This window comes from Stegostoma tigrinum, chromosome 11 (genome assembly GCF_030684315.1).
Source record: "Stegostoma tigrinum isolate sSteTig4 chromosome 11, sSteTig4.hap1, whole genome shotgun sequence".
Taxonomy (NCBI): Eukaryota; Metazoa; Chordata; class Chondrichthyes; order Orectolobiformes; family Stegostomatidae; genus Stegostoma; species Stegostoma tigrinum.
In genome coordinates, this window is record NC_081364.1 from 52,003,645 (window position 1) to 52,467,596 (window position 463,952).

Genomic DNA, 463,952 nt, shown 5'->3' on the forward strand with positions numbered 1-463,952 from the left:
GGGCAGGATTTAAGTCTGGATTTGAGGTCCAATCGCAATAGCTAGACCCAAATCAACTTCATGCAATGTGGCCAATTAGTGGCCAGGCAATGAAGGATGATAGGCATGCCCACATCAGCAGCCCCACCATCAGAGGGGGAGCTGCCGAGAGAGACCACCTCAAGATGTGTGCACCCTTTGAAGACTTTTGGAAAAGATAAGGTTAAACTGTCCAATCGTGACCACGAAAGGGCCGTCTTGTGGCAAAGCTGTGGGCATCTCAGGATGTTGGCTGCAGGGAAGGAGGTGAAGGCTAGAATATTGATAGGCTGGGCTGCTGCGTGCTGAAATGATGGTGGTGTACTGACTCAGATGGCCTCACATCATTGACTCAATTGAATATTTAATTGCCATCATAGGCTACCTGCTGAAATGGATGATAGATGTCAAACCCCCCCACCCATTCCCATTCCCATCTACTATTTGGGACCAGAGGCAGGGACCACTGTTTAGGCTGTCCTACCTCCAGTCCTGTATCAAAAATTCTGCTTTTCGTCTCTTTTGGTTACCAAATCATTACACAGTAATTATAAAATTTAGCATCTTCGAGATGATAATCCATTAGCATATGTGAAATTGTTGAATGAAGTGCACAGGTCAAAATAAAACTTGATATACTATCATGAAAAATCAATCAAATAAACTGTTTTATCGAATGTTTGCTGTGGTAATGTGAGGAAGGGTCACAAATATGAGATTCTATATGTATTGTTGTGTATTACAAAGCATTCAGTTGTGATTTAGTATATAATTGTTACTTTGAGATGACAGTTTTCATTCTTAATTATAGTAGGAGAAGTATTGAATGCCTATGATGTCTAGCTGTTAGTGTAAGAATGTATCTTAATGTAAACAGGCTCACCTTCCCTACCTTTCAGCATTAAGATATCCTACTAACATTGGGAAGGTATGAAAGTGTATGCCTCACTTTTACAAGGAACTGTCTAAAAGGATTACTGGCAGACCTTTAGGTTAGAAGCTATGCCCTTTGTTGGAGTTCATGCAATTTCCAGGAAATCTTCTACTTAAAAACATGCAAAATATTAAAAGAGTCATGAAATGGAGCACAATATGAAGTACAAATTTATTCCAGTAGCATAGAAAGTGCAAATAATTAAATATGGCAAAATTTACAAATGGTTAAACCTTCACTAAAAATGGATTAAACTCTGAATTCTACACCTCCATTCTGTATTCTGTTTGCAAAATGCATGATTAAAATTTTATTTCATAGTGATTGGATGGTAATTTGAAAATTCCCTTGACTAGGGACTTCAATTCATATTATCAACTTGGCAAAAATAAATGAAATCTATCTTCCTGTCTCATTTTAGTAATTGAACACAGTTAGAAGAGAAAAACTCATCTGTCAGTGAGGTTTTGGTATTCTGCAGCTGGCAAGTGTCTGGCAGTGTTGGCAGGTTGATACATCTCCCAGTTTTGACTTTACCTGTTGTCTGCATATGATGGATAAGTCAAGATTGATGCTTATGTTTAGAGCTTTAGGGGGAAATTCCCTCGTGTCCACGTGTGTAGCGTGTTGATTTTGACCCTTCAGCTGTTATTATCGTAAGCTGCTTTGTTTGATTATTTGTTATTGTATTTATTATACACCCAACCTATCTCTTGGACATATCATGATTATATCTTAGCTATGCACCAGCTTAATCTGACAATAACATTCTTTCTTTGGAATCGGAAATCTGTGGATTCAAACTCCACTCCAACCAGTAACCTTGGCTATTGCTTTAACAAGATGCTGGGAGACAACTAGACTGTTGGAGATGTTTTGATTTTAAGGCAGTGTCTTAAACTAAGGCTGTGTCAGGTGACTGTAATAGATACCATGGCAGTATGTGAAGATGATCAGGAGAGTTTTTCCCATGTCATAGTTAAGATCGTCCCTTAACCTACATCACAAAATGGATTACCATTTAATCCTCTCATTGCTGCTTGTGGCACCTTGCTCTGTCTAAATTGGCTGTGATATAACATCTTTAAAACAACAGTGATTACACATTGAAAAATAAGCTGTTCGCTGTGCAACATTTCAGGGTATCCTGACATTGTGCAAGATACCATATAAATGCAAGTTTTGGAGAACTGGAATGAGTTTTTGTCAGTCATACTGAAGTATAAATTGCTGCTCCCTTCAAAATTTGGCATTCTTTTATTTGGCCTGACGTGTGCAGGACAAAGTTTTAGCACAGATGGAGGTGCTGGTGTAGTTATAATGTCACTGAATGAGTAATCCAGAGCCTCTAGCTAATGTTCTGTAGATATGGATGCAAATCTTGTCATTGCAAGTGGTAAAGTTTGAATTTGAATTAAAAAGTCTAAGTTTTAAAAGCTAACCTAATGGTGATCTTGAAACCACTGTTGATTAATGCAAAACCCCATCTGGTTCACTGATGTCCTTTAAGGAAGGAATTCTGTCATCCTTACCTGGTCTGACCTGCCGTATAACTCCAGACTCACAGCAGTGTGGTTGACTCTTAACTACCCTAACAGTGGCCAACAAGCCACTGCATCCAAGGACAATTATGGATGGGCAATAAACATTGTCCTCACCATTGATGTCCAGATCCCAAAAACACATAAAGATATGGTGCATCAACTGGTCCTGACCTTTTAGACTATATTATGTAATTGATTCCATGAAAAATGCATTTGTATGACCATAGTTTGCTAATATAATTGTGATCTCAATTATTAGTGTTCATCTATATCATCGGTAAAGCGGAGCTTAAAATTCCCCTTAGCAATGAGAAAAATGGTTTCCACCCAATGTGGGACTGAAAAGCAAAGAATCTTCCAACAACCAACATCACAGTATCTCGTGTAAAATCTCTAATCCTTGCCAACATCTTAACCTTTGTAACCTGTTGCAGCTTATCCTCATGGCACTGACTAGTTCGTGAACTATAATGACATGCTGCTTCATTTTTTAATAGAAAGTGTGTTCTCGACTTAAGACATCATAAGCGAGTTAAAAATAAACTTTGCTTCGATCAAATGAATAATTTAAGTTATTGTCCCAGTTATGATAAGGTTTTTGTTGATCCAATGTGCTATGTTGCTTCATTTCTTCATTGGAAATTGAATTGTTTGGATGCAGTTCGGTATGAAAATGTGTGAGCTGTCATCTACAACAAATATACCAGTAATTTTTTTACGATACTTAAAAAGGAAAATAAATCAGGTGCCTCACAATGCTGTGAAGCATTGGCACTTGCTACAATTATCTATTGATCTCTGTGGCGTAAGTGTCAGGCTTCCTGGTGTTATTTTGATTCGGACATCAGCTCTCAGGACTGTACTGGCACCCAGCAACAAACATTGTCAAACAGGCTAAGCAGCCAATCACATTGAAGAATTCCCACAGATCACAAACCAAGAGGTAAAACAATAGATTATTCTTCACTTCTTAATTATTTTATGGACAGCAAAATAAAGTTTGTGGTACATAAACATGAGATTAAGATAGAAGATGTCAGCCATAAAGAAAACAACTTTTGAAAACATTTATATTTCAGAGATCCAAGGAATTTGCCAATTGAAGATTTCACAATTTTTAAAGTTACTTTGTCAGGATCAAAGGTGCTATCCAGCAGTGATTATATATTTAATGTTCCATATATTACAATGGCCAGAGATTTGTTGAAGCAGTGTAGACTGGAGTTGTGTGTCCCAACCATGCAGAATTGCCTGGGAAGTTGAAACTTCCAATGAGAAATTCCCCTGCACCCGAACCTGCGAAAAAGCTCTTTTCAGTCGATGACATGAATTGATTTAAATTGAACTGAATGATTTATTGTCAGTTGCATTTTACAGTGAATAATACAGTAAAAGACGAAGAGCTTCAACTATCGCCACAATCTGGTGCCATTTTGTGTAGTTTAAGAATAAAAAGATATAACTGAGAGAGAATCTATCATTGTTCGACTGTCTCCATCATGAGCCCTTAGCCCTGAGCTGGCTCACTGATGATACCTGTGCCACTGCCCCTCCTCCACCATCTTGTCGAACCCACCACCGTAGGAGTTGCCACTCTTTAGGCAGATCTCTTCAACAGTAGGCCCGCCTCGCTGATGCCAATGCCGATACCAGATCCTGTGCTGAACTCGCCCCAGAACCAGGAAACCCGGCTCCAGGACTACTGCAACCAGGAGCTGTCACTGCCACCTCATCAAATAACTAGGAATTTCTAATCTGGGCCTACCACAGGCAGGAGCCTGTGGCTGCATGCAGCCTCAATAACACCGGGAACCCCCACTGCAGGCATACTGCGCTGCTGCCAGCTCGCCAACACCAGGAGTCCTCGCTCTGGAGCAACTACGATTCGGAATCCCTGGGTCCACTGCCAGGCCAGGCTTCCACCACTGCCAGCTCACCAAGAGTCCCGCTCTGGCTGCCCACCCCTGCAGGTTGTCACCTTGCCAGCATTGCCATCTTGAAAATCGCGCTGCAGCTACCCCCTCCGATCGATGGAGGAGCTTTGATACTGCTGCTGCCTCCAATCGCCAGGAAGTGCTGACACACCTCCGGCTGCCAGGAGGCTGCCAGAATTCCACCCTCGGCCCGCTGTCGCTTCCACACCAATGCCACCAATTAACCCACCACAAAAAAGCTTTGAAGGAAAGAAAAAGAGCAGAAGTAAAAAGAAATCAGATTGGGGCAGACGAGCCATGGCCTTGAGAGCACACACATAGCCCTGCTACTTCGCCAGAGGATGTACGCTGAGCTAAGGGTAACAGCTAGCCAGGAAACATTAGGGGACTAAAAGTCTACTCTTACTCCTGGGCAACTGTTAAATTGACCCCCTGAGCTGCATGGCCCTTTGACCATTTATACCCCGCTGAGTTCTAACAACTGTCCTCAAACCTGACTCCCAGGATCCCTCACCCAGACCAGACCCCAGCCTGACCAACATTCCCATCACTCCCAACCTGTCATGCTGCTGGATCTGACCCAAACTGACACTCCCCTGCCACTGTCTGGCTAGTCTGGGCCCCTCAACCTTACCCCGTCTCACCAGGCCAACCAGCCACCCAGACAGCCCTGACGCCACGCCCTTTCACAGGTGTTGTCAAAGTGGCTGTGCTGCTTTACATCGCAGGACACAGCACACTGCTGCAAAAACAGGGGTAGTTAATACAGATTTTCTTTGCTGCTGAATTCATGGATTTCTGGGTAGGCTCATATCCGGATCTCCCTGGCCTAGCAATCCCCAGCGCGGAAAACAACTAAAGGTGAGTGGGACATGTTTAATCAGATCAGGGTAGGAAATAAGTTGATAAATGAGTTGTAACATTTTTTCATGCATTTTCTTACAGCAAGATCAATGGCACAGAATCACACATTTGTTTTATTTCAGGTGGATTCAGGAGATGTCCATTTGTGGTACAGCTACTCCCAGCAACCTGCACAATCTTTCTCTCCACAATCCACGACCAGCTTCCACAATCTGCAACATGCACTCCTCTCCCCATACCCCTTTCAAGGGTCTTCTCCAACTCCACTCACTCCCCCACCCCAGCCTTTCCTTCTTCTCCTGTCCTTGTCCAAGGCCTGCTCTAATGAGATTGACCCTCAGAAGGATATGTGCAGACATGTAAACAAATTCTGTCACTAATTTCTGGAAATTCTTACTTCTGGATTTCCCATTAGTAAATGTTCTCTCCACCCCTGCTGCCTGCACAAACCTACAGTCCATTTAGTTCAGAAGGATTTTTCAAAACTCAAGTTTATTTGTTGTATGTACGGTAACAAAACAAAGTATGAGGAGGGGTAAAAAGGGGGTTCGGAATTAACGTTCATGTTTTTAATAATAATACAAGGATTCAGTTCGTGATTTATTCTTCCATTTAAGTGCAAAATTACAGTCTGAAGGAATTAAGTTCAGGATCATAGTGACGCTCTCTGTTAGACATTGAATTCACATCTGATCTGAAGATATATCTGTTACTTTGTTTTAATTATTAATATGGGTATTAACTAAACTATTGTAAAACATCATAGGATATTGAATTGTGATCATAGGCTAATTTGTTGAATTTCAGTTATTAGTTATTCATCACATGAAGAATAACAAAAATTCTACTTCTTAATAGTATTTGCACATATAAACTAGGCTAATTGCTGCAGCTTCTTTTTAGGTTAGATTACCTACAGTGTCGAAACAGGCCCTTCAGCCCAACAAGTCCACATTGCCCCTTTGAAGCATCCCACCCAGACCCAACCCCCCTAACCCACACACCCCTGAACACTACAGGCAATTTAGCATGGCCGATCCACCTAGCCTGCACATCTTTGGATTGTGGGAGGAAACCAGAGCACCCGGAGGAAACCCACGCAGACACGGGGAGAATGTGCTTGTTTGGGATCTGTCTTGCTTCTGAATCACAGGGGTCTAGGTTCAAAACCCATTCCAGGACATCAATGTAAAAATCAAGCTTGATATTTCAGTGTAGCTCTGAGGATGTGCTGCAGTGCGCTGTCACAAGCGCTACCTTTCAGGTGATACTTTAAAACTGAGATCCTGACCGCCTTCTCAGGTCAGCATGAAAGATAATAGCAATATTTCAAAGAAAGACTGGTCAGTTATCCTTGATGTCCTGACCAAAACATTATAAAGAACATATTATCTTGTCATTGCCACAAACTGTTTCCATGAGCTTGCTGTGCTCAAATTGGATGCTGCATTTCCAACATTGCAAAAGTGAGTATATTTCAAAAGTATATTATTGGCTGCAAAGCACTTTGAGATGTCCAGTGATCATGGAAAGCACAATACGAATGCAAGTCATTTTTTTTCTTCACAATGCTGCATGTAAGAGGGTTAAAATAAAGAGTTCAACTGGGAAATCTAAATTGTTCTGTCTGTCCAAGTTTAATGAGCACAATCCAGTTGTTTTCTAAAACCCAAAAGAACTGTGGATGCTGGAAATCAGGAACAAAAACAAAGTTGCTGGCAAAGCTCAGCAGGTCTGGCAGCATCTACGAAGAGAAATCAGAATTAACGTTTCGGGTCTCGTGAGCCTTTGTCGGGACAGCTTTCCAGTTGTTTTCTGTTTACCTGACCTGTTGTGTTCTTCTGCCTCTCACTTCATAATAAGTGTTGAAAAGCCCAACTGTTCAAAATGATACAGTTCCAGTTTTGTAAAAGTGAGCCAAATTTAGTGGGATGTTTGCAGCTTTTATCAGTGTTTCAAATGTTATACATACTTTCAGAATCTGCGTAGATTACACAAAATTCTTTTGCTTCACGCTATGCACGTGAAGTCTCCTTGGAAGGCATAACATTGTAACCTGCAATATTTTTCAAAATGTGGACGGTGACCATCAGAACTAGGGGAAGCAGTACTTTTATTTGGCTAAAAGCAGTGAATGCGGCTTCTAGATGTGGTCAACAGTGCAGACCGAAAGACCTGGACCCCCATGTACCTGAGCAGCAATTCCTGTAAGTTGTGACTTTGCTATTTCCTCAAACTGAGGAGAATATCCTGCATGATACACTTGTCGTCTCGGATATAACAGAGTCTCCCCCAGACATTAATCAGTTCTCATTCTAAAATAAATCATATTTTTATATGAGACTATGACAGTATTAATGCATGTACTCAAAACTTTAGTTTCAGAAACACAATTGGGTAGATTTAAGGAACCTCATTGCAGATCTGATAGAAGGTCAAGAGGATATAATGCAGGCAATACAGCATCACTCCTGGAAAGAGGATGCAATTGAAATGAGCAACATTTGTCATAAATGTGATCTTAGAGTCATAGAGATGTACAGCATGGAAACAGACTCTTTGGCCCAACTTGTCTGTGCCGACCAGATATCCTAAATTAATCTGGTCCCATTTACCGGCATTTGGCCCATATCTATCTCAACTTTTCCTATTCATATACCAATCCAGATGCCTTTTTAAAAGTTATAAAGCCTCCACCACTTCCTCCTGCAGCTCATTCCATACACATACCATCCTCTGGATTAAAGCGTTGCCCCTTAGGTCCCTTATAAATCTTTCCCCTCTCACCTTAAACCTATGCCCTCCAGTTTTGGATTCCCCTACCCTAGGGAAAAGACCTTGACTATTCACCTTATCCATGTCCCTCATGATTTTATAAACGTCTATTTGGTCATCCCTCAGTCTCTGACGTTCCAGGGAAAATTGCCCCAGCCTATTTAGCCACTCCTCTACAGCCTATATAGCTCAAACTCTCCAATCTTGGCAACATACTCATGAATATTTTCTGAATGCTTTCAAGTTTAACAACATATTTCCAATAGCAAGGAGATCAGGATTGAACGCAGGATTCCAAAAATGGCCAAACCAATATCCTGTACAGCCACAACATTACCTCACAACTCTTACATTCAATGCAGTGACCAATGAAGGCAAGCAATATTCACCATCCTGTCAACCTCGGACTCCACTTTCAAGAAACTATGAACCTCCATTCCAAAATCTCTTTGTTCAGCAACACGGTCCAGGACCTTACTGTTAAGTCTGTAAGTCCTGCCTTGATTTGCTCTACCGAAATGTAGCACCTCATATTTATCTAGATTAAACTCCATCTGCCATTCCTTGGCCCATCAGCCCATCTGATCAAGGGTCCCATTGTACTCTGAGGTAACCTTCTCCACTGTCCACTATACCACCAATTTTGGTGTCATCTGCAAATTTACTCTCCATACTTGCTATATTCACATCCATTGTCATTTATATAAATGATGAGAAATGGTTGTTACGTGCAATTTGAGAAAGTTCATAACAGGAAGTTTTTTTTGAACACTTCTAATACCAAACTTTTGGCCCAATTTTGTACCGCCCAACCAGCTTTCTTTTGACTGTTTTTCAAATTATATCTCAGTGATGCATTTCAGGATGCTATCCATGTTAAAACTGCCATATGAGTCAAAATTGTTTCTGAAGTTTTCTTTCTTATTGATCAGTGTAGTAACTTAATTCAGTACAGAATGTGTTCCAGTTTCAGCTTAATAATTATATCATGTGCTGCAATATTGTTATTGTGCAGCCAGTTAAAACCAAACTACATGGTTTAAGGGACAGTTTGAATTGTCCAAGGTAAACAATCAAACCAAGGCTTTTCTATTCATTCTTAGGTCCGCATGCAAGAAGCACTTGTGCCACGTCCCTGTTAATAAGTGTAATTTCCAACTTTGAATGATGGTTTGCCATCAATGAACTGTTTGTGAGGGAATATCATAAGCAAATACACAGTAGACCGTTCAGCCCCTCGGGCCTGCTCCACCATGCAATTGCATCATGGCTGATGCGACAATTCTCCCGTCCAACTTTTTGCCCTTTCCCTGTAACACTTGATTACCCTGCTGATCAAGAATTGATCAATCTGAGCCTTACTTATACACAAGGACTCGTGGATTTCCAAAGACACTCTAAGAGAAGAAATTTTTTCTCATCTCAGTCTTAAATTGGGGGTGCTCCCTTGTTCTGCAGTTACGCCCTCTGCTCCTAGACTCTCCCTTGAGAGAAAACATTTACAATGTCAAGCCCTTAAGAATCCTACATATTTCAATGAGATCACCTCTCGTTCTTTTTAATTCCACTTTGTAGAGGCCCAGCCTGTTTAATCTTTGCTCACAAGACATTTTCTCCATGCTGGGGATCATCCAAGTGTACCTTCTCTGAACTATTTGCAGTGAAATAATAACTTTCCTTCAGTAAGGGGACGAAAAATGCTTACAGCATTCCAGATGTGGTCTCATCAGCACCTTGTCCAGTTGCAATAAGACTTCCCAACTCTTATACTCCAACCCAATTGAAATAAGGGCCAACATTCCATTAGCCTTAGTGACTTTAAAGAAAGACCTCAGGGAAATCTTTTTAGGTGCACCAATGTCTGAATAATGGAACATCTAATGATCTTAGTAATCTATCCAGCACTTCTAGGTCAGGTATGAGGTAGATATTGAAGCCTCAACCAACTTATCTGGGCCTAACACCTTCCTAGACCTGTGTAATTTTTTTTCTTATTTCATGGAATATGCTTGCTTAGTATTTATTGCCCATTCCTAATTTCCCTGGGCAAGGTGGCGGTGATCCATCCTCTCAAATATCAGCAGTCCATGTGGTGTAGGTATACCCACAAAGCTATTAAGGAAGGGAATTCATGGATTCAAACGTAGCAACAGTGAAGGAACAGCCATGTATTTCCAAGCCCAGGTGGTGAGGTTTGGAGGGGTATTTCCAGCAGCTGGTGTGCCATGCATCAGTTGACTTTGTCCTTCTGGATGGTAGAGGTCATGGATTTGAAAGATACTGCTACCAAGGAGCCTAGTTGGGTTGCTGCAGTGCATTGGTGGTGGAAGGAGGAAATGTTGAAGGTGCTGAATGGGTTGCCAATCAAAAAGATTGCTGTGCATTGGATAGTATTAAGTTTCTTGAGTATTGTTGGAGGTGCACCCATCCAGGCAAGTGGAGAGTATTCCCTCACATTGCTGAATTTCGCCTTGCACATTGTGACCAGGTTCTGGGGAGGTGAGGCTGGATGAACACAGCAGGCCCAGCAGCATCTCAGGAGCACATAAGCTGACGTTTCGGGCCTAGACCCTTCATCAGAGAGGGGGATGGGGTGAGGGTTCTGGAATAAATAGTGAGAGAGGGAGAGGCGGACCGAAGATGGAGAGAAAAGAAGATAGGTGGAGAGGAGAGTATAGGTGGGGAGGTAGGGAGGGGATAGGTCAGTCCAGGGGAGACGGACAGGTCAAGGAGGTGGGATGAGGTTAGTAGGTAGGAGATGGAGGTGCGGCTTGGGGTGGGAGGAAGGGATGGGTGAGAGGAAGAACAGGTTAGGGAGGCAGAGACAGGTTGGACTGGTTTTGGGATGCAGTGGGTGGAGGGGAAGAGCTGGGCTGGTTGTGTGGTGCAGTGGGGGAAGGGGACGAGCTGGGCTGGTTTTGGGATGCGGTGGGGGAAGGGTAGATTTTGAAGCTGGTGAAGTCCACATTGATACCATTGGGCTGCAGGGTTCCCAAGCGGAATATGAGTTGCTGTTCCTGCAACCTTCGGGTGGCCTCATTGTGGCACTGCCCATGATGGACATGTCATCTAAAGAATGGGAGGGGGAGTGGAAATGGTTTGCGACTGGGAGGTCCAGTTGTTTATTGCGAACTGAGCGGAAGTGTCCTGCAAAGCGGTCCCCAAGCCTCCGCTTGGTTTCCCCAATGTAGTGGAAGCCACACCGGGTACAGTGGATGCAGTATACCACATTGGCAGATGTGCAGGTGAACCTCTGCTTAATGTGGAAAGTCATCTTGGGGCCTGGGATAGGGGTGAGGGAGGAGGTGTGGGGGCAAGTGTAGCGTTTCCTGCGGTTGCAGGGGAAGGTGCCGGGTGTGGTGGGGTTGGAGGGCAGTGTGGAGCGAACAAGGGAGTCACGGAGAGAGTGGTCTCTCCGGGATGCAGACAGGGGTGGGGATGGAAAAATGTCTTGGGTGGTGGGGTCGGATTGTAGATGGAAGTGTCGGAGGATGATGCGTTGTATCCGGAGGTTGGTGGGTGGTGTGTGAGAACGAGGGGGATCCTCTTTGGGCGGCTGTGGCGGGGGCGGGGTGTGAGGGATGTGTTGCGGGAAATGCGGGAGACCTGGTCAAGGGTGTTCTCGACCACTGTGGGAGGAAAGTTGCGGTCCTTGAAGAACTTGGACATCTGGGATGTGCTGGAGTGGAATGTTTTATCGTGGGAGCAGATGCGGCGGAGGCGGAGGAATTGGGAATAGGGGATGGAAGTTTTGCCACCCATGCCCTCCACCTCCTCCAGGACTTCCAATTCCCTGGTCCCCAACACCTCATTTTCGCCATGGACATCCAGTCCCTATACACCTGCATTCCGCATGCAGATGGCCTCAAGGCCCTCCACTTCTTCCTGTCCCGCAGGCCCGACCAGTCCCCCTCCACTGACACCCTCATCCGCCTAGCCGAACTCGGCCTCACCCTCAACAACTTCTCTTTTGATTCCTCCCACTTCCTACAGACTAAGGGGGTGGCCATGGGCACCCGCATGGGCCCCAGCTATGCCTGCCTCTTTGTAGGTTACATGGAACAGTCCCTCTTCCGCACCTACACAGGGCCCAACCCCCACCTTTTCCTCCGTCACATTGATGACTGTATCGGCGCCACCTCTTGCTCCCCAGAGGAGCTCGAACAGTTCATCCACTTCACCAACACCTTCCACCCCAAACTTCAGCTCACCTTGGCCATCTTCAGCACATCCCTCACCTTCCTGGATCTCTCAGTCTCCATCTCAGGCAACCAGCTTGTAACTGATGTCCATTTCAAGCCCACCGACTCCCACAGCTACCTAGAACACACCTCCTCCCACCCACCCTCCTGCAAAAATTCCATCCCCTATTCCCAATTCCTCCGCCTCCGCCGCATCTGCTCCCACAATGAGGCATTCCATTCCAGCACATACCAGATGTCCAAGTTCTTCAAGGACCACAACTTTCCTCCCACAGTGGTCGAGAACGCCCTTGACCACGTCTCCCGCATTTCCCGCAACACATCCCTCACACCCCGCCCCCGCCACAACCGCCCAAAGAAGATCCCCCTCCTTCTCACACCCCAACCACCAACCTCCGGATACAATGCACCATCCTCCGACACTTCCGCCATCTACAATCCGACCCCACCACCCAAGACATTTTTCCATCCCCACCCCTGTCTGCATCCCGGAGAGACCACTCTCTCCGTGACTCCCTTGTTCGCTCCACACTGCGCTCCAACCCCACCACACCCGGCACCTTCCCCTGCAACCACAGGAAATGCTACACTTGCCCCCACACCTCCTCCCTCACCCCTATCCCAGGCCCCAAGATGACTTTCCACATTAAGCAGAGGTTCACCTGCACATCTGCCAATGTGGTATACTGCATCCACTGTACCCGGTGTGGCTTCCTCTACATTGGGGAAACCAAGCGGAGGCTTGGGGACCGCTTAGCAGAACACCTCCGCTCGGTTCGCAATAAACAACTGGACCTCCCAGTCGCAAACCATTTCAACTCCCCCTCCCATTCTCTAGATGACATGTCCATCATGGGCCTCCTGCAGTGCCACAATGAGGCCACCCAAAGGTTGCAGGAACAGCAACTCATATTCCGCTTGGGAACCCTGCAGCCCAATGGTATCAATGTGGACTTCACCAGCTTCAAAATCTCCCCTTCCCCCAGCGCATCCCAAAACCAGCCCAGCTCGTCCCCTCCCCCCACTGCATCCCAAAACCAGTCCAACCTGTCTCTGCCTCCCTAACCTGTTCTTCCTCTCACCCATCCCTTCCTCCCACCCCAAGCCGCACTTCCATCTCCTACCTACTAACCTCATCCCACCTCCTTGACCTGTCCGTCTTCCCTGGACTGACCTATCCCCTCCCTACCTCCCCACCTATACTCTCCTCTCCACCTATCTTCTTTTCTCTCCATCTTCAGTCCGCCTCCCCCTCTCTCCTTATTTATTCCAGAACCCTCTCCCTATCCCCCTCTCTGATGAAGGGTCTAGGCCCGAAACGTCAGCTTTTGTGCTCCTGAGATGCTGCTGGGCTTGCAGTGTTCATCCAGCCTCACATTTTATTATCTTGGATTCTCCAGCATCTGCAGTTCCCATTATCACTGGGGAGGTAGGAGGTGGGTTACTCACCACAGAATTATAAACTTCTGACTTGCTGTTCTAGCCACGATATATATATTTCTGAGCTAGTACAGTTTCAGGTCACCGGTAACCCCAAGATATTAATAGTCCTAACAGCATGGAATGTCAAGGGGAAATGGTTAAATTTGCTCCTGTTTGAGGTGGTCATTTTCTGGTACTCCTATAGCATGAATGCTCCTTAATAACATGATAGTTTTCTATTGCCTTTTAGATGAAGTCAATTGCCAATTCTTAAGCATGGGTCGGTGCAACTTCCCCTCACATAGAACCCTTAAGAAAAGTAGACTTTCAATCTGTCTGGCATGAATGTTAACCAGTTGCTTGAAATGGAAGGCTCATGACCAACATTTTGTGGTGCTCACTGATGACTGTTCACATCAATTTAAAGCCACAGGTTATGTTTAAATTCGTATGCAATGAAGCAGAACCACCAAGGTGTTGAAATGATCTTTATTTATTCTGGTTAAATTGACATGCCAAATCTTTAAGTGTGCAAGTTATTTTAAACCATGTCAAAAAATTGACATGCCTAAAATTTCTGTAATGAATGCAAAAAACAGATCTAAATCTTTAAGTTTGAGATGTGTTTTTCTGAGCCCATTTATTTGTTACTAAGTTAAGATTATAAAAAAAGGTTTAATTATTTTTATGAGAAGCAAAGGAAATCTCCATTTAAACCTAAATGTTTGATAGAACACCATACTTGGATAGCTTTATAACTGCTGAAGATTAAATTCCATACACTGTATTTGCCGATTTGTTCAAATTGTACCTGCTCTCATTAAACTTTGTAAGCACATAACAATAAATTTGCTAGCAGTTTACAACTTGTGGGAGGGTGATATTTGAAAGTCATTTATTTACACAAGTTTATTACTTGTTGCATTTTTTTGTCATAGAATTTACAGGGTTGCTGAAGTTTTAACCTTGAATTACTTTCATTTAAACATTCAAATGTAAGAACTGGGTGTGACGCTTTGATTAGATGCCACGTTGTCACAAGTTCCTCCTCCTTTTGTTACCAACAGAAAACAAAGTTTAATTGGCTAGGTTCAGGCACAGCCAGTAGCACAGAGATTAAAAAAAGACAAGATAATCATTGCGGAATAAACCGGTGCTTTAATGACCGAATGACAGGTAAGTTCACTTAGTTTATATTTTGACTTACGTTAGCCATTAACAAAAAGGAAAAACTGGTTTCATTTTACTTTAGCTTAGTATGGTTGAATTTTTACAACTTCCTGGTTTTTCAAACTACTGTTGGATCTACAAAAATTCAGTTGAGGCCATAATTTGTGTCTTTTTGTATCCACGATGACGATCTGTCCATTTTAACAAATAGAAGGATTATTTTACACGCTTGGTTACATTTTACAATTTAGCTACAGTTTGTTACTTGATAATTAGCCTGTAATTGGATTACAATCAGTAACTCTTCATTCTGGATAGCATACTTAAGTATATGGAATATCATGTTTAGCAAGAAGCTGAAGAGAAGGCAAGATAATGAAATAAAACTTACCAGAAAATTCCATCATATAAAGTTGATGTTAATAAAATTCTGACTGTGTGAAAGATGGAGGATGGAGATCAGCACCTTAACATGAAAGAGGGGATGTAGTTGAACATCTGCGAAGACAGGGGGTCTTCAGGTCAAAGGGAATCTTTTTAGAGTTGTCTGGAAAATTGTGAAGAAGGATGCTGCGCTTCTCAAGGCAGGTTGTTCCTGATCTTTGTCGCCTGCCATGTAAAGATTTACTCCCAGTCGCACTTGGGATCCCTGTCGTGTCAGCGTGTGTTAAGGTGCCAACTGACCTGAACCTTCTTGCTTCAGCATCACTTCAAACGCTGCTGAGGACATCTCACATCTATTGCTCAATATGTGCATCGATGAGATGACAGGTGTCAAGGTGAATGAAAGCATTTCATTTCCTATTGATGACAGCAGTCAAACATAGCTAGTACTGGAGTCTACCTCAATGTCAGACCACTTCTAATCGCACCAAAGCTGAATGAGGACAGGCAAGAAACTATGTCAACCACAAGGGGTGTCATGTAATCGATGTGGGGCTCATGTCTGATACAAAAATGGACTATTTCACATTATGCTTACTCAACAATAATGGTGATAGACTGTAAGTGCATCATACAGGTGTCCTAGAAATGCTGGTTGGTGACATCTTAAATGTCATAACTGCAGACTGAAAGTCCTTGACCGCTGCTGTACATTCCAGATTGCAGAAATGAAGTGCCATCGGAAAGGTTTACAGGTAATGGAAGTGGACTTCTGTGTTCATTCAGAAAGTTGCTCCAAGTCATTCCGCAGGTCATTCAGTCATTGGTATATTGCAGTCATTCTCTTATTTTCATGACAACATCCTTGAGTCAGCACCTCTGGCTCCCTTAGCAAAGCTAGCAGGAAACAATGAGTTTTCTCTAAGAAGTTCAGCAAGTCTGGCAGCATTTATGGAGAGAGAAACACAGTTAATGTTTTGTGCCCTATGGCTCGAGTTTAGAATGTCTGAAGCTGCCCTTCATGAAGCTACTTACATGTGCACCAAGTGCCAATCTTTTCAACTCACCAGTAATCCCATCCATGGTATAAAGCTGGTGTACGTGCTGGTATTTGGAAGAGACAAACTATTTAATAGTGTGTCCTTGATCAGGACTAATAAAATTTCTGCGAGGTATCTTCTCAAAGCCTCCTCAGAAGGCCATTGCTGCTGAGAAAAAGACTGAGAGGAAAGGGACAAGAGTTAGGATAGCAGTGAGACTGGCTGTGCATGGTCACACCATTAGAGACTCTCCTGTTTTATCAGAGAGGTGAGAGACCCCTACTTACTTCTATAGATATCTAATTATAACCACAGCATCACCATCAATGGTTTTCCTTCCCATTCTCACACAGTTATCTTTGGTGTCTCCCAAGGATCTATCCATAGCCCCTTATTATTTCCAATTTATACACAGTGGTTTCCACATGTACGCTGGCAACACTCAGTTTTACGTCACAAACCTTCCGCTTATCTTATTAAATATTGATAAGACTGAAAGCAATGATGTTTTTCTCCCCATCACAAAATCTACCCTCTCTGACCTCTCTCTCTCTATCTCTCTCTCTCTCCCCTTCCCCTCCCTCCACTGAATTCACCCCTTTCAGTCGTAATGTTCAGAGCCTCTGAACCTGTGATCCTGCAGTTTGTTTGGGATCCATGGAAGAAATTTGAGTAAGAAACAGTCTCCCTGCCCTGTCAAGCTGCTAGCCCTCTCCTTCTCCAATGTTCCTCTCTCAGTTATACTCTAATTTCATTGTCTCCAACCCTATCTGTAGACAAGTCGAGTTGTGATAGTTGGTGATTTCAATTACCTGAGGGTTGACTGGGATAAAAGTAGAATGTGGGACATGGAGAATAAAAATTCCTGCATGCTGTGCAGGAGAACTTTCTGGAACCATATGTTTCCAGTCCGACCAGGGAGGGAGCTGTGCTAGATCTGAGCCTAGAAAGCGAGGCAGGCCATATGGAGAAAATCAGAGTTTTTTTAGGGAAATAATGGTCACAGTTTAAGGTACAATATTAAGTTGGAAAAGGATAAAAATCAGTCAAGGTTTCAGATCCTAGACTGGAAAGGTGGCCTAAAAGTTGAACTTTAGTAGCTTGATTGGAAAGGGATTTTGTTGGACAAAACAGAAGGTGAGAAATGGGAAACTTTCAAAGAGAGATGCATAGGGTGTGTGCTCAGTACTACCAGTGAGAAATGAATACGGGGTAACCAAAGCTAGAGTACACTGGAGGACAAAGGATATTGATGAGAAAATTAGGAAGGAAAACAAGGCATTTGCTGCATTACTGAATAATAATAGCAATAGTGATCAGGAAGAGTATCTCAAATGCAGCAGCGAGGCTAAGAGGAAGCATGAAGCAAGGATGGCAGGTTGTGCTAACCCAAACAGTAAACAGTTCATCAAACATTATTCATAGTTAAAGATCAGTGAAGGATAGAGTGGGGCCCTTAAGGAACAAACTGGATACGCGGCTTTCTGAAGCAAAGGATATGGCAGAGGTACAGATTAGAAAATGGTGACAATGGCCCAGTTGAAAATGTGGGTGTTGAGCTACTGAGCAGTATAGTGATAGATAAAGAAGAGGTGCAGCACTCCAGGCAGACAAATCACCAGACCCTGATGGGAGGCATCCTACGTTGATGTGAGAGGTAAAGGAGCAAATTGCAGAGCTATTAGCAGATTGTTTCCAGGTCTGCCTGAACACAAGATTAGTCCTGGGGGAGTGGAGGATTGCAAATGTGATGCCATTGTTTCAGAAATGGACAAAACATAACCCAGGAACTATAGACCTGTCAGCCTGACTTCACTTGTAGGAAAATTGATCAGGCTGTAATATGGGATAAGGTAAGCATACACTTAGAGAAAAATAAGTTAATACTAGATAGCCCACAGAAATATGGAGGTAGTACATTTTGGTAGAAAAAATATGGAAAGACAATACAGGCTCAATAGTACAACTTTGAGGGGAGTACAGGAGCAGGAGGACCTTAGGTTTCACAGGCATAATTCTGTGAAAGTGGCCAGGTAAGTTGAAACAGTTATTAAGAAAGCTTATAGATTCCTTTGGATTATAAATAGAGGCAGAGAGTATAAAGGTGAGGAATTAACACTGCACCTTGCAAATAATTGGTCAGAAACCATATTTGGAGTATTGTGTGAAGTTCTGGGCATCTTATTTGAGGAAGGATGTTAAAACCCTGGAGAGAGTTCAAAGGAGATTTACTAGAAGGGTTCCAGGAATGAGGGATTTTTGATACAAGAGAAGATTGGAGAAATTGTGTCTATTCTCCTTGGAGCAGAGAGGATTAAGAGGGGACCTCATTGAGGTGTTCCAGATTATGAACACTTCTGACAAGCTAAAGAAGGGCATTCTGTTTCCACTCGCTGTGTCAGTAGCTAGAAGTCACAATTACAAGATTGTCACCAAGTCAGCTAGGAATGAGATGAGGAGAAGCTTATTCACTCAGAGTATGTGCTCATGTGGACATTGTGTGGAGCAGTACACAGAGCCCGAGGGCTGTCAAGATTTGTTGTCCTCTTAAAGGAACATAAACTCTGGAAAGCAGGATCTTAACGAGATACTTATTTTTCAGGAGGCAATCTGAAAATTGTGACCCTTGTACATCTCAATGATGGATGACTGCTCCTTGCAAATTGAAGCTTGAGTCATCTAACTGCAGCCTGTATGTAATCTTACATAATTCCATTTGAATGCTCAGGCAAACAAAGTCAGAAGGACGACATTTGTGCAAAGGGAACAAATTATTATGCAGTTCGTGACAAATTAACGTAATCTTTTTCAGTTATGAAACCAGCAGTCCCTAGAGGGCAAGAATACCTCTGCATCAAAACTGACTCAGTTCTGATTATAAAATGTGAGGCTAGATGAACACAGCAGGCCAAGCAGCATTTCAGGAGCACAAAAGCTGACGTTTCGGGCCTAGACCCTTCATCAGAGAGGGGGATGGGGTGAGGGTTCTGGAATAAATAGGGAGAGAGGGGGAGGCGGACCGAAGATGGAGAGAAAAGAAGATAGGTGGAGAGAGTATAGGTGGGGAGGTAGAGAGGGGATAGGTCAGTCCAGGGAAGACGGACAGGTCAAGGAGGTGGGATGAGGTTAGTAGGTAGGAGATGGGGGTGCGGCTTGGGGTGGGAGGAAGGGATGGGTGAGAGGAAGAACAGGTTAGGGAGGCAGAGACAGGTTGGACTGGTTTTGGGATGCAGTGGGTGGAGGGGAAGAGCTGGGCTGGTTGTGTGGTGCAGTGGGGGGAGGGGACGAACTGGGCTGGTTTTGGGATGCGGTGGGGGAAGGGGAGATTTTGAAGCTGGTGAAGCCCACATTGATACCATTGGGCTGCAGGGTTCCCAAGCGGAATATGAGTTGCTGTTCCTGCAACCTTCGGGTGGCATCATTGTGGTATTGCAGGAGGCCCATGATGGACATGTCATCTAAAGAATGGGAGGGGGAGTGGAAATGGTTTCTGCAATGCCACAATGATGCCACCCGAAGGTTGCAGGAACAGCAACTCATATTCCGCTTGGGAACCCTGCAGCCTAATGGTATCAATGTGGACTTCACCAGCTTCAAAATCTACCCTTCCCCCAGCGCATCCCAAAACCAGCCCAGTTCGTCCCCTCCCCCCACTGCACCACACAACCAGCCCAACTCTTCCCCTCCACCCACTGCATCCCAAAACCAGTCCAACCTGTCTCTGCCTCCCTAACCTGTTCTTCCTCTCACCCATCCCTTCCTCCCACCCCAAGCCGCACCCCCATCTCCTACCTACTAACCTCATCCCACCTCCTTGACCTGTCCGTCTTCCCTGGACTGACCTATCTCCTCCCTACCTCCCCACCTATACTCTCTCCACCTATCTTCTTTTCTCTCCATCTTCGGTCCGCCTCCCCCTCTCTCCCTATTTATTCCAGAACCCTCACCCCATCCCCCTCTCTGATGAAGGGTCGAGGCCCGAAACGTCAGCTTTTGTGCTCCTGAGATGCTGCTTGGCCTGCTGTGTTCATCCAGCCTCACATTTTATTATCTTGGATTCTCCAGCATCTGCAGTTCCCATTACCTCAGTTCTGATTATCTATTTTTGTAAATACAAAACCATTCTGCCTCAGATTAAGTCACTATCAGATTCTCTTTCAGACTTGTCTGCCTTATTTTAATACTGCCCTGGCTTCTTCATTATTCTTCACCTTCAGCATTAGCTCCCTCAGTACCTCTATCTGACTCCCCTTCTTCCTCATCTGAGGAGACAAGTTGGCTGGGCCATCTCCCAATCTTCTAAGCTGTCACCAAGACATCTTATCCAACATTCCCTATTCAGGAACCTGTATCTGGAATGCTCATTGCCCCAGCTGCCACCTTCATTGGAGGATTAATTCACTATTTTTTCTAAGAACATAAGCTTCTTATTTTCCCAAACAATACATCGATAATAGTGTATACATGGCATCAGATGAATTGTTGAATGGGGCATCATGACCTCAGTGAGTCTTATTGTTCTCATTACCTTTCAATTTGTTTTCATGCTCCAGAGATCTGTTTATATTTTGTAGAAGGCAGGTTTCTGGTGTAACATTCACATGCCACAGGAAGTATTAAATACAAAATACTACATGAATTTAGTTTTAAAAAGAGGACCCCCGAACTTTCCACCACAGCATGGTTGCAGCATTGCCTTCCAAGCTGCCCAGCTGTGGTTCTGCCTGCAGGAGATGCCAGATACAGGTGATGGCTCCCTCGGTATTGCAAAGGTGCCTCCGGCACTGTCCTCCACACATTTGCAGGCAGTTGCAATGCCTTTACTACACTCTGCGCTGGTACATGCCTCGCTGGTACTGAAAAACCCTGGTTCCTCTCTTCAAATGTTGCTTGCTCATCCACAGCCGCCACTCCTGTGTCTCTGGTTTGGTTGATGTTGTTCATCCATTCCCCTCGTCCTCTTCCTCCTTCATGTTCATAACCGGAGTGAAGGTAACAGTGTTGCTGAGAGTCAAGTATCTGACATGAAAGTACCATGTGTTTCACCTCCCTGATTCTGCCATGTGCAAAATATTTGTGGCCTTAATCTTTCAGTTTCTGTTTTGATTGTCTCAGTTGGCCGTGATGGCACAGTACAGGAATATGTGCAAATAGATCTCAAGTCCCTGTCTTTGGACTCCACATTCTCTGAGACACCTTGTTTTGAAAACACATATATAGAAAGGCAATGCGTGTAAACTTTCTTTTTGAGTAGTTCACCTTCTACTTTCGCTTTCCTGTGTACAGCTTTGCCCACATTCACCAATACTGTAGATGGCCTTCCCCTATCCTCTGGTGTCATGTCCTTCCTCCCTTTGTGACTACCAGCCCTTTCACAATCTCCCTTTAAATTCCTGCTCTTCCCTTGATTCCCCTCCCATCTAGACGTGCAGGGCCAACCTGAGTTGTACACTGCCACCTAATCAATTCACCTTCCCTTTCTACCTCCCAATGCTCCAAATGGTGAACAATGTAGCTCCCATTCTCCCTTTCCAACCTGCTCCTCATGCTACAATTTCTCCACTGTATCCCAGTTTGCTCCGTCCATTAGCCCAGAATCCTTTTATTGTCCCCAACAATTGCACCCTTTAAGTTCCACTTCTTTCTGCTTGCTTATACCTTGCCCAACTTCCAGTGAACCTTTTCTGATGAGTCCCCTTCCCATTTCAGACATCTTTTTTAATTGAGTCCCCTGCCTTTAGGCTGAGATCTGAAGAAAAAGATGAATGAATACAGTAACAGTGTCAAATTCTGTAATTCATTTGATACAATTTATCCCCATGTTGTTAAAGTAAATCTTGTAGCTATTACCCCATCTTGCTTGAGATGCTGATGACCCTTTAAAAATTGCATTTACTTCATACAGTGCATCGACTGTGTGCCAGATATGTTCAACTTTTATGTAAATTGGAAAGGTGATTAAAACAACTGAAATTAAATTGAAAACAATTGAAAAATCTCGGAAATTTTATGAACTAAATAAATGCAGAGAACTGAAAGTTGCACAGTATGTTTCTTTCTCGCAGAAGTGTGAGTACTCATTTCAAGTAACATGAAGCACAATACATTATGAAATTTTGTCCATCGAGAAAAACAAATTGTTCAACATCTAGTTCTGGATTGAGACCAAAACACAGGCAAGATGCTCACTGGTCATTTTAATTTAGGTACAAATGATTCACTTTCAAATTTGCCCTGATGTTTGTTGGTTCAAATGATTTTTTTTTCATTTTAATTGCATATTTTCTATATGATTGAGAAAGAGGAAAACAGTTGCTCGAATGATCCAGCTGTTCTCACAAGGACAAGATGGTGCTCCTCCTTTTTGGGCATCGATAAAAATGAAGCTACCTGCTGATTATCCTTTGGGCCTCAGCAGAATCTGAGGCACACTCTCCCCTACATCAAAGACATCTTGGAAATGACTGCCAGACTACTCAGATCTCTTGGCATCATGGTAGCCCACAAACCCACCAACACACTAAAACAGCAGTTAATGAACTTAAAAGACCCTATACAGACAACAAGCAAAACGAACGTCATTTACAAAATACCTTGCAAGAACTGTGACAAGCAGGCAGAAGGCTAGCCACCAGGATACATGAACATCAGCTAGCCACAAAAAGACATGACCCACTATCACTAGTATCCTTACATACAGATGAGGAAGGACACCACTTTGATTGGGACAACACATCCATCCTAGGACAAGCCAAACAGAGACACGCATGAGAATTCCTAGAAGCATGGCATTCGAACCGGAACTCCATCAACAAACACATTGATTTGGAGCCCATCTACCACTCTCTGAGAAAAAGTTCAGGAAATGACATTAACACAGGAAATGACATCACCAACCCAAGGAAACCTAAACACATAAATAGAAAGCGGAACATAACACCAGCGCTTCACTGGAGGTTCTCTGATGATGTTACCTAGAATGGTGATGAAATGTCTGAAAACGAACCTTCCAGCACACCGAGCAAACTCACATCCAGAACCTCAACCTGAGCTACAAATCTTCTCAAAACTCACTAGCACATATCCTCCTGTTAAAGCTAAACACTGCAGACGCTTGTGATCCTACCGGACTTGAAACATTAACTCTGTTTTTCTCCCAACAGATGCTGCCAGACCTGCTGAGTTTCTCCAGCATTTTCTATGTTATTTTGCACATAGTCTCCTACCTGGGTGTTGTACCCATATGTCCCAAATCTGCAGGATTACATTGTTTTGTCACACCAGAATGAGAGCGAAAAGCAAAATATTACAATGAGATTAATGTTTTCTAAGCGTTCAATGTATCTCTGAAAGCCCTCTACTACAGTTGAAACTTTAGGTTCTAAGGTGAAGGATGAAACGTAGCCACTTGTTACTCTTGAGGTACACTCTGACTGAGTTGGAGAGACAAACTGCCAAGATCCTTGTAAACCTGTTAAAGTGATTAATCTTCTGGACTGAAACCCAACACTCCCAACCTTCGCAATCTTACATTAGCAGAGCTATAGAAACCAGAACCTGTAAATCAGAGGTCAAAAGAAATCTGAGCTGGCACAATTTTCTATATTCTGATCATTATACTAATGGAAGTTCTATTGTGTTGCTTATGGCCAGTCTGAGGTTCAGAGCACAATTATCAATTTAAAAGAGCCTGGTTCCTTTAAATGTAATTGGGAGTTGTCTAAATTGGTTAATACCACCCAGTGGTATTATCAGTGGACTGTTAATCCAAATACCCAAGTAATATTCTGGGGACCTGGATTCAAATCCCATGGAACCAAGTGGTGGAAATTGAATTCAACAAAAATCTGGAATTGAGTTTTAGGGTGACCAGGATTTCCAATTGTCAGAAAAACCCAATTATTTACTAGTGACCTTTAGGGAAGGAAATTGCTATCCTTACCTAGTCCAGCCTCTATGAGACTCCAGGCCCATAGAAATGTGGTTGAAGTGTTGAGGCTATTAGGGATTGGCAGTAAATGCTAGTCTATCAAGTGTCACCAAAACCCTATGAATGAATTTTTAAAAATCTGTATATTCTCTTGTGGAAATCTTGATAACAACAGCTATTTGTAAGTATATTCATTGAATAACAATTAAAATTGATTCTATACTTCAAAATCTGTTCTAGCATTCACAAAAAATCACTTTACCCTCCTTCAACACCATTCCATGCCAGTTTATAAGCTGTACACACTTTTGAGAGTCATCGATCATGAAATTCGTAGAGTAGTTGCAACATGAAAGCCTGTCATGTTTGTACTGGCTCTGTGCAATATCAGTTGAACTCTTTCGAAATGACCCTGCATATCTATTTTTGGTGTTCCACTTTCTTTTAAAAGAATTAATTGAGTCTACCCTCATGATTCTCTCAAGAAATAACCCATTCACTGAGTTAGAAAGTTAGTGTAAATGGGAATATTGGGTCAGTGTCAATGTGGAGTTACCCTGATAGATCTTGACATGGGAAATTTGGCACTCTGCTTTGTGTGCAGAAACCTGGAGGCTGTGCTGGATGTGATGGTGCAGAGGCAGGTAGTCCACTTGTCTCTGGACCTGCAGAGGACACCACGAAACCAGACCATGTCAGCCTGGTTGAAAGTTGTCATCGAGATCAGTGCAGTCTGGGCCATCTGTAGGGAAAAAAGTCAATCAACTTCTCCACTCCGTCAGTGCAAGTGCTCCCAGCTTCTCCCTAATACCTCACACTCACCCTATCTCTGCTACTACACCAACATCCCACCAAGGCTCGTGCGTTGCCACCCTCACTGTTCCCTGCATCATCCTCCCTCACTCATTCTCACTCCTGACACCTCTTATCCTGCATGACCACTGTGCTGCCTATTCACTCACTCAGGACACCTCCCAGCTGCATTAAAAATAACAGCTGTGTCACCCTCATTTTTATCTCCCATAATAACTGTCATTCCTGGAGCAAAACAGCCTGAAATAAGGCAGAGAGAGCCTAGATATGTGGTGGCTTGCCTGTACTTGGCTCCTTATACGTTAGGAAGAGAAGATTCTGACTCTGCTCAACTAGCTGACTGACCACGTACAAGCCTCTGGGCTGATATCGTAAGCTGGCCTTGATTTACTGTGCCAGGACCCCATAAATAAGGGCAATCTCCCTTGAGTTGACTGAAGATTGCTGGCGACCAGGACAAGTCTCCTGCCTCTCTACTTGCACTAAATGCCATGGAAATACAGTAGGTCAGTGAGCCTGATAATTGGCTGAGGGACAGCTGCAAAAATACAAAGCTAAGCAACGCAAGGTAGAGATGCTGTGAGCATCTAGGTAGGGTCAGAATGAGTGAATGCTGAAAGATCAGGCTAAATGATGAAAAGATGTTTCCCTTCATGGGAGAGTCTAGAACCGTAGGGCATAGTCTCAGATAAAGGGTTGCCCTATTCAAAACTGAGATGAGGAGGAATGTCTTCTCACAGAGGGTTGTCAGTCTTTGGAATTCCTTGCCACCCAGAGATGTGTATATTTAAAGCTCATATAGAGAGATTCTTGATCAGTAGAGCAGTCAGGGGAAAGCCCAAGAAAGTGGGTGTGAGGAATATTGGATCAGCCATGATCCTATTGAATGGCAAGGCAGGCTCAAGGAACCAAGCAGCCTTTCTTGTTCCTCTTTGTAACAGTCTTACGATATTATTTGTGTAGTGCAAATGTTACCTGCCACTTGTCAACCTCATGCAGTTAAATTTCAGTGTTAGAGACTGCAGATGGCTTTGAAACACAACCTTGCCCACTGAGATGGTGCGGCTGAGTTCTGCATACAGCAGCAGCAGTCCAGGGTGGCTGCCTGGTCAGGAACAGTAAGGCCACTAGCTGAGTGGGTAGGGGATTGCTGTCACCCTGAGAGAAAACAGCAAGTTGGTGCATAATGGAACCACTCCCACTCTCACACAGTGACACTTCAGCATTGTCTCAGCAGTTCTGGCAATCTGTTGCTAAACATATTGCTGAATTGCTGTGATACCCTGCAGACCACATTAGCACAATAATTCAAAAGCGTATGATAGCAGTCTGACCTTCCACTGAAGTACTCCTATTTGCTGCTGCTTGTGCTGCATTCAAAGCTAAAACATAGACAGGAAAGGTTTAGACAGATACAAGCCAAACGCAGGCAGATGGGGCTAGTTTAGTTTCGGAAACTAGGACAGAATAGATGAGTTGGAGTGAAGGGTATGTTTCCATGCTGTATGACTCTATGACAACACCAAGGGACATTGCACAGTGATTTGGTCTACAAACGTGAGAATGAGGTGAAATGAATGATCACTGCTGCCACATGAGAAAGATTGGTTCCAAGGTCAATGTAAAGTCCTGTGCCAAGTTGGTTCTGTACTCTTCCGCGCTGCTTGACATTAGCCACAGTTATATATTTGAAAGTGATAAATTTGGAGAGCTCTGGGGAGAAGACTGGGGAGTGGGACTTGCTGGTTAGCCCCAACAGGAGCTGGTACAGACAAGATGGATTGAATGGCCTCCTTTTTTCTGTAAAGTTCTTTGATTCTGCGGTTGTCGTGGTTAGTTTTCCCATGCACGAAGCATTTTGCCTTGCATTGTTTACCAGCATTCTTCTGTGATGCCTTCCCCTGATCTATCCTCAAAGATGCAGACAATGTTAGTAAATGACCTGGTGGCTGAGAATGTCGATTCAAGTGATGGTGCAATGCCATGAGTGCCCCTGTTTTTGATATTCCTGCCCTGCCTGACAGCTTCAAAATATTGGCAACTGAAAGCAAAAAGCCACAAATGTGAAGTTGTGGAGAAAGGGAGGAAAAGGAAAGGGTGTCAGCCGACAGCATTTGTAACTTATATGTCTGAGTGCGGTGTGAGGTTGAGGTGGGAGGTGAGGGTGGGGATTAAATTTGAGGATATTGTTCTCTTTGATGATGTCAGACCAACCCCAAACACAACATTATTACACAAACATATTACATCATTACATCCCAATAAAGTCAGGACTGTCTCCTGTGTGGGCTATTGGTCATGCAAGCATGTGTGTTCCCCACTTGTCAGTTTCTATTGCCTCTGGTTATATATCACTTTTGTGACAATACTATAACTTTTAGAGGTGTATTCTGTCCCTTTTTTTAAATGAAGAAAGATTAAGAAGAGCACTTTCTCAAGCCAATAAAGTGAACAGCTTGTGAGGCCTTTTGTGAGGCCAGTTTTAGATGTCAGCAGTAGTATTTGCTCGCGTCTTGAAACTAGATGTGAAAGCTTTTATTCCTCTCTGTTGGAGCTAAACGTTGGGGTTCCCTTCTTGCAGGAATTGTATATGAAACAATCTGTTTTACAGAATTGCCTTTGCCATGTGTGTGTTTATGGGATATTACTGTATTGGAGCAATTAATTACAAGCAGTTAATATATTTATTATTTTGTTAAGCATTTTGAAAGAGTTACAGTTAAGCCAATTTTTTCTTGTCTTAATTGTAGTGTAAAAAAAAGTGTTTTGCTTGATATCGAGTAGTTTGACCAAAGAATTGCATCTGGAAGGCAATGCCATACACTTACTTTTACCATAAGAAAACATTAGAGTCTAGACTATCTTCTTAATATATTTTGAGGGATTTTGGCCTGGTCCATAACACTTAGTCCCACAAGACAGCAAAGTATGTCAAGGACTATGAAAAACTCTTCTTGATTGATGAATAGTTGCCAATGTGCGTAAGTTGTGAGAAGAGGTTGTGAAGCTTCGCTGTGCTCAGTGTGTATTTTTAGGGCCTATCCAATTGACCTCATAGAGCCTTACCCTTAGTTTTAACAATTTGGGACCTCTGTGATTGCATACAAGCAAGTTGGTTCCTGTCCTAAACATAGTGTGACTTTTGAGAATTTAAGCCTCAATTAGAGCGAAACACTGACATGACATCAAACAGTTCTGAGTATAGAAAAGGGCCCATATGAATGTTATTCCCCATGCACATTAGTATTTTAAATTGCTGATAATATGTTTAAAAGTATACATCCATTTCACAATCCATACTGATATTATGATTGAATAAATTCAATTAAACACCACTTTCATTCTATAGTCAAATATACTCAAAATGGATGATTAAGAATCTGCTATTTTCCACACAAGGCTGGGTTTTCTCTCATTTAGTACTTCTCACAGATTCTCTTAGACGTGTGTCCTCATTAGCTTGTATTATTTTACACATCCCCTATTTCAGCTGCCTTAGTCTACTACCACCTAAAATCTTCTTGTACTTGCTCAAATTTCTAAGAATGAGCAGTAATATGAACCCAGAATGAAATAAGGTGTGGCTTGAAACATATCTCTACGTTTGCTAAGCCTAACAACCCATTTCTGGAATCCACGTTGTTCTTTACACAATACCAACTTTAAAGTTTCAATGCCTATGATCAGTGCATTCAGTGAACACAAAGGACACTGCACATAAAATATGCTTGAGACTTGTTTCATTGATGTTGACCGATAGTAAAGAAAACAAAATTACTTGGGTGTTAGCTCTTCCAGTCATTCAAGATTAAATTATGAATTGCAATTCTCATATTTAAAATTAACCTTCAATATCCAATTAAAAACTGCATAGATTTTGGTCATGAGCACAGTACAAGAGGAAATCTCTTCAGCCTCATCATCGCTGACCTAAATTGCTTCAAGATCCCTTCAGTCCACAATTTCAAAGTTCTCATTTGTAATGGGTTTTTCCCTCTCTGCCTGTGTAACCACCTCCATTTTTTAAACTCATTCACGGGATGTGGACATCATTAGCGAGGCCAGCATTTATTCTCCATTGGACAATTAAGAGTCAACCTCATTGCTTTCAGATTGGAGTCACATGTAAACCAGCTGAGGTAAGAATGACTGTTACCTTCTCTCAAGGACATCAGGGTTTTTCTCCAGCAATTGGCAGTGGCTTCATGGACATCATTAGACTCTTGATGCCAGATTTTTAATGATTTCCATAACACTGCTTGCCAGAACATTACCTGGGTCCCTGAATTAATAGTTGAGCAATAATACTACTTGACCAGCCTGTTCTCAAAGCTCCCTCCATTGTATAACCACATTCCAAACTCTGCATTACTATGACTTTAACATGTTTTACATTCTCATCTCCTACACACCGTCAACAGCTTCCTTTGCTGCAAATACTCCAGATCCCTCCCTAAACTTAGATAGCAAAGTGTGGAGCTGGATGAACACGGCAGGCCAAGCAGCATCTCAGGAGCACAAAAGCTGATGTTTCGGGCCTAGACCCTCCATCAGATGAAGGGTCTAGGCCCGAAACGTCAGCTTTTGTGTTCCTGAGATGCTGCTTGGCCTGCGATGTTCAAGCAGCTCCACACTTTGTTATCTTGGATTCTCCAGCATCTGCAGTTCCCATTATCACCCTCCCTAAACTTACTTGTCTTTTCGTGCACTCTACCACCTTCCTTAAAAATCACTTTAATGTAGCTTTGGTCATCCCTCCAAATGTCCCTTTTGGTTTTGTGTCCATTTTTATCTTGACACTTGTTAAGTATTTTAAGATCTTTTCCAATATTAAGACAATATATGCATGCATCTTGTTGTTGCTGAAATGAGTCATAAATTTCAGGTAAGAACCAAAATTGGGTGTTCCAGACTCTCAGGTGTGGTTTTTCCCAGTTGACTGCCTTGCATACCTGTGGTATCAGCTGCACTTACCAGTACATGATATGTGATTCTGGATAATGATTGTTTGGGATTGTTTGCCTTTGTCTTGGGCTTATCTGGTGATTAGTGGTAGAAGATGTACTATTATAGCATATCTGCAGAAAGGCACTGTTTCCAGATAACAAGTATTATTGCAAGACAACAATAAGTATAGTCACATTTGGTGAGGAGTTATTGGAACTGATCCAGAGATATTTTCTCTGAAAGCTAGAGTAGAACTCCTTGTCTCCACACTTATCTAACCTTAGTGGCTGAAAAACAAAGAGCCTGTTGATCTTCTTTATGCTGATGGAGCACCAGCAAAGGTGTTAGGTTAGAAATTCCTGGCAATAGATCTGGCGGTAATGACTATAATGTATGACTTGGGGGTGATGCTTGTGACATTATTGGTCTTACTCTTAGTGGTAGCCAGTACAGAGGAAGAAGGTGGTACATTATGTAAAGGGTTCATCATTGATCTGAAGTGTTGGGTGGAATCTTCTAGGCCTGGGAGTGTGTAAGGAGCTTAATTAGGAGGGATGTTGGGAACCAGGACCTCACACCCTTCTTGCCTCCACCAGAATGAAGTCCTGAGTGGGAACATTTAAACTCCACCTTCCATTCCTGCTACCAATTGAAACAAGAAGTGGACAATTAATGATGGCTAAGGATTTATTCCTGCTGTAGCTACAATTCTTATAGCTCCAGGTGAAGGGATCTTGTGGTACAGTGGTCATGCCCTTACCTCTGAACCAGGAAGCCTGGGTTCAAGTCTCGCCTGATGAGAAAATGTCCAGCAGCAGGTGAGATAGGCAAGAGTTGGCCTGACTGACATACTAACCAGGGCTGGCAGGTTGTCAATGGTTTTGGGAGCTATCTGTGGTTCCATCCTAAATCTGCAATAAATTCGTGCACATTCAAGGGAATGGAGAGCAGGTGTGACCTCTGACACCAGCTACTTGGCCCTTCCTTCCAACCTCCCTGGCTGCCTCTCCCCATGATCCCCACCCTGCAAGATTCCCTCTTTCTCAAGCAACGTTTAGTTTTCCTGTGATGATCCCTGAAGTGGAACTGACAGTGGTTATAATCTCTGTCACAATAGGCCAGCAGCTCTTGGGATGGGACTACTTTATTCTGGATTCTACTTATTTCCTAAGCATTTCTAGCCTTTTCTGTTTCTAGTTCAGGTTTCCAGCACCACTGAAATATTTTGGCTTTGCATTTGTTATGTTGCTATATTGAATCCTTTAGAAAATACAGACAACAAATAGAACAAGGGACATCTCTGGCTGTCACATTTAAGACTATAGAGTAATTGTGCAGAAGGAACATCTAATATTGAATGAGATCAAAGTGTTGCTAAAATTAATTTCTTGCTTGCATGTTTTCAGGTGCTGACCTCTAAGTATGTCAATTGCATTACGTTTCTTTTGCTATTTGAATTGTTTGGTCACTTAGTTTACTAAGATTACTGTCACATTGCGAAGGAATGTCTGGTGTTACGTCAAACATATCACAGCGAGCAAGAATAAGATATAATGGGATATCCCCTGCTAATGTTTTATTTAATTTGAGGTCAGGTGATAAACTCAAAGTAACTGAGAAAGCAGGCATCAATAGATGAAGTAGTTCTAAGTTAAGATAATGTATCTGTCTGTGAAACAACTATAGATCCAAAGCCACGTTTAAAGTGAATCTGATTACTATAGAATGGACCAAGCAGGACAAACAGGGCAAATTAAAAATACCTTACCACAGATGCTGGAATACCTAGTGAAGTTTCTTTGGACTACTTCCCATGCCTGTAAATCTTTCCTTAGATAAGGAGACCAAAATTATTCACAGTGTTCTAGATGTGCTCTGACTGATACCATGTGTAGTTTTGGCACGACCTCCCCATTTTTATACTAAATAAAAACCGAAAGAACTGCAGACGCTGTAAATAAGACACAAAAACAAAGTTGCCGGAAAAGCCCAGCAGGTCTGGCAGCATCCGTGAAGGAAAAAACAGAGTTAATTTTGGGTCCGGTGACCCTTTCATGAGGAAGAGTTCTGAGGAAGGGTCATTGGACCTGAAAAGTTAACTCTGCTTTTTCCTTCACAGATGCTGCCAGACCTGCTGAGCTTTTCCAGCAACTTTGATTTTGTTCCCCATTTTTATACTCTGTTCCTTTTGAAATAAAGGTTGGTAGATGATTTGCCTTCCTAATTACCAGCTGAACATGGATGCTAGCTTTTTTATGATTCGTGCATGAGGACCTCCAAAACCCGTGGAGCTGCAGCTTTCTGTCATCCTTCTCCATTTAGATAGTACCTGGCTCTTCCATTCTTCGGGTCAAAATGCATAACCTCACAGGGCCTCGGGTCGTGTTGTAAAGCAAAGGGACCTAGCGGTTCAGGTACATAATTCATTGAAGTTTGTGTCACATTTCGTCAGGTTGGTTTAAAAGGTGTTTGGCACCCTTGCCTTCGTTGCTCAGTCATTTGAGTCAAGGGGATGGGAAATCATGTTGAGGTTGTACAGGACTTTGTCGAAGCCTCTTCTGAAATACTGTGACCAGTTCTGGTTGCCCAGTTACAGGAAGGATATTATTAAGCTGAAGAGGATTCAGAAGAGATTTACCAGGATGTCGCTGGGCATGGAAGGTTTGAATTATAAAGAAAAGCAGGGTAGGCTGAAGCTTTTTTTTTACTGGAGCATGGGTGGTTGAGAGATGACCTGACAGAAGTCCACAAAATCATTAAAGGTATAGATAAGATCAATGGTAGGTGTCTTTTCCCGAGGATGGGGGTTTCAAGATGAGGGAGCACATTTATCAAGTGAGAGTAGAGAGATTGAAAAAAAAGCATGAGGGGCAAATTTTTCGCACAGAAGTTGGTTCCCATGTGGAATGAACTTTCTGAGGAAGTGATGGATGTGGGCACAATAATAATGTTTAAAAGACATTAGATAAATACAGGAATATGGCCCAGGAGCAGGCAGGTGAGACCAGTTTAGTTTGAGATTACGTTCGGCTTGGACTGGTTGAACCTAAGAGTGTTTCCGTTCTGTACAGCTCTGTTTCTATGACTATGATTGTATTCCATCCAATACATTTTTGCCCACTCACTTAATCTATTTTCCACTGCAGATTTCTTGTGTTATCTTCACTACTTGCCTTCCAACCTATTTTTACAATAGTCACAAAATGGTTGATGAATGTTCATCAGAATAAAAGTAACAATTAGGAATTTCTTTTCACAAGAAGTGAGAGATGTTTCAACAATATAACAGACAAAGTGATAAAAGAAAAATATTGATGTCATTCAAAATATAGTGAGAGATCCTTGTAAAAAGGATAAAGCAATCATTTTAGCTCAAAGCAAGTTCTTTTACTCAGTCATTATTAATCAAAGATGGGAATTTCTGAAATACTTGATTATCACTCATCTTGCATGCAGCATGAGGTAAATTTCATTTGATGTTCTACCTATTCTTGTTAACAGATTTGACAACATGCAAGGCTTCCTGATTAGCAAGAGCTTTAGAAATTCCACTGAAGAAGATTCAAAAAAATTAAGCACCATCACATTTAACTAAATAGAATTTTAAAAAGTGGGAATGTGGGATGAGACAAAAGGCATCAGCATTCATCCTCTGAGAGCCATGTTGAGTTACTAATGCATTGATAATGTGCTGAGCTGCTATTTTTTTCCCTAACTTTTATGTTCTGACTGCTGTTTTTCTCCATTTCTTTATCAATTACGCTAATTAGTGTTACACATTTTTCAAATGTGCATACAGGTCCCTTAGTGATACAATCAGTTTGTTTGAGATAGAGCTCACAGTGATGTTAATTAGAACAAATTCAGGCAATCTAGGAAAACGTTGTTATTTTTACAGAATGAAAACTGTAGCATCATTCCAGCATTAGATATTGATTTTAGATTGTATACTTGTCTTTACAATTAAATATGGACAATATATTTATCAAGATTCATGTTTACTGAATTAAAGTTATGATACACAAATTGAGTTTTTCTGAGTTAAAAAAGGTTGTATTTGATTTAATTGGTGACATGCCATTTCAGGGAGTGCTGAGGTGGTGGTTACATACGAGGAAGGAACAGGAACTGTTATGAAAGCACAAGTATACCACTTTTGAACTCAGACATACTAACTAACTTCGCCAAAAATGAGGATCGCAGGTAGGAATTTTACTTTCAAAGTCTTCAAGTGACTTGATTATTGTAGCTTTAGTATTTAGAATTTTCTTGGTACGTTCCAGTAATTTAGTAATTAATGCTGTTTTTAGAAATGTTAATTGGAGCTCCACATCTCTCAATTCAAACTGAGTTTGTGAGTAATAGTTGACTGTGAGGTGACATCGTGAGGTAAGATATGTAAATAATTATTACAGGTTAACAAAGCATGGGTAATATTTGTCAGCAAAGAGGCTGGGCCAAAGGATCGTTCAATGACAAAGTATATATTCATACTGATATAAAGATTAAGAAATGGAGTCTGATGCATGTAATATGCAGGTGAATTTATTCAACTTACTGGAGAAATGATTAAAATCAGAAAGTGGAATGAGTTTCATTAAACATGGATTAGAAGGGACAGGAAGTTAACTTCAGGCAAGTTAAATTAAAAGAGATGTGGTAACTTGTTACATGACAGAGAATATAGCTTTTATCAAGGAATTAACTTCAGAGTAAACATCTGGGTTTATTAATACAGAAATTAACCTTTAACAAATCTTATAACTGAGAAAGTAACACACACTTGATTAAGTAAATAAGGCCATGGACAGGAGGACGCTAATTATGGGTCACATTAATCTGATCTAAATAAACTGCAAAGAGGCTTTAGGCGCTCCACGTAAGGCAAATGTTTCTTATACAGAATGCTGACTGAAAAAAAAGTGAAGAGGTCATTCTTGATCTTGAATACTGCAATATATAAAGTTTGGGGAATATTTTAACATCATTAGATTCTCGTAAGGAAATTCAAGATCTCAAGCAAGATAATATTAAAAAAATACATAGTTGGGAGAGTTAATTGGAAATAATACTAATGGTTTAATTTTAATGTGTATTTATTCTTAAACCTGGATGATAACCAGGTCTTTCTGTACTTGGAGCACTTAAGTACCGAAGGGTTGCAAAACGGTGCTGAATGTTGTGCAGCCATCTGTGAATATCCCCACATTTGTCCTTATGGCAGAGGGAAGGTGATTGATGAAGCAGCTGAGAAATGGTTGAGTCTTGAACACTTCCCTGAGGATCTCCTGCAGTGAGGTCCTGAGACTGAGATGATCAACCTCCAACAACCACAGCCATCTTTCTTTACACTAGGTATGATTCCAACCAACTTCATTCCCAATGAAGGTAGTCTTGCTAGAGCTTCTTGATGCCACACTTGGCCAAATGCAACCTTGTTGTCAAGGGCAGTAACTCTCACCTCAGCTCTAGAATTCAACAATGTTGTCTATTTCTGGCACACCCTTAAAATATATTTTATCCCTTCTTCTTTCAACTTCCATGATCTCCCTTGCTGCTTGCTGTGACATTTTATAACCAGTCAAATTGTTGGAGCAATAGACTCGATCACAAGTGGTGGGATGGCTGATATTCAGAATACCTTAATACAAAAGCAACAATGTTACAAATGCAGTACATCTTAAATAAAATCAGAAAATGCCACCATCACTCAACAAATCATACTAATACTTCAGGTTGCTGACTTTTGATCAGAACTGGACAAAGTTCAAAAAGGTAAGAGTTTTAAGAATAGAGTTAAAAGAAGGAGTAAAAGGAAATCAAAAGATCTGTGGTCAGGAGGAAGGCAGGAGTGGTGAAATGACGAAATGGATGGTGGTACAGGAGAGCTTGGTCACAGGCCCATACAAAGACAAGCTGTAAGTGTAGAAGAGGTGCTGGAAGGGCAGAATGATTAACAGTGACTCGCAAGCAAGAAGAAATGAGTGCTCAGATTGGCTGTTTGGGAAATGTCAAATATGTAAGACACACAAAGGGCGAGTGAAATCTGTGAATGGTGCATGTGAATATGGAGCTTAAAGGGGTTGGCTGAGGATTTTAAAGAATGTTGCCTGGTGTGTACGGTTTGGGTTATAAAGACAGGCTGGATGGACTGGGACTTTTTCTCACTGGAGTATAGGAGGTTGAGAGGTCAATGTTATCAAAGGTTATAGAAGGTTACAAAATCATTACGGGTATAGATAAGGTTAATGGTACGCGTCTTTTCCCTAGGATGGGGGAATTGAAGACCAGAGGGCGCATTTTTAAGGTGAGAGGAGAGAGGTTTAAAAAAGACATGAGGGGCAAATTTATTCACACAGAGGGTGGTTTGAGTGTGGAATGAACTTCCTGAGGAAGTGGTGGATGTGGGCTCAGTTACAATATTTAAAAGACATTTGGATAAGCACATGAATAGGAAAAGTTTGGAGGGATTTGGGCCAGCTGCAAGCAGGAGGGACTCGTTTAGATTGGGATTATGTTCAGCATCAACTGGTTGGACCAAAGGGTCTGCTCCCATGCTGTATAACTCGATGGCAACATTTTTCAGAAGCAAAGGCCGTAATGTGGACACATAATTACTTGCGTGCCAAACAGTGAAAGCAGCAAGCAATAGACAGAGCTAAGCAATTGCGTAACCAATGGATCAGACCTAAGCTTTGCAGCCCTGCCACATCCAGTTGTGAATAGTGTGGACAATTAAACAGTTCACTGGATAAAATTAAACCTAAAATATCCCATGCTCAATTTTTGGATGTCCAGCAAATCAGTGCAAAAGATGAGGCTGAAGCATTTGCATCAATCTTCAGCCAGAGGTGTTGAGGATATAATCCATTTTGCCCCCCTCCAGCGGTCCCCAGCATCACCAATACTTGTCTTCAATCAATATGATTCATTCCACATCAATATTCAGAAATGACTGAAGGCTCCAGATCTGCAAAGGCTATGGGCCCTGAGAACATTCCAGCTATAGTCCCAAAGAATTGTGCTCCAGAAATTGCCGAGCCAAACAGTTCCAGTTCAGCCACAAGATTAGCCGACAATGTGCAAAGTTGTCCTGTAATCAAAAAACAGGACAATCCAACCCAGCCAATTACCACCTCATCAGTCTAAACTCGATCTTCAGAAAAGTGATGGATTATATCATCAAGCAGCACGTGATTAGCTACAAACTGGTGACTGGAGCGCAGTCTGGAATCCACTAGAGCTGCTCAAACATGGACAAAAGACGTGAATAACCAAGATGAGGTAAGAGTGACTGCCCTTGACATTGAGGCCACATTTGATTGAGTATGGCATCAAGGAACCTTTACAAAATTGCAGTCAGTGGGAATCAGGGGTAAGTCCTGTTGGTTGGAGTCCAACCTGGCACAAGGAAGATATGTATGGTAGATGGAAGTCAATCATTTTAGTACCAGGATATCTCTGTAGAAATTCCTCAGGGAACTATCCGCCTTTCCAACCATCTTCATCTGCTTTCCTCCATCATAAAATCAAAGTGGGGATGTTCACCAATGATGGCACAACGTTCACCATCATTCACGACTGCTCAGAGGGACACCATGTCCAAATACAACAAGACCTGGACAATATGCAGCTTTGAGCTAATAAGGGTTAATTAACATTCATGCCAAACAAATGTCAGGTAATGACCATCTCCAACAAGAAAGAATCTAACCATCACCCCTTGACGTTCAATGGAAGTCCCATCATCACTGTTAACATCCTGGGGTCACCATTTACCAGAAACTCAACTGGAATCACAACATAAACACTGTGGCTGGTCAAAGGCAAGGAATTCTGCAGTGAGTAACTTACCTCCTGACTCCCCAGATCCTGTCCACCAACTATAAGGCACAAGCCAGGAATGTCATGGAACACTCCCCACTTGCCTGGATGAGTGTAACTCCAATAACATTCAAGAGGTTTAACATCATCAGGACATCTGCTTATCTACAAATATTCACCCTCCACCACCACTCAGTGGCAGCAAGTTGTATCATCTACGAGATGCACTTCAGAAAGTCACCAAAGAACCCCAGCCAACATTTTCCAAACCCACAACCACTTCCATTTAGTAAGACAAGTGCAGCAGATGCATAGAAACACCGCTACCAGAAGTTCCCCTCCAAGCCACTCACCACCCTGACTTGGAAATACATCATCATTCCTTTGTTGTTGCTGGGTCAAAATCCTGGAATGCCCTCCCTCTTGGGACCCCTAGAAGGGGCTACAGTGATTCAGGAAGACAGTTCCACACTAACCCCTCCAAAAGGGAAATTAGAATGGGCATAGCCAGCAACACTCACATCAGATGAGTGATTTTTTATTTTACATTTTGGGAGATAGGATTTAAGAAAGGTAAAGAAAAGTTTACCAGGCCAGTCAATTGAAATGGAAGCTGTGGGCTCAGGTCTGGAGCGGGTGTAACCAGCCCTCCCAGCTCCCATTCCCTGAATGGATTCAAGTCGGCCTGGTTCTGGAGTGATTACTAGAACATACATTTCCTTCAGTAAAAGGGATAAACAGATGGGACAACATGAGGGAATCCAGAATTAAAGTTTGAAGTCTTGTAGTGAACTGAAGTTTGATGTTGGCGTGGTAGAGTTGGTATTGAGCATCAAGGAAATTCATTCAATTCCATAGACTTGTTTGCAGGGTGGATAATGTCCAGGAGCTATTTGAAAGGATCGAGTAGCCAGAGGATGCACTGAACGACACGTTTCCACATGAATGAACATCCACACGTGAGTGTAGAATCAGTTGCAGAACAGAGAAAAACACACAGTGAGTTGTAAGTGGCTATAAGATCCCAGTGAAGCAGAGGAGTGTGATTCAGCCTAGGAGAGTGAACCTTGTAATGAGAAAAGAAATTGCAGCTGAATGTAAAAACCAGTTGATCCAGTAGGCTAGCCGCAGGCAGGGTGGAGACCAGCAATGAGAGGGAAGAACTGCAAACTGATTTCCTGCTTCAGAAATGGGCTATGTTTGCTGCTACTGCCTACGATTCATTTGCACAGGCTGACTTGGCATTGAGTTAACTTTACCTCCACTGCTGACATCCGCCGGTGTGCCCATTGTCCTCCTCTGCCAGCCAACCCACTTCTGCCCATCCTAGCTCCTCAATGCCCATTCCTGACATCTTTCCTGACTCCTCACTGACTCCCACTTCTGATCCCTGATTGTCCCACTCATCACCCGTTCCTGTCACCCTTGATAAGTCCCTCCACTGCCCCTCTCCTGATAGTTGACCATTATGCAGCCACATCACTGTCTAAACTTACTGCCCCTCTTCCAATCAACCACTCACCACTGACCCTTCACTGCCCCACTCACCACGCCTCACTGAATTGCCTCATTGCCCATCTCCCAGACACTCGCCACCACACTTTTAACTACTTACTGATCCCCCCTTGAAAAGAATCAGCCCTTTCACCAACCCCCTGCCAACCGTGCCCCCGAACATTCTTATTAATATGAATTTTAAAGAATCAAAACCTCTGATCCTTGTAGCACTCCATTCATCACCACATCCTGCCACTCTGAAGGTGACCACATATGCTCACCTTACTTAGCTGTTAAGAATCAAACACATTGCTGTGGATCCAAAGTTGCTTGTTGGCCAGACTGGGTGAGATTTCATTCCCTGAAAGACATTAGTGACCAAAGGGGAACAGAAACAGAAATTGCTGGAAAAGCTCAGCAGGCCTAGCAGTAACTGTAGAGAGAAAACAGAATTAATGTTTTGAGTTGAGTGACCCTTCCCTTGTTCTGAGTTCTGAAATGTTAACTCTGATTTGTTTCCACCGATGCTGTTTTTCTTTCTGATATACAGAATTCTCAGTTCTTTTGGTTTTTCTTTAGTGACCAAAAGGGGTTTTAGAGCAGTTTAATGATTATTTCATGGTCACATTGCTGTGAAAAATTTTCAACTCTAGATTTATTCATTGTATTTAAATTCCATCCATAATTATCCTGGGCCTGCAGTTTACCAGTGATATTATCACTACATACCATCTCCCCTGATTATAATAAGACTTACTATGTACCCTGCAGTGATTTTGCGCAGTGTGTTCTGGGAACTCATTAATAATAAATTCCAACATGTTCCCAAACACCTTTTGTTTCTTGCTTTCTGTCTCTCTCTTTTCTTGGAATAGACTAATCACATTTGCTCTTTTCCAATCTGATGGGGCTTTTCCAGACTCTAGGGAATTTTCAAAAGAGAAAACCTTTACATTTACTGTCCCAGCAGCTACTCCTTTTCACACCCTGGGATGAAGCCCATCAGGATGTGGCAACTTACATTCTGAGGGAGGGCCATCAGACCCAAAACATTAATTCTGATTTTTTTCTTCACAGATGTTGCCAGATCTGCTGAGCTTTTCCAGCAACTTCTGTTTTTCTTCCTGATTCACAGCATCCACAGTTCTTTTGGTTTTCATTTAGTGGCAACTTGCCAGTTTTTTTCGACAATAATTGTTTCAGTACCCTTTTCCTGATTGTTTTAACTAATACATTCTACTTCACAGTTATGGATGTGAGTTTGCTCGCTGAGCTGGAAGGTTAGTTTTCAGACGTTTCGTCACCATTCTAGGTAACATCATCAGTGAGCCTCCGACGAAGCGCTGGTGTTATGTCCCGCTTCCTATTTATCTGGTTAGGTTTCCTTGGGTTGGTGATGTCATTTCCTGTTCTTTTTCTCAGGGGATGGTAGATTGGCTCCAAATCAATGTGTTTGTTGATGGAGCTCCGGTTGGAATGCCATGCTTCTTGATTTGGAGCCAATCTACCATCCCCTGAGAAAAAGAACAGGAAATGACATCACCAACCCAAGGAAACCTAACCAGATAAATAGAAAGCGGGACATAACACCAGCGCTTCGTCGGAGGCTCACTGATGATGTTACCTAGAATGGTGACGAAACGTCAGAAAACTAACCTTTCAGCTCAGCGAGCAAACTCACATCCAGAACCTCAACCTGAGCTACAAATCTTCTCAAAATTCACAGTTATATTTGGCATGTTATTTGATTCCTCTGCAGTGAAGACAGACGCAAATTTCATCTGCTATGTTCTTAGCTTCCAGTACTTGCCCCAGACCCACTCTCACGAGAGTCAACACATCTTTACTTAACTCATTTTCTTTTTAAGTAATTGTAGAAACTGGCTAGCTTTCAGTCATGGTCTAATTTCTCCATCTTTATTAATCTTATTGTGGTTCTGTCCGATCTTTTGACCTGCAACTGAACTTTCTATGTGGAATTATAAGAATGGAAATTTGAAATTTCAACTTGACTTCTTTTTACAGTTCAAAGGAAAAGTAGAACTGTACTGTGTTCTTTTGCTGAAACTGAATTTGACAGTTTTGTGGGACATTGAACACAGGTTTCTTTGGGGAATAAATAAGTAACTGCACAGCAACATCGTGTGGATTGGTTATAAGTAGCAGTTTGTCACTGAATTGAAAAGAGAGAGGGTTGGAAACTGCCATTCCTTACCTAGTCTGGCCTACATGTGACTTCAGACCCACAGCAACATGGTTGACTTGAACTGCCCTCTGGGCAATTAGAGATGGGCAGTATATCCTGCCCAGCCAGTGATACCCTCATCCCATGAATGAATAAAGAAAAAACACTCACGTGCAAAAACTTGCCAGCCACTGAGATCATTTTCTGTCTCTCTGAGTGATTAGATTAGATTAGATTACCTACAGTGTGGAAACAGGCCCTTTGGCCCAACAAGTCCACACCGCCCTTTGAAGCATCCCACCCAGACCTATCCCCCTATAACCCACACACCCCTGAACACTACGGGCAATTTAGCATGGCCGATCCACCTAGCCTGCACATTTCTGGACTGTGGGAGGAAACCGGAGCACCCAGAGAAAACCCACGCAGACACGGGGAGAATGTGCAAACTCCGCACAGACAGTCGCCCGAGGTGGGAATCGAACCCAGGTCCCTGGTGCTGTGAGGCTGCAGTACTAACCACTGAGCCACCGTGCCGCCCCAAGGGAAAGTAAATAACAAAAGACTCTGCCAAAAAAACAAAACAACTGCTCAATCAAGTCAAGACTTAATGTCCAATTAATCGGCTAGCAACTGAGATTGCTGCTGTAAATAACAATGTAATATAATCACCTTAAACCAAAAAAGAATTGAGAGAAGTCTGCATCATTTCCTCTGATCCACAAACTTTACATTTTTTTGTCCATATTTTCCATGAAAAAATAAATTCTTGCCTGTTCTATCAGTAATGTTTGTGAATGAATGTGTAAATATGGATTTAAAGTGGGTATAGTTTGAGTTTGCATATTTGTAATTAAGAACCTTTTTTGCACATTTTAGAGCATTAGTATGTAATAATAGGTAGGTTTTTGTTTTCTTGTTTGTTAACGTATCCTGCTCTGAGCTTCATTAGCCTGGAGACTTTATTATCCTAGAGATTAAATTTGACAAATTTTGTATTCGTGACATTTCATGGAATTGGGATGCTTGACATCTTGCACAATTTTCCCACAAGGGTCATGGTATTAGTTTTTCTCAAACTAGACACGAAATTCAATTGTGTTACGATCTCCATTACATGGAGGCACCGTGATAGAGGCTAACAGCATAAAAAGATTTAAGCAACACTATAACAGAACAAAGGCCAGCAGCTATGCTTACCTGTATGTTTCAGGGTAGAAAATAACATCTTAACGCCTAAAGAAGTTGGAAGCCAAATTTAAGGAAAGGCAATTGGCAACTTGGTCAGGTGATGGACCGTAAAGGTTCATGCCAGTGGTCAAATTGTTGCTGCAGCAGAGGTGACTAAAGCAGTGAAGGAGAAAAGGACATAGATCACCAAGGAAAGAATTACAGTCAGGGACTGTACAGGGAGCTAACCACCCAGACATTACAAACTGAAAAATTCAATTGTAATACCACAAGGAATAACTCATTGCAAATGTTATCTTCCAGTTGTGATACGCGGTATAGTGGTCCTGCTGGTCAGTGGCCTGACATTGTTCATTGCAAATAAATGGATGAATTCTTCAGAAAAACAGAATAATACTGAACGCTTAGCAGGTACGGACATCAAATTCCATATTTCTAAAAAAGCAGAAGTCAACTTTGATGTATTGTTATGTTTTCGAATGGAAATATTTCTTGTGTTTTGTCAGTGACAGTAACTGTTAGATTTATACAAACTTGAATGACAGTTATGACTTTTGACAAAGAAAATTGATTCAGATGAATTTTAAAATTAGATTTTTAAAGTATTACACAGTGGTTCAGTCAGTATCTCAAAGACAGTCATGTTAAAATTTTCATTTCTGTTTGTGAAAGAACTATGATGTGTTCCTTTGGAATATGGGAATGGGAGTAGGCCTTTGTGACAATACTATGGCTGGAAGATGTTATTTTGTCCTGGATTTTTCTTAAAAGAAAGATTGAATGAGAGGTAGTGAGCAGTCTGTAAGAGAGTAAGCAGCTTGAGAGTTTGGAACTTTTTAGAAGTTTGGACAATAGAAGCAGCATGAACACATATAGTTGAGCTCCCACAGATTCAGGGATTTTTATTTAAGCTTCCAATAGTTGGGCTCTCTGCTGAGTTCGAAAGCAGTGAATCTCCTGGATGCTACACTCTGAGTTTTCTCTGGATGTTTTTCCTCCTGGGTTGTTGATGTTGCATGCAAGTTTTCCAATAGAGTTAAGTTATTCCAATTTCCTCTTTCTTTTGTTGTGTTTCAACTATAGTGTTTGAATAAATTGTGTTTTGCTTAATTTTGAGTAGTTTGATCCTTTCAATTGCATTCAGAACATAGCACCTCACATTTACCTTTGAAATAGGAAAAAGTTAAGGCCTAAGGGGTTCTGGTCAGGTCCATAACATCATTCAACTCATTGAGCCTCCTCCATCATTCTAGGTCATGGCTAACCATTTCCTCAGTGCACTCTCTCGCATTATCTCTATATTTCTTAATGTCATTAGCCTTCAGAAACTGTGTTGACTTCTGTTCTGAACTTGCTCAATGATTGATCTTTGACACTCACCAGGGAAAGATTTGCAAGGATTCATCACCCTCTGAGTGAATAAATTCCTCCACATCTCAGCCTTCTCATTCTTCGAAACTCCAGATAATACAGACCCAGTTTACTCAATCTTTCCTCATATGACAATCTCACCATGCTAGGGATTAATCTAGTGAACCCTCATTGAACCCACTGTCGGACAAGTATTTACTTCCTTACATTAGGAGAAAAAAATGGACCCAGTACTCCAGTTGAAGACTCACCAAGGCTCGATACAACCACAGCAAGACACCTTTGTTCTTGGACTCAAATGATTAGTTTTAATTTACCTCAGTTGCCAAAGTAAAGAGTTTGGGGTTCAAGTTGAGTTTGCCAATATTTCATCATGGTTGGCCAACAGAACTGAGTATGTCTACTCTGAGGGCAAGCTGCTCCAATACTTAGTTACACATTTGACAAGTCAACAGCTGAATGCTATACTGGGAGTAAATAATTTCTGACATTGTTGCTTATGCTTGGGCATTTAGGAAATGACCATAGCTACAAAGCATAATGATTGCTTGTGCCATCTAAATACAACACAATGAGATGTGCAGATTCTATTTACCTGAAGACATCTGGATTATTTTATTTACAGCTCAACTAGTATGTACAGTACAGAGTGATCTGTAGACAGATCTTTTGTCTAGGGTGCTGTAATGTAGAGTGGTAGTGGCCTCAGGTTATGATATTACATCCAGGTACTTGATGCTTCTGTATGTTGAGCTTCTTAAAAGTCCATCACTCTTAAAGTGATTACCGTTTACAAAGTGCTTGATGAAGAAATAGCTAACTTCTAAAGAATTTCAGTCCAGTTTTGCTGAAATTTCCAGACACTGCCAATAAGATCATAGAAGTAAATTCAATTACACCCACATTTTCTAATTCACTTATGAAGCTGTTCTATATATTCTATGAAGCCATTAATCAATAGGAAGTATATAATCTGTTGTTAAGAGAACTGAGTGGAGACATTTGACTAAGTGGTCACCCAATTCTCAAACAGGTGTTGGGTCTCGATTCACACATGCAGTGTCTATTGCTTGTTTCAGCACTGTCCTTGGGTGCTTCATTTCCTGCCTTTTTTATCGATGTGGCAGGCAGCAAATTCCCAGTGTAGTGCATGTACATGCTCACAGCCTTCTTCATTGGATCCTTTGAAACCCATTTTATCACTGGAAAAAAAAAAGGAACAACATTGCTAGTTTCTAGGTAATTATGTTTTTGAATAATGAGAAGTACATAATGTGTTCTTTTTTAACATTTACAGAGCCAAAAGTTAAGAAGTCCTTGTGTGGAGCGGATACACATTGTACTGCAAACCATTTCCCATTTAAAATCATTAGCGGGGCAGCTAATATTGTTGGACCCAGCATTTGTTTCAATGATAAACCGTAAGTAACAAAGATCTAACTCTGAACAATGCTGCAGCTGGATTGTAAATATCCTTTGAATTATAAACCTCCCATGATATTTGTTTAACTGAAGATCATTCTAAGTCTAATGTTTGCTTCTTAATTATTTAGTTTTGACTTACAATGGCGCAAGACAGTCAGTATTTAATAAAACATTAACCAGAGTCAAGAAACAAAATAAAGAATTCAGCCAGCAAATAATTTTAGAATAACTTTGTTCCCATTCCTGATATTGACCATAGAAGGGAAACGCACAATAGGGGATCAGCAGAAATGAAGAAAGGAATGTCTGATGTTGATTGAGTGAAATGGATTAAAGCCAAATGGAAATAAAGAAAATCTGCAGATAAACAACCAGTGGGCTTAAATCTTCAGTTACACAAACCAATTCAGACCTCATGTTCTGGTCATCAGAGTAGATTTTTTAAAAAATAACTTTTTCCAGATATTTGCAACACCATTCAGATATTGAACAAGGTCTCAAGTCAAAGTGAGTTAACATTTCCAAACTGCAATCCTCGACAAAGTAGCCCCTGCTTTTTTGTTAATCTTGAATGATGTCAAGGATTGTATTGAATATAATGCACTCCTCACTCCAAGGTAAATTAGTCTGACAATGCTTAATGTTCAACTTAGCAGTAATATAGACAATGCACAAATCACAGGTTCAGGACCATGGTAAAAATGACTGCTTGCTATTTGAGATGTCTCCTTTTTTTCTCTTCCTTATAGACTCATGACCAGTGTAAAGAATAACATTGGAAAGGGGTTAAACATTGCTTTAGTTAATGGTGAGTAGACAGCGAACATGTAACGAATAAATGTCCTTATTGCTTCGTATTTGTTATTATTTCTATTACATTATGATTCTGTCTCTTTATTTCACAGCTTCATCTGGTAATCTAATAACAACTGACTTTTTCGACATGTGGACTGGAAGTAAGATGTTTCTAAACTTGAGCTGAATTTGTTCTGATTTAGCCTGCACAAAATAATTGACCCAGTCTATCCGAGACAATGGAAACTGCAGATGCTGGAGAATCCAAGATAATAAAGTGTGAAGCTGGATGAACACAGCAGGCCAAGCTCTCTGATGAAGGGTCTAGGCCCGAAGCATCGGCTTTTGTGCTCCTGGGATGCTGCTTGGCCTGCTGTGTTCATCCAGCTCCACACTTTATTATCTTGACCAAGTCTATCCCTTTCCTTTGTTGTTAGATATTTGTGGATGCTGGAAGGTGTGGATGTAGAGATAATTCACTACAAATGCAAACAGAACATAACGGTTTCAATTTTAATTACTGTCTCTAAACACAAACCAAGGAACCAATGTTCACATCACAATAAAATCAAAATTATCGAATTAAGAGATTACTAATTTCCTTTCTTCCAGATATCAAGTTGCTGGTGGATTTCTTACATCAGGTTAAACCTGGAACTATCGTTTTGCTTGCTTCTTTTGATGAACCAGCAACAAAGTGAGTCAAAGTAACTTTTGGATGGAACGGGTCCATGGGCTATGGTGGCCTGGTCTCAGGACCACATCATATGATCCTTTTCTAATTTGTTTTATTGTGATCTCATCACATGTGAATATTTGGGATAACAAATACAAACTCATCCATGGTACATGTAGCTTTTAATTAATAATTACAATAGAAATCATTTATAACAAAATCATTTATAGCAGTAAATCCATTGCAACAAATCTATCCCAGTATACAAACTTGTATTGCCTGATTTTCTATTACCTACAGGAAAACATTTTGTGAGAAAATATAGTGGATCTGCTGCCTAATACTGCTTCCACTCCACTGAGACTTGCCTATGCTGCTATTTCTAGTATATCCATCCAACCCTGTTGCATCTCTCCATCTGTCTGTGCCTGTTCTAATGCTCTGAAGGAGGTTACCAGCTGGGACAGTAAGCTGCTAATTTGGGTTAAACACATGCTGCATCATATTTAATGTGCTGTTGAACAGCATGCTTGCTCAATGTTCATCACTGGCTATCATACTGACTGGTAACTTGCTCCAGAACATTGGCACACTGGCTAGTAGGTTAGGAGAGGTAGTAGCTCTAGATGCTGAGGTTAGAGGTATCAGTTGAGTATCAAAATAATAAAATCTGAATTGTTGACTTATTAATGCCTTTGTCTGCAGGTGCATTATTATCAGCAGTTTATACTATGTTTCATCAATTTAACATCCACCTCAGAATAGGAAGTGAAGCGGTCTTTCTTAAGCAATAAATAAAGGATGGATTGGAAATTTTAAAACGTGGATGAAATTTTCCCATTGAAGGCATTGTCTTTACCTATTCTAGAGCTTTTTAGGTAATCAATTCTCATATAAAACCTGATTCCCAAACACCGTGCGTTAAGCCAAGTACCAACAGTTTAGGGGAATTGGGAGAGAAGATTAAACCAGAAGGTGAAATTTTAGTTGCTTTTACATTGGCACCATTTTAGATATAAGTAAGTCATCAGCTTTCCAAGTTTATATTAGCTTTCCTTATCCTGAAATGTGGCCTACAGACAGTTTTTTTAAATTGATTTATGCATCTGCTACCAAGGTTTGAAAGCCAGATTCAAGAAAGTAGTGACTTCTAAATGCCAGCATCCTGGAAACAAGTTATATAATGCCAAAATAAAAGTCTGCAAAGATGCCACTCTAAAGATGTGGGTAAGTTACATGCCACAAACTCTCATTTGAGATGAAAGTCCTCCAGCTAATCTCTGAAAAGATCAAATACACTCAGACTCTACCAAAAAAACTTTATAATCTATTCATTCACTCCATTTCCAACTTCAGCTCTGTCAAGTTTAACAAAGCTGTTAACAAGGGGTGTGCTAACTGAACTTTAGCCAATGTCTGTATCAGTTGTCCCACCTCTCTTATGACCCCTATCTTCAATCTTATTTCAACCAAACTGCTGCTGAAACATTAATTCATGTCTTTGGCATCTTCAGACTCAACTATTCTGACATGATTTTGCCTGAACTCCTCTCCCTGTCTTCCATAAATCAGCTCATCTAAAACTCTGCAATGCACCTTCACTCTTACATCGCATCCTGTCCCCTCTGATCAGCAGTGGTTTTCAGCGACCCAGCCCTTCAATGTGAACATTTTTGCTTTGATGTTTAAATTCCTTTGCAGCCTCAGTTCTCCCACCTGTGACCTCTTTCCACCCTTTCCACCAAACCTTCTGTTTCATTGATTTAAACCTCTTATGATTATTCTCGTTATACTCCACCATTGATTAAACATGATTATACATTCAGCAGCTGTCCAGATCCCATTGACCGAAATTCCCTCAATGACCATCTTCTTATTCTTATTCATTCATTCCTGGGATAAGGGTGTCACTGACTGGGCCAGCATTTATTGTGCAACCCTAAATGCCGTTGAGAACATGGTGGTAAGCTCTCATCCTGTGTAACTGCAGTCTATGGTGGATAGGTACACCCATAGTACTGATAGGAAGGAGTGCTTCAGGATTTTGACGCAGTGACATTGAAGGAACAACAATGCATTTCCAGTCAGGATGATGATTGTCTTGGAGGAGACCGTAGAAATGGTAGTGTTCCCATCTTCACCTTTTAGCTGGCAAAGGTCACAGGCGTGGAAAGTGTTGTTGAGCAATCCTGAGTTGCTAGAGTACATCTTATAGATGGTACGCAACTACTCCCACTTGGTGGTGGATGGAATTAATGTTTAAAATTTCAAGCAGGGTGCCAATTGGCAGATTGCTTTGTCCAGGTAATATTGAGTTTCTTCAGCGTTGTTCGAGCTATACTCATGCAAGCCAGGGTTAGTGGTGTTCCCATATAACTGCTGCCCTTGTCCTTCTGGATAGAAGTAGTCATGCATTTGGAAGGTACTGTCTAAGGATCTTTGCTGAATTTCTGCAGTGTATCTTGTATATAGATATGCTGCTGCGACTGAGAGTCAGTGATGGAGGGAGTGGATGCTTATGGATGTGATGACAATCAGGCGGGTTGCTTTGCCCTAGATGGTGTCAAACGTCTGACATGCTCTCCCTGCACACTTCATTGAACCAGGATTAATCCCCTAGCCTGATGGTAATGGTTGGGTTGGAGTATAATTCTGTTGCTGTTGATGGCCCACAACATTTCATGGATGCCCAGTTTTGAGTTGCTAAATCCATGCTAAATCTGCCCATTTAGCATGGTGACATTACAATGGAAGATATTCTCAATGTGAAGGTGGGACTTCTCTACAAGGACAACACAGTAGCCACTCATCAATACTGTATTGGAGACAAATACATCTGCAGCTGATGGTTTGCTAAAGATGAGATCAAGTATGTTCTTCCCTCTTGTTGGCTCCCATCCTGTGCCTCATACCACACCAAACATATCAGTGGGCCGAACTCGTTTTAAAACTTCCCTCCCAGGCATGCAGAGAGCTTCAATACCTCAGTCTTAAATGTATTAAAACATGGATCCAGAAATCAAAGATCAGTGTGCTAATTCGCTGTTGCATACAGGCTTTCCTGATTGGTCACACCTCTTCTCTAGAGCTTTTGTAGTTGAGTCCACATTTTTTTAAAAATTATGCGGTTGTTTGAAGTAAATATAAATTAACCTTTCTTCCCCCCCTTTTTTTAGGCTTACTGATGAAGTAAGGACACTTTTTAGTGAGCTCGGGAGCTCCTTAGTTCATGATGTTAAGTTTCGGGACAACTGGATTTTTGTTGGAGCGAAACCAATTAAGGAGAAAAGTCCATTTGAACAGGTGTGAACAAAGAATACGATTGCAATCCAAAACGATTAATTTGATCAAATATTCAAGTACTGATGGGTTTGATGTAATTTATTTATATCCTTGTGACTGAATGTTTTTGGTTTATGTACAGATGGATTGCATGGTTATCATTTGAGGCTGTTTAACAGATTTGTTCTTTTTTATTCTTGTATTATTTACAACCATTTTTGTGAAGTTTCGTGAAACAAAGCCAAGTTAAAGTGTGTGGACGACATTTTTAACACCCTCAAAATTCACACCAACTGAACTTTTGTAACCAAGGGCATAAGGAACAAACTTAGTGTCTGTACTATGAGGCCTAAGCAGCCCAGATTTTGGGCCTTGAGCCTCAATTCCATCAAGCCAGGAAGCTGAAAAGAGCTGACAAGTCATCAGCTAAGCATGTTTGAAGGTTGGGCCACAGCTGGTGTTATATTAGCTACCAGGTAAATACGATATTGGGGACTGGAAATGAAGTGGTGACGAGGTTTAACGTATGATGAACGGCTAAGGATCCTGGGATTGTACTCATTAGAGTTTAGAAGGTTGAGGGGAGATCTAATGGAAACTTTCAAGATAATGCATAGTTTAGAAGGCGTGGACGCTAGGAAGTTGTTTCCGTTAGGCGGGGAGACTAGGACCCGTGGGCACAGCCTTAAAATTAGAGGGGGTAAATTTAAAACTGAAATGAGACGACATTTCTTCAGCCAGAGAGTGGTGGGCTTGTGGAATTCATTGCCACAGAGTACAGTGGAGGCTGGGACTTTGGATGCCTTCAAGGCAGAGATCGACAAATTCTTGACCTCAAAAGGAATCAAGGGCTATGGGGAGAGTGCAGGGAAGTGGTGTTGAAATGCCCATCAACCATGATTTAAATGGCGGAGTGGACTTGATGGGCCAAATGGCCTTACTTCCACTCCTATGTCTTATGGTCTTAATGTCAGGGTAGTGGTGGGGTAGGGTGGGAGGGGGGTTTGGAGGGGAGAGACAGTAATTAGAAGGATAGGGTTCAGTGACTGCTATTTTTTTGGATGTGGGGGTCATCCTTCCCACTCCACAGTCAGCAAAGTTAATTTTAAGATGGTATTTTGTTGATTGTGCCCTACAATGCGTGCCTTAACACCTTGCCATTAGTCCACATAAAAAGTTGGGCAAATCAATCTTGCTTGGGCATAAATCCAGCTTGCAGTTCCTCATTTGCAAATGCAAGTTATGTCAATTTTACACAGATTTCTTATCTCAACACAGAAAAATGTGTACTAACATCAATATAAATATTCCCTTCCATGCCTGTACTAGTGTCTCTTATTGTGAATATCATCTATCCTCTTTTTTTTATATATTAGATTAGATTACCTACAGTGTGAAAACAGGCCCAAAATGTTAAAAGCTTGGAATATTTAATTCCTCGCCTGGCATTGACCAAAGCCACATCTACAGCACTGGAGCTTTTCCTGTCCCTCCAAAACGATCAGTCAGTTTCCTAACTTTTCCTCATAGGTTGCAGTACTATATCATTAATCTTCTTCATACCCTTACTAATTTTTTTCCATCATTATTCTTTGGATTTTCTTTTCTTTTGTCCGTGAGTCTGAGCTTGCTAGCTTAAACTAATTTGCTCTTTTATTAAACTCTTTCTTAAGCGCCATCCTCATGTGGTGTCTGATTATCTCCCACAGATACTTTGTCCACTTTGCAGCTAAGTTGTTGTGTCAAAGTGTCTTACAGGTCTTCACTTCAGCTATGGCTCAGGATGAGTTTTCTCACACTTCCAGTTTTTTTCAACTTAACTGTTTGTACAAGTGAGTTGTTTCAGCAAAGTATATGGGACAAGTGCTCAGGAAGATTTGGCCCTCGTTTTTTAGGTTCTTTGTGGACTTTGCCTGGATTAGGAGAGATTCCAGAACCTGAATATACAGTCAAAAATATTGACCTGATTTATATTCATCTGCACTTCTTATTGCTGAACATGAGCTTTTCATGGTGAGCTACCACCATCAATGAGTGAAGGACTTGGCCATGTTTTTCTTTGATGTTGCTCATTATGTAATATCACCAACAATGAATCCACACCCAGGCACAGTTTCTATAATTCTGACCATACACAGCTTGTCTTGACTGACAGACAAACTGAAAGGTAGTATGTGGAAGCAATATTTTCCAAACAGTGAAAGGCAATGACTTTGTGAGACCCCTTGGCTAAGTGCACCAACTGATATCCATGTATGGTGTCCAGCTCAGAGAGGGACTTGGATCCCAGGAACCTGGAATTCAATTCCCCTCGTGTTGGAATCTTGTATGGGTATCCCTCAAGGATTTTCACATCCAGATATACTCTGGTTGCACTATCCTCTGTTAGTTCATAGGTAATTGAACTATAGCAGTCTGCGAACAATGAACAATGCCATTAATTCTACGTGATCAAGCTTGCGCTTAAACTTTTCCTCTATGTAAATACTGCACTTTGTGGAAGGATTAATTGACAAAATTAATCTTCTCTCAGATGCAATACAGCATTAAACCTGACTGGGTACAATTGTTGTAAATTGAGAATTGCCTTAATGTGCGTATTCTCAATCTCTGCTACTGCTGGTCACCTTAATTGTTACCCTCCAGGTCTTGTCTCAGATCTGTCTTTTTGTGATCTGTGTGTCAGCTCATGTTGAGATCTGTATACACTGGTGGACCTGCCGTGGTGCTCTGCTCATGTTTACCAAGTAAAGTACTTGTGGTTAAATTCACACAGCTGCATTGCGTCATTAATATGCCAATGTATGGGATGGTGATCTATTGTGAATAGTTCATTCGGCTGAGGTTGGGTTTATCATTGAGTTCCCACAATGCAGGTATATGTCCTTCAGAATTTGAACTGTTAAGATACTTGTACAAACTCTCATGTCAATGTTGATTTTTCTTGTGTATTTGCTAGTTTTTTGGGGTTGGGGGTCTAATGATTTTGATTGTGCCAAAAGCTTCTCATTGCCTGGCTTTATCCACATGATATCAAATATTTGTTTATCCTGTGGTTAAAGGTTGTTCCTCTTCAGGTCATGTCTCAGGTCTGTCTTTCTGAGATCCCTCGGCGTCAGCTTATGTTTAGTCAGGTCTCTGGTACATTGCTTGCTGATACTATCATGCTACTGTGTCAGACTTCTGTTTTGCTGTTCCCTGTTGTACTCTCTGGCTGCGATTTTGGAGCCAGATTTGTGTGTTAGGTTGGCTCAGTGTCATTTTTTACCACTGCTTTGCATAGATCTTGGAATGCAGGACGGCTTTCTGGGGTGCGATAGACCCTCCATACCACACAGCTAACTCGTTTTTTTGTGTTCTGGCTACAATGCAGTGCTATTGGCTGTATATAGTACTTTCTGATGTCTGACTGTCCTGGCTTCGTATTTTATGCCATCTGCTAGCAGTGAATCAATGCTGTAACCTTTCATATTTTCCAGGCGGTCCTTTTGGAATGCTTTGATAAGTGTTGAGGCAATTACCAACAAAGTTATCCACTCCAACATTTCAGTTTCTGAAACATCATATTGTCACCCCTGTTACAGCATTGACTGACAAATTGATCAATTGATTCCTGTTGCTGTCACTGGTAGGAGTACATTTCTAAGTGGTGCATTTGACAATTACCCCTTACACATAGCTAATCTTCTCCAAATTTGCATATCTTTGAGGCATTGTTCTGCTCCTCTTCAGACAAAATCATAATATAGGCTTTGTGTAATCCACCTTTACAAATTATTGTCAGTGTTTTCACGACTTGTGTAACTGCTTTCCAACTGCAGGATCTATGAAACATAGCTGCCTTAGTTTAGAAAGTTTGAACATAAATAGGAATGTCGTAGTCTTCTAATTCATGCTGGAGGATGTGGAACCAGCCTTACGCTCTTCTATCTTTTTAAGACATTATTGATATGCAGAAATCTGAGTTACAGTCAGCTTATTACCAGGGAGTCCCTCTGTATATGTTTTCAGCATGGTTTCTGCTTTGTGCTCTTCTTTTGCTTTTTTCTTTTCACTTTATATTTTTGGTGTACTTCTTGTGTGCCTTCAACACGTCTTCCTTTTTCTTTTTCCGAATTTTGATTTCAAACTTATTTTCTGTTGACTCTTGTGCTTCCAAAATCAGGCTACTTTTCTTTCTTTCTTTAAACTTGGGCACATTTTTTCCTTTGTTCACTGTGAAACTGAAACCTCCTTTGACTTTTTTTTCCCGTTTAAAGCAACCATCATAGCTATACCCCATGGAGTAATAATCACACTCTGACACCAAATGGTTGATGTTGTGCTCTTTAAATGTAATAAAAATGAGGTATATGGATTCTATTCACTTGAAGATCTATGCAAGGTTTGTACAGCTAAACTTGTACAGACAGTAGATTGTAACGTCTAGACACATCTTATGTGGAGCATACCACAGTAGAGTGTAACACTGGTTCCTGGTCATTTAGTGACATCAAGCTATTTAGCTCTTCATTATGTTGAGCTTCTTATAGAGGTATCATTGTTATATTAAAGTCAAATTCCTCGTGTTCATTAAGTCTATATTTAATTTGCAAATATCTCAATACTGAAAAATAAGCCAATGTGATGTTTTAGAAATGTTTCCATGTGAATGGTTCAGGTCTGGATTGCATTACCTTGAGGTGTGGTGAAGACAGCTTCAACTGAAGCATTCAAGAGGACATCAGATGAGAGTTTAAATGAAATAATATGCAGGGATATAAAGAAAAGCCAGGGGAGTGGCACTCTGTCATGAAACTCATTTGGAGAGCCAGTGTGGCCACAGTGGACCAAATGGCCTTCTTCTGGACTATAGTATAGAGTCATAGAGATATACAGCATGGAAATAGACCCTTTGGTCCAACTTATCCATGCTGACCAGATATCCTAAATAAATCTAGTCACATTTTCCAGCATTTGGCCCATATCCCTCTAAACCCTTCCTAATCATATACCCATCCAGTTGCCTTTTAAATGTTGTAATTGTACCAGCCTCCACCACTTCCTCTGGCAGTTCATTCCACACATGCACCATCCTTGTAAACCTTTCCCCTCTCACCTTAAACTTATGCCCTCTAATTTTGGACACACCTACCAGGAGAAAAGACCTTGTCTATTTGCCCTTCCCATGCCCCTCATGATTTTATAAACCTCTATAAGGTCGCCCCTCAGCGTCCGAAGCTCCAGGAAAAATAGCCACAGTCTATTCAGCCTCTACCTATAGCTCAAACCCTGTAACCCTGGCAAGATTCTTGTAAATCTGTTTTGAACCCTTTCGATTTTCGCAACATGCTCCCTATTGCATGGAAACCAGAACCGTATGCAGTATTCCAATAGTGCCTTAACCAATGTTCTGTACAGCCGCAACATGACCTCCCAACTCCTATACTCAATGCATTGACCAATAAACACGAGCATACCAAACGCCTTCTTCACTATCCTGTCTACCTAGGACTCCACTTTCAAGGAACTATGAACCTGTGTCCAAGGTTTCTTTGTTCAGCAACACTCCCCAGGACCTTAGCATTATGTATATCAGTCTTGCCCTGATTTGCCTTTCCAAAATGCAGTATCCCACGTAAATTAAATTAAACTCGATCTGCCATTCCTCGGCGCATTGGCCCATCTGATCAAGATCCCATTGTACTCTGAGATAATCTTCTTCGCTGTCCATTACGTCTCCAATTTTGGTGTCATGTACAAACTTACTGACCATACCTCCTATGTTCACATCCAAATCATTTGTATAAATGACAAAAAGCGGTAGATCCAGCAGTCATCCTTGTGACACATTGCTGGTCACAGGCCTCCAGTACGAAAAGCAACTCCACCCTCTGTCTTCTACCTTCAAGCCAGTTCTGTGTCCAAATGGCTAGTTCTTCCAGTATTCCGTGTGATCTAACCTTGCTAACCAGGCCACCATGAGGAACCTTGTTGAATGTCTTGCTGAAGTCCACATAGGTCACGTCGACCACTCTGCCCTCATCAATCCTCTTTGTTAGTTCTTCAAAAAATTCAATCAAGTTGGTGAGACATGATTTCCCATGCACAAAGCCATATTGACTCTCCCTACTCAGTCTTGTCTTTCTGAGTACATGTAAATCTTTTTCGCTCAGGATTCCCTCCAACAATGTGCCCACCACTGATGTCAGGCTCGCCAATTTACAGTTCCCTGGCTTTTCCTTGCCACTTTCTGTTAACTTCTGTGATTAACATATTCCTGTTTTGCCAAACAATATGGTTCCTATTTTATATTTTTATCTAACAATTAACAAACTATTATTTTTCATCCATGTGATTCTGTACTGACAGCTGTAACTGTGGGGCATGGGGTAAAAGCCTATCTAAGGATGTAAATGTTCATTCAACTCATTATTGATCTCAAGTGTGAATCCAATGCAATCTTTACATGCTGGGGAGGTGATGGCCTCGTGGTATTATCGCTGGACTGTTAATCCAGGGACCAGAGAACATTCTGGTGAGCCTGTTTGAATCCCACCACAGCAGATGGTGGAATTTGAAATCAATAAATATCTGGAATTAAGAACCTAATGATGACTGTGAATCTATTGTCAATTATCAGGGAAAACCCACTAATGTCCTTTAAGGAGGGAAACTGCCATCCTTACCTGGTCTGGCCTACATGTGACTCCACACCCCCAGCAATGTGATAGACTCCTAGCTGCCGTCTGGGTAATTAGGAATGGGCAGTAAATGCTGCCTAGCCAGTGACACCCTCATCCCGTGAATGAATAAAGGAAAATATAAATGTCAGGATGTTGAGACTTTGCTGCCTGTCTGTTCAACTGAGAAGAACAGATCTGCAGAACCTCATTGATAACAATGGAAAAGGATGTGCTGCTGTGAATATGGGCTGAGATTGGAAACACAGCCGCAGCTTTGCCAAAGGTTAAGACATGTTTTAAGCTTGAAGCTGGAAAAGATTGGGACACCTGAAAACCTGTTGTTGCTTAGTAAACTTTCAGGTGGTCAATAAATGAAAGAAAACTCCTTCAGTCCCGAATAAAGAATAGTAAATCGCAAATGTCACCGAGGATTGCTGCATTTTAATCTAGAAATGAAAATTACTTTAAGTATGTAGGCAGTATTTTCACTAAAGATACATTTTTGTTAACAGATCCTGAAGAACGATAGAGCGAAGAACAAATACGGAAATTGGCCTGAAGCAGTCGAAATGGAAGGTTGCATACCAAGAAAGATAGATTAGCTACTAATTGTAGAAGTCTAAGTTTTAAATTTCTTTAGAAACACTACATTGGTTGTTCATTTCCAGCAACATTTTAAAGTTTTTATGCTCTTCAAATTTTATTATTGTTGCCAAATAAACTTTCATTATCTATTTGCATTACTGGGTTATTGAAATGCAATTTAAACTGTTTAATTTAGAACAAGAAGCTACATGGTTTGGGTAACAGAACTTAGGGCTTGTATATTTGAGGGCTGTTGCAGCATAGTGGTAGCGTCCCTACGCCTGTGCAGTTGATTACAAAGTCAGAAATGAAACTGCTGGTAATTAGCTTACAATTTCATCACTGAAATTGAATGAACCTCACCATTGTCATTATTTCAGCCTAGGCTAAATTATGCTTAAACCAATGCTAAAGAGGCCAGAAACTCAATGTATTGATTTAACTTGCATTTAACATTCTGTGATATTTTACATTGGTTAAGCTAATTTCTCCCTAACTGCACTGGTCCTATGAATACAAATTCTAACAGTATTTTTTTTTATCTTTTGTATTTCTTGCACAGGCTATCATTTTATATTCTTGATTCAATTATGCGATTATATTTCATTAAAACTTTGTCCACCACCCAAAGTTCTGTTGTTCTTTTGCCCAATCTCGTCAATCGTTGTTACAGGAAGTACAATTTTTACAGTTGTGCTGTAAATGCATCTTAGTATGATGTCTAATACTTGGTAGGAACAGAAGCAGTTTCCCATGAACATGAGGTCAGATGTAGGGGCGACCACTGATAATTGCACAATCATTAGAATTGGGGCAAACTAATATTTTGAAAAAGTTAAAGTACACCTTTTCGTTTTTCGCAACTCCTTTTTCACTTATTCATTTACTAGGTGATGCAGCCACACAATATCAACACCTTTTGTGACAATAGAGCATAGGAACTCTGACAGAAGCAGAATTAGACAGATTTTTCATTATTTTCGATGATTATCAATCCTCTATGAAACTTAAAGCTTCGACAAACAAAAGCATTCATTTTCCAGACATCAGATTATTTAAGTTGCTAGAAATTGCCAGAAGTTTGTGTTATCAGCAAAAGTTGCTTTCAAAATAACTGATGCATACATCTACACACAAAAAGCTATCACCAAAAGCACACCTTATGCAGAATGTCTTAGCTAACAGTGTGTTTCCATTGCATATGCACAAAACTAAAGCATTAACCTGACTATAAGAACAATGTTCACTACATTTCAGATCTCAATCTGAGACTGAATTTAAAAATTGACAAAACATTCATTACAATATATTTTATAGTACTTATTTTCTCCTCATGGCAGTTCTTGAACTAATGCAACCTGAAGATAGTTGTCACAATCATTTTCAAGGCAAACATTACCTCCATGATTTCACCATTTCTTGACTCCAGCTTGACTGAGTATTCCTTTGTTGATGGGTTTCAAACTATTCTGTTTCCTCTGCAGATTTCCTATGGTCTCACACGTCTTGCAATCTCACATTACCCCAGATGCCTTGTAGCCTCCTTCTGCCTCCCCTTATTCTTTGCACAGTCTCCTTCTTATCCCAACTGTATCAAAGCTTCTACCTCCTCTCTCCTATCTTCTTTCCTTTCACACCCTAGTAGCTGCTTGTAACCCTTTCTGCTCCCACAACTTAGTTTGAGCCTCCCCATTATAATCTCCTTCTCCCCCATGACCTGTTTTTGCAACCACAATATTTATGTAAAAGGGTAATACTCAAAACGTTGACTTCTCCTTTCCTCCAGATGCTGCCTGGCTTGCTGTGTTTTTCCAGCCTCCTGTTTGGCTACCTTGGATTCCAGCATCTGCAGTTTTTTTGTCTCTAACCAATGCTTGCCTTGGGCCCATGTCCCTCATAGGCTAGCTTCATAAAAATTTGTCTCCCTCAGATTTAAATATAACAGTTGAATTAGCATTGACTGTTGTTTGAGGAAGAGACCCAATACCCTGCATATAGAACTGTTTTCTACCATCTTTCCTAAATGACCTTGCCCTAATCCTTAGAGTATGCCCTTTGGTCTTACAATCTGAAACCAGTGGAAACTGTTTATCTACTCTGTCTCTCCCTGATACTATCCTGAAAACCTCCATTACATCTTCCAGTAACCTTCTAAATTCTGTAAAGGCTCAATTTGTCCAATCTCAGCTCATAATTTAACCCTTTAAGTCCAGGATTCATCCTTGCAAACCTGTGTTGAACTTCCTCCAGGGCTATAATATCCTTCCTAAGGTATGGTGTCCAGATCTGCTCAGCAATCTAAGTGGGGTCTAACTGGGTTTTGAATGACTGCAGTATAATATTTGCATCCCTATATTCTAGTTGTTTGGATATGAAAGCTTACATTTTATTAGCCTTCTTGACTATTTTCTGCAGCTGTTCCTGGCACTTTAAAGAGCTTTGCACCTGAATCCCCAAATCTCATTGGACATTCACTGATTTTAACTTTGTGCCATATAAAAAATTTCCTGGTCTACCTTTCTTCAGTCCAAAATAGAGCACCCCATGCTAGTTTATATTAAAATCTATTTGCCACACCTTTTACCTAATCTATTAATATCCTGTTGTAATTTTATGTTGTTGACAAAACTGTCGCTGCCTGGTTTTGTGTCATGATCAAATCTGGATATTTGACTTTTTATACCATTATTCAAATCATGAGTGAATATTGGGAATAATTGTGGCCCCCACAGAGATCCCTGTGGGGCACCATAAGTTACACCCTGCCAGTTTATGTACTTACCCATTATTTCCTGTCCATGCCAGCCATTTACCCTCAATCCAGTATGTTTCCAGATTAGCTATGGTCTCTTGTAAGAACCTTTATCAGAAAGTCTTCTGGAAGTCCATATACACAACATCCATTGGTTTACCTCTGTCCACCACCTTTGAATCCCCTTCAAAAACCTCTGAGGTTTATCAGGCATGATCCATCCTACATGAATCCATGCTGACTCTCCCTGATTAGCTGAAATTTTTTGAGATGATCAGTTATTCTATCCTTAATTATAGACTCCAACAATGTTCCCACCACAGATCTGTGGCTAACTGAGATAATAAGGGCTGCAGATGCAGAAAGCTAGAGTCAATGAATGTGAGCTGGAAAAGCATGGCAGGTCAGGCAGCATCTGAGGAGCAGGGAAGTAATGACAAGAGGTGGGGAAGGAACCCAGAAATAAATAGAGGGAGGGGGTGGGGCTGGGAGGACAGTAGGTAAGATGCAGGTAGGGGTTTATTGTTGTTGGTCAGCGGGAAGGATGGAGTGGATAGATGAGTAGGAAGGTGGACAGGTTGGGGGGGAGAGATTTTGAAGCCGGTGAAGTCAATATTCAGGCCATTGGGGTGTAAGCGCTGAAGGTGAACGATGACTTGTTGTTCCTTTAGTTTATGTTTGGTCTCACTCTGACACTGAAGGAGGCCAAGGATGGACATGTCACCAGGGGAGTGGGATGAGGAGTAAAAGTGGATGGCAACTGGAAGGTCGGGTTAGTTGGTGCGTGCAGAGCGCAGATGCTCTGTGAACCAGTCCCCAAGTCTGCTTTTGGTCTCCCTGTTATCAAGGAGACCACTTTAGGAGCAATGGATACAGTAGATGAGGTGAGATGAAGTGCAGGTGAATCTCTGCCGGATTTAGAAGGATTGCTTTGGGCCTTGGTTGGAGGTGGGAGGGGAGGTGTAGGGGCGGGTTTTGCAGGGAAAGGTACTGGGTGATCTCCCAAAGAACTGAGGTTGTTGATGATCCGGGAGATCCACCATTTCCTGTGCTTCTGCCCTCAAAAACCTCTCCCCAAAACAACAATAAGGATAAAGTCCCCTTAGTCATCACATACCACCCTACCAACCTCGAATACAATGCATCATCCTCCAACATTTCTGCCATCTACAGTCAGACCCCGCCTCCAAAAAGATATTTCCTTCCCCATCCCTGTCTGCTTTCTCCAAGGACCATTCACTCTGCGATTCCCTCATCGGCTCCAATTCCCCAACATCCCCTGCCCCACCAAGCTCATCTCCTCCTACCTCAACTCCATTCTTTACACTTTGGTCCAGGAACTCCCTACCTACATTCAGGACAACCCAAACCCTCCACCTTCTCCAAAACTTTCAATTCCCCAGTCCCCAACACCGCATCTTCACTATGAATGTACAGTCCCTGTATACCTGCAATCCCCACGAGAATGGCCCAAAAGCCCTCCACTTCTTCCTCTCCTGTAGGCCCACCCAGTCCCCCTCCACCGACAGTTCCATTCACTTGGCGGAACTGGTTCTCACCCTCAACAATTTTTCCTTTGATTCCTCCCACTTCCTACAAACCAAAAGGGGTGGCAGTGAGCATCCACATGGGCCCGAGCAACGCCTATCTTGTTGTGGGATTCAACAACTACACCAACGCCATCCCCACTTCTTTCTTCACTACAATGATGAGTACATCCATGCTGCCTCATGCTCTTGCGAGGATCTCGCACAGGTCATGAACTTTGCCAACACCTTCTACCTCACCCTCAAACTTTCCTGAACCATTTCTGAACACCACCCTCCATTCCTGGAACTCTCCATCTCTAGCTCTGGTAACCAACTCACCACTGACATCCACTTCAAACCCAATGATTCCGGCAGCTACCTTGACTACACCTCCTCTCAACCACCCTCATGCAAAACCTTTATCCCATACTCTCAATTCCTCCCCCTCCACTGCATCTGTCACCAGGAGGAGGTATTCTAGTCTCAGACTTCTGAGATATCCTCCTACTTTATAGACCATAGCTTCCCCTCCTCTATTTTTAAGAACATCTTCCCCATTTCCCATACTTCTGCCCTCGAACCCTCTCCCCCTCCAACAACAATAAGGATAAAGTTCCCTTAGTCCTGACATAGCACCCCACCAACCTTCAAATACAATGCATCATCTTCCAATTATACACCACCACCAAAAAGATGCTTCCCTCCCCAAACCTGTCTGCTTTCCGTAGGGACCATTCACTCCGCAACACCCTTGTCAGCTCCACATTCCCCACCAACTTTTCCATCTCACCCAGTACCTTTGCCTACAACCACAGGAGGTGCTACACCTGTCCCTACACCTCCCCTCTCAACTCCGCCCAAGGCCCTAAACAATCCTTCCAAATCCGGCAGAGATTCACCTACACTTCATCTCGCCTCATCTACTGTATCCATTGCTCCCTATGTCTCCTCTGTATTGGAGAGACCAAACGCAGACTCGGGGACTGGTTCACAGACCATCTGCACTCTGCATGCACCAACCTACCCAACCTTCCAGTTGCCAACCATTTTAACTCCCCCTCACGCTCCCCTAGCAACATGTCCATCCACGGCCTCCTCTTCTGTCAGAGTGAGGCCAAACATAAACTGGAGGAACAACACCTCATCATTCACCTTCAGAGCTTACAGCCCAATGGCCTGAATATTCACTGGCTTCAAAATCTCTCCTCCCCCAACCTGTCCATCTTCCTACTCACCTATCCGCTCCACCCTTCCCACAGATCAATCACAATACCCCCCTATCTGCGTCCACTATCTCCCTCTCACCTACCAGCCCCACTCCTCTCCCTCGGTTTATTTCTGGCCACCCATTGCAAAGGGTTTTAGTCTGAATCGTTGACTTTCCCGCCCCTCAGCTGCTGTGATTTTTTAGCTCTGTGTTTATTGGATGAGGTTGGCTGGTCTGTTTTACCATGGTTTCCCTCTGTCACCCTTTGTAAGGAGCAGAGTAATCTGAGCAAATTTCCAAAAGCCAGGCACAACTCCTGAATCCAGGGACCTCTGAAAGATTATGATTAGGGCCTTGACAATGTACTTCCCTACCTCCTTTGACACCCATTAATAGAAACCATTGAGTCCTGGGGATTTGTCAGTCTTCAGTTCTATTAATTTCCCATTATTGAAAATTCAGTTAGTTTTATTTAAACCCTGTTCCTGATTTTCAATTAATTTCTTCGGTGCTTCCAGCCAGCTATCCTTTTTTGGTGTGAAAATTGAAGCAAAATAATTTTTCAACATGTTTCCCATGGTCATTGAAATATTCCACAAACTTCAGTGGGCTAATAGTAGACTTAACCAGTCTGTGTATAATGATAAAACCTCTTCTTACTCTCTTTTATGACTCTTGCAAGTTTCTTTCATGATCCTTTTTTTAGACACTCTTGTGAGCGCTTTGTGGCACGTTGGTCTTCATATTTGTCTCATTCTGTGAGATCTTGACTACTCATTACATAGATATGCTTTAGTCACTTGGCAGCTTTTATGATTCTGCACCTGGTATCTGCAAGTTAAGTTGATTGCCTATTAGGCCAGATTGATGGGACAGATTTCTTCTCTCTCTTGTGATTGTATATTCTGTATGTGCAATAATTTGGGGAAATTTGGTTTCAGTCTGCAGAGGACATGAACACACTGCATTAAGCTGTCCAAATTTTGATATTGATTATCAAATTCATTCAGAAAAGTAGGAAGAACAGCTGCTTCTGGGAAGTTAAAATTTGTGTTGAAGCACTGAAGACTGCTCTGCTAATTTCAGAGCTGAGTCAAATCATTGATACGGCTAGAGACAGCTTCACTTTGCAGCTGCTTGGGTAATTGGGAATGCTTGGTATTGAAACATACATAGTATCTTTGGGATTTGGCAGCAGGAGGAGACCATATGCCCTTTCAGCCTGCTCCGCTATTCATATAATCATGGTTCATCTGGTTCTAGTCCGCCTTCCACTTCTCTGTCTGCCTCTCCCCAACCCACAACCAACACTACCACCAAATTACTGTGGACTCCCTTGCATATCTGAAATATACCTCATTCTGTCTTGAATAAATGACAGAAGTTTCATTGCTTTCTGAAGAAAACATACATTAATCAGAGAAAAAAAAATTCTGGTCCAACACCTCTTATCCGTAAAGTCTGTCTCCTGCTTGTGGTCTCTAAAAGAAGAGGAAATAGCCTCAAGCATCCACAATATCATGTTTTCTCAGGGTCGTATATTTTTCAATATGTTCACCTCATATTTCTAAACTCCAATGAATACAGCCTCAAAGTGTTCAACCTTTCCTCATATGAGGAATGAGTGAAGTAAATCTTGACTGAACTGCTTACAACAGGCTGATATATTGTTTTCAAACAATGAGACTGGAACCGTGCATAGCACTCTAGATGTGGTCTCACCTGTATAGCTGCGATAATATGTCCCTATTTTTATATTCCATTGCCTTTACACTAAACACCAACATTCTATTTGCCGTTGTAATCAATTAATCTCCCTACATTCCAGCTTTTTGTGAATCAGATAGCAATCACACTCCATTTAAATACTTTTTTCTTCTTCCTGTCAAAATGAACAACTCTTATTTTCCCACATTATACCTCCATCTGTCAATATGTTTTGCCTTCTCAATCTATCTGCACTCTGAAACTTCATTTACTCACCTTTGACGTGCTTACCTAAATATCTTGCTATCATTGGCAAATGTAACTATTACATTGTCTATCCCTCCATCCAAGTCATTGATATAGATTGTACATAGTTGAAGCCCCAGCACTGATCATTTTGGCATCCAGTCATAGCATGCCTACCCAAGAAGGCCCAATTATCCTTATTCTCTGCTTCATGTTAGCTAACTAATCCTTTATCCATGCTGACTTGTTACCCCTACACCACGTGCTTTCATTGCTAAATGGTTTCCAAAAATGACAATATTCAGTTCCATGCACTAACAACCCTCAGGTGAAGACAATTTGTTTTCACCAAGTCTTAGTTTCATAGTTCAACTTGATGAACTCGTTTTACCTCCATCAAAATGGCTTTTTAAAAGTTTGTTGTGAAGTGCCTTAATTTTGTTGTTTGAGGAATATCACTTTAAATATGGTTTAAAGAGTTAAGTATAAAAGAAGTTCAAAAACTTGTTTTTAAGAAATTTTAAACATTCCAAAGATAATTACTATTCAAAGGATGGTCCATATTGACTTAAAGAGCTCAGAAGTGGAATGGGTCATACCTTGCTGACTTCCTTGATAGAGTTAAGATATCTCCTGTTAACTTTAAAAATAGTTTAAAAGTATTCTTGTAGATCCCAAATCAAATACAGGTTCAGAAGCAATGGGTAAGCAAGGAAAGATCTTCCAATATCCAGAAACTATTCATATCAATGGACTGGTTCAAAAATGAAATTAATCGAAATGCCTACCTGAGACATCCTAAGTACATCATGCTCTTACAAGGATAATTTATAGGTTTTGGGGTGATCACCAAACAGCAGTCAGCTCAGAAGACTGGTTTATCTGCTGGAAACCAGGAGCTCAAAACCAAGGCTGTTCCTAAGTTGGTGAAATTGTGATCCATGCTCAGAATGACAACTCCAAAGCCATGAGCAATTAACATGTTAGACCTGCCTGATAAAAGCTCGTAGAACAAATCAGGAGCTGGATTCTCACAGAGAAAGCTTTACAACGCTAAGTGTCGTACTGAGAAACTAAGGAGAATCAGAGAGAATTCCTGAGGGCTGTAGACAAAATTGTTTAGTTCTGTTAGAAGTCAAGTAACCCTCAGGGCTCGATGAAGTACAGGGGAAATATTGGGTGGAATTAAAAAACAGATTGGGAGATGGTCTGTTAAGATTTCTGGGTTTAAATCATTTTTCACAGGGTCCCTACAGTGTGGAAACAGGCCCTTTAGCCCAACAAGTCCACACCGACCCTTGGAGCATCCCACCCAGACCCATCCTCTTTTAAAGCACCCAAGCCACACAACCCTGAACACTACGGGCAATTTAGCATGGCCGATCCACCTAGCCTGCACATCTTTGGACTGTGGGAGGAAACCGGAGCACCCGGAGGAAACCCACGCAGACACGGGGAGAATGTGCAAACTCCACACAGATAGCTGCCTGAGGGTGGAGTCAAACCAGGGTCCCTGGCGCTGTGAGGCAGCAGTGCCAACTACTGAGCCACTGTGTTATACAAAACATAATTTTAAATTAATGTTACTTGCTTTGTTTGCCTTGTACAGAAAATGTTTTTGTTTATAGTGTGAAACCTGACTGAATAGTTCTTACAGGTAATAAGTGAGAATTCAAATTTCTTCTATTTGTATCCTCCTTTGAGATCATAACAAACTACAGCAATATGTGAAGTATTTCTGATAACATTAATGATGATTCATTTCTTAAAGGCTGAAGTCTTTATTTGCTGTATTACGTTAGTAGCAATTACTAGAAAAGGCTGTGCTGTAAACATTATCATAATACCGTGACCAGAAAATCCCAATTGTCTCATTGTGGACTAACACATTAAACCATTGTTTTTCAAATAAGAATGATGTTTCATTTTATGTAGTTTCAATTTTTAACCAAGCTGTTGTTCGTTTCTTCCCTTTTCCCTATTTGTAGGGGAGTTGGTTTGCAATGCAAACTGTCACCAACAGGGTGGGTTCAATTCCCATACCAGCTGATGTTACCATGGAGATCCCACCTTCTTGACCTTACCCATCACCTGAAGTAAAGTGACACTCAGGTTATACTCACCACCAGTCATCCCGAATGATACAGCAGCCCTAGGGCTACGGCAAGTTTGCATATAGACATCATGCATTTGTTTTCACTTTGCATCAATATCTGCTTCCTCTTTCATTTTTGTATTAATTAACAACTTAACTTTTGTAACAGTAATCCGAATTTTCTTAACCCGACTGCAGATATCGGGTTATAAGCCTTTGACTCTAAACTGTACATTACAGCAACTCCTTGAAAGGCCTCAGATATGAACAATTCAGTCACTTTAAGAAACAACTCATCTATATTTAGTTTGAATAGCTGGAGGTGGCCAGATTAAATGAATGGGAAAAAAAAAACATGTGGTGTGGCTTTCTCCTCCCTGGACATGGCTGGAAAAGCAAATAATTGGGTGGGTTGTTGTGGAAAAAAAACGCTTGCCCTCTTCCCACCACCTCAAAAGTTACATTCTGGTTGAGAATGTTTCTCGGCAAACTTCTTGATCTGCTCTAGATAAGGCCTTTAACTGGTTGATTAATGACTATTTAAGGGCTTCAGCTGCTAGAGGCCCAACCTGCCTTTCCAGCAGGTGAGAAAAGTGTCTGCTTTTCTGCCAACGAGGGAAACCAGAGTGCCCTGCCTGTCTGGTCGGTGACACTTTCATTTGCCCCAACCTTGGCAAAGGGGTGAGCGTGGCTAATGAAAACCACTAGGCCTTGACCCCCTTCTCCCAAAGATGCTCAGCTGCAACCCTCCCTAAGAAAAGATCTGCCTGTGCACTGTGGCTGTGCAGCCTAATGCTCCATGACCCTCTTCAATTCCCTGAGGCTGCCAACCTCCAATTCCCTTCAGGAAGGGCAAACACTTCATGGGCAAGACTTCTATGAGGCTGAGATCCCCACTGGACAACACCTAGGTATCAGATTGATGCTTGATCAGGCATTGTTGGCTCCAGATCAGGTTGAAGGAGCTATGCTTCCTGAAGTCATCTGCTCCAGCACTTTGTGCCCAGATTACTAAGCCACCGCCCTGGGCTTCAAGTTTAGATGGATGTTAATGAGGTTATTCCATCGTTATAAATGTGCATCATATCTTCTGTTAATCCAATCCCACTGTAATTTTTTGAGCACCACTTCATTTGGCTAAGCTGTTCCCTTTTCTCTTCTTCCTTCTCTACTCGTTCCTTTGGTTGCCATTTGATTCAGGAGAATTAAAGCCAGAATTGAAGAGAATGTGTCTTTAGCTATTTGGAGTGTTTTTAAAGATATTTCTGGATTGATTTTGTTCTTGGCTTTTATTGTTCCTGACTGTGTCACACTGGCTAAAAATGAAATATAACCTTTTCACACTTTTTTATTCTTTGAATACAAATTGGGACTTGATTTTCTGAAGGGAAAAGTCTCAAAGGGCCTCTTCCATTGTTCCATAATGTACTTTAAACATTAAAGTTGGTTAGTAATCGTGTAAGATCGAATCATGGATTTTGTCAAAGTGTCATTTTCTTTGATTTTCATGGAAGGGTTTTCTCCCTACAGGGCCTAGCAAGTTTTTGCACACTATCATCCCAAATTGTCCTTCTTAGCCCTCACAACAGGAGCCAACATACTAATGAGGCAAGATTTGGTGTTAATGAGGATGATAATGAACAATAATCCTCACTGACAGACCTCTGGCCACTCTCAAATGAGAATCTCGTCTATTGGAATATACAGCTTGTGTTCCCAATGTCTAGAAGGCCATGCCTGACTCAATTTTGCCAGATTTCTTACCATAGCCCATGTCATTAGGATCTTCCAAACTTCCATTAGTCGTTTCTGCTTCAGTGTCGAAATGGTTGGAAAACAGTCAGTTTCCACATTACTTTATAAGTATGCCAATATTATTTTTGGAATAGAAACAGCCCATAAGAAATTACACATTATTCAACCAGGCTTGACACCAGGATTTTACACAGAATTGTACAATATGGTTTGCACAGATGTTGACCTTAAATGTAGTTCTCACAGTGATCCTATTATGGGAGCTAAAGCTTCTATTAAGAAGAGCAAAAGCCTCTAAAGCCTGTTGTCTCTTTAATGGAGGGCAAACAATGTAAACCCATTAGTTGGGTGTCTCATCACATTGGTGAAAACCACAAAATTGTTGAGCAGGGCCCACATCCACTGGGCCTGTCACATATGCAGATTGAGAATCTTTCAATTCTAGATGTATTAACCAAAGCTCAATTTCACCAGCCACTGTGCTGCATTTGAAGCTACGTGCTCAGAGCATTAGCCTGGCCTTAACAGGATTACTTGTCCAGTGACATTACCATTGTACCACCATCTCTACTAATCCCACAAATGGATCATATTGATACATTCTTAGTTCAGTAGTGTATCCAGAGTGTCTGAAACCAGCAAAGCACTGAGAAACTAATGCTTATGAATTAACAAATGATTTTGTGCAAGTGTGGAACTTTTACGTTACATTGGTTTCACTTATTGAAGAACTTTGTGTGATTCACAGGACTGGAAACTGACAAGAATTTCCATTTTGGGTACATTCAGATATCTGGTACAAATTGCACTCAAAATTGTGTAAGTTTTGAGAAGTAAACTTTTTGCTCAAGTTATTATTTCAATTTATCTGCACATCACGGACTACAAATATTCCTACTAACCAGCATAATCAGGCAAAATTTGCATTAAAAATGATTCCTTATGTCCTTTAGAACAAGGCACAAAGAAAGTTCAGTACAGAAACAGGTTCTTTGGCCCTCCAAGCCTGCACCAACATGCTGCCCATCACAACTAAAATCCCCTACCCTTCCAGGGACCGTATCGCTCTATTCCCATCCTATTCATATATTTGTCAAGACGCCCTTTAAAAGTCATTATAGTATTTGCTCCCATCTACCTTCCCCTGGCAGCGAGTTCCAGGCACCCACCGCCCTCTGTGTAAAACACTTGCCTCATGTATCACCTTTAAACCTTGCCCCTCGCACCTTAAACCCATGGACCCTGGTAACTGATTCTCCCACCCTGGGGAAAAGTAAAAGAGTAGTAACTTCACACGATTTTATCAACACTGATGAAAATGAATTTTAATCAGTGGTAGACGCTTCCAGATTATCCTGATTTTTAATATCTAAATCGATTTTCAAATAACTACAGTATACAGAATAACACTGCATTAGGGAGCAGTGACCCTACTAAATTAGGAGAAAGACTGAATTATGTAAAGGTACCTATCCATGCCCTGGTGCCTAAACAAAAACATTTGTTTTCAACAGCCTGGTAGCACGCACCCAACCATGTGCTATTAGAAGAAACTCATCATGATGATTCTTCCCTGTCTGGGACAATGGCCAGTTTCGTGGACTGGGCTCAGTTTCCAGCAAATTCTGTTTTTAAACTTAAATTGTGTTTAAAGCTCCTTGATCCTTTCACTTCTTTAGCCGACTTTAGGAAAATTTGTGGAATTTGATACCTTAGCCACTGTGTTTAAAACGTATTAACATATTGTTAAAATTGGTACAAACAAAATACATGTTCCTCGGAGTGTTATTAATGTTTGAAAAAAATTAGAGTCTAGAAAAATTAGAACTTTTAAAAACATAGCCCTAGCAAAACTGGAATCAATGGGAATCAGGAGGTTAAACTCTCCTGTGGTTGGAGTTATAACTAGCACATAGGAAGATGGTTGCAGCTGTGGGACGTCAATCATCTCATCTCCTGGACATCTCTGAAGGAGTTCCTCAGGGTAGTGTCCTCAGCCCAACATCTTCAGTTGCTTCATCAATGACCTTCCTTCCTTAATATGGTCAGAAGTGGGGATGTTCGCTGATGATTGCGCAATGTGGACCACTATTTGTGACTCCTCAGAAACTGAGATAAGTTGTGGAACTGAATGAACACAGCAGGCCAGGCAGCATCAGAGGAGCAGGAAAGCTGATGTTTCGGGTCTGGACCTTTCTTCAGAAATAATTTCCGAAGAAGGGGCCAGACCCGAAACGTCAGCTTTCCTTCTCCTCTGATGCTGCCTGGCCTGCTGTGTTCATTCAGTTCCACGCCTTGTTATCTCAGACTCTAGCATCGGCAGTTCCTACTACCTCAGATACTGAAGCAGTCCATGTTCAAGTGCAGCAAGATCTAGACAATATCCAGGCTTGAATCAGCAAGTGACCAGTAACATTCATACAACAAAAGTGTCAGGTATTAACCGTCACCAATAAGAGAAAATCTAATCATCTCCTCTTCATATTCAGTGGCAGTACCATTGCTGAATGCCCCACTAGAAACATCCTGGCAGTTACCATTGACCAGAAACTGGACTAGCCATATAAATGCTATGGCTATAAGAGCAAGTCAGGGTCGAGGAATGTTGCACTGAGTAACTCACCTCCAGAATTGTCAAAGCCTGTCCCCCTGCTACACGGCACAAGTCAGGAGTGTGATGGAATACCCCCCACTTGCCTGGATGAATACAGCTCCAACAACGTTTATCTACCATTGAAAACAAAGCAGCCCACTTGATTGGCACTGCAACCACAAACACTCACTCCCTCCACCACAACACATAGCAGCAACAGAGGTGCATACCACCCATCAGATGCATGACAAAAACGCATCAAGCCTCCATAGACAGCACTTTCCCAACACAGTGCTCATTCCATCTAGGAGAACAAGGGTAGCAGCTGCACAGGATTACCACTTCTACACGTTCCTCTACACATCACTCACTGTTCTGACTTGGAAATATATAATTGTTCTCCTAGTATCACAGTTAAAATCCTAATTCCCAAGTAGAACTGTGAGCGTACCTACACCAAATGGACCACAGAACTTCAAGCAGGCAGTTCGACTTCACTTTCTCATGGACATCCAGGGTTGAGCAAATAATTCTAGCCCAGCCAGCAAATGCCCACATCCTATTCATGAACTAAAAATAAACTCCATCACTGATCTTCCAATAATGTTGATCAATCATAACACACATATAACATTCATGTCATAAAAATAATAACAGAAATTGCTGGCAGCATCTGTGGAGAGGAAGCAAAACTAATGTTTCGGGTCCAGTGACACTTTTTCAGAATTCATTCTGTTTTTGTTTTTGTTTCTTATTTCCAGCATCCCCAGTTCTTTCACATTCTTTTATATAACATTCATGTGTTGTACTCTTTACCCATGCTCTTAATACTCTTGCAAGACATACAACCATATCTCACAGCTTATACACAGGACAGGTATTCGACCAAAACCACCACCTCATCCACACAGCTTGTAAAGTATTCACTGATACATTTCACTCTCTCACATTGAATAAAGTTGTTGCACACCCAAACACAGCAGCAGATTACCAGCGGTGACAGGCACATTTGCATATCCGAACCCTAATGCAGGAGACATAACTCATTGTGATTGAGATGCGTGTTTTTGAGGACATGACCAGCAGCAATGTTGAAACCATCAAAGCTGACTGTATCTTTATTCCATAGCATATAAATCTTATTTGCCCCACCTTCCACATCACAAGCTCACTCCTGTGTGTTTCTTCCTTCAGGTATCCAAGAGGTGCAGTCCGACCAAGCCTTGGTGGAATGGCAGCATGAAGACAGCGATGATGATGGCACAGAATTGTTTGAGTTCACACGGCCATCAGTTCAGATATGTACTTACACTGCTGCATACTAGGGGACAGCAGAGAGGTGCGATCCATGTGGTAAGGCACAGCATGTACAAGTGGGCTGCAGAAGGAACAAATTTCAGTGAAGAGCTCCTTACTCAAGCACAGAGGGTTAATACACTGCACTACCTGAGATTCCTGAAAGAGAATAGCTCTGTGATCACCTGGAGCAGGGAGACCTCATGAAGAGAGCTGTTCTCCCTCTCCTTTGACTCCTCTCCCAGTAGTTTGTGGGTGACCTCTGTTCTGATGTGCTAAAGGGACATTTGTATCAGTGGTAACTGCATCAATTGCTTCTCATAGAAGACCAGAATCAAAGTCGTACCCTTAATCTGTAACAGCTCCACTGTCTACATTCTCAGTTTGGCCGAGGTGTTACATAAACTTAAGGGTTGGACTCCAGAGTGAATCTTGTTAAAAGCCCAGTTCTGTAACCACTGAAACTGTTGTACCGGTATTGATCGCCATGAGACTGGATGATCATTTAACCAACCATTTATTTTGATTGAACACAGCAGACTAAGCAGCATCAGAGGAGCAGGAAAGCTGGCGTTCTGGGTCGAGACCCTTTTTTATTTTTTCTGAAGAAGGATCTAGACCCGAAACGTGAGCTTTCCTGCTCCCCTGATGCTGCCTGACCTGTTGTGTTGATCAGGCTCCACACCTTGTTATCTCAGACTCTCCAGCATTGGCAGTACCTACTATCTCTGTAACAATTTATTATGATTGGTTCTGATTTGGTTGTTGCTAATAAATCTAACTGGTCCAAACCACATGCAGGCAAACTTTGCAGGGTGTGTGCACTAACCTGGATATGAGCCTATGAGTTCTCTCACTGAAGTCACAGGCCTTGGAGGACTCCCTTGCTGTCTCACGTCCACATAACAGCAGCAACTCCAATGGCTTACCAGCCCAATGGTGAAAAACATTTTAGCCATTTGGCTGAAGCTTGGCATTGTTGTGAGGTTCTGCTAAGGGCTGACCTAGGGTCCCTCTGCTCAGGATATGCCCTGTGTAAGGCTCTGTGATTGCCTACACCCACATGGTGTTCCCCAAGCTCAGTCAGACAGGTGAGGGAGTCCGTTCCCATTGGAATGCCCTGCAGCTCCCCAGCTCTATTTGCCACATTTTCTAATGACAAAGCCATTTGTAGTGCCTGTTTGGAGTCTAGTTGGGCTTCAGCTAGGAAGTGCTTCTGTATGGTTACATCATTAATCCCACATACCAAATAGTGTCTCAGCATCTCATGGCACGGTAGCACAGCGGTTAGCACTGCAGCCTCACAGAACCAGGGACCCCGGGTTCGATTCCCACCTCAGGCGACTGTCTGTGTGGAGTTTGCACATTCTCCCCGTGTCTGCGTGGGTTTTCTCTGGGTGCTCCGGTTTCCTCCCACAGTCCAAAAATGTGCAGGCTAGGTGGATTGGCTGTGCTAAATTGCCCGTAGTGTTCAGGGGCGTGTGGGTTATAGGGGGGATGGGTCTGGGTGGGATGCTCCAAGGGGCGGTGTGGACTTGTTGGGCCAAAGGGCCTGTTTCCACACTGTAGGGAATCTAATCTAATCTAATCTAATCTAATTCTTCCTGTGTCGGCGTGGGTTTTCTCCCACAGTCCAAAGATGTACAGGGTAGATGGATTGGCCATGCTAAATTGCCCATAGTGTTCAGGGAGGTGTAGATTAGGTGGGTTATAGAGGGATGGGTGTGCGTGGCATGCTCTGAGGTCCAGTGTAAACATGTTGAGCCAAAGGGCCTGTTTCCACAGTGTAAGGATTCTATTCAGGGTTGACCCAAAATCACATGCCTCTATCAATCACCATAACCATGTCAAAAATCCCAATACGGATTCCCCAGTTCTTGATCTGCTGAATAAAACCAAGACCTCTCAGAATTAGAGGAAGCTTGGGGGTCATAATATTCCTTAACTAAATGTGTCAACTTTGAAATGATTTAGCATCTGTTGCATTAGGGAAATTTAGGATGCTAATAACCGAAAATACTGCAGTTCCACAAGCAATCAGAATAATTACTTGTTGCTATTCCTCTGCCCAGAAAAAAAGTGACACATTTTTCCACATACTGGCCCAGGCTTCGATGGTAGGATTGAAAAAAAAATCAAACTTCCCAAATAAAGGCATGACATTAGAAATGCAGACCCCAACTCAAAGATGACTGTTACAAGCAAATTTTCTTCGGGCATATACTGCTTTCCCTTGTTGCCAGTAAAATAACCAAGTCACCCTTCATTTACATGTACATAGTGCATGGTCTCTGACCAGCCAGCTCAGAGCCAGTCCCAAGATTGAGGGGACTCTTTGAGACTCCTGTTTATATCTGTCAGCCAGGGCTCCCTGATTGGCCCAGGTTAATTGGAGATCCCATAATCAATGAGATCTATGTGGCCAACCTCATTTTAATCACTATATATTGGAGTAAGTTTCTTTTTGGCAATGAATTAATTCTTTATTTGTCAACAAAAGGAACTTGTTTGGCTGTTTCTGATAAAAAAAAGCAAATGAAGTGCTGATGCTGTAAATCAGGAACAAAAACAGAAATTGCTGGACAAGAACAGCAGGACTGGTGGCATCCGTGAGGTAAAACAATCACTCTGAACTGACTGCACGCTGTGCGTTTAGACCTAGCCCTGACTTTGTTATTAAGCTTGCCAATAAGTGTGGTGCTGTTTTAGTCTGGCACACTGACCTCTACATTCCAGAGGCTGAGTGCCAGCTCTCAGATATCTCCTCCTATCTTCCCCGGACCATAATCCACCATGATGATCAGGCCATTGCATCAACTACAGTTACTGATCTTATTTCATCTGGTGATCTACTCCCCACTGCCTCTAAGCATTCTCCCAACCCCGCACAGCTCACTTCTACCTCCTTCCAAAAATTCACAAACGGGGCAGCACTGTGGCTCAGTGGTTAGCACTGTAGCCTCACAGCGCCAGGGACCTGGGCTCAATTCCAGCCTTGGGCAACTGTGTGGAGTTTGCACATTCTCCCCGTGTCTGCGTGGGTTTCCTCCGGGTGCTCTGGTTTCCTCCCACGGTCCAAAGATGTGCAGGCTATTTGGATTGGCCATGCTAAATTGCCCATAGTATTCAGGGGTGTGTAGGTTATAGGGGGATGTTTCTGGGTGGGATATATCAAGGGGCGGTGTGGACTTGTTGGGCCGAAGGGCCTGTTTCCACACTGTAGGGAATCTAACCTAATCAAGGGCTGTCTGGGCAATCCCATTGTTTCAGCCTGCTCCTGCCCAACAGAACTCATCTCTTCCTACCTTGACTCAGTCTTCTCTCCCCTGCTCCAATCCTTCCCCAATTGGTCCCATGATTCCTCTGACACTTTGCACCAGTTTCAGAATTCCCAGTTTGCAGGCTCCAGTTGCCTCCTCTTTACCATAGACGTGCAGTCTCTTTATAGCAGAGCCACCAGGAATGTCCGAGGGCTCCATTGCATATGTTCAGACAAGGTCAACTTCAACATGGGGGCGTCCAAAAAGACCCTTTTCTGAAGAAGGTTCCAGACCCGAAACATCAGCTTTCCTGCTCCTCTGATGCTGCTTGGCCTGCTGTGTTCATCTAGCTTCACACCTTGTTATCACAGCCTCCAAAATGTCCACCATCTTCCTCAACTGAGGATTCCCCAGCACAGGGCTCTCAATCAGGTCTGACCCATTTCCCACACTTCTGCCACCACCCCTCTCTTCCCTCCCGCAACAGCAATAGGATTCCCTTTGTCCTTACCTCCCATCCCACCAGCATCCACATCCAGAAGATCATCAGACTCCATTTCCGCCACCTCCAGAGAGATGCCACCACCAGGCACATATTCCCCTCCCCTCCCTTGTCTGTCTTCTGCAGGGACTATTCTCTCTGGGACATCCTGGCCTATTCTTCCTTCACCCCCAACACTGCATCCCATCCCCCCAACAGCCCCTCACCACCTTTCCCTGCAACTGGCAATAATGCAACACGTGCCCATTTTTCTCCTCAGCATTCAAGGGCCCGAAAACACCTTCCAGGTGAAGCAACACTTCACCTGCACTTCCCAGTATCTAATCTACTGCATTCACTGCTTACAATGAGCTGTCCTCTACACTGGGGAAACAGAGTTAGACTAGGTGACCACTTCACAGAACATCTACGTTGTGCTCACAAAAAAGGCCCTGAGCTTCCAGTTGCCTGCCACATTCACACACCCCCCTGTTCCCTGGCCAACATCTCAGACTCAGGCTTGCTGCAGTGTTCCAGCAAAGCTCACTGCAAACTGGAAGAACAACACCTCATTTTCCACTCGGGGACTCTGCAGCACTCTGGATTCCATATTGAGTTCAGTAATTTTAGGGCCTACTCTCCTGTGTCCTTACCCCTTACCCCATGCACCAGGCCTTTTGTGAGGGAGCTTATGCGTGGAGTTGGAGGAGGTAGGGGAGGTCTTTAAAGAATGGTAGCTGAAAGAACCTTTGAGGACTCGTCTACTGAGGTCGTATGGGCTGAGGTTACCAAGGAAGATTTGTCGACTGAGTCAGTATGGGTGTAAGTTAGGAACAGCAAGGGAGCAGTCACCTCATTGGGGGTTTTCTACAGACCCCCAAATAGCAGTAGGGAGATCGAAGAACTCATTGGCCGGCAGATTGTTGAAAAGTGTAAACATAACAGGGTTGTTGTAATGGGTGACTTCAACTTTCCCAATATAGATTGGAACCTCCTTAGTGCAGATGGTTTGGATGGAGCCGCTTTTGTCACGTGTGTTCAGGAGGGTTTCCTTACTCAGTATGTGGACGGGCCGACGAAGGGGGAGGCCATTTTGGATTTGGTGCTTGGCAATGAGCCAGGACAGGTGTCAGATTCTCGTGGTGAGAGAACACTTTGGCGACAGTGACCACAACAGCCTCACATTTACCATAGCCATGGAAAGAGAAAGGAGCAGTTACCAGGGGAAGATATTTAACTGGGGTAAAGGAAACTATGATGCTATCAGGCAGGAGTTGGGAAGTACAGATTGGGAGCAATTGTTCCACCGAAAGGGCACAGCAGACATGTGAAGGCTGTTCAAGGAGCAGTTGTTGCGAGTGATGTATAAATTTGTTCCTCTGAGACAGGTAAGAAGGGCTAAGATTAAAGAGCCTTGGAAGACTGGTACAGAGGTGCTTCTTGTCAAAAAGAAAAAGGCAGCGTACGTAAGGTGGAGGATGCAAGGGTCTAGCACAGCATTAGAGGATTACAGGCTTGCTCAGAAGGAGCTCAAAAGTGGACTGAGGCGGGCCAGGAGGGGGCACAAAAAAGGCTTGGCAGGAAGGATTAGGGAGAACCCGAAGGCATTTTACTCATACATGAGGAATAAGAAAATGATCGGGGTGAAGGTAGGGCCAATCAGAGATAGTGTAGGGAGTATGTGTGTGGAGTCTGAGCAGGTAGGGGAAGCCCTGAATGAGTTTTTTGCTTCGGTTTTCACTAAGGAAAGGGACCTTGTTGTGAATGAGAACTTTGAGGAGCAGGAAAACAGACTTGAACAGATCAAGATTACGGAAGTTGATGTGCTGGAAATTTTGGCAAACATTAAGATTGATAATTCCCCAGGGCCAGACCAGATTTATCATAGGTTGCTCCGGGAAGCGAGAAAGGAGGTTGCTAAGCCGCTGGCGAAAATCTTTGCTTCCTCACTCTCCACGGGAGTCGTACCAGAAGATTGGAGGGAGGCAAATATTGTTTCTCTTTTCAAGAAAGGGAATAGGGAAATCCCTGGAAATTACAGACCAGTCAGTCTTACGTCTGTGGTCAGCAAGGTTTTGGAAAGAATTCTGAGAGATAGGATTTATGACTATTTGGAAAAGCATAGCATGATTAAAGGGAGTCAGCATGGCTTTGTGAGGGGCAGGTCATGCCTTACAAATCTTATTTAGTTCTTTGAGGAAGTCACGAGACAGGTTGACGAGGGTCGAGCAGTGGATGTGGTGTACATGGACTTCAGCAAGGCATTTGATAAGTTCCCCATGGCAAGCTCATTCATAAAGTCAGGAGGTATGGGATGCAGGGTGATTTGGCTGTCTGGATTCAGAATTGGTTGGCTGACAGGAGGCAGAGAGTGGTTGTAGATGGTAAATATTCTGCCTGGAGGTCGGTGCTGAGTGGTGTCCCACAGGGCTCTGTTCTTGGGCCTCTGCTCTTTGTAGATTTTATAAATGACTTGGATGAGGAGGTTGAGGGGTGGGTTAGTATGTTTGCTGATGACACAAAGGTTGGAGGTGCTGTTGATAGTATCGAGGGCTATTGCAGGCTTCAGCGAGACATTGACAGAATGCAGAGCTGGGCTGAGAAATGGCAGATGGAGTTCAACCTGGATAAATGCGAAGTGATGCATTTTGGAAGGTCGAACTTAAATGCTGAATATAGGATTAAAGGCAGGATTCTCGGCAGTGTGGAGGAACAACGGGATCTTGGTGTTCAAGTGCATAGCTCCCTCAAAGTTGCCACCCAGGTGGATAAGGTTGTTAAGAAAGCATATGGTGTTTTGGCTTTCATTAACAGGGAGATCGAGTTTAAGAGCCGCGAGGTTATGCTGCAGCTCTACAAAACCCTGGTGAGACCACACTTGGAATATTGTGTCCAGTTCTGGTCGGCCTATTATAGGAAAGATGTGGAGGCTTTGGAGAGGGTGCAAAAGAGGTTTACTGGGATGCTGCCTGGACTGGAGGGCTTGTCCTACAAGGAGAGATTGACTGTGCTCGGACTTTTCTCTCTGGAGAGAAGGAGGAAGAGAGGTGACCTGATCGAGGTGTACAAGGTAATGAGAGGCATTGATAGATTCGATAGCCAGAGACTTTTCCCCAGGGCAGGATTGACTGCCACAAGGGGTCATAGTTTTAAGGTGTTAGGAGGAAGGTATAGAGGAGACGTCAGAGGGAGGTTCTTCACCCAGAGAGTTACGAGCGCATGGAATAGTTTACCAGTGGTAGTCATGGAAGCGGATTCATTAGTGACATTTAAGCGACTGCTGGACATGCACATGGACAGCAGTGAATTGAGGGGAATGTAAGTTAGGTTATTTTTGCATAAGGATTATTCCACGGCACAACATCGTGGGCCGAAGGGCCTGTACTGTGCTGTACTTTTCTATGTCTACGTTCAATGTAAGAATGCTTTGTTTCAGTATTCACCAGTGAGAGGGACACTGACTCTTTGTGAGGACGGCATGAAACAGGCTGATATGCTCAAACGGATTGATGTTAGGAAGGAGGATGTGCTGGAATTTTTGAAAAACATGAGGATGGATATGTCCCCTGGGACAGACGGGATATACCCAAGGTTTTTTACAGGAACTGAGGGAATAGATTGCTGCCCCTTTGGCAATGATCTTTGCGTCCTCACTGTCCACTGGAGTATTACCAGATGACTGGAGGGTGGCAAATGTTATTCCCTTGTTCAAGAAAAGGAATAGGGATAATCCTGGGAATTACAGACCAGTCAGTCTTACTTCTGTGGTGGGCAAATTACTGGAGAGGATGCTGAGAGATAGTATTTATGATTATTTGGAAAAGCACAGTTTGATTAGAAATAGTCAGCATGGCTTTGTGAGGGGCAAGTCATGCCTCACAAGCCTTAGTGAATTCTTTGAGGATATGACCAAACATATTGATGATGGTCAAACAGTGTATGTCGTGTATATAGATTTTAACAAGGCATTTGATAAGGTTCCCCATGGTAGGCTCATTCAGAAAGTAAAGAGGCATGGGATCCAGGGGAATTTGGCTGTCTGGATACAGAATTGTCTGTGCAATAGAAGACAGAGGGTGGTAGTAGATGGAAAGTATTCAGCTTGGAGTTCGCTGACCAGAGATGTTCCACAGCGATCTGTTCTAGGACCTCTGCTCTTTGTTATCTTTATAAATGACTTGGCTGAGGAAGTGGAAGAGTGGGCTAGTAAGTTTGCTGATGACACAAAGGTTGGTGGATTTGTGGAGTGCTGTTGTAGGTTGCAACGGGACATTGACAGGATGCAGAGCTGAGCAACGAATTGGCAGACGGAATTCAACCTGGAAAAGTGTGAAGTGATTCAATTTGGAGGGTCGAATTTGAATGCAGAATACAGGGTTAATGGTAGGATTCTTGGCAGCATGGAGGAATGGAGGGATTTTGGAGTTCACATCCATAGATCCCTCAAAGTTGCCACCCAAGTTGATAGGGTTGTTAAGAAGGCGAACGGTAGCTTTCATTGGCAGGGGAATTGAGCTTAAGAGCTGTGAAGTTATGCTGCAGCTCTTTAAAACCCTGGTTAGACCACACTTGGAATATTGTGTTCGGTTCTGGTCGCCTCATTTTAGGAAGGATGTGGGAGCTTTAGAGAGGGGGCAGAGGAGAGTTACCAAGATGCTGCCTGGACTGGAGAGCAGGTCTTACGAGGAAAGGTTGAGAGAGCTAGGGCTTTTCTCATTGGAGCAAAGAAGGATGAGGGGTGACTTGATAGAGGTGTACAAGATGATGAGAGGCATAGACAGAGTGGATAGCCAGAGGCTTTTTCCCAGGGCAGAAATGACTATTACGAGGGGGCATAATTTTAAGGTGATTGGAGGAAGGTATAGGGGAGATGTCAGAGGTAGGTTCTTTACACAGAGTGTGGTGGGTGTGTGGAATACACTGCCAGTGGTGGTCGTGGAGTCAGATACAGCAGGGACATTTAAGCAACTCTTGGATGGGCACCTGGATGGTGGTGAAATATAGGGTATACAGGGTAGTCTGATCTTAGAGTAGGATAATAGTTGGGCACAACATCATGAGCCAAAGGGCCTGTACTGTGCTGTACCGTTTTATGTTCTTTGTTCTGGCCAGTAGAGAAGTGGGACAAGGAAAGGATCAGTTTACCTTATCAGACTCGGTCACAATATTCCTCTTTAATCATGACTTTGGCAGCACCTTCTTCTCTGATTTGGATAAAAACAGTTAGTACACCAGCAAGTCCCCAATATCTAATGTATAGTTTCAGTTTTGGTTCCTAATTGGACCTGTGTTTCCTTTTATTACTCAAAGAACAAAGAAAGAACTGAGAGCAACACAGGAACAGACCCATCAAGACTGCACTGAAACATGATGCCCTTCTGACTAAAACCCTTCTACCTTGGTGCACTACATATCCATCTATTCCCTGCCTATTCATATATCTGTCAAGATACCTCTCAAACATTGCTATTAATCATAGAGTCACAGAGTTATACAACACAGAAACAGACCCTTTCGTCTAACTCATCTATGCTGACCAGATATCCCAAATTAATCCAGCCCTATTTGCCAGCATTTGGCCAAGATCCCTTTTAAACCCTTCCTATTCATATACCCTTTTAAATATAGCATTTTAAATGGTGTAATTCTACCAGCCTCCAATACTTCGTCTGGCAACTCATTCCATACATGCACCACCCGTGCATTAAAATTTGCCCCTTTGGCCCCTTTTAAGAATTTCTCCTCTCACCTTGAACCTACGGCCTTGAGTTTTGGATTCCTTCTTGCAAAGGGAAAAGATCTTGGTTATTCACACTGTCCATGTCCTTCCTGATTTTATAAACCTCTATAAGGTCAGCCCTCAGCCTCCAATACACCAGGGAAAATAGCCCAAGCCTATTCAGCCTCTCGCTATGGCTCAAACCCTTAAGTATAAGTCCCACGCTGATTTGCCTTACCAAATTGCAGATCGAGACTTAACTGCCCGAGAGAACTGAGCGAATGTTGTGTGCTCTGCTTCACAGAGACATGGCTCACCCCTGCTATTCCCAGCTGTGACCTACAAGCTGATGGGTTCTCCAAATACTGAATGGGACACACGGCGTCCTCAGGCAAGGTGAAGGGCGGTGGGGTGTGCTTCCTGATCAATACCATCCGCTGCTCAGATGTAGCAACCCTGACAGGCCATTTCTCCCTTGTCCTGAAAGGTGTTTTAGGACCATGTCATCCCTACTACCTACCATGAGAATTCACCTCCGTCATCCCATCAGCAGTCTGCATAATATCCCACGCGGACGTGAAGAATGCCCTTGATGTGATTTACACCGTCACAAACACTTTGGAGACAAACCCCCCCCCAAGGTCCTATTCATTTCGGACAGTGACTTCAACCAAGCCAACCTCAAGCAGGTGATGCCAAAGTACCACTACCACATCTCCTGCCCCACCAGGGGACCAAGCACAATCTGGATCTCTGCTACAAAGTCTTCAAAGACACTTACCGCTCAATCTCCCGCGCACACTTGAGAAAATCCAACCGCAGCACTGTGTCCCTCCTCCTAACTTACAAGGAGAGAGTGAAGCAGGAGAACCCTTTACGAAACAAAGTACAGTGCTGGTCCGAAGCGGTGGAAGACCTCCTCTGGGATTGCTTGGACTGGATGGACTGGACTGTGTTCAGCAGAAAACCTATTCGAGTGTGCACCACCGTCATGGGTTTCATTAGCAAATGTGTGGAGGACTGTGTACCAAATAAATTAATCCGAGTGATCCCTAACCGTAAACCTTGGATGAACCAGGAAATCCACTCTGTGCTGAAGACCAGATGTGCAGCATTCAAGTCGGGTGACCCGGACCAATGCAGGAAATCCAGATATGACCTCCACAAGCTATCAGGGAGGACAAGAAACAGTACCTGACCAGGCTAGATGCCCAAACTTACCAAACAAACTCCCAGAGCAAGACAGCAGACAAAGATACATCCTTCCCTGACGCACTCAATGCTTAGTTTGATGAGAATGCCAGTGGCTGGGTCATACCTGCCCTGATGGCCCTGGACACACACCCCTGTTCCCTTGGTCACCACTTCAGACATCAGATCAGTTTTCCTGGGAGTCCAGGAAAGTGATGGGCCTGGTCAGTGTCCCTGGCTGAGCTCTCAGATCTTGTAAGGACCAACTATCGGACGGATTCACTGACATCCTCAATCTCTCCCTCCTACAAGCCAAAGTTCCCACCTGCTTCAAGAAGACCACTATCATCTCCGTACCCAAGAAATTATGTAATGTGCCATAATGACTACTGCCCAGTGGCTCTGACTTCAACAATCATGAAGTGCTTCGAGAGGCTAACCATGGCTCACATCAGTTCCGGTCTCCCAGCCTATCTCGATCCCCTATAGTTTGCAGATCCACAGAGGATGCCCTATCCCTAGCCCTGCACTCATCCCTGGAACATCTGGACAACAAAGACACCGACATCAGATTCCTGCTCATTGACTACAGCTTCGCCTTCAACACCATTGTCCCTTCCAGATTGATCTCAAAACTTCATGACCTTGGTCTCAGCTCCACCCTCTGCAGTGACTATCATATCTACATGGGAAGTCCAGGACAGGTTGTCAGTTATCATCAATCTGAGGAACTAGATGCCCTTCACCCTCTCAGCCTCAGTTCTGTTGATGTATTTGGGGGCGTGTTCTCCTCCTTTTCTTTCTGATGTCAATGATCAGTTCTTTAGTTTTGCCGACATTGAGAAGCAGATTATTTTCATTGCACCACATCATCAAGCTCTCTATCTCCCTTCTGTAGTTTGACTTATCGTTATTAGATATCCATTCCACTATGGTGGTGTCATCAGCGAACTTGTAGATGGTGTTCGTTTGGAATTTTGCAACACAGTCGTAGGTGTACAGAGAGTATAAGGATGCAGCCTTAAGGGTTGGGGCGGGGTGCATGGTGGTGGGGGCTCCAGTGTTGAGTGTAATTGAGGAGGTGCAGTTGCCTATTTTCACAGATTAACTGACAGAAGGTGGGGTGCACAGCCCAGATCATCCTGGAAGCCAACCCTCCATCCGTGGATTCCATAAACACGGCTCACAGCCATGGAAAGTCTGCCAACATTGCACCCCGGTAATGACCTCCAACAACATTTTCTGTCAGGCAGAAGTTACAGAAGCCTGAACACATGAATGAGTGTGTTTGGGAACAGCTTGTTCCTAGCTGTTATCAGACCGACGAAAGGCCTCTCCAGCCTCAAACTGATCTGGCTAATGTTGATCTCGCCTAGAGCATGCCCTGTGCAATGTAACCTGTATGCCTCTGTCTCAGTCTTTTTGGTCTATTCATCCTTTGCTTACTTTGATCTGTCTGTATCTCTCATAAACAAAGCTTTTCACTGTAATTCGGTACACGTGACAATAAATAAATAAACAAATCTAATCACCTCACATTTATCTCCGTTAAACTCCATCTGCCACTCCTTAGCCCATCCGATCAAGATCCCGTTGTACTCTGCGGTAACATTCTTCGCTGTCTACTACATCTCCAATTTTGGTGTCACCTGCAAACTTATTAACCATACCTCTTATGTTCACATCAAAATCAATTATATGGATGCCAAAAAGCAATGGAACCAACACTGATCCTTGTGACACACTGCTGGTAACAGGCCTCCAGTCTGAAAAGAACCCTCTACCCATCTACTGTCTTCTACCTTCAAGCCAGTTCTGTATCCAAATATTTAATTTCTGATGAAGGGTCTAGGCCTGAAATGTCAGCCTTCCTGCTCCTGTGATGTTGCTTGGCCTGCTGTGTTCATCCAGCTCTACACCTTCTTATCTCAGATTCTCTAGCATCTGCAGTTCCTGTTATCTCTGGTTCCAAATAGTTAGTTCTCGCGGTATTCCATGTGATCTAATCTTGCCAAACATTCTACAATGAGGAGCCTTGTCAAACACTTCATTTGAGAGTCTGAAATTTGGATACAGGCACAAGATGGCTTCTCAATACAAGTTAGCACAACAAAATGGCTTCTAGGCTGCGAACTGTTAGTTATTTATGTAGCTCTCACAGAATTAATTAACAGTTTGCAGCTTAGAAGCCATTTTGTTGTGCTAACTTGCATCGAGAAGCCATCTTGTGCCTGTATCCAAGTTTCGGACTCTCACTCTGAAGTCCATATAGATCACGTCCATCACTCTGCCTTCATCAATCCTCTTCATTACTTCTCCAAAAGACTCAGCCAAGTAAGAGAGACTCGATTTCCCATGTAGAAATCCAAGTTAACTATCGGTCTATCAGACTATCAGTGCTTGCCCTTCCAAATGTATGTAAGTCCTATCGCTCAACATTCCCTCCAGCAACGTGTTATTCACCTCCATCACTTCATCTGGCAGGTATACAGGTATTTACCACACTTTGCGTAAAATACATGCCTCTCACATCTCCTCTAAATTTACCCCCTCTTACCTTAAACCTACATCTGCCAGTAATTGACATTTCTACCCAGGACCTAAGATTCCAACTTTCCAATCTACCTATGTCTCTCACTGTTTTGTAAGCTTCAATCAGTTCACCCTTCATCCTTCAATCCTTCACAAATAAAAACAAATCAAGTTTGTCCAATCTCTCCTTATCACTAATATCGTCCAAACCAGGCAACATGTTGGTAAACCAATTCTGCACCCATATCACTATTTCTCATTCAGAAGAGGCCCAACTTCAAAATCGAGATAAATCCATCGAGTTGTCCACTTTGCTCCCAATTGTCTTTTTATCTAAATAAACAGCACCGCAGCGTCCATAAACATGTCAGTATTGGTCACATGGTCATGTAAAACTGGGGCGCAACAATGCACAAAATATTACGGAAAGTAAAATTCTTTGAATGCTGACAATCTGAAAAATAAACAAAAGTACGTTCAAAATATTTGGCAGATCCAAAAACATTTGTAGGGACAGAAATTATTTTTGGCTTGGCTGTTCTATGAGGGCAGAAATTAAATATATCTAAATGCTGCAGGGCCATTAAGTCTTGGATTAACACCAGAGTAGTATTCACTGAGACTTCTTGGCAATATAAGACCATAAGGCATAGGAGTATAAATTAGGCCATTCAGCCCATGCAGCCTGTTTCACCATTCAATCATGGCTAATAAATTTTTCAAGCAATCGCAGGTCAGGCAGCATTTGAGGAGCAGGACAGTTGATGTTTCGGACCTAGGCCCTTAATTGGGGTCCGGGGATGGGAGAGGGAGCTGGGAAATAAGTGGAGGGAAGAGGCATGGGGCTGGGGGAAAGTGATAGGTGGATGCAGGTAGGGTTAGTGGGGATTGGTCAGTGGGAAGGATGAGGTAGATAAATGGTGAAAAAGACGGACAGGTTGTGTCAGGTCAAGGAGGCAGGGATGAGAGGGAGGATAGGGCATGGGATGAGCCGGGGTGAAGACATTTTAAAGCTGGTGAATCCCATGTTTAGGCCATTGGGCTGTAGGGTCCCGAGGTGGAATATGAGGTGTTGCTCCTCCATTTCGTGCATGGCGTCATTTTGTCACTGGAGGAGGCCCAGGATGGACATGTTGCCCAGGGAGTGGGAGGGGGGTGTTAAAATGGCTGGCGACCAGAATGTGTTGCTTATCGCTTACTGAGTGCAGGTGCTCCACAAATCTGTCCCTGAGTCTGCGCTTGGTCTCATTGATGGAGAGGAAGCCGCATCAAGAGCACTGGATACAGTAGACCAGGTTAGAGGATGTACAGGTCTGTCAGATACTGAAGTTTTGTCTTGGGCCTCGGGTGGAAGTGAGTGGGGCAGTAGTGGACATAGGGGCATATGTAGCACTTCCTGCAGTTGCGGGGAAAGGTGCCGGGTGTGGTGGGTTTGGTGGAGAGTGTGAAGTGAACAAGGGAGTCATGGAGTGAGCGGTCCCTCCTAAATGCAGATTGGAGTGGGGAGGTAAATATCTCTTTGTTGGTAGTGTCAGATCATAGATGGCAGAAGTAGTGGAGAATGATACTCTGGATGTAGAGGGTGATGGGGAGATATGTGAGGACAAGGTCTGTCTTTATTTTTGTTCCGGGAATTTTTTTGAGGGCAGAAGTGCGGAAAACGCAAGGGATGAGGTGGAGAGCATTTTCAATCAATGGAGGGGCGAAGTTGTGGCCCTTGAAGTTGGAGGACATCAGGGATGTTCGGGAGTGGAACGCCCCATCTCGGAAGCAGATGCAGCAGAGGCAGAGGAATTTGGAGTTAGGGATCATATTCTTTCAGGAAGTTGGGTAAGAGAAGGTGTAATCAAGGCAGCTATGGGATTCGGTGGGTTTGAAATAAATGTCAATATTATCAAATGTCAATATTATCAATATTATGACAGTTACCAGACATGGAAACTGAGAGGTCCAGGAAGAGGAGGGAGGTATTCGAAATGGTCCAGGTGAATTTGAGGTTGGAATGAAAAGTGTTAGTAAAGTTGATGAACTGTTCAAGTTCCTCATGGATTGCAGTGTAACAGCGGACGAGAGACTGTACCACATATTCTACAAAGAGGCAGGCATAGCTTGGGCCCATGCGGGCACCCATGTCTACCCCCTCTATTTTGTAGGAAGTGGGAGGCGCTACAGAAAAAGTTGTTGAGGGTAAGGACATGTTTCGTTGGGCGGTTGAGGGTGTTGATGGAGGGGGACTGGTTGGGCCTGCGGGAGAGGAAGAAGTGGAGGGCTTTTAGGCCATCTGTGTGGGGGATACAAGTGGAGAGGGATTGGATGTCCATATTGAATATGCGGCTTTGGGAGCCAGGCAAATGTAAGTCTTGGAGGAGGTGGAGGGTGTGGGTAGTGGCCTGAACATAGGTGGGGAGTTCCTGGACTGGAGGGAGAAAATAGAGTCAAGATAAGCGGAGATGAGTTCTGTGGGGCAGGAGCAGGTCGAGAAATTTTGGGAAGGAGATAGAACCAGCCGGCGCAGGGTTGAAGAACAATGAAGTTGGATTTTGTGGGTGGGAGGTCAGCTGAGATATTAAAGGGTGGGGTTATAATCGAGGGTGTGGTAGAATGTGGAGTCAGAGAATTGGCGCCTGGCCTCAGCGATGTAGAGGTCTGTGCGCCATACCACTACTGGGTCCCCGTTAACCGCGGATTTTATAATGAGGTTGGGGTTGGAGTGGAGGGAGGGGAGGGCTGCATGTTCTGTCGGGGAGAGATTAGAGTGAGTGAGAGAGGTGAAGAGGTTGAGGCGATTGATGTCAAGACAGCAATTGGAGATGAAGGGGTCAAGGGAGGGTAGGAGGCCATGGGGTGGTGGGTAGGAGGCCTTGGGGTGGTGCCTAGGATGATGGGGTGTGTTGGAAACGGGAGAATAGGTCTGTCAAGGGTGGTTTAGACTCACAGTTAAAGAAATAGACACAGAAGCAGAGGAAAATGTTTTTGATATCCAAATGTGTACGGAATTCATTGATACGTGGGCACAGGGGAATGAAGATGAGTCCTTTACCGAGGACTGACTGTTCATCCTCAGTGAGGGGGAGGTCTGGGGGTGTGGATGTTGAATACCTGGCAGGGCTTGGGGCTGGGATTGGGTGTAGAGCTGGAGTTGGCAGTGGGGGTGGAGACTGTCTCAGGAGTGGGTGCGTGCACGGGGATGTTCACGCAGGTGGAAGCAAAAGTGACATTATCAGCGTCGACAGAGGCAGTGGCATTGTCGGTAGGGGAAGTGACATCACCAGCATCAGAGGAGCAAGTGATGTGGCCCATCCTGGCGGAAGTGATGTAGTCGACAGCATCAGCGGAAGAGGCCATGGCGACTGTATGGTTAATGGCGGTGGGCAAACTGAGGGTGAGATGTTGAGCAGGCTCAGCGTCTGTGGTGGAGTAGGTCTGTGTTTGAAGTTTCTCAAACCCCATTCTCCCGTTTTCTCTCAGTAACCTTTGATCCCTTGACAATCGAGAGCCTATCTATCTCCATCTTAAATATATTCAATGACCTGACCTCCACAGCCTTCTGTGGCAATGAATTCCATAGATTTACCACTCTCTGGCTGAAGAAGTTTCTCCTCATCTCTGTTCTAGGGAGTTATTCCCTTTACTCTATGGCTGTGCCCTTGGGTCCTAGTTTCCCCTGCCAAAGGAAACATCTTCCCCACGCCCACTCCATTGAGGCATTCAGTATTTTGTAAGTTTCAGTAAGATTCCTCCATCCTTCTAAACTCCATCGAGTATAGACACAAAGTCCTCAAACGTTCCTCATTTGTTAAGCTTTTCATTCGTGGGATCATTCTCATGAACCTCCAATGGACTCCCTCCAGGGCCACTACATCCTTCTTGAGATATGGGATACAAAATTACTCACAATATGCTAAATGGTGTCTTGCCAGAGCCTTATAAAGCCTCAGAAGTAGATCCCTGCTTTTATATTCTAGTCTTCTTGAGATAAATGTGAACATTGTATTTGCCTTCCTAACTATTGATTCATCCTGCAAGTTAACCTGAAGAGAATCCTGGACTAGAGCTCCCAAGTCCCTTTGATCTTTAGATTTCTGAATTTTCTCCTCACTTAGAAAATAATCTATGCCTCTATACATCCAACTAAAGTGCATGACCTCACACTATCCCACGTTGTATTCCATCTGCCACTCTTTCACCCACTCTCCTAGCCTGTCCAAATCCTTCTGCAACTCCTCACCTCCTCAATACTACCTGCTCCTCCACCTATCTTAGTATCATCTGCAAACTTAGCCAGAATGCCCTCAGTTCCTTCATCCGGATCATTAATGTAAAAAGTGAGAAGTTGTGGTCCCAGCACTGACCTTTGTGGAATGCCATTAGTCACCAGCCGCCACCCTGAGAAAGACCCTTTTATTCCCACTCTCTGCTTTCTGCCCGAGAGCCAGTCTTCTCTCCATGCCAGCACCTTGCCTCTAACACCATGGGACCTTACTTCACTCAGCAGTGTCCTGTGTGGCACTGTTATCAAAGCCCTTCTGGAAGTCCAAGTAGATAATACCCATTGACTCTCCTTGGTCTAACCTGCTCATTACCTCCTCAAAGAATTCTAACAGATTTGTCAGGCGTGACCTCCCCTTGATGAAGCCATGCTGACTTTGCCCCATTTTACCATGCACTTCCAAGTATTCAGAAATCTCATCCTTCACAATGGACTCCATAATCTTACTGACAACCAAGGTCAGGCTTATCAGCCTATAATTTCCTGTCTTTTGTCTTAATCCCTGTTTAAACAGGGGAGTTACATTCGCAATTTTCCAGTCCTCTGGGACACTTCCTGATGCCAGTGATTCCTGAAAAATTATTAGTAACACCCCCATTATCTCTTCAGCTGTCTCCTTCAGGACTCTGGGTTGTAGCCCATCTGATCCAGGTGACTTCTCCATCTTCCGATCTTTCAGTTTTTCTAGCACCTTCTCCTTGGTGATGGCCACCATACTCACCTCTGCGCACAGCACCCCCACCAACTTTCTTGAATTTTTAGGATATTACTCATTCCTCCACTGTGAATACTGACACTAAGTATTTGTTCAGTTCCTCTGCCATTTCTTTGTTCCCTATAACTCCTTCACCAGAGTCATTTTCCAGTGGCCCAATGTCCTCTTTTGCCTCTCTTTTGACATTTATATATCTAAAAAATACTCTTGCAATCTTCTTTTATATTAGTGGCTAGCTTATCCTCATATTTAATCTTCTCGCTCCTTATTTCCTTTTTTATTATCCTCCATTCATCTTTGTGAACTTCCCAATCCTCTGGCTTCCCACTGCCCTATGCTGCATTATATGCTTTCTGTTTTGCTTTTATGCTATCCCTGACTTCCCTTGTTAGCCATGGTACTCATCCTCCCTTTAGTTTGCTTCTTTTTCTTTGGGATGCATTTTTGCTGTGTCTCCCTAATTATTTCCAGAAATTCTTGCCATTGCCGTTCCACTGTCTTTCCTACTTGGCTCTTCTCCCTGTCAATTCTGATCACCTCCTCTCTTATGCCCCTGTAATTGTTTTTATTCAGCTATAATACCGTTATGCCTGATTCTGTGTTCTCCCTCTCAAATTGCAGAGTAAATTCCATCATGTTATGGTCACTGCTTCCTAAAGGTTCCTTCACGTTAAGCTCCCTTATCAGGTCTGCCTCATTGCACAACACTACATCCAGAATTGACTGTTTCCTTATGGGCTCCACCACAAGCTGTTCCAAAAAGCCATCACATAGACCTTCCACAAATTCCCTTTCTTGTGATGCACTACCGACTTGGTTTTGCCAGTTCACCTGCATATTGGAATCCCCCATAATCGCTGTTATCTTACCTTTCTTGCATGTCAATGTCTTGTTTTAGCTGGTGCCCCACATCATGACCATAATTTGGAGGCCTGTACATAACTCCCAATCTGGGATTTTTTACGTTTGCAGTTCTTCAACGCTACCCACACAGATTCTACATCATCTGACCCTATATTGTTTCTTACTATTGATTTAATTTCATTTCTTACTAAAAAGGCAATCCCAAACTCTCTGCCCACCCACCTGTCTTTTCAATAGAATGTATACCCTTGGATATTTAGCTCCCAATCCTGATCACCTTGTAGCCTCGTCTCCCTGGCGCCCACCATATCGTGCCAGTCAATTTTGATCTGCGCCAGAAGCACATTTACCTCATTTCATGTACTGCATGCATTCAGATACAACAACTTCAGCCCTGCATTGACCATCCCGCTTCTCATTATCATCTGTTTTTTTATCCAGCATGCTTGAAGTTTGACTCCTAAACCTTTCCAAACAGTCTGTCCTACTTTGTTTGCTGGAGACTTTAATAACTTCTGAGTTCTCTTTTTTTTTTCCACACAGCTGAATCCACCCCCAGAGACTTTAACCTGCTGTTTTGTTTCCCATTGGCCATCATACTTCTTGGCATTATACCCCACCCTGCCCTCCCACTTTCTAGTTTAAAGTCAGGAATTCGGTTCATAGTATTGGCATGCTTGGAAAATAAGTTAGATTTTGCTTGCGTACATCTCACAAGGCAAATTCTATTCAGAACGGATATTTATACATCCAGGAGAAGCTGCATATAACCTGCTGACAATCTCATTGGTCCATTGCAGTAGATCGAGCATGTTAACAATTTTTGAGTTTCAGTAAGAGAATTTTGAACAGGCTACTCATCATTATTGTAGATACCAGACAGCAGACAGACTGACTCTCTTTGTAAAGGTTTTCATTCACATTACTCACCTTGATGCTATTGAACTGGGTTTATGGAGAAGGTAGGGTTTTGTTTTTTTTCCTGTATTCATTCAAAGGATGAGGACGTCACTGACCAGGCAGCATTTATTTCCCATCCCTAATTGCCCAGAGGGCAGTTGATAGTCAACTACATTGCTGTGGGTCTGGAGTCGCTTGTAGGCCAGACCAGGTGAGGATGACAGTTTCCTCCACTAAACGACATTAGTGAACTGAATGGGTTTTTCCTAACAATCAACAGTTTATTCGTGGTTATCATTAGATTCTTAATCCCAGGTATTTATTGAATTCAAATTCCACCATCTTCCATGGCAGGATTTGAACCCAGGTCCCCGGAACATTATCCGAGTCTCTAGATTAACAGCCCAGCGATAATATCACTAGGCCATTGTGTCCTTTGTGGTGTACAAAGGCTTAGGTAAAGTCACTAAAGTCCCAAAGGAACTTCTGGTTGTCATTATGAGAAAGATGACTGGTAGTGATTTAACCTCAGGTGAAGGTTGAGGATGAGAAAGAGAATTCTTCACCAAAATCTCAGCTGTGGCAAAATTTGAATCTAAGCCGATGTCATCACTCTGCATTGTAAACCAGCCATCCAGCCAACTGAGCTAATTGGCCCCAGTAAATGTTTATTGATTTAGAGATGGATGTCAATGTTTATTTGTTGATATTGCAAAAGGATTTGTGGAAGTTTTCAGGTATCCAGGTCATCATTATCCTTGTCAATCACCAACCCTCCTTCCACCCTATGATCTAGTTGCCACAAACACAGTTAAATTGGATTGATCAGCCACACAACTGACCTCAAGCCCCCAGTGGATTGCGGCTTTCAGTGGGAGATATGGAGCTGCAATATGATGGAGAATGAGAAAAGCAGATAGAGCTGAAAAAGCTTTTCAGAGTGGGAGGAGGCATTGGGGAAGATGGGCTCTCCGCAGAAGACAGTATTAGCTCAGGATCTTCAGGAAGCAATCGTCCAACCTCAACTCTAATGAGAAACATTGTGTCAGATGTCTCCACTTCATCAAGAAGGTCCTCACTCAAATTGATTACCTGTTTCAGCCCAAACTGTAACCTCCAGAGAAGGAGAGGATTATGTCAGTAACTACGAAGGTGACCGTAGTCAGGATCTTTTATCTGTCTGGCTCCTTTCAGCCTGAGTAGGTGAAACTTGGGACATCTGCTGATTTTCCATCCACTATTGTGTCAGAGAGATCACTGAATATCTGTATGTCAAATGAATGAACCACTTTTCATTCTTTCTTCCCAGAGAGAAACAGGTTCAGCAAACATGCTGCTTTGCTCAGATTATAGCTTTTATCCAGGATGCAGGAGTCCATTACCTAGATACACGTTGCTTTGTGGGGATCAGATGTAAATTCTGTCATGGACTTCAACTGAAAGACTTCCTACACCCTCAAGGCCCAGCTGGTACGCAGCACACTCAGCATTACTTAGGTCAATGCTCAGTATCCTGGTAGCTGTCCTGCTACTCTGCTTTCTGTACCAGTCTACTCTATGAAGAGTCTTGACGAAAGCTACCAGATAACTAGGCTCATGGTTTGTGATTTTGTGCACACTCCATAGCACAAGTGGGCAATATGCACATGACAACAGCTTAGTTAGCACACAAATTACGATCAAGATGACTACTAGGAGAGCTCGTACAATGCTTTGGCAAATAGAGATGTTCTGGATGAGGTTTTCAGTACCTACCAGAGAGGGCACTGTGGTCCACTGCATGATGCCCAACCTTGACCTTAATGATGCTGAGGTCCTTGTCCCCAGGCGTAGGGAGGATGTGGTGGTGACAGTGAGGAAACAGGAGGATTAAGAGACACCATTCACTTTCTGGGTGGACTGTCCAAGATTACCTGTGAATTTCCACTCATCAGTAATCTTCCATCTTCTCTTCCCTCTATTTTATACATCACTGTGTCCTCTTGGCCATGATATATAAGTAAAATCACCACAAAACAAACATTTAAACCAATTTGATCAGGAACCTATCTAAATAATAACAACTAATCACCCTTGTGTACTCTCACAGTGCCTGTCCTAAATGTGTCTATTGTGTAATGCAGTGCTGTCTTTCAGTCTGATTAGCTCTAGTTTGAAATGTTATAACTTCCGACCACAACTTCCCTGTTGATGGACTGCGCAGCATCGGGATATGGGCTTCTCAGCACCACGTGATTACAGTGGATGGAATTCTGCGCCTGGAGGATCCCAGCAATGTTTCCAAATCCTACTGCCCGGGCTGTAGCACTGACCCTGGCACAGATGGCATTGGTCACTGTCCTTTGGTATTTATACGATTGAGAGATCCCACACAAATCACTTGCCACTCCCCAGAAGGAGCCAGTTATGAAGAAGCTCGGTGCAGCAGTGATCTTCACAGCCACTGGGAGAAGGGGGTCTCTCGCTCCTGTAGCCCTCAGCTCCTGCTTCAGCATCCGGCACCGTTCTGTCAGTGGCCTGAACACAAGGAGCTTGTGTCAGCGTTGCACCTCATCCTGAGGAAATGGGATCAGGGCTGGAAAACTCTGTGTCTCCTGAGAAGCCCACACAACCTGAGGGGCCCTGAACAGTGTCCTCTCCCTGAGCTGGGGGCTCCTTATTCTCTACAGGGGCTCCTGGGCCTGCCTTCAGCTGTGCTCCCCTTGTATCCTTCTTTACCTTCTTACGCAGGCAGCAAGAGTAACCAACGTCCCACTAGGGGCAGGGCCCATTACTCACAGTGGGAAGGTCCAAAATTTGGAAAAGAAGGAGAGAGAAAGAGTTTCTTAGGCCTCAGGGCAGTCAATGGTGGCAAGCGCTGTAGGTGAGGGCTAAGAACAATTCACCAATCAGGGAGAGATGTACTGCACACGGATTGCAAGGGACATGTCTCTACCTCACCCTGAACTCCGCACAGACAACAGATCCACTTCCAGAATGGATGAGGCCTCAAGCTGCTGGAGATCAGCACCATGCCGTTGAAGGTGAGTCGAGCAGTGATTTCCCTTCAGCCGGCACTGGCCTTTTGCAATGTCCCTGCTGCTAACTTCCGCATCATTGAGATGCCCAAGATCCAACAGCATGTAACAGGTCAGCGTTGACCAGCACCTGGCACTGTAAGCAGCCTCAATCTGAAATGGGTGGTGCAATGACTGTAAATTAAATGTAGCTTTGCTTGGCGAATCTTCTTTCACACATGTTTGTCAGTGCGACATTGTGGCAGCCAGCAAACATTGTCCTTTCGCTTTCACCCATCGATCCTACGTGCTGTTCCGATTATTTTCCAGTAGCACTTTAGATCCAGAGAAAGGAAAGCGACAACTGGGAAAACAGCTTGTCATGGACACAATCAGAACTGGGCCCTGCTGGATCCCCTCGACACCCCGTGCCCCCTGAAACGCCATGCCCCCCATTTACTTCATACTCCCCCAACAACGCATTCTGACTCATCCTCTCAAAGTGGACACCTATTACATTGAATTTTGTCTCCAACTGCCCTCCCTGTGCCCTGAACCCTGGCATTACACTTCACTAATGCCCATCCTCCTCCTTTAAACTCCCCCTGGGGAGGCACCGCAGCACCCCCTCCCTTGAGGAGCACCCTGCACCAGTTTCTGACATGGTCATTTGTCTGAAGGAACATGCAGTGTGTTTGCCACTCAGGCAGCTGGCATATACTCTTGGTGTCACATTGTCGTGCCAGTGTGCCGCTCACTTGTTCCCTCCCGTGGACTGTTCAATACTGACAAATATGATTAACTGCCTGTCTAAGTGTCTCCGCTAAATGGGCTCTTAGAATAACAGGGGTGAAAGCCTTTATTTCTGACTGAAGCACCAATGCACCAGTGGGCATGGCAAAGCTTGGCAAGGGCAGTGTGAGCACAAAGACAGCAAGTGAGCATCCCTGATCCAGTCCTGCAGCCTTCTCAATGCTAGTTACTAATGCAAATCTCTGCCTCATGAGTATAAGTGGATCAGAAAGGAGCCATGAAGATTATGTTTTCTTGGTAGGTGCCATGTGCCAGAATCCATAGATGAAGTGTGCGTGTGGCTGCTGCCTGGGCATCGTGCCGTAATATGCTGTTGCCCAGTGACCAACATAAAAGTCATTCAGAGCAAGTTGACAGCTAAATTTGTCAGGTTTTCCTGCCATCTAGCTTACTTGGTGAGTTTGGTAGGATGGGAGTTTGAGTATAATAAGGGAGGATGTGGAGTTGAAAAGGTGTTTAACAAGCAGTTGGCATTTCATCACTGACCAGTGAAAATCACACCGTGACACTTGTGAAAAGTTTAAAAGATGGAGCGAAGAGGTCTCAATGTTGAGATGGGCCTGAACACATGTGACACCTACCTCATCACTCAGACCCTTACAGGGCACCATCCTCGGTTTTCAAATTGTGCTAAACTATAATGTGATAATTTTGCTTCAAATTATATGATGGGTACTTCCAACGTGTTTGTTAAGTATTTAGATAACTAAATCAGACCTTAACTCGTTATTAGTGTGTGCAGTTAAATACGAAACAGGCAAGTGATTATGGTTTCATCATAAGTAACCACTAGATGGCACCATGATTCAATTAAAAAGGCCGTCAAATTCCAAGTAAAATTGAAAGGTAATGGAACCTGGATCACACCAGGTTGTTGCGAATGAATATCTCGGATTGACTTTATGCATGTTTAGAAGCTGAATCTAATTCCTGCATGTGTCCTACAATTGACACTAACACATTTATAGTCAAAATTCTGTAGACTACATACATAATCCATAGATCACTTACATTTAGGGGCTGAGTTTAACTGTAGCCTGATGGTTTTTAAAGGGCATTATCCAATTGCCCATCCGTTATATATATCACCCATATTCCCCCTCATCAACATGAGTGGCAGGAAAATTTTGGGATTGCAATGAAGGGCAGCCAGCTGATGTTGGCTGTTTTACACAGTTAAAATCATCATCAGTAAGTCTGAGAAGCTTTTAATATTAACTTTGTGATATTTTAATCATTATTGTAATGAGAATGTATTTTAGTTCAAGGATGATTCAAATATTATCAAAGTTCAAACAGATATTAAAAGAAAAACGTTTTAGAAATGGTGTGAAAACATGTCAGTGAGACTTCTGAATTTCATTGGCATGTGTATATATATATGTTCTATATATATGCAGAGAAATCATATGGACCCACTTTCACACTCAGATTTGGTACTTCATCAGCTAAAGAGAACAAGACTAGGTAGAAAGCATTGATCATTAAATAGACAAAATGCCACTTCAGCTAATCCAATAAATTTGACAGTTTGACTAATAGAGAGTGAATGCCTCAGCATCCTCATGCTTATTAATGGTGGCATACATTTCTTAAAAGGGAGGTGCACTTTGCTCATAGGCAATTGGCTCCAAGGTGAAACGGGAGCTGTCAGCTCCCAGATGTTGTGCTGCAGATCTGTTGTCAGAGGCCAAGAGATGAATATCCCCTTTCATGTGACAAGAAGGTCTCAGATAAAACATACAGCAAAAGTACATAGAGTTGATAGAGCAGGTCAACATCTCATATTGGATTTGCAATGGATGGCTACGAACATAGTGACTTTCCAGTGCCACTGCATTTCTTTACTGCAGCTGAAGAATCATTTAAATGATTGTCTGCATTGAGTTATTCGAGTCCATGCTTTGCTGGCAGGTCTTGAGAATCATCAAATTAAATGTTCTCAGGCACCATTTTCCCAGAAAGGATCCTAATGCACACTGAGGAGCCCGGCTAAAATAGTTCAATAAGCAGCATCCATTTTAGGTCGCTGCCAGAAACATCTAGGAATGCCTCAAATGATTCTCCAGCCACTGACCTTAACAATCACTGCCAGGAAGCTTCCACCAAATTGTTAATTCAAAAGACCATTCAGCACCCAGTAGTGGGTAAAATGGCCATCAATTCCAGATTAAGTGGTTAATTTTGAATTTAACCACCTTAATATCTTTAATTTATTAATTTCTATAATAAAAGAAATGTATTTTGATTCTCAAGTTCCACAGTAAGAAGTATTTGCAGTTGACTATTCATCTTAAGAGTTTTTGGAAAATCTTTCTTTCAGCGACCTCCACAATTACAAACATACATAAAGTATTTGTTTGCAAACAAGAAAGGCTTCTGAAAGTTCCATTGAATCATTCATGCTTAAATTATAATTGTTATTATGGAAGCTTAACAGAATTTTGCCCTTCAATCTAGTATTTATTGTTCCTCACACAATTTATAAAACCTTCCAGAAAAGCTGATGCTAGCTAACACTATACATTTTCAGTCATTCTTATCAGAGCTGCTTTGGTGTTTAAATATTCTTGCTATGAGTGAATATTTGAACAATGTTACTTCACTCTTGCTGGTTAGGTTCTGCTGCCTGCTCATATTTGAGCCCGTACTTTAACAATCAGTGGGTTTCCATGGGGCTACCTCTTTCCCTCCACCCAACACTGGACTGTAACGAGGGTTAATTTAATGGATGAGCCTTGAACACCACCAGATGGCGCTGCTTACTGCATTCCTGATTTCTGTTTCAGAATACCCCCATTCAAGTGTTTGTCAGGATCTCTGAGCCACTGAATTACTGGAAATGGTCATTGGGAGCGATTCATCTAACAGGTTTGTACCTTATCCAAGTTATTTTTCTTCATTTTCTCCTTTTAAAAAAAAACATGCTTTTGAAGTTGCATTTCTTGAGCTGCAATTGTGTAGACATGTTAATTGGTCTCGTGGATTCACATGTCATATTCCATCACCACTTTTCTTGCAATTTAATTAAAATATTTATTGTTGTAGTGCTCAAATCACTTCTCTGATTTTGTTGATATGCTACGAACAGGAGTAGACAATTCAGTTCCTTGAGCCTGCTCTTCCATTTAATGCAATCATAGCTCATCTCATCTCAGCCTCAGCTCCATTGTTCAGCCCACTCCCCGTGACCCTTCAACCCATTACTAATTAAAGATTTATCTGTGTCCTCCTTAAATTTATTCGGTGTCTTGGCCGTACTTTGGGGTAGCAAATTCCACAGATTCATAACCCCTTGAGAAAAGTACTTCCTCCTTATGTCTGTTGTAAATCTGCCACTAGTTGGCCTAAACCATGACCCCTCGCTCTAGGTTTGGCCGGAAGGAAAACATCCTTTCTACCTCTATTTTGTCAATTCCTCTAGCAATTTGTTTCCCTCAATTAAATTTCCTCTCATGCTTCTAAATTCAAGTGAGTACAGTCCTAAACTGCACAATCTCTCCTCATGAGAAAACACTTTCATCTCTGGAATAATCAAGTGAACATTCCCTGAACTGCCACCAATGCAATTCTATCCTTCCTGAAGTAATGGGACAAAAACTGAATGCAGTATTCCAAATGTGGTCTCACCAATGCATTTCACTCTTGATGCAATCCTACCAATGTCTCGTACAGCTGCAGCAACACTTCTCTACTTTTATATTCCATTTCTTTGGCAATAGATACTAAAATTTAAATTGTTCTCCTTATTGCCTGTGGTACCTTCAAATGCGTTTTCTGCAATTCTGGCACAAGGACATTGAGATCCCTTTGCACTGAAGCTTCTATGATCAGACTCCAGAATGTAATCTATCCTGCATATTAGACTGTCCAGCCTTCGTTTGGACTGTCCAGGCATATCTATGAACTTTTGTACAATACAGACAAATGGCAGGTAACTGGCTTTTGACAGTTCTGAAGTTATCACTGGGACAGATACAATTTTCCTGTAACTTCCACTTTGCCTCAATCTCTCAACTTTGATTGTCAGCATCAATGAAAAAATCATCAGGGACAGCATTGCATGAGTTTTTGTGTAACTTGGCTGAATTTGGCATATCACCGGAAATTTTTAATGCAGATTGCACTCAAGTTTCACTGGTTTTTAATCTACTGCAAAAAAACATGCCCTGGATACTGACCGTACCCCATGTGAATTGATCACTTTTGAACGTTTCAGCTAATTGCATTCATTAACAGGCCTTCAAGAAGGCTGTAAAAGTTAAGCTGCATCTTTTCAGGCCAAGAACACTAATAGGCATATGCAAAAAGGTTTAGATTCTCACTATTTTAGGTTATTAAGAAAGGGGACTGTACCAAAGCATGACTCATAAAGTTAGTTTTGCTCCTTTAAAATTAGGTTATAGACATTTGGGGGATTGAGGCAGAGATTAAAAATGCTTTTTCTTTCAGCTTTTCCCAATTTAGTTGGCATCACCACAGTGCTGGTTGATCCTGCTTTTCCATCTGTTCCAATCAGTCCCCATTCTTCTTCCAAACGCGTTGTGTTTAAAACTCTTGCCCCCAATCCTTTCCATCTAGTCCTAAACTTTGTCTCATCCATCCTGCAAGCAGTCCCATCATCTCACCACATTTCCATCTACGGAGGCGCTTTTTACATACTAAATCTATCTTAAAATGCATTTATCAAAATGCACCAAGTTGCCACTCTTAAATATATCAAACGATATACCTTAAAGCAATTAGTTTTGAGGGAAAGAAAAGGGTAGAATCTTATAGGAGTCTGAATGACAAGGCCCATGGTGCAACGTGCGGCAGAATCGAACAAGAAGTCTGGTGAGGCCCATCTCGACATCAGGAACATCCCACTCCATCTTATATACTTTTCACAAGCTATGTGGCAAGATTCTTGCTTGGCAATGACGAATTCCTAATTAAGGGGGAATATGGTTTGTTAAACATTTTGTTGATGATCCAACTTGGCTCATTAATATTCAGTTTACTGTCTCACCATGCTCACAAAGCATGATAGACATTGAGAAAACTCAACATGGAAACCAGAACAGGTACCTGGCAAATTCAGCTCACCATTTGCTCTGAAAGAACTCCATGTTGGACACTGGGCACTGACATCTCAGGTCCTCCTCCATGGGCCCTGGCCTAACACAGCCCACAGCCACAGACATTGACATCTGATCTGTGTCAACCTCGAGGAGAATGGCATATCACTGATCCGGCTTCCTGGATGCTCCTGCACTTCAATGCTGCACCTTTGTGGGGGTGGCGCAGCAGCTGTAACTATTAAAATGAAGTTGCCGTGAGGACACTGTGTGGTGAGGGGCATGCACCCAGCTAAGGGACTAGACCAGGCTATCATAACACTCTCTCACTTTGTTTGTAGTTGAATACTTACATCATCCCTTTTCCCGTCAGCCGGAGATACCAGGCTCATGTTACAGCTCTCTTGCCTTGCCATCCAGTGCAAACGCAAAGGAAGAAACCTCGTCACAGTTGTCAATAGGCCTTAGTCAAATCAAAGGAGATAGTCTTCAGTCGGGGTCCCAGTGCAATAAAGTAAAAGCCACCTCTGATATCAGTCAGGAAGCTTGGCCACAGTCACTTAGCCTTTTGGGGCAGTCAGCATCAATCTCGACTCAAGGAGCTCAAAGTTGGGAAGCCCACTATGCTTCTTGAGTCTTTCTGCCTATTATTCACTGCGTTCTTTATGCAACAAGAAAGAGACTGGTGTTAAAGGAGATGAAAGTGGGGTTGGTACAGCTGGGGAGGTGCTCCAAATGAGTAAGTAAGGAGCGTAGAGGGCATGCAGGGTTAGAGGTGTTTGGAGCTCAGTGAGGTGAGAACAAGTGAAGATGTTGCAAGCAACAGTGAGAGTGGCAGAGAATGAGCCTTGGTGGGAATTGGATACAGGAGCAGAGATTGAGCGTGTATGAGGTATCAGGGAAGCAGTTGGCACATGCACACATAGGGTGGAGCAGACGATTGACCTTCTTCTTACAGTGCTATGTATTCTTTCTGACGGCTGGGACTACGCTGTCCGGGGGTGTGGGGATACCTTGGTCCAGGCTGGCATAGTCTGGTGTGGTGGCTTCCACTGCTGGTCTTGGGGGAAGAATAAGTCCCACCACCCCATCCAGCAGGACCCCCAGATCCCTGTTTGCACATCAGGCCACAGTTTACCTCCTGTTCTACCATGTTCAGGGACAATGTCAGGAACTGTGCAGGGCAGCTCCGGTCTGTCAGTGCTTGTCTGGGTGGACCATGAGTTTTTTTAAATGGTGAGGGCATAGGGGATGCCAATGGATCCTGGGATATCCGCTGAGTGCATGTCGTTCTGAGAATGGTGTGTGGTAAGATAGGGCAGAAATCAAGACTGGAAAATGCCATTGGGCAGTGGTGGGTAGGTAATGGAGCAAGTGACCCAATACCCGGAACCAAAAGCACTCTTTCAGTTGATCTTTCAATCAACCAGTAACACAGTGACTGATGCTCTGCTTTTTTCAGAGATGAGTTTAGAGAAAGATCTACACGTGGTGGGACAACCGACAGGAGAGTTCTGAAGGCAGGGTGTGAGAAAGCTTGTGCAGATGACAGGTCACTGGAGGGCAAGGATGCACATTAGATTCAAAGGGCCGCACAGCACAGAAACCAAACCTTTGATCCAACACATCCAGACCGACCAGGTTCTCCAAACTAAACTAGTGTCATTTGCCTGCCTTTGGCCCAGTCTCCTATGTTGGAGTCAGATGTGGAGTTCAGCAGATTGAGGGCAGTTGCTGTCTGTACATAAATCACCAAATCGACAAAGAACTGTGGGATCTTGGACATTTGAAACAAACAAAAACAGAAATTGCTGCAGGAACTCGGCATGTCAGGCAGCATCTGTGGAGGGAAAACAGAGTCAACATTTCAAGTCCAGTGACCTTTATTCAGGATTAGAAGTTTGATGCCAGGAAATATCCTGCCAAAGCATCTTCCCTTAATGTCGAGGAACGTGGGAGTCTATCACAGGACTTCACTTGGTCGTCTCCATCAGGATGCCTATGGAATCCACCATCATGCAGCATCTGACAGCCTATATTAGTTTCCGGTGCAGTATAATTTCCATTATAGGGCATTGCAGCTAAATATTAATCTGTTCACTGAGGGACTGCCTTTCAAGAATAGCAATGACTTCTTGCAGCTGGAACATATTGTGATTGTAGTGCAACAGAATTTCTGCTTCCACTTCACTTGCTGTTGCCTGCCGACTGACCAGATTGCAACAGCCTGAGCTAAAGTGGTACAGGTCACACATGCCCAGAGCTGCTCAAGGTCATCCAACAAATGCAGCCTCCTCAAATAAAGACCAGTGCCCTACCCTATTCTGCAATCACTTGGGGAAGCACCTCATAGGGGCAAGAGTATAAACAAATGTACACACAAGACAGATACTCAGGGAATGGACATTAAGTAATGAGGCATTTTCAAAATGCAATTTTGAAGTGTGCTTTGATCCTTCTTATTTTCTGTGATTGGTAAGATGGCTATGTTACAGTTGTTCAGAAAGGAAAGGGAAGGTATGTAAGATCATGGAGTCAGAATAGTTGAGCATCATTCTTCCCATTAAATGCATGCTGACTTCCTGCAGAGCTATCCAGTTACACCTATGCACCTGCTCTATCTCCATATCCTTCCAAATTTGCTTCCTTCAAGTGTCCAGCCAATTTCCTATTGAAATCATACAGAATTTCTTCTTTTACAACCTTTCTAACAGTAAATTCCAGGTCATTACCCTTTGCTATATAGAAAGGTTCTTCCTGATATTGCATTCCCTAAACCTTCCATCTGTGTTCCCTAACCTCCATATTGGCTAACGTGCACTTTTTTTTTGTCTAACCCACCTAAACCTGTTAGAATCTTCTACAGCTCCATCAGAACTCCCTTTAATCTCCTATACTCCAGAGGGAACGTTACCAGCTTCTTCAATCTAACCTTGCAATTGAATTCTCTCATGCCTGGGAATTTTGTGGTTACTCCTGTCTTGTCCCTGTCAAAGATAACAGAGTGTGGAGCTGGAGGAACACAGCAGGCCAGGCAGCATCAGAGGAGCATGAAGTGTCCCAAACCGAAACGTCGACTCCAGTATCGACAGTTCTTATTATCTCCTTGTCTCTGTCAAAGTCTTTTCCTTCCTTTCTACTGTGCAGTAAACCAAACTGGATGTAATACACCATTTGTGACCAAACCAGAAACTTTAACATAACTTCCCTGCTTTTGCACTCAACACCTCTGCTTGTAAAGCCCATTATCCCCTGTGCTTTGTGAACTATCTCAGTCTGTCCTGACACCTTCACAGCTAACACATACAGGAGCCTCTGCCCTGAGCATTCATTACACCTGTGTCATTAATTCTAATCACTTTTATCTATCCCTTCTACCAAAATACTCAGCCTCACTCTTACAATAAGTTCCACCTGATTTTTGTCTGTCCGTTTTCGCTAGTTTACCCACGTTCTGTTGCAATCAGTTAATTGCATCCTCAATGTTTGCCATGTCATCAAATTTGGCATCATTAGTAAACTTTGGAATTTTACTTGCTTATAAACAAAAAAGCTTGCTTTTATATACTGTTTTGTGACCAGTAGATTTATCAAAGCGTTTCTGAACTTATGAAGGTCTTTATTGACTCTAAGAACTTTTACAGGGCAGGAAATATGGCAGCCAATATGTGCTCAGCCATCATTCATAAACAGAAATTTTGATATCGAACCGATTAATTTCTTTTACAAAATGGGCATTTAGGGATAGTTTTGGCCAGGATGCCAGCTATAGCTTTCCTCCTTTTCTCGGCTTGAAGGAAGCAAATTTGGAAGGATATGGAGATAGAGCAGGCGCATAGGTCTAACTGGATAGCTCTGCAGGAAGCAAACGTATTTAATGGGAAGAATAATGCCTTTCTATTCTGACTCCATGATCTTTTCCCACTGGGATCTTCTATATCCACCTACAAAGAGCCAGAGGAGCCTTGTACAGCATCTTCTCTGAAGGACAGTACCTCCAACAGTATCTTCCATCGTTAACAAGAACAGGCAATTACTGAAGGTAGGAATCCAGAGGTACGTGAGTATGACAGCAGGAAGGATTGAATGTGGTACAACATGGTTTTTAAAAAATGCACGGACTTGGACTAGTATGTTTAGCAAAAGTAGAAGGATGGTGGGTTCAGTTGCATGGAAAATTGGAAAATTGGAGACGGTAATTTTACAGGTTAGTGAAGGGGCTAATTGTTGCCAGAAAATAAAAGGAAGAGGCAGAATGTGTGAATGTCATGGTGTACCAAGGAACCATGAAACGTGCAGGGAAATTTGATAATAGAATAAACTGAAAGACTTTGCATCTTTACACACGAAGCATTCAGAATAAGGTAGATAAAATGACAAGCAAATCAAGGCAAATGAATATCATTCTGTAGCCATTACAGAAACATGGTTACAAAGAGCTCAAACTGGGAATTTAACATACAGGGATTTTGACCTTTCAGAGAGGCGGAAGGGAAGGAAAAGATGGTGAGACAACACTGTTAATAAGAGATGACATGAGGACAGTTGTGAGAGATGACCTAGACGCAGATGATGTAGAGACCATTTGGGTGGTAGTAATAAAAACATTGCAGGAACGAAGATCTTGGTAGGAAGACCCCCAAATAGGAGCCAATCTGTGGGAAATGCTATAAATCAATGAATAATAGGAGCATGTAAAAAGAATAGAGCAATAATTATGGGTGACCATAATTATCTTGTTGGTTTGAGTTAATTTATTATTGACACATGAACTGAGACACAGTGAAAAGTATTGTCTTGCGTGCTATCCAAACAAATCATACTTTACATAAGTGTGTCAGGATAACAGAACAGAATGTAGAATATAGTGTTACAACTACAGAGAAGGTGCAGAGAAAGATCAACTCTAATATATGAGAGGTCCGCTCATAAGTCTGATAACAGGGGGAAGAAAGTGTCTTTGGATCTGTTGGCATGTGTTTTCAAACTTTTCTTTCTTCTGCCCAATGGCAAAGAGTAGAAGAGAGTATTGCCAGAGTAGAAAGTGTCTTTGATTATGTTGGTAGCTTTACCAAGACAGCAGGAAGTGTAGACGGAGTCAATGGAAGGAGGGCTGGTTTGTGTGATGTACTGGGCTGTGTTTGCAACTCCCTGTAATTCCATGCAATTTCTTGAGATGCATCCAGGTAGGATGCTTTCTGTCGTGCATATTAAAAATTGATAAGAGTCATGTGGACACGCTGAATTTCCTTAGCCTTCAGAGGACGTTGAGGCATCGATGTGTTTTCTTGACCATAACATTGGTGTGGATGGACCTGGGCGACTGTTGGAGATATTCACTCCTAGGAATGCAAAGCTCACACCACCTCCACCTCAGCACCGTTGATACAGACAGGGGCGTGTCCTCCACTCGCCTTCATTTTGCTGATATTGAGGGAGAGATTGTTGATTGTGTTAATCAAATTGGAAAGTGCAGCTATAACAACAAATTCATCGATTGCATTAGAGACAGTTTCCTAGAAAAATATTTCATGGAGCCAACCACACAGCAGGGCTATCTTGGATCTGGTAATGTGTAATGAGGCAGGGGTTTAATAAATGACACTTGAATAAAAGACCCACAAGGAAGTAGTGATCATAATATGGTAGAATGTAATATTCAGCTCAAGAGTAAGAAACTTGGGCCAGTAAAATCTGTGTTTAACTGAATTGAGAGGATTTCCCAGAAATGGACGTAGCTTAGGCTGAAGTGTACTGGACAGATAGATTCACAGAAATGCCAGTAAGTAAGTAATAGCAGACATATAAGGTGTTGATCATTAACTCTCAGCAAAAATGCATCTCAGTAAGGAGGAAAGATTCTAAGATAGGATGAACTAACCGTGGTTAACTAAGGAAGTTAAGGAGACAAAAGGCAATGCTAGGCAGGCAATGATGTGAGCATCTAGGTGGGTCAGCGTGAGTGAGAAATCTGGCAGCAAACAAAGAGCTTGATGATACAGCCTGGTCCAGTCTGTGAGCTGGGTGTGCCTCCCTGACTGCAACAATGTCCTTGCTGCAGTATTACAATGATAGTTCCAGGTACAGCACTGAAATACAGAGACATCTTGTAAAGGGATTGGGTGATGCACCATAAGGGGAGTCATAGGTCTGGCAGATGCCAGGTGCAAATGTCGATGGACATTGGGTGTGTGTGGCCAGTATCATGGAATGTACCCTCATGTTGATGCTCATTATGTAATACAAAGGTCATTTAAGGCTTGCAGCAAGTTGGCCACATGATGAACTCACTCCAGTTTCCATGTTGAGTTATCATGAAGGCCAGTTTATGTGGCAAGTTTGGTAAAATCGCAAGCTACATATTGATGTGGGTTGTGTTGTTCACAAGGCAACAAAACCTGGGTGTCTTGAATTCCACCCATTTGCTCCCTCCTGCACCCCTCCACCTCTCATGGTATGTGGATTTGCGAAAAGGGTAATGCTACAAGACCTAGGTGCCCTTACACACAGTCACTGAAAGTAAGCGTGCAGATGCAGCAGGCAGTGAAGAAGGCAAATAATATATTGGTCTTTGCAGTAAAAGGATTTAAGTCCAGGAGCAGGGCCTTGGTGAGACCACACCTGTAATATTATGTGCAGATTTGGTCCCCTTACCTGGAAACAGATATTCTAGCTATGGAAGGAATGCAATGAAGGTTTACCTGACTGATTCCTAGGAAAATAAGTTTGATGTATGAAGAGAGATTAGGACTATTTTCACTGGAGTTTAGTTTAGAAGAATGCAGAATGATCTGTCAAAAACCTTTAAAATCAAGGGGACTGGTCAGGGGGTAAATGCAGAAAGGATGTTCTCAATGATCAGGGAGTCTGGACCCAGGGGTTACAATCTAAAGAACATGGGCTAAGCCATTTCAGAATGGGACGAGGAGAAATTTCTTCACTCAGAGAGTGGTCAACTATGGAATTCTCTGCCACAGAAAGCAGTTGATGCAAAAATTTGAATGTTTTCAAGAAGGAGATAGATATAGTCCTTATGGATAAAGGGATAAAAGGGTATGGGGAGCAAGCAGGGACAGCAAACTGAACTGGATGCCCAGCCATGACCGTATTGAATGGCCGAGCAGGCTCAAAGGGCCAAATGGCCTACTCTTCCTCTTTTCCATGTTTCATTACGTCATTCCCTCCATCACAAGGTCAGAATTTAGGGGTGTGCAATGAATACTGCACAATATTCAACAACCCAGGTGCTGAAGCAGTATGTGCCCATATGGAGCAAGACCTGGACAACATCCAGGTATTCAGTGGTAAGTAATATTTCTATCACGCAACTGTCAAAAGCAATGACCATCTCCATTAAGAGAGAATCAAATAATCATCCATGATATTTGATGGTATTATTATCGTTGAGTCTCCCACTTGCCTGGATAAGTGCTTCTTCAACAACACCGAATGAACTTGACACCATCCGGGACAAAGCAGCCCACCTGATTAGTACACCATCCACCTTCTTAATCACTGGCACATAGCAACAGCAGTGCATACCACCTACAAGAGACACTGCATGTGGAATGAACTGCCAGATGCAGGTGTAGTTACTACTTTTAGGGACATTTGGACAGGTACATGAATAAGGAAGATTTAGAGGAGCATGGGCCGAATGCAGGCAAGTTGATTTAGTTTGCTTTGGGAAACTTGGTCAGCATGGACAAGTTAGACATAAGGATCTGTATCTGTGCTGTATGACTCTCTGGGACTACGAAGTTGCAAGAGAAAGCATATAAGGATGCCAAAGTCAGTGATAGGCCCAAAGACTGGGATAAATTCAGAATTCAGCAAAGGAGGAAAAAAGAAAAAAGTAAAAAAACAATAAATTACAAGGGAAAACTAGTGAGAAATATAAAAGCTGTCAATAAGATCCTCCTGAAATCTACAGAGAGGTAAAGTAAATACAGGCCCCTCTGAAAATTAATCTGGGGAGATGATTTTGGGGAAGAAGTGAAAGCCAGAGGCGTTAAATAGATCACTCTTTACGGTGGGAGACACTTCACACATAGAACATAGAACATTACAGCACAGTCCAGGCCCTTCGGCCCTCGATGTTGTGCCGACCTGTCATACCAATCTGAAGCCCATCTAACCTACACTATTCCATGTACGTCCATATGCTTGTCCAATGACGACTTAAATGTACTTAAAGTCGGTGTACAAGGTAATGAGAGGCATTGATAGAGTCGATAGCCAGAGACTTTTCCCCAGGGCAGGATTGACTGCCACGAGGGGTCATAGTTTTATGGTGTTAGGAGGAAGGTATAGAGGAGACGTCAGAGGGAGGTTCTTCACCCAGAGAGTTGTGAGCGCATGGAATAGTTTACCAGTGGTAGTCGTGGAAGCAGAGTCATTAGTGACATTTAAGCAACTGCTGGACATGCACATGGACAGCAGTGAATTGAGGGGAATGTAGGTTAGGTTATTTTATTTTTGAATTAGGATTATTCCATGGCACAACATTGTGGGCCGAAGGGCCTATACGGTGCTGTACTTTTCTATGTTCTATGTCCTATGAATCTACTACCGTTGCAGGCAAAGCGTTCCATTCCCTTACTGCTCTCTGAGTAAAGAAACTACCTCTGACATCTGTCCTATATCTTTCACCCCTCAATTTAAAGCTATGACCCCTCGTGCTCGCCATCACCATCCTAGGAAAAAGGCTCTCCCTATCCACCCTATCTAACCCTCTCATTATTTTATATGTTTCAATTAAGTCACCTCTCAAACTTCTTCTCTCTAACGAAAACAGCCTCAAGTCCCTCAGCCTTTCCTCGTAAGACCTTCCCTCCATACCAGGCAACATCCTAGTAAATCTGCTCTGCACCCTTTCCAAAGCTTCCACATCCTTCTCATAATGCAGTGACCAGAACTGTACACAATACTCCAAGTGCGGCCGCACCAGAGTTTTGTACAGCTGCAGCATAACTTCATGGTTCCGAAACTCGATCCCTCTATTAATAAAAGCTAAAACACTGTATGCCTTCTTAACAACCCTGTCAACCTGGGTGGCAACTTTCAAGGATCTGTGTACATGGACACCGAGATCTCTCTGCTCATCTACACTACCAAGAATCTTACCATTAGCCCAGTACTTTGCATTCCGGTTACGCCTACCAAAGTGCATCACCTCACATTTGTCCACATTAAACTCCATTTGCCACCTCTCAGCCCAGCTCTGCAGCTTACCTATGTCTCTCTGTAACCTACAACATCCTTCGTCACTATCCACAATTCCACCGACTTTGGTGTCATCTGCAAATTTACTAACCCATCCTTCTACGCCCTCATCCAGGTCATTTATAAAAATGACGAACAGCAGTGCACCCAACACCGACCCTTGCAGTACACCACTAGTAACTGGTCTCCAGGATGAACATTTCCCATCAACCACCACTCTCTGTCTTCTTTCAGCAAGCCAATTTCTGATCCAAACTGCTATATCTCCCACAATCCCATTCCTCCGCATTTTGTACAATAGCCTACTGTGGGGAACCTTATCAAACGCCTTGCTGAAATCCATATACACCACATCAACCGGTTTACTCTCATCTACCTGTTTGGTCACCTTCTCAAAGAACTCAATAAGGTTTGTGAGGCACGACCTGCTCTTTACAAAACCGTGCTGACTATCCCTAATCAATTTATTCTTTTCCAGATGATTATAAATCCTATCCCTTATAACCTTTTCCAACACTTTACCAACAACTGAGGTAAGGCTCACTGGTCTATAATTACCAGGGTTGTCTCTACTCCCCTTCTTGAACAGGGGAACCACATTTGCTATCCTCCAGTCGTCTTACACTATTCCTGTAGACAATGACGAGTTAAAGATCAATGCCAAAGGCTCGTCAATCTCCTCCCTGGCTTCCCAGAGGATCCTAGGATAAATCCAATCCGGCCCATATCTATCTTCACAGCAATCTTCGAACAGCAGTGCACCCAACACCAACCCTTGCGGTACACCACTAGTAACTGGTCTCCAGGATGAACATTTCCCATCAACCACCACTCTCTGTCTTCTTTCAGCAAGCCAATTTCTGATCCAAACTGCTATATCTCTCACAATCCCAGCCCAGGATTTCTAATATCTCTTCCTTGTGAACCTCAATCCCACCTAGTGTAGTCGCCTGTATCTCAGTATTCTCCTCGTCAACATTGTCATTTTCTAGAGTGAATACTGTCGAAAAATATTCATTTAGTGCTTCCCCTATCTCCTCTGACTCCACACACAACTTCCCACTACTATCCTTGATTGGCCCTAATCTTATTCTCATCATTCTTTTATTCCTTAAATACCTATAGAAAGCCTTAGGGCTTACCCTGATCCTATCCGCCAGCAACTTCTCATGTCTCCTCCTGGCTCTTCTGAGCTCTCTCTTTAGGTCTTTCCTGGCTACCTTGTAACCCTCAAGCGCCCTAACTGAGCCTTCACTTCTCATCCTAACATAAGCCGCCTTCTTCCTCTTGACCAGAGATTCCACTTCCTTCGTAAACCACGGCTCCCGCGCTCTACAGCTTCCTCCCTGCCTGACAGGTACATACTTATCTAGGACACACAGGAGCTTTTCCTTGAATAAGCGCCACATTTCTAATGTGCCCATCCCCTGCAGTTTCCTTCCCCATCGTATGCTCCCTAAATCTTGCCTAATCTCATCGTAATTGCCTTTCCCCCAGCTATAACTCTTGCCCAGTGGTATGGACCTATCCCTTTCCATCACTAAAGTAAACATAACAGCATTGTGATCGCTATCACCAAAGTGCTCACCTACTTCCAAATCTAACACCTGGCCGGGCTCATTACCCAATACCAAATCTAATGTGGCTTCGCCCCTTGTTGGCCTATCTACATACTGTGTCAGGAAGCCCTCCTGCACACACTGGACAAAAACTGACCCATCTATAGTACTCGAACTATAGTGTTCCCAGTCAATATTTGGAAAGTTGAAGTCCCCCATGAAAACTACCCTGTCTCTCTCAATCCTATCGAGAATCATCTTTACTGTCCTTTCCTCTACATATCTAGGACTATTCGGAGGCCTATAGAAAACTCCCAACAGGGTGACCTCTCCTTTCCTGTTTCTAACCTCAGCCCATACTACCTCAGTTGACGAGTCCCCAAACATCCTTTCTGCAACTGTAATACTGTCCTTGACCAACAATGCCACACCTCCCCCTCTTTTACCGTCTTCTCTGTTCTTACTGAAACATCTAAATCCCGGAACCTGCAACAACCATTCCTGTCCCTGCTCTATCTATGTCTCCGAAATGCCCACAACATCGAAGTCCCAGGTACCAACCCATGCTGCAAGTTCACCCACCTCATTCCGGATGCTCCTGGCGTTGAAGTAGACACACTTCAAACCAACTTCTTGCTTGCCGGTGCCATCTTGCGTCCCTGAAACTTTATTTCGGACCTCCCTACTCTCAACCTTTTCTATACTCGAACTACAATTTTGGTTCCCATCCCCCTGCTGAATTAGTTTAAACCCACCCGAATAGCCTGGGTTTAATATGAAAGAACACAAGAAGGGAGTTGAGTGTCATCAGCATCACTTGAGAAGTAGTATTAAACAAAATAGTAGGGCTTAAGGCAGATATGTCCCTGGCCCTGACAGTTTGCATTGTAGGATTCTAAATGAGGTACCTATAGAGGTAGTAGGTACATTAATTGTAATTTTTTAAAAATCCTTTTGGATTGTGGAGAAATACCAGGGGATTAGAAAACTACTAATATGACACCTCTATTCTAAAAAGGAGAGAGTAAAAGCAAGTAACTATAAGCCGAATAGCCTGATATCTATTGTTGGAAAAATATTTGAATCAAATATGAAGGAAGTCGTGGTCGAATATTTGGAAAATTATAGTCTAACCAAACAGAGTCAATATGGCTTCATGAAAAGGAGATTGTGTTTGGCTAATTTATTAGACTATTTTGAGGAAGCCTCAACCAGGCTGTATAGAGGGGAACAAGTAGATGTGATATATTTGGACTTCCAGAAGGCATTCAACAGTGCACCCCTCAAAAGATCTAAGTCATATAATAAGAGCACACCATGTTGGAGGTAGTGTACTGACATTGATGGAGAATTGGCTTATGGGCAGGAAACAGTGGTGGTGGGCATGGAAATGGGGGATAGGGGGTTCAATCTGTGACCAGTGTGTTCCACAGGGATCAGATTTGGGACTGGAGCTGTTTACAATATAGATTCACGACTTGAGGAAGAAAGTGAATATACTTTAGTCAAATTTGCAGATGACACTAAAATAGTTGGAAAGGTGGGATGTGAAGGGGATACAAACAGTTCGCAGAGAGTATTGATAGGTTAAGTAAGTGGGCAACAAGTTGTCAAATGGAGTATAATGTGAAATTGTTTGTTTTGGAAGTGAGAACACAAGCACAGAATATTATTTACATTGGGGAGAAACTGCAGAAGCTGTAGCACAAAGGGACTTATGGGTAACTGTGCACAAAACACAGAAAGCTTGCACACAGTTACAGAACATAATCAGGTAGGCTAGAGGAATGTTAACCCTTATTTCAGTGGGATTGGTGGAGAAGAGGTGGGAAATCTTATTTACAAGATGCTGGTGAGACCACATCTCAGGTATTGTGTGCAGTTTTGATCCCTTATTTAAGGAAGGATAAGCGAACACCCCAAGTTTGAACTTATGACAGTGGGAAGGTCATTGATGAAACAACTCAAGTGGTTGGGTGTAGAACTGGGGGTGGTTGGAGGTTGTTCACAGAAGTTCACGAGGATGGTTCCTGGTATGGAGGGATTGTCTTATGAGCAAAAGTTAAACAGGTTGAGACTCTGGCCTCTGGAGTTTAAAAGGATGAGAGGTGATCTTAAGGGCTGAACAGGGTGAATGCTGAGATGTTTCCACTCATGGGAGAGTCCAGAACTCGAGGGAATATCTTAGAATAAAGGAGAGCCAATTTAAGACTTCCAAAAGAATTTCTTCCCTCACAGGGTTGTGAGCCTTTGGAACTCATTGCTACAAAGAGCTTTGTGTGCAGTCTCCATGTGTATATTTAAAGCTCCCAGGGATAGATAGATTCTTGATCAGTCGGGGAATCAAAGGTTGTTGGGAAAGTGCAGGAGAGTGGGCGTGGGAAATGTTTGATCAGCCATGGTCCCATTGAATGGTGGAGCAGGCTGGAGCGGCTGAATGGCCTAGTCCTGTTCTTTTTTTTTAAAATTGCCTAGTGGAAGGGGATGCACCATGAATAGATGCACAGTAAGAAATGGGAGAAAGTGTATTTGCTTTCCCTGACTGAGGAAAATCATTGAATCTTTTATAGCAACCAAGTTCTGTGCTCACTTTTGTGAAGCCCCCCCTCAGTTATGATTTGTTCAAAAGAGTTGGATTTCTTTCCATTTGGGAAATAGAACTTCATTCCTGACGTTCCTGGCTGGAAACAGCATCTCTAAGGAGGGATCTAATATGCTGGAAGCTACTTTCCTGTCAAGACATCATGAAATATTTGCATCTTCTTTGACAACATCCACCAGTATTTTACTTCAGTCAGCGAGACCTCCCTTGAAAAGGTGCATTTAGGTATTAAATACAATCCAGACTGCCACTGGAATTCCTAGTCTGTGGGTGTAAGGCTCACGTATGATATGATGGGCTGGTCATCAGTCTGTCAATCTCATGGTCATGAGGCCTTGTTGCTAAAGGCAGCTGTGACATCATTCACCAGACAAAAACAAATCAAAGCGCCCTTTCATTGGCTTTTCAGAGAGGGAGCTTACAGTGGATGGAATATTGCTTGACTTCTGTTATTTAGGGTTTTAACAATATACAAAACCGTAGGAGGACCTCACTGGCTAAACTCTTCCCAAGCTAGACAAAAACAATCAAGCCCCGATACAAAGTTGTCCACGGAGATTAGACCTAACATGTGGATCGGAGAAAATAACTGAAAAGACCCAGATTTATCTGCAGCGCATGATTTCTACCTTTACATGGACGGGTGCCTTTCTGAGGCAATATCTTTAAACTGAACTATCCCTGGTGCAGGGTGGCACGATGGTTCAGTTGTTGGCACTGCTGCCTTACAACACCAGAGACATGGGTTCAATTCCAGCCTCAGATGACTGTCTGTGCAGTGTTTGCACGTTCTTCCTGTGTCTGTGTGGGTTTCCTCTGGCTTCTTTCCACAGCCCAAAGATGTGCAAGTTAGGTGGATTGGCCATTCTAAATTGCCCATAGTGTGTAGGCTAGGTGGGTTAGCCGTGTGGAATGCTGGGCTCTGGGAGTAGGTCTGGGTGGGCTGTTCTTCAGAGGGTGAATGCGAACTCAGTGGGTTGAATGGCCTGCTTCAAACTGTAGGGATCCTATGATTCTGCGCACTAACAGAACCTCTACCATCGTTTGCTTTAATTGATTTGGGGATGTGGGCTTCACTGCCAAGATGACTTTTTTTTGTTCATCCCTAATTACCCGAGAAAAGATGGAGGTAAGCTGCATTCTTCAGTCACTGCCATTCACAGGGAGCTCCAACATGTCGCTGAATATTGATGAAGTCTTGACCATATAGTTCTAGGTCAGGATAGCCTGGGAGTGGAAGGGAAGCTGGCAAGTGGTAGTTTTCCCAAGTGACTTGCTCTCCTTGTAGGGGTCACAGGTTTGGAAAATGCTGAGAACGCATTTGGGAAATGATATACATTGCAGCCACAGTGTGTGAACACAGAAAGAGGGACTTTGTGCTACAGTTTCTTCTGTGTTGTTGAAGCTGCGTTCATCCAGGAAAGTGGAGAGAACTCCACAACACTCCTGTCTTGGGAATTATAGCAAGATTTGAGGAGTCATTAGGTGAGTTACTCACAACATTAATCTAGCCACTTACATGCAGTTGTAGACATAGTACTCTCACTTTATCCAGTTTCATTTTCCAGTAGAGAACCCTAATTCAGCAATGGTTGTGCAGCATTAAATGTTAAGGGGAGGTGGTTACACTCCCTTGTTGAAGAAGACCATTGTCCAGCATTTGACTGGCGTATATGTTGCATACTGTTATCAGCCCAACCCTAGATATTACCTGGAGCTGCTGCATGTTAACACAGACTGATTCATCTGCTGAAGAATTGCAAACAGAGCACCGTTCCATTTTTGCTGAGCATGTCCATTTCTAACATTGTGCAGGCGATTCCTTCACTGCAAGAGCTGAAGATGGCCGAGCCTAGTACATTGCCTTGAATAACTCCTGCAGTGATGTCCCAGACTGGGACGACCGGACTTTAAACAAGTAAAAGCTACTCTGTATGACTTCAGCCAGTGGAGACTTTCCTCCTGGATTCCCATAGATTGAAACATTATTAGGGCTCCTCTCAGACAAATGTGCTTTAAGTCAAAGGAAGTTTTCTTTTACCCTGTTCGGGTTTTTTGTCCATGAATGAACCAGGATTGTAATGAGGTCTGCAGTTAAGTATTCTTGGCAGAACCCAACGTGAGAACCAGTGAATTTGTTATTGGTGAGCAAGTGTCAGATAGTAGCATCATTGATAACACCTTTGATCACTTTGCTGATGATTGAGAGTAGCCAAATGGGACAATAATTGTTACATTGGATTTGTCTTGCTTAAAGACCCAAGCAATTATTCTTCCACTTTGTAGGAAAACTAGCATTATTATAGATGTACCTGAACAGTTTGGCTAGAAATACAACCACTTCGGAGCGCAACTCTTCAGAACCTCAACCAGGACATGAGCATGAAGACAAATGACAGTCTCTGTGTACACTGCAGAAGGTTAACTCCTAATTCTAAGTGTTCTGATTCTGTTGATACACCTTCAATCCTCCCCAACAGATAGATGTCATTCTTAATACTTTTATTTTTCTCCCAGTTTCTCACAGCATGCTCGCTCCTATCTTCTGATATTTCGATGGGATTCAGCAGACTATTGAACGACAGACGACACAACGGCTGCACCTTCTCTCACCCAACAATCAGACGTGTGCGTACCAAATAGTTAGTAAACCCAGAAGATTTCATTCTGCCTGCCTAGCCGCTCCCTGCTGAGCCCAATATTGGATCCCTGGCCCAACAGCAGCTAAGATCGGCTGACTTCATAAAGCGTTATAGGAAAGGAAGCTGCAAATTTTTATAGTTTCTGGCTACCATTGTAGCTCGATCCAGAAAGCTCTATTCTGAGTGTTATTTGATCTCTGCACTTGAAGTGCTGGTAGCTTTGAACAGTCGTCTCATCAATGTCACGCTGGCATATTGTGACGCTCTAAATAAGCAACGCAATGCAGCAGATCAGACTAAAGTTTACCAGATTCAGATAACCTGGCCAGCAGAAAGTTAATGTTAGTCAGGAAGATTGCATTCACAGGCATACATCCTGAGATGGCAGCATGGCAAGACTCAAACCAGTCCAAACCTAAATTTGCAATTGAGATGTGCTGACTCTGATTCGTGTTGTGAATTCAGCCAATCACCTGAAACAACGGATGCTTGGAATTGCATTAGCGACAGCTTTCTTTGTAATCTACCTCGTTAGATGTGGAATATCCCACCACTGGAGCAAGTGGGTCTTGAACTTCAACCTTCTGGCTCACAAGTAGGAACATTACCACTACACCACAAGAGCCCTGGCATCAGCTGAATTTATTGGAGTATTTGGTCTACCAATCTCATTATTCAATGCCATTATTCAAAAGTGACCCTGTTCAGTTGTAAAGGAAGGAAGGGTATGTTACCTCATTGTAAAATAGCATCTGATATCTACTATTCTATTGCAGGGGAGTTAGTTGGTTAGTTTGTGGGTGATGTCAGTATCCAGGATGTAATGAAATGATTGTCATAATGATTTATACTGTATGTTAAAACAGACAAAATTGTTCTAATGAGTGGCAATAGGAGTTTAATATGGATAAATGTGAGGTGCTGCATTTTGGAAAGACAAATCAGGGCAAGACTTATACACCTTAATGATAAGGTCCTGGGAAGTGTTGTTGAACAAAGACAACTTGGAGTGCAGGTTCATAATCCCTTGAAAGTAGACTCGCAGGTTGATAGGAGAGTGAAAAATAACCACTCCGAAGTCTATGTGGTTCAAACAAGCCCCAAGTATATTATTTGATCATAAATAAGGGATAAGCTCTTATTGATTACCCAAAGCATTTGTCAAAAATACTGAGTTTGCAGCACACAGTTATAATTCTCGACTTCATGCAGACCATTGTTATTCTCACCCTTCAGCCTTGGATCTGCTAGTTTCCTTGGTAATTCAAACACCTTGTCTGTTGTTTATCTCCTTGCTCTTTGTAGCAATGAGTGATATGCTTATACAGGCTGTGAATGCTAAAACTTGGGAAAAAAAGATCGAGTATAATCATATCATTTATTTCAAGATAATCACATACTTTAATTTTAATCATAGTAATAGTAGGGTCTTCATTCCCACCTCAACACAAATGGCTAGGTTTATCATTACGTTTACACTCTCAGTGAAAAATGGTGACTTAATTGTTGATATCCAGCTGTCATTGGAAATAAGAGTTTTCAATCTGAGGGCTTCAAGCTATAAATGTTTTATTTGTAAACCTCCTTGGACCTCGCTGGTCGGTTAATTATAGTGATTTCAAAATTAATAGTTTATGACATAGACATGATTTCCTGTCATTGAATTTGTAACGTACCTGGCTTGACAAGAAAATGACACCATTTGTGAGTATAAATTATGATAAATTAACGTAAACAATGGATAGAAAGTGCCACTATTGAAATAGCTGTGGCATTACACTGATTGACACTATTAGCACCTCATGGTATCTGTCACCTCTGTGAGAATAAGGTTCCAAGCAAGGATTGGCTGAGGGGTAGTTTGTTGTTAGCAATCCTTTTTTTGATCTGTACTTTGTCCAGAACCAGCCTAATGATTAGTGGAAGAGGATGGGCCACCATAGAGTCCTTCCAGAAGACTAATTACTAGGATTCTTGAGAGCTATACCCTCCATAGGCTACTGTAGCACTTACCGTTTAACACACCAGCCTGTGTGTGACAGTCTCAGAAGGGATGGAGTTCAATGTCACGGAAACATTAACTCCTTCAAAATCAATACCTTGCACAACAATACAACCAGATCTTCCTGTTGAAATGCTGCAAAAAGTTGACTTTCATCCCACTTCTGACATTATGATGGAGGGGAAGTTCTTTTGACCTGGTCAAATGGGTAGGTCCCAAGATGCCATCATCACCTTCCCAAAAGCCTTGCAAAGTGCTGGGAGAATTGGAATCAAAATCATCAACTAGATTAGGTTGTAGCATAAAAGAGAATCACAACATAATGAATGTCCAGCAGCAAGAACTAAAAACTGCTATAAGTGTGGCCAATCAGGGCTCTTCAGAAAATATTGCAAGTTAACAACACCTTAATTACCTCACAAATAAAGAAATATCCCGCAAAATGGAAAATTTCCAGAGAGGTGGAAATCATGCAACAAGGAAAAATGTTCCTAAAGTTAAAGCTCCGGAACAAAAAGTGAAGACAGTGGTTCTACTGACACTCAGACGGAATAAAATAGATTCTGGACCATCGGTGTGAAAGTACAAGGCTTTGAAACAGAATTTAAACTCAACATAAAAGTAGCTGTCGCAATACTGACATCAGCTACCTGTGGTTGAAGTCTGTAAGAGTCAGGTCAATAAACATGTAGGCCCAGGGTCCAGAAATCACAGCACTTCAAATGTCTTGGCAAATTACCTTGAGACTTGGCCACAGCTCATGGAATGCCAGTAAAGTATTATACATACTGAGAAATCAGACTCTCATTTTTAACCAGAACTGAATGTATTCAACTAAGTCTCCTACAAATAGTGAATACTATATTTTAGAATGAATGAAAAAGGGAATTTCAAAAAGAATTTCCAAAGCTATTTAAAATCTTGTAGAAGAACCATTACAATACTCTGCAAGAAAATACTAAACTCAGCTTGCTTATATCACAGCGACAGAAACAACACAATGATAATCAAGGGTGGTCACTGTCCCCAAGGCACGAGGAGAACAGAATTGATAAAAGATTCTTCCAAACAGTTTGTTTCAATACATTGTTTCAGCTTTTTGACAAAGTTGAACCTCAACTCATCAAAGTCAATAATTTTGGAATCACTGACTTTTAAAATGAACCTTGGAAGTTGGGAATATATTTTGCAGTTGCTTCTCAATGAATGCTTACTTTTTGACTCTGCTTTCACCAGTTTCGCATTTGCCCTTGTGCAGTATATTACAATATTTTATCAGGAAATATACTATGCCATTACTTTCATTTGGTCACATCAGAAATGAATCACCAGCACTTAACTCCCACACTTTCATTACCAAGGACTACATGATGAAAAAACTGGAAACCTCCTCTGCAGGTTAAAAAACAGGAATGCTATGTTTTGATGAGATTGATAGCACTAAACCAGTTTTTTAAAGGTTGCAAATTTAATGAGCATGTCAATTTTGTTTCAAGCCATTTTTACCTGACAACCATGCGTATGTAAATTAATGTGCTGATATCCTGACGAGAACAGGGAATCCATTCAATAATATAGCCACTTGCATTATACAAACATTGTTTAATATTCGTCATTTTATTTTCCACATAAAGAGTTACCAGCAGGGTTTCCGTCAGCCAGATCTTGCCTGCTGTTTGGAGGGCCAGCAACAACCTTTCCCAGGGAGACCTACCAAACCATAAACCAAACAGGCAGCAGTGAGGCCACCAGCAAGCCTTCACCTGAAATCAGGACCCCAGGGCAGAAATCTGACCTACCAAGAGATGCCAGTCACTCAGGAGACAGTGACTCTTGTGCCCAGCAACGCTGCAGGGAAGACCGTGGCTGTTTCAGGAGAAACCTTCACCTGAGCCCCAGGATTGTGAAGTAACCTTGCGATGGGGTAACCCTAAACCTAAACCTAACCCTAACCCTACCACAGAGATTGGTAATGTCAGGAGGGGTTTCGTGGAGTGGAGGTCATTGGTAGAGGAATCGGCAGCAAAGGCAAGGGGTAGCTTTCTGTCAGGGCCTCAGTTCCTTTGATTGAGGGACCTCCTCTTATTGGCTGGCAAGCCAGCCACACAGTTTTAGCTGTCATGCACAATGCTTAGCAAAAGGCTTGCCTCCAGCCTGGATTAGTCCTGGCACAGGCTGATTAAGCCCGCAGGTGATCATAAATTAGCTACTTATTGGTCTCAGTTGGGCCATTCCTCTTTGCTGCTCCAAGTGTGTAATAACATCTCTGAATAGCTTGTTTAGAAAAATAGTTTGAGCTATGATCAGTCTGGGAAGTAGTCTCCCCACCTCGTTCCACTTACTGTCACAAAATCACGGAATTGTTCAAGCACAGAAGGAGGATTTTCAGCCCATCGTGTCTGCATGAACATTTTAACTTGGAGCCAGTCTCCTGCCTCTTCCTAGACTGCCCGAAACACAGATACAAATGGATGGATGACCTGCTCTGAGAGATTTACCAATGCCACACACAGCATGGTCAATAGGAATTACAAACTAAACATTTTAGGAATTATTATTACTCCAAGTTTCTCCCTGACCTATGGTTTTGCAAATTAATTATACAGAGTTCAAACGAGCCGTTTTAATTAGTGTCTTACAAAAGTAATTGATTATAGCTATACAAAGCAAACTACTGAGATGTGGTGTGATGTGCCTCCAGAACAGGTGGGACATTTGCCTTTTGACCCAGATGCAGGGACACTACAAGACCCTCAGGCAATCGATTGTATGATTGGCTTTGTTTAGAACATTACATTCACTGTACACTACAGGTTTCTGGTCAAACATCACAATCAAAGGCTTTTCTGTTACCACTTATGCTCAGAGAGTTCTAACATATTAGCTCTGGACAAGTGGAAGGAAACAGTGCTGGATTTTCATTCTCTGATGTTAACACCCAAAGGGAATATTTTGGTTGTCAGACTAAATCAAAGCAAAATGCAACGTTATAGTTTACAGTTTGGGGTCTCCACATGAAAAAATGTTCAGGAAAATATTCTCAAGTATCTTGCTCTTTCTGCAGCAAAGATTGCTAAATGATCTTTTTCTTTAGAAGTAATTATGGTCTTCAGATGTTTTCATTTCGTCTAAGATCACTTGACAAGTTACACTCTCCTATATGCAGAGCCACGATTTACGAGAATGGTTTCACAAAGAAAAAAAATTCAGTTTTGAGGATAGACTGAACACGTTGGGACTAGTCTCCTTTGAAAGACCAGTGCAGACATGATGGCTCAAATAGCACCCTTCTGTGAATCTAAGATCCTGGCAAGTGCAACACCTGAAGTGAACGTGGATTGGATCTTTGGCTGGAATATGGGTGAGCCAACACCTTCCTCTAGTTCCGATTATCTCAGACTCTCAGCTCAGATTCCTTTAGAATCCTAGAATTACCACAGTGTGGAAACAGCCATTTGGCCCATCAAGTCCACGCCAACCCTCCAATGAGCATCCCACCCAGATCCACCCCATCTCTGTAACCCTGCATTTGACATGGCAAATACACCTAGCCTACACATCCCTGGCCACAATGGCAATTTAGTATGGTCAGTACACATTACATGCATATCTTTGGACTGTGGGAGGAAACTGGAACATTTGGGGGAAACCCAAGGGACATGGGGAGAATGTGAAAAATCCACACAGACAGTCACGAGGGATGGAATTGAACCTGGGTCCCCAGCGCTGTAAGGCAGCAGTGCTAATCACTGAGCCACTGTGCCACCTTGCAATATAAATCACAACACCCGTAACTCTAAGAGGTTAAGTTTAATCTCTACCTCTTGGGGAAGGTTGCCCATCCATTGTAGAAACTGTGTGAGTGCCATCTCATTGATGGGCTCTACAATGGGCAGACAATCCATTTTCCCAGATCAATGCTTGAACATCAGAGTTGAAAATGACACTGACTTATAGACCACACACATTGTTACGCTCTAACTGGATCAGTGCAATTCCAAAAGACACGCTGAATTTTCATACAAAATCCAAATAATTGTCAGGTTGTAACAAATAAATAAAATGAAACTTTGATTTGCCCAATGATGATGAGTCTCAGGGTCAGGATATTTGGGGTGGAGGGGAGCATGATGTTTGAGAAAAGCTTACATCATTCATCCCTTCTGGCTTACCTTTGTTCAGAATATCAGATAGAGAGAAAACTTAGCGGAAGTCATACATCTACTTTATAAAAATTGGTTTTAGAACATAGAAAAGTACAGCACAGTACAGGCCCTTCAGCCCACAATGTTGTGCTGTGAAATAATCCTAATCCAAAACTAAAATAACCTAACCTACAACCTAACCCTCAATTCACTGCTGTCCGTGTGCATGCCCAGCAGTTGCTTAAATGTCACTAATGACTCCACTTCCACGACTACCACTGGCAAAGTATTCCATGCGCTCACAACTGTCTGGGTGAAGAACCTCCCTCTGACATCTCCTCTATACCTTCCTCCTAACACCTTAAAACTATGACACCTCTTGGCAGTCAATACTGTCCCTGGGGAAAAGTCTCTGGCTATCGACTCTATCCATGCCTCTCATTATCTTGTACACCGTTTGCAAGAACGCAATCACCAAAAACTACATTACTTTGCTCATGAAAAGATGTCTAATTAATATTGGAAGTTGCTGGTAATAAATTCTAATTGTAGCTAGTTTTGAACAGTTTATGTCCAAAGGAAGCAATGATATGAACATTAATGCAAAAGAGAGTTGACTTAATCCCATTGGACATACAGAAAAATAAATTGCTGGTTAACAAGATCTGAAGTAAAATATTAAGCTGTTGGTTTTGAGAAAAGAAAACTAACGTTTTTTTGCAAGGTTTTCTACTTCATTTGAGTCTCCATACCGATAGTTAAGATGTGTAACAATGTCTATATTAATGTAATTCTTACATCCATCAATTAGCATACCTTCAATTTTGTAGCTCACAAACTCAAACCCATTTAACAAAAAGCCTGTTTTAAGCAATGAAATGGCAACATTGCAATTCATTCATGTGACTGTATTGTAACTCAACTGATGGTCAACTGGAGATTAAAACGATTTTGAGCTAGAGTTCATAAACTGTCTGGCTATTACACAGCACTAGCGGATGTTCAACAGAATTTAGCAGGGTACGTGAATCAGTGCAAAATACTAAAATGGATGGCATTGCTGCTTGGAAGAGCTCCAGATGTAAATGTCAGAAGACCCAGGCCCATCCAGCAGGAACATCTTCTTTGTGTAATAACGAGGCATTGTAGGCCTGTCACATTCTATGTAAAGCCATCCATGTGCTCTGTGCATCATCACATGGTGTCATGAGCAATTAATGTAATCTTTATTCAGTACTAAAGCTTCACAGGGCACATACCACAGCTTGCTGTGGACTGAAGAGAGAAATACTTGTGTCAATCAGTGTTGTAATTGCAGTGTTTTGCTTTGTTAATTTATTTTATAAATTAGTGAGACTCTTAAATACTTGTTTTTTGGCTTCTCCGTCCCAGGTCTTTGCCATTTTGCTGAATTAGTAAAGCCTTGGTTCTGTGGAAGAGTTGTCAAGGTGCCAGAGCTGCGTGTTTTCACATCTCCTGCCTGCCTGCTGCAGTCTGTGCCTCCTCGCACATTGTGCAAGCAGCTCCTCTTGCAGAAAGAGAACAGCACGGGGAGCCCAGACAGAAAAGGATATTGTTCAGGGGAAACTGCAGCAGAACCTAAAGAGGAGTGAGCAAAACCATCAACATGGGAGCAGCTCATGGTAAAAAGGTAAACAGTCCTTTGTTCGTCATCTTGATTTAACATTTTACATAATGAAAGAGGGGTCAGAACGCTTAGCAGCACATAAAATATACTAAACTACTAATATTTTGTGTGCTGGCTGTGGATAATTGCCTATATTGAGTTAAGTACCAACTGCTAAGAAGAACTGAAACAAACTGATTGTTGTCTGAAAATAGAGAAATGGGCTGTGGGATTGAATTGCTTTAAGTATGTTAAATTTAAATGATTAACAGATATGAAGCATAGGTTTATTTATGTTATTCAATAAAAGCGTTAATTCTTTTCTGATCTATTTGTTTCCTCACACTTTCCCTTATTGCCTGGTTTTGTCCAATGAAACAGATTGGGAAAATCTTACCCGCAGGAAAGATTGTGGCTATAGAAAAGCCTGAGTTAGAATATTAATAATCTAACATTGGACCTGTACTAGCAATTCTAATCTTACTGGCATAGATCTTGCTACAGTAGATCCTCCCACAATAATGTGATTGTAAGACAGTGAGTTGTTGACAAAAAGGGCAAGAGATTCTGTTAAGTTGGTTGCTGCCCTTTAGGCCAGTGTTAGGATGGTATAGCTGCCCATAGGTTGAGCAGAATTAACTATCAATCCTTTCTGAAGTTCAGATGTTGACTGAACACGGGATCAATACCCTAGAACATACACTGTCAAAGGGTAGATGACTGGGCAAAGTACTAGAGTGGTTCATGCATGTGAATCTGTACCCCGTGAGTAAGTAATGTCTTCAGGGGAAGTGAAAGGGAAAACTGGCAGCAAGTATTTCTCCTATTTACTTGGCTATATTCTATGTAATTCAAAAGCTGAGTGGCTGTTCTTTATGTTCAAAATGTATCCATCTTCAGCCAGATGTGTCGAGTGAATGATCCATCTCAGGCTCCTCCTGACCTCCCCAACATCACAGGTGTTAGCCATCAACCAAATTGGTTTAGTCGATCAATATCACTTCAAACGATATTGCGAAACAGAGGAAAACAATGAAGTGCAAAGGCAATGAGCCCTAACAATGTTTATGCAAAAGTACTGAGGTCTTGTGCTCCAAAACTTGCTAAGCCAAGCTATACCAGTACAGCAACAACACTGGTACCTGTCTGGCAATATGGAAAATTGCCCAGGTATGTCTTGTACACACAAAGGACAAATGCAATCCGCTCACTAATTTGGAGAAAATAAGGACTGCAGATGCTGGAAGCTCGCTGATACTCAGTTTACAACTCATTTGCAACACAGCCTACAACACATTAACTACAGCAGTTGAAGAAAGCAGCTCACTACCACCTTCACAAGGGTAATTGGGAATGGTCAATAAGCCAACAGCTTAGCTAGCAGCACGAACAGCCTCTGAATGAGAGATAACAAGATGCAGAGCTGGAAGAACACAGCAGGCCCAAGCAGCATCAGAGGAGCAGGAAGGCTGATGCTTCAGGCCTAGATCCTTCTTTGGAATTGATATCTGAAGAAGGGTCGAGGCCTGAAACGTCAACTTTCCTGCTCCTCTGATGCTGCTTGGCATGCTGTGTTCATCCAGCTCTACACCTTGTTCTCTCAGATTCTCCAGCATCTGCAGTTCCTACTATCTCTGAATGATTTTATTTTTAAAAGTTAATTGTAAACGGTTATCTATGCAAAGTCAATGAGTCATAATAATTATTATGAGTGAGTATTACTCTCATAATAGTTATGAGAGCACTTGCTGTTTTCATTTCTTAGAGCCAGTTGTAATGGCCCTATCACCCCTATTGAGGTCAATTAATTCGACACCCCTCGGACTGAATATTAAGAGTCTTGTGGTGCAGTGATAGTTCCCCTACCTCTGAGCTAGGAGGTCTGAGTTTAGGTCCCACCTGCTTCAGAGGTGTGTCATAACATCTGTGAACAGATTGACTACAAAGTGTCTCAGACTGACTATTTGATAGTCTTGGTCCATCAGGAAAGATTAAAGAGGCAGGGCTCTTTTCTCTGGAGGACAAAACTGAGGCATGACCTAATGGAGGTCATTAAAATTATGAAAGGATTTAATAAGGTGTAGAGATAATGGCTATACCTGACAGGGTGAACTGAACTAAACACCATAAACATAAAACAGTCATAAATAAATCTATTAGGAATTCAAGGCAAACTCATTTTTATAGTTATGAATTCAGCATATCCCCAGACTTGTCTTGAACAATTCTATGGCAAGACATTTTGTGAAAATAAAACTACCTTGCCGAATTGTTTGAATCTGTACAAACTTCTTTAAGACCATGATGCATGATGTTTTAAAAGACAGAGCACTGTAATTTTATTGCTGATTCATTGGGTTAGCATGTTGTCTTTTCACCTCTGATATTTTGGCTTAACTCAAACTCCAAGCTATGTAAAACTTTGCTTTCTTAGCCAGCTACAGAGTGTTCTAACTGAAATTACTTTGGACGGTTTTGTTCCCGTTCCTAATGGATATAGCCCCACAATGTGAGAACAACTGTAACTTGCCAAATTGGTGTTTCTTATTCAGGGCAATTCCAGTCAAGACTTTGAGAAACTAAGGCATCACATTTAAAGGTAAAGTCACCATCAAACTACCAAACCATAGGGCTGCTCTCCCATTAGAGGGGGACAACTGCTGGTGGTTTAATCTTAGGGTTACCACACCTTCAGGCAAGGGGAGAGGTTGAGGAGGAGAATCCTTCATGATAACGTCAGATGATGCAGGAATGAAACCCACACCATTGATGTTATTCTGCATTGCAAGCCAGCCGTCCAGCTGAGTTACTACTGCAGTCAGAGTCTAGGATTACAGAACTTGTTCTGGCTCGCAAAAGTAGCTTTGCTTTGCACCTATGCCTGATTTGTGAATGTTTGTCTGACACTGATGCTTGGAGCCAGCAGGGAAGTTTGTGTTTTGGTTAGCAACATTGATCATGCTAATTTTGTCAATCACAAGTATTTATCAAAATATTCCCCTTTTTTGTTATAAACTAAAATTGCACACTTATCAGTGCTTCTCCTAGAACTGCTCATTTTAGTACTGTCCCTGTAGATATTTTCGTCCTCTTTCTAATTGTATTTCCATGAAGTATCTTGAGATATTTCTGAGTTAAAGGTGCGATATAAATGTAACTTTCCCTGTAGATACTTTTTGTTGGGAGTTTGCTCTTTTCTGGAGAAGATGCCTGCCTGAATTGCTGCAGCCCTTGGGATATAGGGACACCTAAGATGCTGTTTAGGAAAGGAGCTGGTGACCATGAAGGAATGGCAATATAGTTTCAAATCATGGTGATGTGCGGCTTCCATGAGGACCTGTATGTGGCAATGTTTCCATGCATTTGCTGTCCTTGTTCTCCAAGTTGGTGCAGATCAAGAGTTTGAAGATGCTAATGGAGGAGCTTTGGTGAGTTACTGCCATGTATCTTGTAGATGTGAAAGCCTTGGGGCTGCACTCATCCAGGATTTTGGAGAGTATTTCATCCTACTCCAGACTTCTACTTTGCACAGGGTTTGTTAATCACCCCAGAATACCTGACCTCTAACCTGCTCTTGTAATCATTTATATGGATGACTTCTGGTCAATGGTTCCTTGCAGGGTGTTGAAAATCAGGGTGGTTGGATTCTCTCTTGTAGGGAATGCTGTTACCTGACACTTGTGTGGTGTGAATATTACTTGTCACACTTTCCAGCCCATTCTGATATTGTCCCGTACTTACTCATATGCACAGGGACTGTTTAAGAATCTGTGTCATGAATGATGCTGAACATTGTGCAATCATCAGTGAATGTTCCCACTTCTGACTTTATGATGGAGGGAAGGTCATTGATGAAGCAGCTGAAGATGATTGGCCCTAGGACACTATCCTGAGGAACTCCTGCAGAGATATCCTGGGGCTGAGATGGCTGACCTCTAACAATTACAGCCATCTTCCTCCATGCCAGGTCTGACCCATGAAGAGTTTTCTCCCTGATACCCAGTGACCCCAAGCTTGCAAGGGCTCCTTGATTCCACACTCAGTCAATTGCTATCTTGATGTAAAGTCCCTCTGACTTCATCTCTGGAATTGAGCTCTTTGTTTGGACCATGGCTGGACTGAAAACCAAAAGAACTGCAGTTGCTGTAAATCACACACAAAAGCAGAAATTGCTGGAAAAGTAACGTGAGGAACTGTGAAGAACTGAGACCTCTGAATTGAGGAAGGGTCACCAGACCCAAAATGTTAACTCTGATTTCTCTTCACAGATGCTGCCGGAACTGCTGGGTTTTTCTAGCAATTTTTCTTTTCATTTTTTTTAAGGCTGTAATGAGATCAGGAGCTGACCGGCTCTGATGGAACCCAAGCTTAGTGTCTGTGTGCAGGTTATTACTTCGCGAATGCTTCTTGATTACATGCCAACAATGCCTTCCGTTAGTTTGCTGATGATCGAGAGGATGACAAGTGGCTGTGTTGGATTTGCTCTGCATTCTGTACTGGACATACCTGGATAATTTTCCACATTGTAGGGTAGATGCCAGTGTCGTAGCGGTACTGGAACAGCTCGGCTTGGGGTACAGTTAGTTCTGGAGCATGGGTCTTCAATGTTATAACTGGAATGTTATGACTCATAGCTATTGCAACGTTTTGATATCATGTGGAGTGACTCAAATTGTTTAAAGACTAGCATCAGTGATCCTCAGGACCTCAAGCAGAGGCTGTCGTGGATCATCCACTCAACATGTCTGGCTATAGATGGATGCGAATTTTTCAGTTTTCTCTTTTGTACTGATGTGCTGGGCTCCCCCCTTATTCAGAATGGAGTCTCTTTCTCTTCGTTGGTTGTGAATCTTTTTTTAATTTTCAAGGTGCTCTCAATTCCAAAAGTTATTTACATTTAGGCCGGATCTAGTTTGTGAATTAAACCTAAGAGTTGATTTAACCCCCTCCTGCCATCATGCCCACTAAGGATGTTAAAACTGAGTCACTGCTCTGTCCTACAGTTCAATGATGCACTCACCTTGATGGTATTTGAACAGTTTTGGGAGGGTGCTGGCCCTCACTTGTTCAGTTTGAGACAATAGTGATCTTCCAGGCCCAATAAGGAAACCTAGGGGAGAAACAGAAATTGCTGGAGAAATTTATCAGGAAACCTGGGCTTCCCTACCCTAAGCTTTCTGCCACCTTACCGTTGTCTCTAGAACACTACTCATTAAATTTTCTTTACTGGGAACTATTCATTTTAACCCTTTGGCGAAGACTTGTTAGTTCTGGTCCACTGTTGCCACATCACAGATGATGGAGCAAACGCAAGTCGGACCTAACTTAATTAAGTGAGACCTAGGACTTACCTCAGCAAGCTGGGTTGAGATTGATTCTCATTTACTGGATCCACGTATGCCTTTCACCTCCAGTGAGGTTGGGGAGCATAATTTTTAAAATTTTGCATACTAACCCAAAATAATGCAATTAATTATCCTTTGCAATGTTTATATTGTGTTGAATAAATTCAAAAAGGAAAAATGTTCAATAGAGAAGAGGCAGTGAAGGGGTGAATTGGATAGCCCTTTCAATGAACGAGAACGGATGCAAGGATCCAAATGGTCACTTTATGGACTAAACCTTTATTGCAGAATAAAATGGATATTCTTCTGGTTGGAGGATGAGACTAGCAATTACGCCATTCACAACTACTATTACCATGTATTCATTGAGCCAATTTAGATAGGTTTTCAAAATGGTTTTCATGCAATTGATGAAGACAAGTGAATCTTTGAATATTTTCTGATTTTATTTTTGTTCACGGTTGAGATATGGGTGTTACAGGATGGGCCAGCATTTATTGCCCATTTCTCGTTGCCCTTGAGAAGAGATGCTAAACTGCCTCCTTGAATCGCTGTTTGATGTAGATATCCCCACAATGCTGTTACCAGTCACGGTCACAAGACAACGAATATTTCCAAGGCCCATTGTGATGCTGGCTTGTGCAGAAAGACATGCAATTTGATTTCCCTGTTTACTTTGGCAAGCCAAAGTTTCTGTTTGCCTCCTGCTTTATATTGAAAAGACAGAAATATTTGACAAAATCTTCTGCTTTTATTGGTAGTGAGCTTGGAGGCAGAAAAGAAATTTCATTGAATGGATAGGTGATGTACTTGAATCCATTGCTTTCCCACAGCCACCATTCGTACATTTTGGGTGGGAAGGCCCATGTTCAACCTCATCAACAATTGAATCTCTTAAGTAGTTCATTAACGATCACTAAGGGCCTCACCCTGACCTACAGCTTGGTTTACTTTGTGATCCTAGCACTCTAGTGGGTAAACCCCCTGTAGGAGCAATGGCCTCCCTGTAGTGCTGCTGAGCATGAGCTAATGATCTCCCACTTGGCCAGCAGCTCTCATTAGGCTAGAGATTCACATTTCCCCATGTCCTGATTTGAGGGAAAGACCCAGTGGCCACCTTGCCATTGCCTGATTAGTTTGTGGTTCGGTTGGCCATCTGGAAAAGAGGCAGCACTGGTCTCTCACCAGCTCTCCACAGCCTAGACCTCTGACACTTCAACAAGTTTCCAAAGCATAGTGTTTCCTGACTCCAGCTGAGGAATAGGTAGTGAAAACCTGGTATTTGAATCTACATTGGGATTTCTGTCTGCAGTGCAACTCAAGTCAATTGAAGGAGTTAAAGGAAGTAATGGATTCAGAGGTCAGATGATGTGTGTGTACTGCTCCAGATTTGTTCCTGTGCTTTGAGGTAATCCAAACCCCATGACTGCATTGCTGCTTTTAGCTTCCTCCTACTTATCCGGTTTTTTTTGCTGAAAGGTACAAATCTAACGTAAGCATGAACTGCACACTAGAAAAGCAAGTAACATTTAAAAAGAAATTGGAAGCTATTATGAGACTCAAAGTAAGAATTCAACAATTGAGGATCAGCTGGAACATGTTTTCTCTCTACGTTACCTTTTTAGCCTATTGTCCCTCTGCAGTAATTTAAAAATATTTCACATTTCACTACTGCAGAATGAATCATCTGTAGAATTATTATATTAGTTCAATGCTCCCATACTACTATGTCTGATTCATGAATTAATCACTCAGGTTATCAAGTTAGTGCATTAAATTGATCTTGTAGATTTTTACTTGGCTGCTTTTTCTAGTTCTCAATCGAAGTCACAACAGTGAGGATTTTTTTTTATTCCAGTGCTTTCCAAGAACTCTGTAGCAGATCTTCTCCCCTCAAAAAATCTCCTCCATTTCCCTTCCCCAACCCCAGCAACTCTAACCTACCCCTCCTCAAGAAACTCCATCCTGCCTGCTCCCAAAATCTCTACCCTGCTCCCTCCCCAAAAACTCTACCGTGCCCCCTCCCTGGAGACTCTACCCTGTCCCCTCCCCGGAAACTCTACCCTGTCCCCTCCCCGGAAACTCCAACTTGCCCCCACCCCCTCTGAAGAAACTCCAGCCTGCACCTCTCCAGAAACTCCAGCCTGACCCCTTCTCCCCTTCCTGGAGAATTCACCCTGCCCCCTCCCCAGAAACTCTACCCCGCCCCCTCCCCCTTTGCCAGAAACTCTTCTTTGCCCGCCCTATGGCTATCCTGAAGTAAGTCAAATATTACCCAATATCAACGCGAGTGTAAGGTTGCATAAACGGCCTTGCCTGGGCTCTTTGCTCCCACACATGCAGACCATCTCTGGGACTCACCATGACTTCCAGTCTAGAGATAATGGGAACTGCAGATGCTGGAGAATCCAAGATAATAAAATGTGAAGCTGGATGGACACAGCAGGCCAAGCAGCATCTCAGGGGAGGGTAACTTCTTCAGGTTAGGCATCCCTGGAAGAGGCTTCGCAGTGAGGTTAAAATAGTATCAGAGATAATGGGAACTGCAGATGCTGGAGAATCCATATCAGAGATAATGGGAACTGCAGATCCCCTCTGATGAAGGGTCTAGGCCCGAAACGTCAGCTTTTGTGCTCCTGAGATGCTGCTGGGCCTGCTGTGTTCATCCAGCCTCACATTTTGTTGTCCATGACTTCCAGTCTACTCCGTTTGTTTCCCATAAGTTGAAGTTAGAAGTCGGGAAAAGAAAGAGGGCAAGAAAGAAAAAAGAATGGGTGGAGCAGAGAAGCTCCAACTGAAGCAACTTACTCTGCCAGCACCTAGCCCTGTGTCTGCCATTTCCCATTGGCCGGTTTGCCTAGGTATCGCTGGTTGTGCGGGTTTTGCCTGTACCACCCTTGAAGGCAATGAGTTCTGGATTCCCACCACCCTCGGGGTGAAAACATTTTTCCACACATCTCCTCTAAATTGCATGCCCTTTATCTTAAAGCTATGCCCCCGATCATTGATCCCTCCACCAAGGGGAAAAGTACCTTCCTGTCGACCTTATCTATGCCTGTCGTAATTTTATACAACTCAACCATGTCACCACTCAGTCCCTCGGGTTCAAGGAAAACCGGCCCAGTCTATCAAATCCTTCATTTCTCTCCAGTTCAGGCAATCCTGGTAAATCTCTGCACCCTCTCCAGTGCTATCACATTATTCTTATAATGTAGATTCCAGAACTTCACAAACTACTCTAGCTGTGGCCAACCAATGTTTTATACAATATCAGTATAACCTTCTTGATCTTAAACTCAGTGCCCAGGCTAATGAAGCTAATAATCCCATTTGAGTTCTTAACCACTTTATCTACCTGTCCTGCCCCATTGAGGGAAGGGTGAACATACCCACCAGTGTCCTTCTGATCTTTAATGTTTCCCATGGCCCTTCCATTCATCATGTATTCTCATGCCTTGTTTGTCCTGCTCAATTGAATTCCATTTGCTGCTGATCAGCTCATCGGAGCAACTGGTCTGTATCCTCCTGTAAACTAAGGATATCCTCGTTACTATTTAGCAACCCACCAATTTTAATATCACCTGCAAACTTACTGACCAACCTTCAAATCTAAATCATTTATATATGGCACAAACGGCAATGGACCTAACGCTGATCCCTGCAGACCCCCACGAGACACAAGCTTCCAGTCACAAAAACACCCCTCGACTATCACCCTCTGCTTCCTGCCAATTCTGCATCTAATTGGAAAAAAATCCTTGCATCTCATAGGTTTTTACCATTGCTAAGAGTCTCCCATGTGAGGTCTTATTTGAAAGCCTTGCTGAAGTCCAAGTAGACTGCTTCAAATGCATTATCCTCCTCTACGTACCTGGTCACCTCTCTGAAAAATTAAATCAAGTTGGTCAGACATGATGTCCCCTTTCTCAAAACAATGCTGACTGTTTTTGATTAATCCCCACCTCTCCAGATGCAGATTAACTGTGTCCCTAAGAATTACTTCCAATAGTTTGCCCACCTTTGAGGTTAGACTGACCAGCCTGTAGTTTCCTGGATCATCTTTTGCTCCCTTCTGGAGTAACAGTATCATATTGGCTATCCTCCAGTCCTCTAGCACCTCTCCTGGAGCCAGAGAACAATTGTAGTGATTTGTTTTTTCAAGTGTAAGATGTCAGCATCGTTTCAACAAAGTGAATGTTGGGGTTAAAAGTTGTTCAAAGGAACAAACAGCTGAACCTTCACTAAAGTAGTACTGTAGAATTTGATTTAATTGCCTTAAAAGTTGTCAGATTTAAATGCTGAACAAAAAGCAATCCAACAAATGGAGCTTATCTTGACAGCATAGGCAATTGGTATTGTTCCAACATTTTAATTGGGAACTTGTAACTAATTTCACTCAATATCGCAATTCTATTCTCATTTTAAAGCAAGATTCATTGACAATGGGATAGTTATATTTATAGACTAACAAAATGGAATAATAATAGTTAAGAAAAACTGCATTGGAATGTAATTTACTTAAGAACACAAGAATTAGGTTCGGGACGAGACCAGTCTGCCCCTTGAGCCAAACCATTTCATCAGAACTTAACTCCACTCTCCTGCCTGACTCCATAACCTCTACTCACTTGTTAATTAAGAATATGTATAGCTCATCTGTGAATTTATTCAATGACCCAGCATCTGTGGCTCCCTGGGGAAGAGAATTCCACAGACTAATGACCCTCTGTCTCTTTAAACTGCTAGTCAGACTGTAAGTTCAGAATTTCAGCTGAGATATTTGTATCTTCTAAAACTCAGCCAAGTATTCATATTGATATTGGGAACAAAAACAGAAGTTGCTGGAAAAGCTTAGCAGGTCTGGCAGCTTCTGTGAAGGGTCACCGAACTCGAAACGTTAACACTGATATTTTCTTCACAGATGCTGCCAGACCTGCTGAGCTTTTCCAGCAACTTCTGTTTCTGTTCCTGATTTACAACATCCACAGTTCTTTTGGTTTTTATTCTTAATGATATGGTAGCCATTGTGGAAATGTCTATGAAGAAATTGAGACCGTAGATCGAAATGATAATTTATTTTCTAACCTGAGCTAGATGACATTTCAATTAAAGCAGGCCAGTGTCGTTGAGAACTTGTCCATTTTGTCATGTTTAAAGGGTAGTTATAACAATTTAGATCATGATACTGAACCAGATCTTAATCAACTTTCAAGAGTATTTATATCTACTCCATCAGTTTGTAATTTCCATTCTGCTGTTTACCATCCATACAACAGGCAAAAAGGGTCCTTTTAAACTCAATGCTAAGCTCTAAAAGCCCTCCTGAATTTGAGATTCCCTTTTTTGTCAATCAACTCAACTCCTTTTCCCATCAGCAAAAATTGGACATGTCAGAAATCGAAGCAGGAGTTCTGCCCATTTATAAACGCCCTAAGTGAGAAAGTAAGTTGTAAACAAGATACAAAAAGAATATAGATAGTTCATGTTTTTTTAGATAAAAACGTGGCAGATATGCTATAATGTGAGGTAGCATGAAACCATCCACATTGGCAGGAAATGGCAAAGCAGAATATTTAAGATGATGTGAGATGAGTAAATGTTGGTTTTCAGTGGTAATTGGGGGTTATGGCAGCCCATCAATCACAAAAAAGTTAAGACTGATGTATAACAAGCAATTAGCAAAGCAAAACCTCAAATGCAAGGGATAGGAGTACAAAAGTAAGATGGTTAATCAATTATTTGGAGATTTGGTAGGGAAGCATTGAGAATATTGTATTCAGCTTTGATCTCCTTATCTAAGGAAAAACATGGTTGCACTGGAGGGGGTGGAACAAAAGATTGACTAGATGCAAAGCCTGTTTTACGAGGGACTAATGAGAATGGGCCTATACACTCCACAACAAAATGAGGAGAGCTCGTAAGAATTGCCGATGCTGGGGTCAGAGATAAGACAGTGTGAAGCTGGAGGAGCACCGCAGGCCAGGCAGCATTGGAGGAGCTGGAAAGCTGACGTTTCAGGTCGGGACCCTTCTTTAGAAATGGCAAGTGATCTCTTTGGCATAGAAAAGGTTCTGAAAGCACTTGACAGGGTGGTTGTTGAGTGGCTGTAACCCCTGACTGAAGCATCTAAAACAAGGGGAAGGAGGCAGAATGGTGCGTGAGTGATCTGCTGGCTCTCACCCTGCGGTCTCATCTGAATCAATCAAGTGTCGGATATCCAATCAGTAGCTATCTGCTGGGAAGATAGTTATCAGTGTGAAGGTGGTCCCAACACCAATCTGTCAAGTAGCCAAGGTTATTATCTTCAGAATGGTGAACAGAATTCAGTAACCGCTACAAATTTAAAGGTCCCCTACTCTTAAAGTTTGCCCAAATAAAGAGATTCAAAAACTGCAGTAAATGTGGTCAAAAATCACAAAGACATTGTTGTTATGTTCACCATAGAACTTGCTGCTTCATGCATAATTTTAGTGACAAGCATTTACTTCGGCCCTTTTGACACCCTTCCAAAACTACCATGAAGCATTTCTAAACATTTTCCCATCTGATGCATGAGAAATGCAGTGGGCCACAAAAGATTGTGTACAAATGGCTCTTTAACAAACTTAATAATTTGTTAAATGGCCATTCAAAATGGCAGTCAAGCTGCTGATTTTGACATTTGTTCATCTTCCATTATATCTGAGACTGGCATGATGACATTGCGTTGCCACCCAATATTATCATACTGTATTTTATATTTGTGCAGGAGGGTGGCACACTCATGCAGTCTCAGAATAAGGAGTTGATCATTTACCACAGAAATGACAAGAAACCTCTTCAGTCAGAGCATGGCAATTTTTGGGTGGGCTTGATTATTCAATTGATTGAGTGTTTTCAGGACCAAGGTCAATGTTGTTTTGGACACCAAAGAAATTGAAGCATTTGGGAACAGGAGAGCAGAGTTGATTTCAAAGTTCAGCGTTATCTTATTGAACTGCAGAAGAGAGTTGTTGGACAATGAGGCATGATTCTGTTCTTTCTTATTTTTTAACACCCATAGCCTCTGAAAGATTGTACACTGCATGTTGTGTTGCCATTGAAGAACATAGTCATGGATATATTAGAGATGGTTTCACAGCGATTAATTCACATCTGTGCCATTGGACTCCAATGCAATTTACAGCCATCAGAACAGCAGCAATGTTCGGGAATATTGACTGAAAAGGGGAAAAAAAAGCCTCTGATGTTGAAGAGGAAACTGCAGTTCCGAGTTATGAAAATAGCAATGAGATTATCAGTTCTCACCATTAATGATTCAATTGGACAACAGCTTCCAGTGACTGCATGTACATAAATTAAGAGTTCATTAAATTGTTTTGGGAGAAGCAATGGTCCTCCACAGGCTTCACTAAATCAATACCTTACCAGGAGGTTAGATTGAAAGTCATAGAAATGCATCAAGTCGCTGTACTTTGAGACCAGATATCCAATAAACAGACCAGGAAATGTATCAGCTTGGCCTGCCGTGTTCATCCAGCTTCACACTTTGTTATCCAGGAAATGTTAGGGTTTGTCTGTGTTAGTGTAGGTAAACTATTAACAGCAAGATACAATTCTTAATTCCTGCCAACAATCTCTCACACTGAAAGTTAACATGCACAAATAGAGACTTCTATTCTTTCAGATTTTAATCTTTGGAAAAACAACTAATTTTTGTTTTACACTTTTTCTTTGTCCTTTATTTCTCTCTTAAGCACGCATTCCCATTTTTATTTTGCTTACTCCACATAATTTGGTATTTAGTTTCCTTTCCAAACCAACATTTCTTGGTTGAGCTCTATGGGAACAAAATTCAATATTCTCAAAGATGGGTGCGGGGATGGTAATGTGAATTTAATCCACTTCACCTCATTGAAATGCAGCCGGTTGGCTAATTTTCCAGACAGCATTAACCACACTGTTTAATAAGTTGGTGTGTCATCAAAGGGAGCTAATATTGTGAGTGGCCAATACCACTTAAAACTAATGTGCACTGCTCCAAGCTAACAGAAACACCTTAAAAAAAGGGAAAGTCACTGTGCGTGGAATAGGTGCTGTATATCGTGGTTGAAAAGGGGCTGACTTAAGAAAGAATGAAGAATGGCAAAGTAAAGCTTCAAGGTTTTTGGGCACTGATTTGGAAGTCTGGCTGAAGCATGTCAAATGAAGGAGACATGTCTTGTGTATTCACAAGGGGGAAGCAGACATTTCATACCTATTCAAAAGATAGAGGGAACAGATAGCTCTTGCAGTCAATGTCAGGAATCAAGTCTTCAAGATTTGGATGCAGAGCCATAATAATGTCAGTGACATTATGTGAATGGTCAAGGTAAGTGACTGCATCTTCAGGGTGGATCAGTGGTTAGCACAGCTACCTCACAGTGCCAGGGACCCAGGTTCAATTCTGGCCCTTATCTGTGTGGAGTTTGCACATTCGCCCAGTATCTGCTTGGGTTTTCTCTAGGTGTTCTGGTTTCCTCCCACAGTCCAAAGACATGCAGGCTAGGTGGATTGGCCATGGGAAATGGAGGGTTACAGGGAGAGGGTAGTGGTGAGTCTGGGAGAAATGCTGTTTGGAGGGTCAATATGATGAAGGGTCTAGGCCCGAAATGTCAGCTTTCCTGCTCCTAAGATGCTGCTTGGCCTGCTGTGTTCATCCAGCTCCACACCTTGGTGTCTCAGTCTGGACTTGATCGGCCAAATGGCCTGCTTCCACACTGTAGGGATTCTATGAAATACTATATTCAACTAGCAACACCACTATCATCAGCCACTGCTGAAATCATGATACCTCCATCACTCAGCAACCAACAATCTTTATCATTCAGGTGTCATCATCACGGTAGAGACAAGTAATATGGTAATTTTTATTTTAAATTGTAGAATTGTGTGTTTTGAATTTAAATTTTAAATTAAACTTTAAATTGGGTGTTTACTGAAAGAATGAAGCCACAAGGTAAACAGCTTAAATCAAATGTATTTTATTTCGTAGAAGTCAAAGAATAAGAAAATTAGTAATTATACTCCATTATAAATAGTCAGTTACATTAAAGATATTACATGTACAATGATCACAGATGCTTTTATTGTAAAACAATTTCTTAAGCCAAGATGAGCATAGAAGGAAAGTTGAATTATGTCCCCAATACACATGCAAGATATTTATCAGAAATTGGTAGTTTGAGCACTTGATCTGAGTACTTTTTCAAATATCTGCTTTCTTGGACTTTCTGCTTACTTCTGGCAGAGTTGTCCCTTCGTACTTCTTCTACCTGTCCAATAATTAAAGACTCCCAGATCCACACCAAGCAACACTAGCATCTTATTCATAGAGACCTTGAGTCAAAACTCTCCTGGTTTGAACATTTTGTAACGTTGGAGTTCTATGTCTCTCTCTTGCTCTTTCTCGCTCTCTCTCTCGCTCTCTCTTCTTCACTTCCCAAGTTGGCTATCCCTGACATCGAGCTCACTGTTGTAGGGGTGGCATGGTGGCATCCTGCCGCAAAGTGCCAGTGACATGGGTTTGATTCCAGCCTTGGGTGACTGCGAGGAGTTTTGATGTTCACCCCAGGTTTCTGCTGGGTGTTCCAGTTTTCTCTCTCCACCCTAAATATGCAGGTTAGGTGGGTTGAGCACTCTAAAATGGTAAATTGTAAAGTGCTGTGGTAAATTGTCCTGAAGGGTCTAGTGATATGTGGGCTGATTGATTTTGAGGTGATCTTCAATAAGTTAACTAGCACTTGTTCAACGGCTGTTCAGAAGATATGGTGGAAGCATTGCTGATGAAATTGCTCTTGTGTCTCTGAAGCACGATCCATGCCTGTTTGCATTACATGACAATAGCTCTATATCCTAAGACTAGCATTGACACAGTAGGTCCCGCACAGTGTGGCTGGTTTCAAAGATATATGCCCAAGAACTCCAAGGTCTAAGTATTCCTCCACATTCTTTAGACTAATGCCATAATGTCTAAAATAAAATTTTTTTAAAACTGCAGATGCTGGAAATCTGAAACAAAAAGCAGAAATTGCTCAGACAAACTCAACACATCTAGCAGCATTTGTGGAGAGAAACCAGAGTGAAATGTTTGAAACCGGTCATTCTTCATCAGAACCATAATGTCTATATTAGACTTACACCCCATCCCCATGGCTGTTAAATCATCTGACTTGTAGTTTCTAGGAATGATTTTAAACCATTTCTTAGGCAAGGTGTTATATTTGACACTTCCCAATCTTCTGACACCTGCCCTCTACATAGGGAAAACTGAAAGCTTACGTTGTTTGATAGCACAGTGGACAATACCTTGTTTTATTTAACTGATGCTGAGAGAGGGTTGATTGGGTGGTCTGTTATCCCGCCTCTTCTCAACACAGCATAACTAGACAAATTTCCACATTGTCAAGTGGATGTCAGTGTTGCTGCTGTACTGGGGTAGCTCACCTGGGAGCACAGCTAGATCCAAAGTACAGGAATTTAGCACTACTAAACAGAGTATTGCAAAGTAAGACAGCAGAAACTGAAGTGAAATGCTGAAATTCAGAGTTCTGTAATCCAAACAGAACTGGCCAGTGTCTTAATGGAACAAGTGCCTGCATTCTTTTCATTCTTCACATGAAGAAACTGAAATTAATTGAAAGTGAAATTGATTAATTGAGATGGAACATTCATGATCTGATCACTTCAATAACAACTGATCTTACCAAATAAATAGCATTACAGAGAACAAATTGAGTATATGTTGAGCCTAAGTCCGCACTAAAAATACAAGTTGAGTTGTGATTAATGTTAATGTACAGCAATAAATTTTTCCAAGTTTTGTTATTATTGCATTCAACTTTTTAGAACAAGAATCATGGAAAGAGAACAACATAAATTGCCTAGCATAAAAGCCACTGAAAACTAACCTGTATTCGCTGGATCAAAGGATATCAGAGAGAAACCAGGAAATATATTCAATGTTTTGAAGATGTTTCAGAGAGGACATAGTTTTTTTATGAGTAATTAATCAGTAACAGGATGGCTTAAACTCGGGATTAATATCAGAAAGAAAACAGGGAAAATTAGAAATGTGACTTTCATACATCTTTTTAGGATAGGCAGTACATTATCACCAATAATTATTTGAAGTTAAAATGTGATATTTAAGGGATTAGAAAAGCAAAGAGAAATATTAAAGGTACAGAGAAATTAGATTACAGTAGTTAGCTTTGATGTAGAGCAAGCTCTGGCAAAGGCACAATGAGCAATAAAGCTTCCTTTTGTGTTGACATTTTTATGTGGGTGAGCCGCAATGAAATAACTGACTGATAGAATGTCAAAGGAATTTTGCCACAGTGCATTATTTCAGAGGAACCTACGTCCGCGGTAACAGCTCAGTAAATTAGAAGTGTAACACTATGACCGATAATAGCACAAGGAATATCATTTTGTTCAGACATTCTGGTGATTTACACTACAGTCTTGTTATCATGAATGCTGCAATAAATTATCACCTCAGGACTGATAATGACCACAATGGGCAGCAAATAATGTAGTTTCTGAGCTATAATTTTGAGTAGGAATGTTCTTATAAACTGGCAATGAGTTTACAGTGATTTCAAGTATCAAGGTGAGGAACTGAAAGAATATTGAACAAACATTTTAAGGTGATTGGTGGAGAGATGTCAGAGGTAGGTTCTTTACACAGAGAGTGGTGGGTGTGTGGTAGTAGAGACAGATACATTAGGGACATTTAAGTGACTCTTGAATAGGTACATGGATGGTTGAAAAATGAAGGGTATGCAGGTTAGTTTGATCTTTGAGTAGGATAATTGGTCAGCACAACATCATGGGCTGAAGGGTCTGTACTGTGTTGTACTGTTCTATGTTCTGTGTTAAATGAATTAGCCCATTTTTTTAGGAGGAAAGTTCTATGTTTTGTAATTGCAATTATTATTAAATTCTGCTTGGTATTGATTAAAACTGTGTTTTGCACTATATTGTCCAAATACACTGTACCTTAGTAAATCTAATGTCATTTAGAGAAGGAAATGTGCCATCCTTACCTGGTCTAGCCTACAAATGACTCCAGACTCCAAGCAATGTGGTTGACTCTGAACTACCCTCTGAAAAGGTTCAGTGACCCCACTGAATGTACCAAGCTGCTACAAATTGTAAAGAAAGGAATGAAATTGGATGGACCATGTAGGAACTTGGACATAAGCACTGGAAACACAGCTGTGTCCACCCCACAAAGTCTTCCGTACCAACATCAGTGGGCTTGTGCCAAAATAGTCCCACAGACTAGTGAAGCAGCCTCCTGACATTGTCTGTAAAGCATCCTTCCATGAATCTAAGTTCCAGACATTACCATCCCCAATCAACGAGCAGGACACTGAATGTGAGGGAAGGGGTGGAGTGCATGGTGGTATACAGGCAGAAGAGAATTGCCCTAGGAGTCCCAATATTAACTTCAGACCTGATGAAAGTTCATGACATTTGGTCAAACATGGACAAGGACACCTCCCGCTGATTACTACCTACCAGCACCATCAGCTGATAAATCAGCTCTCCTCTTTGTTGAGCACTATTCAGAAAAAGCACTGAGGGTGGCAAAGTGCACAGAATGTGCTCTGGGTGGGAACCTCAATGCCTATCACTTTTGGAGCTACAATGCTAATGATGCTGGTCAAGTCATAAACTTATAGCATTCCTACAGTGAGGAAGCAGGACATCCGGTCCATCAAATCCACACTGACCCTCCGAAGATCATGTCACCTGCCCTGTAACTGTACATTTCCCATTACTAATCCCTCTAACCTGTACAGCTCTGGACAATTCAGGATAGCCAATCTCCCTAGCCTGCACATCTTTGGACTATGGGAGAAACTGGAGAAAACACACACATACGCAGGGAGAACGTGCAAACTCCACACAGATAGTCATGCACCGGTGGAATGGAACTCTGGCCCCTGGTATTGTGAGGCAGCAGTGCTAACCACTGAGCCACCATGACACTCCAAAGGCTGTGACTGCTAGGATAGGTCTGAGGAAAGTGGTGAGGAAACCAACAAGAGGGAAAGTTCTGTGTGACCTTGTCCTTACTCATCTAGAGGCAGCAGATGCATTGGTCCATTATAGTACTGGTAGGAGTGACCATGGCACAGTCCTTGTGGAGACATAAGACCGCACAAAATAGGAGAAAAAGTAAACATTTGACCTCTTCAGCCTGCACCACCATATGATAAATTTGTAGCTAAACAGCACAATGTTTCAAATTCCACATTCTCATCCATCCCCAATAACCGTTGATTCCCTGATCAAACAAAAATCTATCCAACCCATTCTTAAAACTATTCTAAATCACATTCCTCCTTTATATTCAATTCCTTTTGTAGGAGGGGGATAGCATCCATTTAGCCTTTTTGGTTACATGCTGCACTTGCAAAATAACCTTTTTTGACTAATGCACCAGAACACCTAAATCTTTCAGAGAATTCAGTCATTTTCTGTTTAAGTAATACTCTGCTTTTTGATTCTTCCTGCCAAAGTGAACAAATTCATATTTTCCCAAATTGTACTCCATCAGCTAAATGTTTGTCAACTCATTCAATCTATCCATATTAATGTGCAGATTAATATGTCATTTTCACAACATAGATTTTAGTTATCTTGGTGTCATCTGTGGATCCAGCCACCATGCCTTCCCTCCCCTTATCTAAAGCCACTGATGTAAATTGTAAAATGTTCAGGCCACATACCCCTGTAGAACTCTACTAGTCAAGACCTGGCAATCAAACAAAGATCCATTAATGCAAGTTCCCTGTTTTCTGCCAGCCAGCCAATCTTCTATCCATGTTAATATGTTACCCATTACATCATGGCACCTTATAAAATAGCTTCTGAAAATCTAAGTATAGTACATCAACAGGCTGCCCTTTATCAAGTGGATATGTCACTTCTTCAAAGAGTTTCAATTAACTGGTTAAAAATGATTTTCCTTTGATGAAATTATGCCAACCCATCTTGATTACTTTGAGGTATTCTACATGCACAGCTATAATCTCCTCACTAATTGATTCTTAACACCTTCCCCACAACAGACATCAAGCTCACTGGCCTGTAGTTTCCTGCTTTCAGCCTCCTGAATTTGTTGAATGTGAAGACAGAAGCAAAATAATTGTTCATTTCATTTCATTATCTACACTTAATGCCCCACTGTCATTCTTCAGATCAGAACAGTTACTTTAATAAAAGCAGATGCTGGAGATCTGAAATAAAAACAGCAATTGCTAGAGAAACACCAGACCCCTGGCACTTCTGTGAAGTGAGAAAAGGAGATAAACACGGTTAATATTTGAGACTACCAGCTCTTCTTTCTATATTCCTGTAGAAACTCTTCTTTTACATTCCCACCTAGCTTCCAGTCATACTCTAATTTCTTCATCCAGATTCACCTTTCCGACATTCTCTTGTTGTCTTTATATTCTGACATAACATGTCACTCATCTTTGAACAGTTTCTTTTCTTTAAACTTGATTTTTTTCCCCTAACTTTAGTTAACCATAGATAGTGGCTCCTCCCTTTAGAATTTTCCTTTGTTGTAGGAATGCTGGTATTATGCCGGTTCTAAAATGTGCCTTTCAATGTCTGGCACTGTGATTCTGTTGATCTATCCTCTGGCCTAGTATGTCCATCCATTTCAGCTAGCTCAGCTCAGCTCAACACAATGGCTTTTAGTTAGGTTTAATTCACTCCCCTTAGACCCAATCTTCTTCCTTTCAAACTGGATGTAAAAATTAATCAGACTGTGGTGGCTACTTACTAGGGCTGTATTTAACCAGAGATCATTTATTAATCCTGTTACATTACACAATTCCAAGTGTAATAAAACTTTCTCTCCGGTCAGTTTCAAAATGTATTGCCCTAAGAAGCTATCTTAAATACATCAGTGAACACATCCAAGCTACTGCAACCAATCTGATTTTTTTCAGTTCGTACATAGATTAAGTCACATGATTATTTCCATCTCTTTATCACAAACACCCCCTATTTCTTATTATATACTTTGTCCCATATTGTGGTTACTGTTAGGAGCATAGGAGAAGCAGAAGGCCATTCAGACAGTCAAACCTGTTCTGTTATTCAACATAATCACAGCTGATAGAACACTTAAATGTCTTTTAACAAACCCATCATCCTGAATGTCATTAGTGATCACAAATCTATTAATCTCCACCTGAAACAAACTCCAAGATTGAGCTTCCTCCTCCCTCTGTGGTAGAGAATTCCAAAGCTTCACAGTCCTCTGTGTTATTAAAAAAACTCATCACCTCAGAGCTCAGGGGCTTATTTTTAAAGTGCGCCCACTGATTTTAGACACTCCACAGGGGAAGCATCACACCTGCACCTATTCTGTCTATCCCTGTAGGTATTTTGTAGTTTGCAGTGAGATCACCTCTTGTTCTTTGAGAAGCTGTAGACAATACAGGCTCAGTTTGTCCAATCTCCTTTCATTGGGCAGAGCCATCATCCCACGAGCAAATTTGATGACCTTAGTTCATCTGGTTTCACTCCTTCAATTGTAGCAATATTTCACCTGAGATAGAGACCAAAACTGCGCACAATGCTCCAGGCTCAGTCTAACCAAGCTCCTATACAATTCGGTCCGCCTCCCCCTCTCTCCCTATTTATTCCAGTTCCCTCCCCCCATCCCCCTCTCTGATGAAGGGTCTAGGCCCGAAACGTCAGCTTTTGTGCTCCTGAGATGCTGCTTGGCCTGCTGTGTTCATCCAGCCTCACATTTTATTATCCTATACAATTGAAGCAAGACTTAACAACTCCTGTACTCAAACCTACTTGCAATGAAAGCTAACATCCCATTATGCTGCCCAATATTTTTCTGCACCTATATGATAGCCATCAGTGACTTATTTACAAGGACACCCAATTCCCTTTGCACATCTCTACATTTCATCCTTCTCCCATTTAAGAAATACCTGCTCTTCGGACATTTTTCCATCTGCCTTGTTCTTGCCCATTCGCCTCCACCTTCACAATTTCACTCAGCTCCTGACCTAATTGCAGCCTTGATTCGAACATAAGCAGAAGAACTAAATTCCAGAGCTGAGGCTAGAGTGGTTGGCCTTGACTTCAAAGCCATATTTGACCGCGGGTGGCCTCAAGGAACCCCAGCAAAACTGGAATTAATGGGAATCAGGGGGAAAACTCATAGCTACTTAGAGTCCTGCATAGCACAAAGGAAGATGGTTGATTTTTGGAGGTCAATCATCTTAGCCCCAGAAGTAGGAATGTTCGACACCCAACCTCTTGAGTTGTTTCTTCAATTACCATCCCACTGTCATAAGGTCAAACTTGGGGTGTTCACTGATAATTGTACAACGTTCAGCACCATTCGTGGCTCCTCAGTTACTGAAGCAGCCTCTCCATAGGCAACTACACTTGGACAATATCCCGACTTGGGTGATAAGTGGCAATATCATTTGCACCTGACAGATTCCAGGTAATGACCGTCTCCAACAAGGCAGAACGTACCCATAATCCTTATCAGTGCCATTACCAACACTGAATTCCCCCACTATCAACATCCTCGAGAAATTACTACCATCAGCAAGCTCTCATCAAAGCCCGCATATTGTCTTTACTTGGAGCTATATTGTCGTTTCTTTACTGTTGCAGAGTCAAATTCCTGGAATTTCCTTCCCAATGCCACACCCAAGTTATCCCCACACCCAAGGCATGCAGCAGTACATAAGAACATAATAAATAGGAGCAGGAGTAGACCATCTGGGTCCTTAAGCCAGTTCCAGTAAGGTCATGGCTGATCTTTCTGTGGACTCCACCCCGCTCACCCACACGCGCACCATAACCCTTAATTCCTTTACTGTTCGAAAATCTATCTGTCTAAAAATAGTCAACGAGATAGCCTCAACTGCTTCACTGGGCAGGGAATTCCACAGATAGAAGACAAATCACTAACGTCTTCTCCAGGGCAATTAGGGAGGGGCAATAAATGTTGACGTAGCAAGTGACAACCCACATCCCAAAAATGAGCATAGAAATAAATTGCCTAATGTCGAAAAGCTGTTTAATATCCTTAAAACTGAGAAGAAATATACAAATGTTCAGAATCAATAATGAGGACTCAAAAAGCCGTACAAGTTACAGCATGTCCATCTGTGTTAGCAGACTGGTTTATTTTTCAGGTGTAAACCATCATACTTCACTTTCGATGAACTTTTACATCCAAATCATTAACTTGTCATTTCTCTCTGCAGATGCCAACATATTTTTTATGTTTCTCCACAACCCCCTCACTAATAATGCTCACTTGTCAATGCTTTTGTGAACATTCTGCATCATTGTATACTGACAGCCACCACTGTCACAAAAAGTAGCAAGAAGGAAATAAACCCATTTGAAATGCCATCACGTAGCCGCAGTATGTGATGACAGGCAAGCTGCAGAACACAATACAGAAGGTGGTGGAAAACAGGGAGAACTCCAAATATGAAATGCTAAGCATGTACACATGCAAGTACATTGCTAATCTAAACACACAGTTAACTAAAGTTATTAAACTTGACGTTTGGAGCTCTACTTTATAACTTACTATTAACTATCTCAATTCAGGCAAGAAATATAGAGTATCACAATTTTTCTTGAGCTATGAAAATCTTGCAATGTGCATAAAGGGAATAAAGCAACACTTATACAGAAAGACAGTCTTTTCCGTGAACAATTTATGATTGCAGTTCAGACAGTGGAATTTCTCCTCTGTGTGCATTGAACTGCCTACGTTGACTTCAAAGGTTTGAATGTTGCCATGAATGATTGAGTTACAAATCAGCTTATATAGTATTAAGGAAGCATATTTTTATCCATAAACCACTGCTGGCCCCAGTAAGGGACATTATGGAATATTTGTGTGAATTAATTTCCTGCAGTTGTCATTTTTCACCCCGTCATGACTTCAGTAGATTTTATTATTTTTATTTGAAGCAGAGAGTTGTGCTGAATTGGTGAAACTGGTGGTATTTGAAAAAGACCCAATTATCATGACAACTCCAAAGATTCCCAGAACCTTATTGCACCAATTGTAGTGCCTCACAGTGCTATGATCAGAATGGCCCATCTGGAAAGATCAGGCTTTTAATGAATCCTTGCTGTTCTGGATTTTGAGGGATAGGTGACAGACCGCAGCCTTTCAGCATTAACTGGGTCAGTCTGGCCAAGCTGGATATGTGGCTCTGACAAGGGCTCAGCTTGGGTAGTTGTGGGGGACAGGTGCTGCTGTCTTGAGAAAAAAACTGCAAGAGCATTCACCTGTGGAGCCAAGTCACTCCCTTCTGGGCCTGTGCCTCTACATCTCTATGGCACTGCATGGGGACAAAGACAAGAGTGATAGAAGACAGCGAAAATACAATATGCTGACAGCCAATTTTAATTCTTTCACACAAATGCCTCTTTCCTTGAAAAGTGTAAAATTGTTTGCTGCAGTACTTTTGTGGGTTGACTTGTTTTTAGCATGGGTCCATTTTCCAGACTTTGGAGTATGCTGACATTTGAAAGATGCTATACAAATGCTCTTTTGACCATGAAACGTAAAAGCAGAAGTTGGGCATTTGGCCCATTGAGTCTGTTCAGCCATTCGATGGGATCGTGGCTGATCTGATATTTCTCAACTGCACCTTCCTGTCTTTTACCCACCGTTATTGATTGCCACACTGATTAAAACTGTCTGTCTCAGCCTTAACAACCCAGCCACAACAGCTCCATGCGGTTAAAAAAATTCCACAGATGAACTATCCTCATTTCTGTCTTACATGTGTAACCCTTTATTCTGAGATAATGCCCTTTAGTCCTGAACTATCCCACAAGTTGAAATAACCCCTCTGCATCTGCCCATAAGAATCTTGTATGGCTCAATGAAGTCACCTGTTGTTCTTCTAAACTCCAATGAGTACAAGTTCAACCTACTCAACCTCCTCCTTCCATACCCAGGATCAACCTAGTGACCTTTCTCTGAACTGCCCCCCATGACAGTATATTTGCAAGGGTCTTATGATGCAGTGGCAGTGTCCCTCCTTCTGGGCCAGAAGACCATAAGAGCACAAGGTACAGGAGCAGAATTTGGCCATTTAGCCCATCGAGTGCTCCACCACTCGACCATGGCTGATATATTTCTCAGCCCCATTCTCCTGCCTTCACCGTGCAACCTTTGATCCCTTTACTAATCAAGAACCCATCGATCTCTACTTTAAATGTCTTGGCCTACCCAGCTTTCCGCGCACAGAATCACCAACATCTGGCTGAAGCATTTCCTCCTCACCTTAGTTTTAAAGAGTCATCCGCTTATTCCCAGGCCGTAACCTCAGGTCCTTATCTCTCCTCTAATGGAAACATCTTCTCCACATTTACACTGCCCAGGCCTCTCTGTATTCTGTATTCAGACCCCCCCCCCCACCTCATTCTTCTAAAATCCATCAAGTACAGACCAGGAATCCTCAACCATTCCTCGTATGACAAGTCCTTTATTCCTGGGATCATTGTAGTAAACTACCTCTGGTCCCCCTCCGAGGCCAGCACATCCTTCCTCAGACATGGGGCCCAAAATGGCTCATGATATTCCAAATGCAGTCAGACCAGAGCCTTATAAAATCCAAGATGGCAGTGGAGTGGGATGCTCAGCCAGGGCTCGTCTGCTCTATCTGTTTCTTTTTCATTTTTATTCTCTTTCTTTTGTGTCATTTTTCCTTCTTTTCGCTTTGTTCTTCTCACTTCTTCGACTTGGACTCCCGGCCTCAGCTCAGTCTCGGACTCTTGGCCTCATCACGGACCTATTGAGGCATCCTCTCGGCCTGGTGTGGCAGCCACCAGCCCCCAGCGTGGTGGTCTCCGAGCAGCCCCTGGTGGTCTTTTGGCCCAATGTAGCCTCAGCATGGACTACCAGCCTCGAGGCAATTCCAAAACAGCCTTGCAGCCTCAAGAGCCTGGAGGTGGAGCTTGGTCAAGGCTCAGCGCAGATTGGAGTCTATGTGCCAGTATTGACTGGGTTGGAAGGTCCATTGTACTGAAGTTCTTATTTCTCTACTTTCTAACTTGTTCCTAAAATCTGCAATGCTGGACTTTTTATTTCTTTATTTTTCCAATTTTCTGAGGACTTGTACTGAAGCATCTGTACCTAGGCATCTTGTACCTAAGACAACACCATACATGGCAACTTGTAAACTTTTCACTGCACTCAAGCTAATTCAATTCAATGATACAGCCTCAGCTATATATCTCCACTTTTGTATTCTAGCCATTTTTAAATGAATGCTGACATTGCATCTGCCTTCTGAACTGCCAACTGAACCTGCATGTTAACCTTAAGAGAACCCTGAACCACTACTCCTAAGTCTCCTCGTTCTTCAGATTTCCAAAGCCTTTTCCCAATTTTGAAAATAGCCTGTGCCTCTGTTCTTCCTACCAAAGTGCATAACCTCGCACTTTCTCACATTGCATTCCATCTGCCACTTCTTTGCCCACGCCCCTTGCCTGTCCATGTCCTCCTTCAACCTCCTCAACTCTGCCTGCCCCTTTGTGTCATCTGCAAACATAGCAATAACGCCCTCAGTTCCTTCATCCAGATTGTTAATGTATAACGTGAATAGTTATCGTCCCAACACCAACTCCTGCAGAACTCTACTAGTCACTGGCTCCCATCCCAAAAAGACCCCTTTATCCCTTCTCTCAGCCTTTTGCCAGTCAACCAATCCAGGCTAGTACCTTGCCCCTAACACGGTCTTGTCTTAATCCGCTGCCTCCTGTGCAACACCTTGTCAAAATCCTTCTGGAAATCCAAATAGATCATGTTCACTGTCCTTCATCTGACTTCCTCATTACCTCCTCAAAGAATCCCATCAGAGTTGTCAGGCATGACCTCCCCTTGATTACGTCATGCTGACTCAGCCCTATTTTACCATGCACTTCCAAGTACTCTGAAACCTCATTATTAATAGTGGACTCTAAAATCTGACCAGAGACAAGATCAGGTTTACTGGTCAATAATGCCCTGTCTTCTGCCTCCCTCCCTTCTTAAACAGTGGTGTTAGATGAGATTAGATTAGTGTGGAAACAGGCCCTTAGGCCCAACAAGTCCACGCCGCCTCTTGGAGCATCCCACCCAGACCTATTCCCCTACAACCCACACACCCCTGAACACTACGGGCAATTTAGCATGGCTGATTCACCTAATCTGCACATCTTTGGACTGTGGGAGGAAACCGGAGCACCCGGAGAAAACCCACGCTGACACGGGGAGAGTATGCAAGCTCCGCACAGACGGTTACCCGAAGCTGGAATCGAACCTGGGTCCCTGGTGCTGTGAGGCTACAGTGCTAACCACTGAGCCACCGTGCCACCTTTTCCAGTCCTCTGGCGCCCTCCCTGACTACAGGGATTCTTGAATGATCACAACCAATGCCTCAACAATCTCGTTCATAACTCTAAGGCACAGTCTATCTGGATTGTTTGTCCACCTTCAGACCTTTCAGCTTCCTTAGCACCTGCCCTTTGGTGATGGCTCCTGCTTGCATCTCTCCTCCATGTCTCTCTTAATGCTCCAGTGCCTTCCACTGTGAAACTTGATGCAAAATACCCATTCAGTCTCACTACGATTTCTTTGTTCTTCATTATTACTTCTCCAGCCTCATTTACCAGCAGTCCAATGTCCACTCTTGCATCTCTCTTACCTTTTATGTATCTTAAAAAATCTCTTGCAATCTTCTTTTATGTTACTAGCTAGCTTAACCTCACATTTCATCTTCTTGCCCCTTAGCGCTTCCTTCTGGTTGTTCTCTCTGCTGGTTTTTAAAGGCTTCCCAATCTTCTGGCTTCCCATTTCACTACATTGTATGGTTTGACTGAAGATGTTGACGCCCACCTGCGCCAGAAAAGTGGCATAACATGTCCAAGCAGATTGATTAAAATAATTATCTTCTCTTGGATAAGGGGACCAAAACTAGTCACAGTATTCTCGATGCAGTCTAACTAGTGCCTTGTATAATTTAACAAGTTTTCTGCAATTTTATACGAGAGACCTTTCAAAATAAGGGCATTCCTTGTCACCCACCTCAACTTGGAGGTTTGTTTTTTCGATTCATGCATGGGTATCCCCAAATCTCTCTGAGCTGCAGCTTTCTGCAGTCTTTCCCCATTTAAGTAGTGTTTAGCTCAGGTATTCTTCCTGCCAAAGTGCATATTCTCACATTTCCCCACATTATATTCTATCTGCAAAGTTGTCGCCCACTTGTTTAACCTATTTGTATGCCTCTACAGACTCTTCACCTCATGCTCACCTCCTGCCTTCCCACCTATTTTTGTGCTCCCTTCCAACCCATTTTTGTCACTTTTCGGGACATTTCTAACAGCAAACACTCACATCCTTCATTTTAGATTCCAGCTTGGAACCCCAGCATATAACTTGAAGTTCTTTGTTTCAAATTTGTCTATGTATCTATATTAACAGGAGCTATATCTCCCTCCTTATTGTGGGATTTGTCAATAAATGTATTGAACAAACCATCAATCCTCCTCTTAAAAAGTATTTGCCGTCACATGACACTTCATGTGACTAGAATTACCCTCACCAATATAAGAATGATTTCTCCCTTCTAATTCTGTTTTGATTTATCAGTCACCCTCGTTCAAAAAACAAAGAACAACACAGTACAGGAACAGGCCCTTCGACCCTCCAAGCCTGGGCTGACACATTTTAGCCTAACATATTAAAACTGTTTTCAGTTATAGGATTCATAACCCTCTATTCCTTTACAATTCATGTATTCATCCAGGTGCTTCTTGAATGCTGTCAATGCCTGTTCTGGCAGTAGGTTCCAGGCACTCACCATCCTTTGTGTGAAAAACTGTGCCTTGCACATCTCTTCTAATCTTCCCTCAGCTGCCCTGCACCTTGATAACAAAGTGTGGGGCTAGATGAACACAGCAGGCCAAGCAGCATCCTAGGAGCACAAAAGCTGACGTTTCAGGCCTAGACCCTTCATCAGAAAAGGCTTTTCTGATGAAGGGTCTAGGCCCGAAACGTCAGCTTTTGTGCTCCTAGGATGTTCTTGGCCTGCTGTGTTCATCCAGCCCCTCACTTTGTTATCTTGGATTCTCCAGCATCTGCAGTTCCCATTATCTCTTACCCTGCACCTTGAACCTATGTTCCCTATTAATTGATCCCTCCACTCTAGAAAAACAACCATATACTTTCCACTCTATCCATGCCATTTATAATTTTATAAACTTCTAATAGTTGCCCCTCAACCTCCTGCATTCCAATGAAAACAGAATCAGTCTATCCAACCTTTCTTTATAGCCAAAATCCCTCATACCAGGGCACATCTTGGTAAACTTTTTCTGTACCCTCTCCAAAGCACCCATATGCTTCTAGTATTGTGGTAACCAGAACTGCGCATGATATTCCAAGTGTGGCCTAACTAAAGTTCTAACTGAAGTTCTATCCTTATATTCAATGCCCCTTCCAATGAAAGCAAGCATGCCATACACCTTTTTTACTACCTTATTGCCACCTTCAAAATTCTGTGGACCTGCACACCCAGATCCCTCTGCATATCAATACTCCTAACGGTTCTGCCATCCACTGTACAATTTCCACCTGCACTTAACCTTCCAAAATGCATCACCTCACATTTGTCTGGATTAATCTCTACCTGCCGTCTTTTCTACCCATACCTCCATTTGACCTATATCCTGCTGTATCCTCACTCTGCAAGACTCCACTAATCTTTGCATGGTCTACAAACTTACTAATTAGACCAGCCATGTTTTCCTCCAAATCATTTATGTCGACCATGAATGGCAAAGGTCCTGGCGCTGATCCCTGTGGAATACCGTTAGTCACAACCTTCCATTCCGAAAAGCATCCTCCCACCCCTACTCTCTGTCTCTTATGACTAAGCCAGTTCTGTAACCATCTTGCCAGCTCACCCCTGATACCATGTGACTTCACCTTTTGTACCAGTCTGCCATGAGAGACCCTGTCAAAGGCTTTACTGAAGTCCATGTAGACAACAATAACCACTTTTCCCTCAAAAAACATCTTCGTCACATTCTCAAAATACTTGATCAAGTTAGTGAGGCACAACCTCATTCACACAAAACCATGCTGTCTCTCGCTAATAAGTCCATTTGCTTCTAAATGCATATAAATCTTGTCCCCGAGAATCTTTTCCAATAATTGTCCCACCACTGACATGCCACTTCTTCACTGTTGGTGATGTTGCATTCAAACATTTGGAAACTCAGGTGACTTACTGGTGATGAAAAATGCCAGGGATGAATTGGTGATGGGGAAAGAAAGTGTCCTATTGTGTGAAGGAGCACTTCTGGATAAGAGAAAAAAAAAGTGTGACTGCTTTGTTGGGCTAATGAAATAGGCTGCCAATTTGTTTCATATCCTCAGTTACAGTAGACAATGCTCAAGCCCTCCAACAGCTTGAAGTTGGAACCCTGATCTGCTTTTTAAAGCCTTGTGAATTTACATTTTTTTTAAAACAAATCCCATAATATATCTCATCCCTAAATCTTCACACTATGAAAGGAAGAAAAAGGGTCAAAAATCAAAAATACATAATTAGCTGTTTAAAATAAATGCATTTACAACTTAAACAAGAGAGAAACCTATATAAGATTAGTAAACATTTCTGCATTGTAATGAAAACTGAAAGAACTGCAGATGTTTGTAAAACAGGACAAAAACAGAAGTTGCTGGAAAAGCTCAGAGTTAATGTTTCAGGTCCAGTGACCCTCAAGAATGTTCTGAGGAAAGGTCACCAAACCCGAAACATTAACTCTGATTCTTTTCTTCACAAATGCTGCCAGACCTGCTGAGCTTTTCCAGCAACTCTGTTTTTGTTCCTGCATTATAATGCTTCAGTAGGGCTCCTGTGGCACAGCAGTAGTGTCCCTGCCCCTGAGCCAGGATGCCTGGGTTCAAATCCTAGACATCTGTAATAATGTCTGTTTGATCAGATAGTTTAGAGAATATCTAAGCACATCAGATTTATCACATTAGATTTGCTGCCTATTCTGTTTGCAATATTACAATTAAGCAGTAATTCAGCATTCTAATTATTCACAATCAGTATAATCAGAATTCATTAAAGTTTTGGATATAATAGTCTCAATTCTAGCATCAAATGGAATGCATCCAGTGATGCTAGGTGAAGTGAGAGTCTAAGTTGCAGGGACACTGACCACGTTTTCTGGTCTTCCTTGGAATCAGGTGAAGGCATCAGAGAGCTAAAGAGGTGCAGATGTTTCACATTTATTCAGGTGAGGGAACGGGGATGGGCCCAGCTTCTATGGGCCAACTGGTTTGGCTTTAGTGGGGGGTAGGCTTTTAGACATAGTGGCTCAGGTTAGGGTTATTGGTGAGTTCTAGAATATGATGAAAGCAAGCCATGTTTAATTCACTTGAGTATTTTGAGGGTTTGGTAGAAAAAATTGATAGGTGTGCTGTTGTTCGTGTGATGTACATTAATTTCCAGGGGTATTTGGTGAGGAACTACACAGCAGGTTTGTGGGCAAGGCTGGACCTCATGATGTATGTTGACAATGTGGATGAAGGGACTGGGGGCATTCTGGCGAAGTTTGCCGATGATACGAAGATAGGTGGACAGGCAGGTAGTACTGAGGAGGTGGGGAAGCTGCAGAAAGATTTAGACAGTTTAGGAGAGTGGTCCAGGAAATGGCTGATGAAATTCAATGTAGGCATGGGCTATTTTCTAAATGGTGAGAAAATTCATAAAGCCAAAGTACAAAGAGATCTGGGAGTGGTAGTCCAGGATTCTCTAAAGGTTAACTTGCAGGTTGAGTTAATGATTAAGAAAGCGAATGTAATGTTGTCATTTATCTCAAGTGGTTTGGAATATAAAAGTAGCAATGTGCTTCTGAGACTTTATAAAGCTCTAGTTAGGCCCCATTTAGAATACTGTGTCCAATTTTGGGCCCCACACCTCAGGAAGGACATACTGGCGCTGGAGCATGTCCAGCAGAGATTCACACGGATGATCCCTGGAATGGTACGCCTAACATGCGATGAACAGCTGAGGATCCTGGGATTGTATTCATTAGAGTTTAGAAGGTTGAGGGGAGATCTAATAGAAACTTAGAAGATAAAGCATGTCTTAGAAAGGGTGGATACTGATAAGTTGTTTCCGTTAGGCGGGGAGACTAGGACATGTGGGCACAGCCTTAGAATTAGGGGGGGTCAATTTAGAACAGAAATGAGGACACATTTCTTCAGCCAGAGAGTGGTGGGCCTGTGGAATTCATTGCCACGGAGCGCACTGGAGGCCGGGACGTTAAATGTCTTCAAGGCAGAGACTAATAATTCTTGATCTTGCAAGGAATTAAGGGCTACAGGGAGGGTGCGGGTAAGTGGAGTTGAAATGCCCATCAGCCATGATTAAATGGTGGAGTGGACTCAATGGGCCAAATGGCCTTACTTCCACTCCTTTGTCTTATGGATGTGGGACTGACTGACAGGAAACAGTTAGTGGTCAATGGTTCTCTGTTGAACTGGAGGAAGGTTTACAGTAGGGATAGCATTAGGACTCCAGCTCTTTCTGTTAGATATTAATGACATCAACCTTGGTGCATTGTGTACAATTTCAGCATTTGGATAGCAAAATTAAAGATGTTGTGAACCGTGAGGAGGATAGTGGAGAACCTCAAAGGGATATAGACACATTGATCAAATGAGCAGACAAGTAGTAGATGAAAGATACTGCAGAGGTTTATGAAATGATGTATTTTGGTATAAAGATCACAGCTTCAGCTAGAGTATTGTATCTAATTCTGGGTGCTACACTTTAGGAAATATATAAAGAAATTAGAAACAGTACAGCAAAATTCATTGAGATTGGTTTCAGAAATGAGAAATTTCAGTTAAGTAGTTTGGAAAAGTTGGGTACCTTGGAAAAGAAGGTTGAGAGAAAACGTAATAGAATTTTTCAAAATTATGTTCAGTTTGAATAGATTAGATAGAGAGAAACTGTATGGTAGAGGCAGATTCAATTGAGGTTTACAAAAGAGATTTGGATCATTATCTGAAAAGGAAAAATTTGCAGAATATGCAAGGAAACGTCAGGGGAAGCAGGACCAGTTAAATTATTCCTCTGAAGTGTCATATAGACACAGCAGGCTGAAGGATTTCTTTTTATTCTGTGATTCCATGTGTTACATTCTCAAGTATTGCAATTGGAATTGGATATCAAGATTTGAGTCATTAAATCTAGATTTTCAAATTTCAACTTGGATTCTGAATTTGTCCATGTTGACTTGGTACAGATTGGAATGTGCAGACAATTCCTTAATAATTACAGTGTCTACATTTTCATGAATTTATTTGCATTTTGTAATGATGTGACTATAAGTCCCTTCCTTTTAAGAATACAAAACCGGTCTATAATTCTGTTTTAAATAAACATTGAGAATTGAGAATAAACAACTTAAAAAAGAAAACTTAATTTGTTTATTACTTCACGACAATGCAGTTACGAATAACCCATTTAGTTGTTGCCAAAACATTCAACATGGATATCTTGCCAGTATTTTTAATAGAGCAGTTGAATTTTCTATTACTGAATGCTTTAATTGATTAATTAACCACACAAATAGTTGTTTTTCTTTTGTCCCTCCAGCAATCCAATTCTACCCTGTCATACAGCATTGTTCAAATTAATCTTAAAAAGACTCTAGCTGCACCATGAAAACAATTTATTATCTGTGCTTACAAACTGGCAGCTGGCTTTAACTATTTTAAGTGAGTGTTTTCATTAGACATAAAAGATTACTCAACTAACTTTGATTTTCTCCAAATTGTAAACGTGACAGATCTTACTTCTTCCTTCTTGCCAGTTTCTTTCCTTTCTCTTTTGAACTCTGCATTCAGACATAAGAAATCATAAGAGTAATCATAAGAATATCAGGAATATGAGCAGCTGTAGGCCGTTTGACCTCTCAGACCTACCCTGCCATTGTGTAAAATCAAGGCTAATCTGCCCCAGGCCACAATGACTCTTTTCTTCTGTTCTCAGTATCCAGTTCCAGTCATCTTTGCCCATGTGCATACCTTGCCAGCAGCTAATGGGAGGCTGTTCAGCCATAGGGGAACAATAGGCTCACTCCAGGTGCTGTTTCCAACTGACTTCCAGATGCTTATAGTTCAAGAAGGTGTCATACAACAAAGATTGGAAACTGTAATCCTGGCCTGTTTCCACACTAACTGTAACTGAAAATAGGCTAGACGGGTTTTTGCAGTGCATCTTGTAGATTGCTGCCTTTGCTACAATTGAGGACCGACAGTGAAAAAAGTCAATGTTTAACATGTGGATAGTGTGCTGATCAATCGAGTTGTTAAGCCCTAAATGGCTTTGAATAGCTTGAGAGTAGTTGTAGCTGTACTCGACCAGACCAGGCTGTCATGTTCCTGACTTGTGCCTTGTCGATGATAGCTATGCTTTGGGGAACCTGGAGAAGAGTTTGCTTACTGCAGAGTACTCAGCCTCTGGCTTTTTCTCGCACTCAGTATTTAAATGACTGATCCAGTTCAGTCCCTAATTGATGGTAACCCCTGAATGTCAATGGTGAGAATTCAGCAATCGTGACAGATGTTGGATGTCAAAAGGAGCTGTCTAGATTCTTTCTCTTGTTGGCGATAGTTGATGGGAATGTTATTTACCACTTATCAATCCAAACCCAAATATTGTCCAAATGTGGCTGCAAGTGGGCACAGAATGCTCCAGTATGTGAGGAGTTGTGATGGTACTGAAGATTGTGTAATCACCAGTGAAATTTACTTCTTGTCTTACGCTGAAGAGCAAACCATTGTTGAAGTAGCTGAAAATGGTTTTGTCTCGGACACCAGCCTGCCATCTGCTGTGACATCCACTGCTGAGATGATTGACCTCCAAAAGTCACAACATCATCCTTTATGTTAAGTATAATTCCAACCATTGAAGGAGTCTTCCCACAATTCCCATTGACTTGACTATTACTAGATTGTCTCTTGATGCCATAGTTGTCCAAATGTTGCCTTAATGTCACACACCCAACACTTACTGACTTCAGATCTTCGTCTATATTTTACCCAAAACTTTATTAAGGTCAGGAGATGAATGGTTAACATTCATTTTGAGGGACGAGAATATTAGAGCAGGGATGTCCTGCTGAGGCTACGTGAGGCTCGATCAGGCCACATTTGGAATATTGTGAATGGTTTTAGATCCCATTTCTAAAGAAGGATGAGATGGCCTTGGAGCAAGTGCAAAGGACATCCGCAAGAATGATTCCAGGGATGAAGGACTTGCCGTTTGAGGACCAGTTGAGGACTCTGGGCTTGTACTTGGAGTTTAGAAGGATGATGGGGGATCTGATGGAAATGTGCAGGATTCTGAAAGACCTGGATAGTGTGGATGTGGAGGAGATGTTTCAATTTCAAGGATGTGAAGGAGAGACCAAGACCGACAGCCTCAGAGTGAAAGGATAACTCTTTAGAACTGAGATGAGGAGGAGTTCCTTTGGCCAGAGGGTGGTCAATCTGTGGAGCTCATTGCTGCAGAGGGCTGTGAAGGCCAAGTCATTGAGTGTAATTTAGACAGAATTCTATGACAGAACTCACATTCAGAATTTCTTGTTTAGAAGGTGGGCTGATGAAGCCCTGAGCGAGACTCTGGTGGTAGCGTGGTGCTGGCTAGGAAAGCTGGAGCAGAAGTATAACAGCAGAGAAGGAAAGTTGGATTTGCTTTAAGTTTTGTTTTGGTTATTTCGTTCTGATAATGTGAATGGGGCCTATGTATGGTGACGGTGCACACTTTTCACTGGATTTTATTTGAATACAAGCGACAATAAATGATTCCAATAAAAAAAACAATCGAATGTTATGGAGAGATGGCGGGGGAATAGGGTTGAGAAACTATCAGCTATGATCAAATAGCGGAGCAGAATTGGGCTGAATGACATAATACTGTTCCTATATCTCATGGTCTTGTGGTCCCACTGGAACTCACATTCTGCATTGTTGAGCAAATTATCACCATACAAGTTCCACTCATATTACTGCCGATGATGCCTTGCACTGTTTTGTTGGTAAGAGTAGGCGGCATGATAATTGGCCGAAGTGGATTTGACCTGCTTCTTGTATATAGGACATACCTGCTCAATATTCTGCATTGCTGGTTAGTTGCTAGTTTTGTAGATGTACTGAAACAACTTGGCTAGAGGGGCAGCTAATTCTATAACACAAGTCTTCAGTACTACACATGAATGTTGCCAGACCTACAGCCTTTTGTAAGTGAGTGCCTTCAACTATTTGTTGATAACACATGGAATGTTTCATTTGAAGACTGGTATCTGCAATGTTGGAGACCTCAGAAAAAGGCCAAGATGGATTATCCATTTGGCACTCTGACTAAAGCTGGTAGATTGTTAATGCTTCAGTTTTATCATTTACACTGGTATGTTGGAGTCCCCATTGTTGAGGATAGGATTTGTGGAGCTCTCTTCTTTGGTGTTTTTTTTATTGCCCACCACCATTCCCATCTAGACATGGCAGGACCACAGATCTATGAACTGGCTGTTGTGGGAGTGCTTAGTGCTATCTACCTTATACTCCTTCCGATATGCATGTATTCCAGCCAGGTCAACATCTCATTTTTTAGGTGTGCCTGATGCTGAGTCAAGCTTGTCCTCCTACACTCCTCAAGATTGATCCTCTGGTTTGGCATTAGTGGTTGAGTGAAAGATATGTTTTGTGAGGTACAGATCATGCCTCACAAGCCTTACTGAATTCTTTGAGGATGTGACAAAACAGATCGATGAAGGTAGAGCAGTGGATGTGGTGTATATGGATTTTAGCAAGGCATTTTATAATGTTTCCCATGGTAGGCCCATTCAGAAAGTACGGAGGCATGGGATTCAGGGAAATTCGGCTGTCTGGATACGAAGCTGACTGTACAATAGAAGACAGAGGGTGGTAGTAGATAGAAAGAATTCAACCTGGAGCTCGGTGACCAGTGATGTTCCACAGGGATCTGTTCTGGGACCTCTGCTCTTTGTGATCTTTATAAATGACTTGGATGAGGAACTGGAAGTTAGTAAGTTTGCCGATAACAAGAACGTTGGTGGAGTTGTGGACAGTGTGGAGGGCTGTTGTAGGTTGCAGTGGAATATTGACAGGACGCAGAGCTGGGCAAAGAAGTGGCAGATGGAATTCAACCCAGAAAAGTGTGAAGGAATTCATTTTGGAAGGTCAAAATTGAACGCAGAATACAGGGTTTATGGCGGGATTCTCGGCAGTGTGGAGGAACAGAGGGATCTTGGGGTCCATGTCTATAGATCCCTCAAAGTTGCTACCCAAGTTGATAGGGTTTTTAAGAAGGCATATGGTGTGTTGGCTTTCATTGACACGGGGATTGAGGTTAAGAGCCGCGAAGTTATGCTGTAACTCTCTAAAACCCTGGTTAGACCACACTTGGAATATCGTGTTCAGTTCTGGTCACCTCATTATAGAAAAGATGTAGAAGCTTTAGAGAGGGTGCAGAGGAGATTTACCAGGATGCCTGGACTGGAGGGCAGGTTTTATGAGGAAAGGTTGAGGGAGCTAGGGTTTTCTCATTGGAGCGAAGATGGACGAGAGGTGACTTGATAGAGGTGTACAAGATGATGAGAGGCATTGGTAGAGAGGATAGTCAGAGACTTTTTCCAAGGGTGAAAATGACTAATACAAGGGGAATAATTTTAAGGTGATTAACGGAAGGTATAGGGGAGATGTCAGAGGTAGGTTCTTTACACAGAGCGTGGTGGGTGTGTGGAATGCACTGCTGGCAGTGGTAGTGAAGTCAGATACTTTAGAGACTTTTAAGTGACTCTTGGATAGGCACATGGAGGATAGTAACATATAGGGTATGCAGGGTAGTTTGATCTTAGTAGGATAAAAGGTCGGCACAACATCATGTGCCAAAGGGTCTGTACTGTGCTGTACTGTTCTATGCTCTATGTTCTTTCTATGCCAGGCCGTGACTGTAGTTAAATTGAATTCTGCTGTTGCTGATTTCCCAAGTGCTTCAGAGATGCGGAGTGAGCATCTGCTAAACATATTCGGAATATATTGTAGTTTGCATAGTACTCGTACCACACAATATAATGTAGGATATCCTCAGTTTAGAAGTGAAGCAACTTCTCAATGAGAACTGTCCAATGATCACTAGCACCAATACTATCATTGGATATATGTATCTGGGTCAAGTTAATTAGTAAGGAAGCAGTCAATATCAGGGTTTTTTTTCCTCTTGTAAGATCTCTCACCTCCTGCAGGCCCAGTCTTGCAGCTAGATCCATCGGGACTTGGCGAGGTAGTAGCACACCCAAGTCATTCTTGGTAACAGAGCGTCTGTGCTATCTGATTACCAGCTCAGATTTGCCCTGAAGATATGGGAACATTTAATATTCATCCACTAAGGGCCAGCTGAGATCAGCCACAGCATTCCTTTCAAAATTATGCTCAGATAAAGAACAGAAGTTTCAACTGAAGTTGTTGCGTTCCAGTTGATGGATCATGAATTTTAAATTACTGGCGACCTTCTTTCACCATTTGTTGACATCAGCTGATACAAATAGAAAAAAATCATTTTATAGAACTGACAGGTATCACATTGCTTCAAAAAAAAGTTTACTGCAATCCAACTCTTCTCTCCATTTCATTTGCAAAAATTGTTTAAGCAGAAAGTTTTGGCAGCTGAATGATCACCTGATACTTATTCATTTTGATTGTCTTGTTCTTGCTTTGGACCACTGAAAGAAATAACAAGAAATTGTCGTTTTGATAGTTCAAACTGAATGGATAGAAGCTAATGATGCCTAAACACAGAGCCTGGATCATTCTTAAGTTTTCAAGAAGATTCATAGCTCGGGTTATGCATGAGATTGTAGACTTGCTTACTGTGCCGATGGGTTTGGTTGCAAACGTTTTGTCACCCTGCTAGGTAACAACGTCAGTGTCCCTCTGGTGAAGCGTTGGTGTTCTGTCCCACTTGTTATTTATATGCCTCAGTTCGTTGGGGTGTTTGGTACCACTTCCAGTTCTGTTTCTCAGTGGTTTGTACATAGGGTCTAATTGAATGTGTTTGCTAATGAAGTTCTGGTCAGAATACCTGGCCTCTAGGAATTCGCAGGTGTGTCTCTGTTTGGCTTGTGTGATTATGGACGTGTTGTCCCAGTCAAATTCATGTCCCTTGTTGTCCGTGTGTAGTGAGACAAGTGGGAATTGTTCGTATCTCTTGATGGCTAATTGGTGTTTGTGCATCCCTACTGTCAGTTTTCTGGGGTCTGAATCGTCTTGTGGTCATCTCTGAAATGTCCCTGATGTATTGTAGGGTGGTTTAGTGAGTCTGGCCATGTCACATCTTCCTGTTGTGGTCTGTCTCGGAGGTAACGGCAGATTGTGCTTCTTGGGTATTCGTTCCTTTTGAAGACTCCATTTAGGTGCTCCTGTTCTGCTTCCTGTAGTTCCAGGTTGCTGCAATGTGTTGTGGCTCATTTAAGTCACATCCTGATGCAGCTCTGTTTGTGGGCGTTGGGATGGTTGCTGGTGTAATTGAGCATCTGGTCCGTATGCGAGATCTTTCTATACATGTTAGTCTGGAGTTCCCCATTGTTTTTGCCTCCTACCATGATGTCCAGGAAGGGTAGTCGGTTGTTGTTCTCTTCTTCTTTCGGGAATTTTATCCCAGTGAGGAGGATGTTAATGTGTCAGTGGGTTTCTTCTAGTTTTGTGTGTTTAATAATCATGAAGGCTGCATCTATATATTGGACCCAGAGTTTGGTTTGTGTAGTGTGGAGCACTGTCCAATCTAACCCTTGTATTGCTGCTTCTGCAATCAGTCCTGATATTGGCAATCCCATTCGTTCCATTGATTTGTTTGTATATGCTGTCATTGAAGGTGGTGGGTTGAGAGACAGAGTTCTAGTCATTTCATGGTATTGTCCTTATTGACGTTGTTGATGTCCTGGGTAGCCTGCCTAGTTGATTCATCCAGCAGTGTGGCAATTGTCTCTCTGGCTAGATCAATGTTTATGGATGTAAATAGTGTTGTTATGTCTAATAATATCATCATCTCATCTTCTTCTATGCTGGCATCCTTGATGACGTTGACAAATTCTCGGGATGAGCGGACGGAGTCGGTATTGTTGTCCCTAAGTATTTCAATTTCTGTTGTAGTTCTTTGGCAAATCTATATGTTCGTGTGCCTGGTAAAGAGGCAACAGGTCTGAGGGGGATCCCCAGATTGTGTATCTCGGGGAGTCTGTAGAATCGGGGTGTGTTGGATCCCTGTGGCTTCAGTTTATGGTAGTCTGTCTTGCTGATGTCTTCTGAGATGTAATTTCTTCAGGGTCGTTGCAACTCATTTTCCCTAACTGTGATGTTGGGCCTATCACCATCTGTTGATAGGTGTCAGTATCTGCTAGTAGTGTGTTATCTTTCTCAATGTATTGGGTTCTGTGAAGGATTACTGTCATGCGTCATTTGTCTGCTGGTAAGGTTACGATGTTTCTGTCTTTCTTCAGTCTTCCCAAGCTTTCTTCTCTTCTGTGTTGAATGTGTTCCACTTTCCTTTTCTGTACCATGTTGGGACAGTCACCTTTCTGATCGTCTGTTGTATTTCCTCCGTGAGTCCATCGTTCTTTATTGTCGATTCCAGCGCAGCCAGGAAGTCAGTCTTTTTGGCGCTTCTGTTGTTACAATTCAGTTCGTGTACTGGGACGGTCTTCTCGGTGTCTGTAAGTGGTCGGTCTGAGATGTTTTTAATCCATGATGTTGTCCATGTCATTGTTGTGGGTGAGTCTGGACAGTTTTTCTTGTAGGGCTATCCTTTTCTTTGTTCTGGTCTTTTGTTGTTGCATGGTGATGGATTGTTCCCATGTGGATGTCCCTCCCTGGTTGGTTGTGTTGGAATGTGGAGTTTTTGGTGTGCAATTTCCCACTCATATTTGTGGAGGCACTTGTGGGCATACTTGATCATAACCGTTATCATTCTGTGGCTGTTTTGTTCAGCTTTCCTCTGTGCCTGTGGATTGTTGACAGATGGTTTGTAGTTTAAGTTCTGTGGTAGTCCCTGTAGTAGTAATGCAATGGTTAGAATGGGGAGTGCTCCCCACGAAACAAACCAAACTTTGGGTCAGACATGTAGATGACACTCGTGATTAAATGCACAAAACTGGAAGAAACCTACTGACACATAAACAACATCATCACTGGGATAAAATTCATGAAAGCAGAAGAGAACAACTGACTACCCTTCCTGGGCATAATGGTAGAACACAAAAGCAATGGAGAACTCCAGACTAACATATATAGAAAGACCATACATACGGACCAGATACTCAATTATATCAGCAACCACCCCAACGCCCACAAACAAAGCTGCATCAGGACGCTATTTAAAACGAACCACAACACATTGCAGCAACCCAGAATTATGCAAAGCAGAACACGAGCACCTATACAGAGCCTTCAAAAGAAATGGATACCCAAAAATCACGATCTGCGGTTATCTCCGAGACAGACTACACAGGAAGACATAACGCAGCCAGATAAACTAGCCACCCTACCGTACATCAAGGACAAATCAGAAATGACCGCAAGACTATTCAGACCCCTAGGTATCAAGTTAGCCCACAAACTGACAACCACGCTATGACAGCTACTGACGAATGTAAAGGATCCCATACCCAAAACCAGTGTAATATACAAAATACCTTGCAAGGACTGTGAGAAAAACTAACTAGGCTAGACCAGAAGAAAACTGACAATACGGATACATGAACACCAACAAGCCACCAAATGATATGAACAATTCTCACTTGTCTCAATACACACGGCACATGAGGGACATGAATTTGACTGGGACATGTCCATAATAGCTCAAGCCAAACAAAGACACGCCAGGGAATTCCTGGGGGCCTGGTATTCCGACCAGAACTCCATCAACAAACACATTGAATTAGACTCTGTGTATCAACCACAGGGAAACAGAACTGGAAGTGATACCAACCACCCCAGCAAACCGAAGCATATAAATAGTGAGCAAGATTGAACACCAATGCTTCACTGAAGGTGCACTGATGATGTTACCTAGCATGTTGACAAAATGTTTGCAACCAAACCCACCGACTTGGTGAGTGCATCTACAACCTCATCCATAACCCAAGCTACAAATCACGCCGGCTCGGCAAGCATGTCTACACCCATTGGATCATTCTCCACAGGGACTATTAAAGAATTAAGCAATATTGCTGCTCCATAACATGTTTCATTATATACTTAATACATATACATTGAGCTACAGATCCAAAAAAGCTTCAACATAAAAAGTTCAACAAAACATTTTTAATTTAATTTTCATATATGAATAATATTTTTGGAATTATGTATCAGATACATTGAGCAGTGGTAAATTGGATAACTTTGAAATGATTTGAGACATTTTCACATGAAAAAAACACAATATTACAGTTTTTCTACAACATAGCACAGACCAGTGCAAATAGAATCAGTAAACTCACAATTATAATCTGAATGCTAAATGATCCTTTGAATTTTAGCAAAGGCCTGATGTTCCTCTTTCCAAAATTGAATTTGTAGAATTTATTACAAGATCGTGCCAAGCACAGTCAATTCCTATATAAAGAGTTCATCTGTGCAGTTGCCTAGATTTTTTCTCAGATTACACCTCCTTATAGAAGGTATTTGGAGCCACACTGCATTGATTCAAAACCACCAGGATGCTCTGTATATTGCAAGGTAATTCAATGTTTTCTGGTAACATAAATGCAAAAGAAGCTGTTGCATTTCAATTTTTAAAAATTCCTTCATGGATTGTGAGCATTGCTGGCTAGGTCTGCATTTACTGCCCAGAGGGTAATTACTGTACAAACAATGAACAAGATACCAGTCTACCCTTCAAGCCTGCTCTGCCATTCAATAAGATCATAGCTGATCTGATTTCAACCTCAACTCTACATTTCTGCATATCTCCAATTATCTTTCATCCCCATGGTAATCAAGAATCTACATACTTCTGCCTTAAATATACTTAAAGATTCTGCATTCATTGTCAACCTCTGAGAGAAAAAATGCTTCCTCATGAGTTTTAAATGGACACCATTTTTAAACTATGACCTCCAGTTCTAGATTGTCCCATGAGAGGAAACATCCTTTCAACACCCACACTGTCAAGCCCCTCAGCATCTTATATGTTTCAGTGAAGTCACTCTGACTCTCCTAAACTCCAGAGGAGAGAAGCCTAACTTGTCTACCATTTCCTCACAAGGCAATCTGCTCATTTCAGGTATTAGTGTAGTAAACCTTCTCTGAACTGCTTCCAATGCATTAACATTCTTCCAGATACAGTATTATCAATCCACTATATGAATGAAACATAACCTCCCTAATCTTGCATTCAATTTCTCTCATTATAAACCACAACATTCTGATTAATCATTACTGCCTCATTCTAACCTTTTGTGACTCATGCACTAGAACACCCAGTTGTCTCTGCATCTCAGAGCTCTGCAGCAGCTGACCACTTAGATATTAAGCTTCATTTTTATTCTTTCTGCCAAAGTGGACAACTTCAAAATTTATCACATTGTACTCCATTTGCCATATTTTTGTCCACTCAACCATTTCTATCCCTTTGGATACAGTTTGTGACCTCTTCACACCTCACTTTTCTGCCTATCTTGGTATCATCAGCAAATTTAGCCATCGTACCTTTAATGCCTTCATCCAAATCTTTTGTATAAATTGCAAAACATTGAGGTCTCAGCAACGACCATTGTGGCACACCATTCATATCACCCTGCCAGCCTGAAAAAGATCCATTTATTCCCACTCTCTGCTTCTTGTTAGCAAACACAGATCGACTTTCCATGCCAATATGTTACTCCCTACACTGTGAGATTATATTTGTCATAATAACCGTTGATGTGGCATTTTATCAAATGCCCTCCAGAAACCTCAAAACAATACACCCACTGGTTCCCTTTTATCTACAGCACAAATTACTTAGAGTCATAGAGACCCACAGTTGAGAAAAAGGTCCTACAGCCTCTCATGTCTGTGATGGTCAAAAACAATGACTGAAGTATTCTAATCCCATCTTCGAGCACTTGACCTATGGCATTGTATAAAAACCAAAAGAACTGCGGATGCTGTAAATCAGGAACGAAAACAAAGTTACTGGAAAAGCCCAGCAGTTCTGGCAGCATCTGTGAAGGAAAAATCAGAGTTAATATTTCAGGTCCGGTGACCCTTCCTCAGAACTGTTCCCCTGAAATATCCCCTTTGATCTTTTTGATTTGTCCCTCGACTTAAATTGCCAGGTCGCTTTCGCTCACTCTGATTTAATGGTAATGGTTCAGTCAGGGGTATGCCAGTCCATGACCTTGCAGATTTTGTTGGATTATGATTTTGCTGCTAATGATGGCCCAATGTGGCTCATGGGTGCCCAGTCTTGAGTTGCTTGATCTATTTGAAGTCTACCCCATTCAGCATTGTGATAGTACTGCGAAACACAATGCAGGTACTCTCAATGTGAAGGTGATAATGGGAACTGCAGATGCTGGAGAATCCAATTGAACTGGAAATGACATGTGGACTTTGGAGGAGCTAGGAGGCATACTTATAAGATGTGCAGAAAGAGATTTTAAAGGGACATGTGGGGCTGTTTCTTTACGTAGAGACTGGTTAGTGTGTGGAATGAACTGCCAGAGGAAGTGGTGGTGGGACCATTTTTTGGGAACATGGTTGGTGTGTATCAAAACGTCTTTTTCCATGCTGTAAGGGTGGCATGGCTGCTCAGTGGTTAGCACTGCTGCCTCACAGCACCAGGGATCCAGGCTTGATTCCATCCTCAAGCGACTGTCTGTGTGGAGTTTGCACATTCTCCCCATGCCTGCATGCCCACAGTATCCAAGGATGTGCAGGCTGGGTAGATACATCATGGTAAATGCAGGGTGACAGGGATAGGAAAGGGGGATGGGTCTGGATAGCCAATGTGGTATACCGTATCCATTGTACTCGTTGTGGCTTCCTCTACAAACTACGCGGAGATTTGGGGACCACTGTGCAGAAGACCTCCGCTTGGTTCGCAATAAACAATTGCACCTCCCAGTCGCGAACCATTTTAACTCCCCCTCCCATTCCCTAGACAACATGTCCATCATGGGCCTCCTGCAGTGCCACAATGATGCCACCTGAAGGTTGCAGGAACAGCAACTCATATTCCGCTTGGGAACCCTGCAGCCCAATGGTATCAATGTGGACGTCACAAGCTTCAAAATCTCCCCTTCCCTCACTGCATCCCAAAACCAACCCAGCTCATCCCCTCGCCCCACTGCATTCCAAAACCAGCCCAGCTCATCCCCGCCTCCCTAACCTGTTCTTCCTCTCACCTATCCCCTCCTCCCACCTCAAGCCACACCTCCATTTCCCACCTACTAACCTTATCCCGCCTCCTTGACCAGTCCGTCCTCCCCGGACTGACCTGTCCCCTCCCTACCTCCCCACATATACTCTCCTCTCCACCTATCTTCTCCTCTATCCATCTTCAGCCTGCCTCCCCCTCACTCCCTAATTATTTCAGAACCCTCTCCCAACCCCCCTCTCTGATGAAGGGTCTCGGCCCAAAACATCAGCTTTTGTGCTCCTAAGATGCTGCTTGGCCTGCTGTGTTCATCCAGCTTCACACTTTGTTATCTTGGGTCTGGATGGGATGTTTTTCTGAGGGTCTACATGGACTTGATAAGCTGAATGGCCTGCACCCATACTGTAGGGATACTATGATGATGTGATAGCTGTATGACTCTATAATAGACAAAACTGAAATAATTTCTTCAAGGCTGGTATCATGTCACCAAGTCACCCTTTATTTACACATGAACATTCCTTGACTAGAGTCCTGCTAATTCAGAGTCAGATACTAGAGTATCAGTATCTCTGACACTTCCCTTTTTACATATAAGCCAGGGGTCACTGATTGGACCCTATGAACAGCCCTAATCAGGGAACTCATATTCTATGTGGTCCATCTGGCAGACCTCATTACAAACATTGTATAAACCAGCTTTGTTAGTTGTGAAGCCAGGCCTGGAGGTTAATTGCAGGCTGATTCTTGGTTAAAAGGAGTTCCAACCAACACAGCAACCCCAGGTACAGCACTATGTTTAAACAGATAGCAGAAGCTGACTATTAACAAGATCAATACAAGGGAATTGTTCCAGAAAGACAGTTGGAGAAGGATGACACTTATTGAATGTTAATTAAAGCCTCAGGAAGGGACGAACGGTCTATCAGGGCAGAGCCAGGGTGGATTTTTTTTTGACTGTTTTCTGGGAAATGGTTTTTGGCTACTGCATGAAGATTTGAGAGCTCCCCGCCTAATCTGCTACAGCAGCTTCTGGAAACACAGAAGAGTAGAAAGCTGAGTTGGGCGTATTGCTGTCTTTACCTGAGTGAACTGAAAAAGTGACCATAAGATAACACAGTGTGGAGCTAGAGGAACACAGCAGGTCAGGCAGCATCAGAGGAGCAGGAAACTTGACATTTCAGGTGGGGACCCTTCCCGAAACGTCAACTTTCCTGCTCCTCTGATGCTGCCGGACCTGCTGTGTTCCTCTAGCTCCACACTATGTTGTCTCTGACTCCAGCATCAGCAGTTCTTACTGCCTCTGAGAGAGTGACCATGATTGGTGATTCCAGAAAAGCCACCAAAGACCCCACACCAGTGCCTGGGTAAAAACATTAAGTACGAGGAAAACCATTTAAGTAATCAGGCCAGTTTTCTTACTTTCATTTATCTATTCCTTAACCGTATTTGCTTGTCTGTCTATCTTTTTTGTGAATGGTATCCGAAAACACATATTTTAGGTTTAAAGCATGGGCATTAATGAGCTTACCTTGTTGTTTAAGATTTCCTCTGCTGAAGTTATTGCATATTTAATAAATAGTTAAGCCTTTTGTTTGAGATACAAAACCAGTGCCTGGAATTAATTATTCACAAAGTCTAGGATTGATTATTCGTAAGTCTAGTTAGGAGCCATAGAGTTAATGTTAGGGTCTTCAATTTAATTTTTAATCTCTACAAAGGTAGAAAGGCTGATTGGGTTCTGTCTGCCTCCAGGATGTAACACTCTTTCCCATACTGTCACGAACAGATGAATCTACGACAGGCAGATTGGTAACCACAAGGTCTGGTATGTTTTCCTTGTCAGTTCCCTCACCACCAGCAGCAGAGCTGGGCCTCCTGAGGCATCAGCGTCATCGTTGCTGTGTCCAGAGTGAGGACCCCTTGACACTTTTCAGATCTTGCAGAAACCCCGGAGCTGTTCTTGAGACCCACTTTGAACAGAAGATGAGCTCTTATTTAAGTGATTTATTTTTATTCTTTTTGTAACTCAAAATGATGCTTTACACTGTATCTTCATAGGTATATATGACAATGGAATAAGAACAAAATATACAGACCTGCCACAGATCCAGTCTAGCTGCAATGTCCTTTAGGACTTGGCCAGCTCAGTCAGTAACAGTGCTGCTGAGCCAATCTTGGTTATGAAACATTCAAGTCCCCAGTCCAAAGTGCATTCCCCACCCTTGCCACCCATGTGCTTCCTCCTAGTAGTGTTCAAAATGGTGGAGGACTGATTCACCAGCCAAGGATGGATGGCACATGATAATCAGAAGGCGGTTACCTTGCCCATGTTTGACCTTTTGCCACAATACTTCATGGGGTCTGGAGTCAACTTTGAGATTACCCGGGCTAACTCCCTCCCAACTGTGTACCACTGTGCCACCAACCCCGCTGAGTCTGTCAGTCTGACAGGACGTCCCCGATGTTGGTGATGGCGGGTTCTGGGACGTTGGCTGTAGGGTACAATTCTGTAGATGTGACTGTTAGGCTGTTGCTGAGAGCTGCAGATTTGTGGAGAGAGGTGCAGAGTTAATGCTTTCAGTCCAAAATTACTCCTCATCTTCATACAAAAGACTTGAGCTGGTCATGTGATAGCTCAATAACTGCCAGTAATTCAAACATAATTATATATGCCAATTATAAATCAAGGCTTCACCGTCCAAGAAATGAATGGTTCATTCCCCTGGGTGACCATTGTCTTTGGTGAGTTTCACAGGCTCACTGTTTCCGTTCCATAGAGTTGGAATGTGAAATATACAGTACAGTAACATAAGTTAGTGTCATCTATTGTATAGTGAGATTCATACAAATTGTGATGATGTAACTGATCCCATGATTCAATATCAACAAGAATGAAGACACGAGTCTAAAATGAGAATGTGAAGAGAAGGGCCTTAAGAGCTACACCAGAGAGCTGTATTTGAGAACCTACTATTACAGGAGTTGAAAAACTTCCATTAGTTATAAGGGGCAAGCAGTCTCAGAGGCATTGTGCGTGCAAACTCCAATAGCCTGAGTTACATCAAACCAGAGTGTTGTGGTATTGTAGCGGTATTGCCTTAAAGCATCAGCCAAGGCACCAGCCAGCTTGATGAAATCGCTTCAGTCTGTTTCAAGACGTCTTTTGTGTGAAGAAGTCATTTCAGACTCAAAACAATCCCTTTGCCACCTTCTCCCCACAATCTGTTCTTTTAGATGTCCAATTCCTGTTTCCAGCCAATGAATTAAAAATTAATATTCCACATAAACACATCTCTGTGACAGCCTGGATACACCTCCTTCCACACCCTCCATCTGTAGTTCCACGTTTTACCCATTCTCCTAGTAAAGACATTTCTGCTGAATCCTTTACTGAATTTATTAGCAACTATCCCCTATTCATGGCCTTCAGTTTTTGTCTTGCTTGGAAGTGGAAAGGTCTCCACTACATTACCCTGTCACACCCATCCTTAGTCTGAAAGGCCTCTATCAAGTCTGTTGTCCTTTCCAGAGCAAAACAATACTTAGAAATAAAAACCAGATGACTTTTCTATGAAACAATCATTTGCCTATTTAAGGCCTGCTACCTGGCTGTTGTTAATTTCAACTGTAAACATATGTGATAATCTTAACAATACCAGATTACATCTAAGGGAAGCTAAATTGCTTAAGAATGATTTTGCTAAAGGGCTTTTCCATTTTGATCTGACTAGTTAGCTTGCATCTTAATTCCTTTCTCTGTAAAATCAGCATTTCAACTCAATTTCAACAGATTTGGCCCTTCCCTCTAGTTATGTCCACCTGTTTCCGTCTGTATTTCTTAACATTCTAGACTTTCTCTCCTCCCTTCTCCTCTCATAAAGGCAGCAACTGATACCAGGATAGAATTTCATTTGTGTAGGTTGTCTTTCAGCATCTTGTCAAAATGGACGCTGCTTGTATGTGGGACTCGATTAAGTAACTTTTGATTATGGATAAGAGCCAACAGCCTAAATCTGTGGTTTAACCAAACAAAGTGACTCTAATTTTGTACATTATTATATTTTCACTTCCATCAAAAGTTTCTGAATAATGATTCAAATTAGGAGTTCTGGCTTCTTTTTCAAACTTGCAGCATCCCTATTGCTATTCATAGATCAGATTTGAACCAATGTTTTTTAAAATTCATCTGCTTCATTTGTCATAATTTCTATGAAGACTTGTTGATGAACAACATTGGATGCATTGATTCCTTTTCAGTTAGAGTGTGTGTGGGATGTGGGTATTGATAATTTACCTGTCAGCTTAATGACAGATATATCTCCCTTCCTACTATTGATCCTGCAGAGAATATCCATGTTAGATTCTGGTTGAACTCAAATGTGAGCTGATAATTCAGCATAGCTAAATCCCGTTTTATAGCTTCTGAAATCAAAAGCTGAGAAGATATAATGCTTTCATTTTCATTTTCTAGATATTGTCTGTACATTGGGAGAGCTGGTTGTGTTTGTAGATGCTACTTTTTGCCATCTCTTTTACGGGTTTGTACTTCCTGACATATTCGCACACCCCTCAAAGTTACCTTTTTGCATTTGAGGACTGGGCTTTAAAGTTTTGTAATACTGCTTTGAGAACGTGGCTTTCTTCCTTTTGTAATTTAAGTAATAATATATTTAGAGCCATGGAGTTGTACAGCATAGCAACAGACTCTTTGCTCTAACGCATGCATGCCAACCAGATATCCCAAACTAATCTAGTCCCATTTGCCAGCATTTGGCTCATATCCCTCTATATCCTTCCTATTCATGCAGCCATCCAGGTGCCTGTTAAAATTCTCCACCACTTCCTCTAGCAGCTCATTCCATACATACACCACCCTCTGTGTGGAAAAAATTGCCCCTGAGGTCCCTTTGAAATTTTTTCCCCCTCACCTAAAACCTAAGCTGTCTAGTTTTGGACTCACCTACCCCAGGGAAAAGACCTTGACTATTCACCCGGTCCATGCCCCTCATGATTTCTTAAAGCTCTGCAAGGTCAGCCCTCAGTCTCCAGCGCTCCAAGGGAAAATAGACCAGTCTATTCAGCCTCTGACAATAGCTCAAACCCTCCAACCCTGGCAGCATCCTCGTTAATCTTTTCTGAACCCTTTCAAGTTTAACCACATCTTTACTATAGCAGGGAGGCCAAATTGAACACAATATTCCAAAAGTTGCCTAACCGCTGCCCTGTACAGCCCTCACATGACCTACCAACTCCCACGCTCAATGCACCGACCAGCAAACGCAAGTATAAACGCAAGATGCTTTCTTCATTACCCTGTCTGCCCCTGACTTCATCTTCAAGGAACTATGAACCTGCAGCCAAAGGACTCTTTGTTTGGCAAAACGCTCCAGGGCCTTACCATTAAAAGTGTATAAGCCCCAATCTGATTTGCTTTATCAAAATGCAACTCCTCACATTCATCTAAATTCAACATCACCTGCCACTCCTTGGCTCATCCCGTTAAAATCATCCCAGATCTCTGAGCACTGCAATTTTTTCTGAGAAGTGGTTATCCAATTCCCTTTAGCAGTTATGCAAGAATAGTTTCTTGAAGCTAAGTTAACAAAGGAGTTGGATTCTGTGCTCCAGACTACCGTGGATATTCCCTTTCGGTATTTTATCTTTATTATTTGTCATTCAACACCTTGCTCTATGTAAACTGCTCATCTGTCATGTTGTTGCCTATTTCAAACAGATATCATTCACAGCAAACCATAATGTTTAAATTTGATGACACCGTAATTAAACTTATTGGTAGGACCATTTCCAATTTTAGACAGACATTCACATTTTTGAATTCAGTTAATGGGTGGTATTATTAAGTGTATTTATATTTTCTCAGTAATATGCTGGCTTTTTAAGGTCTGACCCCTTCCACTGAATTTTGTTCAAATCAGATGAGTGAGACTCAATTTACAAAAATATATAATAGATACGATATAAAGTGAGAAGCCAGTAATTATTTGGTGTGCTATTTAAAGTAGAGACTGTTCACAATGAGCTGGATTTGGAAACTTGTCTCACATTTGCAAATAGCAATAACAAGTCAATGCTTATCTCATTGAAGAGTGAAATAACTAAATAAATTCCACAAGCTCCTAAACTGCTAGAAGATTGTAACAGAAGTACAGCAACATTTCTAAATGTCTTTTCCTCCTCCCCACTTCCCTTTCTGCATGTGTGCATTCATACTACATATCGCAGACCATAGCAATTTAGAAGTATGTTGATTTGCTCAGCTGCATTTATGAAAATGTACTTCAGTTTGAGTTTGTGAAAGTGAACATTTGATTACCTGACAAGCTCTCAAACTTCTTGAATCTGTTGTCTTTATTGTATTGTAAAGATTATTTAAGTATTATAGTCGACAGGCAGTTGCTTCTTTTGCATAGCATATTTGATTTGTCATTTTAAATCCAGTGGCATAAGCTTGTTTCTGTCCTACATTTTTAATACTTCATCAATCGATCCATTGTAACAAACAGTACTTTGGAACAATTGTGGTGGTGAGATAACCACCATTGCAATCTCACGTCAGTAGAACAATAATAATTAGTGACTATTAAAATCAACTTTGACCAAAGTGGAGCGAGGAGGATTTAAAGAGCAATGGAGTTAGTAGGGTAGTTGTAGAAAGGTAGGACAACAGGAGAAGTCACATTTGGCCAAACAGTTCATTTGTGTATTGGCAAAATACCGTGGAGGCTGGAGATCTGAAATAAACACAGAAAGTGCTGGTGAACATCAGCAAGCCTGGCAACATCTGTGCAGAGAGAAAAAGAGCTAATATTTTGAATCCAGTCTGTCTCTTCCTGTGTTCATATTCTGTGTTTGTCACTTATTTTTTGGCAATATCTATCACTTGAAATCCTGTGTGCAATGATAGTAGAACACAAATTTGTGTTTATGAATTATATCCTTGGGACATTCCAAAGCAGGCTGCAACTAATGAGTTAACAAAGTGTGAAGCTGGATGAACACAGCAGGCCAAGCGGCATCTCAGGAGCACAAAAGCTGATGTTTCGGGCCTAGACCCTTCATCAGACCTCTGATGAAGGGTCGAGGCCCGAAACAACAGCTTTTGTGTTCCTGAGATGCCGCTTGGCCTGCTGTGTTCATCCAGCTTCATGCTTTGTTTTCTTGGATTCTCCAGCATCTGCAGTTCCCATTATCTCTGCAACTAATGAGTTACTCTTTAGTACAGAGGTAGCAGGAACTGCTGATGCTGGAGAATCTGAGATAACACGGTGTGAAGCTGGATGAACACAGCAGGTCAGGCAGCAGCAGAGGAGCAAGAAAGCTGGACATTTCGGGAAGGGTCCTGACCCAAAACATCAAGCTTTCCTGCTCCTCTGATACTGCTTTTTAGTACAGTTGGTTTAATTTTGGAAAAGACAAATCAAAACTCAATGTCATCTGAACTCTTTTATGAAGGCCTTTGAAATAGGTTCAAAATATTGCTCATTGCCAATATACAGGAAATCTCTTGGATTTAGAATACGTTTGCTTCTAGAAAGCCTCAAAATTCAAATTATAGGATGAATTACTGTGTGCTGAATCTCACTAATAACACCTCCCTATCTTTATAACTCATTTCCTTTCCTTTAAGACATTTATCAGAACTGACTGGGATACTTTACAATGTTAAAGCCAGTATATAGATGTAAATTGTTGTTTGTTGGTTTTTTTGAAAGATGGAAATTCGTGACTTGAGTTACATACGATATAATGGCGCTTTGGATCTCAGTCCCACTTATATCAATAACAAGGGTTGATGTCAGACAGACCGAGGCTGAAAATATGAAATGGAGCTAAGAACCAAACTTAGTGGTTGCTGGGGGCACACTGACAATTCATAAAAAAAAAATAAAGGGAGAGCACTGATGGTGTTAAGACAGCCATTCAAGATTGTTGGCTCTCTTGGCAGTCTGAGGGGGGTGTAAGTAAGATTGGAGTTTGAGCTGGTGGCAGGGTATGTTTTTAAAATGCAAGTGGGGATCAGAAATAATCATATGTGTTAACATCACCCGTTCAAGCCGAGCTAAGTAGAAATTGCTTTTGTATCTTTAAGAAGAATTATTGGTTACAATTGAAATCTTTTGTAGAAAATACAGGAGGATCTATTAGAAGAGGAATGTTTTAGTTCAATGTGACCTATGTGGTTTGGTGTTAGGAGAAATGACCAACAGTTTCCCAAAAAATGAGCTTTGAGCATCATAAATGAGAGAGTTATAGAGAGGCAAAGAGTTTTAGTGACGAGCTTGGACCAATGCCTTCCAAACTTATTCCCATTCAACTCTATTTTGATGCTTGAAAATTGTCATGCCCCCTTAGTGGGAACTGCGAGAGTGAAGGCATGTTAAAGCAGGAACATGGCTGTCATACCTTAGTCCAAACTTCATATGGACGTTACTGCCTCATATATTATGACCCCAAGTATTTTAGCTAGCAATCCCTCTTGAAGTCCCAACTTCCACTTTTGGGAAACCCTGGCTTAGGATGTAGACACATAAAGTTTGGTGGACCAGATAATATTAAGGATGCATAAGCAATTAGAATTCCAGGAGTGCAGAGATCTCAGTGAATCGGAGGGCTAGAGATCCAGTGGAGTTATTAAAGAAGTATTGTATTTCTTTAATAAGGGTAATCTTCCCAGGGTTTCCCATGTCATTTGCTGAGCTCTCCTTTGGAATAGTGGAAGCTGTAAATGAGATAAACTTGGCGTGTGAGCTTATATCCAGCAGTCCTGTCACAAAGAACTGTCAACTCTTGGCATGGGACTCTCTTTGTGCATTGTAAGAATTAGATCGAAGGAAAACTGAATTGCATCTGCTAAGTAATTGGCATCAGGTGCAAAATGAACAAAAATGTTGCCGATTTCTAGCTGTAGCTTTCCTTGTTCTAAGCTTCAAACCTAAAATTATTCACCTGAATAGCAATTCAGATGGACACGCCCGCTGTAGCGAGCTGTTTTGTTCACTGAGTCTACTTCCTGACCACTGACCTACATACTTCTCAGTTCACTGCTTTTCAGGAATTGGTGGGGAAAAGCTGTAAGTTATCTGCTTCCATGTTAATTAATTTGGGTTTTGTTTCTAGTAAACAGTGTGAGCAACATTCTTACGGATAAATGCAAACGTGGATGTACGCAAACATTGGCTGGTTTAATTTGGCCAAACTTTGGGCTTGTGTTTCATTCAGATTTTATTTCCTTTGGAAATGAAAGATCTGAATTTGGAACAGCAATTCTCTTTATACTGTATGTGATGAGGACCTCCTGCAGGACTAGACTGCCAGTTCTGCATCGCCTAAATATCATTCACACTTCAATATCTTTATTATCGGTTTCATGGTCTGTTTTTGAACTGTAATTTTCAGTTACTATTCAGATGGCACAAGGTAGACAACTACTTCATAATGCAGTTTTCGAGTAATTTTATTTCAGATTCTAAAATGAAATGTTTGTTATCAGTGAGTAGCATTTGTCCCTTTCCAGAAATTTGCTGATCAGAGTTGAAAGGCAGCAACCATGTTCCAAACCTTTAAACTTTCTGGGGCAAACAACGTGCAACAAGATTTGCAAGACACAACACCCAAAAACCCTAGAAACCACAAATAAAGTCACTAAACTATACAACTGTACATGTGACTAGAATTGTCTGAGCCCACTGAAGGAAGCTTTGGAGGTGGGAGAGGGAGGGAAATTCAGAAATGAAAAAAATCAGGCTGATTCCCTGACATCTTCCATGATTTCCCTGTAAAATGTGATGATGAGCTGCATTTTCAAACTGCTGCAGACCTTAGGCGTGGCCATCCACAGTGCTGTTAGGAAAGGAGTTCCAGGATTTTGATGCAGTGACAGTTAAAGAACAGCAATATATGTCCAAGTCAGAATGGCATCTGACTTAGAAGGCAACTTGCAGGTTGAGGTGTTCCCATTCATCTGCTGCCCTTATCTTTCAAGGAGACAGAGGACAGGGATTTAGAACGTGCTGTCAAAGAAGTCTCGGTAAGTTACAACAGAGCATCTTGTGTGTGGCACAAATTGCTGTCACTGTGTCAGTGGCGGAGTAAGTGAATATGGAAGGTGGTAGATGAAGTTCCAGTCAGGTGGGCTGCTTTATTTCGGAAGCCTGAGGATAAGGAGAAGCACAGGAGCTGTTAATTGGCCACATCCGATAAAATTAAGTTCTCAGAGACAATGTGATAAAGGGCCCATTCTGCAGCTGCAAATAGTCCTAATGCTCCAATATTTAAAGGGGAGACAATTCTAGTTTTTGTCTTCTAAAATCTAGAAATCAGCTTTAATGTTTCTGAGAAATGAGTAACACCAAGGCCACACAGAATTTTCAAAACTAAACCTACCTACAGTAACAACAACATGAACCAGGGGAAAGTCAAATTTAGATAGAAAATGTGACAGGATTGATTTGTAATAATCATGGAAATAAGAGTGAAAAATTTTCAGGTAATTTAAAATGCCTAGAATTCTCTCTGCAGAGTCCTTCCTGTTACTAAGTTATGGTGTTTCAAAATAAATTAAAACACATGAAAATTTTTCATGTGAATGACAATAAGCTGCAAATGCAAAGCTATTTTATGGTATATCCTCTCACATAATAGATGAGAAGTAGCTACAGCATTAAAATAGCAAGTCAGAAATTCTTTTAAGAACTTGAATATTGCCGAAAAGAGAGACAAGTTGCCACAACATTTTGTCTTGCACTCCCCAGGATAAATGTAAGGATGCCAAATGTGAGGGTCTGCATATTTTTGTTTTGGATTATAAACATATGGCCCTCAATAGACTAATGAATTGCAGAGATGAGGTGAGTTGCTCACCACAGACTTCTTAGCCTCTGACCTGATCACCTAGCCATTGTATTTACATAGCTAGTCCAGTTCAGTTTTTAGCCCATACTAACCACCAGGTTGTGGATCCTGGGTGAATTCAGCAATGGTAATGCTATTGAAAGCCGAGGGGCAATGATTTGAATCTCTTGTTGTAGCTTCCCATTGTTTAGCCCCTTTGTGATGTGAATGTTCCTTGCCACGTATCGGCCAAAGCTGGATGTTGCCCGGCTCTGTGGACAGGATCTGCCTCAGTAGCTGAGGAATGCAAATGGTGCTTGAGCATTGTGCAATCGTCAGCAAACATCCCTACTTCTGACCTGTAGAAACTCTTGTTGTTTTCATAATTTCAGCTAGCTTTCTCTTGTACTCTAATCTCTCCAACCTTATCATTCTTATAGTCATTCTTTGCAGTTCTCTATATTCATTGCAATCTTCTGACCTGGGCCTCATCTTTACAAAATCATATGCTTGTTCTTTCAATATGATATTATCTTTAACTTCCTTATTTAGTCAAAGATAATGCATTCTTCCCTGAGAGATTTTCTTTCTGGCCCAGATGTAATTCTTGGCTAGATTTAGAGATGGAAATGTTATTGTACATCACAATTTTCTAATTACGCATTTTGAAGAGGCAGAAAAACCACAGATGAATCTTTTAAAAGTCTGTCTTACGTTCTTGGCGCCTCTCCTATTACACTTCCTGAGAATGTGGGCGGCATACTTTATACCAAACTGCTCCTCAAGAGCTGTCAGTACTACTCCACATTCAAACTACAGAGGTGTGTTTCTGTATGACAGCCAAGCAATAATAACTTCACTGACTCATAGCATTGTACAGAATGTATGGCCCAGCAACAGGACTAACAGCCCAACCAGTCCTTGACAGTGTTTATCCTCCACTTCAACCTCCTCCTATTTGGCCTAATCTGAATCTTTTAGTCATTGCTCTTGATTCCTTTCTCTTTCAAATATTTGTCAAACCTCCCCTTAACTGCCTTCATACTACTTGCTTCAACCACTTCCCACATTATTACCACACTTCAGGTTCTGGTTCTTCTGAAGTCCTTATTAGGTTTCCTAACGTTGATCTTAATTTGATGACCTCTAATTAAATTCCTCCCGACAAATGGAAACATTCCATCTGCATCCATTCTCAAACTCTTTCATAATTTTAAGGCTGTCTGACAATTCAATCTTCAGACTGTGTGTTTTTTTCAAGAGCGAAGTAACACAACTTGTCAATCCTTTCCTGATATGTATGCCCACCTGTTTCTGATATCATCCGTATGAAATATTCCCTGCACCCTCTGCATACTTTTCATAAGATAGCAAACAGAATTTCATTCGTTACTTTGAATGTGGTCTAACCAAGATTTGATGCAGGTGTACCATAACTTGCCCAGTTCTCAATTTTATCATTCGAAAAATAATGCCCAGTGCTCGGTTTGGTTGTTTTACAGCTTTGCTTGTCTACGGAAGGTAGCAATCTACTTTGCCACTTGAGGGTTGTTCGAGTTGCATTCCATAGTGTCAGGGTTCTCGTGTGTTGTTGGAGCTGCACTCATCCAGGGTGTTGTCTGTAAGTATAACTCTAAGTAGGACTTTAAAGCTCTTACTTTACAAGTCTGTAAGACAGCTCTCCCAATATTCACACAAGCCCCAGATGTTATTAATGAGAACTTTGCCCAGTCAACAGGGCTGAGCTCGGTGTCATCATTGACGGTGCCTAGACTGAAGCCAGGTGGTCCATCCTGTTTCATTCTTTTGAGACATTTTCTGGTTTGATATAATTTAATGGCTTACTAGGCCTTTACAGGGGACAGTTAGGAATTAACAACATTGTTGTGGGTCTGGAGTTGCATATAGGTAAGTAAGAACAGCCAAGTTCTTCCTCTAAATGGCGTTAATGAAACAGATGTTGTTTCCTAATTGCAATGGACAATGATTTTGTAATTAATTTTAATTCCAAAGTTTTAAATTCTAATTCTACCATCTGCTCTGGTGAGATTCGAACACCAGTCCCTACGGCATTACCTTAGTCTCTGGGTTAGTGGTCCAGTGACAACACCACATTGCCATCGCCTCACCATGTTCCCAGCTTATAACCTGTTCTTGCAAGCACATACTTAGCATGCTGCACTAGTTCAGTTTCTGGTCAGTGGTTATCCCGAGGCAGTTAATAGTAGGTATTCCGTGATGGGAATGCCATTAACAGATTATTGGTTGTTGGGAGATTGTCACTGCCTCATACTTTTGTGGCATGAATGTTAATCGACACTTATCAGTCCAAGCCTGAATATTGCCCCTGTCTTGCTGTATATTGATACAAGCCGTTTCAGTATCTGAAGAGTGGCAAGTGGTACTGAAAGGTATGCAAGTGTCAATGAACACCTCCACTTCTGTCCATATGATGGAAGGATTATCATGAATGATGCAGTTGAAGATGGTTGGCCCAAAGACATTCTCATGAGGATCTCCTGAGGACATGTCCTGGGACTGAGATGATTGATCTCTAAAACGCACAACTATCTTCCCTTTTGCTCCGAATGGCTTCAACTAGTGGAAAGATTCCTCGCTCCCCTATTGCTTAGCCAGGTCTATCACCTGCTGCTTCCACTGTTTGGCATGTAGCTGTGTGTCATGTTGTGCTGCTCCTGGCTGACCTCCTGCACTTTTGTTTGAACTAGGATTGGTTCCCCAGCTTGATGGTAATTGTAGAGTGAAGGCTACTCTGGGCCACAATGTTACGGATTTTGGTCAAATACAATTAAATCGGGGACAGAGGGAATAAGGAACTTTAAACAATCACAATCACAGTGGAAATGGTACTGAGAAAATTATTAGAACTAAAAGCTGACAAGTCTTCACATCCAAAAGGACCTTATTCCAGGATTCAAACGAGTGGCTACTGTGATTATAGGTGCATTGGTTTTACTTTTCCAAACAATGCCCTAGATTTTGGAAAAGTTCCATCAGACTGAAAAATAGTGAGTGTGACTCCTCTATTTAAGAAAGAAGGAACACATACAGCAAGAAATTGGGATTTGGTAAGTCTAACATCCATTGTAGAGATCAGTTACTAAGGAGGATATAAAGGGGAACTTAGAAGTTCTTAATGCAATCGGACAGATTCAATATAGATTTGTGAAAGGGAAATCATGTTTGACTAATTTATTGGAGTCCTTTGACAAAGTAACAAGCAACACAGATAAAGGAGAACCTGTGGATGTAGTGTCCTTAAATTTTCAGAAGGCATTTGACAAAGCACCAGATGAAAATTCTGGAGGCTGGCACAAGTACAACATCTAAAAGGCAGCTGGATGGGTACATGAATAGCAAGGATTTAGAGGGATATGAGCTTAATGCTGGCAATTAAAACTAGGTTAATGTAGGATATCTGGTCAGCATGGACAAGTGGACCAAAGTGTCTGCTTCCGTGCTGTACAACTCTGTTCAGTGGTTATCCCGAGGCAGTTAATAGTAGGTATTCCGTGATGGGAATGCCATTAAGAGATTATTGGTTGTTGGGAGATTGTCACTGCCTCATACTTTTGTGGCATGAATGTTAAGAGCTAATGGCTCATAGTGTCAGTGTTAGCCTTTTAGGATAACTGGAAACTTGATTAGCTAACAGGAAACAGAATAGGCACAAATGGGTCATTTTCACGTTGAAAAGATATGATGAGTAGAATGCGACTGGTGTCAATTATTTACAGTTCTTCTCCATGATTTGGATGAAAGGATTGAAGGTATGGTAGCTAAATTTGCTAACAGCACAAAGTTGGAAGGCAGGTTATGAAGAGGGCTTAAGGAGTCTACAAAGGGATATAAGTAGGTTCAGTGAATGGGCAAAAATTTGACAGATGGAGTAAAATGTGGCTAGACGTGAACATGTCTATTTTAACAACAAGAATTGAAAAGCAGCGCATTTTTTAAGTGAAGAAAGGTTGCGGAACTCTGGGGTGCAGAAGGATCTGGTTTGCCCTGTTACATGAATCAAAAATGTTAGTATGCAGGTTTGACAAGTGTTTAAGAGAGAAAAGATAGGAAATTCTGTTTTATTGCAAAACAAATGGAATATACACATAGCGATTTTGAGAGAACTGTAACTTTGCTACAGTTGGGCAGGGCTTTGATAAGATCACATCTGGAGTATTATGTACCATTTTGCTTTCTTTATTTAGGAAAGATTACAAATACACTAGAAACTGTTCAGAGAATATTTCATTGACTGATTCTTGGGATGCAGTTTTGTTATCCTATGGGGAAAGTTTGGATAGGTTGGCGCTGTATCCGTTTGATTTTAGAAGAATGAGTTGTTATTTTTGAAACGTGTAAAATCCTGAGGTCCTGACAGAGTAGATGCTAAAAAGATGCTTCCCTTGTGGGAGAAATTCAAACTACCGTTCGAAAATAAAGGCTCTCCCGCCTAAGACAGAGATGAAGAGGGTTGTGAGTCTTTAAAACTGTTTTCTCCAAAACACAGTGGAAACAAAATCATTGAACATTTTTAAGTCAGTGCTAGATAATTCTTGACTTAGAAGTGGGTTGAAGATTATCAGGGCAGACCAGAATGTGGAATTCAGGTTGCAATCGGAACGCCCATAATCTTATTGAATGATGACTTAGGCCTGAGGGGCCAAATGGCCTACTCCTGGTCATAATTCAGCTGTTTGTTTGTGTGTTTGTAGGTGTAATGAACTCATAAAACTCTCTCACAGCTAGGATGGGTTTTGAGTATTGTCAACTCAATTCACACACATACAACTTCTAACAATATTCTGATATATTTAAATTATGTGAGAAATAAAATTGTGACTTGTTAATCAGTAATGGATTATTGATCAACAAATCAGATAACATGTAAGATATGTCCATTCTAACCGGCCTTCAATGGAAACCTGATAACCTGCTGTTGTGAAACATACGAAGACTAAATTGTCCAGCTACCAGCAGGGGGTAGCGTTTGCAAAGCTGAAATCTGAAATCTCTCCTGGATTTGATTCAGAGGAAGTTTTCGGTAAATTCACAAAAACACAACAAAAAAGTTTCCAAATTAGCTGAGTCATTCACATTGAAAGCAACATCGTAGACTGAGCCCCTTGTGAGAAACTTGTGTGTACGTAAATCCTTGATGGACACAGTTGTTCTGAATTTCTAAAGGTTTTGTGTTCACTTGTCATAACTCAATAGAACTGATTGTAAGCAGAATTGGAGCGGGAAGTTATTGGACAGTTGAGTGAAACAACCCATCTCCATGCCATAGGTTATACATTTAAATACTGCCTCTGTTTCAATGTCAGTGGGCACTGGAGCTATTTGTGTACAGTGAGGTCCTGAAAATCCCAATGAGATAAATGGCAAAAAAGCCAGAAAATGCTGCAAACTTCTCAACAGGCTTGGCAGCATCTGTGAATAAAGGACAACAGAGTTAACATTTCATGTTATCAGCGCTGGAAACCGATCAGAAGTCATCAACAGTGCACAGCAGCAGCAGTAATTGTATCATCTACACTATTCACATGCAGCAATTCACCACAGCTCCTTTGATAACACCTTCCAAACCCACAACCTCAAATACATAGAAGTTCTCATTCAAGTCCCACACTGTCCTGACTTGAATCTGTTCCTTCACTGTCGCTGGGTCAACATACTGGAAGCAACAGCATCGCAGATGTTCCTACATCACATTGGCTAAATTAGTTCAAGGAGGCAGCTCAGCACCACCTTCTCCAGACCAATTAAGGATGGCCAATAAATACTGATCTCGCCAGTAATGCCCACGTTGCATGAAGAGAATATATATTTTTTCAAATTGTTGGGCTAAATTTTCAAAGGAGGATCAGAGGTAAATGGGCCCATAATTTTCTGCAACCACCTAGTGTTTCTGTCTCCTACCATGGTCCATTTTTGTTCTGGGGTGATCAGAGGATTGTAGGGTGTGGGCCAAGTGACAGTCACCCAGCGCTGGATGGCACTTTAGGCCAATTAGCAGCTGTAAGAAGGCCAGTCCCATATGCCAACAGTTGGCATACTGTCCTACACGGAGGCTGAAACACAGCGAAGGGGTTTAGGTGGCAGACCAGGGTAGGACTGACATTGAATTCAGTAATGGGGCACCCGCTCCTGACCTACCAATAACTGCAGCCCAAAGTTGCAGCCAATTTCTGCCCAGTGGAGGAGTTCCAGTTTTGCATCTGTTGCATCACTTAAATTTTATTTTTCAAAATCACCTTTGAGTACACCTGCATCCTGAATAGTTTTCTTTCTCTCCCACCGACATTGGCAGCATTCACCTCTGATGAGGGGGCTACAGACTGTAGTTGCTGGAGACCCTGTCTTGACCCTCCTGATTTGCAAGGCTGCCGCTATAACGAGATTGATGTCAAGTATGCACTGTGGCCATTCATTAGCGTATACATCAAAACTCACTGACCAAACATGGGGCCCAAATGGAATAAAAACTTAACCATGAGCTGTTTTTCTCACCACTGACATGACTGAGCATCATTTCATATTTCATTTCGGATTTTCAGCAGCTGAGGTAGTTTAGTTTTGTGTGAGATAAATTATTTATTTTTGATGTTGTGTAAAGAACAATATTAGTCAAGACACTAAGATAACCACAAAAATAGGCTGAATGAGTGGACACTAATGAGGCTTTTGGAGTATAATGTGGAAAAATGTGACTTAGTTAAGCTCACTTTGTTATGAACAATAGGCAGTCAGATTTTTTTTAAATTATTAAACTTTTTAAACTGTTGGTGTTCAGAGGGACTTGGCTGACCTCATACAAGTCAAGCTGGAAGTTTACAGGCAGATGCAGCAAAGGAAAATAGCATATTCGTCTTTTTTACAAGGTGCTCGGTGTTAATTAGAGTTTAAGAAGTCTATCTGCAATAATAGAGGGATATGGGGAGACCATACCTGGAGTACTAAGCACAGTTTTGGTCTAATTGTCAAAGGATGAATGTATTTATCTTGGAGGTAATGCAGCTAAATTGGACTAGGTTAATATGAGGATTCTCCTAAACTGAGTGCTTGACTGGAGTTTGAAAAAAAAATCTCATTGTAAAAATGTAAGATTCTGAGAAAGCTTGACATTGAGTGACTTCCTTCCCTGTTTAGAGAGTCTAGAATAAAGATGTATGGCTGAGGGGGCTAATCATTTCAAACTGAAATGAAATTTCTTCCCTTGGAGGTTTCCAAATCTTTTGACTCGCTCTGTCACAGAGGACTGTGGATCCTGAAGTCTTTGAATATATTCAACGCTGAGATCTATGGGAATTAAGGGACGTGGAGATCAGATGGGAAAGTGGAATTGAGATCCAAGATCAGTGACGAGCTTACTGAAAGATGGAGAAAGCTCAAGGGACAGAATGACCTATTCTGTTTTTATTTCTTATATTCTTATGTTCTTAGGATTTTTAAAGACTTAGTAGAAAGGGTCTCACTTAAACATCACAGTCAAAAACGGCACCCCTCACAATGCAATTTTCTTTAAGTACCGCAGTAAAAGCCAATTAGGGTCAAAGTGTTCGGAAAACAATTAGATTCAACTTCCCATTGCTATGTAGCCTGTTATAGAGGAGGGATTTTATAACCAATCAAAACTCTAAGTGAATGAATTTGAGCAATTTAAGCTGTGACAAATACAAACTTTGAATCTTGAGCTTTTTTAAATAACAAGTGAACTCCTAATGTTTCAGTATTTTCGAGACCTGACACTATCGTTCCCAGCGGTCTTTCATTTCCTGCTCCACTGAACAGTATACTTCTTTACCAGTCATGTGGAATTAATTTCTTGTGTAAAACGGTAATTTGAGAATAACCTAGTAATAGGATATTTCAGAATGCTCGAACTTACAGGCGTGAGTATTCAAAATATATTGAGCCTTTTATGTCTTTGTCAATGTGCTGAATAAAAATGATTGATCAAATGGTTAATGAAATGATACAACATGATGCTAGCTTGAAAGCCTTCATCTGTGAAGTTGCAAGATTCACCAGGTCCTGGGACTATTTAAAAAATTCTAAACTAAACATTGGTGATTCAGGTAGCCTTCAATGTAATATTAAGCACCAAAATACAAAATAAAAATCATTTTGTTTACAGTAAACTAAAAAAGTTCATTCAATTAACTTGTGCGTTTTGCAACTGTACAAAGTTGAAATGAACGCAACTTTAAACACAGTAAGATTACTGGGCAACCAATGTTTTCTAAATTGAAATGCTACCTCCTTGATATGTCAAAGATAAATTGGTTGTGGATACAGCAAAGTTAAACAAATTTGAGAAATAAACAATTGATATATTTTTCCATTGATCTTCACTGTTTGGTTGAAATGCTAAAGTAGAGTTCTAATCCGGGGTAGCATGAGAAAGGAACAGAAGAGACCAGCTAAGCCAGAGTGCAAGAGCAAAAACATCAGTCTCTGTAACATTCATTCAATAATTCGCATTCAACATGTGAACATTTCTTTTTCGTAATTTTAATCTGTTCCATGAAGTTAACTGAAGTAACTCCATGCAAGCCAGTATCCTGCTACCAAGTTAACCTTTATATACATTTGCACAGTACATGGCCTCTGAGCACCTAGCTCAGAGCCTGTGTCAGTCAGCCAGAGCTCCCTGATTGGCCCAGGTTAACAACCCCAAGCAGGGATCTCATACTCGATGCGATCCACCTGATCCTCATTTCCAATCAGTACATTAACCTAATATATCTTCCATGAGAGCATGGAGCTTGCAGGACAGGAACAGACTCTTTAGCCCACCATGACTACGTTAACCATGATGTCAGTCTAAACTAACTCCATTTGCCTGCATGTGGTCCATATCCTTTTATTCACTGCCTATTCATCTGTCTGTCTAAATGCTTCTTAAGCATTACCATTATTTCTGCCTCTATGACCTCCCCTGGCAGCACAGTCCAGGTATCTACTACCCTCTGTGTAAATAAAAAACTTGCCCCGCACATCTCCTTTAAACTTTCTTTTTAAACTTTAAACTCACCATAAATCTATGCCCCCTTAATATCAACACTTCCACACCAGGAAAAAGAGTTCAAATATGCGTCCTATCCATGCCTCTCATGATTTTGTATACTTCTTTCAAGTCGTCCTAGGCCTCCAACATATCACGAAAACAATCCAAGCTTGTCCAACTTCTCCTTATAGCTAATACATTTCCAATCCAGGCAGCATCCTGGTTAACCTCTTTTATACCCTCTCTAAAACCTACACATCCTTCCTACAACGTGGTGACCAGAACTGCTCACAGTGTTCCAAATGTGACCTAACCAAAGTTTTATAGAGCTGCAACTTGACATGCCAACTTTTACACTCAGTGCCCTCACCGATGAAGGCAAGCATGCTTTAAGTACTGCCTTCTTTACCACCTATCCACTTGTGTTGGCACTTTCAAGAAGCTATGGATTAACACCTCAAGATCCCACTGTATATCAACACTCCAAGGGCCCTGCCATTTATTGCATACTTTCTTCCTGCATTTGACCTCTCAATGCATCACCTCAACATTTGTCCAGATTAAACTTCATCTGCCAACTCTACCCAGTTTTCCAACTGATCTATATCCTACAGTATCCTTTGACAACTTTCTGCACTATCCACAGTTCCACTGATTTTTGCACCGTTTGCAAGCTAGCTAATCAGACCACTTACATTTTCATCCAGATCATTTATATGCATTACCAATAACAAAGGTCCCGGGAATGATCCGTGTAGAACACCACACTGGTCTCAGACCTCCAGTCAAAAAACACCCCTGCACAATTTCTATGTCCAAAGCAATTCTTTATGCAATTTAACCACTCACTCGGGCTCCCATGTAACTTAATTTTCTGGACCAGCCTACCACAAGGGACATGGTCAGATGCTTTAGTAGAGACCATGTGGACAACATCCATTGGCCTTCATCAATCATCTTTGTCACTTCCTCAAAAAACTTAATAATTTTCCTACACTGATGAAAAGCTCTCCAGCCTAAAGTTGCCTAGATTATCTCTGTTGCCCTTGTTAAACAAAGGAATAATATTGGCTATTCCCCAATCTTCTAGGACCTCACCTATGGCTAAAACACACACAAAAGTCTCTGTCAAGGCCCCAGCGATCTTCCCCTTTCCTCCCTTTGAATCCTTGGGTAAATCCCATCAGGCCCTGGGAACTTACCTATCAGTACCTATTAGTCAGTGTCTCCCAAGACACTTACTAATATCAACACACCCTATAATATCGACAAACCCCCTCCCTAATCTTACAATAATCTATGAGGCAAATACTAATGTGAACTTCTCATTAAGGACCTTCCCCACTTCCTCTCACCCCGAAGTGGTCAGACGGCATCAGCAGCGACAAGTTATCCCAGCACAGACTCATGGAGGAGGGCAAGCCTGGTGCCAAGGAGAGAGAGGCTAGTGTGGGGGAAAAGCAAATTCTTACTTACATTTCCAGGGTGAGCACAGGACCCTGGAATCAGTGGCTAATACAGTGGTGGAGACGAGTAGACCCAGCAGCGAAAGATGGCACCTGAGAATCGACAACTTTGACAATAGTTGGGTCCAGTTCTTTTCATTGTCTTCATTTCCCTCTTATTCTTAAAACTGTCAACACAGTGCCATACCATCATGATGAATGAAAGGTTTTCACTGTATCTTATTGTATTTCACACTGTAAAATACACGTGACAATAAAATCATTCATTCATTCATACATTCATCTATTCATTCATGCATAAATTCCCTCCTTTGTTCTTGAGTGGACCTACCCTTTGCCTGGCTATCCTTTTCTTCCTAATGTACTAATAAAATGTCTTAAAATTCTCTTTTATCCCACTTGCCAAGGATATTTCATAGTCCCATTTAAATCTCCTATAGACTTAAGTTCTTTCCTGCTTCCCTTATATTCCACAAGGACTTGTCTGATTTCAGTTTCCTAATCCTCACATATGCTTCCTTTTCTTTTTGACTACTCTTTCAATATAATCCCGGGTTCCTGAGTCTTGCCATCCTTATCTTTCATCCTCACAGGAACATGCTAACTCTGATCAATTGGCCTTTAAAAGACTCTGATATGTCAGATATAAATTTACCCTCAAACAGCATTCCTAATCTAATTTTTCCAGTTCTTGCTTAATACTGGTATGATTAGCCTTCCCCTAACTCAGCATTTTCACTCAATGACCAGATTTATCCTTATCCATAACTGATTAAATTTACAGAACTATGATCACTGTTCCTAAAATGTACCCTCACTGAAACTTTGATCACATGGCCAGGCTCATTCCCAATATATGGTCTAATACAGCCCCTTCCCTAGTTGGACTATTTAATTATTGTTTCAAGAAACCCTCTCAGTTGCACATAACAAATTCTGCCCCATTTAATTCCTGGCACTAAGGGAGTCCCAATCAAATCTGGGAAGTTAAAATCACCTACTACAATAACCCAAGATAACAAAATGTGAGGCTGGATGAACACAGCAGGGCAAGCAGCAGCTCAGGAGCACAAAAGCTGACGTTTCGGGCCTAGACCCTTCATCAGAGGGGTTGGGGAAAGGTTTCTGGAATATCTTCCTCTCACCCATCCCTTCCTCCCACCTCAAGCCACATCTCCATTTCCTACCTACTAACCTCATCCCACCTCCTTGACCTGTCCATCTTCCCTGGACTGACCTATCCCCTCCCTACCTCCCCACATATACTCTCCTCTCCACCTATCTTCTCCTCTATCGATCTTCGGTCCGCCTCCCCCTCTCTCCCTATTTATTCCAGAACCCTCTCCCTATCCCCCTCTCTGATGAAGGGTCTAGGCCCAAAACATCAGCTTTTGTGCTCCTGAGATGCTGCTTGGCCTGCTGCGTTCATCCAGCTTCACATTTTGTTATCTTGGATTCTCCAGCATCTGCAGTTCCCGTTATCACTACTACAATAACCCTGTCATTTTTACATCTTGTCATGTTCTATTTACATATCCGTTCCTCTATCCCCTCCTGGCTATTGGGAGGTCTATAGTAAAACCTTATCGTAGTGATTGCACCTTTCTTATTCCTGAGTTCTACTGTTATGGCCTTGCTAGATAAGCCTTCCAATGCCCTCTCCTAATGCAGCTGCGACATTCTTTAATCCGTAGCGCAACACCCCCATCCCTTTTACAGCCCTCTCAATCACCTTGAAACATCCTGGAATGTTGAGCTGCCAGCCCTGCTTTCTGCCATGGCTACAACATTGTAGCTCCATATACTAACTCAGACTCAAGGTTCATCTACCTCACCTCTTTTCCTCTTTGCATTATCATAAGTACACTTCAAACTATCAATCCCACCATATTCATTAACCTGTACCTACCAGTTCTTCTTATTAAACTTACTTGGCTTAACCTCTACCTTCTCCTCATTCACCCCACATGCTGACCTACTGCTCTGGTTCCTGACCCATGTTAGTTTAAACCCTCACAAGTGGCACTTGCAAACCTCCCTGCCTGCCAGGACTTTAGTGCCCCTCCAGTTTAGATGACACCTGCCCTCCTTGTGCAGGTCACACCTGCCCTGGAAGAAGCCCCAGTGATCCAAATATCTGAAGCCATACCTCTCCACCAGCTCTTTAGCCACGCATTCAACTGTTTCATCTTCCTATTTCTGGCCTCACATACAACTACTTAAGACATTCACTAATTTGAGAAGGTATCATAGGAAATCTGAGCGCATGATGTCTTTTGCACTATATCCAAAAACTATTTTCTGCAATATACGGGCTGTATTGTTCTTTCCAAATACATTATCTCCCAATTTATTTTGGACCGAAGGTCATGTTTCAGCTAATGGAACACACAGGCTTGACTATAGAGGTGTCAATTGCACTGGATCTGAGAAGTAGTGTTGGGAGACGTGAATTGTAATAGATACCGATAGTGAGCACTATAGTCAATTGAAACCTCATTGACACAATGATAGGGAAAAGAAAATCAAGGATACACAAGCTATTTAGGGAGAGGCAAGATCACGGAGAAATTTGAACTCAAGGATGAGAATTTTAAATTTAAGATGTTGTTGTACTGGGAATCACTGTAGGTTAAAGAACTTGGAGTGATGGGTGAGTGGGATCTGGTACAAGGTAAGAAGCAGGCAACAAGAGTTATAAAAACAGTATCACTGCTGCTCCTGGTACCTCAAACTATCGACCGCTTCCTGCCTCCTGTTACTCGCAGCTACCTGAATAGTGTGCTGCAGAATTCAAAACATTCAGACTCGCACAAAGCGTTACTAATTCCAAATGTACACAGAGCTGCAGCCACTGATAGCAAAGATCTTATCACTAACATATCCTGATCCTGTAACTTGGAAAATAGTTTTCAAATCTAATACATTTGCTTGCAAGGCCATCAACGGATGAAGTAAAGGATCACCTCACAAGAATACAGTTAAATAAAGCAGGTCAAACACACAAATAGTCTGTGTGAGAGACACATATCCCAAAAGCACGTATGCATATTTTTCCATTGTAACTGGAATTTTAGCATTAACCAGGACGAGGCCAGTGGTTGAAATTAGTGATAGGCAGGATTCCAAAAATAGCCTGTCTGAAGTGATGGGAAAGCCATGTTGAAGAATAGGAATGGAGCCAGGTCGTCTGGTATTCAATAGGGAGTGAAAGGCATGAATAGAGCTTTTTGTAGAATTTATCAGAAAGAGTTAAGAAACTTGAGGCTATGTCTGATGGACTGGGACATTCTTGGAAAAGGAGCCATGAAGAGAGATTGATGGTGTTGTGCAGATTTGCAAAGGGAACACCACTCAGTGTGGCTACATAACAGGCACAAAATGGTTATGTATTTGTCAGAAGTAGCCAGCTATTGGCACAATAATAAAACACAGTAAAACCAGTAAAAACACAGAATATCTAGACTCTTGAAGACTTTTATTTATCTTGTTCAAATTAGCTTAAGCAGTCAAAGCACCACGCCAACAAATAATGCCAATTGACCCAATTACACAAGTTACTTTGGTTCTAGCATCATGGGCAGTCTGTATATTGATTTCATCAATAATTTGATCAGTTGTGTTAAACTGACATGTCAAAGACTCTGAGTACAGATGATCTCTGACGAAGGGTCTAGGCCCGAAACGTCAGCTTTTGTGCTCCTGAGATGCTGCTTGGCCTGCTGTGTTCATCCAGCCTCACATTTTATTATCTTGACAGGTATAACTGCTCATGTAGTCCCTGAGCCATTCTTCAAACCAGTCAAGAATAATATCCCACGCATCACTACCGGTACAGCCCAAGGATTTGCCTGACCTCAGGAATTCACTGTAAGGCTACGTGGCACCACTAGAAGCAGCATGAAGTGAGCAAATTTCTCCCTCAAAGTATCCTATCTCCCTGACAACTCCAATGACTCCATTATACACACGAACTAACACTGACACACATCCGAGATAATGGGAACTGCAGATGCTGGAGAATCCAAGATAACAAAGTGTGGAGCTGGATGAACACAGCAGGCCAAGCAGTGTCTTAGGAGCACAAAAGCTGACGTTTCGGGCCTAGACCCTTCATCAGAGAGGGGGATGGGGAGAGGGAACTGGAATAAATAGCGAGAGAGGGGGAGGCGTATCGAAGGTGGATAGAAGAGAAGATAGGTGGAGAGGAGACAGACAAGTTAGGGGGTGGGGATGGAGCCCATAGAGATGAGAATAGGTGGGGAGGTAGGGAAGGGATAGGTCAGTCCGGGGAGGATGGACGGGTCAAGGGGGCGGGATGAGGTTAGTAGTAGAAAATGGAGGTGCGGCTTGAGATGGGACGAGGGAATGGTTGAGAGGAAGAACAGGTTAGGGAGGTGGGGACGAGCTGGACTGGTTTTGGGATGCAGTAGGGGGAGGGGAGACTTTAAAGCTTGTGAAATCCACATTGATACCATTGGGCTGCAGGATGTCACCTGAAATTTGCAGGAAACAGCAACTCATATTCCACTTAGGAATGCCACCCGAAGGTTGCAGGAACAGCAACTCATATTCCGCTTAGGAACCCTGCAGCCCAATGGTATCAATGTGGACTTCACAAGCTTCAAAATCTCCCCTTCCCTCACTGCATCCCAAAACCAGCCCAGCTTGTCCCCGCCTCCCTAACCTGCTGTTCCTCTCACCTATCCCCTACTCCGACCTCAAGCCGCACCTCCACTCCTAACATCATCCCACCCCCTTGACATGTCCATCCTCCCCGGACTGACCTACCCTCCCTACCTCCCCACCTACACTCACCTCTACAGGCTCCATCCCTGCCCCTTTAACTTGTCTGTCTCCTCTCCACCTATGTTCTCCTCTATCCACCTTCGATCCGCCTCCCCCTCTCTCCCTATTTATTTCAGAGCCCTCTCCCCGTCCCCCTTTTCTGATGAAGTGTCTAGGCCCAAAATGTCAGCTTTTGTTCTCCTAAGATGCTGCTTGGCCTGCTGTGTTCATCCAGCTCCACACTTTGTTATCACTGATATACATCCAACTCTCAGAAGCTGTAGTGCATCACAATAGATCACGAAAACACTCACAAAAATAATTTGTGAGTAAGTACCTAACAACAATACAACAGACAAAAACTTGCTCTTGAACTCTTCCAAATTAAGTGGGGGGAGAAAAAACCAGAAAATGGTAATTTTCAATTTAAGTTGAACTTGATTTTCCTGTTATAAAGGAATTTTAAGCTGAGTTGCTCCCATACTTCATTTCTATCCCATTCAATTGCAGACACAATCAATCACCTTTAAAGCACACTTCTTCACTTCCAGCATCATGACGACAATTTGAACACTGTGTTCTGAAAGGATCAAAGTCGCCAAGTCTCCACAGTCAGCCTTATTCACACTGATGCACATTCTTTCTATTTCTTGCCTGCTGGTGTATTCACACCTGTTCTCCATGATTGACACCTTACTCACATGCACTTCATAAACTGGCTCAACCCTCTAACTCATCTTTCTCTCCACCACATTTACCAAAATCTCAAACAAAACGGAGTCACCAGCCACAACGCCCTTTCCAAATAATTTCAATTTGGAGCCAGTGAGGACTGCACATGCTGGAAGCTAGAGTCAATAAATGTGGAGCTGGAAAAGTACTGCGGATCAGACAGCATCCACAGGGCAGGGAGGTCAACATTTCGGGCTGAAACCCTTCATCAAGAATGATCAGTCCTCAGCAAAGCACTCACCTTCAATCCCCTGTGCCTCATGTGAACAAATTCCATGTACACCTTGTTGTCAGACTCTTCTTCCATCACTTACGTGCCTATTTCTTTGAACAAGAATTCAACTCAGCTTCTGATGAACCCTTCTCCCACCTCCAGCAAACTTCATGCACTTGGAAACCAACCCCTCCCCCCCCCAGCCTCCTACCCTCCCTCGACCTCTTCATCTCCAACTGCAGTCGCGACATCAATCACCTCGGGTCTCTGCACCCCTCTTACTCATTCCAAACTCACCCCATCAGAACACACAGCCCTTCACTCCCAACCCCAACCTCACTATTAAACTCACCCACAAGGGAGTAGGGGCACAATGATAGTATGGCCAAATGACCTTTCGATTTCTTAATTTCAATTTGTGTAGGCTGGTCGGATTGCATCTAAATAGAGCAGGAACTGAGTTCTTTCTGTTTAATTTTATGAGAGAGTGTTTAAACTAGCTCAGTAGAAGTGTGGCCAGGGTCTGGATGGTGGATAGATCAGGACCCAATAACTGGAGCCTGGACCTCTTGTAGGAGCAGCAGCACAGCCTGTTGCTGCTCCTAGGTGTGCAAACCAGCAGGAAATGTCAGAGAGGAATAGAAAGATGCAGAATATCAAAAGAGATAGAATACACAAGAGTTGGAATAGAATCCCTACACTGCGGAAGCAGGTCCTTTGGCCCAGCAATTCCACACTGACCCTCGCAGCATCCCACACCCCTATAACCCACACATCCTGAACACTTTGGGCAATTTAGCATGGCCAGTCCACCTAGCCTGCACATCTTTGGACTGTGGGCGGAAACCCATGCAGACAGGGAGGAAGTGCAAACTCCGCACAGACAGTTGCCTGAGGCTGGAATTGAACCCGGTCCCTGGCACTGTGAGGCAGCAGTGCTAACCACTGAGCCACCGTGCCGCCCCGCAAAATTGGTATGTCATTAGTTGAAGTCAGCATAAGGAAGAAAATAATAAAGTTGCAATGAAGTAATAAATAACGGTTAATGTGAATATGTGAACACATTGTGTGTTGTTAATAGGATGGATAATTATGGGCACAGATTGACAAGTAGGGTAGGGAGAGGTGTTAACTATTCCTGGATGTAAGGTGCTCACGTAAGAAAAAAACAGTAGAAAAGGGCAGGGAGAGATGGAGATTAGAAGGAATTTTTTCAGGAGATTATTGCAGTGCTGCCAAAAGACAATATACCAGACCCATCATGGGCAAAATGGATTTGGTTAGAGCTAAACAACTTTTAAAAAGTGCAATTGGATTGCACAATGTGGTCATTAATTAATGGGAAAGATGCAGAGGAACAAATTTTCAAAATAACAACAGGGGTGCAAGATTTATAATGTAGTCATAATGAGAGTCTTCAATGAACCAAATATAAACCAAGATAGAAATAGTGCAAAGAGCAGAAAGTGGTAATGTTTTGGAAAATGTGGAAAATGTTTTGTAGCAGCACATTTCCAGTCCGATGATACGGTAGACACTCCTGGACTTGGGGTTTCTGGGAATGAAATGGCCAATTGAATTGAATATCAGGAAGAAAACATTTAAGAGACAATGAACCTTGTTTCATGAATTTAGGCAGGCTATGGCAAAGATCCCAGAATAATTTACAGCAACAATAATAAACTGAGGAAAGCCTAATTCAAAGGGGTGAGAATGGACTTGGGCTGAACGATTGGCAGGAGAAACATTAGCTGAACAATTGACCACCATCAAAGTTGAATCACATTCACATTGTTGGGAAACTAATCTAAAGCTCCCTGATGATAAAAATGAATAGATATTGAAATGAAGAAGAAAAACTGTGTTTACAACTGACATCAGGTGGATTATGCAATGGAAGATCTGGCTGACTGCAAAAGGCTCAGAGGAAAGATGAAAAATCAAATAAGAAAAGTAAAGAATGATTGCGAAAAGAGACTGATGCCATGAGACATCGGCCATCAGAGTAGAAGTAGGCAGTTCAGCTCATTGAGTCTGCTCAATAATATCATGGTTGTTCTGATAATTTGCTACTCCACTTTCCTGTCTTTTCACCATAACCTTTGATTCATTTATTGAGTAAAAATCTATCTTTTAGCCTCGACATATTTGATGACCCAGCCTGGATAGTTGTTTGTAGTAAAGGATTCCACAAATTCGCTCCCCTTTAAGAGAAATTCCTCCTTATCTTTGTCTTAAAAGGGGGATCCTTCCATTCTGACACTATACTTTGTGGTCCTGGACACTCCCACAAAAGGAAACAACCTTTCTGCATCTACCCTACCAAGTCCCCAAGAACCTTCCATATTTCTGTAAGGATGTATTTCATTCTTCTAAACTCAAATCAGTACAGGCCTATCCATTCAACCTCTCCTCATAAGATGGTATGTTCGTACCCAGGATCAACCAAGTGAAACTTCTCTGGATGCCCTCCAACGTCAGCATACCTCTCCTAAGATAAGGGGCCAAAAACTGTTCACAATATCACAGCTGTGGTCTGATTCATACCTTGTGTAGTTTTAACAAACCTCCCTATTTTGTATACTCCATTCCCTTTGAAATAAAGGCCATCATTCTGTTAGCCATAAATAAAAACTGAAAGAACTGCAGATACTGGAAATCAGAAACAAAAACAGAAATTGCTGGTAAAATTCAGCAGGCCTGACAACATCTATGGGAGAGAAATCGGAGTTAACGTTTTGGGTGACCTCTTGCGAACTCTACAGCCTTGTGGACTCAATGTTGATTTCAACACTTCTGGGTCTTGAGGCACCTTCTCCCATGTTCTTACCCCACTCACCACACATCATGCCTTGTTATCACTCAGTGTGCTAATACATAAAACCCATTGTTAGTAACTAATAATGCCCAGTAGCAGCTGTCCATTCTTCCGGGCTTATTGTTATCCGCTTCTTTGTCTGTCCACTATTCTTTTCTTGTTTTGAACTCTATCTCCACCTATCATTTACTCCTTCCGCCTCTTCCCGCCCTGTCTTTGGTGCAAAAATCAACATTCTGAGGATGGGTCACTGGACTCCAAATGTTAACTCTGATTTCTCTCCACAGGTGCTGCCAGACCTACTGAGCTTTTACAGCAAATTCTGTTTTTGACTCCACTTGCCTTCCGTATTCCCCGCTGAACTTAAATGCTAATTTTCTGTGATTCGTGCTTAAAGATTCCTAAGTCCCTTGATCCTATAGCTCTCTGCAGTAATGGAGCTTTTCTCCTTTTTAATAACACTCATCCCTGGAACATCTGGAAAACAAGGACACCCACATCAAGCTCCTCCTCATTGCCTATAGCTCCACCTTCAACGCCAGACTAATCTCAAAACACTGAGACCTGGGTCTCGGCTCTGCCGTCTGCAACTGGGTCCTCAGCTTCCTGACCCATAGACCGCAATCAGTGAGGATGGGTAACGGCACCCCCTCCATAATGACAGTCAACACTGGAACACCCCCCCTACCACGGAAGGATGCGTTCTCAGCCCCCCTACTCAATCTGCAATGAGTCAGGATTCAGGGAGGAGACAGTGCTTAGTGCCATGGTGCAATGATAACAATCTCTCTATTAATGTTGGGGAAACAAAAGAACTGATCATTGAGTTCAGGAAGAAAGGAGGGAGACACAACCCTATATACATCAACGGGGCTGAGGTGGAGGGCGTTGAGTGTGTCAATTTCCTAGGAGTGACGATAACCAACAACCTCTCCTGGACCTCTCACATAGATGCAACAGTCAAGAAGGCACAACAATGCCTCTTCATCCTCAGGCAGCTTAGGAAATTCGGCATGTCCATCAGGACCTTCACCAACTTTTACGGATGCACCATAGAAAACATTCTGTCTGGGTGCATAGTGGCCCGGTATGACACAGCTCTATCCAAGACCGTAAGTAACTACGAAAGCTGTGTGCACAGCCCACACCATTACAGAAAGGATTCCAACATCATCAAAGATCCCTCCCACCACAGTAATACCCTCTCCCAACCCCTTCTGCCAGGCAGAAGACGCAGAAGCTTGAACACAAGCACCAAAAGTTTCAAGAACAGCTTCTTTCCTGCTTTTATGAGACTGCTGAATGGACCTCTCTAACTTCAAATAATTGTTGGCCTTAGTGACGTTGATCTTGCTTTGTGCATCTCCTCTGTAACCTGTATGCCTCGCACTGTCTCAGCATTCTGTGATCTACATTTACTCGCTTGCTATCATCTGCCTGCACTGCTCATAAAACAAAGCTCTTCACTGTACTTAGGTACATGCGACTACAACAAATCAAATCAAATCATCCAGCCCCAGTATTCTTCCTGGCAAAGTGCATAACCTCATATTTTCCCGCAGGTTCCATCTGCTGAGTTTCTGCCCACTTAGCGACCAACATAGAAAGAAATGTACATATCCTCTATTGGCACATAACTGTAAAAGTGGGAGTTGAAAAGAGCTTTAGGGCCGATTTATGATTAGAAAGGGGAGTTATACTTGGAGGCTGTGGGCATAGCTGGAGTTTTAAGTGAATATTTTGTACTTGTGTTTACCAAAGAATAAGATGCTACCAAGGTCATGGAGAAATAGGAGACGATTCAGAAACTAGAAGCAGTTCAAATGAATAAGGAGAGTGAAATGAGATATGCTGTCTGTATTTAAAGTGGGAAAAGGACCAGGTGGGAATGAGATACAACCATGGAGGTAAGTGTGGAAACCTAGGAGGCAATTCCCACAATCTTTCAGTTTTCTTTAGACATATGGATGGTGGAAGTGACTGGGGAATTGTAAATGTAACGCTGATGTTTAAAAAATTGTGTTATTATAAGCAGAGTAACTACTGGCCAGTCTGTTTAATTTCAATGGTGTTGAAATTTCTAGAAATAACAAATATGAATAGTCACATATGTTTGGTTAATTAAGCAAAGCCAGAAAGGATTTGTTCAGGGAAAATCACGTGCGACTAATTTGCTAGAGTTTTTGAAAAGATAATTGAGAGGGTTTATGAAGACAGTGCTCTTGATATTTTGCATGTCAGCTTGCAAAAAGCATTTAACACAGTGCTGTAAAGCAAACTTGTGAGCAAAGTCATCGTTCAGAGAAGGAAATGGACAGCAACAACATGGATACAAAACTGGCTGTGTGACAGGAAACAGATTGGTGGTTACTGCATGTTTTTCAAGGTAGGGGACGATTTGTAGAACTGTTACCCATGGGTCAGTGTTTTCATTGATACGTTCATAGAATCCCTGCAGTGTGGAAGCAGGCCCTTCAGCCCAACAAGTCCACACTGACCTTCAGAACTCCTGAATGCTATGGGCAATTTAGCATGGTCAATTCACTTAGCCCGCACATCTTTGGACTGTCGGAGAAAACCAGAGCACCCAGAGGAAATCCACGCAGACACGAGAGAACATACAAACTCCACGCAGACAGGCGCCCAAAGATGGAATCAAACCCAGGTCCCTAGCACTGTGAGGTAGCAGTGCTAACTGCTGTGCCACTGGGCTGCCCTAAACTGTTGAGAAACTTGCTATTTGTGAAAAATATTAATGACGCAGATCTTGGGGTTCAGGACTCAATTTCAAAATTTGTAGGTAATATGAAAGCTGGAAACATTGGGGAAGCGTAGTATACAGCATCAAAGAACAAAGATAATTTGTGGACTGGGCAAGCAAGTGGCAGATAAAGTTCAAATGCAATGAAATGTAAAGTAATTCATTTTGGTCGGGAGAACACAGACAGACAGGTAAAATGAAGGACACGATTCTAAATGGAGTTCAGAAGCAGAGATATGTGTGTGTCTGTGTACATATACATCATTAAACGTAGCACAACAGGGATACAACTTAACTGAGAAGAATGGATATAATTGACCCCACTGTTTCACAAGCCTTCAGGAATGTGTAAATACCCGATTAGAGCATTAGGACTAACTAACTTGCCTGACTGACTGCTATTCAGGGCAAAGACAGTTCAACCAGCTTTCATCATCCAGAGAAGATATTTGTATTTATTGTAAACACATTTGGCTTTAACAAATGGATATAGGTACATGGAAGGAGGAATATGGAGGAATATGGACCAGTGGCAGGCCAGTGGGACTACTTTAATTTGAAAATTGGGTGGCATGGAGAAGTTGGGCCAAAGTGCCTGTTTCTATGCTGTAAACCTCTGTGGATCTAAATACTAGAGAACAGAAATGATTACTAATCTACCACTAGGTGAACTAAACTGTATCCCTTTAGAGCAACAAAAACAAATACACCCATCCAGGATTAAGACAGAAAAAAGACAGACTATCTGACACAAATATTACAAGTGGAAAAATATAGATAAGGAAAATAAATTCTGAAGATCAAAACTCCAGATCATGACAGTGGGTTAAATTGTCTTAAATCCTTTTGCTTTTCAGGACTGATGATACATTGTTGTCTGTAAAGCAAAGCCATTCGTCACTTCGATAGTTGATCCAATTGTCTTTTCTTGAGCTAAATTTCTTGTTTTAAATTTCTTGTCTTTTTTATCCTTTCACTCACACTAAGGGAAGAGGGAGATGTTTTCTGTTTTCCAGCTCCGAAGGTCTGTTACTACACTGCACTTACAGATCTATTACAAACTACAGTTGGATCAATTCCAGGGCTGTCGTCAAGCAGTTCTTCTCTCAATTCAAAGACTCTTGTACCATTCTGTCTCAAATTATCTACCTCACTGCATCAAAAAGCAACATCGTCCTGCCACAGCTGAAAATGTGCACCACTTAATTTTTCCAAGTTGCAAAACTCTTGGTACTTCAGTCGTATGGAAGGGTCTGATTTCTGTTCCAGCTTCTAGTACAAGAAAATGTGGTCCCTTAAAGCAGGTTGAGTACCCTGGGCTTTATTAAGAGCAGCTTAGAACACAAGGGCAATAAGGCTACATTGAATTTGTATAGGACATGAGTTCGCCCTCAACTGGGGTATTGCATCCATTCCTGGGAATTCCACTTTAGGAGAGATGTGGAGACATTGGAGAAGGTGTAGAAAGGATTCAAGAGAATGGTTCCGGTACTGAGGAACTTTAGCCACGAGGATATATTGGAGAAGTAGAAAGTCAGTTGTTTGGAGAAGTGAAGACTGAGATGAGATTTGATAGAGGTATTCACTATCAGGAGGGCTCTGGACAGTTGGAGGGAAACTGCTCCTCTCTGTGAAAGGATTGTGAATGAAAGGACGTAGGTTTAATGTATTGGCAAAGAGGCACAAACAATATAAAGAAAAATCTATTTATGCAATGAGATTTAAGGTCTGGAATACACTGCCTGAGATTATAGTGGAAGCAAGTTTAACCAAGGAATTCCAAAGGGAATTGATTGGTTATTTGAAAAGGAAGAGTATGCACGGTTATCAGGAGAAAGGAAAGGATTGGCATTGGGTGAGCAAATTGCTGCAGATGCTGGAATCTTTACTGAAAACAAGCAAGCTCTGCCTCCATGGATGCTCTCTGGTCTGCTGTCATCTCCAGCTTCAGTCATTTTCAGTGTGGCACTGGGTGAGATGTTTATTCAAAAAGATGGGCCAAATGGTTTCCTTCTGCACTGTGATATTCTCCCTTTGAAAGTTGCTGAACAAGTTCAGGAAGCTGTTTAAAACAGCATATGGGATCTTTGGATTTGTAAATAAGTAGCAATGTACAAAACAGGACAAAATCATGCTTTAGATGAGCTCTAATGAGTGAGTATTGTGCTCAATTCTGGCACCAGCCTTGACAAAGGATGTTAAATCTTGATGAGGATTCAAAGGAGAATTTACCAGATTAGTGCCAAGCATGAGAGTCTGTAGTTACGTAAATAGACAAGAGAAGCTGAGAGATTTTTCTTCAGAGCAGAGAATGTTCAGTAAAGTTTTAACTGAGATATTTAAATTTAAGAAGGATTTTTATGAAGTCGATAAAAAGAACCTGTTTCCACTGGCGGGGGGAGGGGTCAGTAACCAGACAGCACAGATTTAATATAATTGGCAAAAGAACCAAAGTGAAATGAGTAGATTCAAGTGAATTTGTTGGAATTAGCAATTACAAATGGAAAAATATTGCCAAGATGAATTATTTCCAATCACCAAGAAATAGCGGTCTGGGAAAAAACCACAATTTGCTTGGTGGAAGAAATCACACAAACAGAAATGAAATGAACTTTTTCTCAGGCATCCAATGAAAAATAATTACTTTTAAATTATTTTTAAGATGTGGAATTGGTTTACACATAGACTGAAATGTTGCTGTTTCGCCCAAAGATGAAAGCGAAAGTCAAAAACCCTCGAGAGGACCAGCAATGGTCCATGTCCCAGTTTCAAGATGTTGGCAATGGCCACAAAGAAGCATAGGACAGGAATCCTGCTCACAACCCTATTAAGGTCATTTAACACAGTTTAATAGCTCATTAAAAGCCCACAGAAAAGATTTGGTTGGGATATTTAAAGGGCTAGGCAGATCATAGAAACTGGCATGTTCAGAACGGTCTGAGTTATGGCTGCCCTAAGTACAATACCATGTCTCATAAGAAAAATCAGTGGGGGAAAGGGGGTTTGGGCACTTGGTGCAGGGTACCAAGGTGCCACACAGACAGCAGGGAGAGTGGGTATTCAGCCACCCTTGGCATCACAGAGGCAGATATCAGGTGGCAAAACTGCCAAGGGAAATTGGGCAGCTAATTGTCCAGATCAAATGTTCTAATTGGCAATGAAGCATGACAATCAGATTCTGAGCCCCAAAGTGATGCGGGCCAATACCCTTCACAGGAAGCTCAGAGCCCTGAGCATTGGGAGAGGAAAGAAGAACAGGAAAGCTAACAAAGTTCAAACCCCCAGCACAGGATTAACCAATGGAGATGAAGCTAACTAGAGATACCTGAGAGCCAATGCCCTGGTCACTCTCCTGTTGGCTGGTCACATACACAAGTGCCCTCATTGGAAACGCTCATACCACTGGCTACCAGGACTTGCTAGTGGTCATCAGTCATTGTGGGATTGAACCTCTTCGCCTCACTCTGAGGCTCAACTGTGGATCTTAGTGGCATATGCAGATTGGTGGTTCACTACTACCTTTTTCTGATCCTGATGACCTCTTTGCTAGAGCTAGTCACAGAATCACAGAATTGTTGTGGTGCAGGATGAGACCATTTGGCCCACTGTGTCTGCACTGGCTCTTTAAATGGGTTTCATTACCTTGTGTCAATCACCTTGTTATTTCCCCGTACCTTGGCACACAATTTATATTCAAATAATCATCTAATTCCATCTTGAATAAATCAAATGAATCTGGCTCCACCACACTTTCAGGCAGTGCATTTCACACCCTAACTACTCGCTTTCTGAAAAGGCTTTTCATCATTTCTTGTAATGATACTCTGTCCCACAAAATGAAATATTTTCCCAATATCCATGCTTTTGAAAGCTTTCATTGTTTTAAAGATGTCCATTATGTCACCCCTCAGTCTTCTCAAGAGAAAGGAGAGTCAGTCTGACAATCCTGACCTGGTGTGACATATAAGCACACATTTCTGATGCTTTCCTTGTCAATTTTCATTGCATTCTCTCCGGTGCTTGTATATCCTTTTCAGAATGTAGTGACAGTACTGCACATGGTAATCTTAAGTGTGATCCAACTAACGTTTAGTGCAGATTTAGCATACAGTCATTCCTCCGTAGCCATGAGGATTCAGATCCTGAAAAGCCCAGGGAATGATGAATTTGTGAGTGCAGAGCTTAATAGCTTGTGGTTAAGATAGGGTTAGGTTTCTGGACCTCAATACTATTTTATGACTTCTAGCCTATTATTTTTGGGTTAAAATAATAAGCACTAAAACATCTGAAACAAAAATTAATATTAACAGAATAAAATGTTAAAAACAGTTGTAGTGTATTATATCTTTCTGATAAAGGCAAGAATTTCTGTGTACCAGGGCCAGGTGTTGCTGGGGAAGTTATGGGTGGTTATTGGGTGTAGGAGGGGGAGGACAGTACCAATGTGCTTCCCTCCCAGCTGTCCTCCCCAATGAGGCACCCTCCTCCTGTACCTCCACCAGGTGGATGCTCTTGACCTGTTCGTCCTCCCGAACACTATCGTGGAGGAAGTTTTTAGAGGAAAAGCTACAGACTGGAACAGGTTGGAGAGCGAGAGTGAGATTCCTGCATACATGAAAGTGGTTGTAGACAACTGAGTTTTCTTCATGGATTTTGAATGATTGGTTATTTATTTTCGGTACAAGAAGGCCAACTCACGAATTGTGAGTCTGCAGATACAGAGGAGTGACTATATTTTGTCCATTTTTCAATTCTATCTCTCTGGAAATAAAGCATTTGTACTTGATTTGATGTTTTTTTAATGGCCTTGCTGAGCCACAGTGCATTTTTTAATGATTGCTGTAATTATACTCTGAAAACCTTTTCTTGCTGTATAAAAACCAAAAAAACTGTGGATACTGTAAATCAGGAACAACAACAGAAGTTACTGGAAAAAGTCAATAGGCCTGGTAGCATATGTTAAGAAAAATATCAGAGTTAATGCTTCGGATCCAGTGACCCTTCAGTTCTAAGTTCTGATTTTTTCTTCATAGATGCTGCCGACCTGGTGAGCTTTTCCAGCAATTTCTGTTTTTGTTCCTTTTTTTTGCTCTACCCCACCTAGACCTTTATCTTTCAAGCAATATGACCTCTCTATTATTCCTATCTATATATCCTGAGCACCTCATCTGTCCAATCTTCATTACTGCCCCCACTGGCTCAGGTAGAACCAGCTCAATTAAGAACTCAACCCCATGACAATCTAAACTTTAATTAGATTCCCATGAGAGGTCAGTTACCAATCCACAAACAGGCAACTCGGCTTCACTGTGCTCCTCTTCGGTGAAAATTCAGCCCCACAAGTTTGCAAAACAGGGTGAATTGATTTTATTGAGGGTTGCTTTGACTGTAGACTGCATTCAACAATGTGGTGTAATTCATGCCCTGTTCATACTATGAATGTGTTTAATTTTGTCCTTTCATGTGTGCACAATAGGTTACCATAGACAGGTATTTCTGTGCACTATTTCATTTCATGTGTGTTAATAATTGATCGCTTTTCCTATAATAAGCCAAAGTAATTTTTAGCCAGGACACTAACAATATAATATTAAATGTCCTTTTGTATTTTCTTTATTATCCAAGATCAATCCAGAGAGATGATAGTGTTCAAAACTCTTCCAAAACTTTATTTGCATGAACTTGTAACCTTTACAAACCAATGTAGTGGTTTTTGCAATCAGATTGTGAAAGTTGTATTCTGGCCACTTACCATCAGAAGTGGAATTTGTATTTTGATCCAGTTATGCTGGTGTATTTAGTATAATTAAAAAATGTCAATCATCACAGAATCTATTGAGGAGCGTTGAAGCCTGGTATTTCGAATATCGTCGAAGATTGGCCCTATGTTGTACATATTTGCTGATGTGTTCCCGGGCAGGACATTAAATTTATGCTGGGCTTTATTAAGATAACTCAAGCATAGAGCTAACTGTCCCATATTCCTTGTCTACATGCCTGTTTGGAGATGGGAGCCTGATAGCAGGCAACTGTGACACCACTTGAAGGCAGCAAGCACCTCTTAAAGGGAGGTACCCTCTGAACGAAGAGAGAAACAGTTGCAAATAGCAACATACAGACTGTGTGCTCCAGATTCTTTAATGCTGCTTTGAAAGGCCTGACTGTGATGAGGCAAGGAGAAGGGAGCTTCTGTTCCCCACCCCTACCCCATGGGATGGAAAGCCCTCCAAGCGACACCTCTAGTGCAAGTGAGAACTTGTGGGGGAGGTTAATGCTCAGCACTTAGCTCTCTGGAATCAGCTGGATGCCCATCGAACAATCTGGTTTGATATACTAGGAGACATATTTCCAAATCATGACGGTTACATTCTTAACCCTGTCTATTGGATGCCTAAGTTTCCTTTTAATGTCTTAAAATTGAGTAGAGCTTCCAAGCATCACTCCTATGCAAAATTATTTGAGAAAAACTCTTTTTTATTGACTTGTGGAATATGGACATTGCTGGCTGAGCTAATATTTATTGCCTGTCCCTAGTTGCCCTTGAGAAACTGGTAATAAGCTGTGTTCTTGAACACAGTGGTCGATGTGCTGGAGGTAGACTCACAAAGCTGTTAAGAAAGGAATTCCAGGATTTTGACTGAGTCATTTGTGAAAGAATGGCTCTATTTTGAATTCAGGGCGTAAGTGGCTTGATGGAAAATTTGCTGCTGATGTGGTTCCCATGTATCTGGACCTTGTCCTTCTAAATGGAAATGCTTGTGTGTTTGTAAGGTGATGCTTATCGATCTTTGGCTAGTTTATACAGTGTATCTTGTGGTAGATATTGCAAATTGCTTCTACTGAGTGATTGAATGTTAATGAATATGATGATAATCAAGCAGGCTGCTTTGTCTTGGATGATGTCAGGCTTCTTGAGGGTCGTTGGAGTTGGCCATCCAAACATGTGGGAGTGTACTGAATAAAAGGTGCCTGTGAAATTTGTGAGTTAGAACATAGAACATAGAACATAGAACAGTACAGCACAGAACAGGCCCTTCAGCCTACGATGTTGTGCCGACCATTGATCCTCATGTATGCATCCTCAAATTTCTGTGACCATATGCATGTCCAGTAATCTCTTAAATGACCCCAATGACCTTGCTTCCACAACTGCTGCTGGCAATGCATTCCATGCTCTCACAACTCTCTGTGTAAAGAACCCGCCTCTGACATCCCCTCTATACTTTCCTCCAACCAGCTTAAACCAGTCACGGTTGGACATAGAACAGTTTTTCCACCGCCTTCGCCTCCACGCCTACTTCTTCCACCAGGAGCCTAACCCTCCCTCCACTGACCCCTTCACCCGCTTCCAACACAAGTCCTCCTCCTGGACACCACCCCCAGGCCTCCTACCTTCCCTCGACCTCTTCATCTCCAACTGCCATCGAGACATTAACCACCTCAACCTCACCACCCCTCTCACCCACTCCAACCTCTCCCCCGCAGAACGGGCAGCCCTCCACTCCCTCCGCTCCAACCCCAACCTCACCATCAAACCCGCAGACAAGGGTGGCGCAGTGGTAGTATGGCGCACTGACCGCTACATCGCCGAGGCCAAACGCCGACTCTCCGACACCACCTCCTACCGCCCCCTCGATCATGACCCCACACCCGAGCACCAAACCATCATCTTCAACACCATTCATGACCTCATCACCTCAGGGGACCTCCCACCCACAGCCTCCAACCTCATTGTTCCCCAACCCCGCACAGCCCGTTTCTATCTCCTTCCCAAAATCCACAAACCTGCCTGCCCTGGTCGACCAATCGTCTCAGCCTGCTCCTGCCCCACCAAACTCATCTCCACCTATCTGGACTCCATTTGCTCCCCTTTGGTCCAGGAACTCCCTACCTACGTCCGTGACACCACCCACACCCTCCACCTCCTCCAGGGCTTCCAATTCCCTGGCCCCCAACACCTCATTTTCACCATGGACATCCAGTCCCTGTACACCTGTATTCCGCATGCAGATGGCCTCAAGGCCCTCCACTTCTTCCTGTCCTGCAGGCCCGACCAGTGTCCCCCCACCAACGCCCTCATCCGCCTAGCCGAACTCGTCCTCACCCTCAACAACTTCTCTTTCGATTCCTCCCACTTCCTACAGACTAAGGGGGTGGCCATGGGCACCCCCATGGGCCCCAGCTATGCCTGCCTCTTTGTAGGTTACGTGGAACAGTCCCTCTTCCGCACCATCACAGGCCCCAAACCGCACCTCTTCCTCCGTAACATTGATGACTGTATCAGCGCTGCCTCTTGCTCCCCTGAGGAGCTCGAACAGTTCATTCACTTCACCAACACCTTCCACCCCAACCTTCAGTTCACCTGGGCCATCTCCAGCACATCCCTCACCTTCCCGGACCTCTCAGTCTCCATCTCAGGCAACCAGCTTGTAACTGATGTCCATTTCAAGCCCACCGACTCCCACAGCTCCCTAGAATACACCTCCTCCCACCCACCCTCCTGCAAAAATTCCATCCCCTATTCCCAATTCCTCTGCCTCCGCCGCATCAGCTCCCACAATGAGGCATTCCACTCCCGCACATCCCAGATGTCCAAGTTCTTCAAGGACTGCAACTTTCCCCCCACAGTGGTCGAGAACGCCCTTGACCGTGTCTCCCGCATTTCCCGCAACACATCCCTCACCCCCCGCCCCCGCCACAACCACCCAAAGAGGATCCTCCTCGTTCTCACACACCATCCTACCAACCTCCGGATACAACGCATCATCCTCCGACACTTGCGCCATCTACAATCCGCCCCCACCACCCAAGACATTTTTCCATCCCCACCCTGTCTGCTTTCCGGAGAGACCACTCTCTCCATGACTCCCTTGTTCGCTCCACACTGCCCTCCAACCCCACCACACCCAGCACCTTCCCCTGCAACCGCAGGAAATGCTACACTTGCCCCCACACCTCCTCCCTCACCCCTATCCCAGGCCCCAAGATGACTTTCCACATTAAGCAGAGGTTCACCTGCACATCTGCCAATGTGGTATACTGCATCCACTGTACCCGGTGTGGCTTCCTCTACATTGGGGAAACCAAGCGGAGGCTTGGAGACCGCTTTGCAGAGCACCTCCGCTCGGTTCACAATAAACAGCAGCACCTCCCAGTTGCAAACCATTTCCACTCCCCCTCCCATTCTTTAGATGGCAAGTCCATCATGGGCCTCCTGCAGTGCCACAATGATGCCACCCGAAGGTTGCAGGAACAGCAACTCATATTCCGCTTGGGAACCCTGCAGCCCAATGGTATCAATGTGGACTTCACCAGCTTCAAAATCTCCCCTTCCCCCACCGCATCCCAAAACCAGCCCAGTTTGTCCCCTCCCCCCACTGCATCCCATAACCGGTCCAACCTGTCTCTGCCTCCCTAACCTGTTCTTCCTCTCACCCATCCCTTCCTCCCACCCCAAGCCGCACCTCCATTTCCTACCTACTAACCTCATCCCACCTCCTTGACCCAACTGTCTTCCCTGGACTGACCTATCCCCTCCCTACCTCCCCACCTATACTCTCCTCTCCACCTATCTTCTTTTCTCTCCATCTTCAGTCCGCTTCCCCCTCTCTCCCTATTTATTCCAGAACCCTCACCCCATCCCCCTCTCTGATGAAGGGTCTAGGCCCGAAACGTCAGCTTTTGTGCTCCTGAGATGCTGCCGGGCCTGCTGTGTTCATCCAGCCTCACATTTCATTATCATGGATTCTCCAGCATCTGCAGTTCCTATTATCAAAAAAACTATGACCCCTCGTGTTAGCCATTTCTGCCCTGGGAAATAGTCTCTGGCTATCAACTCTATCTATGCCTCTCATTATCTTGTATACCTCAATTAGGTCCCCTCTGCTCCTCCTTTTCTCTAAGTTCTCTGAGTTGATCAAGTCTCATTATTAATACACTTTCATTTATGAGACAGACCCTCAAACCTCATTGGTGCCTGGAAATAATAGGTCCTATACCATACAAACAAAGGAATTAGAAGCAGAAATACACTATTTTCCCCCTCAAGCCTGCACTGATCTGATTGTGGTCTCAACTCTGCACTCCTGCCTCTCTCCAAAAATCTTTAACTCCCTTGTTAGTCTCGAATCTATGTACTTCTGCTTTAAAAATATTCAATATTCTCTCAGGTGCAAGGCAGTGCCAAAGACTCTCAATCCTCTGAGAGAAAAGAAAACTTCTCATCTCTGCCTTAAATAGAAGACCCATTATTCTTCAGCCCTGTCTCCTAGTCCTTGCCTGTCTCACAGAGGAAAACATACTTTCCACGTCCAGCTGATCAAGTTCTTTCAGGATCATGTATGTCACCATAAGATTACTTCTTACTCTTCTAGACCATCATATGTAGAAAAAGGCTGGCAATTTGTAAACTTGTAGATGTTCTAATTTGGGAAAATATTAACATGCATTTTCTTAATATATTTATTGATTGATACAAATGCAAAAGATGACAGAGTTACTATTGCAATAATATCACTCAGTTTTAATGAAGGTGACAATCTTTTCATGTTACAGAAGCTGGTGGAATGTCTCACACCTTCTGTTTTGCTTCAGATTTTGAGTCCTTTCAAGCAGTTCTAGAATAAAGTAGCATCAGTGACATGAACTTGATTTACATGCCTCATTCATTGGCTTGTTGTTTATTATATTTGGTTTCCACTGGATGTAGCACAAGGCAATCTAATTCAATTGTGAAATGAGTTGGAACAGTAACAAAAATAGTCTTATCATGCTATCTGTTCGATGAAAAACAAGCAAGGGTGCTAATAATTTTAAGAGAGTTAGAGACTGGGAAATGCCTTGTGAAAGGGAGCAGTGTCTGACTAAGTATTGCCTAGCAACCACTGAAGTTGACACAATAACCTCACATAGAAAAATGGAACGATACAAAAGGTCTTTTGTTTATGTAATTCAAATTTTGCAGTGTTGCTATGAATTACTTAGTGGTTCCTTAAAACTAAAGGGAACATTTTTACAACTCTGCACTTGTATTGGCTATCTTACTATTTTCTAGATCCCAGAAATAGTTTAGTGTGCCTTAGGCTACTTCCAATAGCAACAGTGCCAATGTGACATCGACTCTACTACAAGAGTGACAGGCGTGTAATGATGGATAGACTGGTACAACAACATGACCAGACATTTCAATTCATTGAATTTGGGATTTTGACATTGCAGATGCTACACAAACTGAATAATTTCACTAGATGCAAATTGTGAAGATCATGATAATTTACTCTCATCAAACAGCATTTCTTCAAGGAAAAACACAGGTAATTTTACCAATGGAACACGGAATTCTCAGTCCGAGACAATGAGGTAGAATTTCTGACAGATTCTGTTGAGCTTTCCAATACAATTCACCTGAAATCAGCAAAACCAGCAAAAAAAGTTGGCACACTTCAAACCTAAATGATATCCAAATAAAGAGAGTATTTCTGAGATCTTTTGCATTGACTTAAGGAAGATTGCACTGAAAGTCAGCCTTGCCCATAAAACTGACCAGACCCCCAGACCAAATTAATCATCAGGGCAAATTTCTGCCATTTATTTCCATTTTTGGACCTTCAAGAATGCTGTTCGAATTAAGCAACTTTTTAAGTACAAATACAGTATTACCAATTTTTAGCAAATTTTAAAATTAAGTATTCAGTGAACCAAGATTATATATTAACAAAACTCGTAAATGTTTCCATATTTTCTTAAGTCAATTCAATATTATTGGAATTTGAATTTTTCACAAGTGGTAGCTCGGGCACTCTGACTGAAATGCTTCTTGTTTTGGTTAAACCCAGGTTCAACAAGGCTGCATTTGTGGCCACCGTCTCCATAAGGTGGAGCAACGTGCACTCGTGTAAAATTGGAGTGCTGCTTTTAAACTCACATCCAGCACAAAGCATCATTTATCAAATGAATCACGTAATACTAGGCTTGATTTACAAGTAATTACAGTACACTCCCACTATTATAGGGAATCCAGTCAAAAGGGATAGCTGTTTTAATTCATGAAAAGGTCTGTAAATAAACAGTGTTCTGTATAAGTGATAATGGGAACTGCGGATGCTGAAGAATCCAAGCTAATAAAATGTGAGGCTGGATGAACACAGCAGGCCTGGCAGCATCTCAGGAGCACAAAAGCTGACGTTTCGGGCCTAGACCCTTCATCAGAGAGGGGGATGGGGTGAGGGTTCTGGAATAAATAGGGACAGAGGGGGAGGCGGACCGAAGATGGGGAGAAAAGAAGATAGGTGGAGAGGAGAGTATAGGTGGGGAGGTAGGGAGGGGATAGGTCAGTCCAGGGAAGACGGACAGGTCAAGGAGGTGGGATGAGGTTAGTAGGTAGGAGATGGAAGTGCGGCTTGGGGTGGGAGGAAGGGATGGGTGAGAGGAAGAACAGGTTAGGGAGGCAGGGACAGGTTGGACTGGTTTTCAGATGCAGTGGGTGGAGGGGAAGAGCTGGACTGTTTGTTTGGTGCAGTGGGGGGGAAGGGGACGAACTGGGCTGGTTTTGGGATGCGGTGGGGGAAAGGGGAGATTTTGAAGCTGGTGAACTCCACATTGATACCATTGGGCTGTATAAGCTGCTGTGGCTATTTGCGACGAACAAGGGCTTCTACCAGGTACTAAAATCATTGGCATCTAAAATGCAGCCCCATCAAATTTCAGAAAGAGAAATGTATGATTAACCATGTATTCATCTCTTTGTAGAGTGTATCGTCAGATATAACCACAGCTTTACATCCAAAGTACCTGTAAAAACTCTCTTCTTCCCATCAATTGTTATTGTAACTGTGTTTCTGATGGATTACAGTGGCCAATTTTATTGTTAGTGCACTTTCTCTTACATTGAAAGTACATACTCTGCATCAGCAATTCTAAATGAAATTAGACCAGGTGATCACTCTCAAATATGTCAGGTGATGTTTTACTGCAAGAAAAAAAAATCCATTCTGAAATACTGCTTGACAGTAATGGCCCATGAAGAATTTTATATTCAGCAATATGCAGGTAAGTTTGAGCTGTAATTTGAGCAAAAGAACCAATTCAGAGAATGAGTGCAATTTTAAGTGTAATTTGAACATCGATTGCTGATAGCACACAAACATAAAAATACTCATTTGTGGTGAAATCCAGTTTTTATTCCACAATGAATACCAATAGGTTTAAATTTTTGAATCATTTATGGATGAGAGACTTTTACTATTAGGAGTACAGACTTGTGTATCATTGAAAAGACAGGCACACACATTTTTTGAGATACTTTACCTTCCTGGGATTCGTTGAGTAGACCAAGCAGTTCAAGTGTCTTTGACCCTAGTGAGTCTGTGCGATACACCAAAAACAATGATCTAATCAAGACAGTTATTGTTTCACAGGATAACTTTAACACACTCTATTACTATGGTAAGCTTGAAAGGTGAGAAAATTAGTCACTTTGAACACTTGATTTTTGAACTATGGATTAAGCAACCATTTCACACTTCTACTGTGCCGCAGCTATGAAAGTGGTATTTTCCACTGATAGAATACTGCCATTGGCCCAAGACGACATTCTGATTACCGCACAACTGACCGATGTCATGCAGGAGTATTAGCACTGGTGTGCTGCTGACCATAAGTCCCAGAGATTTATCGAATCAAGCGTCATTTTTCTTTTTTTTTATTATAGGAAGAGTAAAGATCATACATAACCAACACTTTCAAAATCCAAAGCAAAATGCCTACTATTACAAATGATTCCACAATTGGACCACACATGCTGAACAGCTGAATGCACTAATAACCACAGTAACAACCAGTTTGAAAAATAAGTCTACCTCATAAGGGATTCATTTTGCTAGAAGAGGCATACGTGTGGACTGTATTCAAATACTTAGCAGAAAACCTGGACGAGTACATCACCACCATCACGGACTTCATTAGCAACTGCGTGAGTATCAAAGAAGTCAATCTGGGTGTTCTCCAGCTGTAAACTTTGGATGAACCAGGAAATCCACTCCCTATTGAAGACCAGACATGCAGCATTCAAGGTGGGTGACCCAGACCAATACAGGAAGACCAGGTATGATCTCCACAAAGCTGTCAGAGATGTCAAGAGGTAGTAATCGGACCAAGCTAGAGGTCATAGACTCCCACAGTTTGTGCCAGGGCCTAAACAATACTATGGGATACAAAATGAAGCAGAGCAAGATATCAGACAAGGACACATCCCTCCCTGACATGCTCAATGCTTCCTACGCTCAGTTTGAGCAGATTGCCAGAGGCACAGTGTCACCTGCCCTGACAGCCCCAGATGCACTTGTGCCCACTGTCACCACAGCAGACATCAGATCGGTTTTCCTGGAAGTCAACCCTGGATGGAATCCCCAGCCAAGCACTTAGATGATGTACAAACCAACTGGTAGTTGTATTCACCGACATCTTCAACCTGTCCCTGCTACAATTCAAAGTCCCCACTAAGAAAGCACATGTAATGTGCCTTAATGACTACTGCCCAGTGGCTCTGACTTCCATAATCATGAAGTACTTCAAAGGTCATAACCAACATCAACTCCAGTCTCTCAGCCTGCCTTGAACCTCTATAACTTGCCTACTGATGTAACAGGTCCACAGCAGATGCCATTTCCCTAGTCCTGCACTCATCCCTGGCACATTTGGACAGTAGGGAGACCTACATCCTTCTCAACTACAACTCCACCTTCAACACCATAATCACCCCCAGGCTGACCTCAAAACTCTGAGACCTGGGTCTCAGCTCTTCCCTCTGCAACTGGATCCTCAGCTTCTTGACCCACAGACCACAATCAGTGAAGATTGACAACAGCACCTCCTCCACAATAACACTCAACACTGGAAGCACCCATGATTGCATACTCACCACCCTACTTTACTCCCTCTACACCCACAACTGAATTCTGAATGAATGCCATCCACAAGATTGTTGACAACACCACCATGGTAGAGTGGATATCAAATAGCAATGAGTCAGAATACAGAAAAGAGATAGAAGGTTTGGGTGACACCATGCAATGAGAACAATCTCTCAACATTGGTAAAAGTAAAGAACTGAACATAGAGTTCAGAAAGGAGGGAGATGAACACACCCCCATCTAAATCAGAGCGTCAGGTTCCAGGAGTGACGATAACCAACAATCTGATGTGGATTTACCATGTAGATGCAATGGTCAAGAAGGCAGCTCAGGAAATTTGGCATGTCCATAAGGTCCCTCACAAACATTTACAGATGCACCATTGAAAGCGTACTGTCCAGCTGCATAACGGCCTGTTATGGCAACTGCTGTGCCCAGGACCATATGAAACTACAGAAGGTGGTGTGCACAGCCCAGACCATCACAGAAGCCAAGCTTCCATCTATGGACTCCATTTACACAGCCTGTTGCCATGTCAAAGACCCATCACACCCTGGTAATGATCTCCTCCAACCTCTTGCATCAGGCAGAAGATATTGAAGCCTGAACATAGCACCACCAGGTTCAAGAACCGCTTCTTCCCTGCCATTATTTGGCCGATGGATTAACACCGGCCAGCCAGCACAAAGCCTGTGCCCAGACCGGGGAGACCTTCTGAGTCTCCTGTTTATATCTGTCAGCCAGAGCTCCCTGATTGGTTCAGATTAACAACCCCAGTCAAAGATCTCAATCAATGAGATCCACCTGGGCCTGGTTCCAATCACTACATAGACGATCACAATCTGTATCAGAGGAGAAAAATGTGCACATTGGTTGGCAAATAGAGTCTGATTGGCCACAGCACTTCAAATAGTGCTGATCTACCTAATGTTGATCTTGCCAAGTGCATACCCTGTGTGATATAACCTGTATGCCTCTGTCCAAGTTTTTTTCACCCTATGATTGGTATGTCCTTGCTTACTATGATCTGCCTGCACTGTTAATAAGCAAAACCTATCACTGTACCCCAGTAAATATGACAGTAAATTAATCATCAATCCATCAACCAATCAATATATACATGAACCTGATCCCTATAAACAAAAGGAATTTGTACAAGCCTTGTGCCTTTTTTCATTTACTCAGAGTTTGAGGAGCCTAGAACTCTCTGTTATAGATATGGCAGGAACAGTCGATGCTGGAGAATCTGAGATAACAAACTGTAGAGCTGGATGGAAACAGCAGGCCAAGCAGTATCAGAGGAGCAGGAAAGTTGACGTTTCAGGTCTGGACCCTTCTTCAGAAGGGTCCAGACCCAAAAGAACTCTCCTAGAACACTCTGTTGCCTTTTCCTTGGCAAAGCTGTGGCCAATCAGACTCTATTTGCCAACCAATGTGCACATTTTTCTCCTCTGATATAGATTGTGATCGTCTATGTAGTGATTGGAACCAGGCCCAGGTGGATCTCATTGATTGAGATCTTTGACTGGGGTTGTTAATCTGAACCAATCAGGGAGCTCTGGCTGACAGATATAAACAGGAGACTCAGAAGGTCTCCTCAGTCTGGGCACAGGCTTTGTGCTGGCTGGCTGGTTACAGCCTATGAACAGTGCGCATGTAAATAAAGGGTGATTTGATGATGAGATACCAGCCTCTGTGCAATTATTTCAGTCTGAAATTTTGCATTTGTGTATTGATTCTGATGAGTGCAAGATGTAAAATTTCAGCAGCATCCCTCTCTTTCTCGCAATATTCAAATCAGGTATTTGTTGTTGGTTTGCACCCTTTCCTATTTGCTAAATCCTGTTCAATGCTATTAACCAGGGCTGATTTTTATTAAAAAAAGGACTTTGATCTTCATTTTCAACCTTAAGCCTACAGACTGATCACTTGTATCTTATTTTTTCAAAACAAAATCTGTGTAAAATGAGCTAAACTCTTCCGCCTTATGGCAAATCATATAGAGTTACTAATGTAAAAGTTACCCATACACAACGCTAGTGGAAAAGTAGTTCCAATAATTTAGAGGAAAGAACTAGTGGGAAATTAATTGTGAATTTTTTTGAAGTGTATAGGTTTTGAGTTACTCTTTAGAGACACACAATACAGCAAACTGAACCAACCATACCCATGTCTACCTTGGGGCACAATATTATTTCAACTGTACAACAATGTCTTTTTTTAAAGCAGCATAGCAGGGAGCTCAGATCAGGTGCCAGTTACTGTTGGTACTTGTACAGTCCTGATAGTGATTTTGCCAGCAACAACAATGGTAATGAATGAGTTCTCTGCAGCAGTACAACTACACTGACTACTTAAATCTGATTCAATTTACTCTCTGCATGGCACCAAAAGCATTTCTAATATTTATACCTGCGAGGAATGAATAACATTACTTGAGGAGAACCACAGTTGTTCACTGCTACTGTTCCCATATTTTGATGGGTGTGATCACAATCACAAACAAAGGGAATAATTGTCACCTCTTCTATGTTGTTGATGATGATGAAGAGAATCTTATTGATGTTTCTTGTCATATGATGTGATACGTGGGCTCGATTCTAAGCTTGCCTATCTGGCTGGTATGCATCACACAAAATCACAAATGTATTTCTTCATTAATTCTTCAGGGGAGTTATTGTGTATTTCGACATAGGTTGAATTCTCTAAACAAAAGCAGCAAGTGCTGGAAATATGATACTTTAAGCAGAACATGAGGCAGAAGTAGACAATTTTACATTTTTGCTTTTTGGGAAAAAAAATGAACTAATTTAACTCCCAAAAGTCAATTTGGCCAAGGAAGAATAATATAAATACTTATGTGCACATCCATGAACATTTTTCACTTTTTTTCTTGCAGAAAGAATATTCTTTGCAATCCAAGTCACAAAGTGAAAATAGAGAACATATACTGAATGGCTCGGGTAAGCTCTCATTCTAAGTTGTATGAAGTCCAGCCAAAACAAAAATCTATGAATGCAAATTTTAAAACAGACTTTGGATCCAGATTAGAAATGTAGCCAATTGAGATTAAGTTAAATGAATAATATTCCAATTACTCTTGTCAATGACTAAACTGATTGACTAAAGAGTATATTTATGCCAGGATCCATTGAAGATGCCTTTGAGACAATAATGTGCTCATATCATATTGAACCACAAATCACTGGGAAGGTTTTTAAATTACAACAATTGATTTTACAGAAAATTTCAATCCATACTCATTTTCCTCAGTATGGGAGTCTCAATATCATCCTGTTTTTAGCCATGCAGAAAACACATTTGTTAACGCTTTAGCAAGCAATTACGGAAATTCCATCATTGCATCTTTACATTTTACATTTGGCAGTGATGTCCTACCATTTTCACAGGCATGGTTACTGCATGTCCAAATTTTTGAATGTATTGTCAGGAGCAAAATTGCCTCTTCAATTACAGCATACAAACTGCAGCCATTGTTAAATGTACTACTATTCAATGCCCATCATATCTTCATATTAATGCATCTGTGGTCATGTTAAAATATTCTTTGGTGTATTCTGCATATGTGGAACTCCAAGGAACACAACATTTATCCACAACATTTATCCTCCCACAGTGCTTAGGTTCTTGTACCATCCTAGAGGCTGACCATGTCAAAACTTTTGCATCTTCCACAAAACCCCTACAAACCTGTGACCTCTACCATGTAGTCTCACACCATTCTGACCAACAACTCATGCCTAACTTGGATATTTGTTTGACCAATCTCTTGGACTTCCTTGAGGAGGTCACATGTATGTGAATAAATGGGAGCCAGTGGATATATTGTGTTTTGATTTCAGAAAGGCATTTGATAAAGTGCCACATTGAATGCTACTGTGAAAAACAAAAGCTCATGGTGTAGGGTTTGCATATTGGCATGGATAGAAGATCGGTTGGTTCGCAGGAGGTAGAGAATAGGCACACGTGTATCTTTCAGGTTGGCAAAATTTACTGAATAGTGTGCCACAGGGATCAGTGCTATGACTTCAACTGTTTACAACTTACGTAAATAACTTGGATCAACGAACAGAAGATTTCATTGTCAAATTTTCCAATAACACAATGATAGGTGTGAAAGTCAGTTGTGAAGAAGATGTGAGGTCACAAAAAGATATAGAAGATGAAGTGGGTAAGCAAAGATTTGGCAAATAAAGTATAATTTGGGAACGAGAAATTGTCTAATTTGACTGAAAGGATATCATCTAAATGGTTAGAAATTGCAAGAGTTTTAGATGCAGAGGGATCTGAATGTCTGAATTCATGAATCATGAAAAGGTTATTGTGCAGGTACAGCAAGTAATTAGGAGAGCTTATAGTATGCTATCATTTACCACAAGAGGAATTGAATATATGAATAAAGTAAGGAGGTGATGGTATAGTGGTATTATCACACAACTATTAATTCAGAGACCCAGGTAATGTCCTGAGTGCCAGATTCAAATCCTGCCATGGTAGAATTTGAATTCAGTAGAAATCTGGAATTAAGGGTCTAATGGAACCACTTTTCAATTGTTGGAAAAAAAATCTGATTCACTAAAGTTCTTTAGGGAAGGTAACTGTCATCTGGCCCACTCCAGACCCACAGCAATGTAGTTGAAGCTTAATTGTCCTCTGGGCTATTAGAGATGGACAACAAATGCTGCCTAGCCAGCAACGCCCTCAGCCCATGAATGAATTTAAAACATAGGGATCTGGTGGAGCACATCTGCAGTACTGTGCATAATATTAGTCAACTTATTTCCTTATAGAAGGATGTAAATGCATTGGAGACAGTTCAGAAAATGTTTACCAGATGAATACCTGAATGAGAAGAAAACAAACAGAAATTTCTGGAGAAACTCAGCAAGCCTGGCAGCATCTGTGGAGAGAAAACAGATTGAATATGTCAGGCCACATGACTTCTTCAGAACTGAGCAGCAACAAAAGTAATGACAGTGCACTATGAGAAAGATTTTAATGGAATTCCTATTTTAGCTGAATTACAGGGTTGTCTTATGAGGCTAGCTTGTATTCACTGGCATTTTGATGACTACAATGAAGTACAGAAGACTGTGCTTCATAGAATACATGTTTGAAAGGATGGGAGAACCAAAACATAGGGGTCACTATTTTAAAACTCAGTGGTTGCTTGTTCAAAGCAGAGAGTAGCTGAGTTTTCTTTCTCTTGGAATGTCAGGGTCTTTGAAATTCTTTTCCTGAAAAGGCGATGGAGGTAGAGTTTTTGAATATTTTTAAGGCAGAGGTGGATAGCTCCTTGTTAAGCAACAAGATGAAAGGTGATTGGAGTAGGCAGGAATGTGGATTTGATGTTACAGTCAGATCAGCCATGATCTTATTGAATAGCACACTGAATGCGTTATCCCTGCTGCTAAATTGTATGCTTGTATGTTTGCACATAACTATATTGCCATTTCTTCACTGTTGCTGTGTCATTGTCCTGCAAATTCATCCTTAATAGCACTGTGGGTATACCTTTCCCACATGGTGCGCTGGGCTCAAGTAAATGGTTCACCACCACTACTTCAGAGTATTAGAGCTGGGCAATAAATGTTGGCAATTCCAGTAATGCCCATATCACTAAAGAAAAATATGTTGGGAATACTAATGGATCTCAAGAGCAATAATTCTCCTGAATTTGGTGGGTTGCATCCTACAATATTTAAGGAGTAGCTATAGAGGTAGAGAATGTACTAGTAATAACCTTCCAGCAATTCATAGATTCTAGTGGATGTAGTGTATTTGAATTTTCACAAGGCACGTGAAAATATACCACACATCAGGCTACTTAATAAAAGCCTACAATGGTCGTGGTACATTAGCATGGAGAGAGTATTGATTTGCTATTAGAAGACTGACAGTTAAGATAAGGAAGGCATTTTAAGAAAAGCAATGTGTAACTAGTTTACTGCAACAGAGACCACAATTATTTTGAATACATATCAAATGACCTGGATAAGGAACATGAATGTACTATAATCAATTTTGCGGATGACACAATAATAGGTGGGAAGGAAGTTGTGAGGATGACACCAAGAGTCTCCAGAAGGATATGGACACATTAAGCGAGTGGACAAAAACTTGGCAGATGGAATACAACGTGAGAAAATGTAAGGCTATGCCCTTTGGCAGGAAGGATAGAGGAGTTGACTATTATTTAAATAGAGAATGACTGGAGAAAGCTACAGTGAAATTTGGAAGTCCTTGTGCATAAATCACAAATAGAATGTTTTCCTATATTTCAACAGGAATTGAGTATAAAAGTAGGGATGTTTTGCTAAAACTATACATAACACAAGTTATTCCACATCCAGAATAATGCGAGCAGTTTTGGGCCTTTTATCTAAGGAAAGATATTCCGGTGTTGGAGGCAGTTCAGAGAAGGTTCAATATGTATTATTATGTATTAAAGGAATGCAGACTTACAAGGAAAGGTGGAGTAGATCAGGCATGCACTATTGGAGTTTAGAAGAATAAGAAGTGGATTTATTGAAACACACAAGAGCTTAGGGGCCTTGACAGGGTAAATGTAGAAAGGCTATTCCTCTTGTGGGATAGTCTGTGACTGGAGATCATTATTTAAGAATAAAGGGTCACGTATTTAAGAAAGAAATAAGGAGGAATTTCTTCTCTCAGAGGATAATGAATCTATATAACTCTGTACTGCAGAAGGCTGTTGAGGGTGGACCATTAAGTATATTCAAGGCTGAGATAGACAGATTTTTAACCAGTAAGGGAATCAAGAGTTCTAGGGAAAGACAGGAAAATCAAGCTGACAATTATCAGGTCAGCCATAATCTCATTGAACAGCAGAGCAAGTTTGATGGAGTGAATGGCCTACTTCCGCTCCTACATCTTATGTTCTTATGGTCTAAAGAGTGAAGAATACTTTATACCTTTTAACTTATTTGTTCTTTCAAAGAACAGGAATATGAACAGCCAGAAAATTGACAAAATTCTGAAGTCGCTGGCATTAATATACAATAACATTTCTCCTCTCAGTTTGTGGATAGGAAGATCAGAACACTTTTATTCATTGTTTTACATGATGACTTATGGCATTCACACCAAGTAACATACAGCATTGTAATTCTATCACAAGAATAAAAGCAAAATATTGCAAATGCTGAAAATATGAAATAAGGACAATAAATGTTGAAATAAGCTCAGCATGTCTGTCATCTACAGAGAGAAAGTGCTAATATTTTGATTCAAATATGACTTCTTAAGAACCTTATGTTTCAAAGACTTGAAACATTAACTCTCCGCAGGCCCTGCTAGAACTGTTGAGTTTTTCTTGTATTTTCTGTTTTAATTCTGAAGCAGTTTTGAGGTGCTGGAAAATCTGAAAATAGTTCACAGCAGTGTTGTTTCCAACACAGATCTCCTGTAAAATCACGAACAAAAGCATAATGTTTGCATTGAACTATGAATGCTGAATGTGGAAGAGATGATTCTTCCCAGCAGACATACCTAAAACTAAGGGCATTTTTCAGTTTTCTCTCCAGTTCTCTGCCTCAGCTCGCAAGACGTATGACGTCTCTCCATTATCATATTTATTATCAATGCCATACAATATGGTACCATCTCACTTTTATTTATTTACCCAAATCCCCAAAGGCGAGTGATCACCTCCATATTTGCTGGGTTAAAGGTGATGAATCCACAACTTAGTCTGTGGACGAGGCAGTCTTCAGTAATGTGCAACATTGTGTGTGTCTGTCTGTCTTTCTCCACAAGTGAATAAGGGGTTTACACTGAGGTGTTGGCAGTACACATTGACTGTTCAGGAGTCCTGGCTTGCCCTCAATCTGTTCAACAAAGACCACTCTCATTGGGGTAATTCAAAACCTGCCTTCTGACAAATGGCCAATTATCTGCTAGTCATTGCACTTGGATAGAACATGATTTGAAAGCTTTTGTTGTGAATAGTATCATAAATATATCACGTTCTGCCATATTCCACAAGCTCAGCAACAGCCTTAAATTCAAGGTGCTTTGTTGCTTTAAAATTGTTGTCATTTATGTCTCATTGTAATGCTAGTGTAAGCTGTATGTGACAATTCAGCAATCCATGTAATAAGTCAGGGATTTTCACCAAGTAGCAGTTAAGGAATGGCAACACACATCCAAACTTTGAATACACTATTACTTGGTGGAAAATTGAGAGATAATGGTATTTCAACACACATACTGTCTTCTTACTTGAGGTGGTAACATGACTGTTGCACAATCCATACGATAGCATACTACAGCAACAGTGAAAGGAATGGGTCTTTACAGGCTCATCAATGAGGTTCCGGTGCACTGACTGCTTTTTCTTAGATGGTGTCAGAGATAATGGGAACTGCAGATGCTGGAGAATCCAAGATAATAAAGTGTGAAGCTGGATGAACACAGCAGGCCAAGCAGCATCTCAGGAGCACAAAAACTGACGTTTCGGGCCTAGACCCTTCATCAGAGAGGCCTAAACGTCAGCTTTTGTGCTCCTGAGATGCTGCTTAGCCTGCTGTGTTCATCCAGATTCACACTTTATTATTTTCTTAGATGGTGTTGAGCTTCTCCAGTAATGTTGCAATCGGATCTATCCAAGCAGGTGAAGAGTAATCCATCAATTCCTGGTTTGTGCCTTTATTATGGTTAAGAGGTTTTGAGGAATCATTGCACAATATCTAGCAGCTGAGCAGTTCTAATAATCACAGTATTTATTTGTGTAGCTCTATTCAGTTTCCATGAGAATCCAATAAACTCAATGACCCTATAATTAAAACGTCAGAATTTTCATGAATAGCTTTCATGATTGACTTTCATGAGATCAGGAAAGTCGTTTTGTGTATTCTCACCATCTTTATGATGCACGTCTGTAGAAACCTCACTCAACTCCTTGCATCTAGACAATTCAAATTGTCCTTACGATCGGAAGGTATTTCAAGTGTGAACAGAAAGACTTTAAAGAAGTACTGTACTAACTTCTGGAGGTCCCTGTGAGTTTCAGTCTGTTTGCTATTAAAATGACTGTAACATTCCAAAGGAGTTGTACCAGGATGCACAATGTTTCCACTAATCCTATGACAAAACTCCATAATCAGCCCTATCTTTTCCTGTCTTGCTGTCTTTTCCTGATTTGAAAAAATCTGAAAAACTCTTAAGTGTCAGTATTGTTGATATAATTTCATATAATCTTGAAAATTAAAGTAACCAAGACTTTGTGCCAAATTTCAGGTTTCATAAGTACTAATGTTGGTAGGTGTAGGTTAGCACGTATATTTCTTTTATCGGGCACCTAATACTCTTAAGTGAACTTATCTTCTGAATCAGTAATGGTATTATTATTTCTCAGAAGTTAAAAATTTATGAATATGTATGGCTGATGCAAATCAAAGTTATTAATGCTATTATGCACCAAGTCAAATGTGGGTGTAATAGGCTTATAAAATCATTTTACTTGAATTATCTTGTGTTTACTTCTGTAGTGTGTAGGTGTGTACTGACCCAGGGTTTACACATGTTGCAATGTTTGAGTTGATTTGGTAGAACAATGATGAAAGGAATAATACCAAAAGCTATGTACATGAGGATGCAAAAATCGATTACACACATTGCTCTCATTAGAACCGTTTTAACTATTTAACAAACAAAAGTTTTTTAAAATCTGCATTGTCTAATTCCTCTGCCCTATGTAAGTTTTCCCGTACAGTAGAGGGAGGCAGGAATCCTGCTCTCAATTAACTACTAGGTGACACACCACCGAGGCCCTGAGGGACTTTGTCTTCAGCTTTTTTCTGTTGCCACTTCGATAACGCCTGTTCCATGCACTTCCATCACCTAATGACATGGCTCAGTTTGGCAATTCAAATTTAGGGATTGTTAAATATCCTTTTATTGATTGCTGTCAATAAATTATTGCATTTCTTCAGGTTGTTCAATTGGTTTAAAAAATTCCTGTCAAAACTAACCTGAAATTATCTAAATTTCACCTGGTCTTGAAGAGTCCTATCATTTGCACACCTCATTTTGTAATCTGCATACCATTTGGCTCATGCATTTGCCATTTGCAGCATTCAGAACACTGTTGCTAATGTGGGTTTTGTCCATGTTGGGGAGTTCATCGAGTAAATTCTGCACTTTAGAGCATATCCAAGAGCCACACTTTAATAATTCTTTCAGATATATTACCAGCTGTGTTTATTTAGAAATGGTAGCAAAATACAGATAGATCCAAAGCATTAGAGATAGTAGGGACTGCAGATGCTGGAGAATCTGAGATAACAAGGTATAGAGCTGGATGAACACAGCAGGCCAAGCAGCATCAGAGGGGCAGGAAGGCTGACATTTCAGGCCTAGTTCCTGCATTTCTGAAGAAGGGTCTAGGCCCAAAGTGTCAGCCTTTCTGCTCCTCTGATGCTGCTTGGCTTGCTGTGTTCATCAAGCTCTACACCTTATTATCTCAGATCCAAAGCATTTACAAATTCATCAATGTTTTTGTATGGATAGCCATCTGTGAAAATAGCATGGAAACTGTGTCAGGCAGAGCAAGGGAATTTTGAGTAGATGACATCCATACTTCCTCGGAAGCAAACTGCACCTAAAATAGATTAATGCACTTCCACTAAAAACCCCTAAGGTCGGTGAACTATTTCAAGGTGGGCTGTCATTTAGTTTGTCTTGATCCTTTCATTAATCACTTTGGAAATACAGAAACATGGAATGAGGAGGCCATTTGGCCCTTCAAGCCTGCTTTGCCATTCATCACGATCATGGCTGATCGTCCAACTCAATAGCCTGTAACTGCTTTCTCCCCATAACCTTTGACCCCACGAGAGAAAAGAAGAGCACAGTGGCTCAGTGGTTAGCACTGCTACCTCCTCCACCTTCAGGTGACTGTCTGTGTGGAGTTTGCACATTCTACCCGTGTCTGCATGGGTTTCCCCCCGGTGCTCCGGTTTCCTCCCACAGTCCAAAGATGTGCCAGTGAGGTGGATTAGCCATGCTAAACTGCCCGTAGTGTCCAGGGATGTGTAAATTAGGTGGATTAGACATGGGAATTGCAGGGTTGCAGAGAAAAGGTAAGAGAATGGGTCTGGGCGGGATGCTCTTTGAAAGGGCAGTGTGGGCTTGTTGGGCCAAATGGCCTGTTTCCACTCTGTAGGGATTCTATGAATAGCTCCAAATGCTAAATCTAGCTGCCTCTTGAATATATTCAATGTTTTGGCATCAACTACTTCCTGTGGTAATGAATTCCATAGGCTCACTACTCTTTGGGTGAAGGAATGTCTCCTCATCTCTCTCCCCATATCTTGTTATCTTGAATTTTGATGACATTCCAAGTGAAAATTGCTATTCTTTGAAGGTGCCCAAGGAATTTTTTTTGTTTTCAGTGCTTCCCTCTTAATTTTCTCAAGTTTTCTTGTCAAATGTGGAAACTGAAAAATGTAAAACCATCTAAATTTGTAAATGTCAAGATTCTTAACTCGGTCTGATGGGGCAGTTCTTGACGCTGATCATGGGTGGCCGATGACTGCAGAAAATGGCAGACCTCATGGTTTAATTCTCTTGAATTTATCATAACAGTGGCTGTGTCATTTATGCAAAAAGTAGATGAGAATTTACCTCCACAGTCAAGACAAAGCAAGAAAGCAAACCTATCTCAATCAAATCTTAACACGAGAAGCTTTCTTAATTCCTTTTTACTTCTCTGAGATCATCCTGTATTGCCACAGTCTTGCTTTACAGACAGATTTGATTCTTGAATCTGCACTTTCGATGACCCTGTTTCTTATTATAAGTACACATAGCCTCCACCCATGCCTTAGCAACCTCCCATGGGAGGATGACTGATAGCATTACAGCGCAGTTAAATTTGGGAAAAACATCCCGAATCATCTCCAGATCCAAATAAGGAGAATGTTAAAGTTACTACCCAGCATATCTCCATAACACTATCCCTAAATTCTGCACCATCAATACCACATGTTAATAAAATGCCTCCAATAGAGGAGACCTCTCCAGTACACAAGCATGGGAGAAATAAGAGAAATATATATGTCCCAGAAAGTGAGGGCACAAAGCTGTAGTGATAAATTCAAACAAGTGGCCAAAAGCTTATTTAAAGCAAAATTAATTCGGAGAAGTTTTAAAGTTGGAGGAAGAAGTGGCAAAGTGCAGAGTTCCAAGTTAAAGGGAAGGCAACTCCAAACTCAGAGGGGCACAAAATGAAAGCTTGGACAGAGAGGTGCACAAAATCAAGCTGCGGGGAAAGTTCATTCGCAGAAATAATAAACAATATGCCAAAAATCACAAAACTCTTTACATCTGGATAAGGAGTGACAGTGACATTGTGGGTTTCAATAGGTGACCTGTCAAATTCAAATTCAAATTCCATTTCATTCTTTTAGTTACACCACCGCCATACACTTTAGCAAATACACACTGGCTTCAGCAATATATTTTCACTTCCCGAAACTATCGGGAGGGGGAAGGAAGCGACCAACTTGGTAAATCTGAATGAAATCAGCCTCTGCTCCAGCTCTCTTCACTTGTTGTCATTGATCAACATTGCACATGGCTCAGGTCAGTCTGAGAGGTGCCCCGCCCACCGAGCCCCCTGAATGGACAGCTAACTGATTGGACTTTGCCGGGGAAAGGTTGTTAGACGCTAAATTAGCATTCATCGCTAATCGCGTATGCACAGATGTGTCCGACCTGTTCCCGCGTTTTTCACTGTTTCTGAGAGTTATTTTGTTCTGTTTCACTTGTTTCAAATGAAGCATCTAAACAATGCGAAGTTATTCTGAGGTGAATTCCGGGCCCTGAATTTAAATGACCGACACTTATTTCATCAGGTAATTGGTTTTTATTGGATCTTGAGTGGAGTATCTATCTGCGAGCTGCTAGCCACGTACAGACAAGCGGCTGGTGCAGTAAACATTTACAGTCAGCGTCTGTTCATTCAACTGCTAAACAAAATGTTAAAAATTTTACTTCAGTTTTGTTTAGATGAACTCTACCTTTCATTCCATGTGCTAGCGTTTCCTGTCAAATTTAGCCTCCGCGTTATTCTTCGAAACAACCCGATACATTAGATTTTATCAATTACAAATTTGGTACGGAACCTGATTTCAACATGTTTAAAGTGATGAGTTTAGATTTCTTTTAACAGCCCTCTGAAGAACAAACCTTACCTCGTACTAGGGTTTTGTTAATTATTTTAAATCTAAGGGTTTTGTTTTACTGATTTTTTTTTGTTTTACTGTCTCACTTTCCTCAAGATAGGATAAATGGTGCAAAGCTATAGAAATCCTTAGTTATTTTGAATACCTCGTTGAGGACTCCCCTTGACTTTCTTTATTGCTATAAGGAAAACTCTCCAAATCTCTCATGTCTTCTCATATGAGAATGTCCTCACCCTGGTAACATACTTTGTCTTTTAAAGCCTTGGTACTGTTCCTAAAATGTGGTCTTCAGAATTAGATGCATGCAGCACATCAGCTGAGGCCTAACCAGAGACCTGTAAAAGGCTAGAATATCTTCCTTGTTTTTGTAGTCAGTGTCTCTATCAATAAAGTCACATGCCTCATATGATTTCTGAACAGCCTTATCAATCTGCCTTTGCTCCTTCTAAAGTTTTGAGTATGTGGGTCTCCTCTCTTGCTTCCATTCAAATCTAAAAATAACACCAGGAGTAGGCCATTTGGCCTTTTCACCTCTGTCATTCAACAATGTCGTGATCTCAGCTGAAAGTTCTGACCTAGTCAGACTCCAAAATGAAATCTGGTTTGGAAGGTCACGTGTTTGGTTTTTTTTTGCAGTCATTCAACACCCTCAATCACTAAGACGTTCATGTCAGGCTGCAAATGTTCTTTAACAATGGAACATAGGTCTTTTACACAAGAGGGGAAAAATACAAATAACACTTGTATATAAGATAGCTAAATGATCTTAACACAAACATCAGAACAAAGATTCCACTGGTTTCCCAACACCATCCATGAGGAACTCAATCCCAGAGAAACGTCAGTCCGTTCTCAACTTTTAAAATCTTCTCTTGTCTGACTTTCTTGAGTCTCTCTTTGTTGAACTTTAGAGGCAATTTTAAGATTCACTGCCAATTCTGAAGACCTAAACTTGCCTGGTTCTTAAAAATTGAAGATTTCTATCCAAGTCCTCCTGGATTGGAAGCACCACTGATCGGAAATCAGTTCTACTGAGCTGACTTGTTCACCTGAGCTAAACCAAAAAAACTGATTTGCCTCCTTGGTAAAAATCTGTTCTCTTCACTAAACTCAGTTCTTCTGAACTAACACCTTGAATATTCTAAAGTGAAAACTAAGCTAATCGCCTTAATGTGTTTACTTTATCTATCACAAGCCCAACCGTATAAATGTTTTTATCCATTGACACTACATGGAATCTTCCGTGCATGCTAGCTACTACAGTCGTATGCTTTCATGGAATTGATATATTTGGATCACTGTTCCACATTGACACTGACCTTTCAAAACAAAACTGTAGAACAGACCTACATCCCTCTGCTTTAATTTTGAAATTCAAGTTTTTTTAAAAAATTGGTGTACCTTTAATCACAACAGAATAATGGCAGATCTTCTAGCATGTTTCTGCTTGGACTTCGTCAAATTCTTTCATTTCTTTAGTATCCACCAATCTATTGACCTCTGTCTTGAGTGGTTCTGCGACTGAGCATTTGTAGCTCCATGGGGTAGAAAATTCCAAAGATTTATAATGAATTGAATGAAGAAGTTTTGTTTTGTTCACAGTTTTGAGTGGCTGATCTCTCTTATTTTGAAATACTGTTCTTGATTCACAAGCCAGAGGAAACATTTCGTTAGCATTTACTATGTCCAAACAATTTATTATAACTTGGGTTGTACTGCCTCACTTGATGAGTATCATTCCACAATTAACCATGTGAAACTCCATTTGCTACATTTTGGTCCATTTTACGAGTCTATGGCTTCCTGAATATTACTGGTGTTCTTTCAAACCTTTAGCAGACATTGTATTATTTGCAAACCTTAAAACTGTTGTAATAATATGTCCCTGTCATTTACGTATAGACTATGTATTTGTGACACTGACTTTCTGTATTTACATGTCCAGAATATTGGTCTTAACACTGACTTTATGACCCCACGACGTGTGTCACTCTATCCAAAAAACTCTATTCACTATTACTGCTGCATACTATCACTCAATTAGTTTGTACCTGAGTTACCAATCTTAATACCCATGTGCTTCTATTTTTGAATAATTCTGTTGTACAGCTGTTTTTCAAATGCTTTTTTGAAATCAATGTATATATCTCCTGAATGTCCATAATGATCCCTGTCATACTTTATCAAAAAACTCCAATCAGATTAGTCAAATGTGACTTGCTGTTAATAAATCCATTGTTGGCTGCTCATAAGTAACTTAATCATTTCCAAATGAAATTCAATTAGCTATGCACTAGCTTTCATCAGCAATCTAGAATGCTTTTTATCTGGACCATGTACTTACTTACTTTTGAGTGCCAACCAGTTTTCATCTTTCCATTGTACATATTTTTACCTCACCTAATACCTCATTTTCTTTTGTGAAGAGAGAAGCAAGGTACTTAGTAAGCACCTCTACTATGCCCCTAATCTCTCAAAGACCTTTTTTGACGAGTCAGTCTTGGTTCAGTTGATAGCATGTTTCCCTTCCGAACCACAGGTTTATTGGTTCAAGGCTTGAGTGCAAAAATCAAGGCAGTCACTTCAATGTAGTATTGATCTCAGAATACTTCACTGGAGGTGTTATCTTTGAGATAAGATAATTAAACAGAGTCGCCATCTGCCTGGATGTAAAAGCGTATTACTCAAAGAACAGCAGTGAACTTACCCCTAGTTCCCTCATCAATGTTTGTCTCTCAAACACCATCTGGTCATGATCATATTGCTGTTTGTGGAGGTTCATTGAGTACAAATTGGCTGCCAAGTTTTCTATGTTACAACAGAGACTACACTTCAAACCCACTGCATTGGCTGAAAAACACTCAATATTCAATAGGCATGACCAATGCCATTATAAATGCAAGTATTTATTTTCATTCCAAATCAGCCCCACCATTCCTTAAAGTGTGCTACTTATATGAACGTAAGGATGGATAGGTTCCTTTTTTCTAATCTTTCACTTTATTCACTTTATCTCTTCTCACTGTGTATTCTGTCTGGTTTTCGATTGCATCTCATGAGTAATTTTTTGAGAGGGAAAATTTGCTGCTTTTTCCTATTGCTTCAGTGATATCTGTTGGCTGTACCACTTCAGAGTCACATTATGCTTACTGCAGAGTAACAGTGGGTATGGGATGATTGAGAAGTCCAACAAGCAAACATGTGGTGTGAGTGATAATGGGAACTGCAGATGCTGGAGAATCCAAGATAATAAAGTGTGGAATTGGATGAACGCAGCAGGCCAAGCAGCATCTCAGGAGCACAAAAGCTGATGTTTCGGGCCTAGACCCTTCATCAGAGAGGGGGATGGGGAGAGGGAACTGGAATAAATAGGCAGAGAGGGGGAGGCGGACCGAAGATGGAGAAAAAAGAAAATAGGTAGAGAGGAGAGTATAGGTGGGGAGGGGATAGGTCGGTCAAGGAGGTAGGATGAGGTGGGAGGTAGGAAATGGAGGTGTGGCTTGAGGTGGGAGGAAGGGATGGGTGAGAGGAAGAACAGGTTAGGGAAGCGGAGACAGGCTGGGCTGGTTTTGTGATGCAATGGGGTAGGGGATGAGCTGGGCTGGTTTTGGGATGTGGTGGGGGAAGGGGAGATTTTGAAGCTTGTAAAGTCCACATTGATACCATTGGGCTGCAGGGTTCCCAAGCAGAATGAGTTGCTGTTCCTGCCAACCTTTGGGTGGCATCAATGTGGCACTGCAGGAGGCCCATGATGTTTGTCAGTAATATCCCCATTAATGCAAGCAAAAACATTTTCTTTTTTTTGTTTTGATCAGAACAGACCAGCCAATATTTTGGCTCAAAGTATATTAACTTTTTGTCCATTCGTGGGATGTGAGCATTGGTGGCTGGGCTAGCATTTGTTGTTCATCCATAATTAAGAAGGTGGGAGTGAGCCTTGAACTGATGCAGTCCATTTGGTGCATCCACAATGATATTAGAGATGCTATTCCAACATTTTGACCCATTGATAGTGAAGGATTGGCAATATATTTCCAAGTCAGAATGGTATGCGGCTTGCACTTGGCAGTTTTTCTGTGTATCTACTGCCCTTTATCCTTGTAGATCATAGTGGTCATGGGTTTGGAAGATGCTATTAAGAAGCCTTAGTAAATTTCTGCCATACATCTTTTAGATAGTACATGTTGCTGCAATTGAACATCAATGATGGAAAAAGTGAATGGTTATGAATGTGATGCCAGTAAAGCTGGCTGCTTTGTTCTGGATGGGTCAAGCTTTTTGTGTTGGTGGAGCTGCATTCATTCACACTCATGACTGGTGCCTTGTAGGTGGTGGACAGGCTTTGGGGATTCAGGAAGTCAGTTCCTCACTACAGCATTCCTAGTCTCTCTGACCTGGTTTTGGAGTCACAGTATGGCTAGTCCTGTTCGGTTTATGGTCAATTGTAACTTCCAAGATTTTGATAGTGAGTGATATAGTGATATTGATGCCATTGAATGTCAAGGGGTAATGTTAGATTATCTCTTGTTTGAGATGGTCATTGCCTGACACTTGTATGGTCTGATTATTACTTGCTACTTGTCAGTCCAAATCTGGATATTGTTCAGGTCTTGCTGCATTTGGATCTGGACTGCCTCAATATCTGAAGACTTGCGAATAATACTTAACATTGTACAGTCTTTAGTGAACATCTCCACTTATGGAAGATGGGTCATTGAAGCAGCTGAAGACAGTTAGACTAAGGTACTATCCTGAGGACTTCCTACAGAGATGTCATGGAGCTGAGATGACTGACTTCCAACAAGCACAATCACTTCCTTTGTGCCAGGTAAGACTTCAACCAGGGAAGAGTTTTTCCTTGATTCCTATTAACTTAATTTTACTAGGGATCCCGATGTCATACTTGGCCAAATGTGGTTTCTTGCCTCACCTCTGGAATTCAGCTGTTTTGAACCAAACTGTAATGAAGTCAGTTGCTAAATGGTCTTGCCAGAACCCAGATGAAGGGACTGTTAGCAGGTTGTCAGTAAGCAAGTGTTGCTTGATAACACTGATGACTCCTTTGATAAATTTACCAATGATCGAGCATCGACTGGGGCATTAATGGCCAAGTTTGATTTGTCCTTTTTTTTGTGTGTACACTATGTACCTGGGCAGTTTTCCACATTTTCAATGCAGATGCCTGTGTTGTGTCTCGACTGGAATGGTTTAACTAGGGTGCAGCAAGTTCTGGAGCACAAGGCGACAGTAATATTGCTAGAATGTTATCGGAGCCTGTAACTTCTGTAATTTCCTGTGTGTTTAGCCATTTCTTGATACCATGTGAATCATAATGCTAGTGATCTCCAGAGAAGGCCAAGATGGAGAATGGAGATGAGGAGGCATCTCTCCACCCAAAGAATGCTGAGCCTGTGGAATTCATTAGCACAGGAAGTAATTGTTGCCAAAGTAGTGAATGTATTCAAGAGACAGCTAGATTTCCCACTTGGGCCAAATGGGATCAAAGGTTATGGGGAGAAAGCAAGATTAGGCTACTGAGTTGGACATTCAGCCATGATTGTGATGAACGGTGGTACAGGCTCGAAGGGCTGAATGGCTGCTTCCTACTCCTATTTTCTATGTAAATTCTCAAAATTGTATTGATGAAGCCCAGTTCTAATGCATTGCATCTAGATAGGTTAAGATAATCTGGGGAAGAAACAGCATAGGCATTACTGTTCATTTAAAAATTTGTTAGGAAAAATGTGTATAGTACAAGAGGACTGACAGATAGCTAATGCAATTCTGTAAAAACTCCTTTTTTACTTTCCTGTGTAGTTGATTGTGGAGTGAAGTGGGAAAAGGACTGTTTTTAAAAACCAAAGATTGTTGAAAGGCTTATTGCATTTCTTAAAAACTGAGTTATCGGCACTTACTATAAAGTGCAGTTTAATACTGCTCCTTGCTCTACCAAGAGAGGAAGCTTTGTTGCAGGTGAACTAGCACCAAGGTGGGGTGTGGATAAAGTGAAATTTAGCTAGCAACAAGTAGCTGATTGACCAATGGACTAATGAGTATTTGATCACACAAGCCTTCTGCTTGCCAACAACTATGTGATTGACGTTCAGGTAGCCAAACAACTTTTGGGTGCGAACAATAAAGTCAGAAGCCATTGGGTCTCTGGAAGGGAAAGCTTTGTGCTTTTTCCTGCATTAGGAAAGAAACCTAAAGCAGGAAGACAACTAATTCATTTTCCTTCACCAGTTTCTGTAAGCTGCCATTACAGAAACTTGGTTGAGAGAAGGACAGGACTGACAGCTCAACATTCCAGGGTTTAGATGTTACAGGATGATAAAACTGACGTAAAAGAGGTGGGTGCATTACTGATTTAAGGAGAAAGTGCAGCTGCACTAAAAGAGGTCATAGTGGATATCAGTAGAACTCAGGAATAAGAAAGGTGCAATCACTGTGATGGGGTTATAATTACAGTCCTCCCAATACCCAGTGGGTGATAGAAGAAATGATATGTAGAACTTAACATGGAAAGATACAAAAACAACAGGGTTTTTTCAGTGGATGATACTCATTTCTCCAATATTGACCGGGACTCCTTTTAATGGGGCAGAATTTGTTTGGCACCTCCAGGAGGGTTCCTTGAAACAATATGTAGATAGCTCACCTAGGGAAGATGTTGTATTAGATATAGTCATAGAGTTATACGGCACAGAAACAGACCCTTCGGTCCAACTCCTCCTCACCGACCAGACATTCTTAACTGACCTAATCATTTTTGCCAGCATTTGGCTCATCACTCTCAGCCCTTCCACTTCTTATACCCATCCAAATCCCTTCTAAATTTTGTAATTGCATCCACCTCCCACCACTTCCAGTAGCAGGAAGTTCCACATACGTACCACCCTTTGCATGAAAAAGTTACCCCTCAGGTTCATTTTAAATCTTTCCCTTCTCATTGTAAAGCTACGGCCTTTAGTTTTGGACTGCCCTACCCTAGTAAATGGGTCTTGGCTAACTCCCCTATCCGTGCCCCTCATGATTTCATAATTCCCTATAATGTCAGGGTTCATGCACAAAGGAAAAAAGCCCCATCCTCCTTGTAGTGGCGAATAAGCCTGGCCAGGTAATCGCAAGTTTGAGTGGGGGGGGGGGGTGCATTTTGGGAACATCGATCATAATTCCATAAGTTTTAACATGGTTATTGATGAGAATAACTATCATGGAGTCATGCAGCACAGAAACAGATCCTTTGGTCCATCTAGTCCATGTCAAACATAATCCCAAACAAAACTAGTTCCACCTGCCTACCACCTGGCCCATATCCCTCCAAACCTTTCCTATTCATGTACTTATCCAAATGTCTTTTAAACGTTGCAATTGTACCCACATCCACCACTTCATCAAAAAATTGCCTCATTTTGTTTTTAAATCTCTCTCCTCTCACCTTAAAAAGGTGTCCCCTCGTCTTTAAGTTTCCCCCATCCTAAGGAAAAGAGAGTAGCTGTTAACTCTATCTATATAACTCTCATTTCTTTATTAACTTCTGTCAGGTTGCCTCGCCATCAGGCGACAATGCGAAATTGGAGAAGGGTTATCACTACAGTGATTAAAAAGGCTGGTTGATCAGGTGTGGGTGCCTGGTTCCACTTAGAGAAATGTTTGCGGTGGAAAGTTGTTCTAGGGACACCATAGGGGCAGGATGCACACTTCATCAGGTGAGTTTGGTAAGATGCCGAAAGGAAATTCTTACCAGGCCTTGCAGAGAGAAACCCTGTATGGAACCTGACGGAGCTTGCACTGAGTCAACTAACCTTACAATTCAGTCCAATCTCTTCCAAAATGCTTCATTGTTCTAACAGAAACCAAATCATGAGGCTACGTTTTAAATTAAAGTAAGGGTGCATATTGAGCGATACTAACTCCTGCCATGGCTTTGAACGTTTTCACGTTTTGTTCCAAATCGGTGCCATGAGCTCCAGAAGATCTAACGGAAACAAATCTTAGGTACAGAAATGGTCAGAGTGACCCACGAGTTAAGTGGGTCTGCAGCGATAAGTGCCATCTTTTACAAAATGTATCCCTTCCGAAGTGAAATGCTGCAAGCTTCCACTCCGGGTGCTATCAGTATGTTGAAGGGTGGAAGAAACATTCTCGCATTAGAGCTGACAGCAGGAGAGGCTGGAGTTCTGCAGCAGGGCGAGCCCACGTGACTCATCTTTCTGCTGTTCAGGCTGAGCTGCTCTCGACTTCAACATTGCAGACAGGGCTGGGAAGGGGAGACCAAGCGAGCAGAAACCCGCAAAACAGTTCACTTCTCCGAGCCATTAGTTTGAGAGAGGGCCGCAGAAGCAAGAAAACACTGCCCGAAGTCTCAGAAAATGTGGGAGCAGACAAGGGCTCCGGCTGGACCTTCCCGCGGACTGTTGGTTAAATCAGGTAATTACATACGTGTATAGGTGAGAATGTGATAGTTTAAGCCTGTCTAAAACACATTGAATATTACTTTTCCATCTGATTGGTCCTTTGAAAAAGGAACTATTTAAATAAAAATGTATTCTTTAAATTTAAAGGCATTGTTTGAACATTAAGGATCTTGAATAGAGCTCAAAAATGCAAGACAGTAACTAGTTTAACCTGTACTACAGGATGCGATTTTATGATGTAATTTACTTTGCAAAAACTTTCTCCTATTTGACAAAAACTGTTTTGGATGTTGAGAATGTGAAGATACACAGACTATCAAGTGTTTTATTTCTAAACGTGAAAGGGAAACTTGTCTTCTGTAAAAAGAAACTTGTCTTTTTCTTGCCTTGTTCAATGAACACACACATTCCTACTCCCCAGTGAACACTAAGTGCAGAAGTTCCTGCTGGCAGGGTAGTATGTCAAGGCAACACCTTACAGTTGCTGTTTGTTTGTTCTGAGGCTGAATGACAAGGGAAACAAGTTCTAACATTGATTGGTGCCTGTGCAAGGGGCAGCCTCCGCTGCACTTGGAGAGATTTCGTACATGAAAGGATAAAGTTGCTGTTAAGTGACCATGGCAACCCTCTTACATGAATGAGAACATAAACAATTTTGGGGAAAATTGCACTAATAAGGGATGAAAAGTAGCTTTTTTAATAACAACTGCATTTTCTTTTTAGAATAAAATAATTGAACTTGTGTATATTGGTGCATTTTTAAAATCAATGCAAATGTGACCGTGATGAAAAACGACAACTTAACAAAGTTTTTAATTTTTCTGAAAATAGCAATTGAGTAATATTGAATTAAGCAATGCATATTCATGAGCTGTAATCTGCTTTTAATTTCATTCAAGTGGAAAAGTTCACACAGTGACCTAAATTGTCCCCAATAAGTTTTCAGGGATGAATGTTTGGTCGAGTTTGATAGGAAGCGTCAATGAAAGAAATAGTAAGCTTAAGCTCTGCGTCAGTTTAATATTTCCAGTTTTTGATGGACATGAACATTAGTTATCAATCGTCTCCAATTTGTTTTTTTTAATATCTGGAAATTCTGAGATAAGAGTCAATCTGATTTTCTTATTTACTCACCCCTTTGCTTAACGGATCCTTGGCGATGATGGGAATCCATGGCAAAAGCCTGCTTGTTACTATGGTAATCTGTGATTTTTGTTCTGTCTGCTCTCCTCGACTAAAATCCTTTACAACTGTTACGTATATGCAGTATGTTTTCAACCACACAACTGAATATTGATTTTAAATTTGGAACGAGCCTTGGAATTTCCGACAGAGGTGTGACTTGGAAGTTTCAACTCAAATTATGCTGTTTTGTGCTTTCTATCTTCTAATGTCAAGTTAGGTCAAAATTTCCTGCCTATATTTTCAGTAGAGTTGGAACTGCAAAAGTGGATGTGCATCATGAAAAGTGCTAAACTCGCGTGTATGTTCCCTTTCTGAATTTTGCTAGAAGTTTTGCACGATTTTCTTGGTGCTATTCACATGATATCTGTGCAACAGGCACAAAGATTGAGGAATTTTATGCATAAATTGCAGTCAGCACAACTTGTGTTTTCAGTCTCTTGCACTGATTTTAAAACCATCATACTTGATGCAGACCCAATATCAAGGTCAATTTAATTATCATTGGAATTTTTAATAATTGTACTCCTTTTGAAGGCTTCAGCAATTTAAGCTAGATCATTCTGGTGAAAGAATAGTTAAACCAACTACTGTACACCAACTAATGAGAAAATAGTTTTTTCTTTAAAAAGATAGATAACAAGGTGTAGAGGTGGATGAATGCAGCAGGCCAAGCAGCATCAGAGGAGTTTTCTGAAGGAGGGTCTAGGACCGAAACGTCAGCCTTCCTGCTCCTCTGCTGCTTGACCTGCCGTGTTCATCCACCTCTACACCTTGTTATCTCAGATTCTCCAGCATCGGCAGTTCCTACTATCTCTGAAACAACTTTTTTAAAAGATACTTTAGTTATTTAGAATTGAGTTTCTTCCAGTTGGGAGATTGAATCTAAGTTTAAAATGCATGCTTTCTAATAATAGACGCATTTTCTATTAAGCAAACTTTACTAACTTGTTCATTAAGAAATGCCAAGGAATACTTCCTCAAGGAAAACATTCCAAATGTCTCAGAGACAGTAAGAACTGCCGATGCTGTTCCTGCGGCTCCCCACATTTTAAATGTATTGTTTTTGTAACACTGTCAGATTTTGGTCATTTGTGACAGAGTTTGCGTTTGGTGTTATACAAATAAATTAGGGAGAAACCTGGGCCTGAGTGAAATAATTAAAAATGAGTGCCACATTGGGACTGTTTTTAGGAACCCTGATCAGGGAAGTTTTTCTCCCTTTTTTTAAAATTATGGCTTGCACAAGAGCATAAATGAAAATTTGCAAAACAATCACAGTGCAGTGCTAGAAATACAACTTTGTTCCCTGATACACCTTAAAATCAAGTTCAAAATTTGGGAACGTCTAAACAAATGGAATTGTAGGAGCCTGGTATGTGAAGCTGTAACTTAAGGTGGGGCCATTACTATGGGTGGAGAGAGACAAGCATAAGTGCTTGCGAAGATTTGGAGGTATTGTTCTTGTGTGCATAAATTGTGCCCAAAATGCCACGATTGTTTAGTAAGCATAATTGCTTTGTTCTAATTGTACACGTATGGGGGCAAAGATATCAGACCAAATCTTAGTATCCATGAAAAATAGCATAACTACAGAATGAAGCATCATTGCTGTCAGAAATTAAAAAGAGTGACAGCAGTCAAAAGGTAAATGTTTCCTGAAATGCCATAGATATCCATGTATAAGTCATCGGTCTAAACTTCAAAATTCCTGAAAACTGTCATTGACTTACATTCCAAGTATAGAAGTTCCAAAAACAAGATCATGGCTGATTTAACAGGTCAATGCTATTTCCTGCTTGTATCTGTATCCCATGATATCTTTAATATCTAGAAATCTATCATAGAAACATAGAACATAGAAAATAAGTGCAGGAGTAGGCCATTCAGCCCTTTGACCCTGCACCACCATTCAATATGATCAGGCCTGATCGTGCAATTGCGGTATTCCACTCCTGCCTTCTCTCCATACCCCTTGATCCTTTAGCCACAAAGGTCAAACCCGGCTCCCTCTTGAATATACCTAATGAACTGGGCCCAATAGTTTTCTGTGGTAGAGAATCCTGCAGGTTCACAACTGAGTGAAGAAATTCTTCCTTGCTTCAGTCCTGAGTGGCTTACCCTTTATTCTTAGACTGTGACCCCTAGTTTGGACTTGCCGAACATTTGGGAAGATTCTTCCCACATCTAATCTGCACTGATCAAGATTTTGTATGCGTCTGAGATTTCCTCACCAACACCGCCCACCAACCCCGCCCCTGACCCTATTCTTCTAAATTCCAGCAAGTACAAGTACATTCGATTCAGTCTTTCTTCATTTGTCAGTTCTGTCAACCCAGGAATCAACCTGGTGAACCTTTGCTGGATTTGCTCAATAGCAAAAATGTCCTTCGTCAGACTAGAAGACCGAAACCACACACGATACTCAAAGTGCAGCCTCACCTAAACCCTGTATAATTGCAGCAAGGCATCTTGTTCCGTTACTCAAATCATCTCGCTATGAAGGTCAGTATGTCATTAACTTTCTTCACTGCTTGCTGCATCTGCATGCCAGCCTTCAGCGATTTTTGTTCCGACATGACACCCAGGTCTCATTGCACCTCACCTTTTCCAAAACTGCCACCATTCGGGTAATAACCTGCCTTCCTGTTTTTGTGGATAAACTGGATAGCCTCATATTTATTCACATTATATTGCATTTAACAAGTATTTGCTCACTCAGCCAGCCTGTCCAATTCACCCTGCAGCCTTTTAGCACACGCTGCCACCCAGCTTAGCGTCATGTCAATCACTTATCGTGAACATATTTAGTAGCTGACCCTTTACAACCCCCAAGAAGAAAATGCTAAAAAAATCACCACCATCTGAATGAAGAAATTCTTCCTTGCCTCAGTCCTAAATGGAGACAGTATTCCCTGGTCCTAGACTTCACAGCCAGGAAATCATCCTTTCTTTCTTCTTTCATTTCTCTTGTTGGACCCTGTAAAGACTGTGTATGCTGCAGTGAGATCATCACTTCTCATTCTCATTAAACCCTGAGGAAAATGGGCCAATTTGAAGGACAGTCCTCCATCCCAGGGGTCAGTCCAGTGAAATTTCACCAATGCCCTGCATTGGCAAAGATATCCTTCCTTGGATAAAGGAATCAAAACTCTCCACAATACTCAAAAGGATCTGTTCAATTGCAGCAAGACTCATTTTACTCTTGTACTCAAAACCTCAGCAATAAAAGCCCACATATTATTTGCTTTCCTAAATATTTTGTGCACTTGCTGGTTAACTTTCAGGCGCTTGTAATCAAGGACACCCAAGTTTCTTTGAAAGTCAATACTTTCAATCCCTCGGTTTAAGAAATATTCTGCACTTCCATTTGCCCTGCTATTAGACAGCTTTAGAATTTCCATGTTATGTTCCATCTGGCAGCCTTTCACTTACCCTGCTTGAATCCACTTGAAGGTCCTTTTCCACCCTTCTTGCTGTTCTCATTCTAAAGTAGCCTTTGATCATTAGCAGACTTGGGAATTACATGATTATGTTTGGCCCACACATTTAAATCAAATTATTTTTACGTGGATTGTGTATTAGTGAGTATTGATCCTTATGATACCCCACTAGATGCAACCTACCAATCTAAGAGGAACCTGTTTATTCCTACTGATTTCTCTCTGATAATGAATTCTCCGTCTATGACAGTATATTACTCCCAACCCCATGCGTTCTAATTGTTACAAGCCATCTATTTTGGGTTTAAGCCAAAATCCAAAAATGCACCGCATCCACTTTTTATGATCTCATTCCTTTGTCTATTCTGCTGACTGCAACCTCAAAAATTCCAATCAGTTAATGAACCAATACTTTTTCTTCATAAATCCATGCTGACTCTACCAAGCCAACCAAAATTTTCTATGCCAGCTAATGTTGTTATGGAACAAGTCAGGCCCCAGACTGAAATGTAGCTTGATAGATGATATTGTGTTTTGTTTTATTTTTAATTGGCTGGTCTCTCGCTGAAACATAAGCGCGCCATGTTTGGTTTATTAAGCAATAAACACAGAATGGCCTAACTATTTACACGCAAAATCCCTCAAGATTATGAAACATAAGGGAGAAATATAATTCTTTTTCAGCTTCTCACTTTTGCTAGCCTCTTTGTTCACTTTCTGGAAGGTTTTCCATATCTTTGTCAGTGAAGACAGTCACACACAGTGTTTGTTTGTTGAAATATATTTGCTAATCTTCGTTCTGGATTTTTTTGTTTACAATCTTCCCTTGTGTATTTCTCACTATTTGGACTCCAAATCAAGTCCTTGGTCCTCACTTTAAATTTAAAATTTTTCCCAATCCTCAGACTTACTAAGTTTTTTTTTTAACAACTGTGTAGGCATTTTCATATCATTTTCCAATCGACCGCAGCTGACTTTTGTCCCCCATATTTTTTGAAGTTTTTTTTATATTTAAGACATTTGGAGCCAAAGACAGTTCATTTTCAAATTACTGTACATTTCCATTGTTATGGTCAGTTTCCCTAAAGTGTCTTTTCCTATGAGATTTATATTTGGCCTTTTCCCATTGCACAATGCTAGATCTTAGATAGCTATTCACCAATTTAGTTGCTTAACATTTTTCTAGAAAACCATCTTCTATACTATCCAGGAATTTGTTCTCCATATCATTAATGCTATTTAGATTTAGCTAGCTGATCTGTAGATTGACGTTAACCTTATTCTATCCATCTCTGATTCCCTGATTTATATATTACACTACATTACTTCTGTGGTGACCTATAAACGATCCCCACCAATATTTGCTGTGTCTTACTATTTGTTAGTTCCACCCAAGCTGATCTTACATCTTGTGTGTTTTGGTCTAAGATTTTCTCTCATTAAGGGACTTCTCTCTCACCCTTTTGTTAAGTGTTTTCCTGCCCCCTTTTATGTTTTCTTCCTAAATATTCAATATCCTGAACATTCAGTTGCCAGCCTTGGTCACCTTGCAGCCAAGTCCCTATACTGGCAATGAAATCAGAGACCCTGGAAATCTGAAACAAAGAGAATGCTGGAGAAACTCAGCAGAGGTTCTGAAGAAATGTCATACCATGCTTAAATGGTTAACTCTGTTTCTCTCTCAGATGCCATATTTCTGTCAAATTTCTCCAGCATTCACTAATTGTTCCTGTTTACTTCACTTTGTCTGAACACGCACAGCATTTGCAACAAGGCAGACAAACTGACAGCACAGAGTGCTTTCCTAAAAAAAAAATCACAGCTTCTAGCCTTGCCTTCTGGTACACTCAAGTTTGAACACCATGTCCCCTCTCTGTCATGCTGTCATCATCAATTCCCTTATCGCAACTTTTCTCCAATCTTTACACTTCAGACTGTCACTCTTCTATCACTTGATTCCTTGTCCCTGAATGTTTACATCAATGCCCTATGTACCACCCTAATTACATGATACAGTAGAGCACCTCTCAGCGTGGTTTAGGTGAAGACCACCCCTAACAATCTTTGACCCATGCATTTAATGCTGTAATCATATTTTGCCTTACTCCAGTTTGCTTTTAGCTCGGATAATAATCCCAAGGACCTGCTTTTTTTTAAATCTGATCATGCTCTCTCAGCAGAACCTGTTTCCTGGATCTGGCAATGTCTTTGGTATCCACATGAATGATGGCAATTCAGTGTTCTTCCTGTCGCTGCAAATTCCTTTCATGGCCAGGGTAGAAGTCTGAAGCCCTTGCACTGTATATGCAACATTGCCATTTGACCACCAAAACTCTCAGCTACAGAGAAGTGTATATACCCACAGAGTTTACTGTCCTCTACTACAATGACAATCTTTTCAATTTCCCCCTACAATCCCCCTGAAATGTCTTCTTGTACCATCAATGCCATGGCCAGTTCCTCCACCCTACACCCCCACAAGCTGCGAGAACCTCAACAATCGACACACAAAGAGCTGAGGCTCCTCCTCTCTTCTACTTTCTCACACTCACTTGCAGTCACACCCTCCAGTCCCTGGCCACTGACTAAACTAGATGAACCTACCCAGATTGGTGTGTCCACTTCTTGGAAAGGGTGGCCAGGTAAAAGCCTTGCTAATGTTTGTAAGTCTTACTTCTACTACCAATCACCTGGGTTTTGACAGACGGATGAGCAAAAAATTCACTGATCAATGAACTGCCTGGATAGCTGCTGTTGTCTGATGGGGTCATCCTCTACCTGGGTCAGGGAGGCTTTGTGAATTCCTGAATTTTGATAACATGCTGATGTATGAACAGCAAGTACTGGGGGAGCAGAGCAGGCCTGGCAAGTATTGGTGATATGTTTGAGTGAAATTTGTTTCTTTCTCCCCATATGCTGCCAGACCTGCTTTGTTTCTATAGCACTTTTTATTTCATTATTGCCAATCTCCAACAACTGCAGTATTTTGTTTCTATTCATAAAATGCTGATGATGTAGATGTGTACTAATGGAGGCTAGCTCTAAATGACATTTACAAAGGCTACATTGCCAAATAGATGTAAATAAGTTAGATTTTGCTTTGTTACCGATTCTTTAGCCTTTTCCTCCTCAAGGAGTTAAGATATGTCCATGGCTCCAGCATGCAAGACAAAGCCTGGATTCCCTTCTAGTGAAAAGAAAGCAGAGACAGTGAGAAGTGGCTGATGAAATCATTCATAGCTGGTCGTGCAGTGTGCAGGGCGTGTGCAAGTCACAGCGGTGACCCTGAATTAGCATCACCCTGTGATGGCCACCCTGCTCTCTCTGGAGCAGTGTGTGTGCGCAGTCAGGCTTGGCCTCCTCTGCTCAGCGTACCTATTGAAGCGAGGGCAGCCATCCCTGTGAGAGAGTTTCCATATGTTGTTTAGCAAAGGCCTCTGTTAAAAGGGAAGCCTTATAGCGGTAATGTCAAAAGACAAGTAACCTAGAGAGATGTGCTGCTGCTCTGGAGACGTTAGTACAGATTTCGTCATGGCATTTAGTGGAATTTGAATGCAGTTAATAAATTTGGCACTGAATGCTTCTGTCAAGTGGTTGCCATCAAACAAGAATGTATATCAATGTCTATTTAAAATCTATTTTCACTAAATTATTTTAAGGAAGGAAATCCACTGCCTTTACATGGTCAGACCACCTATGACTCCAGATCAACAGTAATGTGCACTCTGAAGTTTCCGAGCAAGTCATTCAGCACAAGGGCAATTCGAATGGACAATAAATGCTGGCCTTGTTAGCGATGCCCACATCGCACGAAAGAATAAACAGAAATGGTCAAATAACCGGTGTACAGTGTACCACAATGACGTGGAGAAGACCGGGATGGAATTAAAGCCGGAGTATAGGGTGATGGGGATGTAATGAAGTGCCTTGCAGTGATTCTGGCAGAGTGAAAGAAAATGGGGGAGTCTTGGTCTTGTGTTTAGTGAGCCAGCAATGTTGGCGGTGTAAACAGAGTAAATGTGGTATTGTTGCCATGACAACCCTGGTGATGTCAGTCAACACGCAGTATTGCAACCTTGTTCTGACAACTAAGAACCTTGTCCTTGATTTCGTCTGTCTTTCACGAGCAATGCCAATATTGTCCAGAGAGCTTTTTGCCTCCTGGGGAAGAGCATGACCCGCTTCCTATCCTGTAAGAGTCTACAAGATGCCATCAGAATCTACGCTGTGTCAGTACTTGCTGCTGCAATTTCGTGCAGAATTGTCCCTGGTGTCTACAACTAGAATACAACTCCAGTGCTGGCTTACACAACTATTGTGATGGTAATGAGGAGGCAGGATGAATATAACATGGTTCTTGGGACATCACCAACGTATGCAGTCTCTATTTTAAGACTAAGCCAAATTTCTTGATCCCTTTACACAGCTGTCCATGAAAATCTTTGTCAAACTATTTTTTTCTCATTTTAGAATTAAAAACAAGTTCTTCTCCTGAACTGCAGCCAGTGTGACAACCTCAGGAAAATTATTATTTTCAATTCCGAGCATACTGATGTTACTGTAATTGGAAGATGCCATTGCCAGTCATGGATTGTTGTGTAAATTCCTATTCTTAAGGCTTAGTTACTTGTAACTATTTCATTGGCAAAATGCTTAGACTTTAATGCATGGAAGTTAAGTTAATTAAAGATATACTATCTCTTTTAAAATATTTGTTAGATCTTTTGCTTGTTTTACAAGCATAAATTGCTTTTTTTAAATTGTGCATAAATCACCTTGAGGACAATGATACATGATTCCTTTGTGCTTCTTGCTCTTTTCCTTTCAAAAACATTTCGCTAATATTCTCAATCTTACCTTTTTAAAAATATTTTTAGTCTCTCAGCCTAATTAAGGTTAAATACCAAATAGCTAAGGCAACTGGGGTTGGTTCGTTGACTGACTGGGTAAATATAGAGAAACATGATGAGCGAAAGAAGCTGTAAGACTGAGTAGTTAATAAACTCTATTAACAAAGATTGGTTTCAGTCTCATCCATTGCCTTGGATCCACGCTGACGTTGGTGGGAGAAGATAGTTGCTGAAAGATGAAGATTGGAGACAATAAACCATAGAGTTTTTTATGACTAAGTATCAATTGTGTTAAATGCCAAAGAGGATATTTCTGAACAAGATGTAGTGAGTTTTCTTGCATTATTATCCCAAGGTCCACCTCATTAACTACCTTTCCCCACCCCTGTGGTGCACCTCCTCTCCAATGCTAGCCTGATTCTCCCACTCGCTTTAATTGACAGAGCTCGCCACTGTCTTGATATCCCGGAATGAATTGGCATCACTGGCACCTTTCAAAAAGTGCTTGTCCAGGTGCATGATAAGCTGCTCTGCACTGTTCATAACAAACACCTGGATATGGCAGATAAGGAGAACTTGGCACCCTGCTTTGCAGGCAGGCGCACCTGAAAATTCGTAGTGGATGGATGGTCCAGGGGAACACCGTCCTTCCCCAGGATCTACAGAGAAGGCCCCAACACCAGGCACTGCCAGCTTGATATGAGATTCCCAGTCTGGCCATTGTGCTGTCTAGAGAAGTGCACAGCAGTCACTGCCCACTTCTGCTCCACCAGTGTGGTGATACTGCCTTCGTTCTACCCCCTCAGCCTGCTGCTCCATCATTGGTACACCCAACTCCCAACAAAACTCACGCTGTACAATTCTCTTTTGCATGCAACAATTTCCCTCACTTGCTGTCATCACCTGCCCCGATTTCCACATTGCTAACGCTTTGCGGACTTTGGGTTGCTTACTTGCCCACCTGCACCAACGCTAACAGCTGTGCGATTCACTTTCACCTCATTTAATACCTCCCTTTCTCTCATTCCAGGTAATATCTGTCCACATGAGGCCAGAAAGAGCCATGAAAAAGTGGTGAGCTGTCCAACATTTTGGCTTCTCGCTCCATATGAGGAGAAGACCTTAACCACCTTGACCAACTGCCTGATTGAATTCCCAAGTCCGTCACTGCCCTTGGCTCACTCTTCCAGGGCCCCTGACTGAACAGTCCCTCCTTTTTACTTGGCTGAGGACTGCTGACACCCATGACCAGCTTCATGGCTTTCTGTCAGCACTAAACTGCAAAGCAAGATAGAAGTAATATGAGAGATAATGGGAACTGCAGATGCTGGAGATTCCAAGATAATAAAATGTGAGGCTGGATGAACACAGCAGGCCAAGCAGCATCTCAGGAGCACAAAAGCTGACGTTTCGGGCCTAGACCCTTCATCGGAGAGGGAACTGGAATAAATAGGGAGAGAGGGGGAGGCGGACCGAAGATGGAGAGTAAAGAAGATAGGTGGAGAAAGTATAGGTGGGGAGGTAGGGAGGGGATAGGTCAGTCCAGGGAAGACGGACAGGTCAAGGAGGTGGGATGAGGTTAGTAGGTAGATGGGGGTGCGGCTTGGGGTGGGAGGAAGGGATGGGTGAGAGGAAGAACCAGTTAGGGAGGCAGAGACAAGTTGGACTGGTTTTGGGATGCAGTGGGTGGGGGGGGAAGAGCTGGGCTGGTTGTGTGGTGCAGTGGGGGGAGGGGACGAACTGGGCTGGTTGAGGGATGCAGTAGGGGAAGGGGAGATTTTGAAACTGGTGAAGTCCACATTGATACCATTAGGCTGCAGGGTTCCCAGGCAGAATATGAGTTGCTGTTCCTGCAACCTTCGGGTGGCATCATTGTGGCACTGCAGGAGGCCCATGATGGACATGTCATCTAGAGAATGGGAGGGGAAGTGGAAATGGTTTGCGACTGGGAGGTGCAGTTGTTTGTTGCGAACTGAGCGGAGGTGTTCTGCAAAGCGGTCTCCAAGCCTCCGCTTGGTTTCTCCAATGTAGAGGAAGCCGCACCGGGTACAGTGGATACAGTATACCACATTGGCAAATGTGCAGGTGAACCTCTGCTTAATGTGGAATGTCATCTTGGGGTCTGGGATAGGGGTGAGGGAGGAGGTGTGGGGGCAAGTGTAGCATTTCCTGCGGTTGCAGGGGAAGGTGCCGGGTGTGGTGGGGTTGGAGGGCAGTGTGGAGCGAACAAGGGAGTCACGGAGAGAGTGGTCTCTCTGGAAAGCAGACAGGGGTGGGGATGGAAAAATGTCTTGGGTGGTGGGGTCGGATTGTAAATGGCGGAAGTGTCGGAGGATGATGCGTTGTATCCGGAGGTTGGTAGGGTGGTGTGTGAGAACGAGGGGGATCCTCTTAGGGCGGTTGTGGCGGAGGCGGGGTGTGAGGGATGTGTTGCGGGAAATACGGGAGACGCGGTCAAGGGCATTCTCGATCACTGTGGGGGGAAAGTTGCGGTCCTTAAAGAACTTGGACATCTGGGATGTGCGGGAGTGGAATGTCTTATTGTGGGAGCAGATGCGGCGGAGGCAGAGGAATTGGGAATAGGGGATGGTATTTTTGCAGGAGGGTGGGTGGGAGGAGGTGTATTCTAGGTAGCTGTGGGACTTTGACTACCATTTGACCTGGATTTCTTTGGTGGGAAGAGGGATGCAAGATGATGGGATTCCCTGGAGAGAAGAGGGATGAGAAGCTGGAGAGTTAGTGGGGGGGTGGGGGAATGACAAGACGACCCCAGAATGCAGGAGGAGGAGGTGGTGAAATGAGGGCCTAGGAGTTGGGAGTCCCTCTCTCCCTCTGTCTCCCTTCCACATTCACCCTTGGCTCTTTTCTCAGGTCCTCCTGAACTGCCCTACCACTCCCAAAATCTGCACATAAAGCACCCCATAGCATGCATGTGTCAGTGTCAATGTCAGCAAATGCACCTTTTCTGTTAATAGACAATGCGCTACTCCGTCGTGACAATCTCATCTCAACATCCAGAATCCTGTTGGAAAATGCAACTAATTGCTCCTGACATCAAGAAAGTCCTCTCTGAACTTCCCATGTAGCTGGTCCAGATGTCTTGCCATAGCACATCTTGTTCAGGCTGTTATAGGTTTCCTTGGAATTATTTTCAGACAGAAATTTTGTTTTTTTTTGAGAATAATGGCTGAATTAAGTATAACTTGTTAGAATAATATTTCCAACCAATGTTCTAGCCTTTCAAATCAATTTTTTAAAAAGTGTGTGTTTGGATGGGTGTTACATCCTCACTAAAGAGAAAAATGAATTATGGTCTCGACTTAGTGAGACTTCCATGAAGCCGGGACGAGGTAAAGTATCATCCAAGTCTCCAGAATTGGAAACCAAGCGAGGTTTGAATAGCCCATTAACATTCACAGACAAAAGTCATACGGAAGATGGTTTGTTAAATGCATTGAAGGCATAGTCAGACTCGGTCAGTTTAGAAAGCTGGGTGTTTAGAATGTGGAAATTAACAGACTACATTCAAGATTGGAAAAAAATTCCCTTTGGAGATTTCCAATTCAATTTTTGCCTTTTAAAAGTTTGTTGGACTGTGCTAAGATGCCAAACGTGGGTAGGCTCCTCCTATTAACTGAAGTTAGATTTTCAGGAAGAAATCCCTAAAAAACATAGAAGATAGGATTTAATGGTAGTAGCAATGCTGAATGCCGACATACGGCCTGGAAGTGTCAGGAAATAAGAACTGTAATTAACGGGAGTGAGAATAATGTTACTCCTGGAAATTGTAACAAATGACAGGAGTTAGGGAACCAGACGGAAAGTAATCTCTGGAACGCCCAGGTTATGAATGCCAGATGTTTTAGATGCAGCTCAGAATTGCAATTTGTGAAGTGAAATGTTGCAAATGAAATAACAAGGTTTTTGAAATCGGGCACAATACAGAAGATTTGGAAGAAGAAGATTGTAGTGGTCAGGCAGAGTGTATTACAAACAAGTTTCAGGCCGGCAGTAAACGTTTTATTTGCAAATTCATTCTCGTGCACTGCATTGGATGCATGTCCAATGTGTGGGAAGTGGATTGGATTGAAATATTTTGTTTAATCATTGCTCAAATTTTACTCCAGTTCTTATTGTTTAATGTAAATCCCACTGCTACAGATTGGTGGGTGACAACATGGTGAAATCACTGAAAGCAGTGACCAATCCCTGTAATGCATCATCCTGGGGCAAAGCCGTTTAACAGTGTACTGTTAAGCAGGCTGCCTGTGGAAAAGACTGAAATGAAAGTGGACAGCAACTGCAACTAGGATAATGAAATGTGAGGCTGGATGAACACAGCAGGCCCAGCAGCATCTCAGGAGCACAAAAGCTGACGTTTCGGGCCTAGACCCTTCATCAGAACAAATGCAACTAGGTCTTTTTTTAGTGTGTGTGTGTGTGTGTGTGTACTTTCAGTGGATTTACAGTTTGCACAATACAAGTATCAGTAGGTAGATCTTATTAAAGGACGATGATAACCAAAGTATGAAACAGGTGTTATTGGTATCTGGAGGTAGGAGTTCAGAGGAAATAAGATTACATCTTTAAAACTGTATTGACAGTTTTCTCATCCATCTTCTCACAGGTGAAAAACCTGATTAATGGATGCTGGAATAAGGGTGAATAACACACTAAATTTGTAACACGTTTTATTGCTGATGTCTGTATGTAAAAATGATATGGGAAGATATCATCCCCGCCCAGACTGCGCCTCCCTTGATCAAGACTTGAGCAAATTTGTAGGTATAAAGGTATGGAATAAGAGGTTGAAAAGTATTTTGTTTTTCATTTCATAGACATAATGACTGTGTGTATTTAATTCATCTACATTATTACACATTCCTCTTTAATAATATATTAATGAATAAGCTAACGGAGAAATGAACAGGGGCCAGTTTGTGTGCACCACCTAAATTCCTAACTGATAAGAGGGGGATTTACCAATGATGAATTGAGGGATATGTATGAAAATAAGAACATTGTCATGATCACAGTAACAAAAAGCCACTCTAGTTATGGGGTGTGTGAAAGAAACCATGTAGTAATGGATGCTTCACAAAATCTTATACCAACCAAGTTGTGAATTAACATTTGCCCGTGAGGAATACATGCAAAAAACTTCCTGCCAATGATTGTAGGCTATTATCAATTTGGTTTTTGAGAAAGATCCAAAAATTCCTTCAGTAATGATACCTTTTCCTCCAGCTTGGAAAAGGATTACAGTAGGCTCCACATTTCTTTCCGAACAGCACTTGAATGCCTTGCATTTAAGTTGAGGGGCTAGAGAAAGTTCCAGCCTTGCGGTATCATATAAATCATCAGAAATTAATTAAGCCAGGAATATGTCACATTATAAAAGAGAAGGACAGAGAGAATGGAAAGGTTTGGGTAAGATTACAGATAGCGATGAGAAAATGGTAATTTTACAGTATGTTGACCAAACTGTTAACGATGCACTGTCTAATGTTAATCAAACCAGATTGCCAATGTTTCCTGGTTTGCTTCTTTCCCCCCACGGTGATCGAGAACGCCCTTGACCGCGTCTCCCGCATTTCCCGCAACACATCCCTCACGCCCCGCCCCCGCCACAACCGCCCAAAGAGGATCCCCCTCGTTCTCACACACCAACGCATCATCCTCCGACACTTCCGCCATCTACAATCCGACCCCACCACCCAAGACATTTTTCCATCCCCACCCGTCTGCTTTCCGGAGAGACCACTCTCTCCGTGACTCCCTTTGTTCGCTCCACACTGCCCTCCAACCCCACCACACCCGGCACCTTCCCCTGCAACCGCAGGAAATGCTACACTTGCCCCCACACCACCTCCCTCACCCCTATCCCAGGCCCCAAGATGACTTTCCACATTAAGCAGAGGTTCACCTGCACATCTGCCAATGTGGTATACTGCATCCACTGTACCCGGTGTGGCTTCCTCTACATTGGGGAAACCAAACGGAGGCTTGGGGACCGCTTTGCAGAACACCTCCGCTTGGTTCACAACAAACAACTACACCTCCCAGTCGCAAACCATTTCCACTCCCCCTCCCATTCTTTAGATGACATGTCCATCATGGGCACCCTGCAGTGCCACAATGATGCTACCCACAGGTTGCAGTAACATCAACTCATATTCCGCTTGGGAACCCTGCAGCCTAATGGTATCAATGTGGACTTCACCAGTTTCAAAATCTCCCCTTCCCCCACCGCATCCCAAAACCAGCCCAGTTTGTCCCCTCCCCCCACTGCACCACACAACCAGCCCAGCTCTTCCCCTCCACCCACTGCATCCCAAAACCAGTCCAACCTGTCTCTGCCTCCCTAACCGGTTCTTCCTCTCACCCATCCCTTCCTCCCACCCCAAGCCGCACCCCCATCTCCTACCTACTAATCTCATCCCACCTCCTTGACCTGTCCGTCTTCCCTGGACTGACCTATCCCCTCCCCACCCCCCCACCTATACTCTCCTCTCCACCTATCTTCTTTTCTCTCCATCTTCGGCCCGCCTCCCCCTCTCTCCCTATTTATTCCAGAACCCTCACCCCATCCCCCTCTCTGAAGGGTCTAGGCCCGAAACGTCAGCTTTTGTGCTCCTGAGATGCTGCTTGGCCTGCTTTGTTCATCCAGCCTCACATTTTATTATATTGCCAATGTTTCCTGTAAGTTTACAACTCTACATGCAGCCCCTCAAGTCCCAATCGCAGCAAGAAAATAGAATTTGTTGCTGAGTTTCATTTTGTGAGTGAGAAAGGTGTTACTAGTAAAAATGGATATTCAGTGTTCAACTTGCATCACTTTTATCTTTTAATACCAAGAATTTAATGAACTAACATAGGTTTAAAAGCGATGCTGCTGACCTAAAATGGCTACTGTGATCGCCTGACCATCCCAGGCAAACCAGCTGAATCATCACGTCAGTCAAGAGGCAGTGAAACTCTGTGAGGCTTCCAGAAATCTGCATTTCTTGTTTTATTCAGGCGTGCATTATGAATTTGTGTTGGAACATGAAAGTTGGAGCTTTGCGTTAGCTAGACTAGAAAAGCAATGAGCTGACTCTCGAATATACAAGTGGATCTACATCAACAATTGCTCCTGAGCAACAGGGAAGAAATGAGGAAACATGGATGAAACTTCCTGTCTCAACCTCAAAAGACAGTGCCTGGTGATTATAACAACATTGAACAACAACTGTTCAATAGTGGCTAAAAGGTCAAGACTTGGGTCATTCTGGCATTGGCTCTAACAGCTTTAAACTGTGATTGCTACAGTCAGGTGATAAAAGGCAGATACCTGTCTTCCCCTACCATCCTTTTTGTAGCTGTGTGTGTGTGTGTGTGTGTGTGTGTGTGGTGCTTTTTCTTTATTTACTTTTGGGGTATGAGTTAACAAAATTCCTCTCTTTGCTCAAAGTATTGTAATTACTTGGCCCCTTTGTTTTGACCTAGTTATGAGTTTTGATTGAACTGTGATGGATTGCTGTTTGCTTAAAAAAAAATTGTTGCAGTTCGCTGAGTGGAGTTTGATATGAAAGGAGCCAATCACCCCTCCTCCCACGATTGTAAAAAAGATGAAGATAAGATGTAGAATGCTGAGGTGGCTGTCTGGTGTTCTGGCATGTGGACAGGTCACAAAATGTACATAGCTGTGTCTACAACCTTTGCCAAAACAGTTGTTGAAGCAGCTTCCTACATGAACAGCTCATTCAGTGTTCCAGGTACCAGTCTGGATGCACAACCGGATTTCCTTTTCCAGAAGCAGCTTCCCAGCTCAGCTCTCCTTTCTTCTTTCTGCAGGATGGACACCAATTCCAGCTGTGTCCAAAGTACTTTGCAGCAGAAACTAGCTCTTTTGCCGTATAAAAGCCAGGCAAATGACCTTCAGATCAGTCCAGTTGTTAAGTGAAACAAGGTAGCTTCCTCAATGCCTTTGCTATTGCCCAAAAAAATTGACCCAGAGTGACTCCTTTCTTAAAAAATCCAGTTATCTGCTGAGTGGATTTTTTTTTAAGACTCAAGTGGTCAGGAAAATATAATAGTAGCCTTCATGCAACACCCAACAAGACAGCCTGAGTGTCATGGTACTGAATTTATATGGCTGTAGATTTTAGACAGCTGTATTGCTCCAGGCAAATAATCCCTCTAAATTTTCATGATTTACTTCGTAGTATTTACTTTGATTTTAAGAGACGATATATCAAGTGTATGGGGTCTCCCTGACTTAGATAACTGCACGTACTGAACTAAATTATTTTTTTAAAGTGTAATGCCAATACTACATAAAACTAGAACTAGCTGTAGAATTGGACTTGCAATCATTCTCACTTCGAATCTGAATCATTGTTATCTGGTTTCACAGATGACAGCATTGTTCCTCAGTGAACTTGACTCTGGCCTTTTGTCACGGCAGATTGTACCACCCATCCTTCTTCAAATAAATAATATTGTTAAAAAGGTTCAGTATGACTAATAACAAAATCATGAAAGTGCCAAACCTTCAAATCAAATAGTTTTGAAAGATACGTGTAAGGCTAACTTGTTTCAACATAAATTAATTATATTAGTAATTCTCCACTACCATCTCCAATATGTGCTAATTCAAGTATAAAGTAAATTTGGCAGTTGGGATTATTTTCTGTTGTGTAAGGGTCTGAGATGTGAGAATTTCCAGGAAAGAGGATGGTGACGACAGCAAACCTACCAGCAGAATCTTATACCTTACTATGCTGTAGATTCCCCTCTTTTCGCCTTTATGTCTTATGATAATACTGAATCGATCTGCGGGATTGGAAACATTTTTTTAAAGAGGAGGTTATAACCTATTTCTGAAGAAGGGTCCCGACCCGAAACGTCAAGCTTTCCTGCTCCTCTGCTGCTTGGCCTGCTGTGTTCATCCAGCCTCACACCATGTTATCTCGGATTCTCCAGCATTGGCAGTTCCTACTATCTCGATAACCTGTTTTAACTGTTTCTGTAACTACCTTTCTAATAGTTTCTAAAATTCAACCCTCTGTTTGCTCCTTACTCTTCAGCTTGCACCCTTCCTGCGATTAATACCTTCTTCGTTAATAACTGTTTTTGCTCGATCGTTATCTCCTTATGTAAGACTTGTCTTTATTCCATGTTTTTCTATATGTTTATCTTCCACATTCCTGTTTTCTTCAGCTGTCTTCCCTCAGCTTTGTACCTTTTAACAGGATCTCTGCTCAGAGACCAGTTTCGTCTTCTGTGAGGCGGGGTGCGTTAAATATCGTCTAAGTATCGTAACTCAGATTGCTTCTTTTCTATGTCAAAGCCTGGAGAGCAAAGATATTTGGAAGCAGATGGCTTTTTTTTTGCTTTTTGGTTCCTAATTTGGAACCAGGGGTCCTTTTATGGTTCAGATCACCTTTTGAGAGGCAAGGGACTCTAGACTTATTCAAGGTGCAAGGCTCCACTGAAAGTGTACTTTTTGTAGCACTCATTGATGCAAAGATGCAGTATTATTCACGACAAAAATCTGTAAAATATGCTGTCTACGTTAATAGACCTGGAAGTAGACTAACACTAATCTGATTGACTCAATAATGTGAGACAACTATCTTCTTTAACAAAGTGTAACAATGAGACTGAGTAAATACCAAAATTAAGCCAAAAAAATAAGTACTGGTGTAAAAAGCTCTGAGAAGACGCCTGTTTTAAGTTTTGCTCATAGTATTTAGGTCAAAGCTTTACGGTTGATAGAGTTCACTGTTAAAGTACAGATGATTTTTATTAGGTTAGGAAACTCCCTCATTTAAGCCCAAAGCCCAGTTATCTTCAGGCAGGGAGAAGCATTTCTGGCACAGCCAGCGCAAAATTAATCGCATGTTGAAACATCGCTTTGGAAGGCAGGTTAGTCGAAGTGCAAATGAATATTATAACTTAAATAAATAAACACCATCATAGTTCTTGTGAAATCCATTGTGAATTTGTACTTTAACCTGTTGACATTTTAAGGAATAGACAGCAGGTTTGATCTCGTGAGGCTATGCTGATGACCCTGATTAGGCACTGAAGCAAAGGGAATGTTAACAGCTGCAGATGTGAAATGTTTGTTTTGGAATGTGAAGATAAGTGCATGCAATAACCGCTTAGCTGCTACTTTTTTTTCCCATTTCGATGAAGTTCTCGAGTTTGCATCATGGGATGACATAGTTACTTAAGCAAAGGGCTGCATTTTATAACCAGATGAGTCGGAAGTCATGTGCTTGCTCTTGCATGTTCTGTCATGTTCTCTCACTCAACAGAAGGAGCTACCACCAATTCTTTTTCATTTCAGTTGGTCTCAGGACCTAATTCGCTTAGTGGTGGAATATCAACCACGATCGAATATTGACGATTTAACAAGATTTGACTCCACCTTTTATAGCAATCACGTACCAGGTTATGTTACTTTGTTAGACTGTGACCTGAAGATTCTGTTTTGTTTTTGGCTAAGTGCAAGTTACTTTTGAGTTTGTTGGAGAGATTCTCACCGTGATGTCAAGCAAATGTTCCTGTCAAGTCTTTTTAAACTTGTTGTAATAATTGTCATTCCTGCTCCTGTGGTGCATTTTATACATGATATCCATCCTCTTTGCATCCTGGAACTTACCATTCACTGAATATCCTAGAATTGACCATTTGTTCCCTGGTGCCACCTTTCAAAGCCTGTTGTACGCCTGGGTCAGTCCTGTCAGTCCAGAGCTGCCCTGCACGGTTGCTGATATTTACCCCAAACACAGACACAATCCTGGAGGCCATGCTCGACAAGGTGGATTTTATTTTTCTCCAAGAGCAGCTGAGGAGCCCAGGACACTAGACCATGCCAGCTTGGTCCAAGAATGCACTGTAGGAAGAAGTCGATAAACCTGTCCCCTTACCCTGCATCAATACCGTCATCTCTTCCGAAAACCTCACCCTCACTGCATATGCTACTCCATCCATCTCCTACCCAGCCTCATGCTTTACTACACTCGCAGTTGTCTACAACATCTTGCCCACGTTCCCTCACCATCCCCAAACCCTGCAGACCCACTACTCTGCTTACTCTCACACTGAAGCCCCTCCACCTGCACTAACAATAATAGATTTGATTCCCTACAGTGTGGAAACAGGCCCTTTTGGCCCAACAAGTCCACACCGCCCATTGGACCATCCCGCCTAGACTCATCCCCCTATAACCCACACACCCCGAGCACTACGGGCAATTTAGCATGGCCGATCCACCTAGCCTGGACATCTTTGGACTGTGGGAGGAAACCGGAGCACATGGAGGAAACCCATGCAGACACAGGGAGAATGTGCAAACTCCGCACAGACAGTCGCCCGAGGCTGGGATCAAACCCGGGTCCCTGGCGCTGTGAGGCTGCAGTGCTAACCACTGACCAGCTGTGCCACCCATTTCCATCTCCCATTATAGCTGCTGCCATGGGCTACCTGTCATTTTGGCTTCTCACTCCTCATGGGGAGAGGATCCTGACTGATTTACTGTGCTAGGATATGCTATCACCCTTGATTTGGACTAAGGCTTGTTGGCAACTGTGACAAGCTTCCTGGCTTTGAACTTGCACTAAATGGCAAGGTACAACCGTAGTAACATGAGGCTGGGCATCTTTACCTGAGACGGCAAATTGCAAAAAGATGAAACAAGGCAGTACAAGGATGTTGCAACCATCCCAGGTAACTTCAGAGGTGAGGGTGAGTGCTATGATCTGTGCAAAGGACCCAGAGATGCAGCCTGCCTGGTACGTGAGCTGGGCATGTCTCTGAACTGTGTTCTTACAGTAGCATTACAACAATAGTTGCCAGTGCAGCACTGAAGTGCAGAAGTCCCCTGTCAGTGAATGAAGACAGGCCATGAGGGTTCTTAAAAGCTCGGGAGCATCAGATGCCAATGTCTGTGGAAATAGGGTGAATGTAGCCAGTGTCTATAGAGCATGCCCGAGATATTGGTGCCAGGTTTTCAACATGGAGATCATTTGGGGTAAGCAGTGAGTTGAAGCTGTGACAATCCCATTCTGGTTTCCCTGTCAGGATTTGCTCATAGTTCGTTAGAATGGTGAGTTTTGTAAGATCACAACCTGGAATATTAATGTGATATGTTGGGCTGTTAATTAAAGTGTTTAACAAACAATAATGAACATCATGTGGGGGTTTACTGCTGCCTAACATGATGGGCCTGGCTCAGCATGTTGTCTGATTCTGCCACGCATTTTGCCATTGTCCACATTCATCAGAACCTGAAAGGAGGAGAGGCCTCAGAGGGATTTTTGTGGAACGATGGCAGTGTCCTAACTATTCTAGAGATGACCAAGTGTGGAGCTGGATGAACACAGCAGGCCAAGCAGCATCTTAGGACCTCAAAAGCTGATGTTTCAGGTCTAGACCCTTCATCAGAAAGGCCATCATAACATGTCTGAACAGGTTGATTTGAAATTTTCTGAGGGATACTGTAAGTGTGGATCTTCATTCCATTATGTTCAGAACACCCTCTATAATGTTCTGCCTTAATTCCAGCCAAGTCAGTGACTTTGATGGTGGAACATGCAACATAGTTAGATCATTCCAGATCCCCTGTTCCCCATGGAGAGGTTTATGCAGAAAAACACCTCTTGAACCCCAAGCCAATAATGCAGTGCTCAGCATTTAATGCCCTCTGGGTCCTGGAGGAAAAAGAAAGGGCAGATTCTGTCAGTTGGCTCTCTGAGCAGACAGTAAAAGTAATTTGGCAGAATTTACAAATAAGCACCATGATATAAATTGGCTGACACGGAGAGAGAGCCTTCATATCAGTCCTCCCTAGCTGCCCAAAGTATCACCCCTCCAGTTGCCTTTTGAGGTGACTGGTGGGGAAGAAAGTATTACCCACTTCCTTGTGGGATATGCCTTTATAAAGAAGGGCTAGACAGAGGTGCCGTGCAGGACTGCGTGATCTACATGTTGTTCCCAGGGCTAAACACTAGGACAAGGATCATCTGTGCCTGGAGGACTCTGTGCAAGGCACTCATTGTTCATCTGCCCAAAATTTGCTAGTCTGCCAATGCAAGCAGTTGTTGTCAACCAAGTGTTCTAGACCAGCACATTCTAAATCTCAGGACAATGTGCCAAGGGTCGATTTAGAACTGAAGGCAGCTGTCACAGAGGTGCAATGGGGAAAAGCTGCAGTCGAAGCCTTTCAGCTATAGTATACCAAGGCAACTTTCAAATCTTGTATGCAGCCTGTAAGGTTGCTTACCTTACAAAGAATGTAATTGTGAACGCAGAGGGTTTTGAAGTTGTATCGAAACACCTGAAGGTTGGAACAAGGTTCATAGAGAAGTTTATTTCTCTTGCACTTTCTAAAAAAGAAATAACAATTCATTTTGAAATGTTTTGCCTTCAGGCTGCATTCCTAATGTGGAAGGTACATTGTGAGTAACAAAACTGTTACAATTCAGGCACCCAAAAGTGGAACACGTCTGAAGACAAATTGAATTTTGTTATAAATTCTATAACTTTCAAATGGAAATAGTTTGTGATGAAATTTTTTTTAAAGTTTCATGAATAAAGAATATTATTGGGGGGGGGAAAGATTAGAGACTACATTAAACTCCACCCATTGTTATATAAGGTAATGGTTCTGAGGTTAATGTTCATGTTACATTTGTCTCCTTCCACAGACTGAAACAGACAGGGAGTTCTGTGCTAGCTTTCAGACAGAGCAGATCTAGCTGTACCAGTTTCCTAAGGTCCTAGTAATCATGTCCAACCAAATGTAGTTGTACTTATTGCTGTCAAAAGATAAAGCTTCTAAGAACCGAGTCTCCTGTGTGGATATGGTGATGTGCTGTCTACCACTATTCGCTGGATACTGCAAAGGCAAATGAGCATTGGTGGTAGTGAATTGCCAAACAGCCCTTACTCAGTAATACAAACTGTGCTAGGGTGGTATATACCACAGGTTCCAGGAATGATCATCTACGAAAATATCCCATTCAACGCAAATAAAACCATCGTATTTACAATGTTTCTGTCTCTCTGTCCCTCTTTTGACTGTCATAAATTTGAGCATCATACATTCATATTCAAGTTGTATGAGGAAAGCATATTTCTGAACGAAGAGCTAAAGGTTTTGAAATGTGACTGGTACCCGTTCATTAAAAGAACTTTGCAAATAAGCAATTTTATACTGGGACTTTTGGCTTGATATCTATTTGTGTTACCATGGACTATTCTCCAATGTTATAAACTTTTCTCCAGACCAATGTCCAACTGGTCTGTTACAAATTTGTGCAAAATACAGCTGACAGCCTCAAACCCCAGAAACAAAAGGAGACATTGTGTACTGTAGAAATGTCCAACCAGTCTAGGCGACGTAAATTTCTTGTGTTGTGTCATAAAAATGACAGAATGTTGACTATCCTGCAGCTGGAATTAAGATAAGCATGTGACCAGCTGCACCTTTTGCTCTAATTCTTTGCCTTTATATGTCAGAGATCAATTTTCAGACTGTTGAGTTGTTAGCTTTTTCTAAGATGTTTCTGTTGACCAGACTATTTCATCATTTTTCTTGGTTAATATGTTTACATCATTTGCCTTTACCCGAGGCCTGAAGTGAAGGAGCTGCATCATGCTGTGTTCAACCAGCCTTATTTAAAATGCAGAGATATTCGGAACTGCTGATGCTGGAGAATCTGAGATCACAAGGTGTAGAGCTGGATGAACACAGCAGGCCAGGCAGCATCTGAGGAGCAGGCAAGTTGACATTTTGGATTGGGACCCTTCTTCAAAAATGGGGAAGGGGGTTCTGCAAGAAATGGAGAGGAAGGGGGTGGTGATAGAAGGTGGATAGTAGTACTCCCACCTATCCACTCCACACCTTCTGTCACTGCCCCCCTCTATCTATTTCAGAGCCCACTTCCCCTCTCCCATTTCTGAAGAAGAAATGTCAGTTTTCCTGCTCCTCTGATGCTGCCTGGTCTGCTGTGTTCCTCCAGCTCTGCACCTTGTTACCCTTCCTGCCTTTTAAATAAGATGAGCCCTCTAGCCTGAGGGATGTTAAGAGGCTCGAGCAGCGTGCTGACTACTCTCAGCTCAGCACTGACAGCTGGCTCCTGCATCCACTTTACTGTTTCCTTTTCATGATCATGCTGGGAAATAGAACTGCCTCCTGCACCTCTCTCCACAAATTCTAAGATATCAGAAGAGGGGTATTAATGCTTAGTGCAAGTATAAATGGTGATGCTGGGTGCTGTGCTGTTAACTGCATCATTTGTTAGGCGGCACTTTGCTTCTCTGTCCTGTAAACTGAGTTATAAGCACAAGTGCTTTAAAACACTTTTTCTAATTCATCATTGCCCTTTTAAGTAATGGAATAGAAAACGCAAGCTCTTTGTTTCACAACATTAAGTAATTCATTTATTCTGCAGGGTGAGGAGTGTTGGCATGAATTTGGCACGTGCAAACTGGCTGACAACTTGCCCCCTTCGTGTACAGGATTGTGGTGTCTGTCTCCATGTCAATGTAGGCCAGCATAATGTGTTTACTGGTTGCCAGGGGCTGCTTCTGTATGCCCCTGCCATTCCCTGTCTCTGTCAAAATGACATACAAACATTGCAAACTAGTAATGAACTGTTACATTATAGACATTACAAATGTAATGAGACCCCTTGAATTGAAAACAAAGTTCTTTGCTGTGATGTCTTCACCCAGTTGGATGTTAGTATAGGCTAAGTACACCTTTTAAAATCAAGTATTGGCAAACATAGTTACATCAGTTGGAAAGTGTGAATGTTGTGTGCAAAAGAACTTGCAGTATTTAGTTTCTAAAGCAGCAATAACACACAAACAATTTGCTTCCACATACCCTGAAAGCAGCACGTTGTCCTTTCGTTCTAAACAGTTTATTCGTTGCGTTTTTCCAACATTATCCATATGAATTGTAATATTATAGAATTTTTATCTATTTAGCCTGATTAAAAATTTTCTTCATAATCACTAACACAACATAGATTCAACTAGCTTCAACCTGAAACATATTTTAAAAAACGCCATTCTCTGAAGACCAGTCCTGTGCTCACACAGGATCTGCTCAGATGAAGAGGAATACAACGGATGCCTGAAGATGTTGAAGGATGCCTTCTGAGAACGGGACACAGTGCTCAACTCATTAGTTGCCAGTTCTGATGGGCCACAGCAAAAAACCATAATAACTTCCTCCGAAGACAGACACAGGATACATCCAAAATAAAAACCGAAAGAACTGCAGATGCTGTAAATCAGGAACAAAAACAAAGTTGCTGGAAAAGCTCAGCGGGTCTGGCAGCACCTGTTCTGAGGGGTCACTGAACCTGAAACGTTACCTCTGTTTTCTCCTCCACAGATGCTGCCAGACCTGCTGAGCTTTTCCAGCAATCTCTGTTTTTGTGCAGGTATCCTTCGTCATCCAGAATTTCCCTTGAGCAGAGAAACTACGCCATGTTCTTTGCAGCCCTCAACATGTCATCAATGACGACAAGCACCTCTCCAAGTTCATCCCCACTCCTCCACTTCTCGCCTTCAAATGACCGCCAGAACGTAAAAAGACCTTTGTTCGCAGGGAACTACCCAGCCTTTAGGACAACATTGACCACAGCAACCTCTGCAAAACATGTCAGATCATCAATATGGACACTACCATCACACATGGGAACACCATGCCCCACGTGCACGGCTGATACTCGTGACTCGGCCAACGTTACCTAACTCCTAGCTGCAGGCAAGGATACCCCAAGGATGGTATATTGGCGAAACCATGCAGACACTACAACAACGGGCGAATGGACACCGCACTACTGATGGTTGGGGGTGGGGGGTGGGAAGCGCTTTAGTGGTCAGGGACATTCAGCCTCGCATTTTCGGGTAAACTCCCTACAGGGCAGACTTTGGGTTACACAACAACGCAGAGCCGCCGAGCAGAGGCTGACAGCCAAGTTGAGTACCCGTCAGGATGGTCTCAAATGTGGTGTTGGGTTCGTGTCGCACTACAGCAGACCCCAGCCCACAAATGCACGCACGCATATACACACACATGCTCTCACAGACCTCCACTCTCTGTCACTCACTCACTCACTCTGTCTGTCTCGCAGATGCACATGTATGTACGTGCACATGCTTTCTCTGTCTGATGCGTGTGCACAGTCACACATATATCTAGGGGGTCAATTTGTATGTATTTGCAGATGCATTCTACTTCTTTTGTTCAAAGAGCACATATCTCCGTAGACACGGTCAGCCAATGGGGTAGTTTATAAATTACCCGCAACACATCCCTCACACCCTGCCCCCGCCACAACCGCCCAAAGAGGATCCCCCACATCCTCACACACCACCCCACCAACCTCCGGATACAACGCATCATCCTCCGACACTTCCGCCATCTACAATCTGACCCCACCACCCAAGACATTTTTCCATCCTCACCCTTGTCTGCTTTCCGGAGAGACCACTCTCTCCGTGACTCCCTTGTTCGCTCCACACTGCCCTCCAACCCCACCACACCTGGCACCTTCCGCTGCAACCGCAGGAAATGCTACACTTGCCCCCATACCTCCTCTCTCACCCCCATCCCAGGCCCCAAGATGACTTTCCATATTAAGCAGAGGTTCACCTGCACATCTGCCATTGTACCCAGTGTGGCTTCCTCTACATTGGGGAAACCAAGCAGAGGCTTGGGAACCGCTTTGCAGAACATCTCCGCTCAGTTTGCAATAAACAACTGCACCTCCCAGTCGAGAACCATTTCAACTCCCCCTCCCATTCTTTAGATGACATGTCCATCCTGGGCCTCCTGCAGTGCCACAATGATGCCACCCAAAGGTTTCAGGAACAGCAACTCATATTCCGCTTGGGAACCCTGATACCATTGGGCTGCAATGTGGACTTCACCAGCTTCAAAATCTCCCCACCACCCCCATCCCCGCTGCATCCCAAAACCAGTCCAGCCTGTCTCTGCCTCCCTAACCTGTTCTTCCTCTCACCCATCCCTTCCTCCCACCCCAAGCCGCACCTCCATTTCCTACCTACTCACCTCATCCCACCTCCTTGACCTGTCCGTCTTCCCTGGACTGACCTATCCCCTCCCTACCTCCCCACCTATACTCTCCTCTCCACCTATCTTCTTTTCTCTCCACCTTCGGTCCGCCTCCCCCTCTCTCCCCATTTATTCCAGTTCCCTCTCCCCATCCCCCTCTCTGATGGGTCTAGGCCCGAAACGTCACCTTTTGTGCTCCTGAGATGCTGCTTGGCCTGCTGTGTTCATCCAGCTTCACACTTTATTATCTCGGGTAGTTTATAAATTCCTGGTTTGGAAGTAAAATCAGCCTGACTCCCAAATTAAAACACAGACAGGTTCTAAACGAGGCCTCCCACCTAAAATGCATTGTCTGACCTGAGATGTCACCTCTTGTGTACACTGATGAAACCTTTAGTTATCTCAAGGCAGTGACTTGAAAAAAATTTTGGGATTTAATCTTTTGAAACCTGCATCTCCTTTTCTAACTGAGTAAAGATTTAGCAGGAGGGAGCCAGCCAGCCATTTTAGGTTTATCCAATACATTCCCGTCAGTTATAACAAAAACAGAAGTTGCTGGAAAAGGTCAACAGGTCTGGCAGCATCTTGTCCAGTGACTCTTCCTCAGAACTTGCCAAACCCAAAACGTTTTTTTGTTTTCTTCACAGATGCTGCCAGACCTGCTGGGCTTTTCCAGTAACTTCTGTTTTAGCTCCTCATTTACAGCATCCGCAGTTCTTTCAGTTCCTATCAGTTGTAAGACTTTTTTGATCTTTTACTTTATAAATTCTGAGTCTTGATACCTCCTCTCTCATTACACGCCGAGGGAAGGAGCAACACTCTGGTCTTTTCAAATAAACCTGTTGGGCTAAAACCTGGTGACTGATTTTTGAACTTGTCCAACTTGTCGGAGGTGGGGGGAGTCTTAACTCTGAAAAAGAGACCAGTCGTTTCCAGCATTCAATAGGATTGTACTTGGTGTGAAACACCAGAAGGCCAGATTGCAAACAAGTTCTAATTGCATTTCATTTGAACTGAGGCTGACAAGAATTTATTCTTGTATGTTCACACAACAGACGTATTCAAGCTGACACTCTCTTTATTCCACGACCTTCAACTTTGCTGATACCAGTTGGTTGAGTAACAGGAAAATAATGGTGAATTGTTGCTTATCAGACAGCAGGAGGGTTTATAGGAGGATACCTCAAGATTCAGAACTGAGACCCATTGCTTTTCTGCCTTTTGTATTGACAACTTGAATGTACAGTGAGGATTTTCAAGTTTTGCAGCTATCACAAAACTTGGAAAGAGAGTGGACTGCAAGAAGGTAGTAACAAATTTCAAGAGGCTATAAACGGACTATTTGAGTGGAAGGGCAGGTTGCTGATGTGTAATCTGACTTGTTTAGTGGGAAGAACCAGGAAAGCAATTTAAATAAAGGACACACTTTTTTTTAAATTGTAAGAGCAAAAGAACTTTCAGCTCCATGTACACAAATTGTTGGAAGTGGCAGTGGAGATTTTAAGTAGCAATCATTTAAAAAGGAGGTGGGATCCTTGCCTTTGCAATTAGAGAAAGTACAGAAACTAGGCGGCTTGAGCAATCTCCACACAAGGGCAGTCACTTCGAGCCAAGCTATGTCTCGAAGCTTGTTTGAAAGCTCTAACCACGAGGTGTTCTTCAGAATGTCTTTAGCTATCTGCCCAGAGAACCATCTGACAGGATCCAACATCTCTTTTTGTTGCCTTTGAATATTCTACTTGCTGACCATTGTCTGTTGGGCTCGTCAATGAAAGTGTTAATTTTTCCCCCTCAATCTGCCTTATCAAATTTACATGACTCTGAAAGATACAAATGTTGTCAGTTTTACTTTTGTTCATGGTTTTTCTGTCGCACTTACTGTATAAGATCACCAGAATTGGCACGGTTGAGAATAAGGCCATTTGGCCCATCTTTTCTGTACTGGTGCTTTGAGCAATTTGGCTTCATGGCAATCTTCTACCTTTTCCCAATAACAGTATGTATTTTAAAATAATCATTTGCTGCCCTCTTGAATGTCTCAAATGAATCCGCCTTCCTCACCCTAATTACTTGGTGTGCAAAAGTTTTTTTTGTTTCTCCTCTTTTTTTGCTTCTTTTACAAAACACTTTCAATCTATGCCTTCTGGTTCCTGCTTATTTTACGGCTGGGGATGGTTTCTCTCTACGTCCTTCATCCATGATTTTGAAAGCGCCCAGCAGATCCCCTGTCATTTTTCTCTTCCCAGCTTCTCTGATATATTCTTGTAACTGAATGAATGAAATTTCTCATTCCTGGAACCATTCTTGTAAACCTCTCTGACTTTCTCCAATGAATTCACATCCTTCCTGAGGTGCAGTGCCCAGATTTGTACAAAATACTCCGACTGAGATCTGACCAATAATGCGCAAATCCAGTACAACTTCCCTGCTCCTGAAATCTATCCTCTTGTAACAAAGCCTAGAATACTATATGCCTTAATTTTCTCACTGCCGGCCCTTTTAATGACTTGTGCACACATTCCCATGTCTCTCTGCTCCTGCACATCATTTAAGATATTACCCTTTATGCTGTCTTTTATGTTTTGTACCAAAATGTATAATCTTGTACTTTTCCACATCTGGCACCTAGCAGCCTATCTCAACAACTTTTCATTTTTCTTTTTAAGTTCTGCACTGCCCTCCTCACCATTTACAATGTTCCCAAGATTTGTACTGCCCACAATTTGTTTTTGAAATTTTCCCCTCCTATACACAAATCTAGGTCATTTTTATATCAGAAAAAGCAGAAGCATCAAAACTGACATCTAGAAACACCACTAAAATCTTCCTCTAGCCTGAAAAATACCCAATAGCCATTACCATATCACATCACTCAGCTAGTTTGTAGCTGCATTGCTACTGTCCCATTTATTCCATGGGCTATAAGTTTCTTCACAAGTCCATTTGTGGTATGGTATTGAATTCTTTTGGAGAGCTACATACAACAGATCAGAAGCATTATCGTCATCAGCCTTACTTCACCAAATGATGCAACTTTTGATGCTGGTTTCACTGAAATGCTTATATTTAGGGGGGATGGAGGGGGGGATGGAGGGGTGGTGGTGGAAATGCAGCAAATTAGACATAATTTTCCTTTAACAAATCCATGTCGGCTTTTCCAAATTAACCCATATTTTCCTGTGACTACTAATCCTATCAAAAAAATAATTATTTGTAGAAGTTTCCCCACCACCAAAATTAAGATAATTGGCCTTATCTTTACAGCCGCCTTTGAGCAATTGTGTAATGTTTGCAAATCTCCAGTCCTCTTACACTTCCTCTCAGAGCAGAAAAGGCTGAAAGAATATTTTCAGCGGCTCTGCAATTTCCATTCTCACGGCCTTCAATATTCTTGGATATACCCCATCTGGTCCTGGTGACTTATCACTTTAAATACCAGTCATTTTACTGCTGACTTTAAAATGTGAGAGTGAAAATTAGGCATTTATTAAATTAACATTTTAAAGCTAAATGACTTAGAAATCACTGTTATTTCCTATATATCACTTTTAAATGTTCTATCTCAAATTCGTTTCCTTTCCCAGGGCAGAAAAGGCTAACACGAGGGGTCATAGTTTTAAGCTGGTTGGAGGAAAGTATAGAGGGGATGTCAGAGTTGGGTTCTTTACACAGAGAGTTGTGAGAGCATGGAATGCGTTGCCAGCAGCAGTTGTGGAAGCAAGGTCATTGGGGTCATTTAAGAGACTGCTGGACATGCATATGGTCACAGAAATTTGAGGGTGCATACATGAGGATCAATGGTCGGCACAACATCGTGGGCTGAAGGGCCTGTTCTGTGCCGTACTGTTCTATGTTCTATGTTCACGCTATGGCAGAATAAATTCTTCAGGGTGACTAATTCTTGCATGTATTTATTGCTCACGTGTGCAGACAATTGATCAAAAATCATCTTTCTTTGTCTTGCATGTTTTCTCAATTTGCAACAAAATAGCACCTTCAAGAATTCTGCTTTTCACAACATAATTTGAATTTACTGTTGATCTGTAGTTTAGCTTAGTGTAACTTTATTCAAAGTCCCTAATCATTTTTTCATTGCAGTTGACATATGTGTCTGTCCACAAGACCCTTTTACCCAGAATCCCCCAGATGTAGCAATCTGACTCCGTGGGGAGTGAAGAATTTCTCACAATGCAACCAGACATATCTTCAATTTATAAGCAGTCCCCCTCCACTCCCGCCAACAGAAACCCAAATTCATTTTCTGAGTTATGAGAGAGCCTGTTGGTTAATAAATATAAGATCTTTATTCAGTAAAAAGTTCACATTCGAGTTATTGTTCACTATTTCAATTTAATTTTGGAGAATCAGCCTTTATACTAATATCTTGTGCTTGCACATTTGTATCGTAGAGTGGAAAAGCACAAACTAATTTATTTTTCTACAACACTTTGACAACACAAGGCATTGAGGAATTTTATCTGAGCATAATTCTGGATAACTGATTCATTTGCCATTCTGAAAATGCCAGTGAAGAGCTGCAGAACTTTTTTTTTGAAAGACATCTGGTCATTATGGTGCCAATGGTAATTTAATAGTTTATAGTTAGAAATTGTGAATAATTGTTGTTTACAAGAAATGCACATTTTGGATTTCTTGATGCAATTTGTAATCCTGATTTATATGGTCTTTTTTTACCCACCCTGCTCCTTGGGAAATTCCAACAAATTTCCACTTTGATCTGATTTCAGGTACATGATGCAGCCCCATGGACAGGGCTTTTAATTTAAATGGTAGTGGTGTGATTTCAAGGCATCGTTGTTTTGTGCACAGCATCTTAACCATGGACATGACTAATAACTGCACAGCCCCATGCCTGCTGATTAAAAGCAGACAGGAAATTTGGGATAAATGTCTAGTAGTTTTATTTTAAACTCGCATGTGCACCTCCCTGTTGTATTATGTCTCACAGTCAGTATGATACATACTCATGATGTCATCACCACACTATAGCATAATCCGAGGGTATACTCCATGTTATTCTGGAATCGCTTGAACCATGGTGTGCCACCGGAAGCATGCTACTGTTTGTAACTTTTTAAAAATATTAACCCAGAGACTTAAGATCTGGGAATGTGTTTGTTTGTTTGTTACAAAAATACAGTGGAGAAACTGAGTCGCTGTACCATGGTGCCTAAATTAACGACAGATGTCAGAAATCAGAAGAAAAAGTAAAGTAAAGTTGACAGAGATAGTAAGAGCTGCAGATGTTGGAGTCAGAAATAACATTATGTGGAGCTGGATGAACACAGCAGGCCAGGCAGCATCAGAGGAGCAGGAAAGTTGATGTTTCACGTCGGGACCCCCCTTCAGAATTAGGGGAGGGGGAAGAAGCTCAGAGAGGAGGCGTGGGGCAAGAAGCTCAGAGGAGGGGTGGGGCTGGGGAAGGTAGGTGGGATAGTGATGTGCGTGCAGGTAGGCAGTGGTGGGGATGGTCAGTGGGATGGGAGCAGTGGATAGGTGGGAAAGAAGATGGGCAGGTTGTGTCAGATCAAGAAGGTGGACATGAGAGGGAGTGTTGGTCATGGGGTGAGGCCAGGAGTGGGGAGATTTTGAAACTCGTAAAGTCCACATTGAGACCATTGGGCTGTAGTTTCCCAAGATGGAATATGAGTTGCTGTTCCTCCAGTTTGCAGGCGGTGTCAATATGACACTGGAGGAAGCCTAGGATGGGCATGTTACCTAAGGAGTGGGAGCAGGATTTTAAATTGTTCGCAACCGGAAGGTGTTGTCGTTTGTTGCGAACGGAGCGCAGATGCTCTACAAAATGGTCTCCGAGCCTCTGCTTGGTCTCACCGATGTAGAGGAGGCCACATCAGGAGCAGTGGATGTGCAGGTGAGCCCCTGTCTAATGTGGAAGGTTTGATTTGTGCCTTGAATAGAGGTGAGGGGACAGGTTTAGGGGCAGTTGTAGCACTTCCCGCGGTTGTAAGGAAAGGTGCTGGGCTTGGTAGGGACTGTGATCTCCACAACTCCCTTGTCCACTCCACACTCCCCACTAACCCAATGAAAGGTGGATAGGGGTGGGGAGGGAAATATCTCTTTGGTTGTGGGTTCAGATTGGAGAGGGGTGAAGTGGGGGAGAATGATAGGCTGGATGTGGCGGGTGGTGGGCTGGTATGAGGACAAGGAGGATTCTGTCTCTTTGTTTTTGTTGGGGGGGGTGGAATGTGAGGGCAGAGGTGTGGGAAATGCAAGATATGCAGTTGAGTGAGGCATTTTCAATCACCAGAGGAGGGATGTTACAGTCCTCGAAATAAGAGAACTTCTGGGATGTTTGGGAGAGGAACGCCCCACCTTGGGAACAGGCATGGTGTAGACAAAGGAATTGGGAGTGGAGGATCACATTCTTACAGGAAGGTGAGGTGAGAGGAGGTGTCGTCAAGGCAGCTGTGGGAGTTGGTAGGTTTGAAATAGATAACGTTTCGAGGCATTTACTAGCGATGGCAACAGAGAGGGCCAGGAAGGAGAAGGAGGTATCGGAGATGGTCTGGGTGAACTTGAGGTTGGGGTGGAAGGTGTTAGTAAAGTTGATGACCTGTTCAAACTCCTTGTGGGAGCACAAGGCAGCACCGATACAGTTGGCGGAGGAAGAGGCGGGGGATAGGGTCAGTGTAGCTCCCTCATTGTCTATGAGATCTCACACTGCCTAATTTCACACATGAAGAATGTATTTGGAATGTAGCGGTAAATACGCCAGAAAATACAAAGGATCCTCCACCAGCCCAGATATTCCATTATTGCACATCTAGTCTACACCTTCAGTGTGACAGGGCTTTTTCCCCACCTGAAAGGTATCATCTTGTTGATTTGATTTTGATTTTTTTTATTGTCGTGTGTACCAAAATACAAAGAAAAGCTTTGTTTACGAAAGGTATAGGCAGATCACAACAACCTAAGAATTTGCAGATCAGCAAGACTTGCAGGCAGAGATAGTAGGAACTGCAGATGCTGGAGAATCTGAGATAACAAGGTGTAAAGCTGGATGAACACAGCAGGCCAAGCAGTATCAGAGGAGCTGATGTTTCGGGCCTCCGACCCTTCTTCAGAAGGTTGTAGGAGGTCATTACCAGGGTGCGATGGGTCTTTGATGTTGGCTGCCTTTCTGTGACAGTGAGCCATGTAAGTAGAGTCCGGGGATGGAAGGTTGGCTCCTCTGATGGTCTGGGCTATGCACATCACCTTCTGTAGTTTCTCCCAAGCCTGGGCACAGCAGTTGCCGTACCAGGCCATTATGCACCCAAACAGTATGCTTTCTGTAGATGTTGGTGAGGGACCTTTATGGACTTGCCAGTTTCCTGAGCTGTCTGAAGAAGAGGTGTTGTTGTTCCTTCTTGACTGTTGTATTTACATGGGAGGTCCAGGACAGGTCGATGTTTATCGTCCCTCCGAGAAACTTGATGCTCTTTGCTCTCTTGACCTCTGTTCTATTGAGGTAGATAGGAGCCCTGTTCTCCTCTTTTCTGAAGTCAATGATCAGCTCATTAGTTTTGCTGACATTGAGAGAGAGGTTGTTTTCATTGCACCCCATCACCAAGCTTTCTCTCTCACGTCTGTAGCTTGACTCGTCATTGTTAGATATTCATTCCATTACAGTGGTGTAGTCAGCGAACTTGTAGAATGTGTTGGTTTGGAATTTGGCAACATAGTCATAGCTGTATAAGGAGTACAGTAGGGGGCTGATGACCTATCCTTTTGGGGTGGGGACGCGGGGTGCGCAGTGTTAATGTTAGTGTGGAGGAGGTCAGTTACCTATCCTCACTAAGTAAGAACCAAAAGAACTGCAGAAGCTGTAAATCAGGAACAAAAACAAAGTTGCTGGAAAAGCTCAGCAGGTCTGGCAGCATCTGTGGAGGAGAAAACAGAGTTAACCTGTTTTGTCCTCCACAGATGCTGCCAGACCTGCTGAGCTTTTCCAGCAACTTTGTTTTTGTACCAATTCTCACTGCAGGCTGTGGGTCAGAAAGCCGAGGGTCCAGTTAGAGGGTGGAACTGAGAGTAAGGTGTCACAGTTTTGAGGTGAGTCGAGAGGGAATGATGGTGTTGAAGGTGGAGCTGTAGTCAACAAGCAGGAGTCTCACATTCAGTTTTCTGGCCTTGTGACAAATTATTTGATTTTGTTGGGTTGATGCCATTTTTTATTGAGATCTCTATCTGGAGAGAGTGTGGATCATTATTGAAGTATGTCTTAAATAGCAGTTGCACCATTCCGTTCCTTGTGGTCCATCTGCAGCTGCTATTCAGAAGAGAAATAACAAAGTGTAGAGCTGGAAGAACACAGCAGGCCAGGCAGCATCAGGGGAGCAGGAAAGCTGATGTTTCGAGCCTGGACTCTTCTTCAGGCGTCCAGACCCGAAACGTCAGCTTTTCTGCTCCTCTGATGCTCCCTGGCCTGCTGCGTTCATCCAGCTCTACACCTTGTTATCTCAGATTCTTCAGCATCGGCAGTTCCTACTGTCTCTGCTATTCAGAAGTGGCGTTATTGAACAGGCACAAAAAGTACTCGAGTGTCCCTGGCTTCCAGCTTCACTCTGAGACAAATGACAGAGCGTTCATTACCTGATGAGTTACGGTAGTTTGCATTTTGTATCATTATTGTAAGCACATACATGAAAGAATGCACCAATGGTAGAAAATCTGAAGAACACAATGAAAGTAGTAACATAAAAATGTACTAGCACTTATGGATGAAAACTTCCATTGCATATTGCTTCAATTATTTGTTGACTTGCACCAGCTATTGAATGAGGCATTAACCCCTGAAAACAATTGTGCAGGAGGATCATTGCTGTGCTAACAATGATTTACAAGAGTCCATTCCTTGTCTAAATGTATGTACATACATTGGGTTAACAGTTGTTTTCTTGTTGACAATGTTAACATAACTGTCTTCTCTTCTTTAGCCTCCATGTATTCTGAAAGGCACAATAATCCCTCGGAGATCAGAAGCCTCATGGCCGAACCTGATTATTTTGATGATAATCCTGAGCTCATCAGGCCTAAGAAGCTTCTCAATCCAGTCAAAGCCTCCAGGAGTCACCAAGAACTGCATAGAGAGCTCCTCATGAACCAGAAACGGTGAGGAAACTGCCAAGTGTATCACCTTAATTTCACTCTGCACTGCTTTCAATTATATTGAGATGATGAATCATACAGTACTCTTGGGGATCTAGAGTAGAGGTGACCGCTATTTGGAACCAATATTACTTGGTTATTAAGACAAATGATGCAAGTTGAAGATCTGCCCAGCAACTTGTGTATTTCTATAGCAAATCATTCAGCGTAAATCTTACCAGATATGTGGAGTTTGTGATCTTCAATTTGCAAAATTAAGATTTAAATTGAAGAATTGCTCTTAGCCAATTGCACAACTTTTGAGTGTTGTTGGACCTGTACTTTATCCATCTGGTGGATAGTATTCCATTAGACTTTGGAATTGTGTCTTGCAGATTGTGCAGGGTTTGGAAAGCTTGTGGTAATCGCCTTAGAATTCCAGCCTCAGTCTATAGTCTACATTTACTTGTGTAACCATAGTATTTATATCGCTGATCTAGTTCACTTTCTGAGCAATGGTAACCCCCAGGATGATGTTGGCAGGGGAAGTTCAATGATAGCTGTGCAATTGAGTGTCAAAAGGAGAGTGTTAGATTCTTCTGTGTTGCCTAGCACTTATGGAGTAAATAGGCCTAAGTCTAAATATTGTCTAGGTTTTGCTGTGATTGGAATGGACTGCTCCATTATCTGAGGAATGGTGAATAGTACTGGACATTGTACAAAAGAAGCAAAATTTCCCCCCTTTGGCCTTCTATTGGGAAGGACATCAAAGCACCTACTGATGGCTGGGCGTAAGATACACACCCCAAAGGAATTCCTGCAGCAATGTCCTGGTTTTGTAGTGATTGTTCTCCAACAATCATCTTTCATTGCACTAGATATGAATTCAACTCTAGTGTTTTGCTTCTGATTTACATTGACTTCAGTTTTTCTGGGCTCCTCGGCATCATACTTGATCAAATGCTGCTTATTAAAGCCACCGTCTGAGCCAGGATATTAGTATAGAGAATTGTACGATGCAGCATGCTCTAGATTGGGTTCTCGGTTTGTGCCTAGATCAGGAAGTCAGTAGGAATCATCTGGGTCCACTGGTGAACCAGCTGTTAGAAAGCAGGTTGCCCATTGGCCCATAATAAGGGTCATCACTCACATCTCCCCCTCAAGTGCAATTGTTTTGTCCATTTTACAACCAAAACTGTAATGAGGTTGGAAGTCTTATGACCCCAGCAGAATCCTAATTGTGCTTTGGTGAGCAAATTAATGCTGAGTAAGTTGCACTTGATGGACCTATCAACAACCCTTTCCTTCAGTGTGCTGATAATCAAGAGGTTGGATTTGCTGTGTTTTTTTTTGTGGACAGGACAAGCTTAGGAAATTTTCCATATTGCCAGGTGGATGCTAGTATTGGAGCTGTATTAAAGCAGTTTGGCTTGGGCCGTGACAGGTTCTGGAGCACATGTCCTCAGTACTGCTGTATCAGCTGTAATACAGCTGGGCTGTTGTCAGGGCCCCTAATCTTTGCAGTGTCCAGTGTCCTTGGCTGTTTTCTGGTGTCATGTGGAGTGAATCAAATTGACTGAAAACTGGGATTTGTGATGCTGCAGATCTCAGAAAGAGGCCAAGATTAAACATCCACTCAATATTTGTCTGAACCTCACTATAAATGCCCCCGTTTTGTCTTCTGCACTGATACACTGGGCTCCTCCATTGTTGGGGGGATAAGGATACTTGTAGAGCTTTCTCCTCCAGCTCCACCATTCACAGCTGGATGTGTCAGGTCTACAGAAGTTAAATCTGACCCACTGGCTGTGGAATTGCTGGGCTGTATTTGCCACTTGCTGCTTGTGCTGTTTGGTGTACACATAATCCCGATTTTGTAGTTTTACCAAATCAATACCTCAATTTTAGGTATGCATGGTACTGCTCCTGGCATGCCCTTTTAATACGGTCTCCATTGAGCCAAAGTTAATCTCGTACCTCGATGATAATGGTAAACTGGGGTATGCGCCAGACCATGCGGTTTACATTATGGTTGAATACCATCTGTTGTTGGCTCTGTGTCTTGTAGAGGTGCAGTCTTGAGCTGCTAGATTTGTCATTCATCTCATTTGACATAATGACCGTACACTCCATTGCCTTGTGTGGTATTGTCAATGAAAAGATGAATTTCTACAAGCACTACATGGTCATCACTCTGATCTACAAATTGGTAAGGACAATGCTTAGTAAGTTTATTCCCTTGTTGCTTCCAATTTGTATTCAATACAAAGGAGTATTGCTCCATCTGCTGAGCTCAGAGCGGCAGGGGGAAGCAGGGTGAGGAGGAAGATTGTAATCAGCAGGAGGTTCCTTTGGCCACGTTTAACCTGGTGCCATGAGACTTTGTGGAATGCAGAGTCTGTTTTGAGAGCTGCCCAGAAAACACTGCCAGTGGGCTAGTCCTCATAGTTAGACAGAACATCCTCCAAGATGGCCATGACAGTAAACGTGACCGATTGCATCATTTGTGTGCACCCAATCATGGGCAAGTCCAGCAACGATCTGACAAACTGTAATCCAGCTGTTCCACTTTGGCAGACATCGCCAGGCAGAAGTACAACAATCTTTGTGAGGCCAATACAATAGGTGTGCCCTTGAAGTTTCTGGCGCGTCTGTGGATGTTGGATATATTCAGTCCAGTTTTATTGGTTTCTTACTTCCTGGAGCAGTTTAGTACAACTAAGTGATTTGCTCGGGCATTTGGGAGTCAACGGCTATGCCTGTGGGTCTGAACTCACATGTCGAACAAGCCAGAAAAACACAGCGGATATCCTGTCTGAAAGGATCTCTGTGAGAGAGTTGTATTCTTTATGACAACCAATTAATAATTTTGCGGTATCATTACTGAGAATAGCTTTCAAATACAGACATTTCTTTTAGATTGAGTGGACCAATTAATTAATTACTTCCAGTATGAATAAGACCTGTGACTATTAGCAAGTTTTTGAATAAAATGTTATTTGAGCTGAGATACCTCCTGGTAAATTAGTCAATCAAGTTCATTCCAGCTGGCAGCATGGGGTCAAATGCTGTAATTGAAATCCTTTTAGAACTGAAAGTGGCTGCAATTTTTAATGCAAGAGAATTTCCTCTACATATAGCAAGTGAGGTTTTCAAGAGAAATGAATGTTCTTCGTTTTCTGTTCTCCAGATTAGGCTCCAATAGATGATGACTGAGTTAGGAAATTGAACCAGATTGAAATGAATGGCCAAGGTGGTTGTGGATTTCGCTGAGATTTTGCCAACAGATAAGAGTTCAGGAAGGAGGTCAAGCAAGTTGGGATTTCCGCCTTCTGTAGAGCACCATTTTACTGCCTGCATTTGGTGTATTGTTATTAGAAAGATTGTGATAACTTTCACTTTCTACTAATTCATCTCGTGAGATAACTTAGTGAGAAATGCAGTATGTGATAGAAATGCCAATGAATTATTGGCTTTTATAAGTAAAGATTTAGAACCTAAAATGAAAGATGCTTTCCTACACTTTGTACAAGCTAGATTAAACCACATCTGGCATAAAGATCAAAATAATGTACCTGAGAAAATATTATATTGGCCTTATACAGTGCAGATTCACCAGAATGTTACCATCTCTGTAAAGGTTACATTTTATGAGGAGAGATTACACAAACAAGCCTGCATTCACTAAAGAGTATAGAAGCTAACTTGTTGTTTGTTTGAGGATTTTTTAAGGAATTGATAGGGTGGACCAAGATACTTGTTCCACTGGTGTAGAGTATGTGGGACAAGGGAATATAACCTTAAAATCAGAGCCACAGCATTCCAGAGAGACTTGGGAAAACGGTTGTTCATTCATTTAGTAGGAGAAGTGCGGAAGCCTCTGCCACAAAAATCAGTACTTGTCAACTTTATCACTTTAAATCTGAAATCATTTTTTTTTTCTACAGGCAACATATGAGAGGGTAAGGGTCCAAGGTGGATTCATTTGAGATGGGAGACACATTTGTCATGATGGCTTAGAATGATGGAATAGCCTCTCGGGGCTGAATGCCCCAACTGCTAATCCTCTCCAAATGTCCCACTGTCTTTATGAGAGACAATGGGAACTGCAGATGCTGGAGAATTCCAAGATAATAAAATGTGAGGCTGGATGAACACAGCAGGCCAAGCAGCATCTCAGGAGCACAAAAGCTAAACGTTTCGGGCCTAGACCCTTCATCAGAGATGGGGATGGGGAGACGGAACTGGAATAAATAGGGAGAGGGGGGGAGGCGGACCGAAAATGGAGAGTAAAGAAGATAGGTGGGGAGGTAGGGAGGGGATAGGTCAGTCCAGGGAAGACGGACAGGTCAAGGAGGTGGGATGAGGTTAGTAGGTAGATGGGGATGCGGCTTGGGGTGGGAGGAAGGGATGTGTGAGAGGAAGAACCGGTTAGGGAGGCAGAGACAGGTTGGACTGGTTTTGGGATGCAGTGGGTGGGGGGGAAGAGCTGGGCTGGTTGTGTGGTGCAGTGGGGGGAGGGGACGAACTGGGCTGGTTTAGGGATGCAGTAGGGGAAGGGGAGATGTTGAAACTGGTGAAGTCCACATTGATACCATATGGCTGCAGGGTTCCCAGGCGGAATATGAGTTGCTGTTCCTGCAACCTTCGGGTGGCATCATTGTGGCAGTGCAGGAGGCCCATGATGGACATGTCATCAAGAGAATGGGAGGGGGAGTGGGAATGGTTTGCGACTGGGAGGTGCATTTGTTTGTTGCGAACTGAGCGGAGGTGTTCTGCAAAGCGGTCTCCAAGCCTTCATTGTCTTTATGGTTCAGTTTTAATTCTCACTTTTCTGTTCTTTCTGCCTTTTAATTCCAAACATCAACTTGGATATCACTTTATCTGTGCTGCAAGTTCTGGTGCTTTGCCTGTGGCTATTCTTTGTGTTCAAACAGATTGTAAATAGAGTGGCCGCACAGCCCAGCCCTATATTGTCTGATGAGGCCAGTGTTTTGGGAAAGGAAGAATGATATGCTCTCCTGTTTTCACCTACTAGATTTCAGGATTCTGGGATTGATGTTTTCATGTAGCTCCGCCAATGACAATTTATGGATCTGTCAATGCCAGAAGACTACTTGCACACATGAGGAACTTAGCCCGAACAAAATGAAAAATTCAAAAGAGAAACCTCTCCAACTCTCTCCATGTATCCAATCTTGTCTTCAGCTTTGAAGTTCTTTGGAGAGATGAGGCCTGGCGGCAGTGGGGTGGGGGTGTGGGGGTTGGGGTGGTGGAGGGAGACTGAAGGATTTTCCCATCAATAAAAACGAGTAAATATTACAGTTTCAATGAGCAAGAGTAATGTACGATCAGTTCCTGATTGTTTTCTAGTGAATTCGAATCATTGAATCACAAGTCACTACTAGGTGAATTTACTGGTTCTCCAGTTATTAAGTGACCCATGATTGGAGTTGCTCACATTGAAGCATTTGTAAATGTTGAGACCATGGGCTGGATGTTGCATATCCCTTCCAAATGTGTTTTGGTCAGTAGGCTCGTGCAAGAAAATTAAGGAAGCCTATGTCAGATGTAGACAACATGGATCGAGTGAACCCTGTAAGAGTATAAAGGCAATAGGAGTATCCTTCAGAGGGAGAAAAGAGGACATGCAATAACTTTGGCAAATAGGGTGAAGGAGAATGCAAAGGTGTTTTTTTTAACAAACGCATGAAGGACAAAAAAGTAACTAGAGAGAGAATAGGGCCCCTTAAAGGTCAGTCAGGCTGCCTTTGTGTGGAACTGCAGGAGATGGGTGAGATAATAAACGAATATTTTGCATCAGTGTTTACTGTGGAGAAGGAAGCCAGAGAACTTGGGGAAATAAATAGCAATATCTTGAAAAGTGTTCATATTACAGAGGAGGTGGTGCTGGATGTCTTAAAATGCATTAAGGTGGATAAATCCCCAGGACCGCAACAGGTGTGCTCCAAACTTTGTGGGAAGCTGGGGAAATGATTGTTGGGCCCTTTTGCTGAGATGTTTGTATCATGGATAGCCTCAGTTAAGATGGTGGAAGACTGAAGGTTGTTCAATGTGATGCCATTGATTAAAAAAGCGTGGTAAGTAAAAGCCAGAAAACTGTGTAGACCAGTTGTGGGCAAGTTGTTGGAGGGATTCTGAGGGACAGGATTTACATGTCTTTGGAAAGAAAAGGACTGATTACAGATTGTCAACATGAGAAATTTTATCTCACTAATTTGATTAAGTTTTTTGAAGAAGTGATAAAGAGGATTGATGAAGGCAGAGCAGTGAATATGATCTATATGGACTTTAGTAAGGCATTTGACAAAGTTCCTCATGGTAGACTAGTTAACAGGATTAAGCACATGGAATACAGGGAGAACTAGCCATTTGGATACAAAATTGGCTAGAAGGTAAGAGACAGAGGGTGGTAGAGCAAGCTTGCTTTTTCAACTGGAGGCCTGTGACCAGTGTGCTGCAGGGATCAGTGCTGGGTTCACTGCTTTGTTATTTATATAAATGGTTTGGAGGTGAATATAGGAGATGTGGTTAGTAAATTTGCTGATGACACCAAAGTTGGTGGTATGGTGGACAGTGAAGAAGATTACCTCAGCTTACGATGGGACCTTGATCAGATTGGCTGATGGGCCACGGAGTGGCAGCTGGAGTTTACCCTAGAAAAATGTGAATCGCTATATTTCGGTAGGATAAATCAGGGCAGACTTTTTTTTCTGATGAAGGGTCTAGGCCCAAAATGTCAGCCTTCCTGCTCCTGTGATGCTGCTTGGCCTGCTGTGTTCATCCAGCTCTACACCTTGTTATCTCAAACTTATACACATAATGGTAAGGTCCTGGGGAGTGTTGCCAAACAAAGAGACTGCAGGTTCATAGTTCCTTGAAAGTAGTGGCGTGGGTAGATAAGATAGTTTAGAAGGCATTTAGTATTCTTGCCTTTTATTGGTCAGTGTATTGGAGGTCATGGTGCAGCTGTACAGGACATTGGTTAGGACACTTTTGAAATACTGCAATCATTTCTCGTCTCCCTGCTATCGGAAAGATATTGTGAAACCCGAAAGGGTTCAGAGGAAATTTACAAGAGTGTCACGAGGGTTGGAGGGTTTGAACTATTGGCAAGAGACTGAAAAGACTGGGGCTATTTTCTCTGAACTGTTGGAGGCTGAGGGATGACCTTTCAGAGATTTATAAAATGACGAGGGGCGTGAATACGGTGAACAGCCAAAGCCTTTTCCCCAAAGTAGGGAGTCCGCTAGAGGTCATGGTTATCGGGTGAGAGGGGAGAGATTTAAAAGGGACCTAAGGGGCAACTTTTTCATGCAAAGAGTGGTGTGTGTGTGTGTGTGTGTGTGTGTGTGTGTGTGTGTGTGTGGAATGAGCTGCCAGAGGAAGTGGATAAACATATTAAAGGCATCTAGATAGGTAGATGAATAGAGGGAGTGGACCAAATACTGGCAGATGGGATTGGATGAATTTAGGATATTTGGCCATCATGGATGAGTTGGACTGAGTTTCTGCCTCCATGCTGTACATCTTTATGACTCTGACTGTCAGCCTGCTCAATTGGTTGGCAGCTCTCTCTCATGGCACTTGCTGCCAATGAAGGGTTAATGTCCGTGCAGAAGCTTGTTTAACCCGCCGACGGCCTATAACTGGCCAGTCAGCTGACAGTGGACTTCTTCTGGTGTGGGGAGAGGGGCCACAAGCCATCCATCCATCCCTCTAAATGTCCATGAGAGCAATAAGATTGTGCCACCTTTGACCAAAAATGCACCCTTTGTGAAGCAGTGAATCAGTGGAATGTTTAGGACCATGAGTTACTGAGTAGAACCTTTTTATATTACATTATGTGCCAGAACCAGAATAAATAACCAGTCTTATTAATTACTGAGCAGCAATTATCTGAGTTAGTCGCTTAGAAATCAGTCCATGTACTTAAACAAAACACAAGGGCAGGTGTGGACTTCAGAGGCAGCTGGAGATAAGATTGGCAGACCCTTAAATAATCATCAGATCCTGAAATAGCAATTAATGAGCAAATACAACACTGAAGTGACAAATTGCTTGAGCAGTCAAAATTTATCTTGGGTCAAGCTGCCACAAAGTTATTTGTTTCCCATTGTTTTAAAGGGTGAAAGAAATTTCAAGTTTATTCTTGTTGTTAAAATCCTGGTGGTGGCCATTATTGGATGTGGTCCTGTTTATGCTGTGACATGTACTTTGTATCTTCACCTTGTCAGCATTGCCCTTTTACCTTGAAGTTTTGGTTTGATAATTAACAGGAACCCAGGGAAAAGAGTAGAACTGCGCAGGTTCTCATGTTTGTCTTCAGAAGGAACGTCTGTACTGAGCAGATGGTGAACATGAAATCTTGGGCTGGATTTTCAAGAAGTGATAATCACACTCCGATTGCTCCTCTGCTGCTGCTGCTGCTGCTGCTTTTTCACATTAAGAAAGACCCTCTGCACTCCTAAGAGGAAACTCGAGCCCAGGTTCCTTCAGAAATGTGCAGTTGTGCTTTAAATCTGACAGGGCCCTTCAGTGCAGGGTAACCGAGGCAATACAAACTACATCCCTGTTTTCACAGCTCTTTGTAATTTTTCCTGAGTGACAAAATATTTAACTGCAGCAATTCCCGCTGAATTCTGTGATTTAGGTGGATACTTTCACAGGTTCCAGGGATAGGGGAATTGCAAGGTGAAATCTTTAGTTTCCTCAGAGAATTCCACATTGGGAATTTGACAGTGTTCCCATGTGCAATTCCAGTCTTCGCTGCAGAAATGATTTTTCGCCCATTGGAAAATCCGAACACTCATTTTTGATAATCTGATTCTTCAGCTGCTGACAAGACTAACTTCTTAAATCACACCAGTCACTGCATTTTAAATAGATTGTTGGAGTGACTTTTACAGTGGCAATGCAGCAGTGGTACCTGGCCTTTCAAATAAATACTGCTGTGTGTGTTTTACGTAAGGTAAATGTTTGTGACACAGTGCATTAGCAAATGCTGCCATATGAAGAACATTCAGATAGGTGTCTGTAAGTAAATGAACTAATGAAGGAGAGGGGGAAACCATCTCCATGTTGAGTTCAGTCACTGCCTTCTTTTTCTGGACGTTATAATTCCCTGAAATTTTCAGCATACCAATCAATTCCCTGAGGTGGTTATGGTATTTGTTGCCAATCCTCACTCAAGAATGTCCCTGATGTTTTCAAGACATCCATCAATTCTGTCAGAACTCGGTACAGCCATTCACCCCCACCAGGTAGATTCCTAGTTTGGCACAGTCAACACTGCATGAGTTCAACAGGGAGCAAGTACAACAACATGGTTCAAAATCAATCTGTTCAGAGTTGGCCTGTGTGTTTTAATGCACCTCCCCTCCCCTGCTGCTTTGTTTGTCGTCCGATTAATCGATGCATCAGAAATCACACTGAGAAGAATCAACACGGGCTGCATTACGTGGATCCAGCTGGTGCAACAACCTACCAAACAGAGTCAAATTTAAGAACAAACATTGGGATCATGAGTTTCTCACCCTACTGCGGTGATACAGCAGAGACCAGAAAGGTTCCACATTTGACGTTTGCTCATCTAATAGAGGGGGAAACTGAACCATATTCCAAACCAAACATTCTTCCCTTTCCACCAACACTGCCCCCCCCGGACCAAAAGCTCCATAATCCCAATTAATCCTTTTGAATCAGGCCAGAATTATGCATAAATGGTTCTGTAATTGCAGCTTTTATAGCAATTGAAACATTGCATTTGAAATGTTGTCTTGTGTGTTTATTTTGTCATTACATTCAACATGAGTTGGTTGATTTTTGTTTTTAAGTGATCTACTCTTAGAAGCTGAGGATTTTATGGCACAGAAGGTGGCCATTCTTCGACCAGAGGGTGGTGAATCTATGGAACTCATTGTCACAGGAAGCTGTGGTGGCCAGGTTGTTGGGTATTTAAGACAGAGAGGTTTATGATTAGTAAGGGGACCAAGGGTTATGGGGAGAAGGCAGGAGAATAGTGTTGAGAAATGGATCAGCCATGATTGAATGGTGGAGGCGACTTAATGGGCTGAATGGCCAAATTCTGCTCCGATATCTTACAGTCTTATGGAAGCATTGTGTCTGTACTGGCTCCCAGCTTGTCCTGTTCTCCAGCCCTCGCTCTGTAGCCCTCTAAATTCATCTCTTTCAAATATACATCCAGCTGTCCTTGAAGTCTCCAATGGAATCTGCCTCCACCACTGTCTTGGGCGGTGCATTCCAAATCCTAACAACTCTGAGTAACGAAGTTTCTCCTCCTCTTGTTCCTCGCTGTCTTGCTTACAATATTGAAATTGTGAGCCCTAGTTACTGAAATAGCAATGAGTACAAACGGAATATCCTCCTTTATGCTGTCAAAATTGTTCATAATTTGAACACTTCAACATGTACACCTCTTATTATTCTTCGAGCAGAGAAAATGTAAACTCAATTTCTCTAATCTTTTCTTCTAACTATAATCCTTCATTCCTGTACATCTCCGTTGTACACACTCTGGAGCTTTTAAGATTCTTCCTTCAATAAGGTGTTCAGAGCTGTATACAATACACCAAATGTATCTGACCAATGATTTGTAGAGGAGTAGCATCACTCCTTGCTTTTATACTGTATGCCTCTTTTTATACACCCAAGGATCCTATAAGCTTTATTTATAACTGCTTCCAATTTCCTGGCCACCTTCACCCATTCGTGCATGTGAAGCCAGAGATCCTTCTTCTCTTGTACTCCCCTCAAAGTTGTACCATTTGAACCTGTATTGTCTCTCCCTGTTTCTTCTACCAAAATGCGTTACCTCACATTTCTCAGCATTGAATTTCATCTGCCATTGTCTGCCCATTGGCCAACTTGTCATTGTCCCTCTGATCTCACTCAGCATCATCCTCAATTCACTATTCTCCTGAGGTTGATTTCATCTGCAAATTTGTGTTTTGCCCTTAACACCCATCTTTGAATCATTTATTTAAATCCAAAAAAGATAAGGGTCCAAACACTACTCCCCTGGGGAACATCACTTTCAACTCATCTCTAATCTGAGAAGTGCTCATCTATGACTATCATCTGTCTCCTATCTTTTAGCCGACTTCTATTCCAAACTGCTAAGGACCCATCAATCCCAAACACTTCTAATTTGCAAACCAACTTGTGGCACCATTGCTTTGTGAAAATGCAAGCACACAACATCCACAGCACTACCCTCACCCACTGCCTGTGTCACCTCATCAAACGACTCAATTGAATTTGTCAAGTATTCATTTATTTTACTCTATATCGGATTCCCTATTATTGATGTCACATTCAAAAACCAAGTTGCTGGAAAAGCTCAGCAGGTCTGGCAGCATCTGTGCAGGAGAAAACTCCTGAGTTCTGAGGAATGGTCACCAGACCCGAAACATTAACGCTGTTTTCTCCTGCACAGATGTTGCCAGACCTGCTGAACTTTTCCAGCAACTTTGTTTTTGTTCCTGATTTTACATATCCACAGTTCTTTTCTTTTTTATTGATGTCAAGCTGACAGGCCTGTGGCTTCCTGGGTTATCCGATGCCCTTTCTTAAACAACAGTGTCACACACATGCAATCCTTCAGTGCCCTAGCTCTGTACCTGTGATCAGAGAAGCCTGTAAAATTTATGTCAACAACTCTGCAATTTGTTCCCTTACCCCACTCTCAGTAATCTGAGGTGCATCCCATCTGTACCTGGAGAGCTGCAAACTTTTTCTTTATTTATCACTATACTGCTGTAGCTGAATACCCACATTTTTAACTGGATTATTGTTACCATCTTCTAATTTGATAAAGGCAAGGAAAATATCAACTTAATTCCTTTTGCCATATTCTGTGCTTCAGTGAGCAGCTTATCCTGCATGTTCCTTTAGTGCTGTACTCTATCCTTTGCTAATGTTTTACTATTAATAATGTTTGAAGAACATTTTACTATTTGGCAGCCTGCCATCCTTTCCTCATGCTTCCGCTTAGCCTTTCTTATTCTAGCCTTAGCTTCGCTGCTGCATTTGAGGTATAATTCTTGATCTCTATTGCACTTATGAATGAGTTATGCATCATATACATACTTTTTCTTATTTTCTCATCAATATCCTTTGCCACCCAGGCTACTCTGTTTTTCGTTACTCTGCATTTATTTCTCATGAGTACATATCTAACTTGAACCCCATTCATCTGTCTTTTGAATTTCTCCAATTTTTCATTTATTGCTTTATGTAGCAAAAATGTGTTTCCAATCTGTGTCCTCCAGGTCAACATTTAGACCTGTAACATCTGCCACTTTCCATTCTGGGATTTCAGACCTTGACTGATTTTTATCCGTTTCCAACTTAAAACTGAACATTATGATGTTGTGATCGCTATTGCCCAAATGCCCTCCATTCTGACTTTCTCCACTGAGCCGGCCTCATTTCCAAGGACTAGATCCAGTGTGTCCGCCTTCCTGACAGGAGTAAAAATGTATTGTTCCAGAAAGTTCTCCTGCATGCATAGCGGTAATTTCTCCCCTTTCATGCCCCACACTCTACCTTTCTCTTAGTCTACCCTAGAGTAATTGAAATCGCTAACCATCACAAACCTGCTTGTCCTCCAGATTTCAGTAGTCTGCCTACAAATGCTCTCTTCTACTTCCTCCCTACTATTGGGAAGTCTATAATAAAGGCCCAGCAAGGTCCTCACCCTCTTCTTGTTTCTCACCTCAATCACACAGATTCTAATTAAGGAACTGCATCTTGCTCAACGGCAATGATACTGTCCTTTGATCAAGACTGCTATGCTGCCTCCCTTTTACCTACCCTGTTTCAGCTAAAAGCCTTATAATCTGGGATGTTATGTGCTCAGTCCTGTTCTGATTTGAGCCAATTTTCAGTCAGTGCTATAAGATCATATCCCCCGATTTTTCTGCTTTTAGTTGCCCAGTTTGTTCACTGTGTATTTACCCTGCCCTTATCCTTTTCTTGCCCATTAGAAGGCAACAATTGCTTTGTTCACTGTCAACATTCAAGCCTTCCATCACTTCCTTTTCCCCGTTCCTCACCTTTTTTTTTTGCCTCGTCTAGTATTTCCAATGCCAAGCACGTTGGTCACCCCAACCCCTAGCGCTTTCTTCAGCTCTCTCTCATATGGATTGGTAAGTAGCATAGGTTCAATTTGTTTGAAAGTCTCCAACCAGTTTACTTAACAGATAAACTGATCATTTTCAGTTATGGAGCAAATTCTGTATACATCATTCGTCTAGCATGCTGCTGGTCACATGGCATCATCTTTGTTCTTGACTCATTATTTGTACTCTGTTAAAGGAGTAAGATCACAAATGTTACTTGCAAGAAAGGTTAACTTGGAGGAAAGAAACAGGGATGAACTGTATCTTCACAGTAGAAATATACAATATGAAATTTAATACAGGCAAGTTCTGAAGTACACCTTATTGGCAGATAAAACTGACTGTATGAACTGAACTGAAATTGTTCTGATTGGAGTTTAGAGAGACTCCAGAACCTTAAAATTTCATGCTACAATCCAGAACCACAATGGAAAAAGGGCAGTAGAATGGAGGAACTATATAACTAAAAGAATGGAACACAAGTGCAAGCTTGATCAAACTGTGTGGTCCCCTTATCAAGCCACATTTAAAGTACCAGGCCCAGCTCTGTTTATCAAAAAACAAGATAGACAATCAGTCTCTGAACATTGTAGATGATTCCTTGTCTAAACACTGAGTTGTTAATAAGGATTTTTTAAAAAGTAATGCTTTTCAGGTTTAACAAGATCTGAGATCTGAATTTTTTGCAGACCTACAAAGTTGCAGTAAATGAACATATTCTGTTTGCAAAGAATAAAGGTCCTTTGTATTGATATCTAGCTTTCAGTACAGGCAAGTATGCCATACTCTGAGATTGACAGACAATTAAATGTTTTCAAGCAATGTAAAATAATATGGAAATCCACAATATTAATTAAGTTGAGAGTAGAACAAGGTGACATGGATTCAAACTAGTATAAGGTAACCTATGAGCTGATATTTCGAAGGCTTCCCAGACAGTATGATAGCACTCTTTCTATCAGCATAAACTTTGAATTCATTAAAGAAACAATTAGCTAATAGGAAACAGAACTGGCTTGACGGTTGAAGGTGGTTGGCTGTTTTTCAGACTGGAGGCCTGTGACCAACAGTGTCCCACAAGGATCGGTGCTGGGTCCACTGCTTTTTGTCATTTTATTATAAATGATTTGGATGCAAACATGGGAGGTAAGGTTAGTAAGTTTTCAGGTGACACCAAAATTGGAAGTGCTGTAAACAGTGAAGAAGGTTACCTCAGATCTTGATCAGATGGGCCAGTGGGCCAAGAAGTGGCAGATGGAGTTCAATTTAGATAAATGTGAGGTGCTACATTTTGGAAAGGCAAATCAAGGCAGTATTTATACACTTACTATTAAGGTCCTGGGGAGTGTTGCTGCTGAGCGAGGAGAACTTGGAGTGCAGGTTCAGAGTTCCTTGAAAGTGGAAGCAAAAACTATAGGGCATAGGTTTGAGGTGAGAGGGGAAAGATTTAAAAGGAACCTTAAGGGGCAACTTTTCCACACAGAGGGTGGTGCTTGTATGGAATGAACTGCCAGAGGAAGTGCTGGAGGTTGGCACAATTACAGCATTTAAAAGGCATCTTGATGGTTATATGAATAGGAAGAATTTTGAGGGATTTGGGCCAAATGCTGGCAAATGGGACTAGACTTATTTAGGATATCCAGTTGGCATAGACGAGTTGGGTTGGAAAGGATCGGTTTCCATGCTGTATATCTCTGTGACTCTAATTGGATATTGCGGTGAAAAGTTTTTAGTTCTTTTTAACAGAATCACCTTCCTCATCCACTATTAGGTAATGATTAAGAAGTCGTAAAACAGAATTTAAATAGCAAATTGTTAATTTCAACACAGTATATTATACAAGGAGAACTTTAACCTCAGTGAGTCCAGTCTGAGATACTTGGCACAATATGAAGGGTACAATTTAATTTAATTTTAGTATAGATGTAAGTGTTTTTGGTATTTGTGATTAAAAATCCAGATTCCAGTTCTGTGGAAAAATCTGCTTATATAAAAGCTTGCTGCATGCATTTTATTTTTCTCCATCATAATTACATTAATTTTGCTCATTACAGTGCTGATTATCTCTAAACATGCAGGAAAGATTTGTATGTCAGATTTTTAACATTTTATAGTCTTTGGTTTGCGAGGTAAATCCCAACCTTTAAGACTACTAATTCAACAGTTATAATGGAGTTCAGTTCTGAAAAAGGGTCTTTGGACCCAAAATGTTAACTCTGCTTTCTCTCCACAGATTCTGCCAGATCTGCTGAGTTTTTTTGAACAATCTCTGGTTTTGTTTCTGATTTCCACCATCCACAACTTTTTTTTTGTTACAATGTAACTTACTCTGCTTGATAACTTGACAAATCAACAACAGTTTGTTTATCGCCCTGTTGATCAGATTCTGCTGATGAAACCGAGAGAGCTATGTTGTCCGAAAGCTGCGAATCCCATGTAACCTCTAGGAAATAGCGAGAACTGCAGATGCTAAAGTCAGAGTTAACACGGTGAATCTGTGTGGAGCTGGAGAATCACAGCAGGCCAGGCAGCATCAGAGGAATAGGGTCCTGATCCAAAACATCAACTTTCCTGCTCGTCTGCTGCCTGACCTGTTGTCCTCCAGCTCCACAATGCATTGACCGTGTAACCTCTAACCTTGTCAATGCAGCCCTCAAATCCTTTCTAACTCAGAAGGTTTCAATGTTCCCAGCTCAGGGTTTGAAAAGGGCTGTTTCTGAAACAATTGGTGAAATCAAATCAGTTGGAACAGTGATGTTTCTTTTAGACGTGATCCCAATGGCTTTACTTTGTGTATCATGAGCTAAAAATGCTTGAGCATACAGGAAAAATTGATAACAAATGCAGTAGCATAAAGTAGACAATCCAAACGAACGACAGCTATTTTGGCAAGTTACTGAAAAGTGCTGTGTGTCCTTAGAACAGAGCCCCTGTAAAAACCAATGTCCACAAGATGGGAAGGGAGGGAAGAGAAACTGATGAGAAATAAAATTTACCTTTGGCATCTACCTGCTCATGCTTTTGTAATTGTCAGCTGTTTTTGCTGGTTAAATTCACATTGATGGTAGAAGGACCTCGAACAGTAGAATGGAGCTATCAAAAGAATCTAATAGTTTCAAATTTCTCAGGGATCTGTGTTGGGACCACTGTTGTTTGTGATATGCGTAAATGATCAGGAAGAAGGTATAGATGGTATGAGTAGCAAGTTTGCAGATGACAGTAAGATTGGTGGTGTAGCAGATAATGAAGGGGACTGTCGGAGAATGCAACAGAATACGGATAGATTGGAGAGTTGGGCGGAGAAATGGCAGATGGATTTCAATCCAGGCAAATGCGGGATGATGCATTTTGGAAAATCCAATTCAAGAGCAAACTATATGGTAAATGGCAAAGCCCTGGGGAAAACTGATGCACAGACACATCTGGGTGTTCAGGTCCATTGTACCCTGAAGGTGGCAATGCAGGTGGATAGAGTGGTCAAGAAGGCACACGGCGTGCTTTCATTCATCGGAGGGGGTATTGAGTACAAGAGTTGGCAGGTCATGTTACACTTGTATAGGACTTCAGTTCGACCTCATTTGAAACACTGTGCACAGTTCTAGCCGCCACATTACCAAAAGGGTGTGGATGCTTTGGAGAGGGTACAGAGAAGGTTCACCAGGATGTTGCCTGGTATGGAGGGTGCTAACTATGAAGAGAGGTTGTGTAGATTAGGATTATTTACATTAGCAAGATGGAAGTTGAGGGGGGACCTGATTGAGGTCTACAAAATCATGAGGGGTATAGACAGTGTGAACAGCAAGAAGCTTTCCTCCCCCCACCCCCCCGAGTGGGGGACTCAATTACTAGGAATCACAATTTCAGGGTAAAAGGGGAAAAGTTTAGGGGAGATATGCGTGGAAAGTTCTTTATGCAGAGGGTGGTGGGTGCCTGGAACATGTTGCCAGTGGAGGTGGTAGAGGTGGGCACAATAGCATAATTTATGATGTGTCTAGACACATACATGAATGGACAAGGAGCAGAGGGATATAGATCCTTGGAAAGTAGGCGACAGGTTTAGACGGAGGATCTGCATCGGCGCAGGCTGGGAGGGCCGAGGGGCCTGTTCCTGTGCTGTAATTTTCTTTGTTCCTTTTGTTCTTTAACATTTCAGGTTTAGAGACCCTTCTTCAGGACTGACCTAGAGAATACATGACATGGAAATCGGGACAGGTGTCTGCCGACTTCAGCTTGCTGCTTGTTCCGAGGGACCTCCATGTTGCTTGGGACCAATTAGCATCTCTGGGCACAATCCATGAGCACCAGCCACACACACACCCTTTGTCCACAGACATTGGCATCTGACATTTGCCACCCGGACAACCATCATGGCACTTCTCTGATAGAATGCAGCATACTCAGGAAGCAAAGACCTGCGTTGCAGGATACACTGGCAACTAGCGTTGTAAGGCTGCAGCAAGGACACTGTTCACAGGAGCAGGCACCCATCTCCGGGATACTCACCTGCTGTCCTGGAACCCCCTCACTTAGTGCCTACATCACCCTAGTCTAGCCATACAAATTAGTGCAGGCACACAACCAGGCAAGACAACCAGATGGTGGAGCTGGAGGAACACAGCAGGCCAGGCAGCGTCGGTGGAACAGGAAAGTTAATGCTTCGGGTTGGGACCCTTCTTCAGAAATCTGCAGAAAGCAACGTCTGCAGTTCTTACTATCTCCAGGTCAACCAGATTGCCTTACTAACAGTGGTCTTAAGTCTAGGAGACATGCATCTTGCTGCAGTGCAGAACGCTGAATCGTGCTTTCAGTTGATCCACGTGCCAGCAGCACATACTGCAAAAACATCGTCTGTGCAGCAAGCAGGCAGCCATGTCTCAAAGTCTTAGGAGAACAATTCTCACTAAAATCTGTGGAGGCAACAGTGAGAGGGTCCTGGCACGGTGAGGCAAGGGCAGCTTCCAGGGATTGTCTATGGTCAGGCATCTGCTCCAGGAGTTCCTGATCAACGCTCCATGCCCCTGCAATCTGGCAGTGGGGTGTCACAGTCAGTCCTAGGTTTGTGTATTGGTCAGTCCAGGTGGAAGGCCGACCACAGTTGGTGAGATGTACAGCCGTGTGTCAAAGGTCCAGGTACTTCTCTTCTGGAGCTGTTGGTTTGGTAACTCAAGGTGGAGCTAGACCCAGCCAGCCTGAGAGCTGTCTGCAGAAAGAAACTGGGTAGGGTATCGAGGGGGCTGTCGCGTTATTCTTCTGGATTGTAGGCTGCAAGAGGAAGGGGGGTAGGGGGAGGAGGACAAATGTGAAGAGAGCAAAGACTCTGCAAAGAGAGAACATTGGAAAGGATGACTGGGAAGGGGGAAACTTGTGGGAGGGGCTTTTCTCCATGGTCGGGAACCCTCTGGCTTCAAGGGGTTAGGGTGTGTGGTGGTGTTGGCAGTGGATGACCACATCTGGCATAGTCCCCCTGGATGCCAGGAGATTTGGGGATGGGTGTGTGCAGAAAGAATGGTGGCCAGGCTTTTGGAGAGAGATTAGGTGGAGAGCTGGGGAGGTGCAAAAGCTCCCAAATTTGGACTCCTCACCTGACCAGGACCACCAAGTTCCTGTCAGAATAACGATGCCATCTTCTCCTTCTCCAACATTTTTAATGACCATCCTTGACCAAGGGGATTGACATAGCTCTGTTGGCTAGAAGGCTGGTTTGTGAAGTAGAGTGGCATCACCAACGTGGATTCAATTCTTGCTCCAGCTGAGGTTATCACAAAGGATTCTCATTCTTGACCTCATCCTTCACCTGAGGCTTGGTGACCCTCTACTAATCGCCTCTGTTGCACACGCTGTCATGAGAGAACAGTCGTATGGTATGATGATGGCAACTTTACCTCTACAGCGCCATAAGTTCAAGGCAGCTCACTGCCACGTTCGAGGGCAATTAGAAATCGATAATAAATGCTGGCCTGGCCAGTAATACAGGTATTCTGAGTAAAAGTAACTTGTTTCTTTATACATGATATTTATAGACTCTCACTGTGTCTTGGATTAATTACCTGATTTTATTTTCCCTTGTTGCTAATTGTCCCTCCGAGATGAAATGAGCTGAAATGGAGTCATTTGGCACACAATTACGTCAATAACAACCTTGTGTGGGTCAAGATACCACACTGATTCTCATGGATACTTGAAAACAGCTAGTTGGGTGAAGATTTAGTACATCTGTCAACTTGATAGCCACTAGGATAAGATGAGCAGCCACCCCCTCAGCTCACAGGTCCTGTTGGCCCAGTTCTGGCACATCCTCACTCTGTGGCCGCAATGTGCCTCACTCGTCTGAAGGGAATGGCATTGATGAAAATGCCTTGTGTCTTTAGAGCGCGTCTTCTTCCTGCGGAGGCTGTTGGGCAGCTGCTAGTGCATCTGTTCCTCTTCCATTTCCCTCTCCTTTTGTTGCATTATAGCTGCAGTGACAATGATCGCTACTGTGGCAGGATCCACTGGTCACAGTTCCAAAGCAATGTCAGAAATAGGGGAATATCAGAAACAATACGACTAATTTGTGTAGTAATGCTAGTCACCTGAGCAATCGGCATTGACCTCACACACAACTGACACAGCCTACTCCTCAATATAGTGAGACATGGAAGACTCGTGACAAGGGAGATCAGGGAATGCTTGGACGTTGGACGTCATGGATCTTATTCCAACACATGCAGTACAAGCAACATCATGCAAATACGGGAGAGATTGTAAATTCAGTAGGATTACTGAAACCTGCCTTTCCCTCCCAAGAAAGGCAGCATTGTATGTGAGAGCATGTTGGTGAATACTTACAGTTCACGGTGAATGAAATGAAACTCCTTGTTCTGTTGAGCCAGAATTGTCTTTGTGAATTGTGGCCCGCAGGTGATAGTTTTAAAGTTGCCTGTGATAATGAGAGATAATTGTGATCAACCTGTAATGATGATAGAGATGGTCAAGATTAATGGTGGTCAGGATTTGTATCCTGCAACTTAGGACACTGTATTGGACAAAGATGGAAGGTAACACAGCTCACACTTCATTGAGTGAGTTACAGGCTTATCTGAGTAATCTGGCCTCAAACCTTCATGTTACTTTTCTCCCCTGCTAACTACATCAGTATTAAGCATGTGTACACTCTTGTAGCATGTTATTGATAAACTCTCATTGGAAGATGAGGATGTAAATATATTATCCCTGTGCCCCAGCTGTACAACTTGGATGTGCCAGTCACTGTGCTGCACTGTTTCCCCCCCACTCCATCAGAAACAAGGTAGTGGTGACCATCAATGGGTGGCACAGTGGCTCAGTGGTTAGCACTGCAGCCTCACAGCTCCAGGGTTCAATTCCTGCCTCTGGCGACTGTCTGTGTGCAGTTTGCACATTCTCCCCGTGTCTGCGTGGGTTTCCTCCGGGTGCTCCGGTTTCCTCCCACAGTCCAAAGATGTGCAGGCTAGGTGGATTGGCCATGCTAAATTGCCCGTAGTGTTCAGGGGTGTGTGGGTTATAGGGGGATGGGTCTGGGTGGGATGCTTCAAGGGGCGGTGTGGACTTTGTTGGCCAAATGGCCTGTTTCCACACTGTAGGGAATCTAATCTAATCTAAAACGTCCCTTTCCCACCCACAGTAACCCATGTCACTATTGTCTCCCACCCTTAAGGTCCATTTCATGGACTGAAGCAAAGTGTATCTGAGGACTCCTCGCTTGGCCTCCTAGCACGCGCTCACTCACTTTATACCTATTTGAATGCTCAGTGTTTCAGCCTTGGCTTCTTTGTAATTTGTTGTCTCGTTGACAGTGGACAGGCTCATCATATTTCTGTGTTGCCTTGACTTTTGGTTCAGGCACAAAACAAAGCAGCTTGTCATGGTCCGCAAAGATCAGGCAAAGCTGCAGACAGCTGCTGTGTGTTACTCTGTTACGTCAATCTTACCCTTGCAGCATGTGCCGGGGCTTATGAGACAACCACGTTGAGTGCTTCATGCAAATGGCCATGTCTCAAAGGCTAAAGCAAGTCACCCTCTCTCAAATAGAGGAGGAAGAGCAGTCATCACTTGAGGGGTGTCACCACAGTCTGCCGGGGGCAGCGTCTGATCTCAATCCAGGGGCTTGGACATGGTCAGTCTGCGGCTTTGGACAGTTAGGGTCAGTGGCCCCATATCAATGTAGGGGAGTGGGCCACAGTCATTCCTGCAGGTCCATTACATCCAGAGATTTGACGTAAGTCGGTCAGGGAGTTGCACAGATATTAGTCAGGGGTACAGTTACCCATATGTATGTCAGTCAGCATACCAATGAATAGCTTCCAGAGGTCCACGCAGCAGTGATTAACTTTACTGGGAAGTTGGTGCCATGATGCTGATGTATGCTCGATGCTGAACTCTGTGGACAGGAAGCACAGGAGGTTGTATGTCCTAGGATGTAGCGGATCACTGGAAGATGGAAGCCTGGAGGAACCCATTGTGACTTTTATGTGTTGTCCCTGTCCCGTTTCTCTGCACCATGTGGGAGAACGGGAGATTGCATAGAAATTGAGAGTTTGGGTACGAAGGAGATGCGATTTTCATTGGCCTGCATGTTATGATTCTGCTTCATTCGTGGGAAGAATCAGAGAATCCCTACAGTGTGGAAACAGGCCCTTCAGCCCAATAAGCCCACACTGCCCCTCAGAGCATCCTACCCAGTCCTGTCCCCTATAACCCATCTAATCTAAACATTCCTGAACATTATGGGCAATTTAGCATGGCCAATTCACCTAGCCTGCACATCTTTGGTTTGTGGGAGGAAACCGGAGCACCCAGAGGAAACTCACGCAGACACAGGGAGAACGTGCAAACTCCACACAGACAGTCACCCGAGGCTGGAATTGAACCCAGGTCCCTGGTGCTGTGAGGCTGCAGTGCTAACCACTGAGCCACCACGCTGCCCTGGTTCTCTTGACTAATGTTTAATATTTTTAGGGGCCTTGTAATCGATTCAGAATGGAGTAATAGTTAAGGCTTTCTTTGTCTCTGCTATTCAATTTTCTGTTTAAGGATTTATAAACATCAGGGGGCCTGATGCCCAAGTTGAGAATGAACGACTTGACTATCATGCAGTTGGTAAAGTGAGTGAAGTAGTAACTCTGGCAGACATATGATCTCCTGCACTCTGTTAATCTTGGATTATGAAGTAAGAATCAAGTTTATTAAAAAATAAAAGTACTGAAATTCAATTACGTCAATGGTAATATTGGTCGAATTCAACTTGAGTCTGTTTTGTAAATATTGGTTTAAAACTTCTCACAATCTGAAATAGTGTTTTGAGAAAGTGTTTGTAAATAAAATTGGATAATGTTGCCTTTCGCCTCAAGCTTAGCAGCTGTATAACAATGCAAGTGTTTACACAACAAACATTGTGGGAACATGGTCAGATAGTGACAAAGGTAGATCTAATACAATGTCTTTACAATCAAGACAAACTATATTGCAACAGAGAAGGTGATTCACTTTAAACAAAGTTAAAATGGTACGAAATCTGAAGTAAAAACAGAAAATATTGTTAATGCAAGACATGTAGAAAGAAAAGTTGGGTAAATATTTTGGGTCAATTACTTTTTCAACAGAACTGAAAGGATCAAAGAGCGTGATTGACTTTGGGAAAGTACAAAGGCGGGGAAAAAGGGTCCCAACCCGAAACATCAGCTTTCCTGCTCCTTTGCTGCTGCCTGGCCTGCTGTGCTCCTCCTGCTCCTCCAGCTCCACCCTGTGTTGTTTCTGACTCCAGCATGGGCAGTCCTTACGGCCTCGACAAAGGCAGGGAAAACGGTTGTGAAGGGGAAGTGGGAATTAGAGAGAGGTTACTGATTGATTGGGTGGAAAGCAGGTGAGATTAAATAAGCAAAGCAATATTGGTGAAAGGCAGTAAACAGTGGTAAGTTAACAAAGTGTGGAGCTGGATGAACACAGCAGGCCAAAGCATCTCAGGAGCACAAAAGCTGACGTTTCGGGCCTAGACCCTTCATCAGAGAGGGGGATGGGGAGAGGGAACTGGAATAATTCGGGAGAGAGGGGGAGGCGGACCGAAGGTGGAGAGAAAAGAAGATAGGTAGAGAGGAGAGTATAGGTGAGGAGGTAGGGAGGGGATAGGTCAGTCCAGGAAAGACGGACAGGTCAAGGAGGCGGGATGAGGTGGGAGGTAGGAAATGGAGTTGCGGCTTGAGGTGAGAGGAAGAACAGGTTTGGGAAGCGGAGACAGGCTGGGCTGGTTTTGGGATGCAGTGGGGGGAGTGGAAGAGCTGGGCTGGTTTTGGGATGTGGTGGGGGAAGGGGAAATTTTGAAGCTTGTGAAGTCCACATTGATACCTTTTTGGGCTTCAGGGTTCCCAAGCGGAATATGAGTTGCTGTTCTTGCAACCTTCGGGTGGCATCATTGTGGCACTGCAGGAGGCCTATGATGGACATGTCGTCTGAGGAATGGGAGGGGGAGTTAAAATGGTTCGCGACTGGGAAGTGCCGTTGTTTGTTGCGAACCGAGCGTAGGTGTTCTGCAGTGGTACGTTAGTCAAGTTTAATACAAAGATAAGTCTAGAGGAGACAAACAGCTGTAGAAAATAACACAAGAGGGTGAGGGAATGAGAAATCGGAGAGGGAAAGGCCACTCTGGTCTTGAATTGTGAAAAATGAAAGAAGATGGACCCCAGGGGGTGACCAAGAGTAAGTTCACAACACAGGAGCTAGGGCCCCGCTGTTAAACATGGCTGCCATGGCAGATGCACCCTCAGCATGAGTAACGGGGGAGGGGAGAATTTTAACAGGGGTTCAAGCTGATTTGGATTGCATTTCCAAATCTCTCTCAGTGCAGCAGGTTAAACAAAAGCTGATGGGCTATTTAAATTACTGTGCTCATTTTAAAAGTAGCAGCCCAAAAAGGACAGCTCCTGAAGGGAAATCTGAGCAGATAGTTTAGAGCAGGAAAGTACACGGTCTATTAAAACAAAGCAGAAATGATCCACCAAAATTCCAAACATGGTCAGCACTTTGAAGACTACCCCAAGGGATTTTTCCACATGTTCTTGGGTTTCATTGGTCCTAACAACCTTACGTACGTTTATTTAAAATACACAGCACTTTGCTGCAGGATACGAGTTCCGGAACCAAGAGGTTATAGGGATCGAGTTCCGGAACCATGAGGTTATGCTGCAGCTGTACAAAACTCTGGTGCGGCCGCACTTGGAGTATTGCGTACAGTTCTGGTCACCGCATTATAAGAAGGATGTGGAAGCTTTGGAAAGGGTGCAGAGGAGATTTACTAGGATGTTGCCTGGTATGGAGGGAAGGTCTTATGAAGAAAGGCTGAGGGACTTGAGGCTGTTTTCATTGGAGAGAAGAAGGTTGAGAGGCGACTTAATTGAGACATATAAAATAATCAGAGGGTTAAATAGGGTGGATAGGGAGAGCCTTTTTCCTAGGATGGTGACAGCGAGCATGAAGGGGCATAGCTTTAAATTGAGGGGTGAAAGATATAGGACAGATGTCAGAGGTAGTTTCGTTACTCAGTAGTAATGGAATGGAACGCTTTGGCTGCAACGGTAGTAGATTCGCCAACTTTAGGTACATTTAAGTCGTCATTGGATAAACATATGGATGTATATGGAATAGTGTAGGTTAGATGGGCATCAGATCGGTATGACAGGTCGGCACAACATCGAGGGCCGAAGGACCTGTACTGTGCTGTAATGTTCTATGTTAATTCTATACAGGTTTATAAGCAACATCTGATATTGTGTATGTGCAGTGGCAATCAACTGATTGGAGCAGCCTTTGCCTCCCATTAACCCAGAAGGAATCCCACACTGTTTATTGCCACTAATTATGGTGCAGCCATCCTCCATTGCTAACATGTTCAATAGCAAATGGGTGGGTTGAAGAAGTTGTAAAACTGTTATATTTAGGAGATACTGGATTTTTTCTTTGGTTTTAGTAGCTTTCTTCTCCTTCCTAACTACCACCGCTCTACCCACCCAAACAAAACTCCAAATGTTTTATTTTGAAGATGTTAAAAGTTATTATTCCACAGATATGAGCTGCTGTTCATTATCTTTTCCAATAGTCTGTCTTCCATTGTGATTGCACTAGTTTGCTATTAGAACAACAGGTCTGGTAAATTAAACGGACATTTTCCAAATCTTTGATTCAATTATAACTAGGGTGGCATGAAGGAAATGTGTTGAGAAAGTCAGACTTAGTTTTTGCTTTATAGAACATAGAGCATAGAACAGTACAGCACAGAACAGGCCCTTCAGCCCACAATGTTATGTCAAGCTTCCTTAGATAAAGGGGTCATAGAGTTAGACAGCACAGAAGCAGAACCTTCAGTTCATGCTAGCCAGATATTCCCATGTGACTGAGTCGCATTCAGCCCATATCCCTCCTAAACGCTTTCTATTCATATACCCAAGTCTCCAGTTTATTTTGAGGCATTATAAAAGGAGGGTCAAGATATTAATCAGGGTACAGCACTTCCCCGTTTTAGCAGGGATTGCAACATACTGATCACGGATGAGGATGGTTTCGGTACTTAAGTGATAGCCAATCCAGCTCAAATTGTCTCCTGACACAATGTGCAGCATCATGTAAAGAAAACTAATAAGTTGGGCAAAGGCAGTGAGCAAGGAAAGGAAGTGCTTTCTTCCTGTTGAGGATCAATCATGTATCACATTTATAGAAATGAATGCACCATTCAAATTTTAAACATCTTTTGTTTCAGGTGCATGCATCAAAAACAATTATGGGACAAATCTCATAAGTATCATGAAATTATTATAAAATACAAAGTTAAATCAAGGAGGGTCCAAGACAATTGGTAATCAGCAATCTACATGATATCAAAATATGATGTACTGTGATTCCACGTTTAAATCCTTCCTGCTTTACATTCCAGTTATACATGCTGAGTTGTTAGTCAACTGCTACTTAAAGGTGTTACCTGTTTATCCCTGAATGTCCTAATGAGTCAGTTTGGATTTTTCCAGTGATTTTCTTGAGTGCTGCAGTTTTTTGATTCTTCTGTATTTTATCCCTCCATGGTAGAAGGAAGGATCAGTGGGTGATCAGTTTATGCACTTTGTTTGACTTTTTTTTGTAATCCAGATATGCATTATTTCCAATTTGAGTTTAATTTTGAAAACTTGGGAGGTACTTCCTTACTTGTGCATCATTATTCTGACTTGCATTTTTCCAAACTAGTGAAGTGTCAGGATCTCCAGATCCCCCTCAGCGTAACGCCAGCAAAACTAACGGAAAGATTTGATCAGAGATAATAGGTACTGCAGATGCTGGATAATCCAAGATAACAAAGTGTGTAGCTGGATGAACACAGCAGGCCAAGCAGCATCTCAGGAGCACAAATGCTCCTGACATGCTGCTTGGCCTGCTGTGTTCATCCAGCTACACACTTTGTTGTCTTAGAAAGATTTGACTTTGATTTTCCATGGGCGAAGGCACCAGAGATTTCAGCTAACTTTTTTTTTCACAGCGGTTTGGGCTCTGAAAACAAGCCAGAACTACAGCGAGTGCTGGAATACAGACGGAGGGATCAGTTGATTCGACAGAGAAAGGAGGAAGAGGAGGCACGGAAAATAAAATCTCCATTTGAACTTCAGCTTCAGAAAAGACAGCAAAGATTAGCACAGGTTTGTGTTGAATGTGCATCGTGCCTTTGAGAGAATTCTTCATCTTGAGGACTCTGTGAGCTTTGCGTTTACAATATTACAACCTTGCCTAACATTGACCTGCAGTGAGTTTGCAAGCTTTTGGTTTGGTGAATAACTTTTTTTAACTGTTTTAGCTAAACTAATCTACAGAATTAATCAAAGTTTAAAAGCAATTCATTATTGTTATTATCATTATTGTTATTATCATTATTGTTATTATTGTCATGACAGCTTGAACAAACAGATCTTCTGTAGAATTTTCAATGTGTTGTGATATCTGTTTTTGCTCTAGTTCCTATGGATTTATGTGGATTTTTAGGCACAATCTCAAAAGATATTTGATGTAACCCCAAAACAATCCCCAGCCTCCACACCCAAGGTGTTCTGGGACTATGTCTGAAGGGATAGGCCTGCCATCTAAATGAAACACACTGAAAGACCTGCTCTTAGCTGGCCTAATCTCTACCTTCTGAGTTTCAGACTGCCAGGGAATCTAATTTTCGGAGTGCAGGCAGTTAGACAGCTGCCTTGAGGAAATGGACAACTACGAGCTACGCCTCACTGCAGTCCCGGCAGCACTTGGGATTCCTTGCACTATCCGGCATTTTTGCCATAGCAGAGGCGTCAACCCTCTTGACAAAAGCCTAGGCCATTATTTTTCTCAAGCACCGTTCATCAGTTATTCCTACTATCAACAGTTGTAACTAATAGCAGTTTGAGGATGAAATCAAGCAGATTATTCCCTTAATCCTAGTTTTTTCTGCTTCTGATGCTAACGGTTTAGCAACTGTTCAGTTTGTGTCCAACCAGCTGCATTTATTGTGGCATTAACCAAACCAATCTTGGTGATGACAATTATATTCTTCAGTTCAAGTATATTTTGTGTCTATGGTTACCTTAATGATTTCTGAAAGTGATGATCAGTACTGGGGAATTATGCTTTATCAGCATGACTGAAACAATGATTGAAATGGTTGGGACAGGAGAATATCTACACAAAGCTCCTTGACTTTGTTTACTCTGATATGGCAAACAGTTGCATGTTCCAGCCTCAAGTTGCAAAATTCGCAGAGCCATTCCTACTTGTCTGTTTAATATAATGAGCTCATCTCTAATACAGGTATCCCCCTGGTGGGAACAGGACATACCCATGATAGTGATAGAACGGTTTGGAAAGCTGGCCCTGTGTACACCCATGTAGCAATGTTGATTAGAGTGTGTGACTGCCCCCCCATTTTGCTGCTGGTCCCTCTGAAGTGTTGCTGAAACTGCCTAATAGCACTGCACCTTCTCAACATTTTTTAAAATTTTATTGTAGAGGAAGGAATAAACTTTGCAGTTCTAAAGGAATCTGAGATGGAATGAATGGGTTTGGTTTGGATTGACCTGAGAAACTTTCCAATCTTCCCAGTAACAGTAGTCTAATAAGTCAGTAAATCCTTGATGATCTGTTAGTACTAAATCAAGAAAAGATAGCCATTAATCTAATATATAACTTAGGCACCTGATCAATTGCACATAACACTTCACAATATCTGTGGATCACTCATAGCAAGTTCTCGTCAAAACCTATGCAAAAATCCATTGTAAACAAACATATGTTGTAAATGTTGTCTTGCAGTTGGAACGAGAACAAGAGAGAAGTGGAGAAGAACAAGAGAATGCTCCTGAATTTATCAAAGTCAAAGAAAATTTGCGGAAAACCTCCATTTTCAGTACAGAAAAGAAAGCTGGTTAATGCTGTGCCTTGCTGCCCCACCTCAATTTAACTGATTGGTTAAACTCAGCACCGGTTCTACTTGACTGATTTACTATGCGATCACTATAAAGTTCTTTTGATGTTCTTGTCTGTCTTCAGAGAATAATGAAATATGAAATGTTTATTCTGCTGCGAATGGATGGCCAGCCTTTTTGGACATAAAGAATGTTGTTTCCAGTGACACTCACCAAATCTGGATATTTGGTGAACGCATTAAAGTGCTGCTCTATGGTGGCGATAGTTTGGAGAAAGATACAGCAGGTTAGGATCCATTGACACTGGATGAAGCTGGAAGGTGATTTGCTAAAGCAGAGTTTGAGTGGTCCATCAACACCGTAAATCCATTACATCCTGCTAAAGCTGATGATGTGATCTGCATTAATTTAATTATGTTCTCACAAACATTGTATGAGATGATGCAATGTACATAAGTAATTTCATAATTTTTATGCAAAGGTTCTTTGATCTAAATAACATCAATTGAATTTTTGCAGTAGTGATTCTTAACTGTTTAATGAGGACATAACAGAATGTTCCCTTTGACAGGATGGGATGGTGAGACATATACATTGTTGGGTTTTGTGTCATCAAAACACACTTTGTGCCTGCATCACAGTTTGACCAGATTTTAATGACTTGCGTTTCTTGATTCAACTGTATTTGAATTAAAAGGTTGCTACTAGAAGATTACATTATTGTAAATGCTGCATATGTATTTTACTATTAATCTTGAGCTCCTGATCAACAGTAAGATAAATGGAATGTAGAAGTATTTTATGGATATATCCTTGTATAGACGCACACATACAGCCTTCAGCTAAATTCACAAGAATCTGCCGGGAAGATTCAGAGCTGTAAGCTGCTGATTTTTAGTAATTGAATTTCAATAAAACCACAACTTGTATTTTGGAAGAATATACCCCATTTCTCAGTGGGGTAATTGTCTATACACATGGGTTGAAGTAATGATTGGGTCTGCACAGTTGTAACTTTTACAGTAAACGGAGTAACAATTGACCAAAACACTTTAGAAATATGTAAGCATCTTCCAGACAATATTTTAAATTCTGCACTAATTTTATCAAGACATTACGACAATAAGTTACTAGCTTGGTACATTTCTTCAATGCTTCATTCCCATTTTCAGTCTTCAGAAATCATTGAAAGTAACCCTACAGAATGTGTAAAATTTCATGGACGTGGCACAAGAAATAAAGTGACTACTGGTTTAAGGTCAAACTTTTTTTTAAAGTGCTCAAGTGGTTAATTAGTGCAGTATTTTTATATTCATGTTATTTGTTATATATTTCACACTACTAATGTATAGATTTTAGTAACAAGTAGTGTCAGGTCATGGATACAATGCTTACTGTAAATAAAACTTAATTGATTATGAATGTAACTCTGAAATCACTTAAAGTAAATTTGAGTTTGGGCTGCTGTTAGCTTTGCTGTCTGTGTATTAGATTCACTGGATATAAAATTGAAACATTTTCTTGCATTTTACTTGAATACAGTTGTGAAAAAGTACAACTTGGATAACACTGTTTAAATGACAGTTAGCATTGTTTATAATGGTAACAGCTATCTGTGTATGTTGCGCGAATGTTGCTTCTGAGATGTTACTGAATAGGTATTGACTTGTTGAGTACGTTTTCTCCCTGTCATATCACTATAGTAAACAATGGTTACATATGTCTAATAGAAAATGTCAAGCAGCACTAATTATGGAATGGAGTTTATTTTCTCACTGCTCATTTTTGGGGATTTTTTTTTCTGTGTATAAAATGTCTCTCAGTTCAAGTCACCATGAATATTATTATCGTAACTCAGTTCAATTATTAATAACAGGAAGAAAACATTTATATGTTCAGCTGTACCGACACCATCTATTAAGTTTGTGTCATTGTACCTTTAAAACTTTGAAATAAAATAGATGCTTATTTTACTTTGTGGAAACTTCTGGTTTAATTGGTTGGTATTTTTGTTTCAAAAATTATGACTACCATAATAATACAAAGTTTCAAACATTCCAAACAAGTTCAGAAATTACTGGAAAAGCTCAGCAGAACTGAGGAAGGGTCACCAGACCTGAAACGTTTAACTCTGACTTTTTTTTTCCTTTCACAGATGCTGCCAGACCTGCTGAGCTTTTCCAGCAAATTCTGTTTTTGTTCCTGATTTATAGCATCCACAGTTCTTTTGGTTTTCCAAACAAACTGCTGCTTCTACGTACAGACAACTATTGGGATCTTACAAAACTTACAGCTGAGGAGGATAAATTTTTTTGTCCTAGGTACCCAATCATGACCTCAAATAGTTTTAGATTGACCTATCAACCAATGAATTACACTTTGAAGTGTAATCATTATTCATGCAAAAACCAGGATGCACATAGTAAATTACCAAAAAACAGCAAATGACCAATGAAAAGAGATAATAGGAACTGCAGATACTGGAGAATCCGAGATAACAAGGTGTAGAGTTGGATGAACACAGCAGGCCGAGCAGGAAAGCTGACATTTCGGGCCTAGACCCTTCATGGGTCTAGGCTGGAAACATGTCCACACCGCCCCTTGAAGCATCCCACCCAGATCCATCCCCCTATAACCCACACACCCCTGAACACTATGGGCAATTTAGCATGGCCAACCACCTAGCCTGCACATCTTTGGACTGTGGGAGGAAACGAGAGTACTTGGAGGAAACCCACGCAGACACGGGGAGAATGTGCAAACTCCACACAGACAGTCGCCCGAGGCTGGAATTGAACCCGTGTCCCTGGCACTGAGGCTGCAGTGCTAACCACTCAGCCACCATGCTCAGTGTGAGGTAGCTTAGCTTATCTTTGTCACTGTCACGTAAGAGGTGTTTACTTTTTGGATACTGTGACAGATGTGGAAATCTGATGGGAGTAATTCCGATTATTGGTTTCTGGGATAGATATGACCCTTCAGGGTCTAGGCCCGAAATGTCAGCTTTTGTGCTCCTGAGATGCTGCTGGGCTGTCAGACAAGATCACTGGCTTGGCATTGGTGGATCTGACCGAGAATGTGCGTATCACAAATGGGAAATCTATCCTTGAGCTGATTAAACCTGTGCGGCTCCGACTAGGTGTATCTGTACTGCGCTCCATCTGCAGGTGTGCTAAAGATGCTTGGCAACTTTAACTCTTCCATCAAGAATCTGGACAAGGAGTCAGTTTGCTGTCAGCCCCTCCAGATCATCCATCCACGTCAATGATACAATGAAAGTAACTGGCCAGAATGATTGGCCTGGATGACAATGGGAGCTGCCGTAGTATGGCCAGCAACTCTCTGCTTGCCAGTAGGGTGTACACATTCATTAATCTCAGCGGACTGTTTTTGTTTGCTGTCAGCAGAGCTGGAGCTTGACTACCTAGGAATAGCAGAGTCGGTTTGCAATGCAGGTGACTGGGTGAGGCTACCATGAAGACTCCCCTTCTCAATCTCTCCCTCTTTGCCATTATCAGGTGTCTCATGAGAGGGCAGCCCCTACAGTCTGGTGAGACTAGGGCAACTTTTAAATTTTGTCGGCTCTTAGGTGAAAGTTATAAACTGATTCAAACTAAGCTTTTCCGTCCTTAACAGTAAAAATCCCACATGAGAGAGCAGTGTTATAGGCTAATTAACAAGATAATGATTGCAGGGCACTGACAGTCGAAGTCATGAGGTGGATGTGCTGATGTTGGAGTGGGAAGGAAAAAGTCAGAAGTCACATGACACCGGTCCAACAGGTTTATTTAAAGCTTGTGGTTTCAACCTGATGGACTATAACCTGGTAGGAGCAAATTACTGCAAGTGTTGGAAGCTGTACTGAAAACAGCTGCTGGAGGTCCCATCAGGTTAAACAGCGTCCATGGAGAGAGAGCAAGTTAAGGTTTCGAGTTATAAATGACTCTTCACCAGAGCTGGTGAGGTGTGGGGAGTGGAGGTGGGCAGTATTTGTGCTGAAATTTTTTAGGGGGTGGGGTGCACCACCTCACCCCTTCCCACTCCAACTACAGGAAAAGCACTGTTTCTCCTCCACTTCTGCTCTCAGAACCACAACATGGTCCTCACGTGTGTAACTTCTTAAGGTCTCAGCGTCCCGGCAACTTGTGAGCTCTCCCATTGGACAAGGGGAGGTGGATTGGCACAGGGTACAACGAATCCGCACAGGAATGTGGCGGGATGCGCCAATAGGAGGGGGCTGTGGGCGGGGCCAGTTTGCGGAGAGGCATGGCGGCGGGAGACCGGCGTATGTCCGAAGTCCGGCCAGCGGTTATCAACCCGGACATTGCAGTCGAGAGAACGGCTCCGTCCTTCCAGGTGGAGAAGTTAGTGAGTCTGTTAGATGGCGGCGCCGAACGCACTCGCATCCGGAGAACGGTCGGTGAGTCCACGGAATCGGGAACAGTGCCAGTTGGAACTGGGGTGGGTGACAGTGCCCGCTGGAACGGGGGGCGGGGGAGGGGTGACAGTGCCCGCTGGAACTGGGGGCGGGGGAGGGGTGACAGTGCCCGCTGGAACGGGGGGCGGGGGAGGGGTGACAGTGCCCGCTGGAACGGGGGGCGGGGGAGGGGTGACAGTGCCCGCTGGAATGGGCGACAGGAGTGGAGAGGGCCAGTGCCAGCTGGAACAGTCAGGGGAAAGAGTGCCGGCTGGAAGGTGTTGGGGCGTGGTCTTGGGGTAGCTGACAGTGTCCACTGCAAACAGCGGCGGGGGGTGGGTGGAGAATGGGGGAGCTGGCAGGGCTGCTGGAAGGGGCATCATGACAGTGCCCACTGGAACCCAGGAAATGTGGTGGCCCAGTGCCTCCTGCAAAATCAGGGCGGGAAGGGAGCAATGTCTGCTGTAACTGGCGGTGGGGTGTGGAGGAGTCATGAGGTACCCACGCCGGTATTCTAACCTGAAGGAGTTTTAGAGTGGCGACCTTAGTGTGGTTTCTGCTCTTCAGAATATTAATCCTTCCCCACCTCCATTTCTGATCCTGATTAGATTTCCCGATCACATAAACGTCTGGAGTTTGGGACTTTTCTTCATGTGAAAGTTTCAGATTTTCAACGTCCTCTGTATTTTACCTCTTCTTTAAAGAAGAGTTGATTAAATTTTACTTGAGGTACTGTTTACAATGTGTGATGAAAGGATACCAGTAGAGGACACTTTACAGGATTGATGCCCGAACTCGGAGGATGTACACACGAGAGAGTGAACATTGGAATAGACTGATAAGCTGAAACTCTTGCCTGGAAAAGCGGGTAATCTGACATAAATTAATTTATTAAGAGTTTTATGGCAGATGAAGGAGATTATGTTGTGAGGGGTCTCCAAGACTTAGGGTCATAAAAATAAGTAGACACAATTAAATGCAGTAAGGATTTTTTTCCGCACAGAGGTTTAAATGTAAAGTGTGGTAGCACACAAAATGGCTCTGATTAATGGAGTGTGTCCAATTATGATGAAACTGGTACATGCGGGAAAAACCATCAGAAGGCCATGATGACTGCATGGGGTAAGATAAGATGTAGGAAGGCCCCTACTGTAGATCATCTTTAGTCCTCTATCACGGGAACCTACTGCACTGTGTCTCGTCAGGATTTTTGAATGCATCTCGCATCCCAACACTTGAGCTAATAATCCAATCTCTTTTGTCTGTTGTATTGTCGGACAGCCCTGTAATGTCAAGCTTTTCTAGTGATTTTGATAATTCTGGCATTGCAAAGGTAACCTGATAGGACACTTGGTTTTTAGATTTTAGTAACTGTCAAACTCTTTTCTGTTTATTCTGATTCCCAAAGCGCACTCTTCCCTCTGGTGAAAGTATACTTTGCAGTCAAAGCATAATCTTACAGTAAATTTTGGGGGTATCTTTTGATTCAATTTTTCCTGTATTCTGTACCGAATGCATCCCTGCAATTGGCAAAATGACCTTAATACTCAGGCTGAACTATATTTTTTCATTTGATTACTTTGAGAGATGAAAGCTGCAAGATATAAGTTTAACTAGCATCTTTCATCTGTTGGTTGGAGACATTATTATGCGACAGTGGTCGTTTTGAATATTTTAAGTATGAAATGTTATTACGGATAAGTAAAAGTCTTTCTTTTTTTTAATGTAACGTCATTCAAAAAAATGTGGCCCATTTCTTGAGACACATACTAGGCACCTCCAGGGGAAGGCAGAGGCGAGAAGCAAGTCAGGAGCAGTGGAGAGAGGTCAATATGCAGAACGAAACATGTTTCACATTTTATGTCCTCTTTCATATCAATTCAAAACTGGTGATGAATTAATCAATTTAATCCCAGGTAGACAGGATAGTGGAAAGACATTTGGTATGCTTGCCTCATGTTGCAGCTGTACAAGACATTGGTTAGGCCATTTTTGGAAGATTGCATTCAATTCTACTCTCCTGCTTTCGGAAGGCAGTTATGAAAATTGAAAGAGTTCAGAAAAGATTTGCATGGATGTTGCCAGGGTTGAATTGTTTGAGCTATAGGGAGAGGCTGAATAGACAGGGGCTGTTTTCCCTGGAGTGTCAGAGGCTGAGGGGTGACTTTATAGAGGTTTATAAAATCATGAGGGGCATGGATAGGATAAATTGCCAAGGTCTTTTCCCCAGGGTGATGGAGTCCGAAACTAGTGGGCATAGATTTTAAGGTGAGGGGGGAAAGATTTAAAAGGGATCTAAGGGGCAACTTCTTCACATAGGGGTGGTGCCTGTATGGAATGAGCTGCCAGAGGAGGTGGTGGAGGTTGTTAAAAATGAAACATTTAAAAGGCACCCGGATGGGTTTGTGAATAGGAAGGATTTAGAGGGATATGAGCCAAATGCTGCAAATACAACTGGATTAATTTAGGATATCTATCAGCACTGAAGGGTCTGTTCCCATGCTGCACAACTGTATAATTCTAAGTAATATTGAATTATTTTGTTTCATATTTCTTTTCTTTCTTTTATTAGAGCATGTCATTATCGCTGATGCTGTATTTAGTCAAGAAAATCAGTATTTCTTGACACAGCCTGAGCAGTATGAGTTAGCTGTGAAAAAAGCTGTGCACCTGAGGCAGAAAATGGAGGATCTGGGATGGACTGATGATGGACCTGAGATGTGGTTTGCTTTTAGGTATATTTTGTAACAAAAAGTACTATATTTGTACATAAGAGCTCCCACTCCCTGCCCTTGCCTCAAACACAATTCTAGCAGTCTTGTTTCAGTGCTGCACCTAGGAAGTACATGAGTGGTCTGAACTCAAGTCTTTGTGGAAATGTTCTAGTCAAACACTTCTCCACTGAATTTTAACTAAGGTCAAAAACAGACCTGGTGGTGATGACCATGAATCCATTGCCAATTGTTGGTAACACCCATATGGATTCACTACTATCCTTTAGGGAAGGAATTGCCATCCTTATCTATTCTGTGACTCCAGGCCCACAACAATGTGGTTGACTCTTAACTGCACTCTGGGCAATAAATATGGGCCTAGCCAGCAATGCCCATATCCTGTAAATGAATTTTTAAAAAAATTCAGCACCCCTCCCACCCTTAAACCTGTGTTAACTCAGTATTCCTGATTTGGTAAAATAGAAACAAAAAATAACTGCAGATGCTGGAAATCTGAAATAAAAACAAAGTGCTAGAGAAACTCAGCCAGTCTGCAGAGAGAAAAAGAGAATTAGCATTTGAACCCCAATGCCCTTTGGTATTTCCTGTGTAGTGGGAGACCTCCTCTAATTGTATTACAGTAGTAACTAGACTTCTACTAGTCTAAACAAGAGAGTGGTCAGGTGCTGTATTATCCTATTTGTGCGTGTAATGTTTTCCAAAACAAAACTGTTGTCTTGAAAAGAATGAAATCTAACCTTCAAATGGAAGTGGGCGAGGGGGAATCTGCCTTCATTGGCAGTTGTCCCATGGCCATTGGCCACAATGTTTCAATTAAGTGAGCCTGAAGTGTTCAGGAAGGCTAGTCTGGTTCAAGACTAAAGCAGCCTAGCAGCCTGGTGTCTTGCATGCACATGGTCTGTTCATTGGTTGCATGTAGTCTGCACGGCGACAGAGTGGAAACTCTTGCAGCTTAAGAAGATTCCATAGTGATCTGGAAGTGCCTTGGTTGTCACGTTGCTTTGAATCTATCCCTGGGCCTCTGAAAAGTCAGCCAGAGACATAAAGTTGAACGTCGGCTCACTTTGACTGTTCTCATTTGAGACAAAGTATATATTATATATGCATTTCCAGGCAACATGCTAAAAGTCTGCTGCAGACCCTGAGATGAAGAAGTTGAGGTTGATAGTTACTTTAGTTGTCTTAAGTAAAGTGTGGTTACCTGGGTTTCAGCAGGCTGCACATGTCTGAAGTGATGTGCCAGTTCTCTGTTATCCTGGAAGCTGGTCCCCTGACTCCATTTGCTGTACTAGGGATATCATGTTGAGCAAATTGCACAGCTGTGTTCATTCCCTCGTTCCTATGGAGTGGTGAGTCAGTGAGGAAAGAGTACTTCAACCACTGCTGCTCATATGTCCTCCTCATCTGACATCTAGATAAACATTAGCAGCACCTATCCTAGACCCGTAAAAGTGTTGTTCAGATGTTGTTCAGCTCCTAAGTAATAGAAGTGACTTCCAAAGTAGCAGACATTCTCTCCAAAATAGCAAAATCACATTCTCCATTCAGATCCTGGGAGTAAAAGCCTTCACCTGGACTTTCGGGCGGCTCAGTGGTTAGCACTGCAGCCTCACAGCGCCAGGGACCCAGGTTCGATTCCAGTCTTGGGTAACCGTCTGTGCGGAGTTTGTACGTTCTCCCCGTGTCTGTGTGGGTTTCCTCCAGGTGCTCCAGTTTCCTCCCACAGTCCAAAGATGTGCAGGTTAGGTGGATTGGCCATGCTAAATTGCCCATAGTGTTCAGGGGTGTGAGGGTTATAGGGGGATGGTTCTGGATGGGATGCTCCACAGGGTATTGTGGACTTGTTGGGCCAAAGGGCCTGTTTCCACACTGTAGGGAATCTAATCTAAAGACAGCAGGTGTGGAATTGTGATTCTTAGATTTTTTTTTGCCAGTTATTTGGTCAGCTCCCATAATAGCAATTATAATCCCACTTTGGTTTCACTGACTAATTCTGGGAACCTGTGCATGCACAGTTTCTTTTTAAGGTTGAAAATCCTGGTTAAAATAGCTGTTAATTAAATAGCCTTGCATGTAAGATGAAATCCTGACTGTTCTCAGGTTTTTTCCACAGGTCAAGTACAGTGTCATTAAAAGCATGTGACAATTAGTTTGAGCCTTTGTGTGCTTTGAGTTTCAATGTGAACTCTAGCCCTCTCACTCAGATAATTAATATTTCCTATAAATATTTAGTTACTTATTGTTCTGTGAGTTGAAGATGGTAAAACATGATATTCACAAGCAAAATATAATTATGCAAGGTGTTATCTCAAATAAAGTAGCTACAAGCTTGGCAGCAAAATTATTTCTTTTGTTCATTTAGCTCAATCTTATGAAGTGCATCCAAATTCCTATTAGAGAGTGCTTGATTTATATGTCCTGTTTTCTTGATTTCAGAAAATCTTTTGTGTAGTATATCCAACATGGTAGCATTACCTAATTACTCCTTGTTCACATTGTTTTACATTCTGACCTGCTATAAAGATGTCTTTTTGGATATAGCTGAAACTGATTCAACTTTTTCTCCTCATTTTACCAACCTTTCTACAAACCAGAGGTAGCAAATCCTTGTCATGATATTTTCAAATCACCCTGTTCAGAGATGTTATGACCCACCTGAGAGCAGGTGGTCCAGCGTTAGGGATGCTACCATTGCACTGCAAGCAAACAAATTCTTCTCACTTCTACATTCTCAAGTGCACAAATCTCCTTTTAATTACCAGCACCATTCACAAAGAGCTTTGAAAGAGTCCTCTTGTGATGCAGTGGTAGTATTCCTACCCCTGAACCAAGAGGCCCAGGTTCAAGTCCCACCTGCTCCAGAGCTGTGTAATAATATCTCTAAACAGGTTGACTGGGAGGGTGGGGAGAGAAAGAAAAGACAAACAGCTTTGAGGCCTGTTGTATCAGAGATAATGGGAACTGCAAATGCTGTAGAATCCAAGATAATAAAATGTGAGGCTGGATGAACACAGCAGGCCAAGCAGCATCTCAGGAGCACAAAAGCTGACGTTTCGGGCCTAGACCCTTCATCAGAGAGGGGGATGGGGAGAGGGAACTGGAATAAATAGGGAGAGGCGGACCGAAGATGGATAGAAAAGAAGATGGGTAGAGAGGAGAGTATAGGTGAGGAGATAGGGAGGGGATAGGTCATTCCAGGGAAGATGGACAAGCTTGGGGACCGCTTTGCAGAACACCACCGCGCAGTTCGCAACAAACAACTGCACCACACAGTCGCGAACCATTTTAACTCCCCCCTCCCATTCCTCAGATGACATGTCCATCATGGGCCTCCTGCAGTGCCACAATGATGCCACCCGAAGGTTGCAGGAACAGCAACTCATATTCTGCTTGGGAACCCTGCAGCCCAATGGTATCAATGTGGACTTCACAAGCTTCAAAATCTCTCCCTCCTCCACTGCATCCCAAAACCAGCCCAGTTCTTCCCCTCCCCCTACTGCATCACAAAACCAGCCCAGCTTGACCCATCCCCCACTGCATCCCCAAGACCAGCCCAGCCTGTCTCCACTTCCCTAACATGTTCTTCCTCTCACCGATCCCTTCCTCCCACCTCAAGCCGCACCTCCATTTCCGACCGACCACCTCATCCCACCTCCTTGACCTGTCCGCCTTCCCTGGAATGACCTATCCCCTCCCTACTTCCTCACCTATACTCTCCTCTCCAACTATCTTCTTTTCTCTCCATCTTCGGTCCACCTCCCCCTCTCTCCCTATTTATTCCAGTTCCCTCTCCCCATCCCCCTCTCTGATGAAGGGTCTAGGCCTGAAACGTCAGCTTTTGTGCTCCTGAGATGCTGCTTGGCCTGCTGTGTTCATCGAGCTCCACACTTTGTCAGCTTTGAGGCCTGTTGTAACTCCGCGGTAGTATCCTTGTCTCTGAGCCAAGTGCCCAAGTTCAAGTTCCACCTGTTCCAGGGTTATGCAATAGCGTCTGTGAACGTGTTGAGTAGAAAATTATCTGTAAAAGCTTTTGAGGTTCACAGAATACAGCTGGATGAGAAGATAACAACCTGCGATATTGTGCCATTTACTTGAAATACTGGAGTTCACAATTTGCATTTTAAGTCTTTGTCAACTAGGTTTCATTTTTTAAAAAAATTAATTTAGAATACTTGCCATTCCTTCATATCACAAAATGTCACACTTTGAATCCTTCAGGAGGTATGAGATTTCCCTGGTAATTTTTAATCAAATATAATATATAATAGCCTTTCGCACTTCTCGTATTTTATATTTCCAGGAATCCTTACATTGGGCCCTAGTTGGCTGAATTTTCAAATTGAAATCGCATGTATTAGATTAACGCCAACAGCACGGGGTTTGATCCTTATTCAGATTGCGGCAGAGTTGCGGTCTGTTTCCTTGCCCTAACTACATTTGTTTTAAAGACCACAGCACATAGTCATGATTTCTCAGTCTTCAATGATCTGCCTTCAGGGCAAGGATTCAAGAGGTAGAACAAGGAGATTCCTCGAAATAAAGCAAAAAAGCTGTGAATGCTAGAGATCTGAAACAAATAAAAATAGCAATTTCTGGAGAAAATCAGCAGGTCTGGCAACTTATGTAGAGAGTAAATAGTTAATATTTTGAGTTTAGTGACTTCTATTTTGCTAATTCTGAAGAAGGGTCACTAGACTCACAATGTCAGCCTCTGCATAGATGCTGCCAGACCTGAGTTTCTCTTTCTTTTTAAAAATAATCCTTTGTTACCTATTTTGCAGATCTGTTTGTTAGTTTCTGTGAATTATTCTTATGCTCATCCCTGTTATGTGATTTGTGCTTGGCATTTTACTTGAGGAAAGCATTTTTGTCCTTCACTGTTTCCTTTGCCATCCACACTGGTCTCCCATTTTTCTCTCACTTGTGTTAGTTTGTGGTCCACTCTTTTCCTTCTAGCACAAACATGATGCTAAACTCAGTTGCATTGTGGTCAGTACTTGCAAATGCTCAAATTTCAGCTCTGATTTCAAAATGGCCAGGTTCTTTAATCACTTAGGTAAGCCATCCTCACCTGATCTGGTTTAAATGTGACTCCAGACCCACTAGTTGATTTTTAACTGTCTTTTCATAGGGACTGGTAACTGTTCCACTTAAAGGCATTTGGGGATGGGCCGACCCCATACATTCTATGAAATAATAAAGGGGGAGGGAAAAAAACCCTTTTAATCAAAATAAAGCATGTCTGGAAATCAAAAGGGAAGTAAATTATGTTCAATAAAAAGTCAAGGAATTGATTACACAGTATACCTCAAGCCAATGATAATTAGTAACATCAGAATGTACAATGTTCTAATAAATAGTGATATGAGATTGCTCAATGTGATGTATTTCTGTTGAGAAAAATGATCAAAACCAGAGATTTCCTGTTTCAAGATTAGTGGATGTCAACGGCTAGGCCACTATTTCTTGCCAATCCTTAATTGCCTTTGGTGAGCTGCCACCTTGAACTACTGTAGTTGATATGATATAGATACACTCAGTGCCGAAATGAAGGGATTTCCAGAATTTTGTTAGTGACAGTAAGGGAGCAGTGGTATGGTTCCAACTCAGGATGTTGTTGACCAGATTAAACTGTCAATATGGATTTTTGAAAAGGAAATCTTGCTTGACAAATCTACTAGAAAGCAACTAGTATGTTGGCCTTCATAGCAAAAGGATTCAAGTGCATGAACAGGGATGTCTTGCGCACTCCTTCAGGCCCTTGGTGAGCCCACACTTGGGGTATTGTGAGCAGTATTGTTCTCCTTCTCCGAGGCAGTCAGAAGTCACATGACATCAGATTATAAGTTCAACAGGTTTATTTGAAACCACAATCTTTTGGCGTGCTGCTTCTTTGTCAGGTGAAGTGACTTCACCTGCGCTTCAAAAGCTTGTGATTTCAAATTTGTTGGACTCTAACCTGATGTTGTGTGACTTATGACTTTATCCACCCGAGTCCACCACCAGGACCTCCACGTCATGTCCAAGGAGGGATGTTCTGGCTGTGGAGGCAGTGCAACAAAGGTTTACCACACTAATTCCAGAGCTGACGTATGAAGAGTGACTGGTTCAATTAGGATTATATTTACTGGAGTTTAGAAGAATAAGGGAGTATCTCATAGAAACCTACAAAATACTGACAAAACTAGATGACAGGGTAATTCCAGGAACAATATTCCTGATGACAGGGAGGCTAACCAGGAGTCACAGTATAAGGATTCAAGTAGGCTATTTAGGACTGAGATAAGGAGAAATTTCTTTTTTCAAATTGGTGAGCTTGTGGAATTCTCTGTCACTAGGTGATTTAGGTCAAATTTTGGATGCCTTCAAGAACAAATTGGGTTTAATTCTTGTCAAAGGGTATGGAGGAAATGTGGGAACAGAGTTCTGAATTGAACAATCAGCCATGATTGCATTGAATAGTTGAGCTGGTTCACAGTCTAAACATTCTACTCCAGCTTTGTTTTCAAAGTTTATGTTGTTTAGATGGAAACTTGAAAATGGTGGTGTTCCTATATATCTGCTGTCCTGATCCACCTGGGTGGTAGAGTTTGCGTTTGGAAAGTACTGAAGCTAACTTGAATGCATCTTCTAGTACACACTGCTGTCACTTTGTTTTTATAGTGGAGGGAATGTGTTCAAGGTACTCAATGGGATACTAATAAAGTGGGCAGCTTTGTCCTGAATGGTAGTTTCAGTTGGCAGCTGACATTTTCTGAAATTCTAGAAGTCCAATTAACTCAAACTGTTTTTGTAAAATTATGAAGCATGAAGCATAAATCAACTGGTTTAATATAATCAGTGCTGATGAAATGCTAACCCTGTTTTCTTCCCACAAATGCTGCCAGACTTGCTGAGATTCACCAGCAATTTCTGTTTTTGTTTCAGATCTTTAACATTTCTGGTTTTTGTTTTGTTATTGTCCTGGATGGTGCCCAGCTTCAAGAGTGTTGCTGGAGCTGCACTCGTCCAGGCAAGTGGACTGTATTCTATGCTGAGATGGACCTTGTAGTTTGTGGACAAGCATTGGGAATATTGCAGATGAATTCTTATCTCAGAATTCCAAGGCTCTGACCTGTGCATTTTTTCTGGCTTTAGAATCTTGGGAGGAAATTTGGCTTTTGCAGTCCACAGTGGAGTGTTTATACCAACCATCACGGAACTGGGAACAGATGCACAGATTGCCAAGTGGGTTCCCTTGGCTAGGGATTATCAAATTATCGGAACCTATGCTCAAACCGAACTTGGCCATGGTAAGTGGATAATTTGACAAGCTAACATTTGAGCGCAGTTTTCCAGCACGATTATATTGTACCAGTTTGTTTTATGCTTTATCATTTTACATAATCAAATTCTGAGTTAATTAGGCTACTAGAATTTACAAAAGTCAGCTGTTAAGTGGATATTGGTGCTTAACTTACTATGGCCTAAATCAGAGGGAAGTGTTTCTATCGTGAATCCAGCAAATACATTCTGATCTTGATTGAATGGTTGCACAGTTAAATTCACAATGGCCCCTTTCTGAAAATAATTTAATGACAATTTGATCTCCAATCAACTATTAGATCAGTTTAATGCTAGTCTGTTCCAATGACTGATATCTGGCTGTTTAGCAGACGTTTTTTTCATCATTTGAGATAGTTGGATAGATATGCAATTTCAGTTAGGTAAACATAGCATTTAGTTCCAAATATTTGTATGATTGGAACCTCTGAGCAACATAATATGTTTTACTGAAGTCAACAATGCAACAAACCTGGGTCAAACGCATTAGTTGAACCAAAGAGAAGTGATAACCAGAAAGAACTATAGTTATTTGATGATAAATAAATCAACTTTTGTTTCCATCTGTAATCTCTAACTTGCAACCTGTTCCGGTCTTAATCAGTTTACTTGCTATTCATTTTAAGGTAGCTATCTTCAAGGACTAGAGACAACTGCATCCTTTGATCCTTCCAATCAGGATTTCATCCTCAACTCACCAAAACCATCATCAATAAAGTGGTGGCCTGGTGACTGTAAGCCTCATAAAATTTTTCACTAACTAGACTTTAGAAGTTATTCATTTCTGCCTTTTGTTGAATTTGAACTTATAGTTACTTTGAATAGAAATAGATTTCTAACTCAAGAAAACCTGCGTACATTGTACTGCACTAAGTCATGACGATAACGTTATGGGTGCTGTCTACATGCGTATTGTTGAAATAAAATGGTCTAGGCCTTGCTGGAATAGAGTATATTATTGTACATGTCCTTAGTTAGATCTTTTCTGGAAACTTCATTTCATTTCATTGAATTGTTCCACCATTTCTTGCTGGAAGTGAAAGCTTACATTGATGAGATGATGCAATGAATCCTCTTGGATTTCAGTGAATGACAGAATCAACAGTACATTTAACAAATAAAATTTGAGGATTGAGAAAGAAACCAGAACAATGGAGCAAGATGAGTCAAATCAGGTGCTAAAGAAAGAAGACAGAAACGATTGAGAGAAAGAAATGGGAAATTGAGGAAAAATAAATTTAAAATCGGTCAGCAACAATTCAGTACACGTAGGAGTGAGACTGTGTGAATTAAATTGTTCTTTTTCTGTGCCAGAGAGATGATTTGACATTCGCATTGTCAAATATCACCTTGTTTAAGAGGTATTTTACACTTCTAACGACTAGGCATAATTTTCGATGGCACAATTCATGGGCAATTAGTGTTTAAATCCAGCATTCTTAAAAATAACAGGATGGCTGTTAACACAAGATGCCTTTTGTGTGAAACAAACAGGATATTGTAAATTGGCCAGCAAGTTGGGGGGCGCATATTCAAATAATCTATTACATTCTGTAGAGAAGTCTTAATAAATTTTATTTCCTGTTGTCAGTGGGTAGTTCGGCAAATCATGCTGTAGTTCTCGCACAGCTGTACACCCAGGGGAAGTGCCATGGGATGCACGCTTTCATTGTTCAGATTCGCAGTCTGCTGGACCATTCGGCTTTGCCAGGTAACATTCTGCTTTTTTTTATTTTCCTGACTCTCTGGCAAACTTTTTAATAAAAAGTTTGCCTTGTCTTGTTCTGACAGGTGGGTGAATTATGATGAAGTACTATTTTCCTAGTTTTGCGATGAAATTACACAACCATATTGCCTCTGACTGATTTACTTTGAACTTACCCAAGTATCGTGCTGTAACTTTTTTAACGAGAGCTTCTAACAGTTTCCCTATAATAGATATTAAGCCAACCAGCCTGTAGTCTCTTGCTTTCTGTCGTCTTTTTTGAATAAATGTACCATCTTCCCTCCTCCTAATCAAGGGATTTGGAGAATAATCAATACATCAACTATTTTACTAGTCACTTCTTTTAAGACACTAAAATGAAGTTGATCTGAACCCACAGTTGTACCATTTCTCTGGTGATTTTGATTCTGAGTTCCCCCGTGCATTCAATTTCCTAATTTTATTGCTGCTTTGAGATGTTGCTTGTCCCTTTTATATTGAAGATTGATGCCAAATTCTTGTTCAATTCTTCTGAATATGCTTGGTTTCCATTATTAATTGTCCAGTTTCACTTGCTGTAGGACCAATGCTCACTATGCTAGCTCTTCCTCTTGAAATATTTATAGAATCTCTTGCTATCTGTTTTTATATTTCTGGTTAGCATTCTCTTGTACTGTAATTTTTCCTCCTTTTTTATTAATTTTTTTGGTCATTCTTTTCAGACCTCTGTCTCCTGAACTTGGATCATCCTTCTCTATTGTGCGAAGGCTGTCATGAACAAGGGAAACCTTTTCCCAGTTCCCTGTCAGTACTAAGTGTCCTGTGTCCTGTGTCCCTCAAGGTTCAGGTTCCAATCCATGTTGTCCTAACAGTAATGTCTCTGTAATGATTACCGAGTCATACTTATTCTATTTTCACACCATTCTTTTGTTTTGAATACTCTCTACATTGAACTTTAGTTTTATGCTTGGGCTCTCATTATAAATTTTAGTTTTATGTTGACTCTTAGATTTATACTCTGTCCCTTTCTGTTGTGGTCACATTATCCTTTCCCATATTAGTACCTTCCTTTAAAGTTTTAGCAAAAATTTGTAGCTTGGGTTACGGATGAGATTGTTGACTTGCTCACCGAACCGCATGTTTTCGTTCAGACGTTTCATCACCATGACATCAGAGAGGCCTCCAATGAGGCAACGTTGTTCTACTCCACTTGGAATTTATACTAGAGATAACAAGGTGTAGAGGTGGATGAACACAACAGGCCAAGCAGCATCAGAGGAGCAGGTAGGCTGATGTTTCCAGCCTAGACCCTACTTCAGAAATGGGGGAGAGGGAAGGGTTTCTGAAATAAACAGGGAGAGAGGAGACAGATAGGTCAAAGAGGTGAGGAATGGACCCAGTAAAGGTGAGTGTAGGTGAGGAATTAGGGAGGGGTTAGGTCAGTCCAGGGAGGACAGACAGGTCAACTAGGTAGGATGAAGCTAGTAGCTAGGAGATGGGGGTGGGGCGTTAGGTGGGAGTTTTGGGACTAGTTGCACTAGTTTTGGGATGCGGTAGGGGGAGGGGAGATTTTGAAACTTGTGAAGTCCGTATTGATACCATTGGGCTGCAGGTCTCCCAAATGAAATGAGGTGCTGTTCCTGCAAACGTCAGGTGGTGTCATTGTGGCACTGTAGGAGGCCCAGGATGGACATGTCCTCTGAGGAATGGGAGGGCAAGTTGAAATGGTTCGTGACTGGGAGGTGCAGTTGTTTGTTGCAAACCAAGCATAGGTGTTCTGCAAAGCGGTCCCCAAGTCTCTGCATGGTTCACCCGATACAGAGGAGGCCACAATGGGAACAGTGGATACAGTATACCACGTTAGCAGATGTGCAGGTGAACCTTTGCTTGATGTGGAAAGTCTTCTTGGGGCATAGGGCGGTGTGAAGGGTGAGGTGTAGGGGCAGGTGTAGCACTTCCTGCAGTTGCAGGGAAAAGTGCCGTGTGTGGTGGGACTGGAGGGGAGTATGGAGTGGACAAGGGAGTCACGGAGAGAGAGGACCCTCCAGAAAGCAGATAAGGGTGGGCAGGGGAAAAATATCTTTGGTGGTGGGGTCGGATTGCAGATCGCTGAAGTGTCAGAGGATGATGCGTTGGATCCAGACGTTGGTGGAGTGGTACGTGAAGACGAGGGGGATTCTGTTTTTTGATTGTTATTGCGGGGAGGGGGTGTGAGGGATGAGTTGCGGGAAGTGCTGGAGACGCGGTCTCAACAACTGAGCGTGGAAAGTTGCGGTCCTTGAAAATCGAGGACATCTGAGATGTCCGGGAGTAGAATGCCTCCTCCACTGAGCAGATGCAGTGGAGGCGAAGGAATTGTAAATGGCGATGGCATTTTTGCAGGAAGGTGGGTGGGTGGAGGTGTATTCTAGGTAGCTGTGGGAGTCGGTGGGCTTGAAGTGGATATCAGTTTCCGGGTAGTTGCCAGAGATGGAAACACAGAGGTCCAGGAAGAGGAGAGAGGTATCAGAGATGGTCCGGGTGGAAAGTGTTGGTGAAGTGGACGAACTGTTCAAGAACCTTGTGCGAGCACGTGGCAGTGCCGATACAGTCTTCGATGTAACAGAGCAAGAGGTGTGGGTACAGAAGAGGATCATTCCACGTAACCTACAAAGAGGCAGGCGTAGCTTAGGCCCATGCGGGTACCCATGGCCATTCCCTTTGTCTGTAGGAAGTGGGACAGGAAGAAGCGGAGGGCCTTTAGGCCATCTGCATGGGGAATGCAGGAGTATAGGGACTGGACGTCCATGGTAAAGATGAGGTGTTGGGGACCAAGGAATTGGAAGTGTTGGAGGAGGTGGAGGGTGTGGGTGGTGTCACGGACATAGGTAGGGAGTCCTTGGACCGGGGGGAGAAAATGGCATTGAGATAAGTGAAAATAAATTCAGTAGAGCAGGAGCAGACAGAGACGGTTATGTGGAACGATCCCTCTTCCGTAGCTACACTGCCCTAAACCCCACCTCTTCCTCTGTTACAATGATGACTGTATTGGCACCGCCTCATGCTCCCATGAGGGGCTCAACAGTTCGTCCACTTCACCAATGCTTTGCACCCCAACCTTAAGTTCACCTGGACCGTCTCTGATACCCCTCTCTCCTTCCTGGACCTCTCGGTTTCCATCTCTGGAAATCACCTGGAAACTGATATCCATTTCAAGCCCACCGACTCCCACAGCTACCTAGAATACACATCCACCCACCCACCTTCCTGCAAAAATGCCATCCCCTATTCCTGATTCCTTTGCCTCTGCCGCATCCGCTCGGAGGATGAGGCATTCCACTCCCGAGCATCTCATGTCCTTGTTTCTCAAGGACCTCAACTGCCACCACCGCCACCAAACAACCCCCCCCCCCCCCACCCCCTCCCCATAATAACGACCAAAACTGAATCCCCCTCATCCTCATGTACCACCCCACCAACCTCTGGATCCAATGCATCATCCTCCATGCCCCAAGAAGACTTTCCACGTCAAGCAGCTGTTCACCTCCACATCTGCTCATGTGGTATACTGTATCTGCTGTACCTGTTGTGGCCTCCTGTACATCAGGCAAACCAAGCGGAGGCTTGGGGACCGCTTTGCAGAACACCTACGCTCAGTTCGACCTAAACAACTGCACCTCCCAGTTACGAACCATTTCAACTTGCCCTCCCGTTCCTCAGATGACATGTTGATCCTGGGGTTCCTGCAGTGCCACAATGATGCCACCCAAAGGTTGCAGGAACAGTACCTCATATTTCACTTGGGAACCCTGCAGCCCATTGGTATCAATGCGGACTTCACAAGTTTCAAAATCTTCCCTGCCCCTACCACATCTCAAAACCCAGCCCAGCTGGTCTCCGCCTCCCAAACCTATCCTTCCTCCCACCTCAATTTCCTACCAACAAGCCTTATCCTGCCCCCTTGACCTGTCCATCCTTCCTGGACTGATCTATCCCCTCCGTGACTCACCATCTACACTCCCCTTTACTGACTCCATCGCTGCCTGTTTGTCCTGTCTGTCTCCTCTCCACCTATTTTCTCCTCTATCTATCTTCTATCCACCTCCCCCTCTCTCCCTATTTATTTCAGAACCCCCTTCCCCTTCCCCATTTCTGAAGAAGGGTATAGGTCCAAAACGTCAGCTTTCCTGCTCCTCTGATGCGCCTTGGCCTGCTCCACACCTTGTTATCTCAGATTCTCCAGCATCTGCAGTTCCTACAATCTCTGGAATTTATATTGTCTGGTCCACTATGGGGCCATTTCCGGTTTTGATCTGTGTAGGTTTGTATATGGGAAACAATTCTGTACGTTTGTTGATTGCATTATGGGTGGAGAACCATGCCTCTAGGAACACCTTTGTACATCCGTGTTTTGCTTGGGCTACTTTGGTTACCTTGTCCTAGTTAAACTGATGGCCTTCATTGTCCGAGTATACTAATAATAAGGATTGTGCATCATGCTGTTTTGCTGCTAGCTGACGTTTGTGTATTCTGATGTCTAGTTTCCTTCCTGTCTGTCCAATGTAATGTTTGTGGCAGTTGTTGCGTGGTATTTTGTAAACCACGTTGGTTCTGCAGGTTGTGGGAATGGGGTCTTTAATCCTTGTGAGTGTTTGTCTTTCATTGGCAGTGGGCTTATGTGCTACTATGATTCCTAGTGGTCTTGGGAGTCTTGTTGTCAGTTCTGATATATTCTTGATATAGGGCAGTATGGCCAGTGTGGTAGGACGTACTGTGTCCTCCTGTTGTTGTCTGTTTGGTAGGCATGTGCAGCTGAAGTTGTGGGGATATCCGTTCATAGGGAAGACCTTGTATAGGTGCTCTTCCTCTTTTTTTTTTTTCTGTATAGTTCCGGAGTGTTACAGTGTATCTTGGCCCATCTAAATAGTGTCACTAACACATCGGCCACACTCCCCTATGTCAAGAACGTATCAGAACTGACAAGACTCCTAAGACCACTAGGAATCATGGTAGCACACAAGCCCATAGCCACTCCAGGACAAACACTCACAAGGATTAAAGACCCCATTCCCACAACATGCAAAACCAACTTGGTTTACAAAGTACCTTGCAACGATTGCCACATACATTACATTGGACAGACAGGAAGGAAACTAGCCATCAGACTACGTGAACGTCAGCTAGCAGCAAAACTGCACAATGAACTTTCCTTAACATCGGTACACTCTGACAATGAAGGCCATCAGTTTAACTGGGACAAGGTAACCATAGTAGTCCAAGCCAAACATAGACATGCACGGGAGTTCCTAGAAGCATGGTTCTCCACCTGTAATGCAATCAACAAACATAGAATTGGACCCCATGTACAAACCCCATACTGATCAAAATCGGAAATGACACTGCTCACCATAACGGATTAGAGAGTATAAATTCCAAGCAGAGTACAACAACACGACTTCATCAGAAGTCTCACTGATGATGTCACCTAGCATGGTGACGAGACGTCTGAATGAAAACAAGCCAGCTTGGCGAGCAAGTCAACAATACTTTTCTTTTTGGCCTTGAATCCACTCTTTGACTTACCACATCTTCCCACATGATTCCTTGCTGCCACTATTTAATCTAAAATCCTCTCAACTTCTATGGATATGCAGTGCTAAGGATTGAGTAATTTCCACTGTGAATTACATCTCGCTGTAAAGTGGTTTCACTTGTTCGAACTTGATACACTGGAAGCTGGGTCTGTGACAAATCTCACCATGTCCCTGATTGAATTAATCACCATTGTGGGTTTCTGCGACTTGCATCTTTTTGTAGCCCTTAGAGAAGAGTCTTGACTCAAGTTTATCTCTAGAAAACAGGCAATAACAACATCCTTTACAATTTAAAAAGATATTCTACTAAAACTGACTGCATCAATGAAACTCAAATCCTATAAATTTTTGAGATAATTTTCAACATTTTAAAATTGGATTCGTCGTAGAAGGTGGATTAGAAACTTTGATTAACAATGCTTATTTTGTTTTGCGATAGACCAGTTTTCACTTGTGTTACTAAGTCTGAATCAGGTTACCACAGTTAAATATATCAAGAGTAGCTGTATTAATGCAAAAAGAAACACATTCTATAATCTTGCAGATTCAAGAAAGATTCTGTGCATGGGTTTCCACTCCCTGGAGATGACAAAAATGGCAAATACTTGGGCAAGTTAGCCTTGGAAAGAAACTCCTTATTTTCCAATTCTAGTTCAGGGCTAGATGAAAAGGTCTACCAGCAATCTCTTGACTTGCTTGCAGTTACTCTCCTTAAGTGAACATGGTGCCCACCCCACAAAAAGAAGAAAAATATCACCTTCTCTTTGCTGGATGCCCTGAACTGTAGGTTCTGACCAATGGACTTCAGAACTAGAAGTTCCCAGCACCGAATTAGCCAGAAGCTTCTGGTAACCCAGTTAACCAGTACTGAGGTTTCCCTGTCAAATGTTAATGAACTGATTGGATGATCAGGTGAGTTAGCTGGCCAGTGGGCATGTACTGTCTGACATATTTCTTTTCACATTTAGAAATAGTTCTTGAAATGTTCACTCTTAAATATATTCAGACTGTTAAGTTCCATAGTCTTATGCTATAGAGAAATCAACAGATTCTCACCTTCTGAGCTAAGATATTTCTCCTACTCTATCATAAATGACCTACTGCATACCCTGAGACTGCGACCCTTTGTTCTAGAGCCCAGCTCAGAGAAATATCATCCCTATATCCAGTCTGTCTGGAATTGTCAGAATGTTATACATTTCATTGAGATCTCCTCCTGTTCTTCTAAACTTAAAGAATACAGATCTTTGTTGATTGAGTATCTCCGCATACAACAATGCTGCCATCTTTGGTACTAAACTAGTGAGCCTTCACTATTCTTGCTCTATAGAAAGTATCGCTTATGTAGAAAATCTTTCTGAACTCCCAAAGGCATTACATCCTCTGGTACTTCCTTCTCAATTCCACTTGTTTCATCTTCATCTTCAAAATAGTCAAGTAAGTTTGCTAAACTGATGTCCCGTCCATTGTGACTGTCTATCCCATTGACATTTTCTAAGCACCCTGTTACACTTCTTTTGTTATACATTGTAATATTTTTCCTAATAATAATGTGAAACTAACATGTCTATAATCCCGATTTTCCCCCCCCCAACCCTCCGTCTTTTTTAAAGTGCTAGGGTTATTTTTGTCATCTGTCACCTGCTGGGACTGTTCCAGAATTAACAGAATTTTGAAATATGATCAACACATTCACTAATTCGCATCTTTTTTGGCACTCTGGAATGTAGATCATCAGGCCCTGGGGATTTATCAGCTTTCAGCCCCATTAATTTTTCCAGCACTTTTTTCAAAATCTATCACTAACTTCCTTCGATTTATCCTCGCTAGAACCTTTGTTCCCTAACATTTCTAGAAAGTTTTTTTGCATGAGGAGAGAAGTAGAGTTATTTAATTGCCTGCCACTTCCTAATTATTTATTATCTATTATTAACCACCTTGTTTCAGATTGTATCTTCATTTCTCTGCTTTAATTTTTTTCATTTTATGCTAACAACAGTTTTTACAATCTGCTCAGTTTGATGATAGACACGTACATTTCAATGAAATCTTGAGCAAACAAAAAAGTCTTACCTGGAAAGCAGCACAAGGTTTGGTGATCGTGACCAGAGTGGAATCTTGGTGTCATCTTCCGATAGAGGAGATATTTGAATTAGTATCTCAGTATGTGGTGGAGGACGGAGTAAAAACGTGATTCTGTCTTCACTTTAGGCCTTGATCTTGCCTTTGCTGATGTTGAATTTATGGAGGAGTTGACTTAAATCTTTACTTCTAGAATAGTTTAGGAGCTCATCCTGTCTTTTGCAAATAGGTCCTCTTTTTAATTGTTGAGAGAGGGAGCATTGTAATAAAATTAAATTTCTTGCGCACCTAAAAAGCAATGTTACCCAAGAAAGGGGACTGGGGGGAGAAGTTTCTCAATTTTTCCAGTCACCTGCAGAGATTCAAATGTATAATAATGGCTGTTATTAGAATACCAAAACCTGACTCAGCCGACTTTAGCATAAATTATTCCCTGCATATACTCTCCTGTCATGCACTCAGCCTTTTAGCCCTCCTGAGAACTCAGCTGTTAGTTCAAGCTTTTTGCTCTTCCCCTTTACTGTATCCTTCAGCTCCATGTTCATTGCTCCTCACTCATTTGTGAAGCACTGCAGAACTATTTTTAACTACCTTTAAATGTGATGTGTTCACCCAGTTGGTATATTGCACTTCACAAGGTAATTACTGATGAGCAAAGCTGTTTGACACCATTCTGATCTGTGCAGAGATCACAATGCTGACCCTGGGTTTTAGCATCCAATAGTTTCTTAAATGATACCCAGGTTTTTTGCTCCACTACTTATAGATGAAGGTTCTTTCATCCGTTGGTCTTCGTTTTATCAAGGTTTGTTTTATACACACTGTGTAAAATTATCATTTGCTAGTTTAAACCTGTCACCTGATTCTAATTTAATATAAAGCAGCACTGGGAGTAAGATTAGGAAAATCGATCAGCCAGTTTGGACACGATAAAGTTCAACAATTAGCAAGCAGAGACAAGTAAATAACCAGGTTTTTGTTTTGAGTGGTGACTCGGCAGTAAATGTGGCTAGGACACTGAGAAACCAGTGCACTTCTATCTTTTACACCCACTTGAGAAGATTGCTCTTTTAAAAATGCCTGTATTACATTTCATATCCCTGTGTTTTGCCCATGTCTGCACTTTTGAGTTGTGCACCCTAATTCCCCTGATATATATCCTGATTGAATTTTTCACACCTTTGCTGTTTTAGAATTCAAGGTATTAATCAAATTAGAAAAATGCCCTCCTGTCAATCTCTGTCACCCAATAGATATTTCTGCCTACTCTACTCTGACGTAACACCACTGAAGTGGACCCTTTCACCTTGTGTAGTTTCCTAGCCAGTACCATCTTTTACCTTAGACCTCTGCAATTTTGTACATAATTATATCCTCTTGTGTGAAATATTATCCAAATCCATTTGGAAATCAAGGCATACCTCACCTTGGAGTTCACCAAAGACCATTTCTGGATGCTTTTACTGAATGCAGTTCTAAGTTAAACACTATTAGTAGATGATTATTGTATACATGATCCTCAAAGTTTCTCCTGATGGTAGATTCCGTTTTCTTAAATGACATGGACTTATGGAACATGAATGGTTTTATAACTTTTGTTGTCAACTTGCTGAATGAAGGAATTCCAATCCTGGGGATCTTAAATTTAGTATGGGAGTCCCTGAATTATGAATGTCCAAGTTACAAACATGATTCCATACATGGTTTTAAAATTTAAATACCTGCCGTGTGAATATTTCCTATACGAATAGCTACTTTCCATTGTCCTGAATTGTGTTCCAAATCCAACAAACCGGCTTACCAATGGACTCCAGAATGGGACCCATTTGCAATCTGGGGACTGCCTGTAAATTTAATAAAATCTGGAATAAAAACTTAATTTCACTGGTGACCATGAAACCTCCAGATTGTCAGTAAAATCCTCTGGTTGGACTGTGGCCTTCAGGTAAAAGAGTCATCTGTGCCAAGGCAGCCTGCTTCCATGTAATGACCTTCTGAAAATGGCCAAGTGTGCTACTCGGTCATCTTGTATTCAGGCAAGTGGCTGACCACCACCACTACAAGCTAATTGGGAATATACAACAAATTCTGGTCTTGCCAATGATGTCATCATCCCAGGAATGCTTCGCAAGAAATGGATACTAATGCTAATGTATTTTATAATGTAATTCCAGGTGTCAAGATTGGAGATATTGGCCCAAAGATGGGCCTTGAACATGTTGACAATGGATATTTAATGTTGCAAAACATTCGCATTCCCAAGGATAATATGCTGAACAGATATAGTGAGGTATGTATTTTTCTCACAATTCTTAAACTAGAGTTTTCAATTTTTAAAAAATTATGCATGGGATATTGAATGTTGTTCATAAGGCACCACTTATAGCCCTCTGTTGCACTTGAGAAGGTTGTACAGGCCATCTCGCTAGAAGGAGAAACTATGAATGCAGAAAATCTCCAAAATCATGGAATAAATCTCATTGTATTGCTTTGGAATTTGAAGGTTTTAAAATCTAATTTTTGTGATAGTGAGCTACTTTCTTAAACCACTGCAATTTCTGTGCTAAAAGTACTTTTGCATGGCTGTTAAGTAGAGATTCTTTCAAAATCTGATCCAGCAAAAATTTAAGGAATGCAACATATGTTCAAGTCAGTGTTGAGTGACCTGGAGGAAACCCATGCAGCCCATGATGTTGATGGTAGAGATGTTCTGTGGAGCTATTGATGTTGAATGTTATAGAAAACTGTTCAGATTATTTTCTTGTGGAAACTGAAATGGTGAGACCAACAACCCAGGTTGAGTGCACACATGATAAAAGCAGCTTTAAGTTTCTACATTCTCTCTAAATACTGCCGTACTGATGATATGTCAGCCCTGCCTTGTAGAATGTTAATAGCTTACACATCTCATCTGACGACATGCTCGTCCTGCACATTATACTGTGCATGAGTTATTTACAATGTTTTACATTAATTACATGTTTTTTTTTACTGAATCAGAAATACCGGTTTTACATTAATCCCTGTTGCCACTCTAGATTACTTCAGACGGTCGCTATATTAAAAAAGGATCTGACAGAATCAATTACATTGCTATGGTATTTACTCGAGTGAAGATAATAACTGAAGAAATGGTGACTGCTCTTTCCAAAGCCTGTGTTATTGCTATTCGATATTCTGTGGTGAGACGCCAATCAAAGTTAAAGCCTGGGTATGTTGGAATTCCATATCGCTTAATAAATATTTGTATGCAGTGAGTGTTCACTTGCGTGTTATCTGTACGTTAAAGTTTTTTTTTATTGTTGCAGATTCTATTTCCAAGTAAAAGCAGAATCAGTTGAAGGAATTTTCAGATTTTTAATCTGAAAGCTATTTTGATGGAAATATACAATAAATCTCTCAATTACATTTTGGGTGCTGATTGCAACAGAAGAATATAAGAATTTTCAAAACCAGCAAAGGTCTTTGAGGTTCAACAAATGAACTGTTTGCAGCCTACTTGCATAATATTCTCTCGACCTCTGTTCTTTCCTGGAATATGTCTCATTGTCTTGATGCATTGTCTTACTGGCTTAAGAACTTCTCCTAGTAACTAATTATGCAAGCTTGTGACCCGACAAGTAGAATAGAATTCTACCTGGCATTCTTTCTAGCCCCTAACTTATGAATTTTAACTGCTTGAGCCCTTTGAACCTTCAACCAGACCGAACATCCTAGTTTCATAATTTTTGACAGCCATTTCCATAATATAGAGAACTTTAAACATGTTTACACACATTCTCTTCGTCCTCGAAGAAAATAAACTCAGCTTCTCTAACCATTCTTAATATATTCCTTATACCTGCATCATTTTGGTTGTCCGTCTCTTTCACGTACAATAAAATCCTACAGTCAGTGATAACTGGCTACTGTATGCCAGATAGGATGAGACCAAATGTTGTACATTAATAACCCTGTAGTACAATCTGTTTACATTACTCCATCCCTCTCCTGATATTTATATTTTTCACTGCAACCAAGTTTGATTTCATAGTTTTAAGTAGGTATTCCATTAGCATTATATCTATTAACTGAATTGTTGGAAACCAACAAAGAAAATGGTAGTTACAGTAGAGAAAACATCTAACACAAAAATCAGGCTATTGTCCAAGATATCTGCACAATAAATGTCTAATAACTGGCTGATTCAACTTGTACGTTGAACACTCAGCTTTGTGATTCATGATTTTGAAATTATGATCGGCTTTCAGGGAAATGGAAGCAAAAATTCTAGATTATCAGACCCAGCAACAGAAGCTTCTTCCTCAGCTGGCAACAGCATTTGCCTTTCATTTCATGGCCTCATCATTGGATACCTTCTGCAACCAAGTGAAAGTACAGATCAAAAGCAAGGGAGATGCCTCATCATTGCCTGAGGTAAGATAATTTGGCTAATTTTGGGCATGTACAGGCAGAGTAACATGCAATCTGCACAATAATGAGGACGAAAACAATTACATCTGCAGCACCATCCTTTTAAAAATAACTTCTAAAGAACATGCAAGTAATATCCTTGGTCATCAGCTGTCAATTTCCTGAGATGTAACATGTCAGCAGTGCTAGTGGATAACAGTGATTCAAAATAAGTGAAATAGTGCTTTTACTGCAAGTATAATGGGAGGGTCTGTTTCGTTTCAAAGCATCAGTCTGCATTATGTACTTCAGTCCTGTTGTGGGACTTGAAGCTGTTGACTTCCTGATTCGGCAGCACAACTGATGCCACTGAATGAGGCTGACATTACCTCAAAACTGTGAGAAAAATATCAGAAAAGAACGTATCATCAGAGGAGTAGGAAAGTCGACGTTTTGAGTTGGAAATTGAACCAAAGAAGGGTCCTGATCCGAAACGTTGACTTTCCTGCACCGCTGATGCTGCCTAACCTGCTGTGTTCCTCCAGCTCCACACTGTGTTGACTCTGACTCCAACGTCTGCAGTTCTTGCTATGTCCCAGAAAAGAACATAGGATGCGTTTGTTTTGGACACACTAAATATCAGCATTTTTGGATAATATGAAGCAGACTTATAATTTGCTTCTGATTTTTCAACCGGTTTATTTCTATTGTGTTTTTTTTTTAGGAAGTACACAAATGAAGTTTTACAAAGTTAGTCATTTTGATTTATGGACTCGACTCAGTTCCCTGAATGTAATGTAACTGATGCACACTGTGCAGTGTTATCTCAGGAAAAAGCTTAATATCTGAAAGTGTTTTTAATAAGAGTGAGTTTCCACCTCCCAATGTGATGAGCGGCATGTGGAACTAACCGATGAACAGATTCATATCTTACAGTTAATATGAACATCAGTCAGAGGTTTAATAAATATTCTAGACATATTATTAAATTCAAGATCTAAGAAGATCACTTGAAATTTTAATTTCATAACGTTATGGCGTACAGATCTAATCTCTCATTTTTATTTCTTTGTCCTTTTTTACCTTTCAGTTGCATCTCAGAATTTTTAAACTCTCGGTCCTTGAGACCTGACAAAAGATATGCCTTGAACATTTTAATGGAGTAATTCTAATTGGGATGTAACGTAAATAACATAGGCAAAACCTTCCTGCAGGGTCAAATCAGCTGATGAAGTTGAATTCAGTGTCAGTAGGAACCATCCCTCTCTATTAACGTGGTAGTATTTGCCTAATTTTCTGCATGTCAGATTGAGCTAGTTCTTTCATGGGTTTAATTAGATCACACTTTCAAAAAGAACCTAGATTAAGAGCAACTTTAATGAAAATATAGAAAAACGCCTGGGGGCAGAAACAGAAACAGGATACTGAGTTAGAAGATCATCCATGACCATATTGAATGGCAGAGGAGGCTTGAAGGGCCAAATGACCTACTCTTCCTATTTTCTGTGTTTCTATGAATGCAATTGTAATGTGGCAATTAAGATGGAAATTTCAGAAATAGGTTTACAAAATGTTTCTGAAAAGCATCAGTTAAAGATAGCTGTGGTTTTGTTTACACATCACCAGTAAATTTCGTACTGCTGACATTGGAGAACATTACATTCCAGAAGATCCAAGTTTTACAGAATTCACATTATTTACAAAAAATAAAACTGTGGAGGTATTTAAAATCATAGGCGTAGCCAGAGTAGATGGAGACAAACTGCTCCCATTGGTGGAAACGTTGAATACAGAGGATAAAGACTTAACATGAGTGACATAAAAACCATAAGTGATACAGGACAACTCATTGTTTTGTGCAACGTGTGGCTAGAATCTGGATTCTCAGAATAAGGGGTTTAACATTGAAGACCGATTGAAGAGGAATCTCTTCTATCTAAGGATGGTGAATCTGGTTGAATTCTTTACCCTAGAGGTCTGTCAAGTCTGCGTTGTTAAGTGTATTTATAGCTGCGATAGACAGATTTTTCATCTGTAAAGGAATCTAGCATTATGAGGATAAGGTAGGAAAGTGGAGTTGAGGATGACCAGATCAGCCATGATCTCATTGAATGGCAGAACATGTTTGATGGGCTGAATGGCCTACTGCTGCTCCTATATGTCATGGGCTTAAAAAATCATGGCTGATCAGTCCCAGGCCTCAACTCCTCTTTCATGCCAGCTCAGTGTGACCCTTAACTCCTGATATTTCAAAAATCTATCCACCTCCCATTTAAATATTTTTAATGATCTAGCCTGCACAACACTCTGGGGTCAAGTATTTCAAACATTCACTACCATGTGAGAGAATAAATTCCTTTGTAAGTCAAGCATTTTAAAAAAAGTGATCCCTTCTTCTGTAACTACGTCCCATTGTTCAAGATTACCCCACCAGTGAATCAACATCTCGGCACCTACTCTGTCAAGCCCCCTGTGAGAATCTGTTATCTTTGAATAAGATCATCTCTCATTCTTCGAAATTCTAATAAATGAAAAAGTAATCTGTTTAGCTATTCTTGATGAAGCAACACCTTCATCCCAGAAATCAGCCTAGTGAATATCTTTTTAAAGTCTCCAATGCCAGTACACTTTCTTTTCCCCAAATGTGGGAACAAAGTTGTGTACAGTACTTCGGCCCCAACAGCAGCCTGCACCATTGAAACTAGACTTTCTTGTTTTTAATAAACCCCAGACTCTGGCAATCAAGGCCAAATTTCATTTGCCTTTTTGATTATTTGCTGCACCTGCCTGCTAACTTTGTGTTTCATGCATAAGGTTGCGCGGGTCCCTCTAAGCTGCACACTTTTAGAGTCTCTCTAAAAGCATGACCTTACTCTTTCTTACATTAAACTCCATTTGCCAAGCTTCTGCCCATTCACCCAACTTATCTATATGCCCTTGCAGATTCCTTATGTCTGCATCACAACATATTTTGCCACATAATTTAATCATAAAGGCAAGATGCACTGTTCCTTCCTTAAGTCATTAATACATGTAGTAAATAATTGAGGCCCAAGGATTGAGGCCCAAGGACTGATGCTTGTAGCTGCTACATTCCTCACCTTACTACATTTGGAAAAATAGTTCATGAACTGTGTGATCCATTGGTTAAGAGATAAATATTGACCAATAAAACACTTGCTTGGAAAAGAAAGAAAATCTTGGCCTTCTGATTATTTTTTTTAAAAGAGAATGTGTCAACGCTTGTCCAACTTTTTATTTCTGTGCAGCTCCATGCCTTGTCGGCAGGCCTAAAAGCTTTGATATCAGATGCCTGCAGTGCTGGAGTCGAAGCGTGTCGCAGAGCTTGTGGCGGCCATGGTTATTCAAAACTGAGTGGCTTACCCTCTCTTTACAGTCGGGTGGTCGCCTCCTGTACCTATGAAGGGGAAAACACTGTATTGCAATTGCAGACTGCACGGTATGGTAGAAGCAGCTTAAATATTATGGGATTGCTCTATAAAGTCTGTTTCAAGTTTAGTACTTAGAGTCATGGAGTTATAAAGCATGGAAACAAATCCTTCAGTCCAACTTGTCTGTACTGACCAGATATCCTAATCTGATCTAGTCCCATTTGCCAGAATTTGGTCCATATCCCTCTAAAATGGCCCTATTCATATAGCCATCTAGATAGCTTTTAAATGTTGTAATTGTACCAGGCTCCAACAGGTCCCCTTGCAGCTCGTTCCATATGTGTGCCACCCTCCTGTGTAAGGAAGTAGCCCCTCGAGTCCTTTTTTTTTAAAATCTTTTTGTCCTCTTACCTTGAAACCTATACTGTCTGTCTAGTTTTGGACTGTTTTTTTCTTCACCCACCCACACCACCACCATCCACCATCATCACCACCACCACCCCCCCCCCCCACCCCACCCCCTAGCCCTTGAAAAAACACTTTGGCTATTCACCCTGTCCATGCCACTCATGATTTTATACATCTCTGTTAGTTCACCCTTCAGCCCTAGATGCTTTGGGAAAATTACCCCAGCCTATTCAGCTTCTCCCTGTAACTTCTTTTTGTCAGTCTTCATCAGTGTGTATATGCCCAAAAATCTGTAGTAAAATATATTAAATAATCAAGTAACTGCACTGGATGCACACCCATCTGTCCTTTTATAATCAACAAACCCTGACCTTCAGAAGTAAAGTTTTCAACCCTACTATATTTTGCTCCCTAAGATCTGGGCTAGATACTTGGTCATTTATAGCACCAATCTATATACAGGATCTGCTGCTAGCTTCTGCCTCAGGCTAGCATTCAGGATTTCCCAGGACTTGATGTGTAATCTCCGTAATAATCCAAGCTCCAAATTACCTCTGTTGAGACCGCTACTTCAGATCAGCTCCTGGAGCAGTGCCTACAGTCCAACTTCAGACAGAATTAAACTTTTGAATCTGGTTTACCACCCACAAAAATTAAAAGAAATTAGAGGAAATTATAGACTTCCCAAATTGCTGTCTGATGATGTTCAGTTGCTGCTAGTGCAAATATTTATGATGAAAGTAATTTCATTATTAGACTATAATATTCATGTTGTTTTTGGTAGTGTAGCATTTTTTTTAAACTTTAAAGTAGATGAGGAATTTGTACAGCTTTATAATATGACATACATAACCAGTATCATGCAAATTCCATTTTTAAACAGCTTAGCTTTGCAATGAAGATGGTTTACTATTGAAAATCTCGGTGCAGTTGTTAACTTATTTGTTAAACTTTGCTTGCATTCCAATGTTGAGCCATAAATAAATTGCCGTGCAGTCGTAACAGAGACCTGGACACCAAAATCAACTTTAGAACTGTATTGAACGGTGATTGGTTACAAGTAAGCATATGCATCAGCTATGTTTACAAGTAAGCTATCTGGGGGACTAAGAGTTCCTCCTATCTATGATAGCTTGTAATGTTGAGTGCCAAACGATGCACACATCCATTCCTATAATTTACATCTTAAAACACACCCACTTTGGTCATATGATTTGTTCACAACACTACATGGTATTCTTTTTTGTCTAAACCTTGACAAACCAGCAGTCCACTTCTGCATTTCAGATGGCTGTTCTTGGTGTCCAGTCTGTGTTTTGCAACCAAAACAGCTGTTTTAATCCCCACTGCTCTATTTTCCTCCTCTAGGCATATTATAAGGTTTGTAGTTAATCACGTGTGCCAGCTACCTTATGGTACTCTTTAGCTATGCTGGGTTGTCAACTTAGTATGTTTTACATTTTCTCCTGGAAAGTGTTACTGAACAAAACAACATTGGAGTGCAGGTTCATAGTTCCTTGAAAGTAGAGTTGCAAGTAGATAGGAGAGTGAAGATCTTCAGAAGTGAAAGAAGGGTTGACACCTTTATTTCTGCAGGTTGGGGCTTTTTGATGACGACAGATGGGTGCTGTTACTTGAATATTTAATATATTTTACTATAGATTTTTGGGCACATACACACTTATGAAGAATGATACAAAGAAGCTACAGGGAGATGCTGAGTAGGCTGGGATAATTTTCCTGGACCATCAAGAGCTGAGGGATGACCTTATAGAAGTTGATAAAATCATGAGGGGCATGGTCAGTGCATTGAGTATAGGAGTTAGGAAGTCATGTTGCAGCTGTACAGCACGTTGGTTAGGCCACCTTTTGGGATACTGCTTGCAATTCTAGTCTCCTGATACAGGAAGGATGTTGTTAAACTAGAAAGGGTTCAGAAAAGATTTACAAGGATGTTGCTGGGTTTGAGCTATAGATAGAGGCTGAATAGAATGGAGCTAATTTCCCTAGAGTTTTGGAGGCTGAGGGATGAGGTTTATAAGATCATGAGGGGCATGGATAGGCTAAATAGACCAGGTCTTTTCCCTGAGGTGGTGGAGTCCAAAACTAGAAGGCATAGTTTAAGTTGAGAGTAGGAAGATTTGAAAGTGATTGTGAGGCCTATATTTTTCGCACAGAGAGTAGTGTATGTATGGAATGAGCTGCCAGAAGAAGTGCTGGAGGCTGGTACAATTACAACATTTTAAAAAGGCATCTGGATGGGTATATGAATAGGAAGGGATTAAAGGGATATGAGCCAAATGCTGGCAAATAGGACATGGTTTATTTAGGATATCTGGTTGGCATGGACGAGTTAGATCGAAGAGTCTGTTTCCATGCTGTACAGCTCAATGACCCTATGGTGGTAGGGCAGGCATTTACATTGACAGCTTGACAGAGGAATGCTAAGGGTCAGGAGCAATCATACAGGCTGAATGAGCTCGTTTTTAATAGCTCATTACTTTTGTAGTATTTTGAATGCGTAGAATTAAGTTTATATGTCAGCCATAGAATGAGGGAGGCAATGACCTGGTGATTAGATTAGATTAGATTAGATTCCCTACAGTGTGGAAAAATCCCCGTCGGCCCAACAAGTCCATACCACCCCTTGAAGCATCCCACCCAGACCCAACCCCTATAACCCACACACCCCTGAACACTATGGGACAATTTAGCATGGCCAGTCCTCCTAGCCTGCACATCTTTTGGACTGTGGGAGGAAACCGGAGCACCCGGAGGAAACCCACGCAGACACGGGGAGAATGTGCAAACTCCACACAGACAGTTACCCGAGGCTGATATTATCACTGGACTATTAATCCAGAAATGCAGTTATGTTCTTGGACCTGGGTTTAAATCCTGCAACGACAAATGATGGAATTTGAATTCAATAAAAACAATCTGGAATTAAGAGTCTAACAACCATGAATCCATCAGCGATTGTTGGAAAAACCTGTGTGGTTCACTAATGTCCTTTAGGAAAGGAAACTGTCATCCTTACCTGGTCTGGCCCACGTGACTCCAGACCCAGAGTTAAGTGTTTGACACTTAACTGCCCTCTGGGCAATTAGGGATGGCCAATAAATACTAGCCTAGCCAGTGACGTCTTCATCCCATGAATGAATAGAAAAAAATTGGAGGCTAGAAGAAGATACAGAGGAATTGCAATAAGGTATATATTTTAAAAATTTAATTTGATACCAAACTAAAATATACTAGAAAGGGAAAAACTCTACAATGAAACAGTTTAATAAATTAGTAACTTGTGAAATCTGGACCAAATAGCCTCTGTCAATAATCCTGTAGCTAAATTCAGTTTCATGAGTCATTGGATAAGGCTCACTGCAGCCATTCTGGCCTTCGGAAATTACCCCCCTACAAGTTTGCATTTTAGCATGCTGGAACTGATGCAATTTTTCTTCTTTTAGGTTTCTAATCAAGTGCCTTAACAAAATAGAATGTGGTGAGCCTTTGCCCCAGTCTGTCTCTTACCTATATGAACCGATCACCCATGATTGTTCTGCAAAGGAAAAAAGCGATTTCCTCAAGCCATTCCTTTATATCGAGACGTACAAGCACAGGGCACACAGGTCAGTAACATTACTCTTTGTGGGATCGAAGTTTATCAATGACATGGACCCAGATGTTAGAACACACTTTCTAAAAGGAATTTTGGGTCATTGTATATCTGTTAAAACTGACTCAGCAAGCATTCAAAGGAAAAGAAATGCTCAAATGTAAATGCAAGTAACATTCACACCATTGCAAGTACAAGGCAATAACCATCGCCGTCATGAGCTAATCTTACCATCTCCCTTGAGTTCCTGGCTAGCAATTAGAAGGCATTGTCTTTTGTCAATTGTTATGGAAACCTATTTGGTATCCTTTAGTATAGAAGTTTGCTATCCTTACCTTGTCTGGACTACATGTGACTCCACACCATCAACAAAGCAGTTAACTCTTAACTGCCTTCTGAAATATCCAAGCATGTTACACACTTCAAGGCCAAATAGGAATGGGCAATACATTTTGACCTTACCAGTGATGTGCACATACCGTGAACCGATTTGTTTTTTTTTTTAAATGTTGCCCTGGAGGCCTGGTCCAAAGGAAATAAATGAGCTTCACATTTCTGGAGCAAAAAGACAGGTAGTTGTTCTCGGGGATTCTATAATTAGGGGGACAGATAGTATCCTATGCAAGCTGGATCAGGAGTCCCACGTGGTGTGTTGCCTGCCCGGTGCCAGGGTGCGGGACATCTCCGACTGGCTTGAAAGGATATTGGAGCAGGAGGGGGAGGATCCAGTTGTTGTGGTCCACATTGGGACTAACAACATGGGCAAAGCTAGGGTAGAGGGATTATCAAGCACTAGGAAAGAAATTGATGTACAGGCCCTCAAGGGTCATAATCTCCGGATTACTGCCTGAGCCACGTGCCAATTGGCATAGGGAAAAGAAAGTTAGGGAAGTAAACACGTGGCTAAGGGATTGGGGTGGGAAAGAGGGATTCCATTTCATGGGGCATTGGCATCAGTTTTGGAACCAGGGGGATCTGTAACATTGGGACAGTCTCTACCTGAACCGATCTGGAACCAGTGTTCCAGCGAAAAGGATAAATAGGGTGGTCAGTAGGACTTTAAACTTCCCAGTCATGGGGAAGGGAAAGTGAAAGAGACAGGGAGTATGGAGTTAAATGGAAAGATAAGCAACAGGACAGCATGGGTACAGGTGGGTTTTAGCACGAGGCAGACTAGGAATACCGCAAAAAGGAAGGATAGCTTAAGACATCTTAGGATTTCCAATATCTCTAATAATGGTAAGAAAGTTAGCATTAAGGCACTTTATTTAAATGCTCATAGTATTCGCAACAAAGTAGATGAATTAACAGCACAAATCCTCTTGAATGATTATGATGTGGTAGGCAAAACAGAGACATGGTTGCAGGGAGTTCAGGACTGGCAGTTAAACATCCAAGGATTCACAACATATCGAAAAGACGGACAGAGGGGGCAGGGTTGCCTTGTTAGTTAAGAATTAAATTAAATCTACGGCACTGAATGACATAGGGTCAGAGGATGTGGAGTCTGTGTGGGTGGAGTTGTGAAACCACAAAGGCAAAAAAACCATAATGGGAGTTAGGTACAGACCTCCTAACAGTGATCAAGACCAGGGGCGCAAGATGCACCGAGAAATAGATAGAGCATGTCAGAAAGGCAAGGTCACGGTGATCATGGGGGACTTCAATATGCAGGTGGACTGGGTGAATAATGTTGCCAGTGGATCCAAAGAAAGGGAATTCATGGAATGTTTGCAGGATGGCTTTTTGGAACAGCTTGTGATGGAGCTCACAAGGGAGCAGGCTATTCTGGACTTAGTGCTATGTAATGAGCCTGACTTTATAAAAGACTTTTAAAGTAAGGGAACACTTAGGAGGCAGCGATCATAATATGGTAGGGTTCAGTCTGCAGTTTGAAAGAGAGAAGGCCAAATCGGATATAATGGTGTTACAGTTAAATAAAGGTAATTACAGGGGCATGAGAGAGGAATTGACAAAAATTGACTGGAAGCAGAGCCTAGCGGGGAAGACAGTAGAGCAACAATGGCAGGAGTTTCTGGGTGTAATTGAGGACACAGTACAGAGAAAAGAAAGATTATCCGGGGTGGGATTAGACAGCCGTGGCTGACAAAGGAAGTCAGGAAATATATCAAAGAAAAAAGAGACAGCCTTTAAAGTGGCCAAGAGCACTGGAAAATCAGAAGATTGGGAAGGCTACACAAACAAACAGAGGATAACAGAGAGAAATAAGGAAGGAGAGGATCAAATATGAAGGTAGGCTAGCTGGTAATATTAGAAATGATAGTAAAAGCTTCTTTCAATACATAAGAAACAAATGAGAGGCAAGAGTAGATATTGGGCCGCTCCAAATTGATGCTGGAAGGCTAGCGATGGGAGATAAGGAAATAGCTGAAGAACTTAAGTACTTTGCGTCAGTCTTCACAGTGGAAGACATGAGTAGTATGCCAACAATTAGAGAGAGTCAGGGGACAGAGTTGAGTATGGTAGGCATTACAAAAGAGAAAGTGCTAGAAAAGCTAAAAGGTCTAAAAATTGATAAATCTCCTGGCCCCGATGGGCTACATCTTAGTTCTGAGGGAGGTGGCTGAGGAAATAGCAGAGGCTTTAGTTGTGATCTTTCAAAAGTCACTGGAGTCAGGGAAAGTCCCAGATGATTGAAAAATTGCTGTTGTAACCCCCTTGTTTAAGAAAGGATCAAGGCAAAAGATGGAAAATTATAGGCCGATTAGCCTAACCTCGGTAGTTGGTAAAATTCTACAATCCATTGTTAAGGATGAGATTTCTAAATTCCTGGAAGTGCAGGGCCAGATTAGAACAAGTCAGCATGGTTTTAGTAAGGGGAGGTCGTGCCTGAAAAACCTGTTAGAATTCTTTGAAGAGGTAACAAGTATGTTAGGCCAGGGAAACCCAGTACATGTTATCTATCCAGACTTCCAAAAGGCCTCTGATACGGTGCCTCACAGGAGGCTGCTGAGCAAGGTGAGGGCCCATGGTGTTCGAGGTGAGCTACGGGCTTGGATTGGGGATTGGCTGTCTAACAGAAGGCAGAGAGTTGGGATAAAAGGCTCTTTTTCAGAATGGCAACCAGTGACAAGTTGCACCCTGCAGGGCTCAGTGTTGGGGCCGCAGCTGTTCACTTTATATATTAATGATCTAGATTAAGAGACTGGGGACGTTCTGGCGAAGTTTGCCGATGATACGAAGGTAGGTGGACAGGCAGGTAGTACTGAGGAGGTGGGGAAGCTGCAGAAAGATTTAGACAGTTTAGGAGAGTGTTCCAGGAAATGGCTGATGAAATTCAATGTAAGCAAATGTGAGGTTTTGCACTTTGGAAAAAAGATTACAGGCGTGGACTATTTTCCAAATGGTGAGCAAATTCATAAAGCAGAAGTGCAAAGGGATCTGGCAGTGTTGGTCCAGCATTCTCTAAAAGTTAACTTGCAGGAAGAGTCTGTAACTAAGAAAGTGAATGTAATGTTGTCATTTATCCCAAGAGGGTTGGAATATAAAAGCAGCAATGTGCTTCTGAGACTTTATAAAGCTCTAGTTAGGCCCCATTTAGAATACTGTGTCCAATTTTGGGCCCCACACCTCAGGAAGGACATACTAGCCCTGGAGCTTGTCCAACGGAGATTCACACAGATGATCCCTGGAATAGTAGGTTTAACGTATGATGAACGGCTAAGGATCCTGGGATTGTACTCATTAGAGTTTAGAAGTTTGAGGGGAGATCTAATAGAAACTTACAAGATAATGTATGGCTTAGAAAGGGTGGACACTGGGAAGTTGTTTCTGTTAGGTGCGGAGACTAGGAACCGTGGGCACAGCCTAAAAATTAGAGGGGCTAAATTTAGAACGGAAATGAGGAGACATTTCTTCAGCCAGAGAGTGGTGGGCTTGAGGAATTCATTGCCACAGAGTGCAGTGGAGGCCGGGATGTTAGATGCCTTCAAGGCAGAGATCAACAAATTCTTGATCTCAGAAAGTGCAAGGAAGTGGAGTTGAAATGCCGATCAGCCATGATTTAAATGGTGGAGTGGACTCGATGGGCCGAATAGCCTTACTTCCACTCCTATGTCTTATGGTCTTATGGTCAAGTTAGCTGTAAAATTTTAGATGTATTGTAACAAAATAAAGTGATGACTCATGGGACGACTGCATTAATTGGATCGTACTGTGCAGTAAGTCACAATGAACACCTGATTTAGTCCTATATGACAGTACTTAGGACCTGAAAAGCAATCTTGTGTGGCATGTTAGCCATTGATAGCACAAACAGTAGTTGAAAACACAAACAGATTGATAGATGTGATATTCAACAAAAATAGTATCATTTACATGTCCTCCATGTGGATTGTGTGAAGCTTCAGGACAATTTAAAAAGTGAATCAGTTAGAATGGGAAGCGAGAAGACCAAGCTGCATCAAGGGATAACGAATTTAATGCACTATTCTTTGTTGGAATTGGAAGAAAAGCAAAATAGTGGTTGTGATTGGGCAGTGATTTAACAGAGCTAATCCACTTTAATGGAACACAAGATGGTGAAAGCGTACACAATATTGAGGGTCACTGATGGCAGTTTGCTAATGAACCATTCCATTATGGAGTGACCTAGTCAATGTGGCTTGCAAGATTTACAAATCTAATCCAACACAAAATCACTTGTTTCTAACTGTCGTAATCGAAATGTGATTCAGTTGAAGTGATTATGATCAACATGAAACTTTAATGACAAAATCAACAAAACTGCCACCCTGGAAAACACAGATTACATCTCTTCAAATTTAAGAAGCTAGATGGCAGCAAAGTTTGCAAAGCAACTAAACAATTTCCAAAAGTTCTTGCAAAATATTTTCCATTGAGTGAAACTTTACTGACTTAAATAGAAGATAAACAAAAGGTTAGATGTACTCTAGTGGATTTTTTATTACAAGTCATGATTTTCCATCAAGTTAAAATAGAAAACCTTCCTAAACTTGATGAATGATGTAGATCTAGCCTGTTGCTATCAAGCAGTGAAGTTTGACTTTGGGCAGGAAGTAGCTAATGAATGCAAAGGAACAATCACAGTCAACAGAATAATAAATCACATTGCCAGTACAAGCTTGAAGTAGTAATGTTGAAATAGCACAGTGCTCCATTCAGGTCATTACATGCACAATGCATTTATTTTTAATTACCAGGACATGACTTCTAAATTTACCTTAAGTGGTGAAATAAACAGCCTGCATAGGGGTGATATCTGAACTGTGGATACAGTAGTGAGGCTGTCACCTATTAGTACACTGGAACACCTTTTACCATAAATAATAATGTAATTGGAATTTAATATTCATTAATCAAAGGAGATAATACTAAATGTCAATATGGTGTAATTTTGTAATGAAGAATAATCAGTTTCTTGTAATACCATGCACTCAACAATGTACTTTAAGTAATATTTGATTTCAGACCCGTTTTGAATCTGACTGTCTTTTAAGCTTACTTATGCATGTATTGTTCTATTTCCTTCAGATTGATAAAGGATGCAGGGATCAAGTTGCAGTCTCTCCTTCAGTCTGGGGTTGAGCAACACGTTGCCTGGAATAGCACTTCTGTACAGCTTGCAAGGGCTGCTGTTGTAAGATTATCATTTATATGTTCTCATTTCCTTGGTCAAAAAGTAAACATTGATTAAATATTAATCCATAATTATCTTGCAGTACATTTTCTCCAAATCACCATTCTTCCTTGCATTGATGCTGGGATAACAAACCACAAATTGGAAAAGCTTTACCTGTACACTCCAAATCACAAATTGATCCCACTCTGAGAGCGCAAAATGACCTCAACAGGTCATGTTGGGATATGAGAGAGATAATCGTTAATAAACAAAGCCTTGATATGTTCAGCCAAAGAAAAAGTACATTTAGATTTCATGCAAGGGATAGAGTCCCACTTAATGACAGAGTGTGAGGATGTTACGTAAACTGAAGAATTGATGTGTGAAGTTTCAACCCCAGACTACAGGGCTACTTTTGCATTAGAGAGACAGATGACTGGCTGTGGTTTAACCTGAGGATTGCTTCAGGCTAGGGGAGAGGTTGAGAAGGGGAATCCTTTGTGGCAACTTCAACTACTTATGTATGAATGATTGATTTACTTCCTGATAACACAGATTATTTCAGTGTAGACTACAAATGTCCACAGCAACATATTATGTCGGCAAGCTCTATTGTTTTCCATCCTCAAATTTCACAAGTGTCTTCTCATGTTCATTTAATAATTTACATTAATTTTACATTGGGATGTGGAGGCATTGAGGAAGAACGTGAAACATTGCAACATGAAGATTATTTCAATTAGTCTAACTTGTCTGGTGTAAGATAGGTCTCCACAGATCATTTTCATGTTTCTTGCCTTTGTCAAACATTCTGAAGTATGGTCCTGCCATTTGTGAAATAGCTTGTAAATTTACAGTAGTATACATACTGTTGGCCTATCCATGACTAGATGTATCTTTCAGATCAGTAGGCAGCACCTTCCTTTTTGATCCAATTAATGTTTATGCGAAACAAAAGAAAAATGTTTGATGTAAAAATATGCACTGCATTTAATGGCTTGATTTTCACTTGTTTATTAGAATACCAGCTTCTTAACTGGATCTTTTAGCTTTTGTCTAGTAAAGTGTATGTTCATTTTAAACAAATCCCTGAGATCTATGCAATAGTGAAAGAGTTAATTGGGATCGAACTAGTTTACACAACATATTGTATTGGTAATACTCTATTTCCACTGTCCCTACTGACTCCATTATGTATTAAATCTATCATAACACTGATTCATTTTGTTGCAAATTTCGGTCAATAGTTTTAGAAAGAAACCTTTATTGAGAGGTTTATATTCCATTGTTGTGTTTGGGGTTCCATTTATTTTGTGTTTTGATTTTCCAGGCTCACTGTCATTACATTGTTGTGAAGAACTTTGTTGAGACACTGGATGGATTAAAGTTTGAGCCTGAAATCCAGCAAGTGATCAAAATGTTGTGTGATCTTTACGCATTGACTGGCATACTGGACAATGCTGGGGATTTCCTACATGACGGCTACCTGACTGGAAAGCAGTTAGACTTGATGACTGCCTGTCAACTGCATCTTCTATCCCTTGTCCGGTAAAGTGACTGCTTTGTATATATTCCACTTAAATGAGAAAAAAACACGTATAGATCAAATGTATTTTACAGTCTTCAGTTTGTAACCGGGTGAAACAAAAAACTGCTGATAGTTGGAGAGTGATTTTCATTACTATCATAAACTCCATTTAGTTACTTGTTTTTGAATGCAAGGTTGACCAGATTTACCTTTCAAAGCAATATGCAGTGCTTACCATTTGCATCACTTCATGTCTTAGATCATGCTAAACAAGTTGGTGCTTGTAATTTGGTTCATGTGTAGCTGGGACTATAGCTACTGAAGTCATAGACGCAGTACTGATGAAAATAGGGCCAGTGATTTAGTTCTGATAGATGTTTTGATGCAAAAATATGAAACATTGGTTTCTGTTATAAAATCAGTCCAATTTATGAGTTGGAAGTTTCAAGAAAGCCTACTTGAAAACTGTTCAATCCAAAGCCCAAATTAGTTCAAATGTTATTAGTTATCTGTTGTAATATTTCTTGAAAAGCCAAAGGTTTTAACTGCAGTCTACAATGACACATCTCAAAACCAGAAAAGCAAAATGTCAGCAAGCTCATTTTGGCAACAAAATGTTGCAGCAGGTTGTTAATTTTTGTTGTGCATTACAGTGAATAACAGCACTTCCATTAATATTTATATGAATATATAGAAGCATTTTTAAATGAAAAATTGTTTTCAGGAAGGAGGCTGTCTCGATAGCTGATGCATTTGATTATCCTGACGAACAGCTGAATTCTGCGATTGGTACTTATGACGGCCTTGCTTACCAACGCCTTTTCGAATGGGCTCAGAAAGCCCCCACAAATGCAAAGGTATCCTGAGCTTCGTTCATTGGAATCACTACATGTACAATTAGTTATTCAGTGATGTTACATGGAAGATTTCTTTTGTGCACAAATGTTTCATGTTATGACTCGCTGGAATTATCTGAAAATTGGCCCCACTATTCCTGGGGTTGTCACAAAAGTTTAAAGTTCTTTAAACGTACACAATAATTCCTTCAATTTACTGGAGTTCTAGTCCCAGTTTTCCATACTGAACGAGAATTACCAGATATTACAAGTAATTGAAATCCAACTCCAGGTAAACAATTACAAATAGCATGGTCCTCTGAGGTTTGTATAAGGCAACCATCCAGATTAGAGGGAATTTTGGTTACAAACCATTGCCATGTAACACTAGTAATTAAAACTGCAATCCCTTGTTCGCTTCACACTGCCCTCCAACCCCACCACACCCGGCACCTTCCCCTGCAACCGCAGGAAATGCTACACTTGTCCCCACACCACCTCCCTCACCCCTATCCAAGGCCCCAAGATGACATTCCATATTAAGCAGAGGTTCACCTGCACGTCTGCCAATGTGGTATACTGCATCCACTGTACCCGGTGCGGCTACCAATACATCGGGGAAACCAAGCGGAGGCTTGGGGACCGCTTTGCAGAACACCTCCGCTCAGTTCGCAACAAACAACTGCACCTCCCAGTTGCAAACCATTTCCACTCCCCCTCCCATTCTCTAGATGACATGTCCATCATGGGCCTCCTGCGCTGCCACAATGATGCCACCCGAAGGTTGCAGGAACAGCAACTCATATTCCGCCTGGGAACCCTGCAGCCATATGGTATCAATGTGGACTTCACCAGTTTCAAAATCTCCCCTTCCCCTACTGCATCCCTAAACCAGCCTAGTTCGTCCCCTCCCCCCACTGCACCACACAACCAGCCCAGCTCTCTTCCCCCCCCCCCCCCACCCACTGCATCCCAAAACCAGTCCAACCTGTCTCTGCCTCCCTAACCGGCTCTTCCTCTCACCCATCCCTTCCTCCCACACCAAGCCGCACCCCCAGCTACCTACTAACCTCATCCCACCTCCTTGACCTGTCCGTCTTCCCTGGACTGACCTATCCCCTCCCTACCTCCCCACCTATACTCTCTCCACCTATCTTCTTTACTCTCCATTTTCGGTCCGCCTCCCCCTCTCTCCCTATTTATTCCAGTTCCCTCTCCCCATCCCCCTCTCTGATGAAGGGTCTAGGCCCGAAACGTCAGCTTTTGTGCTCCTGAGATGCTGCTTGGCCTGCTGTGTTCATCCAGCCTCACATTTTATTATCTTGGAATTCTCCAGCATCTGCAGTTCCCATTATCTCTGATACTATTTTAACCTCACTGCGAAGCCTGTTCCAGGGATGTCCAACCTGAAGAAGTTACCCTCCTCCCTCCGGACCAACCTCAGGGAATCTCTCTCCCATTGCAACTCTCTTGTAATCTCTTCGGCCTTGAAACTGCTCGACCATGTCCTGAAGCAAACCAGGTACCACAGCCACATCACCTTCCTCAGCACCTACCTACGGAACCAGATCATCCCCAAGGGACTACAGTCCACATTTCAGCCTTCCCAATTTGGCCCCAACCGTGACCACCTCTACACCCAGAATATTCAGACCCTTCAGAAGCGTTTCTCCCTGCGAGTCCTGAAACAGACACTTGCAGCCATGCGCCGGCACCTCCAGGCACTGCAATCCAGCCTGCCCCAGCTCAGAGCCTCCCTCTCCCAGACCTGCAAAGGACCTCTGCTGTTTTTCATCCTCGGCAGGATCCACAGAATGAACACCCAGTTCCACTCAGCTTTACTGGACACCAAAAATCGTAAGTACAACCAACTCACGGGCCCCTACCACCCACAAGAGGATTCCTGCGCCTCCCAAATCCCGACTCTGTCCCTGCCCCTCCCCCACCATGCACCCGCCGCCATTGACCATGAGGACACGGCCGAAGACCCCACCGATGACGTCACATCCGCCTCTGCCGGCCACAGAACTTCCGGAACCGCTGCTGCAGTCACCACCTCCACGTCCAGGTACAACACCCCACACACCACCCTCTCCACAGCTGCTGCCGCCCACCCCGATCCTCCAACCGCCGGCGGAACCCGAGCCCACGGTCGCCGCCGGCGGAACCCGAGCCCACGGTCGCCGCCGGCGGAACCCGAGCCCACGGTCGCCGCCGGCGGAACCCGAGCCCACGGTCGCCGCCGGCGGAACCCGAGCCCACGGTCGCCGCCGGCGGAACCCGAGCCCACGGTCGCCGCCGGCGGAACCCGAGCCCACGGTCGCCGCCGGCGGAACCCGAGCCCCCGGTCGCCGCCGGCGGAACCCGAGCCCCCGGTCGCCGCCGGCGGAACCCGAGCCCCCGGTCGCCGCCGGCGGAACCCGAGCCCCCGGTCGCCGCCGGCGGAACCCGAGCCCCCGGTCGCCGCCGGCGGAACCCGAGCCCCCGGTCGCCGCCGGCGGAACCCGAGCCCCCGGTCGCCGCCGGCGGAACCCGAGCCCCCGGTCGCCGCCGGCGGAACCCGAGCCCCCGGTCGCCGCCGGCGGAACCCGAGCCCCCGGTCGCCGCCGGCGGAACCCGAGCCCCCGGTCGCCGCCGGCGGAACCCGAGCCCCCGGTCGCCGCCGGCGGAACCCGAGCCCCCGGTCGCCGCCGGCGGAACCCGAGCCCCCGGTCGCCGCCGGCGGAACCCGAGCCCCCGGTCGCCGCCGGCGGAACCCGAGCCCCCGGTCGCCGCCGGCGGAACCCGAGCCCCCGGTCGCCGCCGGCGGAACCCGAGCCCCCGGTCGCCGCCGGCGGAACCCGAGCCCCCGGTCGCCGCCGGCGGAACCCGAGCCCCCGGTCGCCGCCGGCGGAACCCGAGCCCCCGGTCGCCGCCGGCGGAACCCGAGCCCCCGGTCGCCGCCGGCGGAACCCGAGCCCCCGGTCGCCGCCGGCGGAACCCGAGCCCCCGGTCGCCGCCGGCGGAACCCGAGCCCCCGGTCGCCGCCGGCGGAACCCGAGCCCCCGGTCGCCGCCGGCGGAACCCGAGCCCCCGGTCGCCGCCGGCGGAACCCGAGCCCCCGGTCGCCGCCGGCGGAACCCGAGCCCCCGGTCGCCGCCGGCGGAACCCGAGCCCCCGGTCGCCGCCGGCGGAACCCGAGCCCCCGGTCGCCGCCGGCGGAACCCGAGCCCCCGGTCGCCGCCGGCGGAACCCGAGCCCCCGGTCGCCGCCGGCGGAACCCGAGCCCCCGGTCGCCGCCGGCGGAACCCGAGCCCCCGGTCGCCGCCGGCGGAACCCGAGCCCCCGGTCGCCGCCGGCGGAACCCGAGCCCCCGGTCGCCGCCGGCGGAACCCGAGCCCCCGGTCGCCGCCGGCGGAACCCGAGCCCCCGGTCGCCGCCGGCGGAACCCGAGCCCCCGGTCGCCGCCGGCGGAACCCGAGCCCCCGGTCGCCGCCGGCGGAACCCGAGCCCCCGGTCGCCGCCGGCGGAACCCGAGCCCCCGGTCGCCGCCGGCGGAACCCGAGCCCCCGGTCGCCGCCGGCGGAACCCGAGCCCCCGGTCGCCGCCGGCGGAACCCGAGCCCCCGGTCGCCGCCGGCGGAACCCGAGCCCCCGGTCGCCGCCGGCGGAACCCGAGCCCCCGGTCGCCGCCGGCGGAACCCGAGCCCCCGGTCGCCGCCGGCGGAACCCGAGCCCCCGGTCGCCGCCGGCGGAACCCGAGCCCCCGGTCGCCGCCGGCGGAACCCGAGCCCCCGGTCGCCGCCGGCGGAACCCGAGCCCCCGGTCGCCGCCGGCGGAACCCGAGCCCCCGGTCGCCGCCGGCGGAACCCGAGCCCCCGGTCGCCGCCGGCGGAACCCGAGCCCCCGGTCGCCGCCGGCGGAACCCGAGCCCCCGGTCGCCGCCGGCGGAACCCGAGCCCCCGGTCGCCGCCGGCGGAACCCGAGCCCCCGGTCGCCGCCGGCGGAACCCGAGCCCCCGGTCGCCGCCGGCGGAACCCGAGCCCCCGGTCGCCGCCGGCGGAACCCGAGCCCCCGGTCGCCGCCGGCGGAACCCGAGCCCCCGGTCGCCGCCGGCGGAACCCGAGCCCCCGGTCGCCGCCGGCGGAACCCGAGCCCCCGGTCGCCGCCGGCGGAACCCGAGCCCCCGGTCGCCGCCGGCGGAACCCGAGCCCACAACCTCCACAGCCAGCAACTCCAGAGGAGACAGCCACACTAAGCCCTGCCTCATCTTCACCATCCCCCCAGACCTCCCACTGACTGAGGACAAACGGTCAGTCCTTAGTAAGGGGCTCACCTTTGTCCCCCTACAACCACATATCATCGAATACCAGTCACGGTTGGACATAGAGCAGTTTTTCCGCCGTCTTCGCCTCCATGCCTACTTCTTCAACCGGGAGCCTAACCCTCCTTCCACTGACCCCTTCACCCGCTTCCAACACAAGTCCTCCTCCTGGACACCACCCCCAGGCCTCCTACCCTCCCTCGACCTCTTCATCTCCAACTGCCGTCGAGACATTAACCGCCTCAACCTCTCCACCCCTCTCACCCACTCCAACCTCTCCCCCGCAGAACGGGCGGCCCTCCGCTCCAACCCCAACCTCACCATCAAACCCGCAGACAAGGGTGGCGCAGTGGTAGTATGGCGCACTGACCTCTACATCGCCGAGGCCAGACGCCAACTCTCCGACACCACCTCCTACCGCCTCCTCGATCATGACCCCACACCCGAGCACCAAACCATCATCTCCAACACCATTCATGACCTCATCACCTCAGGGGACCTCCCACCCACAGCCTCCAACCTCATTGTTCCCCAACCCCGCACGGCCCGTTTCTATCTCCTTCCCAAAATCCACAAACCTGCCTGCCCTGGTCGAGCCATCGTCTCAGCCTGCTCCTGCCCCACCGAACTCATCTCCACCTATCTGGACTCCATTTTCTCTCCTTTGGTCCAGGAACTCCCCACCTACGTCCGTGGCACCACCCACGCCCTCCACCTCCTCCAGGACTTCCCATTCCCTGGCCCCCAACACCTCATATTCACCATGGACGTCCAGTCCCTGTACACCTGCATTCCGCATGGAGATGGCCTCAAGGCCCTCCGCTTCTTCCTGTCCCGCAGGCCCGACCAGTCCCCCTCCACCGACACACTCATCCGCCTAGCTGAACTCGTCCTCACACTCAACAACTTCTCTTTTGACTCCTCCCACTTCCTACAGACTAAGGAGGTGGCCATGGGCCCCAGCTATGCCTGCCTCTTTGTAGGTTACGTGGAACGGTCCCTCTTCCGCACCTACACAGGCCCCAAACCCCACCTCTTCCTCCGGTACATTGATGACTGTATCGGCGCCGCCTCTTGCTCCCCAGAGGAGCTCGAACAGTTCATCCACTTCACCAACACCTTCCACCCCAACCTTCAGTTCACCTGGGCCATCTCCAGCACATCCCTCACCTTCCTGGACCTCTCAGTCTCCATCTCAGGCAACCAGCTTGTTACTGATGTCCATTTCAAGCCCACCGACTCCCACAGCTACCTAGAATACACATCCTCCCACCCACCCTCCTGCAAAAATTCCATCCCCTATTCCCAATTCCTCCGCCTCCGCCGCATCTGCTCCCACGATAAGACATTCCACTCCCGCACATCCCAGATGTCCAAGTTCTTTAAGGACCGCAACTTTCCCCCCACAGTGATCGAGAACGCCCTTGACCGTGTCTCCCGTATTTCCCGCAACACATCCCTCACACCCCGCCCCCGCCACAACTGCCCTAAGAGGATCCCCCTCGTTCTCACACACCACCCTACCAACCTCCGCTTACACCGCATCATCCTCTGACACTTCCGCCATTTACAATCCGACCCCACCACCCAAGACATTTTTCCATACCCTCCCCTGTCTGCTTTCCAGAGAGACCACTCTCTCCGTGACTCCCTTGTTCGCTCCACACTGCCCTCCAACCCCACCACACCCGGCACCTTACCCTGCAACCGCAGGAAATGCTACACTTGTCCCCACACCTCCTCCCTCACCCCTATCCCAGGCCCCAAGATGACATTCCACATTAAGCAGAGGTTCACCTGCACATCTGCCAATGTGGTATACTGCATCCACTGTACCCGGTGCGGCTTCCTCTACATTGGGGAAACCAAGCGGAGGCTAGGGGACCGCTTTGCAGAACACCTCCGCTCAGTTCGCAACAAACAACTGCACCTCCCAGTTGCAAACCATTTCCACTCCCCCTCCCATTCTCTAGATGACATGTCCATCATGGGCCTCCTGCGCTGCCACAATGATGCCACCCGAAGGTTGCAGGAACAGCAACTCATATTCCGCCTGGGAACCCTGCAGCCATATGGTATCAATGTAGACTTCACCAGTTTCAAAATCTCCCCTTCCCCTACTGCATCCCTAAACCAGCCTAGTTCGTCCCCTCCCCCCACTGCACCACACAACCAGCCCAGCTCTTCCCCCCCCCCCCCCCCCCCCCCCCACCCACTGCATCCCAAAACCAGTCCAACCTGTCTCTGCCTCCCTAACCGGTTCTTCCTCTCACCCATCCCTTCCTCCCACCCCAAGCCGCACCCCCAGCTACCTACTAACCTCATCCCACCTCCTTGACCTGTCCGTCTTCCCTGGACTGACCTATCCCCTCCCTACCTCCCCACCTATACTCTCTCCACCTATCTTCTTTACTCTCCATCTTCGGTCCGCCTCCCCCTCTCTCCCTATTTATTCCAGTTCCCTCTCCCCATCCCCCTCTCTGATGAAGGGTCTAGGCCCGAAACGTCAGCTTTTGTGCTCCTGAGATGCTGCTTGGCCTGCTGTGTTCATCCAGCCTTGCATTTTATTATCCCTTTACAAACCCCTTTTATACGTGCAGGTAGCCAAACAGAGGGAAAATAGAAAAGTAGTTCAGTAGTCTGTGTTCGCAATATCTGTTAAGTTGGTCCTTTCAGAAGGTTTCTTCTCTATCTTCCATTTCTAAATGCTTCCACTAGTTTTCAAGAGGCAGAGTAGCTGGTTCACTTAAAAATGTTTCTTGACATATCATTCAAATGTCACAACTTACAGCAATAGCAGAAGGAAAAAACAAACTGGTTTTCTTCAGAATAAAGTGGGTTTTGACAGCAGACAACAGTGAAAAACCTCCCAAGCTGGCGGAGATCTGATTACTTCTCTGGATCTCGTTTCCAACCTGAAGCTGTTCAGTTCCTGAGCACCATTCACACAGGGAAAAGGCATTGTTTTCACCAGTCCAAAGATCGATTAACTGCTTGTCGCCAAATAAAGTTCTATCTGAGGACAATGATGCAGGCCATTAGTGTCAGGTTTTCAAAACATGCTGCAATCTTGCAAAATACAGGCTTTAAAACTGTTCTTTCTCATTTCAGTTCACAATTTATAAAACCACTGAAATAAAAGGATAGTCTTTAACCTTCATTAGAACACACCCACAGTTCTGCTATAAACAAAGAAATCTGCCTTTTTGCCAATCTGTCCCCACAATATTTGACCCAACCAATGACACCCAAATCCTATGAAAGAATAGCAAAACAAAAATTGTCCTTTAATTTTCTGGGTTCCATATTGTTGGGGTTATTAACAATAACTGTCAAAGACTGTGAGCTATAACAAAAACTAACTTTATTATTACCTATTTACAGTTGTAAGCAAATTTCCTTACACTGGCTTATTTCCAACTTACTTTTTCTGATAGTCATGAACTCGGAGAATCCAAGTCACTTCCCCTTTTGAGATCAAAGATTATTAGTTAATCCTTTTTTAGGTCTTAGTCCAATAAATAGGCCATGGACTTGCTCACCGAGCCAGTCTGTTTGTGCAGACGTTTCATCGACCTTCTGGGTAACCATGTCAGTGCACCTTTTGGTGAAGCATTGGTGTTCTGTCCCGCTTCTTACTTATATGCCTCAGTTTGCTGGGGTGGTAAGCATCACTGTTTTTTCAGTGGTTTGTATATCAGGTCCAGTGTTTGTTTAGACCTCCAGGAATTTCCTGGCATCTCTCTGTTTGGCCTGTGCTATTATTGACGTCTTGTCCCAGTCCAATTTGTCCATGTGAGACCAGAGAACTCGTCATGTGTGTTGGTGGCTAATTAGTATTTGTGTATCCTTATTATCAGTTTTCTTCCAATTTGGCCTATGTAATGTGAGAAACAAATACTATGTACAAACCACTGAAAAATAGTGGAAGTGATGCCAACTATCCCAGCAAACCGAAGCATGTAAATAACACGTGGGACAGAACACCAACGCTTCACCAGAGGCGCACTGATGATGTTACCAAGAAGGGTGACAAAATGTCTGCAAACGAACACATTGGCTTGGCGAACAAATCTAAAACCTCCTCCACAACCCGATCTACAAATCTTCTCAAACTTTCAATAAATAGGCCGTCCGAGTTGCAAACAAATTCTACTCTTGACTCTCTGCAAGTATAAAATAGCCATTGATAAGGACAGGAAATGTTTGTAATCAGATCTTTACAATTATACCCCATATGGGATCCCATTTGTAAGTCAGAGCATTTGTAAATTAGGGACCCCCTGCACGCCATTATACTACAGCTTCTGCTTGTACAAAATTGAAAGTACTAGTTGGTGCAGCTACTGGAGGAGGGAACTTTCTATCTGGTAATTGGTAAATGTCATTTGGTTTGTTCACTACAGATATTGATGCAAAAAGTGAAATCAATAACTAATATTCATTTCAGTCATTGAGTACAATTGTTAACTTTCCATTTCATCCTCTTTCCCCCTCCTCTACCAAGAATCAAATTGGCCTTGAGCCAGATGTGAGGTAGATTCTGTTTTAAAATTTGCAATGTCTTTTCTGAGTAGTGATATTTGCTTTCTTTCCCAGATATGACACTCAGGTACACATTTCTTGCATTTTTGGTAGCCTAAGCATCCAATTTGTGCTGCAGACTCAAATAATGATATCGTGCAATATTGTAAGGTGGATCAATAAGTTTGAAATCGTACCAGGTAGTTTATTTCCTTATCTCCATGAACCTCATCAAGACATCCATTTGATCCCAGATTGAACACCATCCTTGCTATACTGTACATGTTGATTTGAATTTTGAGTGATTGAAAAAGAACTTGAATCCACAGTGTCTCATGCTTGAATGTCTTAAATGTCCTAACTAATTATTTTACAGCCTATTAATTATTTTAAAAGTAGCCTCTGTTTAATAGGCATATGCAGAAGCCAATATGCACAGCAAGTCCTATGAACAGCAAATAAATGCCTAGACTGTTTTGATTGTGTTTAAGGGCTAGACTCTGGCTCAAACATTGGCAGACCTCCCCAACTCCTCATTGAGAGTTTTGTCGGATTGGTCATATTTGCTGGGCAATGTTTATGTCTCACCTTTTTTTAAAAACAAAAAGTGCCTCAAATGGTGCAGTCCTTCTCAATACTCCACCGTATCAGGCTAGTCTGTAAGCCCAAGTCTTCTGAGTCAATCGGATTACTACTGACATGAGAATAACAGGGAAAACATTTACAGTGCCAGTGGGAGAAGAAAAACTGGTGAGTGAAACAAACTGAATAATTCTTTATAGATCAGGCCCATTGGGCTGAATGACCTTTTTTTCTGTATCATTCCATAATTCAGTAAGGTGAACTTCATCTTGTGACAGTGGTTAACTTTCCTGCTGCTAATGAAACAACATTTTCTGGAGTTTCGTTTCCAACATCCCTTTCCTTCTGTAATTATCTTGCATTCTTGTCAGTCAGAGCTGAATTACATTTTCACAGAGATAAGTGAATTAAGCAATGAATAAGGTTGAATAGTACATAGGATCAGTTCGAATGCATTGCTTTGTAATTTGTTGAACTTAGACAAGGGGGAAGTCATGGAGCTTGGAAACCAGACCCTGTGGTCCAACTCATCTATGCCAACCAATTTTCCTAAGAATGGAGTATAGATTGGATGGAGGTGTTCAGAATCATGGGGTGACTTGACAGCATGGATAGAGACAAACTGTTCCCATTGATGAAAAGATTGAGAACCAGAGGGCACAAATTTAAGGTGTAAGACAAAAGAAGCAACCATAATGCGAGGAAAGATTATGATACAGAAGGAGTGGTTAGAATCTGGAATGTTCTACCGAAGTATAGAAGAGGCAAATCCATCCAAAACATTGCTTCCTAACGAGAACTTCATAAGATTTGCTCAGTGGTTCCAGGAACGTGGCGATGATACAACTAGCTAAATTGTTCTTCCATGCAGGACTACTGAATAGTGGCCTCCTATGTAGTAACCATGGTTTCAGAATTCAAAGTTGTTGCAAAAAGAATAACAATTGCCAATCTCTAGTTATTATCTTCCATCAGATAACACCTGATGTGATTTGCCAATCCAAAATTGTCTTAGTAAGAGAATCATGAGGACACAGTCTGTAATTTTTCAATTACATACAAGACAAATACATGATGTTAGAATTCACTCATGGATCAAAGTATGTTAAGCTTTGCTGGTTAATATTGTGCTTTCATTCATGCATTTATTGTAAATGTTTATTAGTGGTTTAGAATGGTATTGCCGATCTAGAAAGAGTTCAGCTATGAGAATAGATCTTCACAAATTCAGTACAAGTTATTTAATACTATAAATTGCTTTCAGATTTTGATCTTGTTCTTTAGGCTCTGTATTGGAAATAAATGGCAGTAGTTATGAAATTTCATTGAAATGCAGGGGTATTGTTTCAAAGATGGAGCATTTTTTTTTACATTTACTGTTGTCAACATTTGAAAGTAAATAACTTTAGATTTTTGTTTCCACAGGTAAACCCTGCATATGAGAAATATCTGAAGCCTCGCTTTCGATTAGCACAGTCCAAGCTATAACTTTTTGGCTTTTTAATTGTTTTAATGGTCAAGACGATGTTAACTGCATGGAACGTAAATTTCAGGAGTGATTACAAGTGGCCACCGTGGCTCTTGACAGGCAGATTCATTCACAAATATAATGCAAACATCAGTAGTTGAACTAAGGTTCAATTTGATTTCTAATGAATATTCTACTCAAATGTCTAATCTATTATACCAATAATTTCAGAAGGTTCAGAATTTGAATGCATTCTCTTTGCTTCTACTTGCAACCATTAAACATTTTCCGTATCCGTCAGCCTGATCAGATTTCGTTTAATGTACTACATGTTAACTAATAAAACATTTATCTGTGGTTTGTTTATTTGTTTCCTTAGAAAAATGCTGTTTCATTACCAGCAATTAAGGTGTTTGTGGTCTCCTTCTCCCTCCCCCCCCCCCCCCCCCCCCAAACTCTCACCTGCAAGTTATGCTGGTTGTGTATGAAAAGTTTGAGTGGAAATATAGAACAAGATCTCCAATGGATTTAACTCAGAACTTGAACTGAAGTGAAATTTTACTGTCAGATTCCTGATCAAAATCTCCAGCTAACACATGGAGAGCAAATTTCTTGCATGTGACACTACCTGGGCTACAGACTCCAAATTCAAAACAGCACGTCCTAAAATTAAATACACAGTACACTGGTACGGTTTGGTGATCTTAATTCAGGAACAAAGGCAAAGTAATTTTTAAATTATTTGGTTAATGGAGAGAATTAAAATGTTATCTCAACACTATATACTTGAAAGAATATTGCCACTAAAAACACATTCGAGAGTCCCATTCAGTTCCTAATACCCAAACTTAAGTTTTAATAAAAATCAGCTCATTATTTTCACTCTAATTTACTTTGCCTGACAGTTTTAAGCTGGCTAGTAGATAAATTTCACAGAGCAAAATCTTTACTCAAGAGATGTACAAAGACAATATTTTGATCTTTTCTATTTATTTCATCAGTATATGGAGAAAACAGGGAAAAGCTACAATTTCAGGTATTTGCTTGAGGAAATACAAATCTAGAACATACTGTTAATAGAACATTAAGGAATATACATCTTACATTAATACCTTCTTTCAACAGCATCATTTGGTTACAATATGCATAGGAATACTTTGCTATTGTACAAAAAGTAACCTTTCAATAGAAGAATTGAAGAACATGGTTACCTGGGTATTTAATTACATTGTGCCATTACTATTCATTATAAAATTTACCACTAAGGATGGTCAGTCTTCAGTTTTTCGTGCCAGCCTACAAAAGGTCCAGTTGTGTTCCACTGTGTTCTCATTGGCTCTCTCGCTCATGTGATGTACCCTTGTCATTCTGATGGTAAAGCCTTGCTTTGCAATGTACTCCATCAGATGAACACGAAGAGACACCTCCTGATGATAATCACAGGGTCCAAACGTGAAGGACACCTGGAAGTCCCTGGTATCCATCATGTGTTTATTCCATTTTGTGAAATGGTTTGAAATACCCTCCAGCAGCGAATGAACTTTAGTAGTGACAGTCAGTTGTGTGATTATGACGGCTACTGGATTTGAATATTTGGAAAGTTTGCGGGTACTAGACAGTTCCACCACTTCCTCAAAGGTATCTAAGGGGTAAAGGGGCTTGGGATCATTCAGACAGTGAATCAAAGGTTCTATCTGATAAAAGTCAGCCTCTTTTCTCAGGAGGTCGATTTCTTTGAAGCCATGAGGTAGTGTCAAAGCTGCAGTCCTTAAAAAATTCAAGATGTATCTGAAGAGAGGTCCATCTCTATCAATGAAATAGTTTCCTTGAGAGTCTTTGGCAGTGGGGAAGTCACCCCTAAACATGACACCTAACATGGAGTCTGGGTATCTGGTTAGTGTGGATATTGATGTTGAATATAAGTGCCCTCCTACATTAAGGGTGACAGGATCAGCCATCTGTAATAAGAAAAGTAAAGCCAAGCCATGAATTGTTACAACAAACTACTTTGTCCATATTACTGTATCAATTTATGTAAAAACCTTTTCAATCTCAACAATATTTTTAGAAGCATAAGCATCTCATGACATTTTAGGTTAACAACAATATGCAAACCAACATTTCAAGTTCATCTAATTTTGAAACTCAGGTGACTGCTAAGGCACCAAAGTCGAATTAAGATATTCATTTTCTAGATTCCAAACACTGAATAAAATTTTGTAGGTTTTTCTTTTCTGCAAAGTTCAAATATTGCTGCTGCATAAGTATATTCTTTAGGCAATATACATACAATTTTCTGAGAGACATCAAGGAGCCCTAACATAACAGGGGTCAATGGGAAATCAGGCAAAACTTCCTACTAGTTGTAGTCGTACCTAACACTAAAGGAAAATTAGGGTGGTGATTGTGATCAGCGATCTCTGCAGGAGTTTCTCGTTGCCCATTCTCTCCGTTTACTGATGAAACCATCTTTGGCTGCTTCAAATGACCTTCCCTGCATCATAACATTACGTTGATTGCACAATGTCGAACAGAATTACAACTCCTCAGATACTACAGCAGACCGTGTCAAATGGAGCAAGACCTGGATAACTTCCAGATCAGGGTTGACAAATGGCAAATAAGATTCGTGCCTGACAAAGTCCACCTCCAGCAAGAAAGAATGTATCCATTTCCCCGTGAGATTCAATGACAGCACAATTGAATCCCCCCCCCGCCATCCCGGTTATCAACATTCCAGGGGTTACTACTGACCAGAAATTGACTTGGATTAGCCACATCAATATTGAATCTACACGAATAGGTCAGAGATCAAGGGTTGGAGATGAGTAATTCACCTCCAGACTCAAGTCTGTCCAGCATCTACAAAGGCACAAGTTAGGATTGTGATAGATCCACTTCTTGGATCTGCACTGCTCCGAAACTCAAAGTTTGAAACCAGAGAATAAAGCAGCCTAGATAACAAAGTGTAAGCTGGATGAACACAGCAGGCCAAGCAGCATCTCAGGAGCACAAAAGTTGACGTTTCAGGCCTCTCTGAAGGGTCTAGGCACAAAACGTCAGCTGTTGTGCTCCTAAGATGCTGCTTGGCCCGCTGTGTTCATCCAGCTTCACACTTTGTTATCTTGGATTCTCCAGCATCTGCAGTTCCCATTATCAATAAAGCAGCCTAATTGATTGGCACCATATCAACAAACACGGTCTCTTCAGCATATTCCAAACCCTGGACCATTTCCATGCAGAAGGACAACAGCAAAAGGTACTACGCCTAACCACCATCTGCAATTTCTTCTCCAAGCCATTCATCATCCTGACTTGGAAATATATTACTGATACTGGTGTCACTGGGTCGAATGGCTGAAACACCCTCCCTAATGGCATCGCGGGTGCCCCCATCCAAAACCAAATAAATTGCAAACACACTAACGCTTGGAGCAGCTGCTGCGAGGTGCAGTGGGGAAGGACCATCGTAGAATCAGAGAAAAACAGCACGTAAACAGAACTTTCTTCAGTTCAACTCATCCATGCTGACCAGATATCCTAAATAGGTTTAGTCCCATTTGTCAGTATTTGGTCCATATCCTTCTAATTCCCCTTCGTTCATATACCCATCCAGATTTTTTTTTTAAAAAATGATGTAATTTTACCAACCTCTACTACTTCATTTGGCAGCTCATTCGTTACACGCACCACCCTCTGCATGAAAAAGCTACCCTTTAGTTCCCTTTTATAGCTTGCCCGTCTCACCATAAACCTACACGCTACTTTTCGACATTCTCACCCCAGAGAAAAGACCTTATCCATGTCCCTCATTACCTTATAAACCTCTATATGGTCATCACTCAGCGTCTTACAGTCCTGGGAAAATAGCCCAATTCTATTCAGCCACTCCCTAAAGCTCATACCCTCTAACCCTAGAAACATCTTTGAAAATCTTTTCCAAACCCATTCAAGTTTCACAACATCCTTCCTTATCGCAGAAAGACCAGAAATGCATGCAGTACTCCAAGAGGCCTAACCTATGGCCTGTATAGCTGTAGCATTATTGAGGTGTATAAAATCATGAGGGACACAGATAGGACGAATGCATACAATCTTCTTCCCAGGAATAGGGAATTGAAAACTTGAGGGTATAGGTTTAAGGTGAGAGGGGAAAAGATTTAGGAAGGACCTGAGGGGCAGCTTCTTCACGCAGATAGTAGTGCATATATAGAGTGGGCTGCCAGAGAAATGGTTGAGGCAGGTACAACAGCAACATTTAAAAAACATTTGGATCGATATATGGATGGAGGGATAAGGATATTTAGAGGAAATTAGAACTAGCTGAGTGGGCACCATAATCAGCAAGGACCAGTTTGGGCCAAAGGGCCTGTTTCCCTGCTGTATAATTATGACTCTGACCTCCCAACTCCTGTACTTGATGCATTGACTAATAAAGTTAAGCATACCAAATGCCTTCTTCACTATCCTATCTAACTGCGACTCTAGTTTTAAGGAACTATAAACTTGCACTCCAAGATCTCTTTGTTCAGCAAAACTCCCCAGGACCTTACCATTAAGTGCATAAGTCTTGCCTTTACAAAAATGCAGCATCTCACATTTATCTAAATGAATAGATAAATGAATTAATCTGCTACTCCTCAGCTCATTGATCGGATGGGCCAAGATCCCGTTGTACGGTGAGGTAACCTTCTTCACTGTCCACTACACCGCACATTTTCATATCATTTGCAAACTTACTAACCATACCTCCTATGTTCACATTCAAATCACTTAAATGACAAAAAGCAGTAAACCCAACACTGACCCTTGTGGCACAGGCCTCCAGTCTGAAAAGCATCCCTCCACCACCACCTCTATGTTTGAGCTAGTTCTGTATCCAAATAGCTAGTTCTCCCTGTATTCTCTGTAATCTAACTGCTAACCAGTCCACCAATGAGGAATTGTGTTGAACACTTTACTGAAGTCTACATAGATCACATCCACCACTCCGCCCTAATCAATCCCTAAGGTTTTTCTGCCAAAGTACAATGGTGGTGGGGGGGGGCTTCCTTTTAGTTATTGGACCCTTCTGATGCCTCAGATAAATGCCTATAGCTTAAAATTAAGTACAGAGAAAGCCAAACTGAAATGTTTCCTCTCTGTAAGGTCAGTATAGATCTGAATGGCTTTATTAATTGTGTATGCACATAAAGATTTATTTTTATGAATAAAGCATATTTTTGCAATAAAAATGTCATCAGTTAGTATTTGACACATGTAAATAGTCCCCAGCCTAAGTAAGAAGAAATGCCCTTAGATTAATTGTAAGTTGAGAAAGTCAAACTCCAATGTTTTCTTCTCTGATGAAAAGATTGTGTAGATCTGAAGTGCTTTATTACATACATAAATATTTTTTTCTATTAATATATTTTTGCTAAACAAAAACTGCAGTGGTTCAAGAAGGCAACTCACCACCACCTCAAAGGCAGCGTGGTATGAACAACAATCGATGGCCAAGCCAGGGATGCCAAACCCCCGTAAATGAATAAAGGAATAAGTACTGCCTATTTAATTTTTCCATGTTGTTATACCTTCTATCTGCTTAACTAATATATATTGAGATGGCCACACGATGCAAAAACAAAACGTTCAAGTAAATTCGTTAAAATGAATCACGAACGCTTTCCCTGATGTTAATTCATTGACAGACGAGACGCCTGAAGACGGTGGTGGATGCAGTTAAATCGAAGCCACCAATGAAAAACGACAGAAAACCAATCATGCTTTTTGCCAAATTAAAAAAGCTGTTTAATTCAGTCAGGGTGGATTGAATTATACTCAAATGTCTGCGACATGAAGCCAGCCTATGATTGTCGATCCGTTCTCCCTACGTTTGTCCGGACACACACACACACAAATGTGAGGTTGGGCGGCCGCAGCGCCGCTGGACCGAACTGCAGGAGCCGCCTGGCCGGCCGCCACGCAGCAGCTCCGTCCCCTAACCGGGCCCCGGGCCGCTACGACTCAGACGCACTCGCCCGTGTGAGACTGGCAGCAGGCGCCCCGACCCACGCTCGTTCCCACCGGCCGACCCGGTTCTTACCGCTTGGCCCCAGTCTCCATTATCCATTCGCTCCGAGCTCTTCGATCAAAACTCAGCTTCGACCGCGCAGCCAGCGCCGTCTCCGCGCATGCGTGCGCTGACGTGCGGACAGTGGGCATGCGGGACTGGCTGCCGCCATGGCGTGCCGCTTTGAACCGGCCACTGCCATCTTTGATCAAGGCAGCTCGGTTTTATTTGGATCAGAATGAGGACGTGCTCATGAATGGAACTGCGGAGACTTCCAGATGGAAATCCAGATACTCAAGGGAGTCTTTTAAAACATATTGACATTAATGTTTAAATACTGCCTCGAACCAGTGCTCAAACGACTCAGAAGCCAATTATTAAAGCATTATTCAGGCCTCGACTATTATTAAGATAAAGGTAATTCGCCTCAAGAAAACCTTTGGAAACTGAGTGAAAATCTGGCCTTTGCACAAGCAATAATGGTAGTAAATGGCAAGATAATAAAATGTGAGGCTGGACGAACACAGCAGGCCAAGCAGCATCTCAGGAGCACAAAAGCTGACGTTTCGGGCCTAGACCCTTCATCAGAGAGGGGGATGGGGGGGAGGGAACTGGAATAAATAGGGAGAGAGGGGGAGGCGGACCGAAGATGGAGAGTAAAGAAGATAGGTGGAGAGAGTGTAGGTGGGGAGGTAGGGAGGGGATAGGTCAGTCCAGGGAAGACGGACAGGTCAAGGAGGTGGGATGAGGTTAGTAGGTAGCGGGGGGTGCGGCTTGGGGTGGGAGGAAGGGATGGGTGCGAGGAAGAACCGGTTAGGGAGGCAGAGACAGGTTGGACTGGTTTTGGGATGCAATGGGTGGGGGGGAAGAGCTGGGCTGGTTGTGTGGTGCAGTGGGGGGAGGGGACGAACTGGGCTGGTTGAGGGATGCAGTCGGGGAAGGGGAGATTTTGAAGCTGGTGAAGTCCACATTGATACCATATGGCTGCAGGGTTCCCAGGCAGAATATGAGTTGCTGTTCCTGCAACCTTCGGGTGGCATCATTGTGGCAGTGCAGGAGGCCCATGATGGACATGTCATCAAGAGAATGGGAGGGGGAGTGGAAATGGTTTGCGACTGGGAGGTGCAGTTGTTTTTTGCGAACTGAGCGGAGGTGTTCTGCAAAGCGGTCCCCAAGCCTCCGCTTGGTTTCCCTAAAGTAGAGGAAGCCGCACCGGGTACAGTGGATGCAGTATACCACATTGGCAGATGTGCAGGTGAACCTCTGCTTGATGTGGAATGTCATCTTGGGGCCTTTGCGACTGGGAGGTGCAGTTGTTTTTTGCGAACTGAGCGGAGGTGTTCTGCAAAGCGGTCCCCAAGCCTCCGCTTGGTTTCCCCAATGTAGAGGAAGCCGCACCGGGTACAGTGGATGCAGTATACCACATTGGCAGATGTGCAGGTGAACCTCTGCTTGATGTGGAATGTCATCTTGGGGCCTTGCGACTGGGAGGTGCAGTTGTTTTTTGCGAACTGAGCGGAGGTGTTCTGCAAAGCGGTCCCCAAGCCTCCGCTTGGTTTCCCCAATGTAGAGGAAGCCGCACCGGGTACAGTGGATGCAGTATACCACATTGGCAGATGTGCAGGTGAACCTCTGCTTGATGTGGAATGTCATCTTGGGGCAACCATTTCCACTCCCCCTCCCATTCTCTTGATGAACCATTTCCACTCCCCCTCCCATTCTCTTGATGACATGTCCATCATGGGCCTCCTGCACTGCCACAATGATGCCACCCGAAGGTTGCAGGAACAGCAACTCATATTCCGCCTGGGAACCCTGCAGCCATATGGTATCAATGTGGACTTCACCAGCTTCAAAATCTCCCCTTCCCCGACTGCATCCCTCAACCAGCCCAGTTCGTCCCCTCCCCCCACTGCACCACACAACCAGCCCAGCTCTTCCCCCCCACCCATTGCATCCCAAAACCAGTCCAACCTGTCACTGCCTCCCTAACCGGTTCTTCCTCTCACCCATCCCTTCCTCCCACCCCAAGCCGCACCCCCCGCTACCTACTAACCTCATCCCACCTCCTTGACCTGTCCGTCTTCCCTGGACTGACCTATCCCCTCCCTACCTCCCCACCTACACTCTCTCCACCTATCTTCTTTACTCTCCATCTTCGGTCCGCCTCCCCCTCTCTCCCTATTTATTCCAGTTCCCTCCCCCCATCCCCCTCTCTGATGAAGGGTCTAGGCCCGAAACGTCAGCTTTTGTGCTCCTGAGATGCTGCTTGGCCTGCCGTGTTCGTCCAGCCTCACATTTTATTATCTTGGAATCTCCAGCATCTGCAGTTCCCATCATCTATGGTAGTAAATGGCATCCGTTCTGGGCAAACTGCAACAATTTCGTTTCGTTTTCCAGACAATTAACATAAAAATTATAATTAACCTCGCTACATTGTAATAATCCCTAAGTGAATGGCTGCGCCTCAAAACACATTGATAAGTCTGCAGCACTGATTGAAAAAAAAGGGTTATTTACATTTGACAATAACGTTTTCTAAAACAAAATAATCTAAACATTTTGCAATTACAATAAGTTATAAAAAGGCCAGATGAATGACTATAATGCATGTTTGGAAGTACAAATATTGTCATTACCGTTATTCTATAGTTATCTGCTATCAAACAGCGAGCAATGTGTACAGTATATCAGCTTCGTGCAATGGAACAGATGATTTCCTCCTCCCTGTTGCCTTGGCAATCCACTCATTAAAACGAGCAACCGACTCAAATGCTTCTAAACCTGAAAAAATTATAGAATATTATTTCCTATAGTGTCAAACCCAAGAATGTAATTTATAAGCAATTTAATATGTTAGGAAGTCCAACATGAAAGTTATTTGTAAATTATGATTTGAATTAGTTTGAATATATTATTCGTGAAAGTCTGCTTCCATACATGTTTATAATTTGTTTGTTTTTTTTAAAATTCACTAATGAGATGCACAAGTTGCTGGCAATGCCAGTATTTACTGCCCATTCTAACTGCCCTCAAGAAAGTTGTAGTGAGCTGCCTTCATGAACCACTGCAATCCATTTGCTGCAGTTAGACCCACAATGTCATTATGGAGGACACTGCAGGATTTAGACCCACCAACACTGAAGGAACAGCAATATATTTCTAAGTCAGGACTGAAAGAGGTTTTCAGAGAACTTGCAGGTGGTGATATTCCCATCTAAATGCTCCCCTTGACCTTCTTAAGGATTGTGGTCTTGGGCTTGGTAGGTTCTGTCTACGGGGCTTTGGTGAATTTCTATGTGCATTTTATAGATAATACAGACTGACACTGCTGAGCATCAGTAGGAAGTGGAGTTGAAGGAGTGAATTTTGTGGATACAATGCCAATCAAGCAGGCTGCTTTGTCCTGGATGGTGTTAAGCTTCAAGTGTTCTTGGAGCTGTACCTATCTAAGCAAATGGGGAGTAATTCATTGCACTCCTAATTTGTGCCTTATAGCTGGTGAAAGGGATTTGAGGAGTTGGAAGGTGAGTTACTCACTGCAAGATTCTTAGCCTCCAAACTGCTTTTGTAATCATTGTATTCATTTGGCTAGACCAGTTTAGTTTCCGGTCAAAGCTTTGAGTCAATTCACATCTTTATGTCCCAAGCATTTAGTTCACTTTTCTGTAAAATGGTAATAAAAAAGGAAACATACTCATTTCTAACTTTGCTTCCTGATTTGCTGGGTAAGAGTATGAGAAATGTGATTAAACTGGATAAGCAACCAATGACATTTGTGTTGCTGAAAACCTAGCAATCCGAGATTCAAATTAATGTTGGTGAAGTATAAATTCATAGGACAAAGACGGCTAAATCTTTATGAATAGCTTTCTCCGATGTCAACAGCAATTGCCACAACTTCACTGTTGACTGCAAATTCTGAGCCAGTTATTTCTCTGTCAATCCAATTGCATCCTTACCTTATTTATTTGACAGTACCTCAACTTTCATATCAAGGGGAGACAAGCCTAATTAAGGTTACAGAACTACCAAAATAATTTAATCCTTTAAATCCTCTAATTCCTTCAGCGCTTCCAAGGGTAATGCACATTTCCTGAAGTTCAGGGCCGAAACTATTCTATCTCCAATTGTTTTGGTACTCGTGTGAAACGTGCTACATTCCTCCTTTGTTGTGTCACTAGTATTTTGTCCTTTTCCTTCGCTGTGACAGATATTGAGTGAAATCTTGTAGAGATAATGGGGCCTAAGCTGCTAGCAGGAAATGCTCATCAATTTTTAATAGTCTACTGTATACTGTAACACTCCGGCACTTGATAGGTCAGAGACAGATAAGACATAAGACATAGGAGTGGAAGTAAGGCCATTTGGCCCATCAAGTCCACTCCGCCATTTAAATCATGGCTGATGGGCATTTCAACACCACTTCCCTGCACTCTCCCCGTAGCCCTTGATTCCTTCTGAGATCAAGAATTTGTCGATCTCTGCCTTGAAAACATCCAGCGTCTTCTACTGGGACATCCATTTCAACCACTGAGAGATGCCAGCCAATTAGAGGTTAGCAGCTCTGTTCAATGGCATTATGATTAAGGAGGAAGTAGCTGCTGCTAGTACAACACGCTCACAAGGCTGCCTCATAGGGTCATAGAGGCATACAGCACAGAAACAGACTCTTTGGTCCAACTCATCCATGCTGACCAGACATCCTAAATAAATCTTGTCCCATTTCCCAGCATTTGGCCCATATCCCTCTAAAACCCTCCTACTCATCCAGATGCCTTTTTAAAATGTTGTAATTATACTAGCATCCACCACTTCCTCTGGCAGCTCATTCCATACATGCGCCGCCTTCCGCATCAAGAAGCTACCCCTGAGGTCCCTTTCATATCTTATCCCTCTTACCTTAAACCTACGCTTTCCAGTTTTGGGCTCTCCTATTGTGGGAAAAAGACCTTGGCTATTTACCCTATTCATGCCCCTCATGGTTTTAGAAATCTCTATGAAGTCAGCCCGCAGCCTCCAAAGTTCTAGGGAAAATGGTGAGAAGCCTATTCAGCCTATCCCTATAGCTCAAACGCTCCAACCCTGGCACATCCTTGTGAATCTTTTCTGAACTCTAACAACATCTTTGCTATAGCACAGAGACCAGATTAAACACAATAGTCCAAAAGTGGCCTAACCCATGTCCTCTACAGCACAACACGACATCCCAGCTCCTCTGCTCAATGCACTGACGAAAACAGGCAAATGTGCCCAACAACTTCTCACTACCCTGCCCAACTGTGACTTCACCTTCAAGGAACTATGAACCTGCACGGCAAAGTTTCTTTGTTTCATCCTAGGATATTGTTACTGATTCCATTCCAGAGGTAAGCGCAAGGAAAATGAATTGGCAGCAAGGGCTGGGGATGATTCTTGATGGGTTCTTCTTAAGTCAGGTCTAATAAAAGGGTCACCTCCCCAAGACCGATTCCTCCCTGTCGCACACCATCCCCGCAGCTTGCCAACTACAAATGGTGATAAAGGCTCCAATGGGCCTCTCACCATGCTTCCATATTCACTATAGAGAATACAAAAACATTCTTGTATTGGCTGTGAATCAGGATGTGGAAGGGAGGGAGGAATTTAGAAAAGTAGCCTTTAAGGAAGCAGTATTGAGCATGATAGAGCTGCAAACTGACAAGTCCTCTCATCCTGCCAGATTTCATCTCAGTCTTGACAGAAGAGGCTAATGACATAGCAGATGCATTGGTGTTAATTTTCCAAAATTCAGGAAAGGCTTCAACAGATTGGAAATTACCATATATAAACCCAGTATTCCAGCAAGGAGGAAGGCAATGAAACAGGAAACTGTATGTCAGTTAGTTAGACATCTTTCGTGGGGATTGGTCATTTAGGAAATTATAGATGGACATTTACAAAACGTCAAGGTACCTTAGAAGAGTCAGCGTGGTGTTGTGAAAGGGAAATCATGTTTAACCAATTTATTGGAGTTCTTTGAAGGAATAACTTCATGCTGTGGATAAGGGGCAGTCCATTGCTGTACTATAATTGGATTTTGAGAAGGCATTTGACAAGGTACCACATAGAAGGTCACTGTGTAAATTAAAAGCACATGGTGTACGGACAACATGCAAAGAAGGACTAAAGATTTGTTAGCTCACAAAAAGACAGAATAGGCTAAAATGGATTTTTTTTTCCTGATTTGCAGGATGCAACGACTGGAGTACCGCAGTGGTGAGCGATGGAGCTTCAAAGTTTTACAATTTTCATCAATTACTTAAGTGGGGGAAAGGAAGAAATGGTAGCTAATTTTTTGTTTGTTGTGAAGAGGACATCAGGAAGTTGCAGACCAGTAAGTTGGTTGAGTGGCAGACTTAAGTTAGGTTAACTCAACCTAACTTAATAGATTAAGCCTGGCAGACAAATTTTTCACCTTGGTAGTATTAGGAATATATATTATTCTGTCAGTACTATATGAAAGAGGAGAAGATAAGAAACAATTTGGATATTTCCTGGATTGAAAAAGGTACTCTGTAGTCTTACAAAGAATGAATTCAACAATTTAATATGTGCTGTACCCACCTGATGTTTACAGAATTTTTTTTTAAAAAACAGAAGCCAAGCAATGAATTCAAGGAGAAAATAATTTGGTTTATGACCACAGATACACAAAAATATGGTTTTGGAAAAAAAAAATCACAAAGGGGGGCTCCTATGCTAGTAATTATCATGCAGCACTTTCTGGACTCCATTTTCTATTTTACACTCTCAATGATCAGTAAGCAGCAAACTTCTCTCCTGAAATCATTTTCTCGGTAAGGCTTGATGGAAACCTGATTAAGTTCCTAAAGGTAAATATTTCTTATTATCATGTAAAGCCTGAAAACTGGACTGTGACTACTTTCCAAAGACTCTGGTAAGGTTGATTGCAATCATTTTCCAACGGCTGTCAGCAATTTGATTTCATCAACAGAAAACCTAGCTGACTACGAAGTCATCATATTCTATGTGTTTTCAACACTGGGCCAACAGTGGTGCTTTTGTCCCTTTTGCGTTTAGTTAATGCATCGTCTCTGGACAGGCTGTTGTCTTTTTGTGTTGAGTGAGAATGTGTGTGTTTGGAATCAATCTAATTCTGGATCACTGTTAACCTGTGTTTGCCACTTATTTGTAAGCCTAAGATTTATGTAATAAGAAATACATTATTTTGAGTTCATCAAAGAACCCGGTGTAGCTGTTTTATTCTGGATAATGTTACAAAAGAGAAGCAATTGACCATGTGGATGACTGAATCATAGTCATGAACATTTATACTAATGGTGTGATTCGTGGAGGAGTGGGGGTTAAATTGCTGGAAATTTCCTCCTGGGACAGTCAGAGTGCAGAATGAATAAACTGTATTTTACCTAAACAGAGAACAACCGCAAAATTCCAAAGTGCAGAAAGATCTAGGTGTTCTAGTGCATGAGCCCTAAAAAGTTATTATCCAGGTACAACAGATAACTAAGAAAACTAATGGAATACACATCTTATACAAGAAAAATGATCATAAAGTAAGGACGTTATACTTCAGCTACACAGCGCATTGGAGAGTTCACAATTCAAATACTGTGTGCAGTTCTGGTCTCTTTATTTAAGGAAGGATGTAAATGCATTGGAGTGATTCAGAGTCAGTTTGCTCGAATGATACCCAGAACAAGCACATGTCTAATGAAGATAACAAAGTGTGTCGCTGGACGAACACAGCAGGCCAAGCAGCATCTCAGGAGCACAAAAGCTGACGTTTTGGGCCTAGATCCTTCATCAGAGAGAGGGGGATGGTGAGAGGCTTCTGTGCTCCTGAGATGCTGCTCGGCCTGCTGTGTTCATCCAGCTACACACTTTGTTATCTTGGATTCTCCAGCATCTGCAATTCCCATTATCTCATGTCTAACGAAAATAGGTTGGGTGGGATGGTTTTTACCCGAGTCCAAAAGTGCATGAAGTGACTTGATGGAAGTATACAGCTCCTGAACAGTCATGGGGCAAGCTGGATGTGGAAATTAAAGCCTGACTATTAGGAAACACTATTTCCAATCCAGACCAGATTAAAATTACCCATTTACCCTTAGAAGTAATTTGTGCTGATGATTCCTGAAGGTGGCAGTCCCTGTTGTGACCCTGTGAAATCCACGAACAAAGTGAAATAGCATGAAAACCACGCAGCGATCAGTGTGCCAAGTGCTGAGATTTCGATGTCCAGCCACTTTGACAACTTCTATAAAACTGTAAGTAATAACTGGGGTTGAGTGGCAACTGGGTGAGGGAAGTAAAATGCCAGAATAGTTGGATGCCATCTGAGTAGGATGGCAGGTGGGTAGGGTACCAGGTAAGTGAATGAGTGAGTGTTTTGGGTCAGGAACTGTCGATTCCAGCATTTGGTGGTTCATGGCTCAGTCAGGCAGGCGAGGAGCTGCTCGGTTCCGGAGAGGTCAGGGTAACTGGTGAGGGTGGATCGGACCCAGGGAAGCGGAGGGTGGGGTGGGGCTAAGGCCATGGGGAAAGTCTGTTCCATTCGGGTCGGAAAATGTCATTGGATCAGTCAGACAGAGAGGGTGGTCGGTTCTGGGAGACTGTTAGCTGGTGTGAGTTCGGGTTGGGGGCTTAATTGTTGGTGTGGTCTGGGAATGAGGCGTCGAGCCCAGAGGCCGATGATGGGGGAAGAGTATCCATTCCAGACCCGGGGTGGGGTCAGTTGTGAAGCTGGCCGGAGGTAGGGGGTTACGTGGCTTTGAAGGCCTGTCAGGTACAGCAAGGGAAGGAATGATGGAGCTAGTGTCCAGGACGGAGCGGGAAACGGTCACATATGACAGGTGAATGGTGGTGGGTGGACCACCTAAAGAGGGGTGGGGGTTGTGGGGAGGGAGTGCAGGGGAGGATTGTGGAGACAGGGTTTGCAGGGGGGATTGTGGTGGGGGTGGGGTTTGCAATGGGGGGACTGTGCTGGGGCTGGGCTTTGCAGTGGGGGGGACTGTGCTGGGGCTGGCGTTTGCCGGAGGGGGGAATGTGCTGGGGCTGGGCTTTGCAGTGGGGGGGGACTGTGCTGGGGCTGGGCTTTGCCGGGGGATTGAGGCGGGGCTTGTGTTTGCGGGGGGGGGGGCGGGAGGGGAACTGTGCTGGGGCTGGGGTTTGCCGGGGGATTGAGGCGGGGCTTGTGTTTGCGGGGGGGGGGGCGGGAGGGGAACTGTGCTGGGGCTGGGGTTTGAGAGATAATGGGAACTGCAGATGCTGGAGATTCTAAGATAATAAAATGTGAGGCTGGATGAACACAGCTGGCCAAGCAGCATCTCAGGAGCACAAAAGCTGACGTTTCGGGCCTAGACCCTTCATCAGAGAGCTGGGGTTTGTCGCGGAGTGGGAGGCGGTGTGTATACGGGATTGTGGGGGCGGGATTTGGCGGGGGGAGGAGGGATTACAGGGGCGGAGTATGCGACGGCGGGCCATACACAAATCGCCGGGCGAACGTGTGGCAGCGTCCGTGCTCAAAAAGCAGAGTTAATACTTTCGCGTTCGGCTGCAGTTCGTCAGACCCGATCGTAGTTTGCAAAAGGTTAGTAGATATAGACTGAAAACGACAAACGCCGGGGTCAGTCAGCACCCGTGGAGCCATCAACGCCGTGCACCGACATGAATGTGCACACTCCACTCCACAATGCAGCAACACCGACTCACTCACCCTGTCTCAAAGCTGCGCCGGTCCCAAGTCTTCACTTCACCCTTTGCCTCTTCCGTCGCCTCAAGAAAAGACTTTCTTTCTTAAGGGTATCGAGGTATGCAAGCTGCAGCGCTGGCTCTCCATGGACGCTGTCTGAGTTGCCGCGACCTCCAGCGTTTGCAGTAATTTGCTATTTCGTTTAGTGTAGAAACCATTTGATTCCTTCCAGACTGGACATTACCCATTTCTTAGCTTGCTCACACCATCTCCCTCTGCCCTCCACCCCCACCAATCGGTCACCCCTACCATGCTGAATTCTGCTCTCTCTCCAGAGAATGCTGCCAGACGTGCTGAATTTTCGCGGCAATTTGTTGCTTTGCTACTGATTGGGCGGGGGAGGCGGGGCCTGGACGAAGAGGCGGCCGTGGGAGAGGGGCGGGGCCTACGGTGGATCGGTCTGTGGGTTTTGGGGGGGGCGGGGTGATAAACCAGCGAAAGTGAACGCCGCCGGGCGGGCGTGGTCACGTCGCGCCCCACATTGTGCGCGATTACGACAAAACGGTCCCTTCTAATATATATTACAATTGGCCAGCAGTCAGGGCCCCTCCCCCCCCACCTCCGTTATCGCGCGCAGCAGTTTACGTCAGTAAGAGACTCCTTGAAGGGTGCAGGGAAAATGGCGGCGCTGAGGAGCCTGCTCCGTGGAGGGAAGGTGCGAGCGTTCCCTGCAATGGTGGCGGCAATTCATCGGTTAATTGCAGCGGCTTCCGGATCTTTGTATCTCTGCAGTAACGCTGACTTGTGTTTGTTTGTACAGAGTACTTTTGGTGTGTTGTCGCGGAAGAGGTTTCATCGGTCGGCTGTCGCCGGCGCTCAGGTAAGAAGGGTCACCTTCGGTCACTGCCTGTGAACGAGAGGAGTTTGTCGTTTTTTTTACCGCGGCCGGTTATCTCTGCTGTTTGTTTAGTCAAGAGTCTGAGGAATTTTGCCTCCTTTATAAGAAGGAGGGTCACCGGACCTAAAACGTCAACTCTGCTTTATCTCCACAGATGCTGCCAGACCTACCGAGTTTATCCAACCTTTTTTTTGTTTCCGGCTTTAGTTTAATGTTCCTGTTTTTAACGGCAGTTTTTTTCTCCGGTATTGTGAAATTAACGGTTATGCTTTCGGAGGTCTTCTATTGAACGCCGCTACTGGAAACAAGCCCCCTTTTTTGGGTTGGATTAATGATTTCAGTGGACGTCGAATAGATGTTTTCCTCTGGATAGCCTAGAAAAAGAGGTCGTAAATGTACAGTGAGAGAAAAGGGGTCTCAAAACTGAATTGAGGGGAAACGACCTCCTGAGGGTTGTGAAACCTGTAGAGGTCCCTCTCTGGGAGTGCATCATTGGTGGAATCAATTATCAGATTCAAGAAAGAAACATATATTTCTGATGAGAGGTGGGTAAAGGCCTGTGGGGACTGTAGTCATTGCAACAACTTCATCTAAGTTGACCTCATAGAATATGATGTCCTTGATTGTGGCTGTTAATGTGGTCCAATCAGGGAGCCCCTGGCTGACAGATATAAACAAGAATGTCAGAGGTTCTGCTCACTAGACCTGGCTCTGAGGAAGCCAGACCAGTGTTGAGAACTATGCACGTGCGAATGACTGATAACTCAGTTTAAGGGATACCGGGGCTGCGGTGGAAGTGTTTCAGGGGTGACGAGAGTGGGATGTAGATATGGCTGTATTGTTCGGACAGTGCCCAGAGTGTCAACTAGGACAAAAATCACTGCTAGCAGCTCCCCCATGTTTGTGAGAATGGCTGGATAAACCCTGGTCTCTGTTAGAAGTCAACTACACCAGTCCTTTCATGATCTCAACAATGTTAGTCACAGTGGATGCCCAGTCAGTAGTTGGGTGTGCATAGCGTTCATTCATCAAACGTGGCAACAACAATTGAAAAGTTGCATCTTTGGCAGTACTGGGCTCCTGGAAGTGTTGGCAATGGACAGTGTGCCATCATTTACCAGCAGGGAATTTGAGTATTTAATAAAGCTGACTGGCATTAGCATTTAAACACAGCTCCATGCCACCCATCATGCAGTGGTCTGGTGGAAAGAGCAGTCCAAACCTTGAAGGCAGGTTTAAAGAAACAGCCTGTAGCCTCGCTCAATACCTAACTGTTGATTATCAGACCACCCTTGTGCAACTACAAGGATAGCTCCAGCAGCGTTGTTCATGGGGATAAGATTCTGCAGCAGATTAAATCTGATCTTCTCAGACCCGAGGTGGGAGGGGGTCGAAGTGTGAAACGGTATCAGGAACAGTAATGCCGGACATCTCTCTTCTACGTGAGAGAGACGGTTTACTTCAGGGGATGAAGTTTGGTGTTGATACCATGGAAAAGAGGAGTTCAAAAATGTGAAAGATATTAATGGAATGTTCTCTATAGATTATAGTGTAAGGGAGCAATAGTGTTTTCACATCACAGCAACCAAACTGTTAGGGTACATTTCTTGAGGATGATTGGCATTGATTACACACTAATAGAATCAGAATAAGACATAGAAAGTGATAAAGCACCATGTAGTTTGCATACTCAGACATTGGACTGTTGTGAGGAACAGATTATGGCAGGTGAATGGGTGACTGAAGACACAGCATTTATAGAAACGTAGGATAAGGTTATTTGCTTGGTTAAGAGGCAAGATCAGATCCACGACCTACAAAATTCGGGTAGGTGAGACGGTTCTGAACAAGAACGTGGACACCATGAAACCTGTAAACTTTCAAACAGGCAGGAGCAAAATTTAACTGATCTCTCAACAACTGGAAAGATTATGGAAACCCATAAGTTCGTTCTTTCCTCCCTCCATCTAACATGGAAGAAATTTCAGCAAATGAAAATGGACATGCGGATGCTGTAGCCTTGACCCCTTCGCTGCCTGATAGAGGATGGCTTTCCAAAATGCTCCGAGCATGAGAGGTAGGCTGGTCCAGTATACGCTGCCCATTATCAGAGTCTGAGTTAGACGAACCAGACTTGGTGTGAAACTGCCTCAGGAGAGGCTACGAGGCAGGCCTATATCCTTGAATTTAGTGGGAGAGGGATGTAGTGATTACAGCGACGTCAGCCAGGTGAACCTCCGGATAAGTTCCCTGTTTGCAGATGCGTCAGAGGTTCTACTCACTCTGAGAAAGCCAGACCATTGTCAAGTGCTTCACGTGCAAGTAAAGTGGGATGCCAGCCTCTCCAAAGTTATTTTGGGCAGTAGACAGGAAAGTGGGGTTGAGACCAGGATAAGATTAGCCATGATCATGTTAAATGGCAGAGCAGACTTGAGGGACTCGATTGCTTACTCTCTCCTAATTCCTTTGTTGCTATGTTTAATAGTATTAGAAGTGCTTTCCTTAATTGTGAGCTTTGTTTATGGTTTCTTAGTGAATTTGTTAATTTTCACCACTATTTATGTAGGACTGAGGAAAGGGCAAACAGAACATATAATATTTGGGAATGACTTTTGGACTGGCAAAGTATCTGGGAGGAGGACTTGAAACTGATAAATGGAGTGATAACTAACTGAAAATCAAAATGCCCAGGGCAAAATTTGAGCAAATGAGAACTGTCAAACTGTCTTAAAAAAAAAAATTCCTAGATAATAGCGAATTAAAAGCAGCTAGCTCTGCTTCACCATCCTGTCTATTTTCGGCATTTTTCAACTCTTCTGCCGATTTCATAATAAGTGAAGTAAAAATTCTAGCCCTTTACTAATCAGGTTGCTTCCATACTGTTCTAGTTGACCTATCGAGATGCTCTTACCCAGGCCTTGGATGAGGAAATTGAGAGAGATGAAACTGTATTTCTGCTTGGAGAGGAGGTAGCGCAGTATGATGGTGCATACAAGGTAAGCCACAGCTGGTGACCTACAACTCTTCAAACATCTGACACTGAATATGGTTATGAATATTCATGGTTTTATATTTGTAGGTGAGTCGTGGACTGTGGAAGAAGTGGGGAGATAAGAGAATCATAGACACTCCTATTTCGGAGGTATGTTTTATTAAGCAAACCATTCCATGTCTGATGTGCATTAATTAACTTCAAATGCTAAGATTGTTACACCTTCCTTTTAGATGGGCTTTGCAGGAATTGCTGTTGGTGCTGCCATGGTATGTACTTCCAAATTTTTTTTTTGTTATGAAACTGAATGTAAGGCTTCATGATGACAAAAGAAAATTAATAATTTAACTCTTAAAGAGTAGAAGAATATCTGGAATCCACCATGAAAATGCTCAATATTGAGAACAATTTAAATGTTGAGGCTAGTGCTGGTGAACATGGCTTGTTGTAGTCTGTCCTTGGGGCAATAAGGTCAGATTCTCAATATTAACTTTTCACTAACTTCTCAGGCTGGCTTGAGGCCCATTTGTGAATTCATGACCTTCAATTTCTCGCTGCAAGCCATCGACCAAGTTATAAATTCTGCTGCCAAAACGTACTACATGTCGGCAGGTGCAGTTCCTGTTCCTATAGTCTTTAGAGGTCCGAATGGTTCTTCAGCTGGGGTGGCAGCTCAGCATTCACAGTGCTTCGCAGCATGGTATAGTCACTGCCCTGGCCTGAAGGTGATTAGTCCTTGGAGTTCTGAAGATGCCAAAGGCTTGCTAAAATCTGCTATTCGAGATGATAACCCTGGTAAGTTTAGAAAAAGTTTTAGTTTTAAGGTTATGTTTCAGTATATATTGTTAGAATGTATCAAAATACTCAATTGCCATTCTTGTCTATGAACTAAATACACTTCTAATGTGGGTATTACTTGGTGACGCTACAAAACAGGACTACGTAGGTACCAATCAGCATAACCAGCGAGTGTTAGAGCTAAGTGATTCCAAAACCAACAGATCAGATCTAAGCTCTGCAGTCTTGCCGCGTCCAGTCAAGAATGGTGGCATCATCTCCGCTCCACTCTGTAGGAGTTCCTAGGCTCCACCATCTTCAGCTGCTTCATCAGTGATCTGGGTCCGGATCAGGAATGGGGATGTTCACCAACGTTTGCGCGCTTGTTCAGCACCATTTGCGACTCCTCAGATACTGAAGCAGTCCAAATGCAAAAGACCCAGTCGATGTCCAGGTAATGACCATCTCCAGTAAGAAGTGATCTAACCACCACCCTTTGTCATTCAGTGGTGTCAGCATTAATATTTTGGGGCTTACCATATAAACACAATGGCTGCAAGAACCAGTCAGAAGCTAGGAAAACTGTGCTAAGTAACTCAGCTCCTCAAAAGGCATACCTCAGGAATGTTGGGAATACTGCTACCATCCTTACTTGCGCAGATGAGTGCAGCTAGGAAAGCACTTGAAGCTTGACACAATCCAGGACAAATCAGCCTGGTTGATTGGCACCAAATCCACGAATATCCATCCCCTCCACCACTGATGCTCAATAGCAGTGACAAATTGCCAGTATTCTTAGACAGAATCTTTCAAACCCACAACCACTACTGTCTGCATGGAGTTTGCATATTCTCCCCATGTTTGCTTTGGTTTCTACCAGGTGCTTCAGTTTTCTCCCACAGTCCAAAGATGTGCAGGTTAGGTAGATTGACCATGCTAAACTTATGCCATGGTGTCCGGGGATATGCAGGCTGGGTGGGTTATGGGGCTAGGATGGGAGGTGGGTCTGGGTGAGATGCTCTTCAAAGGGTTGGTGCAGACCCGTTGACTGGCCACATTCTGCAATTATGGGTATTCTATGATTTCTTCTATCCTATAATCTAGAAGGACAAGGCCAGCGGAAATTGATATGCAACCTGTAATAACTGGGCAGCATGGACCAGTTTGGCTGAAGGGCCTGTTTCTATGCTGGGGGAAAAAAAAATTCCCCTTGAAGGCATCCTTCATTCCCAACTTGGAAATATATCGCTGTTTCTTCACCGTCAGTCAGAATCCTGGAATGCCATCCTTAAGGGCATTGTATGTCTGCCTCGAACACGTGGCTGCCGCAGTTCAAGAAGAAAGCTCACCACCACCTTCTCAAGGGCAGTAGATGCTGGTTCAGCCAGTAACATCTACATCCAACGAGTGAATTTAAAAATATACATGATTTTATTGCCTTTCCCAGGTTTTGTCTCAGGAAACCTAGATGCATATATTTATAATATTGAGAAATTAAGTTTGGAGACAGCATTTTACAAAATCTTTAGCTGATGTTAGAGTCAGAGAGATATGCAGCACGGAAACAGACCTTCCTTCTGTCCAACTTGTCCATGTTGACCAGATATCCTGTATAAATCCAGCATTTGGCCCAAATTCCCCTCAACCCTTCCTATTCATATACCCACCCAGATGCCTTGTAAATGTTTGTAATTGTACCAGCCTCCTCCACTTCCTCTGGCAGCTCACTCTATATGCATATCACCTGTTGCATGAAAAATTTGCTCTGTGGGTCCCTTTCATATCTATCTTCTCTCACCTTAACCCTCTGCCCTCTAGTTTTGGACTTGCCCTAGGGAAAAGACCTCTATTTATCCTAACCATGCCCCTCATGATTTTATAAACACCAAAAGGTCACCCCTCAGCCTCCGACTGCAGGGAAAATTACCCCAGCCTATTCAGCCTCTCCCTGCAGCGTAAACTGTCCAACCCCCTGATAAATACTTGTAAATCCTTTCTCAACCCTTTCAAGCTTTACAACATCTTTTGTCTTGCAAGGAGACTAGAAGTGCGCACAATATTCCAGAAATGGCCTCACCAATGTCCTGTACAGCCAAAACATGACCTCCCAACTCCTATACTTTATGCAATGACCAATAAAGGCAAGCATACCAAACACTGCCTTCACTATCCTGTCTACCTGCGACTCCCACTTACAAGGAGCTATGAACCTGCACTCCAAGGTCTCTGTTCGGCAACACTCTCGAGCACTTTACTATTAAGTTTATAAATACTGCCTGGATTTGCTTTTCAAAAATGCAGTGCCTCACATTTATCTAAATTAAGCTGTGTTGGTCACTCCTTGGCACATCTGACCAACATCCATTTCTACTCTGAGCTAACCTTCGCTATTTACCACATCTCCAATTAGTGTCATCTGCAACTTACTAGCCATGTCTCTTGTGTTCACATTCCAAAACATTTATATAAATGACAAAAAGCAGTGGACACAACACTGATTCTTGTGGCGCACCACTGGTCACAGGTCTGCAGACTAAAAAGCAAACCTCCACCACTGCCCTATGTCTTTGACCTTTGAGCCAGTTTTGATTCCAAATAGCCAGTTCTCCCTTCACTAACTGTCTGTCAGATAAGCAGCTGCAGTGTGAATTGTGGCTATCAGTTATAGTCTTGAACATTTATTTCAGGCTTGAACATTTTCCAGTCAAGATTGAGTTGGTAAACAACATTTGTTCCTTTTCTCCATTGAACCCTGCAAGTAGTGCTTTTCTTTTTAAAGCCAGGAGTTCTTCAGCCTTAATTGTGATCTTTTTCATCAACTTTTTGTTAAATTTCTCATTACACTGCCCACTCTCCTTTGGAATTTGAATAGGATTATTGCTTGTAAACATGCAGCACATCTCAACATGCACCAACCGCTTATTATCCTGCAGTTGTTTTCTTGGAAAATGAACTGTTGTATGGTGTGCCTTTTGAAGTTTCTGAGGAATTCCAGACAAAGGACTTTGTTATCCCAATAGGAGAAGCCAAAGTGGAAAAAGAAGGTAAGAATGTTTGCTTTTTTTTTTAAAAAGCTAGACTTTGAATTAACATTACATGTTAAACACAAACAATTTAAATCAGTTCAATAACTTTATATTTGAAGAGTTAATGTTTCCCTTCTCAGCATTTTGGTGTCATGTCCTTTCCTTAGCCATTTATGTCTACACTCTTCCTAAATCTTTTTTGGTTTGAATGCTTTTGGCTTAAGTAATCTTCCCACTTCCAAAATAAGCCTCTTAATCAAGCGTTCAGTTACCTCCACTAATTCTCCTCCTAACTACTGCTTAATATATTTCTTAATTGCTTCTTACTAAATATTAAACTAGGACATTCTTCTTGCACTAAAATGATGGTTAACTTCCATTTTCAGTTTGCAATAGTAACCTGTATAGCAGCTGTACAAACATCCCTTCAAAGTCAGTTGTAGTAGCACCAAAAGGTATGCCGCATACTATGTCAAGAAGAGCTCTCAGGATTGAGGAAATCTCTAAGCAACAAGAGGATTTAGATGGATAATCAACTATTACAGCAGAGGAAAGAGAAGTCTGGTATTAGAAGTGGGAAGTCCATATTGGAATGGAATAAAAGTAAAGATAAATAGGAACCAGATGGATGTCTTCTGTAAAATAAAGACAATTTTATAACCAGCACATCTCACTGAAACAGTATGCCCACGTGCAATACAATGATTGCAGGCATTTGATGAGAAGCATCATTTAACACCGTATGTAGGAATATGCTATGAAGAGTCTTGGTGTACATAGAATAATCCTTAATTAAGAGTAATTGGTACTTGCTTCCAGGGTCAAAGGGGTTATAATAGAACCATGGGGCATTCTTAGCCTTTACGAACTAGGCCTTTTTTTCAGAGACTCTAATCTTTCAAATGGCAGCTCCAGATATGTCAAGTGCAAGATTACAGGTACTCTGTATTCTTTTATTTGATGATGAGAATGTAAATTATATATATAAGAGCTGACACAATTATTTGAGTGTAAAGTAGCCCAGTTTAAGTATTCAGAAAGGATTTCTAAAATTAGAAAAATGAAGGTTGACTAGCATGAGTTCTACCCTTAAAAATAGGAAGAGGTAGATCGATACATTGTAAGACCTGTCAGATGAGCAAGTCTTTCTTAATGTTGCACTTAGTGAGAAATAATGACTGAGTTAGAGCAATCTAATTCTATGAAAACCCATAATGCAGGAGGAATGATTTGGGCTTGACAGTATCAAAATTTGCAATAAATTTAGTGGTAGAACTAACACTAATCAAGAATGCAAGGTGATACAAAAATACATTAACAATCTTGCATAGTGGTCAATTAGATATAAATATCACCTGCGACTTAGGAAATAGAAAATGAAGCAAGAGTAGTGGAATCTAGGAATACAAATGTGAAAATCATTAGAAGTTGAACTCCAAGCCAGCAAAGTACTCAGTGATAACAAAGCATTTGAGTTTATTTCTAGGTGTATTGCCTTCAATAGTAACAAAGTTATGTTGTGCTTGTAGGGGATCTTGCTGAGTTTGCACTTAATTGAGTGCATAATTCTGGTTTTAATGCTATAAAAAGAACTTACAATGATGGTACTAGAAGTATGAGATAAGTGATCAGATAAGGTTGAACTGGTTGGAAACACCTTGGAAAAGAGAAGCCTTAGACCTGAGGGATGGTTAAAGGAATGAACGGATTACACGGGATGTGTGGATGGTTTCTACTTTGCAGGACAGTCTGACTACAAACTGTAATCAAAAATAGTTACTGATAAATCAGTAGAGAAATGAGAAGTTACAGAGCTACAGGAAGTGATTGGAGGCAAATAGCATAGATTTTTAATGAAACCAGATGAGTATGTGCAAAACAAGGGATCAAAATTATATGCTGAAAGGGTGAGATCAATTAGATGGAATAGGAGGAGACTGTAATAAGCACCAGCATAGACTAAGTAACCAAAAGGACTGCAAGATGCTGTAAAACAGGAATAAAAGCGAAGTTGCTGGGAAAAGCTCAGCAGGTCTGGCAGTATCTGTGAAGAAAACAGTTAACATTTCGGGTCCAGTGACCCTTCCTCAGAACCAGCGTAGACTAGTTGGGCTAAATTATTTGATTTGTGTATTATATATCCTATGTATGAGGGAAAAGACTTGGTTCTTTTGTATTATGGATGTTTGAAGATTTTGTTGCCTTCTGGTGCCTAACTGCTAAATGGCCACTCTTAATGTACGAGCTTAGCTTTTTGACTAGATATCAGAAATAAGCCTGAATCTGTTCTTGCAGTGGTCATTGAATCTCCCCTTGTTTCAGACCACTTACGGTGCTCCAATGTCTAGTCATATTGAGACTTGTATTTTATAACATTCCTTTTTAGTGCTTTGCCCAAATGCATCAAGGGATTGCTGTATTAGATATACACTAAACATTATCACACATCTTGATTTATTGAGCATTGAAGAAAGTTGACATTTAAATTTTTGTTACATTTGAACACTACAGAAACAGTAGTAACTGTAAACAGGTGACCAAACAGATCATCGGCACATAATTCCCACTTAGCAAATTTGGGGAATATCACCCATAGACTCAATTTGGTAATTAAGTCTCTGCACTTTTTTTTCTCATCATTAATTGCTGCACCTCCTCCTTGACAAATGCCCTCTCCTTCCTTCTGGAAATCATTTACAATTGTGTGATGGACTACTGACATAAGTACTGTAATTAAGTGTATGCAGCTTAATTTTCATACAAATAATCTTGTCAGTTTTATCATCCTCTGGCTTCCCACTTGTAATTAGTGATCAGCTGACTGCAGTATCTATTACCTCAACTTGCTAACCACCAGTTTGCTAACTTTATGGGTTTTATAATATTGGGTTCAGATACATCCCCTTTCTCTCCTATATGTGCCTGAATTTGAAATTAACTTTACTGACTGTGTGTTTTTAAACAATAATCATGGTCTTTATTTTGTAGGAACTAATGTCACTTTAGTTGCACACTCCAGAAGCGTGGGGCATTGCCTGGATGCAGCTGTTGCTCTTGCGAAGGAAGGTATTGATTGTGAGGTGAGTGACTAAAAAAGAATAAGACTGTTGTGTGAAAATATACAGTTGAATCTTTATTAAATTTATTCATTCATGGGATGAGGGAGTCACCGGCTAGACCGTCATTTATTGCCCATCCCTAATTGACCAGAGGACAGTTAAGAGTCAACCGCATTGTTGTGGGTCTGGAGTCACATGTCGGCCAGACCAGGTAAGGATGGCAGTTTCCCCTCCCTAAAGGACATTAGTGAGCCAGATGGGTTTTTTCTGCCAATCTAGTGGTTGTCATTAGACTTAATTCCAAGTTGTTTTTTCAAAATTGAATTCAAATTCCAACATCTGCTACGGTGGGATTTGAACCCAGGTTGCAAGAACATTATCTGGGTCTCTGGATGGACAGTCCAGCGATTATACCGCGAGACCATCACTTCCCCATGTAGCAAGTAAAAAATGGGATTACAATTTTTAAAACATTCGAGTAAACATTCAAATGTTAACCGACTTGTTTTGAATACGTAGTCCAATCTCTCCAGTAACTAATGTCACTTAAGTTGCTTTGCCCAACCATTTATACATTTGTTACATGTCAAAACTGGTATTTTTGCCCATTTACCCTTTATTGTAATTTATAATGTCAGACTGGAAGAGTTAACAATCCAAGTGTGGGTCCTATAGGAAATTTGAGTGGGGAATTAATAATGGAGGATCCAGGTATTATCCCAGAAGTTGCTATAAATCAGGAATTGAAAAGTAAGGAGCAACTCAAGACTACAATTCAGGGAAGTAGTGCTGAGTAAAATGTTGACAGAGTTGGCAAGCCCCTGGGTCCTGAAGGGTTTCATCCTAGGGTCTTAAAAGTACTCATGTGAGTTGATACGTTGATTTTAAGTGTTTCTAAACACTCATTAGATTCTGCAATTAAATTGGACAATAGGTAATGTAACTGCTTTATCCAAAGCTGGAACCAGTAGGTTGTTGACATCTGTCTTGGGGGAAAATGTTAGAACCTATTGTTAAAGATGTTATAATTTGACAGTTGGATAAGTTTGATGTAATCGGGCAGAGCCAATATAGTTTTGTTACTACTTACGAAAAATAAAGTGACTTGTGTTGTTGATAAAAGGGAACCAAAGGGTGTATTGTACTTGGATATCAAGAAGACGTTTGATACAGTGCCACATTGAAGATTATTGTGGAAAATAAAAGCTCAAAGTGTAAGGATAACCCATTGGCATGATTGAGTGGTTAACAGGCATAAATAAGTCTTTTCCACGCTGGTAGGAAGTCATGAGTGGTGTGCCACAGGGCTCAGTGCTAAGGTCTCAACTCTACACGTATGAGTAATTTGGATAAAGGGACTGATGGTGTGGTGTCTAAATTTGCTGATTACGTAGGTAGTTGTGAAGCAAATGTAAGGACCCTTGAGTGATAGAGCTATGTTAAGTGAGTGGAAAATGGAGTATAATGTGAGAACAAGAAAAAGCATATTACCTAAATGGTGAGAAGTCACAGCACTGGGACGCAGAGTTCTGGATATTGTAGTACATGATTCGCAGAAAGTTAGCATACAGGTACAGCAAAGAATCAGGAAAGCTATTAATGTTTTACTGTAAGGTGATTGTCTCAGTTGTACAGGGCATTGGGGAGATCACATCTGGTGTACTGTGTACAGACTGGTCACCACACTTGCACAGGGATGTTAATGCATTGGAAGCCATTCAGAGAAGGTTTACTAGACTAACACCTGGAATGAGTTGATCACCTTTAAGGAAAGACAGGTAGATGTTGAAAGCATGATTCCTCCCTAGTCTAATGCTAGGGCTCAGGGTTCAAAAATAAGGGGTTGCTAATTTCAAACAAACAAGGAAACAGTCTGTGGAATTCCCTTTCTCAAAAGGCTGAGTAGTTAGAATCTTGATTACTGAGAATATGCAGGAATATTAAGTTGAGTTTTTAAAATCAAATCAGTCACTATCTTATCGAATGGCAGAGTGGACTCTGAGCCAAGTGGCCCACTCTTCCATGCTCCTATTGTAGTCTACAATATCAAGCCCTGGCTATGGCTGTGGAGAAACAACAGATTTTGAAAGGAAATGATTTCACTTCCTTTTTAAAATGTACCTGCTTAAAATGATCTGAACTGAATACCTCTAACCTTTGCTTTTATACGGGGTGACTAAATAAACTTTTTAGCGTGTGGGAATTCCTAAGAGTTGAGAGTTTGCAGTAGCTAGAACATTCTAATGTAATGATTATTAATGATCAGCTCCATCAAACTCACCACTCTCATTAGTATTTATCACCCAAGTTTTTTGGTTTGTTGAATACTTGTAAATTTCACATTTTAAAGGCCAAAACTTTGCTCAGAAGAGGTTTCTTGAATAAAATGAAGTAGCCTCATCGAATCAGCTCATAAAAATCTGCACTGTGCAGAAAATGGCCATTTGGCCCAACAAATCACTCCCAAGAGCATTCTATCCTGTAACCCTGCATTTATCATTGATTAATCCACCTAATCCTAGATACGAGGGGAGAAGTTTAGCACATCTAATGCACTTAACTTGCACGTTCTTTCCACTGGGAGGAAACCCAAGTGGACGTGGTGAGAATATGCAGATTCCACACAGTCATCTGAAACTGGAATCGAACCTGGGTCCCTGAGCCCCTGTGCCACCCAAAGCTGTAGGCTGAGAAAGTTAGCAGGCTCTGGTATTTTCTTGATTTGTTTGACAAATATCCTCTTTAAATACAGAAAACAAACTCCGACACTTTGTTGAACTCTCTTGAGATTGAAGACTTGTATAAATATCAGCTAAACTATGTGGCCAGCAGTAGTTTCACCAGACAGCCCTTTTTGGGTAAATCCTAGCTTAAGTTTACTTACCTCCATTGACAAAGTTTTATGATGAACTGCTTTGCCATAGCTCCATTTTATAGCATTGCCTTACTACCAACCTTAGATGAAAGGATTAATGGTACATTAAATGCAAAATCAATTATTGCATGGATTTTTCTTTGAGTGCTTATCAATATTTGTATTATTCCAGGTCATTAATATGCGTACCATTAGACCTCTGGATATTGAAACAATTGAAGCTAGTGTAATGAAGACCAATCATCTGGTGACAGTTGAGGGTGGTTGGCCACAGTTTGGAGTGGGTGCTGAAATTTGTGCCCGAATTATGGAAGGTAAAGTGGTACCGAATTTAAGCAAATCAATGTGAGGAATTTGGATTTTCAAATTTATTTTACTTCTATCAAAACAGACATCTGGAATTGAAGTGTGTATATAGTTTTGAATTTTATAGTATTATAATTCTTGTTTGCACTCTTGTTGAATTACAACTTCCTTTTTTAATAGGACCAGCATTTAACTACCTGGATGCCCCAGCTGTACGTGTCACTGGTGCAGATATTCCTATGCCTTATGCAAAGATCTTGGAAGATAACTCCGTACCTCAGATTAAAGATATAATATTTTCTGTGAAGAAGGTACTGAATGTGTAATTGCACCAACTGCTGTTTTTCCACCCCCACCACTCCTCCTCCATTTAAATCCTTTCACTGATGGTGTATAAGTTTGATAGCTGCTGGAAGATTCAAAATGTTATAATGCCATGAGAGCTACATAGTACTACTTTAGAAAGGACACTTCAGATTTACTTTTGACTTGAACAGTGGTAGTGCTTATCTTGAATGGTAACTTGTGTTTCTTCCCTAATTGTATATCTTAATACCCAATTTATTTGTGTACAGTGCTCCAATATGATTAGAAAATCCCATTGGTGGCACATTAAAAGTATGAAAATAAGTGAAAGCATAATCTATTTAAAATCCTTACTTCTCTTAGATTCTAGCTAGAAAACAAATTCTGGACCTGCACTTTTTTTCTGAAAACAGGTTATGCCCATCAATGAAAGGATTGATGATCAACTTTAATACCTAGTAATTAATTGATGCAAACATATCCAACTGGCTTTATATAAATGTTTCCTTTGTATATTTGTTCTTTTAACAGTCAAACTTATGTAACTGGTCAATTGGGATTTTTATAAAATTATAGCAGCACTGATACTCAACTATTTATGATTTTATTCTAAAAAGACATTTTGGTTAGTTTACAAATTTAACCTTGTGCTATATTTTGAGTTGTATGTCAACATTGATTTCAGATCTTGTAAAAGTTCTTTAAGGTGTTGTGCTCCAATCTATGTACAAGTTTGATTGTGATGTGATTCAGTTATATAACCCCAGTGAAAATGGTCTTTATGGTTGATTTCAAACAATTTTTTTTGTTGAAGGAACAGTGACTCTTCCTCCCAAAATTCTTTTAGCAATTACATTTTTAGATGTTACACCTGAACATGCAAATGTTAAGCAATGTAAAATACCTCTGACCAAGTAGTAGGATTAAACCTGTTTGGTTTTTTTTGTTGTTACTTATTCATTCATTACTTTTGGAGAGTCACTTCAATTTTTAAGAATCTATCCAAACTTTAATAGTGGGCAAGTGTTAGTCAATTAGCAATAAGTACAGGTTCCAAACTGCATTACGTTCAACAAATGAGTTGGACTTCAGGTAAGCCCCAGCTTTGACCACCTAAGAGTGTTTGAGTTTTAATGACTATCAAAGTTTGATACCAAGTCACTTGAACTGTTTGAAACACGCGAATAGAGAGCATGTGTTGTTGTGGTGCTATGCCCTAAATAAAAGTTCAAAACACACAACAGCTTTAGAATGAGGCTGGAGACTGATTTACAGCAGAAATTTCCCATGTGTTGTACTGGTATTAGTGTGAAAACAGTAATGCTATCTTAACTTTTTCTTCTGGAGGTTGACAAATAATTACTGTATAGCCAATTGAAAATGAACTTGTAAAAGAATACATATGACAAAAACCAGTAACGACTTCCTAGATCCCTTTTGTGTTTTCTTGTTGAAATTAGTGGAAACAATAGTTTTGAATGGCAAAGTGGCTGCTGAATCTAGATTATAAGCTATATAATAAATCAGATGTATGTTATACAAGGAATCCCATCTTCCACTTTCTTCTAATTGCTCTGTTTTGGAATGTAAAGCTGTTCATGAGATTGCATTTTCAAAAATTTCAAACAAAAATGGTGAACAATTATTTTAATAAAAATATTAAATCATTGTTTACAAGAAAATTTGTACAGATAATATACCACAAATCTTTCTGCATAGAAACAGCTGTTTCTTTAAGGTAAAACAGTGGTATTTTAAAGTGCACTTTCTTCAGAATAGGTGATTATAGTCAAACTATATTTTTTAAGATTGCTATTCTTGTACTGGTTAAGTTTACTGACAACTGCTAAAAGACAAAGGATCTACTCCAGAAATAGCCATGTCCAGAAGGGGGCACAGCAAGACAGATCTGTGAAAAGGAATGATTGTCCTGGACAGAACTCCACTCACCAACATCCCTATTTTCTTCAGGATTTCAAGTTTGGTATTCAAAACAGTCCAGTAACAAAGCCATGTTGTATTACTTGATGGTAGGAACACTGCGGTCATTTGTATCTGTAGGCTTCAAGTGCCCCTTTTTAAAGCTTTGAATTGAGCTGAGTAAGGCTGCTCTGCCTGCTCCATTGGCAGTAGAAACTAATTGTGATGGAAGGTCAGTCTCAGACTTTGGAGGAGGAGGTGCAGCTGGTGGTGAAGCAACAAATGAAACTCCTGCACATTGAGGACAAAAGGAAGGAGAAAAAAAAACTTTGATTTTCCTGACTTATGCACTGTTAAATATACATCGATAAAGCAAAAGTTAATCTTGGTTATTGTACTACAGCAGTATATAGCCAAAATGTCGTTTGTTTTGTAGAAACTGATTTGTAGTTTTGTTTTAGGTTTTATTATTGACAATATTTAAGACTTCAAGAATGACTACTTGTGCTTTATTTTAAAGAAAACCACTAATTACACTTCAATCTATCCCTGCCCAAAACATTTTATCTAGAAGCAGTCAGTTGCAAAAATTAAAGGAACCAAAGATGAAAACAGCTCACATTTAAACCCCCAGCTTTTAAAGAAAAAGAGGTTCAACTTGAGTGAGATAGGGTCATTCATTGAAGAACAGAAGCAGCAATTTTTGAGAATGAGCCTTTCAAATTTCAATCTGGTCACAGCAGAAGGTGCTACAAAATTCCTGATTGCCTCTGATCACATTCTATTCTTTGTCTGGAGGGGGAAAAAAAAGCCCTAATAATTAGTTAGTTACACTATATATTATCAAGGAGCAGTGTCTGAGAATATGATCACAAGTGTTTGAAGTATCCCGGAACAACACAATGGGACAGCAACTGTACAGAAAATCAGGAACTAACACCAGTCAGTTGGATGATGGTGGTAGAAGCAGCACCCTTCCAAATGCTGTAACTTATAATGAACCAGCAGTTAAACAATCTGTTTGTCAGGACCAGGTGGAATTAGCCATTCTGAAATGTTGTACTATTGCCTGAATGTGTCAGACTACAGCCAGGCAGAAATGGGTAGGACTGTGTCATTTACTTTTTCAGTCACTACTGGCAGAGTGAACCAAGTGGAGATGTCAGGTGAAAACATGATCAGGTATTTCCAGAGATAATGGGAACTGCAGATGCTGGAGAATCCAAGATAACAAAATGTGAGGCTGGATGAACACAGCAGGCCAAGCAGCATCTCAGGAGCACAAAAGCTGACGTTTTGGGCCTAGACCCATCAGAGAGGGGGATGGGGTGAGGGTTCTGGAATAAATAGGGGGGAGAAAGGGGGAGGCGGACCGAAGATGGAGAGAAAAGAAGATAGGTGGAGAGTGTCTAGGTCAGTCCAGGGGAGACAGACAGGTCAAGGAGGTGGGATGAGGGTGCGGGATGGGTGAGAGGAAGAACCGGTTAGGGAGGCAGAGACAGGTTGGACTGGTTTTGGGATGCAGTGGGGGGAGGAGACGAACTGGGCTGGTTGAGGGATGCGGTGGGGGAAGGGGAGATTTTGAAGCTGGTGAAGTCCACATTGATACCATCGGGCTTCAGGGTTCCCAAGCGGAATATGAGTTGCTGTTCCTGCAACCTTCAGGTGGCATCATTGTGGCACTGCAGGAGGCCCATGATGGACATGTCATCTATAGAATGGGAGGGGGAGTTAAAATGGTTTGCGACTGGGAGGTGCAGTTGTTTGTTGCTAACCGGTTCTTCACCAGCTTCAAAATCTCACCCTTCCCTCACCGCATCCCAAAACCAGCCCAGATCATCCCCTCCCCCCCACTGCACCACACAACCAGCCCAGCTCTTCCCCCCCCACCCACTGCATCCCAAAACCAGTCCAACCTGTCTCTGCCTCCCTAACCGGTTCTTCCTCTCACCCATCCCTTCCTCCCACCCCAAGCCGCACCCCCATCTACGTACTAACCTCATCCCACCTCCTTGACCTGTCCGTCTTCCCTGGACTGACCTATCCCCTCCCTACCTCCCCACCTATACTCTCCTCTCCACTTATCTTCTTTTCTCTCCATCTTCGGTCCTCCTCCCTATTTATTCCAGTTCCCTCTCCCCATCCCCCTCTCTGATGAAGGGTCTAGGCCCGAAACGTCAGCTTTCGTGCTCCTGAGATGGTGCTTGGCCTGCTGTGTTCATCCAGCCTCACATTTTGTTATCAGATATTTCCATATTGGCAATGGACTCAATATATCACCCAAAAAAGTGTTTCTTTTCCTTCAAGCAAGTACGTTTACCTATTGATCTTTTCTTGATCACAATCCCTTATCAGTCTTCTGCATTCCATCTCTCTTGCAATTGCACACATTGGGGTACTCTGTACAAGAATTCTCACAATTCTCCAAAAAACCTACTGTCACTCTCTTCCTATCATCTCCTTAATCCCCATTATGATTTAAGGCAATGAGTGACGACATCAGTTTTAAAACTATCAAAGCCTCAGTAAAATTACTATTAAGAGGTACTGCTAACATGGTTAAAAACCAAAAGAACTGCAGATGTTGTAAATCAGGAACAAAAACAAAGTCGCTGGAAAAGCTCAACAGGTCTGGCAGCATCTATGAAGGAGAAATAGTTGATGTTTTGTCAGGTGACCCTTCCTCAGAACTAGGTGTATTTGGTAGAGTTAAGAGGGAGAGAGCAGGAGCTGGGTCTCATACATAATGTTTGACAGGGCATGTGTGAATAAAAATGGAGAGATTGTACTCAGCACCAAGTTGGGTGACTGGAAGAAGGTTTGTGAGTAAGTAAAAGAAGAAAACAGCAGTTACAACTGATTGATTGCCACCAAAACAATTTCAATTTTAAGGCTAAGGGGAGACAGCTATCCATTCCTAACTTGGTTGGACCACATCAGTCTCCCTACTAGGTTACGATATCATCTGCCAAAATCTCTCAGCACTCGAGCATCATGCTAGAGTACAAAAGTTATCTATGGACTTTTTCCTTCACCCCCCCCCCCCACCCAGTGCCAACCAGGTTTTTAAAGTACCATTGCCCAGCCCATTCTGCTTTACCACAAGTACAAGCTTGTGGATTTAATTGCTGCCAAAACAATCAGCTGACCTACTACTTTCTTCTACTTAATTCACAAGCCAACCTTCTTCAAACCACCTCACTTAGTGATGAATACTATACCTCTCCATTTTAACTCACACATGCCCTCTCAAACATTATGCATGGGACCCAACTCCTGTTCTCCCTCTCAACTCTACCAGTTACTCCTGAAACTTCAGCTTTGTTTCCATACACCATGCTAACGGTACCTCTTAATAGTAATTTTACTCAGGCCTTGATACTTTTAAAACTGATGTCATCACTCATCCCCTTAAAACAAACTCTCCATCCCTCCATTATTGTAACTAGGAATTGCCACTTTTAGTTTTCTCAAATCCTTGCCATCACCGCTGAAGCTTCTGTGTGAAGACCTGCAAACAGCTTTCTGTGTCTTGTCATAGCATCAAACCAGCCAAAACCAAAATCATGAATGTTACTTCTTGGAGGTCAACCTCAGGCTGACTTTCTAACCATATCCTCTCCATTAGCTATTTCCAATTCTGCAGTACTTCCAACTGTGGTCATTCCTCCACTCACTTATTGCTGAAACACTCATTCATCTTTGATACCTTCAAAATCAATTAATGTTTTTCAGGTCACATTTTAATCCTCTAGTCTCTAAACTATAGCTCATCCAAACTTTAGCAACATGCAACTTTCTCTACATCAAATCCTGTTTGTTCCTTTCTGTTCCTGATTGATTAAAAATGTCAAAAGTAGGAAAGCAGTTAAGGGACCACTGTGTTTAAATCTTTCAATAACCTCACAGCTTATTACTATAATCACCTTCAGCCTGCAAACCCTTTAAAACATTTCCCTTGATTCATGCTTCCTATGTGTCTAACCTTCACCACACTGGTTGTGGGTTCAGATACATCACAAAATTCCTTCTGTAAACGCAATCCATTTCTCTTCTCGTAAACCCTCTAAGGCATTTTGGGTAAGGAATCGATGTTTTCCTTCTACATCCATTGCACTCTGGGACTGTTCGGCATTAAAACCACCTACCACAAGATTTTTGAATAAAGGCAAAATGCTGCAGATGTTGAAAATCTGAAACAGAAACATTGGAGAAACTTGGGTCTGGCAGCATCTGTGGGGGCAGAAACAGAGTTAAATGTTTCAAGTCTGGTATGACTTCGACAACAAAAGACTCATAACGGACTTGAAAAGTTCACTCTGCTTCTCTTTCCACAGAAGCTGCCAGACCTGCTGAGTTTCTCCACTATTCTCGGTTTATTGCAAGATATTGTTGTTAGTACAGTATAAGCTCAAACAAAGAATTGCTCCTTGAGAAAAGGGGAGGAAAAACAAAGGGAAAATAGAGCAGACATATAAAGAATCTTGGAGCCAAGAGTTCAATTATATAAATTATCCGGTCCAAACAGATTCTATCTCCACTGTTCTCCCAACCAAGAATGATTGCAAGTGTTAACAGCAAACTGATTCACCTTGATGACTGTGACCTCTTTCTGTAGCCTTAAGTTTTAGGGTGGTCTACATTACCCCAAAGTCAGGCTCAAAATGGTGTGTGCTCTACAGCAAAGACAGCATAGAAAGAAAGAAGCAACAAGTCATTACCAAGAAAAAGGCATTCTGGACAATATACAAAATACAACATTGACTTTTAGACAGATGAATAATAACCATAGAAAAATTAGAGATAAAATATTCCTTATTACACCAAGTGCCATACAAATTTGAATGTTTTTGAATGTCTTGTCACACTTCACACAAACATATCAAGTTCTCAAAGGCAGAATTTAACACAAATGCAAAGTACAATGGATGGTGGAAGTCGGAAATAAAAACTGAAAATACTGGATATTGGACTGCAGCAGTTAAGAAATCAGCTCACCAGGGCAATTTGGGATTGGCAATAAATGCCAGCACAACCAGCAATGACCACAACGGTACGAACAAATTTTAAAAATACTCTGAGTCAAGCAACATCTGCGCAATGAAGCAGAGTTAATGTCCGAGGTTGATACCCTTTCATTCTGGAAATGTCTGTTAACCAGAAACGTTATTTCTTCTCCAAAAAGTACTGCCTACTCTGCTGAGTATTGCCAGTATTTTGTTTTTATCTCAGGAACTAATGTTGCCTTTAAGAACAAAATGAAGAAAAACAGGAGAAAAAAGGACAAACATGTACATTCTAAACCAAACAGCAGAAATTTTCATAAATGACTCCTAGCCACAGTTCCCCACAGCACTGCCACAACCCCAGCTCTACAGCTTCTGAATTAACACCCAAGAATATCCTCCCTTCCTAGTTTAACAAAACTGCTTCCCCAGCTCTAATACCTGCAGGATCTGTGTGCTATGATACTGCATCTATATTTCATAAAAGGAAAACTCCCTTACAAAATCAACTGAATAAGAGAAAGGTAAAGATCATCTGAGACTCAATCATGTTTCTTCCAGGAAGTCTGAGATAATGGATACTGTTTTGAGATTCTCTCAAAGCAAAGCACTCAGATTAAAATACATTAACTGAAACAAAATGAATTGTTGACAGGAAGTCAATTAACTAGAATCAAACCATATTCCATTTATACAGCACATACTAAATATAAAATATGATTGAGTTGCAGAAACCAATGGACAGCACATTTCCTAAAAATGAGGTATTACAACCGAAGGAAAATAAGTTAAATGGTAGATTATAGAACACTAGGATTCTTATTTTTAAAACTACATGCAGAGGTTCCTGGCAAGTTGGTGATGAAGAGAAGTGAAAAGTAGAAAGGAAAAGTAATTAGAACACGGAGAAAAAGGAAGCAAAGCATTGTTTAGAAATTGCTGCAGTCAGATTTTCGGAAGTTGTAAATTTGCTGAAGGATTACAGAAAACCAAAACTTTTGCCATTAAAAACAATGGACAGAAAATGCAACTGTATAATTCAACTATACAATTAAAGTGATTTCAGCACATGGGAAGTTCATAAAACTCTAAGGACCAGACGAACACCTGAACACTAATACTGTGAGATTGTGACCATTAAATATAGTGGTTTCAGTACAGAAGCAAAACATTCCTGAATGGCATGCAGCATAAACATTTCATTTATAGGTAACTTAAATCTTTCAGTGAACAATAACAGAATATCTCCAAAGAAGAAAAGTAACTGATGAACTGTGTTTTTAGAATATACTCAGCAACATGTTAGATCTGTGCTTTGTGAAGTAGAAGGACGGTACATGACTTCACAGCCTTTTACACACAACACATTACCTTATTAAAGCTCTGTCATAAACCAGACAGATGATAAACCGGATAAGTTTATCTGTGGCTATTCTCAACAACTAAAATTAAATGGGACCTTTCAGATGCAAGAATAATCCCAAGGCTCTTCAAGAACATGCCAACACAAAACTGGATGCCAAAACAGAAGGGGGAGCATGAAAAAGCTGATTCCAAAATGTGGATTTTAGTGAAAAGGGAAGCACTTGTGCAAAGTTGAATAGAATACTGAGATTGTGAAACATTAGCTTCAAAAGTCGCTGGGAAGTTGGAGGACTCACGAGCAAAGATACATGTTTTGTGGCAGAGCTGAAGAATTGTTTTAGTCTTCACAAACCTGACAGTAGAAAGGCAATGGAGAGACCGAGAGAGATGTTGGAAAAAGATAATTGTGCATATGTGGAAGCTGACTCATCTACAGATGTCATTATTGAAGGTAGAACGCCAAGAAGGAAGAGAATGGTCCAAACCTAGATCATTTGGAAACCACAAAAATGGTAAAATGGAAGTGAGATAAGCAGCCATTCCTGAAAATATTCAATCAAAACTGGAAAATGAGCGCACAACCAAGTAAACACCAATCAACTGAGTGGGATAGTGGAGAAGCACCAAAGGACCAGGCTGTAGAGCACCACAATCACACTATATCATTGGTGAGTTTGATTAGGGCCATTTCAATCTAATAGCAGAAAAGAAATTCAAATATAATGAGGGAAATCAAACACAGATTTGGGAGGTGCAACATGTTTAAGGATCTGAAAGAAAATAATTTAGAGAAGTTTTTGTTGAGCTTCATTAAAGGTATTTTCCTATATATCTCTGTCAGTCCAACAATTACAACGGCAGTTACTTAAGCGCCTGTCAGTGGAATGGCACAGGATTGCTATCAATTAACTAGTTATAATTAATTTTAAAATTCAAAGGTCAAGGCCAAAGGTGATTTTTTTTTTGTTCTACGTAACATGAATTTAGGGCGGCACAGTGGCTCAGTGGTTAGCACTGCAGCCTCACAGCACCAGAGACCCAGGTTCGATTCCAGCCTCGGGCGACTGTCTGTGTGGATTTTGCCCATTCTCCCTGCGTCTGCGTGGGTTTCCTCCGGGTGTTCCGGTTTCCTCCCACAGTCCAAGGATGTGCAGGCTAGGTGGACTGGCCATGTTAAATTGCCCGTAGTGTTCGGGGTGTGTGGGTCATAGGGGGATGGGTCTGGGTGGGACGCTTCAAGGAGCAGTGTGGACTTGTTGGGCGAAGGGCCTGTTTCCACACTGTAGGTAATCTAATCTAATCTAATTTAACATGATAGCCTATCAAGTAAATTTGATGAGGCACAATTGTATCAAAATTGACCTATAGAAATGACTTGGAGAAAATGCACTCGGTTTACAAATGTCATGTTGAAATGCTACGTCTAAAAGTCAAATGTTGCCCCAACTAACTCAATGACTATTGTTACGTCTGCATAACGTCTGTGTACATAGCATAAAGTTTCTAGAGATGGGAGGAAATGCAAAATGTTGTAAGGTAAAACCTATAGCTTGTGTTCCTTTTGTAAGAACACAGGTCTGACTTAATAGTGGTGGCTATAGCAGTCAAGAAGCGATTATCTGGTGTAATAGTCAATCTGGCAACGTAAAGTGACCATGAATGAACTGGACCAGCCAAACAATATAAAAACAAAACTTGCCTGGGATTAGTGCAGCGCCAACAACACTCAAGAAGCCTGATGGTATTCAGGACATGGCAACCCATCTACCACTTTCAACAGTCATTTCCTCCATCACCAATGCAGAGTGGCACCAATACATACCACATGCAAGATGCATTACAGCAACTCATGAAGGCTCCTTTAACACCATGTCTCAAGCACACACCTTTGTTATGCAAATGCATAGGAACGCCATTGCCCGTAACACTCAAACAGTCTTCATTTGGAACTACGTTGCTGTTTCTTTACTCCTCCCTATTACAGGGTCAAAATTCTGGAGCAACCTAGCAGTACCAGGGCTACATAAATATTACATCAACTGCAACAGTTTAAAGGTAGTGGTTCAATACCAATATTTCAAGAGCACTTAGAAATGGGCAAGAAATGCTGGCTTTGCCAACAATGCCGTCTATGAAAGAATAAGAACCTTCATTTGCTATTTACTAATACATTCATACTAATATATGTAGTAATAAATGAAATCACTACCTCAGTTTGAAACAAGTTAATTCATTTACAGATGTTGAAATTGCTGTTTTGTCTTTCCCAAAAAACTGCACAAAAGTATTAGACTTTCATTCATGTATCATAATTTGATACTACTTAAATTTCGAAGTGTTTCTACAACTGAACAGCTCTACTTTAAAAAAAAACTTGACAAGAGAACTCTTAATTAGAAATTAGAACATAAATGCTGGAGAAACACAGGAGGTCTGACAGCATCTATGAACAGAAAGCAAACAATGTTTCAGATCAAGTGACTCTTCTTCAGAATTAAACTATTTCTCTCCACTAAGTTGAAAGTACTGAAAACTATCTGCGAAGTAGTTTGAATATGGCAGAATTCAAATTGTTAAGTGATGGGTATATCCTAAATTCACCAATGAGAATACAGTGCTGAGTTCAGACCTGTTCAAAAGATTTTCCTTTCCCTCCAAATATAGGAAAACAAGGAGTCCACTCAGCCTTACAAACACATTGAGCCAGTTAGATTGTGACTAATCTACATTTTTACACCATTTATCCATCTTCATCATATATTGCTACGTGCCAGCAACAAGTTATTCAATCTCAGCCCTGAAAATTTAAATCTACCCAGCACTCCGACCCTTCAGGGATAGGTTCCAAATTTTAACTTCCCTTGACCAAGCAAACGCTTACTGATTTCACCAGAGGAAGTCATTTCTCACTGTTGAATATCATGATAATTTTAAACACCTCAATTAGATCACTCTTCAAACCTTCTAAACTAAAATTAATGTAAAACAAGTTTAACCACAGGCCTCCAAGCCGTTTTAATCCTTGCAAATTTATACTGTACAAATTTAAATGCAAAACTAATTAATCCTGAATAAAACCGTATGTCACATAAAGACAAGAAACAAAGCGAGATAAAGAGAAATAAAGGAGCACCAGAACACAGAATGATCAGTGAAATACTGTTGAAAAGATCTGGGGTCATGGTCTGAAATGCATGAGTTTCAATGCGGCACGGTTGCACAGTGGTTAGCACTGCAGCCTCACAGCGCCAGGGACCCAGATCCGATTCCAGCCTCGGGCGACTGTCTGTGTAGAAGTTTGCACACTCGTCCTGTGTCTGTGTGGGATCCCCCCCCCCCCCCCCCGGCCACAGCCCAAAGATGTGCAGGGTAGGTAGACTGGCTGTGCTAAATTGCCCATAGTGCCCAGAGATGTTTAAGTTAGGTGGGTTAGACATGGGAAATGGGTCTGGGTGGGATGCTCTTCACAGGGGTGGGGTAGACTTGTTGGACCGAATGGCCTGTTTTCACACTGTAGGGATTCTATATAACTGGCAATGTAGATGAACTCAAAGTGCTGGTTAGTACTTGGAACTCTGGCATTATCGCGATTACGGAATCTTCGCTGGAAGAGAGACAGGATTGGCAGCTGAATGTTCCAGGTTTTAGATGTTTCAGGTGTGATAGGCAGGGATCTAACAGGGGTGGGGGAGTCGCATTACTGGTAAAGGAGTATCTCACAGCTGTACTGAGGGAGGATAGATCAGAGGACTCATGCAGTCAGGAAGTATGGGTAGAACTCAGGAATAAGAAAGGTGAAATCACAGTGCTGGGGTTATACTACAAGCCTCCCAACAGCCAGCAGGAGATAGAGGAGAGAATATGTAGACAGATTTTGGAAAGATGTAAAAACAGGAGGGTTGTTGTGGTGGGTGATTTTAACTTCCCCTGTATTGACTGGGACTCACTATGTGCGGGAGGCTTGGATGGGGTAGAATTAGTAAGGACCATTCAGGAGGGTTTTTTGACACGACATGTAAACAGTCCAAACAAGGAAGGGGTTAAATTGATCCTGGTTTGGGAAGTGAGCCCAGCCAAGTGAGTAAAGTTTCAGCAGGGGTGCATTTCGGGATTAGTGACCATAATAGCGTGAGTTTTAAAATACTTATGGATAGAGGTGACAGCAGTTCTTGGGGGAAGGCAAACTACAACAATATTTAGCAGGAACTGGAGAAGGTTGATTGGAGGGTAAATCCACATTGGAAATGTGTCAGTATTTCAAACGGCAGTTGATAAGAGTTCAGGAGCAGCATGTTCCTGCGAGAATGAAGGATAGGTATGGCAAGTTATGTGAAACTTGGATGACCAGGAATGTTATGACCTTGGTTAAAAAGAAAAAGGAAGGAAGCAGATGTGAGATATAGGAGGATGGGAACTGACAAAGCCCTTTAAGTATATGAGGACAGTAGGAAAGAACAGAAATTAGAAGGGCTAAAAGGAGACATGAAAAGTCAATAGTAAACAGGAATAAGGAGAATCTCAAGATTCTTTACATAAAGTAAGAGGGTAGGCAGGGAAGGGGTCGGCCGACTCAAGGACAAAGCAGAGAATCTATGCATGCAGCCAGAAGAGGTAGCTGAGGTCTTAAATGAATACTTTGCATCGGTATTGACCAAAGAAAAGGATTTGGTGGAAGATGATCACAGGGAAGGGAGTGCCGAATTTCTAAGCACAGTTTCTATTAGAAAGAAAGAGGTGTTATGTGGCTTAAAAGGTATTATGATGGATAAGTTCCTGGGTCATGGTGGGAGCTATCAGAATATAGCGCTCAAAATATTGAGGGAGGCAAGGGAACAAAATTGCTGAAGCGTTGATAGACATCTTTGTATCCTGTTTGACCACAGGTGAGGTCCAAGAGCATGGTAAATAGCTGATGTTGCCCCATTGTTTAAGGAAGGCAGCAGGGCTAATCCAGGAAGTTACATGCCTGTCAGCCTCATGTCAGTGGTAGAGAAATTATTGGAAAAGATTCTCAAGGACAAGGTCTGTACACATGTAGAAGCAAATGGACTTATTAGCGATAGCATGGTTTTGAGCAGGGGAGGTCATGCCTCACTAATTTGATCGAGCTTTTTCAGGAAATGACAAAAATGATTGATGAGGGAAAAGCGGTTGAAGTTGTCTACGTGGACTTCAGTAAAGCCTTTGACTAAGTCCCTCATGGCAGACTAGTACAAAAGGTGAAGTCACATGGTATTAGGGGGCGAGTTGGGAAAATGGATACAGAACTGGCTTAGTGGTAGGAAACAGAGGGTATTACTGGAAGGATGTTTTTCAGAATGGAGGGCTATGACTCGTGATGCTCCACAGAGATCAGTGCTGGGACCTCTGCTGTTTGTGATCTACATAAATGACCTGGAGGAAAATGTCGCTGGTCTAGTTACTAAGTGTGCAGACAATACAAAAATTGGTGGAGTTGCAGATAGCGAGGAGGATTGTCAGAGGATAAGGCAGGATATAGATCAGTTGAGGCACGGGCAGAAAAATGGCAGATGTCATTTAATCCGAACAAATGTGAGGTGATGCATTTTGGAAGGTGAAGTACAGGTGGAAATTATACAATGAATGGCAGAACCGTTAGGAGTATTGATAGGCAGGTCCACAGATCACTGAAGGTGGCAGTGCAGTTAGATTAGTAACAAAGGCATATGGCATGCTTTCCTTCATTGGTAGGGGCACTGAGCATAAGGATAGACATGTTATGCTGCAGCTTTATAGAATTTTAGTTAGGCGACACTTGGAATATTGCACACAGTTCTGGTCACCACACTACCAGAAAGATGTGGATGCTTTGGAGACAGTACAGAAAAAGTTTAACCAGGATGTGGCCTGGAATGGGGGATTTTAGCTATAAAGATAGATTGGATAAACTGGGTTTCTTTTCACTGGAATGCAGAAGGTTGAGGGGCAACCTTACAGTAACTTAGTAGATTGTGAATGGTAATGGTAGAGGAGAAAGTATTAGGCATTTTCCCCAGGGTGAAGGGGTCACTTACTAGGGGACACAAGTTCAAGGCGTGTGCGTTCCGGTGGGGGGGGGGGGGGGGGTGAGGAGTTTACAAGAGATGTGCAAGGCAAGGTTTTCACACAATGAATGGTGAGTGCCTGGAGGTGATGGTGAAAGCAAACACTGTAGCAGCATTCAAGAAGCACCTGGACAAATACATGAGTAGGAAAGGAATAGTGGGATATGGATCCTGTAAGTGAAGACAGTTCTAATATGGAAGGGGAGAGTCACAGCAGGCTGGGAGAGCCAAATGGCCTGTTTCTGGTGCTGTATTGTTCTTTGTTCTTTTAAGCACCAGAACCCAAATCCTTAATATCAATGACTAGCCTTCCTAGACATTCTCTAATCAACCTGTTCAGGGATGTATTACTCTGGAGTAGGTGAGACTTGAATCAGGCATCCTGGCTAAGAGTTAGGGAGACTACCACTGCACCACAACAGCCTGATGGCTGACCTTCCTACAAATGCTGCTCAGTGCGTAAGTCCACTACTTGGACTTCACGCATTCCATAAGATAATATAAATTAGCAGTTGCTCCCTAGTTATTTCTGAAAGCAAACATCATCAAAAAACAACCCCCTTCCTTCTTTATTAATGCCAATACTGAACATCTGAAATATGTTGTTTCAATTACAGAGTCATACACAGCATGGAAACAGACCCCCCGGTTCAACTCATCCATGCCGAACAGATTTCCCAAACTGAACTGGTCCCATTTGCCTGCATTTGGTCCGTACCCCTCTAAACCCTTTCTGTTCATGTCCCTGTTCAAAAATGTATTTTAAATATTGCAATTGTAGCTGCATCCACCACTTTTTCTGACGACTCATTTCATTTAGGCAACACCCTATGTGAAATGATTACTCAGTTATTTGCACAAAATTAAAATTAATTTAGTTAATATGTTGACACAAGCCCTATGTGGGCAACAACTACAATGATTTGATAAGGGAAAACCAACCGTGAAAAAACATTTTAATGCCTATAGTCATGATACCCTTAGCTGAATTGATGATTCTGAACTTGGGCCTTTAAGAATAAATTTGTAATTTGCTAACAACGTCATCCTAAAATAGGACTGTTAATAACACAATTACATATTTCATTTTTATGCTGAGAAATACTTTTACCTACCAGTTGTAGGAGGAGTAGGAGAAGATGGTGATGTTAAAGGAGAACTAGCACCAGAGCCTGAAGGAAAAATTATAGTTGAAAAGGAATGAATACACAAGTTTTGTTTATTCAACACTTACAAATGTTGCGATCTAAAATATTTTTACAAAACGCTGAAGGAACTACCAGAGTGATCAGTCCAATATTTCCTTAAATTTCATAAGCGTTCCTTCCCAGGTTCTACAATGCAACAAATCAAAAAATTACTCAAATTTGTCTGGGGGTAAAACACTATTTTCTACTAAGTTTCCTTTGTATTTGATTTGTATCGTGTTCACTACATTGACTGGGCTGGATTCTGTACAACTCATTCAGGTGAAATACTCAATCCCAAATTGACTGTTGCTTATAAGATCCATGGAACCACAGAATTGTTTTAGCTCAATGATGAAGAAGTCCTACTAAAAGGTTTGTTTCATTCCCAACAGCAAACAGAACAAAAGCTTTATTCAATTGATGATGCTTGCTTAATAGTGTCTTCAGAGGACTTCCCTGAGATCAGTATCATACAACCTTCATATTGTTATCACATGCTACACATTAACTTTTGGGCAATATGTAATCTGCTAAAATAAGGATTAACAGGAAAAGTTTGTTTTCTTCATTTTTCTCGACCCTTTGTCTATCAGAATATGGTTATTGATTATAGCTTTTGTGCAAATATGTAAAATTATAGACTTTCATAAAAACTAAATTTACACAGTTTTAAGATCAAGTACTTTTAGCCTTTTAAAAGGTGGCACAGCAGTTAGCACTGCTTCACAGTGCCAGGGACCCGGGTTCAATTCCAATCCTGAATGACTGTGTATGGAAGTGTACATTCCCCTTATGTCTGCATGAGTTTCCACTACTGCTCAATTCCTCCCAGAGTCTAAAGATGTGCGAGTTAGATAGATTAGCCATGGGAAATGCGGGGTTACAGGGATAAGTAGGGAGCTGGGACAGGGCGAGAGCTGTTCAGAGGGTCGGTGCAGACTGGACAGGTCGAATAGCCTCTATCTGCACAATAGGGATTCTATGAATCTACAGTTCCCTTAAAATTAATTATTTTTAAAGGTGCAATGAAGAAAAATGTATGAATAACCTACAGAAGATGCCGTCTTTGAGATTAGATGTTAACACAAAACCCAGGTCTCTCAGGTGGACACAAAAGGCTCCTCAGAACTATACTGAAGAGCAGAGGAATTAGCACTGTCACACAGTCAACCTTAAACATAGATTAGCTGGTCATCATCAGATTTCTGTTTGCAGAATTTTTTTTGCCCAAATGGGGGCATATGACAGTGATTGCACCTCACAAATACTCAATTTTCTGAAACACACTGTGTACACCAAGGCATTACAGAAATGCAAGTCTTTTCTCCCCCCGCTTTCTTTAAATTCATAAAGCCTTAAAATATTTCATTAAATATTACTGAATTAAACCTTGGTACTACTTACACAACAAACTGGCAAATGAAGGAGTAGGCGATTCAGCCCACTGAGCCTGCACCATTATTCAACACAATTATGGCTGATCATCCAACACACTACCCTGTATCCACTTTCTTCCCATACTATTTAATCCCTTTAATCCCAAGAACTAGTTCCAACTCCTTAAAAACAGTCAACGTTTTAGCCTTAATCGCTTTTTGTGGCAGAAAATTCCACAGGGTCTGGGTGAAGAATTTTCTCATCTCAGTCCTAAATGGCCTCAAACTATGATCACTGGCTGCGAAGTCTCCAGTCATTGGGAACATACTTAGTGCATTTACCCTGTATAGTCCTTTTAGAATTTTACATGTTTCTAGGAGATCCTCCCTCACTTATCTAAATTCCAATGAATATAGTCCTAACCGATCCAGTCACTATTCATATGTCAGGCCTGCCAACACAAGAATTGGTCAGGTAGACCTTCACTGCACTTCCTCCTTGGCCAGAATATCCTTCCCCAGAGGGGATGACCAAAACAGCACACAATATTCCAGGTGTGGTCTCAACAAAGCCCTGTACTACTTTTTTTCCTTATTCACTCATGGGACATGGGTGTCACTGGCTGGGACAGCCTTTTTTGCTGCCACATTTTGCCCTTGACAAAGTGGTGATAAGCTGCTTTCTTGAATTGCTGCAGTACATGTGCTGTGGTCGACCCATAATGCAGTTCGGGAGAGAATTCCCCACAACACTGATGGAACGGAGATACATTTCCAAATCAATTAGAGCAAGACATCTTTGCTCCTATACAGGTTGTTCTGTTATAACGCATGTTTCATTAACGCAAGTTGGCTGTGACGTGATTGATAAATACAGGATGCTGTTTGGATAACGCAAACTTTCTGCTATACAGGTATGGCGATTTTCTATAGCAATTTCTCTGTACACAATTTTCCAAAGCGCGAGATTATGCAAGAACACAACTATCACATTATAGGAGAACTACCAGTACTTGAAGCTTCTCACTATGAAGGTCAATATACCATTTGCCTTCACAAGCTGCACCCACGCCCTCGACAACTGGTGCCATTCCGATAATAATCTGCCTTCCTGTTTTTACTTAAATGGATAACATCACATTTACCTACATTATATTTTGTCGACCACACATTTGCCCACTCACTCAACTTGTCCAATCCACAATGAAGCATCTCTGCATCCTTCCCACAGTTCCCCCTCCCATCCTGCTTTGTGTCACCTGCAAACTTAGGAGATATTACATTTAGTTTCCTCATCCAAATCACTAATATGAATCGTGAATAGCTAGGGTACAAGCAGTGATCCTTACACCACCCCATTAGTCACTGGCTGCCTCTCAGAAAAAGACCCATTTATTCCTTCTCAGTTTTCTGTCAGCCATAAAGTTCCCCATCTGTTTTGGTACTCTGTTCCCAATCCCCTGCATTTTATGCTTACTTGCTTTTACAAGAATCTTCAGTTAGGTTAGTGTAGGCATTATCTGTTAAGAATAAGTTGCTCTGTACAAAGCTTTGGTATTTAATTAAAACCAATATATTCAGTAGCTCCATTTGAAAGTTTTCCTAAGAATTTATTGAAGAATGACCCAGAAGTTTAACTATTGAAAATAACTTCAGAACAGAGATTTCTTTTACTGAACTTGAATTGCTAGATGTATTTTCAAATTTAAAACATACCAGAGTTTATATTGTTTGAGTTGCTGCTTTTAGTTGAGATATCTGCTTCATTTTCAGTTATAGACTGCTTTGATTTCTGCTCATAAGAAAAAAAGCATATTTTATTTTAAGAGACTAAGAAGCACCTACGAAATACAACTATACCATACTTTGTCATGCAATCAGAGAAACAGCAAACTTCACTGTATCGTGCAATGCTCATTAAAAATGAACATGCAGTAAAGCAGATAAAAATATAAAATACAGATAGCTGCAAATTAATTCAAAAAAGCTAAAGGACAAGTAAAATAATGTAACTAGACCTCTATTGAATCAATTTTTGTTACCTTGGCTTGCTACAATGAAAGAACAGAAGAGTTTTATTATTTAAGAAACAAAGCTACAGTTTTATAGTTATTTGGACTAAAACTGAACATTAATTTAAAAATTATACAAACAAAATTAATTATCATCTTTATAAAGAATGGCATCCTATCACTGCATTACTTTTCTAGTACATCTCATAGCAAGCTGTTCAGTTTGAATGATGCTGATTGTTTAATAAAGGTGGCGTTCAATAGAAATGACATCTAAGAATGCTATATCACTGTTAAGTGCAGAAACACCTCCCTTCCAATCAGAAGGACAGTCGAATTAGCCAGCGCTGGTGTCTGGTAGAGTGGTGCCTGCTGAGTCCCAGGCCAAGGAGCATTCATGCTGCCAGAGTTACTTCCCCAATGGCTAAATCCAAATTCAGCCTGCAGCCACTATCTCTCTCCCAACACGAGGAAACTGCCAGGTTGAACCGTTGCATTACTTTGTGATCTTTTCTGTCACTCTCCTCATTCCCCCCAAACTTTGTCTACAGTAGGGCCACCTGCACATGCCCGACTGATATGACATGATGATGCAGGTAATAGAGTGGCATAAAATGCAGATTCATTCTGACTTGGGGACATCTGTCATCTGTTACTGACATCACCATCTGCACGTGCAACCATTTTCACTGCCACCTCTGCATTTGTGCTAATCACTTCATTTATTCAAGTGTTATAATAATAGGTTTTATAATCTTTCTAAAGTTATTTTACCTTTCTTGCCAAAGTCTTCCTCCTCTTCTTCTCTTCCTCTGATCCATGATGAGATTGTGCCCGTGTCAGCCTCTTATGCCGATGAATCTGTTGGAAAAGAAACAAATTTAAATGATGATTCCTGGCAGCATTAGAAAATTTACAATATGTATTCTAGCTAACCTACCAATTTGGGCTGATGTGCGTGACTTTTTGTTTATCAGTGGAAAGATTTCTGCCCTGCTTTTACAGGGTAGTGGGTGAGTTGAAATCTATGTGGCCAATGTTCCAACTCACTTCTAGTCTAAGATTATTTTGGGCCTTCTAGCAGGTTATCCATGCTTTATCTAAATCAGGTAGGGTCCTTATTAACCTATGCAAATCAGGGTCCTCTAACACAAGTATGATCCTGAGGGAGCTATGTGAACTATTACATAGGCATCTGCCATAAATTCTTTAATTCAGAAAACCTGGTGAAGAGAAAGAAGCTATAAGAAGGCTGGTCTAAAGTTACTTCACTGGACACAGGAGAAGTACTCCTCCAGGATCCACAAGATCAATATGGTCCTCTGTAATCCACAACGAGACTCACCTTCCTGCTGATTGGGTCAGGTTATGAAATGCCTATAATTGTGCAGAATCAGACCTAGAAATCTGCAGCAGTGCATCTTGTTTATACATGCAAGACTCAGCCCTGAAAATGCATCAGGCCTCTCAACATAAGGCCGACTCTTAAAATAAACAAAATATCAGGTGGCTTTCTTGTCAGTCAACCTGCTCAGACATGCAATGACACACCTTTGCAGCAGGTGGGTCTTGAATATGAACCTCCTGGTCCAAAAGGTAGGATGGGACCACTGTGCCACCAGAGACCCTGAGCAGCCATGTGATGGTTAACATTGTTCACACACAGACAAAACACTTATTATTTAAAACATACGTAAGTATTTACAATTCAGAAAATGGAAGCCTGACTTCTCCTTCCTTATTCAATCTCTTCTTCACCTCTCATTTCGAACAGTGACACTTGCTAACTTGCTATTTTATGGTTGCTAGCAAATGATTTGTTTTGTATGAATTTAGATAAAGAAAGATGACAGGCTTTTCAATTATGGTGAAACAAGCCTAACCCTACCTTTAGAGATAACAAGGTGTAGAGCTGGATGAACACAGCAGACCAAGCAGTATCAGAGGAGCAGGAAGGCTGACATTTCTGGCCTAGACCCTGCTTCAGAAAAGGCCTGAAACTAGTCTAGGCCTGAAACGTCAGCCTTCCTGCTCTTCTCGTGCTGCCTGGCCTGCTGTGTTCACCCAGGTCTACACCTTGTTATCTTGGATTCTCCAGCATCTGCAGTTCCTACTATCTCTAACCCTACCTTTAACTAAACAACATGCACTTTCTAATGGTATTCAAACATTCAAGATTAGGAGCCTGAACGGATTTTTTTCTCCTTCAAGATCCAAGCACAGGCAGGCTATTTTAAGCAACTTCCACATATAGTTTTGCCACATTAGTTTATAATATTAAAGTCTACGAAAGTCTTTCACTTACTGCAGACTAAATGGATGTAAAAAAAATTGACATTTAAAAAAAATTTAAAACAAATGTGAAATTGTAATAAACCACAAAAATCCTCTTAAGTTGTAGCTGTAATTTACAGCCAAACTTGCACTGAAGCAGCATGTATAATCAGGAATAGTTTGCACTCTGATCACACACCAGAGATGTTTGAAATAAAGGAATGCTGGTCTTGATTTCACTTCAGATTTAGATCATAAAGTCAAATATTCATGAGGCTGTCACGAACAGCATGATACAAACATCAGATTATCTAAATTGGGAAAATCATCTGATATGCTACTGGACGTTTTAGTGAGGAGACACATCTTAGCACATGGACTGCCTCAGAGATAAAACCCTGGTGTTGCTTACAGTATAAATATGCAATAAACTACTGGCCTAGTCACATGCTACTCAGGAAAAAGCCAAGCACATCACTGTCAACATGTTAACCACAGCCAAAAAAAAGCTGAAAATAGCAAACTGAATGCAGACAGAACTGAAACATTTCTATATTTCTCTATATGAAGAATAATGTTCAACATGTTCCAAAGTAGACTTGCATTTTAATTCTAAAGTGATATTTACTCTTGCAGAATGGCATAATCTTAATTTCTTGACATGTTACAGACTTAGAACACGAAACTCATGTTGTTTCATTCAAAAGGGCCTGCTCAACTCACAGCTTTTTGTTCTTCATTTAGCTTGTTCTCCATACATTCTTTTGCTGTTTTTAAAGCTTCCTTCAGTTTTGTAGGTATCTGCCACAAAAATAATTACAAACATCAAACACACAGTCTAATCGCCAGGGACCCGTGTTCGATTCCAGCCTCAGGTAATTGTCTGTGCAGAGTTTGCACATTCTCCCCGTGTCTGCGTGGGTTTCCTCCGGGTGCTCCAGTTTCCTCCCACAGTCCAAAGATGTGCAGGCTAGGTGGGTCGGCCATGCTAAATTGCCCATAGTGTTCAGGGGTATGTGGGTTATAGGAGGATGGGATGCTCCAAGGGGCAGTGTGGACTTGTTGGGCTGAAGGGCCTGTTTCCATACTGTAGGGAATCTAATCTAATCTATCTCCTTTTGCAGCTTTTTACGTTTATAAATGGTATTTGGACTGATTTCCTTGGGAAGAAATCCCAATTTCCTGAAAATGAGGAATAAGTTATTCATTTTTGTAATGTTTTTGTAAATCACTAAAAACCAAAACTGAAAACTGTAACATTTACATATAAACTTTATTTGCCTGACATGCTTTCAAAAAGTCAAAAACATACAAAAGAGGTTTTTGCTATTCATTCACTTGAAACTCACATTATGACTCTCCAGTGCCACAATTCCATCAATCTCAACAAAAACCAAAATAACTGCGGATGCTGTAAATCAGGAACAAAAAGAAAGTTGCTGGAAAAGCTCAGCAGGTCTAGCAGCATCTATGGAGGAGAAAACAGAGTTAACATTTTGGGTCCGGTGACCCTTCCTCAGAGCTGATGGTGGCTGGGGAAACGTCAGTTTATATGCAGAAAATTGGGAGGTGGGTGGGGTAGAGAGTAAACATTAGGAAAGAGCTCAAAGAGAGAGAAAGACAGTTGGACAGACAAGGGAATTGCTAACAATCAGACTGAGGGTGAACAGTTGTCAAAGGGGGCTGTTAGTGACTAACAACAGGGGGTCTTCCTCCATAGTAAAGGGAAATTTTCATTTAGGATCTCACCTATCTCTCCTATGGCTCCACATGTTGATGGTCTAGTTGATCTTTAACAGGCCCTATTCTCTCCCTAGTTACTCTTTTGCCCATAATATGTGTACAATCTCTTTGGATTCTCCTTAACCTTATCTACCAAAGCTATGTCCCATCTTGCCCTCTTGCTTTCCCTCTTAAGTGTACTCCTACACCCTCCTAGTCCTCAAGGGATTCACTTAATACTAACTGTCTAGAGGTGACATATGCCTCCTTCTTTGTCTTGATCAGAGCCTCGACATCTCTCGCGATCCAGTTTCCCTACTACTGCCAGCTTTGCCCTTCATATTAACCAAGTCCTAAGTAGGCCTCCTGTGGTTTTAACATATTAAATATTTATATTGCTGAGTTAATGACAGATGGAGAAAAACAGTTCAGAGGCCACTAGCTTAGCTTTGGCTTAGGACAGAAAAATCACGTCAAGTCTGAAGAGAGTTTTCACCCACTACAAAAAGAATTTAGTTTGTGAGGCCTTCAAACTATGAGATTTTGTCTAGAAGCTTGCAAGTTGCCAGAACTGTAGAGGGGTTAGGTCACAAGATTAGAAAGGCCTCATGCCAGCACAAAGAAATTGTAAAACTACTTAAGCAGTCCAAGAAGGGAGCTGAAAAAGCTTCTTTTAAGAAAGAAATTAAGGAGTTGAGATAAAAGCTTTGTTTTCATGATTTACGTTAAGCCTCTTCTAAAATGTCTTCTATATAGCTTTGTTTTACTTTCTTGTTCTGTGTAATAACCTGGTACTCTTTGGTTAAACAATATTTGCAGCCATATGTGTATATATTCAGTGACTAATGACAATGGTAGTCGACTGATAAAGTTATGAGCTATCAAGCCAGGTTCCATCCTGGGATCGGAATTGTCCAGTATTATCATAAGCTGGGATCTTAATACTATCACCATCAAGGGAGAAACCAGTCATGACAAATCTAACATTCAATTGTAACATTGCCATTGTTGAATCTCTTACCAACATCTGGGAGTTACCACTGATCAGAGACTAAACTAGACCAGCAAAATAAATATTATGGCTACAAGAAAAGGTCCAAGGCTAGGAATTCTGTGGCAGATAAGTCACCACCTGTCTTTTCAATGCTGCCCACCATCTAATCCAAACAATTCTACAAATATATTATTGTCAAAAGAGTAATTAGCAAGAGAATAGGGCCTGCTAAAGATCAACGAGATATCAGGTGTGTGATGGAATACTCTACAGTTGTTCAAAGAATGCAGCTCCAACATCAGAAAAGTTTGACACCAACCACAATACAGCAGCCCATCCAAGATCTTAAACATCCATTTCCTCCACCATCGATGTACAGTAGCAGAGTGTGTATCACCACAAGATGGACTGCTGTTGCACAACAAAGATCCTCCAAACAGCACATTTCAAACCCATGACATCTAGCAGTTACAAGGAGAAGGGCAGCAGATGCCTAGGAACCTATCACCTTCAAGTTCCCGTCCAAGCCACTCAACAACCCAACTTGGAATAATATCACCATTCCTTCATTGCCATCACATCAAAATCCTGGTTCCTTTATCATAAAGACTGCAGCAATTCAAGAAGACAGCTCATCACCAACTTCTCCAGGATAATTAAGGACTGGCAATATACATTAGCCTAGCCAACAACACACATCTGATGAATGAAAAAAAACCCAGAAAAAGCTGACAGGTTCCCCTGTCATAGAATTAAAGAGCTTTGTAAATTATGAAACAATTTGACATGTAGATACGGATGAGGTTTTTTTTGAAACACATAGGGGAGACGAAATCCAGGAACGTTTGAAATATGACATCACTAAAAAAAATCCAACAGAAAATTCAGAAGAAAGCTGTTTACCGAATTAGTGACATGAATGTGGAACATGCAATCTCAGCAAAAAAATTAACTTGTTTTCCAACACTCTTAAACACACTCCCCTGCAGCGAAGTGTATAAAGGCCTTACCTTAAACTGGGGCTTTTCAGTATTAAGCAGCACATCACTGAATAACCTGAAAGGTGACAAGAAAATAACCATTAAAACATTAAAATTATTAAATCATTAAAAATGGCCTGTTTGTTAGGTTATTTTATTTGGAGAACTGGCATCAGTTCTGCATTAAATGACTGCAGCTCTTCCTTATCAAGTAGGGTCAAACAAACCTGCTGTATACAAATATTTGAAGAAAACAAAAATTGCAATGATTATTTTTAAAATACCTTGGGTCATCATTACTCAATTTAGGGGAGCAGCTCACCAGCAAGAATTTATGGATGTCTAGAGGTCCACGGAGATCTTCCAGGAGCCTGCAAAATGATATCTAAAGCCTTACAGTGGATGATGTGGGTAATAAAGGTAGCCTTGATGTGAGCTGCAGCTGCAGCTACCACATGCAACAGGGTGGCCTGGCTTTTCCGATCAATATGGGAACGTACATAGAGGGGCTACAGGTAGCACAGAGATTGCTACACCAAGAACTAAGTGTCTCAATAAATACCTGCCTTCCTAAATGTATTAAAACACTCTCCACTTCATATTGAAAATTATATCTTATAAATGAAATGCAGCAGGGTTCTGCAGCTGTACAAAACTCTGGTGCGGCCGCACTTGGAGTATTGCGTGCAGTTCTGGTCACTGCATTATAAGGAGGATGTGGAAGCTTTGGAAAGGGTGCAGAGGAGATTTACTAGGATATTGCCTGGTATGGAGGGAAGGTCTTACAAGGAAAGGCTGAGGGACTTGAGGCTGTTTTCGTTAGAGAGAAGGAGGTTGAGAGGTGACTTAATTGAGACATATACGATAATCAGAGGGTTAGATAGGGTGGATAGGGAGAGCCCTTTTCCTAGGATGGTGACGGCGAGCACGAGGGGGCATAGCTTTAAATTGAGGGGCGAAAGATATAGGACAGATGTCAGAGGTAGTTTCTTTACTCAGAGTAGTACGGGAATGGAACGCTTTGCCTGCAACAGTAGTAGATTCGCCAACTTTAAGTACACCTAAGTCGTCATTGGACAAACATATGGACGTACATGGAATAGTGTAGGTCAGATGGGCTTCAGATTGGTATGACAGGTCGGCACAACATCGAGGGCCAAAGGGCCTGTATTGTGCTGTAATGTTCTATGTAAGAGGTTCCAGTGCTAAAATTAATTCAGAACCACTGACTTAAAAAACTAATATCTATCGATTGGAACCTTAAAATAATTGATCACACAATTGTTGTCAAAAATCCAGAAGCTCTGTGGTAAAGCAATGTTACAATATTCTACTTATGAAACAAAAAAAACTAATTTGAAAATAATAGAAAAATGCTTGAGTTTCCACAGACAAAACACATGCCCAAATACTTGAAAGGTTCCATTCTGCTGAACAATAGTCTGGGAAACAGGAAGTGATGGAAATCTACCTGTTCAATCAAAAGTGCAGATGATACTGACCATATCTAACACACAAACGTACTATTGGTAGATATGAATGTGACTGTGGGCCTCAAACTCTATGCCAGGGCTCATTCCATGTCAGTATATGTATCATTTCAGTCAGTTTGCTGCGAACAAACCTTGTGCAGAGATGGCAGATATATCTTATTCCATCGGATCCACTTAGCCTACCAAAGATCAGAGTCAAAACAATTCTACCAATATGCTGGCTTGCCCATAATCCAAAATCAATTTCTCTGAATGACTCACTTGAGTCCTGCATGAAATGCAACAGTGTCTTCTACCAAAATATTCAAATATTCTGTTAATGACTGAAGATTCCACAATATCATCACACATGCAATAGAAGCGCAATGTGTGGGTTCTCTTTCTGGAGCTCATCTATTCGGTTCGCATTTACTTTTTGTCCTTTCTTCTTTCATTTGTTTTTCTTATTTGAACTTATTTTCTGTGGAGAGCTTGGCAGCTTCAGTGCATCTGATGCAAAGTTACTTCCCAACAGTGGTAGCAGAGGGAGTGGGTTTGTCCTCCCAGCAGCAGTGGAGATGGAGGGAGGAAAGTTTGGGCACAGGGCCCAGAAGCCTCAGTGGCGGCTGCATTGCCAAGATCAGCCCAGCTCAGAGTCATGGCAGCTACATCGTTGGTAGAGGCAGATGGCACCGAAGAGTGGTGACTCCAGCCGGCCAACTCCTTCGTGCTGGTCTCTGTACTGGGGTGGAAGAGCCCAAATCCTGGCTCATGTAATCCTTTATGCACTTAAGGAGGACTGTAATGTTGCACTTCTAACTTATTTCATTATTTTTCTACTTTATACTTAAGATTTTGGACCTAGGTACCTTTCTACTTAAGATGGCACCGGGAATGGTGACTTTGTACATTTTTCATTGCACTCCTGTACTTCAGTACACATGACAACAAAATTAATTCTAATTCTATGGAGAAAAACCTGTGTTTACCTCTTATTTGAAGCAAGATGATTTCTGTTCACAAAATGCAGTTGTTTCTTATGCCAACTACTTTATCGGCATAGCTTCTGGTAGGACAGTGAAATATATCACTTATTGCTTAACAATTATGCACATGCCTAGGGTAAAGTGGGTGCCCATATAATACAGCATCCTCCAACTTTTATTTCAGGTAGGAAATAACCTTCGATGGCCCCAAATAAAACATATATCATTGCTTCATTTGTACTCTTAGAAATTCATGTTTGAAACACTCCATGTATTACCATCAATATGATGATTAAAGTCTTTATATTTTACTGCACGTACAGCAGAAGTGGGATAGCTTGGATAATTTCTATTCATGTTGGCAAGCGCTGAACAAAAATCATAATCCTTTATGCAAATCTGTAAATGACAAAGATGTGATTTTCCTTCTCATATCCATGACAACCTGAAGATTCATCATGAAAATATTTTCACACTGTTAGAAAACTAGCTAATTCCAGGAGAGGGACACATCTCAATAAAATATATTTTTTCTCTGACCTCGCACACAATGAAGCAGTACCTTGTCAGCTGTTCTTTCACTACTTTCTGTGCTCTGTATCCATTGTGAAACAATTGGCCACAAACATACCCTGCTTTTGTGTGCATTTTCAGTTCATGTCACAACTCAGCAAGTCCTTGAAATAATAGAGCACAGATTGCAGACAGTGCTAAAGTGCACCGAGTACGAAACTCTGCTAAAATAGGAAGGTTACGAGTTCAGACACACAGCAGCGTAGCCAATTTCAATGCACTTTGCATTCTAATAGTAACTCTCTCATAATTTATTTAAAATCACTTCTGTCATAGAAATAATATTAAAAACCACAAATAGAGTAGCTTAATATTATCTAGATAAAAAGTCCAATTTGTTTTTATCCCCCATTATATTTACTTGCACCAGAGAGTCATAAAACCTCTACTGTATGGAAGCAGGCCATTCAGCCCATCCAGTCCACATACATCCTGTAAAGAACATCCCACCTTGACCCACACCATCACCCTATCCCTATAATCTTGCATTTCCCATGGCTAATCCACCTAGCGTGCACATCCCTGACGCTATGGAGCAATTTAGCAAAGCCGATTCACCTAACTTGATGTCATTGGACTGCGGGAGGAAAACAGAGCACCCAGAAGAAACCAACAGAAGACACATTCCCAATTCCTCCGCCTCCGCCGCATCTGCTCCCACGATGAGGCATTCCACTCCCGCACATCCCAGATGTCCAAGCTCTTCCAGGACCACAACTTTTCCCCCCCCCGTAGTGGTCGAGAACGCCGTTGACCGCGTCTCCCGCATTTCCCGCAACACATCTCTCACACCCCGCCCCCGCCACAACCACCCAAAGAGGATCCCCCTCATTCTCACACACCACCCCACCAACCTCCGGATACAACGCATCATCCTCCGACACTTCTGCCATCTACAATCCGACCCCACCACCCAAGACATTTTTCCATCCCCACCCTTGTCTGCCTTCCAGAGAGATCACTCTCTCCATGACTCCCTTGTTTGCTCCACACTGCCCTCCAATCCCACCACACCCGGCACCATCCCCTGCAACCGCAGGAAGTGCTACACTTGCCCCCACACCACCTCCCTCACCCCCATCCCAGGCCCCAAGATGACTTTCCATATTAAGCAGAGGTTCACCTGCACATCTGCCAATGCGGAATACTGTATCCATTGTACCCGGTGTGGCTTCCTCTACATTGGGGAAACCAAGCGGAGGCCTGGGGACCGCTTTGCAGAACACCTCCGCTCGGTTCGCAATAAACAACTGCACCTCCCAGTCGCGAACCATTTTAACTCCCCCTCCCATTCTTTAGATGACATGTCCATCCTGGGCCTCCTGCAGTGCCACAAGGATGCCATCCGAAGGTAGCCGGAACAGCAACTCATATTCCGCTTGGGAACCCTGCAGCCCAATGGTATCAATGTGGACTTCACCAGCTTCAAAATCTCCCCTTCCCCCACCGCATCCCAAAACCAGCCCAGCTCATCCCCTCCCCCCAATGCATCACACAACCAGCCCAGCTCATCCCCTCCCCCTACTGCATCCAAAACCAGCCCAGCCTGTCTCTACCTTCCTAATCTGTTCTTCCTCTCACCCATCCCCTCCTCCCACCTCAAGCCACACCTCCATTTCCTCCCTACTAACCTCATCCCACCTCCTTGACCTGTCCGTCTTCCCTGGACTGACCCATCTCCTCTCCACCTATCTTCTTTTCTCCCCATCTTCGGTCCGCCTCCCCCTCTCTCCTCATTTATTCCAGAACCCTCTCCCCATCCCCCTCTCTGATGAAGGGTCTAGGCCCGAAACATCAGCTTTTGTGCTCCTGAGATGCTGCTTGGCCTGCTGTGTTCATCCAGCTCCACACTTTGTTATCTTGGATTCTCCAGCATCTGCAGTTCCCATTGTCTCAGAAGACACAGACGGTCAGTCACCCGAGAGCGGAATTGAATCTAGGTCCCTGGCTCTCTGAACCACCTCCCCTTGAAGAAAAGCAATGTTAAAATATCAAATGAATTCAATCCTACTGTTCAGTATAACTAATTTTCTGTACATTACAAATGCTGCTCTGAAGCTTCCTGAGATTTACAAAATGTGTACATTATTCATTGAAGCAATGCTTCCCCAAGCAACACAACAGCGTAATTCTTGCGCAGACCATGGACAAATCAACCACTAAGTTACCAGCTGTCTGCAGTTGCGCAAAGAAATTTAAAGGAGCCACAAACTTAAACGGTCTGTGTGTTCCAAAAATGAGAGAACATTGGTAGGAAACCACTCACAATCAATCCCAAGCAATATATAGACAAAGGACAACATTCAAAAATGTTTAAACACACAGGATAGATCCGCGTTTATTATTCCTCACACTGTGGAGCTCTTTATTTTGTTCACGTCCTACTGCTACAAATCAATCCTTTGAATTCTGTTGGGCAGTCCTATTGACAAGTGGTTCAAATTCGAAGAAGGCTATGAACAGATGCTCAGGGACACATTAATTAAGTAGTTGTTTAAAGGCAATGGTGATCACAAACTCCTTTGCAATAATGTAATCAATGAAGCACCTCAGTTAGTTTCAGACTGTGAATTTTGCTTCAACAGCAGTACCACACATCACCATTTCATGGTGAGGTTGGCAAAGTAGTTTACATACAGCTGATGCTTGCTTGTTTTGTAAACTCAGGCAATTCAACACATAAATGTACAAAATGAATGTGTGGTATTTGCACATTCTTCCCATGTCTTCCATTGGTTTCTTCTGGGTGCCCTGTTTTCCTCCCACAGTCCGATGACGTCAAGTTAGGTGAATCGGCTTTGCTAAATTGCTCCATAGTGTCAGGGATATACATGCTTGGTGGATTAGCCGTGGGAAATGCAAGATTATACGGATAGGTCAGAGTGGGATGTTCTTTGCAGGGTGTATGTGGGCTGAATGGCCCGCTTCCATACAACAGAGGTTTTATGATTCTATGATGGTGCAAGTAAATATAATGGGGGATAAAAACAAATTGGACTTTTTATCTACATAATATTAAGCTGTTCTATTTGTGGTGTCTTTTCTTGGTTTTTAATATTATTTCTACGACAGAAGTGATTTTAAACAAAATACAGCCATGTCCAAATAACTTTCATTTTATCATGCATTAAAAGACAAAAATAGTTGCTGTATTGCAATGAAGGTTTCCTAATTTAGCAAGTTTGAGTGGTTTCTCACTTACGGTGTCTCCAACAGCTGGGCAATTGTTGGCATGCTTGTTTTCCAGGCTTCTGCAGAAAGGATAGACTGCAACACAGATACTGCAAAGCAAAAAGAACAGGTTCCAAATTTTTATGCATCATCCTGCTTCTTGAACACTTTTTTGTTTCATCAAACCAACCAAAAATCTGAAGATTAGACAGTTTGCTACTGGAAAATATGTACATCATGTAATGAACACCTCACCTGCGGTAACAAGTAGGAAATAGTCAACAAAAATGGACCATTCAGTAGCTTGGAGCTAATAATACAGAATCACAGAGATAATGTATAGAAATAAATCATTTAGCCCATGCTGATATTTTTCTGATGAAGGGTCTAGGCCCGAAACGTCAGCTTTTGTGCTCCCGAGATGCTGCTTGGCCTGCTGTGTTCATCCAGCTCCACACTTTGTTATCTTGGATTCTCCAGCATCTGCAATCCCATTATCTCGGGGAGAAGGAATATTTGATTTAAATTATCTATGAAACCCTCAAAATTCAGGGTCATAACGATTTCTTTGAAATTGTTGGAACATGTAAAGTTTGCTGTTAAATCTGTAGCTAACTCCAACCACAAACTCAGAGGCTAAGACACTTTTTAGTTCACAATGACTGTTTACTCCAGAAGTCCAAAGTAAGTGCCATTTCAGGCAAATTGCCTCTTTAAAAAAAAAACTGCTGAAAGAATTTTAAAGATTGCAAAATCAAGACACTGTGCCTGAAAACAAATATGAACTATTCCAAAGCTGTATCATTTTAGTTGTGTCCATGGATTACACCAAATGAACAACATTTAGAGAAAAGGTCCCAATTGCCGTACCCATTCTTAAAAAATACAGGATACCATGCGTGCAAAAATCTGGCATTCTTCATAGAGATAAAATTTGGTCAACGGTATAATAGCCAGCAACTGAAAGAGAATAGCAAAATACATCTAAGTCAGGATGATGCATGACCTGGAGAGCAGATCCTCATGCATCTGCTTCTCTTCTTCTAAATGAAGGGGGTTACAGGACTGGAATGTGTTACAGAAGTAGCCCTCGCAGTTGGGTGATGGACAGAACAACCGAAATGTTTGCAAGTTATAGAAATTCACAGCATAACTGAACACAAAGAATTAGAATTCAAGACTGTACCTTTGTATCATCTTCTCTTACATCATCTAAGACATCGCAGCAATAATCAAGAAAGAGGAGACTTTTAAAAATTCTTACCTATTTCTAATGAGGGGGCAGATGGAAAGCTGTCCACTGGCACAGAATCTGGCGGCCTTCCATACGTAATCTCATACAGCAAATGGCCAAAGGAATAAACATCAATGGCTTCTGTTGTCTGACAGTACACAAATACACAGAGCAAATATTAGAAATGCTAAAAGAGTCTTCAAACATTTCAATGTGAAAATTCAGTGTTTTTTATTAAACTTTCAAAGAGATCTTAACCAAGGATACACGAATGAACGAATTAGAAGCAGGAGTAAACCACTGCACTGCCATTCAATAAACTGTTAGGACCCTCACTGATATTTCATTATTTTTATTTGTATTCTTTTATCAATTTTGCTTTGGAGCAGTGAATTGAGATTGTGACCGGAGGATGATTTGTGGACTCCAGCAAACAACTGGTGGTAGAAGGAAAAGAACAGCGCAAACAAGCTTTTGTTTGTTGAGAGGCCAAGTCTGGAGGTTAACTGCATGCTGACTCTGGACTAAAAGGGTTCGTACAGTCACTGGAACAGCATTGTGTTTAAACAGAAAACAAAAGTTGGCTATTAACGAGGTCCGTATCTAACAATTGGTTCCACAAGGACTTTGGTTCTGAATGAGATCCCCGTATTCTAAGACGTGGCAGAGGTTGAATGGCAATTGAGATTTCAGGAAAAGACAGTCAGTCAGTCTCTTAAGGTGAAACCAGAGTTGGAATTGCTCTTTTGAACTGTTTTATTTGGAAGAAGGGTTTGGCTTCTGATGACACAGCATGAGAGCTCCATGCGTAATCTCCCTCACTGGCTTTCGGAGGCCCAAACAGTAGAAAGCTGACTTAGAGGTATTGCTACCTGTGACTAAGTGAACTGAGAAGGTGACCCTGATCAACATCTCCAGAAAAGCAAAACATCTGTGACTGTGAAACAACATATCATAAAAATCATTTATGTAATCTGGCCAGTTTTGTTATTTTCTTTTATTTAGCCCTTAACTGTATCTGTTTGTCCATCTTTTGTGTAATTGGGGAGAGAAAACAAATATTTGTTTTCAGGAGGCGATGGCCTAATGGCATTATCACTTGACTTAATCCAGAGAACAGACAACGTTCTGGGGACGGGGATTCAAATCCTGCCACGGCAGATGGGGGAATTTGATTTCAATAAATATCTGGAATTAAGAGTCTGATGACGACCATGAATTCATTGATTTTTTTCTAACAATCGGCAATCTGGTTCACTAATGCCCTTTAGGGAAGGAAACTGCCATTCTTAGCTGGTCTAGTCTACATGTAACTCAAGATCCACAGCAATGTGGCTGACTCTTAACTGCACTCTGGGCAATTAGAGATGGGCAATAAATGCTGCCTGGTCAGTGACGCCCTCATCCCGTGAATGAATTTTTAAAAATTTTCAGGTTTAAAGCACAGACATTAAATAAATTACAGTGTTTAATTGTTTCTCTCAAAATTGTTGTATAATAACAGTCAAGTCTTTTGTTTAAGAATAAACACTGTCTGGAATTAATTATTAGCAAAGTCTGGGATTGGTTATTCAAAAACATGGTTAGGAATGATTGGAATATCTATTGAGTGTCTTCAATGGGGTTTTAATTTTATGGTGTTGCAAATGCAAAGTTAAAAGGCTGACTTGTTTTAACAATCTGTCTCCATGTTGTAACAAGGCCCACAGCTAATCTGATTCCTTCACCTGCCTTTCACCCCTTTGTTTATAAAGAATCTATCCAAATCGGTCTCACATATATTCATAGATTCCAAATCCCCCACCATTTGTGGAAGAGTGTTCCAAATACTGTTGGAAAACCCTCAGAGAAATAAAATTCTCAAGTGCCTCACATGAGTAACCACTGACTTTAAGGAGCGGCTTCTTCTTCTAGGTTATCCCAACAAGAGAAAACATCCTCTCCAAGTCCATCCTGTCAAAATCTCTCAGGACATCATGCTCCAATACAGGTGCTTTTTAGTTTAAGCCCAAGCAGATACAAGCCTAGCCTTCCAACATTTTCTTATAAGACAGCCCACCCATTCAAGGTTTTAATCTCAAACCTTTTCTGAGCAGCTTCCAACAAATGTACAGCCTTCCCTAAATAAGAAGACCAATGCTATACATTGTGCTCTAGACATTGTCTAATGCCTTGTATAAACGAAAAACAAAATTTTTCGACTTTGGTATTCAATTTTCCTTGTAAATTAAAGCATTTTATTAGCGTTCTTAATTACTTCTTGTGCCTGCTTTTTAAATTTGTGATTTATGTACCAGGACCCCTAGATTCCTCTGCAATCTCCCACTATTTAAATAATATGTTTCTTCTCTTCTTCCTACCAAAATTAACAATTTCACATTTTCTCACATTATACTCCTTTTGCCATATCTTTGCCCAGTCACTATAATTACATAACTGTATAATGTAATAAGAAAGCGATATTACAGTTGACTCAGCCATTTCCACTTTTCCCTTATTTATAGGAAAGCAACTCCACCCTCTCCCTCCTCAAAACACCACCCACCACTGCTCCTCTTCAAATTGAATAGAAAAACAACTAAAATCATTTGCAATGGACATTCAATGTGACAAATCGAGAAATTGAGAAATGCAAAATTCTACCTTGATAAGAATTCAAAAAGGGTGGTGACAAATCAACCAGCTATTACACCACACCAGATTTTCATTTTAATTAATGAAATGATGTGGTGAACATGAATTTTATTCAATAACATCTGGAGGGAACAGAAACTATTCTAATCAGTCTCAAATAGTTAAAACTAGTCTTGTGGTTATCGAGAGCTTGGGTTATAAATATATATCCGCTAAAAAAGAGGATCCAATCTTTTTACCAAAAGCAACAAAACTGTATTTTTAGATTTACCCTATTATTATGAAGAATTTTAAATTTAGTCCAATTTCTATTCCGCAAAACAATAACTGCTTCATTGTCAGAGATCCCAATCTTAACTGGGTTCAAACTCATCTACCATGACTGAATCAAATGGGGAATAAAGGATTTTATCCCCATAGAGGAAAAGCTAAGGCTAATTGCTCAGTATAAATTGCTTTCTTTAGATAATCTAGCAGCACTATGCATATCATTGTATCATTTCAACTGCAAGGAAACAAATATAATATAAACCAATAATGTGATATGAGAACAAGTGAAAGATAACAGTCTTACAAAGAATGAAACACTATTTACATTGATTTTCCTGGACTGTGTATAGTAAGCTCTATAGTAGCTGGGCAATCCTAGTAACGAGTTTTCTAAATCCAGTAATTTACATGTATCTCCATCAAGCATCACATTCGATGGATGAAGATGTCCATATGGAATTCTTTTCTCGTGTAGAAACTTCAACACCTGGAATTAAAATCAAATTAATCACCGAGCAAATGGAACAAAAACAAATCACAAAAGTCAAGAAGAATTCTCTTTAAATGAATATTAAATGGAATTAATAAGTAACAATTTGATAGAAAGAACAACAGCAAAGTCAATTTACCTCAAGTATTTGTCTCCCAAAAGTTTTTATTTGTTGAAGATCAAGCCCCTGGATTTTCTTAGGGCTGCAGTATTTCTTCATAAAAGGATCTTTTGGTTTAGCCTTTGCAAAATAAACAACTACATTTAGCAAAATTAATGCTCATTGTTATTGTTGCTTAAATATCAAATTTTAGAATATACCGTAGGTGAACCAAATAACTGATATATTATTGATGTGTGACTGGCAGCATTCTTAATACGACAGCAACTGACCAAATGATCTGCCACAAACGGCCAGTTAGTACTTGGTATTCTTTGTAACCTAGCATGATAGAAGATATAAAACTAACCATATTTTATGTTCACAATTACTTAAAATCCTATAGATATTTTTACCTAAATTAATGAATAAAAATAGTATTTATGAATAAATGTATTTTGCCATTATGTATTTTAGAAGATTCAATTATCTTATTTGAACAATATGGAAATAACCAATTACTATAAATCAACCAGCAATATCTGGAAAACTGCAGGACTTTACTAATCTGACCCAATCCCCAGTTCACACTTTTGCCAGCTGACAATGCATGCATAGTACTCATGATAGAATCCAAATCAGTTACAATACGGAAATGTTAATCAGACAGCCCCCTGCCCTCATCTTGAACAGCTATTTATTTACACAATTTTTTTGTTTACACTAAATTTTCAGCAATTAATTTCTTCTTTCCAAAAATATCCTGATCAATCTTCCAGTACAACATGAAGATGGCTCTCCAGAGAGTAAGTGGACTGTATTTTTATTTCCATATACAGTTCTGGAATGAAAATTCCAGGTCCGCAGCAGGTCAGTTACTGATTAGCCTTGCTCTGAGCAAAAAACTTAAAATTAAAACTTGATTAGAGTTTTCTGGAGAAACGAAATTGTGCCACTGTCCTACAAAATTTGCTACTCTTATTCTTTGTTAGCGTAGAAAAGTCAAAATTCAAATCCTGTTTAAAAATGCTGCCAAGACTGATTATTGAATTTGGAAAACAGTAATATGCTATTTAATGAAGCATACCTTGCAGATATAATCTCTTAGCGTTCCTTTTTCATTATACATTCGGATTACAAGTGCTGAAGAATCACTCGCTGTGGCAAAGGTTACAGGATAGATATATGGATGCTAGAGATTAAAATAAAACATCTCTTTTTCACAACAGAAATCAACTCATGCTGGAAGTTTATCAACAGATTTACATTAATAAAAATGTATACAGTCTAGCCTAGCTAGCACAATGCCAGAAAAGTAGTGGGATCAGGGCAAAGAATTGGGAGGACAGGAGACACAAGAATGTTGTGTTTGAGAGGGGGTACAAATCCATCAGAGTTTCCACCTGATTGAGCAAAGTGGGAAGCATGTGTGTATGGATGTCAGATGAGAATGGGCATTCACTTTCATGTTACAAGATTGAATATGTCACCACTGAAGAGAATAAACCAATTGCTGCATAACTGAAGACATGCATATATTTGACAGTATTATTCTAACACTGTCTGGATCAGCAGCTTTATGTTAAAAGCACGTAATGAGCAAATAATGTTGCGTTTTGGTTAGGGATCAGTAGCTTTTATGTTTATTTAAAACTAGACAAAAAGACAGACCAAGGGCATTTCTTAAGAAAATAAAACCACAAGATTCCACACTTTTGAACAAACAAATTTAACAAGTCAGAACAGCAATACAATCTACAATGTCTTATTTTATCTCATCTACAACACATCTTATTTCTACCACCCAGCAGTAACACCTGGTAAATGTGAGTAATATACTGTGATCAAACACCCTACAGTGTGCATCAAATGCCAAATGCAATCAAGACAGATTCCCATGAATTTTTCAGCAACTCCCTCTAGGCACTAATGACATGATAGGTCGTGACCGGTTACTGAAATTCACAAGAGATTACAGAATTTCACTTTTGCAGGCTGCCCTTGAAACGCCCTTGCCAGAGCTGTTCTGTCATGGACTATTTCAACAACTGGTACTGTTGCGGTCAATCATCCAACTGTCCCGAGTTCACGTTCCCTTGACTATGAAAGTGTACATGTACACAAGCACAACTCCAGCTTTTCACCTACAACGAGCTTCATCAAGTTATAAACAAAAACAGAAATTGCTGGAAAACTCAGCCAGTCTGACAGCATCAGTGGAGATAAATTAGAGTTAACACTTCAGGTTAACCTTCTTCATTTCAGGTTATACATTCCTTGAACAATAATATTGCACAGTGTATGAAGCTACAACTGCTGTAGCTTTTCAACTCCTTCAGCTGCACCTAAATATCGATGTTTGTAAGCTTCTTCCAAGCCACTCACACAATCAGCAACATTCCCATTTTCTGATCTCATCAGAACTTCTGTGACTGAACTATGCAGAAATAATCAACAGTTTGACTTCTTCCCTGCAAAATAGCTAAAAAGTATTATTCTGAATGGATAATGTGCCTGCTCCTGTCCAACTAAACTATGTCTTTCCAATTCCTTTTCAGTGAATCCTGACCTGGCCTCAGTAATCCACCAAAAACCTTGTAATCATTCCTCTCTACTGCAGGGTAGAATCGAATGTTATTACTCTTGAAACTCAATGCTTCGTAAACATTACTCTCACAGAATGCTGAAAAGAGATTTCATCACAAGTTCAACCATGGTTATACAATCACAAAGTAACTGCAAATGTTAAGCATAAATCAAAATTTTGCAGCCTTTGTTTCATACTGAATTCATTCTGATTGATTACTTACAGACCAAGAAGGTAAAAGTTTCATTGCTGATTGAAGATCTTTATCAGGCAAAAACATATCTGGACCAAAGTCAGCCTACAAACAGATCGCAAAACATATAAAAGGTGAGAAAATATAAATGGTACATTGGTACAACATGTGAATTCAAATGAGTGGGCCTTGAGCCCCTCGAGCATGTTTTACCACAGCTGATTTAGTTATATCCTCAAATGTGCATTCCTGCCTACCCAATGACCTTTCACGCCCATAATTAAGAAGAACATATCTACGTCCGCCATAAAATTATTGAAGGACTTTGCTTTCACTACTTTTTCCAGGAACAGAGTTCCAAACTCTCCTGACTCCAAAAAACATTCATCTAATCTCTGTTTTAAAGTGGGCAACACCTGATTCTCAAAGTGACCCTTCGTTCCAGATTCTCCCATAACAGGGAACACCATTTCCACATCTACCCTGGCAAGACCCCTTAGGATCTTAAATTATATCAGATAATCCCTTTGTCTTCTAATTCCAGTAAAAGCAAGTCTGCCTAAGCAGTCTTCATAAGAGAACACTCTCATTCCAGGTACTAGTCTGGCAAACCTCCTGAAAACTGCCTCCAATGCATTTTCATGCATCCTTAAATAAGGTGACCAATGCCATTCACAGTAATCCAGCTGTGGTCCCACCCATGCCCTGGGTAACCGAAGCATAATCTTCCTACTTTTGTATTCCTTTGTGATAATCTGACATACCATTAGCTTTTTTTAAAAAAACTTACTTGCTGTACTACATACTAACCTTTTGCAACTAATGCACAAGGACACCCAGGCTCCCCTGCACGTCAGATCTTCCTACTAAAATGGACAATTTCACTTTTCACACATTTAACTCCATTAGACAAATCTTTGCCCACTCACTCAACATAATTGTATCTTTTTGTAGCTTCCTTACATCCTCTTCACAACTTATTTTCCTATTTATCTTTGGGTCGTCAGCATGTTTGGCCTTCCATCCCCTCATCCAAGTCATTTATACAAATTTACCAGCTGAGCAGCAATTCCTGTGACATACCACTCCTAACATCTTCTCAACCTTGAAAAGACCCAGTTGTGCAGCCTAGTTAACAAAGAGTGGATCTGGATGAACACAGCAGGCCAAGCAGCATCTAAGGAGCAGGAAAGCTGACGTTTTGGGTCTCAACCCTTCTTCAGAAATGGGGGAGGGGAAGAGGGTTCTGAAGTAAATAGGGAGAGAGGGGGAGGCAGATCGAAGATGGTTAGAGGAGAGGAGACAGACAGGTCAAAGAGGTGGGGATGGAGCCAGTAAAGGTGAGTGTACATGAGGAGGTAGCGAGGAAATAGGTGAGTCTAGGGAAGACGAACAGGTCAAGGGTGCAGGATGAGATTGGTAGGTGGGGGTGTGGCTTGAGGTGGGAGGAGGGGATAGGTGAGAGGAAGAACAGGTTAGGGAGGCGGGGACGAGCTGGGCTGGTTTTGGGATGTGGTAGGGGAGGGGAGATTTTGAAGCTTGTGACATCCACATTGATACCATCGGGCTGCAGGGTTACCAAGTGGAATATGAGTTGCTGTTCCTGCAACCTTCGGGTGGCATCATTATGGCACTGCAGGAGGCCCATGATGGACATGTCGTCTGACAAATGGGACGGGGAGTTCAAAGGTTCGCAACTGGGAGGTGCATCTGTTTATTGTGAACCAAGCATAGGTGTTCTGCAAAGTGGCCCTCAAGCGTCTGCTTGGTTTCGCCGATGTAGATGAGGCCACAACGGGTACAGCGGATGCAGTATACCTCATTAGCAGATGTGCAGGTGAACCTCTGCTGACATGGAAAGTCTTCTTGGGGCCTGGGATGGGGGTGAGGGAAGAGGTGTGGGGGCAGGTGTAGCACTTCCTGCAGTTGCAGGGAAAAATGCTGGGTGTGGTGGGGCTGGAGGAGAGTGTGGAGCAGACAAGGGAGTCACGGAGAGAGTGGTTCCTTCAGAAAGCAGACAAGGGTGGGGAGGGAAAAATGTCTTTGGTGGTGGGGTCAGATTGCAGATGGCGGAATTATGGGAGGATGAGGGGTTTTTATTTTGGTTGTTATTGCGGGGACAGGGTGTGAGAGATGAGTTGCAGGAAACGCGGGAGACACGATCGAGGGCATTCTTGACAACTGCAGGGGGAAGTTGCAGTCATCCTCTCTGCTTCCGGTTCGTCAGCCAATCTTCTGCCCATGCCAATATGCTACACCCCTCCACTACTAGTTTTTACTTTCTGCAATAACATTTGATGTGGCAGCATGTCAACCATCTTTTGGAATCTAAGTACACAACATCACCAGTTCCCTTTTATTCACGTTACATCAATAGTTTGGTTAAACACAAGTTCCCTTTCACAAAACTACATTAACTCTGCCTGATTATCCTGAACACATCCAATTGCCCTGCTATAACTGCTGTAGATAATAGTTTCCAACTTTTTCCATATGACAGATGTTAAGCTAACTGGCCTGTAGTTTCTGGTTTTCTTTCTACTCCCTTTTTGAATAGTTACATTTGCTATCTGCCAATCTAATGGAAGGGGAGTTTTCTTTTCCTTTATTCATGCACAGAATAAGGGTGTCACTGGCTAGGTAGCATTTATTGCCCATCGGGCATTTAAGAGTTAACCATAATCCTGTGGGTCTGGAGTCACATGTAGGCCAGACCAGATAAGGATGGCAGTTTCCTTCCCCAAGGGACATTAGTGAAGCAGGTGGGTTTTTCCAACAATCAACAAGTGGATTCACAGTCATCATTAAACTCTTAACTCCAGATTTTTAAAAAAATTTTAAATTCTAAAATCTGCTGTGGTGGTATGTTAAAGCAGGTCCCAGACCATTGCCTGGGTCTCTGATTTAACAGTCTGGCGATAACAGCACCAGGCCATCGCCTCCCCAAACTTTAACTCAAGGGACTTAAGAAAATTAAAACCAATGCATCATCTACCTCACTGGCCACCTTTTTTTTTAAAAAAAACCTTAAGACAGTGGTTTTCAACAACAAGGTGAGAGAAGTGCCACTAAATGTTCAGGAAACTGCACTATTCGCACGAGTGTTGAGGCCATGTCCACGTTTCTGCTTTCCTCTGGAGCTTCGGCGTCTATTACTGAATGCAGCGTCATCTAACACTAGGTGCCCCTATCAATTGTGCATTCACAAGCCTCCAGAGCCATGCATATGTAGACTTCCAATGCCATGGATGCATTATGGAAAAAAATGGGTGGACTGTGGAATCAGCGTGCCTTGATACTGAAAAGATTGATTACCACTGGTCTAGGATTAAACAAAAAGAGAAATTGCTGGAGAAACTCAGTTGGTCTGGCGGCATCTGAGACTCTTCATCAGACTTGAACTGTTAACTCTGCTTTCTCCTCACAGATTCTGTCAGACCTGCTGACTTCCTTCAGCAATTTCTGTTCAGATCACCAGCTTCCAGTTCTGTGTTTTATTGCCCTAAAGTGAATTTCATTAGGACAGGTCACCTGTCAAACTGCAGTTCCAACAATTTAATCAGTAAGACTTCTCCGAAAGTTGAGATTTTCCTGAGTTCCCCTTTCTCTTCCATGTCCTGATTTATCACGACTTTTGCAATGCTGCTTTAATAATCTGCGAAGACTAATGCAAAATCCCTATCCAGTCTCACTCTCAATAAGCCCAAAACCCACTTTATTAATTCATTTCTTCTTCAAGTATTTACTCTTATTAGTTATTTTATATTTTTGGCTAGTTTTCTCTTGTACATTGACTTTTCTTTCAATGTTTTGATGATATTTTGCATTTTTTTAATATTCTGTGCAATCTTTTGACTTGGTATGTGTCTTGGCATCAGGTTGGCTTCAGAACATTCATGAAAATATTCTAGGCGACCTTTGCTCATTTCCATGCTGCTCAATGCTTCTTCCTTTATGGTCCACTTAACCATGCATTTATTGTTGGGGAGGTCACTCCCACAAATGACTTCTTCCCTTTATAATTTCTCACTTCTACCCAAACAGTTTTGACATATAGCTTACCTGGATTAGATGATCTCTCTCAATTGTGCCAATATCATGCAATACAACAGCCACCCCTCCACATTTTACTAGATTCCCGTCATTTCTAAATTTTCTGCAACCTTTAAGGTTCAGGTGCCAATCCATGTCATCCTGTAGCCATGTCTCTGTCATGGCTATCAGTTCAGATCTATTTGCATTGTCACTTTGGCTGTTTTGCTTTGAACATTCTTGGATTGGGATATATACCCTTAAATTTTATTCTTTTCCTAAATTCTAGTCTTATTTGTTGTTTGACTCTTAAGATTTATATTCTATAGCCATGCTTTCACCCCTCTAATCTGATTTGCCCATTGTCAATTTGCACATAGCTCAACTAATAATGCAGACATTGCAACTTTTGAGGATACGCATTAGTTTAGCTCTTGCTCATCAGACTGACTATGATGAATTCTTCTCTCTCCTACCGGTCGGTGCCACTGTCCAAAACCAAGACCACAATGACAAGATCCTCCACCTCCCAATGCAAGTTCCTCTCTAGCTGCAAGCAGATGTACCAAACCTTGGCACCAAGCATGCAATACAGTTGTCTGGAATCATGCTTCTTGTTGCAGAAAGCAGTTTCACTCCCATCACTATACTCTTCCCTCCTACCAATTCTTCATCCCCACCCCAGTTACAAAAATTTAAATACGAACATGAGTAAACTATATTGAAGTGAAAATTACCACAAAAATCAACCCATTGAGCAGAATAAGTATTTCAAGATTAATATACTAAAACAGAAAATCATATGTAGGGATACACCTCAACCATTAACTTTCGCATTATAAACTCTCATGTACAGATTTACATTAAAAATTAACAATGCCAAGTTGTAACGCTGCAGTTCAACTTTCCAAAATGAATTCCCATTATTGCTTAGGAAATTTTAAAGACAATCAAAGATTGCTGATAACAGTAAAATGTCTGAGCACTTCTAATACCATTATACACCAATTTTTAACCTGGCAACGGAAAGTTAAGCTCAGGCAGTACTATTTTTTTCATTGTAGGCCCTGTCTATTTGATCAGGGAGTATTTATTTGAGAAGTAAAAGTGAAAAAGCCAGGCATCATCAACCTACAACTAGCATAGCTGTCGTTTCACACAGAGGGGGAGTTCAGCACAAACTCCATGATTTCACCATTATGTTCAAGACTTCAAATTTGTGAAATCTGTAAAATTACAAGTTCAGGATTTTAGTCATTTAAATCACACTTACCCAACTTAATACTTGCCGTTCTTTGGGTCGATCCTTACTCTTTATTAAAAAGTGCCGTTTTCTTAATCTCCAACCTTGGAAAAATAAGAAAACATTCTAAGCAACCAATAGATGCATAAATAATCTATTATTTTTTAATCAATATTAATGAAAACATTGCTGTAATTATCTTGTCCCAAAGTACAATACAAACTTTTTAAACTGCAGTGTCCGACAGCATTACATTCCCAACCTTTCTCCAGTACTTTAGTAGTTTCCATCATTCCATTCCAAAACATGAATTCTCTCCAATCTCAGCAGACACAAAAAATGAGGTACAGCAAAAAAGAACATCCAAGTTGAAACCAAGAATTCTTTTTTAAATATGAAGTTTGAAGCAGATGAACTACGACATGCTCTTTAATATATCACAAAGGGATTACCTGCAAAATCTGGTTTCAAAATGTAGTATAAGTGCATATATGTTCATGCAATAATTGGTCAGCACCATTGTAGTTTCATACCACAGGTCATAACAAAGGTTGCCAGTGAACATAAAACAAAATATTCCTGCTAAACCAAGACAATTTTTGCAATTCTATTCAAGTAGTCAAGTTATTTTTATAATAAGTGATATGAAAGTTAATTATGAAATCAATTTTAAAAACATATCAATCTTACAATAATTCTTAACTACAGCATTCATCATTACTATGGGAGGAATTCACATACTTTAAAACTTAATGTTAATCATTTTCTTACATTGCTCATGCACTATTAATTTATAACACACATCTCTTGAACCTAGCAAAATAAGAGCGTGTTCTCTATTTTGCCCTTTACTTTTTCCACTGTCGTTTGTTGCCTATCCCCATTTGTTCTTAAACTGAGTAGTTCTCAAATTTGCCAGACTGGACAAGGATAGCAGATTTACTTCCCTAAAGACATGAGTGAATTACGTGGGTTTTCATATAAATCAATGATTGCTGCCATGGTCACCATCACCAATACATGCTATACATTCCAGGTTTACTTAGAGTTTAAATTCCATCAGGTGCCATGGTGAAATCTGAGGCCATATCCCAGATTATTAGCTTTGGAATACTAGTCCAGTAACATTAACACTTCACCATCTCACCCATTTTGTAGTGAAAAGCATACAATAATCCATTCACCTCAATTTAAATTTAACATAACATCATTATCTGTATCTTGGTATGTTTTAAAACCCTAAAATCTGATTGGATTCCATTGGTTTTGAAGGAATACACTTGTCAAAGAATACTCGAGCTGGATACAAGTTTTGGCTTTGATGAATAGCCAGAACAGAACTAAGTTGATAAGAAATGTTACAAAACTGATATAAAACTTTAAATTAACATTCAATTTATATAAACAAAAATGGCAAGAACAAGTATGGAAGATTTTTTTAAAAAAGGGGGAATGTTTATCATCAAAAGGGCTCATCTTACTTAATAATCAAATAAAGTTTTTTTTTGCCAACTGTTAAGGTCTTATTTGAAACAAATTGAGGAAGCCACAGTGATAATTAAGGAACTACCTCCAATTCAATACTAGCCAGAGACACTGCAAGTGTAAAAACAAAGTCATTGCAACTAGAGTTCAGAATAATCACCAGAAGAACAGAGAGATGCTTGCACCTAATCTGCAAACCTTTCTGTACGTAAGCAAGAATGTTTTCCAAACCTTAACTATGAAACATCTTTCCTCAATAAGCACAATAGTTCACAAAAAAAACATGAACTACACAGTGTGTTTACTTACCTATTTCCTTCAGTGGTTCTACGACCTCCCAGTTAGGCTCAGAACGGAAGAACATGGATACTTGCTGTAAGGCAATTTCTGTGTTGCAGTATAAAGAGGGAAAAAAGGATTGTAAACCATTCCATATATACATGTTCAATTCAGAACAATGACGAATAAGAAATTAGTATTAAACTGATAAAGTAACAAAAATAACTTTAAAAGTTATTTCCAGCGCTTACTTTATTGTACCAGATAGAAATATGGAACATGCAGTAACTAACAATTTTAACTCAACTGTTGCTATGCTTTGGCACATTAAGAGTTTGCAAATCTTGCTTGGATCATTGATTCAGCTGCAGGAATTTGCAATGCTTTTCCCTTTTCAGTTTATTCGACTCAACTGTAAACATAAGTTGCTCAACAATGAAAGATAATTTTGACTAAATCAATGGTAAGAATTTATTTAACTATTATATTCCTCTTAGACGGAGTACGCTTAAAATAAAATTTGATTCTTTATGTGAAGAGAGCAAGTTAGTCCCAGCTAAGGTAGCATGGAAGCAAGGGGCTACATTGGGCCACAGGTTCCCATATAAGGAACAATGAAAAGTCACCTCAAAGATCCTGAGCTTCTAATGGCCATCTGGAAATCTATTAGTGGAATATGAGTCAATGATACGAAAGCATTGCCCAAGACTCAGCAGTGATTGCTCCACAATCAATGTCCAAGTTGAAACACAAAAAATACACTTGTGCAAACCACTCAATGAATGTTACCATTTGCAAACCAAACCGAAGCCCAAAGTGATCCATTCACTTAACTATTGAAAGTTATCAGGAGATTAACTCTTAATTTCATTTAAAGTTTAAGAACTAAAAAAGTTGAACTGTTACTATTTTCAACTTAACTTTAAATAACTAAGGCATCTGTAAAGGTATGGATTTTAAAATATAATGATGTTTTGAGAGCTTTGCATTGAAACAGAAAAGGAGGAGTAGGGCCATTCAGTCCTTTGAGCCAGTTCCATCTTTCAGTCATGGTTGATCAGCCAATTCAATTCCCTGAATCTGCTTCCACAGATATCCATTGATCCCTTTGCCCTAAGAACCAAACTGTTGCTGCAGAAAGGAATCAACTCAAGATTCTAAAATTATGTACTATTTCACTGAAGATCTAATTTTCAGTAATTCAACTTAAAATTAAATCAAATGTTAGTAAAGCAAACAAGTCCCTTTTTGTAGTACTGACCAGTGTAGTTAGAGGAGTAGTTGGTGGGATCAAGAAATTTTTTAACCAGTTCACAGTTTGACAGCATATGCTGTGTTGTTATGAAATTCAGGTAATTCTGAAGTCCTTCTTGTCTTTCTGCTATGAACTCAGGATCCATATTTCCAATGAGCTTTTTGGGAGGTAGAGGTAGGCTCAGGCCCGAGATCTGTAATAAACTCAAATTTAGTGTAACTGTAAGAACATTGATTACTTGACTATGTTATTTTACCTTTACAATTTAACAAATTTGTACTACACTGTAGTAGAATGATTCTTCAGACTAGCAAGCATTACAATGGCAACTTCGAATTGTGTATAATAGTGCACAGTGGCCACAGAAGACAGAGTAGCAATGGAAGGGTGCTTTTCAGAATGGGGCTCAGTAATTAGTGGTGTTCCGCAGGGATCAGTGCTGGGACCTTTGTTGTTTGCTTTTTATATACAGAGATAAATGATCTGGAGGAAAATGTAGGTGGTCTAATTTGTAAGTTTATGGATGACACCAAAATTGGCGAAGTTGCAGATAGTAAAGAGATAGTCAAAGTATACAGAGGGATACAGATAGATTGCAGATTTGGGCACAGAAATGGCAGATAGAGTTTAATCCAGACAAATGAGAGGTAATGCATTTTGGAAGATCAAATTCAGGTGCAAATTATACACCAAGTGGTAGAACCCTAACGAGCACTGACATACAGAGAGATCTGGGTGCACAGAGTATCAATACTGATGGATAAGGCCAAGGCAGCATACAGAATGCTTACCTTCATTGGCCAGGGCATCAAATGTATAAGTTGGCAAGATATGTCACAGCTGTATAAAACTTTGGATGGGCCACATTTGGAATATTGCATGCAGTTCTGGTCACACCACAAGAAGGACATGGATGCTTTGGAGAGGAGACAGAGAAACTTTACCAGAATGTTGCCTAATCTGGAGGGTTTCAGTTATGAGGAGAGGTTGGATAATCTTGGATTGTGTTCCCTGGAAGGACGGAGGCCGAGAAGCGATCTGATAGAGGTTGACAAAGTTATGAGAGGCACAGACAGGATGGATCGTCAGAGGCTTTTTCCCAAGACAGAAAAATCAACTAGAAAACGACACAGGATCAAGGCAAGATGTGGAAAGTTTAGGGGAGATGTGTGAAGATGATTTTCACACAGAGGCTGGCGAGTGCCTGGAACACACTGCCAGAGGAGGTAGTGGAAGCAGGCATGTTAGCAACATTTAAGACATACCTTGATAGGCGCATGAACGGGAAGCAAACAGGAGGGATGGAAATCGTGTATGAGCAATAAGCAGTAGGTCTAAATAAGGACTAGGAATCAGCACATGCTTGGTGGGCTAAAAGGCCTGTTCCTATGCTATACTAGATTGTATAAAACTTTTAAATATTCAAAAGCAATTAATTTATGATAAAATAAGATTAAAGTTACAGCCTTCATAATATTCTATACATTGGACATTTTTAAGATATGAAATTAATGCAAAACTTACAACATTTTGGAATTTCATCTAAAAAACTTTATAATGACTCATTTTTGAAACCTTTATATGAAAGATTTGCTCACAGAAATGCTGTATCTTACTAAGTCAGATATTTTTCAAATTTCACAAAACTGGTCTGTTCCTGAAGTACATTAAAAAGAGGAAAAACATAATAAATGAGATACCTGTAAACTAGCATTCAGGACATCAAAGTCACTGTATCTTCTGATAATCTGAAAAGAAAAAAACCTCTATCATAAATCACTACTTTAGCCTTTACATTCTGTAATTACACTACATAGATTTTTCTCATCTTAGCTGAGACAAAATAATGCTGGGTCCAATAAGTGAGCAACTTTCTGATTTTTAAATAAACCTTCAATGAACTTTAATAGTAAGCTACTATTCTATGGATGATATTCCTGGGATGGAAATGCCACCAATACAATAACTACACAGGAAAAGGTGATGCAGTGAAGGGCATATGGAACTTTCAAGCTGACAGGTTGTCAGTGGACCTGCCAGCACAAAATTGTGCTCAATTTTGCACTATTTGCCGATTTCATTCAGATAGTACAGCTTGACTAGTGTTGTAAATTGAAAAACACACTGGCAGAGCAAATGGCATTCATGGAGGGAAGGCATATTTTTATGAGCTGTGTTTAGTGCTGAAACTGAATGCCTTAAATGGAGATTGTACCATTCTCAGCATTGCTATCCTTGATCTTGCTCAGCACAGAAACAAAACATACTAATTAACAGTACCAGTATTAAGTTAAATATAAATATATATTTTAATCAAAAAATTACAACAGTATTGAATTCTGATCAAGAATATCATGCAAAGATTGTGCACTGCATATATATTTTCTTTGAATTTCTGATACATTAGAGTAAGGTTTATACATTCAGCAGGGTAAAGTTTATAATTGCGGTAGGGTAATTACAATTCTGTTAGGCAAGAACCAGGTAACATAAATTGGGAACAGATGCTGTCAGGGAACAGCACTATTGAAAGTGGAGATTGTTTAAGGAATGCATACTGTGTGTGCTTGATATGATTGTCCCTAGCAGGAAGGGAAGATGCGGTTGAGTGAGGGAGCCTTGGTTCTCAAGAGAGATCGAACGACTGTTTAAGAGGAAGAAGGATGCTTATGTAAGGTTTAGGAAACAAGGAACGGGAAAGGCTCTAGAAGGATACAAGTTATCCAGGAAGGAGCTGAAGAAAGGGCTTAGGAGAGCTATAAGGGGTCATGAGAAAACCTTGGCAGATAGGATCAAGGAAAATTCCAAGGCTTGCTATACGTACGTGAGGAATAAGAGAATCACCAGAGAAAGGGTAGGGCCAATCAAGGATTTTAAAGGAAATTTGTGCACGTATAAAGGGATAGGGCAGGTCATTAATGAATACTTTTCTTTGGTATTCACAACTGAGAGGGACTCAGTTGTAGAGGAGGACAGTGTGAAACAGGCTGGTAGGCTTGAGGAGGTCAATGTTAGTCAGGAAGATGTGCTAGGAATTTTGAGGAACTTGAAGACAGACAAGTCCCCCAGGCTTTATGGCATTTATCCAAGGGTTCTATGGGATGCAAGGGAAGAGAGCGCAGGACCTTCAGCAATGATCTTTTCGTCCTCGCTGTCCACAGGTATATTGCCAGGAGATTGGAGAGGCAAACATCATTCCCTTGTTCAAAATACGGAATAGGGATAACCCTGGAAATTACAGACCAGTTAGTCTTACGTCAGCGGTGGGCAATTTATTGGAAAACGCTCTGACAGACAGGACTTACGATCACTTGGAAAGGCACAGTTTGATTTGAGATAGTCAGCATGGATTTGTGAGGGGTAGATCATGCCTCACAAGCCTTATTGAATTCTTTGAAGAGGTGGCCAAACATGTGGATGAAGGTAGAGCAGTGGATGTGGTATACATGGATTTAAGTAAGGCATTTGATAAGGTTCCCCATGCAGGTAGGGCTCATGCAGAAGGTAAAGAGGCATGAAATTCGAGAAATGTGGCAGATTGGAGAAATGTGGCAGATTGAATTCAGAATTGGCTGACCCTTAGAAGACAAAGGGTGGTAGTGGATGGAAAATATTCAACATGGTGCTCAGTTACGAGTGGTGTACCACAAGGATCTGTCCTGGGTCCTCTTCTATTTGAGATTTTTGTAAATGATTTGGATGATGGAGTGGATTAGCACATTCACGGACGATCTGAAGGTGGTTCGCGTTGTGGACAGTGCGGGGGACTGTTCTAGGTTACAAAGGGACCTGGATTGGATGCAGAGCTAGGCTGAGAAGTGGCAGATGGAGTTTAACCCTGAAAAGTGTGAGATGATTCATTTTGGTAGGACAAACTTGAAAGCAGAATATAGGGTTGACGGAAAGATTCTTGGCAGTGTGGAGAAGCAGAGGGATCTTCGGGTTCATGTTTACAGTTCCCTGAAAGCTTCCACCCAGATGAAGAGAGTTGTTAAGAAAGAGTATAGTGTGTTAGCTTTCATTAATAGCGGGATCGAGTTCAAGAGCTGTGAAGTTGTGCTCTAGCTATACAAAAGCCTGGTTCAGCCAGATCTGGAGTATTGTGTCCGGTTCTGGTCGCCTCATTACAGGAAAGATGTGGAAGCGTTGTAAAAGGTGCAGAGGAGATTTACCAAGATGTTGCCTGGAATGGAGGGAAGGTCTTACGAGGAAAGGTTGAGAGAGCTAGGGCTTTTCTCTTTAGAATGAAGAAGGATGAAAGGTGACTTGATAGAGGCATACAAAACGATCAGAGGTATAGAGTAGTCAGCCAGAGACTTCTTCCTAGGTGGAGGTAGCTATTATGAGGGGGCACAGTTTTAAACTGAGTGGAGAATATATAGGGGAGATGTCAGAAGTAGGTTCTTTACTCAGAAAGTGGTCAAGGCATGGAACGCATTGCCGGAGAGGGTAGTGGAGTTGGCTTCATGAGGGGCATTTAAGCGACTATTAGATAGGCATACGGATGATAGTATATGGTAGGAATGGAGGTTACATAGGCCTTAGGTTTAGGGTAAAAGTTTGGCACAACATCATAGGCCGAAGGGCCCATACTGTCCTGTTCTATGTGCTATGCTCTTTGAGCAATGTACATCCTTACAGAGATCAGGCAAATTGCATCGCTAGGGTTATAGATAGGACTGTAAACTAAACAGGTTGGCTGTGGGAGAGACAGTGGGTTGGGTTCAGTTGCATAGAAGATTATGGGAATAGTTAAGTGGGGGGGTGCACTCAGCACGAATTATTAAAGTCATGAGAACAAGTAATAGGACAAAGAGTACGGAAAAGGTCAGCAGATAAGGAAATAACTATGAGAAGGGAGCAGTGGGGAGTCAATACAAGCCTGAGTACTTAAAAGCACACAGTATGTGAAACAAGATAAATAAGCTTTTAGTGCATTCAGAAATGAGCAGATATGATGTTGTGGGCATCACAGATGTGGTTACAAGGAGATCTGGGCTAGCAACTAAATATCCAAGGATACATATCCTACCAAAAGGGAAGGCAGATGGGCAGAGTGGGTGGGGTTACTTTGTCTGTAAGAAGTGAAATTAAATCAATAGCAAGAAGTGATATGGAGTCGGAAGGTGTAAAAGCCTTAAGGGTAGTGTTGAGGAAACACAAAAGAAAAAAGATCCGGAAGGGAGTTGCGTACAGGCCTTCTAGCAGTAGTCGGGACGAAAATAAATCAGGAGATAGAGAATGCATGCAAGAAAGGCACTCTTACAATAATCATGGGGAACTTCAATATGCAGGTGGCTGAGAAAATCAGATTGGTACTGGAGCTCAAGGAAAGGAATTCATGGAATATCTACGAGATACTTTTTGGAGCAGCTTGGGACAGCCTACTAGGGAACAGGCAATTCTGGAACTGGTGATGTGTAATGAGGCAGAATTGATTAGGGAGCTTGGAGGGTTTTAGCTCCAAGAAGATGAATAGGCTGGCACCTTTTTCACTGGAACATCGGAGTCAGAGGGGTGAACTTATACAGGTTCATACAATCATGCGAGGCGTAGATAGGGTGAATAGCTGAGACCTTTTTCCCAGTGTAGGGTATTTCCAAAACTAGAGTGCATAGGTTTAAGATGCGAGAGGATTGATTTAAAAAGGGACATGAGGGGTAACTTTCTCCTGTAGAGGGTGGTGTGTGTATGGAACAAGCTGCAGAGGAAGTGGTAGAGGCAGGTACAACTACAACATTTAAAAGGAATCTGGGTGGTTACACGAATAGGAAGGGCTTAGAGACATATGGGCCAAATGCTGGCAAACGGGTCTAGGTCAGATTGGGATGTCTGGTTGGCATGAGCAAATCAGACCAAAGAGTCTAGTCCTCTACTATACAACTCTGTCTCTAATAGAACCCTACAAATAAATCAAAAGAAATCCAAACTTATTTACCGATTTCCCTTTGTTAAGGGATTTTCAGAGCAGCAGCTGGAAAGGTATGGATGAAAATGGTTAAAATGATATTACACCAAGCCAATTATTATTTAAATCAATCTTTTTTGGGGGCTGAAAGCTATATTAATAGCACAAAGGAAGGAAAAAGACATGGCCTTATATAGCAACATCTAATGAACATGGGATGCCCCAAACGCTTTCATAGCCAATTGAAGTCGAGTTACTGCACTCGATATGTTCTTTAAAAAAAGAGCGAGAGTGTGTGTAATGGAAAAACAACTAGACAATTGGATTTTTGAGACACACTGGCAGAGGGATAAATATCAGGCAGAACACGAGGGATAACCTCCCCCTCCTCCATCGATCTATACTTACATCTATAGCTTCTTTTACATTCACCTGAAGACAAAGAGGCCGGACAGCGTATCATTTCCACAGTACTGCACTGGAATGTCTGCCCAGATTTTGAACTCGGGTTTCTAATTCATAAACTTCTGGGGCATTGATACAGCAGCCATGAATTTTTTTGCCATTGATGCAACTAAATAGCTTCTACTTCAGACGGTAATTAAGAGACAATGTTGTTACAGGTCTGGGGTCACAGATAACCCAGACCAAATAAGGATGGCAGATTTCTGCCCTTAAAGGAGGGTGGCAAACCAGGTAATTTTTTTTATGACAATGCAGTAGCTTCACTATCATTGTTAAGGCTAATCTGAATTCAGATTTATTGAATTTAAATTCTCCCAGCTACCACTAAAGAATTTAAACTCCTTTCTCAGAGTTAGCTGAGGCCTCTGGATTACTAGACCATTGATACTACCGTTTTACTACAGAAACGCTCGAGGATATTTACAAAGCACCTTTAGACTAAAACAAATTCACCAAGTACCTTATACAGACAATGGGAAAAATAGACAGGAAAAATTAAAACCCACACAAAAAGAAAGCTTCATACACAATACTTTTGCGGAAAAATGATTCACACAGAATATCAAAATAATTTAACTTAACCCCAGGAATAAAGGGACCTTATAATTCAAAAATGACAATATTATTTACTCATTGTTACTACATCTCTCATAACCCAAGTAGAGATTGCTTGACTAAGGGAAAATAAATCAATTCAAAATACAGCTGAATTTCAATAGCTATTGCATAACAAAGCCATTGCTTCTTTACTGGATTAATTCACTTGTCCTCTTGTTGCCAAGTATACCCGTGTAAAATTATCGACTCAGTACTTGTATTTATCCAGTAAGGCATACATAAAGAACAACTATTGTTTTTGGGCAACTGCTCTTTACTAGGAGATAGGTGATCATTGGCTGCCTTCTACGTGTTATACACAGTTAGCTGATAATAATGTAATAGGGTGAAAGAATTATATAGAAATTATATACCTGCCAACTGTTTTCTGCTGAAACTCCACGTTGTACACGAATAATATATTCCTACAAAAGTAAATGACACATGCAAATTAGAGCAAGGCAGGAACATAATGTCTCATTCTTTTAAAATACAATACAATGGGCTGAAATGTGAGTATGCAGCAATTACTATGGTTTCAGAAATCAGAATTTCAGTTGAGAGCAGTAGATTGTTTTAAACTGGCCTTGTGGATAAAGGCAAGCCCTGTTGTAATGTTGAAGATTAGAAGTTCAAATTCTAGTTTTTTAATTTAGTCATACAATCATACATCAAGGAAATAAACCCTTCGGTCCCACTCATCTGCGAAACCCAAGCATCCCAATCTGACCTAGTCCTATTTACCAGCATTTGGCCCAAATGTCTCTAAACCCTTCCTATTCATATACCCATCCAGATGCCTTTCAAATGTCATAACTGTACCCACCCTCCACCACTTCTGCTGACAGCTCATTCCACACATGCATTGCCCTTTACATTAAAAAGTTACCTGTCAGGTCCCTTTTAAATCCTTCCACCATCACCTTAAACCTTTACCCTCTAGCTTTGGGCTCCCCTCCCTAGAAAAAAAAAGACCTTGGCTAATCACCCTATCCATATTTTGCAAACCTGCAAGGCTCAGCCTCCAAGGCTCCAGGGAAAGAAAGCCCCAGCCTATTCAGCGTCTCCCCATTAATCAAACACTCTAGTCCTGGCAACATCCTTGTAAATCTTTTCTGCACCCTCACAAGTTTACAAACATTCTTTCTAGTCTTAGATCATAGCATGTATCCAAGCAGTTCTTTTAGATTCAGTTAAATCTGGTTAAGAGAAGATTCAACAAAAGCAATTTGCTTAAATTTTAATGTTTATTAAGTTATAATAATGATTATAGTGGTAATAATAAATGGAAAAGAGAAAAAGCAACGAGTCTCAAGCCCTTCTGCCCATCATGGACCCCTCAATCGATATTTAATGTGGAGGTTTAATTTTGTTCCTGGCACAGTTCACGATTCTGATCCGAGGTGAAGTTCTGTGACTTAGAACAAAATTCACACTGTCTTATACAGTGTAACAAACAGCCAGCACAGGGAACAGCAGACACAGAAGACAAAACCTCTGGCTGCTACAGAAAACACAGCTACAGAAAAACAAGCTGCAGGTGTTGTCTTTGGCTTGTGAAGGAATATTCACAGGACTCACTGAAGATCTTGCAGCTTATCGAGTATCATCATTAACTTTCCCAGGCTGTTTTCCCATTCCATATAATTCATTTTCTCATCCAGCTGTCAAACATCATCATTACCTTTTCACCCTTCGTCCCGTCCTATATAATCCAACCTGATGATATTTGACGGCGCATGCTACAATTGCAAATGCAGAAGCAAATCAGCGATAGCCACATGAGAACATAAAGAGTATGTGACCTACACCAGAAAATTAAAACTACAATGAAAATAATCATCATCGATGAAAATAATATAACAATAGGGTGCATCCTCAAATTAATGACCGCAATGGTCTTTTTCATAAGGTGAGGTACAACAGCTGCCAACTGATGAATCATCCACAGGAGCATCCATCCATCACAAACTTGCATGATTCTGTAAAGGAATCATACCTTATCAGTTTACAATATGACATCTCATTCTGTTTTTGTTAATTTCCCTCTGCCTGTACACTCTGGTGCTTCCTGCCCGATTATCACATACTTTTCACCCTGTACAAATGTCGTCCGACATTGTTGGTTTATTGGCAGGAGGTAACTGGCCACCCCCTTCAAACGTTCTATTCATGGGTGTCCTGCCTTTCAGAAGCCAACTGTTCAGATTAAACAATGCCTGTGGCAGCACTTCGAGCCACCCATGTAATGTACAATTATAGGTCAATAATTTAATTTGGTGTTTTAATAACCCATTCATTTGTTCTACAAGGCCAGCTACTCAAGGGTAGTAGGGAATGTGAAACATCCTATGTATCTACAATTTGTCACCAAAACTGTCTTGAATCAAAGAGTGCATCCAAGCAGTTCTTCACGGACTCAGTCGAATGTAGTTAAAAGAAGGCTCGACAACAGAATTTGCTTCTACAGACCTAAATCCAGAGTCTGCCGCATTCCATCCTGGACTATGGAAGGTCTCCAGAGCAACAGGCCGCTCTTTCCTTCTCTTACACATTTTCCCAAATCCCATGCCCATCACCAAAACTGTCTTGGATCACAGTCTGTATCCAGGCAATTCTTTTGGATTCGGTTAAACATAATTAAGAGAAGACTCGACAACAGCAATTTGCTTAAATATTAATGTTTATTAAGTAATAATAATGATTATAGTGGTGCTAATAAATGGAAAAGACGAAAAGCAACAAGTCTCATGCCATTCTGCCCGTCAGGGATCCCTCAGTCAATGTACAGACTGGAGGCTTAGATTCATTCCTGGCACCGTTCACAATTCCAATCCAAGGCCAAGTCCAGTGGCTTACAACAGAGCTCTCTCTCGCTCGCTCTCCCCTTTACAGTGTAACAAACAGCCAGCTACAGAAAACACGGCTACTGAAAAACAAGCTGCAGGTGTTGTCTTTGGCTCATAAAGGTGTATTCACAGGTCACAGTGAAGCTTATTGGGTATCATCATTAACTTTCCCAGGCTGTTTTCCAATCCTATACAATTCATTTTCTCATACAGCTGTTGAATACCTTCATTACCTTTTTGCCCTTCAGCCCATCCTATACATTCCTACAGAATGGATATTCCAGGAATTTTTACAGAGCTCTAAAAGTGGCCTCAATGTCCTGAACAGCCACAACATGACATCCCAACTCCTATACTCAATATTCTGATCAATGAAAGCAAGCATGCCAAATGCCTTTTTCACTACCCTGTCCATCTACAACTCCACTTTCAAGGTACGATGCACCTGCATCACTAGATCTCTCAGTTCGACAACACTCCCCACAGCCGTACATCGAGTGGAATAGAGGAGAGCAAACTGCACAGGTACTAATCACAATCATTCATTCCTATCTAGGTGACGCCAGAAGACCGAAGAGTTACAAATGTTACGTCTTATTCAAGAAAAGGGTGTAAGGATAAACCCAGCATCAGCAGGCTTGTCAGTTTAAAATTAGTTTTTTTTTGGATGAGGCAACAGAAATAGTTGATGAGGGTAATGCAGTTGGTGTACAGTAAACAGATTTCAAAAAGGGATTTGATAAAATCCCACATAATAGACCTGGCAGCAAAGTTAAAGTCAACAGAATAATAGGGATGGTGGCAGCAAGGACATAAACTTGGCTAAGTGATAAGAAACAAAGAACAAAGGTGAACAGTTGTTTCACAGACTGCAGGAAGATTTATGAGTGCGGTTTCTCAACGATCAGTACGATGGTCATAGTTTTTCAAACTATTTAATGATGGGAGACTTGGTTGTATAGAATACAATTTCAAAATGTGCAGATGATATAAAATTTAGATGTATTGTGAACTGTGAGGACAGTCACGATGAACTTCAAGCAGGCATTGATGGGTTCATGGAATGAACAGACATGGCAGATGAAAAAAATGCAGTGAAATCTTTTGCACTACATTTTGGTCAGAAGAACAAAGGAAAGGAAATATAAAATAAGGGACACACTTCTAAAGTGGATGCAATTACAGAAGCATCTGGGGATACACGTGCTCAAGTCATCGTCTCAACTTGCCTGCCAGCAATCATTGATAAAACATACGGAATCCTGCATTTCATGGACTGAGGCACAAAATATAAAAATCAAGGAATTCATTATAAACTTTTATCAGTGTTTGGTTTTGGTTCAATTGACGTATTGGATACAATTTTGGGCCCACATTGTAAGGGGCAAATGAACACGATAGAAAGAATGTAGAATAGTTTAATGAGAGTGGTTCCAGAGACAATAGTGACAATGTTTAAACCACAATTATTTTCACTTATATTTAGCATATTTTTGCAATTTCTGAACTTCAAAATTTTTTGGTTATTTGTTACTTTTGCCTTACCTAAGAGTGGGTACTGAGCCTGGCAGAGAAATTCACTAAAGAAAATAAGACATGCTATGCTTTCACTAAGATCATTTACAAGATAACCAACTAAACGTTATTCTAGATACATTTGTCCCCAAATAAGCAGTGCGCTTTTTTCAATTTTTAGAAAAGGTTTTGCATAAACACAAGCATCTCAAACAAAAATAAGTTATGCAGCAGGAAAGGAAAACAGAAAATCCCACAGTAAACAGGAAACAAAGCTCAACAAGCAGATGCTGATGACCCTCACGAAAACCCTAGGGAACACTTCTCAGATTATTCAGTGGTATAATTAATCAGCATTGAAGCAACTCAAGTAGCTTTAACACAATGACATATCCCTAGAAGTTTTAAAGAACGTGCAATCAAACAATTTACATCCAGCCACAAAAGAAAATAACAGTGAGACCAGGTCTCAATGTAGGTTATAAGAAATGAGGCTTCAGAGAGCTGGAGATGTGCACTGTTTGAGAGAGGAATTTCAGAGTTTTGGACATAAAACAAAAATTGGACATGAGCAAAGAACAAAAAGAACAGTGTGAAGAGTACACTCATGGGAGATAGAACAGAATTAAAAAGAGACTCAAGACACCACAGAACACAACTTGCAACACAGAACACATTGGTCCTAAATTTCTCTCATTTGAAAGACTATATTCACGCAGGAAATTCTAAAATTTGATCTGAACTTCCTTTGGCAATGACACATTGCACACTGAACAACAAAGAATCTTTTGTAACTTTTCTTATTTAGATCAGAACTTTTATTTTGTGTCACCTATATTTCAAAAATACTTAGAATGCTACAAAACTGCAACTGAGCAGTTTCGAAAAGGGAGACAGACCAATCAGGAGGTCTTTTAATCTTAAGTATGCACATTGTGTAGCCAACCACTTTCACTTTAGAGAAAAACAGGAGAATTTCATGCTAAGAAAGTTCACTCCAAAAATCTAAGTTAAGATTTAATAAAGGAAGTAAAAGTGACTGTGTCAGCTGAAGAACATGCATTTTCACCTCCATACTACAAATGGCATCTGAAAGGAGGAAGTTCATAATTAAATAGGCCTCCACCACACACAGAAAGCTCATTGGCAGATATTTAAAAAATAGCTCATGACTCACAGCAAAGATATATCCGACTGAGAAAGGACTCAAGGAAAGGAATAAACTGACCATACTGAACAAAGGAAGTCAAGGATGATATAAAATTGAAAGAAAAAAAATACATACAACGTATGAAACGGCACAACAGTGAAGAAATACTGCAGAGAAAAGGCCATTCAGTCCCCTAAACAGATGGGTTGTGTCCTACAATTTTACATAAAAACAGCTACAGACAGGGGCTGTGCTGGTCGCAATGGGGAAGCAACGGCCTTGTGGTTTTATCACTGCTAATGAGGCGAGTCTGAATAGGCTGGGGCTATTTTCCCTGTAGTGTCACAGCCTGAGGAGTGAAGGCCTTACAGAAGTTTAGAAAACCATGTGGGACACAGATAGGGTGAATAGTCAAGGTCTTTTACCCAGGGGGTAGGGGAGTCCAAAACCAGAGGGCATTGGTTTAAGGTGAGAGGGACAAGATATGAAAATGACCCAAGGGGCAACTTTTTTTTTTACACAGAGGACGGTGCATGTATGGAATGAACTGCCAGAGGACGTGGTAAAGACTGGTACAATTACGACATTTAAAAAGGCACGTGTATGGGTATATGAATAGCAACGGTTTAGAGGGATATGGGCCAAATGCTGGCAAATAGGGCTAGATTTATTTAGGATATCTGATTAACATGGATGAGTTGGCTCGAAGGGTCTGTTTCCGTGCTGTACAGCTCCATGACTAGCAATTCAGAGACCGAGGAAACGTACTGGGAGCACAGGTTCAAATCTCTCCAAGGCAGATGGCAGAATATAAATTCAACCAAAAACTAGGATTAGGAGTCTAATGATGACTGTGATTGATGACATTGCTGATTGCCAGGATAAAAGAAACTACAGAAGACAAGGTGGTGTTAGAATGAAGAGGAATAAACAGTGCAACTGTCACATCAGACGTCGCTTCTGACTTTGATCGGGGCTGTGGCAGAAGTTTACAGAATGATTTTAAAACATACATGTAATCAATAGTTCAGCTGGGGCGTTTTTAGCCCTATGTAGGATAAAAGTATACTCAACCAGCTGCTGCAAACTCAAGGAGTGGTTGTTAATTATAGATAGTACAACACCTCGTCAGCTCTTACAACCTGTTTTTTTAAAGCTAGTAACAAAAATGTTAAGGTATTAATAAATACATTTCTGTTGGAGTGAATATCGAATATAGGCCCGAAAGGTCAGCCTTCCTGCTGCTCTGATGCAGCTTGGCCTGCTGTGTTCATCCAGCTCTACACCTTGTTATCTCCTAGTAATGAACCAAGCGGGTTAAACTGCACCAAGTCGGAGGGATCCCTTGGGCAGTGTCAGTTCAGTGACTGTGTAACACGGTGATAGAGCAGGTGCTGAACACTGAAACAATTGCACAAACATGAACAGTCCTTTCGGGCGGGGGTGGGAGTGACGAGGTTTCGAGCCGTTAGGAGAACCAGCTCCCATCTGGGCTCTGCCACAGTGGGACCCACTCGGGATCCTGGCCTGCCGCTTGCCACAGGCCGGCTTTCACATCACCTCCCGGCCGGTATCAGGCCGCCTCCCAGAGCGGAGCCGCGGCCTGGGCACCTCCCCGGAGCCTGAGGCCTAGTCTCTCGGCACTTACCGTGTGCGACTGCAGGTTCTGGCTGGCTTCAATCACACAGCTCAGCGGCACCGTATCGTCCAGCAGCACCTTGCCCGGGCTCTTCTTCTCCATGAACGCCATTGCGAGGGCGGACGGGCAGGCTCGGGGCTCAGCAACATGGGAGGGCACCACACGCGCGCACACGCACTGGCACCGCCGGGTCCTACACTCCGCCTCCCACGGTGCAGCTGACACCTCTGGCACCGCCGGGTCCTACACTCCGCCTCCCACGGAGCAGCTGATACCTCTGGCACGCACTGGCACCGCCGGGTCCTACACTCCGCCTCCCACGGAGCAGCTGACACCTCTGGCACGCACTGGCACCGCCGGGTCCGACACTCCGCCTCCCACGGAGCAGCTGACACCTCTGGCACGCACTGGCGCCGCCGGGTCCTACACTCCGCCTCCCACGGAGCAGCTGACACCTCTGGCACGCACTGGCACCGCCGGGTCCTACACTCCGCCTCCCACGGTGCAGCCGACACCTCTGGCACGCACTGGCACCGCTGGGTCCTACACTCCGCCTCCCAAGGTGCAGCTGACACCTGTGGCACGCACTGCCACCGCGGGGTCCTACAACCCATCCCCTCACTGTGCTGCCAATCACCTCTGGCACTCGCCAGTGCCGCGCTACAAACACAGGAGGAAAACCACCGCAACACAGACGCGGCACCCTGGACAGATGCCAGGTCATGATGCACAGTTGCAACATAATGCAGGCAACTCACCAACGCATACCGGTCACGTTTGGACATTGAGCAGATTTTCTGCCGCCTTCGCCTCACGCTTACTTCTTTAACCATGAGCCTAAGCCTCCCTCTACTGACCTCTTCTCCCACCTCCAACATACCCCCTCCTCCTGGACACCAACCCAAGGCCTCCTACCCTCCCTCGACCTCTTCATCTCCAACTGCCAGCGAGATATCAATCGCCTCAACCTCTCCACCCCTCTCACCCACTCCAACCTCTCTCCTGCAGAACGTGCAGCCCTCCACTCCCTCTGCTCCAATCCCAACCTCACCGTAAAACCCGTGGACAAAGGAGGTGCAGTTGTAGTATGGCGCACCGACCTCTACATCGCTGAGGTCAGGCGCCAACTCTCCGACACCTCCTCCTACCACCCCCTGGATCATGGCCCCACCCCTGAGCACCTAACCATCATCCCCCAAACTATCCACAACCTCATCACCTCAGGTGACCTCCCACCCACAGCCTTTAACTTCATCATTCCACAACCCCGCACCGCCCGCTTCTATCTCCTTCCCAAAATTCACAAACCTGCCTGCCCTGGTCGACCCATTGTCTCGGCCTGCTCCTGCCTCACTGAACTCATCTTCACCTATCTGGACTCCATTTTCTCCCTCTTGGTCCAGAAACTCCCTACCTACGTCCGTGACACCACTCACACCCTCCACCTCCTCCAGAACTTCCAATTCCCCAGTCCCCAACACCTCATTTTCACCATGGACATCCAGTCCCTATACACCTGCATTCCCCACGCAGATGGCCAAAAGGCCCTCTCCTTCTCCCTGTCCTGCAGGCCCGACCAGTCCCCCTCCACTGACACCTTCATCCGCTTAGCCGAACTTGCCCTCACCCTCAACAACTTCTCTTTCAATTCCTCCCACTTCCTACAGACAATGCAGGTGGCCATGGGTACCCACATGGGCCCAAGCTATGCCTGCCTCTTTGTAGGTTGTGGAAAAATCCCTCTTCTGTACCTACACTGGCCCTAAACCCCAACTCTTCCGCCGTTACATTGATGGCTATATCAGCGCTGCCTCATGCTCCCACGATAAGCTCAAACAGTTCATCCACTTCACCAACACCCTCCACCCCAACCTTAAGTTCACCTGAACGATCTCTAACATGTCTCTCACCTTCCTGGACCTCTCTGTCTCCATCTCAGGCAACCAGCTAGAAATGTTATCCATTTCAAGCCCACTGACTCCCACAGCTACCTAGAGTACACATCCTCCCACCAACCTTCCTGCAAAAATGCCATCCCCTATTCCCAATTCCTTCACCTCCGCCACAAATGCTCCCAGGATAAGGCATTCCACACCCATATATCTCAGATGTCCTCGTTTTTCAAGGACCGCAACTTCCCCCGCAGTGGTCGAGAACGCCCTCAACCATGTCTCCTGCATTTCCTGCAACTCATCCCTCACACTCCGTCCCCGCAATAACAACCAGAAAAGAATCCCCCTCGTCCTCACGTACCACCCCACCAACCTCTGGATCCAACGCATCATCCTCCGACAGTTCTGCCATCTGCATTCCAAACCCACCACCAAAGAAAATTTTCCCTCCCCACCCTTGTCTGCCTTCCGGAGAGACCACTCTCTCCATGACTCCCCTGTCCGCTCCACACTCCACTCACCCGTCTGCCTTCCGGAGAGACCACTCTCTCCATGACTCCCCTGTCCTCTCCACACTCCACTCCAGCCTCACCACACCCGGCACTTTTCCCTGCAACCGCAGGAATTGCTAAACATGCCCCTACGCCTCCTCCCTCACCCCCATCTCAGGCCCCAAGAAGACTTTCCACATCAAGCAGATGTTCACCTGCACATGTGCTAATGTGGTAAACTGCATCCGCTGTTGGCCTCCTCTACATCGAGGAAACCAAGTGGTGGCTTGGGGACCGCTTTGCAGAACACCTATGCTTGCTTTGCACTAAACAACTGCACCTTCCAGTCGTGAGCCATTTCAACCCCCCCTCCCATTCCTCAGACGACATGTCCATCCTGGGCTCCTGCAGTGCCACAACGATGCCACCCGAAGGTTGCAGGAACAGCAACTCATATTCTGCTTGGGAACCCTGCAGCCTAATGGTATCAATGTGGATTTCATGAGCTTCAAAATCTCCCCTCACCCCACTTCATCCTAAAACCAGCCCAGCTCGTCCCCGCCTCCCTAACCTGTTCTTCCTATCACCTATCCCATCCTCCCACCTCAAGCCGCACCCCCATTTCCTACCTACTAACCTCATCCTGCTCGCTTGACCTGTCTGTCCTCCCTGGACTGGTCTATTTCCTCCCTACCTCCCCACCTAGGCTCACCCTCTCCACCATCGATCTTCTATCCACTTCCCGCTCTCTCCCTATTTATTTCAGAACCCTCTTCCCCTCCCCCATTTCTGATGAAGGATCTAGGCCCGAAACGTCAGCATTCCTGCTCCTAAGATGTTGCTTGGCCTGCTGTGTTCATCCAGCTCTACATCTTGTTATCTAGGATTTTCCAGCATTTGCAGTTCCTATTGTCTCCATCTTCGCCATTGCTTTTTAAACAAACGTGTTTGAAACTAAGTGGGAAATGACACCTGAGGTGCTTGCAATATAAAGGTATGTAAACCAGTAGAAATCAGTTCAACAATCCAGGCCAAAGAAAGCTTGAATTTCACACCATATAATCTCTTTTTTAAGTCTGAAAAGTATATTTCGAATAAAATCGGATTGAAACATCATTCATACATCTTAGACACAGCATGTTTAAGAAATGAGATTGTGGGCGCATTTCATTGCTTAATGACATTTATAGCAAAGACTTAAATGCATATTCAAAGAAACAAACTACATATGTTAGTGAGACTCCAAGCATGAATGTACAGGAAACAACTGAATGGTCGGAGTTGGGTGTATATTTAAAAAATAGGAGCAGACAGCGTCATAAGATGGAATACCTGGAGAATAGAAGTTTAAAAAAAACAGGGAGACAAAGAGAGATGATGCTATTAAATTATAAAGGAACATGAAATAAGACAATAAAATATGTTATAGGCACAACAATAAAAAAAGAAGCTGTGATAGGAATATGGCTATTATTGGATAGATAGGGTAATACTACGGGGAGATTAAAGAGAAGACAAAAATATTAAATAATCATTTCACTTCAGCATTTGTCCGGAATAAATTTATCAGACACACAGATATGAGATTAAATCATGAGATAATCAATTCGGGAGGCAGAGGGGGTAATTGAGAGGAGTTATCGGGAGTTGGTCACTCCTAAGGCTCAGGATGAGGATAGATGGGTTACAGTTAGGGGGAGGAAAGGGGACAGACAGACAGTGCAGAGATCCCCTGTGGGCATTCCCCTCAGCAATAAGTATACCGTTTTGGATACTGCTGGGGGGGATGACCTACCAGAGGAAAGCCATAGTAGTCAGTTCTCTGGCACTGAGCCTGACACTGTGGCAAAGAAGGGAAGGGGGCAGAATAGAAAAGTACTCGTGGTAGGGGACTCGATAGTTAGGGGAATCGACAGGAGATTTTGTGGGCAAGATCGGGATTCCCGGAAGGTATGTTGCCTCCCTGGTGCCAGGGTTCGGGACGTCTCCGATCGGGTGTATAAAGTTCTGAAAGGGGAGGGCGAACAGCCAGAAATCGTGTTACATATTGGCACAAATGATATAGCCAGAAATAGGTTTGAGGATATAAAAAGTGATTTCAGGGAGTTAGGATGGAAGCTGCAGAGCAGGACGAACAGAGTAGTGTTCTCTGCTTTACTACCGGTGCCACGAGATAGCGAGGTGAGGAACAGGGAGCGGGCGCAGCTGAACACGTGGCTACGCAGCTGGTGTAGGAGGGAGGGCTTCAGATATGTTGATAATTGGGATGCCTTCTGGGGAAGGTGGGACCTGTACAAGAAGGACGGGTTGCATCTGAACTGGAAGGGGACCAATGTCCTGGGTGGAAGGTTTGCTCGAGTAGTTCGAGAGGGTTTAAACTAGTATGGCAGGGGGGTGGGAACCTGAGCTGTATACCAGAGGTGAGCGTTGATGCAGGTGAGGCAGTAGCAAGAGGTAGACCAGCTAGTGGGAAGGATTTTCCTGGGAAGGAACCAAGGGATCGGTTAAAGTGTGTTTGCTTTAATGCAAGGAGTATCAGGAATAAAAGTGATGAACTTAGAGCATGGATCAGTACCTGGTGCTATGATGTTGTGGCCATAACAGAGACATGGGTTTCTCATGGGCAGGAATGGTTGCTGGATGTTCCAGGGTTTAGAACATTTAAAAAGAATAGGGAGGGGGGAAAAAGAGGAGGGGGTGTAGCACTACTAATCAGAGAGGGTATCACAGCTACAGAAGCTTCCTTTGTTGAGGAAGATCTGCCTACTGAGTCAGTATGGGTGGAAATTAGGAACAGCAAGGGAGTAGTCACCTCGTTAGGGGTTTACTACAGGCCCCCCAATAGCAGCAGGGAGATTGAAGAAAGCATAGGTCGACAGATTTTGGAAAAGTGTGGACGCAGTAGGGTTGTTGTAATGGGTGACTTTAACTTTCCTAATATTGATTGGAACCTCCTTCGAGCAGAAGATTTGAATGGAGCTGTTTTTGTAAGGTGTGTTCAGGAGGGTTTCCTAACGCAGTACGTTGACAGGCCGACGAGGGGAGAGGCCATTCTAGACTTGGTGCTCGGAAACGAGCCGGGGCAGGTATCAGATCTTGTGGTGGGGGAGCATTTTGGTGATAGTGACCATAACTGCCTCACATTTTACATAGCTATGGAGAAGGAGAGGATTAGGCAGAATGGGAGGATATTTAATTGGGGAAGAGGAAACTATGATGCGATTAGACATGAGTTAGGAAGCATGGACTGGGAGCAGTTGTTCCATGGTAAGGGAACTATAGACATGTGGAGATGGTTTAAGGAACAGTTGTTGGGAGTGATGAGTAAATATGTCCCTCTGAGACAGGCAAGAAGGGGTAAGATTAAGGAACCTTGGATGACGAGAGCGGTGGAGCTTCTAGTGAAAAGGAAGAAGGTAGCTTACATAAGGTGGAGGAAGCTAGGGTCAAGTTCAGCTAGAGAGGATTACATGCAGGCAAGGAAGGAGCTCAAAAATGGTCTGAGGAGAGCCAGGAGGGGGCACGAGAAAGGCTTGGCAGAAGGAATCCAGGAAAACACAAAGGCATTTTACACTTACGTGAGGAATAAGAGAATGGTCAAAGAAAGAGTAGGGCCGATCAGGGATAGCATAGGGAACTTGTGTGTGGAGCCTGAGGAGGTAGGGGAAGCCCTAAATGAGTTTTTTGCTTCTGTCTTTACGAAAGAAACCAACTTTGTAGTGAATGAAACCTTTGAAGAGCAGGTGTGCATGCTGGAATGGATAGAGATAGACGAAGCTGATGTGCTGAAAATTTTGTCAAACATTAAGATTGACAAGTCGCCAGGCCCGGATCAGATTTGTCCTCGGCTGCTTTGGGAAGCGAGAAATGCAATTGCTTCGCCACTTGCGAAGATCTTTGCATCCTCGCTCTCCACTGGAGTCGTACCTGAGGACTGGAGAGAGGCAAATGTAATTCCTCTCTTCAAGAAAGGAAATAGGGAAATCCCTGGCAATTATAGACCGGTAAGTCTCACGTCTGTCGTCTGCAAGGTGTTAGAAAGGATTCTGAGGGATAAGATTTATGACCATCTGGAAGAGCATGGCTTGATCAAATACAGTCAACACGGCTTTATGAGGGGTAGGTCATGCCTTACAAACCTTATCGAGTTTTTTGAGGATGTGACTAGAAAGGTTGATGAGGGTCGAGCTGTGGATGTGGTGTATATGGACTTCAGTAAGGCATTTGATAAGGTTCCCCATGGAAGGCTCATTCAGAAGGTCAGGAGGAATGGGATACAGGGGAACTTAGCTGCTTGGATACAGAATTGGCTGGCCAACAGAAGACAGCGAGTGGTAGTAGAAGGAAAATATTCTGCCTGGAAGTCAGTGGTGAGTGGGGTTCCACAGGGCTCTGTCCTTGGGCCTCTACTGTTTGTAATTTTTATTAATGACTTGGACGAGGGAATTGAAGGATGGGTCAGCAAGTTTGCAGACGACACAAAGGTCGGAGGTGTCGTTGACAGTGTAGAGGGCTGTTGTAGGCTGCAGCGGGACATTGACAGGATGCAGAGATGGGCTGAGAGGTGGCAGATGGAGTTCAACCTGGATAAATGCGAGGTGATGCATTTTGGAAGGTCGAATTTGAAAGCTGAGTACAGGATTAAGGATAGGATTCTTGGCAGCGTGGAGGAACAGAGGGATCTTGGTGAGCAGATACATAGATCCCTTAAAATGGCCACCCAAGTGGACAGGGTTGTTAAGAAAGCATATGGTGTTTTGGCTTTCATTAACAGGGGGATTGAGTTTAAGAGTCGTGAGATCTTGTTGCAGCTCTATAAAACTTTGGTTAGACCGCACTTGGAATACTGCGTCCAGTTCTGGGCGCCCTATTATAGGAAAGATGTGGATGCTTTGGAGAGGGTTCAGAGGAGGTTTACCAGGATGCTGCCTGGACTGGAGGGCTTATCTTATGAAGAGAGGTTGACTGAGCTCGGTCTCTTTTCATTGGAGAAAAGGAGGAGGAGAGGTGACCTAATTGAGGTATACAAGATAATGAGAGGCATGGATAGAGTTGATAGCCAGAGACTATTTCCCAGGGCAGAAATGGCTAGCACGAGGGGTCATAGTTTTAAGCTGGTTGGTGGAAAGTATAGAGGGGATGTCAGAGGCAGGTTCTTTACGCAGAGAGTTGTGAGAGCATGGAATGCGTTGCCAGCAGCAGTTGTGGAAGCAAGGTCATTGGGGTCATTTAAGAGACTGCTGGACATGCATATGGTCGCAGAAATTTGAGGGTGCATACATGAGGATCAATGGTCGGCACAACATTGTGGGCTGAAGGGCCTGTTCTGTGCTGTACTGTTCTATGTTCTATGTTCTATGTTCTATATCAGCGATTTTAAAGTTAAAACAAGAACGCATTGAATAAACAAATCAAACTGAAATAAGATAAGACTCCTGCCCCAGATGGATTGCATTTTAAAAACAGCTAGGGAAGTGATAGCAGAGACATTACACTCATTCAATGATTCTTTAGAGTAAGGTGTAGTGCCAGATAGTTGATGTAATTTCTAAATTTATGAATAGGTACAGAACATATCCAGGCAAGTTTAGGCAAGTTCGCTTAACAAAGAACCTTAAAAACCCACTGTGCAGAAAGAGGTCACATGGTTCATCAAGTCTGCATCAGCCTTCTGAACAGCATCCGACCCACGCCCATCCAATCTCCATAACCCTGCATTTTCCCATGACTAATCCACTTAACTTGCACATCCCTGGACATTATGGTCAATTTAGCATGGCGAATCAATCTAACTTGCACATCTTTGGACTGTGGGGGGATACTGGAGCACCCAGACAAAATCCACGCAGACCCATGGAGAACATGCAAACTCCTCACAGAATGTCACCCAAGGCTACAATGGAACTCATGTCCCTGGTGCTATGAGGTAGTAGTGACAACAGTTAAAGAAAACTTGAAGGAATCCATACTGAATAATGTCAGAACACCTAGAAATTAAATACATGGTAATGTATAGTCAGTGTGGATTTCAAAAGGGAAAATCTTACTTGACTAATTTCTTTTGAAGAGGCAACTTAGGAAATGGAAAATGGTAATGCAGTGAATGTGTTTTTTTCTGGATTTTCAAAAGGCCTTCAATTAGTTGTCCCATTACAGATCATTGAAAATAGAGAATATGAAGTCATGTGACACATGGCAGAATGAATTGCTAACTGGCATCAAGAGAGGAAGCAGGCAGCAGGATAAAAAAAAAGCCATTCAAAATGGCAGAAGATGAAAAGTGGTGTTTCAAAAAGATCAATATTGGGATCACTGCTTTTCTTGTCCTACATGAATGAGTTGGACCTTGGAACTGTAAACAAGATTTCTCAATTTGCAAATAATACCAAATTGGAGATGGGATGTTGAGTGTTTAGAAGGATTTCAATGAATTACAAAAGGACATCAATAAATAATTGGCAAATTAAGCTTAACATAGGTAAATATGGGTATATTTTGATTGGAAGGATCTGGAGATCATTTATTTGTCAAAAAGTACAGGACTATGTCACGTAGAGGAGCAAACAAGTCTCAGTGTATAAATAAACTAATCATTAAAAATTTGTAGTTAGGCCTTAAGAAAAAAGCACATCAAATTCTAGGCTATATTTCCCAAAGGATAATATTGCTAAGTGGTAAAATAATCCTGAATTTTGGTTAGACCACATTTAACAGTATGGAATGCAATTCTGGTCACCAGATTATAAACAGGATGTAGAAGGACTGGAGCAGGTGCAGACAGAATTTACAAGGATGGCCTCAGAAGTGCTTGGGTATACATTTAAGGATGGATGGTCTGAGTTTCTTTTCTCCTGACAAAAGGCTGGGTGTGAACTCATAGAGACCTTTAAAATTATTAAAAATTTCATAGACCAAGTAGAAAGAGAATGTCTCCTCTTGCAGAGAAGAGCTTAACTAGAAGCAATCAATATAGATAAGTATCAGAAAATCCAACAGGGAATTCAGAAAAAACATCCTTCCTTAAAGAGTGATGAGAATGTGAAACTCAAGTACCGCACTAAGTGTTTGAAGCAAGCAATATATCTGCATTTAAGGGGAAGCTAGGCCAGCATATGAAGGAGAAGGGCACAGATGGTCATGAAGGTAGATTTGGAAAAATGGTAGCAGGCTCAAGTGAAGCACATCACAATGGTCTATTCTGGTCAAATAGCCTTTTTTATGCAGTATGTCTTACGGAGGCCTATGCAAAGTAATCCTAAATAAAAATACAAACTTCAGTGAAATTAAATATTTTAAAAATAGCTTAAAATTCACAATACAACATCTAAAAATGACCATCATCCTGCACCTAAGACTCTAGATATATTTTTCCATATGCTAGTCTCTTAAAAGAGCAAGGAACTTTTTCCATAACATATTTAAATGCTGACATTTTCAGCAAGGCTCCTCAGTTTATTATGCCAAGAATTTGCTTCAAGCCAGTCTCTACAAATAAATACAGACAGTTTCAATCATAATTCACAGCTGAGAAATACAGGAATGTGTAATAATAGTCCTCATTACCATATTCAAAATTACAGATTCTAGCAAGGGCTTGTAAAGTCCAGTCACAGGTCTAAAACCTTGATTTAGGATTACTGATTTGCAATTTGCTGCTCATCAGCACCATTCATCAAGAAAGCATCAGAGATCAATGCTGAATCTCTGCCCAGCAGAGAATCATCAACATAAAATTTGAGCACCAAAACAAGACAAAATTACATCATTAGTACATAGGTAGAAAATAGGTGTAGGGATAATATTCATAGATTTAGTACCTCACTACTAGGATGTTATATTTGTTACAGAACAATGAGAAAATATAGAAAAAGGTATTTGTTCGTTCAGACCCATTAAAAAAGGTGAAGCTAGCATAGAAGTGATTGGTCCATTGCTAATTTCAATTAACCAAACACTATTCCCACTGCAAGGATCATTGCAAAGGTTAAGCATTATTCAATCAGGAATTACTGAGTTTACTATTACTGAATTACTCTTGTGACAGAACTTCAAGGTACAGCTTCTGTCGAACAAACGCTATCACCCCAAGTACAGACCCCATAGCCTCAAAGTTATATTTAAAGTTGTCTTTTAATGCTTTATGTTCTAATACTTATACTTCTGCTTCAACCTCACTTGTAAGTTACAATTTTTATTTCAATAACTGCACAGTGATTTATATCCTGTTTCTTTCTTTCTGCTTTGCTGTTGATGAGAATTCTTCAATTTTATTTGCTGATCAAGTTGCTTGCTGACTGCCTTGTTGCTGGACCCTACATTCCCCGGAGAAGGTGACGAATTCAAAGTGACATCACAATAGAGGATACCTGCACTCTTTTTGAACATCAGCTATCAGCACTATTCCTTCACCTCTAACTGTACAAATTTGGCCTTTTGGTATTTCATATAATGTATATACATTTTAAAAATTGTTGGTGTACTAGAGAACTAACTACTAATGAAGCATGGCAAATAAATCTAATGGGAGATAAGAAGAAATATCTTACTCAAAGAATGATTAGAATGTGGAACTTGCAAAGTGGTTGAGGCAAATAGCTTAGATGCTTTAGAAAATTAGCTGAGTGAATTTGAGGAAAAGACAAACTGAAAGGGAAGCAGAAGGAATAGAAGGAGCCTAATGTGGACTACAAACACCAGCATTGACTAGTTGAAATGTATCACTTAATTATATTTTGCATATGCTCCATAATTTGTTTTCTCTTTGTTCTTTCATGAGATGTGGGGTCACTAGCAAGGTCAATTTTTCTTGCCCATCTCAAATTGCCTTTTAATTGATTCATTTGCTAAACCAGTTCAGAGGGCACTGAAGAACCAAGCACATTGTGGTGGGTCTGCAGTAACATTAGATTAGACCAGATAACGATGGCAAATTTTCTTCCCTAAATGATATTAGTGAACATGATGGGTTTTTACAACAATAAATTCATGTGCATGATTATTGTGAGTAATTTTCAATTCAGAGTCCCACATAAGAGATTAATGTGTAAAATTAAAGTGTATGGGATTGAGGGTAGTGTATTGATGTGGATAGAAAATTGCTCAGCAAACAGAAAACAAGGGTAGGAATAAATGGGTGTTTTTCTGAATGGCAGACAGTGACTAGTGTGATACACGGGGATTTGTACAAGGTCCCCAGTTATTCACAATATATGTTAATGATTTAGAAGAGGGAACTAAATGCGATTTCTCAAAATTTGCAGATGACGCAAAGCTCGATGAAAGAGTAAGCTACAAGGAGAACGCAGAGATGTTACTGTGTGGTTTGGACAAGCAGAGTGAGTGGGCAAATGCATGGAGAATTCAGTTTAAATGGATAAATGTAAGGTTATTCACTTTGGCAGCAAAAATTGAAAGGCAGATTATTACTTGAGTGGTTGTAATGGCTGAACAACTGAATATATACTTTGGGTTCTGTCCTCACAAAAGAGGACATAAATCAAATACCAGAAATGTTGAAGAATGCAAGATTTAGTGAGAGGAAAGAATTCAGACAGATCAATATTAGTAGAGAAATAGTGCTGGGAAGTTTAGTGGGATTGAAGTCAGATAAATCCCCAGTGCCTGATAATCTACATCCCAGAGTAGTTATGAAAGTGGCTGTAGAAAAAGTGAATGCATTGTGGTCATCTTCTAGGATTCTACAGACTCTGGAACAGTCCTTGCAGATTGGACGGTTGCTAAAATCACTCCAATATTCAAAAAGGGAAGTAGACAGAAGACAGGGAATTATACAGCAGTAAACCTAACATCAGTAGTGGGTAAAATTCTCAAATCCATTATCAAGGACTTTATAACAGACCATTTAGAAAGCAGTGGCAGGATCAGACAGCGTCGGCATGGATTTACAAAGGGGAAATCATGCTTTACAAATCTGTTGCAATTCTATGAAGATGTAATGAGTAGAGTTGACAAGGGGAAACCAGTTGATGTGGTACATTTGGACTTCCAGAAAGCATTTGACCAAATCCCACAGAAAAGATTAATGTGCAAGATTACAGTGTTTGGGATTGGGGGAAGTATATTGAGATGGATCAGAAACTGGTTGGCAGAGAGGAAAGACAGTAGGAATTAATGTGTCCTTTTCAAGTTGGCAGACAGTAACTAGTGGGGTCTCACAGAGATCAGTGCTGGGATCCCAGCTATTCCATATATATATTAATGATTTAGTTGAGGTAACCAAATGCAAAATCTCAAAGTTTGCAAATGATACCAAGTTGGGTTGGAAGGTGAACTGTGACGAAGATGTAGGGATCCTTCAGTATTATCTGGACATGTTGGGTGCATGGGCAAATCAGCAGCAGATGCAGTATAATTTGGATAAATGTGAGGTTATTCACTTTGGAAGCAAAAAGAAGGCAGATTACTACCTAATGGCCATAAATTGGGAGAGGGGAGGATCCCCTTGGTGTCCTTGTGCACTGGTCACTGAAGGCAAGCATGTAGGTGCAGCAGGCGGTATAGAAGACAAATGGTATGTTGGCCTTTATTGTGAGAATTTTGAGTGCAGGAGCAGGGGTATGTTGTTGCAGTTGTAAAGGGCCTTCGTGAGGCCACACTTAGAATATTGTGTGTAGTTTTGGTCTCCTTTTCTGAGGAAGGATGCTCTTACTCTCAAGGGAGTGCAGTGAAGGTTTAACAAGCTGATTCTGGGGATGGTGGGACTGGCGTATGAGGAGAGATTGACTAGGTTACGATTATTTTTGCTAGAGTTCAGACGGAAGAGGGGGGTCTCATAGAGACTTATAAAATTCTAACAGGACTAGGAAGAGTAGATGCAGGGAGGATGTTTCCAATGGTAGGTGGGTCCAGAACCAGGGATCACAGTTTGAGGATTCAGCATAAACCATTTAGACTGGAGATGGAGACATTTCTTCATCCAGAGTGGGGAGCCTGTAGAATTCATTAAAGAAGTAGTTGATGCCAAAACATTGACTGGATTCAAGAAATGGTTAGATATACCACTTGGGGAAAATGGGATCAAAGGTTACAGGGAGAAAGCAGGATCGGGCTATTGAGTCGGACAATGATCATGATGAATGGTGAAACAGGCTCGAAGGGCCGAATAGCCTCCTCTTTTTTCTATCTTCTTTGAGAAAGGAAATATTCAATGAGTCCAGGATGTCCTTGTACATCTTTCACTGAAAGGAAGTGTGCAAGTGCAGCAAGCAGAAGACAACATCACATCACTGCAGTACTTTGCTAATGGTAGACTAATCCATTAGAAGTCAATGGCCAAATCTCCAAAATGAGGATAAGAGAAATGAGCGAAAAACATTTTTAATTCAAAACTAGAAGCATTATGGAATTATGACACACCCACTTCTAGGGCCGATTTGCGCCACTTTATCAAAATCTTTCTGGCCAGAGATTAAAAAATA

The 463,952-nt window shown here is 42.2% G+C and overlaps 6 protein-coding genes across 17 annotated transcripts; 4 read left to right on the plus strand and 2 right to left on the minus strand.

Moving 5' to 3' along the window:
- The first annotated feature begins 14,713 nt into the window (after nt 1-14,713).
- On the plus strand, nt 14,714-58,086 carry LOC125460333 (protein FAM3A-like). Of its 2 annotated transcripts, XM_048547707.2 has the most exons (9): nt 14,719-14,869; nt 34,064-34,180; nt 42,978-43,085; nt 45,343-45,466; nt 46,220-46,278; nt 46,376-46,426; nt 46,878-46,962; nt 50,118-50,244; nt 57,401-58,082. In XM_048547707.2, the coding sequence occupies exons 2-9, from the start codon at nt 34,168-34,170 to the stop codon at nt 57,488-57,490; spliced, it is 657 nt and encodes a 218-aa protein (XP_048403664.1). In that variant the 5' UTR covers nt 14,719-14,869; nt 34,064-34,167; the 3' UTR covers nt 57,491-58,082. The 2 variants fall into 2 exon arrangements, with proteins under 2 accessions (XP_048403666.1, XP_048403664.1); XM_048547709.2 differs by lacking the exon at nt 42,978-43,085 and having other exon boundaries at nt 14,714-14,869; nt 57,401-58,086.
- Nucleotides 58,087-122,803: 64,717 nt separating this feature from the next.
- On the plus strand, nt 122,804-306,561 carry LOC125460126 (protein FAM107B-like). Of its 6 annotated transcripts, XM_048547236.2 has the most exons (6): nt 122,804-122,845; nt 125,022-125,280; nt 220,595-220,658; nt 275,871-276,045; nt 302,719-302,875; nt 304,518-306,561. In XM_048547236.2, the coding sequence occupies exons 2-6, from the start codon at nt 125,257-125,259 to the stop codon at nt 304,632-304,634; spliced, it is 537 nt and encodes a 178-aa protein (XP_048403193.2). In that variant the 5' UTR covers nt 122,804-122,845; nt 125,022-125,256; the 3' UTR covers nt 304,635-306,561. The 6 variants fall into 6 exon arrangements, with proteins under 6 accessions (XP_048403193.2, XP_059505632.1, XP_048403197.2 ...); XM_059649649.1 differs by lacking the exon at nt 122,804-122,845 and having other exon boundaries at nt 125,002-125,280; XM_048547238.2 differs by lacking the exons at nt 122,804-122,845; nt 125,022-125,280; nt 220,595-220,658 and adding exons at nt 239,132-239,357; nt 242,852-243,031.
- Nucleotides 306,562-308,880: 2,319 nt separating this feature from the next.
- On the plus strand, nt 308,881-359,453 carry LOC125460594 (peroxisomal acyl-coenzyme A oxidase 2-like). 2 transcript variants are annotated; one of them, XM_048548224.2, is made up of 14 exons: nt 308,881-309,050; nt 311,620-311,782; nt 318,920-319,074; nt 319,732-319,839; nt 320,697-320,816; nt 330,640-330,755; nt 331,504-331,676; nt 332,716-332,881; nt 336,127-336,317; nt 340,125-340,286; nt 345,788-345,893; nt 347,206-347,423; nt 348,128-348,260; nt 359,073-359,453. In XM_048548224.2, the coding sequence occupies exons 1-14, from the start codon at nt 308,897-308,899 to the stop codon at nt 359,133-359,135; spliced, it is 2,028 nt and encodes a 675-aa protein (XP_048404181.1). In that variant the 5' UTR covers nt 308,881-308,896; the 3' UTR covers nt 359,136-359,453. The 2 variants fall into 2 exon arrangements, with proteins under 2 accessions (XP_048404181.1, XP_048404182.1); XM_048548225.2 differs by lacking the exon at nt 319,732-319,839.
- Nucleotides 359,454-360,133: 680 nt separating this feature from the next.
- kctd6a (potassium channel tetramerization domain containing 6a) lies at nt 360,134-375,086 on the minus strand. 2 transcript variants are annotated; one of them, XM_048547726.2, is made up of 3 exons: nt 374,886-375,086; nt 367,807-367,951; nt 360,134-361,073 (listed from the first exon to the last, which is right to left on the minus strand). In XM_048547726.2, the coding sequence occupies exon 3, from the start codon at nt 361,071-361,073 to the stop codon at nt 360,387-360,389; it is 687 nt and encodes a 228-aa protein (XP_048403683.1). In that variant the 5' UTR covers nt 367,807-367,951; nt 374,886-375,086; the 3' UTR covers nt 360,134-360,386. The 2 variants fall into 2 exon arrangements, with proteins under 2 accessions (XP_048403683.1, XP_048403682.1); XM_048547725.2 differs by lacking the exons at nt 367,807-367,951; nt 374,886-375,086 and adding an exon at nt 365,201-365,317 and having other exon boundaries at nt 360,137-361,073.
- Nucleotides 375,087-375,443: 357 nt separating this feature from the next.
- pdhb (pyruvate dehydrogenase E1 subunit beta) lies at nt 375,444-390,642 on the plus strand. Its single transcript, XM_048548193.2, has 10 exons — nt 375,444-375,576; nt 375,682-375,741; nt 378,648-378,755; nt 378,839-378,901; nt 378,985-379,020; nt 379,261-379,546; nt 382,462-382,572; nt 385,543-385,634; nt 388,661-388,802; nt 388,975-390,642. The coding sequence occupies exons 1-10, from the start codon at nt 375,541-375,543 to the stop codon at nt 389,118-389,120; spliced, it is 1,080 nt and encodes a 359-aa protein (XP_048404150.1). The 5' UTR covers nt 375,444-375,540; the 3' UTR covers nt 389,121-390,642.
- A 134-nt stretch (nt 390,643-390,776) lies between these two features.
- Nucleotides 390,777-450,352, minus strand: pxk (PX domain containing serine/threonine kinase). 4 transcript variants are annotated; one of them, XR_009446502.1, is made up of 19 exons: nt 450,141-450,351; nt 443,353-443,403; nt 437,709-437,756; nt 436,015-436,201; nt 434,784-434,861; nt 433,020-433,093; nt 427,745-427,819; nt 426,022-426,126; nt 424,974-425,075; nt 424,670-424,831; nt 421,471-421,588; nt 420,238-420,316; nt 414,035-414,080; nt 411,032-411,109; nt 408,809-408,895; nt 407,739-407,814; nt 404,572-404,628; nt 395,612-395,696; nt 391,198-391,311 (listed from the first exon to the last, which is right to left on the minus strand). XR_009446502.1 is itself a non-coding variant. In XM_059649949.1 (18 exons), the coding sequence occupies exons 1-18, from the start codon at nt 450,240-450,242 to the stop codon at nt 391,121-391,123; spliced, it is 1,716 nt and encodes a 571-aa protein (XP_059505932.1). In that variant the 5' UTR covers nt 450,243-450,350; the 3' UTR covers nt 390,778-391,120. The 4 variants fall into 4 exon arrangements, 3 of the variants coding, with proteins under 3 accessions (XP_059505933.1, XP_059505932.1, XP_059505934.1); XM_059649949.1 differs by lacking the exon at nt 395,612-395,696 and having other exon boundaries at nt 390,778-391,311; nt 450,141-450,350; XM_059649951.1 differs by lacking the exon at nt 395,612-395,696 and having other exon boundaries at nt 390,779-391,311; nt 436,015-436,211; nt 450,141-450,205.
- Between the last annotated feature and the right edge of the window lie 13,600 nt (nt 450,353-463,952).

What these genes read in the sequence shown, in the direction of transcription:
- pdhb (XM_048548193.2), top strand. Translation starts at nt 375,541, where the DNA reads ATGGCGGCGCTGAGGAGCCTGCTCCGTGGAGGGAAG. An exon ending in GCCTGCTCCGTGGAGGGAAG is followed by an intron (nt 375,577 to 375,681) that starts GTGCGAGCGTTC and finishes TTGTTTGTACAG; the next exon opens with AGTACTTTTGGTGTGTTGTC. An exon ending in TATTCGAGATGATAACCCTG is followed by an intron (nt 379,547 to 382,461) that starts GTAAGTTTAGAA and finishes ATTATCCTGCAG; the next exon opens with TTGTTTTCTTGGAAAATGAA.
- pxk (XM_059649949.1), bottom strand. Translation starts at nt 450,242, where the DNA reads ATGGCGTTCATGGAGAAGAAGAGCCCGGGCAAGGTGCTGCTGGACGAT. An exon ending in CACAGTCCAGGAAAATCAAT is followed by an intron (nt 421,589 to 424,669) that starts GTAAATAGTGTT and finishes GTGTACTGTCAG; the next exon opens with ACAACAGAAGCCATTGATGT. An exon ending in CTGAAAAGCCCCAGTTTAAG is followed by an intron (nt 411,110 to 414,034) that starts GTAAGGCCTTTA and finishes TTTTTGTGGCAG; the next exon opens with ATACCTACAAAACTGAAGGA.
- LOC125460126 (XM_048547236.2), top strand. Translation starts at nt 125,257, where the DNA reads ATGGGAGCAGCTCATGGTAAAAAG. An exon ending in GAGCAGCTCATGGTAAAAAG is followed by an intron (nt 125,281 to 220,594) that starts GTAAACAGTCCT and finishes TTTTTCTTGCAG; the next exon opens with AAAGAATATTCTTTGCAATC. An exon ending in ACATATACTGAATGGCTCGG is followed by an intron (nt 220,659 to 275,870) that starts GTAAGCTCTCAT and finishes TCTCTTCTTTAG; the next exon opens with CCTCCATGTATTCTGAAAGG.
- kctd6a (XM_048547725.2), bottom strand. Translation starts at nt 365,227, where the DNA reads ATGGATAATGGAGACTGGGGCCAAGCG. An exon ending in ATGGAGACTGGGGCCAAGCG is followed by an intron (nt 361,074 to 365,200) that starts GTAAGAACCGGG and finishes TTCTTATTACAG; the next exon opens with ATGGCTGATCCTGTCACCCT.
- LOC125460333 (XM_048547707.2), top strand. An exon ending in TTTCGACATGTGGACTGGAA is followed by an intron (nt 46,427 to 46,877) that starts GTAAGATGTTTC and finishes CCTTTCTTCCAG; the next exon opens with ATATCAAGTTGCTGGTGGAT. An exon ending in TTTGATGAACCAGCAACAAA is followed by an intron (nt 46,963 to 50,117) that starts GTGAGTCAAAGT and finishes CCCTTTTTTTAG; the next exon opens with GCTTACTGATGAAGTAAGGA.
- LOC125460594 (XM_048548224.2), top strand. Translation starts at nt 308,897, where the DNA reads ATGGCGGCGGGAGACCGGCGTATGTCCGAAGTCCGGCCAGCGGTTATC. An exon ending in GAGATGTGGTTTGCTTTTAG is followed by an intron (nt 311,783 to 318,919) that starts GTATATTTTGTA and finishes TTCTGGCTTTAG; the next exon opens with AATCTTGGGAGGAAATTTGG. An exon ending in AGCTTGCAAGGGCTGCTGTT is followed by an intron (nt 345,894 to 347,205) that starts GTAAGATTATCA and finishes TTGATTTTCCAG; the next exon opens with GCTCACTGTCATTACATTGT.